Here is a 484,477-nt window from a genome sequence, read left to right as displayed (position 1 = left end):
TTGTGATTAATGTGTGTGTACACACACACCGTGTATGAATATATGCACATATATATCTCATACTCCTTTGATATACATTATGCTCTAGTAAGGAATGTTAAATTGCTTAATCTAATATATTGGAAAATAAATTTTACATTTTTATATCTGTCAATGCACGTGATTCTGAAAATAAACCCTGAAAAGAGGAGAATAAATCAGTTCTCAGTAAAAGTTATATCATCAGTCTTCTTGCTACTGTTCATAGGGGGTGGTGGAACTCGAGAAAGTTTTGCTGGAAATCTATGAAAGGAAATATCCAGGTCCCTGAATGTTCATGCATTACTATTCTTGGGGTATAGTCTACTTGCCATCCTTGTTTTAACACACATTTCACAAGCCCCTTTTATCGGGAGTACAAAACATTTTACCACGGCATCAATATATTTTTTTTTCCTGTTTGAAAAGCCAGGGCATAAGCACATCTCCTTTTGGGGTCTTTAAGTGGTTACATAATTATTCATTTTAGACCAATGGTGAATGCTGATTCTCCTACGAATTCCAGGAACACATCTCTTCCAGACTCTTTATCGTAAGGAAAAAAATTTCCTTAGAATTTGCATTTTTTAAGCAGAGCTATTCTTTTCCAAAGAGATCACTCTTTATTCATGACATTATGTACCTATATCTATCTGACCCTAGATCCTGGGGTGGCAGGGTAGTAATCCCTCAGAAGCCTCAGGGAGCTTTCTTAAATGAAAAAAGTATTTCTCAGAAGTCTATAGAAAATATCATGCTTAATATCAACAGCATACAAAGGGTGGGGCAGTGGGAGTGATCTGCCCAAGGTGCAAGCATTTAGGAGGTGTACACTATAGAAAATTTAAAAACAATAGTAAAATGCACCAAAAACCCATCTGCTTTTTATTTTCAGTTATAAACCAAAACTATCCATGACAAGGCACTCCTCTGTGGGGGGGGGGGGGGGACAAAAAACTAAACATTTGTGGAGTTTTACTCTTTGGAAACATTTATTCTTCATATGCAACATATTTGGAAACTTTGGAGGGGAAATTGCCCATTCTTTTCACTCTCACTTCATCAGTGGAAAGTGCTGCAAAAATGTAGGCACAAATGTAGGTATTGGCTGTGAAAAATGTTCCCAGACAAGATGGAGTGCTCATTATGAAGCTGTGTGGGCATTAAAGAAATTTTGAAAAGCTAACTTCATTCTTTGAAGTTCTGTGTGATCAAAGAGAAAATATGAGTATAGGAGGATCAGCTCAGATTGTATTGTCTCCTACGTGTAATTTTTCTTTTCTGAGTTATCTGGTTTTCTGGCGTGAAACCTTAGAGGTTGATTATGCACAGAAATATTTGCAAGCAACCAGAATCAGCTTCAAACAATTTAAAGTGGAGTTCCAAGCCTTAAGGTTGTTCCCTTAAGATTACCACATAGAGATGTGTAGAAAAGGCCATTAACCATAAACCAAAAAATAAAGAGGGTAGGGTGGGGGGCAGGGTATATAAAGAAAATAAACATTTGAATTTAAAAAAAATCATTTTTAAAGAAGAACAGAAACAAGAATGACAAAAGATGTTGGTCTTACATTGCCCAAATAAATCAAAAGGGTAATTTCGAGTGTCAATAATTTTCTTCAAGAACTAGACACAATTTCTAAAGCAAAGGATCAAATAATGTCAAGGTTTGCTATCATTCAGCCATTTCTTCACAATATACCATGGTATAGGCAACCCACAGAGTGAGTGAAGATATTTGCAATACTTATAACTGAGAAGAGCTTATATCTAAATTATATATGTAAGAACTTGTATAGATTAATTGGAAAATAAATGACAAAAAAAAGGCTAATCCATAGAAAAATAGACCAAAGATTTAGTGAATTCACTAAAGAAAACCCAGTTAAAATAAACATTGAAAGATGCTTGACAAGGAATGATAATTGAGGAGATGCAAAGCAAATTGCGAGGAGAGATTACTACACCTCCACCAATGCAGCTAAATTTAAAAGTCTGATGAGAGGGATGCCCGGGTGGCTCAGTGGTTGAGCGTCTGCCTTTGGTTCAGGGCGTGATCCTGGGGTCCTAGGATTCAGTCTCGCATCAGGCTCCCCGCAGGGAACCTACTTCTCCTGCTGCCTCTCTGTATGTCTCTCATGGATAAATAAAATCTTTTTAAAAATGTAAAAAAAAACACAACCAAAAATCCATCAACAGAATGGATAAATAATTGTGTTATAGTCATAAAATGGGATATCATACAATAATGAAAATGAACAGTTTATAGGCAATGACATAGCTGATTCTCACAAAAATAGTATTAAGCAAAAGAGTTCATAAACTAACACATACTGCGTGATTGTGTTTACATGAAGTTCAAAAACAGAGGAAACTAAATTATAATGTCCAGACTGAATACCGAGATGGTGGTAAAATTATAAAGAAAACCAAAGCAAAGATTACCAAGGTCAGGAGAGTAGGAAACTTGTGCTTGCCAAGGGGTATGGACTGGGCTAGAAGAGTCCTAGGAATGTTCTTTTTCTTGATCTGGATGGTGGGTTAGATAGGCATTCATTTTATAATCATTCATTAACTACACATTTACATTTTATATATTTTTCTGTTATTTGTATCATAACTAAAAACATTTTTTTAAAGATTTATTTATTCATGAGAGACACAGAGAGAGGGAGAGACACAGGCAGAGGGAGAAGTAGGCTCCTCACAGGGAGCCTGGTGCGGGACTCCATCCTGGATCCTGGGATCAGGCCCTGAGCTGAAGGCAGATGCTCAAGGGCTGAGCCACCCAGGCATCCCATCACAAAAACAAAACATTTTTTAAGTCTCCTTTTATCCTCAGCAATGAGAACTCAGGCTATTGCTACATACCAAATTGCCAAATAATAAGACATAAAAATTTGTATGCTTTACACATTAACCTCTTTGCAGAGGATGTTACAATTTATTTTCAAGCCCAATTTCAGAAATGCAAACATTTACCAATGAGCCAACCAATTAACAAGTATCAAACTCCAGAAGTAATTTTAAAATAATTAAAATCTGTAGTAACCTATCTAGTAGCCAATTGTGTCCAGTCTCTTCTAAATCTAAATTTTAACGGGTGGTAAAAACCTTAGCCACTCCTGGGAATAAGTATGTTTTCTTTCATGTGCGGTATAGTCACAGAGCATTATAGAAATCTATCTTCTAAAGTTTCCATATTTTTCCAAACATACACTAAAACCAGGTGGACGAGATCGAGATCCGTATCTCAAAATGGGCATGAGGAAAAGCAGCTAGGTACATAAAATAACATTAAAGATATTTTTGAAACAAATTGTTGGTCTTATTTCTAGAAATTTATTCTGCAGGTATGAATTCCTGCATACATAATATGTGAATAAAATAGTCAGTGTAGATTGCATTGATGCCCCCAGCAGAGCCAGCTGAGGAAGAAGCTCCTTCTTCAATCCTGGGGTCATGCTCCAGCCACTGCGCACCGGTGCCTCCCAACCCTAAATGTGGAAGATGGCTTGGACTGCAGGTGGTTTTGTTACAGTTTCTTTGAAAATACATTGGGAGTTTAATAATAGTAGAGCAGTAGTAGTACAGCATAAGGAAAGAAGTTCAAGTCTCAGAGTGCTTCCTGAAAGCAAAAGGAAGAAACCAGGGAAAGGATGAGACCCAACTATGAAGCCAGAAGTGTTTTTCAAAGTGATTCTGAGGCATCAGACAGGAGACCCAGGAATTTGCATTTTAATAAGACAGCTGGGGATTCTGATACATTGAAGAATTGCACCTAAAAGAAATGTATACAAAATAGGAATCATCTTGAGCCTTCTACTTTAGGAATTAAAGAGAATGGGCTGGTAACATTTAGTGGATTCCTTAACTCTAAAACTCATAAATGGTGAGGAGCATTCAGTCAGATATGACACTCATTTCTTTACCACAGAATTCACAAGACGCTACAGTTAATAGTGCTAACAGCCCTGTGAAGGAAGTCTAGAGTTTAAGTGACTTTCTAAAGATTCCACAGTTAGGCGGCCACAGATGAGATTTAAACTAGGACTGCTGATTGCCAGGCGAGTGCTCTTTTCCACTATGTTATTGACAATGATGGGTGTTACGGTTGAAATGGAATTTTGAGGAAAAGAGGAAAAAGAATAAAGAACGTACAATCTTTAAAAACACTGAGATACTCTTTCTTACCCAACATTGGTAAAAATTCAAAAGTCTGAGTCTCTCCGTTGTCACTAAAGGTATGGAACTCTGAGAATCCTTGTAAGCTTGTTGGAGGATGTATAAATTACAATCTTCAGCTGGCAGAACATTTTGTCAGTACCCAGCAAAGCTGAAGATGTGTAGCTTCTGTACCTGAGGCATATGATGCAGAGAGACTTTGATGTGTCCAGTCTACTTTTTGCAGTAGTCTTATAATGAAGGGCTGATCCAGTTCTGTGGGTCTTGAAGCTTATTATAATAATATAGGAGGTTTTTTTTAAAGAAAATAATACAGAATTACAAATATTAAGGTAAATATTTACTTAGAATGAGAGAAGTTACAAGAAATTTCTAGAACTTTGGAAATTCATGCCTCTCTCTTCTGAGTTCCTTAAGAAATGCTTCCTGATTGCCTCCCTTCTTATTTTACAACTCCCAGCAGCACCTCGCATTGGGGGGAGGTAGGGGCCAGGGACAGGGAGACACATAAATGCAAATAAGGGGCTCTGAGTTTACCTTTCATTAGCTTCATGGTAAATCCACCACTGTTTATAATAGAAAAACGTTGAAAGCAGCCCTAATAACCATTAGAATGAGAATGAATTAATTGTGGTATAGTCATACAACAGAATATTACAAAGAATGAACTGCAGCTACATGGATATATGTCAAAAAGTAAATCTGAGTTGCAGAATAATTTATAGAGTAAGATACCATTAACTTAAAATTTAAAATATGCAAAACAATACAAGAGACTATAGATATATGCATATTATATATACATATATGTACGTGTACATATGTGTGTATTATATATAATTGTGTGTGTGTATAACTAAAGTATAAAAACATGGAAAGAAATGAAAAACATTGAATTCTGGATAGAGTTACTTCCATCCAAGACGAAAAGAGGGGAATGGGATTGTAGAGAAGTACAAAGGAGATCCATTTCCTGGAAAGAGAAAGATCTCTAAGAGGACAAATATTAAGCTTTGATACAACAAACCTAGATGTTAGCTACCAGGTTTTATTGCATTATTTTCTAAACGCTTCTATATGTAGGAAATAGTTCACATGTTTTATGAACAAAAAAAGTCTCTGTACTAACCAGGGAAATATAATGCTTTAATTCTAGCAGCAGACTTGATGCCTCTATTTTAATATTTAATTCATATTTTTATTGAGGTATATGTAAGTGAAATGCACAAATCTTAAGTTTACAGCTCAAGGAATGTTTACATATCTGGTACAGGTAAGGCCACCAAGATCACGATAGAGAACATTGCCAGCTCTCTTTAGGACATGCAATTCCCCTTTCCCTGGCTAATATTCATCCTCTGGCTTCAGCTTAGATGTCACTTCCTCCAGGAAAACTGCCTTACTCCCCCAGCGTTTGGTTACTACTGCTCTTCTGTGCTTTTTCCTTTACCTGATCATTTACTTGTCTGCTTTTCTTTCTAGATTATGAGCTGCTTTTCTGAAGGTTCCAAAGTACACGTGCAATTTCTTGTTCTGTTTTGTGCCTTCGCCTTTCCATTTTTCAAGTTAAATTGTACTCACCAACTTTAGCTTCTTCAGAGAAACTCAGGATCCTTTACAATATTCACCCATTCCCTGTCTACACCAAATATCTCCATAATTTCTGCATCAGGTACTATGTTCCTCTATGTTTTGAGGTCATAACCTTGGTATCAAGTTTTGGGTGTTGAGAGTTTCATGAGTGGACTCAAGCGTAATGAAAACCCTGGACACAGAGTTGTATTCTATGACCACATGGAGTATCAGAGTAATGCCTGCCTTTCAGAAGCCAGGAAGCTTTGCAAGTGAAGCTGAAACCTGTCGTGCTGAGCCTGATTAAAACCTTCTCTAAAGCTGACAACTAATGCTAACGGTGTTCATCGCCTAGACCTGTATTATCAAAAGGTAACAATAAGGACGTTTCACTTCTGTTCCTCACTCCAGGGTGCCTCAGGGGACTCCCAGAAACATAGACTGGTAGGCATGCTGAAGAAGGCAAGTCCTCTCTATGTTGTAGGGGAAGCAAGTGAAGAGTACTTTAATCGCTGGAGTAATAAGTAGAGAAGAAAATGGACTCTGGTGCCAGACTGCCAGTGTAACTTGGAACCAGCTCAAAACCTCTCCAAGCTTCAGTTTCTCCTTTGGAAATGGGGGGTGGTGATGCTAACCCTACTTCAGAGGGCTATTGTGAAGATTGAGTTAATATGTGAAAACTTCCTGGCATGGAGTAAGCATTCTACAGCACTAGCAACCATTAGTACCAACACAGTAATGTATTAATTGTGAAAAGATTACTCTGGCTACTGTCTAATGAATCTAAAAAGTGTCATTCCAACATTGAAAACAAAAACAAGAAAACGTAATTTGATATAGCACAAGATACATGGAGTGTTTTGGAACTTAGCACCAGAGGCACAAATGCTATAGTCAACTTGCATTTTTAATTAACTACTGCTAGTTTTCAGTTTCACCCACTGGTTTCCCTTGTCTTCATCAAACTAGTGGACACTGGTTAAAAATTAATTAACACTTTGGCTTAAACCAGCTGTAGAAGAGAGAGTAAAGGAAGTCAGGATCACTGTGGTAAGGACCACAGTTCTTAAAATACACATTGAGGGGAAAGGAGTGGTGAAAGAAGGCAAGACAGAAAAACAGCCTGGGTAGGAAGTGAGCCAATTGGTCACCATTTTTCATCCCTTGGACAAGGTAGGCATAGTCAATACATTAATGCTGTGATCATCTTCTTCCCAGATTTTGTAGCCAATACAGCAAAGTCATACTTATTTTTTTGCTGTTGTTAAAGTCCCAAAGCTACATAACTCTGAAGGTATTTGGACATTCCCATATTTTTAAAAATTTTATTTAAGTAATCTCTATACCCTATGTGGAGCGTGAACTCATGACCCCAAGATCAAGAGTTGCATGCTCCTTTTGAGCCAGCCAGGTGCCCCTCCATATTTCTCTTTGAGAGTTTCAAGAAGTGCCCAAGAACTATGGTATTTTTGTGGGAGATATTTTTTAGTCTATCTTGAGAACAATTTTACAATGCTTCCAGGCTGTTTGCCCTCCTAGTAACCTTTCCTGCTCACCTTCTCATAGGAAATACTTTTTTTACATCCCAGCACTGCAAAATTCTGAGCTTCCTCAAAAACTCCGTTTATTTCCTTCCCTAGACAACTACTTCACTTGGCTCATATATTTGTGTGTACTTATTGGTTTATTTTTTTTTAAGATTTTATTTATTTATTCATGAGAGACACACAGAGAGGGGGGGAGAAGGCAGAGGCAGAAGCAAGCTCCATGCAGGGAGCCCAACGCGGGACCCCATCCCAGAACCCCAGGATCAGGCCCTGAGCTGAAGGCGGCGCTAAACCTCTGAGCCACCCAGGCTGCCCAATTTATTTACTGGTTTATGTTGCATTAATCTGTTTTGTTGTCATTCCCCATGTCTAGACAACGAGCTTCTTGGTGGAAGGGATCATGATTTTACTTCCCACCTTGAGATACTCTATAACATTACAGTTTAGTGGAAGGAGCCAGAATTTCTGAGGTTAAATCTCACATTTATAGGTTGTATTGTATCTTCTTGAGCAAGTCATTTCACTTTCCTGTGCCCAACTTCCTGTATCTGTAAAATGGGCATAATAGTAGCAGCAACTTAGAGTTGCTAGATGGAAAAACCTTTTCCTGATTGTCAGTGAATTACAGGATTTTTTTTTTTTCGATTTGGGAGTGGTGGATACATTTAAAAGGGTCATTGTTTCCAGGTCAAACCAATGCAGGTAAGTGTTGGAAAAAAAGAAAGACTTGAAGATTCCAACAGGCAATGCCCAACATTCCCTTCAGTGTCTCTCCAACATCTTCTCAGTGCAGTGCCTTCCCCGATTTGCAAATACAAAGACTCTCCAGGGGTCAGAGGGCTCCCTTCTCCAGCAAGCCAGCTCTGGCATCCCACGTTGAGGCTCCGCCAGAGAACTGATCACCCTTTTATGCACTTGTCTGTTTAGATACCGTATAACTATGACGAGCAAGGATCTCTGTCTTGTCTTTCCTTGCGCTCAGAACTCAGGAATGACTAACATCCTCAGGCTCATGTTCTCAACAACTAAGTCTCCTGGAGGCTTTCCTTCGGCATCAGTCACTCCTTACCTCTCAGCGTCTCTCGGCATCACCTGGCAGCGTTAGACATTAAGACCTCTTAGGGGATCCCTGGGTGGCTCGGTGGCTTAGCGCCTGCCTTTGGCCCAGGGCGCGATCCTGGAGTCTTGGGATCGAGTCCCACGCCGGGCTCCCTGCGTGGAGCCTGCTTCTCTCTCTGCCTCTCTCTCTCCGTCTATCATGAATAAATAAATAAAATCTTCAAAAACAAAAACAAACAAAAAAAAAAACTAAGACCTCTTAGACCGGGTCCGGGTCCCTCGCGTGCTCCCAGAGCCGGAATGCCTTAGCTCCGCCCCTTCTGGGCCTCAGGCCCCGCCCCCTCCGCGCTCGGCCCGCCCCCGCCTCTGGCCCGCCTTCTCCAGAAACCGGAGTCCCTAGTGCGCACGCTCCTTCTCAACCCGCTCGTAGCGTGATGACGTGGACGTTGGCGTGTGGCGTAGCGGGGCGGCCGCGCGTGTTTCGGCTCGGGGAGGCGGTCGCGGCTGTGGGTTCCGAGCCCAGGCGCGACCGTGAGGTGTCCCGGCGCGCGTGGGGCTGTCGGGCACGCGCCGCTGTGCTCTCGCTCGGCCCCGTCCGGGGAGGGGGGCGGAAGGGGAGCTGGAGCCGCGGAAGGGGAAGGGAGCCGCGGGGGGCGTGGGGCGCCCTGAGCGCCGGGCTGCCGCGGGGAACCCGGGAGGTTCGCGGTAGGCGAGGTCCGCGCCCGCCGGGAGAGGCCCGGGGGCGGCCGCGCGATGTTCGGGGCGCGGCTCCTGGCCCGAGCCCTGCGCTCCTGTTCCTCAGCTCCCTGCCCGGGACACAGACCTCCGGCCCGGCTGAGCGTGCGGGACGCTCTCGGGGCCCAGAGCACGAGTGGGGAGCGCGTTAAGGTCCAGGTTGGTGTTCGGGAAGGGGGTGGGGCTTCCTTCTTTAGTGACTTAAAGGGCACCTGCAGGGTCAGACAGAATGACAGGCAGGGGAAGGAGAAAACGTAGGAAAAAAAAAATTCTGTAATTCACTGACCATCATGGAAAGGTTTGCCATGTAGCAGCAGCTTAAAGTTGCTGCTGCCGCTATGCCCATTTTACAGATGCGGGAAGTTGGGCACAGGGAAGTGAAATGACTTGCTCAGGGATGTACGGACGGTCGCGTACGTTCACGTTGGTCTCCCTTGCCCACCGTTACTTTTTTTCTTTTCTTTTTTTCTTTTTTTTTTTTTTTTTGCAAAACTGTCGGGATGCCTGTGAAGTGCTGGAACTTTGCCTTCACGGTTCCGGGACCTCACCTGTGAGCTCGTTGGTCCTCTGTGCCTGTATCCCTCCCTCATAATGAAGGTCCACAGTCCGCAGTGGCTGCTTTGACACTGTGTTTCGTCCGGCTCCGTATTCCCACGCGTCTGTCTGACAGTAAATGTTTGTTCGACTGAACAACGGATTTTATTCCATTTTGACCGTCCCAAGGCCTAAAAAATGGGGGTTTGCATATAATGTACGTTTAATGAGTTAGGAGACAAAAGTAGAGTGTAGTAGTTTGAAACTCTGGAGTCAGGCTGCCTGGATTCAAATCTGGCCCTTAGTGCCTCCTCATTAATAAAAGGCGTGTCTCCTGTGTGTGCTGAACCTGTTTGCTTCTTGTCGCATAAAGCTTTAGCCTTAAACGCAGAGAGTCCTGAAGATTAAATGAGAGGACAGGTATGAAGACATTCAGGACATGGCCCGCAGTCAGTAAGTGTGGGCTGCTATTACTTCTCTTGTTATTATCATTTGGAACAGCTCCACGTAGAAGCTCTACTCCTCAACGGGAGTAGACTAGCCACGGTGATTTGATCATTTCTTACAGGTTGCTGAGACACTGATGAAGTCATTTTTGTTTTCCTTGGATATCCTTGATTTTTAGCAGTAGGACACCTCTGTGTTTCTTTTGAGTTTGATATATTTTTTTTCCGTGATCCAAATCAAAGCCTTTTCTTGCATTCACCTATTCATTTGACATATGTACATTAATAATCCCTGCTGAGTGGTAATCTAGAAAGGATTCAGAGATAAAAACCTGCTGCTCAGGTTAGAGGCTTTCATTTTAATACTGTGCAATCGAAGACGGTAGCTGCCTGCCGTTTGTGGTGCTGAGCCCTTGAAATGCAGCTAGTCTAGATTGAAGGGTACCTGTAAATGTGAAATACACCAATTTTGGGAAACAAAAGAATATAAAATACCTCAATATATATTTATGCTGATTACCTGTAGATTATATTTGGGGCATAATGGGTTAAATAAAATATTGAAATTAATTTTACCTGTTTACTTTTAGTGTGACCAGACCACTAAAACTTGGAAAATTACATATGTGGCTCACATTCTACTTGTGGGTCAGCCCTGGTCTAATGGCTAAGACAAGTAATTGGGGCAATGTGATATGTATTGGTGGTATAAAAAATTCTGAGAAAATAGAGATGTCCTTTACTATGTCAGGTCAAGGAAGACTGCTTGTATTAAGTGACGTTTCGCTTGAGGACTGGGGATGGGGTGAAGATAGCGTTCCCTAGAAGTTTGATAATAATATGACCTTTGAGCTAAGAACTGTATTGGGTGGCTCAGCGGTTTGGCACCTGCCTTTGGCCCAGGGCGCGATCCTGGAGTCCCAGGATCGAGTCCCGCGTCGGGCTCCCGGCATGGAGCCTGCTTCTCCCTCCTCCTGTGTCTCTGCCTCTCTCTCTCTCTCTATGTCTATCATAAATAAATAAATCTTTAAAAAAAATATTTGAATTCTAGCTCTACTACTTGGGAACTGTGATTTTAATTATTTAAAGAGGTTATCTTAACTTCTCTAAATATATTCTTCATCTCTAAAATGGTAATCACTTCATTAAGTTCTTGTGAGAAATAACTAGTAAAATATTTATAAAGGGCTTAAAACAAAAGCACATTTTTAAACGGTGCTTCTCAAATGTTACTTTTTTACCAACAAGTGAAAAGACAGTGATGCCTTAGGAATCACTGTCGGTTGAACAGCTGCCTTCAAGGAAGTGTGGGGAGATGAAACCAGAAAGATGGGCGCACTGAGTTGTGAAAGGCCCTGTATAGGAGACTGAGGCAATTACACTTTATTCAGTGTAGCCCTAGAAAAAGTTCAAGGGTTTTCTGGTAGACTTGGTTTCAAATGGGACTTTATGGTAACCAGCAGTGTGACCTTCAACAAATTACTTAACTTCTCTGAGTCCAGGTTCTTGTAAGACAGGTTATAATGATAATCCACTGAGCTGTTGTGAGGAAGAGATGAGAGATTATATGAAAAAGGTAGTAAAACACTTGTCCCATAGTAGATTTCTAGTGCATGGTAGATACTCTTTTCACTGAAAAACATTAATGCACTATTTGCTGTGTGCTTGACAATGGCCTTCAAAGCAACTAAAGCATAGTTCCTAAACTTTGAAATTATTATGGACATGCAAGTAAGTAATAGTTTCACTAGCATTGTCTGTAGGGTATGGTGGGAACACACAGGGTCAATATAGTTTTTCCAAGTAAAATCCTCTCCCTTTTCCCAAGTGTGTCTGATAGTTAATCAGACACCATCAGTTGTTTCACAGTTGTTCACTGTTTGCTAGAAGTATATTCTCTCTTCTGTGCTAGTTAAGTTTAAGTTGGATCTGATCTGTGAGAACTGGTTTTAGGTCTACCAGAAGACCTCTCATTTGTACTCACACATACCTGTCATTTAAACTCAGTGTCTTCAAAAGCTTATTTACTATATTTAATACATGTTCACAATGAAAAGCTTCTTGAGAACTGTGTGATGCATTGTAAAAGGGGGAAAAAATCCCATAAAGATGTTTCTAGTCTATAACTACATAATTTCCATTCTGGGAATTTTATATAAAAGGAGATGGGGGCCAAAATATGTGCCCTGTTATTTGTTATGGTGAGGAAAATGAGCAAGAGGAAGGAAGAAATACCTGAAATAGCCAATATTGGGGGAAATAGATGATGTGAATTAGTCTCATCACCTAGTGGAAAGTTAGGCATCTATTCAGAATGATGAGTTTTGTGGCACCTGGGTGGCTCAGTCAGTTAAGCATCTGCCTTTGGCGTGGGTCATGATCCCAGAGTTCTGGGATGGAGGCCCTCCTCAGACTCTGCTCATCAGGGAGCCTACTTTTCCCTCTCCTTCTGCCTGCCGCCCTGCCTATTTGTGCTGTCCCCTCTCTGTGTCAAATAAGTACAATCTTAAAAAGAAAAAAAAATGATGAGTTTTATTAACAAAACAAAAAGATGTGATGCCAGAAGTGTATCTCATTGCAATAAGAATCCTTGAATTTTATAAATATATGGTGAACTAAAAGCAATTGATTTGTTAAGGCAGAACTGAGGACATCTTTTTTAAAGATTTTATTTATTCATGAGAGACACAGAGAGAGAGGCAGAGAGATAAGCAGGCTCCATGCAAGGAGCCTAATGTGGGACTCGATCCTGGGACTCCAGGATGATGCCCTGGGCCAAAGGCAGACACTTAACCACTGAGCCACCCAGGTATCCCAAGGACACTTTTTTTCCCCTTAGGCTTGTGTGTGAGTGTATAATGAAAATGTAAAATGTTAATGTGTTTTAAACTCACATTTAGAAATTTCTCTTCATTAGGGATGGATTCGTTCAGTCCGATCCCAGAAGGAAGTCTTGTTCCTGCATATAAATGATGGATCCTCTTTGGAAAGCCTTCAGGTTGTAGCAGATTCAAGCTTTGACAATAGGTGAGTTCTTTTTTAACAAAAGAATCCTTTTTTTCCCCTTTCATCTCCTCTGCTCCCCGTTTCCCTAATCCAATGTTCATATTGCCCCCTGAGTGATCTTTTTCTTTTTCTTTCTTTTTTTTTTTTTTTTTTAAAGATTTTTGTTTATTTTTTCATGAGAGACAGAGAGAGAGAGAGAGAGAGAGACATAGGCAGAGGGAGAAGCAGGCTCCATGCAGGGAGCCTGAGTGATCTTTCTAAACAAACCTACTTTTCAAAGCTTTGAGGCTCAAGTCCAAATATTTGGAATCAAAATCCTTCAAGTTTAGGCCTTTCTTTTTCTTTTCTTTTTTTTTTTCTCTTTCTCTTTTATTTTTAATTTTTTTTTTTTTACTATTTTTAAAATTTAGATTCAATTAACATACAGCGTATTCTTGGTTTTAGAGGCAGATGTCTGTGATTCATTAGTCTTATGTAACACACAGTGCTCATGATATCAGGTACCCTCGTTAAGGCCCATCACCCATTTATTCCATTCCCTCAACCCCCTCCCATCCAGCAACCCTGAGTTCGTTTCTTATGATTAAGAGTCTCTTGTGGTTTGTCTCCTCTCCAGTTTTATTTCTCCCACCTTTCCCCTATGCTTTCCTTTCCTTCCCCTGTGCCCCTATGTTTTACTTCTTAAATTCCACATATGAATGAAATCATATAATTGTCTTTCTCTGACTGACTTATTCGCATAGCATAATACCCTCAAGTTCCATCCACATCGTTGCAAATGGCAAGATTTCTTTTTCTTTTCTTTTCTTTTTTTTTTTTTTTTTTTTGGTGGAGGCTTTTCTTTTTCTACCATTTTCACATAGTCTCTCTTAATTATTTGCTGCCCAAAGAAGGGTAAAACTTCTATCATTAAATATTGGAATGTTCTGATAGCAAGGTTTGTATTAAAATGGGGGTTCCATATAATGATATCTTGTTTATGCTTAATTTTTGTTATTGTAGAGAACTGGCTTTTGGGAGTTCTGTGGAAGTTCAAGGGCAGCTGGTAAAAAGTCCATCCAAAAAGCAAAATATGGAACTGAAGGCAGAAAAAATTGAAGTTGTTGGAAATTGTGATGCCACGGTACGCTTTTTCATACTTTAATGGAGACTATTTAGGCTTAATTTAAAACATTAGCAGTCGGTTTTAAGTGTGATTATTGGGAAGATGGCACTTAGAACTTGTTTCAGTTGTGACTTTGCAAATTATTAAAACAGGCTATAGAGCTTGAGTAATGTAGAGAGTATAGCAAGAAGTATATGGCTGGCTGAGTTTTAAGAGTGAAAGTAAAGTATTAATTTATGCATCTCTTTGGACACCTGTCACAATTGAAACTTGCTGCTTTTACAAGGATGCTTCTGTTAGCCCCAGAGACATACAGGGGCAGACCATGTTCTTAGAAAATCCCTGCCTAATAATGACTTTTGCAGGATCTAGAACTGTGTTGTCCCATACAGTAGCCACTAACCACCTGTACATATTTAATATCAATGAATTTAATATTAAATCAATCAAAATTACTTCCTCAGTGGCATTAGCCACATTTCAAGGGTTCAGTCATAATCTGCAGCTGCTGGCTATCATAGTGGGTAGCACGGATACAGAACATTTCCATTTATCACAGAAAATTCTGTGGGACAGCACTGGAGTGCTATAATTACTGGGCTGAGCAAAGACAAGAAATCCTACGTTGAGACGTGTATGGAGTGCCTGGGTGGTGCAGTTGGTTAAGCATCTGATTCTTGGTTTCAGCTCAGGTCGTGATCTCAGGATCTTGAGATCAAGGACCCCATTGGGCCCTGTGTTCACTAGGGAGTCTGCTTGGTTTTCTCTTTCCCCCTCCTGCTCATGTGCACATGCTTTTTCTCAAATAAATCTTAAAATTTTTTTTTCTTTTCTTTATGCCTATTTTTGCAAGACTCTTTGCTAGTAGCTTTTATTTATCACCTGATAAAGAAGTTAGAGGATATAAAATCATAGGTTATCAACCCAGTTTCTGAATTGGAGAAAATGAGACCCAATCAGGTGACATGATTTGCCTAACGTTATATTGCTGACTAGTGCCACAGCTGAAATTGATGTACTAGCCATTTGACTATCCTGTAGTTTTGCTATACTTGTTTTCAAGTATTTAATGAATAAAGAATGAGGAAGTATAGGGAAATTGCATCATTTTCATTTTTATTTCTTGGATAATTGAAGGAAAATAAATACACAGAAATAGAAAGAAAGTGGGCAACTTGTAAAAAAAAAGTCATTCAGAATAATTTTTAAAGAAATACAAATACTAATTGACATGTAAAATCAGGAATCTGGTTTTAAGATTTCTGAAAAGTAGACGGTGAAAATAATTTGAAACTCAGAGAGGCATTGTAGATGGTAACTACTTTTGGTTTTGCATTTTTAGAGGAGTATAATGATTATTAAAATTTGCCATGTGTTTTACTCTTCTTAAATTTTTCTCACTTGGCTTCTATCGTTGTCATTAATCTTCCCCTTGATTTCAGGTTCATTTTTAAGTATTCAGACATTAGAGAATTCTGATCCCCAGGCAGTCCCCAAACTCCTATTAATGTAGTCATATTTTGACTTTAGTAGATGTAGTACTTCTTTCTATTATGAAATAAATTAACGTGTACACTAAAAGAAATAGATAAGACTAAATGAAATAAGCTACCAATTTGGCTTTTTTACTTAGCTTTTCTATTACCTTTTTATTGAAACTTTGGTTTTGGTCTGAAGGTTTGTTTCTTAATCTTAAAAAGTGAGGGTGGGCAGAGTGTAATATTTCTATGTAGACTCATAATTTGAAATTTTTGTAAATATACACTACTCCTCTGCCAGATGACAGAAAGCTGTTGACCCTCCCTTATGTTCTTAGACATGTTGATAAACAGTGAAAAACAGTGCTGATTGATTATAAATGATTGTGGGCTTTCAAGACATTTGGGTGATTTTAAAATTGAACACCAGCTGTGTGTACACAGCTGTAGAAAACATAATCTTTAATATCTACAATATTCTGAATTCTTATGTGCCAAACAGTAGACTGTTTTACATAATTATATCCTAATCTCTCTATTTGTAAGTAGTGACTGATACAAACTAATGGATAGAAATTTGATAAATAACACATTAGCCTCAGTAATATTAACTTTGCCTGAGGTTCTACAGCTAATAAGTAGTAGAGCTGAATTCAAACCCACATCTCTGATTCCACCTACCATTCTACTAATTTGGAACTAATGTGGACTATATTCACTTATATTAAGAAAAATAAAAGGAAAACATTTTAATTTTGTTCTGAAGCATTACTATTTAACAAGTGTCATAGAAACTGATTTTATAGAACATTATATTTTTTAGCTTTTAATTTGTTTTTTCCATTTATTGGCAGGCGTTCCCTTTTAAGTATAAAGAGAGGCATCCTCTGGAGTATCTGAGACAATATCCTCACCTTCGGTGCAGAACTAATGCTCTGGGCTCTATACTGAGGGTTCGCAGTGAGGCCACAGCTGCTATTCATTCTTTCTTTAAGGTAAAGTGCTTTGTGTGCTTTTAGTTCTTTTTTGTTGTTGTTTTTTTCCACCCCCCCCTTGGCTATTCTTTCTTGTGAAGAAGTTGAATAATTACAATCTTGGAGTAGTATCCTGAAAATTCTGTTAGTTACCATATTTATTCCAAGCATTCTTTACTTGTGTGATACCTTTTTCTTTGGTTGCTTTAAAATTGTCTATCACTGGTCTTGAGCAATTAGATTGTGATGTGTCTTAGTGCAGTTTTCTTTGTTTCTTTCGTTTAGACCTTGTAAAGTTTCTTGGATCTATGTGTTTTAATTTTCAGCAAGCTTTTCAGCCATTATTTCTTCAAATATTTTTTATGTTACCTCCCCACTTTGGAGACTTCAATTGCCCATATATATGAAGTCACTTAATGATAGCTGCATAGCACACTGATGTTCTTTTCTTTTGTTAAATTCCTTTTTCCCTTTGTGTTTTTTTAGGGGGTAGTTTCTATTGCTATGCCTCCAAGCTTATTGATCTTTTCTTTTTCAATGACTAATTTGTAGTTATTTCAATCTAATGCATTTTCCATCTCACATTGTGGGTTTCATATCTAGATGTTTGATTCAGGCCTTTGTTTTTTTCCTTCTGTGTGGAAAGATATGGAACGTTTCATGAATTTGTATGTCATCCTTGCACAGGGGACACCCTCATCCAACTTTAGCATACTTGCTGCTGAAGCAAGCGCAATTTGGGCCTTTTAAAAAAAATATCTTCCATATCTCTGCTTAACTTTGTTAACATATACAATACAGTTGTTTTTTTAAAAGATGTATTTATTTATTCCTGAGAGACACACAGAGAGAGAGGCAGAGACATAGGCAGAAGGAGAAGCAGGCTCCCCGCAGGGAGCCTGATGTGGGACTCCATCCCAGATCCCAGGATCTCACACCCTGAGCCGAAGATCCTCAACCACTGAGCCACCCAGGTGTCCCTATATCATACAGTTTTAATTAAAATTATTTATAGTTTTAATAGCTGTTTAATAACTATGTCTTCCTCATTATTCTAACATGTCTGTCAGTTATTTAAGTCCTTTTTGATTGATTTTTTTAGTCTCCTCATTACAGGTTATGTTTTCTTACCTCTTCACCTATGTGCTAATCTTTGGTTAGATGCCGGACCTCGAGAATTTTACTATGTTGGATATTAATAAGCTTTGTTTTGGTGTGAGGTTAAGCTTCTTGGAAACTGGTCCTTTCGGGCCTTGCTTTTATGGTTTGGTAAGTAGGTCTGGAGCAGTGCTCAGTCTAGGACTAGTTAATTTCTGCTACTGAGCACTTTACCTAGTACCTTGTGAATTTTGAGTTTTTCCAATCTGGTTTGTGGGAACAGGTACTGTTTGCAGCCACATGCGAGTACCAAGCATTGTTTCCTCTAGTCTGTTTTGGATGTTTGTTTCCTTGGCCTTTGGTAGTTTCCCCACATGTATGTGCTTATGATTCTTCTACTTAATACTCCAAAGTGACCCTCTGTACATCTCTGGAGTTCTCTCTGCAACTCTGTCCTCTCTGATGCACTCTCCTATGAATTCTAGCCACTTTTGCCCTCAGACTCTCTACTCAGGAATGTCTGCTGGGCTGCACTTTATTTCCCCCCTCTTCCTCCAAAGGCCTGGACAATTTCAAGGTAGTAAGCTGGGCTGTTGAGAGGGTTCAACAAAGTTTATTTCCCACCTCAAGGATCACTGTCTGATATCCATTGTCTTGAAAATCATCCTTTAATGTGCTTTTGAGGGGTAAGGAATAGTTGGTTTCTATTGTTTTTGGTTGTTTCAAGGGGGATTTTTTCCATCTTGATCATAGACATATTTTATATGTAATAGGCACTACTCTTAAAGAGCTATTGGTGTTAATCAAGTAGATTGGTACACAACTAAAGGCATTTTGTCTTATTTAGTATTGCTTGTCAGCTACTTGCCTCTATCTGTGAAAGCCATAGGGGAATATAGTTGTTGATGAGGTGAATGAAAGAATGTGGATGAGAGAGCCCCAAAGCCCAGGATTGGCGCAGCAGATGAAGTTCAGTATTGTTCTGGAGCTCTTCCTATCCCATTTCTACAGATCCAGCTGATTGGCAGAGTTTGTCAAACATGCTACCTTTCCCTTGGAGGCATCCAAATTCTTGCAGGCCCAGCCCTATTGTAGTTTACCAGGATAGTTCTTGCTGTTTGAAAAGCTTCTCCAGAGTTAATTGCTGATGAAACAGCTAAAGAACATCAAGGCTTTGAAAAATATAGTTTTGGATAAAAAAAAAAAATCATCACATTATACTATGTCATCCTATTATAGTTCGAAAGGGTGCATTTCTATATGCTCTCATAAACTTTTTTTGTTTTTTAAAGATTTATTTATTCATGAGAGACAGAGAGAGACAGAGACACAGGCAGAGGGAGAAGTGGGCTCCCTGTGGTGAGCCTGATGGGGGACTCAATTCCAGGACCCTGGGATCACAACCTGAGCCAAAGGCAGACGGTCAACCACTGAGCCACCCAGGTGCCCTTCTTATAAACTTTCTTATACAGCTTCTTAGTAGTGCTTGAACCACACAAACAGAAAATTTGTTCAGATCTAAAAATGTTTTTTGCCCCGTATGGTTTTAAATAGTGGCTAAAGTAGACCTGCTTCGATACAGAAACTTTTATAGATTTCTGGCCACTAGATGGTGATATTGGCAGTCCATTGACAAGTGAGCTTTACCTACTTGCTGCATTTATTATGGGAAGCTTTTACAAAAATGTAAACAATTTAGAAAATAAACTAGGAAAATATTAAATAAAAAATAAGCAAAATAACATTTTAAGTGGTTGAAAATAATGAATTTTAGCACTATTGGTTATAATTATAAAGGCAGGTAATTTTGAGTGTTATAAATTCACTTTTTAATTGTGAAGCCCTAGAAAATATAATCCTGATAATTCTATAATGTTACCCATTTGTATGTATAACAGTTAGCATTGAATTGAAATCACAGGGTATTATAGTGCATATTATATAATAGTTATATGTTATTTGTATTTGGTATTGTTTCTGTGACTTAATACTTTTGGCTCCCTGAAAGATGTTAAGACTTAAAATCTAAGTAAGAGTTTCATACGTTAAAATATCCGAATTTAAATATCCTAGCAACTTTTTTGTTGCTATTTTTTTCTAATATTTCTATATTAGAAAGGCATTTTTTTGTTTTGAGTATCAAAAATGTTTTGTGTTTAAGTTGGTTTATGCATAAAATTGACAAATTTGCTGTGTTCTAAAACTTGGATATCTAGAATCCTCAAGGAATGAATTATTTAGAAGAGCTGAGTTTCTCCCATAACAATTATTCTGTTAGGCACTATTTTTTCCAATTTCCAGTGGAAGTTATCCTAAAATATATTACATATTTCCCTGGCCTCCTAATTGAGCCCATTGAAGAGTTTGCCCTTTCTGGATGAGTCCAGGTTCTTCCCTTGAGTATCAGATATTTCCCTCTTCTGTATGAGAAAGTCTTAAAAAGCCTGTCAGGGTGTATTCTTTGCCCCTCTGTTGAATAACCCCAGACTATTGTGTCTTTGCATTCCTGTGACTGCTTTTTATGGATTTCTTTCTTTCTTTTTTTTTTTCTTTTTTTGTCTTTTTGCTGTCATTTTCTGTTGTCATTGGCTAGCAATTATTGTCATGTTTCTTTGCTATTGATTCTGATTAAATAATGATGCTTGCTTTGTGTAAGTGTAAAAGAAAAATACAGTCCAGGAGTCTTTGGTATACATGGGCCTTAGTATGTGAATTTTATAATTTTCAGATACTCAGTGCCATATAAAATATCTAGTACTAAAGTGTGTATCAAAAAAAAAAGTGTGTATCAAAAATACTTAGAGATTCAGAGGTGGTGGGTAGAAGCAGAAAAATTGAGTGAGTAGGGGTGCCTGGGTGGCTCAGTCGGTTAAGTGTCTGCCTTTGGCTCAGGTCGTGATCCAGGGTTTTGGGATCGAGCTTCACATCACTGGCAGGTCCCTCCTCAGCTACAGTTTCCTTCTCCTTCTCCTTCTGCCCCTTGCCCTGCTTGTGCTCCCCCCTCCTCAAATAAATAAATAAATCTTTTTCTTTTTTTAATAAAAAAATCTTAAGAGGGAAAAAAAAAAAAAAAACCCTGGGTAAATGTGTACTTTTATTTTTGGCCCCTTCTCTGGTCTTCCTATCTCTAATTAGGAACCCCTTTGCTGAATGTAGGATGGGATAAATACCTGACACTGTTACCCTGGTGGAGGCAAACAATACTCCTCTACTCCTTGCTGTTTATTTTCCTTTTTATTCTGCTATGTCCCTATCTACTTGCTCTCTTGAATTTTGTTCTCTGTGCTTTCTTATTCTTTCTTTGAACTCTTCTTTATAGCTTTTGGCGGGAATGTTATAGACTTTGATATAAGCCTTCTAGCAGTATTAAGACTTAAAAAGCTAGTGACACGTTTTGAAAGGTTTAGCACTAATTGAGTATTAAGAATAATTCCCACTACTTGAGTGATTTTTTTTTTTAACCCACATAATTTCCATAAGATTTGCAGTTTTGTTTCTTGTGGCAATTGACCAGTTCGTTCTAACTTTGGCAATTACATTTAGCCGTTAAATTTTCTCCTCCCTTTCCCCCTCCCTCTCACCACCCTCGTTTCCTTTGGATTTTTCACTTCCTTTCTTTGTTTACTGCACTCCTGCTCATAGTTGCCTGCATTCATGTGGAATAAATGATTCATGTCCATAATTCTGGTTCCTAGAAGATAAAAATTTTATGCAGTAATGTTATTGATTATATTTCATTCATTCTTATAATGTGCTTTGTGTGGCACTTCTAGGCATGTAGCTCCCAGGTTAAGTATATATTTGAATATTTTCTAAGACTCCTAATTTATGGCTTGAATATTTAATCAGTCTACATCATTAGACAAGTTGTTAATTGGGCATTTTTGTATCATAGCCAGAATACTTAAATTCACCCTTTTTAGAAAGGGAGGGGCAAATTTGGAAGGTCCCTGGTGTAATGCACTGAGACACATTCTACCAGTGATAGACACAATTTGGCAGAGATTAAATATGCATGTATGAATTCATTATATTGATTTCAAGACCAAAACTTTTGTGTGAAACACATACTATTCTGCCTCTGCAGAGTAAGTTCACTTGAACTGCCTCTACACCCACCTGCAACATTTACACAGAATGTAACCTTTTGCCTACATCCATAGTCAAAATGAAAGAAAGAAGCATAACCTTGAAGTTGCTGGGTTATTTCGATCCTACTAGCAAACAGCTTTTGTGGTTCACTAATGGAAATAGCTCAGACTTTGGAGCGGAAGAATTGCAGTTGGGCGCCTCAGTAATGGATGGATTTGCTGCTCAGAATCTTCCTTGAGGCAAAGGAAATGCACTGCCTCTGCCATGTGTAGTGTACCGTGCCATCAACTGAATGACAGATTTCCTAAAAATCATTTCTGCTTTTGTTGCTATTTATTTATTCAGTCCCTATTTGTCAACTTTAATTTTTCTCCTTTTTTGGTAGTTTGTGATAATTGGGGGTCTCTTCCCCAAATACCAAAATTCACGTTGATCACTTTGTAAACAGCAAAGGCAACATCATTATGTACTAGCCTTGAGTGAGTGAGTGTGTGTGTGTGTGTGTGTGTGTATTGAGTCACTACCAGTGTGTTAGAGAAGTGGGAATTAAAAATACACTAGAGAGATCCCAAAGGCCTAGGTTCTAGTACCGGCTGTCTTTGCAATCGACTAGTTGTGTGAATTTGTCATTAAATCTCTCTGGGGGGGATCCCTGGGTGGCTCAGCGGTTTGGCGCCTGCCTTTGGTCCGGGGCATGGTCTTGGGATCTGGGATCGAGTCCCACGTCCGGCTCCCAGCATGGAGCCTGCTTCTCCCTCTGCCTGTGTCTCTGCCTCTCCCTCTCTCTCTGTGTCTATCATGGATGAATAAATAAAATCTTTAAAAAAAAAATCTCTTTGGGCCTCAATTTCCTTATCTTTGAAATCACATTGGACTAGAAAGTGTCTAAGTCAGTTCTTGATTTAAAAAAATAATAAAATAAAATTCTTTGTGGGGATCCCTGGGTGGCTCAGCAGTTTAGCGCCTGCCTTCGGTCCAGGGTGTGATCCTGGAGTCCCGGGATCAAGTCCCACGTCAGGCTCCTTGCATGGAGCCTGCTTCTCCCTCTGCCTGTGTCTCTGCCTCTCTCTCTCTCTCAGTCTGTCTCTCTCATGAATAAATAAATAAAATATTTAAAATAAAATAAAATTAAAATTAAATTCTTTGTGCCTCTCTGCATAGTAAAATACTCACCTTGATACCTCAATAGTTATACTTTGGGGGTTATAGATTTGATGCGGCATTCTTTTAGTGCTCTTTTAGTAGTATCATAAATAGTGTGTTCTTAAATTGTTTTGTATACAAATATGCTAAAGAAAGGTGGGTTTTTTCTTTTCTTCCAGGACAATGGCTTTGTGCATATTCATACTCCAATAATCACATCCAATGACTGTGAGGGAGCTGGACAACTGTTTCAAGTTGAAGTAAGTTGTGCTTCCCATCTTGAGGGATAGGTTGCTCTTCGATATTTTTCTTCTGTGGGTTTGCTTTAAATTTAGTAACAGTTGTGTGGATAGACCATTACTAGAACAGTTTTGTTCTAGTAATGAAGTTTTGTCAATAGTAATCCTTAAAAATATATATATAGAAAATTCACACTTCTCTGATTTCCTGACCTACTGGCTGTATTACTGACATTGTGATTGAAAGGAATGAATTTTTAATTTAGTACTCCATTTGTTCTCCTTGTATAACTGTGAATTGATGAACTAGAGAAACTTGAAGAGATTATAATGAAGATTTTTAAGATCTCTTTCATGGACATTCAACCCCCAATTAATATTTTGGGATTTAAGTCATATTTTAAAAGATAAAATAAGAAAATACAAATGCAGATATTTTCTTTTCCAAAATCGTTAACACTTTTATAAGAAATTATTTATGCTCTATGTACCTCATGAAAGCTCTGATTTTAGTTCTTTGTTCAGCAATAATTTTTTGAACTCCTAGTATATGCCAGGCATTGTCAGCTTGCCCTTGTTATACATTATTTAAAAGTTACTAGTTTTTCTTACTTGAAGGCAGTTGAAAGCCTTTCATTTACCAATTTCACAAGCTATTTAACATCATTGGCCAGTAGTATAATAATGGACAGAGAGAAATGGATGTTGATAAATGGTGCTTTCTGTATTTCTTTCATTTATTCAGTGATTTCTTTAAGAAGTCAAGATTCTTATTTATACATCTGGGTGATTCCATCAAATCACAAGACCTGTATATAACTGCTCTACTCTGGTTCAGTACTTTGGACTCCTGATAATGATGCTTTCCTTCTTGTTATAACAAAGTATTCATTGGGAGAAGTTGTCCTGTTATGTTGAAGTCATTATTCAAAATGATAATCAAATGCTGTCTATATTCATACATAGTTCAAAGAAATCTAGATAGCCTCTGCAAAAAGCAGAATAAAAATGCTTCATTGAACATTTAAACTGGGAGTGTTAGCATCTATAAATGTGAGTTCAAAGAAGGCAGGCAAATGATAAAATAACAATACATAAATTGTGAAAAACATTCTCCTCTAGGCGTTTATATTGTTTATTTTCTCTTTGCACCTTACTAGTCTGCTGACTGTTGAAGTGAAGAATTACCCACCTTAAATACATTTCATAATCCCTTTATGTAAACCACTGAATATTAAAAACAAAATGATAGGGAAGGAAAGTTATAATTTAAAGAGTTTTGCAAATAAGCAAGTAATTATTAAAGAGACCCAAATTAAGCAAGTAAAAAAAAAATGTAGCAAACTGAAATAGTGATACATTTGAAGATAACTCCTTTGCTACCAGAGAAATCCCATAAGCGAGTTTGAATGATTACAGTATGTGTATTTTGGCCTAATTTAAAAACACAAGGCAAGTTACCAGATAAGTATAAATACAGAGGAAGGGAAAAACACATTTTTCTGATATTAAACAATGAGAAGTGTTTTATGTTTGTAGCATTTCAGGGCCAGGTGGAGGAATTTCACATAGTAGAATTAGACTTTCCTGTTCAGGGTACCAGAAAGAAATGCTTTTGAATTTGTTGGTCCTAGGCTCCTGCAGTAAGGCTCTAGATCTAGGTTTCAGCAATTTGTGGCTTTTTGCTACGACCTACTGTCTTTGTTGCTTTCAGAAGTTTGGTTTTTAAGACTTGTCTTCTGCCCCTTTTTATTCCCACCTCACACACCTTTGTCTAGTACTTCTGATCTTCATTGTGTTAATATTGTCCTGACTGTATGTAAAGGTGTTGGGTTTGAATCTTGGCACCCTACTGTTAGGAGAAAGTTGAGTTTCATATTTAAATTCTTCCTTCTCTTGTGGTGTGTGAGTGGCTCAGTTGGTTAAGCAGGTTAAGCCATAGACTCTTGATTTCTACTCAGGTTATGATCTCAGGGTCATGAGACCAAGCCCTATATCAGGCTCCACACTGGGTGTGGAGCCTACTTTAAAAAAAAAAAAAAAAGGTAAGTATGCCTAGTGCACACCCAGATTTGAGGACAGCAGTAAAAAGCCACCTTGTAATACAGTGAAAACATACACTTCTCTAATACACTGTTGAGAAATGATAAATGTCCCATCATTTTAGTTTCCTTTTTCTTCCTTTCTGTTTCCTGTTTCAAGACTTTGGATATTTGTTAAGGCTTGGGTACTACTGAACACATATGTAGGAAGTTGCATTAAGACATGCATATGTTATTCAGTAGACATTTGTACCATCTGTGTAAGATGCTAGCTTGTCTCTGAGAAGATAAAAGAGATTAAAGGCAAGAATTAGAGATTATGGCAAAAATTAGCTATTAATGGGACATAAGATAAAACTGCTTTATGTATATATTTGGGATTACAGTCTTAACAATTGCAAGTGGTATGGACTTTAGAAGAAAATTAGCTCAATGAGGAATTGACTTGGTCAGGAAAATATTCAAAATAAATTTGTGACTGGAGTGAAATCTAGGGAGAATATTCCCAGTAGGGGAACAATGTGAGCAGAGTCAAGCAATGGATTCAGAATGAACAAAGTTGAAGATTCATATTGGTAATATAGGAAATAAAGTTGGGTGGCTATAGGAACAAAATGATGGAGGTTTTTAAAGACACAACTTTATTGAGATATATTTTATATACCATAAAATTTACTCAAAAATACAGTTCCATGGTTTTTAGTATATTCATAAGATTGTGCAGCCATCAATCACTACAATCTAATTTCAGAGCCTTTTCATTACCCCTAAGTGAAACCTAGTACCCAATAGTTGTCCCTTACCATTCCTACCCTCAGTTCTAGGTAACCACTAACTACCTTCTATAGATTTGCCTTTTGGAGAGCATTTCAAATAAATGGAATCATACAACATATGGTCTTTTGTGTTTGGCTGTTATTTCTTAGCACATTCTTGGTTTTTTGTTTTGTTTTGTTTTTATTTATGATAGTCACAGAGAGAGAGAGAGAGAGGCAGAGACATAGGCAGAGGGAGAAGCAGGCTCCATGCACCGGGAGCCCAACGTGGGATTCGATCCCGGGTCTCCAGGATCATGCCCTGGGCCAAAGGCAGGCGCTAAACTGCTGCGCCACCCAGGGATCCCCTTAGCACATTTTTGAGGTGCGTTCGTGTTATAGCATTTATCAGTACTTCATTCCCTTTTATATTCATAAATATTGTATAGATGTACAATATCTTGTTTATCCATTTGCTAGTTGATGGATATTTGGATTGTTTCTATCTTCTGGTTATTATTAATAATGCTACTATGAACATTTATGAAAACATTTCAATAAGCAAATGATTTCATGTCTCTTGGGTTATATTGCTGAGTCATATAGCAACTCTGTGTCTAATATTTTGAGAAGCTGCCAAACCATTTTCCAAGGTGGATGTACCATTTTATAATCCTATCAGCAATGCATGAGTGTTCCTGTTTCCCCACATCATTGCCAACCTTTGTTATTGCCCTTCTTTTTTTTTTTTTTTTAATTATAGCCATACCTAGAGGATATGAAATTTTATCTTACTGGGTTTGCTTTTTGCTTTTGGACATTCCACAATTTATATGTAAATGTGTAATTCATATCTGAGCTTTTAAAATTACAATTCTGTTATGCCAAAGTGTGATAGATAAATGGTCACACATCATAAAATTAAATTAGGCTGAGAAAACCTAAGAATAGTACTTTATATAATAGGAACATGGTTCAAGCCTAGAATTTATACATTTAAATACCTTTTAAAGCTAAGAATGAACTGAAAGTATAAGCCTGTTAAATGAAACCCAGAAGACATGTAATTATATATCTGAATCTCATACTGTGAAGAGTGTCATACTAAGATTTTCATGCTGCATCTCATACTGCATGTTGAAGTTTGGCATTAGGTGTGTTTGTGTGTGTGTGTGTGTGTGTGTGTGTAGTTATATATGTTACATAAAATAACCATTTTAACCATTTTTAAGTGTACAGTTCATTACCATTAATTGTTATTATTTTTTAATATGGACATTTATTTATTTTAATGAATATTTTTTTATTGGAGTTCGATTTGTCAACACCCAGTGCTCAATCCATCAAGTGCTCCCCTCAGTGCCCATCACCCACTCACCCCATCTCCCACCCACCTCCCCTTCCACTACCCCTTGTTCGTTTCCCAGAGTTAGGAATCTCTCATATTGTCACCCTCTCTGATATTTCCCACTCATTTTCTCTCCTTTCCCCTATAATCCCTTTCACTATTTTTTATAATCCCCAAATGAATGAGACAATATAATGATTGTCCTTCTCCGACTGACTTATTTCACTCAGCATAATACCCTCCAGTTCTATCCATGTCGAAGCAAATGGTGGGTATTCGTCGTTTCTAATGGCTGAGTAATATTCCATTGTATACATAGACCACATCTTCTTTATCCATTCATCTTTCGATGGACAACGAGGCTCCTTCCACAGTTTGGCTATTGCCATTAATTATATTTACCATTACCACTGTCTATTTTTTAAAACTTTTTCATCACTCCAACAGAAACTCTATAGCAAAAGCTCTCCATTCCCCTTACCTAGCTCCTTATAACCTTTGATCTACTTTTTGGCTCTGTGGATTTCTCGTTACGGATATTTCATATCAATGGAATCATACAATATGTGGCCTTTTGCGTCTGGCTTCTGTTGTAGCATTTTTCAGAATTTCATTTCTTTTTATTACTAAATAATATTATATTGTGTGAATATACCATATTTTGTTTAACCATTCATTGATGGGGATTCAGTTTCCACCTTTTAGCTATTATGGATAATGCTGCTATAAACATTTGTGTCCAAGTTTTTGTTTGAATACTTGTTTTCAGTTTCTTTTGAGTGTATACCTGGGAGTGGAATTGCTGGGTTATATGGTTATTCTTGTTTAAGTTATTGAGAAAGTGCCATATTCTCCACAGTAGCTGCACCGTATTATATCCCCACTAGCAATGTTTAAGGGTTCCACTTCCATTTTATTTTTTTAAGATATTATTTATTTATTAGAGAGAGAGCGCATGTACAAGTTGGGGAAGGGAGAAGGAGAGAGAGAGTATCTCCCGCAGACACTGCTGAGCACAGAGCCTGATAGGGGCCTCAATCCCACCAACCTGAGATCTTGAGCTGATCTGAAATCAGGAGTCTGATGCTAATTGAGCCACGCTAGTGCCCTGAGGGTTCCATTCTTACTTCATCCTTGCCAGTGCTTGTTATTTTCAGTTTCTGATTATAGCCATTGAAATGGTGCAGTATCTTATTGTGGGTTTGATTTGCACTTCCTTAATGACAAAGGATGTTGAATATCTTTTTGTATGCTTTTTGGCCATTTGTATATCCTTAAAGAAATATCTATTTAAATCCTTTGTCAATTTTTAAATTGGCATATTTGTCTTTTTTGTTGTTGAGTTATAGGAGTTCTTTTTCTATCTTAGAAACAAGTCTGTCCCCTCATCCCCCTAGAGTGTGAAGCCTCTGAATATGCCCTGGTTAACACAGCTTTGGGTATGTCTACAATCATCTAGAGATGGCATTGATTCTGGCCAGACTCTCTTTAGCTGTCTCTTTCCCAGACCACACCCAGCTCTGAAACTCCATAAAATTCCAGGCTGATTGCTCTATTTTTTCAGCAGTATTCACAGACTGATCCAGTCAAATTCAGGCTCCTTTAAAGGTATGCTTCCCAAAGTCAATGTTTGAAATTTATCCTGGGCCCAAAAAGTCTCCTCCCTGCTCTCAATTTCTCTCCAGCAAATTAGCAGGTCTACAATTTAACCTTTATCTCCAGTGTCCATAACCTCCCATTTGCCTTTCAGCATGACCTTTTTTATTTTTATTTTTTTGAAAAGAACCCTTAGGTTTGAACTTCTCTACACTCTGTTGCAAATGAAGTCAGCTCCTTTTAAAAAAGAGATTTGGGGAAGTATTTTATGCTCTGCTTCTATCCCCAGGGGGAATCTCTGAACAAGGCTATAATGCTCGAGGCTGGGACAATGGACACATCTAAGTGACATTCTGATATAGGAACCAAGCTCAGTGGAGTGGGTGGCTGCAGCTCCAGGTCCCCCAGACTTGCCTGGCCTACCTTGTGAGCCTGGGCAAGAGAATCAGGGCTTTGGAGTCTTAGTGCCTTGCTCAAGATAAAGCCTCCTGACCAGCAGCCCCTGGGCAGAAGGGAGCCTCCACTTCTTGGCCATGCTCACGTAGGACTTAGCTTCAGCAGCAGGTAGCCATGGGCAAGGTGAGAAATGCTGACATGCTGCCCCTCCTGCTAAGGTTAGTCTTCTGACTGGGAGCTGGGGTTCAAAAGAGCCCTTGTCTTTGTCTTCTCAGTCTAGAGTGGAATTTCTGCCCTGCTGAGCTGTGATAGGGAAGGGAGGATGAGTGGGTTGTCATTCAAACACCACTTGTCCTTACCAAGCTTTAGTGGATTTTCTTGAGTAGATGTTTCTTCATCTGCTGTATGTCCTTAGGACCATTTCCAGGGACTTCAAATGGCTAGGGTAGGGGTATGGTTTGTTTTTTTTTATTTTATAATTTTCATCAGTTTCACTGAGGAGTGGGTTTGCAGAACCCCTCCCTCTGTCATGCCAAAAGTGAGAATTTTAAAAAAGGAGGAAAAAAAGCTGGTTACTTTGGACTACTTTTTACTACCACATTCTTTGATCTCCTCATTTGTAAACTGTGATTAACACAATGATTACAGGTTGTAAGGATTAAGTGAGATGACACATATGAAAACTGAAAATTGCTATTCAAAAATAAAGAAAACTTAATATGCAGGAGCAGATTGATGTAAGCACCAAACTTTCTCTTTTCCAAATTGTTATAAATTCTAGAAATGGTAATAAGTTACTGGACCTCAGGAATTTGGGTTCTTGTAAGTTTTAATGGCTAAACTATTTATGGCACACGTCATTTTGATTCTGCTTGATGTTTGCACTTTTTAATATTCTTACCTGTTTCTTTTAAACTTTTTAGATGGTATGAGGACTAACCCAGGTCAAACTTCTTATCAAAATAGCTTTTTTAGCTGCCATTAAGCTTTTCCTTCTTCTAAGTCCTTGTGTTCAGTTGATATAGCTTCTTTGGACATTCACTTGTTCTTGACATCTATTTTATTTCCTCATCTAGATTGCAAGTTTCTTATAGGGAACTACCTGACAGTGGTGGGACACTTGGATACTTGTTGATTAATATTTTCTGTGGGCTCTTTTAGCTTTGCAGAACTTTCAGCCTTAAGATTAGTCTTTTTCTGTTGATGATGTTTATTTCCATTAAGAAGGCCTAGTTTCTGCATGTGAAAAATGCCTAGGACATATCTAGGAAAATAGATAAGAACTCAACACTAGTGTTTGCCTGGGGCATGGGGCCTACTGGTCTGTATGCTTTGAATTTTTAATCATCTGCTTGTATTGCTTAAAAACAAAAATTATACGGAAAAGTTACACTGTTCAAAAGTTACAAAGAGTGTAAAGTGTAAAGTAAAAAGTTTGTTTCCCTCCCACCCCTGCCAGCTACCCCAGTTCTCCTTGCCATAGACAGCCACTGTTAACTTTTTCTCTAGAGAGTTTGCACCAACTTTTATTTTCTGTCAGTAATATGTGTGGGTGCTGCTTTTTCATGAATCATCTGTCAGAGTGTGTTACCAAATCTTTTAATTTTTCTTCTCCAATTTTAACCAGATATATTACTTTTTCGATGAAAAAACTAAAGAGGAAAAAGAAAGCAAATGCCACACTAGATTAAGAGAAGCAAATCTGTTTTCAAGGGCACTGAGAAGAGAACTGACTCAATACCGTGTTTTTTGCTGCTTCTAGTGTGAAGTGATGATTTTGTGAATCAACACCTTGGTTTGAAAAAAAAAATCCCTCAGACTGTGAACCAATACAGCCTACTACTAAATCTTATTCAGAAAACTGAGCTATTTCTTCCATCCTACATACAGCATCCACCAAGTGGTGTGCATTCTTAAAATGATCTAATCCCATCAGCCACACAACTGAACTAAAATTGCACTATTTGCTTCATCCTGTAAATATTTGTTAATCCTCCTTTCTTGTGAAAAGTACTGTGCTAGTGCTATTTGACTTACAGAGTTATTTCCGTTTTGCCTCTCAGCAACTTGAATTTGCAAGATATTTTTAAATGGGAAAAACAAAATCCTACAATAATAAATGCCACCAAAGTAATGTGACTTTGAAAGCTAGCCATATTAAAAGAAAATTGCAGATATTACAAGGATACATTTTAAGTCAAATCATTAAAAATATAAAAACACTGTGAATCTGAATCCAATAATGCTTGGGTTCATAATTTTAAAATAGTTTTGCTTTGATTCAGGTGCCAGCATTTTAATTTGATGATAGATAAGACTGATAACATCTAATGTTTGTACAATATGTTAAGTCAGCTAATATTTATATAGTACTTTACTATCATAGATGTTATTTCACTCATGTTTTTTGTAATGTTAGACCACTAGGGCTTCTAAAAGGAGTAATCCCATTTTCGTAGCTTGAAGTAATCCAAGGAAAAAAAGAAAGAGAAAAAAACATTTATTGAATATCAAGTAGATTTCAGGCACCATTTCAAATTCCTTTATATTATATAATATTTTCAGCAACCCTTTGAAATAGGAATTAATTTGCTTTTGGAAGAGCAGAAACCATGTATTTGTTTCTTGTACATTGTTGTAGAATACCTGGCACATTCTCTGGCACAAGGTAGGTGTTCCATAAATGCTTGTTGAATAAATTATCTTTTATTTTTACATGAGGAAACCAGGCTCAAATTAAAAACAAACTTACCAGAGCCACACAGTAAGGGACAGAGTTGTAGTTGAAACAAGATCTGTTTGGCTGTAATGTAAATGCTGTTTGTACATACCACATTGACTCCTAAAGTTGGCTTTTGAGAAAAGATACCAAAACTTTAGTTTTGAGGTTAAAGGTTCTTTATGAGATAGTAGACTACTGTTAAAGATGAATACCACACTAAAGTAAAGCATCCTTGCCTTTTCTTTTTGGCTGCTCTTCAAAGACAACCTTTTATTTTCCTGGGGGAAGGACAAATAATAGCATATACTGATAACTTACTGTTGATAAGAACTTGAAGTACTGCTCTTTTTTGTATAAGTAACCTGTTAGTAATGCTTAATTAATATAATTTTATTTTTTAAAGATCTTATTTCTTTATTCATGAGACGCACACACAGAGAGAAGCAGAGACACAGGCAGAGGGAGAAGCAGGCTCCAAGCAGGGAGTCTGATGTGGACTCGATCCTGGGACTCAGTCAGAGGACTCGAGGCTCACACTGTAAGCCAAAGCCAAATGCTCAGCCAGTGAGCCACCCAGGTGTTCTACTTAGTTCATTTTATTAAATATCACATAGATACCAAATAATAAAAGCTATATAGACAGTATAGAAGGTACACCTGTATTCACTACTAAACTTAAGAAATAGAACATTATTAGTACCTTTGATCTCCCACTTTGTACTTTCCCCATTCCATCTCCCTCTTGGCCCACTGTGCCAATTATTTTTGTATGTGCTTTTAAAAAAAATTAGTTTTATCACACATGTGTGCCTGTAAGCAAAATGTTGTTTCCTTTTGCATGGTTTTTAGCTAATACAATGGAATCATACTATTCTATGGTGAGTTGGGGTTTGGGTTTGGGTTTTTCTGGTGGGTTCTTTTTCCCCCCCTCAGTGTCATGTTCCAATTCAGTCCAAATCTCTGGGAAATAAGGTTCAAGCATTAGTATTTTTTAAGGCTCTCTGGGTGGTTCCAATATGCCTTTGAGAGTATATACAAAATAGTGCAAGTGCATGTTTATAACTTCAATTGTGCTACATAAATCCAGATTTTTACTGTAAAGAATGAATTTAAACTCCCACCAGTAGGGTGTGCTGTTCCACATCCTTGCCAACACTTGATATTTTTGGTCTTCTAAATTTTTAAGGATCTCATGGATATAGAATGGGATAAAATGAGATCTTGAGGTGATTTCAATTCGCTTTTCTCTAACAAATATTGAGATTGGAAATCTTTTCTTATAGTTATTGGCCACTCATTTCCTCTTCTATAATTTCTATTGTGTTGTCTTTTCATATCAGTGTTTTTACATTCTGGATAATATTTACCCTTTGTTGAGTGTATTATTATAGATGTTTTCTCTTAGTTTGTGGCTTGCCTTTTTATTTACACTGTTTTTTAATAAACAGTTCTTAATTTTAATGTTGACAAGTTTCAGTCCTTTCCTTTATGGTTTGTGTTTTTGAATCTTGTTTAAGAAATCCTTTATTATCTCCTAAAAATTTTATAATTTGTACATTACATATATATGTCTTTAACTAGACTTGAGTTCTGATTATAATGTAAGAGTCCAATTTTTTTAATGGATAACTATTTCAATAGTTCGTTGAATAGTTAATTCCTCTTCAAGTGATCACAGTTGCCAGCTTTGTCATAAATCAAGTTTCCATATATATGTGTGTTTTTGTATATTTTATTCCAGTGATTTATCTATATGCCAGTGCTTCATTCTCTTTATTGCTGTAGCTCTTGGAGAAACTTTACTTTTTTTTTTTTTTAAGATTTTATTTATCTATTCATGAGAGACAGAGAAAGAGAGAGGCAGAGACACAGGTAGAGGGAGAAGCAGGCTCCATGCAGGGAGCCCGATGTGGGACTCGATCTCGAGTCTCCAGGATCAGGCCCTGGGCTGAAGGTGGCACTAAACTGCTGAGCTGAGAAGTCTTACTTTGTGGAAGACACATTCTACCCTTTTTAAGGAGTCTCTTGGCTATTCATGATCCTTTTCTCCTCCATCTAAACTAATCAATCATCTTGACAAGCTCCAAAAAAAAAAAAAAAATCCCTATTTGGTCTTTATTGGGGATAACACTGATTCTGTAGATCAGTTAAAAACTGGTGTCTTCATAGTATTGAGTTCCTATCCCTGGACATAGTATATATCACTCTGTATATTTAGGAGTTTTTCAGATCTTTTCAATAGAGTTTAATCATTTTCTTTGTAAAGATTATGAGTACCTTTTTATGTTTATTCCTGGGCACTTTATATTTCTTGTAGTATTATAAATGTTCTGTTTATCATTGGAAAGCATTCAGTGTTGAAAATATAGATGTTAGAACAAAATTATTAAATTGTGCAGATATATAATATGCTTATTGATATTTAAGATACTTTATCTGCCATTTACTGATATTTCTAAACCCTCTGTTCCATTTTTTCTTATAATTTTTTTATATGTTTTTCAGGCCATGTTATTGGGTATACACAAATTTAGAACTACTTGTTGACGAAATCAATCTTCTTTCTAGCTTTGTTTCTTGCCTTATTGTCTATTTTGTTTGATAGTGATTTAACCATACCAACTTGGTTATGATCAGTATTTGTCTGGCATGCTTTTTACTGTTATTCATCCTTTTACTGCTAACCTTTTTTTTTTTTTTGGTCTGATGTTTAAAATATGTATCTTGGAGATAGCATACAGCATAGGTTTTTAAAAACATTTAATTGCTTAGTCTTTGCCCTTTTCCTGTTTACTTTTGTCCACTAATGTTTATTGTGATTGCTCTGCATTTGGATTTTTGTAAACATTTTGTGCCTTTGTCATTTTTTTCTTTAAAAAATCCCTCCCTGGGGATCCCTGGGTGGCGCAGTGGTTTAGCGCCTGCCTTTGGCCCAGGGCACGATCCTGGAGACCCGGGATCAAATCCCACGTCGGGCTCCCAGTGCATGGAGCCTGCTTCTCCCTCTGCCTATGTCTCTGCCTCTCTCTCTCTCTCTGACTATCATAAATAAATAAAAATTAAATAAAAAAATCCCTCCCTTTTTTTACCTTCTTTTGAAAAAAAATTAAATGTTTCTTTCCATATTTTTTATGCTGTTTATTTAGAAGAGACTAATGAGGTACAAGAGAAGGGAGAATTTAAGGTAGTGATTCTCAATCTTGACTGCATATTTAATTCACCTAGAAACATTAAAAAATATGAATGCCTTGGCTCTTCCCCCCAGAAATTCAAATTAATTGGTCTGAGATATAACCTGGCATGGAGAATTTTTAAAGCTTACCAGGTGCTGTCAATATTGAAAGCTCCTGCCTCTGGAGAAACTCTTAAATATATGACACTAAATGTAGACAGAAGCTTAAAAAGCTAGGTGATTATGACCAACGTCCTTTTCTCCCTATAACTCTTTTGCCTCTACCAACTAGGAGAATTCACTAGCTAGTTCATTTTTTTTTTCTGTTATGTTCTAGTATGCACAGATTTACATTGTGTCATATGTTGAGAATTACTTTTTAAAATTTGTTTTTTAAATTAAAATGAGCTGAGAAGCACCAGGCTGGCTCAGTGGAGCATGTGACTCTTGCCCAATCTTGGGATCAAGCCCTACATTGGGTGTAGAAATTACTTAAAAATAAAATCTTAAGAAGTAAAATAAAATTAGCTGGTCCTGAAATCATTCTTTATCCAGAAGATAAAACTGGCACATGAAACTGTAGGCAGAATAACTAAATGTTGAATTGGATTTTCTAGGAGAATTACATAGAATAATTTGTACAGAATTATTAAATGTCAGATTTGCTTCTCATTTTATTTTTATAAGTTACAAGGGGAGTTCTCTGTCAAGGAGAAATTAGGTGCTAGAGTGATCAGAGATGTCTTCAGGATAAAGTAGGCAATTTGTGATCCTTTTTGATATTTCTGTCTTTGATTTTTGCTCCCAACTTTGTCTTTCACTTTCTGCTCACCAAAGAACCCAGATTCATCTCAGGTCCCCTTCCAGAAAGTTAAATTGGTAGGAGTTTGGAGAAGGGAGAGAAGCCTATAGTGAGAAACAAGCCTGTTATTGAGTGAATATAAGGTGATGCGTATCACTTAACGCAATAATTAATTCTTTTCCTCAACTAATACTGAGTACATAACATGTGCTAGGAATATTAGTGGTGAAAAAGTACACAGAAGTTTTTTTCCTCAAGAATGTATGTATACTTGTATAAAGGGAACCACAGTAAGCAAAATAATGTAGTGTATTAGGTATTGTAATAACCGTCTAAAGATAGCTCCCTAGTGTACTCTGCTTCCCGATGTTAAAACCCTTCTGTTGTCCCTTCCCACACTTCATTTGGGCTATTTCTGTGTAACCAGTGGAGCAAGATAGAAATGAAGCTTCCTTGGCTAGGTCAAAACCTCACAGTTTTTGCCTTTGGTCTTTTGAAATGTTTGCCCTGGGGGATGCCAGCATCTGTATAAAAAGACTGAGACTACCACGAGACCATCATGCTTTGAGCTAGCGCACACTAGTCATGTGAGAAAGCTAAGTGGTAAGTAAGATAAAGATTTCTTGGCCAGCCCCCAGCTGTTTGAACCATCCCAGCTAAGGTACCAGCCTTGCAGTTGAAGAAGTCATCTTGGATATCTAGCCCAGTTGAGCCTTCAGATGACTTCAGTCCCAGAAGCCATTTGGGAATAACCACATTAGACACCCTAAGCAAGAACCACCCAGATAGACCTAGGTAACCCATAGAATCATGAAAGATAGCAATAGATATTTATTTTAAATTACTAAGGTTTAGAGTGCTATGTTACTCAGCAGTAATCAGAACAGATGGTGATTTATACTGTGGAATAAATTAAAGTCGGAGGAAAAGAGTCTAGGAAGTTGTGGGGGAATTCAAGTTTAAATTGAGTGATCAGAAAAAAACTCAGAAGATACTCAAACAAAAACACCATGCATGTGAGGGAGTGAGTAATGTTCTTCCCTGGGGGAAGAACATCCTCCAGTCAGAAGGAACAGCAAGTACAAAGGTCCTGTGCCTGAAGCTGCCTAAAGTTTTCAAGAAAAAAAACATGAAGGCCAATGTAGATGTAGTGAATGAGGGGGCAAAGAGCAGGAGATGAGAGCAGACTGATGTAGTAGGTTGGGAGTCATCACAGATTATATAGCGCTGTGATGATGTACTTTATGAGGTATAGCACTCTTCTTCATAACAAATATATTGTAATAATCCCTTTTCTCTCCTGAAGTGAAATATAGATAGTAGAGCTTTTTATGCACTTAATTTTTAAAAGAAAACAATTCAGTGTTCCTGACTTCCTTATAAAGAGGACATAAGATGAAAGTAATATAGTTTGCATATTTTGTTATATGAATGCTGTGGTATGACAAATCTAGAATACAAGTAGCCATTATGTAGAGTTGCTGACCTTGAGAGCTGTAAATTAGGACTTAAAGAGGTATGTTACATTAGTGACTCAAATGCCATGAAAAGTATTGGTAATGGTGGCAGGATTTTGTGATGTAGTAAATAATTTTTTCAATTTTTAGCGAGAGAAAGAAAGTGGGCAGGTACTTGGGGTGGGAGGGGCAGAAGGAGAGGGAGAGGGAATCTTAAGGAGGCTCTATACTCAGCACAGAGCATGACTTGGGGCTCAATCCTATGACCCTGAGATAATGACCTGAGCTGAAATCAAGAGTCAGACACTTGACTGAGCAACTCAGGTGCCCCTATAGTGAATAATTCTTGATAGAATCCTATATCAGATGAAGCGCAGATTTCCCTTGGAGGAACACATTAATTAACATGGGGGGTGCATTCTAGAAAATTCAGAGTATATTTAAAGAACAAAATTCACATAATGCACATGAGTGTGCCATGGGATATTTGAAACTCTGGTAGTACCCTCTAAACTCCAATACCTCTCCCTAATCATTGTGATAATCAGTAGCATTCCCACTAGAAACCTCAGATATAAGGCTTTACAGGCCATTGTAAGAACTTTAACTATGAGCGAGAAAAGTCATTTCAGAGTTCTAAGCAAAGAAGTAACATAAATCACTTAAGTATTAATGAAATCATTCTGGCTGCTGTATGGAGAATAAACAGTAGGTGGATAAGTACAGAAGAAGAAAAACCAGTTAAGAATCTAATGCAATAATCCAGATGGACAGATGATAGGGGTTTAGACCAGAGCTGAAATGGTGGATCCTAAAATGTGGTTGGATTCTGGATATATTTAGAAAGTAGTTTATGCATGTCAGTACCAGGCACATTTTCTTTTGTTTTTTATCATCTCTATTCCTGGCCTGTAATTTCCCAGTTAGTTGGGTTGGCTAGTTCACATCTCCTAGAGACCTTTAAACTTTTAATATGGAGATTGGGTTTTTTTTTTCTACAAATGGTTGTTTCCATTGCTAATTTTGTTTTTATTTTAATCTTTTTCATCATGTTAAGTATAGTCTTTAATCCCTATCCCTTATTGCCCCCACCATCCCACCCACCTCCCTTCTAGTAACCATCAGTTCTCAGTGCACAGTCTGCTTGAAATTCTCTCTCCCTCTCCCTTTGTCCCTCCCCCCTGCTCTCTCTCTCTCTCAAGTAAATAAATAAAACCTTTTTAAAAATTAAATAATTAAAGTATAATTCTCCTTTTCTGGATTTTCCTTTTTTCTTTCCTTTTTTAACATTGAACTTTAATGTTGCTAGTCCAGACATTAGAATTTAGTTAGTTCTTAACTAAAAGGAAAAGGAAAAGGAGAGCTTCCAGTCATAAATGGAAGGAAAAGGTCAGCTTCGTAAATACTAGAAACCCTTTTAGTTTTATTCTCTTTAGGGCCATGGCCATTCAATTGTTTTGAGGAATGGATTTTTGTTGAAAATCAGACACTTATTTTATGGATGCCATCCTTGAAGGAAGCATTCTTTGACATTGTTGACTTAAGGAGATACTTTGATCCCCAAAAGTGATATAAATCTTTCTCTGATAATGTTTGAATAGCACCAAAATGATGAAATTTATATTAATATACCTTTTAATAGTTTATTCTTAAGCACCACAGCCAGCGTTAAAGGACGGCCAAGCCCTTCTGTCCCAAGTATCGTTATCTTGCTTTGTTCTACACAGGAACTGAAGGAAAATATGTTGTCTTGGGATACCTAGATGGCTCAGTGGTTGAGCATCTGCCTTCAGCTCAGGGCATGGTCCCAGAGTCCTGGGATAGAGTCCCACATCAGGCTCTTTGTGGGGAGCCTGCTTCTCCCTCTGCCTGTGTTTCTGCCCCCCTCTCTCTGTCTCATGAGTAAATAAATAAAATCCTTTAAAAAAATGTTGTCTTTTAATTGTTGATTGGATTCAGTTTTTGTACTGGGAGGAGGTATGGGACATAAGGGACTAGCTTTCATAGATATTTGATAAGGATTCAGGATGCTTGGTGCAATTTTATTTTATGAAGATTTGAGTGCCTATTATGGTTAGTGGTAGCCAAGTACTTTAGGAGGGACAAAAGAAATAGAATATAGTCCCTACCAAGAAGGAGCTAGGGAGGAGATGGGTATGTCATTGACCTAAAACCTAGGTACAAAGTCATATGCACAAGATCTTGATAGCAGTGGTAAACATGGAAAGGAGAGAGCAAAGAAAAGTTGGTTGTTTTTGTTTTGTTTTGTTTTGTTTTTTAAGAGAATGAGAGAGAACGAAGTTGGGAGTCTTGCGGGGGGGGGGGGGGAGGGAGAAGCAGAAGCAGACTCGCTGCTGAGTAGGGAGCCCGATGGAGGCTCATTCTCAGGCCTTGAGATCATTACCGAGCTGAAGACAGCTGCTTAACCTACTGAGCCACCCAGGCCCTTGAAAGAAAAGTTTTTAAGTGTTAAAGATGAAGAAAAGGTTTAGAACCAATGCTTTTATGATCAGAAAGAACTAAAAGGCAATGTTTCTGATAAGCAATATTCCAGATTTGCATTTACTGCTTGAATATTTTCCTCTCACCTCTTCCTCCTCAGATTCTCACTTTTCCCCTTATCTCAGTAAGTTGAGGGGGTGGGGAATGCTCATTTACTTGGTATGTACAAGTGGCTCAGGGACTTAACTCTGGACAGATTTCTCTTCTCTTGCTGAGGCTAGAAGATGGGATGAGAGTATAGTTAAGGAGCTATGTGCATGTCATATCCATCTTTACAGCCCCAGCCTGACAACTAATATGCCAAAATTAATATTTTTTCAGTGATAATGGACAAAATGGTTGGTACATTTTCCCTGACCCTTTCATATTTGGGAGCAAATTTGACTTTTGGCAATTAGCATTGTTTCTATTGGGAAAGAAAAAAAAGTAAGGCAGAATTCACCTTTTGTTTTGCCCCAGCCTCACCCTCTGATCTTACAGACATCAGGCCTCTTTCTAGATTCTGTGTTCTTTTTCTCAGACTGCTCAGCAGGAAAGCAGACTGTTTACAAACAGTCTGAGCTAACAATTTCCTTTTCTGCTGATCAAATAGTTGCCAAAGTAAAACCTTTCTCAGGGCTGAGGGTGGGTGTTCTAGTTAGTGGGTGTTCTGGAATGTAAATGGATCTTTATTTTAAGAAAGATTATTTTTATACCAGAAGTTCAGTGTACACCAAGATACAGATTCGTAGCAATTGGAAAGTATGGAAACATGAACTAGACTTACTGAAGATTATTAGATAATTGAAATGACTATTTACATGGCTTGTTAATAGCAGGAGCCTCTCAAAACTACCATGACCAGCAAAGTAGAATGCTACTTATTGAGCCTGTTTCTCTTGGCTTTAGTTTTTATAAATGAGATGCAGTCTATGGCATGTCAGGGCAATTCCTATAGCATGATAGCAGCCCCCTTTGAGATACAGCTTGACAGGAACATAAACTACTAAACCACCAATCTTTGGGGACTATGTGACAGATTTAGTCTCTGTGTTTTGTTTTATGTAATCAGAATTCCATACTTAGGAGAGGTTGACATACTTTTTTTTTTAAACATCTTGAATCCTATTGTGTTTCTTTTCTTTCTTTTTTTTTTTAAAAAAAAAGATATTTATTTATTAGAGACACAGAGAATGAGAGAGAGAGAGAGAGAGAGAGAGAGAGAGATACAGGCAGAGGGAGAAGTAGGCTCCATGCAGGGAGCCCGACGTGGGACTTGATTCCAGGTCTCCCAGGATCACACCCTGGGCTAAAGGTGGCGCTAAACCGCTAAGCCACCGGGGCTGCCCTATTGTGTTGTTTCTACTGCCCAGGAGAAAAAATAGGGAAGCATCCTAGTATATTAGGAAGATAATCATACTAGAAGCTAAGAAATCCGGATTTTACCACAAGTCTTGCCAAAAACTGGTTTGGTATGACATTCGACTTAACATTTAACACAACATTTTTAAGCATTAAGGTCTTTTTTTTTTTTTTAATTAAAGGGAAGTTATATTAAGTTCTCACTTAACTCAAAGATTCTTTGATTATTTATTATCTGTACCACTAAAGGCATAGTCTCTCAATAAACCCTTAGGGTAAAGAAAGAAAATAGAATATTCACTGGTTTCATGGAGTGTATAGATGATTAAGTACTCTCTTCCCTTCATGCTCTTTAAAGGAAATTGCAGATTAGGGTAAACAGGGCAGGGGCATACTGTTTTGATTTTAGACCATGCTTCAGGTTTCTGTGCCATGCTTCATCTTTATACATTCTGTTCTTGATGTTTCCTCCCTGAGATTATGGGTAAACGAAATGGGGGGAAATGTGGGGGTGGAAGAGGGGAGAACAAACTAGAAGACAAAAAGGGTAAAAGGAAGTAAAATAGGATGTGGGTGCTTCAGTAACTTGGAGACTAAATAAATTTTCCATTGTTGATTACATTATTTTCCACTATTCAGTTTACTGCTCCTTACTCTCTCCTTGCTACGTATTTTACATGGAGGCAGAGTCAGATTTGTGTGGGTTTTTCTCTTTCATTCCCTTGAGATTTTGAAACTCCTCAGCTATATTTGTTCTGCTATGAGAACAGATAGCTAGAGGGCAATTTGAAATACTTATTTAATATTTTCTTGGAAATCTTCAAAGAAACAAATTTAGACCCCCATAATATGAAACTCCCTGGAATACTTGCATTTAAAAACTTTGGTAGTTCTTGGTTTCTCTTTTCTAGCACAAGAAAATTTTCTGTTGTGCGGGATAGAGAAAGGTGGGTTACATTGTGTTGCACTAATAAACGTTATGTGACCAGGCAAAATTAGTTGAATCACAGCCTATTTGAGTGGGAATAACTTTAAAAATCATCTATTGTGATTCCCACATGTTTTTGCTCAGAAGTTGTTTCCAAATAAAATGTTATACCATGACCCAATATGTAAACTTAGATAAAAGTATTAACTGTTTATCAGGCAGCTCAAATCTTTATTGTTTGGTCATTTACACCGACCACCTATATGAATATCTAGCAGAAAGTTGAGAGATTGCCAGAAAGGTCTATTATGTAGGACTCTGTACATACTCCAGGACAACCTTGACTTTTGTCTACTAAATCCCCCTAGAAGTTTCCAAAATATTTGCTAGGAAACATCATCACCATTGAGAGGCACAAATCCATGATCTCTCCTCCAGTAATCTTACCCAGTTTCAAGGCTTTTTGTACTGTCTGAATGCTGATGATCACTGTTATTTCCAGTCCTACCCTCTCTTTCTGTGCTCCAGATTTATAGAAGCAACTGCCTACTTAATGTTTTTCCTATGATGTCTAGTGTACACTCAAACAAAATGTGTCTTAAATATGACTCTTGATTTCTTCTCTCCAAAGCCTCTTCCTCTTCTAGTCTTTTCCATTTCAGTAAAAGTTACTGCTATCCTCCGAGTTGCTTATTAAGTAAACAACCTAGAAATGAAACTTAATTTGTGCTTCTCCTGCCTGCCTGCCTGTCTTCCTCAACCCCCCATCTAATGTATCAGGAGATTCTGTTGATTTACCTCAGTGTCAATTCTCATTCTCTCCATTTCTATTTCCAATGTTACCTGTCTAATTCAAGGTACTGTCCTTTCTTGCCTGTGATTAGTCTCTCCATTTACACTTATTCTTTTGTTATCTGTACTCCTCTCAGACACTAGTATAATCTTAATACACATCATGCCAAAACCCTGCTTAAAATATTTCAGTAGTTACTCTGTGTTCTTAAAATAAAATCGTAATTCTTATCATGATTTATGAAGGCACTACAGTGATCTCACTCCTGCCTGCCTCTCCAACTGAATCTTTTAACACTCTCTAATCCTTAATCTTCTCAAGCTACAGTAACCTGCCTTCTATTCCTCAAATATAGGAAGCCCTTTCCTAATTCCTGAACTCTCTCCACTGGCTGTTCTTTATGCCTAGAATATTCCTGTAGAGTACACACATTCTCATCCATGGATATCAGTTCCCTGCTGGTATGTTGCTGCTTCATGGCACTGCCCTCCCCACCCCCGATCCCTGACTCATTTATCCGAACTTGTAGTTATCTTGAATCTTTATTAGTTTACATGCTCATTTTCTTTCTTCCTCATAAACAATGTAAGCTCTCAGAGAGGGCTTTTTTATTCATTGCCTTGTCTTTTTGTCTAGCACAGTGCCTCGATAATGACTAGTTTTTAAAAGTTATTGTGGAAAGTACATAGGAGGGTCCTCTTCCTAGCCTAGGCTTCAGAGTGGGCATTAGGGGTGGCTGTTAGTAGTAAGAAGTTTTCATGGGCAAATGATTTATGAGCTGAATCTTGAAGGGCAAGTAAATTAATCCAGTTAGAACATCTGGGTAGGGGGAGCAATGTACTGTGTACAAAGACCTAGAGATTAGTGAGGACATTTGCAATTAAACTTGACTAGAGTGTACAGAGTAAGTACAAATTAGAACAAGAAAACTTTAGAAGGTCAATGGCAGAGAAGTTTCTTTTCTTTTCATTTTTTTTTTTATAAGGAAGTTTCTTTTATGCTACTTCAAGAGAGGCTTTGGGGAGCCATCAAAGGATTTTTGTATTGTTTTCAGAGTAATCAAAATTTCAGTTTTATGAAGATTATTCTGGCAGGAAGTTTGAGGTTTGATTGGAAGTTTTCAATATTGGAGACTGTGAGACTTCTGCCTGTAATTCCTTTTGGACATCTATTTATTAGAGCTTTCTTTTAGACCTTGATTGTGTTGATTGTGTTTAAAAAACTCACTTTGTTTCCTGTTAATGGCAACAAATTGTCTTTGTATAGCATTCCCTAGACCCCCTTTATGGTAAAAAGTTACAGAGGATCCTGACAAGCTTTTATTTATATGAGTTATATTCTATTGATATTTGTCACATTAGAAATCAAAGCTGAGAATAATTTTATTTGTTAATTATTTATTTATTTATTAAAGATTTATTTATTCATGATAGAGAGAGAGAGAGAGAGAGAGAGAGAGAGAGAGAGAGAGACAAGAGGAGGGAGAAGCAAGCTCCTTGCCGGGAGCCCGATGTGGGACTCGATCCCGGGACTCCAGGATCACACCCTGGGCCAAAGGTGCCAAACTGCTGAGCCTCCCAGGGATCCCCGAGAAATCAAAGCTGAGAATAATTTTAAATCTTTATTACTTCATTTAAAGTTAATAGACTCCTATTTTAGCGTAAATATTGTCTATGAAAGTACACATATTTTCTAAAACAAAAAGAATTTGTAAAAATATTTAGATATTTGCACATCTCATTAATGTCTGACTAATAGAAGATGTCTGGATTCTCTTATTTGTGTCTGCTTTCATTCTGTTGTAATGTGTTGTTTTAGTTGAAATATATTGAGAAAATCTAGCCTCATGTAGATACGTAATTGGATTATTAGGGTTATTCTTCTTTGATACCACAGTTCAACAAATGGTAATTTTTTGAAGATTAGTTATATCATAGAATCTGTACTGATATTATAATGTACTGATGTCTTTCCTGGCTTTCACTTGTGCCTGGAATACTCTTCCCAGTTCATACTACACGCATACCTCAGAGACACTGCAGGTTCAGTTCCAGACCACTGCAATAACATGAGTATCACAATAAAGCAAGTCAAGTGAACTTTTTCGTTTCCCGTGCATGTAAAAATTATGTTATTACTATATTTTAGTTTATTAAGTGTGCATTAGTATTATATCTAAGAAAACCATATATACACCTTAATTTAAAAATAGTTTATTGCTGGGACACCTGGGTGGCATAGTCCTTTAAGCATTAGACTCATGATCTCAGCTTAGGTCTTGATCTCAGGGTTGTGAGTTAAAGCGGAGCATTGGCTCCACATTCGCTGTGGAGCCTACTTAAAAAACAAAACAAAACCCACTTTATTGTTAAAAAAAATGCTAACCATTATCTATCTGAGCTTTCAGTAAATCGTAATCTTTTTTTGCTAGTGAAGGGTCTTGCCTTGATGTTGGCAACTGCTTACTAATCGTGGTGGCTGCTGAAGGTTGGGGTAGCTGTAATAATTTCTTAAACTGCTGCATCAGTTGACTCTTCCTTTCGTGAACAAGTTCTATATAGCGTGCAATACTGTTACTAACTTTTTTCCCCTCTGTAGAACTTCTTCAAAATTGGAGTCAATCTTCCAAAACTGCTGCTGCTTTATCAAATAAGTTTATGTTATATTCTATATCCTTTGTGGTCATTTCAACAATCCTCATAGCATCTTCACCAGGAGTAGATTCTATCTCAAAAAATCACTTTCTTTTCTCATCCATGAGAAACCACTTCTCATCTGCTCAAGTTTTATAAGATTGCAGCAATTTAGTCACATCTTCAGGCTCTGCTTATAATTCTAGTCCCCTTGCTATTTCTACCACCTCTGCAGTTACTGCCTCCACTGAGGTCTTGAACCCTCCTAATCAGCCATGAGGATTGGAATCCACTTCTTCCAAATTCCTGTTCATGATGATATTTTGAATTGTTCCCATGAATCACAAATGTTCTTCATGGCATCTGGAACAGTGAATCCTTTCCAGAAGGTTTTCTGTTTACTCTGCTCAGATTTATCCAAGGAATCACTATCTATGGTTAAGTATAGCCTTATGAAATGTCTTTCTTACATAATAAGACTTGAAAATCAAAGTGACTCCTTGCCTACAGAACAGATGTTGTGTTAGCATGCAGGAAAACAACATTCATTTTGTTATGCATCTGTATCAGAGCTCTTGGGTGACCAGGTGCATTGTCAATGAGCAGTAATATTTTGAAAGGACTCTGTTTTTCTGAGCAGTAGATCTCAACAGTGGGTTTAAAATACTCAGGAAACCATGTTGTAAACAGATGTGCTGTCATACAGGCTTTGTTGTTCCATTTATAGAGCACAGACACAGTAGATTTAGCATAATTCTTAAGGGCCCTAGGATTTTAGGAATGGTAAGTGAGCCCTGGCTTCAACTTCAAGTCACCAGCTGCATTAGACCCTAACAGGAGAGTCAGTCTGTCCTTTGAAGCTTTGAAGCCAGGCACTGACTTCTCTCTAGCTGTAGAAGTCCTAGATAGCATCTTCTTCCAATAGAAGGGTTATTTTATCTGCATTGAAAATTTATAGTGTAGTGACCATCATGATTCATCTTAGCTAGATCTTCTGGATAAGTTGCTGCAGCTTCTCCATAAGCACTTGCTGCTTCACCTTGCATTTTTATGTTGTAGAGACAGCTTTTTTTCCTTAAACCTCATGAACCAACCTCTTCACACTTTTCTTGTGCAACTTCCTCACCTCTTAGCCATCATAGAATTAAAGAGAGTTAGAGCTTCCTCTGGATTAGGTTTTGGCTTCAGGGAATTTTGTGGCTGGTTTGATCTTCTATCCAGACCACTCAAACTTTCTCCATACCAGTAATAAGGCTGTTTGGCTTTCCTATCATTTATGTGTTCACTGAAGTAGCACTTTTAATTTCTTTCAAGTACTTTTCCTTTGCACACAAAGGCTAACCTGATTAGTTAGGAGGCCTGATTTGAATGGACACCAGTTGTATTATCCATTATTACTGCACTGTCAGAATATCAACAGAATGGCAAATAACTCATTACTATTATTATGACAGTAGTTTTGACCTCATGAGTCTCCTGAAAGGATCTTGGGAAACCCCATGTGAGCACAGACTAGCCACTGAGAATATCGATATAATGCAGTATGAAATCTTATACACTGCTGGTGGCAAAGGACATTGGTGTAGCTAACTCCTTTGGAAAACAGTTTGGCCTAATCTGCTAGTATTAAAGATAGGCATACCCAATAACTCAACAGTTCTCCATACAAATGCGTATCACTAGACATATAGAAATGTACATAACAGTATTATTCATATTAGCTTCAGAAAGTGAAAGCAGTTCAAATGTTTATGAACAGCAGAATAAATTGTCATAAAATTAAACAATGGAATACCCTACAAAAATAAAAATTAATGAATTTCAGCAAAACACATAGCAACATGGGTAAGTCTTACAAGTATAATTCGTAGTGAAGAAGTCAAACATACTTTATGACTGCTGTTATATTAAGTCAGGAACAGAAAAGTAATAGAAAGGTTTTTCTTAACCTTACTGACATATAATTGATCTGATATACTTACACACTATGAAAGGATTCCCCCCATCAGGTTAATCTACCTAACCTTGTCTATTTACCTTTTTTGGTGGGGAGAACATTTAAGTTCTCTTCTCTTAGTAAATTTCAATGATATGAAATGATGTTCTCAATTACAGTAATCATATTATGCATTAGATCCTCAGAACTTACTTATCTTGTAGCTGAAAGTTGTACCCTTTTACCAACCTATCCCTATTTTCCCCACTTGCTAGCCATCACTTTTCTACTCTTTGTTTCTATAAGTTTGGGTTTTTATTTTTGTTTTTGTCTTTAAGATTACACATTTAAGTGATACCATGAGATATTTGTCTTTGGCTTTTTCCCTTAGCATATTGCCTTCCAGATTCATCCATGTTGTTGCACATGACAGAATTTCCTTCTTTTTTTTTTTTAACAATAATATTCCTCTGTGTGTGCATGTGTGTGTGTACATGTATAAATGTACACATCTCACATTTTATTTACCTGCTATCTGTTGACAGACACATAGATTATTTTCAGACTTGTCTATTGTGAATAATACTGTTGTGAACATGAGGATATAGATATCTCTTTGAGGTGATGATTTCATATCCTTTGGCTATAGACTCAGAAGTGGGATTATTGTAACATAGGGTAGTTATATTTTTAATTTCTTGAGGTATTTCCATACTGTTTTCTAGAGAGGCCTTGCCAGTTTACATTCCCACCATCAAATGTACAAGGGTTTCCTTTACTCCACATCTTCCCTGGCATTTGTTCTTTGTTACCTTTTTGATAATAGAATCCTAACAGATATGAGGTGATATTTCACTGTGGTTTTGGTTTGTATTTCTTTGATGATTAATGATGTTGAACACCTTTTCCTGTACATGTTGGCCATTTGTATATCTTCTTTAGAACAATGTCTCCCTAGGTCCTTTGCCCATTTTTTTAATCAAGTTATTTATTTTATTTATTTTGCTATTGAATTATATTGAATTCCTTGTATATTTTGGATGTTAATCCATTATCCGATATGTGATTTGCAAGTATTTTCTCCCATCTCATAGGTTTCCTTTTCATCTTGTTGATGGTTTCCTTTGCTGTGCAGAAGCCTTTTAGTTTGATGTCAAATCAAAAAATCCTTGTAATGACCAGTGTCAAGGAGTTTACCCCCATGTTGAAGTTCTAGGAGTTTTATGATTTCAGGTCTGATGTTCAAGTCGTCAGTCCATTTTTAGTTGATTTTTGTGTGTGGTGTAAGATAGTGGTCCAGTTTCATTCTTTTGCATGTGACTGTCCAGTTTTCCTAACACAATTTATTGAAGAGACCATCCTTTTTCCACTGTATATTCTTGACTCCTTTGTTATAAATTATTGACCATTTATAGATGAGTTTACTTCTGGACTCTATTCTGTTCCATTTACCTATGTGTTTTTATGCCTATAGCATACTGTTTTGATAGTTTTGTAATAGTTTGAAATCAAGAAGTTTGATGCCTCCAACTTTGCTTTTCTTTCTCAAGATTGCTTTGGCTATTCAGTCTTTTATAGTTCTATATAAATGTTGTTATTGCTTTCTCTATTTCTGTGAAAATGCCATCGGAATTTTGATAGGGATTGCACTGAATCTGTAGACCACTTTAGGTAGTATAGACATTTAAAAAATTTAATCTGGGCAGCCCCAGTGGCTCAGCGGTTTGTTTAGCGCCTCCTGCAGCCCAGGGTGTGATCCTGGAGACCCTGGATTGAGTCCCACGTCGGGCTCCCTGTGTGAAGCCTGCTTCTCCCTCTGCCTGTGTCTCTGCCTCTCTCTCCTCTGTGTGCATTCTCATGAATAAATAAATAAAATCTTTTAAAAATATATTAATCCTTCTGATCCTTGAGCATGGAATACTTCTTATTTGTGTCTTCTTCAGTTTCTTTCATCAGTGTCTTTTCATTGTGCAGAACTTTTACCTCCATGGTTAAATTTTACTTCCTTCTTTCCAGTTTGAATGCCATTTCTTTCTTTTTTTCTTTTCTTTTCTTTTCTTTTCTTTTCTTTTCTTTTCTTTTCTTTCTCTTCTTTCTTCTCTTCTCTTTTCTTTTTTTCTTTTCTTTCTTTCTTTTTTTTTCTTTTCTCTTTTCTTTTCTTTTCTTTTCTTTCCTGCTCTGGCTAGAACTTCCAGTACTATGTTGTTTAAAAGTGGTGGGAGTGAGCTTTCTTGTCTTTTTCTTCAGTTAGAGGAAAGACTTTCCACATTTCATCGAGTATGATGTTAGCTGTGGGCTTGCAATAGATGGCCTTGTATTGAAGTACATTCCTTCCAAGTTATTGAGAGTTTTTATCATGAAAGACTGGTGAATTTTGTCAAGTGGTTTTTCTGCATCAGTTGAGATGATCATATAATTTTTGTTCTTTGTTTTGATCATGTGGTGTATCACATTGATGTATTTGTGGTTATTAAACCATCTTTGCATTCCTGGAATAAATCCCACTTGATCATAGTGTATGACCTTTTAAAGCAATGTTGAATTTGGTTTGCTAACATTTTGTTAAGTATTTTTATATCCATGTTCATCAAGGATATTGGCCTATTGTTTTCTTCTAGTGTCCATGCCTGGCTTTGGCATTATTAGGGTAATGCTGCCCTTGTAAAATGAGTTTGGATATATTCCTTCTCCTCATTTTTTTGGGTGAGTTTGAGAAGGATTGGTATTCTTTAATTGTGTGGTACAATTCATCAGTGAAACCCTCTGGTCCTGGACTTTTCTTTTTTTGGAAGGTTTTTGATTACTTTTCTTCAGGGTAGGTGTATGTTATTAGGAATTTATCTATTTCTTCTAGGTTGTTCAATTAATTGTTCATGGTCATCTTATAATCCTTTGTATTTATGTGTTACCAGTTGTAATATCTCCTTTCATTTACAGTTTTATTTGTGGAGCCCTCTTTTATTCTTGGTTAAGTTGAGCTAATGGTTTGTTGATTTTGTTAATATTTTCAAAAAACTAGCTCTTAGTTTTATTGATATTTTCTTTTTAGTTTCTATTTCATTTATTTCCACACTGATCCTTTGTTATTTCCTTCCTTCCACTAACTTTGGGCTTCATTTGTTTTTCTTAGAAAAGTAATATAATGTTTTGATGATCAGGTTAACATTTTGGGGAGGAAAGATGAGTTATTGGAAACAGGGTTACTAGAGTTTTATCATATGTTGTTACTGTTTTGTGTTCTGGACAGTAATCACCAAGGCATATATTTTGTGATAAATCATCGAGCTGTACTTTTCAAACATGTGTTTTGTGTGTTGCAATAGAATATTTAAAGAAAAAAGATTAGTAGGCTTTTAGTGTTCTTTCAGCAAATACTTTTAGTAGAAACATGCTATTTTTGTTTCATAATTAAATTATTACCAATTTTTGAATGCATTAAACCATGCTATCCCAAGCACCTTCTCTAAAGCTTTAACATGCTTACAAATTTTTTTTTGTTTTTTTCAAGTGAGATTATATTCCTTATTGACAATATAGGAAGCTTAAAAATTCCTAAAAAGGAACGTTTTAAGTAATGAGGTGATAATTCAGTTCTGTTCCTCTGTATTTATTTAATTAATGGTTTTATCACCTAATTCTGAAACTTCTGGGCACATTTACAAAGTGTAAAAAAATAAACACATTCCTATTTCTGAATCTTATCTTTGTGATAAAGAAACCAGAGTAAAGATCAAGATGTGCCCTATATGAATACAGACAACCTCCTCAGCTCCCTGGTGCTGCATGTATTCTGTGTGAGTACTTTATCTCTTTCTTGTTTACATTTGCTGAGACTGATAGAAATGAGACCATTTCTCTTGGCAAATGAAGTATATATATATAGCTTGTTGATCATAGAGATCCATGCATTGATGGAGTTTTTTTAAATGGTCTCTCCTTTTTAGAAACCTTTAAGATTGAAAGCAAAATTGAGCAAAGACACAAATACTTCCTATAAACTCCCTGCCCTACACATACATAGCCTCCCCCTTATCAGTGTCCCCCACCAGAGTGGTACATTTGTTAAATTGTTGACTCTGTATTGACACATCATTATTCCCAAAGTCCTTAGTTTACTTTAGGATTCATTCTTTGTGTTGTACCTTGTGTTTGGACGAATGTATAATGATGTATAGCTACCATTATAGTATCATTCAGAGTAGTTTCAATGCTTTAAAAAATCTTCTGTGTTGTACCTATTCATCCCTCTCCCCATCCTTCCCCCTGGCAACCACTGATCTTTTTTATTGCCTCCATGGTTTTGCCTTTCCAGAATACCATACAGTTGGAATCATACAGTATGCAGCCTTTTCATATTGACTTTTTTCACTTAGTAATATGCATTTGTAATACGACTTTGCATGGCTTGATAGCTCATTTCTTACCTGAATAATATTCTGTTATCAGGATGTACTACAGTTTATCCATTCAGCTAGGGTGTCTTGGTTGCTTCCAAGTTTTGACGATTGTGAATAAAGCTGCTGTAAACATAATGTGTGCAGGTTTTGATGCAAGTTTTCAACTCCTTTGGGCAGGTATCAAGCAGTGCAATTGCTCACGTTTACTTAGTTTTGTAAGAAACCACCAAACTATCCTCCAAAGTGACTATGCCATATTGTATTCCCAACAGCAATGAGTGAGAATTTCTGTTAATCTATATCTTCGCCAGCATTTGGTGTTGTTAGTGTTAGGATTTTGGTCATTCTAATAGATACGTTGTGGTATTGACTGGCTTTTCAGCATGCTTGGCCAAGACGCTGCTTGTGAGTCATTTTCTGTGGATCATGTGATTTGAATACCCCCCACCCTCGGCCATTAAAATGAGCAGCAGTTTGTTTTTCAGCAATCTATGAGCCAGGTTTTGTTTTGTTTTTTAATTTTGGACACCTTAAAGAATAAGAAACTTGGGGAAAGTTCTGTAAGTTCCTTTGGGATTTTAGGCCAGTTGATAAATGAGTGAATAAAGTAGGACTTTAAAATTTTTTTTTTATTTTTATTTATTTATGAGAGTCACACACAGAGAGAGAGAGAGAGAGGCAGAGACACAGGCAGAGGGAGAAGCAGGCTCCATGCACCGGGAGCCCGATGTGGGATTCGATCCCGGGTCTCCAGGATCGCGCCCTGGGCCAAAGGCAGGCACCAAACCTGCGCCACCCAGGGATCCCAAAGTAGGACTTTAGATGTAACCTCCAGACATATTCACAAGTTACCAAAGATCAAGGTTAGTGCTTCACATTAAATAACTTCTGTTTCACAGTGTTAACCTGCAAAATTGAAAAATATTGGAGTTTCTCAGGGATCTTTTCTCTAATTCACTATTGTATCCCTGCATTTAGTCTAATACCTGGCACATAGTAGTCATTCTGTAAGTATTTGTTCAATTGAAAAATGACCTGAAGTAGGGCCTGAAAATACGGGCAATATCTATATTTGAGCTGAGACACACATTTATTTTTCAGTGGAGACACCTTGGAAAAGGCTTCATTCATGTTAATGCTAAGGAATACAGTGATCAAAAATGGTAGGCTATAGCAACTTCTTTCTAGATAGGTATCCTGAGGCAAGGTGATAGGGATTAAGGAGTACAACTTGTTGTGATGAGCACTGGTTGACATATGGAAGTGTTGAGTTACTACATACTACTACACCTGAAACTAATATTACACTGTTAACTAATTGGAATTTAAACAAAAACTTAAAAAATAAAAAGTTTTTAAAATTGTGGAATAACCAGAAATTTAAATATGCTATAAAGCCTCTAGATTAAAATAGTGTGTTAGGCAAGCCTGGGTGGCTTAATCGGTTGAGCAGCCAGCTCTTGATTTCAGCTCAGGTCATGATCTCAGGGTCCTGGAATTGCCCTGCACCTGTTGGGGAGTCTGCTTAAGGACTCTCTCTCCCACTGACTACCCCCCCGCCCCACCCCCACTCCCGCTTTCTCTCATGCTCACTCACATGCTCTCACTCTCTCTGTAAAAACATAAGTCTTAATTTCATTTTTAAAAAAATAGTGTTATTGGTACATAAATAAGCCAGAGGATAGAACTTAAAGCTCAGAAATAGACCCAAGTTATATTACAAAGATAGTATCTCAAATCACTGAAGAAGAGGCACTAGGTCAACTTTGTAACCATATAATTGTATCAACCAGAAATGAGTTGCAGAATTTTACTTACATTGTGGCTGATGGTGTGATGTAGATATATGTTCTCCTCCCCCCCCACCCCCCGGAGAATTTTGGGATAATAATGCTGTGGTAATTTCTAGTTTTCCAGCACATCAGTAGTAATTTCCGTGATCCTTAGAATTATGGTACATAATTCATCTATTCTTAACCCACCTCAAACATATTTCTTTCAACCTCTTGAGTATTTTATTTGGGAGAAATAATAAAATATAAGAGAATATAAAGAATAATATTTTTAAAAATATTTATATATTTTTAAAATTTTTTCAGGTAGGCTCCACACCTATGTGCACCCCAGTGTGGAGCTCAAATTCACAACTCTGAGATCTAGACCTGAGCAGAGATCAAATCAGACAAAAGAATATAAAGATGCTTTTTAAAGTACTTGTACATGAAATACATTTTTAGAATCAGAACATTCATTCATTGTGAAAAATATTTCTGAACATAAACTAGGAAGAATGCTTGGTATCTTGTCACTTGCCTCATACTTACTGATTTTTGCTATTGTGCTTTTTTAAAAATTTTATTTATTTTTTTTAAATTTTTTAATTGGAGTTCAATTTGCCAACATATAGCATAACACCCAGTGCTCATCCCGCCAAGTGCCCCCCTCAGTGCCCATCACCCAGTCACCCCAATCCCCCGCCCAACTGCCTTTCCATTACCCCTGTGCTATTGTGTTTTGATAGTGCATAAAGTAGTTTCTAATTTATTTCTTTAATTACATTTTAGTTATTTTGTTTTCTGTTTTTAGAATACAGCAGAAACATAATATTCAGAGATTTAGAAAGTTTATTTTTAAGATAGCTATTTGGATCTTAGAGCTTATTTTCCCTCACAGAAATATGTAATAATTATATTCACAGGGCAGCCATAAGACTATTTAGTGCATCATGTGGGTAAAATACTGTAACTTTTAGTGACAACTTATAAAACACTGGTAATTAAGCAAAATAAAAATGGTAAAATTGAATAAGAAACTATTTTATGCTTGAGGAAAATTGGAGAATGCCAAGTATTGACATAGAGATCATACAGTCATATGCTGGACATTTTTAAGAGTTGTAAATATTGATCTTTGTTTTTTTATAATTCTAAACATACAGGAGAAGCACAGAAAATAACAACCAAATGTCACCCAGCTCAGTATTTTGCTTCAGAAACTTAAAAATAAATAAAACCTGCAGCTTTTAGTATTAGGTTTAATTTTTATTTTAAACCTTAGCACTCTCATAGTGCTTGACATAAATTTGGGCAATTTTAAGACTTGCAAGCATAAAGAAAGGAGAAAATAAGGAAGCTGTCCCAGAGGTAACTGGGATGATTTGTTTAGAGAGAGTAAAGGAGTAAAGGTTATATAAGAGAGTATATAGATATATACCTTCTTTGGAACTGAGTGAGCCACATCCATCAGAATGCAGAAACAGATGAAGTTGAGTTTTTTTTTTTTTCAGTTATCAGAAGATTATATTGATGGTAGTATCTTGTCCTTTCCAAATTTGTCTGTTTGATGTCAGATGTTCAAAAGATGGTGAGAGAGTACATGTCTTTTCATATTTAGCCAAAAATGATATTTAATTATATAGGATGTCTGTAAAGTATGTGTTTGTGAGTGGGAGTGGATAGGAGGAAGAGTCATAGTAGGCACACAGTTTATTTCTGTGCAGAAAATGAAAATTTTTCTCTAAGCTACTTTAAACTTACAACCATATACTCAAAATACCTTCTCTACCTTTTGTATTTTTAAACATTCTTGTAGATGTTAAGACGATGGTGACATTAAAGAAACAATAAACACCTATTTTACAGGTCTACTAGGAAAGTAACAGTATTAATTATAAGCAGTATAGTTATAAGAATTAATATAAGAAACTTCCTGCAAAACTATATGCTTATCAGTACCTATATTGGAAAACAAACATACCACCAAAAGTACACTAAAGCTATCTTTTAGACCAGCAAAGCTATGACACTGCTGCTAGAAGCTTTTATGGCTAAATGTGTTACATACGCTTTTTGTGCTTTCCTTGCTTCTTTATCAGACTTTGTCTCTTCTGACTTCTGATGGCTAACTCCCTCTATTCACACTTGACTCACTCTTGGTCAAAAAGCATTTATGTAACAATTACTTATCCCTGGCACTGTGATAGGTACTTAGCATACCAAGGTATATAAACTCATTCCCTCCTCAAAGAACTCAGTGATCATTTGGCCTTCTCTTCTCTTGGCCCTCCCCCAACTGTGTTTTTATTACAGGTAGTACAATAGAACCACCTATATTCTCCTTGTATTTGATTTTGTTCCATGCTTTGTTCTTGGTTTTAAATTTTTTATTGGTGCTGATCAAAGGAATCTGCGCCACCATAGGACAAAAGATAAAATCATTAGTGTTGATGTGATAAAGAATGCACAGGGAATGGAGCACCTGCCTAGCACAGTCAGTAGAGCATGTAACTCTTGATTTCAGGGTCATTGAGTGCAAGCCCCATGTTGGGCATAAAGCTTACTTAAAAAAAAAAAAAAAGACAATAATTATAATAATAAATGAAATCTGCTTGTATCAAAAAAATAAAAAAAAGAATACATGGGATAAACCCATATACCATTTGAGTACCTAATAGTACCTAAGATTACCTAAGATTATACTTTTAAAAAAATATTATAAGTATCTTTTTTGAATGGATAATATAGTTCATGGTTCACAGGTGCTAATTTAAAAGTACAAAAGGATTCTATCCCACCTTTGTTCCCCAATGATCTACTTTCCTTCCCCTGAATCAACCATTGTTATTTCTTGTGAATCCTGAAAATATTTTGTGGCACTATCACATTGTAGTTAAAGATAGAGATTCTGGCCAGACCACTTTGATTCATATTGTGTCTCACATTAGGCAAGTTAAATTAATAACTTCTTTGTCTCATTTTCTCCTCTGTAAATGGGAATACTAGTACTTTTTTTAGGTTGCTTGTAAACTCTTTAGCACAGTACATGGCACATGGTATTTAGAGCATATTGGCTATAGTTGTTTCTGTAAATATGTATATATCTGAATGTGTATTCTTTTAATCTCAGGAAGACAAAGTTGAAATAAAAACAATTTCATTCGTGGTATACTATTGTTATTGGTCTTGGAAAGGCACTTCTATTATATTAACTGTGTAACAAAACCATTTATTCTTTCCCATTAAGTCTACAGGTCATTTGGGTGATTCTGATCCCTGTTACAATTGGTTAGCTGTTGGTTTGGTGGGGAGCAGGCCAATTGAGGATGGCCTCACATGTCTCATAAATTTCTCTATCATGTTAATCAGGGCATGATCTCTTTGGTGGTCTAGGTCCAAGAAAGAATATGGAAATGCACAGGCATCTTTCTCAAACCACTATTTTTGTCAATTTTTGTTACCATGTCATTGATCAAAATAAGTCACATCGCCAAACTCAGATTTAGTGTGCATCAATTTGCCAAGGGGTGCTGATACAGAGAGGTGTGATAAATTGAAGTCATTAATGCATTTAATCTAATCTAATTACTCTGTAGTAATTGCAGTCCAGCATTTGGTAGTTATCTTAGAGCAAGATAGTAATACAGAAGACAAGCTAGAAACTAGAGATCACTGAGCACCTCAGCATATGTGTGTCACTGTGTCAGACTGCCACAATCTTCTGAGAGTCATGACTTCAGCTTTAGTTTCTCCTCTCAGATCTTTTGTGGGTTTTTTGTTTGTTTTTTAAATATTTTATTTATTTATTCATGAGAGACACACAGAGAGAGGCAGACACACAGGCAGAGGGATTAGCAGGCTCCCGGCAGGGAGTTCTTGCAGGACTCCATCCCAGGACCCCAGGATCATGACCTGAGCCAAAGGCAGATGCTCAACCATTGAGCGACCCAGGTGCCCCACCTCTCAGATCTTTTGCACATTCCTAACAACAGATGGCCAACCATAACCTGGAACCAAGCAGGAAACTTAGTCCTCCATTCCAATGGGAGCAATAATGCCAAGCCAACAAAGCACAAATTCAGCATAGACCCTTTCTTGTTTTATTTATTCCTCTTTATCCTAGTCTCTGCTCCCATTCTTTTTTGTCTGTCTCAGAGGTACGCACTTTAATGTAGTTGCTATATCATCTTTTATTACGTATATAGCCTCATAAAATAGGAGTGATCTTTTGTATGTGATTTTAGTTCACATTAATGATAATGTATTATGTATCTTTTCTGTTTCCTATTTTACCCATTTAACTCTGTTGAAATTCTATGTAGGTATATTTATTTGTTGCTTCTCATTGCTACAAAATATCCAGTGGTATTTGCTGTATTTTACTTATTCTTCTAGGATTCTTAGGGTGTGCAGCTCTAAATTACCCCCAGGAAAAAAGTAATTAAATAGTCTTCAACATATTCCCTAATGGACTTGTGTAAAAACTTCTCTCGAATATATATCCAGGAATTCCCAGGTCATAGAGCATATATATTCTTAACTTCATGAACTTCTCTGGAATAGTAGTACCAGTTTACACCATATGGACCTTATGAGAAGGTTCCAGTTTTCCTATGAATTAGTTTTTTATGACCTTGTAACAAATTGACTCAAACCCAGTGACATAAAACAACACCCTTGATTACTCAGTTCTGTGTACCATTAGTCCGTGATGTTGTAGCTGGGTTTTCCACTCAGGATCTTACAAGGCTGAAACCAGTGTGTGTACCAGTTGCATTGTCTGTTGGAATTTGACATTTTCTTTGAAAATCATTTATTCTATCAGCCAAATTCAGTTCCTTGCATTCTAGGACTGAAATTCCCATCTTGTTGGTGACTATTGGCTAGTTTGCTCTCAGCTCCTAGGGACTGTGCTAAGTATCTTTGCCTGTGGCCTTCTCCATCTTCAAGCCAGTGATAATCTTTTGAATTCTCCTGCTTCAAATCTCTGACTTCCTTTTCTGCAACCAGCTGTAGAAAACATTTCTGCTTTTAAAGGGTTCATGTGGTTTGGTCAGGAATATCCAGAAATATCTCCAAATCTTGAGGCCATCTGATTTGGAATTTTATTTTTTCATTTTTGGATCTTTTAGTAAATGAACTGTAAGGCAGAACAAATAAATATCTTTTTTTCAAAAATTTTTTTGCTCATTTCTTTATTCTTTTCATCATGGTAAGTGCACTCTTTAATCCCCAACCCCTATTTCACCCATCTCCCCACCTGTCTCCCCTCTAGTAACCATCAGTTTATTCTCTAGAGTTAGGAATCTGTTTCTTGATTTGCCTCTCTTCCTTTTTTTCTTTTCCTTTGTTTGTTTTGTTTCTTAAATTCTGCATATGAGTGAGATCATATGGTATATGTCTTTCTCTGACTTATATTTCATTATACTCTGTAGCTCTGTCCATGTTGTTGCAAATAGCAAGATTTCATTCTTTTTTACGGCTGTATAATTTTCTATTACATATATGTGTATATATATGATGTATATGTGTGTGTGTGTATACACACATATCTCCCACATTTTCTTTATTCATTTCATCTATAGATGGACATGTGGGCTGCTTCCATAGTTTGGCTATTGTAAATAATGCTGCAATAAACATAGGGTTGCATGTATCCCTTTGAATTAGTATTTTTTGTGTGTGTTTTGGGAGTAAATGCCTGGTAGCCCAATTGCTGCACTGTAGGGTAGCTCTGTTTTTCATTTTTTGAAGAACTTCCATACTATTTTCCATACTAAACTAGTGGCTGCACTAGTTTACATTCCCACCAACACTGAAAGAAAAGGTTTCCTTTTTTTTTTTTCCACATCCTCACCAACACCTGTTGTTGCTTGTGGTTTTTATTTTATCCGTTTTGACAGGTGTGAGGTGATATCTCATTGTGATTTTTTTTAAAGATTTTATTTATTTATTCATGAGAGACAGAGAGAAGCAGAGAGGCAGAGAGACACAGGCAGAGGGAGAAGCAGGCTCCATGCTGGGAGCCTGATGCAGGACTCAATCCCGGGACTCCAGGATCACACCCTGGGCGGAAGGCCAGAGCTAAAATGCTGAGCCACCCAGGGATCCCCTCATTGTGATTTTGATTTGCATTTCCTTGATGATGAGTAATGCTGAGCATCTTTTCATGTGTTTGTTGGCTACCTAAAAGTTTTCTTTGAAGAAGTGTCTGTTCATTTCTTTTGCCCGTTTTTGAATTGCGTTATTCATTTTTTGGGTGTTGAGTTGTATAAGTCCTTAATATGTTTTGGATACTAAGCCTTTATTGGATATGTCGTTTGCAATTATCTTCTCCCATTTAGTAGATTGCCTTTTAATTTTGTGTGTCCTTCAGTGTTCAGAAGCTTTTTATTTTGATGTAGTCCCAATTTATTTCTGCTTCTTTCCTTTGCCTCAAGAGACATACGTAGAAAAATGTTATACAGCTGATGTCAGAGAGATTACTGCCTGTGGTCACTGATTTGGACTTTTATTTTATTTTTTTTAAAGATTTTTATTTATTCATTCATTCATTCATAGAGACACAGAGAGAGGCAGAGACACAGGCAGAGGGAGAAGCAGGCACCATGCAGAGAGCCCGACGCGGGACTCGATCCAAGGTCTCCAGGATCATGCCCTGGGCCACAGGCGATGCTAAACCACTGCGCCACTGGGGCTGCCCTGATTTGGAGTTTTAATTACAAAATCCCTTCATGACAGTACCTGGTTGATCGAATAAACCAGGGACTGAGAATCTTGGGCACGTCTAAGATATCTGCCTACCATACTCTTGAGTCTACAACTACACTTAACATTAAACAACTTTCTAATCTTTGTCATTCTGGTATATATAGTGAATTCTTTTTAAAATATTTTTTTTTAATTTTTATTTATTTATGATAGGCACACAGTGAGAGAGAGAGAGGCAGAGACACAGGCAGAGGGAGAAGCAGGCTCCATGCACCGGGAGCCCGACGTGGGATTCGATCCCGGGTCTCCAGGATCGCGCCCTGGGCCAAAGGCAGGCGCCAAACCGCTGCGCCACCCAGGGATCCCGTGAATTCTTTTTAAAATGCCTTATTTTCATTTGTATTTCTTTAATTTGTAGGAAATTTGAGTGTTTCCTCCTACATCTTCGCCATTTGAATTTTTCTTTTTGTAAATTTCTTTTCATGTCCCTTGCCCATTTGGGGAACAGCTTATTTTCTTTCTTGTTTTCTTGTCAGTAGGTCCTTGTTTGTCCTGTCCATTAATCACTTGTCAATCTTAGATGCTGAAAATATTTTTTTTAAGGTTTTGTTTTTAATAATCTCTACACTCAACATGGGGCTCAAACTCTCCATCCTGAGATCAGGAGTCACATTATCTACTGACTGAGCCAGCCAGGCACCCTGAAAATATTTTCTTCTTAATAAGTCATTCTTTTGACTTTGCCTATACCTTCCTTTATTATACAGAAATCTTTAATTTTAATGTTAAATTTGTCCATTTTTCAGTTTATCATTTACACTTTGGGGATCTTGTTAAAGAGAAATCCTACCCACAAAATTAGATGCATAATTTTATTCTTTCTTCATTGCTACAAAGTATTTAAGATTACAAATCTTAAATTTGCAATCCTATGTAGGTTTTGACCCTGTCAAATCCAATAGCTACTTATATATGCTCTTTTAAAAATTGAGGCGAAATTTATATAGCATAAAATTAACCATTTTAAAGAGTACAGTTTGTGGCATTTAGTGCCTTTATCATGTTATACAACTAACTACCTATATCAAGTTCTAAAACATTTTCATTGTCCCAAAACAAACCCCATGCCCCATTCCCATTTCTCCTTCCCCCTCCAGACCCATGGCTCTCACCATCAGTGTCTGTGGATTTACTTCATTTAGACATTTCATATAAATGGGATCATATAATATGTGGCCTTTTATGTCTTACTTTCACTTAGCATAATGTGTTCAAGGTTTAGCCATATTTTAATGTATATAGAAGTACATCTTATGGCTGAATATCATTCCATTGTTTATATTATATTACATTTTTTTTATCTGTTAATGGACATTTGAATTGTTTCTGCCTTTGGCTACTGTGAACAGTGCTTTTATGAACATGAAGGTACATATATGTATTTGAGTGCCTGGTTTTAATTCTTTCAGATATATACCTAGGAGCAGAATTGGTAGGTTGCATAGTAATTCTTTGTTTATCTTTGTAAAAGACCATCAAACTGTTTTCCTAAGCAACTGCACCATTTAATGTTTCTAGTTTCATTCTATTACAGGTAAAGAAAAGAACTTTTATGATTTCAGTCTTTTTTAACGTTGAATTTGTCTTATGTCGTAACATATGGTCTATCCTGATTAATATTTCATGTGTGCTTGAGACAGTGTGCCGTCTGTTGTTGGTGGTGGAGTCTATCATTTTTAAGTTTCCTCTCTCGATTCAGCATTTGTTTGGTTGCTATAAACCTTTGACTGTTTACCAGAGTTCCCACAGTTGATTTTGATGGTTTTTACAAATTCTTTTCAGTTTTTCTGTGGAGAAACAGTGCTTCAGAGCTACCTATCCCTCCATGTTTGCTGACACTACCCTCAACAATTACCTTTTTTTTTTTTTAAGATTTTATTTATTTATACATGAGAGACACACAGAGAGAGAGGCAGAGACGCAGGCAGAGGGAGAAGCAGGCTCCATGCCGGGAGCCTGAAGCGGACTCGATCCTGGGTCTCCAGGATCACACCCCAGGCTGCAGGTGGCGCTAAACTGTTGCGCCACCGGAGCTGCCCCAACAATTACTTTTTTTTTTTAATTTTTATTTATTTATGATAGTCACACACAGACAGAGAGAGAGAGAGAGACATAGGCAGAGGGAGAAGCAGGCTCCATGCACCGGGAGCCCGACGTGGGATTCGATCCCGGGTCTCCAGGATTGCGCCCTGGGCCAAAGGCAGGCGCTAAACCTCTGCGCCACCCAGGGATCCCAACAATTACTTTTTTAAATATTTCATAATGTTCCTTTAATAATTCTGAAATAAAATGTATAGATAATATAACTTAATTCATACAGAAGTTTTAAAAAATCAATGTGATGCATAAGTTGTAATAAAAAGGAGAAATAAAAGGAAGTAATTTTTTAAAATGTAATACGAATTTCAGTATGTAAATATGTATAACACTGGAAGGCATGATTGAGTAGTGATATGTTTATACGTATTTAAGTAAGTTGGATTTAAGAGATGTAAGAGGATTAGATTCCATTTTGTCCAAATGCTAATAAATGAAAGAGTAAAGTATAGTCTTAAAAACTAGACTTTTTGGGTAGCCCGGGTGGCTCAGCGGTCTAGCGCCACCTTCAGCCCAGGGCATGATCCTGGGGACCGAGGATCAGGTCCCATGTCTCCCTGCATGGAGCCTGCTTCTCCCTCTGCCTGTGTCTCTGCCTCTCTCTCTCTCTCTCTCTCTCTGTGTGTGTGTGTGTGTCTCATGAACAAATAAATAAAATCTTAAAAAAAAAACTAGACTTTTTATATGCACATGAAATGAGAGAAATCACTGTATAGAAGTCAAGATGTAACACCAATACAAATTATAGATTAAAGAGGTAAAGGAAAGGAGAAAATATAATATTCTAATAAATGTGTTGGGCCTTACTTGAACCCTAATTATTTAGTAAATAGGAATTGTAGAGAACATATTTTTTTATTTTGGAAATCGTAACATATATCAGGGCAAATATTTTTAGTCTTGAGTACTTAAGTCCTTGGAAACAGAATCCTTTCAGTGAATATGGGATTCAAAGATGGCTTTTAAAAAGCAGTGATAGAACGTGTAAGACCAGTATCAAAGTAAGTTTGAAAAATAACAGGCAGTTACAAAATAAATGAGTGATTTCAACTGGTAAGTTTTACACTAGATTTCTTACTCATATATGTCTGTATATGATATGCAATATTTTTAGAACCAGTGGAATTAAATAAAATGCCTTCATTTCATGTGTTTCTATAATTCAGTATTTGATACTAAGTCTTTTAAAAGGAGACCCACATTCTCTATTGCATATTTAAAATTGACTTTGTTGCTTTTTTTTTAATTTTTTTTTAATTTTTATTTATTTATGATAGTCACAGAGAGAGAGAGAGAGAGAGGCAGAGACACAGGCAGATCCCGGGTCTCCAGGATCGCGCCCTGGGCCAAAGGCAGGCGCCAAACCACTGCGCCACCCAGGGATCCCCGACTTTGTTGCTTTTATAGTGACTACACTATTATACTAAAAAACTTTCAAATAAATGCACAATTTGAAATAACAAGAGTAGGGAAGTTAACTTTCATCCCAAAAAGTAAGTATAATAGTTATACTTCGATCCAGAAACTTTCTTAATTATACTATTTAAATTGCATTTAGGAAAAAAACATAATAAATAAATAAATTGCATTTAGGGGGCACCTAGGTGGCTCAGTTGGTTAAGCCTCTGCCTTCAACTTGGGTCATGATGATCCAGGGGTCTTGGGATCTGCTGGCTTCTGGCTCCCTGCTCAGTGGGGAGTCTGCTTCTCCCTCTCCCTCTGCTGCTCCTGCTTGTGCTCTCTCTTTCTGTCAAATAAATAAATAATCTTTTTTTTAGAACGTAAAGTAAGTAATATTTGACCCCCAAATAATTTTTTAGCTTGCGATAAATGCTGACTGGCTTGTTTCCTACCTGTTTCAAATGAAATAATCACCTTATCTATATTGTAAATTTATAAAAATCTTAAATAACTCTCAGTACCTTTTAAAGATAGGATTCTGCTCTTCTGAGTTATGGTGAGAGTTAATGTATGTAAAAGCTTATAATGTGTTTATAAGAATCTGCATTTAAAAGCATTAATAAAAATTTAATAATATGACAACACATGTTCTAGAGGCTATTCCCTTGAAAAAATCAAATCTCAATCATAGGTCAGAATTTTAAGAGATTATGTAATTTTTCACATTAAAAATTTTTAATCTATAATCTCTTTCCTTGATTTGTCTCTCAATCAGAATCACTTTTTAGGGAGAAGTGTATCTTGTGACAAAAGTACTATGTCCTTTAGTTGTATGTTTTGAAAATATGGAGCAAATGTCCTTGACCTTAGCTCTTTCTAAGCAGGCATTTTCTCTTTTAGGAGTGTACGGAGAACTGCATTTATTTTCATGAAAATGACCTGTCCTCACATATATTTAATTGCATTGTGATTTTTAGTTGTGGCATGTATGTGAATGTGAAAGCAGAGCAGAATACCTCATAGCTTTTTGTGGCTCATGTTTTTCATTTGCAGCCTTCAAGCAAAATTAAGATGCCTGAGGAGAATTTCTTCAATGTTCCTGCATTCTTAACTGTTTCAGGACAACTTCACCTAGAAGTGATGTCAGGGTACAGAATTTTCTTTTTTCTTTTGCTTTAATGGACTACTGATTATGGGTTGGGTGAGAGTGAAGTAATGCATTTTTTCTCCAATGCTAAAACCTAAAAATTGAAATTAGTGTTTACTGTTAGTCCATTTGAATTCACTGAAGTATATTTAGATTTGACAATAACCAAGTTTCTTCCTTAAATCACATTTGTTTAGACTTTTGGTTTTAGTGAAAAATGTGACACTGGAAAGAGGTTGTGATTTTTTTTTCTTTTTGCTAATTTTTTTTTTCAATAAATCTCCTAGTATGTAATCAGAATGTAAGTGTAATTAATCATCTTTTTGAAAATAAAGGCAATTATAGTTCACATCCAAACCAGGTATCAGCCCCTTTCATTAAAAAAAAAGGGGGGGGGGGATCCCTGGGTGGCTCAGCGGTTTAGCACCTGCCTTTGGCCCGGGGCATGATGCTGGAGTCTCAGGATCGAGTCCCAGGATTGAGTCCCAGGATCTAGTCCCACATAAGGCTCCCTGCATGGAGCCTGCTTCTCCCTCTGCCTGTGTCTCTGCCTCTCTCTCTCTCTCTCTCTCTCTCTCTCTCTCTCTCTCTCTCTGTGTGTGTGTGTGTGTGTGTGTCTATCATGAATAAATAAATAAAATCTTAAATAAATAAATAAATAATAAAATAAAATAATTTTAAAAAAGGTACCCAGAACAAATGGAAGAAAAATGTTTTAAATCATCGGTTTATAAAGAAAACTAACCTACAAAAGTACCATCAGGAATGACGTGTAACTTTAGAAAGTCTTAGAAGTCAGATTACATGGTCTTGAAAATAACATAAACTTTACTTAGCTTCTTTTCTGATTTATCTTTGAGACAAAGTGTTATTTGATCATTCCAATAACAAGATAATTGACAATGTTATCAGAATACTGTACAGAAAACTTATCATCATAATAGCCCTGTGAGACTGTAGGATTTGCAGAGCAGTGTGTGGAAAAGGTCATGTCAGGCATGTCATGGAAAGTTCCTTACTGCCTTTGAAGGCATAATTTTAAAAAATTAAAATCATGACTCATACAAATATGAAGAAACATGTATCAAATATTTTATTCAATTCATTAATTACTAATGAAACAAGTAAAGTAGTAAGGCTAGTTAAGAGAGTGAAGAGCTGTGTATTCACAGGCAATCTAATAAAGGAATTTTAGAATAAGATGCTAGGTTAGTTACAAACTGGTTAATGTCCTACAGACCAATAAGCCTTAACATTTGGCATTTTCTTTTCTACCTGACAGAAATGATTTGCAACTCTACAAGACAGAAATCTACAAGTTAACATGTAACTTTACTTAATCTGGGATATTTAATTCAATTGTAAATAGAATCATGCAACAAAGTACATCCTTTTTTTTTTTTCAGGTTTTATTTATTTGAGATGGAGAAATCATGAGTAGGGGGAGGGGCCCAGGGAGAAGCAGACTCCCCACGAGCAGAGAGCCCATAGCCTCCATCCCAGGACCCTGAGATCAGGACTAGAACAAAGGCAGACACTTAACTGACTGAGCCACCCAGATGCCCCTAGAGCAATGTACATTCTGATAAGTAATTAAATAACCTTTGAATGAGTCTGTGTCCTCAGATTCCATTGAAAGGGCATACTGATCTTTTGGCCTTATAAGGATATATCCAAGTTTTAGATAACCTTTCTTAAATTTTTGGTATTCATTTTTTTAGTCTATGAAGTTAGAGGCAAAGTACCTTCCCCTCAGAAGTGTCATAAATATGTGAAAGGTGTAAATTTACGAGGTTTGCCATTATACTACTAGTAGTGGATTAAATATATTCCTTCTTTACCAGTAAAGTTCAGTGAACCACGGAACACAGTGTACAGTAAAACTTGACAGATTAAATTGGCAGAATTTCAGGTTCTGTATTTTTTAATGTGTTTTGAAGTATTTCTATTAATGTCAGTCAAATGTATCTAATTGAATATGCATAGTTCTAGGACTATTAATATGCAGTACCTCATGTTTCAGGTTAATGCCTAATTTAATCTCCAGTAAGAAATTGTTAGTCTTTCCTCAGCCTTTTCTTTAATTTTATTTAACATACTTTCAAAATGGAGTAAATGATAGTTAAATTAGAAGTTTAACATTTTCCAAAAGGATATCTATGTTGGTTTAGTGGTTTCATAGCTCCATTTTTAAGTTCAATTTTGTAGTTATTGTTGTTTTTAATAAACTTTCTATTTTTGAGTAATTTTTAAATATATAAAAGTTGCAAAGACAGTCCAGACTTTTTGTATACACCTTTTGCCCAGTTTCCCCCATTATAAATATCATATATTGCTATGGTACATTTTGTCAAAACTAAGAACCTGTTGTTAGTACATTACTATTAACTACATTCCAGACTTTATTTGGATTTCACTTTTCCATTATACCTTCTTTCTTCTCCCAGGATCCAGTTCAGGGTACCACATTACATTTAGGTGTCATATTTCCCCAATCTCTTCTAATCTGTAACAATTTCTCAGTCTTTCCTTGTTTTTCATGACTTATAGAATGTATCCCAATCTGGATTTGGCCGATGTTTTTTCTCATGTTTCAACTGGAATCATATGGGGTTTTGGAAGGAATACCATAGAGGTGAAGTGCTCTTACCATCATCAGGGAGTTTGTGATATCCATATGGTGACATTAACCTTTATGACTTGAATTAGACAGTGTTTGCTGGTTTTCTCCACTGAAAATGTACTATTTTTCCCCTTTCTTTGTCCTTTGGAAGTCAGTTATTAGATCTAGCCCACCCTCATTGGAGGTGGGAGTGAGAGGTTGGGAAGTAGGAGATAGAATTAAGCATCACCTCCTGAATGTAATGTAGTTAGAATCATATTAGTATGTAACCTTTTCAGATTGGTTTCTTTAGTTTAGCATAATATACATTTAAGGTTCCTCCACAACTTTTCATGGCTTGGTAGCTCGTTTCTGAATATTCCATTATCTGGATGTGCCACAGTTTATCCATTCACCTACTGAGGAACACCTTGGTTTGCTTCCAAGTTTTGGCAGTTTATCCTAGGCTTTTCATTTTCCCTACTGTGGCCCTTCAAGCAACCATTTCTCCAGACAGATGTGGTTCCTTTTATTGGAAAATGTTATTTAGAAACCAAGATTTAGTCATTGAGTATCTTGCTGCTCTTGGGGGATTATTGCTTCTAAAACCTCTGGGCAGACAGAGCTATAAATAATTTTTTTAAGATTTTTTATTTATTAGAGACATACAGAGAGAGAGAGAGAGGGGGAGAGAGGGGGGGGGGCAGAGGGAGAAGCAGGCTCCCTGCTGGGAGCCTGATGTGGGACTCAATCCTGGGTCTCCAGGACCACACCCTGGGCTGAAGGCGGTGCTAAACCGCTAAGCCACTGGGGCTGCCCAATACATTTTTTAAACAAGAGAAAGCAAAGTGTTTTCATTATATTTTGCCTATAAATACAATTTGTAAGTGATGTATTCTGAGAGAATTGAAGTATACTAAGTTACAAAACCTATATTCAAAAAAGTCACATAATAAAATTCTCCATTTCTTGTCAGAACCAGAATTGGAGGAAGGTTCAGCCTAATGTATTTGAAAGAGTGTTTAATTATTATTGTTTCTGTTGTTGTTGTTGTTGGTTTTGCTTTGCTTTGCTTTTGGTGTTTTTTGTTAACAGGTGTTTTTTCCTTATTATTATTTTTTTAAATAAGCTATGAAAGCAAGCATATTTCACAATAAAACATGCTTTCATCTTGAACATTGCTGTTGGAAATATAAATTGGTACAGCTTTTCTAGAGAAATACCTTTTACCAAGAATTTCATTTCTAGGAATTTTTATTGAGGGAATGATCTTACAACTCTGTAAAAGTGTATAAACAATAATGTTGCAAGCAACTTTGCTTATACTAGGGAATAAATACTAACGATCTAAATGTCCATTTAGGAAGATAGATTAACCATCAATGTACCAAGAAAACAGTCATCATCATTTACCATCTAGGTATAATGGACCTTATTTTTAATAAATATTTTTAAGCAATCTTAAGAATAATTTGCAGAGGTAAAAATAAGGGGTTAGTGAAAATCAACATTTTTAGAATTTTAATAAGAACATAAACATGCAAACCCACATTTTTGAAAGCTGCTTTATTGGGAGAGAATTTATTTACCATAAAATTCACCAATTTAAAGAATACAATTCAGTGGATTCCAGTATATTTCACAGTTCAAATATCACCATAATCTAATTTTTTTTTTTACCATAATCTAATTTAAGCATATTTCTATCAGGGGTACCTGGGTGGCTCAGTTGGTTAAGCATCTGCCTTCTGCTCAGGGTCTTGGGATCAAGTCCCATGTTGGGCTCCCTGCTCAGCGAGGAGTCTGCTTCTCCCTCTGCTCTTTCCCCCAATGATTCCCAACCAATGATTAAATTACTTATTTTTGTCATTTTTACATTTTCTTCCAGACACTTTTGTATACATACTTGCCTTCAGCCTTTGTTCACTTTTAACCTATCAAATAACTTCTGGTGCAAAATGTAGATGATAAAAGAATATTGTCACATATCCTTTCAGCAGACTGGTATGATCCAAGTTCTTATTGCATGTTATTGCATGATAAAGTCCTAACTGTAGAATAACTAATTGAATAAAAAATATATTTCCTTTTTGCCCTTAGAAATATATTATTCACTTATTAGTTCTTGGGTTTGAGAAAATTCACTTAGGGTATCATTATCTGTACGTTCACAGTCTGAGATTTCACATATATAACCAATTTCACCATTATTGGAGGCTAGATTGTTACTATCTGTCTCTTTGCATTCATTTCCTGACTTGGCTAATATTTATGAAGCATCTTTATCATTTTTCTTCTCTTTGTCATTGTGAGTGAAAAATAAAAGATCTCAATTCTCAACTGTGTTCTTTGATAACTACAAAAAGATAACATTTGTATCTCCAGGCTTTTCTTAGACCTTTTTGAAAGATGACACAATACTTTGTATACTGTAGTAAGAAAACTGAAGATGAAATAATGGTGATTTCTCTCACTCTACACCTTCCTCTTATCCACTATGCATTCTAGACATCCATCATTTCTATTTTCAATGTTTCACTCTTTTTTAACTTAATTAGGAGTAACTGGTGAGTAATGATGAAATAATTTCTAGGATGATGAAATAGCAAAATGTTTAAATATACAAGAAAAATAAGATCAGTAAACCCCATATATATCTTAGATTCATGAAAGGATTCAATGAGTTTTATTCTATTTGAATAAAATACTATAAATTTCTCTGTCTTTTGGATGACCTCTGTAGTGGCTTGATTATGTCCCCACAAAGGACAGTCCCTGTGAATACAATCTTATTTGGAAAGAAGGTATTTGCAGATGTTAAAATAGTGGATTAGGGTGGGCCTAAATTCAATGACTGTTATCTTTATAAAAGAATGAAGGAGATTTGGATTCAGAGACATGGAGGAGATAGGCACAGAAGGAAGGAAGACATGAAAAAGGCAGCAGAGACAGGAGTGATTCTGAGGAATGAATGCTAAGGATGCTGAGAGCTGCTGGAAAGTAGTTCTTCCCTAGAACCTTAGAAGGAGCACGGCACTGCCAATACCTTGATTTCAGATTTTTGGCATTTATAGCTGTGAGATAATAAATTCCTGTGCTTTAAGCCACCCAGCTTGTGGTAATTTATTTTGGTCACCTTAGAAAATTAATATAACCTTTAAGAAAGTATAAATCATGAGATACTGATTTTAAGAAATAGTTAAAACTGCTCAACAAAAGACTCCTAACTATAGACAACAAACTGATGGTTACAGAGGGGACGTGGGTAGGGGATGGGTTAAATAGGGGGTGGGGGTTAAGAAATGCATTTGTTATGATAAGCGCCTGGTAATGTATGGAAGTGTTGAATAACTGTTCTATACACCTGAAACTAATATATCACTATATGTTAACTATACTGGAATTAAATTTAAAAAAATTCTTTCCCTTTCAAAAAACAACATTGCTCAACAAAGAAATTTAAAAATTATACTGGGTATAATGGAGTGGCAATAAACTGAGGGTGAAATGAATTATGAATCGTCCAAACAATGGATTACTGTACAGCCATTAAAATTGGTGATAAATCTTTACATGTTATAAGAAAAACAGTGGTTATGAAATAGAAAGTAAAATGTGCCTCCAGGTTTTACAGTGTGTGTGTGGTGGGGGTAGTCTGGAAAAATATGCACCAGTATTCAACTAGTAAACAGTGGCTGTCTCTACTTATATTCATTTACTTCTTTAAACTTGTCTTTTATTCAGATTCAAAAAACTAGTATTTATTACTTTTTTAATGAGAAAAGAATTAGCTGTTTCCATGGTAGGTGGGGAGAGGGATAATTGACTTGGGCTTCAAGCTGATTTTATTCCAGTTTGATGAATTGTTTGCTTTGTGTTTGGTATGAGCAATCTTAAACTCATTCCCCTGGGTCATCTCACGAGTGCAGATGCTGAGCTCAGAAGCCATGAAACATTCATACTCAGGATGTACTTATCCTGTTAAGTGGCTTTGGTAAGAATATCAACATGTGAATCTGAGTTAGACTGAGGTATCCTTTATAACTAAGTGTGAGACTGTCTTCCAGCCTATATAACTTTCTCATTTTTCATCCACTTGTTGCTTATCTGAACTTTGTTGATTTATACTCATTTGATTTTCAAGAGTTTTACGATTATGGCTATTTTATTTGTACTGTGCATTTTCATGCACCTCTGTGTTTCTAATGCCCCTCGCTATACCATGAGAGTCCTTTTTCCATATCTCCTTCCTCCAAGGCTCAAGTGAAAGAGGGCTTTCTCCTTGACTCCTTCCATTTTTCTCAATAGAAATTATGTTTCTCTTCTTCTCCTCTCTTAAAGTACTCCTCTAATCTCATGTTCTAAAGAAAAAAAGCTCCTCTTATTTTTAATGTTTAGCCAGGTCATACTTCTTTTCATGTCTATCTTACAAATTATAAACATCCTATATATCTATGTCTTCCAGAAATAGTAGATATTTGGTACACATTGTTAAATTTGTAAAGCACAGATTCTCATTCTTCTAAACTTATCTGTATAGTTTCTACTATAAATTTAAGCCCACAACAGAATTAAATATGTTCATCACTTTTTTAACTATGTTTCATGGAAAAAATATCACCATGAAACTTTGAGATCTTTATTTCCTGAATGTGTGTGATTAATGATGGTTCTTTATGCTGTTTTCTTTACAATGGGACCTTAAGACAAAGAGATTTCTTCTTTTAGTGTATTATATATGTTAAAAATTAACTATTTTGATGGAAATAAGAATTAGCAGACAATTGGTATAAAAGACTCAGGAACTTCGTTATCACTTTATCAATTTATTCATTTGTGCAGTATAGCTAGGGAATGAGCATTTCAGGCAAATTAAGCAGCAAGTGGAGAGGGTTTTTATAGTTAGTAGGAATATTTAATTTGTTTGGGTACAATACAGGGAATATGAATATTTGGATTAACCAGGGGTTAGGTATTGCCAGGTAAGATTGATGGAAGTAGATGGGTACAGAAGGTCATGATAGATCCAGGAGGAGTGAGGAAATAGGGTTAGTGGGTGATGAGGGAAAAAATGATGGACTTAAAGAATTGGAGGTCTTAATGGAGAACTGTTGGTGTGAAAGTGCTAGGGTTAAAACCTGCACAAATTTGAGGTAATAATGATCAAAGAATGGTGTTGTGAAATTTCTATCTCTAACATGAGACCTCTGTTCAGCTCCCATCTGTAAAGTGCCAGTTGTCTTCTCCAGTGGCTGTTGTATAACCATCTCAACATGCTCAAACTAAATTCATCATCATTCCCTCAGTCTGTTTTTTTCCTTCTGAATTCCCTGTATCAGGAAATGTCACAACCATCTTTCCAGTTTGTCAAAGCAGCTGTGTGAATACCATCCCCAAATTTTCTTTTTCCACACTCATTTCATCTTTTCACCCATTTGTGCCTACTTCTCTTTGCTTCAACTATCCTGAACTGCTAATAAATTTCTAATAACATATAAGTGTTTCTTTGCAGAAGTTATTTTTCTACATGGAATGCCCTTTCCCCATGCATTTGTCCAGCTAACCCCTGCCCATCCATCTAAACTCAGCTTAGAAATGATCTCACTCAGAATCCGCACTTCCACCCCCACATCTTGCTTATTTAAATACCCTTCTGTACACACATGTTGCTTTTATTCTTTCTGTTTTATAACACTGGCATCACTTTTTTCTCTATAGCTTAGACTTAGTTTTTGGATTTAGGGACTGTTTAATTTTATAACTTTATTAATACAGAATAAAGACTTGAATACCTGTTGGGAAGGATTTCCACCAATTCTATTTATTAAAAAAAATAAAATTGTCTGCTTACACTGCTTATCTTCCTATTAGCCCCCAAATTCATCAGACTGTATCTTGTTCCTCTTTGTCTTCATAGTTTCTATTACTACCATTTGCCTGATTCAGAGCTCAAAGATCATTCTCAATTTGATTGAACATTTGTTGAGAGTGAGCTGTGTGCCAAACACTAGGTTAGGTGCTTGGTTACAAAGATGAACAAGACAGATATGATCTCAACCTTCATGACCCCATACAATCTAATGAACAAGATAGGCATTAAATAAGAAATTCACAGTGTGGTAGCTGTTACACAAAAGCCTGTCCTGAGGCAAGAACAGCATATGGCAAGGGAATTTCAACCTTGTCTAGGTTGAATTGAATTTAGAAGTAACCTTATCAGTAGAATTATTACACGAGAGTGCATTTTAAAAATGTCATTTATATTTAATAACAAATGGCTGTTATATTTACTTTGGATTCTGTTACTTTTCTGTTCTTGGGATAACAGAAACCTGGTTAATACAACTTTCCCTCCCTATTATAGAACATTTTATGATGTACAATCTTTTAGTTACCCAAGTACATGTTATCTGTATTTGGTTATGGAATGTCTTTTGGTCTTTAATGTCATATTTGATACTTTATCCTTGAATGAATTATATTTAGCCAAATCATGAAAAGCTAGCAGACTATCTAGCTTCTCTGTCCTGTTCCTTTACCTACTACCAAATACTTGGACTTTTTAAATTAAACTTTATATGAAAGGTTGTGATTTTGTATTCTGACTTTAGGGCAACAGCCAAAATAAGAGAGATATAGACATCATGGTCTAGAGAAATGCTCGAAAAAAACTGAATAGGTTTAACATAGGAAAGACAAAGGGGAGCCATACTTTTAAATTTTCTCACATCTATTTGCTGGGCTTTGGTGAGAGCCCTGGGTGCAGATGAATAAATGGTTTTTTAAAGAACAGCTTTATTAAAAAAAAAAAAAAAGAAGAAGAACAGCTTTATTGAGATAAACTCACTTACCATAAAGTTCACCCTTTAAAATGTACAGTTCAGTAGTTTTTACTATATTCACAAAATAGTGCAATTGCATTTAGGACCCAGGGGTGCACGAGTACCTGGCTCTGAGTGTCCCAAACAGACCAGCTTTGGCCACTTGCTGCTGGCAAAACCCAAAGGCAGAAAGACAGGTTATGGTGAAACAAGAAAGGAATTTATTTCAGTGAGCCGTTCAATCCCTGGAAGAAAGTGGACTACTACTGTACCAAAGACAATCTCCAGTGCTGAAAATACTTCCAAGTATTTATAAGGAAAATGTGGAACAGAGGTCCATGAGTGTGTGCAGGTGGGCAGTAAAGGTCAGATCAGTCATTGTCATAGGGGTCAGTCATGTGAGGGCTTGCTGATGTCAGGGCAGTTGGTGCTCAAGGGGGTAGTTTTGGTTCTTATCACGGGATGCTTTATACACTTGGCCTTTTGCCCAAGTGAAAAAATAAGCTGGAAAGAACATCAGTTAGAAAGTACAGTCTGAAGTAAAAATGGTGGCAGTTTAAGACACAGCTGGGTCTCGTTTCACAAACCATCACCACTATCTAATTTTATATTTTCATCGCTTTAGAAAGAAATCCCTTACACATTAGTAGTCCCCTCCCACCTTCCCTGCAGCCCTGGCAACCACTACTACTGAATCATCAGAAACAGTAGGAGTGCAGCCGAGCAGTCTGTGTCATGACAGACCTATCAGATGATAATGATGCTGAGGACTACTGCCCTAGAGAAAGACTTGCTATTCCCTGTTTGGTGGGGGCATCTGGCCACCACTGATTCTGGTGGGATGTGGAAGAAGGGTGACAGTTCCATATGCAAAATCTATCAATGAATCTCCATTTCCTCCATCTCCAGCCTCACCGTGGTTCTGTTTGCAGGTCACCTTTCTGCTGCAGTATACTTACTCTGTATTCTAGATAACAGTTTCCATACTTTGACACATTGGTCATCACTCAACCACTGTTTTCTGTCCTCCAAATATTGGTTGAGATCTCTTGTCCACTGAGGGCCCTCTTCCTCTTTCTTCCTTTTAACTTACTGTTAGTTTAAGATTGTCTCAGGAAGGAGTGAATTAAATATCTGTTTTTTTTTTTAAGATCTAATTGTATATTTTAAATGATTCATGAATTGACATTCCCCATCTAACAAGCTTCTGTAAATAACTGTGCTTAATTCACTATTTTTTTAAAAATGTATTTATTTATTCATGAGAGAAACAGAGAGATAGAGAGGCAGAGACACAGGCAGAGGGAGAAGCAAGGCCCCATGCAGGAAGCGGGGAAAAGCTAGCAGACTATCTAGCTACGTGGGACCCGATCCCAGGTCTCCAGGATCACACCCTGAGCTGAAGGCAGCGCTAAACCGCTGAGCCACTGGGCTGCCCTTAATTCAATATTTGAACTTCATTTTTACTGGCTTGAGTGGTAATAGTTTGCTCTTTAAATACTAGTTAGGCTAATGTGTTATTTGCGTAATGAGTTAGTGTCTTTGATGCATTAACATACCACCTTGCAAGTCAAAACATGGGGTTCTCTGCCTGTTTCTAGTCTTGCATTCCTTTGTGAGGGCAGTTACTAATTTCCCTTTTCTTAACTAAAAGTGTATGAGAGAATAGCCCTATTATCTCACTCAGTCTGGCTGAGCAAAATATCTGAAGGATTGAATGCTTTTGAAATAAGCAGGTTTGGTGTGAGTTAAAAAAAATTACCAGTCAATCTTTTGAGGAATGATACAAATAGAACTCATTTTGTATAAAATGCAATGCCTGTTGGCATTGTCTAAAAACAAATGCAGGTTACTCTAGTGAGACACCAATTAATCCTTAGTAATTTGACCATTATGGATAGTAATTGGAGCTATAAAAAGCAAAACTGATATTGTTACTTCTTACAATTAATGTGTAATCTTGTCCAAATTCTATTTTTGCTCTGGTGGGTTTAATTACTTTTTTTAGGAAAGGGGGGAAAAAATCTGTGTTTGTTACATGTTTGCAGAATTTAGGTTGGGTTGAGAACAGAGAAAATTTATGTCATTTTCACTTTTTTTCCCCTAGCCTGTTTTCTTCTACCTAAAAATAACTATGGGTACTCATTTATTCAGCAGTAATTTTAGTGTTCACCCAAATGGTATGTAACTGTGTTGGGCACCAAAGAGGATGTTAAAAATATGGGACAGACTTGTTGATTGACATATAGAGGGTTGCCAGTGATGTTACAGAATGAAGTAGCTACTGAGATAATGTTATCCCTACCAGAAGGTGCTGAATTTGTCCAAGTAAACAGTCATATAGTTAGACTTGAATTAGAATTCACCTTCTATGCATACTAAATTTATGTTTAATAGCTGAGCCTCCAATTCCTAACTATAAAGATGAATAAAAATGGCCACCTTGCCAAGCCAATGTGATAATTAGATGCTATGTAAAGCCCAGCGTTTATCACAGTTTGATGCTGAAATGGTAAGTGCTGTGATGATGGTCGTCATGACAGCTGAGACCCGGAGAGCACAGGGTGATTATAATGAAAGAAGCCAAGGTGTTGTAACCAAGAAGAATAGCTGGCAGCCAGTAATCCAGTTGTTTTACAAGAGTAGCAGCCCTGGAGTTGACACAAAGCAGAGGATTGCAACAAATAGTGAGTCTGCCAGAATTCAGATCTCATAAGACAGAGAAGGTTAAACTTAATCAGTGCCTTGGGATGAGGGATGGAATTAGGACACAGAAATACAATACCTGTCAGAATTTGAAGACTAAATCAAAAGTAAACTCTGAGAGCAGATTAGATCATAATCTACCTTAAAGAGCTGTGATCAGTTGACAGTGATCTATCACTGTGTTCTAGATGCTTTTGTTCTTTGAAGTAGATCATTGCTGTGTCCCTTCTGTGTTTCCAGGAGCCTGATGTTTCATCCTTAATAATACTATAGTAAGGGTGTGATTATAATTTAAGTAATTAGGTAATAGGACAATTGAATAATTAAGCCAATGCACGAATAAGCTCTTTTTGTTATTGTTGCTTCTCAACTTTATTAAATATACTGTATATACAAAAAAACCCACGCATTTTAAATATACAGTTCAACAAATTTTGTCAAATTTACAAGGACTTATAACCTCTATTGTCATAAAAATAAAAAATGTATTCCCTTATTTCCCTTCACAGTCAGTCTCCCTTCCTGGTCTCAGCCATAAACAACCATCGATCTACTTTCTGTTGTCACAGATTAGAATTTTCCTTTTCCAGAATTTCATATTAGTGTTTTTTATATAATATTTTATTTAGGCTTATGTAAATGTTATCATACAGTATTTACTCTTTTGTATCTGACTTCTTCCACTCAACATAATGCTTTTGAGATTCATCCAGTAGGCTTGTTCCTCTTTATTGCTGAATACTATTCCATTGCATCAATATACAATTTTTTTAAATTTTTTTTTAATTTTTTATTTATTTATGATAGTCACAGAGAGAGAAAGAGAGAGAGGCAGAGGCATAGGCAGATGGAGAAGCAGGCTCCATGCACCGGGAGCACGATGTGGGATTCGATCCCAGGTCTCCAGGATCGCGCCCTGGGCCAAAGGCAGGCACCAAACCGCTGCGCCACCCAGGGATCCCCGATATACAATTTTTTAATTCATTTCTCTTTTGAGGACATTTAGGTTGTTTCCAATTTGAGGCTGTTATAAATGAACTCTATGAAAATTTATGCACAAGTCTTTGTGTGCACATGTTTTCATTTCCTTTGGGTAAGTACCTAGGAATTGCTGGGTTGTATAGTAAATGTATGATTAACTTTATAAGAAACTGGCAAACAAAAAAAAAAAGAAAGAAATAAAGAAAAGAAACTGGCAAACAGTTTTTTAGAGTACTTGTACTATTTTGTATGCCCACCAGCAAAGGATGAGAGTTCTGTTTGCTCCATGTGTTTGAGAAAAATTGGTGTTGTCAGTATTTTTTAGTTATTCTGGTAAGTATATATCTCATTACAGTCTTAATTTGCTTTTCTGTGATGACTCATATTGTTGGACTTTATTTTCTCATGTGCTTATTGGCCATTTATATATCTTCTTTTGTGAACTATCTTTTTAGTTCTTTTGCCCATTCTTGTTGTCTTTTTATTATTTAGTTATCAGAATTCTTTATATGTTGTGGACACTAGACCTTTATTGTCTGTATTTTAGATACTTTCTTCCAGTGTGCCTTGCCTTTGCATCTTTTTTGTAGTAACTTTTGAAGACGAATTTATTTTGTTTATATGGAATTTATCACTATTTAAATGTGATTCATGATTTTTTTTTATTTTTTATTTTTTTTATTTATTTATGATAGGCACACAGTGAGAGAGAGAGAGAGGCAGAGACACAGGCAGAGGGAGAAGCAGGCTCCATGCACTGGGAACCCGACGTGGGATTCGATCCCGGGTCTCCAGGATCGCGCCCTGGGCCAAATGCAGGCGCCAAACCGCTGCGCCACCCAGGGATCCCTGATTCATGATTTTTATATCTTATTCAAAAGATTACAAAGATTTTCTATTTTTTTCTCTCAGGAGTTTTGTCATCGTAGCTTGTACATTTAGATCTGTGATCTCTTCTGTTAGTCTGTATAGGCTCCTAGAAGGCAAAAGGCCATGCCTGATTTATGTCTCTATTTTCCATAGTGGTTAGTAGTCTAATAAAAGTTTGTTTAAAAAAAAAAAAAGTTGGGCAGCCCCGGTGGCGCAGCGGTTTGGTGCCGCCTGCAGCCCAGGGTGTGATCCTGGGGACCCGAGATCAAGTCCCACGTCGGGCTCCCTGCATGGAGCCTGCTTCTCCCTCTGCCTGTGTCTCTGCCTCTCTCTCTCTCTGGGTCTCTATGAATAAATAAATAAAATATTTTTTTAAAAAAAGTTTATTTAATGAAGAAATATAAGAATATGACTCATGATAGATAATGCCAATTGTAGGATAACAAATAGTTGGCTCTAGGCTACTGTATCTATTTCAGAAAATGAATTAACAAGGGGTGCCTGGGTGGCTCAGTCAGTTTAGCATCTGCCTTCGGCTCAGGTTATAATCTCATGGTCTTGGGATCAGGCTCCCTGCTCAGCAGCAAGTCTGCTTCTCCTTCTGCTTCTCCTGCCTCTCCCTCTGTGATCTCCCTCACTCTTGCTCTCTCTCAAATAAATAAATAAAATCTTAAAAAAAAAAAAGGAAGGAAAATGCATTAACAAACTTGGAATAACAGATAGGGCCTAGTTAGATATTTTAAAGTAACTTTATTATATGAAAGTAAAATTTCATTTTACCTTCCCATGTTGTTGGTATGAATCTCTCTTTGTATGAATTTAGGAAATTTAGTATTATTAGAAATTTTTTAAAAATTGCCTATAAAGGATCCCTGGGTGGCGCAGTGGTTTGGCGCCTGCCTTTGGCCCAGGGCGCGATCCTGGAGACCCGGGATCGAATCCCACGTTGGGCTCCCGGTGCATGGAGCCTGCTTCTCCCTCGGCCTGTGTCTCTGCCTCTCTCTCTCTCTCTGTGACTATCATAAATAAATAAAAAAAAATAAAAAAAAATTGCCTATAAATTGCACATGAATTCTAGAAATCCCTGAAACACTTCTATGTATTTTGCTTTAGTGAGACAGATTTGCTTCCTTTTTTACAAAGTAAAAAGAAACTTCATTTTTGCTCCTGTAGAAGAAATTGATGATAAAGAAACTCAAGCAGCCATGTTCTTTGCTTTTCTCTCACCGGTAGAAATTAGATAAGCTCAGTCACATGTTTGTTGATAATCATATTATTTTTATTTCTCTTGATATCAACCCCCACTTTATCTTCTGTGATATACCCATACACTGAAAAAATAAAACCTGTGCTTTGCCACTTGAAACAGGGGGATAGGACAGAAACATACATATGTCACATAATCTCTGCAATTTAGAGAATATGCAAAATCTGAACCAGCTGTATTTCACATTTAAGAGGCAGATTTAATGCGTGAGTTATGATGGAGGTTGGGAAATAAAGATAAAAACCTGAATGTTTTTGTTTGTGAAACATCTTTTAGTGACTTTTACATAGTTTCTTCAACTGTGCAGTTACTCAACTTTCCTCATGATTCTACTTCAGGGTAGTATGGTGTAAGGTTCAATGGCAACATTTTAACTCTAGGCAGACATTTGAACTCTGGGGATTACTGTACAGAGAATTATCTCAGAATTTATAAGCATACCCCTCTTAGCCAAAATATATATTTTATTTGATAATACTGGTATTTCATATATAGCAGAGAGTTAAGTGTGACTCAGGAATTTGAAGGCAACAGCTCAAAGTAGTTCAATCCAAAGTCTCTCTACCTTTTATGTAGATCATACCATAATCCATATCATTAAAAGTATTTGTTTTTAGTATTTTTACAGCACTCACTATTTTCCTTCTGGCATTTAGCGACATAATTAAATGTGAAATAAAAAAGGGAAGAACTATCTGTTTTATCATGTATGTTTTTAATGTTCCTTCTTAGGGAGCCATTATCACTGGAGAATAATTGGTTCATCCTTATCTTTAGCAGGTGATAAATAAATTGGCTTATAAGTTGCCCACCGGATGATTTAATAGCTTATCAAAGCCTGGTTCTCAGAGTTAGGCATGCACATAGATGGAAAGTTAACAGAAGCTGGAAATGTGAATTACTGAATAAGTCTTAGATTGTGTGTCAGTGCCTTTTCAGAAAGACAGCCATTTTATCAGAAGAGGGGAGCTACCCCTCAAACACAAAGAGGCCATTAGTTTTCAAAAGCAACTGATAAGAGATGAGAGGAGAACCACAGAGACTTCACATGGCAGATCAGTAGCTGTGGGAAAAATAAAATATGTATGATTAGGCACTGGAACAAATTCAGAAGCGGTACCCAGAGTTCTGTCCTCCATTGATCTCTTCCCTCATGTTGCATTGTCTGAGCACATATTTTTTACAGTTGATTATCTTCTATATGTATTGGGATTTCAACAGTCTACGTTGGTGCTGGACAGAACTTACTGCAGTTATGGAAATGTTTTGTATCTGCACTGTCCAGTATGGTAGCCACTAGCTATATGTGGCTATTTAACACTTGAAATGTGGCTAGTTTAACTGAGGAACTGAATTTGTATTTTATTTAACATAGTGTGGATTTAAGTAGCCATATTTGGCTATTAGCCATCATATTGAACAGTGCAAATATAATTGGTCTCTTATTCAGATTGTAAAGCATTGGAGTCACCATGTCATACACTGTTAGAAGGTTTCTGTTGCCCTTAGCATAGTAATAATGCTGGGCAAATGTAGGTACACAGGGTATATTAATATTTGTTGAGTACAACTGAATGGATAGAAGGGAAAGGTAGGAAGCATGAAGAACTGAGTGGTGTCCTGGTAAGGTGTTTTGGGCTCTGAAGCCAATGCCTAACCTTTAATTTTAGTCTAATTTTGTCATTTTATTTTTTATTGTATTCCATTGGCTTGTCCATCCTGTGTCTTTTTTGGTGTCTAAATATCACATGGACACAAAATTACTTTTCAAGCAGCTATATATATAAAGTATAAAGCATAATGATACATTTACCACCCCTGTCTTCCCAAAATATTTCTTTAGTCTCCTGTACTACTTTCCCCTTGCCTTCCTGTGAGAACTAGCCTCAATTTTGTATTTATCATTTTTTTCTTTATAGTTTCTTTTTTCTTTTTAAGATTTTATTTATTCACAAGAGACACAGAGAGAGAGGCAGAAACATTGGCAGAGGGAGAAGCAGGCTCCCTGCAAGGAGTCCGATGCAAGACTAAATCCTGGACCCTGGGATCACTCCCTTAGCCGAAGACAGACACTCAACCACTGAACCACCCAGGCATCCCTTCTTTGTAGTTTCATCACATATATTCATAAACAATCCATTTTTTTAGTTTTATAATTTCTTGAATTTTATATGAATAGACTCATCTATATGTATTCTCTGACTTCTTTATTCATTTAATATTACATTCCTAATAGCATCGACGTTGTTACATTATGTTCATGTTGTGTAGTCTATTCATTTTCACTATCACGGGATATTCCTTTGTATGAATATGCCACAGATCATCTATTTTATTACTGATGGGTATTTTTTTCCTAGTGGTTTGCTAGTGCATTACCGTGTAGCTGTGAAATCCCTGTATATGTCACTTGGTACACGTGGGAAGGACTTACTGCAGGTCCAAATGGGTATTTCTCTATTCTTTGTCTTCTCTTCTCCTCTCCCCCATCCTCTTCCCTGTTCCCTCCCTCTTTCTTCTTCCTCTTCTAGAATTCAGGAAAAATGAATGCTGAGAAATAGAGGGGGTGTTTTTGCATTATTTCTAATAAACTAAGTACTCCTTTAAAAGGATCTTGCCTCAGTTTCTTGTCTGCCATGGTCCTTTTATACTTTTGAGTTCATGAAACAAGTTCTGATTGGGAGTCAGTCAAAAATACCAGAAATGTCTTACTTCATTCATAGTCTGTAGCTCTTATGTAGATGGTACCTTTTGTGAAATGATACCTTTGTATCAATTATTTGTCCCTTTTACTTTGCATTATAATTGGTAATTAGAAGATCTAGATCAGTGGTTCTCAACTCTTAGCTATCCATTAGAATGTCTTGGAGCACCATTTTAAAAAATACGGATTTATCACATTTCAGCTCACACCCCAGAAAAACAGATTTATTTGGTCTGGGGGTGGGACTGGGCCTCATAGTTGTACTTGAAGTATGTAAGTTATTTTATAAGCCAAGATTGAAAACCACTATAGATCAGTTGTCCTCAAAGTGTTGTCCTTGGACCAGCAACATCAGCATCACCTAGGAACTTATAGAAATATAAACTCTTAGGCCTACCCTAAGACCTACTGAAGTAGAAACTCTGAGTGTGGGGTCCAGCAGCTGTATTTTAACAAGTCCCAGGTGAGTCTAATGCATGCTAAAGTTGTAGAACCCCTGCTGTAAGTCATTTAAGCATTTACAACAAGGCTTCCTTTTCCTCAAGTCCAGCCTTTTAGAATCCAGTATTCCACAACAGTTCTGGACCTGAGAGTAGCTAAGGGAAGTGCGGGGAAAGAAGCATGCCACAAAAGTCATTTTTGGTAAATGCCTGAGCCTGAGCAAAAGGGGTCATAAAGAGAGCTATAAAGTATATTGGATGTGTTATCATTTTTTTGTAATCTAAAATGAAATGAAAAGATGTCCTGATTGACCATGAATGCTTATAAATGAACATTCCCTTTCAGTAAGAAGGGACGGTAGGTATAGGAAAGCATAAGATAGAAAAGAGCAGCCATAAGTAGTAGGAAGGGGCAGTTTCAGAGATTGCAAGTGGATGAAAGGTGAGTCAGAAACAGCCACCAAGAATAAGATGACCTTATTATATAGTGTTTTGTGGGGGTAGCAAGGATGAAATTAAACATATGAAGTGCCTCAATTCATTTCCAATAAACTTTAGAGATTTTTTTTATTGTGATAAAATGCACATAACAAGAAGTTTACTATCAGTGACATGGTGCAACCAACACCACTATCTAGTTCCAGAACATTTTTATCACCACAAAATGAAATCCCATACCTACACAGCAGTCACTATTCCTCCTCCCTAGCCCTTCACTCTTTTGCTTTCTGTCTCTATATTTTTGCCTGTTCTGGATATTTCAGAGATACGAAATCATACAATATATGGCTTTTTGTGTCTGCCTCCTTTAATTTCAGCATAATATTTTCAAGATTTATCCATATTGTGGAGGTATAATTAGTACTTCGTTCTTCTTTCTGGCTGAATAGTATTCCATTATATGGATATATCTCTTTTTTTTTTTTCCATTAGTCTGTTAACATATATTTGAGGTTTTTTTCTACTTTTTGGCTACTCTGAACATTCGTGTACAAGGTTTTGCTTGAACACCATTTTCATTTCTTTGGAGTATATACTCAGAGGTAGAATTGCTGGTCATATTATAGTTCTATATTTAACTTTTTGAAGGATCACCAAACTTTTCCACAGCAGCTGCACAATTTTACATTCCCACCAGCAGTGTGTGAGGAGTTTCTCCATGTCCTCACCAACACACGTTACTGTTCATTTAAAACTTTTGGTTAGGGATCCCTGGGTGGCGCAGCGGTTTAGCGCCTGCCTTTGGCCCAGGGCACGATCCTGGAGACCCAGGATCGAATCCCATGTCAGGCTCCCAGTGCATGGAGCCTGCTTCTCCCTCTGCCTATGTCTCTGCCTCTCTCTCTCATTCTGTGTGACTATCATAAATAAATAAAAAAAAATTAAAAAAAAATAAATAAAACTTTTGGTTATCAAGGGACTTTCTGAAAGAGATATTGATTAGGGAATCTAAACATTTTTTTTAGAGTAGTGATTCCTAATAGGGGGTTCACATAATAATTACTTACAGAACTTTTAAATATACTTATGGTCCGTACCTTCCCTAGATTTTCTGAATGGGGGTTTCCAGAGGTAACGCCCAGAATTAATACTTCTCGTTAAGAACCATTGTCTGAGATAGTGGTTCTCAAAGCTTGGTCTGGGGATCCCTGAGGCCTCCTGAATCCTTTCAGGGGAGTTCTTTGGGATTAAAACTGTTTTCATAACAATATTAAGATAGTATTTGCCTTTTTCATTCTCATTTTCTCATGAGTGCACATAGAAGTTTTCCAGAGTCTTCATGACATGTGATAGCATAGCCGATTGAATGCATAAGCAGGTATGAGAATCCAGCTGCCTTCTATTAGGCCAGATATGAAAGAGATTTACAAAAATGTGAAACAGTACCACTCTTACGAATTCTTAAAAATTCTTCTTTATGACTTATAATGGGTTTATCATTGTTTTTAAATCAGCTAATACAGTTTTTAAAATTTCTCAGTTTTAATGGTACACACTGGTAGACATAACCTACGTAAATGAAATCTCTTTGAAATCTTCAGTAATTGAAAGTATAGGGACGCCTGGGTGGCTTAGCAGTTGGGCTTCTGCCTTCAGCTTGGGGGCATGATCCAGGGGCCCTGGGATCTAGTTCTGCATTGGACTCCCTATGGGGAGCCTGCTTCTCCCTCTGCCTGTGTCTGTGCCTCTGCCTCTGTGTCTTTCATGAATAATTAAATAAAATCTTAAAAAAAAAAAGTATAAAAAGGTCTGGAGACCAGCCAAATGAGAACTATAGACCTTTGAGGGGAAAAAAGAAACAAAAACACTATTATCTATTTGTTGGGCACTTACCGTTTAGTTAATATTAGTAAGCTTTTCATATATTTTGTTTCATTTTATCATTTTATCTTTTTGTTTTAATTCATGAGAGAAAGAGAGGCAGAGACATAGGCAGAAGGAAAAGCAGGCTCCCTGCAGGGAGCCCAATAGTGGACTCAATCCCAGGACCCTGGGATCATGACCCAAGCCAAAGGCAGACGCTCAACCACTGAGCCACCCAGGTACCCCTATCATTTTATCTTTATAACAACTCCATGACATATGTGTATTTAACCTCATTTTCAGATGGAGAAATTTAGTCTCAGAGAAGTTAACTTGACTAGTTTATAAGTGAAAGAGCCAGGATTTCAATTTAAATCTTTAAAGTACATGTTCTTAATCATTACCATAACTTTAAAAAAGTAAGGGTCATCTGTACAGGAAATGGTTGATAGTTCAATGCCATGATGACTCATCCACCTCTAGCATCAGGCCTCAAAAAGATAACCTTTGAAATCTTTGTAGATTTAAATAATATATAAATACCATGTGGTGCACGTACTGACATATTGTTCTCTTTAGTGATCCTCATTATAAGGACTGTTAAATATGAGAAGTATAAGAGAAATGATCTAGACATGAATAGATGCAGTTGACAAAATGGTAATCTCTTTTGGAAAAGTGATTTAACGTCTTATTAAAACATAAGGATAGATATTCAGTTAGAACAGTCCACAAATTGTGACCCTTTACAAAAAACTTATTTTTCTAAGACGTCATATCCAGTCAGTCCTCTGAAGAGCCCATCATTGCAGGAATGATGAAGTGGAATAACTGCTTTAATTTGTTAGTATCCTCTCTCACAAAAGCCAAAAACTTAGGTGCTGCTTGTTTATATAGAATAAGACTTAGGGTAATTTTTTTCATGTGATAATATTTCAATTCATCAAGAAATAAAATCTTTGCTAATTAGAGAAGTTCACAGGTCTAGTCCTTTTCAAAACTTTGCTGCCTACAGAGTAAAAATTCCTATGTGGGCAGTCGCTTTTCAAAAAACTGATTCTCTATCTCATAGTGTCTTCTGTGAAAAATTATTTCAGAGAATAGCAGATTTTTTTGCTTAGTAATTTGTATTCTGTTACTGTCTTCCTCTTCTTACTCCTCTATCCTCGCCCTCCATTCCAGTGCTGTTTCAGAAATCAGTTTGTGGATCAGCATATTTTATAAAAAATAAGTTATTTGCTTATTTGACAAATAGTACTTGTCTAGTGTGTGTTGGGCACTGGGATAAGGCTAAGGATACTAAAATATAGATAAAGTCATGAAATCTACAGTTTAGTGAAGGGGATGGACAGACATTAAACAAATGATCACATCTATACATTTCTTCTTTATTTTAATTTTTTTATTTTATTTATTTATTTTTTAATTTTAAAAGGTGCTATGAACAGTAGTATGTAGTGTTATTGAAAAGAGCCTAAAAGGCTCAGGTCATGATCCCAGAGTCCTGGGATGGAGCCCAGTGGAAGGCTTCCTGCTCAGTGGGGAGTCTGCTTCTCCCTCTCCCTATGCCCCTCCTCCTGCTCCCCCCTCTCTCTCTTTCTCTCGCTCTCTCTCAAATAAATAAATAAAATCTTTAGGGGGAAAAAAAGAGCCTCATGGGAGTATTGACCTCAGAAATTTGGAAGAAGACTGAAGCCAAAGTGGGGATAGGGGAAGGCATGAGTTCCATTTGTGACAAGTGAAAGGATCAATGGAATAGATGATACATGCTTTTGGAGCTTAGAGAAGACATCTAGGCAGGAGATATAAATGTGTGAATTGTGTACCAGTAAGTAGTTAATTGAAATTGTTGGCTGAGGTGAGATCATTTAGAGAGAATGTATACAGTGAGAAAAGAAGAGGGCCTAGGCAGTAAGTTTTGAGGAATTCTAGTGTTTACCTAACAGAGTAGAATGTAGAAGAAGCCAGAGATGGATATCAAATAAATAGGAGGAAAACTAGGATTTTAACAACAGTGTTAAATATTTCAAGAGGAGAGAATCTTCCAAGGAGAATCAAAGGAAATCAAAGATTCATGGTAATAATAGGGTTATTACCATGGCTTACAAGGAGTACCCTAATAATCCCTTCCCACCTCATTGACCTCTGACCATTCACCTTAATGCTGACCTACTTTTGTTCTTTAAACATGTCAGGTTCATTCCTACCCTAGAGCCTGTGTGCTTCTTATTCCCTGTTCTGAAATGTCTTTCCCCCGGTTCACATTTTATCTTCTCAGAGAAGAGTAGCCAAGCCTCCACTCCTTTAGCAGGATTGTTGTCAGACTCTATTAATCTTCAAATCTCATTATACAGTTAAGATTAAATTTTGTTTGGGCCTCAAACTCCATGTTCCAGATCAAATATTTAGACCATGTTAAAAAAAATTAGTTTTTCAGAAATGCTGAGCAATGATGGTAGAGAATAAGTTTTAGATTGTAGATGTATCCTCCTTAAGGCATCTTGACATGAATTGTTGAAATGGTGAGAGCTATGTCTTATCCCCTTCCACCAAACATTTGTAGGATGGTTAGAGGAATAGGGAAGAGCCAAAAAGGAGATGCCTGGAGTTTGCTTTATAGAAATAATGACAAGTATGTGACAGTATTGATAATCCAGTGGATTCAAAGCAGTGGGAAAAAAATGATTATTTTCCAAAAGAGGGGAATGCCACTGGACAAAGACTGTTTCAAAAGGTAATTTAGAGCTGTGAGTTCAATTCAGTTCAATGAATGTTTACTGAACTGACAGCAGAGGAGTGATAGGAAGTTGGGAGTGAGGGAAAGTTGCTGATCCACCTTATGCTGAGTAAGTTCTTCTCCAGCTAAAGAACAGTAATTCCTCTACTCTTTCAAAATAGAAAGATTAGCTCTTGAATTTAAGGGCCAGAAAGAATAAATGGCCAATAAGTGACCGTTTTATAGTAATCCATTTGCCAGTTTAGAGCTTCATAAAACTCCACTGAAGGAATAAAATGACCTTTGTAGAACTTTTGGGTGGGAGTAACTTTATTTATTTTAAAAAGCCATTTTTGTAATTAACTTGGTTGATGTGTGTTGAATGTACTTTTGTTATCTTAAACATCAACTCCAAGCTCATGGACTTTCCTTATATAGTTTGCCTCTCTCCATAATCTGGCACAAGAATGCTTTTTAGTGCTGAGTGTTTTCTTTTTCTGCTGGTTGCTTCTCACAGCAGTACTGGCCTTTCACCTGGTTTTCTATCTTATTTTAGAAGTGGCCTTGTTCTCAGATCTTATTTTAAATATTGGTTAGTCCAAGCCTTGCTGCAAATGGCTTTCATGTCTGTGGAAGACAGAAAAGAAGAAGTCGGCATAAATTAAAATAAGAACGAATTCACACGGGCCTACGAACAAAATTGTTGTAAAAGACACTAGAGATTAATGCCAAGCTGCCCTCGTCTCCCACTCATGTAAGAATTTGAAAACCAGAAAGGCTAAGTGACTCGCTCAAGGTTATAAAATATTGGTGAAAATTTATCATTCTCATTATTTACATGAAGGCAGTATCCCCTTAGTGAGCTATAATTTTAACACATAAAACAAATAAGCTATTCATAAAGAAGGTAATTATGCCCTGTCTTTGAGAACAGTGGAAGGTACATTACAAAGTTTTCTAATTCCCCAGTTTTGTCAGTGTTCAGTTATGAACATCAGTATTTTCATATCATGATATAAAGACTGTGACCACTAGAGTAAGATCTGGATTTGAATATGGCCTCTACACTTACTGGGCTGTGACTCTGTACCTTGGGGGAAGAAAACTTCTTAGCCTCTCTGAATTTCCATGTCTTAGCCTGAGAAATAGAAGTAACAATACATACTTAATTGAGTTAACTTTAAAGGAGTTAACTTTGAGGTTCTCACAACTCATGCCTGGCGCATGAGGAGCACTTCTGATGGAGTGACCATCTCTGCTACTACAAATGCTATCTCTGCTTTATCATAGAATACTGGGCACTGGCATACGATGTTCATTATCAGATGCTTTAAATATTCATCTGTTTAAAGACCAGATGCTGAATTAGGAATGTTTTTAACATACTTTTCAGTTCATTTTATCTTTTTATTAATTCAGAGGAAGCACCATGGCCTTCAGTTTTTACTTATCCTATTACAATAATACTTAACTCTTGGATACCTCAGTCAGAGCCCAATTCTTAAAATGAAAATCTCTGACCCTCATTATTTTATACTAGAGAGCTTACCTTGCATTGCTTAGAAAAAATTACTACCCATTGTGAAACTAAACATCCCTATTGCTACTCATCTTTGAGCACCCTACATAGAATGGCCATGTGAGAAGCAGATGGTTTTGTGACTTGAATTTATAGTTCTTTTTAGAAACCACTGTTTTCTCTGTAACTGGTTTCTTAATATAAATATCTCTTTTAAACAGCAGGCTCATTGGCTTTTCTTGTATTTCAGGAAGATCACTGTCCATTTCTTGAAAGCCTCCCTCAGAGCCCCCTAAGTAAATTTCACCTATGCCCCGCTAGTTTCTGATTTTGCCCAGGAAAATCTCAATAAAAAATATCTTGTTGTTAGTGAACATCTGTATATACAATTTTTTGTAATGCAGTCCCAGAAATGTCAATTCATTTATGTAGATATACTATTGCCAACCTACCTAAAGATAGCATAGTCACAGATTGGAATCTCAGGGCCTTATAATTTTTTAATTTATTGTTTGGGACAGGCGTAGGTTGTTTGACCTATTTTAGGTTCTAAGTAACAGCCACCGTAAAACATATCTGAGTATTTTTTCTGTACGTTATTTGTAATGTTACTGTTTGTGAGGATGCTGTACTTTTCCAGTTTACAACTGAGGAAGCCTGTCATCATCATTAGTACTCATTCATTCAGCATGAGCACCTGTTTTATCTTAGGCACTGGAGATCTAAGTATGAATAAAACATGATTCCTGCTCTGGAAAATTTCATAGTTTATGGGGGGGGAGAAAGATACAGACGTATATAATTGCATTTCAAAGTGATACAGAATATATAATGAATATACGAACAAAATGTCATAGTCATATAAAGGAGAGAACAGTAAATTTGGGGGTGTATGGTAAGGTTACAAAAAGAAGATGGCATTTGAGCCAAGTCTTGAAGGATAGATGAGAATTTGCCATTTGGAAAGAGAGAAGCTAGGAATGGTAATTAGAGGCAAGGAGCAGCCTAGCAAAGGCCTAAAGGCTTATCCTGGCAAGCTGTGTGAGGGGAGTATCTTCAGTGTAACTAGAGAAATATGAAGGAAAGTGAGTCAAAGTTAGGAGTTTGAAGTTTATCATTTGAGCAGTAGGAAGTCATTGAAGACTTTTGAATTATGGCTGATAAAATCAGACTTGAGTTTAAAAACTATTAATAGTTTAGGGCTACAGGAAGAAAGACAAGTGGCAGGCACCAGGTAAAAAGTTGCTGTAGTTCTCTAAGCAAAACACAAGAGTTTACAGTAAGACCATACTTGTGTAGATTAAAAAAAAAATCTCTAGATTTGAGAGAGTTTTCCTATGTGTAAACAATATGATTTTGTGATCAACATGATATGGAAAGTGTGAGCAGTGGAAGACCTGGTTTGGGTGATGGCATAGCGTAACTGAATATAATAGAACTGGGAAAAAATGAAAAAGGAAAAGACGGATTGTTTCTTGTTTTGTTTTTTGTTTGTTTTGGGAGCAGACTAGGGTTTTCATTCTGCATAACGTAGGTCAGTGTTTTCAGGAACATTCTAGCAGACACGTCTGGATCTGAATCTCAGCAGAGAAGTTACCATAGTAATATTTTTGAGTTCATATTGTTTATTTTTCCATTAAAAACTAAAGTTCTCAGAGGTTAACTGATTATGGTCTCAGGAAGGTGGCTGTAGAACCAAAACATAAATTCCTAAGCTTCTTACCAACTAGGCCTTAACTAAAATAGCCTTTTGAAAGAAAAAACAAATCTCTTGATTTCCACTATCATTGTTTTACTGTTTCATTTCCCAAAGTATCTTTACTTAACAACAATATAAAGCCCAACTGGTATATATATCCACAATCTGTTTTCTGCACTGTTTTCTGATCTTAATGTAATTTGACTGATGCCAGTCAAATGAAGAGTGCTCAGGATAATAGCTCAGGAGCCCCAAACCTCTTGTTTTGTTCTAACAAAACCTTAAAATTCAAAGTTTAGATAGTCCTCAGGAAATACTCATTATTTCATTTATGTTTGATCTAATCCCAGTTGGTGCCCTGATTCCAAAGGAGGGAGATGATAAGTGTTCAAGAACAAAGATGTGGTATCTGCTTTTCTGCAGAAATTGAAAAGGAAGATTTTCCTTCACTATTTGGATTGTAGAGCTATGAACTATTCTCTTGAACACGACAGAATAAAGTAGACAGTTCTTCAAAATCCATCCTCACCTTCAAGTTTCAGCATTCATTAAAACACTTGGCTGGTTGTGAAGGACTCAAGTAGGCTTCAAACAAGGCAAATCATCATACACATCTGACACTCCTTTCCCACATATTTTAAAAAAATAATTAGCATACTCTATCCATGTGAAATTCTAGTTTTAACTGTTACTGTATAGATTCTCTGTGAAGCTTGTCGGGCTGTGGTATTTTTCCTTTACTTTGTTCTTGATTGCTGTGAAATGTAGTTGCCTGCTGTTTAAGGCAGCTGCAGTAGAGTGCACCCAGAAGTGGTTATAATTCTATATTTAGTAAGCCATAGGGTTGTAAAGCATTTGCAAATTCCTTTGGGATAAAATGGTTTCTATAAATGTAACATTTTTAATGAAACTATTATTATCACCCATTAGAGAAATATAGCAGCTAATATGTGCAGATTTGTGGACAAGACAAAGGCACAAAACTTTTTTTTTTCCTTAGGAGTGTACTGAGTTTTAAATACTTAAGGTTAATCATGTGAATCCTATTTTTATATTTTTAATCTTGAATTGCAGAGCTTTTACTCAAGTGTTTACCTTTGGTCCAACATTTCGAGCAGAGAATTCTCAGAGCCGGAGACACCTGGCAGAGTTTTATATGGTAGAAGCAGAGATTTCTTTTGTTGAGAGTCTTCAAGATCTCATGCAGGTAGGTACATAATACTGTCATAACAGATATCTATGACATTAAAATGCTTCTGTATACATTTTTACCTTGGACATCTGTGCGTTACAGGTGTTAGTGGAGTGAAGAAGATGGAGAACTACTTAATGTGATAAACATCTACTGAATCCCTTTAAAGTATAAGAGTCAGATTTAAATTCATATCCCAACTCTGCCATTACTTTTGTTTGGGTGTTACTGAATATTGGTGATCTTTAGCTTTCTCAACTATAAAATTAAAATAATAGTAACTATTTTATAAGATTATTGGGAGGAGTAAATGAAATAATGTATGTATAATGTAAAGCATCTACTATTGGGCCTGGCATATAGCAAGCTCAGTAAATAGTAGCTCTTATAATTTGTTATGCAAATAAATGAAACATCTTTATAGTTAGAGAAACATCTACATAGCTATAGAATCTACAGGAACCATCAGAGCTCTGTTTTGGGGGCAAGAAGTAAGGCCAGAAAGATAGTCAAGAGTCAGATCTTGAAAGAAAGACTTTGTAAATGTCATGCTAAGTAGTTTAGAAAGTAAAAGAGTTCTCAATTGGGAAAGGCTATGCTTGATTATAGTTTAAAAACATCTCTCTAGTAACAATATAAAAAATGATTCAGAGGGGGATAAAAATAGGGTGAGAATCCTTTAGGAAGCTGGGGCCATAATCCAGATAGAGCACAGAAACTCTGAAGTTGGATGGACCAGGAATTTTTTAGCTTCACCAGTTATTTGCTATGTGACCTCAGACAAGGAAAATAAGAATAATAGTTCCTACTTTATAGAGTAGTTTGGAGGATTATACAGAATATATATATATATATATATAATATATACATATATATTATATATACATATATATTCTATAAGATTATTGGGAGATGATTGCCATATATATATATATATATATATATATATATATATATATCACAAAGAACAGTTTATGGCACTTTGTACCCAGAAATTATTGGCTGTTATTAGGAATTCTCCATCCAGTACCATTAATATCTTAGTTTGTGTTTGAATCACAGGATGTTTATTTTAACAATTTTCATCACCTCTCACTTCTATTCCTTTTGTATCTTTCTACTCTTACCTGGTAAATGACCCAATTCCACTTAAAACATAAATACCACATATATCATCAACTAGAATGGACTTAATATTTTATTATCCTGTCTTGGTTGGATTTCCTAGTAAACTCTAAAGCAGAGATTTGGGGGTTGGGGGGATATTGGGGAATTCTCTAGAGAATAACATCTGTAAGGAAAGGAAGAAAGCAGCATGATAGAAAAGTTGAACTATGATGAATGTACAGAGGCCTTAGCTCATTCTTTGAGGAATTTTGGATCTGGAATGGTCCTTCATCGTTGTCCCATAGAAAGACAAGGGGGAAGGGAGAAGGTCTTTGTTCTTCCCCCAGCAAGCAGTTACCTGACATGGGCCAGCCTTGGGAAGAGGCATATTCTTGGGTAAGATAGCACTCTTGGCCTGGCCACTTCCTGAAGAGGAACTCAATCAGGAGCCATCAGCAATTAATATTCCCAGTGGATAAAGCTCTTGGTCCTGAAAGGGTGTTCTGAACCCACACTACAGTTTGCATTTATATACCCTTTAACATCTCCCCCTGATTATTCTAGATCAGTGTCCCCCAGGGGACATTTTTGGTTGTCCCAACTAGGAAGTGGATGGAGGAGAGGGGAGAGTGGTTGCTACTAGCATCTAGTGGGTAAAGACTAGGGATGCTTTCAATATGCTAAAATGCACAGGTCCCTCCCCCCTCAACAAAGAGTTACTCAGCCAAAAATGACAATAGTAACACTGTCAAGCAATTCTTTTCTAAAATGTGGGGATTCAGGATCTGAGCCTCACAAGGAGTTAGTAAAATTCTTTAAGCAGCTTTTGGTACCAGCCCACCATCCAGTTCAATATTACTCATTCACTTAGGCAATGAACCTTTACCTTCCTGTTTCTGCCTTGACCCTGTCTCTCCTGCCCCAAGGTAAATACCAGAGAAAATTTCCAAAGACACAAATTATGTTAGAATTTATTAAACATTATAATTACATATTCTATAACTAAAAAATTTGTATTTAGTATTCCATCGAGTGGTACTCAGCATATACTGTTCAATGATTTTTAATTAATTGAAATACAAACTTTTTCTTAAAAGCAGAAAAAAGGTATGCTCCTCCCAAAAGTAATCTGCTTCTCTTAATTTTCTCCCTTCTATAAATTACATTCTGTGGAAATTATCTTGATGAAAATATTAAATCAGAATCTTATGACAAAGTATTTTTCCCCTCATAACGTATAAACAATTAAATATTACTATTTTAGTGCCATTGAGTAATATATTTTTTAAAACATCTGAAGGTTATGCTAACCCTTCAGTTAAGTTTCTGTTTTCTTCAAATATATTTATAGAGCATAGTCTAAAAGTCAAGGTTAGAGAAGCCAATGATTTTCTTCTTCAAATGGAAATTTACTGTTCATATGAAAGATACCAGTTTAACAACCCCAGTGGTCAAAGTCTTCATCTTACAGATACGTGTGTTGTGCCCCTAACAGTGCCGGCTTAGTATCCAAATCTTCTTGTTTTTGTTTGCTCCCCAAATGTGTCAGCTTTTTTTAGTGATTGAGGATATGACCCTTCATAAATCATTCAGTTATTTAGTGATTTGTCTCATGACTCTCAGATCAAAGGTAATATAGCCTCGAGGTAAAAGATTTTTTGGCCTCCCTTTGCTCTTCTTTCATCAGGTTATTCCTTACTCCTACACAAAATATATATGTGAATATGAAAATACAAAATATATAAAAATAAATATAAATACTATGTGTATGTGTGTGTGTGTGTGTGTATATATATATATATATATATATATATATCCAGGCCACAAATGTGCCTGGATGTTCCTTGATAATTAAGTACATTGCTGTATCTGGTTATACTAAGTTAGTGCAGTAGATGCTTGCGCTCCACCCTGTGTCTCCAGACTTGATAGGGTACACCAGGGATGCAGGAGAGGAAGGGAAAACCCCTGCCTCTGGGGCAACTTGTACTTACCGAGTGTGTCTATCTTTCTGAGTACAATATTTAGGAGGGCCTAAGAGGATCTCACTGACTTCAAACCAAAAATTTTAGTTTTGATTAGAAATATTTTCCATTCCAATCACTTACTTTCTTCTAACAAGTTTTTTTTTATTTTTTTTTGTGGGTTGTGTATGGATAATCCCTGGTAGAATGCATTCTGGCATACTGATTTGTGTTGGATCATGATTTGTGTAATATTTTACTGTATGCTTTAGCAAAGCAAAAATATACATATTTAGATGTAGATCTATCTCATTGCTCCTTTAATTTTAAAGTCAACTTTCATTTACCAGTGACTGAATGAAGCACTTTTCAAAGTGTCTCATTCTTTGCAACAGGTAATGTTTGTTGTGTCCTGGTCTGAGCCAGGTACTAAAGCTAAGTCTTATACATGGATTATTTCATTTAATTATCACAACAATCCTGGGAAGCTAGGTACTGTTATTGTCCTGATTCTACAAGTGACTATATTGCAGTTTTGAGAGGCATTAGTCAGTTTTGGCTGTTTATTTAACATCCCACTTCAGTACTACTATTGAAACTATTAACAACAGATTCGTACATTTTTCTTTCTTTCTTTTTTTTTTTTTACCCACTCTGGGAAGAAGATGCACCGCCTCCCCTAATCAATCTGGAAAACTGAACTAACTTGCAGCAGTATATCTGGAGATTAAGAGGCCTAATGGGTTTATAGCTGCTAAAACCTGGAGAGCAGTCCTTACAAGACTCTAAATAGGTTTTTCATATAAAATAGCTTACTAGTCAGACAATTCTCTCATTTCTCTTAGGTTATGGAGGGGCTCTTTAAGACTGCAACAATGATGGTTCTCTCAAACTGTCCTGAAGATGTTGAACTCTGTCACAAGTTCATAGCTCCTGGCCAAAAGGTAATTAGTTTGGTGGGTAAAGTCTAATACATATACTCTTTAAATATGTTAGTTACATATAATAAATATAATTACATTTAATAATTTTTTTCTCTTTTCTTACCAAGGAAAGATTAGAACATATGCTAAAAAACAACTTTTTAATGTAAGTAGATATTATACTTTCTCTGAACTTTATTCATACTTTATCATAGTATTTATCACACTGTATTAAATTTTGTTTATGTATCTACTTATCACAAAGAAGGCCCATGTTTTAATATTTTTTAGCTCTTATATCTATACACAGTGGATAATAAATGTTTTGTGAATAAATAAATGAATAAATCATAGCAAGATAAATGAATACAGTAATTATTAACTGAAGCAATACAATTCAAACTAATATTAACTTTAGTTATAAAAATTTGGCTCAATTAAAATACTTAGTTTTAGGTGTCTGGGTGGCTCAGTCAGTTAAGCATCTGACTGTTGGTTTCGGCTCAGGTCATGTCAGGATTCTGAGATCAAGCCCTGCCTCGAGTTCCAAGTTCAGTGCAGAGTCCGCTTGTCCCTCTCCCTCCCCGTCTGCCTGCCCCTTGTCTGCTCACACTGGCTCACACACTCACACTCTCTCTCTCTCTTAAATAAATCAAATCTTTTTTTAAAAACTTTTAAATCCAGTATAATTAACATAGGGTGTTATATTAGTTTTAGGTGTACAATATAGTGATTCAACAGTGCTATATGTTAGTGTTTATCATGGTAAGTGGACTCTTAATCCCCTTCACTTATTTAAACCTCCCCCTTACCTCTCTTCTGGTTGTTCTCTGTAGTTGAGAGCCTTGTTATTTTTTTATTCATCTGTTTTTTTTCTTTTCTTTTTTTCTTTTCTTTTCTGTTCTTTTTTCTTTTCTTTTCTTTTCTTATTCTACATATAAGTGAAATCATAGGTTGTCTTTCTCTGACATTTCACTTAAGATTATACTCTATATTCCATCCATGTTGTTGCAAATGGCAAGATTTCATTCTTTCTTATGGCTGAATAATATTCCATTGTGTATGTGTACTACATTTCCTTTCCATTCATCTATCAGTGGACACTTGGGCTGCTTCCATAGTTTGGCTATGGTAAATAATGCTGTAATAAACATATAGAGGTACATGTATTCTTTTCAGATGAGTTTTTTGTATTTTTTGGGTAAATACCCAGTAATAGAATTACTGGCTCTTATGGTAGTTCTATGTTTAATTTTTTGAGGAACCTTCATGCTGTTTTCCACAGTGGCTGCACCAGTTTGCATTCCCACCAGTAGTGCATGAGGGTTCCTTTTTCACCACATCCTTACAACACTTGTTGTTTCTTGTGTTTTTTATTTTAGCCATTCTGGCAGGTGTAAGGTGATAGCTCATTGTAGTTTTGATTTGCATTTCCCTGATTAGTGATTTGAGCATCTTTTCATGTGTCTGTTGGCCATCTGAATGTCTTCTTTGGAGAATTGTCTGTTCATGCCCGTTTTTAAATTTTTTGGGGTATTGAGTTGTATCAGTTCTTTATATATTATAGATACTAACCCTTTATCAGATATGTCATGTGCAAATATCTTCTCCCATTCAGTAGGTTATCTTTTAGTTTTGTTGATTGCTTCTTTTGCTGTGCAGAAGCTTTTTATTTTGGTTTTATCCCAATAGTTTATTTTTGTTGTTTCCCTTGCCTCAGGAGACATATCTAAAAAAGTGTTACTGTGGCTGAGGTGAAAGAAATTACCGCTGTGTTCTCTTCTAGGATTTTCATGATTTTAGGCCTTACGTTTAGGTTCTTAATCCATTTTGAGTTGTTTTATGTATAGTGTAAGAATATGATCCTCTTTCATTCTTTTGCATGTAGCTGTCTAATTTTCTCAACACCATTTGTTGAAGAGACTGTCTTTTTTCTAGGAGATAGTCTTTCCTGCTTTTTCAGAGATTGATTGACCATACTATTGTGTGTTTATTTCTGGGCTCTCTATTCTGTTCCATTGATCCATGTGTCTATTTTTGTGCCAGTACTATACATTTTGACTACTACAGCTTTGTAGTCTATCTTGAAATCTAGGATTGTGATACCTCCAATTTTGTTCGTCTTTTCAAGATTGCTTTGGCTCTTTGGGGTTTTTTGTAGTTCCATACAAATTTTAGGATTGTTTGCTCTAGTTCTGCTATTGGTATTTTAATAAGGATTACATTAAATCTGTAGCTTTCTTTGGGTAGTGTGGACATTTTAACAGTATTTGTTTTTCCAATCCATGAGCATGGAATATCTTTCCATTCGTTGTGTCATCTAAAAAACAAACATCTAAAATACATATGTGTAATGTCTGCCTGTCCGTTTCTCTGTTTCAGTCTTCTTTTTATTAACCTTCAGTTGTTCAAGTCTCATAAGATATTCTAAACTGTTTTTTAGCCACTTTTTAAAATCTAAAGACCTGTATTTTAAATATAACACATATGTTGTCCCTTCATTTCCACTATAATCCTATACAAGTAGTACTTGATATTGGACTGGTTATTTATTCTACTAACCATACTAATCAGATAAGGCATTCCATTTTATTGTTTATTGTTTATTATAAAACAAACACATGATATGGAAAAAGAACAATAAGCAGTCTTTTCATAAATAGTACAATTTATATAAGGCTTGATGTATTTACAGCGAGTAAAGGAGGTAAGTTTGATACTAAGAAGAATAGAAAAATTATTTCTGAACATAATTTGGTATCATTCTTCACTTACTGTCATTAAGTTTAGGAAGTTTTTGTTCTAGGACAATCAAGAATTCAACCTGTCCTTGAGGAGGGTAATAAGACAAACTTGGCAGACTTGACCAAGCTGAGTTTCAGAAATCAGTGTAGACCTTCAGGCTACAAGTTAAAAGTGATGAGTCATTGAGCCTGAATGCATAGCAAGGCAACAGATGTGAGATCAGAAAAAAAAGAAATGGGAGCCTTATGTTAGAGAATCAAAAAGCAGTGAAGTACAACTAAAGGCTTTTGAGGGGTTTTTTTCCTTTCACTTACATGTGTATTGAGTATGTTAACTAACTGAAATTTAAATAAAAACTTGAAAAAAAAGGAAAAAAAGTGTATATTGAATACACACAATGTGCCAAGCTTGTTCTAGAATCTAAAAAAAAAAAAAACCTGTCTTAAAGCAAAAACAAAGCAAATAAAGTTCCCTGCCTTCATTGAGCTTACATGGGGGTGGGGGGGATGAGTAATAATAAGAAACAAGAATAAGAAATAAAACCTCCTATAGTCTGTGAGAATGAGTTGTATTAAGGGGGGAAGAAACCCATGAAAGAGAAAGAAGATGAGACAAAAGAGTAAGGAAGTATAAGTTTTATTTTATTTTTTTATTTTTAAGATTTTATTTATTTATTCATGAGAGACACAGAGAGAGAGAGAGAGAGAGAGAGAGAGAGAGAGAGAGAGAGGCAGAGACACAGGCGGAGGGAGAAGCAGGCTCCACGCAGGGAGCCCAATGCGGGACTCTATCCCGGGTCCCCAGGACCATGCCCTGGGCCGAGGGCAGGCACCAAACTGCCAAGCCATCCAGGGATCCCCTAAGTAGAAGTTTTAGATAGTGTGACAGAGAAGATCTCCCTAAGATGATTTTTGAGTAAAGATTTAAAGACAGTTAAGAGAACTAGCTGTATGGTTATGTGAGAAAAGAAAATTTTAGGGAGAGGTAATAACAAGGGCCTCAAATTTGGAGCTGCCTGGTATGTTCAGGTAATAGTGAGGAGTGAAAAAGGGAAAAGGAAAATAGAAGTTAAAGAAAGGAGGTGGAAGGTGGCAAAATCATGTAGGGCCTTGCAGGTGACTGTGAAGAATTTGGGGTTTTGCTTGAGTGACGTAGGGAAGCCACTGAGGGCCTCTGTAGAGGACTGATAAGATCTCAATTAGATTTAAGAGGATCACTCTGGCTGGTAGTTGAGAACAGGCTTTAGAATGAGAGCAGGCACAAGAGTGAAAGCAGAAAATCAACCCAGGAGATCATTTCAATCATCTGGGTGAGAGTTAACAATGGTTTGGACCATGTATTAGATTTATACAGAGAAACAGAACCTACATGATGTATATAGAGAAAGATCTATTTTTAAGGAACCATCTCACAATGTGGAGACTTCTTTTTTTTTTTTAATTTTTATTTATTTATGATAGTCACAGAGAGAGAGAGAGAGAGAGAGAGGCAGAGACACAGGCAGAGGGAGAAGCACCGGGAGCCCGACGTGGGATTCCATCCCGGGTCTCCAGGATCGCGCCCTGGGCCAAAGGCAGGCGCTAAACCGCTGCACCACCCAGGGATCCCACAATGTGGAGACTTCTTGAGTTCAAAATTTGATGGTGTAGTCAGCCGGCTAGAGACTCAGGGAAGAGTTGGCAGCTGGAATGAAGGCATTCTGCTCGCAGAGTTCCCTCTTTCTTAGGAGAGGCCAGTCTTTGTCCTATTAAGGCCTCCAACTGATTAGATGTGGCCCACTCACATTATGGAGGGTAACATACTCTACTCAGAGTCCCTGATTTAAATGTCAGTCTCATCCAGAAACACCTTCACAGAAACTTCTTGAATGTTTGAACAGACATCTGAGTACCATAGCCCAGCCAAGCTGACACATAAAATTAACTGTTGTAGGCCAGGATGGTGGCAGTAGAGGTAGAAAGAAGTTGTTCTATTCTAGATATATTTTAAATATAGAGCAAACAGGATTTGCTGAGAATGGGAAAGAGAGAGAAGTCAAGTGTGACTTTAAGCTTTTGTCTTAATACAGCTATAAAAATGGAGTTGGCCATTAATTGAACTTGGGAAAGCCATTAGAATAGCAAGAGGTCTGGGGGCAAATGAGATGGCATCAGGATCATCAACCTCACGTATTATGTTAAGATTCAGACATCCAGTTGTAGATGTTGAGTAGGCAGCTTCCGTGTACAGATAGATCTAGAGTTTATGGAAAAGTTCTGGACATTGCACATTGATAAAAGTAGTAACAGGGAAGGAAAGAATTAATTTGGGGGTCCTAAGGAATCTGTGCTAGTGACAGAAAACCAAGGAAAACATCTTAAGAGAAGTTATCCATATCCTATCTAGTGAATAAGATGGAAGATGGGAAAAAATATCTATCATTTATTAAATATTTGCTTATGTGCTAGATAGTGATAAACTTTACATCATAAATAGTTCATTGTATCTTTACAACTCTGTGGGTAGTTACTATTGCTCTTCTGTGGAATAAGAATCAAAGAGATTAAGCAAGTAAAAGATGAAATGGGAATTCAAACTCACTTATCTGATTTCAAAGCTCATGCTTTTAAACACTGTGCTTCAAAAGGGCACTGCAATTAATGCTAGAGCAGTTGTAGCTCTTCGTTGTCCTTATGACCCTCACATATCACTTGTGCTTTGAATTCCAGGTCTGTGAAATACTGAGGTTGGGAAATGAATTCATGGGCTGTGCCACACTGGTCATTGCTGGCATCATCGTCCATTCTACAATGTAAATCATAGTTGTGGGTGGTGTTTTTTTTTTTTTTAAGATTTTATTTATTCATGAGAGACACACAGAGAGAGGCAGAGACATAGGCAGAGGGAAACAGCCCCCTACATGGAGCCTGATGCAGGACTCGATCCCAGGACTCTGGGATCACGACCTGAGCCAAAGGGAGATGGTCAACCAGTGAGCCACCCAGGTGCCCCCATAGTTGTCATTTAAATGTATACCTGTAATGATTTGTTTAGTGTTTGTCACCTCTGTGTGATCGGGGACTTGTTTATTTTGTTTATTGTTCACACTCCCAGTGCTTAGTACTGGGAGCTCAGTAAATATTTATTGAATAACTGAATGAATGAGTAAATGACATTTAAGTAGCCACGGGGGTGGGAGTATTCTCCTTTAGGTTAGGTCCTCTCCCTGAGGTTTCCTATTAATTCCTATCACTGTTTACTTTGGGCACTGAGTATAGTGAGCCCGGATTCTAGTTCTAGCTATACTCCTTATCAGCCATTAATGAATGTCTTAGTTTTTTTTCACCAAACTATCTACTATGAGTTAGGCACTGTGCTAGTCACAGTCACTGATGATCCATGATATAGGCATGGATTAGTTCTTTTATGGAATTTAAAATCTAGAGAAAAAGATGAATAGTTAACTTTTTACATGAATGATTATTTGATTACAACTATAAACTTGATTAATAGTAAATTTTTAACCTTTCTAAACTTGCATTTCCTCATCTATAAATTTGTAACTTGTCTGTCATTTTGTTGAAAAGTTCAAATGACCAAACTGCTTAAGCAGTGTGCCAGACTAGATAACTAAAATAACATTCCTGCTGCAAAACATCTAAAAATGGTTGTTAAAAATTATAAAAATTCGTTTAAATACATTGTTGAGTCACTAGAAAGTAAGAGAAGTTCCAGGAGCTACAAATAAAGAGGGAACTGAGTACCAGAGGGATAAACATAAATGGTATGATGCAGAGGTTTCTCGAGATGGTGAGGGCAGCCTGGGTGGCTCAGCGGTTTAGCGCCGCCTTCTGCCCAGGGCGTGATCCTGGACACCCGGGATCAAGTCCCACGTCAGGTTCCCTGCATGGAGCCTGCTTCTCCCTCTGCCTGTGTCTCTGCCTCTCTCTCTGTGTCTCTCATGAATAAATAAATAAAATCTTAAAAAAAAAAAAAAGATGAGGGGAAGGGTTAGTTGCCGATCTTTGAAACCAGAGATTTTAACAACCATAAGACATGAAAGTAAACCTAAGTGTGATGAATTAGAAGGGAGATACTCCCCGAAGTACACATATGCATACACACACGCACACACACACACACGCACACACACGCACATGCGCGTGTATGTACATGAGATGCCACGTGACTTGTATTCCTTTGCATAAATAGATTTCATTGTATTCTTGACTACTTATAATTGTTTTATATGAAAGTAAATTATTTAAAGGACTTGTGTAGTAATTGAATTTAGTCTTTACTAAGCAGAAATAGAATTCAATTATTTTATGTCTCCTTTATAGCATTAAGGTTTTTAAAATGTAGAGTACTTACCTTCTTTTGCTCTTCATGTATCTGTGAATTTGAGTCAAACAATGCTAATAATTTTAGCTAAGCAGTTTTAATCCAACAGCTTCAGAATAATTTCCTTAAATCATAAAAAAATTTAAATCTGAAGGTAGTTTGGTACTGCATCAAGCAATATCACTATGTCTCTTCCTTCTTTCCTCAAAGTACTTTAGAAATAGCTTCTGGGAAGAAGAGATATTATTCTCTGTACATATCAAAAGAAATTAGGAGAGAGAGTTGATAAAGGCCATTAAGGATATCCAGTGTCAGAACTGTAATTTGAGCTGAAAAGCTCTGCTTCAACTTAAGATGTGGGAGTAAGGCAGGAGATCCAGAATAACAAGAGATACTTAGAAAGTCATTTTTTAGAATAATGTAGCAAACATATCCATGGACAAAATCCCTGTGCTTCCCACTTTGACTGCTCTTATATTTCTCAGTATAATGAGTAGATAGTATCAAGTAATTGATGGAATAGAACAATAGAATGTCAAAGCAGAAAAGAACTTGAGATAGCATAGTCCAATCTCCTTATTTTACAAGTACGAATACTTATTTTTTAAATGTTTATATAAAACATTACACAAATTTATAAAATGCTTTCATTAAGTTGAAGTGATTTACATAGTAGCCAGTAAGGGGTAGCATCAGAGGGAGAACTCAGAGCGCCCATCTGTCTTTGTTTTGATTGAGTATATTAAACTCCAAGTGTTTTAGGCACTATCTTAGTAGTTAAAAGCTGAGGCTGTGGAGTCAACACATCAGGCTTACTACTTTACATGAGTGATTTTGGGCAAGTTACAGTCCCCTGTAACCTTCCTTTTCCCTTCTGTAAAATGCTTGTTTAAATATGATTACTGTCCCCAACACCACTTTCATTCTTGCCTTAGAAATTATGATGTAATACTAGATTCTAATTTGAATAAAATTTTCATCTTGGAAAAATATCACTCAAAACCTAGCTTTGGAGGCTTTTTTTGTACTATATACACAACTCCTTCCAATTAATTATTATAGGTTTGAATTTAATTTTTCCTTCATAGAATAAATTTCTGTTGAGTAACTTATTTTTTGAGTGTTTTTTTTTTTAAGATTTTGTTTATTTATTCATGAAAGACACAGAGAAAGAGGCAGAGCCATAGGCAGGCTCCTCACAGGGAACCCGATGCAGGACTTGATCCCCAGACTCCGGGATCATGCCCTGAGCCGAAGGTAGATGCTCAACCACTGAGCCACCCAGGCGTCCCTATTTTTTTAGTTAGTTTTTTTTTTTTTTAAGATTTATTTATTTATTTATTTGTGATAGACCTAGAGAGAGAGGCAGAGACACAGGAGGAGGGAGAGGCAGGCTCCATGCCGGGAGCCCAACGCGGGACTTGATCCCGGGACTCCAGGATCGCACCGTGGGCAAAAGGCAGGCTCCAAACCACTGAGCCACCCAGGGACCCCCTATTTTTTGAGTGTAAAGACTTCAGGAAGTTTATAGACTTTTGGATCTTGTTTGTTTTGTTTTGGGGTTTTGGTGGGGAATTGAGGGGAGATTTCTGGACGTTATTTATTGTAGACTTTTGTTTTTAATCATCCAAAGTACTGTTACAAGGGCTCCTGGGTGACTCAGTTAGCTAATAAGCATCTGCCTTGGCTCAGGTCATGAGCCCTACATCAGGCTCCCTGTTTAGCAGGAAGTGTGCTTCCCCTTCTTTCTCCCTGCCTCCCCTCCCCCCATGCTCTTTGTCTCACTCTAATGAATAAAATCTTTTAAAAAATGTTCAAAGCAATGTTGCAAAGGGCATATGGAAACTGACATTTTCATATACTACCAGTGGACATAAATTAGTATAACACTATCAAAGGGAAGCAGTATCTTTAGCAGTATCAAAATATCTAAAAACTGTAAACATAAATACACTATAATCCAACAATTCTATTTTTCCCATATGCAAAATTCATGTGAATCATTTGTGACAGATGTATGTAGTCATGATTTATAATAGCAAAAGATTAGAAACAGCTGAAATATCCATCAATAGATGAATGAGTAAACTATGTTATAGTCACAAAATAGAATATGATAGTTCAAAAAATGGAGAAGCTTATATGAAAAGATCTGCAAGGTATATTATTAAGAAAAGATGTGAAAGAATGTATATGGCATTTATACTATGGCTGCCATCTATGAAACAAAGGAGATTATATGTTAATACTTGCTTATAGATATATAAAACCTTCTGGAAGGATACACAAAAAACCAGTAACAGTGATTGTATGTGAAGAGAGGAGCTATGGGCAGGCGGCTAAGTGGGCGGCTATGGGACAGGATGGAAGGGAAATAGATGCTTTTATACTTTTTTTTTTTTTTACTATGTTCATATATTACCTATTCAGTTAAATTCAAACAAATGTGTGCGTGGCTTGCTTTAGACATGAGAGTTTCTTACTGAGGTATAATAACCAATGATTTTTTTCCTAAACAGTCTTACAATGCTTAGCATATATTACAGAGCCCTGACTGTGGCCTGAAAGAATCCATAAGATCTGACCTCTGACTATCTCTCTTATTTGATTTCCTGGCATTCTTCCCCTTGTACAGTATGCTACAGGCAGATTGACCTTTTTGTTCCTTGAATGAGCCAAACTGTTCCTTCACTTCAAGCCTTTGTACTTACTGTTCCTTTTGCCTGGAATACTTACCCTCAGATATTTATATGGTTTATTTCCTTATTTCACATAGCCCCAAGTCATTGAGTCCTTTCTTGACCGTCGTATCTAAAATTACACCACCAAACACCCTATGTCTTCTTCCCTTGCTTTATTTTTCTTACAGCACGGAAGATTTCTGGCTTTATATTCTGTTTGTTTATTCTCGAACCCCAAATCCCAGCACTCATACACAGATGCACACACACAAATATCAGTTCCATAAAGGCTTTGTTTTGTCTCTCCAGTGTCTGGAATAATGCCTAGCACATAGTAGGTGTTCAATAAATGTGTTATGAATTAATGAATAAATGATGACTTTGTAAAAAGATTTTTACTCTTTCAGCCTCACTATTTCACACCTTTTATTAGGGCATTGGCATAACATGAATTCAGAGAAAATCTTTACTTGCTTAAGTGACAAGGTTCTCTGTATATACTGCAAGTAGGTCAAGAATGCGATTACTGAATGACCACTTTTCATCATACTGATCAGTTCTCATACAATTAGGTCAGCCTTAATTCCTGATTACTTAGTGATGATTTATTTAGAATTATTCCTGATTACTCAATAATCATTTAGTACTCCTTTGTGATCTCAAAAATTATATGAGAATAGACCCTTTGTAGTTTTTCAGATGAAGTAATTAGCAACATGCCATTATATTGACCTTTCTCTGCTTTTACTCTCTTTCCAGCATTTCTTATACTGAAGCAGTAGAGATCTTAAAGCAGTCATCTCAGAACTTCACCTTCACTCCAGAGGTAGTATTTATATTTGTATTTTCCCCTCTTGTCCATATCATATTTCATTGAGAATCCTGGGGCACCGAGCTGGCTCATTCAGTAGACCAAGCAACTTCTGATTTAATTGTTGTGAGTTCCAGTCCCACGCTGGGCATAGAACTTACCTTAAAAAAAAAGAAGAAGAAGAAGAAAGAAAGAAACTTTTAAAATAATCTTATTTTTCTGGGGTGCCTGGGTGTCTTAGTCAGTTAAATCTGATTCTTGGTTTCGGCTCAGGTCATGATCTCAAGATCCTGAGATCGAGCCCAGCATCAAGCTCTGCACTCAGCACAGTCTGCTTCTCCCTCTCTCTCTACCTCTCCCCCTGCCTCCCCCTGCAGAATAAATAAAATCTTTAAAAGTAAATAATCTTAATTTTCTTATTAGCATTGTTTAATATTTGCCCATCTTTAGATTGTCTTTTTTGATGTTTGCTCAACCTTGTTAAAATATTTAGAGTAAATAATTTTGAAGTAGTCATATCATTTTTAATAGCAGTGACTAAAGATATAAAGAAGTTTATAATCTTTAAACTATCTTCCTAAACCTTCTGGAAGGATAGGAAGATGAAAATCCTTTAAAAGAATGGTAATATGTCCAGAGAAGCCTCATGATTTCTCATTGGTCATGCACATAATATTAGAAACAAGTCTCCTGGGATCCCTGGGTGGCGCAGTGGTTTAGCGCCTGCCTTTGGACCAGGGCGTGATCCTGGAGACCCAGGATTGAATCCCACGTCGGGCTCCCGGTGCATGGAGCCAGCTTCTCCCTCTGCCTATGTCTCTGCTTCTCTCCCTCTCTCTCTCTCTGTGACTATCATAAATAAATAAAAATTAAAAAAAAATTTAAAAAAAAAAAAAAGAAACAAGTCTCCTCCTTCCTATGCTAGGGCGTTTAACCTATAATTAACATATTGGCAGACAAGTAGGGATAATATAACGTTAGGAATGTACTGTGATTACTTTGTCTTCAAACTATTCTATTCACCAGTCCTATCCCCAATTAAGTCAGATCTTCTTATGAGGTATAGTAGTTGTGCTTGTTACATTTATAATCAGTTAATTTGTTTGTATAATTTTTTATTTAATATTTGTCTCCTACCCTGAAAGCTTCATGAAGTCAGGAGTTCTATTTTTCTTACCACTATGTTCAGTACCTAGCATGGTACTGGGATTTAATAGGCATGTTAGTATTTGTTGAATAAATAAGTGTTATTAAATATTCATCAGAGCATCTGATATATGAATTGACTTTCTTATTAAAAAAAAATCACTGAAAGAAGCCATCTAGCCAAAGAGAGACTCAATATTAGGAATATTATCTTTCATCATTTAATTTCCTGCGATTTAGGAACAGTAACCATAGAAGAAGCTCTAGGCAATATTAATAAAAACTATGATTTTGAAGCCAGCTTTTATACACTGTGGGAAGGGTACTTTGTTTTCCTGCAGATGCGATTCATCTGCTAAATGCTGCTCCGCAAGATATGGGGGACAGAAAGCTTAATGTTTATCTACTCGTTTCAGCTTTCATCTTTCCAGGCCTTCAGATGTTCTTGTAACACACCTCTCTGGCTTAGTTATCTGAGTAACCTTAGCAGACAGCTCCACACATCACTGATCTCAGAGGAAGCCCTTGGAACTGATAGAGGTTATTTTTGGATACTGCATTGTATATTTCTGCTCTTTCTTCTCCTTTGATAATTTCTTTTTTCTCATTACAGTGGGGTGTTGATCTACACACTGAACATGAAAAGTACTTAGTGAAGCACTGTGGCAACATACCAGTCTTTGTCATTAATTATCCATTAGCACTCAAGCCTTTCTACATGAGGGATAATGAAGATGGCCCTCAGCACACAGTAAGAAAAATCACTAAGTAAATCAGAGTTGGTGGTCTCAGAATCTTGAGTTTTTCCCTTGACTTAATTTCATTTATCCTTTGGCATATTTTTAAAAATTATATCCATCACAGTTTACATTTCTTAAAATGATAAACTTTTTTTTAATGATAAACTTTCTAAAAGGTATCTCTTTTTAAAATAGTGTTCCTAAATAAGATCCTGATGTTCTCTAAACACACTCTAAACACACCTGTCACATGGTGTCCTGCTTAGTTTAGCAGATGCAAATATAAACGTGTTTTTTTTTTTCTTTTGTTTTTTAAATAATTGAGAGAAAGTGGCCCAGAACACTGTTTAGCAGTGCCTGGTCTACTATCAGCTGAAATACTGGTAAGGAGACTGAGGGACTGGTGTATGCTGGGCAAGAAAGGAAAGCAGTGGCAGGATCAGACAAAGCAGGAGGCTCAGAGTACTTTGGTTTTGTTGTCATATATTGTGAGGGGAGGGGATAGAGGGATCTGAGAGGTCTGGGCAGATTCTCCTGTCCCTTCTCTTTTATTTCTTCTTGTCTATCTTGTCTCTGTCTTTCGGTCTCTCTCTCTCTCTGTGTTCTCTTTTGCCTCCCTTATGCTCTGTCCTTTTTTCACACTTTGGTTGCTTTTTAATTCTTCTAGTTTACTTTTTTCCTTTTTTATTCTTTTGTCTCTTCTTTCACTTTAACAAAATTAGCAGTAATATAAAATAATATATTTGACTCTTTAAATATTAATTGAATAGTTATATCCTTAATATCATTAATGTAAAAATCTGTGAGACAAATATGTTTATCTCACAAAGGGTCCAAAAACAAAACTTTGTTTTCTGATGTTTTTCAGTTGTCTCTAGATAAACATCAGTGGAAAAATGTAGATCAGGGCCTACCAGTAAATAAAATATCTCCATCTTAGGTATACAAGGTTACCTCTTTGAATATATTTCCTGTTTTCTCTGTATATTATAGTATTACTAAAATGGTATTAGCCATCGTTAGTAGATTCCTATAAAGCAAGCACTATCATTTCATCTCTAAGTCCTGGAACAATCTTGCCAAGAAACTTACTGTTTCTCCCATTTTACAGATGAGAAGCTAGGGTTTAAGGACACTGGTTGCACTTCGCAAGCTCACATAGGTAGTGAACGACAGTTAGTGAGCAGACCTTACTCCCTCTGGTTCTGAAATCTGTATTCTTCTGCTTCAAAGCCATAAATACAAAGCTACATTGATTTAACACATCCCAACTTTTCACACAGCGTTATCCAGAACCAATGAGCAGCACGGTTGATTTATGATTCTTATTTCCTTTTTTTCCTACCAACCCTCTGGTATAATTGATTATAAGAAAGGAATTGACCCATAGGTTGGCAGCAAAAAAAAACAGGAGAAACTAGGGCATAGATTATCCAGTCCTTAATAATTCAGTGTTGAACCTACGTCACAAAACAGGACTGCATACATATCTCTTGGCTTTTTTGTGATCACTCCACCTTATACCACTTCCACCTCCCCCTCACCACACACACACACACACACACACCATATAGTCTTTGCATGTAATTTCCCAGCATTCAGCACTTTTCAGTCATTCAGTTTTGTACTTCTTAAATACACCCCTTAAAGCTCTCCGTCTTTCTCTTATAATATTGTATGGTGACTACACTTACTGTGGTGAGCCTCAAGTGGTGTATAGAATTGTTGAGTCACTGTGTTGTACACCTGAAATTAATAAAAACATTGTATGTCAACTACAAGAGTTTGAAAATTAATTTTTAGTTTAATTAATTTTAAATTTTTTTAATTAAAAACTTTGCCTCTCTGTAGACTTTCCTGGGTTACCTAGTCACCTTGATTCTTCCTTTCTGGATTTCTATAGCATTTAAAGAATTAGTAAAACTGGTAGCATTGGGTCTATTTTTTGTGCTATATAGGTGTTGCTTTCTCAAATAAAAGAAACTCTTAACTTCTTCAGGATGGGAATGACTTTTTTATAGCCACAATGGCTTCTACTGCACACTCCCCATTCCCTCTAATATGACTTCCACCCCTGTCATACCACTGAAGCACCTCTTTGTAGGATCAGTAATAATTGTCATGTTATTAAATCCAGCAGACTTTTTTTTTTTTAACTTCTCAACATTACTCAGCACAATTAATGACTTTCTTGTTCTGAAAACTGTCTCCTTTCCTGGCTCCTGTGACATGGTATTCTTCTCTGTTCTCAGAGATTATTCCTTCTTAGTCTTCTAGACAAGTTCATCCTCTTCTACTAATCCAGGAGATGTTGGGATTCCTCAGGATTCCATCACAGATCTTTTCTCTCCTCAAAGTGATGTCATCTGGACTCACAGCTTACTATTTATTTTCAGAGAACTCGACAGTCACATCTCTAATCCTTACTTTTGCTCAGAGCTCTTACTGCCATTTATATATCTCAAAGGCTTCTTAGAATAATCCAAAACTGAACCCATCCGTGATTTCTGCTCTTCTCCCCTCTTCTTACCAAATTTAATCTTCTTTCAACGTTCCCTGTCCATCTAATTGTGCAAACCATATCCTAGACTCATCTTTGAAATCTTCCTTACTCCTTATATCCAGGCTGTGACTAAGTTGGCATTTTTATATGTTTATATAAATCTCAAATCTATCTACTTATCTTCATTTCCACTTTTACCTTTTTAGATTAAGATACCATCATCTCTTGCCTGGATTACTTCAGTAGCTTCCTGACTAGTCCTGCTGTATCTGCTCTTTCCTCCTCTGAGTCACTTCTCCCCACTTCAGCATAAGCTTTTAGAAAATGTAAATCTGTTCATGTTATCTCTCCTTTTAAAACCATTCCATGGCGGAGTGCCTGGGTGGTTCAGTTGGTTAAGCATTTGCCTTTGACTCAGGTCATGATCCTAGGGCCTTGGGATCGAGCCCTGCATCAGGCTTTGTGCTCAGTCGAGAGCCTGCTTCTTCTGCCTCTGCTGCCCACCCCCGCCCCCCCCTTGTGTGTGCTTGCATGCTTACTTTCTCCCTCTCTCTCTCAAATAAACAAAAGTTTTTTTAATTAAAATGAAAAATTAAATTAAAAAAAGCATTCAGTGGCCTCCCATTGCTTTAGTATCCAAGTCAGAATCCTTCATCTGGCCTCTAGGCAGACAGTGATATCTGTCTGCCTGTGTCTCTCTTACCTGATACACTGTGCTGCTTCTCTTTGCTGTCTCTGCTCCATGCATATCATGTCACCCTTACCTGTCTTCAGACATTCACTGCTTTCTCTCACCATAGTATCTTTAGACATTGTGTTCCTTCAATCTAGGACAATCTTCTTTACCTAAGTAATTTTACTATTTCTCCAAATCTCTATTCAGCCATCATTTTCCTGGAGAAACCTTCCATGACCCTCTAGATTGAGTCAGAGACCCCTGTTAGACACTAAAATATTACCATGTTAAATTTCAGACCCAGAACTACTAACTCGTAATTCATTATACTCCTTAACACAGTTGTAGTTTTACATTTATTTTTATGACTATTTAATTAATGACTCTCCTCTTTGCCACAGGACTTGAGGACTTTCCTTTTCACTCGTTGTATACATAACGTCTAGCATAGTGCCTGGAATATAGGAGGCACCTAATACCTATTTGGCAATAGGTAGGGGATTGGACAGATGGATGAATCCAACTCTACATAGTTGTAGACACACAATGGACAAGTAGTGAGTGAGTGACTTGGTTTGCTAAGGAAATTTCTGGGATGTTAAAGAACAGCTTTTACTCCAATTTTTTTGAGTGATAGTAACATAGTATAAAGGAAAGTCCAGTAGCTTTAGAATCAGACACTCTTGGGTTCAAGTCCCAGATCTGTGTGTTAGAGACCATGTGATCTTAGCCACCTAATATATTTGTCTTACTTTCCCAGTCTGTAAAAATAAGTTTATAATCTTATCTCAGAGTTGTGAAGATTAAATTAGATAGTATATAAAAAATATATATAGCACAGTGTTTGGGGTGATAGGTAGTCGATAAGTATAAAGCCCTCTTTCTTTCTAAATTGTGATGAAATCTTTATTATGATAAAGCACAGTAATGTTAAAATATGTTTGTGTTTTACAGCATCAAACATACTGTTACACAAGATTCTTTAAAAGGCAATTCCTTCATAGACTGCAGTCACAAACATTTTTTATCTTTAGAAGTACAAGGAGGCCTTTATGACAAGTCTCTAGTAATGTGGTCTCACAGCTTGAAAACTGAAAGCATTATAATGGTACTTTAATGTACTCATATATTTTATACAGTACTATAATACATAGCTTCTCAGAGATAAATTATTAAAATATCATTTATTTAAACTGCATATATTAGACGTAGGTTATAACATTGATTCATTAACACCTAGATTTCTTTTCAACCCACTTGTATAGAGTGCCTGCTTCTACTTATTTTTTTCAATGGGGAATGAACAGGCTTTGGGCCAAATAACTGTTTCTTTCAGAAGGACTATAATAACAGGTTGTGAGTAGGGTTGCAAGAGTTTCTGCAATGGGTGCAATGCAATCTAAAGAATTAAGACAAATACATTTCATAAATGCCTTCCCTAGGGATCAAGAGAAGGGCAGAGAAATTTTTAACCTACACTTGTACCATTGGGCTGGAGGTCATAAGTTCTAAAATGGCACATTTTTAGAGCTACTGTACCTTTTTCTTTCTTTCTGCCCTCCCCCACCCCCTCCAAAAAAAATTGAAGGTATGCAGTATATTATAATGAAAAGCATACTGGACTAAGGAGTTAATAGTGCCAGGTTTGAAATCCATCTTTCTTACTAGTTAGCTATATGACCTTAATCAAGTCCAATCACTAAGCCTCAGTTTCTCTTTCTGTAAAATCAGAGAGTTGGATTGGATGACTTCCATAGTACTAAAAAGCTTTAAGATTCTCTGATTTCAAGTAGCCTAAGTTTTTCCCCACTTGGATATATAAGAATAACTTATAAATTAGCAAACATATTTGATAATTTGAAGATGACAGATCATGGGCCTAAATAAAGTGAATCTAAGCAAACATTCAAAATACTATATGCTTCTGAGTCTAGATCCCTTAGTAACTCCCTCAAAAGCAGGTGCCAAGTATTCAGCTAGGGAAATGGCTTTGCAAAGAAGAATATTCATTCATCCCATCCATTGTGATTAGGAAAAAGTGACTGCCAACATCACCAGATAATATCGTAATTTTTAAAAAAATTATATCAGTATTACTTAGCAAATCATAAGAATTTAAGCATTAGTGGGCATTCAGTAAAGTATCACTATGAAGTCAACTTGGAAGGAATAATACTCAACCAAGGGATATCTAATGAATTTCCCTGTCTGGTACTAAGTAACCAGCCTGCATCAAACTAACAGAAAATAGTAATGAAGGGAATGGTAATTTTTCCTACAACTAGGACTAATGACTATCCTAGGAATTTATGTTATAGTTGAAAGTATGCATGTCAGTTCATCTACAGTGTTCTCAGACTAACCATTTACTAGCCAAAGTCCATTTTTAGCCATTGCTATCTGCAGCCCATTTGAATCTTTACACTCTCATGTCCGGAAGGCTGTCTTTCCTACCTGTGCGCCTCATTGTTTTTAGGGGCAAAATATTGTCTGTCAGCAGTAAGAGCAAAAGCTCAGAGAGATTGAAACCACAAACATGCTTCCTGTGGTTTGTGGAACATTCTTCTTCTCTTGATAATAATACGTAATATTGCTCCATTGTTGGTAGCAGCCTGTCAGAAACTGAATAGGGAGGTGTTCAGTTTGTGTTTTTCATTAATACTTAAACATACTGAGGTAGGAAGAGAAGGTGGAAGAAGAGACATTCAACTTCTTCCTCTCGGAAGTTAGCATAGAAAAGGTAATTTTTTTTAAAAAGGTAATGTATTAAAGGCCTTGTTCCTATCCAGTCTGTTTGTTTTTCAATTCAAGGTTTGCATTTTATTTTCAGTACATTGAGTGGAATCAAAGAGTAAGAGTCAAAAAGGAGTGTCATAAGTAAAGAAAGACCAGGGCTTTTTGAGCTTGAATACCAACACAGACTATTTCTAGACAGCATGCCACCGCAGCTGTGTGATTTAAACAAAATAAAAACACACACAGTAGAGGAAGATGTGCATTCTGGCCTAGAAGATATGCCCAAAGTGGAATGAATTTTACTTAAGACTAAGGGAGTTAGCAATGACTGTAGTACAATTACTTGTACCCTTCATTGTTATCTGTGTAGAAGAGTGAAAGGACAGCAGAACTAAAATCTTTCCACTTCTTTCAAGTCTTCCAAAGATGCGTAGGAACATAGAGGAGATTGTAGCTACAGAAGTGCTTAAATTTGATCAAACTTGGGAGTTACGGGGACATTTTATAATCCAGCCTGTGAATTTTAACTTTCCCGAATGAAGGGCAGGATTGCTCAGCCTTAGCTCTTTAAGCGAGCCTCAGACTCCCATAAACCACAGATCTGCCAACCCATAAGGGCAAATTGTAATGATGAGCTCATGTTCTATCTAGGCCACTTGCCTGTTTCCAGCCTCTTTGCACTCTTAACTTCTCACCACCTGTCACTGGGCAAACACACAGCCATGTTTGTCTCATTAGTTCTTAGATTTGTGTGATTCTGTCCATGTTTCACATTTTGTGCACCTTTGTGTCATGGTTTGTACTCTCTTATGTCTGTTTGTACTCTCTACCTCTACTTGAGCCCCGGAAAGAGTAATAGTTTCTGTAGTAATTAGCTCAGCAGTTATCAGGGGGAGACACAACATAGAAGAATCCTGTTGGAAATTTCAACTCTCACTAAAAGGTATGGAAATTTGAAGGAGCTGTGTCAGTAATCTTCAGGGAGTGCGGTGTTTTCTGTGTCATATCAGAGGAAGTGCAGTCTCTGTTTATCAAATGTAAATGTCTTCATTTATAGTTGAGGAATAGTTTGCTATATTATAGCTGCTCAGAAAGTGTGCAGAATCCGTAGAGAGATTAGAGGATATCGTAGTAAAAGGAAAGCAGGAAGTATAACTGATAGAGTGGAAAAGAGATGCAACCTAAAGAACAAGAGAAGAGAAGATGACATGGAGAAAGAAGGGAAAACAAAGCCTTCATGGGCCTTTCTTCAAAAGAGATAAATCTGTCCTTGATAAAAAAGAAACAATATGCTTTGGTCATAGAACATTTATGAGGCACTGTGAAGGAATGTCTTACTCAAAGGATCAATCTCTCTCAAAAGGAGAAGCAACTTTACTTTTTGTCAAGAAAATATACATGAATCCGTGCACCTGAAAGTGTGAGTTTTCAGGCCACCCAAAGAAAGGACATAGATGATCTGTGTATTCCTTCTGCTTGTCACAAAATTAAGAGTGATATATGGGACTTTATCTGGATGTCTTCTAAAATTTTTATTCAACTAAAATAGCTATTTTGTTTGGTTCTTTTCTATTTTGGTAAGTTCTTTACTTCTTTTCCTTTTCTAACCCCCTCTCCCAGAGTACAGAGGAAGAAATAGGAGAACTATTCTGACCTTAATTCTCTAATTAACAATGAGGATTTGGTTGGGAGAGTGGAAGTGAAAGATTCCATGTCAGTTCGGGAGAGGGGAGGCTACATAGTAAACTGTTGTACTCTACATAAATAGTGGCCACTACTCTCTCAGAGGAGATTATATTTTCCTGCCGCATCAACATCCGTTTAGTGACTCACATGTGACTTGTATCGGCCAAAGAATAGTTAGCAAGTGTGACCTATATCCATTACTCCTGGACAAATGTGTTTAGTACATACTTGTCTGTGTTCTTTTTTTTCTGTCTGCCAAATCAGCAGTACCTCACAAAGCGGCTTTTTTTATCAGCCTCAAGCCAGAATAGACATGTAGCATAAGTTTTAAAAAGCCAATTCATTGTTGTAAAGCAGAAGTTGCCAGTCATGTACTACTTTGTGTCCTCTGCCTCCCCGTCCTGCCTCCTAACCTCCACTCCTATGCTGGAGACATTTAGCAGTATCTGATGACATTTTTGGTTGTCACAACTAGGGCATTGAAACTGGCATCTGGTGGTAGAGACCAGGTATACTGCTAAATATCCCACAATGCACAGGACAGACCCTCACAACAAAATTATCTGGCCAAAAATGTCACTAATGTTGAGATTGAGAAGCCTGTTATAAGCTTCTGGGATTGTTTATAACTGGGTTATTAGGATAATGTAACCTATCCTGACTAATACAGCAACTACCACAATTAATTTTATGATAACTAATGTAGAAATAACTGGGCTTAACCATCTTAATGTCTTGGTTATTAGGAAAACAGGTTTGAAAGAAATCCAGAAGAAAAAATGTAGATATCATACTATAGCATAAGGTTTTAAAGGTGACTCAGATGGCTCAGTCGGTTGACCATCCGATTCTTGATTTCAGTGCAGGTCATGATCTCAGAGTTTTAAGATGGAGCCCCAAATCGGACTCCATGCTGGGCATAGAGCCAGCTGAAGATTATCTCTCCCTCTCCTGCTCTCTCTCTCTCTCTCAAATTAAAAAAAAAAAAAAAGATTTTGAAGGTTACTCAAAAGATTCAGAAGCTATCAGTTCCACAACTGTTACTGTGCAGTTGCAAATATTCCAGATAAATAAAAACTAAATAGGTCTAAAACTAGTATGGTTGTACATTGAATTCCCCAGGGAGCTCACATATTAAAATAAAGAAGGTTTGTAATCAAAGATAAATATGCATCTTTCATGGTCCTCTAAAAATAGCATTTAAAAAAACCTAAGTTCAAAATTAACATAATTGAGACCTACAGAAAATGCTAAGATTTCCAAAGGGCTTTGTGCTTGTTTTAGTTGTATTAGCAGCAAACCAAGCAAGAAATGTGTCTCTTATTGGATTCTTATGAACTTATACAGAAAGCAAAACAACACATTCCCTCGTGGCCCCAGCTGGATTACCTGTTTCCTGTTCTTCCATGATAGCTGATTCTCCAACATCTGTTTTTGAGGCAGTGAACTTTTATAAACTTTGCCTATACTTACAGTAGCAGAGGCAATTACTGCTCACCTTTGTGGCTTGGAATTGCCTCAACTTCCAAAGCTTAGAAATGATAGATTTTGGATATACCTGTCCCTTCTTAATAGAACTACACAAAGATGGAATGCTATACTTCAGGGATAGTGATTATCAGTAGTTAAATGTTTTCAAGCAAAGCTCAGAGAGCCACTTAGTGTCTATTCTTTTCTAATCCAGATGGCCTGTAATTCTAAATTTAAAACTCTGGATTAAGGTTAAGAACAGATTTTTGATCAGGTGTCTCTCAACGTCTAATAAATGTTAGCCATATCTAAAGCAAGATACTAAGAAATAAAGATGCCAGTCATTCAGGGGCTCAGTCAATTAAGGATCTGCCTTTGGCTCAGGTCATGATCTCTGGGTCCTGGGATCAAAGCCCTTGTTGGACTCCTTGCTCAACGAGGAGTCTATTTATTTATTTCTCCCTCTCCCATTGCCCCTCCCTTCTGCTCATGTTCTCTCTCTCTCTTTCAAATAAGTGAATACAATATTAAAAAAAAAAAACTCTCCCTTGAAACTTCTTTCTTTGAGAATAGGAAGGGTAACTGCAGGGTCCTGGTCAGAGTCCAGCTCTACTAATTGTGTAGCCTGTGAGAATTTCCTCTCAAGGCTGTCTTGTCCACCTGTCCAAAGCTGTGTGTTTCATTCCCTGTCATCATATCTGAGTCACCAAATCCACATTCCGAATTATCTGCTTGGTCATTATAGTTTCCCCAAGTTCACAGAAGAATTACTAAGATGTGGTCAACAAGCAGTGTTAGTGTGACAAAATCTGTTTGTACATTTACTTCTCACCAGCTGAGTAAGTGGTAGGAAATTTAGTAAAAGTAGAAGCTATTAGTGAATTTCTGTTTTCTCTTGCTGTAATTCACACCAAATCATATCTGATGTTTTCTCTTTTAATGATATAATGAAGATGAGGCATACAGTATTTGGGGTGCGCTCTTGAATTATTACAGTTTTATTAATTTTTTAGAGAGTGAGAGCATGCCCATACTTGCATGCCCTCGACTGGGGAGAGGGACAGAGGGAGAGACTCTCCAGCAGACCCTGGCCAATGGGAGAGCTGGAGGTGGGGCTTGGTCTCACAATCCATGAGGTCATGACCTGAGCCGAAATCTGGAGTCAGTTGCTCCAGATTTATCCACTCAGACACCCTAGAACGTGCAACTCTTGATCTTGGGGTCAGGAGTTTGAGTCCCACATTGAGTGTAGAGCTTACTTTAAAATTTTTTTAATTGAAGATTAAAATATATGTTATGAATTTCTGATTTTTCATTTGTTGTAATATATATTTCTTAATTTTATCTTTTTTAAATTTTTTTAAAAGATTTTATTTTTAGAGCACAAGCAGGGAGAACGGAAGAAAGAGAGGAAGGGGGAAAGAATCCCAAACAGATTCCCCACACAGATCCTGGGCAGAGGGCTTCCATCTCATGACCCCCAGATCATGACCTGGGTAGAACCAAATTGGACCCTCAACCAGCCGATCCACCCAAGCACCTCAGTTTTGTGCCTTCTTAATAATGCTTGCTACCTGCCCCACAAAAAAGAATCACCAAGTCACAGAATAATACAGATAGCAAATAAACATAAAAGTTAAATATTACTAGTAACTGAAAAAATAGAAATTAAAATATAAAGCTACTATTTTCCTTTATTGAAAGTTTTTTGTTGTTTTCTTATTATAAAAGTGTAACACATCTTCATTGTAGAAAATAAGAAAATACCAGACAGAGAACAGAAGAAATCATAGTGGCAGCATAATTAACATCTCATGTAGATGCCAATCTTTTTTAATTCATGTCTAAGATTTTTTATCCATGTTTAACAGTTGTCTCCTATTGACATGACTTGAATTTTTGTTATTTTAGGTAATGCTGCAATAAACACCCTCTGTGGTAATCTTTTTTGGTTTGGGGGTTGTTGGGGTTTTTTTTGTTTTTTGCATCTCTGGCAGTTCGTGGTTGGTAGAATTGCCAAGGCTGGGTCAAAGCATGTGGCATTTTTAAGGGTTTTAATGATCTTTCCCCAAGTTACTGACCAGAAAGGTTCTATCAGACATAAGAGAATACTGGCTTATGCAACTTCTAATCCATGTTGTTTGTGTTGTTTTCTTACTTTTATATTTTAATAACTCCAAAATGCTATCTCATTGTTTCAGTTTTTACTTTTTTGATTAATGATCAGAACATTTTCTTTTTTTTTTTTTTTTAAGTAGGCTCCATGCCCAGTGTGGAGCCCATTGTGGAGCTTGGACCCATTACCCTGAGATCAAGACCTGAGCTGAGATCAAGAATGGGACAGTCAACTGAGTCACCTAGATGCCCCAATAATCAGGACATATTTTACATGTCCTACCAAAATACTATAAGTTAAAGAAAAATCTTCATTGCCAAATTATTTACAAGAAAACAAACAAAAGACACACACTAAAATGCTCAACAAGAGAAAAGCAGTTAGATAAAAACTGTTACTTTTAAACAATAAACTATGCAGGTATTAAAACATTCAGTATTGGGCCACCTGGCTGGCTCAGTCAGTGGCATATGTGACTCTTGAACTCAGGGTTTTAAGTTCAAGTCCCATGTTGGGTAGAGAGATTTTTATTTTTTTTAATTAAGTATGCAAAGTATACTAACATCGGAAAAAAATTTATAATATTAAGTAAAACATTACAATGGTAAATTTTTATGTGTAATTTGATCTACTGTACTCCATAAACATGGAAGAAAAAAATCAGAAAGAAAATATGCCAAAATGCAATTGCTTCTGCATGGTGATAGATTACTTTTAATATCTCATAATTTTTAATACTTGCCACATTTTTTATAATTAACATACCACATTTGTGAAGAAAACACATTTCTGGGGGAACCTGGGTGTCTCAGTGGTTGAATGTTTGCCCTGGGCTCAGGTTGTGATCCCGGGGTCCTGGGATCGAGTCCTGCATCAGGCTCCACACAGGGAGCCTGCTTCTCCCTCTGCCTATGTCTCTGCCTCTCTCTCTCTGTGTCTCTCATGAATAAAAAAATAAAATCTTTAAAACATATTTCTGTTAAATATACTGCATATATGGTGCAAGAGAGGAAACTGTCCATCTGTAATTTGTGTATCATGTATTATTTTTTTTTAATATTTTATTTATTTATTCATGAGAGACACAGACCTAGAGAGAGAGAGAGAGAGGCAGAGACACAGGCAGAGGGAGAAGCAGGCTCCATGCATGGAGCCCGACGTGGGACTTGATCACGGGACTCCAGGATCACACCCTGGACCAAAGGCAGGCACTGAACCGCTGAGCCACCCAGGGATCCCCTGTATCATGTATTCTAAAAATAATACAAAATATTTGATTTTGAAACAGATAACATAAACAAGATTCTGGTAAGCAGTTAAATAGCCACTTGTTAAAATGTTAAAAGTTCCACTTCCTCGAGATGCTGACAATTGTTGGAATCCCCTGAAAATGTAAAATGTGAAATTGTTCATGACTTTTTTCCTTTTTAGGTTGCTGCTGTTGATCTTCTGGTTCCTGGAGTTGGAGAGCTCTTTGGAGGAAGCCTCAGAGAGGAACGGTACCATTTCTTAGAGCAGCAACTGGCCAGGTATTGATCAGACATAAACAAAATTCAAAAATTGAAGATGGGGCACTCGAAGGCAGTCTTGGCAGAGTCACAAAGAACAGCAAATGGGCCTCAGTGCCTGACTGACCTGAATCTCAGACTCTCTGTGGCCTTGAGCAAGTTGTCATGTGACTTCCCTGAGCTCCCCTTTCTTAAAAGATTGGAACTGCTATGTGAAATAAGGCCACAGTGGCATGTGCCCACTATTTGGTGCTTATTTCTCCCTATGGAAATTGCTTTTTAAAAAGTTAATGGTAGAAGACAACCTTAAAGGTTTTCCTTCATTTTCCCCCTTCTTTCTGTTCTTTTTTATTTACTCTAAATTATGATTGGGAACATAAACTAAGACTCCTTTAGAGCCATAAAGAAAAGACAGACTCTGAACCAGAGAAAGGATAAAGATGGAGAAAGAAAGATACTAAAAATATCCACTAAACTAACATTTAGAATAAGCAGTTTTTCCTTCCTCAGGTTTTCTGCTATGTAAGGGTCTTGATTAAGCTATTTGAATAACTCATTTTAACTTGCTGCTTGAGACCTAGGAAACGAATCCATAAACACACAGAAAATGTTTTGGAGATGAGAAGTAGGGAATCGTGTTTCTAATTGAACTACCACTCCTATGTATGCACGGTCTGCCAACAAACCACAATGACTTCCTAAACTAACCAAAGTTATAAACCTCTGTTTTCCATGGTTTCCACTTTTGCTATGCCAGACTTTAAAAAAAGAAAAAGGTTTTTCCCATGTTGAAGGCTTAATCCCACTCTCCTACTCTCCAGATAATACTGGATTTCATAGAAACCTGGAAAAGCCTTAATAGTTTGAAAATATCCTGTTAAAATAGCCATTTATAAGGGCTTCTTTTCCTAATGGAGAAATGCTAAAAGTTTATGCTTTTCCACAATCCCAACCTATAAATTTATTGGGTAACTTGGTTTTGTAATCCAATCATTTGAACTGCTCTATTTGATTAGGGTCCAGAAGAAGAAAGGAAATAAATACGTTCTGAGAGGCCTCTATTTAGTTAGATTACTAACTCCTTACTATTACTATACTGTTAAGAAAGTCCTGGGAAAATCATGAAAATGAAGTAAAGGTCAAACTCCTTAGATGGAAAGAATTTGAAGATTCTCTGGGTTTTTTTGAAGCACAATAAAAATCACACATGGCAAGAAACCTCATCTGTTGAAAGATTAATTGGTCTGTTTTCTTTGCTTGCTTCCTTCCTTCAGGAAACCTTTCCTCATAACATTACATGTTTACCTAATATCTGATAATATCCAAATTTATCTTTCCTAATGAAATAGTTCTATGTGTTTCCCTGTCTCAGGGATCTGTGACTTTGGTTCATGTTTTCTGTATATCTGATTTTTTCATAGTCCTTATCACTTCAGGTGCACTGTGATCCTAAATACTTTTAAAGGGCTGAAATTAATTTTTTATAACATTTTATTTTTATTTTTAAGTAATCTGTACACCCAATGTGGGGCTGAAACTTACAACCCTGAGATCAAGAGTTGCACAGTGTACCAACTGAGCCAGCTAGGTGTTAAAGGGCTGAAATTAATTTTAATGAGTATTAAGAGCTTAAAATTTTATTAACATTTTTCACATTGGCAAAACAAAAACCAATTTACAACCATATTTTGAAGGCAGAATCTATATTATTAACGCTATAGAATGAAATGTGTCTTTATGTCCCTTGTGTGTACCTCCCAGCAACCTTAAGTAACAGTGCTTTTCTTATGTCATAGAACAAGAAGCTCATCTGAAATGAACCTCTTCTTTTGGGCTCTGGACTATACTTTCTTTCTATCACATTTATTGTCTGTACCACTTACTTGATTATACCTAGGGCTATTGGTTAACTTACCTTTCTTAACCATACTGAATGGTCAGCCTCTCAATCATATTGTATGTTCTTTGAGAGCACAGGTTTTTGTGTGTACTTCTTTATTTTTTTTTTAATTTTTGGGGGGGACGCCTGGGTGGATCAGTGGTTGGGTGTCTGCCATTGACTCAGGGTGTGATCCTGAAGTCCCAGGATTGAGTCCCACATCAGACTCCCTACATGGAGCCTGCTTCTCCCTCTGCCTGTGTCTCTGCCCCTCTCTCTCTCTCTCTCTCTCTCTCATGAATAAATAAATAAAAAATCTTAAAAAAAAATTTTGGGGGGAAAGATTTATGTATTAGAGACAGCGAGTGCACACCTGAGCAGAGGAAAGGACAGAGAGAGAGGAAGAAGCAAACTCCCCACTGAGTGGGAAGCCCAACGTGGGGCTCCATCCCAGGACTCCAGGACCATGACCTGAGCTGAAGGCAGACGTTTAACTGACTCAGCCACCCAGGCATTCCTGTGTCTACTTCTTTATAAAGAACACTGCACACAACCCAGGATAAATGTTTGGTGGTTGGTATCTTCGTTTTATTGCCATTGTTTGAAAGAATTTTGTTTCTTTCATCTTACAGATCAGGACTAACAGAAACCTACCAATGGTAAGAATGTGGCCCTTAATCATTCTTATTCTAGCTATTGGTCTGATTGTTATGTAGGTTTTATATGTATTCCCTAAGCACTGTGGAAGAGTATTAAGAATGAATAGGTAGGTTCTCAGAAGATTACTTATTCCCTTTTAGTGCTGGAAAAATAGTAATAATATAGGCTGCCTTTTATTTATTACTTATTGTGTGCCACATAACTGTGTTAAAATTTTAATGTATTTTTTTAAAAGATTTACTGATTTATTTGAGAGAAAGAGAGAACGCAAACCAGGAGAGAGGCAGAGGGAGAGAGAGAATCCCAAGCAGCCTCCCCACTGAGCATGGAGCCGGATGAGAGGCTCAATCCCAGGACCCTGAGATCATGACCTGAGCCAAAATCAAGAGCCAGGCCCTCAACCAAGTGAGCCATCCAGGCACCCCTGAATGTATATTTTCTAATGTAATTATTATAGCACCTTGTGAGTTAGGTACTATTTTCATCTCTTTTTTATTACCCCTCCAGACCTAAGGCTGAGAGATACTAACTAACTTAAAACCACACAGAAGCATAGAGCTGAGGCTTTGTTCCTATCTTTTTAGCTTCAGTTTCTCTCTGTGTGAAACTGGGGTTTGAGCTAAATGATCCCTAAAATCTATAGAAATCTAAGCTGCATAGAGGGAAGATCACTTGTCTGTATTCATACATTTACATCTCCAAAAGTGTTCTGATTTTCTTTCTGCAGACCCTTTCTTCAAGTACTTTTCGATATATACAAATTATGTAATTATATTTTTATAGTAGCATTCCTTCATATTAATTATTAGTATTCTTAATTCGTTTGCTATCCTCAGAAGAAGGAAGAGTCAAATTACACACCCTACTTTTGATAATGGAAGAGCTAGATTATAGAAATGCCAAAGCCTAAAATTACGTTCAGGTCATGACCTTTGAATGCCTTATTATATACCAGTAGTGACCTTAGGCATACTTAAATCTCTCCAAGTCTTGGTTTTCTTGGCTGTGAAATGGAATAATAGTATCTACTTAACAGGATTATTGTGAGGATAAAATGAAACAATGTAGGTTAAGTATCTACCTAGAATGGAACCTCAGTTTCTTTTCAGTTGCTTTTCCTTTTCTTTCTTTTGTTCTCAGCCTTATTAGGTAGATGAACCTAACCAAGCAAGCTTATGCATTTGCCTGTTTTTGTCTGCCTACAAGATAATCTTCATAGTGGGGAAAAACTAGCTAGATCACAAATTCTAATTGTTGGTTAAATAAGTTTAGGCCTTTTTAGTCTTTATTAACCATTCCAGTACTATTCTTGTCCCAGCTAAAGTTTTCAAACTTTTAAAATTTCTAAATAAAAATATCTAGTATTTGAATCTGCTTCCCTTTATCTGGTAATCATATAATATTTTAAAGGTGGAAGGGATTTAGAAATCTTCAAGTTTGTAGTCTCTACTAGTGTTCCATTCCACTGTGAGTAGCCACCCCAAGTGTCAGAAAATTTACTCACTTCCTATTTCTACATGCCAAATGTAAGTCACATTTATAACTAGTTCCACAAATTTCATACCATCTCTTCTACAGTCTGGCTACCTTAGAATCAATTTAACAACAATCAAAAATAAAAAATCCAACAAATGCATATATGTTCAAAAACTTGTTTTTTATAAGTGGATTTTGTCTATATATCAAAGCAAAGGCAAGAAAAATGCTATAGACTGAATCCATCTGCTGAATTCATTTTCCAGACATGTATGCCCGTGTATACATTGACGTATGAGAAATTTAGAGATAGCTAAAGCTATTGCTGGACTTCTAGCAGCCAGCCCAGATCCTGCAGATATTTATGGCAGGTGGTTTGATAGGCCTTTCATCTCATTTTCTCAGTAAATGAAAGTATATCCTGTCCTCATGCCTTATAAACTTAAAAGTTAATTCAGCTACAAAATATTTCATTTACTCAAGATTGTGCTTCTTCCATTATTCCTGATAGTTCTTAATAATCTGAAGTTTTATACTAGATATCCTATTTATTGATCCCTCACTTAATTGTAATTCACCTTGTTGCAATTCATCTTTTAGAAAGATAAGTATTCAATCTTACTTGTCTAAAATACTGATACATGTGGTCATTATTATTAATAGTGGGGAAATAAGTGATAGTCTTTTTTTTATTTTATTTATTTATTTATTTATTTGAGAGAGTGAGAGCGAGCGAGCATGAGGGGGAACAGAGAAAGAGAAGCAGACTCCTTATTGAGCATAAAGACCCCAGCGCAGGGCTTAATCCCAGAACCCCCATATCATGACCCTAGACAAAGACAGACGCTTAGCCCACTGAGCCACCAAGGCAACCTGTGATAGTTTTTATTCTTGAAAAGCCATATGAGTACTAGCTATGGCACTTAAGTTTTATTCTAGAACTGATTTTACAAATTATTCAAGAAGCTATAACTGGGACGCCTGGGTGGCTCGGAGAATCTGCCTTCGGCTCAAGGCGTGATCCTGGAATCAGGATTGAGTCCCCCATTGGGTTCCTTGCAGGGAACCTGCTTCTCCCTCTGCCTATCTCTCTGCCTCTGTCTCTCTGTGTCTCTCATGAATAAATAAATAAATCTTTAAAAAAAGAAAAAAGAAGAAGCCATAACTTGCTTTTAATCAATATTGTATAACTAAAGAATTCCCCCACCAAATGACATAGTAAAAATACTTACAAAGTCTTCCTCCTCTTCCTTTAGTGAAATACATTTATTACAGTCTGGTGTGTTGAATTCTGAATTCAAATCATGACTGTACCATTTTCTAGCCATGGGATCTCAAATGGGAATTGAATGAGTATAAACAAAGCTTCAGAGCCTATCTAGCCTTCCAGAAAAATGACTCTGGACTTATTCCACTAGGTTTGAAGCACAGAACTGGAAATTTCACTCTAGCATTCAAGAGTATATTTTTGTGCCTTCAAACAATAAATTGTCATAGAGTTAGTAAAGCATCTACTCTAGAGCAGACCCTGGAGATAAAAGGTTGAATAGGACACAGTTCCTGCCCTTTATAGAGCTCATAGTCTAATCAAGTAGGGGCATCCTTTTATGATTTATCAAGCAAAACCCTTCACTCTCCTATGTGTATTAAACAACATGATTTTAGTAAGAAAAAAGCATTAACATATTAAGACATAGAAGTAGAATGCATTTTCAAGAAAATTAACATTTTTTGTAACTTTGTGAGGCAGGTTTTCTGTATGTAAGTCCATAAATGACTTAAAAAGGATCAAGTGACCAAAGCCCATTAATGCATGACAGAATTTGCTGCTGTTTGAGTAAACCTTCAACAGATCATTTTAACTTTTCTGTGTCCTTCACCTGTCCTTGGAAGGAAAAGATTTGTTTACCATGATGATGTGAATAATAACAAATCGTTGCAGAATACTTTTGAAACAAAATCCTGTCACGACGTCTGATTCAGCGCAGCATCTATAGATGAGGATTCTCTGTTTTTCAAAATCAGGTACCTGGACCTCCGTCGATTTGGATCTGTTCCCCATGGAGGTTTTGGGATGGGATTTGAACGCTATCTCCAGTGCATCTTGGGAATTGACAATATCAAAGATGTTATCCCTTTTCCAAGATTTACTCATTCATGTATTTTATAGCCGGAAGACTGGTTAAGGAAAATTAACCTGTGCCAGACGTACTGCATGTGAATATGCATACAGGAGAATGCATGTTTGAATTTTAGAAATGCAGAAGGTTTCAGTATGTAATTGTCATGCCATAAGATAGAGCATATGAAAAATAGAACTGATCATAATTTTCCTAGAAAGTTGAGAGCATTTCATGGGAAGATGAACTCCCTCAAGAAGAGGTACTTGTAGCAGGTAGCATCTCAAATCTATTATGTGAAGTAAGAAGAAATGAAGAGACTGAACCATAGTCTGAAAGGTCTTTTCAAACTCTCAAGACATGATGAGATGGTATTTTAATTTGTCTTTAATCATTAGATCACTGCCTTCTGTGACCTTTGAGAAACACTTGTAGCTAAAAAGAATGTTTTTTGGATCATTTCTCACGTGCCATTTAACCTATGATAAATGCCCATCTTATTTTCATCAACTTACTAGACATCACAGAAAAAAATATTCCTATAGGGGTCCTTAAGTTACTATTCTGAATTGAAATCTTTCATCAGACTGGGTGAAAACAGTCACATTTAATAACTGTTGATCTTTAATTATAAAAATGAATGAGATGTATTAATTATCTAAACTAACGACTGTTGTTATAATTTGTTTATAATAGATGTTTATAACTTCCCTGATAATAAAATAGATTTTTTTACCTATGAAAGAAAAATACAGCTAAATTTTTAAATTCCACTTGGCCTTTTCCCAATGAAATTTGGAAGAAAAGTATTTTCATTGCAAGATGATGATACAAATATAGCTAAACCTAAAGGATGGGTAATTTGGGATTCAATAAGTAACATTGTCGGACGTCTGGGTGACTCAGCAGTTTAGCGCCTGCCTTCAGCCCAGGGTGTGATCCTGGAGTCTGGGATCGAGTCCCATGTTGGGCTCCCTGCGTGGAGCCTGCTTCTCCCTCTGCCTATGTCTTTGTCTCTTTCTGTCTATCACATGAATAAATAAATAAAATCTTTAAAAAAAAAAGTAACATTGTTACTTTTATTATTAGTTATTGAGAGGATTGCTGATTTGGGAGTTGAGACCTGACAATTGTAGCACTTTATGTGTATGTTTTTGGACAAGCCACTTACTCTGTATGAGCTCATACATCATTTTCCTCAGAGTTGATATAACAATTATATGAAAGTGTGTGTATATGTGTGTTTAAAACTGTGAAATGCTACACAAATTGTTTTTAACTCTTTTAGTCCTTATTGAGTTACATACCTATGGACTTAGAGCAAAGTTGTATACTCAGTAGAGTTTGTATGTATCAAATGATGGTAAACGGCAGGCATACCTGAATAATCAATTTTCTCTGTCTCATTAGATAATTTATCTTAGGTTATTTCCTAATGACTTTGTATATGTACTTTATTTTATTCTAACTCAAAGCAAACAACTGAAAAGAACTGCAGAACCTTAGAGCTGGAAATCACAGAAGTTACTGAGATGTTCTCATGACCAAACTTCTGCCTGATGCAGAGAGATCCTGTACACCTGGGCAGCCTCTCTTCTTGGCAAAGTGCTCAGTATCCCACAAACTAGCTCATTCCATTTCTGCATCTAATTGGTAGCTTTTGCTGAGCTAAAATCTACTTTCCTAAAACTTTAATCCCCTGGGCTTAGATACCAAGTTTATGATAGTACAAAGAGGTAATTAGGGCTTTCATAAGGCTTGCCTCAATCATGAATTAAAGATAAATTCATTTGTTTGTTTGACAAATACTATTTGAGCTTATTCTATATGCCAACAATGGCTGGATGCTAAATAAATGATAATGAACAAAACAGAAATGACCCTTGCCTTCATGGAGTTTACATTCTATTCGAGAAGATACACAATCAGTAAGCAAACAAATCTTTTATTTCAAAATATGATGTAAGCTATAAAATTTTATAAAGAGCAGGGCAGGCACAGATAAGGTTGCTAGAGAAGGCATCTCTGAACAGGTGATCTTTAACCTTAGACCTGGGAGATAAATGCAAAAACCATTCTAAAACATTTGCAGGATCAATCAGTATTGATTTGACACTCAGGTCTTGATGCTGTATTAATCTTGTGGCATGAGAATCACACTCACAGGCCCCCAACCTGGAGGCACTAATATTTTCTGAGGCTATCAGGAATCATGTCTCCAGTGATTCTTGAAGAACCAGATAGAATTCTAATGTTAACATTACATCCTAAGTAACAGTGATATAAAGAATCATGAATCAGAGAAACCCCAGGTTCCCATCTCAGTGCCACCATTGATGTCACTGTGTAGCACTAATCAGGCAGGGTCATCTTTGTGCCCTCCATTTATGTCACCTGCAGAATTGTTGTTTCCAAGTGCATCAACTCTAAGGATTCTTCTTCTGTCTCTTGATCTTTCAGGAATTTGTGCTACAGATAGTCACTAATAATAATTGATTTAGAGTCTAACCTTTACATTTTTAGTACCCACTACATCTCCCAAAAATGGACAGTGAAGTTAAATCACTGAAAGTTTTATGATAGACTTCAGTATGTTCATTGTATATGTATGGGGTGGGATGAGAGAAGGTCCTTCTCAAATAAACATTGTTCCTCGCCTTTTCCATAATCTTCAGCAGTATATTTCCCAACTTTCATACTTACTTATTCTTTTCCTCTGCAATTGATCACAGAACAGATATCTGGTTGAAGCCAAACACTTGCCACTCATAACAAGCCTCAAAATTTGCATCTTTGGCTCAATACTTTTATTTTACCAGTAATTGAACAACAAATACTAGTATTAGACAAAGATGAAAATGCCAGAACTAAGCAGCAACAGCAGGAAAGAAACTTTAAAATGTCCATCTGTCAACTGGTGTATATAAATATCCAAATTCTACAGATAAACAGCATCATATAATTCTGTATAATGAATAGAAGTATAGATTTAATAGTTGAGGACTGCCTCTACTATAATAATATTCTTAAAGGACTTTGTGAGAGAAAAGGTGATTTGAGGGTGTCTTTATTTGAATAACCAGTTTCCAATGAGGGAAAAATGAGATTCTGTTTTCCCAAGATTTCCAAACATCACCTCAAAATAGTAACCCCAGCCACCCAAGAAAGAGAGTATTTTGAAACTTTGAAATGGTTTTTCCATCATTAATTTCCATTCTCATTTCAAATTTTGAAGTAGGTGGAGAAAAATAGTTACTTTCCATCTGGCTGTCCTCTTGCCTGGGGAAGTTGTGCTGTCTTTTTTTTTTTTTTTTTTTTTTTTCTTTTTTGGTCTGACAAGAACTTAATTGTGTGAGTGATCCATTCCAGATCTAGACATAACTCTCCCACCCTCTGACCCAGCCCAGAGACTAACTGTCACACAACAGCAAAGGAACTGTTTGACCTTTTGTCCCTCTCAGACAGGATCTGGCAGAAGCACCCCTCTACAATGTTATACATTCATAGTCTCTATAAATTGAATCTAGACATTCAAGCATGACTGGACAGGCATTGAAGATGCAATTGGTGAGATAGATTAACTCTACTCTTCTTTAAACCTCTTGTTTCAGATAATTATAGATGAAAGATGCTTATTTGGATTGGATTGCTATTTATTCATATATTTATTTTAGTAAGTGGTGAGGCAAGAACATAAAAATGCAGAGTTGAAAGACAGATTGGCCTGGATTGAATTGATAAGAAATGTGTGGGGCTTTTTGGCTTCTGATCAATATTTGTATTCAGTCTGCAATCTAAAGTATGTATAATAAAAAGAAAACAGGTGGGAGTAATATCTGATGGTAGTTTCTTCCCAGTGTAGAGTCCAAATTAAAAGAAAAAGCACTAAGGACAAAAAATAATCTTAACCTACACCAAAATGATTAATAGGACTTCCATAAGACGCATCTTGTTAGATCATAGTCAACACACCTCCAGAAACCCTAGACTTTTTGCCATTACCAGGAGCCCTGGATTACCCCTCTGAGTAGCTAAGGCCCCAGTTAGCTCTTAGGCAGTCTGATTGGGAGTCCAGTGAATTTACAGCCATTATTAGCACACTGTGTGGGAGTTTCTAGAGGAACTTTGTGAAGAAGGCAGGAGTTTTTGTGTTTCTTAAACTGTCATTCAGGCAGCTGTTGAATTAACATAGCTCCTGACTGTTCAGTAACTTTATGCTGCCTCCTTTATTGTTCATAATTGCTACCATTTGAACATCGCTTTACAGTTTACAAAATGTTTTAATGTATTCACAGTGTATTCTGGATTTTGTTCTTTTGTAGCTTACCATGCTCCAAATTCATTTGATTTAATAAAAGATTAGTTTATTTGTTATGAGGATTGGTTATTAGGGATTCCTGGTATCTGAGGAGAGTAAGACTGCAAATAAAGCTCACCACTCTTAGCCTGCAGAGAAACTGAAAGCCCAGAGGTCTGTAGTAACCAAAGAATTTTGTATCTTCAGCCCCAGAGTTTAGTGGACATGTTGCAAAACACACACTTTGGCCTCTGATTTCCTTGTTTTACACAAGGAGAAGAGATTTAAGAGTGTGCTGGGAAATGACAATTGAGTTCAAATGCATTCTAGTAAAGAGAAACACTGACAATGGAATAAAAGGTCCTGGACCCAGCAGTGTGCTAAAGCTTGCTATGTCTCATTTTTTAAAATGAATTTATTTATTTCTGCAAAATACAGCTAGAACTGTATTTTTCAGAATGTGGGCCATTTGCAGCTGTGACTCTTTGACTTACAGTCTCTGCACGCTGGCTGAATAGTAACTGCTTTGCTGTTTTTGTAGGATCCTGGATTTGAAAAATCTCTTAGAGATCTTTCTTCCCCTTGTCTATGATGTGTAACCTATCCTCCCCTGTATTTTCCCAGGTCCTGGTAGTTTACCCACTCACTATCCCTTCAATGAGTAGGAGCTTTCTCCCTAAGATAGAACTTTTTCTATGCTTGGAGAACTCTGACCTAATAGTACAGAAACCTGCCTCTCTATAGCAAGTGTAGTAAGCCAGAAACACAGCAACACCGTTTCTTTTCCCCAGCCTTCTGTTCTCCAGGATAGAATCTCTGTAACTGCTCAGATGGACAATCTGCCCTTCTCTGAAGGACTGTACCCCACTAGATTATTCATCAGGCATTGTTATCCTTAAAATGGGCCTTTTTCTTGGCAGAGGAATGCTTCCCTCCACTGTCCACCCAGCTGCTATGCAAGTACGGTCTGATACCAGTTTTGGTATTAGAAGAGCTTCAAAGTCTCCAATGCCTCCTTGCCAGCTGTCTTGCAGCCTGTAGTAACGTTCTTCAGCCTGTATGTGTAATAATTGCTGACGAATCCTAATTGCAGCCTCACAGTGTTCAGGGCAGTCCCAGCCCCTTCCATTTGAGGATCGCAGTAATGGATTTGGGTTATACGCACATTTGTTGTTGAAGAACAGTAAGTTTTTTCACTGAAGACTTCCATTAATATGCATTTTCTTTGCAGTGCCCCAAAAGGCAGGAGCTCATTCCTGTTCAGTTAAGATATAGCTGACCGATGATCCCTTTAAGTGTAATTTCCGTCTTTCACATTCTGCACTACAGGTTTTACATCAGGAAACTGTTGGGTCAAGTTCCTGCCAGAAAATGTGGTGCATGTTCAGTGTCTTGGAAAGCACATTAGAGAGGGAGAGAGGACTCTGATTTAAGTGTTGACGTTCTACTTTTGAACAGTGGGACCTTGAGCAAGTTATTTTACCTGTGGGTTTGGATAGGCATCTGCGGGATGAGGGTAGTCCTTATCTTACAAAATGCTGTGAGAAACAATGAAGGCATGTAGAAGGGTTTCATAAACTGCACAAATGGGCAGCCCTGGTGGCTCAGCTGTTTAGCGCCGCCTTCAGCCCAGGGCGTGATCCTGGAGACCCGGGATCGAGTCCCACGTCAGGCTCCCTGCATGGAGCCTGCTTCTCCCTCTGCCTGTGTCTCTGCCTCTCTCTCTCTCTCTCTCTCTCTCTCTCTCTCTCTCTCTGATGAATAAATAAATAAAATCTTTAAAAAATAATAAAAATAAACTGCACAAACTTCATAAGATCTCCTAAGGGGGAAACCTTTTCAAAACTCAAAAAAATCTGTATGAACTAAGATGTTTATTGCATGCTGAATGAAATATTTATAGCCATTAAAAATTATAGGAGAAAATATGTTGAAAAAAATGTCAAATTGTAGTTTGTAACTACAATAGTGTAAAATCTGTATACATGGACAAAAAGCGTATGGGGGAAAAATGAGATCAACTGTTTCAGAGCATTGGAACTGAGCAACTTTTTTTTTTTCAAAACCTCGTTGGTATATTCAGTTCAATAAACTTACTGAGCACTCACTGTGCCCAGGTCCAGTGCAAGATTGCATATACAGAGATAAATAGGACATGCTTCTTGCCTTAGGGACTCCAGTCTTTGCCAGAGTTTACTGTGAATAGGAATCACAGGGGGAGCTTATTAAAAAATTCAGATTATCTGTCCTACCCTAGGAAGTCTGATTCAGTAGATGGAATGGCCCACAGTTTGTACTTCCCAAATAGTGACCCTGCGTGATCCTAATGTAGGCGGCTTATTTCCATACTGTGAGAAAGCTTCAGTGACGCTTTAAAATTTTTACAGTAAAAGATAATAATTGCACAAATATGCTCACTAAGGAACATACTATGTTTCTGCCCGCATCTTTGAGCTGGTTTTTATCCCTCTGTACCAAGGAGGGAAAGCCAGCTCATAGAGTGATATTACTCTTAAACCCATGTAGCATGAAGCCTACCACACCTCTTGACCTAGATCTCTTCCTCCCTTTTTTGTCCACTACCTCACCCATGTTTGGTTTTTTTCTCCATGCATGTGTTTTTCTGCCACTCTGATTCTTCCTATACCCAGTAATATATCAACATCCAGATTCTTCCTCTTCCTTTCTCCAGCTGACCCCCCAACCAGGTATGTCCATTTTATTGAAACAAGCATATCTGCCTCACTAATTTGTTCTGGAAGGCTCTTATGTATGGTTAATGTTTCTCAGAAAACTCAGAAGTGGTCTATTCATTGATCAAGAACTACAAAATTATCATATGTGGAAACTTTGGTGTTTTGGTGCTTGATTGACTGTCATTTAGCTCTTGATTAACTTTCTTCCAGTGAGTTAGCAGCACTCAACAGATTCCTGTCCTGCCAGTGGAATTAGAGTACACCCTGCATTCTGACACAGCACTACTTGTCTCGACATGCCTGTGAATGGGTTTGGGTAGCTTTCTCAGTCTACACACCTGTCACCTCTTAGTCACCCAGAATCAAAGTATTACAACCTTGATCACACTGTCTGAGATTATGAGGCTTTATTTCAAGAAGAGTGACACTCTAAAATGCAGCTAGGATTTCTACATTTTCACATGTTTATATTACTTGTACTTCAAGATACCAGTGGTTGGACAATGGCTGCCAGGCTCTCTTCATTATGCTCCCTCAGCACGATATGCAAATACTGGCCATCTTAAACTGTCATTTGTCTTCTCTGCCAGAACAAGAGCTCTGTAACACAGAGGAGACTGCATCCATCTTTGTATCTGCAATACCTTGGAGAGTATCAGGCATATAGTGGGTACTCACCAAATAACTCTTGAATGAATTAACTGTCATTGAGGTGTCCCCCCAAAAAAGAGGAAATATGTTCATCAGACCAAAGGAAAATATTCCTTAAAAAGTAATTCCTCAGCTGTCTTTTCCCTCTTTATGTGTCTGAAATATTTCATAAATTTTTAAACCTGCCCTTTCAGCATAAAAATCCCAACTCTGGAGCCACTGCCTGAATAGAAACAAAGAGTCAGGAGTCAAAAGTATGTGAGTTCAGCTAGTAATTTGTCCTTAGGAGCTATTACTGAAGCTGAACTTCTGGGGCACCTCTCCTGGCATTGCTTCTGGAGTATGGTAACTTAATAGACTTCTCAAGAACCTTGCTCTACAGGTGCTCAGTAAATGATGAATGATGTATTTGATTGATAGAAGAAATTCAGAAACAAGTCCCAGATGAACTTAGAGTTGCTCAGATTTTCAGTTCATATTCTCTGCCTTGCTCTCCAAATCTAGACAAGCTTCTTGCCTCCAAATTGAAGTAGCTTACATCATTAGTTCAGCAAATGCGAATTAATGGTAACTCTCTGCATCCCTCTGGGGCACCCCAAAACAAGCAAAACCTAAGATTTTACAGTATCGGTTCCAGCTGGCTGAAATTTCAAATGATAGGTACTGGCTATGTCCTGAAAGGACCAAGATTGGTTTTCATGCCTCTTAAATACTTCTCGAGGTGTCAACTTAGTTATCAAACCAATTCCTCCTCTGAGAGTTCCCCCCATCCCATCTTAGCCAGTGGATCCCCAGCAGACAGACGGGGAACAGGAGCTCCCTTCCTGAGTGGATAAGGGGTGGACACCTGGACCAAAATGGGCCAGTTTCATTTTCTCTTGGAAAAATGGGGTTGAGAACACCAGAGAATCTGGACTGGTTGCTTGAGCCAGGAATATGTAAATTTACAAGATGTAGGGCAACCATGTGCCTCAAGAGACAGAGAAGGCGGGATCCCTGGGTGGCGCAGCGGTTTGGCGCCTGCCTTTGGCCCAGGGCGCGATCTTGGAGACCCGGGATCGAATCCCACATCGGGCTCCCGGTGCATGGAGCCTGCTTCTCCCTCTGCCTATGTCTCTGCCTCTCTCTCTCACTGTGACTATCATAAAATAAAAATAAAATTAAAAAAAAAAAAGAGACAGAGAAGGCAGTCTACAGAGAGAAAGAAATGAAGGCACATGTTCAGAGATGAAAAACCATATGGCCTGTGAAAGAGACAGACACACACATACAAACTGGCGGCCTAGTTTTTGCTATATATAGTTTTCGATTGCCAGCCTTCCTGAGGCCAGATTATTCAACTTTTTCTTGGGTTCCATGGGATATAATTCATTTTTCTTACCAATAAATTTCCTATTTGGGCTTAAGCAAATTTAAAACTGCCTTTACCACTGAAAAGAAAACGTACACTATCTGACTTATAGAAAGAATTCTCATTACTCTTTTTGTTTTGTAGTCTGAGCATCTTTTAGTCATATCCATATATTCCTGAGAAATTTCTAAGAAATAAGATGCCATAGGAGGGTGAATGACTGCTTTTCAAGTTTCTTGATACCCAAAGTCACAAAAACAGAAAAATGAATGGAGGCTTATTTACAGAGGGGATTGGACAAATATCAGACCTTTTTTGAACTACCAAATTGGATTAGAGTGGTTTTGAAGAACCAATACATTTGGCAGCTTTGCAAGACATCTATTTTTGAAGATTCTTTCCAGAACTGTGTTAAGAATGGCTTTTGTCATGAGCCTTTGCTGTGCTTCAGACTAGCCAAAACTGAAAACTGTAAGAGACTAAATTAAAAAAAAAAAAGCGTGTGTGCCTAGAGCAACCTAGACCCTGCTACTGGCTGGCCATAAACAATGAAAGTAAGATTCCGTATTTTGCCCTTCAGAGACAGTTCCAAATGTGTGTAGACCTTTGTATGTACCACATTCATTCAGCTCTGGCACGCCGCACCCTGAATTGAGTCCTCGCTCACAATCATCATTTTGAAAACATGCATGGAAAACAGGGAACTGTGGACTGCTAAAATCATCATTTGGTTCAGGAAAATGTTTTTGAAGAAAATCTTAGGGCTTTTTCCTAGAATGTAACGACAATGTTAAGTTACAATGATTACTGCTAACATATTTCTAATCACTCTAGGAAAAGAAAACGCCAACAAATAAGTTTCCAGCTCTTTTCCAGTCAACACCCTGGACCTTGAAGAAGCTTGCATGTAATTTGACTGCAACTGACTTTCCTTTTTTAGTTAATTGTGTTAAATGCGCCTCATAACTCCTAATCCCAGTGGGGCTGTCATTTAGAAGGGGCTGGGGGGGGGGAAGCCGTTTTAATTCTGGCTTTTGTTTCAGCCACTAAGTGTAATACCACATGATTGTTGACCCAACAGTAATCCAGTTAAAAAACAGTCTTCAGAGTCACTGCATCATCAAAATTAACCCTGATTACATCAAATTATGTTGAAACAGACCACAGCTGTTTGCCCTGTTGAAGCAACTGCTTGAGAGCTCATCCAGAAGATCTATCTGGGTGTCAGGAAGATACATTTTGTTTTTTATTTTTGTTTCTCAACACAAATGTAGGAGGAAAACACTCTGTTCTTCCCAGAGTGCCTGGTGGGAGTTGAAAACTTTGTGATACTCCAGATACTCAAAACTCTTATTAATTCCAAAATAGAAGAAAACCTCAGACCTTTTAAGGTTTTGGTTTTCTATAGGAAGGATGTAAGAAGAAGGAAACGTAAATCTATTGAGTATTGCTCTTGTCAGCAAAAAAGAAGTGGAACTTACTACTACAGAGAAGGATGGTGGGACTTTCTGTGGTAGGCTGTACACGACGCTAAGACTGGCTCATACTAGCCCATGAGACCAGATTGTGGTGAAAAATTCTGCAAGCTTGTTAAATAAAAGGGGGCATTATTAAAATAATTTAAAATGGAAATTAACAAGTATTGGAGAAGATGAAGACAAATTGGAACTTTCATACATTGCTGGTTATGTAAAATGGTGTAACCCACCGTGGGAAACAGTTCAGCAGTTCCTTAAAAAGTTAAACACAGGAGCCCTGGCTGTCAGTTAGTAGAACATGTGACTCTTGATCTCAGGGTCACGGGTGTGAGTCCCACATTGGGTGCAGAGATTACTTTAAAAATAAAAGTTAAACACAGACCCAACCCATGTTCCAGCAGTTTGACTCCTAGGTATATATATATTTATGAAAACACAGGTCCACACAGAAACTCATACAAGTATGAATGTTCACAGCAACATTATTCATGGTAGCCAAAAAGTGGAAACAATGGAAATGTCCAACTGAAGAATGAATAAAATGTATATTCAGTCATTGGGGTATTATTCAGCTTAAAAAAAAGGAAGAACTGATGTATGCTACAACACAGATGGACATTGAAAACATTATAGGAAGTGAAAGAAGTCAGACGCAGGAGTCCATATATAATTGGAATCCTATGGAATGTCCAGCAGAATTGCAAATCCATAGAGACAAGGTAGATGAGTGGCTGCCAGAGGTTGGGATTCGGGGAATGAGGAGTGACTGCTAATGAATATGGAGTTACTTTTGGGGGTAATGAAAGTGGTCTGAAATTAGATAGCAATGATGGTTGCACAATTCCGTAAATATACTGGAAACCACTGAGATGCACACTTTAAAAGGTGACTGTTATGGCATATGAATGATAGGTTACTAAGAAATTAACTCATAAACTTACAATAAGTAAGTTACATTAAAAACAAAGGGAATAAATAACCAAAATTCACCAGTTATTAATTATTTTACTACACTGCTATCTCTGCTCTTGGCGTTTTTGTCTATTGTATATGTTGGAAGTACTAAACAATGATGGATTACTTAGCATCTCTTAATTGTGTTTATACACATAAAGTTCATAGCTTGAAATTGGTCAGGGAGGTGAGGAGGGTAGCGTTCGCACCCTCAAAATTGTCACATACTACAAATCGAGGCCACTGCCGCCGCCGCCGCCACCGCCGCCACCACCACCACCATGTCACTGGCTGTATGGGTCAGACAGACATTTGGGATAGCTCTGGTAGTTAAATGAGATGGTCTCCTGTGGCCTTTGGATCCCCAACAAACAAAAACTAGCAAATCTGCAAAGCCACTCTGCATGCATTTGGTGCAGAAGAATATGGCATTTCTGGTGACCTGTTGGAAGAAACCCACTTTGACTCAGGGAACACAATTTCTCCTGCTTTGCTACTTTGTGTGTGGGTACAAAGAGCTAAGTGATACGCCCCTATCGGACTTGTCAGAATGAGGCCAGATATCAGACCACAAATGATTTAATTCTTAGTCCCCGAAAGGAGAGCATCTGGGGAGCCTGCCCAGCAGCGTCAGGGTTAACAGTTAACCTCTCTGGAACCTAGAGATAGAAGTCAAAAGGTCTAAGGAGCCGTTGTTTTAGAAACAACCCAACAATTTCAACCACCTCTAGAAGTGAAACCATGTAGGATTACCTCCACTTGCTCAGCCCTTCCCATGGGCCAATCCCTGTGGATTTAAACACTCCAGCTGGCTTGTAACTATCTTCACAGGTATCGTTTTCTGGTGTGGATGGATCAGAGACTTCTGGATGCTCCAGGAGTCCACAGCTTCCAAGTGCCGTCCTTTAAAGGTTGGGTTTTTGTCATCTCACAACATTCAGTGAGCATTGTGTGCCTGTCACCATACAGGGAGGCTTCAGGGATACAAAAGTGAGAATGATACAACCCTGCCCAAGTATTTGCAGTATAGCGTGATAACAATTTATACAGGTGCAATGTGAATTCAGAAAAACACGAACAACTCTGCTGAGGAGTGGGGATGGTGAGTTTTAAGGAAAGCAATCTTGACATATGTTCGAGATCTAATTCAAGGTAGGACTTTTCTCTGAAGGGAGTAAGGGGCCATCACGGAAAGTATGGTCTGGAGTACCAGGGCCCTTTGTCAGGGACGTGACAAATCTTTGTTCTTGGGAGAATACGGTAACTGTGCGGCATGATCTGTGAACGCAATGAAGGTCCATCCTCACCAGTGTTAGCAAAAATGTCCCAGAAGTCTAGCTGGCCCAAAGCAGTTAGCACAGGTTCTAGTTTCTTACAAAGGAGAAATTGGGAAATTGGACTTGCTCAAACTTTTCCCTATAAGAAAGTTTATTTCCAAAATATCTTCCACTGGGTATAATGTCAAATAACTCTCAGATTTTTAGCAGCTGCAGACAGGGAAGAAACCCAGTAAGGTCTTCAGCCACCCCGCAAGGCCACTTTCAGATCTCAGTCCCATTCAGATGCCTGAAATTGATTTGAGTAGGTCACAGTAATTTGATGGAACCAAATGGGCTCAAAGCATCCAGGGGTTAAAGAGGCACACACCTCAACATTCATGAAAGTCCAGTGTCCTGAAAGTCACCAGCTGAGGTGGCTCAGCTGGCCACACTGACCTTGGCAAGCAGCACTCAGCTCTGAAATTAACCTGTCAACTAAATTGAAGGGGAGAAAAGGCAGCATGACTAGGACACAAACATCCATCCCCCACCCCCGGTCCAATCACTGACGTCAAGCCTGGCGTGGGTGGTATTAATCATGCCAGCCTGGTGTGCAGTTGAGGACAGCTCTCCTTCCAGCCCTTCCAACCCGTTCCTGGGACTGTTCCATCAGCCATGCACCTGCCGCTGGCCACAAACCCTCAACTCCCAGACAAGCACGGATGCAGGGTGTTGCCGATGACACTCAAAGCCAGAGTGCACCCTTTAGAACCCAGGCTTGGGGGGAGTGGGGGAGCCTTGTTGCTCATGTTTTCTTCCCAGGTATACAGTTCTCTAATCTCTGCAATGCTTCCTCCAGAGAAGCTCTCGCCATAAGATGGCCATTTCCTGAGGATTTAATGAGAATATAGAATTAATGGCCCAAAACTCTCTTTTCAGCCGGTCATTAATTCCCCTCAGGAAATACCCGTGATCTTTCATCAAAATTGCCTAAATTATAGACTAGTGATGCATGTCCTCACAGGTTTGGGGGGCTGGGGTTGGGGGGCTGTCATCCCTACTGGTTCCGATAGATGGCGCCTATCTTCATGTAAATAAATCACTCCTAAATCATTTTCCATTTCCCACCAGCGAAAACCAGAGGGTATTAAACAAACAAACAAACAAACAAACAAAACAAAACAAAAAAACCAGCAGGGAGTGGAGAGGACTCAGTAAAGGCCCAAACAGGGACATTCTGTCCAAGGGCTGTTCCCAGGCCTGGCACACACCTCAGGCTCAGACTGAGCCACAACACCAGGATGCAGCCAGGGACCTCAGCAGCACTCCTGCCTCCTATGTGCAGCCTGATCTGGGTGCTGGCAGCTAAGTCACGAGAAAGGTGGGGTGGGGGGCAAGAGAGCCCCAAGAAGAGAGCCTTTTTTTCTAACTTTTGGGAAAGGAATGGTATGTTCAGAGAAGACTTCCTGAAGCTGATACAAGTTTCCCCCACTATCCAAAAGTTCGCCTTATGCCCTTTCACTTTTACAAAAGACCTACGTGACTACTTGTTTTTGCCCACCAAAAGAAATTTAAGGAGGACTTTCACTTCTAGGAGATGTTAATTGCTTCTTCACTGTACCCCATTTCAGCTTACTGAGAAGTTTCATGGGCACGCACCACTTTTGGACTGCCAGGAAGACCTGTACTCTCTGTCGTCTTTCAGGCCCCTCCTGTCATTGGCCCAAAACATGGATTTATAAATAACAGGGAGAAGAGAGTCTTTTGAAAAACAACATAAGACCCTCAAGAGCTTCTTCTGGCAGGATGCAGCCCAACCACCAACTAACCACTTCTGAACTGGCTCCCGGTTTGTCTTAAATCATACAATTATCAAAGGGTCTGTATTAGAAGACTACTCTTCTAAGGAAAGATAAGGCATATGTATGCCTGACTTGCATCATACACCTCAGCTGCAAAGCAACCATGCAGATCTCTCCGACTGCAATCACTGAGACTTGGCACCATGACTCAGATGTGAATGAAGTCAGAAAGGTTGCTTTATTTTGGTTGGGAGTCACTGCCTCTTGATTGATTTGGCAGACTTGAATATTTTGATATTTGTCTCACAGGGTCTCAAAATACTTAAAGCCAGAGGTTAAAATGGCCATAATTCTAGGAGTGCCCCCCCCCTTTAAATTGGAAGGCTAAGGGAGCTCTGGTCCCAGCTATATCCTGACAGTTCTGGCTTTACATTCATTCGAGCAGCACACTGGATACTGAAGAAAGTCAATGAAACGATGGGTGCAGGGGAGCTGATCTCGACCTCTCAGGACGCTTAGAAGAGCTAAGCACATAGTAAAGGATTAGCTTTTACAAACTGAAGAGACTGAACTTTCTCCAACCCAGGCAAGATCTGTAAAACCAGAACAGTGTCCAACAGCTTGGAAACAACTAGCTTTGCTGCACAGAGGCAGGAAAAATGAACAAAACAGCCTCCGCCTCAAGTTGTATGGGAAGTGTGAGACGCTGTTTCTCCCACTCATCTGCCCCACAGCACAGTTCCCTATGCTGAAATGGGAGACTATCCAATTCTCAGAGAAACTGGGGTAGGACCTACCTGTGAACGCCGCTCCTGAAGGTACTTAGCGAACTAAAGAGAGCCCCGGCCAAAGGTGGGGTGCTTTTTCCCCTCTACCCTCCCCCTGAAGTACTGAGGTTCTCAAGTGTGTGCGTACACATACTGTATTTCAGTTAAACCGCGTCACAACGCGGCCAGAGAAGTATCACTGGATTCCAGTTTTCGTCGGAGCCCCAGAGAAGTTCTACAACCTGTGTCAGCGGGTTGGAACTCGGGGGAGTTTTGGCCGTAGTTTCTCGTTCTGCACCACCTTGCCTTCCCAATCACTATGAATACACTGACTCATTTTTGCTTCGATTCTTTACATCACACGAATTTTCTTCTCCTGAATTCTTTTTCCCAGAGGCAATGCGGGGAGCCAGCTGGACTTTATTTCCTGGTAATAAGAGGCCCCCACGTCGATGTGCAGACACTAAAGCAATCATCCCACTTTAAATAGCAGATGAGCAAGCCCGCGCCCCGGCCCCGGCCCCGGCCCCGGCCCCGGCCTAGAAACTCGCCTCTCCGTCGCACAGGCTTAGGGACTGACTGCGGGCTACGGGCAGGACCGGAGTCCCGCGGCGGGCCCGATCCGTAGACTCGTGGGGGCAACCGTGTAAACAAGGCGGGTAAAAGCGCCCGGCACGTGACTGTGTGTTTTCTTCTCTGCTTCTCCCGCCCAAGGGGGTGCGAGAGTTCATGAAACTCCTGCTGGGAAGCGGATCCCTCGTTTCTGCCAGAACCGGACCCGCTGAAACCTGAGACTCGGGATGGAGAGGAGACGCGAGCGGCCCCGGGGCCCCCGCCCGCCGACCCTCAGGGAACCCCGCCGGGCGGCGGAGGGCGCGCAGCCCCGCCCCCTCCCCGCCCTCCCCTCCCCCCCCTTCCCGCCCCCTTCCCGCCCCCGCCCCCGCCCCCCGGGGCGCGGCCGCCTCGCCGGCTGGCGGGGCTCGGGGCCGAGGGGAAGCCGGACCCCGGGGCGCAGCGGGCGGCGGGCTGCGGCGGAGCACACCCGGGCCTCGCGGGCCCCAGCGGCCGGCGGCGGCGGCATCCCCGGGGCGGCCCGCAGGGGGGCGCGGCGGCCGGGGGCGTGGCGAGCGCGCGCCGCCCTCTTCCCTGCTGCGGCGGGGGCGCGCGGGGGCCGGGAGCGCGCGGGGCGGGGGCGCGCGGGGGCCGGGAGCGCGCGGGGCGGGGGCGCGCGGGGCGGGCGGGCAGGAGCGCGCGGGGCAGCTGGGCCCGCGCCGCCTCGTCCTCGTCCTCGTCCCCGTCCCCGTCCCCGTCCTCGTCCTCACCCCGCGGCCGCCGGCGCCCCTCCCCTCCCGTCCCCTCCCCTCCCGTCCCCTCCCGTCCCCTCCCCTCCCGGAGCTGCGCACCGCCTGCCGGCTGACCCAGCGGCCCGCGCCCGCGCCCTCGTCCGGCCGACCCCGCGGCGGGCTCCCGGCGGCCGGCAGCATGAGCGGCGGCGGCGACGTGGTGTGCACCGGCTGGCTGAGGAAGTCGCCCCCCGAGAAGAAGTTGAGGCGCTACGTGAGTGCGAGCGGCGAGCGGGCGCGGCCGCGGGGGGCGCGGGGCGGGGGCGGGGGCGGCCTGGCGGGGGCGGCCTGGCGGGGGCGGGGGCCGGGGGCTCCGGGAGGGGGGGCGGGGCGGGGCGGGGGGTCGGGGGCCGGGGGCCGGGGGCCCGGGCTGTCGGGGGCGGGGGCGGCGGGCGGCGGGCGGCGGGCGCGCCCGGCGGCTGGGGCTGCGTGAGGCACCTGCACACCTGTCACAGGTGCGCCGCCGAGGGGCGGAGCGGGCGGCCGGGCAGGTGGAGGCTGCGGCTCGCTCGTTCTCCGCCGGGCGGGCGGGCGCGGCGGCACCTCCCCAGCCGGCCTCCCCGTAAACTAAACGCGGTATTGAAGTTTGCATCGATTGTTTTCCGAGACCGGGAGAGTTGGTTCCCGGGGCTCGGGGACCGGAGCAAGCCCGGGCGGCTTCGGCCCGCGGGGCAGGGGGCGCGGGCGGGGCGTGGCGGGGCGGGGCGGGGCGGGCGGCCCCACCAAGGGCGAGGCGCCTCACGCCCTTTCCCCCTTCCCTGCCTCTGCCCGCCTCTCCCGGGGGCGCCTGCTTCCTCCCAGTGCACAGCCTCTGCATCACGGGCAGCGTCAGCGGCATGTGCAGCTCCTGTATTAAGTGACTCATTTGTTTGTCCCCCGTCTTTCCCTTTATTCCGTATGTCTGTCACATACACCCCCACCCCACCCCACCCCACGGGGGTGACACTGCACTTTGGTCTGGTGCAAGCGGCCCGGGGTTTGTGCGGTCTCCGGTGCCCGGGGTCGGGAGAAATCAAGGCGCTCAGCTGCCAGGTGGTGGTAACCGCCGGTGTTTACCGGAATGGCTGGGACAGCCTCTCCCTTGTGGGGGAGAAACTGGCGACGTCCGAGGGAAGGTGGGGTACGGTCGGGAGCGGGCCGGTGGGAAGCCGGGCCAACCACCACCCCTCCCCAGGCGGTGCCTCCTGGGGTCAAAGTACTAGCTGGTGCCAATTACAAATCAGCCCTGGGCTACTTGCAGGCGTTTGGAAAGGGAAGGTCGGTAAAAGGTGTCAAGGCCTCTCCTGGGCGCCCTCTCCACTTCCTATGAAATGCCCTTGTTTCCAGCGACTCTGGGTGCTGGACTCCCAGGGATCATTCCCACAGCATGAAAGGGAGCTGTGGCCTTCCAGCTGCAGTGCATCAAGGGAGCTCGGAGGAGACCCTGCCCTGCCCTGCCCTGCCCTCCCCTCCCCTCCCCTCGGGCAGCTGCACCAGGGGCTGTCCGTGGGGGGAGAGGCAGAAGCTTACCAGAGTTTCCTGTCTTGGCTCCCCAGATCAGAACGGAGGGACTTCTGGCCTCTGGATTGAGGAAGTGACATTCTGTTTTTCAAAGGAAGTGTTGTTGGGGAGTGCAAATGTGTGTGTATGTAAATGAAAGCAGGCTCTTATTTAAATCACTTGCTGACAAGACTCTGAAGAATTTGACAATGACTTTTGAAAGTGGACCGAGATTCAAAACGCAGCACGGAGGAGGCAGTCAACTGTTCACCCCAGTGCTAAAGCCCACTTTTCAGGGATGCCTGGGAAGCCAAACTCCATATGATTACTGAGAAAGAGATTTTTCCCCTTTTCACAATCATCTCAGCTCATTAGGAAACGTGAATTTTTATATGATGTTAAGGATGAGTAATTTGCTATTAATGTTTTTATAAATATATATATATATATTATGACCCATTTGTTTGGTATTTTTCTTGAGCAACTTACCTCAGGAAAAAAAAAACACAAACAAACAAACAAAAAACAAGCTTGGAGGCTTTGGAGTCAAGCATCTTTTTCACCCATCTGCAGTACTTGACACCCTACAGTCATAGGATGACCTCAGCCTCTTTCCCATCCTCCTTGTGGCTCCAGCCCATAGACATCTGATCAAGCTAGTAACAGCTTTTCTTAGGCTTCGGGGTGATGTGTTCTATTGGTATGCCTGGAAGTCTCCCCTACTGTGGTAGTTCAATTCTCTTAGTTGAAACTGAGCTGATCTATCTAACCCCAGACTCCCGGGGTTAGAGTCTACCCTTACATCTTATTTTCTTTTTGCGAGTGGAGAATTTTTGCACCTTGTTTTAAGTTAGAACTTTGCCAGTTCCCTGTGTTCATTTAAAGACCCAGATTCATTAGAATCAATCTAGGAGGCAAGTAATTTCCAGCTCTGTTGCTAAACACACACCCCAAAATAGCTGCTTATTCTCATGTATACCATAGGCATGTGGTATTATGCATCAATAAGTCTTCATTATAAGAATATGTCAACCATCAGAGGTAAAGACAAAAGAAGCTGATGAAATGGATTGCAGCTACTTATAGTTAATTTTAAAAACTTCTCTCGAATGTGAGGAGAAGGTAGGTTTAAGGGGGGAAACCATTTAAAAGAAGCTATGGCAAATATTACCTGGGATCAGGTTTAGAGATTTTTTTTCATCTTTTTTTTCCAATTAATCATAAGAAAATGTAGGGATCTATTCAGTATTGCTCTGAACATTGGGGTAATTACAAAAAGTGACCTCTGGGAAGTGGTGAGTATTGCCTCTGGGCCATGGTGATACCTTTGCAGTGCAAGGCCAGCAGAAGGAACAGCCCTCCCATCGTGCTGTAGTATGCCTATATATGAGTGTGTGTGCATACACACACACACACACACAAGGCCTATATATGAGTGTGTGTGCATACACACACACACACACACACACACAAGGCTGAAGCCAGATTTTCTCAGAGAAAAACATTTTATGACCTACACTGCTCTGTAATTTTCTATTAGTTTCAATAGATTTAGGGGAAAAGATTGGTAGTAACACTGCCCTCTAGTGACTATTTGGAGAAAATTGTGTATTGGTTCTAATGAACAACTGCACCGAGGAGACTTTATTTCTATTAAATAAATTTATTTATTAAATGTCTCTCAGACACTGGATTAGATGCTGGGGATAAAAATTAAGCCATCCTGTCAGTCTTAGCACATGACCTTGCCTTCTCCACAAAGATCATTGAAGCTATCAGAGAGTGGCTATATGCACATACCACAACCATATTTCCAAATATACCTGTATCTGCATGGTTCCTTTACTTTTTCCCTCTTCTTAGAGTAGGTGAAGTGTCTTTATTTTTTTTTAAGATTTTATTTATTTATTAGAGTGCAGGAGTAGAGGGAAGGGCAGTCGCTCCCTAAGCGACTCCTCAGGGAGCCTGAATGAGGGTGAGGGTTATTGTTGCTGAGATAATGACTGAACTGAAGTCAGACACTTAACTTATCTGACTGAGCCACTCAAGTGCCCTGATGAGGTGTCCCTTCTAACTGAGCAATGCTGCTACCTGTGCTTTGGATCATATCCCATCCCATCTATTCGGATCATTATTACGTTTTCTATCGTGAATCTTCTGTCTTCTATCATTTACCTATTCTTTTCTATTAACGTGTCAGCATGCTTCCCTTTAACAAAATCCTCCCTCTCTTCCTTCTCACGATGCTTTTTCCTTTTCTTCAGGGCTAAACTTATTCATGGTGGTTTACACTGTTTCCATTTCTCCGGCCTTCTTGTCATTTGGCTCCAATCTGAAACCTACTTTGTCCTTTCACTACAGCTGTTCTCTGAAAGACACCAGCGACACCCAGGTCATTAAACTCAGAGGTCTGTTTTTTCATTTTAATTTCTTCACTCATTATTCATAGCAGATCACTCACTCTTTCTTGAAGCACCTTTCTCTGAAGTGATACAATAAATGCCCCACTTTTCCCCCTTTTTTGGCCACTCTAAGTCTCTTTTGCTAAAATGACCCTCTTTACCCAATCCTTCAAGTTGGAAGCTCAATTATCATTGCATACTTGTCATTATCAAGTTAAATTTCCATCCCGGAGTTGTGTTCTGAACTCCAGACGTGCAAATATGGTTGTTAACTGGACATCTCTACTTGAAGGCCTCTCAATCATCACAAACTCAGGACACTCAAACCTCTATTCTTCATCCCCCATCTTCTCAGTAAATGGTGCCACTGACTATCCACTTGGGACTCAATCTTCACTCCCTGTCATCCACTACCACACATCTAATCTTTTATAAAACCCATAGTAGTGCTATCATCTTAATATCCTTTTTTCTATACTTCTCCATCCCCACTGCCATGACTCCTAAGATTGTCATTTTAATAGTCATCTGTTGAGGACTTAGTCTGTACCAGGCACTGTGCCTAGACCATTGATATCTTCATCTTTTTAGCCCTAGGAGAAAAGATGTGACTTGTCTGATGTCTCCTGGTTTTGTCCCAAAGCCTAAGCTTTTTAAAAAAAATTATTAAACTTCCTACTCTGACATAATCTGAGATGCACATGTATTTGTAAAAATAGGAAAGAGAGAGATGTTTACTCTTTACCCAGTTTCTCTTGATGGTAGCACTTTGCAAAACTAGAGTGATATCACCATCAGGATATTGATAACGACAGAGTCCAGATACAGAACATTGCCATCACCACATGACCCTTCAAGTTGTCCCTTTATAGTCACACCCACTGTCATCCTATTCCCACCATATCCTTAACCCGTGACAACTACTAATCTGTTCTACATTTTTATATTTTGTTTTTTCAAGAGTGTTATGTAAATGGGCTCGTATAGTTTGTAATGTTTTGGGATTGGCTTTTTTCATTCATCATGATTCTCTGGAGATTCATCCAAGTTGTTGTATGTATCATTAGTTCATTCTTTTTTTTAACTACCAAGTACTAGTCCATGGTATACGTGTACTGTAATTCATTTGTTAAACTGTTCACTTATTGGTTTTATTTTTTTTTTAAGATTTACTTATTTATTTTTCTGAGACAGGGAGTGGGCAGAGGGAGAGGAGCACAAGCAGACTCCCCACTGAGCAGGGAGCCTGATGTGAGGCTCAATCCTAGGACCCCAAGATCATGACCTGAGCTGAAATCAAGAGTCTAACACTGAACCAGCTGAGCCACCTTAGAACCCCTCACTTATGGTTTTAATTTATATTTCCCTATGGCTAATGATGTTGAACATCTTTTCAGATGATTATTTGCCATCTGTATGTCATCTTTGGTCCTATGTCTCTTTAAGTCTTTTGTCCATTTTCTTTACAAATTGTTTTTTTAATTTTTTGAGTTTTGTGCTTTTTAAAGTTTTTTTTTTGAAGATTTAATTAATTTATTCATGAGACACAGAGAAAGAGTGAGAGAGAGAGGAACAGACACAGGCAGAGGGAGAAGCAGGCTCCATTCCATGCAGGGAGCCTGCCGTGGGACTCAATCTCGGGTCTCCAGAACCATACCCTGAGCTGAAGGCGGCGCTAAACCACTAAGTCACCTGGGCTGCCCTTTTTTAAAAGTTTTTATTTAAGTAATCTCTACACCTCAGGTAGGGCTCGAACTCATGACCTTGAGTTCAAGAGTTGCATGCTCCTCTGACTGAGCCAGCCAGGTGCTCCTGGACTGTTTTTGTTGTTTGGTTTTTTTTTTAACTGCTGAATTATGAGCATTGTTTATATGCTCAAGATACTAGGCCTTGTCAAAAAATATGGCTTGCAAATATTTTCTTCCAGTCTCTTTTCATCCATTAGGGTCTTTAACAGAACAAAAGTTTAAAAAACCAAACAACAGGGGGATCCCTGGGTGGCGCAGCGGTTTGGCGCCTGCCTTTGGCCCAGGGCGTGATCCTGGAGACCCCGGATCGAACCCCACGTCGGGCTCCCGGTGCATGGAGCCTGCTTCTCCCTCTGCCTATGTCTCTGCCTCTCTCTCTCTCTCTCTCTCTCTGTGTGTGTGTGACTATCATAAATAAAAAAAAAAAAAAAAAAAACAACAACAACAAAAAACAGAGCAAAAGTTTTTGATTTGGATGAGATCCAGCTATCAGTTTTTTCTTTTATGGGCCATACTTTCTTTTGGTCAAGTCTAAGAACTCTTTGCTAAGCTGTAGGTTGCAGAGCTTTTCTCCCTCTTTTCCCTAAACATTTTTTAGTTTTAAGTCCAGTGATCCGTTTTGACTTCGTTTTTGCATTAGGTGTGAAACTTACATTGTTGTTGTTGTTTATTTTTGGCATTGGATGCCCAATTGCTTCAGCACCATTTGTTGGCAAGGCCACGCTTCCTTTATTGAATTGCTTTTGCACCTTTGTCATAAATCAGTCGGGAGTTATCTGTGTGGGTCGATTTTCTATTCTCCATCATTCTGTATTTCTACCCTAATGCCAATACCCTGTAATCTTGATAACTTGAGCTATATGGTAAGTCTTAAAATCTGGTAGACTGATTTCTCTACTTTATTCCTGATCAGATTAATCTTAATTTTTTTTAAAGGTAAACTTGAAAAGTCAGCTCGTCATTAGAAAATGTGAACAGTGAGACGCCTAGGTGGCTCAGCAGTTGAGCGTCTGTCTTTGGCTTAGGGCATGATCCCAGTTCAGGGATCAAGCCCCACATCAGGCTCCCTTTGAGGAACCTGCTTCTCCCTCTGCCTATGTCTCTGCCTCTCTCTGTGTCTCTCATGAATAAATAAATAAAATCTTAAAAAAATGTGAACAGTAGTAAAGTATAAATAAAAATTAACTATAATCCCATTGGTCTTGAATTTTTCTTTAAACTCATCTTTTCAACACAGAATGTGAGTGGAGCAAGTATGTTTAATAATTTACCAAGCAGCTATTACATGCCATGTATCCAAGTTCTGGGACTACAAAGAAGAAGGAGGAAACCTTCCTGGAGAGGTAGCCAGAACTAGAAGCCAAGAGAAGAAAGTCTTCCAGCCAGCCAGGCTGCTGACAGTGAAGCCCGTGGCAAGGAGCTGCAGAGTATGTGTAGGGGTGCTAAACAGAGTGTGGTGTTGCTGGACCACCTGCAGGATGATGAAGATAGTGGGCTGTGAGACTTAAGAGGTAGACAAGAAAGAACATGTGGCTTCGTAAGAACAAGGGAGAGGGATAAATGGCCAACAGGTACATGAAAGGGTGCTCAACATCGTTAATCATCAGGGAAATGCAAATCAAAACCACAATGAGCTATCACCTCACACCTGTCAGAATGGCTGTAATTAAAAAGAAAACAGTAGGGAACTTCCTCAAAAAAATAAAAATAGAACTATCATATGATCCAGCAGTGCCATTCTGAATATATATCCAAAGGAAATGAAAACAGGATGTTGAAGAGACATCTGCACTCCATGTTCATTGCAGCATTATTCATAATAGCCAAGATATGGAAACAACCTAAGCATCTTTCAGTGTATAAATGGATAAAGGTGTGTGTGTGTGTGTGTGTGTGTGTGTGTGTGTGTGTGTGTGTGTGCGCGCGCGCTGCGCGCCTGTGCCGGGCTTGATATTTTCTGAATATTCTTCACCTGTGAGAAGGAAGGAACTCCTGCCATTTGCAGCAACATGGATGGACATGATGCCTGAGGACATTATGCTAAGTGAAATAAGTCCGAGAAAGAAAAATACTGTGTGATCTCACTTATATGTGGAATCTAAAAAAGCTGAACTCATAGGAGTGCCTGGCTGGCTTAGTTGGAGGAACATGTGACTCTTGATCTTGGGATTCTGGGTCAAGCCCCACACTGGGTGTAGAGATTACTTAAGTAAATAAAACTTTAAATAATAATAAATAAGCAAGATGAACTCATAGAAATAGTAGAATGGTGGTTACTGGAAGTTGGAGGAGCATGGGGGAAATGAGATGTTAGTCAAAGGGTACAAACTTCCAGTTAAAACATGAATTAAGTTCTGAAGATCTAACGCACAGCTCTGTGATTGTAATTAAAGTGTACCATATTGTATACTCAAAAATTACTAAGAGAGTAGATCTTAAATGTTCCCATTAGAAAAAAAAAAAAATGCTAGGGATGCATGGGTGGCTCAGCGGTTAAGTGCCTTCGGCCCAGGGCGTGATCCTGGAGTCCTGAGATCAAGTCCCACATCAGGCTCCCTGCATGGAGCCTGCTTCTCCCTCTGCCTGTGTCTCTGCTTCTCTCTCTCTCTCTTTCATATGAGTAAATAAGTAAAAAAAGAAAAATGCTAATTATGTGATGTAATAGAAGTGTTCACTAATGCTGTGGTGGTAATCATGTTGCAATATATAAGTGCATCAAGACTTTGTTATACACCTTAAACTTATACAATGTTATGTATCAATTAGATCTCAATAAACCAAAGGGGGGGTGGGGGGGGACAAGGAAGAAGAAGGTCTTCAGAAACAAGCAAATTTAAGATTTGTTTCTAAGCCATCCTAAGAAGGCAAGACTCTTACAACAAACTATTAGAATATTTAAATAAAATTTATGTCTGGCCCAAATTCCTGGGACAGATAATCAGGTGGACATTCCTTTAGTAGTTTTCTGTTCTGTGGTCCTAATCACTGGATTGATTTTTTGATAGTGTTTGTAACATCAAAGAGACTGCTCTAACCCAGGGCCAGTTGCTGAGCTTCTTATCACTAGCACTGGATCAAAATTCCTCATTTGGAATCAACCACATGTCTATCAACAGATAAATGAATAAATATATTTTACAGAAATATATACAATGGAATATTATTCAGCACTAAAAAGGAAGTTCTGACATGCTACAGCATGGATGAATCTTAGTGACATTTTGTTAAGTAAAATCATTCACAAGAGGATAAAAGCTCTGTGACTCCACTAATGTGTGACACCTGGAGGGGTCAGATTCATAGAGATGGAAAGTAGAATGGTGGTTGCAGGAGAGGAGAATGGGGAGCTATTGTTTAACGACTACAGAGTTTCAGCTTGGCAAAATAAAAAGTTCTGGGGATGGCTGGTAGTGATGATAACACAATAATATGAATACTGAATGCCAGTGAACTGTACACTTACAAACGGTTAAGATAAATGCTATGATTTGTGCACTTTACCACAGTTTACAAAGAACACAACTCCTCATTTGCTAAGATTTGGTACGAGGCCCAGCTAATACTTCTAATCCAAGGGAAAAGACAGGCTAGAATCTCCATAGCCTTGAATGAGTATGGAATGTTCTCTCAGGGATATCTGAGGACCAGAGGCAGTAAAATTGTACAAAGCAGGAATGCACGCCTGCAGCTTTGCTTAATGAAATGACTTTGAAGTTGCTTTCCATTTCTCATTGGCCTTTCTCTAGCTAGAAGGGAATAGTGGAATATGGTAACCTCAAGCTTACAGGAAATGCTGAGAAACAAAGGGTCCTAAGGAGGCTATTGCCTGTATCCAAGTAATATTGAGCAGGACTTAGAGAATATGTTTTGTGTCCTTTGTCTTCCTAAAGGAATAAATCAACATTCAACCCTGGCTTCAAGGAACCAGGTGCCCAGGGAGACCAGAAGTACACATGCAAAACAGAGAAATACCATTATATAGAGATATATGGTCCAGGTATCATGTTCATGAAGGCAGGAGCTATGGAGATGGAAAAAACTGGAAGGGCTTCCTGGAGTAGGATGGTGGGGATATGAGTTGGACTCAGAAGATTGGGGCCCAGGAAGGAAGATAGCGATTGAAGTGGAAAATCCCCACACTGTGCATGGGATGGGGGCAGTGAATTTCCATCCACGGTGGAGTCTATAGTAGAAATCAAAAAGGTTTGAAAAGTAAGTGGAGAGCTGTAGGGGAGAGTCTATAAGGCCTTAGATGATAGAACATTTATTAATAAACAGCATCACTCTAACCAGGGGCCTTTCAGCCCCTCCTTCACTGAAATGTCAGTGGCATGTTGACATTGGCTTCAGAAGATCTCTTAGTACTTCAAAGGCCTTTGGGTCCCTGAGCAAATGACTTGATTCTCTGAGCCTATTTCCTTGTCTATAAAACTGGTGTAATATTGCTTCACAGGGATTAAGAATTTACTAGATTAACAAATGAAAAAAAAAATCTTAATGCAGTGTCTAGCCCAGAGGAGGTATTTAATCTTAGAGGATGTGGCAGTCGGGGCCAGTGTTGATGTATAATTGTTAACCCTCTCATAAGAACTCTGAACATGAGCATGAGTGTCTTCACATCCTTTTCAAATTTGGGCCAGACCTGAGTTTCGTACATCAAAATGCAAGTGAAATTCCCAAGCTAGATACTACATCAAGTTCTAGGAAGTCAAGTTTTTCCTGAAAGGAACATCTCAAGGGTCTCCTGATCTCACAGAAGGGAGATAAAACCAAATGGGGGTTTGTCTGAAGCTATAACTTTGGCCAGTGTCTGGGAAACTTGTGTGTACTAGGGGATACAAAGATCAATGTGTGAGATTGTGAAGCCCATGTTCAAAAATGTTGAAAAAACTTCCCAGTAAGTAGTAACCCCTTAAGCCTACATTTGCCCCTTATCCTCTAGGCTCCTCCAAAGTGAACCTACTTCCTGGCTTGTTTCCATGGCATTTTGCCACCTGTAGTTCGGCATTCTCTCTTCTTTTTTTTTAATTTTTATTTATTTATGATAGTCACAATGAGAGAGAGAGAGGCAGAGACACAGGCAGAGGGAGAAGCAGGCTCCATGCACCGGGAGCCCGACGTGGGATTCGATCCCGGGTCTCCAGGATCGCGCCCTGGGCCAAAGGCAGGCGCCAAACTGCCGCGCCACCCGGTGATCCCTAGTTCGGCATTCTCATATCAGGCTTGTATCTGTCTCCCTTTGCTAGATTATGAGCACTTTATGTGATGGTGTAAGTATCTCACTTAGAGCCTGGTGCAGGCATGAAGCCACTTGAGCAGTACCAGCTGCAAGGAAGGCAAAGTTGTTGTCATTTATCATTAACAACCTCTTCCCCTGTAGCACCCCCACCCCCCGCTTTATATTTGCTTCCTATTGTTTGTCTGCCAATTGTGAAAATAGTGAGCAGGTTCCTTAGGATTCTTCAAAGTAATTAATTAGAGCATTTTTTAGAGCATTTTTTTTTCTTTTTTAGAGCATTTTTTAATATCGTTATGAGCTCCCAAATTTAAATACACCTGATGTGTTTGAATCTTTTCCAGTTCTTTTTTTTTAATTTTTTAAAGATTTGATTTTTAAGTAATCTCTATACTGAACATGGGACTCACATAATCCCAAGATCAGGAGTCACATGCTTTACCGACTGAGCCAGCCAGGCACCCCTAGTTGTTATTCTAATGGATGCTCATGTTGTAATATCTTTAGCCAGTGGCTAAAATATCTTGGGTCTTCTGAGTCCTCTGACATGCCCTTACTAGTATTTGATAGTTTCTTTGTTATCTGGTATGACAAGATGTTTCAGGTTTGTCTTGTACATTTTTTGATCCAGGCCTAGGATTAGCCATTTGCTTGAAGTATCCTTTTCTTTGAGTAAAAGTGTTATCTAGAAACCCACATGGGCATTAAGGGGTTCTTACTGCTCTTGGGTTGGTCATATATATGATTTTCCATGGTTATAAGCAACATGAACTATCGGTTTTACGCTGCCTTTTTTTTTTTTTTGCTTTTTTTTTTCACAATCCCCCACTGTGAATATTTTCACTTCTGCATAATATTTTTCCAGTTGTTAGTTATGAAAAACTTCAATCATACACAGAAGGAGAGAACATGGTCTAATGAACACCAATTCACACGGTTTCAAATCTATCAAGATTTTATCACATTTGCTTTATCCTTTTTACTCTTCCTTTGTGAGAATATTTGAAAGCAGATCCTGAACGTGTTCATAAGTTTTAAAAATAGCATACAAGTGAACATACCATGCTTTACGTACACATGTCCTTTGGTTAGACATATATGTTACTTCCAGTTATTCACTGTTACATACTGTACACACCTCCTCTGCTATATAGGTAGGACTTATGAGAATTTCACCCCTGCTAATAAGACATAGCATTTAGGTATCCTACAATATCACTGCCACTAGCTAGGAAAATTTTCTTGGACAGGCTATCACTGTGTCTTTCCTTAGCTTGCCTTGGAAGAGTGTTCTGGTTAGAGCTCTGCTGGCTTGCAAAACTCAGGGAAAGTGCTAAGTTTTATATATATAGTAGACTGATTTCCTTGTAAGGATTATAGGAATGAGTCTGTTGCTCTGATCTTTTGGTACATCTTTCTAGAGGAAAAAAATTGATATAGGCTGGGTGTATGTCTATATTTTTTGAGTATCAGCATAGGCTACAGTTTGTTGAGTTTAATGCCCTTTAGAAATCTTCCTGAAGACACTCTCATTAACAAATAATAAGAGTCTGCAAAGTACATAGTATTCCCCTCCAAGTTTATAATCTTGCTGGGGAACATGCTTGAATTATAATGGCAGGCGGCAGTACACCTGGCAAAGACCAGTGCTGTAGGAACCCAGGAGACATCGGACTAGTGTGGTCAGCCAGTTCAGTTTCACATGACCCATGTTTGTATTTTACTTGCTGGGTAATCTTCAGTTTCACATTTCTACACTTATTTCCTGATACATTCTTAGGACTCACTTCACATTTTTTGTTTTTAAGATTTTTATTTATTCATAAGAGAGAGAGAAAGGCAGAGACATAGGCAGAAGGAGAGGCAGGCTCCCCGAAGGGAGCCCAACACAGGACCCAGTCCAGGAACTCTAGGATCACAACCTGAGTGAAAGGCAGATGTTCAACCACTGAGCCACCCAGGTGTTCCTCACTTCACGTTTCGTTTTGTGGTCACCTTTGATCTTGCCCTCTGCATCAGAAAGGATTTTAGAACCCCTTCTCCTGGCTCTTGTGTTATGATGCCTTAGTACCATGGACTAACTTTTGGTTTAGCTTCTAGAGTGCACCACATTTTTGTTCACCCTTGTAGCTCTGGTATCTAAAGCACAGTAAATTATTGCTTGGCTAGTACTTTATATGCTTTTAAGTTTTGATAAATTTTACTTTGGGATTGGTTACTTTTTTTTTTTAAGCAACAAGTTTAGGGAATTTCTGTGGGATAGGCTATTAAAAAGTTAATTTTTTTGTAATACTTAAATTTCACTCTTATGATAAGGTTATTGGAAACAGAAGATTATAAAAAAACAACATGAATAAGGAGCACCTGTAATACATCTCCCATGGCAGAAACAATGTTAACATTTTAGTGTGTTCCTTGGTCTTTTTTTTCTATATTTCAATGTGCTTTGTATGTTTATAAAGAATAAGACTGTATCACCTTTTGTATGCTTTAATATATTGAAAATATTTCTTGTGTTATAAAATAGTCTTCTAAGACATAGCTTTTAATGTCTGCTGAAGCAGAATAACATAACACAGAGCTTCTCAAGTATGTGTAATATAGACACTTTAAACATTTTTACACGTTTTTGATGTTGAATTAAATTCTCTTTATTATTATGTTACCAAATTGTATAAACAAAAACTGTGAGATATAAATATATACTTTGAGCTCTTCTACAATTGTAAAACCAAAACAGATTAACGAATTTAATGTAAACCTTCAGAACCAATATAATTCACGTGAACAAGAATAGATACTTTGCTGAAACTAAATTGCTCCTTGAAATGTGAATATGACCCTTACTCCTGTGAAGCCTGTCTTCTCTCCCACTGCATTTCTATGTTTGAACTATAGTGAAACTGTGGTTTGTTTGGCAAGCCAAATACTTTTAATTGATATGACCACATTTATATACTGTCACCTCTGGCTTTTCTCATTAGTCATTAGTGTATAAAAGTGAAAGAACTTAGTACATGATATTAATAAGATTATAAATGCAAGTGCTGATAATCAAGAAGCAGCATTCCCTCATAAGATGATCATTCAGATGATCTAGAATATATGTTTTAAAATCACCTTTAAGGCAGCCTGGGTGGCTCAGCGGTTTGTCACAACCTTTGGCCTGAAGTGTGATCCTGTAGACCTGGGATCAAGTCCCATGTCAGGCTCCCTGCACAGAGCCTGCTTCTCCCTCTGGCTGTGTCTCTGCCTCTCTTTGTGTGTGTGTGTGTGTCTCTGTCTCTCATGAATTAATAAATAAAATCTTTTTAAAAAATAAATAAAATCACCTTAAAGTGAAAACTCAGTATTGAAAAAATGTTTGAAATGCATCTGCAGATCCCTGGGAATATGCTTTTGGGCCCTATATTGAGAAAATCCTGGTGTACTGTAAAAGGTGTGGGCTCTGAGGTCAGCCCTGGGTTAGTTAGAAGCCAAACCGAGCCTCCCACATGCTTTGTGATCTTGAGCAAATTTCCTTATTTCAGGACTTTGATTCCCTAATTTGTGAAGTGGAGATAATGGTAAGTTTAACTAGTTAATTGAATAATTCTAACTCAGAGAAGAGTAAACATGAATGCTTTTATCTTTGTTCAGTCAGAACTCCCACTTGTGCTTTGTCAAAATCTTCTCTACAGATCTCTTGATACCTTTGGCAGAGATCATCGCCTTTTGGTCACTCTGGGTTATTGAAAGTCCTCGGTCTTTTAAAATTGTAGTATGCTATTTTAAAATTGTAGTATACCCAATCAAAAGTTTTTCCTACTCCTATTAATGACCAGACTTGTGGTTCTGGTGATATGAAGTGGAAGAAGGTAGATTTGGCTTATTTGTATACTCCTATTCTCCGTTCCTCATTTCAGAGAGTATAGGGATGGGGAACAGATAGTCTGTCTGGCATACTTCTCCTGTGCCTGTTCTAGCCCCAGTTGTTCTGTTGTGTAGGGACAGGCTAGAGGGAGAGGGAAAGGGATAAGTGTCTCATAAATGGCTACTGTTGGGTCCTCCTTGATGGCATTTACTGTTGCCTAACTGGCACTGCCTGTGTGTATGCTCCCTACACTTGGGAGGGTAGATTTTCCCGCTGAGTGGTCTCTAGACTTGCAGAGGAAACTGGTGGTGTTAAGTCCTTTTAACTCCTTTCAGGCCATCCCCCCCTTCATGTATCTCACAGCTGGGCTCCACTTGCTCATTTGATAGCCCTCTTGGGGAGAGAGGGGTATCTGATAAGAGAGCTCAAGACCAGCAATTTCCATGGGACTGCTTGACCCAGGGGACTCACTCCATGCCAAACAACGAGGGCATTGATGCCCTTTCTCCACTTGCCCTTTCTTTGTCCAGAATGGTGCAGGATAGATCTGTAAGTTTATTGCCTGAGCAGATATTCATTAGGCATTATAATTTAAAAAAATTCTTGTCCCAAATAATTTTTTTTTGGCACCTCTAATCTCTGTAACAGATTCTCTTAGAAGAACCCTCCATAGGGTACAGCACTACCCACCAGGGTGGGATCCATGGTTACCCCTCCTCATCTCTGCTCTTCCTTTGCGTAGTGGGGAGGGAGAGAGGCAGTGTGGAGGCCAGGTGATGATTACCTTTGAAGGTCTAATATTATAGCTTCTTCATAAATTCTTAAATTGGCCCAGCCTAGTTATTGACTGCTCTGTTTACCTTGTGGGAAAACTTACCTCCTCTTTAATCTTAGCTGTGGGTTCTCTTTACCACTTTTGGGGTGACTGGAAAAGTCTCACTCAACATTCACTTCTGTAACTGCCTTATAGATTACTGTGGTATTAACTGTTCTAATGCCAGGCACATGGTAAACATTCTATAAATGGTAACTGTTACACTCATTGCAAAGCCAAATTTATTTGACTATTCTATGTTTGACATTTAGGTAGTTTACTATTTTCTGCTATTTTAAATAATGCTGTGGTGATCTTTATAGCAAAGACTTATACTCTTAGAATGATCCCTGTAAATGGAATTTCTAATTCAAAGAGTACAGTTACATGGCATCTGGCTGGCTCAGTCTGTTAAGCATCCGCCTTCGGCTCGGGTTGTGATCCTGGAGCCCCTCAGATCTCCCTGCTCAGCAGGGAGCCTGCTTTTCCCTTTCCCCCTATTCATGCTCTCGTTCTCATTCTCTCTCTCTCCCAAATAAAATCTTGTAAATAATTGTACTCTTTATTTTTTTTAAGTTTCTGATATACCAAATTGCTACTCAGAAGGGATGAAGTTTTGGTTTCCCTGATCCTTTCTGATGCAGACAGTATAATTTTTGAAAATACTTGACAATTTGACAGGTTAAAAAGTAGTTCCATGTTTTAATTTTTATTTCTTTGCTACTTATTTGAATACATTTTTACCTGTTATTGACACTTTTTTTTAAATGAGTTGCTTCTTCAAATGATAGGTACTTTCTGTTATAAATAGTTGATGTAACTGGAAAGGAAGACTGAGTGGCTTTGGGTATGGTAAAAAGGGAACTTGGAATAACCTGAGCAGGGAATCTCCAGCAGTGGGGAGGGAGAGATTGACCAGACTTAACCAGACGTTCCTCTAATTTAGTGGTTCCCTTCTTAGACCCTGTTAGCTCTGATTCCATAGATTCCCCACCCACCCCACCCTGCCCGCCATGCAGCCTTCTGATCTTAATTTGTTTCAAGGCCTACCTCAGATGTCACCTACTTCGTGCCACTTCCTAATTCCTTCTGATGGAGATTGTCTTCCCACATCATCTCATTATATCTCTGTACAGCTCTTATGACATTGCTATATGACTGTTTTTAGATCTCTTTCTCCTTAATTAGGTGCGTTCCTCAAAGGCAGTGATTTTTCTTTTTTGACCTAGTGTTTGGCACATAGGCACTCAAACAGGAGATAAGATGATGAATAGGAATCATCCTTACTGTCTGGTAACTCACAGTTTAGCACGGAGAATAGACATCTAAACTTATTAAATATAGTGAAGAGTATTCTCCTATGCCAGAGGCTGAGGAAAGTATTGCAGAAGAGTGGAGTACAGTGATTGATTCCACTTGGAATCAATAACAGGGAACAATAACAGGGAAGGCTCAGAGAAAATGACACTTGAGGTAGGGTTTTGAAGAATGAGTAGTTCATCCAGCAGATGGGAAAAGAACATTTAAAGTAATGAGAAAAACTTAACGAAAGATATGAGAGCGTGAATGTTGAGGGAAAGTGTTTGGGGGAAAGAATGAGGTTCAGGTGGCCTACTTAATTCTCTCCAGAACTCCAACTTTATCCTTTACTCATCATGAGCTCTTTGCTTTGTCTAGAATTTCTTCTTTCTTCCCTGACTTGTCAGACCCTATCAGTCATTCTGGAATATTGCCAAATACCTATCATGTATCATCTGCCAAGGGAAAGAGGCAAAACTGAGTTCATAGACAGCTCTGAATGGCATTATGGCAATGTTAGCCCCATATCAAAAAGATAGACAAGAGAATGGTGTCTTACCAAATTCTTGGATGGCCCAGATTACAGCTGCTGTAGATAAAATAGGTATCTTTTTTTTTAATTTTATGATTTATTTTGAGAGAGAGAGAGAGCACATGTACGAGTGGGGAGAGGGGCAGAAGAAGAGGGAGAATTACAAGCAAACTGTACACTGAATATGAGCCTGATGTACGGCTCCATCTCACGACTCTGAGATCACGACCTGAGCTGAAATCAAAGGTCGCACGCTTAACAGACTGAGCCACACAGGTGCCCCAATAAAATAGATATTCTTAACAATAGAAAGAGCGTTACAATTTATTTAGTTTCCTATGATGAGATAAAAGTTTATCTCAAACCAGGCTTAGAGAAAATAGAGCTGCTGCCTTTTTTTTTTTTTAACTGATCTGTATCAGTTCCCATCTGCTGTTCCAGTTACTTTTGCTTCATGGTAAATTTTTGGATGTGATAAAGCATGCCCAAAACTTAGTGGCATAAAATAACCATTTTGTTTTGCTCATAGATTCAGTGGGTTTCGAATTCAGACAGGCACGGCAGGAACTTGTTTCTGTTCCCCAGTGTCTGGGGCTTCATCTGGGAAGATTTGGATGGCACAGGTGCCTCGGCTATCAGGAACTAGAGTCATCTGAACGTGTCTTCACTCACATAATTGCCACTAGGGCTGGGATGACTCAGAGACTGTACCCAGCTGGAGCTGCTGTCTGGAGCACCTATGAGTAGCCTCTCCATGCAGCCTCCAGGTAATCAGACTTTTTACCTAGTTTCTCAGGGGCTCCAAAATTGAATGTCTTAGAGGCACAGATGGAGACTTCATAGCTTTTTTTTAATGACTCAGCCTTAGAAGTTATGCAGTGTTCCTTTTGTCATAGGCCAGTGGTCAAAGGAGTCACAAGCCCACTCCCATTCAAAGAAAGGTGAATAGACTCACAGCCTCTTGCTAGACAGAATGTCAAAGAATCTGTGGCCATTTTTAAGTCTGTCATGATAATATCTTAATTTTTCAGGATGAAGTCTCCCTTGAATCTTTTCAAAATTCAACTTCCTAAGAAGTGCTCTTTGAGTAAAGACTTCATCTCTCAGAGTTCCGCCCACTTTCCTTTCCCCACCCTAAAATCTAGTTTGGTCAGGGCAGGGACTTCACATCATGTATCTCCAAAATCCTTATCAGCCTGGAACAGTGTCTGACAAACAATCGATGCCTAACATCTGTTAGTGACTGTTTAAGAAGAAAGCTCACCATGTCTTCTTTGTGTGAGTTAGACAAGAATCCATGTGGATAGCTGCATTGATATCTGTGTGGGGTTTCTCTGCTTCACTGTCTGGTTTGGAATATATCCTGGAGTTGTTTGCTGAGTGGTATCTAATTCTGTTTGTCCTTTGGATGTGATGTGTAGAAATGCACGATAGAGGTGGTGGTGTGCCATCTCAAAGTTTCTGTACATGGAGAACGCTTTGCTTTAACAACAGACCTCCACTGGTCCAGCACTCTCTTAGTAACTCCTGAATGCCCAGCATGCCATTCTTGGGCTTTAGGGAGTGAGCAGTGCTGCCCCAAGCTCATCTTTGTCCTCCTCCTCCTGCTACATCCAAGCCTTTGCTCTCATACCATACATATATTAGCGGTATATATGAACAATGACCTTGAGCAACCTGAAGCCCACCCCATGTGATGTCTGGGATTCCGGAGTCTTGATATTCCTGAAACTCCACTGCTCCCTGAGTTGAACCTGCTTTGATGGGAAGGAGTGTGTATGTGGGGAGCAGGCCTATGAATGGAGATTATGTACTTATCTCTCCTACCCCTTTCCTTCCCCATAGAGCCAGAAGGGACAGGCAGGCTTCTCTTTTACTTCCCCTTCCATGGCCAGAGCTTCTCCTGTATCACATCCTCCTTTCTAGCTCAAGCTTAGCTGCTAATTTAGGAGGCACGTTATAGATGGCGTACATGAAGAGAAACTGCTCTGTCAACAAGAGGACACAAGTTAGGAAACATTGCAAAGATATTGAAGTGCAAGTAAAATGATATTATATTGAAGTGCAAGTAAAATTACTTAAAAATTTGGTTATAGACTTGTTTCCTTTCCCTAAACCACATTTTCACAACTTCAGTACCATGAGGGAGTTTGGAAACTTTATACCAGGAAGATGTAGAGCATCGTCAGGACTCTGAAGTGTTGCCCTATCCTTGCTGCTGACTTTAAAGGGTGAATTCTTAAGCCTCCGTTTCCTCTTCAGTAAAATTAGGATATGCTGCCAGTCTTCTGATTGACAGCTATAACAAGTTTAATATGATTGTTCAATGAATACTTGGACGATTTGCATGGAAACCAGTTTCCATCCCATTCTTCCTACAAGTTACTAACCCTGAGTGTTTCCAATTGATCTGGAGAGCTTTAAAAAATTCAGATGCCAGCCTGTTGTGGTCTTAAGTAAATCAGAACCTCTGAGGGTTGGGGCCCAGGGGTGTGTTAAAAAGTTAATTCGTGTGACTCTTAGATGAATTCTCTTGTGTGTACCCACAATTAAAAACCTCTGCCAAAAATAAAAAGATTAAAAATAACAACATGCTGACATTCTGAGAGTCTTTTTATGAGATTGTCTAAGTCCTATGTTTAAGTTGGACTTGACCAAGTTAGAAATCATTTATTTATAGCTTGCTCTTGTAGCCTCCAAAGTAGTAATAGCCTTGCCAAACCCAATTTCATTTATTCCAAACTCTTTGTAAACCAAGAGGGCAGATGCAAAGTGCCTTCCTTATTTACATGAACTTTCATATCAGAGTTTTCTGTTAACTGGATTTGTGATCGATAAGCTTTCTCAGCTGTATGCCTGTAAGTGCTGTATGCTTTTGGTATTATACTTGGTGTGTGTGGTGTTAATGAAAACAGTGCCACTAAAGTTGCTTGATCCTGAACTAATGAATTTGTGTGGTGGTGGATACGACAGGATCTATATTATCCTGAAGGGAACAGAACAGTAATCTCTTATCCTTTTACAAAGGTAATGTGCAACAAGTGCCTAAAGTACCTCCTATGTGCAAGGACCTCCGCTGGGCATTGTGAAGAACCAGGGTGTTCTAACAAGGAGTCCTACTAAGCTGATAACGTTGGTAACCACTGGGGATTTGGGTAGGAGGGACAGTCAGAGGGGCTACAACTTTATAGTGTCTAGGGTTTTTTTTTTTCCACTAACAGATTTATTGAGATAAAATTCAGATACCATAAAATTTACTATTTTGAAGTGTATGATTCAGTGTTTTCAGTATATCCAAAAAGTTGTAAAACCCATCACCACTCTTTAATTCTAGAACATTCTCATCCCAAAAGGAAACTTCATACTGAATAAGCCGTCACTCTCCATTCCCTCCTCCCCAAAGCCCACAACAACCACTCTTCTGTTCTCCGTCTATACAGATTTACCTATTCTGGATATTCCTTATAAATGGAATCATATAATACATGGTCTTTTGTGACTGGCTTCTTTTACTTAGCATAATGGTTTCCAGGTTCATCAACGATGTCATGTATATATATTTCATTCCTTTTTACATCTGAATGATGTTCCACTGTGTTAATATATTGCACTTTATTTAATAAGTTTATTATGATTGTTAAATGAATGCTTGGATAATTTGCATGGAAACCAGTTTCCCATCCCATTCTTCCTAAAGGACCCAGTGGAATTGCTAGGTCATATGGTAAGTCTATGTTTAACTTTCCAAGAAGCTGCCAAACTATTTGTCTCAGTTTTTTAAAATAATAATATATTCATGTGCTATTTTTGGACTTACAAATCCATTTTAAATTACTTTTAAAATAGAACAGTAAGTATTATAGGGAATGCTAAGAGTATATACCCAGTTCTGATTGTATTCTCTGGAACTTGCCAAGTTCTGTTGCCTTTATAAAAAATTAAAGTCCAAGAATCAAAACAGTAGAAGATCTACTCCCCTGCTATTAGAGTCTCTAAAAGAAAAGAGAGGGAAGAACATGGGCTTGATGTCAATCTTAGATGTTTTCCCCACAGTAAAATGTTATCTTCTCTGTTCTGATCTCAGAGCATGTTGATTGAAACTCTGTCCTGGCACGTAGGACATTCTGCCCAGGAGCTAGTAGCTTTAATCCTGCTAGATTATGAGGAATTTGAGAGCAAAGACTGTCATGGGCTCATTCATACATATAGTACCTGTAAAGCATATGCTTAATATATACCCATTAAAATTAACCTGAACTTTATTAACATCCTTAGACTTTTCAGGTTGATTTTAAGAGGAAAATTCTTTTCTGATGAAGATATCCATAGTTCACTTCTCTGTTAAGTGGAGTTTCTCATTCTTCTGTTTCTACCCAGAGGTATGGTTTAAAGCAAACTAAGACTTAACTATTGTTTTCTTTTTTTTAAGAGAAGAAATGTAAACAAGACTGGTGGTAAGAATAAGATCGTTACATATAAAACTATGTTCTCTCAGGATATCCATAGCTCTGAGGGCAAAAAGTTGGTAAAGAACATTTGAGTGAAGATAAGAGAAATTCCTTTTTAAGAATATATTGTAAGACAAACACAGACACACTTGTGTATATGGACTTGCCTATTTGTATAGGTAGATTTGTGTATTCATACACAACACATAGACACACACAAACTCATGTATTATCTCACTTAATCTTCACAGCAACTGTAAGAGATAGGCACTTTTATTTACCCTGTTTCATGGATAAGGAACTGAAGAATAGGGAATTTAGGAGACTTAGTAAGATTTCTCCATTAGGAAAGAAAAAGATAGATTTTGACTCCAAACTATTTTCCCCTAGTGCCTGGCTGGCTTCTCTATGTAAAATAAGCACATGTTCTTGTCAGACAAATCTGAGTCTGAATCTTAGCTCTACTATTTAATAAGAATATGACCTTGGACAAGTGATCTAATCTCTTTCCACCTCCTTTCCGCATGGGGTAGTTGGCACGTTGTGCGTCAAGTTCCTCCTTCTGTTTTAATTCCCTCTGCCAGGTCTTTGTGGTCTGTCTTTGCTGTCATCACTGCTCAACATGTCCTTTTCTGGCTACGTTGACAGACCATCATCTCACCTCACTGATAGACCATCATTATTGTGGACTTAATTCTGACCCAGTGAGAAATACCTTGGTAATATGAACTTGATGAGAGCTTGGGAATGTGATAGCCAATTTAGTTTGCTATCAGTGAAGAGAGAATATTGTACCCCAGACTTTAGGAATGCATATTTCAGAAAGTGGGTAGCTTAAGGTCTTGACCAATGCTAGTACATCTGGAAAAAGACAGTCAAGGGCTCATGTGGGAACCAGGTCAAAAAAGGAGTAGTTGGAGACTCAGAGCCCTTTTGGTGTGAGGGAAAGGAAAAGAAGTAGATTTATTTTCTTCTAGCTATAATATTTCTTGTGCTTCAGTATTTGGGTTTACGAATTCTGTATCTTATTCTTACTTCCCATGGAAATAGTAGTATGACCTTCTGCCTTTGCTGGAAGCCTATTTATAAAGTCAGACCAAAGTTCCATTAAACGTGAGAAACATTAGAGAGTCTGAGAGAAAACTTTCACTATGAGTAGAAGAACCACAGCTCATAACCACTAGTTTTGATCTCATACCATTGATCCTATTGGAATTCCTGATTATTAGTAGACACACAAATAAAATGAATGTTTTCTACTCTTAAATCTGTATTAGAACTGCATGAACAGTATTTTCCAGTGTTTTGAACTGTTAGAAGAATAGATTTTATCATGGCTAAATCTAGGAGGCGTTCATGATTACAACTGGCTGTGAAAAGATAGGAGTTGATCTCCATGTATGGTGACTTGGCTTTGTGTAGGGAACTGTGCATTACACAGATACATCAATGCTCTTCTTAAAAAATCCTTTAGGCATAAAATATAAGTACTCCTCTTGTTAATTGTGCTAGGGAGAAAAAAGGCATGACTCAAGTCTTCCTTTTTGTGCATTCAGGGATATGGAAGCCCTGGCAGAAGAGGACTAAGGAAATGTAGCTTTTACTGAATACCTTCAGGATGCCTTTCACTGAGGATGTAAATGATACAGTCTTTGGTTTTCAGGAGCCTAGATTAGAAGGAAATCGATCAGTCAATCAATAGCTAACTGAGACCCACTGAGAAAAAGGGCTGCAGCACAGACATAAAGTGCTGTGAGAACACATGGGAGGGTACAACTAATTGAGTGGGAAAGATTGGAGAAGGCTTCAGTGAGGTCTCGTATGAACCACATCCAGAAGGACCTGGGGTATTCCAGCCAGAGAGAACACCTTGTGAAACTGGCCCCTGCCATGATCAGAATGGAGCTGATGGGAGCGGGAGGGAGGATTGAAGGTAAATGGCCCCAAGTTATAAAGATTGTTGTATGTTATGTGAAGGAGTTAGAGTTTTTATTCTTTAAGAACAGGGAATGATGAAGATTTGTGCATAGATTTTGACCTGAGACATCTGGTGCAGCAACCTTTGGTTTTATGGTCAAATAATTTGGGAAACATTCCATACTATATTTCTCTTTCTTGGAGATTTTATGTACATAAGCAGATTGAACGCTCTGAAATTTCATTTGTTTAAAACTCAATCAAATGTGTTCAAAAGTGGAATTCTTTTAGTTTTCAGTTATCATGGTTAAGACATCTGATACAGGAAAAAAGACACCTGATATAGGGAAAGGAGGAGGAGGAACAACAGGTTTCTAGAAAAAGAGGAAACTTGCTCACTAATCTATCAGTATTTGGGGACAGGGTGGCCATTAGGGAAGGGGAATCATTTCTCTTTTTTTTTTTCAGTTAAAAATTTTTTTTTGAATTTTATTTATTTATTTGAGAGAGCAAGAATACAAGTGGGGGGAGGTGGTTAGAGAGAAGGAGAAAGCAGACTCCCTGCTGAGCCTGATGCAGGGCTTTGATCCCAGGACCAAGGGATCATGACCTGAGCCAAAGGCAGATGCTTAACCAGTTGAGCCCCCCTGATATCCCTAGTTTTTTAAAGTTTAACTTAAAATCAAGTTAGTTGGGATGCCTGGGTGGCTCAGCAGTTGAGCGTCTGCCTTCAGCTCAGGGTGTGATCCCGGGATCCAGGATCGAGTCTAATATCAGGCTCCCTTCAAGGAGCCTGCTTCTCCCTCTGCCTGTGTCTCTGCCTCTCTCTCTGCGTGTGTCTCTCATGAATAAATAAATAATTTTTTTAAAAAAAATCAAGTTAGTTAACATATAATGTAGTGTAGTATTGGTTTCAGGAGCACACTTTAGTAATTCATATAACACCCAGTGCTCATCCCAGCAAGTGCCCTCCTTAATGCCCATCACCCATATAGCACATCCCCCCCTACCTACCCCCTCCAGTAGCCTTAAGTTTGTTTTCTATAGTTAAGAGTCTCTTCTGGTTTACCTTCCTCTCTGTTTTTATCTTAATTTTCGTTCCTTTCCCTATGTTCATCTGTTTTATTTCTTAAATTCTGCATAGGAGTATAATCATGATATTTGTCTTTGACTGGTTTCACTTAGAATAATTCACTCTAGTTCCATCCACGTTGATGCAAATGACAAGATTTAATTCTTTTTGATGGCTGGGTAATACTGCATTGTATATTTACCACGTCTTCTTTATCTATTCATCAGCCAATGGACATTTGGACTCTTTCCATGATTTGGCTATTATTGATAGTGCTGCTATAAACATTGGGGTGCTCCTTCAAATGAACATTCTTGAATGTATGTATCCTTTGAATAAGTACCTAGTAGTCCAATTGCTGGGTAGCTGTATTTTTTACTTTTTGTGGAACCTCCATACCGTTTTCCAGAGTGGCTGCACTAGTTTGCATTCCCAGCAACAGTGTAAGAGGGCTCCCCTTTCTCCATATCCTCACCAGCATCTGTTGTTTCCTGAGTTGTTAATTTTAGCCGTTCTGACAGGTGTGAGGTGGTATCTCATTGTGGTTTCGATTTTTAATTCCCTAATGATGAGTGATGCTGAGCATATTTTCATGTGTCTGTTGGGCATCTGGATGTCGTCTTTGGATAAATGTCTGTTCATGTCTTTTGCCCATTTCTTTACTGGATTATTTATTTTTTGGTTGTTGATTTTGATGTGTTCTTTATAGATTCTGGGTACTAGCCCTTTATCTGATGTCATTTGCAAATATCTTCTGCCATTCCATCAGTTGCCTTTTAGTTTTGTTGTTTCCTTCACTGTGCAGAAGTTTTTTTTTATCTTGATGAGGTCCCAGTAGCTCATTTGTGCTTTTGTTTCCCTTGCTTCTTGAGACAAGTCTAATAAGTTGCTGCAGCCGAGGTCAAAGAGGTTGCTGCCTGTGTTCTCCTCTAAGATTTTGATGGCTTTCTGACTCACATTTAGGTCTTTCATCCATTTTGAATTTATTTTTGTGTATGGTATAAGAAAGTGGTCCAGTTTCATTCTTCCCCATGTAGCTGTTCAATTTTCCCAATACCATTTGTTGAAGAGACTGTCTTTTCTCCATTGGATATTCTTTCCTGCTCTGTTGAAGATTCGTTGACTATAGAGTCGTGGGTCCATTTCTGTGTTCTCTCTTCTGATCCACTGATATATGTGTCTGTTTTTGTGTCAGTACCATACTGTCTCAATGATTACAGCTTTATATATAGCTTGAAGTCTGGGATTGTGATGCCTTATCCTTTGCTTTTCTTTTTCAACATTACTTTGGTTACTTGGGGTCTTTTCTGATTCTGTACAAATTTTAGGATTGTTTGTTCAAAGTCTGTGAAAAATACTGGTGTTATTTTTATCAGGATTGCATGGAATGTGTAGATTGCTTTGGACAGTATATTTTAACAATATTTGTTATTTTAATCCATGAGCATGGCATGTTTTTTCCATTTCTTTGTGTCTTATTCAGTTTCTTTCATAAGTGTTTTATAGTTTTCAGAGTACAGATCTTTTTACCCGTTTGTTAGATTTATTCCTAGGTGGGTTTTGGTACAATTATAAACGGGATTGATTCCTTGATTTCTCTTTCTGCTGCTTCATTATTGCTGTATAGAAATGCAATAGAGGGGATCCCTGGGTGGCGCAGCGGTTTGGCACCTGCCTTTGGCCCAGGGCGCGATCCTGGAGACCAGGGATCAAATCCCACGTCGGGCTCCCGGTGCATGAAGCCTGCTTCTCCCTCTGCCTGTGTCTCTGCCTCTCTCTCTCTATCTGTGTGACTGTCATAAATAAATAGAAATTTTGAAAAAAAAAAAAGAAATGCAATAGATTTCTGTATCTTGGTTTTATATGCTTTGGCTTTGCTGAATTCCTGTATCAGTTCTAGCAATTTTTTTGGTGGAGTCTTTCGAGTTTTCCATGTAGAATATCATGTCATCTGTTTAGAGAGAGTTTGATTTCTTCTTTGCCAATTTGGATGCCTTTTATTTCTTTTTGTTGTCAGATTGCTGAGACTAGGACTTCCAGTACTATGTTGAACAACAGTGGTGAGAGTGGATATCCCTGTCATATTCCTGACATTAGGGGGAAAGTTCTCAGTTTTTCCCCATTGAAGATGATATTAGCTGTAGGTCTTCACATATGGCCTTTATATGGCCTTTATAATGTTGAGATATGTTCCTTCTATTCCTACTTTCTTGAGGATTTTTAATCAAGAAAGATGCTGTATTTTGTCAGATGCTTTTTCTGCATCTGTTGAAGGCATCATATGGTTCTTATCCTTTATCCTTTATTAATGTTGTGTATCACGTTGATTGATTTGTGGATATTGAACCACCTCTGCAGCGCAGAGATAAATCCCACTTGATCATGGCTAATAATCCTTTAATGTACTGTTGGATTCGATCAGCGAGTATCTTGGTGAGAATCTTTGCATCCATGTTCATTCAGAATATTGGTCTATAATTCTCTTTTTTAGTGGGGTCTTTGTCTGGTTTGGGCATCAGGGTAATGCTGGACTCATAGAATGAGTTTGGAAGTTTTCCTTTCATTTCTGTTTTTTGGAACAATTACAGAAGAATAGGTATAGGGTCTTCTTTAAATGTTTAATAGAGGGGCAGCCCGGGTGGCTCAGTGGTTTAGTGCCGCCTTCAGCCCAGGACCTGATCCTGGAGACCCGGGATCTTTTTTTCTCCATTGGATATTCTTTCCTGCTCTGTTGAAGATTCGTTGACTATAGAGTCGTGGGTCCATTTCTGTGTTCTCTCTTCTGATCCACTGATATATGTGTCTGTTTTTGTGTCAGTACCATACTGTCTCAATGATTACAGCTTTATATATAGCTTGAAGTCTGGGATTGTGATGCCTTATCCTTTGCTTTTCTTTTTCCTGGAGACCCGGGATCGAGTCCTGCATTGGGCTCCCTGCATGGAGCCTGCTTCTCCCTCTGTCTGTGTCTCTGCCTCTCTCTCTCTCTCTCTCTGTGTGTGTGTCTCTCATGAATAAATAAATAAAATCTTTAAAAAAAATGTTTGGTAGAATTCTCCTAGGAAAGGGGAGCCATTTCTTAAACATAAAGAGAGCCCTGCACTGAGTATGAGGTACTCTTGGTTCTTATCCTGGCTTTGCTGTGAAATAAGCTGAGTGTCCTTGGCCAGTTCATTGTTTTGATTCTGAAGTCACAGACAATGCTGCCTGACCACAATTAATTGGAAAGTGTATTAAGCACTTCGCATGCATTAGCTCATTAAATCCTCAAAGCAAACCTAAACGTAGATTCCCATTTCTGAGATGAGGAATTAAGGGATTGAAAGGGTGATTCAAGGTCACCTTTCTAGTAAATGAAGGTTCTGGAGTCAGTGGGGGACAGGGCATTTTCAGTGGAATAAACCATGTAAAGGCACAGAGGGAAAAAGGGGCAGGCAGTCTTCAAGGAACCACATATGTTATAATCTAGTGTATAGCCTATTTGGAAAAATGGTAGGAAACAAGAAGGGAAAGGTAAGTTTAGGTCAGGTCATAGAGGGCCTTTGAATGCTATGGAGTTTTTTGTTTTGTTTTGGTTTTTGGTTTTTAAGCAAACTCTACACCTAAAATGGGGCTTAAACTCATGACCCCAAGATCAAGAGTCAAATGCCCTACCAACTGAGCCAGCCAGGCACCCCATGAATGTAAAAACATTTTTTGGCTATTACAGCGTCTTTCTCATCCCAGTTTCCAAATGAGGCCTTACAAAGGCTTTACTTTTCATTCCGTGTTCATTGACTCTAAGATGGTATATATGTAAACATACACAGTTATTTTATATACCACTAAGACAGAAAAAAGTGCCTTATTGAAAGAGTGCTCTTAGAGTTACTTGGACATGAATCTATGGTTGTTGCCTATGTCTCTGCCTCTTTCTCTCTTTCTGTGTCTCTCACAAATAAAGAAATCTTAAAAAAAAAATTCTTGACACTTGATTCCAACCTTGAATCACTTTCTGACTCATTTTCCACATTTTTCTGCTTTTTTTCCTCTATGCCATCAAGAGCACTGATAGTGCAACATTTCTTTAAAAAGTTCCATTTTCCTCCTCCTTTTCTTCTAAGTCACTGACACATACTCTTTAGGTTTCAGTGCTGGCACTTTCTTGATATTACCAGAAGATCTTAACAAAAAGTCTTCTCACAGCAACTGGGATTTGTATTTCTCTCTGAAAGGGACCTTGAATTATTTATTCTGGTTTACTTGAGCAGTCACACCACCAGAAATGACAACCAGGTACATCCTTGTTGACATCTATGTCCTGACTGCGGCTTGAATGTAGGAAACATTCTGATTTTGATGTTGAAATAGCCAAGAAAAAAAGAAAAGGGTTTTAGAATTAATGAAATATTGTAGCTTATTCACAGTCACACATTGGTAGAAGTAGCTGGGCCAGTATTCAGAAGTAAGGAATATGGATCCAGGAGACCCTCCACTTAGAAGCTCCGTGACATTGGGCAGGTTTTTCCACCTCTCTGAGTCTATTTCCTCTCCTGTAAAATTAGGATAGTAACACTTGCCTTCTAGAGTTGTTGAGAGGAAAAACTACAAAGTGCTTGGAATAGTGTCTTGGTACTTATTAAGCACTCTCTCTGTATACCTCTTATATTCTGCTGTTAATAACATTTATATTTGACAGAACAAATCAATATCCATGGAGCATTTAAGTTTATCTTCAGTGCTTAATCTTTGGGCCTATTTAGTAGATGGAGAAACTTGAGACTCAGATCAGCTCCTTCACATCCTCACAGCTAGTCAGTGGCAGACCTGGACTTCTGGTTTTATGCGGTGCTCTTTCCATTGTTCTATTCTGTCTCCCTTCCTACTGGTTATATCAGAAGCATAGATAATGGATTAGATCCTTTGTATGGCTTTGTAGTGAGTGCTAGCCAGTGGTCAGCGTGAATAGTGCTCTTAGAAAAGACATTCACGAGCGCCCCTTTGCAGTCATGGAGGAATTAATACCTTTGGCTGCCAGATAGGTATGTTTGCAGTTTAGGTTTATCTAGATATCTTAGGGCATCAGAATAATTCTCTCTCCAGCTCTGTCTATAAGATTGGATCTGTTCTGTGTTCTTGAGGATCACTAGATTTCTGAAGTGAGGGTAAGTACGGGCATTATCCACCTAGTGTGGATGTCTTCTGATGTTAAAAATGTAGCAGGAAAGCCTAATCTGGCATGCCAGACCAAGACTTGGATGCTGTGACCTGAAGGATGGGACATGTCAGAGCCTATCTCCTCCCTGAAGAGGCCACTATAGCTTGCTCTCAGTGTCAAGTATGTCTAAGGTCTCCATGTCTGCAGTGATGTCTCAGAGACTATTTATCAGTATTTCTGCCATGTCTTGTCTTTGGGAAGAGGTAAAGACAAAGTCAGTCCCTAGAAAAGCAAGATACAAAGAAGAGCTCTTCTCTCTTTCTTTCTTTCCCCCAGGCTCGGATCTTCCACAAATCTGATCCTCTTGCCATCTCTTTTTTCCACTGCATCCCTGGGGCTGTAGGATATAATAAGTTATCTGGGGGCCATGTCTTTCTTCATTTGGCTCTTTAGTGTCCCTTTTTTCACCAGCACCCTGGGTCACTAGTTGCCTGACAATGAGATAGAGGACACAAGTCAGTACAGGATACCAGGGCTCAACTGAGGCCCTGAGAGCAACCTCCCTTAGCAAGAAAATGATGGCAAATATATGAGTCTAAAATACAGATTCTGTTTCAGAACCAAAGGGCCAGATAAAGACAGGAAACAAACAAGAGACCTTGGCTTCCTGGTCAGAGCCAGGTTCAAAGACAAGGTATTCCTGATCTGAGGTCCCACAGCACATATAGCATTTCTCTCTAAATTGCTTTTCTCAGCAGAACCTCAGAAACCTAGATGCATCTTCTCTTTATAGCCAGATGTTTTTCTAGAAAGGTAGAAGCTTATTTTGGACAGGTGATTATATTTAGCTTAACTGGATGTCATGCGTTGTTGTGCCTGAAACACTGAGCCTCAGTCAGACCCAACTGTGTTTAATCCTGGCTGTTCTACCTAATAGCTATGTACCTTAGGAAAATGTACTCAATCTGTTAAGCCTTGCTTTCCACAGCTACAAAATGGGAAGGAAAATAATACCTATCACAGGACTGTTGTATTAAGAAATGGTATAATCTAAGGTCAATATAAGGCATTTAGCTCAGCCTCTGACTTACAGTAAGCAATCAAAGAAACTACTTGATATGGCTTTTACTGCCTCCCCAATTCCATCTCACATCACACTGCCGTCTTGTTCCCTGTCAATCAGCTACAGTGACTCCTTTCCTTCTCTTTGAAAGAGGAGGAAAGTTCTTCCCCCACTTCAGGGCCTTTGCACTTGCTTCTCCTTCTGCCTGGAATGTCTCACTGTCCCTTGTGCCCATCCACATGTCTGGCTCCTTCTCACCTTCCTGGTGTCAGCTAGTATCTTCAAGGTACATAGCAAGGTGGGTAAGAGCATAGACTCGGGATTGAAATCCTGGTTGTCCGATATTCTGACTGTATTCTTGAGTGAATGACTTCTTTGCATTCCAATTTTTTCAACTATAAAATGCAGTAATAATATATATTTCATTAGGTTGTTGTGAGGATTAAGTGAATTATTATATGTGTAACACTTAGAAAACTACATGGCATGTAGTAAATAAATCTCTGTAGAAGTGACTGCTATTACTATAACGTGTCACTATCTCAGAGAGATCTTCCTTGACCAGTTTATCTAGAGCTTACCCCAAACCACTGTTATTTGTTGTGATCACTGACATATTTGGGTATATTTTTGCTATGGTACTTTATGCTATTTATCATGCTTTTTGTCCCCCCTCCCTTCCATTGGATTCATCTGGTTTCTTTCCCCCATGGTTTGGAATTCACACATTTCTATTATTTCTATTTCTATTTCTATTATTTTAATAAATGGGCTTGCATTTTTTTATACAATTTCCTTACTTGAAGCCTAAAGTAAAACATCTTTCTCCTCCCTAAAATTCAAGATCCTTAGAAATTTTTGCTTTAATTCTGCTTGCTCCTTTTATGCTCATATTTATTATTGTCTAGTCATTTGTTTCCAATGTATTTTTCCACTCCACAAATTAGTTGTCATTCTTATTTTACACTGTCAGTGTCTTAGATACCTAGATTTATCAATTTCTTTTGCTATATTAGACATGTTGGTTGGAAGGATAAATGACCATAGTCATGGAAGGTACGAATATAAATCAGAAATGCAGTATCTTCTTAGCAAAACCTCTATATTCAATGCCACTGGTGAAGACAGGAATCATAAAACATATCTGGTTGTCACATGATATTAAGTGATGTCTTGTAGCTGATCATGTTATATTAATTCAGCAAATAGTTATGCCCCCACTGTGTTTATAGCATCAATAGGATGTACTAGTGATGCAGTAGAGGATGTCTCTTCCTTTGAAGAAGCTTGTACTTTATATGTGAATAATATACACTAGTACCTATTCATGGTAGGTAGTTTACTCATAGTAAACACTCTGTGAGGCTGTATCCTGAATAAGAGAGACAAGGTGCCTGGTGGTGGTGCTTACATTCGGGGTGGGGGTTGTGCAGTGAAGGCAAAATTATAGCACAGAAGGGGATTAGGAAGTGTGTATGTACAGAGTACAGGTTCAAGAAATACAGGCAAGGTCTCTGAGAAACTGACTTTTGAGTAAAAACTGAAAGGAGGTGAGAGAGGAGCCATGTCATTGTCTGAACAGGAATTTCAGAAAGAAGGAACTGCAGAGCAAAAGCTCTGAGTCCAAAGATCATTTGGACAGACCCAGTAAGAGGAAGTATGGTAGGAGATGTAGCCAAAGAGGTGATGGGGAAATAGAAAACTTGGGCCATTGTGAGGAATTTCATATTAGCTAAGTGAGGCAAGGGTGAAATAAGTGAAATAAGGCAAGACTGAAGTAAGCATTGTGACAGAGTTAAGTGGCTAGCTAATTGAATAAAATCTCAATATTCAATAAGTATATTGATTATATATTCAATATATAATATACATTCAATAATACATTATATATATTCACTAAATATGTAAACAAAATACTCAATATTCAATCACATGTCTATAACACTTTTTCTTCATACTGTTTTTTGTATGTCTGGATTGAAGATGGTTTATCTCTATGATTTTGGAGTTTTTCATCCTTAAATTTTGAGGTGGGAGAAGTTCAAGTTTCAGTGATGGTGAAGTCACTTTTATCAGATTAAATCTGCAGAAATAAAATTATAAGCTCTTGGCAAAATAAATGATTATCTGAAGCCACTGAAGAGCAAGCAGGGCAGGCAAAAAGTAGACAGGGTTTGACTTGTAAAATAAGGGATAGACATTGGATAACATCTACAGTTATGTGGCTTTTATTCCTCAGTCTGCCCAAGGCAGATGGCTGGAATTCAAATAGAAAGCTATACTCTTGACCTGAAAAGTTTGGGGTTGATAAAAAAAAAAAAGAAGAAGAAGAAAAGAAAACAACTGGAGATGGAGAGGGAAAGTCCTGGGAGAGGGGAGCAACAGAGCCTGTGTATAAACACCCCTCAAATATTTGGTTGACCTCTGAATTGTATGTGGTTGGGTGAGACCTTCAGGGCCCCAGGAGGAAACAACAGATGGAAGGCAGAATCTGCTGATCTGAGATTTCAGCTGCTGCCCAGCAGGGAGATCGATTTTATAGTCAGAGACCTGCTGGGTTGGAAGGGTGTAGGTAAACACCTCAAGTTTTCATTGAGACTTTGGAAGGCCCACAACTTGAAGTTACAGATGCTATCCCCAGACATGAGAGGGAAACACCCTACAACTAAGGGCAAAACCAAAACACACCTGTCCCGACAAAGCACAAAATAAAACCCCCACAAGTTGAGGTTCTCCTTTAGTAAATCAACTGCCTGCCAAACAAAACTACTCTTCAGAGAAAGATAATGGACTCCAGGATCTCTTCAGTGTATCATCCACATTAAAGAAAGAAGAAAGGAAAGGAAAGGAAAGGAAAGGAAAGGAAAGGAAAGGAAAGGAAAGGAAAGGAAAGGAAAGGAAAGGAAAGGAAAGGAAAGGAAAGGAAAGGAAAGGAAAGGAAAGGAAAGGAAAGGAAAGGAAAGGAAAAAGAAAAGAAAGAAGAAAGAAAGAGGAAGGAAGGAAGGAAGGAAGGAAGGAAGGAAGGAAGGAAGGAAAAGAAAAGAAACAATAGATGACTCAACATGTGAGAGAACTGGAAAATATGTCCATACTTGAGGGAAAAATCAGTTTTTAGAAACCTACAAACAGCCTAGGTGTTGGAATTAGGGGACAGAAGCTTTAAAGAAACTATGGTGGGGCGCCTGGCTGGTTCAGTTGGTAGAGCATATGATTCTTTTTTCTTTTTTCTTTCTTTTCTTTTTTTTTTTTAGAGCATGTGATTATTTTTTTTAAGATTTTATTTATTTATTCATGAGAGACACACACACAGAGAGAGAGAGGCAGAGACACAGGCAGAGGGAGAAGCAGGCTCCATGCAGGGAGCCTGATGTGGGACTCGATCCCGGGTCTTCAGGATCACACCCTAGGCTGAAGGCAGGTGCTCAACCGCTGAGCCACCCAGGGATCCCCTAGAGAATGTGATTCTTGATTGAAAGAAGAAAGAGAAGAAACAAAGTCTACTTAAACCTAACTATATCAATAAATATATTGAATATAAATGAGCTAAGCTAATATAAATGAACTAAACTAATGATGGAGATTAAGAGACCCACGTTGGTTGGAGAGTTTACTTTAAAAAATAAATAGGGGATCCCTGGGTGGCTCAGCAGTTTAGCGCCTGCCTTCGACCCAGGGCATGATCCTGGAGTCCCGGGATCGAGTTCTACATCAGGCTCCCTGCATGGAGGCTGCTTCTCTCTCTGCCTATGTCTCTGCCTCTCTCTCTGTGTGTGTGTGTCTCTCTCTCCCTCTCCCTCTCTCTCTGTCTCTCATGAATAAATAAATAAAATCTTAAAGTAAAAAATAAGATGGTGAAAAAAGAAATGATGATAAACATATTCATGTGGATGGCAAAAAATGGACATAGGTGAATAGGTTGGGAATTTCAGTAAAGATTTGGAGATTGAGGGTGGGAGTCCAAATGGAAATTCTGGAACTAAAACAGATAATGTGAAATAAATTAGTGGGATTAACTGAACATTGGGGGGAAAAAAACAGGAGAAATGACATCAGTTCAAGATAAATTATTCAAACTGAAGTACAGGAAAAAAAGATTTAATAGAGAATGGATAGAAGCTCAGTGACTTCTGGGATAGTATCAAGAAATCTAACTTATGTATAATTGGAGTTCCAGATGAGGAGGTGGAGGGGGAGACTAGAGCAGAAAAAAATATTTGAGGGAATATTAGCTGAAATTATGCCAAATTTGACCAAAAATAGCAATCCACAAATCCTGGAAGCTCAGCTAATTCCAAGCAGAAAAAAACACAAAGACATATGTAGGCATGTCATGGTCAAACTGTTATAAAAATAATAATAATATTTTTAAGAATATTAAAAATAACCCAAGGTGGGAAACACACACACACACACACACACACACACACACATTACCAGAATGACAGCCAACTTTTATCAGAAATAGTGGAGGCTGGATGGCAATGCAGTAACACCTCCACAGTCCTGGAACAAGAACACTATCATCTTTGACTCTATACCTAAGGAAACATTATTTTTTACATATAAGGGCAAAATAAAAACATTGTCAGATTAAAACAAAAACACAAATAAAATATTTGTTACCAGATGGCTCACACTATAAAAAAAATGCTAGAAGAAATAATCCAGGATGAAGGAAATTGGAAATTAGTACTGAATGGAAAATTAATTCTCTAGGAAAGGAAGAAGAGTGGGCCAAAGAAATGATAAATATGTGACTAAACTAAAAAAATTATTTTTGTCAATTTTTAAAAGTCAATTAGCTTTTAAACCAAGACTAACAACAGTGTATTTTGGGATTTGTAACATAGATAGAAGTAAAATGTATGACAGAAAAATATATATATATATGATAGCACAAAGGATAGAATGGGTTTTATGTTTTTTTTTGTTTTTTTTTTTTTTAATTTTTTTTTTTTTTTTTTTTATTTATGATAGTCAGAGAGAGGCAGAGACACAGGCAGAGGGAGAAGCAGGCTCCATGCACCGGAAGCCCGATGTGGGATTCGATCCCGGGTCTCCAGGATCGCGCCCTGGGCCAAAGGCAGGCGCCAAACCACTGCGCCACCCAGGGATCCCTTATGTTTTTTTTTTTTTGAAGATTTTATTTATTCATGAGACACACACAGAGAGAGAGGCAGAGACACAGGCAGAGGGAGAAACAGGCTCCATGAAGGGAGCCCAACATGGGACTCGATCCGGGTCTCCAGGAATACGCCCTGGGCTGAAGGCGGCCCTAAATTGCTGAGCCACCCGGCCTGCCCTTGAATGGGTTTTAAACAGAATTTGAAGTTTCTTGCATTACAATCTAAAGTGATATAATATTTTAGCTCTACTGTTATTAATTCAGGATGCATATTATAATCTTCAGAATTGGCACTAAAGAGAGGAGAAGAGGGGGATACAGAGCTTTAAAACTCGATTGAAACAAGGAAAAACAAAGTCTACTAAAACCCAACAATATCAATAAATATATTGAATATAAATTAGCAACTAATTAAATGACCATGATTGTTACATTGGATAAAAATCCAAGACTCAACTATAGTTGTATATCTCAATTTGAAAAGAAAAAAAGGCTTATGTAAGAATGTTTATAGTAATCTTATTCATAGTTGTCAAAAACTGGAAACTCCCGATATTCCAATGGCACTGTATTCCACAACTGCAGAATTCATTTTCAATTATTCAATAATACATTGTTCAGGTAATACATGTATCTAATGAATCAAATGAGATAGACTGTGTAAGACTTTGTGTAAGTCAGGAAACAAGGCTCAGAGGAAGACTGATCTTGTCCAAAATGGCAATCATGATGAGAAGTGGACATGTCTCACCATTAAGATAAACAGTGAACATCTGTTCAACTTGAAAATTGTTCTTTCTACTCGAGTTTTAAGAGTGGGTTAGAATGTTGGATCTAGAAGCCAAGTCTCCTGAATCTTAGTCTAGAACTAGAAATTTATGTTACCTTCTTAACACTCTCTACCAGAAATTTTTGTAAAAAACCATCTGCTCACTATTGTCATTCCAACCAGTAAGAATCAGTTTTATTGGTCAGCTGGGTGATAAAACCATTTCCTAACAGAAAGTCTTCCCTCTTTTATTTTCCATTTTTTTGAGTTTATGCTTACTAAGGAGGAAGCCAAAGCGAGGAGATAGCCAAGAACATTTTAATTGAGTCAAGTGGGGCATGCTTTAATCAAGTCTTCAGTGTTATAACTTCTGGAAAGTGCAATCTCTTATTAATCTTGCCAAATCAGCATTTCAATTTGGTACTCAACAAGTGTTTAGAGAATCATTGATGAACTAACTAGCTTTCCTGTGGAGAATAGTTGAAACCTCTGGAGGACAGCAGTCTTAAATTAGACTGAAGAAGTGTAGGGTCACATTAGAAAATAATATGAACATAGGGAGTTATTAATTGATGGTTCAGAAATCTAGATATTCTTAAAAACTTGTTTATTCCAGATTTCCTTTTGGGTATACAGTGAACAGTTGTTGATTGTTTCCCCTATCTTCACTGTCTCCTTTCTCCTTTTTGGAGTGCCTTTATTTCTGTTAAGACATCTGTGTGGTTCTCGGGGAAGGTGGCTCCATCTACCCTTAAGATTTGGCCAGTCAGCCCATTCTGAATTAGGTGTATGGCCAAAGCAGGTACAACCTGGGTAAACTCTCATTGAGGTAGTATGTGGTTATGATTTGGTTGATATAAGAAGCAACTATGAGGGGCAGCCGGGGTGGCTCAGTGGTTTAGCGCCACCTTCAGTCCAGGGTGTGATCCTGGAGACCCGGGATCGAGTCCCACATCAAGCTTCCTACATGGAGCCTGCTTCTCCCTCTGCCCGTGTCTCTGCTTCTCTCTGTGTGTGTCTCTCATGAATAAATAAATAAATAAATCTTAAAAAAAAAAAAGCAACTATGAGTGGTGACTCTGGTCTTTTTTTTTTTAAGATTTATTTATTTATTTATTCATGAGAGACACACAGAGAGAGAGGCAGAGACACAGGCAGAGGGAGAAGCAGGCTCCATGCAAGGAGCCTGACATGGGGCTCGATCCCGGGTCTCCAGGATCACACCCTGGGCTGCAGGTGGTGCTAAACCACTGCACCACCGGAGCTGCGCTGACTCTGGGCTTGTAAGAGGATTCACACTATGTGGATGTGCAGTTGGAGGGAAGGGGGTAAGAGAACCAGGGCCTTGCCATCAGGTCTGCTTTGATGGTTGAATGGGATCTTGTCCATAAAGCACCTTGCAGAAAGTCTGGCATGAAATATAAATTCATGTTTTAAGGACTTCTGAGTTACTAATGACAGAAACTACCTCAGACGAATTTAAGCAAGAAATAGAAATGTAGGATGCCTGGGTGGCTCAGATGTTGAGCACCTGCCTTTGGCTCAGGTCATGATCCTGGAGTCCTGGTATTGAGTCCTGCATTGGGCTCCCTGTATGGAGCCTACTTCTTCCCTCTGCCTATGTCCCTCATGAATAAATAAATAAAATCTTTAATAAATAAAAAAAAGAAATAGAAATGTTTTGGGACAGTATTTTTTTAATAAATTTTTTATTGGTGTTCAATTTACCAACATACAGAATAACACCCAGTGCTCATCCCAAGTGTCCCCCTCAGTGCCCGTCACCCACTCATCCCCACCCCCTGCCCTCCTCCCCTTCCACCACCCCTAGTTCGTTTCCCAGAGTTAGGAGTCTTTATGTTCTGTCTCCCTTTCTGCTATTTCCCACACATTTCTTCTCCCTTCCCTTATATTCCCTTTCACTATTATTTATATTCCTGTTTTGGGGCAGTATTAAGGAAGGTCTGAAAATTGAAGAAAATGTTCTAGGCAAGGACCTTACTCCTAGAACTCCAAAGTGAAAAATCTTGGGAAAGGATGCTGACGCCTTGGGTGATACTTACACACCTGGACCAATGAGTATGGCCAGGGATTGGACAACTAGATAGGTTAGAGCAGGGTCACATGTGCTCCACCTGACACTCCCTAGGTAGGTGCAGGGAGGCTGCGAGTGTTAGCCTCACCCAGAATCGTGTTTGCATTGCATAAAAAACTATTTCTCCTAAAATGGTGCTGAATAGTAAAACAAGTATCCATAGTTATTCAGTATTGCTTTTCTTTCTAAACAGATGCCTTCTCCTTATCTCTCTAGTGGGGGCCAGGTGGGAAAAATGGGAAGAGGTGGCTAAGTGTGGATTTTATTGTTCACTCACTATGTAGTAAGAAACTTTTGCATGTATTATTAGCCCATTACATCTCATTTAATCTGCAATACTGTATGGTAGATAATACTGCCATTTTGGCCAGAAACAAGCTCAGGCTAAGGAAATATCCCAGGACCACAAAAATATACATGTAATAGAGCCAGAAGCTGAAGCAGGGCACACTTGCCTCCCGAGTGTACCATGCTCCTCAGAATGAAGTAAGCCATACTTACCTGATCAACCCTAGTCACTCTCGCCCACCCTCCCCATCACGAGCCTGCATTAGAACTTGAAACTTGGGTTTCTCCACACTTATAAGGGCATTGTTGTCTCATACCATCACAGACAAAGGATGTGTTCCTCATTTTATAAACTGAAGTGCTTGTGTGTTGACCTAAAACTGGAGAACACATTTCTGAAAATAACTTTTTACTTATAGTGAAAAATTTGTTGCAAGATCTATGTGGCCTGTATTTGAATCCCACTACTTACTGTCTAGGCAGTGTATTCTGTGCCTCCATTTGCTCATCCATAATGTGAGACTAGTGAATATTAAATGAATTGATACATAAAGTGCTTAGAACAAAGTCTAGTATACAGCAAGTGATATATCAGTGTTAACTCTAAATTAGAAGTATTACTGTTGGGGCACTTGGCTGGCTCAGTTGGAAGAGTGTGCAGCTCTTGATCTTGGGCTCATGAATTTGAGCCCCACATTGGGTATAAAGATTACTTAAATAAAAATTTTTTTAAAGTATTACTGAATATTACTTATCATTAATGCAACTCTTCTGATTAATGACAGAACAGGCAACCTTTTTACTTAAGCAGTCTTCGTTTTGCTACTTGGGATCACATATATGATGTATGCACTTGGCTCTCAAAGGAGTTAAAACCCATCTTACTATAAGCCAAGGTAGAAATTATTTATGATACAGGAAATACAGTTCTAAGAGGGGAAGCAGTCTCCTGACTGGTCCTGTTCATATACCTATTATTAATGTTTCCCCCATATATCCCCTAATCATAGCTACATGCTGATCTCTGAACATACAAGTTTAAATAAACTTACCTCTGTCAGATCATTCAAACTATGGGAAACACGTGAGTCTGGAGTGCATAAAGTTACTGCCTCTAAGGGATTTGGGAGAAGTGTGGTATAGAGTGGGAAGGTCTGAGCTTATGTGGTAGGGGCTTGAATACCAGAGGAAGTCTGTATGTAGCTTCTGAATGAAGTGGAATACGATTTCCTCAATGAAGAGCTAGGACCACACGGCGGAATTTCAGGGTTACAAGACCCCCAGAGAGAATTTGAAGAGCACTGTGTGTGACACATCAATCATGGAGTCAAAGAAGGAAACAGAGGACTTATTACTCTCTCTAAGTAAACTTGACAGGTTTAGGGATGGCCCAGTGTTAGGGCCCTTTCTCTGTCTCTCTCTAGCTCAATTCAGATTAGCACCTCATTCAGGGATTGGCTCTGAGTCATCTGTAATTGATAAATCTCAACATTCTGCCTCTACTTTCTCAGCAAAACTGAGAATTACGCCTCCATATGTTGTTAAGCTGTTCAGTGATTGCTCTGGTCTGTTTATAAAGCTTTGTAATTTTGCCATGTATTTGCTATAAAGTTAAATGATTTTTCCATGTTAAATATTGACAACAAAAATCCACCCCCACCCCAATGTCTCTGCAATTGAAAAGACATTTTATACAGAGGCAGAGCTTTGGATTTTTCAAACTGTATCTGGATCAAAAGTGAGCCTACTTCAACATCAAAGTGAATACTTGTAGCCTTTATTTAAAAAAGCTCATAGGATGGACAAGGATATTTTGTAATATTAGTTTAATTCAAATACCTTAATATTGCAAAGTGTGCAGTATGTGGTCTTGCCTTGGTTGCAAATATCCCTATGTATGAAATAGAATTTTCTTTATAGCAGTTAAAACAATATTTGAATACATTTGGTGCTGTTCTTGCACCATGAGATCCAGCTTAGCAACTGCATTCTGGCATTTGTTCCCCGTCTCACCCCTCTGCTTGTTGTATGCACAGAATTCATAAACCCCTAGCATGTTCTTTCTTGGTTCTTAGTTCCCAGATGTGTCTATCCACCCATTTAAAGAGAATAATGGGTGTCCTCTTTATACTTCTGTAGAACTATGTATATCCTCATGTTACAGTACTTACCACATTGCATAACATTTATATATGATCTTCTCCCGCTCTAGTAGAATATCACAGTCTTAAAGATAGTAACATTCTCATTCATCCTTGCATTTTTTGGTATTAGCACAATGTCTAGCACATAATAGGCATTCAGCAAATATTTGGATGAATCATCATTTTATACATAAAGAAATGGATGATTAGTGAGGTTCAATGACTTTGGCAAGTCAATGCAGGACTAGAAATAGAACCACTGCCTTGTCCTGGGTCTTGCCATTATAGTAGGTGGTTTTTAGACATGGGAAGTATACACTAAGTCCTATAAAGATGTAATTTTATAATGAGTTCAGAAATGGCACAACAAAAGCCAAACCTGTGACAAATACAAGTTTGTTTGTATTGTGAAGCCTGGTCTTGAATTTTTTACTTTTCTTTGAGAGTTGAGATGAGGTCATGAGATCAGAGAGACACAGTAGTCAAGTGTATGGAAAATCTTTATTGAGGAAGTGGTATTTTTGAATTACAAAACTAAATTGGGATCAACTTGACTTTTTAAGTCACTTGTGTTGGAATGTGTGACTACACTTGGTCTGTTGATCATGTGTTCTTGTACAGTATTAGCTCAGTTAGACCTTCTGATTTGTCAGATCTTTGCCAAGTAGTCTCACAGAAGTCTCACTGAGACCCTAGGACTGGACTGTTTCACTTAACAAAGGCATGTCCCTCAACAAGCATGTGTTGATACCAGCTGTGTGGCAGGCACTGTGCGAGGGTGGAGCAACAAAGAAGCTCCTTACATCAGAGGAGCTATTTAGTCTGTTTTCTCCCTAAATTGAACTAGGGCACAAAGTTGTAAATTCTGTTACAGAGTTATATATGTAGATAATCTAACAACAAAGGAGCTGAGGGTGGAGAGGAGCTGGTCAATAATAATACCAATAATGGCTACATTGATTATCATGTCAGCACTGATTGAAGCAATTTTGTACACATTACTTAAGTATTTGCTTATGTTTTTGGACACTTTCCTTGTCTTGGGCCCCTTTGATATATTAAAAGATTTTTATCTCTGCATTCAGAACCTTTGACCTTCTTTGTTTATGACTAGGACTGTCTTATGGATGAGAGAGAGTCATTTCAACCACCTGGCAGCTTTAGAGTTGGCTGTTTACAAACTATATATCACAGGGAAACATTATGTCACTATTAACTGTTTTCCCCCCTACTTTCTCCCTAGCTTCCAAGGTGCACAGACTCGTGCTTTCTGTGTCTTCTCCCAGGAGTCTACTTTAATAGGTTAAATAGAGTGAAAATGTCAAAATTAGGAAGATGCGCAATCTCCATAATAGAGAACTGGTAGACAAAGAAGAAAGAGTGCAGATGGACAACTGGGTTTTGAAGGTTGGGGGGCAGGGTAGGTTAGTGAGTGAGAGATCCTTGAATAACTGTAGTAATCGGTGAGAAGATAAAATGTGTGGGTTATAAGTTTGATTGCTTTTGATACCCATTGAGAGATTGCAAGTAAAAACTAAGAATTTCTTTTCTGGTTTTTTTTTGGGGGGGGGGCGGGGTGTTGTTTTTTTTTACCGTGGATTGCAGGAATGATGGCTTCAAATGCCATTCTGCTCAGGACTAAAGCGCTTAGATTGCTGGGGTTTATTCAGGTTACTTATATACTGTCTCTCCACTTTAGCTGGCTTTTTGTCCCTTTCTGTACTTAATAGTTTCTCTCTTTAGGCAAGTAACTGATAAATGAGGAATTCCTACATTCTTTTCAAGAGTTTTTCCTGAAAGGAAAAGTTTTAGAGTGACCCTAGGGAATAACACAAGCCTTAAGTATCTGCTATTGCATCTTAAGGGGCTGGTGGCTTTTATTTGAAATACTGTTATTTTTTTACCGTAGGACCAACTAAGACTTGGATATCTTTCTTATTGATTGCATTTGTGGATGCAACAGTCCACTTCTGTTCCAGAGGCCGCAGAAGCTTTTAATATCTCAGCAGCTCTAATGGGTATCTCTGGCAGGTCTGAAGGAAAGGCAGGAGAATAAGAACTGAAAGAAAGAAGCTGGTATGAAAGCACTTTGTAAACTTTCAAAGTACGGTATTTTGTATGAAGCTTGGCATATAGCTGGCATTCAGCAATAGTATTGTTGAATGAAGAGGGGAAGAAAACCAGATACTGCTTTTCTGATCCTTCCACCACTACCCTCACCACCATCACCACCAAAAAAAAAAGTCCTTCTATTAACTTGGGACATCTGCCAAAGAGTTGCCAAATCACCGTAACTGGTGATTTTCCTGTGTATGTATGTATGTATTACCCACGTTGTGGGCCACCATTCAGTAAATTAGAATTGTGTTTCATTGCTACTAAGAAAAACTTAGCTATAGTGCCTTAAACATGCAGGGGTTATTCTGTCACATAAAAGAAGTTCAGAGATTAGAATCCAGGTTGGTATGATGGATCTAAGGAGTCTTCAGAAACCTAGGCCACTTCTGTCTTTGCTGCTGAGGACTTTCATCCTTAGTCAGCTGGGAAAGCTCTTTTCCCTTCCTGTTGCTACCTGGCATGTAGAAATAATGGTGGTGCTCCAAAAGTCAACTTGTACCAAAAGGTCCCAAACACAGAATGAACTGTTGCTGAACCTGTTCTATCTCTGCTGTCCATGTAATGTTTAACAACAACACTAATGCTGAGGGAAATCCATGTTCTGGAAGATCCCTGTACTATTTCAAAGCAGTTTCTTTTTCCTAGAGAGAGAAATAGGCCATTTATTCTCTCTGGCTGTAAGTAATCAGAAAAGAAAGAAGCAACAACTTAAAAGGTGCTGTTCTCAGGGCTCAAGCGTCCTCCTCTTGGAGCCTCCTGGGTACTGTATTATGTCCCCCAAATGAATAAGAGAACCTTCTATCCCAGTGGAAGGAAACTGTCATTTCTATATGTCCCTTATGTGGTTTGAATGGTCTCCTTCCAGCCTAAAAGTACCCTTAGGAATTTGGAAAATGATGAGACCTCTCAAACCACAGGAGCTGTGGAACTGAGCAACCTTTGTCAGAGTTAAGCATGTAAGGGGGTTAAGAGTGCCCTATGGCATAGATTAACACCATACCAGTCATCATCTATATTACTTCAGTCCTTACAATATTCTTTAAGAGGTAGTAGAATCCCTATTTTATATTTAAGGGAACTAAAGTTTTAGAGGGTTTGTATCAGTTGCCCAAATGTACTGTGTAGTAAGGGATGGAACTGATATTGAAATGCAAATCTGCCTTTGCTTTTTCTTCCCCCTCCACCTTTCTGGCCAGAACAATTGTTAAACTAAATTAAGGAAGACTCATGGCTCTCTCAAGTGACTTTACTAATAGTCATATGAAAAGGGATCTCCCCTAAGAATTGGTGTTCGGAGTTTGGTACATTCATCACATGTGTGCTCAGGCTCACCTATGAACATGAGCTATGCTGTAATAAGCACCAGAGGGGGGCATGAAAGAATCAATAGCCCTCTCCTCAAGAGGCTCCCAGTGAGATATCATAGTATAAATAATCCTGTGCAGAATTAAGTTAGTGTAGTCTGAGGTCTCTTGGTGGAGCATGGAGGGCATTGAATGAGGGAAAAGAATCAGCCTCTCTGGTCTAACAGGCAGAGCTATGTTTGTCAGAGGATGCCTAGCATCCCTCTTAGCCACCTGGGCTCGTTTAATCTCCACAGTAGCCATGAAGTATCCCATAGCCCAATTACATGGATGAGCAACCTGCCCAAAGTTTCCTAGCAAGTACTAGGTGGATAGGAGTCTCAAACTCAGAACTGTCTTGCTCCAAGTCTCTGCCCTTTGCATTAGGCCACTAAGAATAGACTATATTTTTTCTAATATTTCAAAAAAAATAATACATACATGCTGGTGAGAGTTTCCTATACACAAGCATATGTATTGTATGGGACTTAGTACATGTACCCAGATTCCCTTGTTCTCCCTGACCCTCAGGCCTTAGTTGGCTTGCAAAATGGCAAGTCTCAGCTGCTGCTGCTTTGGCCTTACTCCCTAACACCACTGGCTTTCTCAGCCTTCCTCTGAGTGAGGGCTGGGCTTTGGTATGGCCTCTGCTATGCCCACTCTGGAAAGAGCCACAGCAGCTCAGAGACCTAGGCTCCATCCCACCAGGCCCAAAAGGCCTCTGTCTGCTCCTACCACTTCCAGATTCTAAGGTAGAGCCTGTGCTTCCCCCAGTGAACGTCCAGAGGGGCTAGGGAACACAGCCTGGAGGTAGAGGTAGCTAGTACCTTTGACCAAAGAGTTGGAAGCTAGGGAAGGGAAGGAGCCAGCAGGCAAATTGCTCACCTTCTGCTTTTCTCCACCTTCCCTCCCCGTTTCCTACATACGCTATTCTCAGGTACAGAAGCTCTGTACAGTCTTTTTTTTTTTTTTCTTTTTCTCTTTTTCTTTTCTTTTCTTTCTTTTTTTTTTAATTGAGAGAGCATGGCACGGGGTGGGGTAGGGGGAGAGAATCTTAAGCAGGCTCTGAGCCAAAATCAAGAGTAGGATGCTTAATTGCCACCCAGGCAATTTTTCTCTGAAAAATTCTTTTTTTAAAACTTTATTTATTCATGAGAGACACAGAGCACAGAGAGAGAGAGAGGCAGAGACATAGACAGAGGGAGAAGCAGGCTCCATGCAGGAAGCCCGATGTGGGACTCGATTCCAGGACTCCAGGATCATGCCCTGAGCCAAAGGTGGACACTCAACCACTGAGCCACCCAGGCGTCTCTTCTCTGAAAAATTCTTAAATGATCTTGCAATTGATTATGTTTTCATATTAAGCTGTAGTCAGGTTATCAATGTAGAACCTTGTGTTTCCTTTCCTTCCTACTCTGCCTTGCTAGTGTTTATTCCCTCTCTGCTCTGAGATTTCAACAGCTGAATAAAGCAGGTAAGTTTTGCCTTAGGCTCTGTTTTCTAGGGAACCTGAAAAGAGTGAAGGGTTCAATGAAAAATAAATATCTTTCCCATGTCAGACCCTCGTCCAGTTTACCCTATTTTGTACCTTGTTATTCTTCAGTATATTTAACAGTATAATAGTAGATAATATTTGAATGCTTATGTACCAGACTTTAAGCACCATAACTCTATAAGATAAAATAAACCATGGAGATAGTTCCATATGAGAATGTACAGATTTGCATTTGTTTAATTTTTGAAGGAATGATTATCACTGTTAAAATAATTTATGTTCATTATAAATTGAAAAATGGTGAAGAATTCAAAGAAGCAAAAATTCACCCACACTTGACCACAAGTTCTCATGAACCTCAAGGTTTCATGGCAACTATATAGTATACCATAAGTGTAAATGCCTTTGTTATTTCCATAATTTGCTGACAAATAAAGCGTGTTATCCCCTCTAACCCCAAAATCATACCCGGGATATTACCTTGTGTTAAATACACCTGTAACACCAGTGAAAGTCTCTGAGCCAAAACAAAAGGTAATCAAAGCAAGATGAACTGTGATTTCTCTGAGGAGAATGAGAATACAAAATATCACAGAGATACAAGTTTCACATCCTAGAGTTGTAGTAACCAAAACAAGCCATAGGCCACACATAGCTGACCAGAAGTATATGTGGAGTTATTCCATTGCATTTCAGATTTAAATTTTGCTACAGTAAGTCATGGCTCAAAAGTAATACAGGCACTGATTTATCATTAAGATCGTGGACACTGCAAAACCACCCCAGTTAAAGGGCAACAGAACCCTGTTTTGAAGGCAGGGGTGACTCAGTTTCTAATGTAGTGAGTGCCAGTGATTAAGAGAATCATCTGGAGATCAGCAGGGATGATGAGTTTTCCTGGCCCTGAGGATGAACTACCTGACTTTGAAGATGATTTTCTAGGGTCTGAGGTTGAAGAATAAAATTTATACAATTTTTTCTTATGTTTTATTCATTATCATGCTGTATAGTTCTACCTATAGGTATATATTCATATCCATTTAAATACCAGCTTCTATTAGAGTACATTGTTTCTTCCCTCACTTGCTATGTATGAATAGTGACATTCTTTATATAATATGCTTTGTTACAATTATTATGGAAGTATTTGCTTATATTGTGGCTACCTGTATAGTAATTTGTGTACATTTATTTTAGACTGTAGCTTGCTTTTTAATCACTGGTATCCTATCTCAGTGACTTCTAGGCAAATGTAATTTAGCTGTAGGATCAGTTTCTAGTAGAATTTGAGTTGAAGAGAAAATGAGTGAAAATATCAGTGAGGGTGACAAAACATGAGAAACACTTAACTCTGGGAAACGAACAAGGAGTAGTAGAAAGGGAGGTGGGCAGGGGGTTGGAGTGACTGGGTGATGGGCACTGAGGGGGGGCACTTGGTGGGATGAGCACTGGGTGTTATGCTATATGTTGGCAAATTGAATTCCAATAAAAAAAAGTTTAAAAAATTTAATTTTAATGAAAACAGAAAAAAAGCATGTACATTTAAATTTTGATAGACATTTTCAACTTACATTTGAAAGAAGTAATGAGAAATAAGGAGGATGGACTGGGTTCACTTTTCCCATATATTTTTAAGTTTTTTGTTGTTTTGTTTTTTTGCCTACAATAATAGACATAAAGTCTCTGCTTTGAGGATTTGAGATGACAGAACTTTTCTGAATATCTTTCCAGATAGCAAGCCTTTTGTAGAGCAGATGGGTGCTAATCTGTTGATCAGAGAAACCAGCAAGGCAGCTGCTTAGATAGTATTGCTGTTTGTAGACTTTCTGGTTGAAAAAAAGAGGTCTTGCCATTTTTAGCAAGGGAAGTACTTAGGCAGGTGTTCACAGGTCAGTGTAGCCAGTAAGTACTGTGAGAAATAATGAGAGAATTAAGAATAAGAATATTCTAGAGTATTTTCTGAAGGAGGCCTTCACCTCCTTGATGCTCGCTCAGACCTACTTAGCTAAAACTGGTTCCTCCTCAAGTGTCCTGTAGCATTTAGTTTATGACACTTATATATAGTGACTATGTCTCTAAACCAGAAGTCATAGGATACACGTTCCAAGACAGAGGTCTTAGCTGGTATCTTTGGCCTGAAATCTGTTTACAGAATGTTTTTCTTTGCCTATAGAGTTTTAAACAGTTTTAATCAGTGATACATTATTAGAAGCACAGAGATTTTACATAAAATCTCCAGTGTCCAGATCTGAGAACACTGGGCCTGAATTTTTGCTTTGCAGTGATTAGTTAGAAGTGGGTGGCCACTGCTCACTTTAGCCAAAGGATAGGATTTTCTAATACACTGTATACTCTCCCCTCTCCCGCCATTGGATCACACATGTATATACCAGCTTGGCTCTTGGTTCTACACCTGTTGAACGTATGTCCTGTGAAGGCAGGATTCTTGTGTTCACTCCTTTTTCCTGATGACCAGAATGTTTTCTGGCATATAGGTTAAAGAATATTGTTTAATGGAAAGAATGAATTTTGACTCTTGGTCTAATTTATGGGGGGGAGGGGAATGAGGCAAAATTTTTTACTTTAAACTCTTCCAGAGAGGGTTAATGTTCCCCTTTACCCTTGAGGCATTGTAGATGACTTAGCATTATAATTTTAATCTATGACTTATTTCCTCTGTTGGATAGTAGACTCATTGGAGTCAGAGACCTGCCTTGTAATATTTTGTATACTAAGTAATACCTTGCACATAATAGATGCTTAAATATCCTTTGAATGATTGGCAGAATTTTTAAATTTCTCATGAAAAAGAACTTTGTGAATAAAGGCAGGGAGATGTTAATGAATATGTTCTAGTGAGGAATCATGGAATGGCCCATGTGAATTTCTTCTGCAGCTATATTTTTTCCAGACCCTCAGCCCCAATTATATTCTGTTCACCATCAGGAAGGTTTTGGACAGTCCTACCCCTATTCTGTAGTGGCAGGACAAATTTATGTATACTCTTTATATATATTCTTAGTACTTATACTCTACTGGAGATCTTGTCTCCTAATACCAGTCTGTGATTTGCACACAGGTAAGAATTCTCTTTGGTTTATTTTTGTATATCCAAACAGCTAATTTTTGTGCACCAACTCTGGATAAGCACTGTTCTTGGAATTCAGTAAATGTTTGAATTTAGCTGTATTGATATTAGTTGAATTAAAGCTTTTACACAACTTCATGGAACATTTCTATATCGTCTCACTTGATCTTGAAATCAACTCTGAGAACTACAAATGACAAAATCAAAGCCAGAGAAAACTGTGACTAGTATAGAGTCACATGGCAGGAATACTGAACATTCAGGCTACATTTTTGCCAGTCAGTGGCTGAACATTTGCTAAATTATGGTGCCTAAATAGGAAGGGATAGAATTGTGGAAGACTTGTCATTCTTGGCTGAGCAGTTTGGACCTGTGTCTTGAAACAAGAGAAAGGGAAATGTTTCTTGATAACTTATTTTTGGATGAGGGCTCCTTGCCATCCAAGGCTTTATCCCCTCAATCTGGACGACAATAGCATTCCTTAGGGGGGTGAGAACGATGATGAGTATTCATTAGTTTGCTTGCCTCACCCAGATTCCATTCCTACCTCCCAGAATTTTCCCTGTTTCCACCCAGCTCTTCAGTAACAATCAATTCCAATCAGTGGCTGTACTCCCCTTTTTGGATCAAGGAATACCCCTCCCTTCTCCGTCTTCCTCCTTAGGGCTTTGGATAGGAGCCCTTTAATTGCTGTTGACTAAAGAACTGGAGGCCAGCCCCTGCATACCGGGAATGCCAGTGGCTTTGTTAGCTGCTGGGGTACTGCATTAGCACTGCCTGCTAAATCCCAGAGCAGGTGGAGGAAATCTAATTAGCACTTAGTAAGCTAAGGCCCCTTGGAGAATTTCTGATAAAGAAAAGGTCAGTGCAAATGAGAAGGAACACTGATAGAGAGACTTCGTTTTCCTAGTGGGAACTTTCTGAAATGCACTGGGAATCAAATGAGTTAGATTCTAATCTTTGCCTTACCCGTGGCTTTTTGGCGCCTGGCAAGTCCCTTTATTTATCTGAGGTTTCATTTTTCTTGTCTGTGTCTACTCCTTTGCTAAACCTTCTTTCCTAAACCAATACTTGTTTTGTAAGAGTGGAAGAACCTCAGATCATCAATTCACTACCACCTGAGAAGTTTTCCCCAGCATTCACATATTCACATCTCACCCTGTGTTCTCATAAATTCAGTAGGCACATAGTATGTATGAATGGTTTGACAAATTTACCAGGAAAATTTGATAATATCCTTGGTTTATCTTTTTGCAGAATTTAGCCATGAACAGCAAGCTTGAGCCTAGCACAGTGTTTCCTCTGCACACAGTAGTTGCTCAGCAATATTTGGATGGGGCTTTTCCTGGGCTGTCAAGTGGGGAGCTAGAAGTGGCATTCCAATTAGGAGAAACAACAGAGAGAATCACATTATAAATCATCCCAAGCATTAAACATTTTATAAAATGGGGTTGAGAGTTATTATGGGGTATGAAGTCAGCAGTAGTGATTTGTGACTAGCATTCTTCTAAACTGAAACAGAATAGAGAATATGGTTAAATCTCTGTTCTAATTATAGAGAATAACACTCATTCTATCCAGTAAAGACATCTAATGAAACTTTTTTTTTTTTTTTGGCGTCCCTGGGTGAGCAAGAAGACATCTAATGAAACTTAAAAAAAAAAAATTATTATTTTTTTTTTTTGAGAGAGAGAGAGCTAGCAAACAGGTGAGCAGGTAGGGAGAGATAAAGGGAGAGGAGAGAGAATCTGAAGTAGGCTCCACACTCAGCTCAGTGCAGAACCTGACACAAGCCTTGATCCCATGACTGTGAGATCATGGTCTGAGCCAAAAACCAAGAGTCGGATGCTTAGCTGACTGAGCCCCAGATGCCCTCATCTAATGAAATTTTTAAATTTATGAGTACGGTGCTATGATTTCAAAAGAATTCCTTGTCGGATTGTGGTCAAAAGCCATCGATCTAGACAGGTATCTACTCCTGGGGAAAGGAGTGTTGAGAAGCCATGTGAAAAAACACTAGGAATGTAAGTTCTGATCTTTACCCAACTGTTTGACTTTGAGCAAATCATATTTTCTCCTGAATTTCTTTCTCATTGCCCTGAATATCCTCTGCCTGACTTCACCCTCACATCTACTTGACAAGACTTAATTTAAATGTCCCTTCTCTAGCACCTGCCTGATTCTGAAATACAGTGGGCACTTAGAAATAAATGTTAAATATCTGAGAACTTTCCCCTCAAATCTCCAGGCACTTTGTTAGGAAGGATGTGTCCACTCAAACCTCCATTTATAGCTTTTTAAAAGATATATTTCTGTTTCTCTTCTACTGGAGAATAGACACTGTTTTATTCATGTGTATATTGGTAGCACTTAACATGTTGCCTGGTATATAACAGGTGCTTCATAAATGTTGGAATGAATAGTATCTTTAAAAGGGGTGTGTGATAGATGTTTCAATCAAACATTGAGCACTTATTATATACTGGGCATATGGTAGGTGCTAGGGATAGATGCAAAAATGTATAAAAGATCATTTTCCCTTGGGGATAGATGCAAAAATGTATAAAAGATCATTTTCCCTTAGAGATTAAGAAATTGAAAGCATAAGCACATAGAGCTGCTGACAAAGCCATTAGTATTAATATCTGGCTGTAATGGTCACTGTGCAGATAATGTATAACTTCCCATTTCTGCATTTGTATACTGACCACCAAAACCAGACAGGAAGCATGTTTCTCCATTCTGACTTATTTTCTCAGGAAGTAACTGAGAGAACTTGTTTCCAATATGGTGATCTATCAGTTCCAAAGTCTGTTAATATGAGGAGGCAAAAGGAGCCTCATCCTTTTTATATCGATTACTGAGAGGCTGTTTAAAATCTCCCATTGTGATAATGGATTTGTCAGTGGTAGTAATTCTTGCAGTGATAGCGATTCTTATTTTATATATTTTGAGGCCATATTTCAGACTTCTATATCTTCTGGACCTTTGAACCCCTTGTTTTTGTAAAGTGACCCCTTTGCCTTAATATAAGTCATATAGCTATAACACCATTCATCTGAGTAGTATTTATACCCCATGTAATTTTTTCTATCCTTTGACATCCAACCTACCTGTGCATTTGTATTTTAGGTATCTCTTTTAAGAATGGTGTGTAGCTAGATTTTGTTTTTGTTTAACCTGAAAGTTTTTGTCTTTTAACTGAAAAGTTTAGGTAATTGATGATTATTATGGTTAATACAGTGAGACTATCTTTGTCTTTTAACTGAATTTAATTGATTTACATTTATTGTAATTATGGAACTATTTAGATTTATTAAACATTTTTCCTCCTGTGTCTTCTTGCCTTTTGGATTGAGTATTTTCCTTTTTTTCATTTTGTTTTATTCCTCTACTAATTTGGAAGTTATACTCTGTTTACTTTCTTAACAGATATTCTATTATGCATACTTACTAAATTTTTTTTAAAGATTTTATTTATTTTAGAGAGGGGTGCCAGGTGGCTCACTCACTTAAGCATCTGCCTTTGGCTCAGGTCATGATTCCCAGGGTCCTGGGATCCAGCCCCACATCGGGCTCCCAGCTCAGTGGAGAGCCTGCTTCTCCCTCTCCCTCTGCCCCTTCCCTCGCCTTCCCAGCCTTTCGTGTGCTCACTTGTACACTCTCTCTTTATCTCTCTCTCTCTCTTGCTCTCACTCTTGCTCTGTCTCAAATAAATAAAATCTTTGAAAAGAGAGATCTTTTTGATCTTTCTGATTGAGCACCATCTGTTCAATTCCAATCCGTGTGTGTGTATGTTGGCCTATATATTTCAACATAGATTATAAATATTGATGCAAATATGTGTTCTCTTTATTTCAAGGAAATGGCAACATAAGGTACAACTTTTTCCATGTTTAACATTTTTCAGTTAATAGTTTATCTTGATACTCTTTACATATTGGTACATGAAGACTTACCTCCCTTTTTAATAGCCAACTGGTATTACATCAATTAATGGAAACATAACAAAATGTCTTTGTGGATGGACATTTACATTTGTTTTCCATCTTATTCTTATAAGCAGATCTGCAAAAAATATTAATTTGTCTGTAGGTAAATTTTTAGAAAGAAATTTCTTGGTTAAAGGATAAGTACTATTAAAATTTTAATATATTACATGTAATTTTGCCACAATACCCTCCAGAGGGTTTGTAATTATTTCTACCCCCACCAGCACTGTATAAAAGTGTCTGTTTTCCCACTGTCTTGCCCACATAGCTATCAAACTTCTGGATTTTTGCCCATCTAATGGAAGTAGTATTTTTGTTTAGTTTTAATTTGTATTTCTCTTTTGGTAAGCAATCTCATATGCTTTGTTTATTTTTTCCACTGAGTTGCTAGTCTTACTGATTTGTTGGGACTCTTTAAGAAATTAGCCCTTTATAATAGAAATTGCAGTTTTTAGCACAATATTTATGACTTCCAACCCAGTTTATCATTTTTTTTTTGCTTTCCTTGTTTTGTATGTATGTGTATGTGCACTTGTGTGTTTATGTGTGCACATGCACTTGTGTGCTTATTTATGCTGCCATGCAGGATTTGTAGATTTTTGTGTAGCTACTCTAATAATTTTTCTTTTTTATGGCTTCTAGAGATCATGTATGAGTTTCCCATTCAGAAGTATAAAACAAACTGTACTATGCTTTATTCTTTTACTTTTATAGTTTCATTTTATATTATGGTTAAATCTCTGTTCTATTTGAAATTTATTCTAATCTATGCTTAGAGGGACAGATTCAACTTTGTCACAGTGTCATTTAAATCTCAAATACCATCTCAAATCTTTTTCACATACTTTGAGATGTAACTTCTATCATAACCTAGGTATTTTATGCACCTAGAACCCATTTGTGGACTTCAAATAAATTCCAATAGTTGGTCTGTCTATATATATGGCAAAAACATATAATAAGGGTCTGTCTATATATATGGCAAAAACATATAATAAGGGTTTTTTTTAAAGATTTTATTTATTTATTCATGAGACACACAGAGAGAGAGAGAGAGAGAGAGAGAGGCAGAGACACAGGCAGAGAAAGAAGCAGGCTCCATGCAGGGAGCCCGACATGGGACTCGATCCTGGGTCTCCAGGATCACACCCTGGGCCAAAGGCGACGCTAAACCCCTGAACCACCCAGGCTGCCCCATAATAAGGTTTTATGGTATTTTTTTAAATATTTTATTTATTCATGAGAGACACAGAGAGAGGGAGAGGCAGAGACACAGGCAGAGGGAGAAGTAGGCTCCATGCTGGGAGCCCGACATGGGACTCGATCCCTGGTCTCCAGGATCACATATGGTATGTTTTTATCCTGTAATTGCCTAGGTCTTCCTTCACTGCTGTTCTCTTTTATTTTTCCATATGAACCTTACAGCTACCTTTCCTATTAAAAAAAAAGGGTCATTTTTACTGAGTTCATGCTAAATTTATAAATCCTCTTAGGGAGGCTTGAACTCTTTTATTAGCACATACATTTTCATTTGGCCTAAACTAATAGTCTTTCTGTATTGGTTTCCTATGGTTACTGTATAAAATTACTACACATCTGTTGGCTTAAGACAACACAAATTTAATTTCTCACAGTTGTGGAGGCCAGTCCAAAACAAGGTATCAAAGGGCTGTGCTCCCTCTGCAGACTCTAGAGACATTCATTTCTGTGCCTCTCTTAGTTTCTAGTGGCTCCGGATGCTTGGCTTTTAGTTGTATCATTCCATTCAGTGTGTCTATAATCACATTGTCTATTCCTCTTCTTCTTTTTTTTTAAGATTTTATTTATTCATGAGAGAGAGAGAAAAAGAGAGAGAGAGAGGCAGAGACATAGGCGAGGGAGAAGAGGGTCTATGCAGGGAGCCTGATGCGCAACTCCATCCTGGTCCCCAGGATCACACCCTGGGCAAAAGGCGGCACTAAACTGCTGAGCCACCCAGGCTGCCCTGTCTACTCCTCTTCTGTATCTTCTCCTTTATATGTCTATTCTCCCTCTATCTCTCCTTCAAAAGAATACATATGATTGCATTTAGAGCCCACCTGGATTTTTCAGGGTACATGCCTCCTCTCACGATCTTTAACACAGTCACATCTTTTGCCATGTAATATTCACAGATTCCAGGGATTAGAATGTGGACATAGATTTTAGGAGAGCCATGATTCAACACTCTCCTTCTGAATTATATAATAATTCAAATAATATTTAAACTCCCACCACTTCTCTTGTGTTATTGTTATCTACTATTTTAGTTCTATCTTGTTTCTTTATAACCACATAAATTAAGTAGTATTCTTGTTTCACACTGGCAGTGTGCAGATTTCCCACAAACTTATCAATATCTTTGCTCATCTTTGTTTCCTTTTAGTTCAGACATTCCATATGGAATCAGTTTCCTTCTTCCTCTGGTACATCCTTTAGGATTGCTTTTAGTGACAGTCTGTATGTGGCAGTCTCTTTGTTTCCTCTGAAAATGGTTTAATCTTCCTTTCATTGTTGAAAGAGTTTCACTAGCTATAGACTTCTGCACAGACAGTAAATATTTTTAAGATTTTATTTTTTAGAGAAATTTTGGGTACACAGCAAAATTGAGGGGGAGGTATAGAGATTTCCCATATAACCTCTACCCCACACATGCATACACTCCCCCATTATCATCATCCCCCACCAGAATGGTACATTTTTTAAAATTGCTGATCCTAAAAAAAAAAAATTGCTGATCCTGCATTGATATATCATGATCACACAAAGTACATAGCGTATTATGTACTCACTCTTGGTGTTGTACATTCTGTGAATTTGAACAGATGTATAATGACATGTATCCATCATTATGCTATCAAACAGAATATTTTCACTGCCCTGAAAATTCTCTGTGCTTCACCTATTCGTCTCTTCCTCCTCCCTACTCCCCAACCTCTGACAACCATTGATCTCTTTACTGTCTCCATAGTTTTGTTTTTTCCAGGATGTCATAGTTGAAATCACACAGTACATAGCCTTTTCAGATTGGCTTCCTGCACTTACTAATATGCATTTAAGATTCCTCAGTCTTTTCATGGCTTGAGAGTTCATTTTATTTTTTTATTGAGTTATATTTGACATAACAACATTGTATAAGTTTAAGGTGTACAACATTGTAATTTGATAGGTTTATTTGCAATTTCATTGCCATAGTAGCATTAGCTGACACATCTATCATGTCACATAATTATCATTTCTCCTAGTGTTGGGAATGGTTCATGTCTTTTAAATGCTGAGTAGTATTTCACTGTCTGAATGTACCATAATTTATCCATTCACCTACTGAAGAACATCTTGAATAAAGCTGCTATATATATCAGTGTGCAAGTTTTTCTATGGACATAAGTTTCCAGCTCTTTTGGGTAAATTACAAGAAGCATGATAACTGAATCATATACTAAAAGTATGTTTAACTTCATAAGAAACCACCAAACTCTTTTCCAAAATAGCTTACCATTTTTGCATTCTCAGAATCATTGGTACCATTGGTACCATTTTGCATCCTGTGGTCAGTGGTACCATTTTGCATTCCCACCAACAGTGAATGAAAATTCCGGCATTCGGTGTTGTCAGTGTTCTGGATTTCGGCATTTGTAGTAGATGTGTAGTGTTATCTTATTTTAATTTTGCACTTCTCTGATGACATATGTTGTGGAACATCTTGTCATATGCTTATTTGTTAATTGTATATCTTCTTTAGTAAGGTATATGTTAAGGTCTTTGGCCCATTTTTTTTAAAGATTTTATTTATTTATTCATGAGAGACACACACAGAGGGGGGGGGGGCAGAGACACAGGCAGAGGGAGAAGCAGGCTCCATGCAGGGAGCCTGATGTGGGACTTGATCCTGGGTTTCCAGGATCACGCCCTGGACTGAAGGTGGCGCTTAAACCGCTGAGCCACTGGGGCTGCCCTTTGGCCCATTTTTAAAATCGGCGTATTTATTTTCTTACTGTTGAGTTGTCTTATTTTTATTTTCTTAAGTTTTTAAATTTTAATCCCAGTATAGTTAACATACAGTGTTATATTAGTTTCAAGTGTGCATTATAGTGATTCAGCAGTTCCATCCCTTACTCACTGCTCATCATGATAAATGTATTCTTTAATCTCCATCACCTATTTCACCCATCTTCCCCACCACCACCACCAACCTCCTTTTGGGTAACCATCAGTTTGTTCTCTATAGATAAGTGTCTGCTTCTTGGTTCACTTCTCTCTCCTTTTTTATCCTCTGTGCTCATTTGTTTTGTTTCTTAAATTCCACATATGAGTGAAATCATTGGCCATTTGTCTTTCTATGATTTATTTCTCTTAACATTATATTTCCTATCTATGTTGTTGCAAATGACAGGATTTCATTCTTTTTTATGGCTGAATAACATTCCGTTGTGTGTGTGAGATATATATATATATATATATATATATATATATATGCCACATCTTTATTTCTTCGTCAATCGATGGATATGTGGCCTGCTTCCATAATTTGGTTATTGTAAATAATGCTGCAGTAAACATAGGGGTACATGTATCCTTTTGAATTAGTGCCTTTTTACTCTTGGGTAAATACCCAATGGTGGGATTACTGGATTGTAGGGTAGTTCTATTTTTAAATTTTGAGGAACCTCCATATTATTTTCCATGGTGGCAGCACCATTTGCATTTCCACCAACAGTGGAAGAGGATTTCTTTTTCTGCCTATCATCCCCCAACATTTGTTTCTTATGTTTTTCATTTTAGCCATTCTGATAGGTGTGAGGTGATATCTCATTGTAGTTTTGATTTGCATTTCCCTGATGATGAGGGTTGTTGAGCATCTTTTCATGTGTCTTTTGGCCACCTGTCTGCTTTGGAGAAATGTCTGTTTATGTTTTCTGCCCATTTTTAATTTGGATTGTTTGTTCTTTTGGTGTTGAGCTGTATGAGTTCTTTATATATTTGGATACTAATCCTTATTGAATATGTCATTTGCAAATGTCTTCTCTCATTCCATAGGTTGTCTTTTAGTTTTGTTGGTTGTTGCCAGATATTGAATCCTTGTCTTACATGTTTTTTTTTCCTTTTATTATTTTAAATATATCTTCTCACTGCCTCTGGCCTCTGTGATTTCTGGTGATAAATCAGCTATTAATCATATTGAAGATCCTTTGTTTACAAGGAGTCTCTCCACAGTTTGATTTTAATGTGTCTCAATTGGATCTTTTTTTTCTTTTGCAGTGCTAAGTTTTTTTTTACATAGTCCCAATATTTTACAGTTTATTTTCACTCCTTGCCTCAGGAAATGTATCTAGAAAGGTACTGCTATGACTAGTGTCAGAGAAATTACTGCCTATGCTCTCTTCTAGGATTTCTATGGTTTCAGGTCTCACATTTAGGTCCTTAATCCATTTTGAATTTATTTTTGTGTATGGTGTAAGAAAGTGGTTCAGTTTCATTCTGTGCATGTGGCTGTCCAGCTTTCCCAACAACATTTATTGAAAAGACGGGTTTTTCCCATTGCATATTCTCTCCTCCTTTGTTGAAAATTAATTGACCATATGATTGCGCATTATTGTTGAGTTTCAAGAGTTCTGTTGTATATTTATCAGACGTGTGCATTACAAATATTTTCATCCCAGTCTGTGACTTGTCTTTTCATTCTCTTGACAGTCTTTTCATTTTTTTTTCTTAGTACATTGAAAATATTATTCTATGGTCTTCTAGATCTTGCTGTTGAAAAGTCAGCTGATAGTCTAATTGCTGCTATTCTTTTGTAGGTGATCTCTCTGCTTTTTTAATATCTTCTTTTTTGTCTTTAATGTTCTTAAGTTTCATCACAATATGTTGTTTTGTTTCTATTTATCCTGCTTGACGTTTGCTGAACTTCCTTCATATGAAGTTTGGTGTCCTATCAATGACTCTGGAAAAATTCTCAGCCATTAGCTATTTGAATAATGCTTTCGTCCTTCCTCTCTAATCTCATTCTTGAACTTCATTTAAAAGATTATATATATTTTAGACCCTCTTACTATATCATACATGTCTTTTAAACTCTCATATTTTTCATCTTTATTTCTTGGTCACCTTCTATGGAATTTTTTTGTATCACTCTTCCAGTTTACTAATTACTTTTTTGGCTGTGTCTGATTTGTTTAACCTAGCCATTGACTTTTTCATTTTAATTATAATTTCATTTCTGGAAGTTCTGTTTGGTTTATTTTCAAATGCACTTGGTTCTTTTTTTATACTCTCTTATTCCTTACTACTTTTTTCAAGCCTTTCTTTTAAATCTTAAAATATAATAACCAGAGACATTTTATATTCCATCTCTAATTCCAATATCCAAAGCCTTTGAGGATCTGATTTTGCTGTGTTTTCCCTGGTTACCATTCATGTGCTTATTTCTGTGTGTGGGGGGGTAGGGGGTGTGTTTAAGATCTAATGTTTAAGACTATACCTGTAGAAATTGTATAAGGTCTGAGTTAAGTTCTTATTCCACCAGAAAGGATGAGGAGTTGCTTCTGCCAACAGCCTGAAGACATTACTAACTGAACTACTTTTAGATCTTCACTTGAGTTGTATGGATTTGGTCACAAATTAGTATTTAGTTAGCAGTTCCAAGGAAATACATTTTCCTTCTCTATTGGTTAAAGAGGGCAGTTTCTTTGTGGTCCCTTTCAGTGCTACAGGTTTATTTGTGGTTCATCTCTGCACTGAAGGTATAGTCCATTGGTATCCCAAGTGTATAAGGGGCTTCATATAAGATTGTAGGTCCCAGGCTTTACCTTCTGTTATCCATACTTAAGCAGCCATTGCAATGATCACCAATGTTTGTTACATAGCCAAAGGGAAAAGACTGTTCTCTTTCCATGATTTCTGCTTTCATGTAATTCCATTTTATTGTGGTAAAATATATAAAACATAAAATGTACCATCTAAAGTTGAAATGTGCAATTCAGTGACATTAGGTACATTCACATCATTGTGTAACTGTCACCACCATCCATCTTCAGAACTTTTTTAACTCAACCTAAAATTGTATACCCATTTAACAATAGTGGGTATTGTCCCTTATCCCAGCCCCCAGAAACTACCATTCTACTTTTGGTCTCTATGATTTTGATTACTCTAGGTACTCCATATAAGTGGAATCATAGATAATTTGTTTTTATGTCTGGCTTATGTCAGTCAGTATAATGTTTTCAAAGTTCATCCATGTTGTAGCATATGTCAGAACTGCCTATCTTAATGTGGCTGAATAATCTGTGTATTAATCATATTTTCTTTATACTTTAATTGTTGATGGACACCTGGCTTGTTCCCACCTGCTTTCATTTCATTTAATTTTCGTTTTGCAAAGATTCTTTACTTTCTTGACAGCTCAGCATAATGCATTTTAAAAATAATTTTTAGGAGTATTTTATTCAGCTTTTAAAATTTTCTTTGGGAGGGTTCATCTAGATTATCTAGACCACCTTGCTCCTAAAAACTAAAGTCTCATACCTTATGTGTGAAGACCAGAAGACAACTGCAGAGAACACATTTTTTACATTTTGTCTTTTGGGGGACTAGAGAAGACAAATTCTGAGATATGAAACAAATTAATACATAGTTTTATATGTTTAATTTCCTCCCTTGAGGTCTGTTAGGTAATTTTTTTCCTTTTCTGTGAAAAAAACCTTTAGAATATCATACGAAAACTCATCTCTTTCTTGTAGGATTTGGCATTCTTAACATGCTGTTTGTGCCAACATCCACCCACTCCTGCATGCTACAATATCCAGTAGTAGTATTTGAAATTTGTACAAAGATACCAAAACCATAGACTGAACTAAGAGGATCTAATTCTAATCCCTCTCTTCACCATAGTGTCTTGAAGATGAGTTCACCAAGGTTAAGTGACTGACTCAGGGTCACAGGAGGAGTCTATGATAGCTAGAATTTTGATTGCCTTGCTTCTGTCTCAGCATACTGTGTGCTTCTGTGGCCTTTCTCTCTTTGGGGAGACTTTCTATGATCTATTAATGAATTCTGAGCTTGATCTTTTGAAAAGTTGCTGTGGATGTTGACGAAGATGATCTGGCACTAAAACATGGGTCAGAGTGGAGGCAAAAATCCTCAGCTAATTAACTGAAGACCAAATAGAGGTGACTTTACAAATTTACTCCAGTCTTGTCTCCCCTATTAGGGAGTCTTTTTAGATAATAGAATGTTAGAGCAAAGAACTCATGTGATCAGTTCAATCCCAAATTGCCTAAAGTGGCATTTGAGGATCCTCTTGAAACCTAAAACATGCAAATGATTTCCCCAAGGAACCCCAAGGTGTTCATAGCAAAGCTAGAGCTATTCCCAGGTATCCTAATTTCTATTCTAGTGGAGGATTTTTTTTAAAGATTTTATTTATTTATTCATGAGAAACACATAGAGAGAGGCAGAGACACGGGCAGAGGGAGAAGCAGGCTCCATGCAGGGAGCCCAATGTGGGACTCGATCCCGGGACTCCAGGACCATGCCCTGGGCGGAAGGCAGACACTCAATCACTGAGCCACCCACTTGTCCCTCTAGTGGAGGATTTCCATCACATTAAGGAGTTTAACTTCACTCCTGATCTTCAACTGTGCTCCACTTTCATGGTCTGTGTTTTAAGATTGTGAAATGTCCTGAGGTGGTTTGCCTCTGAGAATAAGCCAGAACCTGAAGGGTTAATAGAAATTGAACCATGAAGTGGGAGTCCTTTCCTCCTCTCCCCAACTAGGGAGCTGCTGGGCTGTTTCACTTGCACCACATGTGTTCCATTATGGTATAATGATGTAATTACCAGTAATGCTTCTGGAGTAGTGGTGGAGAGGCGCATTCAAGAAAAGACTAGCCCAGCTCTCTCCTAAGAGCCATTTCAGCCTACTTCAGTCTATTAGATTGAAGATGCTAGAAGGCGAATGGCTTCAGCAGAGGGAAAGGTCAGATTTAAAAGCTTTTCTGGGCATGGTATTTATTGTTGCTTTTTTGACCTTTCAGGAAAGTCCCCTGTGTAGTTTGTCCTTGATTCTTGCCTTTCCCATTCATGCTTGAAAGCTGCATTGCTGGCCCAGCCAGGTCTTTGGCGTAGATGGTTTCCTATGCGGATTATTTGAGAAGGTATAGTCCCCGTCCAGATTATCAGGACTGTTGTCTTTCATACCACAGTTATGATGTCAAGTCTTTTTCACTCTTGAATATTTTAGTTTTCAACATTTCTGTACTAGTATATATATGTATATGTAAAATGTTATTATATGTAAGTTACATATTATCTATGTAATTATGTAAAATATAAAATACATATGTGCATATATATGCACACTCTTCTACAGATATGCTTAGATCTAAACAATTTATGAGATAATATTTTTAAATACAGAAGAATAAGAAATAGGCCCTAGTGCCTTGGACAAATACTTAACCTTTCTGTGCACCTCTTCTGAAACATGCAGGGTGCCACCTGATGATTCTGAGGAGGTAATCATGGTCTTGGAAACATAATAGACTCTTTTCCAAAGTTTTTCTCTTTGAGGAGTAGCCATTATTCTTTCAGTAATATCATGTACCTGCTGGACCCAAGGCACTGAGCTGGTGTATACTATGGGACATACATAATCAGAAGATTTTAGCTCCTGTCAAGAACTTTACTTTTTTTGTTTATTTGATGAGGATAAAGGAAAACACTAATTAGAATTGTAGAAAAGTGACTTTGCTATAGGTTATAGGAATGCACAAAAAAGTTTTGCTTACTTCATTGTTTCTCAAAGTGTATCCCTGGATCAGTAGCATCAGCATCATATAGGTACCTACTAGAAGTGCAAATTCTCATGCCCCAAGGTAGGCCTACTGAACCATACATTCCAAGGATTGGTGCCTACAATCTAGTGATTCTGATGCATACTGAAGTTTGAGAACCACTGCTTATTTTATGGCTTAATACTAGGAGCCATTTGATAATGTGAAACCCTTATGTTTATGTTTACCCTGTGTCCAATACAGTAGCCACTAGCCACAGGTGATTATATAAATTTAAATAAATTGAGTAAAGTTATAAATCCAGTTTCTTGGCTTCACTAGCCACACTACAAGTACTCAGTAGACACATGTGTGTGTGTCTACCACACTGGACAGTGCAGATACAAATATTTCTATCATTACAGTAATAATGCTGAGCTCAGGGCAATGGACATCAAATGATAGCATGAATCAAATCACTCGGAGAACTTAGTAAAACACAAATTGCTCAGGGCACCGGGTGGCTCAGTCCATGGAGCATGCAACTCTTGTTCTCAGGTTTGTGAGTTTCATGTCGGGTGTATAGATTACTTAAAAAAATAATTGTAAAAACTTAAAAAAAAAAACCTAAAAACACTAATTGCTGGAGTCCATTGAAAGAATTTCTGATCTGGTAGGTCTGGGTTTAGGCCAGAGAAACTATCCTTTTAACAAGTTTCCAAGTCATGCTGATGCTCCTGGTCCAGAGAGCACACTTTGAGAACTGATGGTCTACAGTAAGGATTACAGGTTTACCTGAAACCTGTAAACCTCCAAAAATTGAAGGCAAAATGTTGCATATATCCACATAATAAAAGTTATAAGATATAGGGCTAGTAATTTTAATCTGCTTTCAAATGAGTCAGCAGATCAGTCAGGAAAAAATTCTAGCTGATTTAACAAAAATCTGAGTAGTAGTGACTTAAATGACAAGGACATTGATGTTCATTTAGCAAAATAAGAGGGAGAGGAAGTTTCAGGGTTCCTTCATTGATTTAAGCATGTCACCAAGAAAACCAGGCCTTTTCCCTCCTCTTTAGGGAATTCCTTTTTATTTATTTTTTTTTAATCAGAACTAGATTAGCTGTCCACCCCAGCAAAAGGAAATTGATTTGCATAATTGCTTTAGACCAATTGTGATTCAACCCCTGGGACTGAGGATCAGAGGGTTTACCTTCTCTTCGTCCTCCTACCCCGCTGACCATGGAGCCTCTACCAATTCTCTGAATAAAATATCAGTTCTGTAACAAGATATGAAGAGAAATGGCTCTTGAGTTGATAGGGATTTGTGTCTATCTCTGCAAGTGACTTGGAAAACATTAGGAACATCTGTTCTGCATCTTTTCAGCTCATCATAGGTTTTCAGCTTTGCTAGACACAAGTAGTGTCTGGACATGCTCAACTGTGAAGATTTACTTGGCTCTGTCCTCTCATACCTCAGAATAGGTCTGCAGTTTTGCTCCTAATGGGGGTGAGGTGGGGTAGGATTTAAAAACCCAATCCAGACCTCTGGGAATCAGCATGAAGTCAGCCTGAAGGCTAATACCCCTTTGACTTTGGCCCCCAATTCTAAGAAGAGTTCTCGCCTTGTTCCATTTAGTTAAGTCCCTACCTTGTGCTTAGATTCTTGAGAGATTCCCATTATTCTTTCTTTCACTACTCCTTTGAGGACTAGAGTGCTATCCTAAATTTTGGGACCAAACACTTGGATTCTGCTGCCAGGCTGTCTGCATGTCTGGATCCCTGCTTGTCTCCTTTCATCACTATGTTTCAAATGCTCTGCTATGGAAAGAGATCATGTCTTAAAATGTACAATTTGAGTCTTCCATATAGAAATGATAAGCAAAGCCCTGGGAATTAATGAGATTATTGAAGGAGATATAAGAGAGGAGAAAAAAAAGACTGAGAACACCTACTGCAGCTTACTGAATGAAATTACGAGCATGGTCATCTGTGTTTTTATCTATGAACTCTACAAATCAATAGACCTATCAGTCCACACAAACCAACACACATTCATAGACCTAATAGTGTTCATTGCGGGCTTGGGAGTCCAAACAAAGGTTCCTTTTTTTTTCTCTTTTAAGATTTTATTTGTTTATTCATAAAACACACACAGAGAGGCAGAGACAAGGCAGAGGGAGAAGCAGGCTCCCTGCAGGGAGCCTGATATAGGGCTAGATCCCAGGACCCCAGGATCATGACTTGAGCCAAAGGCAGACATTCAACCACTGAGTCACTCAGGTGCCCCAAACAGGTTCCTGATGAAAGAGATGATGGCAACTGAGCTGGCTAAGCTCTCCCTCAATGTCCCTCACCCTCAGAGCAGTTCTGCTTTAATTTATTTTTTGTATTATGGGGTTCTGCATGTTTTGTATGTAAAAAGAAAGGGTTCCACCTCTTTAAAAGAGGGGGAGGGGTGACTAATCACAGACAAGTTGCCTTCCAACATAGACATTGAGCTCCAAAGCTGGAAGCTAGAAACAGGTACTAAGCTGTAAACATGTGAAGCAGAAGTATTGTACTTCACTGTTTTAGGAGCAGGAACTCTGACCCCTTTATTCTCCCATGGTTTTGAGCTGACAGTTGCCTCAGTCAACAGCTGGATACAGTACTCAATTGTTTGCAACAAAAGTCCTGCAAGTCTGTTTCCTCTAAAAGCTTCTTCCGTAACTTCCCTGCCCCCATCCTCCCAGGACAGAAGTGGGCACAAGGGGAGAATGTTTCAGTTCCCCTGCTGGGTTGTGGGTCTTCCTTTCACACTCTGTCCAGAACGTCTAGGGAATTTTTACTTTCCAGAGTTGCTTACCAGAAACAACTTGGCAGAGTGTAGTTTGGGGGAGGATGCTCCAGTTAAAAGAGCACAAAAGCACATGTCCCTGTGACTTCTTAACGTGTGTGAAGGGGGAGCCAAGGAGCTTTAGTAAAATTGCAGTTCAAGCCAAATCAGGAAAGGAAATGAAGAAAACCCAAAACACTACAGTTTGCATTTAGGGCATTTAATCCCTGACTCTCAATAACACACCCTTTAGGATTATGACAGAATTTCAGTATATGTTTGTATATCCTTTCTTAAAGTTCTTACTTGGTATTATACTATACTCATATACCGAAGTCAACTGTTTTTATAATAAAGTATGAACTTCAGAAAGTGAACTTTGGCTGCTGGAGATTATACAGGCAGCAGAGCAATTCTCAAAGAGGAAATGCATGAGAATCTGAGGGTTTAGGGGGAAGATTATTTTTGGTCATAAATGGAGGGCCTTTGTTTAAAGTTGAAAAACATGATCAGTCCAATCTTATGAGGCTCAGAGAGGGGCACTTACCTGACAGAAACTCAAAGTTGATTATACAAAGTTAATCCCAGAACCTGAGTCTCTTTCCTCTCTGTCCATACTGTCGGTCCCCATCTTGTCGGTCCTGTCCAGACCCTGGTTTCCCAGGGCCCATTTTCTGCAGCTCAAGTCACCTTCTCGATCTGTTGGCCTGGCTTCAGGGGAGATGGGCTACAGCTGGTCTGAGATAGGAAGACTGTGAATTTATTTAAACTTTCAGCATGACCCATTTGCTTCACTTTTTCCACTGTGATGAATGAAAATAGAGACAAGAAAATGTTTCACAAGATGGGCAACTCAAAGAGAATAAGGAAAATGCAGAATAAGGAAGTGTGCGATTTGTTTTTGCTTTTAAAAAGAAGCATATTTACAGAACTTCTTGATTTTTTTTTTTTTTTTTTACCTCTGTCATCTGTGACCCATTCGCCTGTTCAGCCAAGATATTTTGGCTTTTTTTCCCTGGGAAACCAGTGGGTGGGTGAATATGGAGGAGCCAAGAGTTAACAAAATACCAGCAGATGCTGGAGCCGAGTGAGAGGATTCTCTCCGGCCTCCCAAGCAGAGGCATACCCCATTTCTCATCCTCCCAGCATCCCTTGAAAAAGATGGCTAAAACTCCCCTTCTTGAGAGGATTTCCTACTCTTCACAAGGAAATCTTCATAACACTTCTTTCTCTGGGTAATCTTGGCTTTGCCTTTTGAAGGATGCCCTAAGCACTGTAGGAAATAATAGCATTGTCTTTGAAGTCAAGCTTACTGTTTGGAGTCCAGATCCATCATTGAATCCAAATCTACCATTTGCATCTGGGTGGCTTTTTTTTTGATAAATTTATTACTTTCTGAACCTGTTTTCTCATCTGTAAAAGAGATATAGTGCCTATCTCATCAGATTTGTTAGATATAAATTAGATAATCTGTATAAAGTGTCTCACACATTGCCAAACACCTGATTAATCTCACTAAATTACAAAGCTTTTGCAATACCACACCTTTATGTACAGCTTCCTGTTTTCCCTGTAACTAAGAAGTGGACAATAGTAGCCCCCCTTTTTTTAAAGAGAGAGAAAGGGGGGCACCTGGGTGGCTCAGTGGTTGAGCATTGGCTCTGGGCATGATCCTGAGATCCTGGGATCAAGTCCCAGTTCAGGCCCCCCGCTTCTCCCTCTGCCTATGTCTCTGCTTCTCTCTGTGTGTCTCTCATAAATAAACACAAAAAAATCTAAAAAAGAGAGACAGAGAGTATGCATGAACATGGAGGGATGTAGGGGAGAGGCAGAAGGAGAGAGAGAATCCTAAGCAGGCTGCATGCTCAACATGGAGATCGATTCAGGGCTCAGTTACTTAGGACCCTGAGATCATGACCTAAGCTGAAACAAGAGTTGGACACTTAACCAACTGAGCCACCCAGGCGCCCCAATAGTAGCTTTTAACTTGATTCTAGTGGCAGTAGGAGAAGCAAAGTGAATTAAATGTTTTTCCTTATCAACGTTGAGGAATAATGTACACACAATAAATCTGTTTAAATTCAATGAGTTTGTCAGTTGCTTATGCCCATGAAATAGTCAAGATACGGAACATTTCTCTTAGTCCCAAAAGCTTCCTCTTGTTCCTTTCCTGTCTGTCCCTTCTTTTGCCTTCAGCCTCAGGCAAACATTCATCTGTTGTCAGAGGAGTTTGCATTTTATATAAATAGAATTATACAACATGCACACTTTTGGTCTGGCTTCTTTGAGCATCACAATTTTTAGATGTGTGCATATTGGTTCATAGATCTTTTTAATCACCGAGTAGGATTCCATTGTATGGATATACTACCAATTGGTGGACCTGGTATTTTTTTCCCCAATTTCTGGCTATTTTATTTCTTTAATTTATTTATTTGGGTGGGGGGCAAAAGGAAAAGGGGAGAGAGAATCTTGAGCAGACTCCTTACTGAGCATGGAACCTGACATGGGGCTCAATCTCATGACCGTGAGCAAGATCATGGCCTGAGCCAAAATCAAAAGTTGGCACTTAACCAACTGAGCCACCCAGGTGCCCCAAGTTTCTGGCTGTTTTAAATAAAGCTCATATGAACATTTTATTTGCAAATCGTTGTGTGGATGTATGTTTTCATTTCTTTTGTGTAAATACCAAGAACTCAAATGGCTGGGTCATATGGTACTTGTTTGTTAAACTTTTTAAGAAATGCCAACTTCTTTTCAAAACATGCTGCCCCATTTCACATTCCCAGCATCACTGTGTGCAATTTTCACTTGCTCTGCTTTCTCATCAATACTTAGTATGGTCACTCTTTTTTTTTTTTCCTGTTTTTACTTTTATTTGCATTTACTTTATGCAGAATTTACTCCTAGGCCATAAGTTTTTGTTTCTTTGGTTTCTTCTGGGACATCATTTCCTTCTGTGCAACCTCCTCTTCTGCTCTTTTCAGTAAGGAGCATCTCCATGTGGGAGGAAGAACTCATGAGTGGGTGAATTCGACCATGAGCCCTGTAAGTTCTACTCCACTCTTGATGGCTCTGTTCAACTGGATGTGTTCAATGATCCGAGAATCTACAACTAAACTCTTAAGCTTAGCGTTACTCTCTACATTTTTAAGCATGTGCAGTAAAAATTCAGCACTCTTTTTGGGCCACCAATCCTGTGTGCAGCCCCACTGTTTGGCCTGGGCACACCTACCAACTCCACCATTGTAGTGACAGAATGGCACATATTGCTTCTGTAAAGTGACATTTCTCACATACTTGGTGGCTTTTCAGAGATGCATACCCTTGATGGTCTGGGCAGTTTCATGTGCATTCTTAAAGTCAACACGAAGACTTGAACTTCTCGATTTGCGTGATTCTGTAGGGTTTTCTGGGTCAAGTAAATAGTGACCCATTTTCAGAGATCACCTTAGGCTGTTTACAGAAAGAGTGGAGTTGTAAGAATTTTTTAAATAGTCTGGATGCCAGCTTTTTATAAGGTAGAAATATCTGTAATTTTTCTGCGAGTCTGTGAAAACATGTATTTTCTTCTAGTCAGGCTTGCCTTTTCATATTCTTTAATGGTGCCATTTGAGGAGCAAGAGCTTTGAATTTTGATGATCTGTTTATCGTATTTTTCTTTTATGCTAATTTTTGGGGGGTTTTTTGCTTCAAGGTCACAAAGACTTTTCTCATATTTTTTTCTAGGAGCTGTTTAGCTTTTACACTTAGATCTATGATCTATTTCAGATTAATTTTTTTGTATGATGTAAGTGTTAATATGGAAATGATCTTTTCAGAATCTCTATTTAATTCTCAGTACATAAGTATTCTCAGGCAGTTAATTATCCCTCATTTTAATAATTAGGAAAATATATCTCAGAAAGATTAACTTGTTCAAATCATACAACCAGGATTCACACCCATGATGGCCCAACATCCCATACTCTTTCTACCCTATAACACTGGCATTTTGTTTTCAACATTGAATAAGAATCTATATTTTAAAAGCCCAGTTGTAACCTGTGAAAGGATGAAAGGATGTAAAAATATGGGATGGCATTGCCATTGTCAGGACACTCTTAATGCCAGAGCACAAGCTTATGACATTAACTGTAGCAAGGATGTTGGATCTAGGGCCTGGGCTCCTTGTCAGGTCATTTGCTTAGGTCTGTATTTCAGAAGCTATAAATATGTCTTGGTGCTGTCTTGACAAGAAGCCTTCTTCCTAGTTCTTCTTCCATTTTACAGCTGGTTCATCAGAAATATGAAGTTAAATGCCTGGCCACACACACAGTTAATCCTTAAGAGCACTCAGCTGGATAGCTGAATCTCACTGTGTTTTGCTTGAGTTTTTATATTCGGAAAACAAACAGTGAGTCGGTGTCCCTTCTCTCTCTCTCTCTGTCTCTTCTTTACCACCCCTTCTGGATTCTCTTAGATGCTGTGGTCACAATAGGTAAATATCTTTGCCCTAAAACATCCTTTGAGCCATGACAGAATCATGTGAAAGAAGTCCCCTGCATCAGAGAAGATGCCCCCTCTTCCCCTTTGAAAGAAAGGTCTATTTAAGACTATTCACTTTTGTGCTTAGAAGAGTCTGAGTTTATTCAGAAGGATCATATTGTTTCTTTAAAAAAAAAATGGGAGAGATCGTAAAGATAACAGCTATATCTCTGTGTCCTTGCTTTTCAACAATGTAGCTTTGGTAAATTCACTCCTTTTTCTTCCTTTCTTTCTGTGAGGCTGTATGTTGTAGGGGGGAGAGCAAGAAGTTTGTAGGTGAATCCCAGCTCCAGTATTTACATAGTCAGTAAATCACTCAGTCTCTAAGAAGTTAAACTTCCTTTTTCTTGTCTATAAAATGGGCATAAACAAGTACCCTATGGATTTGTTGCAGAATGTCTATACAGTGCCTGGCAAATGTGTATGCTGTATTATCTCCTCCCATTCTCTTCTGTTAGATCACTTTCCAAAGAATAAAGACCATCTTTATTGGCTATTTATAAAAAATCCAACATAGGGGTGTTTGAGACTTATAAAGAATGTTTTTGGAGTACAGAGCCTTATTTAAAGATATGTTAACAAATATACTGCTCTCTTTGGCTGAGCTGGGCAGTCTTATTTCAAAGTCCAGTCATGGAAGATGAGGCATTGTAGTCAATTCTACTTGGTTTGTTTTCTCCCTTGAGGCTGCTAAGTAGATTGTCCTGGATCTCTAGAAGCAAACTCTGCTGTCTGTGATGTTATTGTTTGCTAGTAAAAAGCTTATTTTCTGGGCAGAAGCATAAGCTCAGAGAAGAATGGAGAAGAAAAGGTAGTCTATCTGGATAAAACAGGATGAAGTACAGGCTGATAGGAGAAAGAAGGGAACTCAGTTTACACATTTGGAAGCTATACCTCCATCTTCTGAAATATAGCCCTAAAAAACATCAATCTCTGGGTCAATATGGGATGAGGACAAGTCAGTGTCTCTCAGTAACTTCTATCTACCACACCTTGAAAGTGGCTTCATTTTTCCTCTCTTACTTGAGAGCCTCCTTTGCATTTTCAGTCTGGGGCTGGCCCTTTGCCCATTAAGGAGTCTGTGGTCTTCCTAATCACCATTTCAAACCTGTACATCCTTTGAGATACAGTTCAGGGCTTTGCTCTTCCAAAAAGAATCCTTTAGCTACGATGTCAAGTTGGATGGTTCCTTGGCCATCCTACATCATTCAAGTAGATTTGAGAATTTAAATCTGTGAATATTTAATAAGTACAAACTGCATATTGGAGAAGGGAGATTGATTACAGAGATAGATCAGACGTAGTACCAGTGGCACTTACACTTGACTATTTGTTGTACCACTTGTGTCTCCTCAGCTGGATTCCCAAGCCTCTCAGAAGTCTGGTGATTATTTATCTTTAACCTAAGTCTCTCCTAATACATTTCATTTGCCCAGACTTCTTACTGTCTGCAGTTTTGGATATAGTTTATTTCACTTAACATTATAAGTCTAAAAATGCTTATTATAAATTTTGAAGATAATTTAATGACTTCAGTGTGACTCACTCATTAGACCACTTTGTAACACCAGAGTATTAGAGCCTTAATATTCCTGGATAAAGAAATGGGCATCATTGAATCATTAGAGCCCTTTAGTCATTTGTCTTTTGCAACTTAACCACTTACACCAAAAATTCTGTTTTTTCCCTCCCTAGCCATATATAGAATATTTTCATTCTCTAACAAGTAAGATGAGAAGGTTAGTTCCTTCCTATCTCAAGGTATGTATTATATGGCTAAGTAACATTTACATTCAGATCTATAAATTAAGTCTTTAATTTCACCTGTGGGTTGATTCTAAGAATTAAAACTAATAAATATCTTTAGTGATATTGCAATTATGTAAATATATACAGCAAAGCAGAGTTGCATAATTTGACTCATAAGAAGAAAATAAATTTCTATGATACTAAATCTGTGATACTTAAAGGAGACTATTCCAAACGTCAAGATCAAATAGATTCTCTTTCTATATTCCATCACTTGCCACATTTTCTTTGCTTCATATTTATACCTTGTCCTCGTTTTTTGTTTTCTTTGGAGTTTTGCATTGCCTTTTTTTCCTGACTAAAGAAAGAATCCCCTGACTTTACCTTATGACTAACATCACTTGGCTTCCTAATCACGCTGTTTGTTTTAGGGAAATAATTTTCATCTTGACATATTCTTCTCTCAGTCCACAGAGTTCCTATTTTAATTTCAAAGCCTACTATCATTTCACTGAAGTTCTGGGTTAAATCTGCTTTCTCACATGCCATGCCACCTCTTTCTTAGAATTCTTTTTAACTTTGTTGTAAAACATCCTTGGTAATTTTTCAGAAAGAATGTATAGAAGTTAAACTTTCTAAGTTCTTGCATATCTAAAATGTTTCTGCCCACTGGTTCTTGAGACATTTATTCAATTAATCACTTTGATTTCTGCTCCTTTTCACCTCACTTTCCTTATTTTCTCATTCTGTGATACCAATTATAATAGCTACTAGTCACAAGTGAGCCTTTGAGCCCTTGAAATCTGTTTCATCTGAATTAAGTGTCAAATACACACCAGATTTCAAAGAACAAAAAAACAAGATAGGAAAAGGTCTCATTTTTACACTGATTGTATGTTGAAATGATAATACTTTGGATATACTATTAAAATCTATTTTATGTTTCTTTTTACTTTTTAAATGTAAAAAGAAATTTCAAAATTACATATGTGGCTCATAGTACATTTCTATTGGACAGTAACATTGGCTACTACATGCAGCTGTTTTCAATGTTCCTTTACCTGGCTTTCTTCACTTGGAAGGAAAATATATCTACATTGTAGTATGTCTACCAATGCAATTCCATCTACTTGCCATCTTTTGAAACGTGTTAAAAATTTCTGGTCTGGGGATGCCTGGCTGACTCAGTACATGCAACTCTTGATCTCGGGGTTGTGAATTCGAATGCCACATTGGGTGTAGAGATTACTTAAAAAAATTATAATAAAATGCATTTCAAATAAATATTCTGGTCTGCTCCTTTTCTTCCTTGATTCTTCTTTCCCACCCTAGGCACAGGTATTAATTTATTCATCCTTGTACTACTTTGTCATGTCTTTGGGATTTGGGAGGGAAGAGAAGTAAACATATTTTCAGTCTTTCAATTGGGAAAAGGAAGATCTTACTGATCCTGTCATTATTTGGAGCAACAGTACAATGGTCATCTTTATGCATAAGTCTATCTGCATCTCTGGATATTAAGAAATTCTGGAAGTAGACATATACAAGCTTAGATTGTATGATTTTTTTATGACTCTTGATAGACATAACAAATTTACCAAAAGTACAACTTATGTTCTCATTTGATTATTAGGTAAAAGAAAGCTGTTATCCAATAAGTACCCAGATTTAATCTTAGTCCTCTTTTTTATTTTTAAAGATTTTATTTATTTATTCATGAGAGACACACAGAGAGAGAGAGGCAGAGACACAGGCAGAGGGAGAAGCAGGCTCCATGTAGGGAGCCTGACATGGGACTCGATCCCGGGTCTCCAGGATCATGCCCAGGCTGAAGGCAGCGCTAAACCGCTGAGCCACCCTGGCTGCCCAGTCTCAGTTCTCTTATATGAGTCTTTTAGCTCAGCTTTTGTGGAAAGCATGGTCTGTTTTTCGAATCACTTAACTTTTATAGCCTTCATTTTCTTATTCGTAAAGTAGAGATAATCATGCCCTGGAGTAATGTATATAAATGCTCATTGCAAGTAATATGTTCATTGATTTATTTCAGCAAGTGTTTGAGAGCTTCCTACTTGGGCTAAATACATATGCTACACTAGGAACCATGGGAAATGTCCAAATGATATAGACCCTGGCTTCAAAACTAATCTTTTATGGAGAGAATAGAGTGGAAATCAAGACCTATTCATAAGAAACTATCTCACAAGTCTTTTTGTGATTTGTAAGAAAAAGTACAGACAAGGTGTTAAAGGGGTTTAGATGAGAAGGTTTCACATTCCACTTAAAAATCAAAGGAAACAGGGGGGCTGAGGGGCTCAGTCAGTTAAGGGTCTGCTCAGGTCATGATCCTGGAGTCCTGGGATTGGGTCAAGCTGGGCAGGGATCCTGCTTCTCCCTCTTCCTCTGCTCCTCCCCCTCTGCTTGTGCCTTCTGTCTCTCAAATAAATAAAATCTTTTAAAAAATATCATAGGAAACAACCTAGAGGAGGTGGCACTGGAGGTAGTCCTTGAAGGAGGAGTATAATTTCAACATGGTTGGGGAGACATGAGATATGAAAATGAACTGGAGCAAAGGCACAAAGGTGAGTTCTAGGCAGATCAGTTGATAGTATTCACTCCAGTGTAGGCAGAAGGCAAGGAAAAATTGTGGGTAGAAGTGTTTTTCTGAGTATACTTATTTGCATATGTCACAGAATGAGGTACTCCCTATATTTATTTCTGCTGTGCCTTGATAGAGAAGGCAGAGAAATCATTTTACTCTGCTTTGGCTCTGACCAGAATTGAGTAGGCAAAGTCCATCTTGTCCATAGGGACAAGAACACAGTATATTTACACTGGCCTTTCACACAGAAATTGGAAATTCTGAGACATTTAAAAACAGTTCTAAGGCTATGACACATTACACTTATCCAATCAAATGATAATTTGCATCAGAAATTTTGAGGTCAGAGGAAAAAGATCCTTGAGAATAATTGAGACAAGGAAAAGATGGCAATATATATAAAGAGAGTAGTGAAGGAATTAGACCTTTGGTATTATCATGAAATGGTTAAGAGTTTCATGAAACAAAGGCAAAGATTCTGCTTTCTCTCCATCTTTCTGGCCCTCTGCCTTCTGGGAGTTCACTGTCCTTCAACTGCTGTTTGGTAACTTCAGGCTGTTCTCTGACAATGTAGAACCATTTTGATATTACCCATCTGCCCCCTACCATCATGCTCATGATGTTTTCATCCTCAGCAACATTCAGGATTCTCTTTCTTGTTACCCTGTAAAATGAAGTCAAGTTCCTATGCCTAGTATTCGGAGCTCCCTCAGCCCATCTGGCAGCTCCAGCTTGTATTTACCATCTTACTTTACATTGTACTCCAGTACTCTAATCTTGAGTCTCTGACTTAACATCTTTTATCCACCTCTTCCAATAGAAGTGTCTAATTCATTTATTTACTCACCAAACATTTATTGAATGCCAATTATGTATTATTTCTTCAGTTAACTTTTGTTAAGCAACTGCTGTGTCTAGACCTTATTTTGGAGCCTGTGAATAGAGAAATAGGAAAGGGGATAATGGTGATAAATGGAAAAAGACCCTGAGATATAATTGGAGAATCTGTATAGCATATAAAATTTAGATGTGACAGGAGATACCCATGTAGTCTCCTCGAATAATCATTGCCTTTAGCCATACTGAGCTATATCACTGTTACACACTGAGATCAAGGCTCTTGTAATATTTAGATTCAATTCAAATATATTGCCAAATGGAAATGATCAAAGAAGTAGCCATCCTGATCCTGAACTAGAGTCATCAACATCAGAACTACTAATGGTTTCTTAAAAGACATCATTTATTCTTGATACATCTTGTCAGAATGATCAACAATTCCACTGTGTTTACACCTAGTTGGGATCTGTGTCATGGGGCCCTTTTCTTTCACTGGTGACTCCCAAAGAGCAGATACTCAGAAGCTGCTACACACTCACCCACCATATTGACTCCATTCTCATTCCCTAAATGAGCCTTGTTCTTTCCTGCCTCCATGCCACTACTCATCAGTTTGGTGAGGAAAGAGAGGATTTAGAGCTACATCTGGGTTTGAGACCTACATTCACCTCTTGTTTGTTCTGTAGCCTGGGGCAAATTTTTTAAATTGGTTAAAAGCTTTGAGAGAATAATAATATGTGCCTTTCCCAGTGTCATCTGTTATAAGGTTTTGGGTTTTTTTTAATGTAAACATGTCTTTATTTTGACTTTAATTTGAGGACTAATTTGCTGAATATAGAATTATTGGCTGATTTTTATTGTCAGCACATTCGATATGTCATTCCATGTCTTTTGACATCAATATTCTTGGGATTTTTTGTTTGTTTTTTGTTTTTAAAAATATTTTATTTAAATTCAATTTGCAAACATATGGTATAACACCCAGTGCTTATCCCGTCAAGTGCCCCCCTCCAGTGCCCATCTTCCAGTCACCCTATCCCCTCTGACCTCCCCTTCTACAACTCTTTGTTTTTTTCCCCAAGTATTATAAGATATTGATGAAGATTTATGTGAAAGTACTTACCATAGTTTCTGTCACATGGCAAGTACTTTTTCTTTTATTCTCTTCCTAGGGAGCTTTTCCTTCTTCCCCTGTCTGTATTTATTAAAATTCTGTCACATCCCTTATTGAGCTCTTATATCTCCAGTAAAGCTTTTCCAATATTCTCAGATGCAAGAGATATGGGCTTTCTGTTTTGTCTGTGCTTTGTTTGTAGGATTTTAGACTTTGGAAGAAGGAGTTCTTTTTTTGTTTTTTATTTTTTTAAGATTTTATTTATTTATTCATGAGTGACACATGGAGGGGAGGGGAGCCTGATGCAGGACTCGATCCCGGGTCTCCAGGATCACGCCCTGGGCTGAAGGCAGATGCTCAACCGCTGAGCCACCCAGCATTCCCTGGAAGAAGTAGTTTAGACAGAATGGCACAGGAGAGGGTATATGTCTGAACAAAATAGCACTGTATTTGGAAGCAGGAAAAATAAAGGTCAGTGAAAGATGATATGCAAATGGTATAAATAAGGGTGTCTTGTCATTCAATGCAAAGTGACTGATTCTCAGCCCATCTCATTCCAGTGGGCCAGAGGCGAAGATTATCTCCAGTTCCTAGTATTAACCACAGAAAAGGGGCCACTCACTCCTCTTTATTCAGTGAGAGCCAGCTACCAATCACCCAGATAACCCTGAGCTTTTAAAATTTGGTGCAATGTCTTGATTAGAACTGGACAGTCTGTAGATCTTTCTAGGAGAACCTAGCTTGGTCAGCAGAATAGGAAGCATCCAGAATGACATCAGTCTCGCAAGCTTTGAAGGGATCAACCAAAGGTGGCCAACACAACTGCCTGTTCTTTTATTTATCATTTTACACCTGGTGTAGTCAGGAAGCTACATTTAAAAAACAATTTTCTTTAAAACAAAACAAAACAAGAAACCCTGTAGTCAAAAAAGCACTCATTTGCTGTAAATCTGGAAGGATTCATTCATTGGAGCTGATTGTTCACATTTGTAGAATTTAGAATTTTGTAGATGGAAGGGGCCTTAGAGTTGAATAGGGTCTTCAGAAGGAAACAAAAGGCTCTTGCTTTCTGCATGAACAGAGTTCATTCACTAGACAGTTTTTCTTGATCTATGAGGAGTGATTTCAGACAATTAGCTAATTGGTTGAAGGAGGTGACCTGTCAGCTTTGCAGAGAGGATGTCTGCTTTTAGGGATCCACACAGAGAACACATCTTAAGCTTTCCATGACAGCCAAAAGCCAGCCCATTAATCCTCCTATGTAATGGCCAGTTATAACCACAGATAAGTGCATTTCACTGGAGAGTGAAGCCATGAAAACCCAACCAGCTGCCAACAGCTGATCACTGTGCCATTTCAGCTCAATGTTGTTTTAGGCTTTGAAATATTTCTGAACAATCTTCCAATTTGCTCTATTGTAGGGAGATAAGTGACCCTCCAGAAACAGTGTACTGTTTATTTTTAAGTGTTATCAGAGGCTTAGTTTGCTGAAATGACACTTGCCTATTATATAGAAAACAAGGACAGAACTCATCTGTGGCCATCTTGAAAGTCCAAATGGGTACAAAAAAAAGGGGGCGGGGAATGGAAAGCTTCTGTAGGGAAATGTTAAATTTTTCTGGATTTCAATGTGAAAGAAATTCAGAACAGAAGAAGAGGATCATGGACTCCCAAGAAGAGAATCTTAGAAGATAACTTATATAAGTCAATAAACTGAATCTCTTTGCCCCTAGTCTGAGAGCCAGTGAAATTGGTGTCATTGTTTTTTTGGAACATATTATTTTTTTTTAATTTTTATTTATTTATGATAGTCACACAGAGAGAGAGACATAGGCAGAGGGAGAAGCAGGCTCCATGCACCGGGAGCCCGACGCGGGACCCGATCCCGGGTCTCCAGGATCGCGCCCTGGGCCAAAGGCAGGCGCCAAACCGCTGCGCCACCCAGGGATCCCTGGAACATATTATTAAGATGTATCCAGGACACACAGTTTTATGATTAGAATGACTATGACCATCGTAGGATGAGTAGTACCTCCAAACAAAACAACCACAGGACTAGTCATTAAGACACTAGAGTTTTAATAGCACATATGCACCCTTGTTGTTAGCATAGTGGTTAAGAATCAGGGTTTTGAATCTGTCAGACATAAGCTTGAATTGTTTCTGTCACCTACCTACTTTATAACCTTGGTTAAACACATGGTAAGTATTTATATCAGGAATATTTATAATTTATTAAGCTGAGAATGATTTAAATAGCATACCACATTACAAGAAGTCTATAAAAGCAGTTGCTGTTTATTCTTTGTATCTTACCATTCAACTTTCCATAGTGTTGGCATTTTACTTCATGGTAAGAGGAAGAACTTTCCCACGAGTCCCCCGCAGATTTCTGCTTATATTTTTATTGTTTAGAACTGTGGCACATGGATGCCTCCAGTTAGAAGGAAGGCTAGAAGAAAAGGAAATATTCTGCTTCTCTAGACTCTGTAATGAAGGCAAATGAGGAAGACAGAGATTGTGAATGGATATGACATTATCCAGCCAATACTGCTATGTCTGGCATAACATTTGGTTCATGTTAAATGTTGTGATGATGATGATAGTAACAGATAACCCACCTCATGCTCTTTGCAGATTCCAGTGATAGGATATTAAATATTTTATACTTTATGAAGTACTTTTACTTACTGAGGAGTTTCTTGATGGTATTTTTATTGCATGTTTGGAAGTTCCTTGATGACTGATTCAGAGAAGATGTCGATTGACCTAGCCCAGCTCTAGGTGAGTTGCTTACAGAGCCTTTCTAGACCACCCAGAACCACAACAGTTGCTTACCACTCTAAACTCCTAACATCACTTATGACATAATGTTTATTTGCTGCTTTGTAGTTTTTAAATACAGATAGCTTCTTAGCTAGATTTGGAGCTCCTTAATTTCAGGGTCTGCACAGAATGTGCCCTCTGGAATGTAGGGCAGAACTTGATTGCTATTCATTTATTTACAAAACATTTTCTATTTCTCACCATTACCTGAATTTGGGGTAGTGTGGAATTGGGGAGTGATTAGAATGATGATTTTCTGTTGAGGAGGAATTTATTTTCTCTTGCTCACATCTCCACCATTTTCCCCTTTAACATCCCCCCTTCTTGCTCTTGTCCTCCTAAGAGAGTAATATGGATTCTCAGGGGATGAAATAAATCATTCCATCTTGTATACTCTGTAGTCTCTTCTTAAGTAAGTCTCAACTTTGCCTTGGCTATAAGGGATTTTGCCCTACTAGAAAGTAGGGCAAATATTCCTGCCTCCTTACTGCCATCTGTAAGACTGTAGCTATGCAGCTTCTTTCGTGATGTTTGTACACTTTAGCACTGCTGCTATATATCTTTGGAGAGTTGACTTAAGAGGCAAGGAGTATTGGGCAAGGAAATCAAACCCATTGAAATCTACAATAAGGTGTAAATGATTATCTGATCTTTTGCTGAGACCAAATGCTAAGAATGTCTAGGTATCTTGGAGCTTGAGGATATTAGATGAACATCTAGCAAAGAGTATTTAGTAGCAAAGCCACTGCCCAGTCCAGGGTTCTCGTAACATTTCTCTGCTAGTGCTTTAGTCTTTAGAAGTCCATAGTGGAATATAGATGCCAGAGTAAAACATAGCCAGATTTCTGAGCACTTGAATCCAGAGGAGTTCTTCTGTTTACCATGACACTGCTGCAATTTTAGAAATAGAGATAAGAGTAGTTGTTAACATATTTTAGTTTAATTTATATCACTTCCTAAGTCACTAATACAATTTGTTTATTTTGTTTCTAACTGCACAAAATCCAAGAATTCCAAATATCATGTTTGTCATAGTCTTTGGCTAATTTTCCCATACTTTTTATTCCTGACTGATGATGGTGGTGGTTTAAGCATAGCAAATGAAATGACAGATGTGGTACCTATATGTCCCATGTTCTAAAATAAACAATGTGCAGACATCCATAGACAAAACACAAAATCCTTATTATTATCTATTTATATTATGAAGCATTTCATCAGAGCTTGGAGATTTGGGGGTGCCAGCTACTTATCCTTCCCATTCTTCTGATGTAGAAGGAGCCAAATGGAGAAGGTGTATCAACTCTACTTGTGGATGCTTAATAGCTCCTAAGGCATAGTCTGCAGATGTAGATTTAGGACTACTCTGTGCCGTGAGAGAAATCTAAATCACTAAGAAGTCTATTCAGTAAGAAAAGAGGAAGCTGAGGATCATAGACCTTAAAAGGATCCCCATGATGACTGAAAAGGAGCACAGAAATGTAGGAAGTTATGGTGTCAGATAATCCAAAGGATTTAGGAGCAGCTTTCAGGAAAGGAGTACTTGGCTGCCTCCAATGCTGCCAGAAATCAGTGAAGGTAGGAGCAGCAATAATAAATGTATCCATAGAATTTTACAACAAAGGAAGTCTCAGATCATCCTTGTTTATTAAAAATAAAAAAGAAAGAACAAAAAAAAAAAGCTGTTTTCCCAGCCCTGCCTCCCTAGACTGTAATCACATAGGACCACCTACGTTTTGTTTTCCAATGTACCTGCACATCTGGCTCCCATTGGGTATAAAAATATGATATTGAAGGATCTTTGGCCTCATATCATTTATGATAAACCTGGAAGAAGCACTTAGTGTATGTGTCTGTGTTTAAAGGATGATTGCGGGGCATCTGGGTGGCTCAGTGGCTGAGCGTCTGCCTTTGGCTCAGGGTGTGATCCTAGAGTGCCAGGATCGAGTCCCACATCAAGCTCCCTGCATGGAGCCTGCTTCTCCCTTTGCTTATCTCTCTCTCTGTCTCTCATGAATAAATAAATATTTTTTAAAAAATAAAGGATAAAAAAAGGATAATTACTGATAAGACTTTCCTTTGTAATCAAGGTTCCAAATTTCTGTGTATGAGGACTTGTAAATCACTCGATTAGGAGGAGTGTCCTCATGAAGTAGCAGGGTGATAAGCTCTTCAAAAGAATGGCACATCCTAGGCAGCCCAGCCTTGACGTCCTCCCTTCTGTTCTTTGTAGGACCCGTCTTTCCTACCAGACTCTGAGGTTCTTGATCCATTGTTGTTCAGTGCTGTGGGCTAGGGTGGGGGTTACACCATTGTTGGGGCTTAATGTTTGGCAGAATTCGATTTCTGGAAGTATAAGAGAAGGGGAAGAAGCAGCCTCTGAAAGCAAACTCCATCTTCACATTTCTGCCCTGGCCCTGGGGTATAGAGGGAACTCTATGGACCTGCTTCTGCTTCTAAGCACCTACCTGCCTCCAGCATCTTTCTCAAAATCAAAGGACACTCCCTTAAAGCTACCTGTTGGTCTGCTAGTGTTGCATGTTAGTTTCCCTGCTCTTCAAGCCACGCTTTGATCTGTCATTACAGATGACTTCAAGGGCAAATCAGTTTCCTGCATTCCAGTGCCAACCTCTGTGCAGGTTTTCCAGCCTTTTAGATCTTACTAACTCCTAAATTTTGGGGGTTTATGACTTGCTAATCAAAATTCACTTAAACATAGAATAGCATTTGTACAATCGCGCTACTGGCCTCATCATTTGTGTCAAGCCATGTGTCTAAGGCAGCGGGGCTCTTATTTTCCATGCTATAAGGATTTACATGACTAGAGAGCCTAGAACTCAGTGCATACTTGATGAATGTTAAATTGAAATTTTAATCACACCAGGTGCCTGATGTGCTTTTTTGGGAAATAAAGCCAATGCTAAGGTGATCTCACTAGGTTTGAGGGCAAGCATGGTGGCCTCCTCAGTCACTTCTTGAAGAACGGGGAGCTTTCCCACTAGCATCCAATAGCCTGGGTATTTTTAGTCCTCGCTTTTCATGTAAGTTTCCCGTTAACTGCTTGCAGGAAATCTTTTCTTGGACATAATCTGCCCATTTCCTGAAGTCTTCCTCTCCACATTGTGTCAGTTTGGGGATGAATCAAGTCAGCAGTTTTGGAGAGTGTGTATTCTCTTCCCTGCCACAACCTCCCCCTTTTGTGGGATACCAGAAAGCTGCCTTTCTTGTCTGTTTCTGGGGGTGAAGAGAGGAGGGGCGAGCCCTTGGTGTGTGTCAGCCTCTTAGGCTGCCTGACACAAATGTCCTTTTGTATGTGGAGGGGGCATGTGTGTGTTTTTCCCCTTCCCAATGGACACTTTCATTTATTAGGTCCGGATGGTGTCCTCTGAGCTGTAAACAATGGTGTAGGAGATAAAGAGCTGCCTTAGTGAGGAGGCTGTGGAGGCAGCAACTGGTTTTTCTTCTCTGTCCCCCACTCCCTTTGTCCATTGTGAGTCTGGTCTGATTTGAGCCAGGCTAGGATCTCTGTGATCCCTTTCTAGGGCTGGAGCAGCATGGTCACTGTTGCTTTTACCTCAAAGACTTCAAATTTGGAGAAAGAAGTTTTCTGTGATAAGGATAACAAACCCTCATGTTTTTACAACGTTAGTTTTTAAGCATGTTACGGCTTTTGAGGAAATGAGATTCTGGCTTTGGTATCCCTTAAGAATGTAGGATTGGGATCAAAAGATAGGAGTTTGAGAGTTGACCATGAAGCTATTTAATAACTATGAGACCTCAGGCAAGTTATGGCGCTAATAACAGTCTCCACCTCAGAGAGTGTTCCAAAGTTTAAATCAAAAAACATATGTGAAAGCCTGCCACGTAGGAAGCACCCAAAAGTTAATCTGAAAAAAGAGCTGGTAGGTAGAGATGTCAGATGAGATCATGGAGATGAATACGCTATGTGTGAAATGCTAAACATTTTAATTACTCTTTGCTTTGAGGTCTGAGAGTAAGCATTTTCTCTCTCCTCTAAAGCTCCCCCTTCACCTGGATTCTCATTCCTTCCTGCTGTCAGTCATTAATCGCTATGGGTTCCTCTTTCATATATTGGCATGGATCTTCTGTCTGAAAACAAATCGCTGACTCTCGAGGCCAGCCCAGTGTTTGGCACAAAGCAGGTTTCAACAGTTGCTTCAATAGATCCTCATTGTTAGACACTCCAAAATCCAGTCCTTTTCCCAATCACAGGGGCCTGCCCTTAATCACTCAAACTTGTTTGGTTTTGTTTGTTTGTTTGTTTCTTTCTTTTTTTTTCTTTTGTACTCAGGGATTAGTGCAAGAGATGAAAACCATTCCAGATACTTTGAACAGGAAAGAATTTAATAACAGGAATTAGATGCTTCCCAAATGGTATGAAGAGCTAAAGCTGTGTGTTCTGGTCTAGAACTCCTCGAATGCTACTCCTCCTTACCCCCACTACCACTACAGTGATCAATCTAACACCCCACTCCCCCGCAGTGGCAGTGAACTAGCGATTGGGAGGTCAGACTTGAGATGCCCCTGCTACAATGGCCCCAGGGTACTCAGGATGCTGGAACATGCCCCCACTGTGTAAAACCCTTTCCTATCCATACCCTTGCAGCCAAGAGCACAGAAAAATGGTCTTCCTTTCTCTTTCATTTTACCAGGTTTATGTAAATGGCAAATAACTGACAGATTTATTGCAAGCAAATCCGGAAAAGGTTATCTTTTAGTTTTCCAGAATTTCCAACTGGAAGGAGGGTGGATTGGAGGTTGAGGGAGTCAGCCTACCATATATACCACACCAGCTTCATCTCAAGAGTATTTCAGGTAGTGATATGACAGGATAAAAGCTAGATAAGAAAATACAAACAACAACTTCTGAATCGACATGTTACCTTCCGAGTACAGAGCCGCTTTCCACAGAATGTGTTTTGGATCATGTGTCTCTATGGGAATTCTTCTTCACCTTTCCTTGGCCTTGAAAAGAGCTGGCCCCAGCTACCTCTTCTTGGTAACCGACGGGTTGTGCTCAACCAATGTTTGAATGAAAGCCTTCTGTATTTGTCAGACACTGTGCTATGCAAGGGGGACACAAAGTCAAAAAAGTAAAACCAGGCTCTGCCTTCAAGGAGTTCTAGGAGGAGGATCAGAGATGAATTGTAAGTACTAACATGAGGGTATTCTCCAGAATAGAGATGAGAGGTCCACAAATCAGGAGATAAATGAGGATAAATACTGAAAAGCTATCTGAATTCATGTAAAGAGTTTAAATGTAATTTTTATCAATAAGAGCCTACAAGCCTGGCTTTATAAGCTTAAATATAATTTCTTTTTCTCCTAATTACTGAACCCAGACCTAAGACCTCAAAATGTTCCTATTTTTCTCAATATTTATTAATGAAAAAATTTCAAACATATAGCAAAGTTGAAAGAATTTTACAGTGTATGCCCATAAATTCACCATCTTAATTCTGCCATTAGTATTTTACTATATTTGCAGTATCACATCTTATCCATCTATCCATCCCTTTGTCCATTCATTATTGATCTTATTTTTAAAAACATTTGGAGTAAATTACAGACAGTATAGTTCTCCCTAAATATTTCAGCATGCATATCATGCTAGAGTCTAGTATTTGTTTAATATTTTTCTGTAAGATAAAACTTACATAGAATGACAGCCGAAGTCATAAGTGAGCATACTCTAAGATTTGACACATGCATGGACCTACTTAACTTAGGTGCCTATCAAACTATAAAACATTACCAGCATCCCAGAAAGTTTCCTCATGACCCTTCCCAGACAGTTTCCACAGGCAACCACCATTCTAATTTTGTCTACACCACAGATTATTTTTGCCTGTTTTAGAATTTCATATAAATGGAACCTTATATGTGCTTTTTTTTTAAGTTTTATTTATTTATTTGAAAGAACATGAGTTGAGGGAAGGGGCAGAGGGAGAAGGAAAAGCAGGCTCCCTAAGTGGGGAACCCAACATGGGCTTGATCCCAGGACCCCAGAATCATGACCTGAGTCAAAGGCAGATGCCCAACCAACTGAGGCAACCAGATACCCCTAGTATGTGCTGTTTTGTGTAAGACTTGTTTCTTATTTCTGAGCATAATACTTTGAGACCCATCCATGTTATAAGTTGTATTTATAGCTCATTTTTTTATTGTTGAGTAATATTCCATTGCATGAATATACCACAGTTTGTTTGTCCTATGGGTGGATACTTGGATTGTTTCCAGTTTGGGGCTGTAATGAATAAATCCATTCTGAACCTATCATGTCTTTTTCTTTTAAAGACTTTTATTTCTTCAAACTGTTTTAGGTTTACAGAAAAATTAAGAATATAATATAGAGTGTACCCATTTACCCCACAACTAGTTTCCCCTCTTATTAACATCTAAAGCTTAAGATGTTTTTTAAGTATTTTAAGTAAGGTCTTTTTTTTAAAGACCCCCTTTGGCTTAGTGTTTTTGGCTGACTACTTAATGGATTGCTATTTGAGAAAAATGCAAGTGCAGTGCTGCCAGTAAATAACCTGTAGCAGGAAATCACTTTTATCATCCTATTATTGACACAGGACCTGTGTCAATAATCAACTAAATTGGATCTGTGTCAATTTACCAACTAAATGGGAATCATGAACACCTAGGGGTTGATATGTATATCCATACCTGAGAGTCTTACTCATGGAATAGTTCAGGGTCAGGTCTTTGGGTTCTTGGGTTTGTAGGTAAGGTTCATAGGTCTGTGTCTTCCTCTGTACTAGCAAATGAGCATTCCACCACCACACTTTCTGTCTTCCACTTCTAGACTTTCTTCTTACTTCCTAACAAATCCTCAACAAGGTTGTAAGATTTTTTTTTTCTGAAAGCACAGTTTATATTTGCATTTGCCAGTTTATAAAGATCTTTAACATCCATTTCTTCTTCATTCTATCTAGTAAAGTATCTATTATACTCCCAGAGGAAGTATTAAAAGTCAAAGAGATTATATTACTTCTCTAGAGTCACACTGCTAGTGATTAAGAGTTTAAGAAATAAGTCTACCTTGCTCTTAAATCCTGATTTTTTTTCTTAATATCACATTATTTCTATTCAGAATTTTGGGGCTTTGACATTCTTTTTCAAGGCAAACCATTAGTAGATCATGTAAGACCCTCCGTGATTGAGACTTGACCTACTTTTTATCATTCTCATCTTTTCCTGGGCTCCCGATACAGTCACTTGTATGTTGTTTCCTAAACACTTTATGAATATTGTTACCTCCATGCATTTTGATGATGAGATCTTCCCCCTTACATTCAGAATGTTTTTTCTTCCTTCCATTTTTTTGTCCTTTATTACCAGAATTTGTTTTGGGGAGTAGATTTCATCCTTTAAGACTCATCTCGGATATTATTACTTTTCCACAAAGCATCCCTGACCAGTCAGTTCCCTCCATCATTCTCTCCCTACCACTGCCAGTTCCCAGCATGAGGTACATGGTCCCCTATTTGCTCATATAATAGACTTTGAGGGCCCAGTAGCTCTATTCCATATTCAGATACAAAGATGATTAAAACATGATCCCTTGAAGTTATTTACAGTCTGTTAGGGCAATTAGACGGGCACAGAAGTGATGATAAATTATCATAGGGATTAGAAGCTGACCCAGATATAGATTTATTGAATTCCCGCTGTTTATCCAGCACAGATGCTCAGTATATATTTGTAGAATTGTATTGAATAATAGACACATGTATTTGGGCTAAGTAGGAATGACCTTGAACATAGGCAGAGGTGGTGGCTTATTTGCTAGACTAAAGAACAGAGAAGGGGTCTGTGCCCAAATTTCTGTTCAACTTCTCCTTAGTCTCCATCCCACAACGTCAGAATGATGTCTTCTTTGGACATATTTGAGGATAGTAAACTGATGACTTAAACATTTTCTATAATATCATTTCATCTATTCAACAAAAGTCAGTGAGTTCTAGTCTATGTTGTATCTTTGTCTATGTCTGAGAATACAGGGATGAACAAACTGTTTCCCTCAAGAAGCTTAAGTAGCTCATAGCAAAATATAGATAACTTTACAGACAAAGGATAATAAATCATATGAATCTTTTTGGAATAAGAACTAATTATTTTTAAGTTTTTATTTAAATTCCAGCTAAATATAGTATAATATTACTTTCAGGTGTACAGTATAGTGACTCAACACTTTCATACAACATCCGGTGCTCATCACCACAAGTGTGCTTCTTAATCCCCATCATCCATCCTCCCACCCACCTCCCTGCCGGTAACCATCAGTTTGTGCTCTGTAGTTAAGAGTCTGTCCCTTGGTTTGCCTCTCTCTGTCTCTTCTGTTTTTGTTTTTTCCTTTTGCTCATTTGTTTTGTTGAAATAAGAAGTAATTTAAAGTAACAGTTTCTTTCCTTATAGGAAAGCCTTTCAAAGTTCTTTCACAACCATAATTTTAGTTATTTGCTCTTCATTTAGCCTTTTTTTTTGAGAACCTACAGAAAAAGATTAGTACACATATGATTCAATAGAATTCACTATTCTTACTGACCTATGATCACAATATATCATTTGGTTTTATGAGGAAAAGCAAAGAAATACAAAAACAAAATTTTATCAAAATGAACTTAAGTAATTTTCACATTTGAATGGTGTTTGTGTCTGCTAGTCCTCCTCTGGCATCAAGTTGTGATGATTTTAAATAAGACATTTATCTGAAAATATCACCTTTTCTATCTCACAAAGTTGGAAGCATCTTCCATAAAAAGTAATGGACTTCTTTAGATACTGATATGGAATAAGCTCCTAGATAGAATTTGAGTGGAAAAAGTGAGCCTCATTTATGCTATACTGTATAATAATTTGTATACAATATTTACTATTGCATACATAAAATTTCTCTGAAATGAAACACAAGAAACTTACAACAACTTATTTCCACAAAGCAGAACAGAATGGCTGGGTTAGGGTGGAAGGAGACTTTTTACTGTTTGCCATTTTATACTTCTTGATTCCTGAGCTGTATTACTTCTTCAAAAATATAGTAAACAGAAATGGTTTGGGGATACTTTATTATGAAAGTTCATAGGAATAGACTATTGTGAATATTCTTCTTTATTCATGGTATTACTCATTTCGTTTCTTCTGGTAAAAGCCTCCTTTGGGTATAATCTCTAGATCTTTTAACTACTGATACAGTAGTGGTTGTCAGGATGTTCCTAAGTCATGTAAGATTCTTAGAAATCACACACTTTAAGTTGATAGTAGTTTCTGTGGTCAGGAAGAAGGCACGTAAAAGCATAGATAGGGTTCTTAGAAACCTAGCCTTATAGACTTTCAGGGCTAAAAGAACCAGTTCATTCAAGTCCACCCCTTTTTCTGTGTCTGTATGCCCTCTGCAACATTCCTGCTCAGTGGTCATTGTCACTATGTTGTTGCCCAATATTATTAATAGAAATGCTAGCTAATCCAGAGAGTCTCAAGTGTATGATCTCTGTACTATCCTGGAAAGATCACTGGATTAGAAGTTAGCTTATTGAACTTCTAGCCTCAGCTTTGTCCCTGATTCACTATGTGGCTTCAGTCAAATAACATTCTCTCTCTGGGTTTCTGTTTCTCCATTTCTAAAACTAGAGCATTAGACCATGTCAGGCAGGTACATGGCATGGCTGCTTCCAGTTCTCCCTCCTTACCTATGACAGACATCACTTCACAGTTCTGGTAGGTTCTTAATGAAGTATCAAACTCCTCAGTATGCACAGACTTCCAGACAACCAGATCAATAAGTGGAACTTGAATGGGACTTGGCAAGTGAGCTGAAAGTCATTCCCTTCCATCTCTAGGGTTCTCAGTAGCATGCTAGTAAGTGTTTAACAACAGCTTCTCTGGGGAAAAAAAGAAGATGCTCTGCTCTGCAGCATCTACAGTTTCCATGATGTAAATACCCTCACCACGGCTGATTTCAAATTACTAAGGTGAGGTCAGTTGGGTTGCAAAATTCCTGAAAATGTAACAATCCACTTTCATGAGCTGATAGAAGCTGACTTTCACACATCAGTTAAAATCAACGATTTAGGATTAACTGGGCATAGTCATAAGTTGGGGGTGGAAATGACTATTTTCCCTAGAGGCATAATCCTTACCTTATCGCCTTTTGGCTCTGGAAATACTTCAGTGTTGTGAGACCATGGTGAAATTATTTTACTCCCATAAAGCTCAGTTACACCGTCTGTAAACTGGGACTAAAGATTCCTATCTCATTGGATCAGTCAGTAATGAGAGACGGCATATAGGGCACCCCGAGTGGCTCAGCGGTTTAGCGCCCTTCAACCCAGGGCATGATCCTGGAGACCCGGGATTGAGTCCCACGTCGAGCTCCCTGCATGGATCCTGCTTCTCCCTCTGCCTGTGGCTCTACCTCTCTCTCTCTCTCTCTGTGTGTCTCATGAATAAATAAATAAAATCTTTTTAAAAAAAGAGAGAGACTGCATATAAAGTACCTCGCACAGTGCCTGACGTCTCAAATATTCACCTCCCCTTACCAGTGTGGGGGGCTGTTATATTAGATTGTGTTTATCTTCTCCTAACTCACAAAAGGCAAGCCATTGCTTTCCCTCCAGCCCTTCTCTTTTTCTAACTGTTGTACTCCCTTGACAATCCCTTTTCCTCTGTCCCACCTGCTCCAGTGTATTTAATTTTCTTTCTGAACAGAATACAAATATTTAACCTTACGTATTCTTAACATTTTATCTGTATTTATCTTCTCTCCAGTACTCTCTTACTAATCCGTGCTGCCAAAGATTATAGATGCACTTGTGGGTAGAGACCAGCCTTGTGTAAGTCTCTTGGATTATCCTGCATCACTACACCATAAGTAAATAAGTGCTAATAAGTCACTACCCTTCGGATCAAACTTATAACAAGGCTGTTGCCAAAAGGAGCTTTTCTTGCATGAGTACCAGAGGAGGCTGCTGAAGATCAGTCCAGAGTTTAGTTGGCAGACACCAGGTTATGTGCTCATGACCAAAGAGCTGAAAGCAGGTGGAAGTAATTTCACAATTTAAGGACATATCATTTTTTTCTGCAAGTGGAATACTTCTGAAAAGTTGTCCAAAAACAAAAGTCTAACTAAAACATACATTGAGCTGTCTCCCTCCTCCAGTATAATGTCCACAAGACAAGAGGTGTTAGAGGAAATGTGGTATCATCTGTGTTGGCAACTGCCAATTAGAGCATCAATTCTCCTAATACTAAACACACATACTATACCCCAGATTCTGCTGTGGGCTGGGAGGAAGATGTGAGACATAGTTGTGCCTGCAAGGAACTTACGATCTATAAGCAAGAGATAAGCCAGCCAACAAGTCTGGCATAGGGTGGGGAGTGCAAGCAGTCACAGAGGCAGTACATGTAGTGATTGCCATTAACCTAGGATTGTGTAAAGGCATCCTGGGAGAAATATTCTGAGAAAACTCTTTTCCCTTTCTGTGCTCTCTCATAATGCTTAGTACTGTGCTAGACTCAATAAATCCTCAATACAAGTGTGGTCATATCTGCACCCATTGCCTACATTACCATCCATATATAATGATGGTTTCCAAATCTTTATCTCCAGTCTGTCTATGCGCTGAGAGGGCCAAATCCTTGGCTTACAGTTCAGCCCGACAAGAATGTCTTGAAGACTCTCCATTTCTAGATCTTCGAAATTGAATTCAATGTGATCTGCCCTGTACCACATTTCCTCATGCTCCAGGAAACCTTCATTAGTAGATGTCACAGCTTTTCTCAAGCCTGAAGCCTTGAAGCCATTCTTCTGTTTGTCACTCCCCACATTCCAGCAACCGTTAAGTTGGTTCTAGCTATTAAATATCTCTTTCTCATTACCATCCCTCTCTCTCCACTGCTCCCTCATTGCCTAAGCCATCAGCATTTCTCACTGGGACTATAATAGCCTCCCAGTGGCTATGCCTGACCCCAGTCTTGCTCTTCTCCAACTTTTCACATGACAATCTGTGATTTTTCCAGAACACAGATTCCAACATAGCACTCCCTATTTAAAAACTCCAGTGTTGGGATCCCTGGGTGGCGCAGCGGTTTGGCGCCTGCCTTTGGCCCAGGGCGTGATCCTGGAGACCCCGGATCGAATCCCACGTCGGGCTCCGGTGCATGGAGCCTGCTTCTCCCTCTGCCTGTGTCTCTGCCTCTCTCTTTGTGTGACTATCATAAATAAATAAACATTAAAAAAAAAAAAAACTCCAGTGTTTTCTGTGGTCCTTAGGATGAAGTCCAAATTCCTTAAGTTCTCCCCACTGGCTTTTTCTGACCCCTTTAATAAGGATAAGACCCTCTTGCTGTTCATTCCACTAGCACACCAGATCTCCCTTTATCATAATATTGATCAGCTTCATTATAATTACTTCTTATTGATACCTCTGATTAGATACTAGTCTTTGAGGTCAAGGGCCATGTATGTATTGTCTACTGCTATAACCCTCAGCCCCTAGCACAGTGCCTGGAACATGATACAAAACTGTGTAAACAAGTTCATTATTTTACATGAATTTTTAACTAATTACTTGTTACCCTGTAAAATGAATAGAAAGCGTCTGATAGAACTCATTGGTAAGTTTGGTTAGTCATGTAGTGAATTTACTTACAGCAAGCCTTTTTAAGTTGTGTACTCAGGTGAGAGATTGTACTTTCTGTCATCATATCTGGTTCTTTTTTTTTAACTTTACGGAGATTTTATGATGTGTCAAGTACTATTTTCATTACTTTATGGGTTTTTTTTTCAAAGACTCCATTCATTCATTCATGAGAGACACAGAGGCAGAGACATAGGCAGAGGGAGAAGCAGGCTCCCCATGGGGGGCTCAATGTGGCATTGATCCCAGGACCCTGAGATAACTACTTGAGCCAAAGGCAGACGCCTAACCACTGAACCACCCAGGTGCACATACCTGATTCTTTCGAGAGCCATAGAGACAAGCATCACAAAGCCTAAGGGAGAGTTAAAGGGGGAAACATGGGAGGAAAAAAGTCTGAAGAACAGAAACTTTACCACTTTTTTTTCCTTGTAGTACTGTAGATATATGCTTCATGCATATATCATTTTTTTCTTTCCTTTGAATTATTCTCTTAGTGACTTGCCAGAAATTATTGGGTAAAAGGGGCTGAACATTTTTAAGGCTCTTGAAATACTGCCAAATTGTTTCCCAAACACATCATATCAACAAATAGCTTTGAGCAATGGATGAGGGTGTCTGCTTAATCACATTCTTACCACCACTGGGAAATGTCATTAAAATCTCTTTTGCTAGTTTAATAGCAGGGGGACATGGTCTTCCCCATTCCTTTTATTTAGTGTTTGGTCTTTTCAATCTGATTCTTCACGCAGTTCCTCCTGAAGGAGCATCCTGCCCCTCAAAGACTTGTTCAGAGGCTGTGGGGCTCACCACCTCAGCAGCCTCTGGGGCACAGCATCTCCATTGTGCCATGGGCCAGGGGAGAGGGTGGGAGGGAGAGGAGCTGTGAGGGAGGGAAAACATAACACAAACCACACCATTGTGAGGGGATGAGGTCGCTGGGATAATGCTGTTAGAAGAGATGAAAAGGACGATTCTCCATTCTTGATTGTTGTGATTTCCAAGGATGAGCCAACAGCTCCAGCACGGGAAGGGATGGGTCTTTACTGCAGCCAGATGCTCCTTTTTCCAGTGCTGCCTTCCATTATTTCTGGTGAGAAGGGGTGGGGGGTAGCCTAGCAGCTGAAACAGATTAACTTTTATGCCAGTTTCCTCCCTTTGAGTGATTGCCCTGGACCTGGGGATGTTCAGAATTAGTCAGAAACTGTTTAGAAATAAGAACATGGCTCAAGGTTCATGGTGTGTAAGAGCCAACCTTCTGGAGTTTGTGTATCATTCCTGCCTTTATCCATGGGAGCTGTGTGAAGCAAATAGAGCTTTCTTTCCTCTCCTTCCCCACTGCCACAGCCTGCGTTCAAGCCCTCATCCTGTTTTGTCTGAGCCATGGCAAGAGCTTCCTGTTTCCCTTAATCTAGCCTCTACACTATTACCAAAGTGAGATTTCTACCATGCACGTGAGATCTTGTCACTCTCCAGTTTCTACGGTCACTGCTTCGCCCACTGCCTTCAGGGTAAAAGCCAAGCTCCTTCCCCCAGCTTTCTGGGCATTTAGCAACCAGATTGCAAACTGCTTTTCCAGACTGGCTTCCACCTCTCCTCAGGACTGTGCTCTGCCTTGTGTCTTCAGTCCTTATAAGATGCTCCCTTGTGTTGGTCTCCTACCCTGCTTGCCCTTCCATCTTTGTCCTACCTGATTGACTCCTCTCATTCCCTCACATCTCTCCTCAAAAAACAAGCCCCATCAGGTATCACCACTTTGGTGGATTTTTCCCGGGGTTCCCGTGGCAGCTAATCATTCTCTTCCTATAACCGTGGAGTAGCACTTAAATGTAGATCATGATCTCTGTGTTTGCTCCTCCTGAATCAGGAATTATCACCTTCTTTTTCTTTATTGGTGTTTGTGAATCCTCAGCCCCTACCACAATATTTTGCACATAATAAGTGCTCAAAAATGTTTCCTTCCTGTCCTTTCTACTAGCCTATTCTTAATCTATCTTTAATTCTCAATGTGTGTTTTAGAGCTGAAAGGGAATATAATATAGTTTAATCTGCCCCCCTCCTTTTTTTAAGTGGTTAAAACAAGCAAAGCCCGGTGAGGGAGGGAATTCACTCTGGGATGCACAGCCAGATTTAATGGCAGAAACGGGGAGCTCTAATGGTTGAGGCTGAGCTCCTTGGATGAATTGAAAAGAACCTTGAAATAAAGGGTTATGTCAGAGGAAAGGAAGGAGCTAAGGTACATTGCTAAGTTTTTTTGCTGAGGGCTTGATATATGTTACCTTATTTTTTTAATTTTGGAAACTTCTTTTTTCAAGTTGTGGTGAAATACACATAACATAAAATTTGCCATCTTGATCATTTTTAAGTGTATACTTCAGTGGCATTAAGTGCATTCAAATTGTCATATAGCCACAACCACCATCCACCTCCAAAACACTTTTCTTAAAAACAAACAAACACTTTTCTTCTTGCAAAATTAAAATTCCACTCGTTTAACCGTAAGTCCCTATTTTCTATCCTCCAGCTGCTGGCCACCACCATTCTACTTTTCCAGGTCTACACATTTGACTACACTAGGTACTTCATAGAGGTAGAATCAGAACTTGTCTTTTGTGATTGGCTTATTTTACTAAGTATATAGTCCTCAAGGTTCAGCCACATTTTTGCATGTCAGAATCTCCCTCCTTTTTGAGGCTGAATACATTCCACTGTATGTATAAACTGCACTTTATTCCTCCATTCATCTGTTGGTGGACAGAGTTGCTTCCACATTTTGGCTCTTGTAAATAATGCTGCTAATACCTGTTCAAGACCATGCTTTCAGTTCTTTTTAATATATACCCAGAAGTGGAATTGCAAGGTCATATAGTAATTCAATTTTTAATCTTTGAGGGAACTGCCACACTGTTTTCTGTAGCAACTGCACCATTTTATGCTCTCAACAGTGCACAAGGATTCTGGTTTTTTTCTATATCCTCAGAAACATTTAGTATTTTCTGCTTTTTGTGATAGTGAGCCACCTTATGAGGTGGTATCTCATTGTGATTTTTATTGTCATTTCACTAATGACTAGTAATGTTTGACATTTTTGTGTGTAACATTTGTATGTCATCCTCAAAGAAATGTCTGTTCAAGCCCTTGGCTCATTTTAAATCAGGTTGTTTTGTTACTGTTGTAGGAGTTCTTCATGTATTCTGGCTGTTAATCCCTTATCAGATAAATGATTTGCGGATATTTTCTCCCATTCCATGGGTTGTCTTTTCACTTTGTTGTGTCCTATGATTCACAAAAGTGTTAAATTTTGATGCAGTCCAATTTCTTTTTTTTCTTTTGTTGCCTGTACTTTTGGTGTCTTATCCAAGAATTTATTGCCAAATTCAGTATCATGAAGATTTTTCTCTGTGTTTTCTTCTAAGAGTTCTATAGTTTTATGTCTAAGTCTTTTTTTATGTTTTATGTCTAAGTCTTTGATCCATTTTAATTTTTGTGCATGATATAAGGGTCCAGGTTCATTTCTTTACATGTAGCATGCAGTTTTCTCAGCACCTTTGTTGAAAAGATATATGTTGCCTCATTTTATGCATGATAATCCTGGGATGTATTAAAACTATTTTATGGATGAGAAGAGAGAAGTTAAAATATCCCCGAGGACACCCTAAAAGCTGCCTCCTTTGTAACCTTGGTGTGCCAATGACATAAAAGAAGAAGGGGGGAAAAACCAATTATGGTAGAAGGTGAGAAGAGGATAATGGAGAGAAAAGGGGGAAAATTTGCAGCTAGCCCTGAGCAGAGCCATGAGACGTGTTTAGGGTTCACTTAAGAGTCCTTCTCCTTCTGGCCTTCTCTCCTCCATCCTCCTCTGTCTGTGCTTCTCTGACCCTTTCAAGTGACTCTGTGCTGTCTCTCTCTCTCTCTCTTTTTTTTTTAAGATTTTATTTATTTATTCATGGTAGACAGAGAGAGAGGCAGAGACACAGGCAGAGGGGGAAGCAGGCTCCACGCCGGGAGCCTGACATGGGACTCGATCCCGGGACTCAGGATCAAGCCCTGGACCAAAGGCAGGCACCGATCCGCTGAGCTACCCAGGGATCCCGTGTGCTGTTTCTTTTGATGTTCTTTTAAGAGGGTTGTTTAAAAGTTTTTCCACAGTCTATCCCCAACCTGTTTTCTCAGGCTTACCTAGTGTCACTCCCTTCTTGTCACTGTGAACATGTATTTGAGCTGCTCCAGGAGCGTGCCTCGCCTTGACACACCATCGGCATTTTATTCATGCTATCGCTAGTGCATTTCATTATAATGATATGCATATTTGTACTGATACCATATACTCATTCATAATGATTTTGAATGTGTAATATTCAGCATATGCAATATAGTCTTACTTGTAGGGATTTTAAAAGACTAGTGACTTTATATACACTTACTTGACTGCTCTTTATAACATGTAGTCCTTGCAGCATTCATGAGTGGCCAGAAGGATTGGTTTTACCTCCGTTTTACTTGTAGGCCACTAAAGGACAGCCACGTTGAGGGGTTTGGCTGACGTCACCTAGGTAGAAGATTGAGGTAGGACTTGAAGTTGGGTGACTGACTTCAGGCAAGAGGCTCAGCCACTTTAAGCAACTCCATTTTGTCACCTATAATATGAAGATAGTAGCGTCCACTTCCTAAGTGGTTGTGTGAGTATCGAAAATCAGCACACACGAATAAAGAATTTAGCACAAAACTGGCACAATGTGTAGGAGCTCAAATGCTGGCAGTTATTTGTCTCTCTATCTGGGGGTATTGTCCCTGTTGTAACATACTGTGTTACTTTGGAAAAAAGGCTTGACAAAGTACCATCTCAATGATTTTGCCTTCAGTTGTTGGGAATATTATTAGCCACCCCTGATTGATGTGTGAGTCCTGTGCAAAGCACCTCACGTGATTCCTGTCTGACTCAGGTGCTCAGTGAATGGTTCCTTTACTTTTCCTTCCTGGCTCTGTGCTTTTATGGCTGAATTACATGGTACTTGATACTTCCAAGTACAGAGGCTAAGGAATTAACCTGGTTAGGAAGAGAACATAGAACCCTCTCATATTTTTCAGACAGTGAGCTCCTCTCAGTTACTCTTTCTGCAGTCTTACCTGTATTCCCTGCACCTTTCTTGTGGTAGGTAGATTGAAGTTGGTAGGATCCCCAAAGTATACTAGAAGCTAATCTGTCCCAGTGTCCTATTTTCTGTTTGTAGAGGCCCCAGGGCACTTGTATGATAAACAGTGCTTTGTAAATTAAGATGCAACTAAGGGTCTCTTCAGTGTTTCTTGAATTAAGTTTGTTATGTGGGGTAATTTGCTCCTAGAGACTTTTGTTGTTATTTGTTGTAGTGACTGTGGCAGTAATGAGCCTGCTCCCAGCCTAGCTTGGCACGTGCGGCATAGACAGTTTATTTGCATTTGGCAGGACTCCATGGTGTACCCTGAACAAATGAATCAGCCTTTTGGGGGGATGGGGAAACTGAATCATAGGGAGATTTGGGTCTTGCTCAGGATCCCCAATGATCCTGAGATGAGGGAATACCAGAGAGTTCTGTGTTCTCTTCCTAACGGGATTAATTCCTTAGCCTGTGGAATATCAAGTCCCTTATAACTCAGCCAAGCACAGTGCCAGGAAGAAGTAAAGGAACAATTCACTGAGTGCCTGAGTCAGACAGGAATCACATGAGGTGCTTTACACAGGACTCACATGTAAAGCAGGAGTGGCTAATAATAGTTCAACAATCCAGGATTGTGATTCAGTCTCAGGACTATCTGCTTTATTGTAATAAACACTTTATCTGGCAGCATTGACCCAAACCATTTGAACAACTTTAAAAAAGGGGGGGGGGACCTGTCAGAGTGTCCCCAAAGCTAATACACTAAAGCTTATACACATCTGATTCTCATAAACAACATCATAAGATAAACAGAGCAGGTGATACTCCATGAGTCAGAAAGGTCATGGATCTTTCTGGGGTCATGTAATAAATAGCAGATTGAGGATTGAACCCAGGTTTTCTGATAGATCACCACTCAAGTTTCTCTAAGATTTCATGTGAAATGGTATGTCACATTGAAATCTCATATTTTCAGCTCCGGTGCCCACATTCCTTGTTGAGCCTTCATATGTCAGACCTGGAAAGTTGCAGAAATTCCTGACTGGGAAATGTAATGCAAGTCTGAGTTAAAGAGGGAAGCCAGGGCACCTGCGTGGCTCAGTCAGTTAAATGTCTGCCTCTGGCTCAGGTCATGATCTCAGGGTCCTGGGATTGAGCTCCACATGGGACTCTCTGCTCAGTGGTGAGTTTGCTTCTCCTTTTCCCTCTGTGATCTCTCTGGCTCTCATTCTCTTTCAAATAAATAAATGAAATCTTAAAAAATAATAATAATAAAGAGAGGAAGCCTCAGTTAGCCAAAAGAGCCTAGAAGACGGAGCATGAAGTCCTTCCTTTGTCACTTCATAGTTTTATATCTACAATTAAGTAACTTAGCTGCTTTATGCCCAATTTCTTCATCTTTAAGATAGGATAATCATAGTAACTATTCAAAGGATAGTTGTAAGGATGAAATGAGTCAATATATGTAAAGTGCTTTGTTCAGTGCCTTGCACACAGTAAATGTATTTAGTTTTTATTGTTATGGTAAATACCACACAGCTTGTAGAAACCACAAAAAGTAATCTCCTTCTTGCTTTCTCCATACTTTCTTATTGAAGAATTACAGGGAAATAATCTATCTGTTCTTCAACTTCCTCCTCCTCCTCCCCTGCTCTTCCTCCTTCCCTGCTCTTCTTCCTGTCTTGCTCCTCCTCCTCCTCCCCCTGTTCCTGCTCCTTATCCCCTACCCCTCTCATCCCCCTGCTTTTCCTCCTTCCCTCCCCCTCCCCCCTCCTCCTGCCCCTCCTCCTCCAGCCCCTCCTCCTCCTCTTCCCCTTCTTCCACAGGTCAGCCTGGCTCAGAGCTTACAGTAAATACCAGGGGCATTCATTTGGTTCAGGGCATCTTATATAATGTTCTGCCTTGTGACATAGGCATGAAAACAGAATTGTTTTTCCAGGCCTAGAATTGGGAGCGAGGTGGTTTTCCCTTGTGTCTCCCACCCCAGGTCAGGACCCTCATTTGTCTGGCCTCCCCATGACCCTGGCCTGAGTACCTCTTTCAGAGCCCACTATCCTCATCTGATTGCCACCTGAGTCCAGCTGCCTTAATGTTTCTGGGTGTCTGGTTACTCTGACAAACTAATTGCATCTTAGGTATTTGTGGAAATCATTAATGAATAAACAAATATATTGAGGCAACATAAAAGCAATGTAATAAGCAGTATCAAGTTATTGACATCCTCCAACTGACCCAGGGCCTGGCACAAGGCAGAGGCTCAACAAAAATTTGTTGAATAAATTATGACTTTTGGTGTGAAATACATTTACTATCCTAACCATGTGTTTGAAGCCTAGTTCAAATACTTCCTTTTTGTAAAGCTATTCTCAGATATAAATTCTCCCATTTCTGTACTCTAATAGAACTTTGTGAGAAAGTTTGTTTAAAGTTTATATTATTATGTTTATATTATTTATATTTTATATACAAATATAAACTTTACATAAACATATTTTTAATATTTTTATATAAACATATATGTTTAAGTTTATATTATATTCTTTAGGGAAAGAAAAAACCGACCTTTCACTTCTCATTCTCATATGAACTGTGTCAAGATTATCATCTTCATTTTATAGTTGAAGAAACAGAGGCTTAAGTGGTAAGAAAGATCCTGAGTTTATACCATTCATAAGTAGCAAAGCTGACCCCAACACTTACTTTCAGCTATTAAATGATTTCTTTTTTTTTAAGATTTTATTTATTTATTCATGAGACACAGAGAGTGAGAGGCAGAGACACAGGCAGAGGGAGAAGCAGGCTCCATTTAGGGAGCCCGACATGGGACTCCATCCTGGGTCCCCAGGATCACGCCCTGAGCCAAAGGCAAATGCTCAACCACTGAGCCACCCAGTCATTCCTCTATTAAGTGATTTCTGTTGGAATATATTATACAGGTGAATGTGTACTTTATTTAGTTGTGTGCATGTTTTAATTTCACCACAAGAAGAGAAGCTCCTTATAATCTAAGCACTGTCTCTATCTCTTATGTTTGACTATGTTCCCCAGGGCTGTACACATAAGTGTTTGAAAGTGCCGGGGGTTTTTTTGTTTTGTTTTGTTTTGTTTTGTTTTTGTTTTTAAAGATTTTATTTATTTATTCACGAGAGACACACAGAGAGAGGCAGAGACACAGACAGAAGGAGAAGCAGACTCCATGCAGGGAACCCAACGTGGTACTCAATCCTGGGACTCCAGGATCATGCCTGGGGCCGAAGGCGGCACTAAACCGCTGAGCCACCCAGGCTGCCCAAATTGCCGGTTTTAACAAGGTTCTTCAACATTACAATCAAAGGGGTGACCCATGGCAGAATTTCAGACAGAATAAGTGCAGAGAGAAAAAAAGTTCTAGGGAGAAGACAGACCTCTTTCTCTGTGTAGAGCTCCCTGATGGCACTTCTTAACTTTTTTAATTGGGCTGTAGAGTGTACCTCTGTGGGTCCTCTTTCTGACGGTTTATACTCTGCCTATGGATTGTGCCACTAAGCAGAGCCCTTTTTGCTCTCTCGTACCTGAAATCACAGCTCTGACACATGGCATAGCCTCGAGAGCAGTGATGGTCCGGCACTACCAGTCCTGGCCAAGGTCCTCCAGGGCTGAGACTCAGCACTATTAATATCGAAGTTTCTATTAATACCCTCTTTTCACTGTGAGCTAATTTAAATCTTCTGTTATCTAAGCTATTCTTAGCTAAATGTTCTTGGGCCTAGGCCTCGTTCCCAATTACATATCATAACTCTCCATTTTGGTTTCTTCATGTTTGCAGAAATAAAAGGGATGCTGCCCCTGTTGATTCTCAGAGGGGAGATGGGGCTCTGTTGGAATTTTGGGTAGGAGAGTTCTTTCTTATGCAGAACTGTACCAGTCCTGTCATGCCTGTAGTGGTCCCCAGGCCCTGGAACAACTTCCCCCTCGCCTAGCGCACACACACATTTCCAAACCCTTGGAGAGTGGGCAGTCCTGTCACTGGTTGAAATCCACTATAACCTGATGCCTACTTCTTTCACCTTGATTCATGTTGACTGGAGTCCCTATCCAGAGTAGAACTAGGAATGGGGGTGTTCCTCTCTACATTTTGAGAAGAGGTTTTCAGCTTCTCCAGAGCTTCTGGCTTTGTGGGGGGCAAATTAAGGCTCTAGGATAGGATCTCCTCAAGGTTTGGGGTGCTGAGATTGTTACTCTGTCAAGACAAGTTTTTTAAAAAAACTATATTTTAAAGATTTTATTTATTTATGAGAGAGAGAGACAGGCAGAGGGAGAAGCAGGCTCCATGCAGGGAGCCCGATGTGGGACTCGATCCCGGGTCTCCAAGATTACGCCCGGAGCTGAAGGCGGCGTTAAACCACTGAGCCACTGGGGCTGCCCTCAAGACAGGTTTTAGCCATACATTGGGACAAGGTGATGACAATAGGTAGGGAATGAGAGGTGACTGCTAATGAGTAAATGAGTGTGGGATTTCTTTTGGGTGGAGGAGAATTAGGGTAGAATTAGGTGCTGGTGATGGTTGCACAACCTTGTAAATATATAAAAGCCTCTGAATTGTATGCTTTAAAGACTGAGCTTTATGGGATGTGAATCACATCTTAATTTTTAAGAATGCATGAGCCTGCTCTTAGTATTTTCCCCACCTATCACCCAGTTTCTCAAGCTTGAAACTTAACAAATCTTATAGTCACTTTTGACACTTGCCTTTCCCTTAGTTTCCATTTCCAGTAGGTCATAAGACCTAACTTCTAAGTCATTCTCAATCCCCTTTTCCTCTCTCTGACTCTGTCACCAGTGACTACTCTCAGTCTCTCTTCCCTTGCCTGTACTGTTGTGACCAACTCAGTTTATAATCTTGTCTCTAGACTCTGCCCACCCTCATCACCTTTCTAGGATCCTTCTAACATTTTATTGTGAAATATAATACACATAGAAAAATGTGTGAAACATACAGTACAGGAAAAGAAATACTTGTATACTACTACTCATGTCAAAGAAATTGACAGCACCTCCTGATTAGGACACATTCTCCTTACTTCACTCCTGCCCTCTCCCCCTGCCCAAGTATGGTGGCTTTTGTGCTTTTGCTTATAACTTTACCATAAGTATATGTATCCCTAAGCAGTAGTGTTAGTTTTGTCCATTTTTGAACTTTATATAAATGAAGTCACATTTTCAGTCTTGCTTCCTTCTTTTAAGATTCTTCCATGTTGTGTGTAGCTCAGTTGTGTATTTTTTAAAGTATGTATATATGTATTTATTTTAAAGAGAGAGCATACACAAACAGTGAGGGGCAGAGGGAGAAAGAGAGAATCTCAAGCAGACTTTCTGCTGAGCATGGAGCCAACACAGGGCTCAATCTTGTGACCCCGAGATCATGACCTGAGCCGAAACTAAGAGTCAGAGACTCAACAGATTGAGCCACCTAGGCGCCTCTCAGTTATAGATCTGATCCTGTTTCTTCCAATCACCTAGATGGTAAGTCCATGCTGCTTGCTGTGGCAACATTCAAGGCTTTCCATGATCCGATCTTAACCTGCCTCCCAAGCCTCATGTGACCTCTCCCTCTACGTCATTTCTTCTAATCACACAAAGAACTTGCCATTCCCAGAAGATGCCATGTATTTCTGTGACTCCCATCTCAAGGTACAATAAAGCAGTCTCTTTCCTGTGTTCCATAATTCTTTATTGCCTCCTCTCATTTTAACAACAATATGTCTGAATTAGGATAACAAATAATGGTTATTGTGCACATAGAGTTGGCCAGGAGCTGAGATTGGATTGGAACTAAGTAGATGCTCAATAAATGTTATTTTCTTCCCCACTTTGCATGGAGATGCTCAATCCTATAGTTGAATTCTTTGAGGGTGACATCATTCCATCTTTACATCAGCAGCATAGGATATTGTAAACTACTTTCTCTACTCAGGGGCATCTTTTTGAAACCTTCCCTAATGGTCAGATTTCTGGCTGATGTGAACAATCTCTCAGATATCTGGAGCTTCCAAGATACTTACTTAAAACCTTGAAAATGAATTTTATTGCACTTTTAAACATTAGTTACTTACAGACTTGTTTAAATTCTCTTAATATAACTGCAGTTATAAGTTTAATATTGCTGTTTCTCTTGAATACTTCAAAAACCTTAAAATAGTAGAAAAGACATATACAAATATAGTGATTACAAATCCTGTATGTATATTTATGCTTAATCTTACCCTAAAACATTAATTTCATTACTATCATCCTTGTTTGCATGTTCTCCTCTGGCATCACTATATTTATTTTGATATCATCCCAAGATTTAAGTTACAATTTTGACTTTCCCAGAGAAATAAAAGAAAATAATCTAACTGGAATGAAAAGTAAAAAGAACACCTTTTAAAATTGGCAAAGTCCTGGTGTCTGGTGACAGACTAATTGAATTTGATTGAGGCAAGTGGCTTGGTTACTTTCTCAGTGTTGTAGATCTGCCACTGGTTATGAAGCTGAGCTTTCTTTTTCTAGATGAACTTCAGCTACATTAATGTGACATGAGCTAATGACTTTCATATATGTTTTACTTTCTTATATTTTAATTTCTTACCTTGAAATGAGGAATTTTTTAGTCTCTTGCTTGGCCAGAGTTACAAAATGCTGTCTTACAATTATGACCTGAATGTTAGCCTTATTCAGAACTTAATTATGCCTCAATATTATGTCATTGTAGTTAATGATGTATCTAAGGGAGTGGTTTTCAAAGTGTGATTCTAGGACCAGCAGCATCAGCATCTTCTGGAGAGTTTTTAGAAATGCAAATTTTCAGACTCCCCCCCCCCCCCCCCCCCGCCACTCTAGACCTTCTCAATCAGAAACTCTGGGAGTGGGGCCCAGAAATCTGTATTTTAATCTGCACGTCCTCTAGGTAATACTAATGCATTTTTTTCTTTTCCTGGTGCATGTTAAAGTTTGAGAAGCCCTGCTAGGAGATGAGAGAATATGAGTTCATGGAGTCAGCTATCTTTTGCAGGCTGAAGTATTATCTCAAAATGTACCATTGCATACTCATTCTACATGGTCAGGATGCGTGATCACTAGGACTTTTTAACAATTAGTCCCCTCTGCCTATTGTTAGCTATCTGTGTGACCACCAATGCTGATCTATTGTCCCTGTTATTTGTATAATTTCTACTTTTTCTTGTACTTCTTAGTACCTTGTAGTTTCCTAATTGATTCTTTCTCTTATGCAGATAGAAATAGATATGTCTCTATACTTTACATCATATATACTGCGTAATAGAAGAAAGGAAATGTCTGAGGTATGGACTCCCTTCTTATGAAACTCAACAAAAATACCAAACAAATGCTATAATAGTTGCCTATCTTTTATATCTTAAAAAAAAAACCCTTTGTACACTTTATTCCTTTGAATATCGTAAACTCATATTTTCACAGGCTCAGCTGTTAAAAGGTTATGACTTGGACACTAGGAATCACTTTAAATCTAATCCTTCTGATTTTCTACAGTCCTAATGTTTTTTCTCTGTACATTTTTTTTTTTTAGAGATTTATTTTAGAGAGAGACAGAGTGTGCGAGTGAGGAGAGGGGCAGAGAAAGAATCCCAAACAGACTCTGTGCTGAGCACAGCAGATCCCACAACCCCAAGATCATGACCTGAACTGAAATCAAGAGTTAGAACTCAACCAGCTGAGCCATCAGGCGTCCTTCTCTGTATATTTTAAGGCAGCCCTTGCTTTTATTATTAAATAAACAGCACCTACAGACCTATCTTTTTTTTTTTAAGATTTATTTATTTATTTATTTATGAGAGAAAGAGAGAGAGGCAGAGACACAGGCAGAGGGAGAAACAGGCTCCAGGCAGGGAGCCTGACATGGGACTCGATCCAAGGTGCCCAGGATCACGCCCTAGGCCGAAGGCAGCGCTAAACTGCTGAGCCACCCGGGCTGCTCTATACATACCTACCTTAATTCTTTTTTTATTCCATGGAATCAACTCACTCAGTGAGGAGTCTGCTTCTCTCTCTCCCTCTGCTGCTTCCCCCATTTGTGTGCGTGGTCTCACTTTCATAAATAAATAAATAAATAAAATAAATAAATAAATAAATAAAATCTAAAAAAAACCAAACCAAAGCAAAACCATATATATCTTGCCTTATTCTTTCCTCTCTATAACCATGTGAAGTAGGTGGAATTTGTTCTGTTTTACAGATAAGGAAACTAAGGCTCATAGAGGTTAAGTGACTCATTAGGGTCATACAGCTAGTAAGTGATATCTGGATTTGAACCACAGTTTCAAATTCTAAATCCTGCTTATTTTCCATTGTCCCACGCATTACCATGCATCTTTTCCGTCTTTTGTTTTTAAGAATTTTACAAAAACACTTGTGCATCTGAAATAACATAAATAACACTTAAAATGAAACTTGGGGCTATAAACAAGAACTGCTTACACATGAAATCTCTACTTATCCTTTTAGAGAAGTTTTCTGTTCTAATTTTGCACTACATTGATTGCTTTAGAAAGTGGATAGGTTTGGATTTGGTTAGGTTTGATTAATGCAGATTAATAAATCATGTTATATTCTGGTTTCGGGAAACCTCATTTCATTTTAGAGTACAGTGAAGTGGAAGGTTCTTACAAAAATAAAGTACCAAATTTCTAAGTATGAGTCAAGCATGATGAAGAGATATATAGTAAATATAGGGGTATGCATTCTAGAGATTAAACTGCTGGAATCAATTCTGTATTTTTTACTGCTGCAGTGTAACATTTTTTAATCAAATAAGGGCTAAGGTCAGAAAATGATTTGTTTCAGTCAAAGAATTTTAGTTAGAAAGTCACCGAGATTGAGCCTGGGAGATACTTGACTTTTCCTTGAGGAAGCCATAAGACCCCAATTGGAATCTGCAACCTTTTGCTCTCTGAAGTCGTGGAAGAAATTGGGACCTTGGGAAAGTTTCTAGAGCCCCAAAGGATACCATGTCACAGAGTCAGGGTGCCTCAAGATGGAAAAATTGTCTAAAAACTGAGTCCGTAGTCTAGTATTTATTCAGCTTTATTGTTCACTCAGACAAAGGTGGAATGGGTGCCTAGAAATGAAAGGATTAGGTGGTTTTTATTTAAGATGGGAGGTTCTCTTACTTCTGCTTACTGAAGTGGTCAGTACTAACTCCACAGAGACAACTCTGAATCAGCTAAGTGACTGCCATTAGACTATGCTAAGTAGGCTTTTAAAAAAATTTTTTTTAAGATTTTATTTATTTATTCATGAGAGACACAGAGAGAGAGAGAGAGAGAGAGAGAGAGAGAGGCAGAGAGGCAGAGACACAGGCAGAGGGAGAAGCAGGCTCCATGCAGGGCTCGATCCCAGGACTCTGGGATCACGACCTGAGCCAAAGGCAGGCGCTCAACCGTTGAGTCACCCAGGCATCCCCTATAAGCAGGCTTTAAGGCACCCAGAGCTCTAGTGTGCCACTTCTCTGTCAGATCTTCTGTTCCACATTCAGGATTCATTCCTATCCTCAACCCCAATATCCAACCTGTGATTGTTCTAAAGTACACATAAGTCATTGTTGACCACTGCTAGGAAACTTGGGGAACTTAAAAGATAGGTTGTATATGTATATCAAATCACCATGATATATACTTTGAATATCTTGCAATTTTTATGTCATTTATACTTCAGTAAAGCTGAAAAAAGTAAATTCCCCCAAATTAAGAAAATATATATGGCACCCATTTTATACTGAAAGATTTTGGGTCCTATCTTATTTTTTTTTTATTAACGCACACTTTCTTTTTTATTATATTAAAATCAGGCAATGGTCTGACAATAAAAAGGCTGCTTATGGAATACTGTTATGTTCAACTTTACTTACAGGATGTTAAATCCTTAGAACTAAGGTATCCCCCAGAAAAAGATTAATGGAAACATCGATTGCTTTTCAGACTTGATAGTTGCTGCTTCAAAAGGTGGTTTTATACAAACACTAAATTAAAAAAAAAAATCTTTAGAACACAATGAATCGCTTTTATTTCGGTATGCATCCACATCTCAGCATTTAGTGGTCCTGAACAGAAAAGTGGAAAAACGCAGCAATTTGCCAGGAAGTCAAGCCCGCCAATTTCGGGGATCTGCTGTGCACACTGAGTTCTTTCTTGATCCCTGCTGAGGACCATGAGACGCAGCAGCACCAAAACCAAAGTATGCACCGAATCCAAGGTTCTTTTCGTTCCAGTTGTCAGATTCCAAACTAGACCCAAATGGATTGTAAGATGACCACATGAGAACCCTGTTTAAAACTTCTTCAATTGTTAAAAGCAAAAGCAATTACAGGAAAAGAAAACAATTCATTCAGAGGGATCGTGTGTGCTTACAAGTGTCTTCTGTGGCCTTTCTCCAAGTTTTACCACCAAGCACTTTGAGAGCTGGCAGGTCTGAATACCCCTGGTGACTGTTCTTTTCACTTTATCAAAACCTGAGCTAAAAAAACGGCATCAGCTGATGATGACAGCAGAGGGTGGCAGGGCTGAGGACCCAATATTCATTCCCAGGCTGGTGGAGAGTGAGTAAATGTGGTTCCAAACTAAATGAGGGAAGTCAGAGACTCTTTCCAACCTTACCTGATGGCTTCTGGCCAAAGCAAGGAAGTATTGGGTTGTGATGGTGCAAAAAAGGACTTGAGGAGGAAGGAAAAAGCAGCACCCCTCGATTAAGGTGGGGGAGAAGATATGGGGAAAGCCCTGAACTCCTCACCAAAGGCCAATTTCAGAGGGGAGCAGAGGGGGTTGCAATCTATGCTTCGGCCGAGGGTGGTCATGGGAAGTGGAGAAAGGATGATGGCTTGGAGGGGGGAGGGCATCATTTAAGACTTAAAAAGAAACCAGGGGTGCAGCTGGAGCACCCCTGCACACCCAGCAGTAGTCCCACAGGCTGTGACCTGAAACCTTCACGCCTATTCTAGCAAGCCACCCCAAGCTGGAGGGCTGTTGCAGGGACAGAGGGGTGGGGGGAGGGAGGGAGGGAGGGAGCCAGCAGAAGGAGACCAGCGGGAGGAGAAGGGGAGAAGGCAGAGACCCCAGGCCATGTAATCAGCAGCAAGGTGATTGTGTGATGTGTCTTTTCACAGTTGAGTTAGATGTGCCCCACCGGTTATGATGGGAATCAATTTAAATATACTTTCTTGATCCCAGAAGTTCAACTATGTGGACAGTGGTTACACTTGACAGGATGATTTGTTATAGCACAACTTATATATTTCAAATGGACAAAAAATTAGTATCGTTTACAGTATCTCAAGATAAATTGCCTTTGAATGGGAGCTTCCTTTCCAGTACTTTTGAGGTCTACAAGACGTATCTAGAAAATGTACTACTGTGGAAAATGACTGCTTAAATCGAATGGGGGGGAGGGGGGCCTGTGGTTTCTCTTTTTGATTAATTGCTGTAACACTGTCCTTCGGGTGGCTGAGGGAGTTTCATGTTTTCTTTAGACATCATTAGGCGCCGGAGCTCTTGCAGGACAACTTTGATGCTATATGAATTCTGCCATTTTGCTAGCACGGATATGGCTCTTGGGTCCACCACTCCATTAGAACTATTAACTCCATTCATATTAATTTTTGTTACAAATCTTACAAAGGGGGGTGCTTCTGGGTATTTAGGTCCACATTCTATTTTAAGGCTGTATATTCGGTTTTCATAAATTGTTCTTGGAGGCCCAATTATCATCCCTGTCCATCTTGTAAGTGTCATGTCTTCGTCATCTTCTAGACCCCAGCTAACTGTGCCATCTCCTACTCCTTTCTGGCCTTCTTCCAGTTCTTCCAACAGTCGAAAATTGCGAGGGACTTTTACTCCCGAGCCCGTGGTGGCTGCCATCTTGCATCGCTGTCGCTCGAAGGCCGGCCTGGGTCCTATCTTAAAAAAAAATACTGGTATATTGATAAATGGCATGGCAATAAGGAGAGTTGGATTCTTGTTCCAGCTCTCTGTGGAACTTCCATGTGTGAGGTTATTAGTAGGTCATTCCTATTTTCTGGATGAATGTTCCTTGATTTACAAAATGATGATAATCCCTTTCTTGCTTTTTCATAAAACACTTTCTCTTTTTTTTAAGATTTTTAATTTATTTATTCATGAGACACACACACACACAGAGAGAGAGAGAGAGAGAGAGGCAGAGACACAGGCAAAGGGAGAAGCAGGCTCCATGCACAATGTGGAACTCGATCCCGGATCTCCAGAATCACGCCCTGGGCTGAAGGCAGTGCTAAACTGCTGAGCCACTTGGGCTGCCCTCATAAGACACTTTCAAAAATATAATTAAAGATTTATACTCTGATGGCCTGTCAGTACTGAGTCTTCAGCCAGCATTCTGTTTAGCTGTTGCTTTGTAAGGGGGAAGATGAGCTTAATCCCTACCCTGCCAGAGAGTCCCCCTTCCACACCCCAAATGCGTTTGAATAGAATCTTGAAAAATTGGTAGTATTTGACAAAGAACACCTCAAAGGCACCAGCTACAGGGCTTCTGGACTGAAGCACGTAATTCTCCCTGGAGTCTAAGATATTTGTGTAAGAATAAGAATAGAGGGAATGGTGTAGAAGGCAATTACAGGAAGCAACTTGGGGCCAAATGAAAGAGAGTCCAGAGATGAGTTTGAACTTCATACTATAGGCCAGTGCCTCCCAAACTTTTTCATATCATATTTTATATGTTTATATGTAGATATATTTATATGTAGATATAGAAATATTCACACACACACACACATATTTCATTGTCAGGCTACAGGTAGCTTGTGGCCAGAGGTGACTGGCCCCTAGGTGACTTAAGCTTTCCTTAGGGCTGAAATAATCAAAACCATTCAGTAATTTGGCACACTCTTCACTGGTTGAAAATGCTGCTAGGCAGTGAGGAGTCTAGTTAACAGACCGGGAAAATTCTCTCTTCTTCCACTTCTCTAGAGTCCCAGATTGTGAAGGGACTTGCTCTCTTTAGATTTCATGCATTAGGACTGGATCTCTGTGAAAATAGAGTACCTCAAAAATGGATCAGCCCATCACTACCAATATCACATACTTTAAAAGATAATATATTGGTAGTTTCCAGGGTCTGAGAAGGACAGAGAATGGATAGTAACTGCTTAAGGGATACAGGATTTCCTTTTGGGGTGATAAAAATGTTCCAGAATTAGATAGTATGATGGTTGTACAACCTTGTGAATATACTAAAAAAAAAAAAAAAAGTTGAACTGTGGATTTTAAATGGGTGGATTTTATGGCATGTGTATTATTATCCCAGTTTTTTTAAAAGGGTAATATAAGAATATTGTGAACAACCTTATCTGAGTAAATTTATTTTTTTTTAAGATTTTATTTATTCATTCACCACAGACACTGAGAGAGGCAGAGACACAGGCAGAGGGAGAAGCAGGCTCCACACAGGGAGCCCGATGTGGGACCTGATCCCAGGTCTCCAGGATCACACCCCGGGCTGAAGGCAGTGCTAAACCACTGAGCCACCAGGGTTGCCCCATCTGAGTAAATTTAATAATTTATACGCAATTGACAAATTCCGTGAAAGACAAAGCTGATACAGAAGAAAGTAAAACTCGAAATAGCTCTTTAATCTATCAAATAACTTAAATTCTAATTAAAAACCTCCCCCCCAAAAAAAAATTAAAAAAAATTAAAAAAAAAACCTCCCCCCAAAAAACTCCAAGTCTGACAGCTTCTCTGGTAAATTTTATCAAACACTTAAGGAAGAAATGATACCATGCCATTTTTCTCCAAATTGATCTCTAGATTTAATGCAATTCCAGTCAACACCCCAGCACTATGGAGTGTTTTGGTTTGGGGGTTTTTTTTTTGGTAGAAACTTAGATTCTAAAATCTAGATTCTAGAACTAGAATCTAGAACTAGAATTTAGAATCTAGATTCTAAAACTAGATTCCAAAATCTAGAAATTATATGGAAATACAAAGAAACTAGAATAGCCAAAACGATTTTGAAGAAGAGCAAAGTTGGAGGACTCACATTACTTAATTTCAAAACTTACTGCAAAACTACAGTAACGAAGACAATATGATATTGGCATATTGATAGAGAGAGAGAGAGAAGTTGAATATAGTAGAGAATCCTGAAATAGACCTACATATATTTGGTCATTGATTTGCAACAAAAAGGCCAAGCCAATCTCTTATGGTAAGGATATTTCTTTTTTTTCTTTTTTTTTTTTTTTTTTGGAACACTGCTGGAACAGCTGGATATCCATTTGAAAAACACAGACTGGGCAGCCCTGGTGGCGCAGCGGTTTAGCACCGCCTGCAGCCCAGGGTGTGATCCTGGAGGCCCCGGGATCTAGTCCCACGTCAGGCTCCCTGCATGGAACCTGCTTCTCCCTCTGCCTGTGTCTCTGCCTCTCTCTCTGTGTGTCTCTATGAATAAATAAAATAAAATAAAAAGTCTTAAAAGAAAAGAAAAACACAGACCATGATTTTTACCTCACAGCCTGCACCAAGATGGAACATAAAAACTGAAACTATAAAACTTCTAAGAAAAAGCAAAACAGAAAAGCTTTTTGACCTTGGGGTAGAAAGGAATTTTTTACGTAAGAAATAGAAGAATGAAAAAAAAAAAAGCCTGAGCTATTAAAAAATGATAAATTTGATCTCTTCAAAATTAAAGATACTTGCTCTTAAAAGATACTATTTTAAAAAATGAAAAAGCAAGCCACAGACTGGGAGAAATATTCTCAGTACATATATCTGACAAAAGACAGTACCCAGAAATATGTAAAGAACTCTTAATTTCGGGGGCACCTGTGTAGCTCATTAGTTGAGCATCTGCCTTTGGCTTGGGTCATGATCCTGGTGTCCTGGGATTGAGTCCTACATCAGACTTCCCACAGGAATTCTGCTTCTCCCTCTGCCTATGTCTATGTGTCTCTCATGAATAAATAAATAAAATCTTTAAAAAAAAAAAAGAACTCTTACTATTCAATAATAAGGCAAAACAAACAGATGAACAAAAAAACCCTCAACTTAAAAAATGGCAAAAGATTCAAACAGACACATCATAAAAGAAGATCAATGACCAATAAGAACCTGGAAAGTTGCTCAACATCATTAGTCAGCAGGAAAACGTAAATTAAAAACTTAGTGAGATACCACTACATACCCACTAGACTAGCTATAATGGCAAAGTGTTTTTGGAGAAACTGGAATTCTCATAAGTTTCTGGGGGAAACTCAAAAATTGATAACCACTTTGGAAAAAAGTGTGGCAGTTTTCTTACAATAGCAGATATATACTTACCATGTGACTCAGCCGTTTCATTTCTAGATATTTACCTAACAGAAATTAAAACATGTTCAGAAAAAGACATGTACGTGAATATTCCATGGCTACTTTATTCATAATAGCCCAAAACTGGAAACAGCTCAATTGTCCATCAATAAGTGGATAAAGAAATTATGGTACCTTCATAAAATTATATACGATTAGTAATTTAAAAACTACTGATGTATGCAGCAATATGGATGAATCATAAAACTTTATGTTGTATGTCCAGCCACAAAAGAATATATGATGTGTGATTCCATTTCTGTGATACTCTTGAAAAGACCAATCTAATTTATAATGATAGAAAGTAGATCAGTGATTGCCTAGGGTAGAGACTGACCTGGAAATGGGACAATGGGAACCCTTTAGGGTGTTGGAACTATTCTGTCTTGATTGTGGTGGTGGTTATATAATATACACATTTGTCAAAGTTCATACACCTGAACTCTTTAAATGGGTGAATTTTGTTGTATATAAACTATACCTCTGTAATGTTGATTTAAAAAAAATACAAGGGGAAAAGAAAGGTATTAGCCCAGAGATTATTCTTCTAATGCTGTATAAAGACTTACAAATTAAATGAATCCCTTGGGGTACTGGGGTGGCTCAGTCCGTTAAGCATCCAACTCTTGGTTTCAGCTCAGGCTGTGATTTCATGGATCTTGAGGTTGAGCCCCAGGTAGGGCTCCACGCTCAGCAGGTGTCTGCTTGAAGTGTCTTTCCGTCTACCCCCAACCTTCTACACACACCCTTGCTTATGTCCTCTCTCTCTCTCATATATAAAATAAATAAATCTTAAAAAAAAAAAAACCCTTTAAAATAGATCATAATAGAGGCCATAGAATAGTCTCTGTATGGGAATGTGTTTCAGATATACATACTTTAGGCAGCCAGACTGATGTAAATTAGGGCTTCCAGGAGGCAAGCAGGGCATTTATTTGATCACCTGAGTTAATCTTCACAATTAGTCATAGTTTCTCCTTTCATCTTTTGTTTTTGGTGTCTTTTTAAAAAGATTTTCTTTTCTTTTCTTTCTTTCTTCCTTTCTTTCTTTCTTTCTTTCTTTCTTTCTTTCTTTCTTTCAGAAGGAAAGAGAGCACAAGCAGGGGGAGTGGTGGGCAAAGGTAGAGGGAGAAGCAAGCTCCCCATGGAGCAAGGACCCCAGTGTGGGTCCCAGGATCCCAAGATCCTGACCTGAACTGAAGGCAGACACCTCACCAGCTGAGCCACCCAGGCACCTTCCTTCCATCCTTTGAATTACTTCCCTGCAAATATATTGGTAGTTTGATTAGGGAAGAGAAAGCCAGCTTCCAGAAGAGCCTCGTGTTCATCCTGTACCTTAGAAATAGGTTTTCACAAAATTCACTCATGACTGGCAAATTCCAGAAAGCACTGGATTCTGTGTTCTTTTTCATGTATATCTACAATCTGAGTACTTTGGGAGATTATGTCTAGTATGGTGGGGAAGGAAGCTCTAGTGACATTGCCAACCCTTTGTCTTTTCCTGTCGCTTAAAATGTGAAAACTATGGACCATAGCAGTAATGTTCTCCCCCACACCTGGGTTCACATGGCAAGTTAACTGACCAGAAACAGAACTGGAAGTACAACCCAGATCTCCATGATCTACTTGTTCTCCCAGGACAGTTCACTAAATTGTAACCATATTTTATCAACCATTATTAATAATGCAGTTCATTGTTTCTCCAAATGGGATTCTTGGACATTTTGTAGTATCCCTGGACCCCAAGTAAGTCTCAATCTCTATTGGTCCTGGGACCTGGGAATATCTGCATTTGAACATAAGTTTCAGAAATTCTGTTACATACTCGGGTTTTGAGTACTGCTGTTGAAGCAAGAGAGTCACACAGTCAGGTATGTGTTTAAGGAAGTATGAAACCAGATCTTTAGGGAAGCCAGAAACCCAGGCATCTTCTATTCTCCCAGTACTTGAAGTGGGATAGTCTGATGACAGAAACCTTTGTCCTAAAGGAAAGGAACAGTTTAACTGTATTTATTGATGGACATTATTTGTCATCCTTCCTCCAACTTTGCCCTGTTTTTTTCTGGTAACCTTTACTTAATTCAGAGCTTTAAATACAACTTAGATCGGAGCATTCAAGGACATGAAAGGGAGGTTCCTCAATGGAATGACCTTTGTTTCTCCGAAACACAAAGGGTTGGCAACAACTCATTTGTTGTATTGTCAGTGGGAGAGGTAATTCCACTAATGGATTCCCTGAGTCCTCTACAGAAAAATTGACCTGGTCTTTGGGGAATCAATCTCATAGAATTTAGTCAGTGTAATCACTCATACAATGCTCTTTGGTTCCCAGATGTGACCCTCGTTCTCTCACACATGTCAAATTCATTTTACTCCTTCGTTTTTGATGCATTCAAGGCAAAGAATGGGCAGAGCACATTGTGATAGGTTTGTCAGAGAGATGTGGCTGTAGTTCTCACTGTAAGTCATGACACAGCCCAACTATTTGCTCAGGCAGGAAATCTTGGGAGTCTGTCTTTATTCTTCCTCCCATATCTCCTATATCCTCTCATATCCCCCATATTGCCAAGGTTAGTCATTTCAGTCTCTGGGATATACTAGGATATGTCCTTTGCCACTGGTCCAAATAGCCATTATTTCTTAAACAGCTCTCTGGCCTCTCTGCCCTCCTCATTCCATTTCCACAAGTTCTTGAAAACATGTACACACACAATACAATTCACTTATGCACCAAATTTACAAGTATTTATACTTTTTTAAAAATGGAGACATGGTAATCAATAAAATAAATGAGTTAATGAATTCATAGGAGTTTTTATTTATTAGCTAATAAATACTGTAAGTCACTTTGTGGGGAAATTCTCAAATTTTAAATTTTACATTAATACTTAATACCAAGAATGATTGACCTGTACATCCAAAACTAATATAGCATCGAGTGTCAACTACAACGTTAAAAAAAAGTGATTGACCTACAGAAAAAAAGCGTGAAACTCAACATGTGAAGCTTTTAAAATAATCCCATACCACTTTTCCAGCCTTCCTTTCAGTGATTTCCTTTCCACACAGTTTTTTGTCATCCTTTCTTCAGCTTTACCAAATTTAGCTTTATTATTTGAACACACCAAGCTTTTCCATATATAGTTGTTCCTCCTAATCACAGGTGTCAGATTCTGCATTAGAAAATTCACCTACTTGCTAAAATTGATTTGTGACCCCCAAAGCAAAACCCACAGTGCTTTCTTTCATGATTTCTTTACACACACATGTAGTGCAGTGAAAAATTTCAGTACCTCAGTTGGGAAACTCTGCTCATCCACCAAGACCCAATCCAAATGTTGCTTGTTCTCTGCAGCCTTCCCTGACTCATCCCAGGCAGAGTGCTTCTCTGTTCAACCACTAGTAGAGCAGTGACCTCAGAGTACTGAGTTACCTGTGTCCTTACCGTAGATTGTGAGGTCCTAAAAGACCTGACACTGATAGGTTTGATAAATGCTGATTGAATGATTGGAAGGAGGTGAGGGAATGAAAAAGGAGTGGAAAAGGAACTGGAAGTGAAGGATACTTCAAAGTGCATTGGATAACCAATATGATACGAGCCTCTGGGAAGGACCCCTGAGTTACTCTTGTGATAGCAAACAGTTCTGGGTCTCAGTATGGGATTCATGCTTAAAACCTGTGCTGACTAGAGAGTGACCTCAAGTGCCTTAAATGAGGAAAGAGTTTAAGTCACCTAAGCCAAAAAGGAGGAAACCTGGCTGCAGGATCAGCTTGATTTAGCACTTATATTTCATCAGGATCCATCTTTCTAACTCAGCATTCTCTGGATTAGCTGTCGTCAGACTCCAAATGGTAGTCACAACAACGTCAGGCTCATATTGTTACAACTTTCTGTCCAGTGAAAGAGAGAGCCCACGTTGAGACACACTGAAGTCCTGATGTGGAATCTTAACAACTGTTCAAGCTGGCTTTGATCCTTTGCCCATAGCTGAACCAAGCATTAACTAGCCTAACCTAGGATCCCATAATTTTTACCCCCAAAGCTTAGAGCTAGAGTCAGTTTCACATAAAAGATCACACAGAAGTGATCTTTTGTGTTCATGGTGTCTGTGTACCATCTCTCCCAGGATAGAAATGGTTAGAATCCTGGAAGTGTTACATTAGCAGGTCATCTGACTAAAAGGTTTTGTTTCTTTTTTACCTCTTCTTTTCCTGTGCTTTTATTGAAGAGTCCTAAAGCACATAACATGTACCAAGTACTTTCCTAATGCTAGAGGTACAAAAGCTCTCTGACTTCACAATGTAATAGTCTTGTAGTGAGAGATAAGGTTTATTCTCTTCCCCAGGAACAAATAAGGTTAACTGGAATCAGAGGAAAACTTTATTACTGAGATGAATGAGTCAAGAGCATGTAATTATGCTTCCCTCTCCTAGGGGATTTGGATTTGAGGAGTGGAAATAATTCTGGACTAGGAGCTGAGACCTGCACTCTAATCCTTCTATTGCTATTGCCAACTATGAACTTGATCTTTCATAGATAGATACTCTGGCCAGTGTGTCTCAAAGTGTAGTCAGCAGTCTATCTGTATTAGCTTCTCAAGTTCTTTCTGGACCCTAGCTCCAACCTGCCAGAAGCTCTGGGGTTGTGATCTCTGCCAGTTGTATAACCTCGATGAAACTCATTTTTCTGGTCTGTAAAAAAGGGGGATCATATATGCCTTGCAGCATTGGTTTGGATTAAAATGTGATAATGGATACAAAGCATGTGATATGTAGCAGGAGCTCAGCAAGTGCCCTTTTTTCCCCCTCCCTCGGAGTGTAAAGTCACTGTGGTCTACAGTAGTTGAAGGATTCCTAGAGTAAGAATAGCAAGAAGTTCTTTCTCACTTAGGAAGAGTTCCTCCCGAAATATGTGACCGTTACGTGATCCATTGGACTCTCTTATTGTTTGTTCTTAACTGTTATGGCACATAAGATTGGCCTTGCATACTTCATGTGTATTGGGGTATGGCTGTGCCTCACGTACTAAGCCAAGCATATTCTTCTACATCTTTGAAAGTGAATGAGAGTACGCGTGTGTGTGTGTGTGTGCATTTGTGATATTGATGAATTTTTTTTACGTATAAAACAAAGAACTTTTGGATGATGCAAATATTATGTTTCTAATATCCCCGACTAACAAGGTCAGTCTGTTGATAACATCTAGTAACCTTAGATTCTGAGGTTATAACTAACTATTATCTTCACTTGACAGGATTCTCCTGGTTTATTGGCAGTTTTTGGCTTTACCCTCATCAGAAAGAGGGAAGTTCAAAAGACACACCCATTTCTAGGAGTTACACAAAACCCTCTTCCAAGAAATGCCTTGACCTTTCTACAATTTTAACCACAAGGCATGTGAGATTTGGTATCTAGAAAGATGATATGAGGCTCTAAGTCCTTAGTCATCAAAGAAAAGTTCTGTTATCTTTGGTATAATACCTAAGGCAGGGCAGGAGATTCTGGAGTTTTAGAAATATTTTCAGCTGTTAAAGTTGCAAGTACAAGGGGATTCTAATTAATAGTGGGTTATTTAGAAGCACACATCCCTCTGTTTTAAGACTGAATAATCTAATTGAATGAGATGTTACCATATTAGATTTTCTTGGCTAAAAATACAGAAGACTCTCAAAATTGAAAGAGACCTTCATCCCTAGTCTATCTACTGATCCACTGCTTGAGCCCCCTTTCAGTCTCCTGCCCCACCCCTAGCCTAAGCCAAGGGTTGGCAAACAGATCTTGCCCAATATCTCTTTTTCTACATAGTTTTTCTTGTGTTTTTTTTTTTTTAAGATTTTTTATTTATTGGGCAGCCTGGGTGGCTCAGTGGTTTAGCGCTGCCTTCGGCCTGGGGTGTGATCCTGGAGACCCGGGATCGAGTCCCACGTTGGGCTCCCTGCATGGAGCCTGCTTTATCTTTCATAAATAAAATCTTAAAAAAAAAGATTTTGTATTTATTTATGAGAGACACATAGAGAGAGAGAGGCAGAGATACAGGTAGAGGGAGAAGCAGGTTCCATGCAAGGAGCCCAACGTGGGACTCGATCCTGGGAATCTAGGATCACGCCCTGGGCAGAAGACAGGCGCTAAACCTCTGAGCCACCCAGAGATCCCTTCTTTTTCTACATAGTTTTAAACACAGCCATTCTCATTTGCTTACAAATTATCCATGGCTTCTTCCCTGCCACTATGGATTTGAGTAATTGTGACAGACTATACTATGTGCAAAGCCTAAAATATTTACTCTCTGCACTTTATAGAACAAGTTTGCTGACCCCTGGCCTGGGCCATCTCCTCTTCAGTGTCTCCAATGCTGAGTAGTTCTCCAGTTTCCAAGGGCCCTGCTTTGGACCACTCTTTCAAAAAATTCTTACCAACTCTCAGCAAAAATCTGCTTTTCAGTACTGTGTGCCTGCTGGCACTAGTTCAACTTTGGTATATGGGATCACCCAAAATAAATCAAATTGCTCTTCCACATGTTAGCCCCTTATGTCTTAGAACACTATAATCGTGACTCCAGGCAGAACCTAACTGAATCCTAGTAACATAGGATTTAAAGTCTCGTTATCACCACCAGAAATGAACACAACATCCTGTGTGTTATGGCCAGTGTAAAGCTAAATTGAGGCCCGCCTGAGTTTTCATAGGTGCCAAAAGCAATAGGAAGACGTCATGGCCTCATGCTACATGCTACCTTGGAACCTAACCTAAAGAACAGACAAATTCCTGTGGAACATGCACTCTCTGCTCAGAAGCAAGGCATGATGCAATTTCCAGGTCATACATACCCATGGTACGTGTCTGTGGTCTGAATGGTTGTGAAATGGTTTGTTTTTTTTTACTGGATTTGGGTACAAAAAGAAGACAGTCACTTCTGTTTCATCAGAGAAGATGGTGGCGTTCTCTTAATCACAGACACAAATGGAAAGTTCTTTTCTGAGAGTAGGCCCCCCCACCATATACTTCTTTAAGCCCCATTGTTGAATAAAGTGACTTACATTGTCTTTTCCTTTCTGTCTTCTTGCTGTCTTCTTTCAAGATTGCAGACTACTATAACAACTTTCTAAATAGTTTTATTAGCCTCTTATTTTTCCTTTCTCTGATTCATTACCATCATTCTGCCAGATAATAGCCCAGCAACAACAGTCATGTCTCTACTGAGCTATACTCTTTGGTGGCTCCCCATTACCAATAAGAGAAAGGCAAAATTTCTTAGCATGATGTTCAAGTCTTTCCAGAACCACCAAGCTCTTCCTTTTCTCCATTTCCACATTTAAAAGAGACTTTTCCATATTTGTTGAACTTGTCACATCCCCAGGCCTTGGTCATATTGTGTACTCTATAAGAAATGTACATTTCTCCTTCCTTCCCTAAACCATATATTATACCCTATCTTCGTCATTGTTCATATTCATTCATATTTCTCTTTCTCTCTCTCTGCTTCCCCCACTCAATTTGATTTCCCTGCTTCAGTGCCCTAACTGGTCTAACAGCATATTAGTCTCTTTTTATGGTAGTTCTAAAAATTTGCTTTTTTTTTTTTTAATTAAGTAGGCTCCACATACAACATAGGGTTTGAACTGAAGGACCCTGAGATCAAGTGTCACATACTCTACCAACCGAGCCAGCCAGGTGCCCCCAAATTTGCTTTTTATTTTAGGGACATATGTTCATGTCTTTTGTTCCTGCAACATTGTTAAACACATAAATTACTTGAAAGGAGTGGTTAGATTTTTCCTCTTCTGTATCCCTCAAAACACCTAGCAGAATTGGCTTGTTTTCCTGAATACTGTAAAAGGACCTTGTTGATTTGGCATGAGCAGTGAAGTAGCAGGAAGAACTGAGTGGAAGTAGATGATTCTTGTACCTGAGAGACTGGAAGGATAGTCACACGTTTGACCCAAAAAGGCAAAACTCAGAGGAGTTGCTGATGTATGATACAGGGCAAGAAGGAAGGGAAAAAAATACTGGCTTCTTAATGATGAAGTAGAAAGAACAATGAGTGGGGAATGTGAGGATCTGTTATAATGATAACTCTTTTGCCAATTTCGTGATTTCAGAATCTCCCTGAACTGCTTTAGATTCAGGAACTATGTTCTTGGCACTACCATGCCAAGTTTAGTTCTTTTTTTTTTTTAAGATTTTATTTATTCATGAGAGAGACAGAGACAGAGGCAGAGACAGAGGCAGAGGGAGAAGCAGGCTCCATGCAAGGAGCCTGACATGGGACTCAGTCCTGGGTCTCCAGGATCAGGCCCTGGGCTGAAGGCGGCGTTAAACCGCTGAGCCGCCAGGGCTCCCAGCCAAGTTTAGTTCTATCTAGATGCTTTGACGGTTTTGAGTTTTACTTATTACCCTGTGTAATCATATTAGCTTTGTATTTTCCCTTTTTATATGTGTGGTTATTGAGGCTTAGGAAAATTAAAAATTTGTCCAAGTTTATAAGCAGAACCGGGACTGTAATTCAGGTCTTTTCACTCTGGTCTGAAGGTTTTCTCCTACTCTGCAGCATCTCCCTCATTCTGCTCTCCATATTTCTCTGCCTTTGTGCCTTGTTGCTTTGAGTTTTTGTTGATCTGAATAAATGGTGTTTCTTCTGCCTGGCTGGGTTACACCAGGAATTAGGTAGAAAGTGATATCCTGTAACTCTTCATATTGTCTACTTGGCATTTTTAAGTGACTTAATATAGTTTATTATTGAAAACAGGAAAAAGGGGCAACCCCTGTGGCTCAGCGGTTTAAGCGCCTGCCTTCAGCCCAGGGCGTGATCCTGGAGACCTGGGATCAAGTCCCACGTCGGGCTCCCTGCGTGGAGCCTGCTTCTGTCTCTGCCTATGTCTCTGCCTCTCTCTCTCTCTCTCTCTCTCTCTCTCTGTGTGTGTGTGTGTGTCTATCATGAATAAATAAATAAAATCTTTAAAAAAAAAGAAAACAGGAAAAAGTTTCATGAGATATTTAAGCATAAATGTGTAGACTTGTGTTTTAATAAATGTGTAGACTTGTGTTTTAATGAGATTTAGCTACTTTGAGTAGTTCTATAAATAAGAGTACTTATGTACTGAAAGAAGGCCCTGTGTGAGGATCTGGGGAAGACGAAGACCAGAACCTCTATTCTGAAAAGAGCTCTACATGTTGGAACCTTGGGCGAAGGATGATCAAAAATGATGACATTATAGAGTAGCATTGAAATATAAGCAAAACTTTAGAGAATTTAGAAAAGAAGGAAGATTGGGAGTCTTTTCAGACATAACGAAATTGAGAGTGTGGAGGTGAAAATGTATGTCCAGGAAGCAGTGAAAATTCAACTTGGTTTGAATAGTTACAGTGTATGTGTATATATATATATATGTGTGTGTATGTGTGTGTATATAACAAAGTGTAAATAAAGGAGTAGAAATGAGTTGGAAAAGTAGGTTTGAGCTAAGTTATAAAGACCCTAAAACTGAGCCACAGAACTCAAGAGTCCATCAACAGATGGAATGGATAAACACAATGTGACATATACGCACAACGGAATATTATTCAGCCTTAAAAGGGAATGAAATTCTGACACATGCTACAACATGGATTAACATTGAGGACCTCATGCTAAGTGAAATAAGCCAGTCACAAAAGGACAAATATTGTATAATTCCACATATTTGAGTAGTCAAATCCCTAGAGACAGAAAGTTTAATGGTGGTTTTTAGGGACTGAGTAGAGTTACTGGGAATACTGAGTTTAGTAGTTAGTGGACTCAAAGTGTCAGTTGGGGAAGATGAAAAAGTTCTGAGGTAGGATGGTGTTGATGGCTCTGCAACAGTGTGAATTTACTTAATGCCACAGAACTGTACACTTAAAATAGTTAAAATGGTAAATTTTCTGTTCAGTATATTTTAACACATTAAAAATAAGCTTTAAAATTTTTAATTGAAAAAAAAAAAAACCCTAAGCTACAGAAACTGAACTTTGCTGTGAAGATGATGGAGAGTCATGAAAATTTTGGAGATTTTCAAAACTTCAAGATTAAACTGGACACATTTATAAGTATTTAATTAGGATAACTAGTTAGGAAAGTATGGCAATAGTCCCGACTATCCACAATAAGTGTTTGAAATGGAGCAGAAAGGCAAGCATGATATAGTACATGTATTTTGGTGGATATATGTACATAATTACTAGGAGTAGAATTGTGGGGTCCTGGGATTCATGTTCAGCTTTAGAAGATACTGCCATAGTTTCCCAAAGTGTTTATACCAATTTACACTCTTACTAATAGGGTAGAAGAGTTTCAGTTTCTCCATATTCTTCCCAGTGCTTATGATTATCAGTCTTTGTTGTTATAACCATTCAGGTGGTTGTGTAGTGGTGTTAATTTGCATTTCCCCAGTGACTAATGAAATCAAGATCTTTTTATATGCTTATTGCCTTTTGAATTTCTTCTTTTGTATAGCGGCTATTCAGATCTTTTGCCCATTTTTCTATCAAGGGGTCTTTCTCTTGCTAATATGTAGGAGGGTTTTTTAAATATATATTTTGAATTTGAGTCCTTCATTGGATATTTGTATGGCAAGTATCTCCTCTTATGCACTTGGCTTTTCATCCTCTTGATGGGGCCAGACACTAAGTTTAATGTAGTACCATTGATTCCTTTTTCTCTTGTGTTAGTAACTTTTGAATATTCAAGAAAGCTTTGCCTACCCCAAAATCATGAAGACATTTTCCTCTAAATGCTTTATTGTTGTATCTTTCACATTTGGATTTATAATGATCTGACATTAATTTTCACATATGGCATGAAATAAGGATTAAGAATCTTTCCCCATAATTATCAAATGACTGCTCACTGTTTATTAAAGACCATTCTTTTCTCTAAAGCAGTATCACCTTTTTCTTTTCTTTTTTTTTTTTCTTTAAAGATTTTATTTATTTATTCATGAGAGACACAGAGAGAGAGAGAGAGTCAGCGACACAGGCAGAGGGAGAAGCAGGCTTCATGCAGGGAGCCTGACGTGGGTCTTGATCCTGGGTCTCCAGGATCAGGCCCTGGGCTGAAGGCGACACTAAACCACTGAGCCACCCAGAATGCCCCACCTTTTTCTTTCTTTTTTTTAATAAACTTATTTTTTATTGGTGTTCATGCCCCACCTTTTTCATAAAAATAGTGACAAAGTATGTATGGATCTGTTTCTGGATTCTTCTGTTCCATCGGCCTATTAGTCTACCTTTTAGGCTCTGCTTTTAGTTTTCTAAATACACAAGGCTTTCTTCTCATTGGTTTCCTTTGGTTATACCCACCTAGCCCTGGAAATGGAAAGTAGAATGTATTCGTTATCTATTGCAGCATAACAAATTAAAGCTTACCAGCTTAAAACAACAATACTTAATATTTCTTTTTTTTAATACTTAATATTTCATATGGTTTCTGTGAGTCAGGAATTCAGGAGCACTTTAGCTTGATGGATTTGGTTCAAGGTCTCTCATGAAATTGCTGTCAGAGAGTTGCCTACAGCTGCAGGCATCTGAAGGCTTGACTGGGGCTGAAGTACATGCTTCTAAGAAGGGCTCATCTATACGGCTAGCAGGAGGCGGTAGGTCTTTACCATGTGCATTCCTCCTCAGTACTGTTTGAGTATCCTTACAAAATGGCAGCCGATCCAAAGGAGAACAGGAAAGAAGCTGTCATGTCTTTAATTACTTAGCCTTCAAAGTCACACACTGTCATTTATGCAATATCCTGTTGGTCATCCTTATTCAACATGAGAAGGGACCACATAAGGCTGTACTAGGAAGTGGATATCTCGGAGAGTGGCTACTACACAGAAAAACAAGAGAATCTAGCTGGCATCTTATGTATATTTTTATTGTATATCTGGGAACTTTTATTCTCTAAAGCCAAAAATCATGCCCTGTCTTTATAATACAAGAATTCCTAGTGTTGGTATGTAGTTGGGAAAGTTGAGAAATACCAGTGACTCTTAGTCTACTACAGTTTGTGTCCCCCTGTTCAGAAGCCCAGACTCTGAAGTTTATTCATATTTTCACATTGTGATATCCTGAGATCCTATCCCCATCCCTGAGTGGGAAAGATTGAGGACAGCTGGATCTGGTCATGGTCATTAGCCAGCTATTAACAACCTTTCTCTCCATGATGTTTACTTTTCTTCTCTGAGAAATAGTCATTTCCTCCTTATGGTTTTCTTCAAATACATTTCCTATCTATGAACATTCTTTTCTCTTTTTTTTTAAGATTTTATTTATTTTAGAGAGAGAAAGCACAAATGGGAGGAGCAGAGGGAGAGGGAGAATCTCTAGTAGACTCTATACCGAGTGCAGAGCCGGTCATGGGCACATGATCCTGAGATCACAACCTGAGCTGAAACCAAGACTCGGACACTTAACCAACTGCACCACCCAGGCACCCCCCACCCCATCTATGAACATTCTAATTCTCTTATAGAACAGTTTCTTTTTAATTAAGCTTTATTTTGAGATAATTTTAGTTTAGGTACTTGTAAAAATAATACAGAGACCCCACTCGCCTTCTGCTGGTGACTTCCCAGTGGTAATATCTTCTGAAACTATACTACAGTATTACAACAAGAATGTTGGTATGAATACAGTCTATATCCAGAACATTTCCATCACCATAAGAATCTCTCATACTTCTCTTATATTACCATTCTCACATCTGTCCTACTCTTAAGCCCCTCCTTAACCACTGACCTCCGCTAATCTTTTGTCCATTCCTAAATTCTGCCATTTCAAAAATGATAGGTAAGTGCAGTTATGCAGTATGTAGCCTTTATGTAGCCTCCTGGGATTGGCTTTGTTGACTCAGCATAACTCTCTGGAGATGAATTCAAATTGTGTGTCAATACTTTGTTCTTTTTATTATTATTATTATTATTGCTGAATAGTATTCTATGGTATGGATGTACCACAATTTATTTAACCATTCACCCACTGTGAAAGACATTTAGATTGTTTCAATTTGGAGCGATTATAAATGAAACTTAAATAAACATTCATGTACAAGTTTTGTCTGAAATCCACTGTATGGATTATTTCTCTGGGATGAATACCCAGGAGAGCAATTGCTGAGGTATATAGTAGTTGCATGTTTAGTTTTTTAGAAACGGCCAAACTAGGGGTGCCAGGGTGGCTCAACTGGTTAAGTGTCAACTCTTGATTTCAGGTGAGGTTATGATTTCAGAGTCATGAGATCAAGCCCTGTGTCAGAAAGCCCCCTCTCTCTTGAAAAACAAAACAAAGGGCAGCCCGGGTGGCTCAGTGGTTTAGCGCCACCTTCAGGCCAGGGTGTGATCCTGGAGACCCCAGATCGAGTCCCACATCAGGCTTCCTGTGTGGAGCCTGTTTCTCCCTCTGCCTCTGTCTCTGCCCCCCTCTCTCTGTGTGTGTCTCTCATGAATAAATAAATAAAATCTTAAAAAAAAGAAACAACAGAAAAACAAAAAAATGACCAAACTATTTTCCGGAGAGGCTATATCATTTTAGATTATTACCAACGATGTTTGAGTGACCCATTTTCTCTGCCTGGTTGCCAGCATTTTGTGTTGTTAACAGTTTTTTATTTTAACCATTCTGTTAGGTCTGCAATAATATCTCATTGTGTTTTAATTTGTGTTTTCAGAATGACGAAAGCTGTTGAGCATCTTTCTGTGTGCTTATTTACCATCTGTATATTCTTTTCAGTGAAATATCTTTTCATGTCTTTTGCCCTTGTCCTAATTGGATTGCTTGCCTCTTTTAAATGTTAAGTGTTGACAGTTCTTTATATGTTCTAGATATTATTCTTGAATATGTGGTTTGCAAATATCTTCTCCCACTCTTCAACTTGTCTTTTTATCTTCTTTTTAAAAATTTTTATTGTTTAAGTATACTTGATATACAATATTATTAGTTTGAGGTGTATAACATAGTGATTTGACAGTTCTATACATTATGCAACATTCATTATGATAGTATAGTTACCATTTGTCATCATACAACATTATTACAGTATTGCTGACTATATTCCCTAGCCTGTACTTTTCATCTCTGTGATTTATTATTTTATGACTGGGAGTTTATATATCTTCAACCCCTTCAACTACTTCTCACATTATCCCCAACTCCCACCCCTCTGGTGACTACCACTTTGTTTTCTACATTTATGAATCTGTTTCTGGTTTTTTATTGTTGTTTGCTTGTTTTGATTTTTAGATTCTACTAGTAAAAGAAATCATGTGGTATTTATCTTTCTCTGACTTATTTCATTTAGCAGAATACCTTATAGCACCATACATGTTGTCACAAATAGCAAGATTTCACTCTTTTAATGGGTGAGTGACATTCGTGTGTATGTGGGTGTGCACACCACATCTTCTTTATTCATTTAAGTGTTGGCTATTGTAAATAACTGAAATGAATATAGAGGTACATATATCTTTTCAAATTAGTGTTTTCGGGGGCTTTTTTTTTTTTTTTTTGCAGGGGTGGATACTCAGGAGTAGAATTTCTAGTTCATGTGGTATTTGTATTTTTAATTTTTTGAAGAACTGCCATACTGTTTTCCACAGTGATTACACCAATTTACATTTTCACCAACAGTGCACATCCCTTTTCTCCACATCCTCACCAGCGCTTGTTATTTCTTTTAATTAATAATCATTCTGACTAGTATGAGGTGATAATTCATTATGGTTTTGATTTGGATTTCCCTGATGATTAGTGATGTTGAGCATGTTTTCATTTGTCTGTTAGCTATCTGTATGTCTTCTTTGGGAAAATGTCTACTCAGGTCCCTGTTTTTTGGCCATTGAGTTGCATAACTTCTTTATATACTTTTTATATTAACCCTTTATTAGATAAATAATTTGGAAATATCTTCTCCCACCCAGTAGGTTGCTTTTTTGTTTTGTTGATGGTTTCCTTAACTGTGCAAAAGCTTTTTATTTTGATTTAGTCCTACTTGTTTATTTTTGCTTTTGTTTCCTTTGCCTAAGGAAAAATATCCATAAATAATATGGCTAAGGCTGATATTCAGGACACTACTGCCTATGTTTTTGTTTAGGAGTTTTATGATTTCAGATCTCATATTTATGTCTTTAATCCATTTGAGTTCGTTTTTGTGTATGGTGTAAGAAATTTCATTCTTTTGCATGTAGCTGTCCAGTTCTCCCAATACCATTGAAGAGAATGTCTTTTCCCCATTGTATATGCTTGCCTCCTTTTTCATAGATTAATTGACCATATAAGCCTGAGTTTTTTTTTCTGGGCTCTCTATCCTGCTCTATTATCTATGTGCTTATTTTTGTGCCAGTACCATACTGTTTTGAATACTATAGCTTTGTAGTATATCTTGAAATCTGCAACTGTGATGCTTCCAGCTTTGTTCTTCCTCAGATTGCTTTGGCTATTCAAGGTCTTTTTTTTTAATTTTTTTATTAATTTTTATTTATTTATGATAGTCACACAGAGAGAGAGATAGAGGCAGAGACACGGGCAGAGAAAGAAGCAGGCTCCATGCAGGGAACCCGAGGTGGGACTCGATCCTGGGACTCCAGGATCATGCCCTGGGCCAAAGGCAGGCCCTCAACCACTGAGCCACCCAGGCTCCCTATTCAGGGTCTTTTGTAGTAACATCCAAATTTTAGTATTATTATTCTAATTTGTGAAAAATCTTTTTGGAATTTTGATAGGGATTGCATTGAATCTGTCATTTGCTTTGAGTAGTATGGACATTTTAACAAAAATAATGTTTCTAGTTTGTGAACATGATGTATCTTTCCATTTGTTTTTATCATCTTCAGTTTCTTCCATTAATTTCTGATGGTTTTCCAAGTATAGGTCTTTTGCCTCCTAAGTTAAGTTTATTCTTAGGTATTTTATTTTTCTTGGGTAATTGTAAATGGAGTTGTTTCTCAGTTTCTCTTCCTGCTACTTCATTATTACTGCATAGAAATACAGCAGATTTCTGTATATTAAATTTTTTATCCTGTAACTTTACTGAATTCATTTATCAATTTTAATAGTATTTTGGTAAATTCTTTAGGGTCTTCTACACATCGTATCATATCATCTGCAAATAGTGAAAGTTTTACTTCTTCCTTATCAATTTGGATACCTTTTATTTTTCTTATCTGCTTCTAGTACTGAATTGAGTAAAAGTGACAAGAGTGGACATCTTTGTCTTTTTTCTGTTCTTAAAGGAAAGGTATTCAGTTTTTCACCATTGATATGATGTTAGCTGTGGGTTTTTTATCTGTGGCTTTTATTATGTGGAGGTATGTTCCCTCTAAACCAACTTTGTTAAGAGTTTTTACCATGAAAATGGATGTTGAATTTTACTGGGTGCCTTTTTTTGCATCTTTTGAGATGACTATATGATTTTTATCCTTCATTTTGTTAACATGATATATCACGTTGGTTGATTTCTGTATATTGAACCATCCTTGCATCCCTGGAATAAATGCCACTTGATTGTGATGAATAATCCTTCTTTTCCCTCACTCCATTGATCATATCTTTATTCAAAATTAGCTGTCCAAAATGATTTGACTTTTATCAAGTAAGTTTTTATGTTTTTATTTATTGTTTTTTAAATTTTAATTTTTTTTTTTCGTTTTTATGTTTTTAAAAACAAAGTCAAGTTTTTATGCAGTAGGCTTCTTTTCTTCTGTGGTAGGTTTCTTTTCTGCAGGCTTCTTCTTGGTTACTGGTTTCTTGGTAGCTGCACCAAAGGTTTCTTCTGCTTCTTAACACCAACAACTTTCTTTCTTTTCTACCACAGGCTTCTTGCCTGGAACCCCCTTCTCATGTGATTTGACTTTTAGAGCTTTCTGCTCCCTTATCTACCTGGAGTTTGTGATTCTTAGCCTAGCAAAGAATGGTGCTCCAGCACCATGGTCTTTGCATATGGATTTAACTTCAACATGATTGTCAGGTTTTTCAGTGGATTCTTCTTCAGGACTCTGTGATGAATCTTCTTGCATGGTTCTTGGAGGGCTCTTTGGATCGCTGGGCTTTTCAAGATTCTGCTAAGGTCTGTATGAAGCATCTTATGCATTGGAAGGTTGTAGTTACTCTTCAGGGACACAGGCTTACACCAAGTGCCTTACACTAACTTGCAGAATGCACTTTCAGTCCAAATGCAGAAATGTGCCACATGCTCACCAGGAGCAAGTTTCAAAAATGTTCAGTTTGCTTACATTAAGTAAAGTAATTCTAGAGATGTTTCTTAAGGTCTTGATGAGACCGTTCTCATTATAAATGATGCAGGGTCCCCTGGGCTGAATATGATGACAGTTTCTCATTTTGCCCTTGCTAGCTCTCATTCACTTGAGAGGCAAAACCTTTTTTTTTTTTTTTTTTAAGATTTTATTTGTTCATGACAGACACAGAGAGAGAGGCAGAGATATAGGCAGAGGGAGAAGCAGGCTCCCTGCAGAAAGCCTGATGCAGGACTCAATCTCAAGACCACGGAATCATGACCTGAGCTAAAGGCAGATGCTCAACCACTGAGCCACCCACATGCCCCGAGGCATAGACCTTTTTGAAATAATTCCAGGTTTTAAGTTTTGTAAGAAGCAAAAAACACCAGCTTCCTTGGTCTTCCTGTAGCCTTCGATGCTATCTTCAGCCACCAAAGTAAGTTCAGGAACTTCCTCAATACAGTGACCTTTAGACATGAGCAGTCTGGTAAGGCTGAGGCAGCCAGTGCAGAGCAGATGGCATATCGCTTCTGTGTTGTGTTCACTCTGTGGTGCCAAGAGCACCACGTTTTGGTTGGTGCAGGCATGGTTGGTGCAGGCATACGGCCCCCACAACACGCATTTCCAAGAGCACTCTCGCCAGAATGGTAGGTCTCACTGCCTTGAATTCTGGGAATTTGAACCATGGTTTCACCAGTACAAGACTCAGCACTGGATTGATGACCTACTAATTCAGTTACAATATATGGCTGTCTGTTGTTTTTGTGCAATAACAGGCCAAATGGGAGATTTGAACATAGCAGGCAAGTAATATTTTTGCCATATGATTCCCCTTTTTGGAGTACACTTATATCAGGATGAGTATATACCATCTCAGGGAGAGGACAGGATCATGCCCCTCTCCACCCTGTGGCTCTTATGGGAAAAGTATGAATGATCCTTTTTTATTTTTTATTTTTTTGAATGATCCTTTTAATGCATTGTTGAATTTGGTGTATTGATGTTTTGTTGAAGATTTTTGCATTTATGTTCATGAGAGATATTAGCCTGTAGTTTTGTTTTGTTTTATCTTTTTCTGGTTTTGGTATCAGGGTAATGCTCATCTTCTAGAATGAATCGGAAGCTTTCCTTTCTTTTCTATTTTTGGAATAGTTTGAGGCAAATAGGTATTTACTTTCCTTTAATATTTGGTAAAGTTCACATGTGAAGCTGTTTTGGCCTGGACTTTTGTTTGTGAGAGTTTATTATTATTATTATTTTGTTACTAGTAATTGAGATATTCTGACTTTATATTTCTTCTTGATTCAGTTTTGGAAGATTGTGTGTTTCTAGAAATTTATCCATTGCTTCTAGGCAATTGCTTGTCCAGTTTGTTGGCATATAATTTTCTGTAGTAGTCTTTTACAATCTTTTGTATTTGTGTGGCACTGATTATTATTTCTCCTCCTTCATTTCTAGTTTTGAGTCCTCTCTCTCTCTCTCTCTCTCTCTCTTTTTTGGTGAGTCTGACTAAAAGTTTATCAGTTTCGTTTATCTTTTCAAAGAACCAACTCATAGTTTCATTCATATTTCCTACTATTTTTTCATCTCCACTTCACTTAATCTCTGCTATGGTATTTATTATTTTCTTCCATTTACTAATCTTGAGCTTTATTTGTTCTTCTTTTTCTAGGTCCTTTAAATGTAAAGTGAGATCATTTATTTGAGATTTTTCTTATTTCTTGAAGTAGATCTGTAATGCTATAAACTTTCCTCTTAGAACTGCTTTCACTGTGTCCCAAAGATCTTGGGCCATTGTATTTTCATTTTTATTTGTCTCCATGTGTTTTTTTTTTACTTCGTTTTTTATTTCTTTGTAAACCCATTGGTTATTTAGTAGTATGTTGTTTAGTTTCCATGTGTTTGTGGTTTCTCTAGTGTTTTGCTTTTTATAAATAGGTTCCATGCCCAGCATGGAGCCCAGTGTGGGACTGGAACTCAACACCCTGAGATTAAGACCTGAGGTGAGATCAAGAGTTGGACACTTAATCAACTGAGCCATACAGGCACCTCTATTTTGTTTTTTATAGTAGTTAGTGTCTAGTTTCCTACTGTTGTGGTCAGAAAAGATACTTGATATGATTTCAGTCTTTTTAAATTTATTGAGACTTTTTTTGTGGCCTATCATACAATTTTTCTTTAAGAAAGTTCAATGTGCACTTGAAAAGAATGTGTCTTCTTCTGTTTTTTGATAGTATATTGTGTACATATCTGTTGAGTCCATCAGGTCTCTTGTGCATTCAAAGGCACTGTTTCCATATTGATTTTCTCTCTGCATAATCTATTTATTGATGTAAGTGGGATGTTAAAGTCCCTTACCATTATTTTATTATTATCAATTTCTCCCTTTATGTCTGTTAGTGGTTGCTTTCTGTGTTTAGGTGCTCCTATGTTGGGTGCATAAATATTTACAATTGTTTTATCTTCTTTTTGGATTAATTACTTTATGTAATACTCTTCTTTGTTGTCCCTTGTTACTGTCTATTTTAAAATCTATTTTGTCTGATACAATTACTGCCATCCTGGCTCTTTTTTTTTTTTTCACTTCCATTTGCATGGATTATCTTTCTTCATCCCTTCATTTTCATTCTGTGTCTTTTTGTTATCTTAACAAATACTTTTGCAGAGCAAAATTTTTGCATTTCATTGAAATCTAATTTATAAGTATGTCCTTTGATGGATTATGCTTTTGGTGTCAAGTCTAAGAACTCTTGCTTAGCCCTATATCTGATAGATTTCCTCCATTTTTTTTTCCTAAATGTTTTATAGTTTTACATTTAATTCATGATTCATTTTGAGTTAGTTCTTGTGTAAGAGATGAGATTTAAATTGAGGTTCATTTATTTCTTTATGGATGTCCAATTGCTTCAACATTATTTATTGAAAAGACCATCCTTCCTCCACTGAGGAAATTGCTTTTTCACCTTCATCAGAAATCAGTTGGGCATATTTGTGTGGATCTGTTTCTGGGTTCTCTGTTCTATTCTTTTGTTCTATGTGTGTGTGTCCTTCTGCCAACACCACATTCATTTTGAGAACTATAGGTATATGATAATTATTGGAATCTAATGAATTAACTTCTCTTTTATCTTCCTTTTCAAAATTGTTTTAGCTATTGCATTTTCTTTGCCTTCCCATATACATTTTAGAGTAATTTTGTCTACATCTATAAAAAAAACTCTTGCTGAGACTTTGATAGAAATTGTGTCAAATCTGAGTATCAGTTTGGGAATATGTACTATGTTGAGTCTTCTAATCCATAAACATGGTATACTTCTCCATTTGTTTTTTTTCTTCTTTCATCAGCATTGTGTAGCCACCAGCATATATGTCATATACATATTTTGTTAGATTTATACCGATTTCATTTTAAAAAATAGACTATGAATGGCATTTTATTTTTATTCTCTCTTCTCACATGTTCACTGCTAGTCTGCAAAAGCAACCTGATTTTTATATGTTCATCTTGTATCCTGTGACTCTAATGGGCTCACTCAGTACCAGGAGTTTTTTGAATATATTTTTTCTAAATTCCTTGAGATTTTCTATGTGGAAAATTATGTTATCTGCAAATAGGGACAATGTTTTTCTTACTTTTTAGTCTGTATGCCTTTTATGTCTATTTCATTATTGCCCTGACTAGGACTTTCAGCTCTGTGTTGAGTAAGAGTGGTGCTTTTTTCTGCATCAACCGATAAGACCATGTGTTTTTTCTTTCTTTTTTAAAAATTTTATTTATTTATTCATGAGAGACAGAGAGGCAGAGACATAGGCAGAAGAAGAAGCAGGCTCTGTGCAGGGAGCCTGATGTGGGACTCAATCCCAGGACCCCAGGATCACAACATGAGCCAAAGGCAGATGCTCAGCCATTGAGCCTCCCAGGTCCCAACTATGTGTTTTTTCCTTAGCCTATTAATGTGGTAGGTTTCACAGATTAATTTTTGAATATTGAATTAGTTTTACATCGTTGGGATAAACCCTACTTACTTATGTTATATACTTTTTTTTTTTTTTAAGAAAGGATAGGGTCACCTCTCACTACCATGAATTCTATTTTATTTTTCAAGATTTTATTTATTCATTTGAGAGAGAGAGAGCACAAGCAAGGGGTAAGGGCAGAGAAAAAGGGAGAAACAGACTCCCTGATGAGCAGGGAGCCCAATGCAGGACTCGATCCCAGAACCCTGAGATCATGACCTGAGCCAAAGGCAGAAGCTTAACTGACTGAACCACCCAGGTACCCATTGTTCTATAATTCTTTTTATATCTTGCTGAATTCTCTCTATATTTTCTATTTAAGTCCATGATCCATTTGGCTTAATTTTTATGAGATTTTATATAGATAAAAGAGCAGTCCTGAAAGAGCTTTCTTCTTAACATTAACATATTCAAGACTGATGTTCTCATGTTCTTCTTGCATTATGTGTCAGTAATCCAACAGTAATTTTTCATTTCTGTATCATGGGACACTTTAAAGCTGAAAGTCCCAGATTTCATTATAAATATTTATTACATGGCCACTATTCTTATGATAATGAAGGGAATAAGATGCTAAAGAACTCACATCATAAAGAATCCACAGTATAGCTTTATGTTTCTTAATCTCTTTGCTGTAATTCTCTTGCTGTCCTCCTTTCCTGCTTCCTACCATGAAAGTTTATATATTAAAATTGCATTTATTAGTTTGAATAAATTAATATATTTATAGAATGAAGAAAGTCAACAGATCTTTACTGAATTCTCATATAGGGTAAGTATTTTGCCAAGTAAGTTTTGATAACATGGGACCCTAGCCTCAAGATGTTCAGAGCTTAAAGGGGAAGAAGATACATAAACAATTGAAATGCCAAAGTTGAGGGAAGAAATGCCAAAGAAAGCACAAGTTATTAACGGAATATAAGATAGGAGCACCAGCTCTATCTAGCTGGGGAAGTTAGTGAAGACCTTCCAGGAAAAGTGACACGTAAGCTGCCACTGAGGGGACATAGGAATTTTCTAAATAGACAAAGTGAGGTAAAAGTCATTCTAGGAAGATGCAGTAGTTTGTGCAAAAGCATGAAGTCATGCAATTATTTGGCATATTTGGAGAATAGTATATAATTTGTTACACACCCATAGTAAGTTCTGTGAGACCAGGAATTTTTTTTTAATTTTTTTATTTATTTATGATAGTCACAGAGAGAGAGAGAGAGAGAGGCAGAGACACAGGCAGAGGGAGAAGCAAGCTCCATGCACCGGGAGCCCGACGTGGGATTCGATCCCGGGTCTCCAGGATCGCGCCCTGGGCCAAAGGCAGGCGCCAAACCGCTGCGCCACCCAGGGATCCCGAGACCAGGAATTTAAGCTGTATCCTCAGCATCTAGAATAATGCCTGTAAGCACTAAAATATTTTTTGGTTGGATAAATGGAAAGGAGGGAAGGAAGCATAAATGAGGCCAGAGAGATAAGAATGTTTCAGCAATAAAGACCCTTGCTTAGTAACGTTTCGCAAATGCCTACCATAAAGATTCATAGAAGAATAGATGTTCATAATCTACTTGGAAAGAAACAACAAATACCAAAATATCTGTAATATGTTGTAAAAAAATGACAGGTTGTAAAAGGTGTATGAAGGTTCAGAGGAAGTAGAGGTCCATTTTGGCTTAGAGGATCAGGGAAGTCATTGGAGCTAGACTTTTTGGAGTTGATTATATGTGGTTCTCAATTGTTTGATTTTTTTTTTAATTTGCATAGACTTGGAGAGAAAATGGTGTGGCAGAGGAGGGATGTGAATTTCAGACTAGATTAGACAGTCTTGCCTGCTCTGTCATAAATTTATCACTATTTTATAAGCAGTCATTTATCAGCCTGCACCACTTCCTTGGAAGCAAAACCTAACAGGCTCCGATGTTATCTGTAGCAAACACCTTTGACTTGTTTATGAGGGTGTGTCTGTGTATGTTTATGCTTGCACCTGCACACGAGTGATTTGGAGACAGCTCTTTCTACAGAGACAGGCACTGAAAGGGAACACGTGAACTGAAACACAAGTTAAACTATTAGCAATACATTTTTTTTAAATGCCCTTGCTACCCACACACTTGTATATGCATGCTTCTGCTGCATTCACATGCACACAAGCACACATAGAGTTCTATAAGCAGTGGCCTGGGCAAGATTTTAGGTGACTATAAATAAATACTGCTTATTTTTTTAATTTTCCTCAGCTCTATACTACCTGTCTATATCTTTGTTTAATTCTGAGGCTTATTAGGCACTATTTATATCCCTGTAACCTACTAGATGCTGTAAGGAGTTCATGTAAGAAAATGAGTAGTCAATTAATTAATCCAGCACATATTTTTTAATAACCAGCTACATGTCAGGCACTATTCTAAACATTGAAGATGCAGCATGGAATAAAAAGAACCAATCCCTGCCCTGGTGCTTACATTTCGGGAGGTATATACAGAAAATCAACAAAAATGTGATATTTTAGATAAGTAGTAGTAAGACCAGTATTGCAGAGTAAGGAGGAAAGAGAGTCTTAGAGTTGGGTTCCCCCTCCCCTCCCAATGATGGGACATTTGAATAGAGACTTAAAGGGAAGATGTCTGGGGGAGGAGTATTCCACACAGAGGGAACACCTAGAGCAAACACCTAGAGGCAGAAGTATGCACCAGTATGGCAGGAGATGGCATTGAGATGTAGGATGGGAGAGAGATGACTGTCCTGGCAGACCCACTGGCCATTTTGCAGACTTTGGTTTTTACTCTAAGATGGAAAGCCTTTGAGGATTTTGTACAGAGAAGTAACATGATCTGAGTCTTGATTGCAGGATAAGGTGGAAGCAGGAAGACTACAAAATGGTGGTTTAGACCAAGTGAATAACCGTGGAGATGCAAAGGGACCAGAGTGTAGATATATTTTGAACGGTTTGAACAGACAGGATTTGCTGCTGCTGGATTAGATGTAGAATGTGAAAAGGAGTCAATGATGGCATCAAGATTTTTGGTCTGAGCACCTGGAAGGCTGGAGTTGCTGTGAACTAAGACAGGAAAAACTGCAGGAAGAACAGGCTTGAAGGGTATCAAGAGTTTTGAGCACATTGGGTTTAAGATGCCTATTAGTGAAGAGTTGGATTGTAAGACTTTCTGAATTCAATAGATGGATCTGGGCGGGAGGAATAAATTTGGGAATTACAGGAAGTAGATGGTTTTTAAAGCTGTGAAACTGAATCAAATAACCTAGGGAATGGGTGTAGAGAGAAAAGAGAGTCTGAGAATTGAGCATGGGAGCATTCCAATATTTAGAGGTCAGGGAGATGAGAAGGAAGCAGCACTGGAGTCTGAAAAAGAGAAGCCAGGGGAGTAGGGGAATTGAGGGTGAGTTCTGAAGCCAAGGGAAGAAGGTGCTTCAAAGAGAACAGAATAAACCGTTATCAGGTGTTGCTGAGAGATCAAGTTAAACTCAAGATTTGCTTTAGCAGCCTTGAAGTCTTTGAGACCTTTGTTGAGTTATGTCAGTGGTAGCAGTGGGCAGCCTGACTAGATTGCTTTCCAAAAAAGAATGGGAAGAGAGGAAATAAAGATTCAGTAGTATAGAGAACTCTTCGAAGTTTTACTGTAAGGTGGCTCAGAAAATAGAGCCAGAGCTGGAGGGGAATGTGGCTTCAAGTCAAGCTTTAAATTTGTTTTCCCAGCATAGGGGATGTTTCCTAGCAAGTCCTGATGGGAATGATTTAGGAGAAAGGAGAGACGCGGTGATTTCAGGGAATGGGAGGATGATACAGTGGAGTCTTCTTATAGGTGAGAGGGGGTTCACAAATGGAAGGATGTTGGCTTTAGATCAGATGGACTGTGCATGCTCCCAAGTAACAGGCTACTACCTTGCTTTAGACGCAGGCAGGTCAGTAAATTTGGTGCTGGAGCATGTGTAAATTCTCATAATTGCTTCTATTTTCTCACGAAACAAAAGAGTAGACATGTTGGGGGTTTATTAAAGAGAGAGAGAGAGAGAAGTTCAGAGATTGTTGCCAAAAAAGCAAGAGAAAATCATAGGATAGGTGATGGTAGTAGGATTTTTGTATCTGGGGGCCCATTTGCAATCCAGTAATCCAGTCCTTGGCATTTGTATTGGCATTTGTATTTGATGAAAAACCCTGGCAGGCAGGTAGGGCAGATAGTGGTGATGTTGATTCTCATTCTACACATGAAGCAAGCCCCAAAGTAAATGACTTAATCTGCAGATCGTACACTAAGTCAGTGGTTAAACATAGACTCACCCCAAAGCTCCCTTTTCCACGTAACATCTTTTTGCTACTTTGTAATGGCGTCTGCTCACAGATTAGGCAGTCTTGTTGCAGAGATGGAATGCAGAAGACAACATTAGAGAATATGTAATTAAGTGTTAAATTCCCTCATGTGGAGTGATACAAGGAGTTTATCTACTCAGTGATACATATTGAGTGCTTAATATGTGGAAGGCCCTATTATAAGTACTTGGGCTATCGCAGAGAGAGAGATAGTGAAAAAAGTCCTAAATTTAGGTGCTTCAGAGAAGTTATAGAAGGCTTTCTACGTGATTCTTCCAAGGCATCATATCTGGTAAACACAATATATTAAAAATTGGAGGACTTGTTTTTCTGCTATTTGCTGTGGTGTGACATTGCTTCAACTCACTGTGCCTCGGTGGGATCCCTGTCCATATACTGAAATGCTGTGGTTTTGCAAGTTCCACTTAACTAAAGTACTGGGAGTTTGGGTCTGTATTCTAGCCTAAGGAATAACTGCTCTGAAATGTTTTAGTCTCTATCTAACTTCTTGATCTGAAAAATGGGAATGCCACATCTCATTTCACAGTGATAAGGCCTTGTTTCCAATGTGATGATCCCCAAGATCACAACGTGAGCCAAAACCAAGAGTTGGATACTCAACCAACTGAGCCACCCACACACTCTGAGTAGCCAACTTTTTTTTTCTTTTTTTTTATTTATGATAGTCACAGAGAGAGAGAGAGAGAGAGAGAGAGAGAGAGGCAGAGAGAGGCAGAGACACAGGCAGAGGGAGAAGCAGGCTCCATGCACCGGAAGCCCAACGTGGGATTCGATCCCGGGTCTCCAGGATCGCACCCTGGGCCAAAGGCAGGTGCCAAACCGCTGCGCCACCCAGGGATCCCAGTAGCCAACTTTTTTAACTAACCTTTAATTTGCAGAAATGCTCTCTGATATTTGTTTGGGCTCATCCCCAACTAGGGCATGATTGAGAAACAGGTTTCTTCTGAGGCAGGTGGAGAGCCTAAATCAGTAGTTCTTAAACCTGGTTGCATGACAGAACTAAAGAGAAGGAAATGTGAAATATTGCACTAACATGCATTCTAAAATCATCCTCCATTTTTTAAACTCCGGAGAAGTATTAAAGAGAGGGGCCATGTTAGGCCTGCAGGTACAGCAGTCTCCATCCTTAACCTGGTGATTTCTGAGCACCTGTGAGAAGCTTTGAAAAACTAATGACCTTTTCCCTCTTTTCTTCCTCCTCCTCATCCAGGCCTGGAAGAAACGCTGGTTTATCCTGCGGAGTGGCCGGATGAGTGGTGACCCAGATGTTCTGGAATACTACAAGAATGATCACTCCAAGAAGCCCTTGAGAATCATCAACCTGAACTTCTGTGAGCAGGTGGATGCAGGCCTAACCTTCAACAAGAAGGAGCTGCAGGATAGTTTTGTATTTGACATCAAGACCAGTGAGCGCACCTTTTATCTGGTGGCTGAGACAGAGGAGGACATGAATAAGTGGGTCCAGAGCATCTGCCAGATCTGTGGCTTCAATCAGGCTGAGGAGAGCACAGGTAGGAGAACAAACATGAACCTTTCTCCCAAGAGGCAGGGTGCTTCCTGGAGGGGGCTAAGCACTTGGGGCTAAGATGAAGGCCTTCAGATCCTTGAGCAAGGATAGCAGACTGTAGCTAAAGGCTCTCCTCTTTGGCCACTCTAGGTCCAGAGGGATCCCTGGCCCTAATTACATTTATTTATTTTTTCCCTAATTACATTTAAATGGGAGTCTGAGATGCGTTGAAGTTATAATGAAGGTAAAGGTACTTGGTGGTAGTTCTTCAGGTACCTTGACACCCCCCACTTTGTCAGCCCTGCACCTTCCACCCCTCTCCTCAGCTTTCTAGCACTCTGTGCTCTCACCTATCGCTCAACCCATAGGCGGCTCACACCTCGATTCCTTCCTGGTCCACCTCTGTCTGGTGGATTTCAGACCATCCTGCCCAGTTACTTGCCACTTTTTTTTTCTTTGGTTTGAGGTCCTCTGTGATTGTTCTTGATATCTAATCCAGTGTTCTTCTGTATTCACTTGGAAGGAGACAGGCGGAAGGGGGAAATACGGATTTATGTTTCGGTTTTGTTAACTTTCACAACACAGTAGTCCAACTTTTATTTATTTATTTATTTATTTGAGAGAGAGAGAGCGCACGTGTGTGAGCATAAGCAGGGGTGGGGGCAGAGGAAGAAGTAGAGAGAGCCCCAAGCAGATCCCCTGCCACATGCAGGACTGGACATGGGGTTCCACTCAGGGCTCATCGTGGGGCTCAATCCCATGACCCCAAGCTCACATCGTGAGCCAAAACCAAGAGTTGGATACTCAACCGAGCCACCCACGCACTCTGAGTAGCCAACTTTTTTAAACTAACCTTTAAGTTGCAGAAATGCTCTCTGATATTTGTTTGGGCTCATCTCCAACTAGGGCATGATTGAGAAACAGGTTTCTTCTGAGGCAGGTGGAGAGCCTAAATCAGTAGTTCTTTTTTTTTAATTTTTTTATTTATTTATGATAGTCACACAGAGAGAGAGAGAGAGGCAGAGACACAGGCAGAGGGAGAAGCAGGCTCCATGCACCGGGAGCCCGACGTGGGATTCGATCCCAGGTCTCCAGGATCGCGCCCTGGGCCAAAGGCAGGCGCCAAACAGCTGCGCCACCCAGGGATCCCCTAAATCAGTAGTTCTTAAACCTGGTTGCATGACAGAACTAAAGAGAAGCATTTTTTAAATGTTGATGCCAAAGATCCATGCCAAGTCAGCTCTCTAGGAATCTCATGGGTGGACCTAGGCGTGAGTGTCTTTTCACAACTTCATTCTGAGTAGCGAAGGTCCAAGGCACCCTTGCTTATTTTTTTATTACTGAATAATATTACATGTATAAAATTTTCTTTATCCATTCATCCGTTAGTGGACACAGGTTGTTTGCATGTCTTGGCTATTGTAAGTAATGTTTTAATGAACATGAGGGTGTGGATATCTCTTCAAGATAATGATTTCAGTTCCTGCAGATTATATACCCAGAAGTAGACTTGCTGGATCATATGGTAGTTCTATTTTTAATTTTTTGAGGAACCACTATACTGTTTTCCATACTACCTATACCAGTGTATATTCCCACCAGTAGCGTACAAGGGTTTTCCTTTCTCTGCATCCCTGCTAGCACTCCATATCTTTTTGATAATAGACAGTTAACAGGTGCGAGGTGATCGCTCATTGCAGTTTTGATTTGATTTACACTTCCCTGGTGATTAATGATGATGTGCACCTTTTCAGGTAACTTGTCCATATGAATGTCTTCCCTGAAAAGATGTCTATTCAGATCCTATGGACATTTTTTAACTGGGTTATTTGTTCTTGTTTTCGTTTTCGTTCTTGGGTTGTGGAAATTCCTTATGTATTTTGGATATTAACCCCTTATCAGATATGTGGCTTGAAAATACATATTTCCTTCCATTTCTTTGGTTGCTTTTCATCTTGTTGTTACTTTTGCTGCGCAGAAGCTTTTTGAGGTTAATGTAGTTCCATTTATTTGTTTTTGTCTTGTTTGTGCTTTTGATGTCATATCCAAAAAAACTCATTGCCAAGACCATTGTCAAGGAATATTTTTTGTTTTCTTTTAGGAGTTTTATGGTTTCAGGTCTTACGTTTAAATCTTTAACCCAGGGATGCCTGAGTGGCTCAGTGGTTGAGCAGCTGCCTTTGGCTCAGGGTGTGATCCTGGGGTCCCAGTATGGAGTCCCACATCAGGCTCCCTGCAGAGAGCCTGCTTCTCCCTCGGCCTATGTCTCAGGCTCTCTCTGTGTCTCTCATGAATAAATAAATGCAATCTTTAAAAATAAAATAAATCTTTAACCCATTTTGAGTTAGTTTTTCTGATTGGTATAAGATAGGAGTCCAGTTTCTTTTCTTTTTTTGCATATGAATACCCAGTTTTCCTAGCACCATATTTTGAAGACACTATCTATTATCTTTTCTCCATTGAATATGCTTAGCAACCTTGTCAAATATTAGTTGTCATACACGTGAGGCTCTCTATTGTGTTCCATTGAGCTGTGTGTCAGTTTTTCTGTCATACCATATTGTTTTGATTACAATAGCTTTGTGATATAGTTTGAAATCAGGAAGTGTAATGCCTCCAACTTTGGTATTCTTTCTCAGGATTGCTTTGGCTACTTGGAATCTTGTGGTTCTATAAGAATTTTAGGATTATTTTTTCTACTATTGTAAAAAATGCCATTGAAATCTTTATTGAGATTTCACTGAATCTGTAAATGGTTTTGGGTAGTGTGGACATTTTAACAATGCTAATTTTTCCAATCCACAAACATGAGATATCTTTTAATATTATTTATGTCAAAGTTCTTAATTTTTTAATAAGGGGATACATTTTCAGTTTGCACTAGGCCCTTGAAATTATGTAGTCTATTGTGCCTGGATTGGTGTCCTCTCCAGGAATTCTCTGATTTTCATCTTCCTTGCAGAAGGATTATTAGTCCCCATTTTACCCTTAAAATCTTTGGTATAATCTTTGTTTCCTGTATAGAATTTCCTGTTTTCCCCAAATCTTTGTCATTTATAGGCTTCATGGACTTTGGTTTTCCCTTCATTTTATTCCTGATGAAGGAATAAAAGCTCATTGCATGCAAAAAGAAACAGACAAGGAGGGGGAGAATAAAAAAGGAGTCAAAGGAAAATAAATGTGAGAAAGAGGTCCAAAGAATATCTCAGCTTTGGGATCCCTGGGTGGCGCAGTGGTTTAGCGCCTGCCTTTGGCCCAGGGCACGATCCTGGAGACCCGGGATCGGATCCCACGTCGGGCTCCCGGTGCATGGAGCCTGCTTCTCCCTCTGCCTATGTCTCTGCCTCTCTCTCTCACTGTGTGCCTATCATAAATAAATAAAAATTTTAAAAAAAAAAGAATATCTCAGCTTTTTAGAAAATAGGTATAATTGGGAGGAAAGTAATCAGAAAGCAAACTATTTTTAAGTCTTTTAATTCCAGTATGGTTAACATACAGTGTTTTTTTTTTTAAGATTTATTTATTTATTCATGAGAGACACACAGAGAGAGGCAGAGACATAGGCAGAGGGAGAAGCAGGCTCCATGTAGGAAGCCCGACACGGGACTCAATCCTAGGTCTCCAGGACCACGCCCTGAGCCAAAGGCAGACGCTCAACTGGTAAGCCACTGAGGCGTCCCAACATACATCGTTATATTAGTTTTAGGAATACAATATAGTGATCCAGCAATTCTATATATTATTCAGTGCTCATAATTATAAGTGTACTCCTTAATCCCCATCATCTGTTTCACCCATCCCTCACTCATCTCCCCTCTGGTAACCATCAGTTTGTTCTCTGTAGTTAAGAGTATTTCTTGATTTGTCTCTTTTTTCCTTTGCTTATTTGTTTCTTAATTCTACATATGAGTAAAAACATAAGGTATTTGTCTTTCTCTGACTGACTTGTTTCGTTTAGCATTATACCCTCTAGATCCATCCGTGTTGTTGATGTTATTGCAAATGGCAAGATCTCATTCCCTTATAATATATATATACATATATATGTATATATGTATATTCCTACACACACACACATACCACATCTTCCTTATCCATTCATCTTTAGATGGACACTTGGGCTGCTTCTATAATTTGGCTACTGTAAATAATGCTGCAATAAATATAGGAGTGCATGTAGCCCTTTGTATTAGTGTTTTTGTATTTTGGTGGTAAATACCCAGTAGTGTGATTACTGTGTGGTAGGGTAGTTCTATTTTTAACTTTTTGAGGAACCCTTATCCTGTTTTCCGCAGTGGCTGCATCGGTTTGCCTTCCCACCAACAGTGCACAAGGGTTCCTTTTTCTCCACATCCGCACCAACACCTGTTGTTTCTTGTGTTTTTGATTTTAGCCATTGTGACAGGTGTGAAGTGATATCTCCTTGTGGTTTTGATTTGCATTTGCCTGATGATCTGTGGTGTTGAGCATCTTTTCATGTGTCTGTTGCCCATCTGTATGTCTTATTTGGAGAAATGTCTGTTCATGTCTTCTATTTTTTAACTGGATTGTTTGGTTTTGGGGTGTTGCATTGTATCAGTTCTTTATATATTTTGAATACTAACCCTTTATCAGCTATGTCATTTGCAAATATCTTCTCCCATTCAGTAAGTTGCCTTTAGTTTAGTTTTTGTGACATGTATCCTTTGCTCTGCAGAAGCGTTTTATTTTGAAAATGTCCCAATAGTTTATTTTTGCTTGTTTCCCTTGCCTCAGGAGACCTATCTAGAAAAAAGTTGCTACAGTCAATGTCAGAGAAATTACTGCCTGTGTACTCTTCTAGGATTTTTATGACTTCAAGTCTCCCATTTACATCTTTATTGTGAGTTTATTTTTGTGTATGGTGTGAGAAAGTGGGCTAGTTTCACTCTTTTTGCATGTAACTATGTACTTTTCCCCAGTACCATTTGTTGAAGAGATTGTGTTTTTCCCATTGCATATTATTTTCTCCTTTACCAAAGATTAATTGACCCTATAATTGTGGGTATATTTCTGGGTTTTCTATTCTGTCCCATTGATCTATATGAGCAAATTGCTTTTTTTTAAGATTTTATTTATTTATTCATGAGAGACACAGAGAGAGGCAGAGGGAGAAGAAGGCTCCTTGGGGAACCTGAAGCAGGACTTAACCCTGGGACTCTAGGATCACGCCCTGAGCCAAAGGCAAATGCTCAACCACTGAGCCACCCAGGGGCTTTTAATTTTTTTTTCCAGGGACTTTTAATTTTACTATTTCCTTTTGGGATTAGAGGTATTCCTACCAAGAGAAACATCCTTGAGATGTTACAAAAATTACTCTCAGTGCAAATATATTTTTAATCATGTATTTAAAAAATAATTATTGTCTGAATCCTTACTTTTACTGTATAGGATGTAAGTACAATTCAAATACAAATGTGTGGAACCACAGTATCTGGACTTGCTTTCTTTGGTAGAAAGATTCATTCACCCATTCACACATTTTTTATTCAATTATTCATCCAGCAAACCTTTATGGAACATCTGTCTTGTGACAGTTCTTACCACAACCACTGAGGCTACAAAGATGACCAGTAGGGTTCCAGTGCTTGGATATCATAGTCTAGTGGAAGGGATAGACTGCTGACCAGGCAATCACAGGGAAGTGCTATAACAGGCATCACCACAGGTGGAGACCCTAGCCCATGCACCACCAGCTCAATGAGGGGGGAAAGTATTAAGGAAGTAACAAATGATCAAGTCCGTATTTTTTCACCAGCTTTGTCTAGTAAAAAAATGTATTCCCTTAAACCTTTGGCATATTTATTTAAGGGGACTATTTTGTTAGTTGCCAGGTGGTTTCTTTACCAGAGCAAGGATGTTTGTCTGCGACAGAAGTTTAGGATTCTTTGTGAGATCTTTCTGAGGGAGATAGTAGGCTTTTTTTCCCTCTCATAGGAGAATCTGGTGTGTCAAAAGATTCAGCCACATAATGGGTTATGTTTTAATTTAGGACTTTCTTAAAAATGGATTCTATCTAGAAAGATATACAGAATTAAAAGCTTAATCGCCCAAATCAGTGGGAATTATTTAGCTGAGAGTCAGGATCAAAGACAAAGCAGGAAGGAAATTAACATTTGACTACCTGCTTTCACTTATTTAATCACTTTTATCATCTGTGCTTCCATTTTTTTTTTTTTTCAAATAAGGAGACTGAGTGCTTCTTCTTCACTGCTTAGCACTCCAGGACTCCAGCTTTTCTGTCCTTACACCCACTTTGGCCAGATTCACATGGCCTATGCAACTGTCATCTGTCCCTGAGGCTTCCTTAACACAACACTGCTCTCATTTTGCTGGGCTTTACTGAGAACAATCCAGTCTCTGAGGTGCCTACATCAGCAGCCACCTTGTGTGGAAAGAACCCTGTACTGACACCTAAACCCCAGTGGCCAGAAAACAGTAGGAGCTATATATATTCAGCATCTATTCTACTGCATAAATTTTCACTAAAAATTCATAGGAATCCTTTGCAGTAGGAGCAGTTTTGATTCAAAATAGATAGCTAGAAAATGACAGAGCCAGGAGTGTAGTCTAACCCAGATCTGACCTTGCATTATCATATGTTCTTTGCCTCTGACCTCTTGGTTCTGACATCTGCCAGAACCAAGCCCAAGCATTTTTGCTCCCATGGAGCAAACTATGTGTTGGACTGGAAGCACATTCTGACTCCTTCCAGCCAGTTCAGGTTTCCCTTCTCACCAACCCGTATTGTTCAAATCCTTCGGCTGGAATATTCCAAGAATTTAGTAACTTCTGGGACTTTAATCCACCCATCACACTCTATCAGTAAATCTGTAAGCTGGAGGTGAGGACACCTGAGTTCAGATCACAGCTCTGGAATTAGATGAACAGGTCACATGATTAAAGTCTCAGTTTCCCTTTGTTGAATAGAGATAAAATTATCTTCTTGCCCAATGACTCTGCTTCTCCAATCCATAGATTCACCAAGACAGAGCCCAGACCCCCAGAAGCCTCTGGAGTTCCATATTTCCCAGAGGAGTATTTGCATCGTATTCTCTGTAGAGCTATCTCCTGAAGGTGTGCAATACAGTATCCCTGCTCGCAGCTTGGACCTGGAGAAATTTCTTCCTCCGGAAAGCCTCCTTCAAGCACACACTATTTTTCTTTCTTTATGTAAGAGTTGTGATGGGACCCAGAAAAAGAAAAAAGGGGGGAAAAAAACTTCTGTTTTTCACTTTCATCTGGAAGAGGTTCTGTGGCAGATGGAGTCTTTTCTTTTAAAGCCTTCTTGCCACCCCCAGCTTCTGGATACTGCCACCCTCCAATTCCTCTCATAGTCTAGCCAGAAGCGTCTAGGATCAAGAACAGACCAGGAGTGAAACTGAATCTGAATATTGACATAAGGGTGGAAAAAACAACCTCTTGATAGAGAACTCTAAACAAAAGGAAATCAGGGATGAGCTCAGGAAGAAAAAACAATTCCAAGAATAAGAAGGTTTCATATCACATGTGTGGAGTTTAGTGTTTGTTTGTGGGGCTTGGGGGAAGGGAGGTGTGCACACCAAGCACAGGAGCAAAAATAAGAACCCTATCTTCCTCTGGGAATCAAAATAGCCTTCAGTCCCCAGAGTAAGGGAGCAGAAAGCTCTAAGCTGTGTTTATGAGCAGGCGGGTCCAAGTCCTCACATTTGTGGCCCAGTGGTGGGCAGCTGTCCCTGACCAGATGCACTGCACACAAAAAGAACCAGCTCTCAGCACAGAGCTTTGATGAATTATTCATTGACTCAGGAGCCATGCACTGTTAGGAAGCCCTCATGCCTTTGAGTCCTCTGAGCTGAGGACTCCTCCTTCCCTTTGTCCCCTCCCTCCCTTATGTATTCAGAAACTACTCTGTCCACTTCCACATGGACTCTGAAAGGCACACTAGCTGTGCTTGAGCCCCAGCCCTGCAATTTTTTTGCTCTTTGGTACTAGTCACTTTATCTCTTTGAGGTTTTGTCATCTATAAAGTGGAGGTGGTGCTTCCTATCAGTTTTTGGGAGGAAGGTAAGAAATGGCTAGGAGCACAATGTGAATGCTAGCTGCATGGTTCACTGTTTTCCCTGTAGTGGTTGTGGCGGTGATAATTTTTCTATTTCTAGGTCAGGATGAGCAGGACATGATTTAACTATCTGGTGTTCTTAGAGGAATTTACAGACAACAAAACACTACTGCAGTCTCCTTTGAGTGTAAAGAAGTAAACAAAATAAGAGAGGGCAGCAACATTATTCCTCTTGCACAGGTACGGATGCTAAGGGTTAAACAGTACAGAAAGAGTGTTGCCGGGGCTCCAGTCCAAGGCTTTAACTCCATCTGTGGGCTGTGCACTCTAACTCCTCATTAGTCCTAGCTCTGCTTCACAGACCTGTTTATCACAGCTGTTGTAAGTCACAAAATAGCCAGCAGGAGGGAAAAGCAGAAAGTTTCTAAGTCACCAACAACAGACCATTTAGAAAGTAAAGTACCATCTATACATTAATATTAACCTTTTGAGGGCTAAATTAGCAAGGTAGCATGATCCATTTTAGTTTTTAAGATTTATTTTAATTCAGATATGGTTAACATACAGTGTTATTTTAGTTTTGGGTGTACAATATAGTGATTCAATACTTTTATATAACACCCAGTGCTCATCAGAACAAGTGCACTCCTTAATCCCCAATACCTGTTTCACCCATCTCCCCTCAGTTTGTTCTCTATGGTTAAGAGTCTGTTTCTTGGGGCACCTGGGTGGCTCTATGGTGACCATCAGTTTGTTCTCTATGGTTAAGAGTCTGTTTCTTGGGGCACCTGGGTGGCTCAGTTAGTTAGATCTGCCTTCAGCTCAGATCATGATCTCCGAGTCCTGGGATTGAGCCCCACATCAGGCTCCCCACTCAGCAGGGAATCTGCTTCTCCCTCTGCCAGTCTCCCTACTCATCCTCTCTCTCTCCCTCTGCCTCAAGTAAATAATTTTTTTAAAAAAGAGTCTATTTCTTGGTTTCTCTTTTCTTTGCTCATTTTTTGTGTTTCTTAAATTCCACATATGTGTGAAATCATACGGTATTTGTCTTTCTCTAACTTATTTCACTTAGCATTACACTCTGTAGCTCCATCCATGTCATTGCAAATGGCAAGATTTCATTCTTTTTTATGACTGAACAATATTTCATTACACACAAACACCAGATCATCTTTATCCATTGTCAGTCGATGGACACTTGGACTGCTTCCATAATTTGGCTATTATAAATAGTGCTGCTGTAACATAGGGGTCATGTATCTCTTTGAATTAGTGTTTTTGTATTTTGAGGGTAAATATCCTGTAATGCAATTACTGAATCACAGGGTGGTTCTGTTTTTAACTTTTTGAGAAGCCTCCATACTGTTTTCCACAGTGGCTACACAAGTTTTCATCCCCACCAACAGTGTAAGAGGGTTCCTTTTTCTCCACATCCTTGCCAACACTTGTTGTTTAGCATGATCCATCTTAGAGTAGCCAACTACTGTGAATTAAAGCTCAGGGTGTATAGTTAGTAATTCTTGAAGATCTTGAAGTGAGGCCAGAGCCTCCTCCGTACCCTGGGTATTATTTTAGCATCTTCCTTTCTCCTGAGCTCCTTGGCAGGAGTCTCACAGTAGTCGCATATCTAACTCTGTAAAATGAGGACTTCCCAGAGTTCCAACCAACTGTTATCTCTTCCCCACTTTCTCTCTACCACAATTTTGGGTATGGCTGCCCCACCGGTAAGTATTTTGTAAATACTGAACTTCTAATAATCCATGAGTTTCCTCAGTAACCCAAGAGTAGAATTGTTTTAAGTCCTGAATCCCTTTGGGGACCCAGAGGAATGCTTTTGGGGAATCTTCAACCTCCAGTGGTAGAATATTATCAGGGTTGAGGGGTGGGGATAGTCTTCAAACAGCTCTTTCCTCTCTAGAAAGAAGAATTGGTGCCTTAAATGTCAGTACCGGGCCCCTTTTTCCAGCTGGAAATCTGACAGTAGGCTGGGCTGTGGTGGAGCCACGCAGTCCATCCAAATGCCTTCTGGTTGACCTTGGTCCTTTCCCCCAGACACAGTGAGTGGGAGAGCCAGGGGAGAAGCTGGGAGGGGAGGTGGTGGGGAGGAAAGAGGCCTTTCTCAGAGACCTCACCCTTTCTCTCTTGGGAGGACCATCTCCTCCCTTGTTCCCTCCCCTACCTTTTGCTTTTTGGTTTCTTTGACTGAGCTCAGATCTCTCAACTCCTCTGGGAGATCCTTATTGGAAGCTTAGAGCAAATGTGGGAGGTAAAATGCAGCTTCTCCCCATGCTGACACAAGTCCCTTGAGGAGCAAAGAACAGAGTGGAGACTGACCCGGGCCCCAGCCCAGAGGCGGAGGCTGCTGTCTGAATCACTCACCCTTTTTTTTTCCACTGAGACAATGAGAAAAATAAACATCCAGACCAGTTTCCAGCCAGATCTGAAATCCTCGTGCCTTTTTAAAAAGAGAAATGTTATTCTAAATAACCCTGAAATATCAGGCCATCCTCTTCAATCTTTTGTTTGTTTGTTGTCTTTTGTCTTCAGCTAGATCTGGTCACCCCAAGGATAGGCTTTGAGTTGGGACATGAACTCCATAAAACCCCCAACAGACACCCCTGCATCATCCCAGAGCAGGCTCCAGCCTTGGCCTGCAGGGAAGCCCAGACCCCTCTGGAGGAGAAGGTGACAGGGAGAAACCCGACCCTCCTCTCTTCGTTCTAAGCTTTGATCTCTCTTCCTGCTTTCCCTGTTATACCAGACATCCCCCCACCACCAAGCCCAGGCAGCCAGCATGGATCAGGTCTAGTGTTACCTGCCAAAACCCACAGACTGCTAGAGAGGAGAGCACCTCATCCTGATTCTTCAACCCCAGGAGCCATCGACAGCTCGAAAACATCTCTTGAGATGTCCCTCCCCCACTTTCTTGTTCTTTGAGTGCTTCTGATTATCTCTGGAGAAGGAAGGTAATAAAGTATTGTTGAATTAGTCCCAGACCAGATTCCAAAGCCTACTCTAATTCTAATTTTTCAATAGAGGTAGAATTAGGACTTTGACTTTAGGGGTAAGGTCACCTTGGACCTCAAGAGATCTTGATTATGATTAAACATCCACTTACATATGGCTCTGGGTAGGATTCTGAGCTTAACAAAATCAAGAGATATGGTCATCTCGGTCTAGGATCTGAATTGGGAATCAAAGTCCCGGTTTTAAATTTCAGCTTTGTTACTGATCCAGTGTGTTGATCTCAGTTTTTTCAATTGTCAACTAAAATTTGAGGACCAAAATGGTAATTTTCAAACTCTTTTCTTTACATTGTTAACTATATCGCACATGGAACATAATACATGAAATAGGTGAGAGGAAGCCAGCTTGAAGAGTGCAGGGGAGAGAAAGTCAAGTGCTGCCAGCCGGAGCCGCACCCTGGCTTCGCCCTCTCCCGTGGTGGCCTGGGAAGGCTGAAACCTGAGGTGAAAATACAGATCTGCCGCCAATATTTCAGAAGAGGGAATGCAGATCAGGGCTGAGCTATGGAAATTTTCCTTTGTCCACAATAAACATGAAAAACATGAGGAAGATGTAGTCAGTTTCATAAAACTAAATGTAATCAGATTTTAAAATTTCCCTTCATTCTGAGATTCTCTTTGCATGGGTGCACACTTCTGTTCAAGTATTTGTGTGTGTGTGTGTGTGTGTGTGTGTGTGTGTGTGTGTGTGAAAGAGAGAGAGGGAGGGAGAGAGAAAGAGAGAAATGACCACCATAGTAAATAATAATTTTTCCATATTTGACATAATTAAAAATGGTTAGCCCTGTGTGTTCATTTTTTAAAAATAAACAAAACAAAGAGGCAGTGCTTTAACTCATTCATAAAACAGAAAAGTCTAGGAAAGGGTGCTCTAGAGGGGACACTGGTGTCAAACCTCCAACCGCCTAGCCTCTGTCTGCGCTCATGGCCAGGGGCCTTTGAACTCTGCCTTTTTCAAGTGCAGGCCCTCAGCGCACCTCAGCATAAAGTGGGCGCTCTAGGATCCTGTGTCGCTTTTGCTCAGTTTTCACCCTGATATTGTGTGTAAGCTGAGGTTGACCCAGGGATCTTGCCTGCTTTGCCAGCTCTTGAGTCACTTGCCTGTTACCCTGCTTGTGGTTTCTAATTCCACCCAGGATTGGATCCTATCCTTTTTTTTTTACTTAGCCCCTCTTAGAGACCACAGGGTCACCCAAACCCTTAAACCAGAGGCTGGAGCCCCACTGCCCAGTGGCAGACTGCTGGCTTACTGGTGGTCTGTCTGCCTGAATTTCTGAAGAAAATCTGCTTCTGCTTTCCCGCACATGCTTCCTCCTCCTTGTGGGCTCTGCTGTCCACGTTTCTAGGTGATGCCCAGTTTCTATTTCTGTTCTCTCATTCCACCTGGTCCTGTTGTAGGGACAGGTACCCGGGAGGAGCCTGAGATGCGGAGCAGGAGTTCTCCGGGAACTCTTGAGCCTTGCCATTTTCTCTCATGATGTTCTTTCCTCCACACTACCCTGGGAACTCTTCCCAGGGATGGCCTGCCTCCTCTATAAGCAGTTCCTGGTCCCAGGCCCCCCCAGTGTGCACCAAGACTTACCTGCTTTCAACTGAACCGTGCCTGGCTATGTGCCGAGATATGTTTAGCAGAAAAAAAAATTTGAGGTTAACCTCAAGTGTGGGGAAAAAAAAAACTTTTTTAATTTCTGAATTTAACTTCATTATCAAGCCCCCCCATCTAGCCAGTGATAAAGATTGAAGTTGTAATCAAACTTGGATAAAACATCAATACAGGATTTTCTCATTTCAGATTTCTCTCTCTCACACTCTCTCTCTCTCTTCTCTTCTCTCTCTCTCTCTCTCACTCTCTCTCTCTCTCTCTTTACATAAATAGAATTATACATACTGGGGCAGCCCCAGTGGCTCAGCAATTTAGTGCCACCTTCAGCCCAGGGCCTGATCCTGGAGACCCAGGATCGAGTCCCACGTCAGGCTCCTTTCATAGAGCCTGCTTCTCCCTCTGCCTGAGTCTCTGCCTCTCTCTCTCTCTCTCTCTCTCTCTCTCTCTCTCTCTCACTCTCTGTATGTCTCTCATGAATAAATAAATAAAATCTTTTAAAAAAAAGAATTATACATACCAGGTTTTTTTCCCCCAGATTTCAAGGTATAATTGGCAAACTGTGTCTATTTAAAGCATACATAGTGATGACTTGATACCAGCATACATTGTAAAGTGATTACCACAATCAGGTTGATTAACACAACCATCACCTCAGAAGTCAGGTTTCTCTTGCTTTCTCCAGGGGCTGCTGTTCAAGTTCCCAGAGGCTTGAGGAGCTAGAAATGGTTCTTTGAGGCCAGAACACAGACTTTGGGAATGAGGGAGGGGATGTGTGAAAGGCTTGAGGGTGAAAATGGCTCTTTCATCTTTCTGACTACACATTCTAGAGACACATGGTAGCTGCCCAGGGAATATTCAAATGATCTAGTTGCTGTTTGGTTATGACTTTGTAAATAGTTACACACAATTACTTTGAAAAACTCCAACTTATTTGTAAATATTGTTGTTTTGAGAAATTCACTGTTGGGGGGGGGAAGGAAGCTTCAAAAACATTCTAACCTTATTTACAGAACATAGAGAATAAAATTCCCTTTATGGAAACAATGCTATAAAGTACAACCATAAACAAAAATAAAGAAACAAAAAAGAAAAACTCAAGATGAATTATGTACTAACTAGGCTGAAGAGACAGGGTGTGCCAATGACCTAAACTTCATTTTATGTATCTATCATTTGTTTATTGTTTGCTTTTATTCCCCACCTCCTTACCCCTTTTGTGGATGAAGTCAGTGAACAAAATTTCTCATGGCTGGTGAATCATATTAGCCAAAACACTCAGCCAAGACAGAGAAGGAAATACATTTTGTAGAAAGAGAAAATTCTAGAATTTGAGGTCTTGAAATGCTCTGAGAGAAAATTTATTTTCCAAACTCCTCAAATAACAGAGTATCCGGAGGTCAAAGGAGGGGAGCTAATTTGCTCAAGATCATACAGCTAACTGGCAAGGCTAGAATTGGCACCTGGGTTTCTTGGCTTCCAGATAGTGTTCCAGACGATGTTGATGGTGATACCGTCTTGAATTTACACGAGGCCATATGATTTATAAAATGCTTTTATATATACACTGGTTTAGAAGGCCAGTTTAGTACAAAGAGCATAGGTCTTAGCATCATGTAAATACATGAACCCACAACATTGATGAGTTCAATCTAAACATGGGTGAGTCAACTTACTTTTCTAAGCCTCAATTTCTGCCTCAGTAAAATAGAAACAAGATCTTCACAAGATCATTATGAAGATTAGATAAGGGCCCACTTCAGTTACATGGAACAGTGTTTGGTACATGTTAAGTGCACACTGAATATCACCTAAATGTATGGCCCAGAAATTGTCTCTGCCTTCCCAGTTATCTTCACGGCAGCCCTTTGAGTAGATGGACCAGGCTCTTCTGTCCTCCAAACTGAAACATCCGAAGTAACCCTGTCTCTGTTTTACCCAAACTCAAGAACATTTTTTACCATGTGTGATTAGTATGTTTATCAAATAAACCTTGCTGACTTGCTTGGTTTGAGATACATTACACTTAATTTATTGAGGTGCTCAAAAACAAAGGTGTCTCTTTAAATGTACCACTGCTAATAATAAAAGCTAATATTTACATAGAGCTTACTGTGTACAAGGCAGCATTCTCAGCATTTCACAGATCCTCACTCCTGTGATCCTACAAGGTAGATGACTAGTATTTTCATTTTACAGAGGAGGAAACTGGGGCACAAAGAGGTTCGGTAACTTTCCAAGTTCATACAACTAGAAAGTAGAGGAGTTGGGAATCAGACCCAGACAGTCTGGTCCCAGCATCCATGCTCTTCACTATTTAATCATATTCTGAAATTCTAGATGTAGTTCCTGCCTGAAGTCCTCGCATTGCCTATACAAGATCTTCGGCACATGCACAAAGACATGGGCGAGACTTGCTGCCACTTTCGCCCTCTCGTGATGACCATCTCTGGCCCTGCCAGGGTAGGTCCTCTCCTCAGAGTCCTTTCAGAGGGCATCACACAGAGTTCTTGCTGCTTCTAACTTAAACATAAGCCAGATTTTCTTCACTGACCTAACCCATAGCTTCAGTTTTCTCTGAATCTAAGGCAGATGTTCTTACACCCACTAAAGTCCACATAATTATAAACAGAGCTGAGAAGCCAGCTGTGGGGCTTGGCCATTAGTGAATACATTTTCCCTTCAAAGTCATCAGACCAGCAGCCTCCTAGACACAGGCATCAAGGACATATTTTTCAGGTGATAGGTGATCAGAATGTAAAGGGCCTTGGACGGAGGGACCAGAGACCTGAGTTCTAGTTCTGGGTCTGTGGTCTGCTTCCAGTGTGAACCTGGGCCCACCATTTGGTCATTAAGCACTGTTTCAGACCATGAGTATGTGAGCTCAGGTTCCCTGAGAAGCATCCATAGGATGAGTTAAGACCTGCAAGAGATTTATTGGGTGAGACCCCTGTGAGGGATGATGAGAAGGAGCCAGAGAAGTGGCAAACCCTTCAGTGGAGTGCAGGGCTGACACCTGTGATGGAAAGAAGGCAGGAAGGAGGATTAGACTGCAGTGCAGTTCTAGGACAGTTTCTGCCACATTGGTGAAGGTTCTTGAGTCCCATTAAAGGGGTCCCATGTCTCACAAGAACAGGCCTGTTATTAGTAGTCCTACCTTTTCTTTGACATTGGATGAGAACAGCCAGGGTAGTTGAGGGAATCAGAAGGCCAGCAGCTGGGGCTGTCTTCTGTTACACTACCTACAGCAGGAGACTGAGAAGCAGATTTTTACAGCCAGGCCACTAAAGCGTCAGTGGTGAACACAACATGTGAGGTTCAAACTCTTAAAGGCTTGACCGTCAAGTGGGAAGAGACAGGTGAAAAAGTGTTTAAGTGGTAGCAATAAGTAAGCACTGTGATGAAGAGAAGAGAAAGCAACATGATAGGAAGTGACCAGAAACCCGGTTAGGTCATGTGATCAGGAAAGGCCTCTCTGGGCCTTGGTCTCCTTATTAGTCCTATCAAAATAGCTTTCTTTTTTTCATTCCATTGGATATTTGTATAGTACTTATAATTTATAAATAACAAGTATATGCACCTCATCTACCCTCAGTTAGAGGTGCACAATATAATGATCCTTCAACGTGGTGTGAAAAAGACTTGAGTTTGAGTCCTGGTTGGGGCATTTCCTAAGAGCTCTATAACACTGAAGTCCTTTTATTTCTCTAAGTCTTAATCTCTTCTTATGTGAGATGAATCTGGAAAGATCACTGCCCTGCCAACTTTTCAGGGCTGTTTTAAATGTCAAAGTTGTTGAGAACAGCCTACAATTGGAAATCAAAATAAAAACTTCTTTTACAAAAATAAAAACACTTAGGAAACGATTTAACAAAAAACATACAAGATCTCTATACAGACAATGGCAAAACGTTGCCAGGAGAAATTCAAGAAGACCCCGTAAAGGGAGAGAGAGATCGTGTTGTAAAGTGGAACATTCAATTTTGTTACTATGTTATTTCTCCCTAGATTTATCTATAGATTTGGTCCAGTCTTTGTCATGATCCCAGCATGGTTTTTTTTAAATTAATTATACTAAAGCCAATTAAAAGGTACTGTATACACATATGAAAACAGTACTGTTTTATCAAAGAATATGTCAATAGTAATTCTCTTTCCAGCCATAATGTTGGACTTTATTGAGAACTTCAGGGAATGGTGTCAGGTTATTAAATGAAAGCTCTTTTCACTTTCCTTAGACGTTGAAAAGTACACTCGAGCTTATACTGTTTATTGTTCTTCCAATTTGATGTATTACTAGAAGAAACATTGAAGTGAAAAACAAGAGACTGACATTCTTGCTCAGGTCTACAAATCAGTCGCTGGTAAGAAAATCACTTGGTCTCTCTAGACCTTAGATTTCTTATCAGTAAAATAAAATATTGAACTAAATGATCCCTTGGTCATTTCCAGAACTGTGCATCTGTGATACGGAAGAAGAATGAATCATTATGGATCAGCAAGGACAATCAGGCGATTTCTTCCAAGCCTGGTTCAATACAAGTTTATCATGTTACTCTCTGAATCTTTTCATTCCATAAGTTAAATAGCAGTCAGCATGTTGTTTGTGACAAGACATCCTAAAACGAAAACGAATATGATTTCTTATAATAATACTAATGCACTCTCCAAACTGGATTTTCTTATGATTCCTCCTCTTGATTTTTTTTTTTTTGTGTGTGGGTGATGGGTTATGGAGGGAGAGAAAGAAATTTTTTTAAAGATTTATTTATTTATTTTACAGAGAGAGAGCATACACAAGTGGGGAGAAGGGCAAAAGGAGAGGGAGAGAATCCCAAGCAGACTCACTGAGAAGCATGGAGCCCTACACAGGGCTTGATCCCACAACCCATGAGATCGAGTTGGACATTTAACCAACTGAGCCACGGGGCACTTTGGGAGACAGAGAATCTTAAACAGGCTCCATGCCCAGTGTGGAGACCTACTCAGGACTCAGTCTCACAGCCCTGAGATCATGACCCAAGCTGAAATCAAGAATCAGACACTTAACCAACTGAGCCACCCAGGGGTGCCCCTCTTCTTGATTTTTTTAACACATAAGTTTGGGATTCATTGGTCTTGTTTTCAGTCTCTGTCTCCTTAATGATGAACTTAAATTAGATTGTAATATTTTGAAAGAGGACATGATTATGCAAACCAAAATGAAAACTTCTAGTCCAGGAATTGGCAAACTTCCTCTGTAAAAGGCCAGACAGTAAATATTTTAGGTTTTACCACCCTTCTCTTCTCTCATAAGTACTCAACTTCACTGTTGTACCATATAAGCAACCATAAACAGTACGTAATTGAATAGGCATAGCTGTGTCCCAATAAAACTTTATTTATAAAAACAGCCAGTGGACCCAATTTGACTTATGGTCCACAGTGTGCCACCCACTGTTCTAGTGTAAGAGTATATCTCAGTGGGCATTCCAAGACAATGTTCATGTGGCCCATCTAGAAAGGCCAGTTTAAAAGACAGCACTTCTTTTTGGATGCTAGCAGAAAAAAACTAGAGTTGCTGAGGCATCAAGATACAAAGCTAGAAGATGAGTAGGAAAGTACACTTACGAAGCCAGGAGACTGATGTGATGCCAGGACAGGAGAAGCAGCTAAAAAAGAGCTGCCCATTAGAAGTTGGTCCTGCCCGGCTCTTTGCCTTTAGGATCTTCTGCTCATGATGCAAAGGCCAACTGAGTCCGTTTGCACTCTCTGGTACCAGTCCTGGCTCTGAGCAAACCCTGAAGGTCTGTGAACACAAAGCTTAAGCTCTCCTCCCACATCAGGTCACCTCCCACAGTGGAGTGCTGAGGGAGAACTTCCCTCTGTGGAGCACTCTGTGCAGGGCCCAGGACATCTCTTGACTCCCCAGGACAAACCCTATAGGTTGCTGTTCCACAAACCATACAAATTAGGACTCTTAGATTCACATATCATCCTTAGGTTCCATAGCTGGTAAGCTGAGATTCAGATTTTAAAATCCGTGTTCCTCCACGGATCCATTTGGATCCTCTACCACTCTACCTCTCCTAAAGACAAAGTTCTGCTTCACAGAGTGCTCAGATCTCATAATTCCCTCAGCAAGCTGGGGCTCAAACAGTCCCAGCCTCCCCACCCAGAATAGAACAGTTTCAGGTGATATTCTGGTGATTTTTGCAGCTGCTAATTATTCTTTTTTATTATTATTATTCTTAAGGAATCTCTACACCCAGTGTGGGGCTCAAACTCACAACCCCAAGATTAAGAGTCGACTTGATCTTGAGCCAGCCAGGCATCCCACTGATGATTCTTGATAAACTCCTTCCATTTTAGCATCTGACACTTGTGTTTCCAATTGTTTGGCAGTTATCTCTTAAATGAAAGTCGATGCTAAAGAAGGCAGGGGAAGTTCACCTCTTATAAAGTTGGTTAGCTTAGAAATACAGTGATATATTTTTTATATTTTCGTGGGAGGGTCACAGGAGTCAAATGCATTATTGCCACATGAGCTTAGAGTACCTACTGGATTGATTGATTCCTATGGGAATACTGTTAGGTTCCCAAAGTTCCTTGGGGGAAGGGAGAAGTGCTGCTCTGAGGAAAAACATGGTCTTTCTAACTGCAGTATGAACTCCCAGAGCAAGGACACGATCCATTCTTTCTGATGGGCCTGCAGCTCCTGGCATAGTACCTACTGTCAGTCCTCATGACTGTATGTAAATGACAAGAGTACTTCCCTCCAAATATGAATTCACTTTAAGAGGGACCACCAGCCAACCCAGCCTCACCCAAAGGAGCAGTAGTTCCATCACAACTAAGGTGCACTGCAGTGCAGTAGGTAAGGGGAGAACGAAACGTGTAAATTAATCTTTCTAAAATGGACAGGATGAGGCGTGGCTAAATATAGACTGGCTGTCCTAAAACAGATACACACAGCCCAGAAAACCTCACAAAAGGATAACAGTGTCTCCCACCCTTCAAGAACCGTTTACATTTGGATCCTGGAGCTATTCATTCACTGTTCTGACTCACGGAGGAATAACCTACCCCTGTGGTATATGTACTGAACACCTTGTTCGCAACCAGACCTTTACTGGGCACAGAACATCGCACTAAACACTGTCAGAGAAACAGAAGGGCCAGATCCTGGCTTCTATCAGCTCATAGTCCACTTCTGTGGGACAGATTTGTGGACTCCCGGCATAGAAGCAGCAGCAGAATGAGGTACTGTGAATGGTTAAGAGGAAGGCGTTGAGGGCAGCCCAGGTGGCTCAGCGGTTTAGCGCCGCCTTCAGTCCAGGCTGTGATCCTGGAGACCTGGGATCGAGTCCCACGTCGGACTCCCTGCATGGAGCCTGCTTCTCCCTCTGCCTGTGTCTCTGCCTCTCTCTCTCTCTCTCTCTCTCTCTCTCTCTCTCTCTCTCTCATGAATAAGTAAAAAAAAAAAGAGGAAGGCATTATTAATTCTAACTGGAGGGGCACCTGCATGGCTCAGTGGTTGAGCATCTGCCTTTGCCTCAGGTTGTGATCCCGGGTTCTGGGATCGAGTCCTGCATCATGCTCCCCACAGGGAGCCTGCTTCTCCCTCTGCCTATGTCTCTGCCTCTCTCATGAATAAATAAATAAGATCTATAAAAAATAATTATAATTCTAACTGGAGACTTATGGTAAAGCCTGGCATTTGCTCTAAAGTGAGGTGCCGGGCAGCCCCGGTGGCCCAGCGGTTTAGCGCCGCCTTCAGCCCAGGGTCCTGGAGACCTGGGATCGAGTCCCATGTCGGACTCCCTGCATGGAGCCTGCTTCTCCCTCTGCCTGTGTCTCTGCCTCTCTCTCTCTCTCTCTGTCTCTCATGAATAAATAGATAAAATCTTTTAAAAAAATAAAGTGAGGTGCCCCAGGGCAGAGAGAAGGTTATGTAAGGGTGTGTGACCAGAGACTGTGACATGCCTCTCAGCTATAGTCACTCTCTTTCCCCTGCACCCTTCACAAAATCGATTTCTGCTAAAGTATACCAAAAGATCCTCTGTGTCAAGGTCAGGATGTTCTGACTTAGCTCTCAGAGCCCCCCACCCCCACCCTGGGAGAGGTGCAGGGAGGGGGTTCTTTCTCAGATCCTTCCCTGGAAGGGGGATGCTTGGGCAGCCTAGTGCCTAAAGGTCTCTCAGGGTCTCATGTTACTGCCTGTCTCTGCCTCCCCTTGTTTCGTCCTCTGCTTTATAGATTTTTTAAACACAAGCACTATATTTTTTAGCTTGGAGAATTATTTATACTAGTCTTTAGTAGTTTGATCCAGGGAGTGTTTACTTACCATGCAAATGTAACATAATAAACTCGAAACAAAATAACGGCCCTGCTGGGTAGTGTCCTGGTGATCAGATGCCCTGACTTGATTGCCACTCCCCACCCCACCTCCACATTACACAGACTATGTCTTTGTTCACACTGATATGTACTGATACATCTTTCTCGCGGTGCGGTGGAAGGACCCCCACACAAAGAGATCTGAAATCTTATTCTAGGATTCAGGTCTGACCTGCTGTGTGACCTTGGACAGTAGCCTCACCTTCCTGGGCCAGTTTCTCCAACCAGAAACAAGAGCTTTGGGAGCATGGGAAGGACAGTGGTGATAAATGAACCATTAGTCTCCAAAGCTCCTTCCAGTTGCCATATTATATGAGTTCTTATGTAGAGTGAAGTGATTTTGTGTTTTGCTTTAAATTTGTGAATAATTCCTCTAATTATGATGTGTCAGATGATTTTAAGGATTATTCATTCTTAATTTTTTTATTTTTAAAGATTTTATTTATTTATTCCTGAGAGACACAGAGAAAGGCAGAGACACAGGCAGAGGAAGAAGCAGACTCCCTGCAGGGAGCCCGATGCAGGACTTGATCCCGGGATTCCAGGATCACGCCCTGGGCTGAAGGCAGACGCTCAACTGCTGAGCCACCAGGGCGTCCCCATTTTTAAAAAAATTTCTTGTGATTGCAAGTTAAAATCATCTGGAGCTCTCCATCCAGTCTTGCCCGCAGCCCTTGTCAACATGCTTTTGTTTTTCGAACTCTTCACCCTCTAGTTGTTTCTTGGACGGGTTTTTGCAGGGACCACTCACCCCATAGAGTCATACACTGTTCAGTATTTTTTCACTGATAATCTTCTCTCCATTGGAACCCTTAGAATTTTACTGCCATTCTACTTTTGGGTGTCAAGCCAAAGAGCATTTATTGAATATTTAATAATTATTGTTTACCCATATTCCATCTCATCAGATCTTCAAAAGAACCTTGTAAGGTGGATGTTCTCTTTGGCGTTTGACAGCTTGATAAAGGAGGTATGGAGAGATTAAATCTTTGGCATAAGGCCTTGTAGTAGAATAGTGTCAGAACCCATGTTTCTGAACCCATGTCAGGGCTCTGTCTGTTACACATTGTACCTTTTGGAGTTGGCCGTAGACAGATGGTATGAAAAGCCAGTGAGAACAAGGGTGGTTTCCAATTTGTAATTTTGATGATCCAAAAAACGATTTGGGGAAGAATTTGTTTGTTCATTTAGCTTTTCAAGCTTGCTTTACCCCTGATTTTTCACCTGACCCCATCTGTTCTACCTCTGCCCTGGGATTAAGAACCAGAGATTGTTAAAAGCCAAACCAGTGGATCTTATCTAAATCCCTGTGTAAATGACTCATTAGGGCTTATACAGAACAGCTCTCTTATGTTTCCCAAAGATGGCTTTGATATGTATCCCCAATTTCATCCAAGTTCCTTTTTTGAATAGAGAAAATGGGGTCCAGGAAGGTGAAATGGCATTCCTAAGGTCACTCAGCCAGTTGACAGCAGAGCTTGGCCTAGACCCTCATTCTGTCATTTGACTCTGCCTCTCATAAAGCTAATACCTTTCACCACATAGGGATCTTGTGGGAACTCTTTACGTGGATGAAAAGAATTGGTTTTGAAAAAAGTAAGATCTGTTTCAGATAGACTCTGCCACTTTCTAGCTGTGTGACCGCAGAGCTCATTATTAACTTCTCTGAGCTTCAGTTTCTTCATCCAAAAAAGAAGAGGAAAGAGTGGAAATAACACCTGCCTCACAGAGTAGACTAGAGGCCTGTAATAGGTGCTTTTTTAAGATTTTATTTATTTATTCATGAGAGACAGAAATAGAGAGAGGCAGAGACATAGGCAGAGGGAGAAGCAGGTTCCATGCAGGGAGCCTGAGGTGGGACTCGATTCCGGGTCTCCAGGATCAGGCCCTGGGCTGAAGGCGGCGCTAAACCACTGAGCCACCAGGGCTGCCCTGGAATTTCTTTTTTAAAGATTTTATTTACTGGGATCCCTGGGTGGCGCAGCAGTTTAGCACCTGCCTTTGGCCCAGGGCGCGATCCTAGAGACCCGGGGTCGAATCCCACGTCGGGCTCCCGGTGCATGGAGCCTGCTTCTCCCTCTGCCTGTGTCTCTGCCTCTCTCTCTCTGTGTGTGTGACTATCATAAATAAATAAAAAATTTTTTAAAAAGATTTTATTTACTTATGAGAGAGAGAGAGAGGCAGAGACACAGGTAGAGGGAGAAGCAGGCTCCATGCAGGGAGCCCAACATGGAACTCGATTCCAGGACTCCAGGATCACACCCTGAGCTGAAGGCAACGCTAAACCACTGAGCCATCCAGGCATACCAGCAGCTGGGATTATTATAGTTAATGTTGTCCTTTTTGTTCTCCTTCTACATATACCATCATAGAGGGTGTATAGTTGGGACTAAAACAGAGACAACAGTTACCTTCCAAGCATTTACTGTTGCTTCGAAAGCAACTCTGTACCCCTTGGCCAATTTCAAGGTATCAGTAGTTCTATGTATACTAAGGAATGGGAACAGTAAGAACAGCAGGCACTATGCTAAATGTTTTATATGTATGATCTCAAACCTCACAGCAGCCCTAGAAAATTATGTATTTTCCCTGTTGAACAGGTGAGGATCAAAGAGGTTTATGTAACCTCTCCAAGGCCATCAAGCGAGGAGTTAGCAGAACCAGGTTTTGAGTCCAGCCTGGGCTCCAGCATATGCTTGGGTCTCCCACTTCATGGGTTCTGACACCCACTGAGGCTTGGAGTGGGGATTGGGGGGGGGGAGGATAAAGATAAAAAGGGCATTGAGATAAGGGAACCAGTCATTATTTGGCCAGTCATCTTTTCCAGAAACTCCCGCCAACCGCCCCTTTCCTGCTCCTGTTATCACTAGCCAGTTGATGGCTGGGCTGGGTTGGGCCCCTCTACTAAAATCCTTCAGAGCTTTCCTGTTCTAGAATTTTGCAAGAAGGTGGGCGGAGTGTTTGTGTGCTGGGCAGGCTTCCCAGGGGTGATTGTGGAAAGGAAGGGGAGTGATTTTTAGGGCCCTAAAAAGAAGCCAGGGAGAAGAGGAAAAAATAAAACCCTGTTTAAAAGAAAACAAATTTAACTCAAGCATTTTCTGGCATTATCTTTAGTCTAGACTTGGAGATGGAAGTCCAGGCCAGAAGTCTGGAAACGTCCATTTTCTTCTAGCTGTATAACCGCCCTTCCTAATGACCCAAGACACATCATTACAACAGCCTTATGGCCACATACCAAAAACAGCCCAGCCACACATCGCATAATGTCCCTTATCATTCTTGTCTTTCCTCAAGGGGTACCCAGGCAAAAAAAAAAAAAAAAAAACAAATCCTATGCACGTTTTATGCAAGTGTGCAGATTTGTTTTCACACCAGTATCTCATTCAACCCAAAAGACGTTGGGTCTTTTGACCCCAAAGAGTTCTTGCTGTTTTGTTTTGCTGAAATTCCCACTGCCTTGCTATGATTGTGCAGTAAAGGCCTGAGCCAGTGGAGTTGGAGGAGGTGCAGGGAACTGAAGGTAGGAAAAGGAGAATGTCTCTTACTCGGTCTACTTTAGCAAGGGCTTGGTATTTACTGAGTGTTCGGTATTCTCTTCAGAGAGAGAATAAGCTAAAGGTCAGGTATATTTAATTAGACCATTAATCTCTTGCACATAATACTTCAAATGCTGCAGAAGTGTTTGTGCATGTGTATATGTATTTTTTTTAATTCAGTTACCATATATCACCTATTTAAAGTGTACAAGTCATTGGTTTTTAGTATATTCACAGGGTTTGCAACCATCACCACCATTGAATGTTGGAATGTTTTCATTACCTCAGAAAGAAACCCTATACTCATCTGCAGTCACTGCCCGTTCCTACTCCATCCCACCCCCATCCCTGAGCAACCACTGGTCTACTTGCTATCTTTTTGGATATGCCAATTCTAGACATTTCACATAAATAAAATCATTACAACCAATAGTCTTTTATCACTGCCTTCTTTCACTTAGCATAGTGTTTTGAAGATCCATCCATGCTGTACCATGTATCTGTACTTCATTCATTATATGGCTGAATCATATTCCATTATATAGCTGCATCACATTTTCCTTATCCAGTCTCTATGTCTGTTATCACATGATGTTCTCCCTAAATGTCTGTTTGCTGTTCTTATAAGTATCACCACCAGTGAATTAGGACCTACTCTAATCCAGTAGGACTTCATTTTAACTAATTAGATCTGCAAAGACCGTTTTCAAACAAGGACACATTCTGAGGTTCCATGTAGACAGGAGTTTTGCAGGAACACTTCAATCCAGTGTAGACCCTAAGGAATAATCACCTACATTCAGGTAGAAATCTTTTAAAGTAGCAAGCAGAAGTGAGATTTTGGCAAGATTGAGCACCAAAACAGCTTCGAAAGAATTTTTCTGAGGCTGCAGCTCATTATGGAGCTGACTGATTTCATAGACATGGCTTCAGATTTATAGAATGGAATTCCAAGTGGACCCAACTCATCATAACCCCTACTTCATCTTCTTAGCAGACCTTGAAAGCCTCTCTTATTTCGACCACAAGAAACAAGGATATTTGGTTTTCTGCTAGTGAAAACTCTTTTATTCATTCTGCTAGTATATATTCAATACACACAGTGAGCCTAGACTGCTTTAGGCTCCAAGACTACAGAAGTGACTAGAACACATTTTGAGAACTTATCAGTGTGCCAGATTGTCTCAACCCTTTATGCATGTCATCCTCCTGACCGCCCTATGTCAGCTTATAAATAAGGAAACAGACTCAGAGAGTTGAAGGGATTTCTCTGACTCTGCAAGGAACAGCCTGGGTCACAGATGTGTCTCCATAGCCTGAGCGGAGGGCCCCAGCCATGAGAACAGGTCACTCCTCTCTTAGACCCACAGCCCAAATCATGCAGCCTAGGGGGGGCATGTGGGATCTATGAAGTGATAAGCTGGGTAAGGAGATTGTGACAGAATGGCCTTTCTTGTCAGACTGGAGAACCTAGACTTTGTTCTGAAGGCAGTGAGGAATCAGTGAGCAGTATTGAGGAAGTACACTTCATGCTGGGTACTTCATTTGTTTAATCAACACATATTTTGGAGTTATGTAACACAATGTGTCTGATGCTAGAGAGAAGACTTAGAGAAGAAGCAGTATCTCTGCCCTCACTGAGTTTACAGCCAGAAGTATGGAGTGATGAGAGAAAAAGGTTACTGTCTTCCTAAAATTCTGTTTGAAACACAAGGAAAGCCTGGTCAGAAACAAGGTTGAAGAAATAAACAGGAAAACAGTTTTAAAAAGAGAGAGCTTTGTAGGCCATCCTGAGGATAACAGGGAGCCACTGAAGAATCTGAGGCAGAGCAATGACATAACGACATGACATGGTTGTTGAGAAAGAGAAGAGTCATAGATAATGCCTAGGTTTCTGGCTCAGGACCAGTCAGATGGTGGTGTTGATGTACTTCATGGAGTGGGAGAGCATAGGAGGAGGATCCCTGAGCTTGACCTACATGTGGGACGTCTGAATGGTGATGCCCAGCAGGCAGAGGGCTATAGGACAAGAGCCCAGGATAGAGAACTGGGCTAAAGATTGATTTTTGAGAGTTGTTATCACCTGGCTGGAGAAGATTACCCCGGGGGAGTCTCATGAGTAAGTGAAGCTATAGGAGGGTCTGGAGTGGAACCCTGAAAAACGCCCCCACTGAAGGGGTGGCAGAGAGGGAGGAGTCCAAAAAGACCATGGGGAAGGTGGAATTGCTCCAGAGGCTTTTTCTTTGCACCTTCCCTGTGTCTTCTCTGGCAGCAGCTGTGTTCATCCCTGGCGCCATGGCTACTCCATCCACTAGCATAAACCTTCCCCCTCTGCCATTAGAGAGTTCATCTTGCAAATCTAATGGAGTAATGAAGCCATTGATTCTTGTTAACAAACATCCAGTTCACTACAAGACCTGTAATGGGAATTCATTTTGGAGGTCAATACAGCTGTCGATGGAACAGTTTTTCCCCAGAGGCCTGGGGCTTTTTCTGTTGTACACTGGCAGAAGTTGTTCTGCTAGCATCAGAGAAGACCAGAGAGTAATTAATGCAATGGAGCACTAATGAGCGGGTGACCCTGTCTAGGGCCATGAGAAGGGCCCTAAAATAGGTCAGATAACAGGAAGTAGGAACAGGAGTGTGTCCCCTCTGAAAAGATTCGAATAGCCCCAGCAAGCCACCATGCCACCACTACAACATCATACTCCACTAGCTGTCACATCGCCAGAAGTTAGATCTTTAGCCCTTTATTTCTTTTGAACATGAAATTTCACTGTGGAATTATTATACACTAAATGAACATTTTTACTTGTTCTATAAACAAGACTAAAACTAAAACTAAAACTTTGGGGACTAAAAACTTTGTGCCCCTGGCCTTTATTGGGTAAATCCTGGGACTGTAGGTGTTAGGGCATCAGTCACTATCTCAGAAACTCATGGGCTGGGCAAGGAGGCACAGAGACAGTGGATCTAACAAAGCATGGGCCAAGTGCTATTTGGCAGCCAGAAGAAGGGCTGTGTCCAGGAAGGTTTCAGAGAGAATATGGTATCTGTGTAGGGTCTTAAAGTCTGCATATGAGTGCCAGTAGAGTAGAAGTGAAATCCAGGCAGAAGGAACAGCAGAGGCCGTAAGACAGAGCTGTAAAAGGGGCTGGTGTGCCTGGGGATTGATGAAGCTTCTGAATACCTCGGGTCTGGGAGGAGAGAGGCAGGAAGTAGGTCAGACTGTAAAAGGCCTTGTATGTTAGGCTCAGGAACTTGGACTAAGCTTAGAGAACCAGCCAAAAGAGTAATCCTTGGCTTGGGGTGGGGTGGGGGTGGCACTGTCAGCTGTGATCTGTCTTTTAATACCTTGCTGCTTTTCTAGCACAACAGAGGGGAATTTAAGATGAGAGTTAAGAGAAAGAAAAAAAAAAAAAAGACCAATCAACACAGAGTGAGGGCACAAGAGTTGAAGAATGGGGAACATCATTGTCCTGAAGAAGACTTGGAAGGGCAGCCAGGAGGAGCTGGGACCAGTGTTACAAGACAGTCTGCTCCCAATACATTTGTGCTTTTATCATTAATACAGCAAGGCACAGTCTAGGGTCTGGCTTAATGGTCTTCAGGAAGCAAAGCTCATTTAGCAAAGCCAGCCTTAGTTTTGATGGAGCTGATGACAGCTGGAGCCTCCAAAGAAGAGGAAGGCAGTAGCACTTACTGCTCCAAGGGCTGGCCTCGCCTGAGTGCTAGAGGCACACTCCGGAGCTGTAGGCAGCCACACCCCCTGGGAGCTGGGCAAACACCATCAAGGTTGTGACAGGGAGTGGCCTCCAGGCGACTCCAGGAGCAGCACAGAGGGTCAGGGCATCTCCTTTTCCAGCAGGAGGCCACAGCCCTCCTCTCTGGGAGGCAGAGGAGGAGCAGGTGTGTGCGGGGGAGAGAAGGCTGCTGCTGGACCGTTGCCTCGGCTCTTAGTATCTTTTCTTCCTCTGACAGCCTACTTTGGGGTGATGACACCTCTCTTTCCATTTCCAGTCACAGAGCTCCTTCTTTTGTTTCACAGACTCCCTGAGAAACCTCTCCTCGGCCAGTCACGGCCCCCGCTCCTCTCCAGCAGAGCTCAGCAGCTCCAGTCAGCACCTTCTCCGGGAACGGAAGTCCTCAGCCCCATCACACTCCAGCCACCCAACCTTGTTCACCTTTGAACCCCCAGTGTCGAACCACATGCAGCCCGCCTTGTCCACCAGTGCGCCTCAGGAGTATCTCTACTTGCACCAATGCATAAGCCGGAGAGCGGAGAACGCAAGGTAGGAGACTGCCCTGAGCAGTGATGGGTCCGACGCCCACTCACAGGACCTAGGAGTAACTTTCAGCCCAAATGTTTTTAATTGTAAAGACAAAGAAGTAAAATATTTTATCTTCTCAGGCAAACAGATATATTTAGTAACAAAGCATCATTCTTTCACCCGGGTAACCTTCGCATTTTATTGGTATCAGCTATGTTACTCTACAGTGATAATTAGATTCCGGAGGAACCTCCTGTTATCAAAAATCATACTATAAAAATGTTTTGTTTAATCTGGGTGAAAAAAAGGCATTAGGGGCTAAGGTTTCAGATTTGGAAAAAACACATCAATTTTTGGCAATAAGAATATAGCTATAAAGTCTTAAATGATTGAACCAATTCTTATCTCATTTTGCTCTAGAGCTGCACTGTTCTGTATGGGAATTAACTATCCACATGTGGCTATTTAAATTCGAAAGGATTCAAATAAGATAAATCTTAAAATTAAGATCCTCAGTTGCACTGGCCACCTTTCAAGTGCTTAGTAGTCACATGTGACTAGTGGCTCCCATAGCAGACAGCACAAATAAGGAAACCTGTCATCACCACCGAAAGTTCTAGAGCAAGGACTCCCTGCTCTAGAATAACAGTCTTTGTATTTCTAACACCACTAGCTCTCTCACAGGTGTGGAGCTTGCACATATTTTTATTACCTTTTATTCCCATCGTTTGGGGAAACAAAAGCACAGAGGTGATAGGCTTTGCCAGAGCTAGTTCCTAGTTGCTACCATGGCCAGCAGACTACAAATCATGTTTCTTAATTAATTTAGAAATACCTAATTTGTGTTAGAAAAACTAAGGCAATTAGATCACTGACTGTATTGCTGTATCACATCATAGAACGTTTTCAAGCATAATCTTATCTAACCAGTTAAATGTACTGAGAGATAGCCAATATAGATAATTTCTCTCCATCTCATAGATCAAGAAAATGAAGCTCACAGCGAAAGTGACAGAGGCAGGACTAGAACCCAGGTCTGCTCAGTTCTGGTCCTGTATTCCACACTATGCTACCCTGCTTCTGAGTGTCCGAGTCATTTACCATCACACAACAGGGATTCCAGCACTCTGTCTTAATTTTCCCGGAAGCAGCAGAGTTCATTTGTGAACTTTTACTAGTCCAAATTCCATCAACTTAGACATGAACTGCTGAGCTCTAAAACAAAGGTAGGATGAGTGAGGCGACATCACTAAACTAGTTAGTGGCAGCGCTGTAAATAGTACCAATGCTCCTGAATCACGCACAGAGACAGGCAGTGTTCTGTACTGAAAACATATTACAGGCTTTGGGGTTGGTCGTATATGGGTCCAAATTTAGCTTCCGCCACTTTCTTTGTGATCTTGTGCCACTTATCGAACATACTTGAGTTTCCGTTCCTTATCTGCAGAATGGAAAGAACTAATTCTGAGGCTTACTGATGAGCGTAAAGCGACAGAACAAATAGAACCAGTGGCACATCCTCAGTACATATGACCATTTGTTCTTGTGCCCCATCCCCCTCTACTACTACACATGTTGTTGTCTGAGAGTAGAGAAGGTGAAGTCTTAAAATCATTGTTTTCTTGAAAGCATACTTTCTGTTAATGCCTCTCAACTTTAAGTGCATATGAAATACCTGGGGATCTGGTTAAAAGGCTGATTCTGATCCAGTAGGCCTGCCGTGGGTCCTGAGATCCTGCCTTTCTGCTAAATGCCAGAGGATGCCAGTGCAGCTTGTCTGTAGATCACACCTTAAGAAGAAGGCTTAACGTAATACTAACAACTACCACCACTTCCACTGCCATGATGCTGCAAGAGCAACAGAGAGCAGATATGTAAATACCTCTGCTTGAATTAGCACTTTGGGCCCACTCTCTCCACCCCTCTCCCCCGCCACCGTAAAACCTTGGTTAATTTTCCTAGCTGAAATCTGCCACTTCTCTGAATGCCTACAGCAAATTTTTATTCTCTCTCCCACAGCATTTGGAGCTTCTGCTTCATAGTATGGATATTTATATCAATATATTACTGCACTTTGAAGATAGTACCAAAGGCATATAGTAGGTACATAAAAAAATATCCAAACAAATCTGTATTATAGAGAGAAAACCTAAAAGGGGAGACAAAGCTTATTTGCAGTTGGGGAAGCAGCTTTATTGTGTGGTCCTGAGAAAGCTGTGCTTTTCTCTATGTCTTTGCGTTTACTTGCATGGGTGTGGGAGCAAGACAGTGATGAACAGGATCTTGGAGATTTTTTGGAAAAAAATAAGTTCAAACAACATTAACAGAATTCCCAAGTAATGGAGGGTGGGAAGGAAGCTTTCTTTGGTCCAGAAACACCATATAATTTCTGGAAGTAATGGAATAGTTTGCATGATACTAAACATACTGTAACAATTAAACACTCTGGACATAATATGAAAAAACAACTGTTTGAAGGCACTGAAGAGCAGCCAAAAAGCAGGCAGAAGTTGAAAGAGATGTAACTCTTAAAAGGAGCTAGCAGTGGGGGCACCTGGATGGCTCAGTTGGTTAAGCATTCAACTCTTGATTTCAGCTCAAGTAATGATCTCAGTATCATCAGATTGAGCCCCGAGTCAGGCTCTACTCTGGGTGTGGGGTCTGCTTAGGATTCCCTCTCCCTCTGCCTCTGCCCCTCCCCTGCTTGTGTTGCATTCTCTCTCTCTCTCTCTCAAAAAAAAAAAAAAAAGGAGTTAGCAGCGTACAAAGACTTTAGGTGTCTAATTGCTAATTGCTTTAATTTGTGGTGTTAAGAGGTGGGGCTGGACATACTGAAGAGATGGTGAAATTTAGGAGAGAGATAGAAACTAAAGAATAACTGGGGAGTGCCAGTCACGGTATGGTGGCAGAAGCACTACAGGCTACCTCTCTCACTGACCACAAGTAAAAATTGTGGACAAAATACAATTACCTTGTAATCAGTCTGATTCTATAAAAATAAAATGAGGCAAATTATAAAGGGAAACAGGGCAGCCCGGGTGGCTCAGCGGTTTAGCGCCACCTTCAGCCCAGGTTGTGATCCTGGAGACCTGGGATCAAGTCCCACATCGGGCTCCCTGCATGGAGCCTGCTTCTCCCTCTGCATGTGTTTCTGCCTCTCTTGCGTGCACTCTGTGTCTCTCATGAATGAATAAATAAAATATTTTAAGAAATAAAAAAATAGAGGGGAGCAAAACTTGGAGATAGCAGCTACATAGAGGTGAATCTGTATCTCATGGAATTACCCCAAGGGTGGACCCACTCACACAGCTGCACATTGGGGCAGACAGCTGGAACTGTGGTAGAAACCCCATCTTTCTTAGTAGAGGAACCTTGAAAAAGGAGCCCTTTGGAGACTGGAAAGGAATGGAATACCCAGAGAGAAGATTGCTGGAGAAGAGATTCCCTAATTCTGGGTATGAAACCACATAAGTCTTAGGTTTACTGTGAGCTGCACATGGGTAGGATGGACCGAACCAGAATACATGCTTTGTGAACTACACGAAGATCCACACCACCACAGACCAAAGGAGAGACGGAACTTGCAGCTTGAATCTAATAACCACAGTGATTGCCTGCAAAACAAAAACCTCAGTGCTCTCCAGAAGATTATAACAGAACCCAGCATCTACACAACAAAATATCATAATACTAAAGATATAATCCAAAATTTCTCAGCATACAGAGAACCAGCAAAATGTAACCAGTTCTGAAGGGAAAGCACAGATGCCAACCCCAACATAACCTAGATTGTTGGAATTATCAGAGAAATTTAAAAGCCTGTATTATAACAATATTCCATAAAAATTAATGGAGAGAAAAGAAAAACTATGAACCCACAAATTAATATCCTGAAAAAATTAATATCCTGAAAAATTATCCTTTAGGAATGAAAACAAAATCAAGAGATTGTCAGATGAAAGAAAAATAAGAGAATTTCCAAGAGATCTGATTTAAAGAAATGATAAGGAAGGTCTTCTGGCTGAAGCAAAATAATACCAGAAAAAAACTAAAATCTTCAGGAATGAAGGAAGAGCAGCAGAAATAGTAAATATCTGCATAATTTTCCCTCCCACATTCGTTAAAAGTATGTGAGTGTTGAAAGCAAATATTAAATGTTGTCTAGTGTGGTTTTCACTTCAACCTGAAGAGCTTAGTTTATCATTTCTTACCATAAGAGTCCCCTTGTGACAGGTTTTCCCAGTTTTCATTTATCTGGAAATATCTGTATTTCACCTTCTTTGTTAAAAAAAAAAAGATTTATTTGAGAGAGAGTGTGCACATGTGTGGAGCGGAGAGGCAGAGGGAGAGGGAGAGAGAATCTCAGGTAGACTCCCCACTGAGTGCAGAACCCAGTGCAGAGCTCAGTCTCACAACCCCGAGATCCTGACCTGAGCCCAAACCAGTCAGCCACTTAACCACCTGTGCCATCCAGGAGCCCCTCACCTTCACTTCTGAGAGATATTTTGCTGAATATAAAATTCTGGAATGATGGTTTTATTTTCTTTTGGCATTTTAAAGAATGTAATTCTATACTCTTTTGCCCTTCATTGGAAGGTCAGCTGTTATTTTTATTGTTAGAATCCTATATGTAATGTATCTTTCTCCTAATAGGTTTTTTTTCCTCCTTTATATAAAAATTGTGGTGAAATATGCATAACATAAAATTCATCATCTTAGTTTATTTTTAAGTGTCCAGATCAGTAAGTGGTAAGTACTTCCACATTGTTATGCAACCAATCTCCAGAACTCTTCTCATCTTACAAAACTGAAACTCTCCCCAAGTTAAAAATTCTACATTTCACCTTTCCCCTGCTTCCCAGCACCCCCCTTTCTACTGTCTGTATGAATTTGACTTCTCCAGGTAACTCACATAAATGCAATCATATAGTACTTGTCTTTTTGCGAGTGGGTTTTTGCACTTAGGATAATGTCTTTAAGGTTCATCCATGTTAAAACACATGTCAGAATTTCCTTCCTTTTTTATGGCTGAATAATATTTCATTGGCTATTTATGCCACATATGTTTATTTCATCCATCAGTAGACACCTTGGTTGCTTCCACCTTTTGGCTGTTGTGGTTAATGCTGCCGTGAACCTGGATGTACAAGTACTCTTCCAGGACTCAGCTTTCAATTCTTTAGGGTATATATATCTAGAAGTAGAATTGCTGGATACTCTGGTGATTCTGTTTTCAATCTTTTGAGAAACTCCCATACTGTTTTTTCATTATGGCTGCACCATTTTACAACCGTGCACAAGGGTTACAGTTTCTCCATATCTTTGCCAATATTTGTAATTTTTTAGTAGTACCATCCTAATGGCTGTGAAGTAGTATCTCACTGTGGTTTAGAGTGAGGTGAGTGAGCTTCGAGTTTGTTTGGTTTGGGTTTGTTTGTTTGTTTGTTTGTTTGTTTGTTTTAGAGGGGGAGGGGCAGAAGGAGAGAGAAAATCCAAAGCAGGTTCCATGCCCAGTGCAGAGCCCAATGCAGGGCTTGATCTCGCAACCCTGAGATCATGACCTGAGCTGAAATCAAGAGTTCAATGCTTAACCAACTGAGCTACCCAGGCACTCCTCACTATGGTTTTATTTATATTTCTATAATGATTAGTGATGTTCAGCATCTTTTCATGTGTTTGTTGGCTATTTGTATATCTTTAGAGAAATGTCTATGTAGGTCTCTGCCCATTTTTTTTTTTTAATCTGGCTGGTTTGTTGTTGTTGTGTTGCTGTTAGGTTGTAGAAGTTCTTTTTATATTCTGGATATTAACACCTTGCCAAATATGATTTACAGATCTTTCCCCCATTCTGTAGATTGCCTTTCACTCTGCTGATTGTGTCCTTTGGTGCAGTTCAATTTATCTATTTTTAATTTTGTTCCCTGTGCTTTTGGTGTCATGTATTTTAAAAAAATCATTGCCAAATCCAATGTCCAGAAGCTTTTTCTCCAGTGTTTTCTTCTCAGAGTTTATAGTTTTAGCTCTGAGGTCTTTTTGTTAATTTTTTATATATGGTGTCAGGTAAAGCTCTAACTTCCATTTTTGTGCATATGGATATCTAATTCTCCCAGCACCATTTGTTGAAAATATTGTCCTTTTTCCCATTGAATGGTCTGAGCACCTGTGCTGAAAATCACTAGATCATATATGTGAAGGTTATTTCTGGGCTCCGTATTCTATTCTATTGGTGTAGATGTCTATCTTTGCGCCAGTACCACATTTTTAATTACCATAGCTTTGTAATAATATGTTTTGAAATCAGGAAGTACGAGGCCTCTCACTTTGATCTTTGTTTGCAAGATTATTTTGGCTATTTGGGCTTCTGTCTGTTTGATGACTTTTTTTTTCTTTGTTTTTTAGCAATTTGACTATGATATCTCTTGAGATGTTTTTCTTTGCTTTCTGATTCTATTTGTTGTTCTTTTTGATCTAGTACAGCAAAATTTCTACCAATATTTTTTCAAGTTTTTTTTTCTGCCCCATTCCATCTCTGCTTTCCTTCTATTCCTCACATTAGACCACTTGATACTGACCAATACATCACTGATACTGTAGTATCAATTATACTATTCATTTTTTAAAAATCTGATTTCCTCTCTGTGCTCATTTTGGATAATTTTTTAAAATTGATTTTTCAGTTCTAGAATCCTCCCCCTTTTCACCTACCCCACAATTTTATTTACCTTTTTTTAAAAATAATTTTTGAGGGGATCCCTGGGTGGCTCAGTGGTTTGGCGCCTGCCTTTGGCCCAGGGCGTAATCCTGGGGTCCCGGGATCAAGTCCCACATCAGGCTTCTGCATGGAGCCTGCTTCTCCCTGTGCCTGTGTCTCTGCCTCCCTCTCTCTCTCTCTCTCTCTCTTTCTCTGTCTCTTGAATAAATAAATAAAATCTTTTAAAAATAATAATTTTTGAGAGGTATTTGAAGTACAATGTGAATATACATCAAGTTTCCTCATGCCCCTTTGTAATCCATACTTTCTTCTACCTCATTCCTCAGGGACCACTGACAATATATCTATCACTACATTAGTTATCATTTTCTAGAATTTTGCTTGAGTGGAATCATATAGTATTTACTATTTTCCTTATTTCTTTCACTCAACATAATGCTTTTGGGATTCATCCATGTTGTTACATGTATCATTAGTTGTTCCTTTTTATTGCTGAGTAGTAATTCATTGTACCTTTATATCACAATTTACTGATCCATTCTTATGTTGATCTATTCTTGGATTTAGTTTTAGCTATTACAAATTAGGTACATTTGTACATAAATAGTCACTAACAAGTGTAGACATTTGCTTCATTTCTCTTGGGTAAATATCTACAAAACCAGGCCTACGTGGTTTTATTGGTAAATTCTATCAAACAGGGTAACACAAATATTACCCAGATTCTTTCAGAAAACATAAGAGGGGATCCTTTTGCAACTTATTTTTTTTAAGGTGCAACTCATTTTTTGACACCAAAATAACCCTACTACCAAAACCTGACAAAGATTACAGGAAAGAAAATCAGAAGGTAATATTCCCTGTGGATATAGATGCAGAAATCTTTTCTTTTAAAAAAATTAGTAATCAAATCCAACTTAAAAATATATATTTAATATGTATGTGTGTTCCCTAATATGTATTTAAATATAGTAGGGAATGTATGTGTGTATATACATCATTAGGGATAATAGTTCATGATAAGTAGTGTTCATCCTAGGAATGCAAGATTGGTTTTTCATTAAGAAACCAACCAGTGTAATTAATCACATCAAGATCATAAGGAGAGGGGTGCCTGGGTGGCTCAATCAGCTAAGTGTCAAGTGTCTTACTCTTGATTTCCACTCAGGTCATGATCTCAGGATTGTGAGATCAAGCCCCGAGTTAGGCTCTGCATTGGGCATAGAGCCTGGTTTACATTCTCTCTCTCCCTCTCTCTCTCCCTCTCCTTCTGCCCCTCCTCCCTCCCTTTCTCCTTCTCTCCCCTTCTCTCTCTATCCCTCTCTCTTCTCTCCCCCACCTCTCTTTTTTAAAAAGGAGAGAAAATAAGGAGAAAAACAATGTAATCATCACATTAGTAGGTGCAGAAAAAGCATTTATCAAAACTCAATGCCTCTTCATAAAAATTTTCTTAGCAAACTGTAAATAGAGGAGAACTCCTTCAAATTAATAGCAGACTGCTAAGGATAACCTACAGCTAATATTATACCTAACAGAGAAATATTAAACATATTCTCATAATACTAAGGACAAGGACAGAATACCTGCTCTCACTTCTGCTCAACATTGTACAGAGGGGATGCCTGGGTGGCTCAGTGGTTGAGTATCTGTCTTTGGCTCAGGGTGTGATTCCGGGTCCGGGGATAAGTCCCACATTGCGCTTCCCTGCATGGGGCCTGCTTCTCCCTCTGCCTCTCTCTCTCGAATAAATAAATAAAATCTTAAAAAAATAATTGTACAGGGGTTATAGCCTGTCCAATAAGGAAACAAAAAATGTAAGACGCACAAAGATGAGAAGGGAAGACATAACACTGTCTCTACTTGCAGGTAACTTGATTGTTTATATAAAAATTTTAAAGAATCTAGAAAACAACTATTATAATGAAGAAGTGAATTTAGCAAGGTCATAGGATAAAGGATTATTATATACAAATTAATTTTTACATACTAGCAGCAAACATTTGGAAAATGGACTTTAAAAAAAATCTCCATATAATGATGCAAAAAAAAAAACATGGAGTGCTTAGGAATAAAAAAAGATACACAAGACCTCATCACCAAAATCACTATCAAACACTTCTGAGGGAAACTAAAGACTTAAATATGGAGAGTGATATGCTATAGTTATGAATTGGAAGACCCAATATTATTAAAATGGCAAATCTTCCCAAATTGATCTATAGCTCCAGTGCAGTCCAAATAAAAATCCCAGCTAAGCTTTTTCATAGAAATTGAGAAGCTAACTCTAAAGTTGATATGCCACTCCAAACAACTTAGAATAACCAAAATGATTTTTTTAAAGAACTTGATGAAGTTGCAGGATTTATACTACCTGATTTCAAGACTTGCAGACAACCAAACTTTGTCTTTCTTTGTCTTTCTTCTTCAAGACCATGTTGTATTGATGAAAAGGTAAACATACAGAGCTCACTAGAACAGAATAATGAGGTATGTGTGTGTGCACACACACATGCATGTGTTGACAAAGGTGCCAATAGGGACTGAAAGGCTTTTCAACAAATGGTGCTGGAACAGCTGGATATCCATATAGGAATTAAGAAAAAAAAAGAAACTTTATTGTTACCACACTACTCAAAATTAAATGTGTTTAGAGACCTAAATCTGATTCTATGAAATGTCTAGAAGAAAACATCTTTGTGATCTTCGGATAAGCAAAGATTTTTATCATAGGATACAAAGGAATCATAAAGGAAAATAAAGTGATAAAGTGCAGAACAAAATTAAAACTTTTGTTCTTAAAAAAAAAAACTTTTGTTCTTCAAAAAGCCCCATTAAGAAAACAAAATGCCAAATCACAAAATATGAGAAAATACTCAAAACAAATATATCTGACAAAGGATTTATTTCTAGAAAATATAAAGCACTATTATAACTTAAGACAAACAACCCAATTTTTTTTAAACGGGCAGAAGATTTGAATAGACATTTCACCAAGAAAAGATACAGAAATGGCAAATGCAAAGATGTCAAATCACCAGGGAAATGTAAATTAAAACCTCGGAGTTTTGCTTCATCTCCACCAGAATGGGTAAAATAAAAAAAAAACTGACAATGCCAAATGTTGACAAATGGTGTGACCATACTGCTTCTGACATTCATGTTACATAGGTGCTCTGGAAAAAAGGAATAATGCTTTACAGTTTACAAAACACTATCACATTAGTTACCTCATGAGATCTTTGAAATAATCTCATAGAGCTACATCTTTTAAAAAAAAAAAGATTTTTTTTTTATTTATTTATTTATTTATTTATTTATTTATTTATTTATTTATTTATTTATTTATTTATTTTAGAGAAAGCACAAGCAAGGGGAAAGGGAGAGGGAGAAGCAGACTCCCTACTGAGCAGGGAGCTGTATGCAGGCTGGATCCCAGGACCCTGAGATCACAACCTGAGCCAAAGGCTGATGCTTAACTGACTGAGACATCCAAGAATCTTTTTTCTTTCTTTCTTTCTTTCTTTCTTTCTTTCTTTCTTTCTTTCTTTCTTTCTTTCTTTCTTTCTTTCTTTCTTTTTTTTTTAATTTTTAAGTAATCACACCCAACATGGGGCTCAAACGCACAATCCCAAGATCAAGAGCCACATGCTCCACTGACTGAGCCAGCCAGGTGCCCCTCATAGAATTACTTCTGAGTGAGGACTTGGGAGAGAGAACCATCATCTCTGCCTAGCATAGACATAAAGATGTCTGCTTGGATTACTATTATGAAAGAGTATTTACTGAGGCTAATAATAACCAATCTTTTATCTATTCCTTTTTTCATTTATGGGGAACCTCTCATATTGTACAATAAATTAAGCACTTCAGAGATTAAACTAGAAATTATTTATTTTTTACTGTAGTTGCAGCCACTGTTCCTTCAAGTACTGGATATGCATTCTGGCTGAAATGACTACGGTTCTCAAAATCTGGCTTTTCCACTGAGCAAAAATAAGTAACTCCTCAAAGTAGTAACTATTGCCAAGGAAGGAGTTTTGAACTGACACCGTCAAGATGAGCAAAGTCCTTTTTGTCTTTGGGGACCAGTTAGCTTCCCCGGATTTATTTTTGCCCTCCAGCTTTTAGGGCCTCATTTCAGATTCCAGACCTTCTCTGTCTTCCTATTTCAAGGAGGCTGTTAAACCTGCAACAGGTGATACATTGTGGTGAGTCACATGCCTCCAAAAGCCGTAATTCTGGGGAAGGGGGGGGGCAGGGGAAGTGAAGTGTCAAGTGATGAGATTCCAGACTCAGTGCATCACTGACCCTGCAGCGATACTCTGCAGAAAGATGGTGGGTAGAAAGTAAAATCAGAAATGGCAAAAGAGAACTTACCTTTGATTAAACATTTGTAAGAGGTCTTAGCGACTCATTCACCCAGTAGCTTTGATTGACCAGAGACAGAGAATATTACAACTTCTAGTTTCACTCATTTCATATATATAACTTTGCTCCAAAACCACAACGAGAAGGCAAGCTCAAACTTGCAGCCAGAAGGCCTTGAGATGCAAAGATCACCTCACCTCTTAGAGATTAAGAGACAGCATTTTCTGCATTTTCTTCCCTCACTGGAAGGATCCCTGTGGAATGGGTTAAATGCAGAAGGATGGTCCACATGACCTCTTAAGATTGCCAGTGACAGTTACAGAGCTAAATGGTGGTTAATTTACTTACAACCATTTGTGTATTCGCTTTCTTTAAATAGGAACAGATCCATTAAAATCAAACTGGGCTCTTCATCATGAAGGTACTAGGAGTAGGGTGGAAAAGAGTGATATGTGGTGTCATGTGGTACATAAAACTATATGGAGAAATGCCAAAGAGCTATTGCCAAATAAAGTGATGAGGAAAACTACGAAAGCATTCCTTTAATTTAATTTTATTTACATTTGTTTTTATTTAAGTTCAGTTTGCCAACATGTAGTATAACACCCAGAGTTCATCCCATCAAGTGCCCTCCTCAGCGCCTGTCACCCAGTTACCCCAACCCTCCTGCCCACCTCCACTTGTGCTACCCTTTGTTTGTTTCCCAGAGTTAGGTATCTCTCATTGTTTGTCTTCCTAATTTTTCCCACTCAGTTCCCCTCCTTTTCCTTATACCTTTCACTATTCTTTATATTCCACATATGGTTTGAAACCATATGTTTGTCCTTCTCCGGCTGACTTACTTCACTCAGCATAACACCCTCCAGTTCCATCCACGTTGAAGCAAATGCCTATTCATCCTTTCTGATGGCTGAGTGATATCCCATTCTATACATAGACCACATCTTCTTATCCATTCATCTGTCAATGGGCACCGAGGCTCCTTCCACAGTTTGGCTACTGTGGACATTGCTGCTAGAAGATAAGGGAGAGGTTTCTGGTCCGTGTGAAGATGGGAGTACCAGCAAGAGGTGATGTGCTGGCGCCCCCACCAGCTGGCGTTCCCTGGCGTGGGAACGAGAGGCAGGGGCTGCTGGCTGGAGGGAGCGCCTTCTCTCACTCGCCGCCTCCGCGTCCTCCAGGGAGCTCCCCTGCTCACTGTGCAGCATCTCCCCACACAGCTCAGCTCATCCATTTGCTGTTTTTCTCGTGTGATGTGTGAGGGTCATACCTGTCGCTCAGAACCACAAAGGGGATTCAAAATGACCTTGTGTGTGGTGTGCCCAGCACAGTCCCGTGCTGCTTTTATGAGGCCTCTGGCCAACCCCAGCCTGCAAGAGAAGCCTCTCTCTCTCAGGATCCACCCCTTTCAGGTATTCGTCTCAGGAAAGCGGCTCAGGACACCATGGTGACATAGACCTCGGTAAAGGTGGACACGGAAATGGTAAAGGCCACAGAACTCACGAGTGTCAGAATTCCACTCGGGATGACTGCTAAAGAGGGGGCACACCGTAGCAACGGCTTTGAGCAGAGCCAGTTCTACTGCCATCTGTCTGTCTGAGTGCATGGCTTTTGGCAATCGTTTCCCTTGTGTAACTCCTTTCAGCTCATTCTTGAAGCAGCAGCCCATGCCCCTCCACACAGGGCACGGCACCGTGCTAGGGCACGGGAAGGGTTCCCTGCCCCCTAGGGGCGCAGGGCCGGTGGAAGTGCTGGACCCAGGCCCCGACAGCTCTAACGCGAGGCAGAGCAAGTGTTTTGGTGGAAGCACAGCCTGCGGTGGGAGCAAAGGGAAAGGAGGAGGCCTGTAACAACTTTGTGGAGCTAAAAGGCTTTTTTTGATATTTTGTGTAAAATTCTAATGCCTCAATGAAGCATTCCAGAGGAAGGTAAATAAGACAGGTCCAGCCAAAGACCAGGTGGGACACATTTAGGGATGAGTGAGTAGCTCCGGGAGCTCAAGAGGAGGATGCCAGGGCAGCATGACGTCGGAATGTGAGCTGGTGGGTCCCAAAGGGGAAGGGTTTCAATCTACTGACCAGAGCATAGGCCAAGCTCAGGAAACAGGATGGCAGCACCGACACTTTATTTATTCATTTATTTATACATTAATTTGCTTGTCCACTCAACAAACCTTTATTCATCATTCTCCATGTGACAGCACTAGTCCAGGTGCCAGGGAGAGAACAGTGATAAGACAGCTTCTTTTCCTGGAGGAAATCTTGGTCTGGGCGGGAAGACAAGTGCTGGTGGTATATAACACAGATAACACTTGCTCCCTGCTCCAAGTTGAGCAAGTGATTGATTACGCTTGGAGGTAGAGGAGGGTGAGAAACAGCTTTAGAAGATGTGCTGGGGTGCCTGGGTGGCTCAGTTGGTTAAGCATCTGCCTTTGGCTCAGGTCACAATCTCAGGGTACTGGGATCAAGCCCCATGTTGGGCTCCCTGCTCAGTGCGGAGCCTGCTTCTCCCTCTGCTGCTCCCGCTGCTCACATTCTCTCTCTCTCTCAAAATCTTTTTTTTTAGATTTTATTTATTCATGAGAGAGAGAGAGAGAGAGGCAGAGACACAGGCAGAGGGAGAAGCAGGCTCCATGCAGGGACTCTGGATCTCCAGGATCACACCCTGGGCTGAAGGCGGCACTAAACCACTGAGCCACCTGGGCTGCCCTCAAATAAAATCTTTAAGGAGGAAAAAGATACGCCTTTTGTGCTGAGTTTGAAGGACAAATAGGAGCAGGAGCTTGCCAGATTGAAGTAGGAAGCCTTTCAGACAGCATGAACAATGTGACAGAGAGCCTGGAGGCTTAACTGCAAGGGGCTCACTGGGAACAAGGGAAGTTTGGCTGAGTGGATCCAGGAATGGGGAGGGGAACAGGGACAAGAGATTGGGGAGGTGAGTTAGAGCCGGAATACAGCTCAGGCCTAAAGGCAGTGGGAACAGTGTTGACAAAGTGTGAGCTGGCCAATCAGGAAAGTAAATGTCTGTAGGACGTAGAGGGGATCAGAGAGGTCCTGGTGGGTGGTAGGCAGACTAGGGACCAGCCCTTTGATTTATGCAGAAGAAAAACCAGGAGGACCTCAACTGGGATGGATTCAATAGGCCCTGAAAGGATTATCGAGTGAAAGATTATAATGTGGGTAACTCCCAGGTTCCCAGCTTGAGTGACTGGTGCATTACCAAGACAGGGAGAGTCAAGAAGAGGATGAGTTCATCCCTGAATCAGGTTAAGGTTTGAATAAAATTACGTGAACCGTGAAACCTTGAGCAGGGTTTAAGGTTACTATTCTCCCCATCCCACCTTAAGACCTCCAGGCGCTCCCCAGCTCCCAGCAGCCCCAGCCTGGCCCCTCCACCGCCCCCCTCTTCAGTCTTGTGTCCTAATGGACCCAGCCTGAGCAGCTTGCAGTCCCTTTCCCTCACTGTGTTGTGCCCCTTCTTTGTTCCTCTAACTAAAACATGTTTTCCCTCCTCTTGCCTTGTGCCTGGCCAATTTTGAGACTCACTCAAAGGTAAGATCTTTGAAGAAGCCTTCCGTGACATTCTGTACCACCGCCGCCAGGGAGGGTTCATATAAATCTGTCAAGAGCTGAGTACTTACCCACTTGATTGTCATGATTTGTATGTGTGTCACCTCCTCCACCACTATGTCCCCCAGGGCAGGAGGCATCTGTGTTATCCATTGTGCCTGGCCCAGATGGAAAATAGGACATCAGTAAACATTTGTTAAATGAACAGGTCTCCATGGAGATGTCCAACCTTAAATGTGCCATTGACTCTCCCATCCTTTTTCCCAAGCACTCCATTATCTAAAGGATCTAGGTCCGTGGTGCTTGGCTTGGTTGTGAGTGTGAAATAGAAAAGAAAAGGAGAAAGAACACGGAAGCCTACAGAGGAGGGCCACTGAAGGTTTGGGAACTGAAATGGAACTCCCCAATGGTCAAGAATGCCAGTTTACCAGAGAGCCTGGTCTAGACACCTGTTTCCCTTCCTCTTTCTAAACTACTGGGCCCTATTTTCTATCACCATCTGGTGGCCGCATCCATAAATAACAAGCTCCCCAGGAGCTAAAAGAACTTGTTTAAGGCAGAAGTTCCAACAGATTGGCCTCAGGGGGCTACAAGCTCCTCACCTGTCCCAGCTGCAGCATGAAAATTTGTATGTATACAAGATTTGCCTCATACTAGTAAGAAGTGCCAAGAACTTTTCATCAGATTCTTGAAGAAGCTTATAGTTTCCAGAAGGCTGAGAATCACTACTATAATGGACTGTTCTAGAACAGTGATTCTTTTTTTCCTCAGGTGAAATCCTGTGAAGACTCATAAAGTGAGAGAGAGAAAAGCTTATCTGCATCCTTAGTTGCTCAGAACGTCACCCTCCACAGCACCTACCTACACACAACACTGAATCCAGTTTGAAAACCACGTTCATAAGGCCAGTGACTTCTGGAGCTTCAAAGCCAGATGAACCCCAGAGAGCCAATGAGTCCCATCAGGCCATGCCTTCTGGTGGGGGCTGAGTGAAGGTCATAGAGATGTTCATAGTGGTAATGGAGCTCACACAAATCCTTCCAGTCCCGGGTCTTTTTTTACTCTTGAGTCTTGCCTTATTTCCCAAAAATCTACATTTTAAAACAGTAATAATCAAAACTTTTTCTGTCTATAATATAGTTCCCAAACAGGAAACCATTTTTTTAAAGATTTTATTTATTCATGAGAGGCACAGAGAGAGGCAGAGACACAGGCAGAGGGAGAAGCAGGCTCCCTGCAGGGAGCCCGATGTGGGACTTGATCCCGGGACCCTGGGATCATGCCTTGAGCCAAAGGTAGACGGTCAACCACTGAGCCACCCACGTGCCCCCAAACAGGAAAATATTTTTCCTATAAAATTTTAGTCTTCTGGAAAGATATATTTCCCCCTGCTACCTGTGTCTCAACAAACCGTAATACCAGACAGAAAATAAGTGTATAGTTTACATTTGAACAGCTCTTTACAACTTACAACATCCACAGCTGGTAGCTAATTTATTTTACAGTGGGGAAACTGATGCTCGGGTAAAATGAGCCAGTTGCTAGCTTGGGACACCAGTTCAGAGGTTCTTTCCACTGTCTCACAGCCTTCATATGCAAACGTGTACATTCTGTGGTACCTAGAGCAACGAACAGGCAGGTGCTATGGCTGCTGTGCTTGTTTATTTGGAGGGGTGAGGGGTGAGGGCAACGTCTGCTAATCACAGCTCTCTGGGGGTGAGGGAAGATAAAGGCTAACACTGATTGAACATCTATATATTGGATATACTGGAGTCTCATTTCTAAACAACATTCAAAGTATGTTTTTTATCACCGTTTTTGCAAATGCATTAACTAAAACTCAGAAACAGAAAGTGGCTCGTGCAAAGTCACACAGCTAGTAAACCAAGATAAAGCTCAGGCCTGCCGGCCTCCTTGGCCTGGTTTTCTACACCAACCAGCCACATGGGACTTTGAACATGCCAGCTTGCCTCCCTGGGTGGGCAGTCCTGGCCCCCTCTAACCTGTTCCGTCCTTCTTCCCCTTCTTCTCTCTCTCAGGAGTGCCAGCTTCTCTCAGGGCACCAGGGCCTCCTTTCTCATGAGGAGTGACACGGCTGTACAGAAACTTGCCCAGGGCAACGGACACTGCGTCAACGGGGTCAGTGGTCAAGTCCATGGCTTCTATAGCCTCCCCAAGCCAAGCCGGCACAATACGGAATTCAGAGACAGTACCTACGACCTGCCCCGGAGCCTGGCCTCCCACGGCCACACCAAGGGCAGCCTCACCGGCTCTGAGACAGATAACGAGGATGTATACACCTTCAAGACACCCAGCAACACCCTGTGTCGGGAGTTCGGGGACCTCCTGGTGGACAATATGGAAGTGCCAGCCACCCCGCTCTCAGCCTACCAGATCCCTAGGACATTCACGCTGGACAAGAACCACAATGCCATGGCGGTGGCCACTCCTGGGGAATCGGCCATAGCTCCCCCGCCCCGGCCTCCCAAGCCAAGTCAGGCAGAAACTCCTCGGTGGGGCAGCCCTCAACAGAGACCTCCAATCAGCGAAAGCAGCAGATCTGTCTCTGCCGCGGCCACCATCCCCAGGCGCAACACCCTCCCAGCCATGGACAACAGCCGACTGCACCGAGGTTGGTATAAGCCCCAGCTGTGACCCTGAGGGGCAGCTTGGGAGCGCTCAGTAATTTGCCAGTCCTGGGTCCTCCGTGCCAAGGAGACATGAGGCCCACCCGGGTCACTGAAACTCGGAGGCACCTGGTACCCAAACCTGGTACTAGCTGGTCCTTCAGCACTGGAGGCTGTCAGCACATGCCCACGGTGCAAGAGTGTAGCAGACCCAGCCTGAGAGGGATTGCTGTTCTACTCAGGGAGAAAGAATATTCTCGGTTAACCACAACACAGCTTCTTATGGGTTTGGAAGTCCAAATCCTAGCATTTGATTCATTTTTATATAAATCAAACCAAAGACTGAAAAAATAAACTGAGAGGACCAGTTCGAACTGGAGCCAAACCTATGTGAACTAGCAGACTATTAAAACAAATTTTAAGCTACTAAATATTTTCTAAGCCACAAATGAATCTCTTTGGCTTAAATCTGGACTTCTCTCTGAAGTGTATAAATTTATTGTCACTAATTTCCCCTGAGCATGTTCCAACCTTGAATAAGCCTCCTCTGTTTGATGAAAAAGTACAGTAATATTGATTCCTTTCATTTTGCTTCATGCTGTATAGCTCGCAAAGTCTGTTCGTACCCGTTCTGTTGTCTAAGCCACGTAGTGACCCTGAGAGTGTAGTGGGACAGAGAGATCCTCGTTGTGTCCATTTCACACGAGGCCCATGGTTAAGAGACATATTCAGGGTTGCAGAGTCAGTCAGGGGCAGAGATGGGACTGGGACCTGGGACCTGAGTCTTGGCTCAGTACTCTTTCAGTCCATCAACTATTGGATCAGTGACCTTGTGCTTTGGAATTGAAATGATACCGACATACATGAAACATGTCCTTACCCTTCAGAGAGCTCACATCTAGTTGGAAAAATAAAACCAACATATGTAAATTAGCCAAGTGTCAGTATTCCTGTCGTGTTTGTATAAGCTCTGGCAGGGATGAGTGGGACAGGCGTTGAGTGCCATTGGAGTTAGAGGAGAGAGGGGTACGAGGGAAGAGTAGTTACAGAGGGATCCTCCGTAGATGCCAACACTGGAGGCAGAACTAGGAGCCTGGGAGGAAGTTTCTTTTTTTTTTTTTTTTTTTTTTGGGAGGAAGTTTCAAACTGAGGAATGAAGTGATAAAAGTAATACTTTATCAGTTGGGGTTGAGAGTAGCATCTTCTGGAGTATCTATCAGACCCTGAGCAACACTGCTGAGGGTTTGGGGAAGTATTAGCACATGGATCTTCTCTCCTCTCTCCTAGCTTCTTCCTGTGAGTCCTATGAGTACCCCCAGCGTGGTGGAGACAGTGCCGGCCGGTCTGCCGAGTCCATGAGTGATGCGGTCAGTGCTTTCCTGGTGAGTGGGGGTGAGCCAGGGGTCCTCAGGCCAGCCCAGGTGGTTAAAGGTCACACCCCAGAGAGTGAAAAGTACAGAGTGATGGCATCTCCCTCTTAGGCCCCTACCTAGTTTCTGGTCTCCGTCCAGATGCCTGGGTTGGGTTTTCAGAAAGTAAGATACCACTGGGGTCTGGGGTGAAGAAGAGAGTGTGCTTGGGGGAGCTAGACCACAAGGCTCTCCACGTTGGTAGGTTAGTTGAACGGGTCTAGAATGCAGAGGACCCAGGCTCTGGGATGGGGAACTGAGGCAGCATGCTTTCTCCCTGAGGCTCCCCCCGGAGGAGGGCCGCAGTGTGGGACTCCCAGTAGGGGTGGTGCTCAGAGGCAGTCTTGGTGGCAGAAATCCGGTTGCGTTCAGAATCCCAGGCTGCCCTCTGCAGGGGCTGACCATGCTCTCCAAGCCAATTAGGGCCTGGCATCACGCCTACTGGAATGACAAAAATTGGGTAACCAAAGCAGAGGCAGCTTCCTTGGATGTGTGGACAGACAGGGCAGGAGCTGGAGCAAGGCTGTGGCCACGGTGACTGTATTCTACAACTTGGTGGCAGGTCCACCTGCAGCTGGTGATCACCCTGAAAGCTAGACTAGGGGAGCATGCTGGCCCACCCCACTAGCCAGGGCTGAGGCTTCTCCAGGGCTCCCTGCCCTGCTCAGGCTTCAGATGCCAACCCGCTAATGCTAACCCCTGAGGTGAGGCGCGGGTCCTAAATCAAACCCATGCCATCTGTGGCCTGTGCCACCCCCAGCCTGGTCAGGCCCCCAGAAATCCTTGTGGGCCCAGCCACCAGGGGTATTTTATACTAGAGGATTATTGTAAACTTCAGGTGGGCCCCAAGGGATCGCCAAAACTAGAAGGGACCCACAGACCTTGTTTCTTTCTGCCTCCCCCTGTGCTTCCTTGCTTGGGTTTCTCAGGGCCTGCCTTAGTAGCTTCCCAGGGCAGCTGACCCCGATATAACTCTCCTCGCCCTGCATACAGATTCCCCCCGCCTTCGTGCTGCTTGTTAGTTACTGCTGTGTTTCCTCCTCTCCCTCCCAGCCAGGGAAAACAGTTGTGGGCCGCTCAGAGAGCTCCAATTCTGAGGACAACTACGTGCCCATGAATCCGGGATCCTCCACCCTGCTGGCCACGGAGCGAGCAGGTGACAATTCCCAGAGTGTCTACATCCCCATGAGTCCAGGACCCCATCACTTTGAGGGACTTAGCTACCCCTCCACAGCCCTTTCTATGCACCGGGCCTCCAGCCGAGGGAGCGAGATCCAGCCACCCCCTGTCAACCGCAACCTCAAGCCTGACCGGAAAGGTAAGTCTCCTCTTTCCCCTGTCCCATGTCTGGATGGGGTACAGGAACTGTTTGCATTCATGTAGGGAACTTTCCTTGCAGGGAAGTGTTAGCCTCTGGAGCCTAAGTACCCCAAACTCTCACACACATGCACGCACACTCAGATTCACTCCAGTGGCCAAGCAGCCTAGGGACGGCAGCTGGAGTGGCCTGGACGGGCAGGAGTGCAGGTAGACATCAGAAGGACAGGACGTAGTCAGGTTCTGGCTCTGCCACCCGGGATTAGAAGCAAACCATTCTGTGTTTGAGCCTTGGTTCTCATTTGAGAAACATGAATACTTGCCTCACAGAGCACTGAAGAACACAGATGATGTGTCTAAATGTGACTTGTGAGGTCTAACATGCTTCTGGAGGACACGGGGTGAGTTTAGAGTGGGGCCGGGCCGGAACGGACAGAGTGGTCTACTAGAAGGTATGCTACGCCCTGATAGAAAGGCGTGAGCTCTCAAACCAGGTACCTGTGTGTTAGAATCCTTATTCAGCACCTCCTAGGGTGGGACCTTGGATAAATCATTTCAGTTTCTCAGGTTTTTTAACCTGTGAAATGGGCATAGGTTTATTTAGGGTTTATTGAGGAAGAAAGCGTCTAGTAGGACACTGCCTCCGCCACACAGCGGGTGTTCAGGAAAGTTAGACCCATGCCCCCTGCACTTAGACCAGGAAGCAGTGCTGCAGTTCGAACTCCAGGTCCGCTGGGCCTCCCTAGGGACTGGCTGCGGGCCGGGGCCCGGGGCAGGAATTCGAAGGGAGAAGTAGAGTGATCAGGCAGGATGAGCACCCCCGACCCCTAGGTCTGATCAACAGAGAATTCAGATCGTAGCATTTGAAATGAAGCCTTTAGGGCCTTGACCTTCCTCCACTGCAGGCTTGACAGCCCTGGTCCAGGAGTGGCAGGGATAGGCATCGTGACCTTCTCCACTTCAATTATCGTCTCTTGTGTTTATATACAGTCACACATCTGGGAGAACAATCTGTTGTCAGACTCTGTGTCCCCATTTTGGATTCTGAAAATACGATTATTACAGAAAATGCTTGGAAAGAACATACCATTCAGAATCTGAAGCCGTGACACCAAAGCCTGTCAACAGAGGCAGAGATCACAGAACCTGCTAGACCTCAGTTTCCCTGTGTAAAAGTGGGAATACAAATGCCTTTATGAATATACTTGTGTGTTACGTGTGTGTGTGTGTGTGTGTGTGTGTGTGTGTGTGGCATTATCATCTGTGGCTGAGCATTTGACTTTCTCTTCCTGCTCCAGTAAAGCCAACACCACTTGACCTGAGAAACAACACTGTCATCGATGAGCTCCCCTTCAAGTCACCTGTTACCAAGTCTTGGTCTAGGGCCATGTGAGTGTCCATGCGGGGAAGTGGGAGCTTGGAACGGGGTTGTCAGGGCTGAGGCGGGAGAGCTGCATCCTGACACGAATGCTGTCAGTAGCTGAGCGGTCTCTTGGTGCTTGGTGTCCTTGTCTGTGAGGGGGCATTGACTGCACCTGGCCCGTATCAGATCTGACAGCAGAGAGTGGTGCTCCGAGGGCGGGGTCTGGGTGTGAGGAGCCTGAGTTCACTGTCTTCTCTCCCCACAGCCACACCTTCAACTGCAGCCCCTCCCAGTACTGCCGCCCCATCTCCACCCAGAGCATCACCAGCACGGACTCCGGAGACAGCGAAGAGAACTACGTCCCTATGGTGAGTCCACGGGTGTGACTCCCACCGGAGCACCCAGGGGCCACCTCAGGTCCCCACTGGTTGTAATTCCTTTGCTTCTGCAATCCTTCTCACACACACATGGGTCAAGCACTGTGGAGCTGTCATCAGAGGCAAGGGAGACATGGTCCCTGCCCCCAAGCAGGCCACAGGTGGAAAGGGCCATGGAGGCCTGCCTCTCACGACTGTGACATGGTGGAGAGGCAGTGCTGTGGGGGCACACTGGCAGGATGGGCAGTCAGACCAGGCTGGGGCAGATGGAGGCGGGCATGTATAGGAGGAGGAGGCTTATTTAGCTAGGGCTGCAGGTGGAAGGGCTGGATCCAGATCACAAATGACCCCAAATACTGCCTTGGGGAGTTTGGACTTTCCCTGGGGACCACAGGGGGCCACTTAGATGGGTGCCTTAGAATCATCACTGGGAGCCTATAGCGAATGATTAGAGCACCCTTCAAAGTTATAAAAGACCTCTTCATTTCTTACTGTGCTATTCCCATGACCACAAGCAAGAATGTGAGTGTAAGCATTTATTGAGTTATGTCCTCAGTGGCGGGGGCACATGTAACACAGTACACGGTGGCAGAGGCCATGAGAGAGGTATAAATACAATCAGCACTTGAGGAGTTTCTTCCTTGAGATTTCCATTGAAAAGGGAGTAGCTGGGCAGCCCGGTGGCTCAGCAATTTAGCGCTGCCTGCAGCCCAGGGCGTGATCCTGGAGACCCGGGATCGAATCCCACGTCAGGCTCCCTGCATGTGTCTCTGCCTCTCTCTCTCTTTCTCTCTGTGTCTCTCATGAATAAATAAATAAAATCTTTAAAAAAAGAAAGAAAAAGAAGAGGGAGTAGCCGCCCAGCACCTGGTAGTTGCTGCATCAATAATGAAAGAAGGAACCAACCCAACAATAAGCAGCCGAAAAACAGAACATAGGACTGTTGCCATTCACATCAGAATAGGAGTGCTGGAAAATTCTAGACAAGTTGGTCTTGATGCCTGGATGGAGACAGGACCTAGAGTGTATCCCTTGAAGAGGTGCTTCCATGTGACTGCCCCACTGGAGGCCAGGGAAGGGAGGTGCAGAGAAGCAGGTTTGGTGCAACCGAGACTTTCCAACATCTCGGGCGTAACGGAAATGTACAGCAGGACACCACAGGTTTGGGAGTCTGAAAACAGATCTGGTTCCCATCCCTGCTCACTGGCTCTACACCCCAAGGCATGTCAGCTCACTTCTCTGAACCACAGTTTTTGCTTTAAAAAATAAGAATAAAAAACAAGAATAGTAATCCTACCTCCATCCCAGGATTGTTACAAGGGTTTCATGAGAACCTGGAAGTCCGTGGCCCAGTGCACTCCCAGAAGTGTCTGTTTTTCCAAGGGTTAGTCTGTTTCCTAAACGTACTAATGGTTTTTCCCTCCTCTGTTATAGCAAAATCCAGTGTCTGCGTCTCCCATTCCCAGTGGCACCAACAGTCCAGCCCCGAAGAAGAGCACGGGCAGTGTTGATTACCTGGCCCTGGATTTCCAGCCGAGCTCCCCCAGCCCCCACCGCAAGGTACGGGGTGGGGTGGGGGTGTCTGAGCACTCGGCCTCGTACCGCTTGACCACTTTTCAGTTAGTATGGTTCTTACAGGGCTCACATGCCTCCTCTCAACGCACAGGCCTCGAGGTCTGTCGGACCTTCTCAGCCAGTCCCTCCTCCTTGTGCAAATGAAAAAATGGAGCTACCCCAGGAGCCATGGCCCACTCAGAGTGAATCAGTGACAGATCTGAGACTCAGGAATCCCTTGTCCCTTGTCCCTTGGCCTGAGCTTCTCTTCGAGATCACTGTCTAGGGGCCTCAACTGCCTTTGGGCCGGTCTAGACAGCGGGGCACTGCGAGTGCTCCCCTCTGACTGGCACTTGTTGGCACCCAGCAAATCGTTCACAGGGAGGTGGGTGGAGGCAGAGATGAAGGCCTGGGTCCCCTTGGAGCTGGGAACTCAGGAGTTGACCAAGGCTGTTGCAGAACCAGGAAGATGATGCAGTTTGGGCTTTAATAGCCACTTACAGAAACAGGACACAGGCTCCTGAGGCAGCTCAGAAAGAGCCCCCACACCTGCCCCCCACCTTACTGATAACTCACAGCCACCTCCTCATTCTGTCCTCAGCCATCCACGTCATCTGTCACTTCCGATGAGAAGGTGGACTACGTTCAAGTGGACAAGGAGAAAACACAGGCCCTGCAGAACACCATGCAGGAGTGGACAGATGTGCGGCAGTCCTCGGAACCTTCCAAGGGCGCTAAGCTGTGACGCAGTGGCCCCTGAGCCTGGGGAGGGGCCCGGAGGCAGCATCTCCAAAGCTGGCTCCTCCCATCTACCCGCCCCCTTCTCCCCTCCCGTTGTGCCCTCTACTCTGCCACTCTGGCCTTCAAAGCACTTGATGTCAGGGACCCTGAACCCTTCTCCTGAGAGGCGAGGGCCTGATTGAGGCACTCCCTTTGCCCACTCGGGCCCACCTTCGATTTTTATCAGTAATGGCCATGCCTCTACCCACCTTAGTTAGAGCTATTGCCAAAAAGCATCCTTCAGCCTCTTCCTGTCCTTTAGACCAGAATACCTACTAGGCGTGGAGAGGGGCTGGGGTTCTGAGCCAGATTCCACACCTCACATCCCGTCACGGCCCCCGAGCCCTCTTCCCTCCAGCTACTGGGCTACCTCTCCTTCAATCCCAGAAGATGCCACGTCATCTCACTGACCCAGGGAGCCCAGGACCAGCAGACCAAAGTGGACATGGACTTATTCCTCCTTGGCATTCTTGGTAGGGGAGAGGCAAGGCCTGGAAGATGGGAGTTGAGAAGGTTAGCGATGGTCTTGAGGAACACAGGAAAGAGGTCCCAGGTGCACAAGGCGGGCAATCTGGGCAGTGCTCCCCCCTCCCATCACAGTGTAGCTGTTGGAGGTTGAAAGAAGCAGGAGGGGGATGGGTACCCACAAACCAGGAGCGGGGGGTGACCAGGGCCCCCAGAACTATGGAGCATACAGGCCCTCCTCCAGGGCGCACCCCGCCAGAGGCGGCTGGGCTAGGTGATGTAGGTGCAGCCGGGAGGCGGGTGCCGAGGGCAGGCAGTGCAGGTGGACTGGAGGGTTGTAGGGCTGTGGTGCGGAGGGTGCAGGAAGTGCGTGTCTGGCAGTTGGGGGGCAGGCAGATAATCGATGGGCGGGAGGCAGGATAGAGACCATGGAGGCAGCCTGGTGGCGCCTGGGGCTGCAAGCTGGAGGCTGGATCGGAAAGTGAAGGAGCAGTGAGCATGAGGGATGGCGGGAAAAGCAGTGCGGCCAAGTGGAATTGGGGGAGGGCCAGGGCTTCTGCCAGGAAGAGTGTGCTCCCAGGAGCCCGCCGTGTTTTCCCAGCTCATCTTACGATCTGCTGCTCCCTGGTTGGACTCAGATCTGGGGCAGGGTCATCACCTCAGCTGCGCCCTCCCCCACCAGGCACTTTGTACTGGGGGGGAGGATCTCTTATGTTGATGGTTCTTGCCCAAATCCTCCAGGGTTGCAGGGGTTTCATCCAACCCTGGGGTGAACAGACCGCCTTCCTTCAACCAAAAAAACCCTTCCCAGCACGTCTGAGGGAGGGGACTACAGCTCGCCTTTGGGCTCCTCAGAGCACACACCTGGCCATGTCATCTCCAAAGCCGCACTCTGGCAGAGATGTTTCTCGACAGTAGCCCTCTCTCAATCAGTTGAGCTCAACTCAGCAAGCATTTATTAATGGCTGCCGGGGCCCCGTTCTGGGAACACGGAAATTAATTAGTAATTAATCCGTGTGCCCGTGCACTTGAGAAGGTAGGGGCATGGGATGTTGGTGATGGCTGAGAGAGACGGGAAGTGAGGCTGCTTAGGAAGTTGGTGCAGATCAGGGGAAGGTGGGTTCTGGGGAAAGGAGATGCTGAGATGGGCCTTAGAGGCAGGAAGATGTGGTTTTCCAGGGAAGGAGAGCGGGCTGGGGTCCAGTGGAGGAAGGACTGGGGCTGAGGGCAGTGGTCGACACCATGTCCCTTTAAGGCCCTCTCGGAAGGGTCTCTGGGGCCAAGCTTTGGTGCCACCCCCAGCCCCAGTACACCCCAAGAGTGTCCGCACTTCCTGAACGTTCCACAAGGTGAATGAAACTGGTTAGAGTCTTTAGAAAGTGTGTTCAAATCTAATGTCCAAGGAGGCCTCGTTCCAGCTTTTGATTCCTGCAGCTCCCAAGCACTTAGGGTGGAGGTGGAAGGAAGTGCAAGGAAACTGGCCTATTAGAGGTAGAGACAGGCTCACAGGCTTCAAACTACTCGGTGGTCAGGTCAGTTTTAAAAACTGATCAAGGTCCCTCATCCCCCCGGTGGCCTGGCAGGGGCAGAAACCCCAGACCAGGGCTGCCTTCCCAGCCAACGTGGCTCCTGTGAGGACTCACGGTGCCTGGGCCCGCAGGAGCCAACACCTGTGAAAGGGGGGTTAGGCGGGCTCTGCGGCCTCCGTGCGGAGGCTGAGCTGGTGGGCAGAAGTCCCTCTCTCCTGAGGGTCTGGCTCACCAGGGATGGGCAGCACCCAGAGCATTAGTTAACCCAGTCCCCTCCCCAAGCCTGACTTTTTGAAACCCTTCAAGAAGCACAACCCTTCCCATTCTGGAGTGAGTGGAAAAGGGCTGGCCCCAAGCCCTGGCTGGTCCCCCCACCCCCCCCCACCCCCTTGACAAGAGCTCTGGATGCAGACAGGACAGAGGCAAGTTAGCACTTCGTCTGCAACCTGTGGGGGGGGGGGCGGGCACCTGAGCGCTGAAGCTCCCTCCTCCCCACATTGTGAGGGGGCCCGACATTGTGGGACCTTCCAAGGTCTCTGCCTGCCCGCTGGGGGGCCCCCTTGAGAGTCAGGCTGTCATGTGATAGTTGGTGGTGTGTATTCTTGTGTGTTGGTTATACGTGTCTTGAAATCTAGCATCTTTTCGCACAGAATTGTCTATGTGTCGGGGAGAAAATGGGCCAGCAGCCCAGTCTTAGGTTCTCGCCCTGTGATACCATTTAAAATTGACATTTAATTTTTCAAATCACTGTTGGTGCCTAATCACTTAAGTTATTAATTTATTCTGTTTTCTTTAAAAAAAAATTTGTAACATGTATTTATCCTGTGAGTAGGTCTGGGGTGGGGGTGGGAACGTGTTGCAGTGGGTCCTGTTTTTGCTGTGGTGACACATGGTACAGGCCTGGAGCTTGCAGGTCCCTTTTTACTGTGGTGTCGGAGCGGGACAACAATAAAGTCCATTAGAAGTGACCAGAGAAGGCTGCTGGAGCCTGTGTCGTCTAAGGGGCTGGGGTGGGCGGGGAACCCACCTGCACATTCACGTGGGCTTAAACACGCACTTCCGGCAGGGCCCCAGGCTGTGCCCTTTCATTTTAATAGGAAGTAACCGAGCCCTTCTCCCCACTGGGAGCAAGGGTGGATCCCCATTTACCTCGGGATTTGTGTTCCTGATATAGGACATGGAAATTGTACCTTCTGCCCATTCATCTTAGAAGGCACGCGGGGTGTAGAGAGCTGAGCTGGACAGGGTCTGTGACAGTTGGGCCGAAACCCAACTCCTCCCCCTACAGCCCGGGCCGGCAGCCCTTGCAGCCCCCGGCCCAACACCACTGCCTTGCTGCCTGCCCCCCACCTGCTTTGCTTCCCCAGATGTACAGGCTTGGTGGAAAGGGCTCCTGCGTGCCTCACAAGCTCCAGCCATGGGATGGCGCCCAGGGGGGTTGCTTCCTGCCCAAGTCTGTCCCAGGAGGGGCCACACCCCAGCCAGGTTCTCCCAGGGCAGGAAGAAGGAATGTGGGAGCGCCGATATCCAGTTCTGGGGAGTCCCCCTGACACTCTCCCATCGGGCAGCCCTGAGCCTGGGCGCCTGCCTCTCAGGATGAGAGCACTCTGCCCTCTGGGTCCTCCCAGTCCTCACCTTTAACACGGGGTGTACCCGCCTCACTGTCCAGACACGGCAAGAAACAGAGGGCATGGCTGACCTCACAGCCTCTGAGTCAGGAAGAATGACCTCTTTAAAGGCTTCGGAGAACCTATTTTTATTCCCGGTTGAGACCCTGAGTCTCTTCTCTCCATGTAGAAGGGTACAGCAGTGTCAGGGCACAATGAGGTCAGTATCTGCTCCTCACCAAACCACCCCCACCGGCCGCTGGGCCACCGCTCTAATGCCAACTGATGAGCTGAGCCAGCCAGCTTTCCTCAGGACGGACAATGGCTTCATGAGAAACACAAACATATTCGCAGTAAAATAAGGAGTCTCTATCTTAACCAGAAAGGGGGTGCAAATGGTGGCATCTCAGGCACTGAGGCAGGCGAGGGGAGACGGGGTTTGAGGATTAAGGGTCTCCCGCGGTGTGTGGGGGGGCTGTCCTCCCCTCTCTGCATTGACAGTATCTGATCCCGGCCAGGCTGCTTCCCACCTACTCTCCTCTCGAAGTACCGAGGGTGCAGGTACCTCTGAAACCCCCTCAGAGAGCCCAGAATGTGGCCACACATCTGACACACAGGCCCCAGATCCTGCTCTGCTTTTTCTACTAGAGAGCAACAGGATTGTCTGAAAGGAGCTAGGAGGGAAATGCTACTTGATGGCAAAACACTAGAGCTGTGGAGTTCCGCCCAGTCAGGTAGCCAGTGGGGGAACGCGGGGGACAAGGCCCAGAGAGTGTCCGTGGAAGCTGCTTCAAGTTGACCAGGACACTTGGGTATAAAATCTTAATGGGGCTGATCCCAGTGTCAGCAGCTTGGCTCGGCTCTCACCTCTGAATCTGAGTCTCTGCACACCCTTCAGGCTGAGGGCTGGCGTCCCAGAAGCTTCCTCTCCACCTATCCTGCCCTTGGAAAGGCCTGTCTTCAGGGCTGGACCTGCCTCCACAGCCCCCCTCAGACCCCACCGGGCAAAGTGCCTCTGCCTCAGTCCCCACCCAGGCCCCAGAAGGAAAGGGTTAGGGCCTCCCCTGCAGCTGGCGGGGGCACCCCCACAGGTGGGAGCAGGCTGGGGCAGGCTCCATGTTAGAAGACCAGTCTGTGGAAGTCACCGCCGTTGCCACCTGCGGGATTGCAGCCGCCCGGAGAGCCTTCGTCCTCATCCTTGTCTTCATCGAAGCCCCTGCCCCAGTGCGGGGATGCGGGGAGTGCAGAGATGTAGGCCGCCCTGCTTCGTGCCTCCTTCTCCTGCTCCTAGAACACACATGTGGGTGGGGAAGGAAGCTTAAAATTCAGGCTCTGAAACCAGAGTCTTCCCTTCGCTGGCCCCCACCTCCATCCCAGTGCCACCCAGCACAGCATTTCTGAGCATCTCCCATGGCACAGAGGAGCCACAGCTTCCGCCCTCTGGGTGTGCCAGCCCATGGGAGGATGGCTGGGGTGCATCCATCCTTCTACCTCGTATCTACTCTTCAAGCCCATTCTTCCCATAGAAACTCCCAGCCCCTCGCAAGACTGAATAACTGATAAGGGCCTGACGTGGCACCAGGGAGCAGGAGGGGCAGGGACTACAAGGATCACACCACACCACACCACACCGGGGCCACTCTGGTGTCCTGACACGGCTGTGCAGCTCACTGCCCCTCAGGCCAGCCTCACAGAGGCTCCTTATCCGCAGCCCCGCCTCTGCCTGGACAGCCCAGCAGAAATGAAAAAGCAGGCCTGGTGTCCCCACACACACGCCAACTCCAGGCACTGCTGTCCACGGTCCTCGTGTGACTACGCTGCAGGTCAGAGAGGAGGTTCTGGGCAGGGGGGCCCCTGGGTCCCGCTGGAAGCCCGGACTTCACCACCCAACCCCATGGTGCCCCTTCACACACTCAGGACAAGTATTAATGAACAACTGGTAATTACGGAACGTCTGTCCTCTGAAGTAAGGGTCACGTCTGTCTAGTCCACCAACAGTCCCAGCATGAAGTGGCCAGTGAAAGGGTAGCAGGACGAGGAGGACACAGACACAGAGTTGCTAGCTCAGCGCTAAGCCGGCGGCTGCGCAGGCCTGGACAGCCCCCCCGGGAGATCACTCAGAGGCCCGGTGGGTCCGCTCACCTGCAGGTACAGGATGTTGTCTTTGGAAATGGCCTCCATCAAGTCTTTGTGGAGGGTGGGCTCCGTCCGGCCTCTGGGGGAGCTGGGCTCAACCTCGGGCACCTCCCCAGGCCGCTGCCGGTAAAAGAGCACATAGGCCGTGTCCTTGGGGAAGAAGGAGGTGACGTTGCTGACAGACTCGAAGGAGGAGAAGGACACCCGAGTGTCGTTGAACAGATACCACTGGTTCTCGGGCTCGGGCCTGTCGGCAGCGCCCAGAGAAGGGGCCGGGCGGGCGGCGCCCTCGCGGGCATAGCAGTAGTAGTGGCCGCTCTCGGAGGACACTCCCGAGTGCACGACCACGCTGCAGAGGTCGTAGGCCTGGCCGCGGCCCCCCGCCAGCGGCAGGCGCAGCAGCAAGGGGATGGAGACGTCGTCCAGGATCTTGCGGCGCCGCATGGTGCGCAGGTCGAAGGAGAAGCGCAGCAGGGTCAGGATGAGGTAGCGTGGCCCCTGGCTCAGCTCCACCGCCTTCTCAGCGTCCTGCAGCGAGGCACAGGGCTCGCAGTAGTAGCGGTTCTCCGCCGTCAGCCTCTCGGGGGAGAGGAAATAGTTGACCAGGTCCAGGACAGAGCGGGAGCCCTCTGCGGCGGGGGTGGCACCCCGGTGGGACCCCGGCACCGAGCTGTCCTCTTCTTTCTCCTTCGTGGTCTCGACCTCTTTCTCCTTCTCTGCCTTTTCTTCCTCCTCCTCCTCCTTCTCCTTTTCTTTTTCCTTCTTCTCCTCTTCCTCCTCCTCCACCTCCCGGGTCCTTTCCTCCTCCTGTGCTTCCTCCTCCCTCTCCACCTTCTCCTCCCCACTGCTCTGCGTCCCAGGTCCCTGGGGGCCCAGGCTTTCAATGTCCAGGACAGTAGCAGGGGCATCCCCTGTGACACAATGTTTCCTTTGCCTTCGAGGACCCACCCTGCTTGGAACCTGGGCTTGGGATGGTGGCGGGGGGTCCTGGACCCCAACATCCTCTGCAGGGAGCATCACTGAGCCCAGGCGGCGGCGGCGACAACGCTCAGTAGGGGGGAATGCAAGGGACAGGTCTGTGAAGGCCTCCTCTCTGGAGGAGACATTGAGGCAGCGGAGACAGCGTATCCGAGTCACGATCTTGCCTCCGAACATCTTCTCCACAGAGGTGGGACTGGGGCTGGGGGGCTCCTCGGGAGGGGAGGGTGAGCTGGACTGCTTGAGCTTTTGGCAGATCCTTGTCCCAGTTTTCTCCTCTTCGTGTAGCCTGGAGCAGAGAGCACAGGGCCTTCACACATATGCACGGATCCCTTCCCAGTGCTCGGGCCTGATGGTGCCATCTATCTTATCTGGGGGCCACACATTCACCCATGTGTGTGGGGGGGGTATGCATACAGTCTACCCATACATGTGCAAAATGATGTCCATGCACATACACTCACAAGCCAAACACACGTGCCACATACCACCTTCGTGCAGGCATACAACCCTGCCACGTGAAGATGCACCATATCTACATGCACGTGCCCCCAGAGCTGTGCTGAACGTGCACACATGCACACTCAGGTAAGCACAGCACATGGGTACACATGCACTAACCCCTCCGCAGTCACGGCGCAGATCAGGATCTCCGGGACTTCCCTCACGTGCAGCCCCTGCCTACCCCTCATGACACACATCTCCGTGCCTTTCCCAAATGCTTTCCAGGGAGAGGCAATACAGCCAGAGAGATGAGCTTTCCCACCAGTGCCCCTGTCCAGCTCTGAAGCCCCCCCACAGAGCTGGGTCTGACCTCCCTTACCGATCCAGCAGGTACTTCAGGTACTCTGAGCAGTCCTGCTGGGTGCCGGGGCTGAACCAGGGTGTCCAGGATGCAGAAAGGAAGTTTTCTGGAGAGATGGCAGGTCGCTAGAACCAAGGCAGGTGAGAGGCAGGGTCAGGAGCAGAGGGCCACTCACTAACCAGCTCTGCTGCATGCTATGCCAGAGGGTACCTGGGGACTGTCTGTCCCACGCTTCCTAGTGTCTTCCCTAACATCCTCACCCTCCTAGTTGTCCCTGACCCATCTTATCCCACCAAGTCCATGTAGCCCATGAGCCTGGCATTAGGTTCATGAAGATGAATCCATCCTCTAGAATCTGCTCTTCCCCAACACACCTCCCATTTCTTTCCAGACTCTTATTCATTGCCATATCCTCTGCCTAGAATACCTTTCCTCCTCAAAAGCTTAAAGAACTCAAGACCCAGATGCATGGATACCTGTTCCATGAGGTGTTCCCACCCCCATCATAATCAGCTTTCCCCTCCCCTGCACACACACAACACTGCATTTCCCTCTGTTCAAGCATTACAATTGTTATCTGCAGATCCACCTTCCCACCAGACTATGAGCTCCATGAAGGCAAGAACTACTGCTTACTCATCTCCGTGGCCCCACGGGGCCTTGCATAATACTCGGTGGCCAAGGGTTTTAGGTTCCATGAGGGCAGAGACAGTGAACAAAACAAACACAGCCCTCAGGGTGCCGAGCAATGCAAGTGCTCAAAAATGACAGCAGATGAGCAAAGCAACACCTAATGCAAGGGTGTAAATCACTGATGGGAGAGATCTGGGCATCGGGACACAGAGGGGAATCAAGGAGGCATACCCTCTCCCAGCCCATAAGGCACTAAATCAGCCATGAACCCATGCAAGCCCCAACTTGGAGCTTCCTTACACCAGGAAGGAGGGCCCTATAGCCAGATGCAGACAGGTCCCTGGGAATGGAAGGGTGCCAGACCAGAGCCTCCTGTCCTCAGACCCCAACTTCCCTTGCACTCACCTGGCTATGCTCCAGGAAGGCAAAGAGCCACTGCAGCTTGGTCATAAGGGGCTGTGAGTTGTTCTCTGTCAATCGGAGTACACAGTGTCTGAAGCTTCAAAATAAAGCAAAAGCATCCAGGGTAAGCCAAGGGCATCCAAGGAGCCTCTTTACTTACCCACATCACAGGCAACGAGAGCATCCAGCCTAAAGGCAGAACAGCCACTTAAAGCTCAAGCCTGGGCCAGAGGCCAGGGAAGAAGAACAGGGGAACCCAGCCTGGACAATGAAGTGACCCCTGCAGTTCGTTCCAGTTCAGACAGCCCATGACTCTAAGATTCAAAGATTCAAACATGCTGAGGTCCCACAATCTCCAAGTTTTAAGGCTGGAACTCTCTGGCATGTACCCGTCTATCAGCATCACCAGCCACTGCAGCCGTTCATACCCATCTCTTCTTTCCCTGGGAAATGGTGTTCAGACCCACTTGGAGCAGCAGGCCTTGCTCCAACCTTGACCCTCCAAGTCTATTCTCAGGGCCCCTGCACCATGGCCCTACAGCCAACCCAGAGTGGTTCCCTTGCCTTTGAATGAGGGAGGCAGGAGTCAATGTGAAGAATGTGCTGAACAAAGAGGACATGGCAGGGACAGACTGGCTCCCAGCAATGGGGTCTGATCCTGTGAGAGACAGGAAGGAGCCCCTGCTGACACCCGTGTTGCTTGGAACAAGCTAATTCTTCCCAGGCCTCACCTTAGCTCCTGTTCTCACAAGCAGCTCTGCAGGGCCAAGTCAGGTATCTTTCCAACCTGAGGCCACGGCGAAGAACAGCATTACCAAAATGTGGTCTACCTAGCCATCTGTCACAAAGTTTAGGTTCAGGAACGAGTGAGGAGTCAAGAACATGTACAGCAATCTGACCTCACTATGACCATATAAACACTTGGTCATTCTTCTGATAAGTCGTTTGACTGTATTTCACAAAATTTAACAGTCTGCAGCAGACTATCAACTGGAATAACTAGTCCTTCACCAGGTCTGAGAAGCACACACATTAGGAAGTGCTAGAGATTAGCTCCAACCTCCCCTTCCTGGACCTGAAGCTCAGAGACGAGAAACCTACTTGAGGTCACACCATAAGCCAGGGCAAAGAGTACCTGCACTGTTACTTTCTAAAAAAGCTAAGTATGGTGTTGATGAAAGAAGAGTCAAGTGGATCAATAGAATATAACAGAGAGCCCAGAAATAGTCAACCCCAAAAATATAGTCAACTGACCTTTGACAAAGGAGCAAAGGCAAAACAATGAAGCAAAAGACAGTATCATCAACAAATGGTGCTGAAACATTTGGACATCCACATTAAAAACACATACACCTAGACACACCTCACACTCATCACAAAAAAATTAACTCAAAATGGATCAGAGAGCTAAATATAAAATGTAGAATTATAAAATTTTCAGAAGGCAACACAGGAGAAAACCTCAATGACCTCTGGTATGGTGATACCTTTTTAGATATAACACCAAAGAGAAAATCTGTGAAAATAATTGAAAAGCTGGGTTTCCTTAACAATAAAATCTTCTGTTCTGGGAGATAAAATATCCAGAGAATTAAAAGACAAGCCAGAGACTAGGAGAAAATATTTGCAAAAGACCCCATCCATAAAGGAAGGTTACCCAAAATATACAAAGAATCCTTAAAACTCAACAATAAGAAAACCAACAATCAATTTAAAAATGAGCCAAATATAGGGGGAGTGAGGATCCAGGTTGGTGGCACAGTAAGATCCAGAACTCCCGACACACCCAATCTACAGCTACCTATGGATCAGTTCCCTCTGAAAAAGACCTGAAAAATAAAGGAACTGCTTTTCCACAACAAAGGATAGAAGGACCACCCAGAGATGGCTAGGAGGGGCAGAGAGAGGGTCTGGCAAAAAAAACCCACCCCAAGGGCAAAGACACTCAGCAGGGAGGGTGTTCACTAGACAGGTGCTTCTGCCAGGGGATGGAAGAATTGATGCCTCACATCTGGCACCTCAGACCCTGGGATCTGCACTGGACAGAGATGAGCCTCAAACATGTGACTGGGAAAACCAGGGGTCCCCAGGGGCTCTAATAAACTGAGCTTCCCCCCCCTTGGAGGGCTTGGCTCGGGATCCAGTGAAAAAACAGCAGTTTGCAAAGTGCCTAAACTGTAGGTCAGATAAATGTATTTGCTGATCTGGAGACACCAGGAGCAGGGCAGAGCTGAGAAGCTCCCTGGTGATGGAGGTCCTCATACCTCCGCCACCTAGCTAGGACAGAGAGGAACAAGCAGGATCATGGCATTTGCTGCGGAGACCACAGGTGGTGGCAACATTCTGACCCTGGCGGAGACATAGAGAAGCACGTATCTTCACGGAGTTCTCTGGCTCCCTAGCTAAAAATCTCCTAGTGCGGGTGGCTGCAACAGTCCCCTACCTCCCAAAGCTGGTACGTGTAGACAGATGAGACACTCTCCCACTGCACTGCTGAAGCCCAAGGGCATATGCAGTCATGACATTTTTCTGGTTTCTTTCTGAAGTCGGCACACAAGCGCACCCCCTACACTCCCTGGCTGCCTTGCTAAATTAAAGCAAGTTGGTTCCTGCAGCAGATACTCCTCGATGTGATTGGCTCTGGCAGCCTGAGAGGGCTGGTGTTAGTGAGCTCCACAGAGAGGTAACAGACAGAAAGACAGCTCGTCAGGCTACCACTCCCAGTGCACTGCACAGACAACAGACTGAAACACAACCCAATTCTTCCTGTGAAAAAGATCAAATACTCAGCCCAAAGCACCAGCCTGAGGGAGAGGCTTCCGGTTTCCCACCTGTCTAGAGGCTAAAGAAAGCACTCTCAGGAAACAGAAGCAAGGAGACAGGATCCTGGCACACATCCTTTGCCTCACTCCAGCTGGATGAAGCTTCCCAGAAAGGAGCATATACACTTGTCTGGCACCCTGATTTTTAAAACTGTTGTCCAGGGGACACCTCCAGATCTAGTCTAGAGGCCAGCAAGGATTACTATTGTAGCAACACAGGACCAAATATATTCACATACTTGAAAAGCTATTGCCTGAGAGTCTGGTTTCCCATCCCCTGAAACTTCTTCCAGAAAACCTTCCTTTACTATGCTTCATGACTGGATGGGGTCCCTGACATCTTTCCTAGTAGCTCTTTTTTATCTTTTATAGAAGCTTAAAAAGTCTTTAACCAGGAAAAAAAAATCAAAATACACATAGTTATAAATGTTATTTAAAGTTATTTAAATTAAAATGTTATTTTAAATGAGATTTTTATTTTAAATGGATCACTGATAGATTTGGCACACGATCCTATAGGGCCATAGCAATAGGGGCATACAAAAAATAAAGCAGGTCATTTAGAAAAATCACAGAAGTTCAAGAGACACCAAGAACTAGGACAAGGGTGAACAAGAATCACTACCTACAAAAGGCCACACTTTAAAGACAGAGAGGTGGCTGTTCTGCCTAATGCATAGAAACACAGAGAGAGTCCAGCAAAATGAGGATACAGAACAGTGCTCCAAACAAAAGAACAAGACAAAACCTCAGAAAAAGACCTTAAAGATATGGATATAAGTAATCTACCTGATAAAGAATTCAAATGAACGAGTATAAAGATGTTCACCAAACTTGGGGGAGGACAGGTGGAGGCCGACTGGATGAACACAGTGAGAAATTCAGTAACAACAAAAAAACAGGGTGGTAAGAAGGTACCAAGCAGAAGTCACAGAGCTGAAGATTCTCACCCTCTTCCTCTCCCTTCCCACCCCACCTTTGTTTGCACACACGTGCCCTCTAGCTTGCTCAGTCTCAAAAAGCAAAAACATGAAACTAGGGAGGGAGTAAAAATGTACTCTTTAAATGTTTTCAACCATTAGTTGCTACCAACTTAAAAACAATGTTATGGGCAGCCCCAGTGGCCCAGCGATTTAGCGCCGCCTTCAGCCTGGGGTGTGATATTGGAGAGCCAGGATCCAGTCCCACGTCGGCCCCCTGCATGGAGCCTGCTTCTCCCTCTGCCTGTGTCTCTGCCTCCCTCTCTTTCTGTGTCTGTCATGAATAAATAAATAAAATCTTTAAAAACATGTTATTATATAAATAGGATGATGTCTGTAAATATCACAGTAACCACAAACCAAAACTTAGAGTAAATACCCAAAGAAAATGAGACAGGAATCTAACATACTATTTTAAAAAGTCATAAAACCAAAAGGAAGAGAGAAAAAGAAGAACTACACACACAGGCAGAAAACAATTAACAGGGCAGCCCAGGTGGCTCTGTGGTTTAGTGCCACCTTCAGCCCAGGGCGTGATCCTGGAGACCCGGGATCGAGTCCCACATCGGGCTCCCTGCATGGAGCCTGCTTCTCCTTCTACCTGTGTCTCTGCCCCTCTCTCTGTGTCTCTCATAAATAATATTTTAAAAATTAAAAAAAAGAAAACAATTAACAAAATGGCAATACATACCTCTTAATAATTACTTCAAATGTAAGTGGACTAAATTCTTCAATCAAAAGTGTGGCTGAACAGTTAAAAAAACAATTCGCATCCATATACTGCCTACAAGAGACTCACTTTAGAAGTAAAGACATACAGATTAAAAGTGAAGGCATAAAGAAAAAAAAGATATTCCATTCAAATGTAAATAAAAAGAAAGCTGGTGAAAGTGTACTCACATCAAACAAAATGGAATTTATAACAAGAACTATAATAAAAGACATGGATGCCTGGGTGGGTGGCTCAGTGGTTGAGCATCTGCCTTTGGCTGAGGGTGTGATCCCACAGTCCCAGGATCAAGTCCCACCACATCAGGCTTCCCGCATCGAGCCTGCTTCTCCTTCTGCCTCTGCCTCTCTGTCTCTCATGAATAAATACATAAAATCTTTTAAAAAAAAGAAAAAAAAAAAAAGAAGGGCACTACATAGTGATAGAACGGTTGATCCAGTAAGAAGATGTAATATTTATAGATATCTATGCACCTAAAATAGGAGCGCCAGAATATGTAGAGCAAATATTAACACACTTAATGGGAGAAAATGAGAACAATACAATAGTAAGGGATTTTAGCACTTTACTTACATCAATGGATCAATCATCCAGACAGAAAATCAATAAGGAAACATCAGCCTTCAACAATGCATTAGACCAGATGAATTTAACAGATAAATACAGAATATTCCATTCAAAAAACAGAAGAATATACATTCTTCTCAAATGCACATGGTAATATCTGCAGGATCTATCACACTTTAGGCCACAAAAGAAGTCTCAATAAATTCAGGAAGACTGAAAGCATATCAAGCATCATCTCCGAACCACAATGGTATAAAGCCAGAAATCATTTACAAGAAGGAAAATGGGAAAACCACAAATATGTGGAGATTAAACAATGTATTAAAACCAAACAACTACTACATCATAGAAGAAATCAAAGAAGAAATTTAAAAAATACCTAGAGATAGGGACGCCTGGGTGGCTCAGCGGTTGAGAATCTGCCTTCGGCTCAGGGCATGATCCTGGAGACCCAGGATCAAGTCCCATATCAGGCTCCCTGCATGAAGCCTTCTCCCTCTGCCTATATCTCTGCCTCTCTCTTTCTGTGTCTCTCGTGAATAAATAAAATCTTTAAAAAAAAAAAAAAACCTAGAGATAAATTAAAACAAATACAACACACCAAAATCAAGGAGATGTAGCAAAATAAGTTCTAAGGGGGAAGCTCAGAGCAATACAGGCCTACTACCTCAAGAAATAAATAGAAATAAATCTCAAACCATTTAACTTAACACCTTAAGGACCTAGAAAAAGAAAAAAGCCCACAGCTTTTTAAAAAAGGAAATAATATAAATCAGTACATAAATAAATGAAATAGAAACTTAAAGTGCAACAGAAATGATCAATGAAACAGAGCTGGTTCTTTAAAAACAAAACTGACAAACCTTTAGCTACACTAAAAAAAAAAAGAGGGCTCAAATAAAATAAAAAATGAAAAAGTTACAATTGATAGAAATACAAATGATCATAGGATACTACTATGAACTATTAAAACAAATTGGGCAACCCAAAAGAAATGGATAAATTCCTAGAAATTTATATTATTCCTAGATGGAATCATGAAGAAATAGAAAATCTAAATATACTGATGACTAGAGTAAGGAGACGGAATCAGTAATCAAAAAAGTCCCAAAAAACTGAAGTCCAGGACCAGACACTTCATTGGTGAATTTCACCAAAAACTCAAAAGAATATGAAAATTCAATGTCTAACCTTTTCAAGTTCTTCCAAAAAACTGAAGAGGAGGGAAAGCTTCCAAATTCATTTTATGAAGCCAGCATTACGCTGATACCAAAACCAGAAAAGACCACCACCACACACAAAAAAGAAAGTTACAGGCCAATATTCCTGATGAATATAGATGCAAAATTTCTCAACAAAACATTAGCAAACTGAGTTCAACAATGCAATGAAAGGATCATATACCATGGCCAAGTGGGGTTTATTCCAGAGATTCCAGGATACATGATCCATTAAAATGATACATCACTCTGACTAAATGTAAATTTCAGATGATAATCTCAACACTGAAAAAGATTTTGACAAAATTCAATATCCATTTATGAAAAAAATCTCAACATAATAAAAGCCACATATGACAAACCCATAGCTAACATCATACTCAGTGGTGAAATGCTTAAAGTTTTTCCTCTAAGAAACAAGACAAGGATACTCAAAATCCCCACTTTTATTCAACACAATACTAGAAGTCCTGGCACAGCAACTAGACAGGAAAACAAAAAGCATACAAATTGGAAAGAAGTAAAGCTGTCATTTGCAGAGGATGTGATACTACATATAGAAAACTCTTAGCAACTCCACCAAAAACTGTTAGAATACATGAATTCAGTAAAGCTACGCAAAAAATTAAAATACAGAAATCTACCACGTTTCTAAACACAAATGTCAAAAGAAGCATCAAGAAAATAATCCCATTTATAAGTGTATCAAAAAGGGGGTGCCTGGGTGGCTTAGCTGGATAAGTGACCAACTCTTGGTTTCGGCTCAGGTCCTGACCTCATGGGTTGTGAGATCAAGTCCTGCTCCAGGCTCTGCACTAAGCAGGAATCTACTTGGATATTCTCTACCTCAGTGCCTTCTTTCACTCATGCACACACATGCACTCTGTCTCTCAAATAAATAAAATCTTTTTTAAAATGTGTATCAAAAAATATATAATACCTAGGAATAAATTCAACCAAGGAGGTAAAAGACCTGTATCCTAAAAGCTATAGGACACTGATGAAAAACAGAAGACACAAATAAATGGAAAGATATTCAGTGCTCATGGATTGGAAGAATACTGTTAAAATTTCCTAGATACTACCCAAAGCAATCTATAGAGTCAATGAAATCTCTATAAAAATTCCAGAATTAGAATAAATAGTATTATCTGCATGAAACTACAAAAGACTCTGAATAGCCAAAACAATCTTGAGAAAAAAAAAGCCAAAGGTAGCATGCTTGGAATTTCAAACTATACTATAAAGCTATAGTAATCAAAGCAGTAGGGTATTGGCATTAAAACAGACACATAGATCAATGTAACTTAATTAAGAGCCCAGAAATAAACCCACATTTATACAGTCAAGTAATGTATGACAAAGGAGCCAGAATATACAATGAGGAAAGAACAGTCTCTTCAATAAATGGCCCTGGGAAAAATGGGCAGCTTACAAGCAAAAGAATGAAACTAGACCTTATACAAAAACCAACTCAAAGTGGATTAAACACTTGCATATAATATTGGAAGCCATAAAACTCCAATGGAGTTGGAAGAAGAAAACACAGATGATAAAACTCCTTGATACCTGTCTTGGTGATAATTTTTTGGAGCTGACTCAAGAGGCAAGGGAAACAGAAGCAAAAATATTACATCAAGCTAACCATCTGTACAGTAAAGGAAATCATCAAAATATGAAAAGGCAACCTTCTAGACAGAAGAAATTTATAAATGATAGATCTGATATAAAGAACTCATGACTCAATATTTAAAAAATCCAACTAAAACATGAACAGAGGATGTGAACAGACATTGTTTCACAGAAGACATACAAATGGCCAACAGGTACCTAAAAAGGTGCTCAACATCACTCATCATCAGGGAAATGCAAATGAAGAAGAGCACAATGAGAACTTTATACCTGTCAGAATGGCCAAAATAAAAAAGACAAAAGTACTGGCAAGGATGCAGGAGAAAAGGGAACCTTTATGCATTGTTGGGGATGTAAACTAGTGCTGCCACTGTGGAAAACAATATGGAGGGATCCCTGGGTGGCACAGCGGTTTGGCGCTTGCCTTTGGCCTAGGGCGCGATCCTGGAGACCCGGGATCGAATCCCACGTCAGGCTCCCGGTGCATGGAACCTGCTTCTCCCTCTGCCTATGTCTCTGCCTCTCTATCTCTCTGTGACTATCATAAATAAATAAAAATTTAAAAAAAATTAAAAAAAAACAATATGGAGGTTCCTCAAAAAGTTAAAAATAGAATTATTAAATGATCCAGCAATTCCACTATTTGGTATCTATCTGAAGAAAACAAAAACAAAAACACTAATTTGAAAAGTCAAATGCACCCCATGTTAGTTGCAACATTTTTTTTTTAAAGATTTTATTTATCTATTCATGAGAGACACACAGAGAGAGGCAGAGACACAGGCAGAGGGAGAAGCAGGCTCCATGCAGGGAGGCCGATGTGGGACTTGATCCTGGGTCTCCAGGATCATGCCCTGGGCCGAAGGCAGGCACTAAACCCCTGAGCCACCCAGGGATCCCCAGTTGCAGCAGCATTTTTTCCACAATAGTCAAGACATAGAAATGACCCAAGGTCCAAAAACAGATGAATGGATAAAAAAAGATGTGTGTGTGTGTTTGTGTAGCCAGAGGTAGCATGCACACATGGAACACTACTCAATCATTAAAACAAAATAATAAAATAAGTTTAAAAAATAGAGGCACCTGGGTGGCTCCATCAGTTAAGCATTGACTTGATTTCAGCTCAGCTTATGATCTCAGAGTCATGAGATCAAGCCCCACACTGGCTCCATGCTCTGCAAGGAGTTTGTTGAGAAGCTTTCCTTCTCCCTCAGCCACCCCACTCAAATAAGTAAATAAATCTTTTTTTAAAAAAAAATAAAGTAGAAAAACAAAATCACGCCTTTCTGACATGGCTCGACCTTAAGAGTATTAAAGCTAAGTGAAATAGGACAGAAAGAACAAATACAGCACGATTTCACTTCTATGTGGAATCCAAAAAGCAAAACAAAACAAGACCCACAGGATACAGAGACAGACTGGTGGTTGCCACTCAGAGTGTTGGTAGGGGCGAAATGGTGAAGGGAATTAAGAAGTACAAACCTCCAGTTAAACATAAGTCATGAGCCTGGGGAGTCTAGTCAGTAATATCGTATTAAACTGTGAAGTGACAGATGGTACCTAGATTTCTTGTAGTGATCATTTCCCAATGTACACGAATGTTGGGTCACTGTGTTGTACACCTGAGACATAATATTGTATGTTAATTTTAATTCCATTTTTAAAAGGGCCAAACAGGAGCCCCTATGTGGTTCTGTCAGTTAGGCGTCTGCCTTCGCTCAGGTCATGATCCCTGGTTCCTGGGATTGAGCCCCGCGTTGGGCTCCCTGCTCAGCGGGGAGCCTGTTTCTCCCTCTCCCTCAGCCCCTCTCCCTACTCATGCTCATGTTCTCTCTCTCTCTCTCTCTCAAATAAATAAAATCTTTGAAAAATAAAAAGATCCAAACATCTTAACAGACACCTCACCAAAGATATACAGATGCCAAATAAGCACATCAAAAGATATTCCACATCACAGGACATCAAAAAATGCAAATGAAAACAAGATAGGTACTGGTCCAAGGCCACGATGCAGGAAGACCAAGCGCTCACATTCTCCGGACACACCCAAACTACGCCTATTTATAGAGCAATTCCTCCTGGAGAACTACAGGCTGGCTGAATAGCTTCTGCACAACAGACCACATAGAGAACACCATGGATGTTAGAGACACAGAAACCAGGGTTTGAAACCCCCACCACCAACACTGCTAACTGCAGTGGGGAGGAGACTTGTCTGCCCTGAGATACGGGGGGGGGGGGGGGGGGGAAGCAACTAGAATATAAAGGAACCAGCCTCAGAACCCTGCCAAATAAAGGTGGGAGCTGCTGGAACTCTTTCCAGATGGAGGGGCTAAAGAGCACCCCAGTTTATAGTTCCCCTCCACCTTGGTGGCACCAATGAGAGAAGGATGCAGGCACCATAGCGGGCTTCCCACTTCAGTGAGCCCCAGGCCCCTGGCCCACACCAGGCTGAATCCCTCACCAAGGCAGCCCCAGCACAGCACACACCCCGACACCCCTGGTCAGCCTGTTACAGCTCAGCCATCTCGCCAAGGAGACACAGTCACAAAGGACCCTGGAACACACCACGCCCACACCACTTTGGCCCCAGACAGCTTGCTAGGGCACCCCCAGCTCAGAGCACTCCAGGACTTCCCAGCTCACACCTGGGCAGCCGCTACATGGAGTGTCCCAGGACACTATAGCCTGCACCCTGCCTCAGCTCCAGCTGCCCCAGAAGGGCACCCCACTTGCAGAGCATCCCAGACACCAGAGCTTGCAACCACTTCAGCTTCACTGTCCTGCCAGGGCACCCTCTGTGCAGAGCACTCTGGAATGCCCTGGCCCACCCCCTGCCTCTACTCTAGCCACCCCAAGGTATCCCTTGTAGGAAGCACCTTAGGATAGCCTGGCCCACAGAGGCTAAAGCTCCAACCACCCCATCAGGATGCCCTCTGCACTGAGCACCCTGGGGCCACCCTGAGCACCCACTTCAGTTACAGCTACCCTGCTAGGGTCTGAAGTGAGTCTCCTATAGGCAGCATCTAGGTGGTCTTTTTGCTTTTGTTTTAGGGAGAAGGAGAGAGAGAATCTTAAAGAGGCTCCACGCCCAGTGCAGAACCCAATGCAGGACTTGATCCCATGACCCTGAGATCATGACCTGAGCTGAAATTGAGTCCAAGGTTCCTGGGTTTTGTTTTGTTTTATCCATTTCACCACCTTATGTCTTCTGACTGCAGCATTTAGAACAGGTACATTTAAAGTAATTACGGAGGGCACCTGAGAGGCTCAGTCAGTTAAGCATCTGCCTTCACCTCAGGTCATGATCCCGGGGTCCTGGGATAAAGCCCTACATTGGGCTCCGTGCTCAGCAAGAGTCTGCTCCTCCTCTCCTTCTGCCTGTCACTACCCATGCTTGTGTGCGGGTCCTCTCTCTCACTCTGTCAAATAAATAAATAAAATCTTTAAAAAAAAATTTTTAAAGTATTGAGCGGTACATACCTTCTGCCATTTTTTGTATTGTTTCTGGTTATTTTTTTTTTTTAAAGATTTTATTTATTTATTCATGAGAGATACAGAGAGAGAGATAGGCAGAGACACAGGCAGAGGGAGAAGCAGGCTCCATGCAGGGAGCCTGATGTGGGACTCGATCCCGGGTCTCCAGGATCGCGCCCTGGGCCAAAGGCAGGCGCTAAACCGCTGCGCCACCCAGGGATCCCCTGTTTCTGGTTATTTTTATCCTTCTTCTCCATTCCTTTCTTCTCCTGTATTCCTTTACTGTGACTGATGATTTTCCTAAATGTTAAGCTTTGCTTTCTATTTTTTGTCTATTACAGGTTTGGGGTTTGTGGTAACCATCAGGTTCATATATAACATCCTAAGTATACAGATAGCAGTCTATATTAAGTTGATGGTCACTTAAGTTCAAACATATTCTGAAAGAACTTTTTATTCCCATTATGTTTTATGTATATGTTGACATATACTACATTTTTTTTCACAATTTTCTCACTTCTAATTATAGCCTTTTTCTTCCCACTTTAAAGAACTCTTTTTAATATTTCTTGAAGGCACCTTTGTGGTAATGAACTCCTACAGCTTTGCCTGTGAAACTCTCTCCTTCAATTCTAAATGATAATCTTGCCAGGTAGAGTATTCTTTATTGTAGGTTTTTTCCATTCACCACTTTAAAAGGAAGTCATGCCACTCCCTCGAGGCCTGCAAAGAAGGTATCCTGGCAGGACAGATGAAGCTCAAATACATGTAAGCCGAGGTCTGGGGTGCTCAGTGCAGGGGAAGCCCTGGTGGTGCTGTCTGTAGCTGAGGCCAGTGAGGCTGGAGTGTCCCAGGGTGATCCATGCAAACAAGCGAGCGAGCAAACAAAAAGTGGGATTAACAATACTCAGAAAGGGACGCCTGGGTGCCTCAGTGATTGAACGTCTGCCTTTGGCTCAGGTCATGATCCTGAGATGGGATCAAATCGAATCTCACATCAGGCTCCCTGCAGGGAGCCTGCTTCTCCCTCTGCCTGTGTCTCTCATGAATAAATAAATAAAATCTTAAAAAAAAAACCTCAAATTTTAAGACATAAACTGTGACAAGAAAAAGAAAGGCATTACATAATGATACAAATATCAACAAGAGGATATAACAACTTAAACACATCTATGCAGCCAACACTGGAGCAGCTAAACAACAAGCTACTAAAACAGCAACAGGTCAATAAAGAAATTAAACAGGAAATTTAAAAAATACATAGAGACAGATGAAAGCATAACAGTATGAAATCTTTGGGATGCAGTAAACATCAATTCTAAAAGAGAAGTTTATACTGATACAGGCCAACCTCAGAAAACAAAAACTTAAACCTTACACCTTAAGGAACTAGGAAAAGAACAAAGCTCAAGGTTAGTAAATGGAAAGAAATAATAAATATCACAGCAGAAATAAATGAGAAAAAGACTAAAAATTATATATCCATGAAATCAAGAGCTGGTTCTTTAAAAAGATTTTTAAAATTGGTAATTCTTTATCCAGACTCGTCAAGAAAAAAAAAGATGTCTCAACTAAAATAATCAGAAACAAGAGAACAAGTGACACCACAGAAATACAAAGGATTATGTGCGATTACAAAAAATTATATGCCAACAAACTGGACAACCTAGAAGAAATGGATAAATTCGAAGAAACATATCTTTCAAAACTGAATCAAAAAGAAACAGAACATCTAAACAAACCAACTCAAAATAAAACTGAATCAGTAATCAAAAAACTACCAACAAAAATCCAAGACCAGACAGATTCACAGGTGAATTCTACCAAATATTTAAAGAGATAATACCGATTTCTCTTCAAACTATTCCCAAAAATATAAGAGGAAGGAAAGCTTCCAAATATATATAACTTTCCAAATATATATATTATATATAAAAATATATGTGATAAAACAATGAAAAAACAAATGTATTCTGTAACGCCAGCATTACCGATACCAAACCCAGTCAAAGACCCTACAAAAAAACCCCATGACGATATTCTTGATGAACACAGATGCAAAAATCTTCAACCAAGTATTAGGAAACCAAATTTAACAGAATGTATTACAAAGATCATTCGCCACAATAAAGTGGGATTTATTCCAGGATGCACAAATGGCACAATACTCACAAATCAACCAAAGTGATACATATTAACAAAACAAAGGATAAAAACCTTATGACCATCTCAATAGATGCAGAAAAAGCATTTGAGAAAGTTCAACATCTGTTCATGGTAAAAAAAAAAAATGTTAGAACATACCTCAACTTAATAAAGATCATATATTAAAACCCAGAGCTAACATCATAATCAATGGTGAAAAACAGAGCTCTACCCATAAGATCAGGAACGAGACAAGGATGTCCACTCTCAACACTTATTATTCAACATGAAACTGAAAGTCTAGCCACAATAATCAGATAAGAAATAAAAGGCATCCAAGTTGGTAAAAAGTTAAACTGTCACTATTTGTAAGTAACACACTACACATAGAAGAGAGATAAAGATTACACCTTTTCAAAACAACTATCAGAATAAACTAATTCAGTAAAGTTGCAGAATACAAAATTAGTACGCAGAAATCCATTGCATTTCTATATGCTAATAACAAAGTAGCAGAAAAACAAATTAAGCAAATAATTCCATTTATAATTGCACCAAAAGAGTAAAATACCTAGGAATAAACTTAATCAAGAAGGTAAAAGACCTCTACTCTGAAACAATAAAACAACTCATGAAGAGGACACAAATTGAAAGATATTCTATGTTCATGGATTCAAAGAATCAACATACCACCCAAAACAATTTACAGATCCAATGAAATCCCTATCAAAATACCAAAATACTATTTGTCACAGAACTAGCACAAAGAATCCTAAAATTTATATGGTACCACAAAAGACCCTGAATAGCCAAAGTAATCTTGAGAAAAAAACAAAGCTGGAGGCATCACAAGTCCAGATTTCAAGATATCTATAGTAACCTAAACAGAATGACAGCAGCACAATAATAGACATCTAGAGCAATGAAGCAGAATAGAGATCCCAGAAATAACCCCATAATTATATGGTCAATTCACCTACAACAAAGGAAGCAAGAACATACAATGGGGAAAAAGTCTTTTCACCACCTAGTGCTAGAAAAACTGGACAGCTACATACAAAAGAATGAAACCGGATCAATTTCTTATACTATACACAAAAATAAATTCAAAATGGATTAAAGACCTAAATGTGAAACATGAAACCATAAAACTAGAAGAAAGCACAGACAAGTAATTTTTTTGACATCAGCCTTAGTAACATAATTTTAGATAGGTCTCCTCAGGCAAGGGAACAAAAAGTATAAACTATTGGGAGCACACCAAAGTGAAAAGCTTTTGCACAGCAAAGAAAGCCATCAACAAAACAAAAAGACAACGTACTGAATAGAAGATATTTTCAAACTCTATAGTCAATAAAGGATTAATACAGGAGAAAGGATTATTATATAAATATATAAAGAACCTTGTACAACACCAAAAAATAACCCAATTTAAAAATGAGATGGCTTAGGGATGCCTGGGTGGCTCAGTGGTTGAGCATCCGTCTGCCTTTGGCTCAGGGCGTGATCCTGGAGTCCCAGGATGGAGTCCCACACCAGGCTCCCCATGGGGTAACCCTCTAAGTCTCTGGCTCTCTCTTATGAATAAATACAATCTTTAAATATATATATATATAAATAGATAAATGAAAATGAAATGGCCTAAATAGACATTCTTCCAAAGAAGACACGGATGGTCAAAAGGCACATTAAAAGATGCTCAATATCGGGATCCCTGGGTGGCGCAGCGGTTTGGCGCCTGCCTTTGGCCCAGGGCACGATCCTGGAGATCCGGGATCGAATCCCACGTCGGGCTCCCGGTACATGGAGCCTGCTTCTCCCTCTACCTGTGTCTCTGCCCCCCCCCCTCTCTCTCTCTGTGACTATCATAAATAAATTAAAAAAAAAAAATTTAAAAAAAAAAAAAAAAGATGCTCAATATCACTCATCATCGGAGAAATGCAAATCAAAACCATAATGAGATATCACCTCACACCTGTCAGAATGGTAGAATCAAAAAGACAAGAAATAATCAACAGCGAGGATGTGGAGAAAACAGAAACCTGGTGCACTGCTGGTGGGAATGCAAGCTGGTGCCGCCTATATGGAAAACAGCATGGAGATTCCTCAAAAAATTAAAAATTAAAAAACAACTTCCATACAATCCAGTAATTCCACTATTGGGTATTTACCCAAAGAAAACAAAAATACTAACTTGAAAACATATATGCACCCCTATGTTTATTGCAACATTATTTACAATAGCCAAGATATGGAAGCAACTCAAGTGTCCATCCAGATTAATGAAGAAGATATGGTATATATACATACGATGGAATACTACTCAGCCATAAAGAACGAGACCTTGCCATTTACAACATGGATGGACCTAGAGGGTATTATGCTAAGTGAAATAAGCAAGACAAATACAAATGATTTCACTTATATGTGGAATCTAGAAAACAAATGAACAAACAAAAGCAGAAAGAGACTCATAAATACTAAGAACAAACTAATGGTTCCCAGGAGGGGTGTGAAGGGATGGGAAAAATGGGTAAAGGGACATGATAGATACAGGCCTCCAGTTACGGAATAAAAAAGTTACAGGGATAAAAGGGAATATAATCAATGTATTGTAACAGTGTTATACGATGACAGATGGTAGCTACATTGGTTGTAGACTTGTCAAATCAGTACCTTCTACAACATGGTGTGTCAATTCTATTTCAATAATAAATAGGGCAGCCCCGGTGGCTCAGCGGTTTAGCACTGCCTCCGGTCCAGGGCGTGATCCTGGAGACCTGGGATCAAGTCCTACGACAGGCTCCCTGCATGGAGCCTGCTCCTCCCTCTGCCTGTGTCTCTGCCTCTCTCTCTCTCTGTGTCCCTCATGAATAAATAAATAAAATCTTTAAAAAAATAATATACAGAACAGTGAAATTCATAAAGACAGATAACAAGAACAGTAGTTGACACAGGCACAGAGTTTTAGTTATGCTAGAAAAAGTCTAGAGATCGGTTTATAAAAACAATGAGACACTACTACATACCTATTATTAGAATAGTCAAAATTCAGAACACAGAAAACACCAAATAGTGGCAAGGATGTAAAAAAACAGGAATTCTCATTCATTGCTGGTGGGAATGCAAAATGGTACAGCCACTTCGGGAAAACACTTTGGCAGGTATTTTTTTCCCTTTTCTTTTTTTTTTTTTTAAAGCAATTTCTTACAAAACTAAACATACTATTACCATCTGATCTAGCTATCATGCATTTTGTTATTTACCCAACAAGTTGAACCGTCATGTCCACACAAAAATCTCTACATGGATGTTTACAGCTACTTTATTCTTAATTGCCAAAACCTGGAAGCAACCAATATGACCCTCGGTATGTGAATGGACACTCTGTGGTACATCCAGACAATGGAATGCTAGTTGGCACTAAAAAGAAATGAACTCCCAAGCCATGAAAAGAAATGGCAGAAACTTAGATGCATATTGCTAAGAGAAAGAAACCAATCTGAAAAGGACTAACCAATATGAAGCTGTAGGAGTCCAACCTGATATTTTGGAAAAGGTAAGACTATGGAAAACATGAAAAGATCAGCAATTGCCAGGAATTGGAGAAGATAAATAGGTACAGAGCACAGTGGATTTTTAAGGCAGTGAAAATATTCTCTATGATACCATAGTGATGGTTACATGTCCTAATACATTTGTCCAAACCAACACAATGTACAAGAGTGAACATAAACTATGGACTTTGGGGGATCATGATGCATCAACCTAGGTTCATCCTTGATTAAAAAAAAAAAAAAAGGTGTACTATTCTGGTGAGTGATGCTGATAAAGGGAGAGGTAATGCAAGTATGAGGATCGAAAGTGTATATATGGTAAATCTTATTATCTTCTGCTCAGTTTTTTTTTTTGTAAATCTAAAATTGCTCTTAAAAAAATTAATAAAAAGTCTTAAAATAAGGAGGAGGAGAGATTCTGGGAAGATGGCAGAGTAGTAAATACCAGGAAGCAGCATCCCCACCTAGACAACAATTGCACTGGCACAATCTAATGCTGACTATTTGAAAACTCTGGAGTACCTCTGAAAGCTTGCAACTTGGCAGGGAAGGCTTTCACTGTAAGCTGTCATCAATTTCACCTCTTAGCACAGTAGCAGTTATCCATCCCCCACTCCTAGCCAAATGGCAGGCAGCTATACATGTTTCTAAAATAGTTTACACATAGCCTACAGGAGGTAGGGTGGGTAAAACGTACTCTATCTCCCAAATATTGGGGAATCTATGCTCTGAGTGCTTTTTTTTTTTTTTAACATTTTATTTATTTACTCATGAGAGACACACAGAGAGAAGCAGAGACATAGGCAGAGGGAGAAGCAAGCCCCCCGCAGGGAGCCCAAAAGCAAGACTCAATCCCAGGACTCTGGGATCAGGACCCGAGCCAAAGGCAGCTGCTGAGCCTCTGAGCCACCCAGGTGCCCCCTCTGAGTGCTGCTTCTGATCATGAAGGTGCAAAGAGGCAGGCAGCCACTGCTGCTGCACACACACACATACATCCCCACCACTGTCATAAGCCCCTCAACCTTAAGCTAAAGTGACCACCAGGAGATTTAAAGGGCCAGGGCTCTTCTGCCTTTCTTTCCTTTTTCAACGTTTCACACTTCAGAAGCCAGACATTAAAGACTATTCAGAAACTTGCATATACCAGGAAAATTTTTAAATGATTGCACATGCCCAAGGAAAGGTTAAGAAAGAAGACATTTAAAAAAAAAAAAAAAAGAAAGAAGACATTTTGTTAACACCTCAGGCTGATCTTCAACAGAGAGAGCCTACAACAATCAAAAAACAAAAAAACTAAGCCACAGCAAATAGTGGGAGAGGAAGAAAATCTGATTTCCAGAATTACCACATTATTAAAATCAAATGTCCAAAGTTCAACAAAGATGACACATACAAAGAAACAGGAAAGTGTGGCCCATTCCAAGGAAAAAAACATAATCCAACAAAACCTGTCCCCAAAAATGACTTAAGGGCCAATGAATCAAAAACCTTTAAGTTATCAGTCCTAAACATGATTAAAGATCTAAATGAAGGAAGGGGCGCGTGGGTGGCTCAGTCAGTTAAATGTCTAACTTTTGATTTAGGCTCAGGTCACGATGATCTCAGGGTCATGACTGGGCCTCAGTTAGGCTCTGAGCTGGGCATGGAGCCTACCTGGGATTCTCTCATTCCCTCTCCCACTGTCCCTCTCCCTTCACTTCCTTAGAAAAAAAGATGATTAAAGAACTAAAGGAAGGTGTGAAGAAAGTCAAGGAGACAATGTAAACGAAATGTCAATGAAGAGACAGAAAACCCAAATAGAAACAAACAAAATCTGAGTCTGAAAAGAATAGTAACTGAAATGAAAAATTCACTAGAAGGATTCAAAGGCAGATCTGACCAGGCAAAAAAGCAACTGAATTTGAAGACAGAACATGGAAATAATCACAGCTATGGAACAGAAAAAAAAAGACTGACAAAACGTTAAGAGAACCTAGAAGACCTGTAAGGCACCATCAAAAGTACCAACATATACATTGTGGGAGTCCTAGAAAAAGAAAAGAGGAAAAAAAGCAGGCAGAGAGAATATTAACAAATAATGACTGAAAATTATCCAAATTTGATTAAAACCATAAATGAGCCAAGAAGCTCAACAAATTCAAAGTAAGATGAATTCAGGGAGACACATTATAATCAAATAGACAATAGGAAAAAGAAAACAAGACAACAGACTAATCAACAGACAGAATTAATCTTCAAAGCAGTGAGACAAATGAATCAACACATACAAGGGATCATTAATAATTATGCAAATAGCTATTTGCAGATTTTTTTTTATTTTTATGATAGTCATATATATAGAGAAAGAGAGGCAGAGACATAGGCAGAGGGAGAAGCAGGCTCCATGCACCGGGAGCCCGACGTGGGATTCGATCCCGGGTCTCCAGGATCGCGCCCTGGGCCAAAGGCAGGAGCCAAACTGCTGCCCCACCCAGGGATCCCCATATTTGCAGATTTCTTATCAGAAACTTTGGAGGCCAAAAGACAGTGGACAAATACATTCAAAGTGCTCAAAGAAAAAAAACTGTTAACCAAGAATCCTAAATGTGGCAAAACTGTCCTTCAAAAGTGAGGAAGAAATCAAGACATTTCCAGATAAACAGCTGACAGACTCTGAACACTAGCTCTCTGCTGCAGGAATATTCAAGGGAGTCCTGTAGGGTAAAAGGAAAAGACACTAGACAATACCCTGAAGCCATATGCAGAAATAGAGATCTCAACAAAGGCAAATCCATGAGCAATTATAAAAGCTACTGTTGTTATAACAATGGTTTGTAACTATTTCTTAACTGTACTTTTTATTTGACATTATTTAGAAGTGATAAAGAAAAAATTTATGCTGACTGTGAGTGAAATAAGTCAATCGGAGGACATTTTATGGTCTCATTCATTTGGGGAATATAAAAAATAGTGAAAGGGAGTAAAGGGGAAAGGAGAAAAAATGAGTGGGAAATATCAGAAAGGGAGACAGAACATGAGAGACTCCTAACTCTGGGAAATGAACTAGGGGTGGTGGAAGAAGGAGTGGGCGAGGGTGGGGGGGACTGGGTGACGGACACTGAGGGGGGGCACTTGATGGGATGAGCACTGGGTGTTATTCTATATGTTGGCAAATTGAACACCAATAAAAAATAAATTTAAAAAAATTATTAACATAATAGCTAAGAATTACTCTAACTCTGGTTTGTCTCTTCACCTTCTTTTCTACCTTATTTAGGTGACTAATACATTTTTTTAAATTACTGATTTAGGGGCTCCTAAGTGGCTCAATCAGTTAAGCACCTGCCTTCAGCTCAGGTCATGATCCCAGAGTTCTGGGATCCCCTCCCTCCTCAGCGAGGCGCCTGTTTCTCACTCTTCCCCTGCCCCTCCCCCCCAGCTCATGCTCTCTTCTACTTGCTCTCACTCACTTGCTCACTCTCTAACAAAATCTTTTAGAAAAAAAGGAATTACTGATTCATGTTTTTTGGGCATACAGGGTATGAAGAAGTAATTTTGCAACATCAACTGCCAAAACAGGTGTGATGGAGCTGTAAAGGAGCAGAGTTTTTAATGTTATTGAAATTAAAGTGCTATAAATTAAAATTAGAATGTTCTAAATTTAGAATGTTAAATGTAATCTGCATAGTAACAACAAAGAAAACAACTACACAATATACACACAAAGAAATTAATAATTTCAACATTTCACTATGAAAAATCAACCGGACACAGAAGATAAAGGAATGCAGGATATTAGAGGCAAACAGTTATAGGGTATGTAAAAGCCAAACAGCACAGTGACAGAAGTCCCTCCTAATCAATAATTACTGTAAAAGCAAACAGATTAAACTCTCCAATCAAAAAACAAAGATTGGCAAGATGGATAAAAATACGCAATCTGACTCTATGCTGTCTGCGAGGGGCTTACTTGCAATCCAAAAACAAAAACAAATGGAAAGTGAAAGGATGAAAAAGGATATTCCATGCAGATAAAAACCAGAACGGGGTAGAGGTGGCTGTACTAGTATCAGACAAAACAGACTTTAAATCAAGAAAGCTTACAAGAGACAGAAAAGGCATTATATTTGCTCAATACAGCAAAAAGTAACAATTATAATAATTTACAAATGACAGACCATCAAAATATATGATACAAAAACAGAATTTAAAGGGAGAAATCGACATTTCTAACAATTGGAAACCTCAAGACCTCACCTGCAAACACACACCAGAAATAGAGGACTTAACACAACCACCTAGATACCTAGATCTAACAGAAACATACAGAACACTCCACCCAAAAGCAGAATACACATTTTTCTCAAGTGCATGTGAGACATTTCCCAAAAAGACTAAGTTAGGCCACCAATTAACCCTCAGATTTAAAAGATAAATATCAAAGTATCCTCTCTGACCACACCTGGATAAACAGAATTCAGTAACATAAAGAAAACTAGAAAATTCACAAAATTGTGAAAATTAAACATCTTTTTTTTATTTTTTTTAAACAGGTGGAGAGAAAGAGAGAGAGACAGAGAGGCAAAAGGGGGAAAATCTGAAGCAGGCTCCACGCCCAGCAGGAGCCCGACGTGGGGCATGATCTCACAACCCTGAAATCATGATCTGAGCTGAATTCAAGAGTTGGACACTTAACCAACTATGCCACCCAGGTGCCCCTAAACAACACACTTTTTAACAACCAAAGATCAAAGAAAAAAAATCACAAGAAAAATTAGAAACTACTTAGATACAAATAAAAACAACATAACACACCAAAGTTTATGGGATACAGCAAAAACAAGGATAAGCCACACATGCTCATATTAAAAAAACAAGAAAGGGATCCCTGGGTGGCGCAGCGGTTTGGCGCCTGCCTTTGGCCCAGGGCGCGATCCTGGAGACCCGGGATCGAATCTCACATCGGGCTCCCGGTGCATGGAGCCTGCTTCTCCCTCTGCCTGTGTCTCTGCCTCTCTCTCTCTCTCTCTCTATCATAAATAAATAAAAATTAAAAAAAAAATAAAAATAAAAATAAAAAAAAAAGCTCTCTAATCAACAACCTATATTCACAACTTAAAGAACTAGAAAAAGAACAAACTAAACCTAAAGCTAGAAGGAGGAAATAAAGGATTAGAGCAAATTAAAACAGAAAACAGAAAAATAGGGATAAAAAATAATAAAAGTTGGTTCTTCAAAAAAAGCAATAAAATTAACAAAAATTTGGATAGATAAACTAAGGAAAAAAGACTCAAATTACTAAAATCAGAAATTAATATGGGGCCATCAGTATCAACTCAACAGAAATAAAAAGGATAATAAGAGAACAGTATGAAGAGTAGTCTGAAAAGACCTAAAACTAGTAAGGAGATAGAATCGGTAACCAAAATACGCCAACAAAGAAAAGTCCTGGGCCTCAGGGCTCTTGAGTGAATTCTACCTATCTTTAAAGATGAACTAATACCAATCTTTTCCAAAAAACCGAAAGGCAAAGAACACTTCCTACTTATTCTACGAGGTCAGCATAACTGATAACCAAAGCCAAAAAGACGCTACAAGAAAACTATAGACTGATATCCTTTATGAATACTGATGCAAAAATCCTCAACAAAATATTAAGCAAACAGAATTCAGCAGCACAATAAAAACAGTATACACTGGGACTCCTGGCTGGCTCAGTTGGAAGAACGTGCTAATCTTGATCTTGGGGTTGTGAGTTCAAAGCCCACATTGGGTGCACAGATTACTTAAAAGAAATAAACTTAAAACAAATATTTTTAAGGTGAAATGTACTATCAAAAAACCAAATAGGGATCCCTGGGTGGCACAGCAGTTTGGCGCCTGCCTTTGGCCCAGGGCGCGATCCTGGAGACCCGGGATCGAATCCCACGTCGGGCTCCCGGTGCGTGGAGCCTGCTTCTCCCTCTGCCTATGTCTCTGCCTCTCTCTCTCTATCATAAAAAAAAAATTTTAAAAAACCAAATAAAAATAATAATAAAAGCAGTATATACCATGACCAAGTAGTATTTAATCGTGGGAAACAAGGATGGTTCAACATACAAAACAATTAATGTAATATATATATATATATATATATATATATATATATATATATATATATACACACACACACACACATCACCAAAATAAACCACATGCTCACTTTAACTGATACAGGAAAGCATTTGACAAAATTCAACACACTTTTATGATAAAAACGTTCTACACGATAGAAATTATGGAAATTCCCTCTACATAATAAAAACCATATATTAGAAATTTACCCATAGCAAACATAACATTCAGTAGTGAGTGTCTAAAAGCTTTTCCTGGGACTCCTGGGTGGCTCAGGTCATGATCCCAGGATCCTGGGATGGAGTGCTACATCAGGCCTCCCCACAGGGAGCTTGCTTCTCCCTCTGCCTATGCCTAATTTCATCCCTTCTGATCAAAACAGGACTAGAAGGTCTAGCCAGAGCAATCAGGCAAAAAATAAACAGAAGTAAAATTATCTGTTCATAGAGAATATAATGTAGAAAATCCTAAAGACTACAGAAAAAGCTGTTGGAACTAATAATTCAGCAAAGTAGCAAGATACAAAGTCAACACACAAGAACCATTTGCATTTTTATACCCCAACAATGAATGATCCAAAAAGAAAATTACAAAAACAAATCCAACTACATAGCACCAAAAAGAGGAAAATAATTAGGAATTAGCCAAGGAGGTAAAAACTGCACGATGAAAACTATAAAACACTGAGAGAATTAGAGACACACAAGTAAATGGAAACACATTCCACGTTCATGGATTAGAAGAGTTAATATTGCCAAAATGTTATTATTTCCCAAAGTGATCTACAGATTTAATGTAATTCCTAGGAAAATCCAAAGACATTTTTTGCAGAAAAACATACTAAAATTCATATGGAATCCCAAAGGCTCACAAACAATGAAAAACAATCTAGAAAAAAGATGAACAAAACTGGAGGACCCCCAATTCTTGATGGTAAAACCTACTACACAAAGCTACAGTAATTGAAACAATGAAACAATAAAGACAGACATGGAGACCAATGCAATAGAATACAAAGCCTGGAAATAAACCCTCATGTACACAAGCTAACAATTTTTGATAAGGTGCCAAGATCATTCAATAGGTGAAAGGACAGGCTTTTCAAGAAATGGTGCCAGGCAAAGGAAATATCCATAAGCAGAAGAATGAAGTCAGACCCTCACCTAACACCATGTACAAAAACTAACTTAGAATGGATTAAGGACCTCAATTTACAATCCAAAACAACAAAACTCTTGGAAGAAAACATGGCACAAAAGCTTTACCTTGGATTTGGCAATGATCTAACATAAGACACCAAAGCACAAACAACAAAATTACACAAACTAGACCTCATGAAAATTTAAAAATTTGTACATAAAATTTGACCATTCAGGGTTTCACTTCAAAAGGATGCTGAACTCGGGATCCCTGGGTGGCGCAGCGGTTTGGCGCCTGCCTTTGGCCCAGGGCGTGATCCTGGAGACCCGGGATCGAATCCCACGTCGGGCTCCCGGTGCATGGAGCCTGCTTCTCCCTCTGCCTGTGTCTCTGCCTCTCTCTCTCTCTCTCTGTGACTATCATAAATAAATAAAAATTAATTAAAAAATTAAAAAAAAAATTAAAAAAAAAAAGGATGCTGAACTCGACTCCCTTTTTTTTTTCTGAACTCGACTCCTCTCACAGACATACTAAACATACAGCTACAAAAAAAAAAAAAAAATACAGCTACATATGGAACAATTCCCTTTGAAAGAAATCTAAAAACTAGTTGAACTCCTACACATCAGGCAAATGAGAACAAACACACTGAAATGGGTAGAAGTGAAGAGACAATTTCAACAGAAACCCCAGCCCCAGTATGGTGACCCACAATCAAGAGGGAAATCACAACTACCAGCTTCTCCCTAAGTAAGGAAGGGTCTGATTCCCACATCTGTTACCCTAATTTTTAAGACCCACACCTGAAGGATGGGCCCCAAAGCATCTACCTTTGAAAGTCAAGAGGTTTAACGTCCCCAAGACCAAAAATGCTATAGCAAACTGAGAAACAGTACTTAAACAGCTTGCATGGACCCACTATGGCTAATACCCTAGGAGCCAGCACAGAGGCAGCTGAGTGAATCACCAAGTCTGTGAAAAAGGTCCATTTGTCTATCTTAAAAGCTCAGCTTGAGGCATGGGCTTCTAATTTAACATACAACTAGGACTAACTGAAATACTTTCCAAAGACTGCACAAGCTAACAGGTGTCATCTTTGCATTCTCCCTCTACCTCACTCCAGGCTGCCAGTGTCTCCCAGAAAGGAGGTTATGCACCTATTTGCAATCCTGGTTTTTGCAGTTGACACCCAGGAAACAACCCTTGAATGTCCAGCTCTGGTGCAGTGAAGTTTACACTTGCAGATGACATAGGACCGTAACAAATAGAAAACAGTTGGGCTACCGTACCAGGGAACTGCAGAGTGGCAGTAGACAGAAATGCAGAGTCTTTCTAAGAGGATTATTAGGTTATCTTCACAGATGCAAATGCCCATCTCCTAGTCTTCCCCTGAAAGAGGTATATTTGCATACTTTAAAAACTGCTCTGACATTCTGGCTTTCAAAAAGTCCAGCATCTAGCTGCTGCCTGAAATCCTCCCCTTGAGGACACTGACAGGTCCTGGGTGCAGTCTGAACTACTGAGAGCCACTAAGAGGAAAGTATGCTGCTTGGGCAATCACAATGGTTTGAGAGACAGCCAAAAGCAAGGGCAATGATGAACAAAAGGTTCATCTACACACGACCGCTTCTTCAAGACTGGGAGAAGTCATTTTATCTAATACATGCAAATCAACACAGAGTCAAGGACAAAGAAGAAACAGAAAAGTATATTCCAAATGAAAGAACAAGATAGGGGATCCCTGGGTGGCGCAGCGGTTTAGCGCCTGCCTTTGGCCCAGGGCGCGATCCTGGAGACCCGGGATCGAATCCCACGTCGGGCTCCCGGTGCATGGAGCCTGCTTCTCCCTCTGCCTATGTCTCTGCCTCTTTCTCTCTCTCTCCCTGTGACTATCATAAATAAAATTTAAAAAAAAAAAAAAGAAAGAACAAGATAAAACATAAGAAAAAGATTTTAACAAAATGGAGACAAGTGATTTACCAGATAGAAAGTTCAAAACAACAGTTATAAAGATGCTCACCAAAACAAGGAGAATAGTGCACGAGCCAAGCTGAACCAAGAGAAAGAAAATATAAGAAAGTACCAAGCAGAAATCACAAAATTGAAGAACACAATAAATGTACTGAAAAATACAACAGAAGGATTCAAAATCAGATTAGACCAAGCAGAAATCACTAGCAAACTTGAAGACAAGGCAGTACAATTCATCCAATCAGAGTAGTTAAAAAAGAATGAAGAGGAGTGAAGATAGCCTAAAGGACTTCTGGGACAAAACTAAGCAGACCAATATTTATAATATAAGTGACCCAGGGACACCTAGGTGGTTCAGCAGTTGAGCATCTGTCTATGGCTTTAGCACATGATCCCAGGGTTCCAGGACTGGGTCCCACATCAGGCTCCCTGTTAGGAGTCTGCTTCTCCCTCTGCCTATGTCTCTGCCTCTCTGTCTCTCATGAATAAATAAATAAAATTGTTTAAAAAAATAATAAGTGACACAGAAGGAAAAGAGAGAGAAAGATATAAAATTGGTTGATGAAATAATAGCTGAAAACTTCCTTAATCTGGGGAAGGCAACAGACATCCAGATCGGGGAATGAAGAATGTTCCAAATAAGATGAGAGACTTAACACTCTGTAACTGTCAAAAGTTAAGGACAAAAAGAGAACCTTAAGAGCATCTGGAAGAAAACAACTTGTTACATATGAGGGAACCTTCAGAAGAGTATCAGTATATTTTCTGCAAAAACTTTGCAGACTAGAAAGGACTGGCATGGCTGAAACAAAAAAACTTCCGACCAAGAATACTCTACCCAACAACATATTAGAACAGATTAATATAATAGAACAGTCATTTACAGAATATTCTAGCCAAAAGCAACAGAATACACATTCTGCTCAAGCTTGCATGGTACATTCTCTAGAACAGATCACGTAATAGGCCACAAGTTTTAATAAACTCAAAAAGACGGAAATCATATCAAACATCTTTTCTGACCACAATAGTATGAAACTAGCAATGACTTACAAAAAAAAAACAAAAAAAAAAAAAACAAAACAGAAAATTCACAAATATGTGGTGACTAAATAACATACTACTAAACACCAAAGGGTCAAAGAAGAAAATCAAAAGAAAAATGAAAAAATACCCCAGGACAAAGGAAAATGTAAATACAGCATACTAAATATTATAGGATGCAGGAAAAGCTATTCTAAAAGGGAAAATCATAGTGAAAAATGCTTAAATTAAGACACAAGGGGGACGCCTGGGTGGCTCAGCGGTTAAACGCCTGCCTTTGCCTCAGGGCATGATTCTGGGGTCCCGGGATCAAGTCCTGCATTGGGCTCCCGGCATGGAGCCTGCTTCTCCCTCTGCCTTGGTCTCTCTTTCTCTCATGAATAAATAAAATCTTTAAAAAAAAAAAAGACACAAAGATCTTAAATGAACGATTTTTACATTACAAGGTACTAGAAAAGAACTAAGCCCAAAAAACAGAAGACCAGAACAAAAATAAATGAAACGGAGACTAAAAATACAATAGCAAAGATCAATAAAGCTAACTTTTCGAAAGATAAACAAAATAGACAAACCCTTAACTACACTCATCAAGAAAACATGAGACACACAAAATCAGAAGTGAAAGAGACATTACAACTAATATCACACAAACATAAAGGATCATAAGATATTACTATGAACAATTATACTCCCAACAAATTGGACAACCTGGAAGAAATGGAGAAATTCTTAGAAAGATAAAAACTGTCAAGACTGAATCATAAAGAAGTAGAAAATCTGAACACACTGATTACTAGTAAAGAGACTGAATCAGTAATTAAAAATCTCCCAATAAACAAAAGACCAGGACCAGATGACTTCACTAGTGAATTCCCCCCAACATTCAAAGAAGAATACCAAGTCTTTTCAAATTCTTCCAAAAAGCAGAAGAAAGAATACTTTAAAACTCATTTTGTAAGGCCAGCATTACCCTAATATCACAATCAGACAATGACATAAGAAAATTGCAGGCTAATATTCCTAATGAACACAGATACAAAAACCCTCAACAAAATACTAGCAAGCCAAATTCAACAATAACGAAAGGGGGCAGCCCGGGAGGCTCGGCCATTTAGCGCTGCCTTCAGCCCAGGGCCTGATCCTGGAGACCTGGGATCGAGTCCCACGTCAGGCTACCTGCATGGAGCCTGCTTCTCCCTCTGCCTGTGTCTCTGCCTCTGTGTGTGTGTGTGTGTGTGTGTGTCATGAGTAAATGAATAGAATCTTTAAAAAAAAATACATGAAAGGTTCATACAACAGATCAAGTGGGATTTGCAGGAGGGATGCAAAGATGATTCAATATCCACAAAACAATAAATGTAGTACATACTCCATAGCAAAATGAAGGATAAAAATTGTATGATCAAGGACTCCTAGGTGGTTTAGTGGTTGAGCATCTGCCTCTGGCTCAGGGAGTGATCCCTGAGTACTGGAATTGAGTCCCGCATCAGGCTCCCTGTGTGGGGGTCTGCTTCTCCCTCTGCCTAGGTCTCTGCCCCTCTCTCTGTGTCTCTCATGAATGAATAAATAAAATCTTTTTTAAAAAAATCATATGATCGTCTCAATAGATGCATAAAACTCAATAACCACTTATCACTTATGTTTAATAAAAACTCCCAAAAATAAAAAAATAAAAATAAACTCAAAAATAGTAGGTATAGAAGAAACATACCTCAACATAACAAAGGCCATCTATGACAAGCCCACAGCTAATGACCTACTCAGCAATGAAAACCTGAAAGCGTTTCCTCTAAGATAGACAAGATAAGGGTGTCTACTCTCATCACTTTTTTTCCAACATAGTACTAGAAATCTTAGCTAGTAATTAGGCAAGAAAAACAAAAAGGACAGCTAGGTGGTTCAGTGGTTGAGCATCTACTTTCAGCTCAGGGTGGGATTCCGGGGTCCCAGGATCAAGGCCTGCATCAGGGTCCCCGCAGGAGCCTGCTTCTCCCTCTCCCTAGGTTTCTGCCTCTCTCATGTGTTTCTGTGTCTCTCATGAATAAATAAAATCTTAAAAAAAAAAAATAACCAAGAAGGTTAAAAGACCAGCAGTCCCCACTTACCTGCAAGAGATACGTTCCAAGACTCCCAATGGATGTCCGAAACCAGATAGTACCAAATCCTATGTATATTGTTTTTTCCTATATATACCTATGATTTAAGTTTGTTTTATAAATAAAGCACTGTAAGATTTTAACAATAATAAACTATAACATACTGTAATAAAAGTAACATCAACATGATCTCTCTCAAAATATCTTGTACTATACTATATTTACCCTTCTTCCTATACTGAAGTGAGATGATATAAATACCTATGTGATGGGATGAGGCAAACTGAATGAGTTAGGCATTGTGATGTAATGTTAGGCTACTATCCTGGTTTTCCAACATGTCAGAATGAGGATCATTGATGAAATTAAAGACACAAATAAATGGAAAGGTATTCTGTGTTCATGAACCAGAATACTGTTAAAATATCCATAGTACCCAAAGCAATCTAAAATTCAATTCAATCCTTATCTAAATTCCAATGATATTTTTCACTGAAATAGAAGAAACTACCCTAAAATTTGTATGGAACTACAAAAGACCTCAAATAGCCAAACCAATTTTCAAAAATAAAAACAAAGCGGGAGGCATCATGATTCCCAATTTCAAACATTACAAAACTATAGTAATCAAAACCAATATGGTACTAGCATAAAAAGATAAATAGATCGATACAACAGAGGAGAGTGCCCCAAAATGAACCCATGCTTATACAATCAATTAATATACAAAAAAGGAGCCAAGAATATATAATGGGAAAAGGACAGTCTCTTCAATAAATGGTGTTGGGAAAACTGGATAGCCAAATGCAAGAGAATGAAAGTGAACCACTTCCTTACACTACATACAAAAATCAACCCAAAGTGGATTAAGACTTGAACATAATACCTGAAACCATATAACTCCTATAAGAAAACAGTCTGTAAGCTCTTTGACATCATCTTGGCAATGAGTTTTTGGATCTGACACTAAAAATAAAGATGACAAAAGCAAAATAAACAGTTGGGAGTACATCAAACTGAAAAGCTCTTGCAAATCAAAGGAAACCATCAGCAAAATGAAAAGGCACCTTCAAAATGAGAGAAAATATTTGCACATCACACTTCTGATAAGGGGTTAACAATATCCAAAATATATAAAGAACTTCTACAACTATTAGGAAAAAAGCAATCCTACTAAAAAATAGGCAGAGGATCTCAACAGACCATTTTTCAAAGATGATGATGGCCAACAGGTACATGAAAAGCTGCTCAACATCACCATCATTAGGGAAATCAGAATTAGAATGTCTATATCAAAGACCAGAAATAACAAGTGTTGGCAAAGACTGGGAACAAAAGGAATCTTTACACACACTGCTGATAGGATTATAAACTGGTATACTCTAGAAAACAGTACGGAGATTCTTCAAAAAATTAAAAATCGAGAACTACCTTATGATCCAGCATTTCCACTTCATAGTATTTATCCAAAGAAAATGGAAACACTGGGACGCCTGGGTGGTTCAGTGGTTCAGCGTCTGCCTTTGGCTCAGGGCGTGATCCCAGGATTCCAGGATCAAGTCCCATATGAGGCTCCCGCATGGAACCTACTTCTCCCTCTGCCTATGTCTCTGCCTCTCTCTGTCTCCCATGAATAAATAAATAAAACCTTAAAAAAAAAATGGAAACACTAACTTGAAAAGATATATGCACCCCCACATTCATTGCAGCATTTACAACAGCCAAGATATGGAACCTAAGTATCCACTGACAAGTGAATGGCTAAATAAAATATATATTTTATGTTATGTGCGTTTTAACATACACACAAAAAAAAAAAATTAGGGGAAAAAAGATGTCTACTTCCGTGACTGAAATCTTGTTTGATTTTTAAGCAAGCCTTAAGGTGGATAGGTAGCCACTGACAATAAATATTTTATTTTAGTAAAGGGGACAGGGAATGTCTAATACCAGGGTGAGTGGAAAACACAATTCATCCCTATGAACCCCAGGGGAAAAAATCAATGATGTTGAGCAACCCAGAGCAGACCTCCTTCCCACTACAGCCCAGCCCCTGAAGTCCCATCTCAAATTCCCATCCAGCCTTGACCTACTACCTTATCAATGGCCTGGAGCCCTCACAGACCTCTCACCTTCATGTACCCACAGACCTCAGGGAATTATGCCATCAATGCAAAGCATGACCTGCCGTCTCCAACACCCCATCTACCCTCTCCAATCCCTCATCCCCTCCCCATACACCAGGGAGCCCAAAGGAGACGAGGGGCAGGAAATTCAAAAGCAGCACCTACTCAGAAGCCATGAATAAGGCCTGAAGGACGCTGTTCACGTAGCATGTGTTGCCCAGATTGATTAAACCAATCTTGCCCGTGTCTGACTTGGCCATGAGCCGAGGGTAGAAACCAGCCAGCTCACTCTTCTGCGAGGTCCAGGCATCCTGCCCCAGCAGCTGCTTGATGCGGTCCTCATTGGGAACATGGAGGTCCTGAGGAGGAAACAAGCCAGCAGGACAGTGGGGATTATGGTCAGCTCTCAAAAGATCACTTCCTCTGGGAAGCCTTCTTGGACCACAGTCCACCCCACCCCCACCCAAGCACACTGTCCCACAAATATTCTAGATATACATGTTAATAGCCTTCTGCTTCCAAACTTATTCTAGGTTTTCATTTTGACATGCGGGCTTTCTATATCACCTTTCATGTGAAACTGCCTCAGGAAGGTGTAAAATTCCCACTTCATAAATGGAAAAACTATGACTCCAAGAAAAGAATTTTCCAGGGACATCCAGACAACAAATGAAGAATCTGTATATTCTTAGAGGAGTCCAAGGTATGACAGACTCTAAGCAATGGCAACACAGGCCCAGATTCAACAATGTTAAGATCTCAGCCCTAGTCCTGACTCCTGTCCTAACTAACTGCCTGGCAATGATCAAGTGAGCCTCTCTGACTCAATTTCCTCATCTGTCACATGAGGCTACTTCTACCTGATATATCAGTTTGGCACTCCATACATACTCTCACAGCACTTGCACACAATGATGTTCCCACTGCCCTTCTACTTTTAGGTTTGCCATCAGCTTTAATTAGTCACCACCCCCTAGCATGATCCCATAGACAGGACAATGTGGAGAGGGAGGCGGTCCTGGGGTGCTACTATGGGTCCTTGGTCAAGAGCTCAGGGATTAGCATGCTTTCTTACTTATTCTCCTTTTTAACAGTAAAAAAAAAAGATGGACCTAAAATAACGTTACCCAGCATGGGTTCTAATCTATTTTAAAGAAAAACATTTAAGAATACAGAGTTACAGAATAGATTTAAGTGACATTCCTCTAGGCCCTATAAAATCCTGAGCACAGACCCCAGATTTGTCCAAGCCTCCAGAGTTTCAAACCAGCTTAGCACTGAAAGCCCTGGTCTCCCCAGCATGCATCGTCTGGCCACTAGAGAAGGTCAAGCTCAAGCAGTGGTTTAACACTTCTACTCACTCATTTCCCAGGAACATTTATCAGATCAGTCACCTCTCACAGATGATAAAAAATATAGGAGCTACCAAAGGCAACATAAAAAGATACAGACTTGGGGCACCTGGAGGGCATGGTTGGTTAAGTATCAGACTCTTGATTTCAAGAGGTCATGATCTCAGGGTCATGAGACTGAGCCCCACTTAAGATTCTCTCACCCTCTCCCTCTCCCCATCTCTAAATTTAAACACACACACACACACACACACACACACCTTAGTCTCCCTTTTTCTCTTCCTATCATCCCCTATCCAATCCTCACCCCATACACAACATGCACAAACAGGTACAAAAAAGCTGAAAGACAGAATCTCATGCACACACACGATTCAAAATTATCCACACTAGAAAAAAACGCCATCTTTCTCAAAGAAGGTAACTTGGTACTCTCACAAAAATGAAACAAAATTATGAAGTTCCAAGCTCCTAATGTTACAAACAATGGGTCCCTTACCAAGTACCACAGCTCCCAGAGAAACTGCCTGAGAGAACTTTTCAGAATTTATTTATAAAGGAGCCTCAAAGAAGGATGTGCTCATAGAAAACATGTGAAAGAGTTTGATAAACAAAAAAAAATCCTATAGATACTTTGCTGCTTTGCCTCTCAAACTGGCTCATACCTAGAGGTATTCAAAGCCACAGAACAAATGTAGCACATCTTCCTGGGGTTATAGGCTCTAATATTCAGGGAAGAAAAATGTTTACATTAAAAACAATGTTTATAATTATGAAATACATACTTGAATCTCTGAGATGAGATTTTAGAAACACTGAGCTTTTTGTGTCAGGCTGCTTCGGCAAGCAGCCCTTGCCTGGGCTCAAGGACATTGGAGAAAAGGTTTGAGAAGCCCAGATCTGCTAGATTAAGCAGTCAGTCCGGTGTAAGGCCCTCCCGTCTAGATCTTTGCAATGTCCCTTTCATGCAGCTGACAAACTCCCACTCCCAACACCTTTCCCTCTGATGCATCTGGAGGTGCCTTATCCTGCTAGTCCCTATCCCTCAAGACCTAACTTCTTTTTTTTTTTTTTAATTTTATTTATTTATGATAGGCACACAGTGAGAGAGAGAGAGAGAGGCAGAGACACAGGAAGAGGGAAAAGCAGGCTCCATGCACCAGGAGCCCGACGTGGGATTTGATCCCGGGTCTCCAGGATCACGCCCTGGGCCAAAGGCAGGCGCCAAACCACTGCGCCACCCAGGGATCCCCCAAGACCTAACTTCTATATCCCATCCCCTCTCTTGGAGACTTTCCAGGATCTTCTCAAGTGGGGTACATGTGTGATTTATATCTATCTTATAAAGCTTAGCTGGCTGCACTTAGTGGTACTGGTATTTATAGCTTCACTGTCCTCTGGATCAGACCGGAGCCCCTAGTGGGAAAAGCCTGAGTTTCACTCAGTATGGGTCTCCCTCAGTGCCCAGTGCAGGCTTCCTCTTTGTTCATGGCTCCATGAGAGTATTCTTCACAGTACAGTCACAGATATTTGCTGGGCACAGAAATCCTCACATGGTCCTTGCCCACCGGAAGCTCACAAGCTAGCAGGAAATAATAATAATCACTTCTAACAAATCAAAGCCCTGCCTCCTCTGCTCATCTACCTCCAGTGACAGGCAGCTCATGATCTAGCAAGGTAGCTGCTTCTTTTGTAGGTTGGCTCCACTAAAAAAAAAAAAAAAAAAAAAAAAAAAAATTCATTCTGAGCTTGGGTGGCTCAGTGGTTCAGCATTTGCCTTTGACTCAGGGCATGATCCCAGGGTCCAAGATCGAGTCCCACACATCAGGCTACTGTGGAGAGCCTGCTTCTCCCTCTGCCGGTGTCTCTGTCTCTTTCTCCCTCTGTCTCTCATGATAAACAAAATCTTTAAAAAAAAATTCATTATCATATTAAGCTGAAAAAACTGAGAAGACTCAAATAAATGCTGGAGGTTATTTAAAGTATCGACTAAGTCTCACTCAAGATGGGATTGTTCCCTTGTGTGTTTTGTAATTTTTGGATTATAAACTTACCTTTAGCAGAATTTTATCTTTGTGACTTGAAAGCACTTTTTTCTGTTTCTATAGGGTAACTCTTGGGTTTGTGTTACAAGTTCATACTACTTTTCATGTGAGTACCCAAGCTTAGGGGTCTCACAACCCCAAAGACAATGAGAACTTGAACCCCTAAACCCACATAAGAGCAGGCCAATGATTAACAATTTCATTTTTCCCAATACAGAGTACAGATCAAGCCAGAAAAGTTTCCTTGATATTTGAGACCATGTATATATATTTTTTTCTAGATCACTCTTTTACTACAGTAAAGCCTTTTTGGGTCCTGGCTTACATAGGCCTCTTAGTGCTAATGCCCTAGTGAGAGCAAGCCCTAAGCATCACCTCCTGTCCCTATAAGCTCAAGTGGCTTAGTGACTATGGTTACACCTTCCCTCCTTCCCTGCCCACGACAGGCAAAAAAGGGCATCATCTTTCACCATTCTGAATTCCACTTCTTGCTTTCTTTTTGGCCCCTGGGAATTCCCCATTAATTTCTTGAAAGCTCAGCTAAGTACTTAAAAAAAGTCTGTTATATTTTAACAAGCATATCTAGGTGTTCTGTGGTGGATTGCTTTTCAGGCTATCTATCTGCTGCACTACAGAAGTGGAAGGCAGAGCAGAGGTTCTTTAAGAGCCATCACCTACCCAGACATCTTTCACCCATGCTCAGACCTGCCCTCTCTATCAGGCAATAGGAATGGGCTCAGCAAGCAAGCACCGTGCCTGCCTGTGTCTCTCACTACCTCCATGACTAAGCAAGTCATCAAGCCTCTCCAGTCTCACTTCCTTCATCTATGAAATTCAGGTAACAACACTACCTCTCATTTCTTTTGTCTTGTGAGCATTAAGAAACAAAATATATGGAACACACTGTCAAATGTGGCATCACCTGTAAATGCTATTGTCCTAGCAAACTAGCAAGCCCAGGTCAGAAGCCCCTTCATCCTTGTAGCCTCCTCCTCTGACTGGAGATAATCCTTCCCTTCTCCTCACAGGAATTTCCTAAGCCACTTACATCAGAGTTACTTCTGTGCAAGCCTGTCACCCGCTAGGCTGCAAACTCCTCAGCGGAAGAGACTTGGTCTGCTGGTGCCTGTATCCCCAGTTCCCAGCCTGGGTCTGGCACAAAGCAAGGAGAGGATCAGTAAAGCTATGTGAACACTTACAGATAATCCCTGCTCTGGAGTCCTCTGGCTGGTGGGAGACACAGTGACAACACATGACAAAGGGATGTGGGAATTGTGGGAGCCCAGACAAGCCCTGACCCAGCCTGGGGCAGGGAGGAGGTATCGAGAGTTATCAGGGGAGGCTTTCTGAGAGAGCTAACACTTGAGTGGAGGCTTAACGGAGAAGATTCAATGGGAATAGGAGCTATCCAGGCAGAACAAGAGAAGGGTTTAGTCAGAATGTCACAGGCAAAGACTCGGAACAATCATGAGTGGTGACCCATCTGGGGCAATGGCTGGTAGCTCAGTGTGCCTGAAGCACAGGATGGGCCAGGGGAGGTGATGGGAGACAGGCAGAGACCAAATGATGGGGGACTGCCAGTAATCCATATTACAGCCTTGAGCAAGGCCCAAATGGGCACCCTTTTTGGAGCAAGGCAAGGAATCAATGGGAGATTGTCACTCACCTTAATGGCCTCCATGACAGGCTCATACAGATCCGGGAAGCCTGGGAACCGGAAGACCATGCAGTGGACCAGTTCTGCCAGTTGCTCCAGGCAGCTGGTCCCAGAGTTGGAGTCCTCCTTGACCAGAGAGGCCACCATTGGTGGGATGTGAGGGAGGAGCTGTGAGAGCAGAGCAGGATTAGACTTGGTACCATTTACCACCAGAGGCAGGGGTTGGTGGTCAGGGCTGAAAACACTCAGAGCTCCTTAAGGCAAGGAGGTCTGGCCACTGTCCCCCTTTCCTACACAGAGCTCTGTGCTATGTAGGCAATAATTTTTTACAAGATAGATGACCTCGGATATTCTGCCTCAGTCTCTTCATCTGTTAAACCGAATAAACAATTCTCTCCTCACAGTTGAGGGGTGGCCAGGGCCCAAGCCCCAGCTGTTAGGCCTTAGCTAACTGGCTTGCCAGGAGAGCCTGAGGCCTTAGTGACCAGGGCTACTCTTCCTTCTACCATCATTCTTTCACCAAACATTTATGTGTCAAACACTTCACCCTCACAATGATTGTATTTAGCAATTACTATTCCCATCTTATAGATGAAGAAATTGAAGTTGGAGATATTATGTAATTCACCAAGAACTTCCCCCACATATTACAGAAAAAGCTGATATCTCAACCAAAGGCCATTTTTTTCCTCTGTGCTATGCAGTACTAACTTTCAAACCCATGGGGGTAGTCTATTATACTATCCCAGGGATGGACAGAGTCAGCCCACAGGAATTGGAGGGAGGGCGCCCAGGAAAAGGATGGGAAGAAACAAGTTATCTATCCAGTCCCTAGTATGCAGCAGGCTTGACAAATATCACCTCATCTAACCCTCTTCCCACCATCCTCAGGGCTTACCCTGTTCCAAGCCCTGAGACGTAAGCACCTGTCCAAGGTCACCACATCTAGCAAATGATGGAGACAAGACTCAACCCCAAGTCCCCCAATCCCTGGTTCTGTGCCTTTCCCACTGTAGCAAATTGGAAAGCATGAAATTTCTGCCCTGACCAGGAGCCATCAGAATCTAGGGCCCCATCTCCAGGTGTGGGGAAAGGAAGACAGGAGAGTAGCCCTGCCTCCCCCACACCAACCAAGGACTACAGGCGTCCTTCCCAATGGATGGCCCCAAGGATAACAGAAAGGGCCATGAGCGGGAGGCCAGGCCAGCTGGGTGCTGGTTGACCACAGGGTATATTGGAAGGACTCTGGGGCAGAAGTCAGATCAACTTAGTTAGAATCTTCCCTATACTGCTCACTAGCTGTGTATCTGGGACAAGTGACTTAACCTCCCTATAGTTTCCTCAGCTGAAAAGTGGAAAAAATGATAGAATGCTTCCTCTGAGGGCTCTCCTGAGAGTTAATACATGTACTGTCTTTAGTACTGTGCCTGGCATACATCAAGCACCTAAGCAACATTAGCTGTCATCATTCTAGGGCTGTCACTCTACTGTGGGCCTATGGGGAAGTCAAATTCTCTGGCCTTAGTCCCCTATCCATAAAATGGAGTTTTAAGTCTCCTCCAGTCCTAATGTCCAGAACTTCAAGGTCTTAAGCTTCAAATCCCCAGCCCCAATAGAGACAGCATGTCTGGACTCCAGCCAAACCAGTGGAGGATGGAGAACTGCCCATCCTCAGGGTGCACATAGGGTTCTTACCAGGTGGAAGGCCTCATGGGAGTGCTGGAAGGTCAGGAGCATGTACTTGAGGACAGACAAGGCAGCTCCCCGGACAATGGGGTATAGAATCTTGGAGAAAACCTGGAAGAGAGTCCTTGATCAAGAGTCCCCCACGCCTAGGCCCCAGAGGACAAGTACAGTCACAGACCTGAGAGGTGGTCAGAGATACCAGAGTTGGAGCAGCAGACATGCAGGACCAAGAACATAGACATGCTCACAGATCTAGGTTGATGGACAGATAGATAGTAAGACCAATACCCAATGGGAGAGAAGGATGGATAGACCAAAAGTGACATTCTTGAATGAATAGAGAAATAAATGGGGCAAATCTGAAGCCCAGAGAGGTACAATGAATTGTTCCAGGTCACAGTGAGCTTGGGTTGGAGCCCCAGTGCTCTGCCTCCCAGACCCACACGGTCTCTTGCAAGAGGTAAGTGGTAAAAGCCATAACCCAAAACTTGGACAGGGGCCCACCAACCTTTTCAATTTTGGCAAGTGAAACCTCAATCAAGATGCTGAACTTCTTAACAGCTGCCAGGCCCTTCAACAATGCAATGATCCACTTGTCAATGTTCTTCCCCAAGGGCCATGACACCCAGTCGATCATCCTGTAGAGGGGAGTGACAATGACACAAGAACCAGGGAGGCCCAAATGCCTGGGTGGGGCAGCCCAGAGACAAGCTATAATGTCCTGCGACCCTACACTGACCCACATGTGCACAGAGCAGCCCTGGGGTCCATGGGATGGACAAGTCACCTCTGAGAACTGCAAATGAGCCCAGTACAGGCATCTGGTAGAACCTAGGGCTCCCAACCCAGCAGGAGGGGAACGACCCTCTCAACACTCCAAACCTCACCCCACACACTAGGCTGCAGTCGCAGAATGGGGCTTTCGATGGTCTCTGCCTGGACCATGAGGCTCAGCGGCAGGAGGAGCACTTCCTACCCCCCATTCTGACCCCCTGCCACACTGGAAGCTTTGGCTCCTGCAAACCCTTGTGACCTAGAACAAGTCACTTTCTCTAGCCTCAGTTCTCTCCTCTGTAAAATGGGGATGATAGCTACCTTACAGAGTTGCATGAATTAAAAAATGTGACAATAGCTAACTCTCATAGTATTCACTCTGCATCCATCTGTCTTACATTTATGAACACACCTGACCCCCAAGATAATGCTTCTGTGCACCGGGCATGAGGCTGCCATACAGTAGGTGCTCAGGAAAGTGTCACTGTATCATTACCTTTAGACTCATAAGACTATGCTATAAACAGAATGAGAAAAAAAATAAAAATAATAAACAGAATGAGAAAGCAAAGTAATAGTAATTACAATGACAATAGCTACCATCAGTGTTCTAAACACTTTATGTGTATCATCTTGTTTTATCTGATCCTTGCAACAACCCGGTAAGATGGATTCAATTACACTATTTTATAAATGAGAAAGCAGAGACCTACAGACATGGAGTAACTTGCCCAAAGTCAAAGTCACACAGGCAAGAGGTAGAAGAGCCAGGATTTGCACCCAAGCAGCTTACCTCTAGAGCCCATACTCTTACCCACTAAAGACAAGAAATCTAAGAAGCCTAATGGAGATGGGAGATCTGCACACGGGTATGGAAAGCGTGGTGAGGGAGGCCTGCCAGATGAATGGGATCTACAGAGCCAAAGGCCTATACGCAGGAAGGTAGGCAGCATATTCTGGGATCACTGGATAGGCAGGTGTGGCTACATCACAGGTGTGATGACACCTCAAACGAAGTGGAGAATGTGCAAAAGCTGTGAACTAAAGCACCCAAATTCCATGTATCAAACCTGTCAAACTCAAAATGTACTTTGTAATGGATCTTCGGCTTCTAGTATAACCCCGTAGAAATGAGACAACTTCTTATACCATCTTTACTATTACTGAGGGAGGAACAAAGGCTCAGAGAGTTCATTGACTTGTCCAGGATCACGTAGTTGGCACCCAACCCAAGAGCATCACCAGGGAAAGGTTCTCTGCATCTCCCACATCCAGCCCTGGGACAGGCACAAAGCAAGGCTCAAGAAAGGATGGATGAATGAAAAAAGCAGAGTTCCTGGACCTTCCCACACTAAATCTAGCCCAGCAACCCTACCCAGTGGAAGGAGGGAAAGAGATCTAATCACCACCCAGCCCTCAGCCCACCTGCTAATAGCAGTCAGCATCTGAGAGTCTGTCACACTGTCATCATTGCTGAGGTTCCGGACGACACCATCCATAAGCTCCAATGGTAGGTGTTGGACCACACTGGCCAGGGCACTGGACGGTGGCTCTTCCTCTGGAATGGTGAGGGGGCTGGGATGAGCTAAGCAAGGCAGGTAGGCCCCTCACCTCCCCCAATACCTCATGGGCTCATGCTGCCAAAGTAGACTAGGCTTCTTAAAGAACACATCAGGGCCACTTCCTACAACAGCACAGCCTCCGATCCCACCTTAGTTTATTCACTCAACAAACCTTCACTGGCATGGTTTGGGGCACAGCCCTGTACTGGGCACAGACAAAAACCCATGACACCCCCCGCCCAGACTGTGCCTATCCTATAGGCAAGGTCTATAAGAAAGGATAACACTGTACTGGCAAGAACAGAGAGAAAGGCTGTGTGACTTGAGGGGAGAGAAGACATTCCAGGTGGAACCATACAAAGGCCTAAAGGTGAAAAAGACCACTTAGTTATCAAAATCTGTTCTCCAATTGGATAAGTGCTTATACTTCTGGGCTTGGTTCTTTCTCCTGCCAGGTGAATTCTCTTCCTTTCAACTGAATAGCCCTATAATCAGGAGAGGCACAGATCTTATTTCACCCATTTAAAGTGTAGTTGAAGTGCCACAGCTGACAATGGAGGACCAAGAGTTTACATTTCAGAGTTGAAATATACAGGCTCTACCACACGTCCTCAACTCGGCCTCGGTCTGCCCTGAACACCTTGCCCCTGCTGCTGACCAGCTACCTCTCAAAACTTGAATCAAAAGTCATAATTTCGGGGGGATCCCTGGGTGGCGCAGCGGTTTGGCGCCTGCCTTTGGCCCAGGGCGCGATCCTGGAGACGCGGGATTGAATCCCACGTCGGGCTCCCGGTGCATGGAGCCTGCTTCTCCCTCTGCCTATCTCTCTCTCTCTCTCTCTCTCTCTCTCTCTCTCTCTCTCTCTCTGTGTGTGTGTGTGTGACTATCATAAATAAATAAAAATTTTAAAAAATATATTTTAAAAAAAAGTCATAATTTCGGGCAGCCCGGGTGGCTCAGCGGTTTAGCGCCGCCTATGGCCCAGGGTGTGATCCTGGGGACCCGGGATCGCGTCCCACGTCGGGCTCCCTGCGTGGAGCCTGCTTCTCCCTCTGCCTGTGTCTCTGCCTCATTCCCTCTGGTGAATAAATAAAATCTTTAAAAAAAAAGTCATCACTTCTACGAAACCCACCTGACCCAAAGGGCATGATGACGTCCCCGTGCCCCCTTCTGTCGTCTCACTCACCGGTCCTCCTCCTGCCCAGCTTAATCTGGGTCCGCCCCTCCCTCTGGGCCCAGCACCCACCCCAGGAGAGGCCCAGAGCAGGAGCTCAGGGCAGCCCTGCTACTTAAGGCAGGCACGCTGTGTCTCCCCACCTGGGAAGTAGCCCCTGACGCACACCTGCCACACCTCGACACCGCACACCACGCCCCAGACCCCGCGCACCTGTGCAGGAGATGACGGCGAACAGCTCCTTCAGGCAGGGTAGGATGGCGGCGGGCTGGGCGCGCCACAACTGCGCCAGGAGCCCGCTCACCTGCTGGGCCTGCTCCAGGAACTCCACGGCGCCCTCCTCGCCCTCCGCCGGGCAGCGGAAGCGGCCGAGGCAGCGCACCAGCTGCTGGCAGAAGAGCAGGCGGTGAGGCCCGTCGGGGACGCAGCGCGGGTGCCGCGCCAGCAGCCGCGCCACCTGCGCGCAGGCCGCCGGCCCCGGGCGCTCGCACACGGTGCGCAGCACCTCCCGCCGCAGCAGCGCGAACACCTCGTCGGCCGCCGGCCCCTCGGGCAACAGCTGCAGGCCCAGCTGCACGCAGGCGAGCGCGCGGGCGCCCGGGGGGCCGGCGCCGCCCTGCAGCAGGCGAAGCACGCGGCGCGCGCTGAAGAACTCGGCGAAGACGTCGGGGTGGTGGCGGCCGGCCACGTGCAGCAGCTGGCAGCCCACGCGGCGGGGCAGCTCGTCGGCGCCGCCCACGTAGAGACGCGCGCCCAGCGCCAGCAGCGCCAGGCACTGCTCGCGCTCCAGCGGCTGCCGCGCCGCCTCCAGCACGCGCCGCACCAGCCCCTGCTTCACGCTCGCCGGGTACGAGGACGTCACCACCGCCTCCAGGATCTTGTCCATGGCGCCACGCTGCAGGGGACAGGGAGCAGGGTCACACTCTGCCCCGCAGGTCCCGTTCCCCAAGGGATCCCCCTGCGCTACGACTTGGGGCGAGCAACCAGCCACCTTTCCGGGCCTCCGTTTCATCACCTGTGGAATGGGGCGAGGATACCTCACTGGGAGGTATTGCATGAAGCTAAGCGCAATGCCTGGCATGTAACGAGCCCCAGGGAGTTGTAGTTATTGCTGATGAGCGCCTTGCGATGGCAATATCTGAACCTTCCACCCGACTCTTTTGCCCTTCTCTCCCCAGGCCTCGCTGGTGACCTCATCCACTCTTGAGGCCAGTAGGAGCTGGATATAAAAGCTGTTGTCCCGTATCTTGGCCAAGCCCTGTCCTGTTGGGGAAGATGAGCAGGGACACACACAAAAATCACACCTCCAGGGAGGGAGAGCAGTCCTAGGGTCCCGAGGAAGAACCAACGGGGAGATCCCTGCATACTTTATTCTGCCCCAAATCAACTTCTTGTTGTATCTCAAGTGACCTACACCTTTCCAAGGCTCCACTTCTTTGTGTATGCTGTGCCTTTTGCCTGAAACATCCTATCTCTCAAGACCTCCACCTCCACCTCCACCACCACCACCACCACACACACTCACACAGCCAAACTCCTGTTTTCCTTCAAAGCTTACCTCAGACACCCTGTCTTCAATTAAGAATATCCCTGGACCTCCATTCCTACACCCACCTGTCGCTTATTCCTCCATTATAGCTGGGATCACATAATTCCCTCCAATGAAGCACAGCATATCATGTCTGTGGCCTGGCCCCGCCTCCAGGCCTTGCCCCATAGCCTTGCACACTCAAGGCTGCCTGCCCCTCCCTAGCCTCAGCCCACACCAGTCCCTCACTCTTACCTCACTGTGTTCTCCCTGTTGCTGGGCCCTTCGCCTAACTCCTCCTTCCCCTCCTTACTTGACTCACCCTGCAGACTTTAGCCCAAACTCACTTCTTCAAGGTAGCCTTGCCTAACCTCTTTGGGTCAAACACGACTGTTAACAATTTCAGAGCACCTTGTCCTCCTTTACAGCAATTATCATAACTCGTTAGTTGGAGTCAGCCTCCTCCACCATACTATACAGGTTCCTGAGGGCAGGAACCATGTCTGTTTTGTTCCCTCACCTAGGCCAGTGCCTGGCACAGAGTCGGCATTTGTCAAAGAAGCAAAGATGTAAAATACAGAAGAAGATGTAAAATACAGTGTTACTACTGCTACTTATGCCTCTGAGCAGAAGTAGCCTTCCCTTTTCCTTTCCTCTTCCTTTGGGCAGTTTCCTGGAAGCCTGTCTCCCAAACTGACCCACTTTTACTTCCGATTCTCATGCTGGTTCACAAAGATAAAGCTTTTTCTCCTAATATCCAACTTTCAACTCCTAGAAGACAGGGCCATTTCTTTGCTTCTTTATATAATCCCACTCTAGGCAGGACATGAGATAAGGTTCAGCATACAGTAAGCGTTTAAACTTACTGGCTCGTAAAAACTTCTTGAGACCTGGCGTTAGTGTGAAGATAAGCCAGACATTTACTAAATGAGGCACCAGAAACCTTTATTCAGAACCACAGATACTGTGGACCCGGACACTGTCCTAGGCCCTATGGAGACGCTCCTTTCGCTGTCCTAGCTCTTGGCTGAAGCCAAGCTTCCATTATTGCATGTGTTAAATGCAATGGGCCCATTTGTCCCTCTCTCTCTCTCACCAGGCTGTGAGGTCCTCAATGGCTGGCATCTCTGAGATTACTGTGGGTAAAGCCAGAGTACAGATCAGTGGTTCCCAAACACTGGCTTGGCTGCCTCCGAACCACCTGGTAACTTAACACAGATTCATACACCCAGAGCCCACTCCAAGCCTCCTCGAATAGTGTGTTAAACTCTTTTTACTCTGAATGAGATTCATCTGGAAATGAAGTCCGCTTCCCATCCCTGTTACTTACACTCTCTCAGTCTGTTTCCACCCTTCAGGATTGTTGTTAAATATAAAGTCCTCAGCATGATGCTGAGCACAGGGAAGTGCTCAATAAATCAGCCCCCTTCCCTTTAGAAGCAAAGTCCTCGCCCTTAGGAACCTCCAGTCTGGTGGCAGAGGCCGATATGTTGGTAAAGAGTGCCAACACAAGGCATAATCTCAAAGGCCTTTACCGGGTCTTTAAAAACTGGTCTCCCTTCATCCCGGTCTTCTCTTTCCTAGGCAGTGCTTGTGACCAACCTCCCTGGTAAAGTATCCCTGCAAAACCCTACTCCTGCCCTCCAGGCCAGTGGACTTAATATGCTTTCAACCCAGGATGCCAAGAAATCCTATTATTCAGGCAGCCAAAAAGAAACCCTAATCGATGAGATATTGACCTCATATGTGGAGGAAGAGGACCTGGGAGCAGGCAGAAATGGAGTTCTGGCGCTACAGAAGGTTCTGGAAGTGGAAAGAGACTAGGAATGATGAGTCCTACATTCTAATGTGACCTTGGGCAAATTTTATTCTGCTCTTGCAACTCATTATGTGACCCTGAGCAAATTGCATCATGAGCCTCTTTTAGTCTTCTGTAAAATGGGGATAAGTGATATCAGGCTGAACCACATGAAAGCAAAGGAGCAGATGTTGGCAATTTCATACCATTCTACCAGATACCTTTGCACCTGGCAGCTGGAAACCCGTTTGTGGTGCCATTCTGTGAGGGCTGTGATCTCTGGGGCCAGCCGTGCAGCCTCTGTGCAGTCTGTGGCCTGGCCACTCCAAACAAACCCTGCCTACCTGCCCCCACTGCCACACAGGCAGTCTGAGATCAGCTGTCACCATAGTCACCAACTAAACCCACTCAATGTCTTGAGTGCATTCATGCAAAAGGGTTTTAGAGGCTTGGAGCTCACCTGACCTCACCACAGGCCACAGAAGGGAGGCAGGACAAGGCCTGATTTCCCTAGGGCACGCATGGGAAAGTGGAGGATCACCATGTGAGAGGGACACAACCTTGGCGGGGTGGGATAAGAACCTGCACTTGGTCTCCCTAGGGGAGGAAGCAGCAGACTGCCAGCATTACTCAGGAGAGGTTGGATTACTCCTCTAGGCTCTGGACAAGGAGATGGCCTGTCCACACTGGCTCTGACCCAAGAGACAGCTGCCCCGCACCAAACTCAGTGGCACGCAGCAGCACGCAGCAGCCATATCCTCCCTCAGAAGAGCCAGCATAAAAAGCATGCGACCCAGGTTCACTGCTTCTGAATTACCAGGTGACCTTGGGTGAATCCCTGCCAGGCTCCTCAGTCTTTCACCTGGAGAGTGGAGACCATTTAAGCCCTAACAGGGAAAGGGACAAGGTATAAAAAAGAAGAGGGCCAGAGCAGTCATAAGTCTATTCTTGGGCCATCTGACACCCAGTGGGGAAACAGACACGAACTCCTGATCTTGCTGATTCTACCAGGAAATTCCCTCACTGCCAACTAAGCATTTCCACTATCTCCTTCGGAGCTCCTGCAGCACCCAAGATCAGCTTCTCTTTACTTCTTGCTTGGACTAGTGCAGTAGTCTTCTAACCCCATCTCCTCATTCCGTCCTTCGATCCATCCTCCAATAGCGGTATGTGTTGTGCAGAAGAGTCCAAGCCTTCGAATCTAGCCCTGGCACTATGCCCCATGGTGCCCATGGCCTTGAGGGAGGTGCTCTTTCACCATTCTGAGCCTCTGAACCCCAAAATGGGAGATGACTGCCTGACCACCTCTTCCCCCAGGCCCTTGGCTTATACCTCTCATTGCTGGTGTGACAGCCTGAGAGTCCCAGCAAAACCCAGTTGGCTCCAGTGCAGATAGTAAGCATACAGGAACCTCACAATCCCTCCCCTAGAAGGCCCAGATCCCTTTATCTGTCCCTTTTGGATGACCCTCCACATTTCCATTGTGTATTGACAGGTGTCCATTCCTGCATGGCGAAGCCTGACTCATCTCTACCAACCTCAAAGCACGGTACCGTGTCTGTGTGTGTGTACACACAATGCCCTGCCCTTCCCCCATACCCTGGGCCCCAATTCAGCCTTCCTCATCCCTCCCAGGTCTCTGTGACCCACCCTGCAAATATCATCAGATTAATCTCATTAGATGATAAGCTCCATCTTGCCATACCCTGCTCAGAACTCTCAAGGCTCCCCAGCCCCTTCAGCATAAGATCCAAACTCCTGAGCTTGACATTCAAGCCCTTTCTGTGACAACTGGCTGATGGAGGGCAGGGCTGGACATGAACTTGACAAACACTGCTTGGTGACAAATCTGAAGGACTATGGTCAGTGGGCATTTCCTGATGGCCACCTTTTGGTGATGTCCTCTCTGCTGGGAAAGGCTTCTCCCTCTTCTGGCAAATTCTGACTCATCCTCCAAGGCCCAGGTCACATGCGCCCCCTCACCCCGGCCCCGGGAAGCCTTTCCTAACCCCCCTATAGTCCGAGTCTCTGAGCTTCTCAAGGCCATCTTTGCTTTTCTCATCCCTCAGCAGTGTCACTGGATTCAATGTCTATCTCCCTCAGCAGGCTGGGATCTCCTCTGGAAGGCGGTCCCATCCCTCATCTGTGCCCCGTGCCCAGCGCAGGACCAGGCACAGAGGGGAAGGAGTGCTAAATAACAGGTATGGTCCTGCATTTCCATAACCCTGAGACTCAAACATCAGCCAAGAAAGTCCCTACAAGGGTCCCTGGACAAGACTGAGCCATGTAGAAATGACTCAAACAACCAAAACTGAAGATAAAGAAGAAAAAAAAAAAACTGTTCCTGGTTTGCCCTCAGGTCAAAAGCTCACAAAATCTCATAGGCCAGGGAGCGGGTTTCACAAAGGTCTCATTCAGCGTCTCCCTTCCCCCAGACCACTGCTGACCCTCCAAGCCCCAACTCAGCACCTAAAAGCTGAGACGCCCATTTCTTCTCTTCTCTGACCCTCATATTCACTCTTCCTCCTCTGATTCCTCCGGGGTGCTAGAGCTGGTGAGGAGCACCCCACTCACCCACCCACCCAGGTCTCTGGACAACAGTATCACCTCTGAATTTTGCTTCTACCCAAGGCAGCCCTGGGAAGGATCCCCTTGCCCTCCTACTGGGAGGCCCTTGTCTGGGCCACCAAACTGTCTCCTAGAAAGAAAGAAAGGGTTTTACTGGTAAAAAGCAACTACTCTTTAACTGATGGCTAATGGGAGGAGAGGGAACATATATTCCCTTCTCAGGAACCCACCACAAGCACCCATCCCTGCTGGGGCCACTCCTCACATACTTAAGATAGCCACGTCCCCACCCCCACACCAGGCTTTCTGGAAGGGCGGGCACCAGGCTAACACAAGGAGTCTCAAGTCTTGTAGGGAGAAGTACGCCCGGGAGAGGATGCTGAGAAGAGCAGAAGCCCACGCCAGGCGGTTGCAACCTCTGAGCTCCCCAGTTTGCGCCCTGTGTTAGCCCCACCCCTCCTTCCAGTTATACCGGCGCACCGGCGTCCAGCCCAGGCTGGGGCTGCGGACCCCACGAAAGGCCAGTGAGCTTCACTGTATTAGGGGAGAGGACCGGATCACCTCCAGACACAACTGATGAGGGAGGCTGAAGCCCAGAGAGGGGCAGCTACTCGCCCAAGGTCACACAGCGAGGCCCAATATGCACCTAGACCTCCCTACTCCCAGCCCCAAACTCTCGGAGCCCTTCGCGCGTGCCCACCAGGGCTCTCGAGCCGCCGGGGTGCAGACACTCCCTCCCCACAACCTGCACACACGCCCCCGGCCCCCTTACCTCTGGGACCCCGGTGGCCCCCGCCTCAGAGCAGGCTCCTGGGCGGGGCGCTCAGGCCTGGCAGGACTAGGCTAGGCCTGCCTAGGTCAGGGCGAGCCCTCTGCTCCCCCTGGAGTGGGGACGCCCTCCGCCAAGTCCCAGCCGGCAGGGATGCTGCTTTCACTGCAAAGTCCAAACTCCCCACCCAGCTCTGTACAAGCTTGTACCCAGGGAGCCCGAGTCAGCCGCGCCGCTGCGGGGCTGCGGGGCTGCGGGAAGAAGCGTAGGGAGGGGCGAGGTGCGGGAAACAGGGAGGAGCCGGAGCGGGGGCCACCCCGCGAACCGCCACTCAGGCCGCGTCCCCTTTAAGGCCAGCCGGTCTGAGCTCTGGCGGGGGCGAGGAGGGGAGATGGAGGGCTCACTGCAATGCCTCCTGGGAGATGGAGTTTGCGCTAGGCGTGCCGTGCCGCACAGAGCCCTTGGAGAACTACAAGTCCCGGAGTACTGCGCGCGGCTCCAGCGCCGCCACGCCCCTGGGCTGGGGCTGGGCTCCGGCCCTCCTCCCCCGCCCCCCCCCCTTGCAAAGCTGCGCTGGCCGCCCGTGGAGGGGAGGCTGCAGAGCGAGGGCAGGAGGTGGGTGCGGCGCGGCCGGGGACGCGGGCGCAGAGACAGCCGGTGAGGGGACGTGGGCCCACCTGGCACCTGCCCTACTATGAGAGGTCATCTTTCCTACCTTAGCCTCGCCATTCTCATCTGTGCAATGGGGATGGCATCGCCAGAGGCTGCGGGGGAGGGGGCGATAATTGGGGAGAGGGGGCGGAGCTGGTGGAAGGAGTCTGGATGATGGGGAAGGTTGGAAAAGCCCGGATAAAGAGGGTCGAGGCTGGGGGAGGAGTCTGGTGGGGGCGGGGGGGCAAGGCTGGGCGGAGTCTCTAGGTGTGGAGGAGAACTCGGGTGAGGTCGGAGAAGCGGTTGCCCAGGGCTCGGAGTCAGTGCTGAGAAAGCCGATAAGCCAAGGCTAGGTTAGACTGGTTGGAATGGGCCAAAAAGCACTGGAGGAGGGGCGGAGACACAAAGATGGGAAGATCCTTCCCGGCCGTGGAAAGCCCAGGGTCGGCCGCGCGCTGACTTGGTTTGGGTACGGGAGACCCCGAGTGGGCAAACACCCGTGAGTGCACAGAACACCTTCCTTCCCTTGTGATAGAAATAAAGAGCCCATTTCTTGAACCCAGTGCGTCACACACATGATCGCATTCAACTCGCATACCCTGGAGAGGCATCACCATTATCTGTTTACAGGAGTAAAGAGAAATGAAGTTGGCCAAAGCCACCTAGGACTCCTCACTCCAAAGAACCCTGCTTTATTTCCTGCAGTCCAAGGAGGCAGAGGTTTAATCTGGAGTGGATGGCAGGGAAGAAACAAGTTCAGATGACCCGCCCTATGCAGGTTGAGTGTCAGGACCAGCTTCCACCCTTCTGAATGCCAACCTGTAAGGCAACCCTCCTACGGATATTGTGAAGATGAAATGAGAAGCTGCATTTGAATTGTATAAATTATAATGGTTGTGAGGTGCAGGAAGACCCTAAGGAAGAGGGTGATTGAAATGGAGTGCTTGTGCCTGAGGAAAACCACAAGATGAAGCTTAAGAGTAAGCAGAGAGGATGAAGGAAAATTCTGGAAGAGGATGGGGGGATGGTGGTGGTTGTTGGGCATCTCTGCCACTAAAGAGAATGCAAATGGGGAAGTTGGGTTGCCAGGTCAGGTGGCCTCCCGCCTCCAGCTCACCTTTCCCTATGCTGTGCCCTGCTAGGCAACTCACTGCAGGTTCTGTGTGTGTTACCTGAGTGTAGACAGCACTGTTTCCCACTACAGTGTGGGTTGTGGGGTAATGGAGCAGCCTGTGGGCTTCTTAGAGATATGAACTGGACAGAACAGGGCTGAAGATACAGCTGTTGAGCGTGGGGAGGCCAGGAAGGGGAGGTGAAGGGCAGTGCTCCCATATGGACCTTAGGGCTGTGAGCCAGTCTTTTATTGTGGTGGACTGAGTAAGGGGGTGGGTGGGTGGAGGGAGTCTGATCTGGTTTACTGAGAGACACTTTACTCACTCTGAGTATTGTCACCCTTGAAATTTACCCAGCCACGGTCAATCTCTCTCCTACACAGTAGGAATTCCTACATTTACTTCCAGGTGGTCACCTGGGCCTTCCTTAGATTCCAAGCGGAAACTTCAAGGAAGTGTTTTAAAATAAAAAATGTTTTAAAATTCAGGAAATGGTAACAAACCTCCCTATTGGTAGATCTCAGTCTGGGGTGAGGAAAATGGCTCTGACTAAACAGGGGAAGAAATTTCCCCTTCTGATAGTCTGCCTGCTTCAGGGAATTGAGAGGGGCGAGATCCCAGCCTCAGCAGGCTAGCCAGGCACCCAGCTACTCAGGTAAAGCTGCTTCTGTAAGGGGTGAAGATAAAATGCTCTGGCGGTGTAGAGAAGGAAGGAAGGAATCCCTGCTGAAGGGCCTGGCAGATGAATGGGGTTTTCCTTCAAATCGCAAGCAGAAGGGATGCCAGATACCAAATTGCAGAGAAAGTAGAGAGCCTGGCATGGTTGGTCTCTATGGAAGGAATAATAATAGTATCTACTTCATCTATGAAATCAGCAGACATAAAGTGCCTAGCATAGGAAAAATTGCCTAATAAATCTCAGGCATTGTCATTACTGCTATAGTTACAGTCACCATCTATCCGGCAATCGACCCAGGCCCCCCCAGCTAGCCTGATTCACACACAGAGGCCCAGGTGATGTCAAAGCGCCTCCAGTTCTTTTTGCCTATCCACAACATTTCTGAGGCCCAGGATGGGCCCCTCTTTGTGAACATTTCTCAGTGAGCTATAACAGGAGTTTCTTTCTTGTGGTAACAGAACCTCTGGGTTCTGAAGGAGGCAGGGGAAGCAAGTCAACAACCATCTGTTCCCAGCCTGGATCCTAACACAGAGACAGGCAGTCCTCGCGTTATGGTTTCTCTGAGTGGTGGTTCTATGGAAAGAGACCGGTCAGGTTTAAATTCTGTTTCCTCCACCAACTGTGGGCTCTTTTAGCTTCACCCTGGTTGGCTACCTCATCCTCCAAGAAACAGCAGCAATGGGACACCTGGGTGGCTCGGTTGAGCGTCTGCCTTTAGCTCAGGGCATGATCCTGGGATCCAGGATTGAGTCCCACATCGGGCTCCTTGCAGAGAGCCTCCTTCTCCCTCTGCCTCTCTGTGTCTTTCATGAATAAATAAGTAAAATTAAAAATAAATAAAATTTTTAAAAACCAGCAGCAAATGGAGAGGAAAAGACTAGATTGTAATGCTTCCTGGGAGTAGTAATAACAAGCCTGTGTACTGAACCTGGCTGTTTATTGTGGTCGGGCACTCTGACTGGAATTTTACATCTGGAGTCCCTAAGAGGGAAGCATTCTTTTCTTCCCCCTTTCAAAATAAAAATATTTTTAGAACTTTCAAGGCTACAGAAAAGTTCAAAGAATGGCCTTTCACCTAGCTGCACCAATGTCACCCTTTGCTGATTTTCCTTTCACCACACAGACACGCCTTTTTGCTGAACTATGTAGAAGTTACAGATGTCTTGACACCTGTCCCCTAAATTCTTCAGCATGTATCTCCTAATTACAAAATTCTCCAACATGACCATAATACCATTCTCATACCTAAGAAAATTTGAAAGAAGTCTAATAAACAGTGGATGCTCAAATTTCTCCAACTGCCAAAAAATATCTTCTGTAGGTTATTTTTTTTTTTATTATTGGAGTTCAGTTTGCCAACATATAGCATAACACCCAGTGCTCATCCCATCAAGTGCCCCCCTCAGTGCCCATCACCCAGTTACCCTGTAGGTTATTTTTTTATCGGGTGTCCTCAAGATTCATGCATGATAGTCCTATCTCTTTAATCATCTCATTTCATCTAGATAAGCCTCCTCGACCTGTGTGAATTTGTGTTTGATTCTTTTATCAGTGATTAGTCAGGGTTCTTTTTTCTTTCTGACGATGCTGTGTCCTTACTGCATCACATCGGGAAGTGTGTGATACCAGGGTCCTACCATCCCTGAGTGCTAAATTCGATTGTTGGTTAAGGCCGTGATTGCCTGATCTCTCCATTTTTGTAATTTTTCCCTTTGTAATTAGTCTTTGCAGTGGTTCTTTGAGACTGTCCAAATTGTGTGCTCCCTGTTCTTCTCACTACATCCGTTGGTGATCCTTGCCCAAATTGCAACATTGAGGGTTTCAAAATGGTGATTTTTCTAAGTATGCCATTCTTTCTGTATTTACTGGCTGGTATTATTTGTTATAGAATCATTTTTTCCTCTGTGTGTCTTTCTCTCTTCTTCCCATCTCTTTTTTTTTCTTCTTGAAGTAACAGACTCATAGTTTTGGGATGTTTTTTTTGTTTTAAAGATTTTATTCACTCAAGAGAGACACACAGAGAGAGAGAGAGAGAGGCAGAGACATAGGCAGAGGGCAGGGAGCCCAAATGTGGGACTCAATCCCAGGAATCCGGGATCACGCCCTGAGCCGAAGGCACATGCTAAACCGCTGAGCCACCACCTGGACGTCCCTCATGATTTTTTTTTAATTCAATGTGTGATATATATAGCCAATTATCATCATTAATCTTTTTTGGTACTCAAATTATTCCAAATTTGGCCAAGGAGAGTCCTTCAGGCCAGCTCCTCTGTTGTGTTTTGGTATCATTGAGATATAAATCACATGTAACAATTTGATATATGTATATATTGTGAAATGATTACCATGATAAGTTTAGTTACCATCCATCACAATGCAGAGTTATAAAAATATTTTCTTTGATAAGAACTTTTAAGATCTCCTCTTTTTTTAAAAAAAAAATTTTTATTTATTTATGGTAGTCAGAGAGAGAGAGAGAGAGAGAGGCAGAGACATAGGCAGAGGGAGAAGCAGGCTCCATGCACCAGGAGCCTGACGTGGGATTCAATCCCAGGTCTCCAGGATCGCTCCCTGGGCCAAAGGCAGGCGCTAAACCACTGCGCCACCCAGGGATCCCCAAGATCTCCTCTTTCTTTGGACAGGATCTCATTAATCTTTGATTGTTTCTTTGCTATCTGGCAAGAGATGTTCCAGGCTCACCTTGCATTTTTTTCTGTCAAAGTCCTGTAATTATCAATTTCCCCAGGAAACCCTGGCTTCTTTTTGTAGGAGATAACATTTAGAAACCAAGGACTGGGGCCAGGTGTGCTCATTGTTACTGGAATATCATTTCTAGGCTGTTTGAGCAGAGCTAAGAAATGAATAAATGGATGAATGGGCAGGCAGATGAATAATTATCAGTAGATTTACTGTTGTTGCAACTGGTCCTTACTGTGTAGAAAGAATAGGTTGCATAGCAAGTAGTTTCATTATGGAAGCTCAGCGGACAGTAATGAAGGAAATTGCATAGAAAGCCCATGCCTATTGCAGGACTTCATGAGTAGACAGACTATTATCTAAAACCTATGTGGCTGGCTTCAGTCTTTTGCTCAAAACCTAGACTAGAGAAGACACCAGGCTGCCTCCAAAGGACTGGTTCTCTGAGGAATGCCCAAGCCCAGAACCTCCTCCAGGTCATGACTCAGAAATCAAGAATGCAGATAAAGCCCTGGACCAGGGATTTATTCGCTCTGCATTGGTGAAATAATAATGTAATCTGTCCTACCAGGATCCCAGAGTTGTTGTAAGAATATATATATATATTTTTTAATTACCAACCAGTCTTTTCAACAGACATATTACAAAATTCCTTCTTTTTTTTATTGTTTTAATAGTATAGTTTGAAATGTCATTGCATTATAGTGCTATTTAATACATTACTAGTAGTTACTAGTTATCTTAACTAGCATCTAAGGTAATTATATTTCTTCAGATATTTTCAGGTTATCACTCATCAATTTCTCCAAAGTAAAATTTTAATCTTTTTTTTAATCCTTTGAAAAAATACTATTGGGATTTGGACAAGGATAGCATAACAACTGTAGTTGATTTTAGAAGAAATTTAAGATATTTCATCTCTCTCAGAAGTATTATAAGTCTCTATTCAAATCCTATTTATGCTCCTTAATAAAATATAATGGCTTGTATTACTGGAGGGGGCACAAGCTTTGGAGAAAGACCTCATTTGGAATTCTAGTCTGCTGCCTCTAACTGTGTGATCTTAAGCAGCTGTCCTCGCTACTCTGTGCTTCAATTTTATAACCCTAAAAATTGGGATGATACTTATACCTACCTCACAGCATCAGTGTGGTATTTTAATGAAACAATCTATAAGAAAATGCCTCACATAGCTCAGGGCATGTCCTCAGTTCTCAGGAAATTTTGATTCTCTATGCCCTGGTCTTTATGTAGGTCAGAATCAAATTGAGATGGCAAGTATAAGAGCACCTGGTAAGAGGTAGGAGGGTCACGAGTGCCAGATCTCTTCAACAGCCATTGCTCACAGCAGAGACTTTGCAGTTAGACGGGCCTAGACTTGAATTCTGGGACTACCACTGTTTGGGGCAGGTTCCTACCTCTTAGAGCCTGAGGTTCTCATTTGTAAAGTGGAGATAACACTTTTCCTTGAAGGAGCATTGAATGAGCTAATACGTGTAACACAACTAGTGCAGGTATGGTACACAGCTGGTACTTAACAAGTATTAACTGTATCCTTCATGAGCATTGCAGGAACAGGTGGGTTCCAGGACAGAGTTTTAAAGTAGGACTCTTGAGCAATGCCTTGGCTGCCCTTCCTTACAGGACATCTGCTCTCAAAGAATTCTATTTTCTATGGCACAGAAAGTAGAGGTTGCAACCGGGTGATTTTCAGGCACCAGACTAGAATTGCCCTTCACATGGCACCCAGAGGGGCCTTAAGATTCCCTCTCATTTGGGTCACAGACACATTTCAGGGAGGACAGAATTCCAGCAGCAACTCCCAAGTCCCCAGGTCCCCTGGCCTTCCTAACCCAGTCAGATGGCCTGAGGATCCGCAGGGCATAATTTCCTGGTTTGACACCAGTCATTTTCTCCAAGAAGGAAATAGGGCTGAGCTTTTTTCTTGGTTCTTTTCAAGTTGTGAGGCAGACTTAGAAAGTCTCCTGCTTCAGAAAAAAATTACTCATTCAGAAGCAGTGGTGGGATTTCTTTTATCTATTTCCTGATTCAGTTTGCATTCTCATCCATCTTTTTTTTTTTCCAGATTTTATTTATTTATTTGAGAGAGAGAGCACCAGGCAGGGGGTAGGGGCAGAGGTAGAGGGAGAAGCAGAGTCCCTGCTGAACGAGCTCACTGCAGGGCTCAATCCCAGGACCCTGAGACCATGACCTGAGCTGAAGGTTGACATTTAACCGACTAAGCCACCCAGGCTCCCTTTTCATCCATCTTTTCTACTCTGGCTTTGAAAAACCTGGCTTTTCCACTGCTTTGTCATTAGACATCATCAGCTGCTGTTGAAATAGAAGGGCTTGGGCCTCTCAGTGGACTTGCCCTGTGTCAGCCATAGAGGCATTCTGGGCCATCTCCAGGTCCTGTCCCCACGTGCTTTGATGGGAGGGGCAGAGCCCAGGCTGCCAGTGGACTAGCCACCCAAGGACCCTACCCATCTGGTCTAGACAGAGAATAAGGGAGTGTGCATCTCTCACTCACGTTGAGACCCTGTGGCAGGAAGGATGAATGATCAAAGGTTTTGGACCCACACAGAACTAGATTCAGATCCCAGCTCCTCCACTGACTCTTCAACTTTCTGAACCTCTGCTTCCTCATATCTCACAGGGTGCTTATAAAGACATTGAATGAGAAAATGCATGTACAGCATTTAACACAATGCTATCATATTTTTCCTCTATGTTTTTGTTACAAATAAAATGCCACTAAGTGTTACATGAAGCTCCTCAGGTAGTGAGAACAGGTGAGCACTCAGTAAATGGTAGCTATCTTGCCAAGCAGGACAGTATTTTTAAAGGATCCTTTGGAGATTCTTAAATTTGTTTGAAGCTATTACAGCTTTTTGTCACTATTACAACTCTTCGCAGCCTGAGAGGACTGAGGATGGGCTCTCTGCTAGCTGGCTGTGTGTCCTGAGCAAATCATTAGTCTCTCTGAGTCCCATTTTCCTATCTGCCAAATGGAGAATAATGCTTACTTTTAGGGTTGCTTTAAGAATTTAAAAAGCTGGTGACTGTGAAGGCCTTGGAAGTAGTAAAATGCTCAGTAAACGTTCATTCCTTCTCTGTCTCAGTCTCTCCATGCTGCCCTCCTCCCATCCCCATGTCACCAGCATCGGCTATGTGCTAGGCAGTGCCCATGCAGGGACATGAGATGTGTCATTGCTCTCAAGGAGATCACAACTTAGGCAGTGGTTTCAAAAATACGTTTTATCACAACCCCCCAGTATGAAGATATATTTTTAAAAAAATTTTTTTTATTTATTTACGATAGTCATACAGAGAGAGAGAGAGGCAGAGACACAGGCAGAGGGAGAAGCAGGCTCCATGCACCGGGAGCCTGACGTGGGATTCGATCCCAGGTCTCCAGGATCGCGCCCTGGGCCAAAGGCAGGCGCCAAACCGCTGTGCCACCCAGGGATCCCTGAAGATATATTTTATATCACAATCCAGTTCATATACAAACTGAAACAAAAGTTTCCCAATAATATATGTAGCCAGTTACAACCCATTGTATTGCTTTCATGACATGATCACAATCTTGATTCATTTTCCAGTTTATGAAGTCATTTACACATAATAAAATTTACCCTTTTGAGGTATACAATTACATAAATTTTGTAACCTTTATAACAGTCATTTGACTACCGCCACATTGAGAGATAGACTATATCTATCACTCCAAAATATTCCCTCTTGCCTCTTTGTACTCAGTCTCTTCCCCAGTCCAGGCCTGAGCAATCACATATCTGATTTCTGTCTCTACAATTTTGCCTTTTTCAAAATGTTCTATAAATAGGATCACTTGCCGGGATGCCTGGGTGGCTCAGCAGTTGACCATCTGCCTTTGGCTCAGGGCATGATCCCATGGTCCCGGGATTGAGTCCTACATCGGGATCCTCATGGGGAGCCTGCTTCTCCCTTTCTCCCTCTGCCTATGTCTCTGCCTCTCTCTCTCTCTCTCTCTCTCTCTCTTTCATCTTAAAAAAAGATTTTATTTATTTATTCTTATTTATTTATTCATGAGATACAGACAGAGAGAGGTAGAGACATAGCAGGGGAGAAGCAGGCTCCCTGTGAGGAGCCTGATGTGGGACTTGATCCTGGAACCCTGGGATCACACCCTGAGCCGAAGGCAGACGCTCAACCACTGGGCCACCAAGGCGTCCCAAAAATAAAATCTTAAAAAAAAAAAAAAAGGATCACCTGCCATGTAACCTTTTGAGGCCAGCTTTCTTTTACTTCACATAATGCTTTTGAAATTCTTCTGTTGTGGTATAAGTCAGTAGCTCGTCCCTTAGTATTCCTGAGTCATTCCCTTGTATGGTTGTACCACAGTTTGTTTACCATTTACATTTCAGTTGTTTCCAGGTTTGGGCAATCATGAATAAGGCTGCTATAAATACTCAGGTACACATTTTTGCATGGATGTATGTCTTCATTTCTATGGGTTCATAACTAGGAGTAGGATTGCTGGGTCATGTGGAAACCAAATGCCAAACTGCTTTCTACAGTGATTGTACCACTTTGCATTCTCACCAGCAATGCATGAGAGTTTCCATTGCTCTGTGTAGTCAGCAGCATTTGGTGCTATCGGATTTTTTTATTGGAGCCATTTTAATAGGCATCTAATGGTCTCTAATTGTAGTTTTTTTTTTTAAATTTTTATTTATTTTATGATAGTCACACACACACAGAGAGAGAGAGAGAGAGAGAGAGAGAGAGAGAAGCAGAGACAGAGGCAGAGGGAGAAGCAGGCTCCGGGAGCCCGACGTGGGATTCGATCCCGGGTCTCCAGAATCGCGCCCTGGGCTAAAGGCAGGCGCCAAACCGCTGCGCCACCCAGGGATCCCTCTAATTGTAGTTTTAATTTTCATGTCCCTCATGACTACTGCTCTTGAGCATTTTCTCATGTGTTTATTTGTCTATATGCCTTCTTTGGTGAAGTATTTGTTTAGATTGCCTGGTTTTTCATTAGGTTGTCTGTTTTCTTCTGAGTTTTAAGAGTTCTTTATATATTCTGGTTAACAATCCTTTATCAGATCTATGTTTTGCAAATATTTTCTCCCAGTTTGTCTTATTTTCATTTTCTTAACAGTATCTTTTGAAGAGAATTTTTTCCTTTGGATAAAGTTTGTCGATTTTGTTTTGTTTTGTTTTTATGATTTGTGCTTTTTGGGTCCCAGCCAAGAAATCTTGGCCTAACCCAAAGTCATAAAGGTTTTCTCCTGGAAGTTTTATAGTTTTCAAAAGATTTTACGTTTAGGTCTATGATCTGTTTGGAGTTAATTTTTCCTACATGGTCCAAGATATGGGTTGAGGTTCTTTTTTTGCATGTGGATTTCCAGTGAGCTGCATCTTGATAAAGCCAGGGAGAAAGACCATGATCATAACATGATGGATTGGTGGGCACTGCCAGGGGGACTGTGCAAAGGGCCAGGAAGCCCAGGTACTAGGCTCAGGCAGTTGCGTGGCTGGGAAGAATTCACTGTACTTTCAGGGGAAGAGAAATTCTGTATTAGGCCTTCTGGTAGCCATGGAACATCCAGTTGGAGATGTTCAGCAGATAGCTGAGTGCACCCCAGGGGCTGTAGCTCAGTGAGGATGGTTCATCCCCACCTGACCACAAGCCCCCCCAACACCCCGGAGATGCCAGTTCCTGTCTTCATGTGTAATGGTGCCTTTTACACCGCGCGGGGCCTGTGCATCCGTGATGGTGGACACAGTGGTACTGCCCCTAGAAAATAGGGTGTTAAAGGACTGAGCTTTATGACTTGTGGACATGGGGAGAATACCACAGAGCGGGGGCAAGGTGGTCAGAAAACATGGCACCTAACTAGTCTCTTCCCCATCTGCCTGCCCCGCCCTCTCCTCAGATGATGACAGAAGCCACATGGCTGGGAGGCAGAGGCAGGAAAGCAGCTCTCCTGCCTTTGCAAGCAGAGAAATAGGAGTTTGGGTATCCACCCAAGAGCCCCCAGATATGCCCTGGGGCTCCTGACTGCCTCCCCCACCCACAGTGCTCTGTGCTCTTCAGCACTAAATTCAGTGGAGATATGGGGTCTGGCCCACAGAACCACGGGGAAAGACAGCCCAGCCTCTCGGATGGCTGAGTCTGCTCTTTCCATTGGAGCTAAGCCACTTTGCAGAGCCTGGCCCTTAAGTCAAGGAGAGAGACTGACAACTAAAATAGCAAATTACTATCTAGAAAGAAAGGGAGATCCTGGAATAAGGAAGGGGGCAGCCCTGGCTCCTGGGTCCATCGCCTCCTGGGCCCTCTGGAGACCAAACTGACCAGACCCAGCCCCGAGCCAGAGCACCTCCCCCCAGCTGCAGGGTTCTGCACAGCCCCTCGCCCAACCCCTTTTGTTGGACTTCCCCACTGTCTAGCAGCCCATCTGCTCCAGGCTTCTGCTGCTGATTTTGCAACTTCATCACGGCTTGTTTCTCTTCAGGCACTCCAGATGGTTAATGCCTTTCTGCAATATCAAAATGCCCCATGAGATGGGGAAGGAATCATGAGGGGACTGCCTCCCCGCCCCTGACAATTGGGTGGGGCCGCTCCATCTACCAGCATGGCCTCCACCTTCTGGCAGGGGTCTCCATCCTCTGGAGTAAGGGGGCCTTGGTATAACTAGCCTCAGAAGGCAAGTGTGGTGAGGGTGAGAAGTGCTCTGGCCTGCTCGCCACACTTGCTGGATGACTTTGGGGGAAGTCCTGCCTGAGACTTCTGTTTTCCCATCTGAACAGTAAGCATGACAGGACTCATTCCTGACCCACTCCCATAGCTCTTGGCCCATCCCCCTCACCACTGCACCCTTACTACCTCATGTCTTGGTGTCCTCGCCAGCTGGGCTCTTCTCGTGAGCAGAACTGGAGCTAATTCTACCCTATGCCCCTCAGGCCCAGCATCAGGGAAGCATTGCCTAATCTGTTCCACAGGTGGGATCTTGGGAAAGTATCATGTGAGAAGCTGCAAGGGTACATCCCCTGCTTTCTAGAACCTTAAAGAGAAGTTAGACTCCAAGACTTCAGGTTGAAGGAGACTCGCCAGCCTTAGACACTAGAGGCTGCAAGGTGGCAGGGAAGAGGGGATTTGTTAAGAATCGGGTAAAGTTTCAGTTTGCACTGAAACTTAAGGTTTCAGAGGAGGCTGGGGTGTCTTCATGATGGGAAAGGGCAGGCCACCAGGAGCCAAGAGCATCTTCATAGCAGGGCAAGTTGTTAAAGGAGGATGAGATTCCAAGAAACGCTATCAGAGCCCAGAGGTCTGAGTGGCCCATTGTAAGCCTGGGAAATAGATGGAAATGGCACTACTCATATCCAGTCATTATGAATGCTTTGAGATAGAAAAATAATAAGACGTCATGGATACAGCAGCAGGGGTGCCAGGCTTGGAGACATAAGTCTCAGAACATTTCCTAGGTACTTAGAATGTACCAGTGTTTGGCTGGTAAGCATGTACATATTTTTGTTTCTCATATAAAGGGACCTGGGTTTGAATCATGGCACAGCCAGCCCTTCATCTCTCTGAGCATGGGGAATGAATCCTGGCAGTGTTCTTCATCTACATGATAGGAATGGATGGTAGTATTATCTATGTCAAAAGATGTATGTAAGCAGATTGTGTAAGAGCATCCATCCAGTCCAAGCACATTTTCTTTTGTTCCTTAGAACAGTGGTTCTCTGTCTTAACATTTTGAATCACCAAGGGTGCTTTTAAAAAATACCAGTTCTGGGGTATTAAAGACCACTTATAATGATCTCTGGAGGGTAAGACCCATACTTTGTTTTTTCTTTTTTCTTTTTTTTTTTTTTAATTTCCTAGTGAGCCTAATGTGCTTTAGGTGGTGTGGTTATTATCAACCATCCATTTGTTCATCAAGCATTCATTCATTTCAAGCTCTAGGACTGTAGGCTTGATCTATAATAAGCAGTTGAGAACTATGCGTACATAGATGTTATGGATGAATGCTTGTGTCTCCCTAAATTCTGTGTTGAAATCCTAATCTCCAGTGTGAAGGTATAAGGAGTTAGGACCTTTGGGAGGTGATTAGGCCATAGGAGTTGAACCCTCATGAACAGGATTAGTGCCTTTATAAAAGAGACTCCAGAGAGTTCTATTGCCCCTTCTGTTACAAGAGGACACAGAGAGAAGATGGTCATTACCAGACACCAAATCTGCCTACACCTTAATCTTGAGCTTTCCAGCCTCCAAAACTGTGAGAGATAAATACTTAAGCCAACTAGTCTATGGTATTCTTTTATACCAACCCCAACAGACTTAAGACAGCAGATATGGTTGGGTAATTTCTCACTTTTCTCCCTGTCTAGAACCACTTTCCAACACCCCAGCCTCCTGCCATGTCTGACCCCATCACACTGAATGTCGGGGGGAAGCTCTACACAACCTCACTGGCAACCTTGACCAGCTTCCCTGACTCCATGCTGGGTGCCATGTTCAGTGGGAAGATGCCCACCAAGAGGGACAGCCAGGGCAACTGCTTCATTGACCGCGATGGCAAAGTGTTCCGCTACATCCTCAACTTCCTGCGGACCTCCCACTTGGACCTGCCTGAGGACTTCCAAGAGATGGGCCTGCTCCGAAGAGAGGCTGACTTCTACCAGGTGCAGCCCTTGATTGAGGCACTGCAAGAGAAGGAGGTGGAGCTCTCCAAGGCCGAGAAGAATGCCATGCTCAACATCACCCTGAACCAGCGTGTGCAGACAGTCCACTTCACTGTGCGGGAGGCACCTCAGATCTATAGCCTCTCCTCCTCCAGCATGGAGGTCTTCAACGCCAACATCTTCAGTACCTCTTGCCTCTTCCTTAAGCTCCTTGGCTCCAAGCTCTTCTACTGCTCCAATGGCAATCTCTCCTCCATCACCAGCCACCTGCAGGACCCCAACCACCTGACTCTGGACTGGGTGGCCAATGTGGAGGGCCTGCCAGAGGAGGAGTACACCAAGCAGAACCTCAAGAGGCTCTGGGTGGTGCCAGCCAACAAGCAAATCAACAGCTTTCAGGTCTTCGTGGAAGAGGTGCTGAAAATTGCTCTGAGTGATGGCTTCTGCATTGATTCTTCTCACCCACATGCTGTGGATTTTATGAACAATAAGATTATTCGATTAATACGGTACAGGTAAAAGGACCCCAGCAACCCTGGTGGGGGGCTCCCAAGAAGCTCCACATCAGCCAAGATCTTGGAGAGTGTCTCACCAGTGGTGTGAGGCAGGGCGCTATACTAATCTGTATTAATCGCATAGCAGGACTTGATTAACCCCACAGTGCAGTCTACCTATAGGAATCCATGTGTCCTCTCAACAGAGCCACCTTTTTTCCTTGCCACTTTGAGCTAGAGATGGGCAGTTTGTCATGACAAATGAAGTATCTGCCAATGTGTCCTAAAGGCCACAGGAGGGCTTTCTGGCTACAGAGGAATGGCTGGTTCTTCATGGGTATCAGCTCTCTCTGTATCACTAGGCAGTGCCTCTCTCAGCCCTCTGTGAAAGGAGCCGCTCGTGGAAAGGAGGGGGTGAAAACAGGGAGCTCCCTTCAGTTCCCCAGGATAAAGTCACCAGATAGTCCCACTCCTCCTGCTCCTCTGTCCCTAGGATGCAGCCGGGACCTTGGACTTGTTCACCCAGCAGCAGCCATGTTTGGCTGGCTCAGAAATGCAGAAGGATTTCAGAGCTGCGTTCTTGACCAACCCACACTGTGGCAGGGACAGATTTGAACTGTGGCATGGCCCAGACGAGGGAACGTCCAGCCAGGGTTCAGAAAATGGGGATATCCCTCTTGACTGAGTCAAATGTAGTAGACATTTGGGGATTTCTCACTTCAGAGATGAGTTGTTGTCCCTACAAAGATTTTAAAGTATCTGGAGCCAGTGCAATGAAAGGCATTTCATGATGTGGACTGTTACATGATTTTTGTAATCCTTTTCCCAAGAATTTGAAGTATCATTGAAACAGGTCATTTTAAACAAATAATATTATGGACTCTCAGGGTTGGAAAAGAATCCAGTGGTCACTTAGTCCTCCCCAGCTCCCAGCACACCCCAACCCATGTGGGGCTGAGTGCCTCTCCCCAGGACCTTCAAAGTGATCATATATCCCTGCTTGCATACCTCCGGCAAAGGGAAGCTCATCATGCCCAAGGCAGTCCCTGCCATGACTGGCCAGGGCTGGCTGTTAAAAAGCTCTTCCTTCCATCGAACCAAAATCTGTCTTTCCACTCCCATTTTCTAGTCTTGGTTCTAGACCTGCCTTCTCACCCACACGTATACTTTCTCTTTCAAAATAGTCACCTTAAGAAGCCAGACACTTAATCCTGAACATATTACTACTTTGGAATTAGGTTCCCCACTAGCATTTGTCTTCGGAACCAAGGTCAGCCCATCCTCCACCCACACACCCCCTACACCCACCATCCATTGTAAGTCCCATTTTGTGATGGCTTTGCTTTTTGACCACAATTTCACCCATCTTCTCACCAGCCATGGCTCCGCATAGCTTTTGACCACTTCATGTTGGAGAATGAAGATTTGTCCTCCCAAGAAAGTGTTGCCAGAGGAAGGAGCCCAGGGGCTCCTAGGACAGGGTGCAGCAAGGAGTGGGCTGGACACTCTTAGAGTATCCTGTCCTACGACACTGCTCTGAAAGACACAGCCTTCCACTGTGGCACTGTTTCCTCCTTGAGGGAAGGTCTAGGGCAAGACATCCCAAGCCACCACTTCCCAGGAGGTGATGAACTGTGCAGGCCTCAGATCTGCACATTATGATTCATCCCTGGAGCATGGCCTTGGAAGTCCCACAATTTTCCCCATTGGGCAGAGACCCTCAGACAAAACCAGGGAAGCCTAGTGACATAGTCACCCACAGGAGATGGGATGAAGAAGGGGTGTCTTGTAGTTACAGCCTGGGGATAGGGAGCCGGTATGCTAGGCCGTGGGCAAAGGCTGCATCTGTTAGGTAATAAAGGCCTCTTCCTCCTACAAGGGGACCCAGGAGTCTCTGACAGCTGTCCCAGGCCACCAGGCCAATGGTACTCAAGAAAGTCACTCAGGGGAATCCAGATTAGAACAGGTTAGAACAGGTCGCAGAAGCTGTGACCACAACAGTTGATGGAAGAAGTCTTGTAAATCACTGCTACCTGTTTCTCCTCCATAAAAAGTCTTTTTCTCATCTTTTCGGTGCTTCTTAATTCACACAGCTTGATGTCAGAGAAAGTAAAGGACCTGTGAAATCACTAATGTGCTATGTGACTTTGTGCAAGTCACTCACCTCACTGAGCCACCTCCATTTCTGCATCTGTGAAATGGGCATAACAATAATACATAACCCTACCTACCTCACAGGGCTGTTGTGAGGATCAAATGAAATAACGTATATGAGAATCCAATATACATGATAAATGGTGTTGCTATTTTGTGTCTGCTTATAAGGGTAAAAAAAAAAAAAAAAAAACCCTGGCCTTGGAGTCAAGCTGACCTGAATCTGAATTCTGGCTCCTTTCCTCACTGTGTGACCTGGGATAGGTCACCAGGCCACTCTGAAATGTTTCCTCCTGGGGTAACAACCCCACCTCCCAGTGTTATGTGACTTAAATGAGCTGTGAAAAATTCCTAGCTAGGCCTGGCACATAGGAACCCCATAAATGCTTGTTCCTTCAGAAAGTAATCGTGATGCACTGCTGTGAGTACAGTCCAACAAGCCTATGTGGAGCACTTGGGGTGTGAGCCCCAAGGATGCAAACAGCCACAGTAAGTTCAATCTTGAAAGGCTCAGAGGACCACAAAATGTGCTGTGGGAACTTGGAGAAGACAAACTCAGTTTTTAGCAAGGGCTTGATGGACGGCCAAGTTGGGCCTTTAAGGGTAGATTGGGTTGTGACAGCTAAACAGGGTACCACTAGTACAGGACACAGCAGGAGCAGAGACCGGGGAGGTGGGCAGGAAGGGGGGGGGAGCCCTCACAGCTCCAGCGCCAGGGGAGCAACAGGTGGTGCACTGAGCACACTCACTCTGCGTCCTTCTCCAGTGAGTGCAGCCATCTGCCTGGCAAAACAGAGAGAGCATGGAGCGGTTCGGGAGCAGCATCCCAGAGGATGAGTGAGTTGGAGTGAGCAGGCACTGGGAGGTGGAGGTGTGCATCTTGTGAGCCCTTCCCTGCCCTGAAGAAGACCTAATGCTGATCAGTGAGCTCAACCAGACTCAGTTTAGCCTTTCGCACAGCTAAGAGCTTTGTCCCAACTGAAGGGCAATACCAGGCACATGTGAGTTTGTTGACTCTCTCTTCCTGCCCCAGGTGTGGTGCCACACATGCAGAGGGATGGTCAAGAAGGGTGCTGGACAGAAGCCTAAGGCACCTTGGTGTTACCACTTCCTGAGGCCAGTCACCACATAGGGCCCCTGCATGTTTGAAGGCCACCTCAGGCACTCCTTCCTGTGACCTTCCTGTGACCTCATAGCCTCAGAGTCATCTAAAGCCCTTTGCCCTCTTATGAAGGACAAGCCTTGAACCTTTCTGTTCTGCCTTCAGGCCAGAGCTCCCTGTGCAGAGGGAGCCATGGTATACTCCTGCCCTCCTCCCACCCCTGCCTGCATATATCCCAGCGCCCAACACAGCTTCACTGGCCAGGATGCAGTCACTCTGCTTCTTAAACAGATGTATGGTCTCAAACCTAGCACTTTTGTAACTGCCCCTTGGTTCACCCAAAACGTCGAGATTTCTTTTACAAATTACTCCTGAAACAGGCTACTATGACTGTGGCTGGGCCAAGGTCAGCCTGAGACCAGTTTCTCAGCTCACGTATCTAGATAACCAGCCCATCTGTCTACGGCCATACCACCCTGAACACGCCAGATCTCATCTGATAACCAGCGCATCCCTTTTCTGTGGTTTCTGCACTGACCCCTAAGTCTGCCTGGGCAGGGATGGGGGGTGGAGGGTGCAGGGCTGATGGGGGAGTGTTGGCAGAGAAAGGAGACCCTGTGATCTTCTTGCAGAGCAAAATAACCTTGATAACCAGCCCATCAAAGGGAAGAGCTGGGCTTTTTTTCCAGGTCCTGTGGGCTCCTGGATGACAGCTCCATCTGCCTAGACAGCCTAGTGACCTTAGTCTCCTTTAGAATCTTCAGGATAGCATGGCACCAAGCAAGGAACCATGGAGTCAGTCTGATGCCACGTGGGTTCACCCCTGTCTGGGGCATGGGACCAAGAGGGCCCTGAGGAGAGAAGTCAGCCTATGGAAGCCAGAGGTTCACTGAGCAAGCCACAGCACCCAGAACCCCATCCAATACAAAAGACAACAAAACAAGCCCTGTGGTGCCACTTTTGGCTTTGATTTCTGAGCAGGAAGTGCTTGTCTGACCCTCACTTACCCTGGTCCTATTTCCTACCAACTTCCTTGGCCCTCCCACCCCAATATACAAGGCATTTCAAAGCCTCTGTCAACATTTCCCAGTTAGCTGGCAGCCCTAGAGTGTTCTAGTCCATTCTCATGCCAGGTCCCTCCCCAGAGCCTAGGTTCCTTTTTACTGAGGTTTTGGGTAAAGGCCCAGTTGAGTCACATTGGAAATCCTCTAGAGATCCTGCCAGCTAAAGACAAAGGTTAATGTGTTGTGACATGGGTACTCCCTCCCCAGCCCCAATTAGTTCACTTTATAAGCCCAATATTGGTAATAAACACCTTTTGTTGGGTACCTCATAGGTTCCCAAGCTCCTTCACATCTATAATGTCCTTTCACAGAACTCAAAATATGCCATGCTGTTCCACACCTCTGCCTGAGCTGGCCTTTCCTGCTATCTTCATAGCAAACATCTGCTCATCCTTCGGTGCTCTGCATGAGCCTTGCCTCCTTGGCTCACTGCGCAGTTAGTCCCAACCCCCTTTGCCACCCTACAGCTGGTGAGGACTTTTGCCATCATACTGCAGCTGCTCAGAGTGCTGAGCTGCTCAGTGTGTGTCAACCAGCCCTCAGAGTAAAGCCCTGATTTATAGCGTTGGCCAATTTCCATGGTGCAAACACTCTCACTGTAGTCAATTTCAAGTTACCAAAGTGATGTCACTGGTCATTGGGAAAAAGATGCATGCAATGGGCTCTGGAGAGCCGGGGGAGCCTGCTGGAAAACAAGAATTGCATGCTTGTGAGGGCAGGAGCTCTGTCTTGCTACTTGTATCACCAGTGCCCAGCACACATAAGGTGCTCAATATATGTTTGAAGGACCTCCGCCACCTGCAAAAGAAGACATTCTCACCCCCATGATGTCCTCTTCTGGCTCAAAATCCCTCTTGCTCCAAAGTCCAGCTCAAACATTTTCCTATAGCATAAGTAAAAGTCCAAAGTTCCTAGCTCTTTACAGAGCAGCTTCAACCTACTTTAAGAGCATAGATTCTGCAGTCAGACTGCCTGGAGTCAAATCCTGACTTTGCCACTTCATGGCTATGTAACCTTGGGCAAGTTCCTTAACCTCTCCATTTTCTTGTCTCTAAAGTGGAGGTAATAATGCCCACATCATAGGGTTGTTACAAGGATTTAATGAGAAATATATCTATAGCTTTTTGAATAGTGCCTGGAGTTAGAGTAAATGCTATACATACTACATTACTTATTACTATTACCATTATCATCATCATCACTTTCTGTCCTCATTTTACTTCTGTCTTACCTGCCCACTCTCTCAGTGTCTCCTGCATAATCCACATGGATTTCCATCTCCTGACCTTTGCCCAAGCCACTCCCACTGCTTAGAGTGTCCCGCCCTCTCCTCTGCAGTGAACCCAAACGCTGCCCATCCCAGTGGACACCATTCTCACCCTCCGCCACCCTCCCACTGAGCCCTTCCTCTTCTGGTCTTCCGGTGCCCTTCTGGTTGGCATCTCCATGCGTCATCACGTGTTCTGTTTATTCATATACTCTGTTAAGCACCTACCACATTCCAAACCCAGGGCTAGGCTCTGGGAAATCAAAGATGAACCCAAAAATTCCTCTCTCAGGGAGTGCAGTGGGAGAGAGGTAAACAAATTCCAATATTGTGGGCAGTGCTAAGGCAGAGTGGACCACAAATGGGATGCCCAGCTTTAGCTACAACTCCCCAATGTATACACCACTTTACAGGGTACAAAGCACTTTGCTTCCTTTTCCTCAATCCTCACAGCACATTCTGAGAGGCAGCATAGGAGGGGTTTTTTTCAAAGATAAAACGTAAGTACAGAGAGAGGAAATGACTGTCCTGTGACCACACTGTGTGTAAGTACATGCCTGGCACATAGTAAGCCCTTGGCTATTGAATTAACTGTCATTAAATTCAAGTTAAGTGGCCAAGTGGAGGTGAGAACCCAGTCTGAATCCTCCTTCAGGATTATTTCTACTCAACTGTGAGGTCAAGAACAAAATTGGGTTTCCAAGTGGCAGGACTCTGATCCAGGCTTTTCCATCAATGTTCTAGGTGTCATTGGGCAAATCCTGTCACTGTCTTGGCCTGAAAGCTTTCTTGGCAAAATGCAGGAAGGTGAAGTTCAGCTCTACCAGCTAGCAATCTCTTCTAGCCAAAGCTGGATAGAAAAACGATCCTCCTAGCTCTCGAACTATATGAGCAGAGACCAGAAGTCCCTTGATGGGGCTGCCAAGGGGGCTTCAGGCACAGGACTGGCCCTACCTATCTTCTCCTAGCCTTTCATCCTGTGAACATGATACTTGGGTGATGGAGCAGTCCTGGGATTTTCATACTTCCCAATGTGAAACAATGGACTCTACTAAGTGCTGCTAGGGCTAAAACCACCAGGCAAATTGAAGTCACTCAAATGACATGTCACACTTACTGGCACTCCCATGAGTGAAGTCCGAAAGCTTTTGTGAGGGTGTGGCTCATTCCCCTGAAACCCCCACCTCCTTAGAAGAAGTTGGTTAGACAGGCTGAATGCCCATCATCACTCCTGAGTGGAGAGAAGGCCTCCCTTCCTGAGAGGACTATCAGAACATGATACCCATTGTTTATTTTTTGGCATAGAACCTGTGTTGTTCTAGAAGGAAACATAACTGGCCATGAAAGGCAAAGAGGAAAGAATGAGCCTTCAGTCAAGCAGACCAGTCCAAATCCTGGCTGTGACATGTGACCCTGGCCAGCACCATCCTCTCTCTGTCTGAGTGACTTCATCTACCAAGTGGTGATAAAAATATCTATAATACCTACCTGACGGAGTGATTATAAGGCTTAGTGGAAAAAAATGCATGGAATGTACCTGGCTCCCTCCTCTTTCCTTCCTCTCTGTACTCCTTGCTCTCCACAAACTCTCCTAAAGCAGGGACTACCTCTCACACCCCTATATTCTTAGCTTTCAGCAGACTACCCCCAAGGGGAGCACGTCAGTTTGTGTTTGTTGAATGAATGAGTGAACTCCACTGCTTTCCCTGTGAGGAAACAGGTCCCAGAGTGGTGGAGGAATTTGTCCCAGTTACATTGCCAGGGAGGGCCCCAGAAAATCTGGTTCCCAGCCCTCTCTCCATACAATACCTTGTGTATGCCATGTTTAGCAAAACTCTCTCTGCACACCAGACTCTTCCTTTTTTTTTTTAATTTTATTCATTTATTCATAAGAGACACACAGAGAGAGGCAGAAACATAGGCACAGGGAGAACCAGGCTTCCCAGGGTGGAGCCTGATGCAGAACTTGACCCCAGGATCCCAGGTTCACAACCTTAGCCAAAGGCAGATGCTCAACCACTGAGCCACCCAGGTGCCCCCAGACTCTTCTTTCAACCTCTTGGTTGGTGAGTAACAGCCTTGGAACCAGAATCCAGATCTGTTGGGCTCCAAAGCCATGAGCTTGTTCCACAAGGCCCACCAAAAGCTCAAGTGGGGCATAAGCAGGATTTTAGACCTGTTTCCTAGGCATGGGTTTAGCTAGTACGGCAAGTGATGAGCCTCAGTTGGGATGATGCCTCACCACCTACTTCCCTGCATAAATCTGACATTGGACAACAGCCAAAATATGAGGCTGAAGGCCAAGTGGCCTTACCTGCTCCCCTTTGCCAGATCCTCATTGCCAAAAGCAAAGAAAAAGGACATACTCTCTTTCATCATTTCTAAGACATGTTTTTTTCAAATTCCAGAGTCCCTGAAACCCAGATGAGACTTGACCATAGAAAGTATTTTACAATTATAATTGGCAGCATTTACTCTAATGTGGTGGGACGTAAAATAAATTTGTGTCTTGAAATTATCTTAGATAAAGAAAGATCCAGGCTGAGCTGCCCAGGCCAGTGTCACTGCAGATCTGTGTGCAGTTCCTTTCCCCTGGGCTATCTGGAGCCTGGAGGCTCACTTTTCTCTGGCTCTGCCCCTTGGCACCCTCCAATAGCGAAAGTGGCCCGGGCCACAAAACTGGTCAGTGGCAGGGCTAGGTCAGCTTCCTGTGGGCTGGACCTGCTCCTCCTCCCTTCTCTCCCCCGTGCCCAGCATAGGGCTTCCTCATTCAATGCCAAGAAATATGATTGACAACAATAAGGGCTGACACTATTGAGCCAGCAACATTCCAAGTATTTTATCATCATGAATATTCTTTTTTTTAAATATTTTATTTATTTATTCATGAGAAACACAGAGAGAGAGGCAGAGACACAGGCAGAGAGAGAAGCAAGCTCCGTGCAGGGAGCCTGACGTGGAACTCAATCCCAGGTCTCCAGGATCAGGCCCTGGACTGAAGGCAGCGCTAAACTGCTGAGCCACCCGGGCTGCCCTCATCATGAATATTCTTAATCCTCACCAGAGCCCTGTGAGGTCGGAACAGTTATTGCTATATCCGTTTTATAGGTGAGTGGTATGGTATGTTGATATTGTAACGCCCAGTACCTAAGAATGTAACTGTATTTGGAGAGTCTTTAAAGAGGTAATTAAGTTAAATGATGTCATTAGGGTGGACTCTAATCCAATATGACTTGTGTCTTTATAAAAAGAGGAAATTTGGACACAGACACAGAAGGAAGAACCCTGTGAAGACACAAGGAGATGTCTGCCATTTGCAAGCCACAGAGGGAGGCCTCAGAAGAAAATGACCCTTGCCAGCACCTTGAACCCATGCTCTGAACCACCACCTCCACCCCAGGGGAGGAAGGCCTCATGGCTCCAGCCTAGAGCAGTGCCACTACCTAGGCTTTGGCTGCTTCTCAGCCCTGCCAGCCTGGATAGGCTCCTGGTAACCCCTCTGTCTGGGGTTCCTTCAGCTGAATGGGGTTAACACTGGCATGGGCCTGGGGCAGAGATGAGAAGATGGGCCACAATGGTGGGGCTGAGAACAGAAAACACACATACACACACACACACACACACACACACACACACACACCACCTTGTCTCCAGGGTTCTTGTCTCCTAGAGTCCTGTTCTTCTGTCTCTTCACACTGCCTTGGAATTACATCATAACAAATAGTCTGATGCTCAACTCTGGTATGTATCCTGTCATTAAAAATCCAGCGCCAAGCACCAACTACCACTGGCCAGGCACCAACAGGAGTGTTACCTGTATGATCTCATTTAATCTTAACAACAATCTGAGAGGTCATTATCACAGCACTCACTTACAAGTGAAGACACTGAGGTTCCAATAGATTAAGTGGCCTGAAGGAACGGTAGGCAGAAAGGGGCAGAGCTAAGATTTGAGACCAAGTCTATCTGACACAGAGACTCAGAGCCACCACGTCACACAACTCCAGGGGGTTCAATGTGACCACTGCTCCTGGGAGTTGTGCAGTGCCCAGCCTCATAAGCCTCCCCTGTTCCCAGCCTCCTCATGTTTCTAAGGATGTAGAGACCTAAGGATGTAGAGACCATTTCCTAGGGTCTGGGGGCATAGATATGAGCCTATTTTCCTGGCTGACAGTACCCATCAGGGAATACAGGCAGGGAAACAAATTATTTCTACCCACTGAGATTCCTGTTTTCTTAAGAAGGCAGAGATGAGAGGGGTGAGAGAGCTAAGAGAACCTGGGACCACACTGGAGAGGAAACAAGATGAAATGCTTCACCAAGGAGAACATCCTTGTGATGAGTATTGAAGAACGAGTAAAAGTTTCATAAGCAGACAAGCCAAGGAAGGGCCATTTAGCCATAAAGGACATCATGTGCAAATAATAATAATAATAGCTAATATCGATTAAGCATTCCTTAGGTATCAGGCACAATGTTGGGCACCCTAATTGCATTATCTCATTCATTCCTCACAACCTATACAATAGGTACTACAATTAGTTTTACAGATAACAAAACTGAGGCTCAGAGAGGGTGACTAACTTGTTCAAAGTCACACAGCTTGGAAGTGGTAGGACAAGGATTCCTATCCTGATCTGCTGTCTCAAAGCCTGTGCGCTCATCACTGCCATGATACTGTGTTTGTACAGAAGACTGGAGTTGAGAGTTAGTAAAAGAACTTTAATGTTTCCTTAATAATTTCTCTGATTCTTCCAACCATGATTAATGGTGACCAGCTCTTCCTCTGGCATTTTCTGACCAGAGAGTGGGGGCGGTTTCACATCCAGGGACACAGTGGACTAAAATTTGGCAGGGAGATGGGGCAGGATGGGGCAGGGTAGAGCTTGTTTGTTTGGAAGCCTCTAGGACCTTGTGAAATGTTCAATATTTTTTGCTTTGCCTTAAAGAAAATCCAAACAAAGTAGAAAACATTTCCTCTCTAAACACCCCATCATTTTAAGAAAAGGGAGGAAGATCCATTTAGTGAATTCCATCCAAGTTGATTTGGTGCCCTGCTGGCCAGAGGCCCCAGCTCAAGTTTTGAGGGTTTTGTTCTGCTGTTTTTGAGGACTGGGTCAGCAAAATACAACCCAGGATTGTTTGTCTATTTTTCCCTGTTGTCCCATGACTCCCAGACAAGACTTGCCAAAACTCACTCTCCCACCAGCACTCTCAAAGAGGGCATTTTTGGGGTGAAATGTAAGAGAGAATTAAGAAAGGCTCAAAGCTGCAGAAAGGCTTGTCCAAACTTTCCAAGCACAGATGAGGTAGTCGTGTATTAGAACAGGGCTGGGAGTCAGGAGTCCTGGGGTCTGGCCTTGGCTCTTTCTCTCACTTGTTTTGTGATGTGGAGTCCCTTGGCCTCCCTGGATTTGTTTCCTTGTGTGTGAAATAGTGGGGTCAGTTACTCATTCAACTAACACAAAGGATCTTCACTTACAGGCGCTATGCTGAGGATTTGGTGGATAAACAGACTATAGTAGAGGCTGTGAGTTGCCTCCTCAGTATCCATTTCTCCTTACTTCTTTCTGCAATAAGAACTCATGAATTTTAGCCAGGACTTGTCCACCCAAAAGGAAGATGATATTTCCCTGCCTCCCTTGCAGTTAGAAATGGTCACACGACTAAAATCTTACCAATAGAATGTGGATGTGGGCTACTTCTGAAGTGTGTCTCTAAGTTGAGGTAGTGTGCCCCTCTCTGTCTCTTTCTCTCCCTTCTGTATGCTGGTTGGAATAGCAGGCATGTGGCAGGAGTAGCCATCATGGACCATGACAGGAAGGCCATATGCTGAGGGTGGTAGAGCCACAATAGAGAAGGAACCTGGGCCACTGACATCACAGAGTACTGTATCCACCCAGGACTGATGACTTCCACAATTCTATGAAAGAATGTCAGCCTTAGCAGCCCATTGTTTCTTTTCACGTGTAACCAAACCTAATGAAAACAAATACTCCCACCTTATTCATACAAAAGAAACTGATAAATGAGATGGTAAGGGATCATTTCAGTACACTAAGCCAAGCTGAAATTGGTCTCACTGTCCCAAGGCTAGTCCAGTGAGCCTACAAGGAGCTCTGATGTCCAGGATCCCCCTATCCCTGGGTTGGTTCAGTTCTGCCAGGAGCCAAAGCTTTGTCTGAACCCCAGCTTCCTTGCCTGGGTCCAGAAAACCATTTAGCTCTGTCAGTCGTTTGGTCTGGCCCCTGGACCCATCTCTCCAGGTTATAGATTGATACTCTGCTTCATAAGAACAATTTCCCTGGAACAAAGATGTTTCTTGCCACCTGCTATGATATGGGCATCACAATTGAGAGGTTTTCAGTACAAATTGGGGAAGCTTTTTGACATGGCCTGCTAATGTGTTGCCTAAGGAGTCCAAGTTCTCCTGGCAAATCTGGCATTAGGTAGTTAAAGCCTCCATTACCTGCATTTTCCCACATATTAAATAGGCAGACTACTGGGGACCTCAGATTGATCTTCAACTATCCCACACCTTACATTCAGGATTTATGTAATCATGGTGTTCATCTGATAGAAGAAGACTCCCAACTCTTCCCACAATGTGTGAAGAAGCAGCCTGGTTCCAGCTAGGAATTTTCAGTGTTCATAAACTTCATAGGAAGGGGCATAAGATGCCAAAGGCTCATGGAACAAGATGCACTAACAATCAGGGCACCTGGGTGGCTCAGTGGTTGACTGTCTGCCTTTGGCTCAGGTCATGATCCTGCGGTCCTGGGATCGAGTCCTGCATCAGGCTCCTAACAGGGAGTCTGCTTCACCCATTACGTATGTCTCTGCTTCTCTCTATGTGTCTCATGAATAAATAAATAAAGTCTTTAAAAAAAAAGATGCAATAACAATCATCTCCAAAGGGGCTGGAGCAAACATTAGCAAGCTCTGGTCTCCATTTTCTTTACAATATGCCTATCATAGGATGTGGGTTGTCATGACAATGAAGGATTGGCAGTTGGACACTGGAAGAAGACTGTTTCATGTTGCAATGGAAAATGAAATATTTGAGACATAGACAATTTGATTGAAATATACCTCACTGAGCTCAAAGCTTGTTCCTATGATGTCATTAGGTATCATGAGCCCACTATAATACATGGTGTTTCCTCATGCTATCCTCAAGACCCCAAGGGGTCAAGTCCTCTCAAAAGGGGCTCTTCGTGAGGGAAAACATTCCCACTGCAGACTTCTACAACTGCGCCCAGCCCCATACTCTAATTTGGTCCCACTGTAGGTGGGACAATAGTCACTATAGGTCCCATTCAAGTGAGGACTAGTATGTTCTACAGCAGAATTTTCCTGTGTGAACCCTGCCCTCCTCTCCACCCTGGCTTACTAATGAAGCCTCGGCATGTCTTCTGGTCAGGTCTAGGAAGCTATAAGAGAGCCTTACATATCTGTTCTCCTTATTCATTCTGGTGTGCCAAATCTTCCCAATTCTTTAAACTCTAGTTCAAATGGCCCCTCCCCCAGGAAGCTTTCTTTAGCTCACCCCCTACGCTCCTATTGCTGTTACTAACAATGATAATAATTCATTAAGTCCTTACAAAGAGCCAGGCACCATGCTGTTATTTACAAACATAATCATTCGATTAAGTCCTCACAATGACCTCTGAGATAAGTGTTATTACTATAACACTATAGATGGGAAACTGAGGCTGAGAGAAATGAAGTGTTGTGCCCAAGATAAGTGATTGAGTCTGGGTTTGAGCCCTGGTGTATCTACTAATAACCACTGCAGTATATTGTCTCTCACACTTCTTGGAACTGCCCCGCTGTTTCCTACATGTGTACCCTCTCTTAGAATATGATAATTTCCGATCCACTCCAGTTTGGCAGCTTCGGATTCTGGGATCATTAGAGGGAGCAGTGAAGGAGACACGGGGTCTTTTTGGTGGCTCTCTAGGAAGCACCACCAGTGCCTCTGTTGCTGGTTTCATTTCTAAAAGAGTCTCGTCGTCCCTCCCCCCACCCCAACCTCAGCCCTTTATGCTGGGTGCAACGTTAGAATTCCTGGACTCAGCTTCTGAATATTGATTGTTTGCAGGAGCTAGTCAGCAATTTGTGGTTTCCCGACAATGGCTCTGTGTTTTATAATAGAACTGGGCTTGTTTGCATTTCTATCATCAGGCAGGGCACAGGCCTGGGGTCTGGCCTGCCCTTTTGCCTGGTGACCTGGAGTTATTCTGTCATCTGCTCCAACCCCTCAGAGTGGTGGACGCAGCACAGGGCAGAAGGCTGAGCTCTGCTATCTGAAAGCTAAAACCCAAACAAAACTGCAGCTCTTGCCCAGAGAAGGGATTGTTATAATGCCTGTTCTTTTAAATAGGTACTTTATTTTTTTTTTGTTTTTTTTTTTATAAATTAATTTTTATTGGTGTTCAATTTACCAACATACAGAATAACACCCAGTGCTCATCCCGTCAAGTGTCCCCCTCCGTGCCCGTCACCCATTCACCCCCACCCCCCGCCCTCCTCCCCTTCCACCACCCCTAGTTCATTTCTAAATAGGTACTTTAAAAGAAAAAAAAGTGGGTTCAGATTCAGGATGGCTATGTTGATAAGGGGGTAGGGAAGCAAGCACCTTCATATGCTGTTGGTGGGATATAAATTAGTGGGATTTCTTTGAAGGACTAGTTAGTACCATTTATTGACATTTCAAATGTGCAAACTCTTAAATGCAGCACTTCTAGTTCTATAAATTTATCTTACAGATGTTCTTGTACATTACAAAAAGATAGATATATATATCTTTTGTATATATATTTATATATAGATGTTTATTCTTGTCTTATTTATAACAGCGAAAAACATTAGGAATCTAAATGACCAGCATTTAGATGGAGGACTTATAATAAATAAATAATTGTTTAACCACACAATGGAACATTTTACAGCCATTTTTTTAAAAAAGTACATTTGGGGGTACCTGGGTGGCTCAGTTGCTTAAATGTCTAACTCTTGATATTACCTCAGGTAATGTGAATTACCTCCAGGGTTGTGAATTCAAGCCCCACGTTGGGCTCCGTGCTGGGAAGGCAGCCTACTTAAAGAAATAAATAAAAAACAAAATAAGTACATTTGTATGTAAAGAAATGGAACATTCTCTAAGATATACTGCTAAATTAAAACAGCAAGATTCTTGGCAGGGGCAGGAGGGTGTGGGGAAACTGGGTGTGAAAAAACGTGTGTGTGTGAAAAAGGTGTGTGTGTGTGTGTGTGTGTGCGCGCGCGCGCACATGCATGTGTATGTCTATACATACAGAACAAAATCAAGGAGACATTAGGAAACAATCAACATTGATTACTTCTGAGTCAAAGGTCTGACCTTCTGGGGTAGGAGGGAAACTAACTTTTCAGTGACTACTAATTTGCATTGGTTTGATTTTTTCCTCATGTACTTACATTACTTCTACTTAAAAAGCATCCAGGTTGGAAAAATATATTCTTATTCAAACCAAATCCTGCCCTTTTAAACTGTTGCCAAGTCCTTTTCACTTATACCCATAAACTGAGCTGCTCCTGCATCAAGCACTGTGCTCTGCTTTACATAAAATTCTGCTTTATGTATATTTTCATGTACAAGGTAGGTAGGGGTCAGTATCTCAATTTATAGCTGAGAAAACACAGAAATTAAGTAAATTCCTGTGATGGTTAGTTCTAGTGCCGATTTGGCTATATTATAGTGCCCAGTTTAATAAAACATGGAATCAAATCTAAGTGTTGCTGTCAAATTTTAGATGTGGTTAATATCTACAGTCAGTTGACTTTTAGATAATGGAGACTATCCTCAGAATCTGGATAGACTTCATTCAATCAGTTAAAAAGGCCTTACAAGCAAAACTGAGGTTTCCTTGAAGAGGAAGAAATTCACCTCTGGCCTGCTCCTTTGGTACCTACCTGAGAATTTCCAGCCTGCTAGTCTGCCCTTCAATTCCAGACTTGCCATCACCCATAATCCAAAAAGGCAATTCCTTGTAATAAGTCAATCTCTCCCTCTCCCTCCCCACCCCCCTCTCTCTATATATATACATATATTCTCCTTCAGGTTCTACTTCTCTGGTAGAATCCTGACTGATATACTTCCTGACATCACAGAGCTAATAAGCAGATGGGGTTTGAATCTATATCCATCTGTCTTCGGAGTATTTGTCTCCCCACCAGTTGCCAGAGCAAGCTTGACAAAACACAGATGGGTTCTTGTCACCAGCCCATGGGAATCCTTTCACTGATTCCATCACTTACAAGATAAAATAAAAATGCCTAGCATGACTGTGTCCAAGCTATTTTGGTTGCATGTGGCAGAAGATGCAACTTGAACTGGCTTGAGAAAGCTTAAGGCAGAGGAGGGGGAGTGTGGACTTACTACCTTCCATACTGGAGAAGTTAAGAGGGGCTGATTTTTACCAGAACTAGTTTCTCTCTCTCCATCACTCAGCTTTGCTTTCTTTCCTTTTTTAATTTGTAATCTCTTTCTTGGTAATGCTATCCGTTAATACTGGCAAGATGGTTGCTGCCGCTATAGCCTGCACACTCCTAGGTCCAGTAGAAAAAGGGAACTCACTTCTCTCATATCAAAAGTAGAAGGTGGGGCATCTGGGTGGTTCAGCAGTTAAGCGTCTGCCTTTGGCTCAGGGTGTGATCCTGGGAGTCCCAGGATAGAGTCCCACATCGGGCTCCCTGCAGGAGCCTGCTTCTCCCTCTGCCTGTGTCTCTGCCTCTCTCGCTCTTTGTGTCTCATGAATAAATTAATAAAATCTTAAAAAAAAAGAAAAGAAAAGAAAGTAGAAGGTGTAGCTCAAAAAAATTGAGCTGTCGGGGCTCTAATTGGTCTGCTGTGGACATGTGTCACTGTTAGCAGTGATGTGTTAATCATCAGTTGGTCTGGGTCTGCACTGTATGTATGGATGAGGACTGCCCTACCCAAACAACATGGGCTGAGAATAAGGTAGAGTAGATCTCCAAAGGAAATCAGGAGTTGTTACTGGAAGTAACTGGATAAATGCTGCACATTCCACAATGTCCACTGCAGTGCCATCCAAGGCTGAAAATCACCTCACCCTTACCCAACTCCTTCTCCTTCCCCATACAACTTACACTCAGGCTTTCTTTGGTCACTTGCCATTCCCTGAACCTACCTCAAACCCTCCTTCCTCTATGTCTTTTTCCTGCTATTCTTTCTGCCTAGAATGGCATTCCTTCCCATCTTCCTCCTAAAAAAGATTACCTTTCTTTCAAGACCATCTCAAATAATAATCTCTTCAGGAAACCTTAGTGGATGTCTTAAAACAAATTACCCCTTCCCTCCCTCTTCTTTGTTCTTTTTTTTTAATTATTTTACTTATTTATTCATGAGAGACACACAGAGAGAGGCAGAGACACAGGCACAGGGAGAAGCAGGCTCCCCGCAAGGAGCCTGATGTGGGACTCGATCCCAAATCGCAGGATTAGGACCTGAGCCTAAGGCAGATGCTCAACCGCTGAGCCACCCAGGCTTCCCTCTTCTTTGTTCTTACAGATAGGTTGGTTGGTTTGTTTTAGAGAGAGAGACAGACAGACAGACAGACAGAGAGAGAGAGACCATGTACACAAAGGGAGGGGAGTTGCAGAGGGAGAGGGAGAGAGAGAGAATTTCAAGCAGGGTCCATGCCCAGCATAGAGCCCAGCACAGGGCTCGATCTCATGACCCTGAGATCATGACCTGTGCCAAAATGAAGAGTCAATGCTTAACTGACAGAGCCACCCAGGTGCCCCCAGATGGTTTTGTTTTTACATAGAAACATTAGCACATTCTTCCTGATACTATGATGACTTAAGTACCTGACTGGTGTCTCCTAGTCTGTAAGCTCCATGAGGGCAAGGACAACACATCAATCCCATTTGTAACCCACACAGTGCCTATCATAGTATATTGAATATATTTGTTTGTTTGAGCAAATGTTTATAAGGCATCTATTCTTTGGCAGGTTCTGGGTCAGGTTTTGGAGAAAACACTACATAAAAACACAACTGGGGTGCCAAGGTGGCTCAATCGGCTAAGTGTCTGCCTTCAGCTCAGGTCACGATCTCAGGGTCCTGGGATTGAGCTGCATGTCGGGCTCCCTGCTCAGCCTGCATCTCCATTGTCCTCTTCCCCTCTCCTGATTGTGTACTCTCTCTCTTACTTGCTCTCTCTCTCAAATAAATAAAATTTTAAACACACACACACACACACACAACTGGACCACATTTGCTTCTATTTCAAACGGAATGGCAATTCCTTTCAGGAGCCACTTAGGTAGGCACGGCAGTAGTAAACAATAGCAATGAATCCAGAATTTGAACACAGACAGTCTGACACTAGAGTGTACAATCTTAACCATCCCTCTGCATTTACTATATTCCAATGGTTAAAGCATAGGATATGGAATCCCACAAATCTGGGTTCAATTCCTGACTCTACCAGTTCCTAGGGTATGACCTCAGGTAAGCTGTTAACTTTCTTCCAAAACTGCAATGTCCTCCATCTATAAAGTGGGCATCACATTTATATTTACCTCATGAGACTGTTGTGAGAATTAAATGAGTTAATAATCCACATAAGTCATTTAGCACAGTGTCTGGTACAGAGTCAGAGCTATGTAAATGTTTCTATTATTACATTCCTCAGGAACTTGAAGCCCTTCATGTATATACTAAACAGAGATAATATGAAGTAAGCATTAGATTTGGGGTCAGGGAGAAGAGAGAAAAAGAAGAAGGGTGTTAAGGAACTGAGCAACAGAGAGGGGACTCCAAGGAAAAAGTCAGCCAGAGAGAAATTCTGAGTGACGGTGTTGGCCAATTAATGAGCATTATGATGATAATCGCCGTTACAAAGTGCTTATCATATACCAGGAGGTTCTGCTTTGCACAGAGTAACTCAGTTCTCAAGACAATACTATGAGATACATGCCATCCTTTCCTCATTTATAAAGAAACTGAGCTGCAGAGAAGTTCAACCACTTGCCCAAAGTTCAAAAGCTAGTGGACTGGTAAAGAAAGATGTCCCATCTCAGTATCATTTACTGAACACCAGCTATATGCCAAGAGCTGCTCTTGGTGTTTATGCATATCACTTAATCCTCACAAAAAACTTAGGAGATAGGAACTGTCATCCCCATTTTTTGATGATGAATTTGAAATTAAGTAATTTACCCAGGGCTACAGAGTAAGCAGAACCAAGACTGGAACTCAAGTACATCTGCCTCTAAAACCCTCACTCCTGCCCTTACAGCAAAATTTGGAAACAACTTAAATACCCAATAACAGAAGAACAGTTAAGAAGATTTGGCTCTATCTACTTGTACAAATTAAGCTACTAAAACTTAGAATTTTAATATCTTGGGTAACTGGGGCGCCTGGGTGGCTCAGTCAGTTAAGCATCTGCCTTTGGCTCAGCTCATGATCCCAGAAACGAGTCCCAATAGAGCCCAGCTTCAGGGTCCCTGCTCAGTGGAAAGTCTGCTTCTCCCCCTCCCCCTCCCCCTGCCCCTTCTCTCTCTCTCTCTCTCTCTCTCTCTCTCTCTTTCTCTCTCTCTTTCCCTCTCAAGTAAATAAATAAAATCTTCAAAAAAAATAGCATGGGAAAATTTTCACATACTAAGTGAATTTTTTTTGAAGATTTTATTTGACAGAAAGATCCAGAGAATACAAGTAGTGGGGAATGGCAGAGGGAGCAGGAGAAGCAGGCCCCACACCAAGCAGGGAGCCTGACACGAGGCTAGATCCCAGGACCTTGAGACCATGATCTGAGCTCAGTAAGTGAATGTTTTAAGTGAACAGATAAAATTGAATTTATAGTGTCACCTCAGCTAGGTTAAAATACAAATTTTTAAAAAGATTGAAAGAAAATATGCCAGTTGCCTCTGGGTAGTATAATATGGGTGATTAATTTCTTCCATGTCTTTATAAATTTTGTACAATGAACATGTATTTTCATAATCAGAAACTAATAAAGGAATATTTTTTAAAACTAGGCTCCTGGGCAGCCCTGGTGGCTCAGCAGGTTTAGCGCCACCTCCAGCCCAGGACGTGATCCCGGAAACCCAGGATCGAGTCCCACATCGGGCTCCCTGCATGGAGCCTGCTTCTCCCCCTGCCTGTGTCTCTGCCTCTGTGTATGTGTGTGTCTCTATGAATAAATAAATAAAAATGATTTTTTTAAAAATAATCTATAAAAAAAACACTAGGCTCCATGTTTTATTTTTCACAGCCTTTCTCAGTATGACACTGGTGGCAGAGCTGCAAAGGAGATTACATGCACAACCTCTATAGTCTCCACTATAACACTCAAGAGTGTGCCAATGCCAGAGTCCCACTAGAAAAGGAATAGAATCCTAATGCCTGAGAGGGATGTCTTAGCCAAGAAACTTCAGACCCTGAAATCCCAGATTCTCCTTAATTCTCTGTTGCAGCAGGAGCAGCCCATTTCCTCTTGTGAGAAGAAAGCAGTCTGCTCTTACCTGGAGATGCTACGAAAGCCTGAACTAAGGCAGGTACTTGATAAGATGACACTTGCCCTACTCAATATCTAACCCATCGGCCCATTGGCTGCCAGGCTAATTGTCAGAATCAGGACTGGCTTGGGCTAGAAAAGAAGCATCTCTGTCCTGGAAGGAGATGACTTCTACACCAAATGTATTGTAGACCCTGGCTGATGTGTGCTGAAAGGAAGCAGGGGAGCCTATGTGGAGATTGATCCTGAAAGTATTAGACATAAGGGAATGGATGGAATACAAGGTTGGATAGGGGAAAAAAACCCTCTCAGGATTGTTGGATATGGAGTGTGAGCAGACACTGATTATACCAGGGGCCCCAAAACATCATTACAGGCCTCTGGTTACAATGAGGAATTTATTTATTTTTATTTTTTTATTTTTAAAAAAGATTTTATTTATTTATTCATGACAGACACACACAGAAGGAGAGAGAGAGAGAGGCAGAGACATAGGCAGAGGAATAAGCAGGCTCCATGCAGGGAGCTGATGTGGGACTCGATCCTGGGTCTCCAGGATTACACCCTGGGCTGAAGCCAGCACTAAATTGCTGGGCCACCGGGGCTGCCCTACAATGAGGAATTTAGAAGCCAAATGATAAAAGGACTTCTAGCCCAAACCCATTTCACAATGGTGAAATACATTCATAGACCTATCCTGTGGTTAATCCCCCAATTTTTGAGAGCACAGACTGATATATATTTAGCAGATATCAGATTCTTTATCTTAGTTTCCTGATCTTTATAGTAGAAAGTGCCAACTGGAAACTCCTTGATATTACCTGGCCAGCCCACTGCTGCAGCCAGCCCAGAGGATACATGAGAAGCAACACTGCACCCACAAGGAATTACAGAGATTAGTACCATCATGAAAAGACTTAAAGAAAGCAAGAGTGTTCATCCCATTATATCCCTATTCAAGTCACCTCTGTGGCCTCTGCAAAAAGCAAATAGGACCTGACAGATGATGGTGAACTATCATAAACCTAACCAACTTGTAACCTTAATTGTAGCTGCCATGCTGAATGTGGTATCCTAACTATAATGCAACCTCTGGCACTTGAAAGGTAACTACTGATCTGACAAACAAGTTCTTCACCATTGCTAAAGAGGATCAAAATCAGCTTACCTAGGGTGTCTTGCTGGCTCAGTTGGAAGAGCATGTGACTCTTGATCTCAGGGTTGTAAGTTTGAGACCCACACTGTGTGTAGAGCTTACATACACACATACATAAATAAATTATCAAATAAATAAATAAGTAAATAAATAATCTTTTTAAAATAATTGTTTATCTGAGGCCGAGAGAGAGGGCACAAGCAAGGAGGAAAGGCAAAGGGAGAGGCATTAGAAGACTCCTTACTGAGCAGGGAGCCTAACATGGGGCTCGATCTCAGGACCCTGAGATGGTGACCTGAACCGAAGGCAGTCACTTAACCAACTAAGCCACCCAGGAGCCCTTATAAACAAATAAACTTTTTTTTAAAGTCTACCTTTATCTGAAAAGGCTACAAAACCTTCATTTACTTTCTTGTCCCAGGTCCATGTCAACTCTCTTGCTCTGTCACAGAGTGGTCTATAAACCCCTTGATCATCTTCTCATTCCAGAAAACATCAACAGTGGTCCACTAGAATGATGACATCATGCTAGATGTCCTGGTAGGCAGGAAAGTACCTTAGATGCCCCCAAAGACCTGAGTGTTCCAGAGGCTGGGAGATAAATTCCCATGAAGATTCAAGGGCTTGCCATGTTAGAGAAGTTTTCAGTGATTCAATGGCTGGGGTATGTAGAACATCCCATCTAAGGTAAAGGACAAGTTATTGCACAAGCATTCCTATCACTGAGAAAGAGCCACAATGCTTGGTAGATTTTGGAGGCAGCATATCTTAGACTACAAATGCTGCTCTATTTATCTGAATGCTTGAAAGGCTGCCAGTTCCGTTTGGAGCTCAGAGCAAGAGGGTTCTACAGAAGATTCAGTCTGTAGTGTAAGTTACCCTGATACTAAGGCATGTGACCCAGATCTGTGGGGCATAAGGATGCTATGTAGCATCTTTGAAAAACTCTATAAGGAGAGTTGCAGGCTTAGAGTTCTGGGGCAAGACCATGCCTTCTGTGGCGGAGAGCCACTCATCATTTAAAAACAGATTGTGGCATGCTACAGGGCCATAGTAGAGAGTAATTGCTTGACCATGGGATACCATATTTGGTAGGCTGAATAGTGGACTCCCAAAAGATATCTATGTCTTATTCCCTGGAACCTGTGAATTCCACCTTACATGGCAAAACAGAGTTTTCAAATGTGATTAAGTTATGCATCTCGGGGTACCTGGTGGCTCAGTGGTTGAACATCTGCCTTTGGCTCAGGTTGTGATCCCAGGGTCCTGGAATTGAGTCCCACATCAGGCTCCCTAAAGGGAGCCTGCTTCTCCCTCTGCCTATGCCTCTGCCTCTCTCTGTGTGTCTCTCATGAAAAAAATAAAATCTTTTTAAAAAAGCATGTTGATATGGGGGAGATTATTCTAGGCTATTCAAGTGGACCCTAAATGCAATCACATGTATCCTTATGAGAGAGAAGCAGAAAGAGATCTGACATGCAGAGAAGGAAAGAAGGCATGTGACCATGGAGGCAGAGACTGAAATAATGCATCCACAAGTCAAGAAATGCTAGCAGGCACCAGAGGCTGACGAGGCAGGGAACAGATTTCTCCCCTTGAGCCTCCAGAGGGAGCATAGCCTGTTGAGACCTTGATTTCAGCCCAATGAAACTGATTTTGAACTTCTGGTCTCCAGAATCATGAGACAATGCATTTCCATGGTTTTAAGCCACTGAGTTTGTGGTAATTTGTTACAGCAGTCACAGAAAACTAATACATCAAGTTACTATATAATTGGAGCTGCCCATTATGAGTATTATCAGATCCACCAAGCCATAAGGACTGCAACGGCAATGCACTGTAGGTTGGAAGTGGTACACTTGGTATTGGGCCCAAACAGGTCCAGAAAGCATAGTTACAATAGGCTCAGATTCGCATTGTCACTTACCTCTAATGCACTAACATCTCTTCCTGAATTCATACCTATATAGCCTTTGTGGAGAGAGGGGTCAGCCCATATAACATATTGACAGAGAAGGAAAAAATTCAAACCTATTTGAGAGATGGGTTGGTGCAACTTGTTGGTACTAGTCAAAATGGACAGCTGCCTCATGATTCAGGGATGACTGTAAAGGTTAGTGGTTAAGGGAAAATCTTACCAAGGGACATAGGCAGAAGGAGAATCTGGCTTCCTACAGGAAGCCTGATGCAGGACTCCATCCCAGGACCCTGGAATCATGACCTGAGCCAAAGGCAGATGCTCAACCACTGAGACACCCAGGAACCCCTACAATCAATAATATTCTTGATTAATCACTTTAGGAGGACAGAAAAGTAGCCTGAGGTACAGTTCTACATTTCTCCTGAGCAATAGTAAATGACTTGAAGTGGGTGGCTAGAGACTTGGAAGAAACAATATTGGAAGATTGGATTAAAGAAATCTGGGGAAGAGATATGTGGATAATAGACCTGTGGGAGTCAGTATATATGTCTCTGTATCTGAAGTTACAGCTTTGGGACCAACTGCAGCCACAGGAATTGAGACTTGTTTCACTAATTCTCTTAGGTTATCAAGTGATTGCAGCCAGCAGCCACCCAAAAGGACTCTATGATCCACTTGACCTAGAGGAAGGCATAAAGTGTGCCTGAATGGTGCTAGGTTGGGGGCGGGGGGTGCTGTGTCTCATTTCTTAATCTGGCCATTGTGCACAATGTCTACCTTCACACAGATGCAACCTTACAGTGCCTGGCCCAGGCCCACCACACACCTCTCATTTCCAGCCTCCCAGCCCCTTTGAGCTGCCACAAGGGATAAATATGGGAGTTCACTTAACAGTCATTTACAAGGCACCTAAATGTTCTATAGGGCCACTCTTGACCAATGGGAGATAAATGGATAAATATTTCTCTTTCTTCCCTGAGCAAGATGGTCTTTTTTTTTTAAAGATGGTCTTTAAATGCATTTCACAGAGCTTCTCAGAAGGTCTCCCATATTTGAGAAACCAGTTGCCCTTAATGGTAGTAAATCAACAACTCATCCTTGTATTTGCTCTGTTTCATTCTATTTCCTTTGCTCAAGTTTCCAGGAGCATAACCATATCAAATTAAACTCCTCACATATAGATCTGTCTCAAGCTCTGCTTTCAGGAGAATCTAGGCTAAGACAAATGTTTTAAGGCTTTAATCAGAATTGGGAGGCTAAATAAATAGGATGGTCAAAAAAGACCTCTTTGAAAAAAAAAATAATTAGGAGGCTATTCTGGACTTCTGTCTTCAGTGGCTGGGGATTGAAGTCACATGTCCTCCATTGTGTGCCAACATTAAACAATGTTATTGTTCATAAAACATCATAAATGTTTTCTTGCAATGAAATCAGGTCACCTGGTGACAATCAGCAATCCTATGTTCTTATAATAGTCTGCTTTCATCTTTCTGCCACTTGACATCCAGGGTAAATATTAATATAATATTAATATTGGTCTCATCTTCTGATGTTGATAAGGGAAAGGATCCAAACATCAAGATGCTCAATGACATCTGGATTCTTCTTGGCTTATGGACAGAGTGCCACAAAGCATGGAACACTCATGAAGACAATGTTGGAAGAGACCCCATAGCAAACACTTCCAAGTCAAGGTCAAAACACTAGGGGCTAGTACAGAACAGATTTTTTTCTCTTCCCTATATAATTCTTCAAAATATAAAATTGGCAGCTAGGAGAGAAAAGTAGCATAGTGCTTAAGAATGCAGGTACCAACACCAGATGGACTGGTGTGAATTCCAGCTCCATCACCCACCAGCCATGGATACCCAAGTAAATTTTGCTTCTTGTTTTTTAAGATTTTATTTTTAATTAATATCTATACCCAATGTGGAGCTCAAACTTACAACACTGAGATCAAGAGTTTCATGCTCTACAGATTGAGCCAGCCAGGTGCCCCACCTGAGCAAGTTTCTCAAACTGTCCAAAGTTGTCTGCCCATAATGTTTACATAAATGAGACTTCTTTTGTGTCACATTTAGCTCATTGTTTGGCATAGGTAAATGTACACTAATAGTTGAATAATTGTTATTAATCACGTCCTAGTTCACATGGAGCTGGGCTCCAATCAAATATTCTAAAATTCTGTGCGTTATACCTGTTTTTGCCTTTAAGTTATCCCAGAACCCCTAAAAGCAAAGATGACTGAAATGGGGATCCTGGCAGCAGCAACAAAATCCATTATAGGAAACAACCCACTGGATACCCTTCAGATCTCAAAAATATAGGTTGTTGGCACAGTGGCTCAGTGATATCAATGAACTAAGAATAAATGAAAACTAATCATCTAGATCTCACAAACTCTTGCCTCTGAGGACTCATGATAGGTAGCTCAAGTTGTTCTCTCCCAAACAGGGAGAAGCAGCTGTGACTGAAACTTTACCAAGAATACAACATGGGGTCCTCAGTTCCCTCAGAAATCCTACAGATGAGGCACCTGGGTGTCGCAGTCAGTTAAGCGTCCAACTCTTGATTCCAGCTCAGGTCATGATCTCAGGGTTGTGAGATTGGTGTGGAGCCTGCTTAAGATTCTCTCTATATATAAAACAAAAAGAAAAAAATGAAACCCTACAGAACTTTTCAGGAAATTTCACAGACAATAAACCTGGTTAAGGAAGTAGATATGTGCACTTGCATGTAGGATGTATGTGTGCACATGCACACACACACACACAGCTGCTTGAGAGCTGAGTATAGGAAAAGACTGATGGGATTTAATACATAAAGCTGGTGAGGGATAAAAGGCAGCTCACTCAACATCCAGCTTGCTGAGGCATTAGGGGAGGGTAAGGAACAAGCAGGTGGAGATACCTGGCATTGCTGAATAATAGGCTAGAAAATTTCAGGTTGGCCCTCTGCTTTGAAATCACTTCTTGTGCAGTGGCAGTATGTTGCCAATGAAGTTCATCTGAGGAGCAGTAATGGCTAACTGAAAACTTCCCCCAGTACCCCCAATATCCTCCCCCACCCCGGTGTAATGATTTGAAAGCACTTCTTAGCCATCAAATCAATTCAACTGTCTCTTTAAACAGAAAAACCGGGAACCCTGGGTGGCGCAGCGGTTTGGCGCCTGCCTTTGGCCTAGGGCACGATCCTGGAGACCTGGGATCGAGTCCCACGTCGGGCTCCCCCGTGCATGGAGCCTGCTTCTCCCTCTGCCTGTGTCTCTGCCTCTCTGTGTGTGTCTGTGTGTGTGTGACTATCATAAATAAATAAAAATTAAAAAAAAAACAGAAAAACCTTTCCCAAACCATCCCTCACCCCCAGCAGATTCCTGCTGGTCTTCCCAGACAGAACTGTGTCATCAGGCCTAGCTTCCAGAGAAGCTGAAAGATCAACTATTTAACTTTTCCATTCTCTATAGAAAAAGTGGAAAGGGGAGAAGGGGATTGGGCATGGAGGTTGAGATAGTCAATTCACAGTGAGTTTGCAGGTACAGGGTTAGAGAGGTGAACAATTGGATAGTGGATTTCATTGCAACATCATGAGTTCAGTGTGAGATTTATTGAGCTTGAGGCAGATGGTAAACTGAATCCCTGGAACCTGTGAATATTACTGTATATGGAAAAAAGGGACTTTGCAGAAATGATTACATATTGGGATGGGGAGATTATCTTGGATTATCCAGGTGAGCCCTAGATTGAATCACATATGTCCTTATAAGAGGGACACACAGGGAGACATGACTCCAGAAAAGCAACAGATGTGACAACAGAACGAAGAGGTTACAGTTATGTAAGGAAGGGGCCAGGGAATGCAGACAACTTCTAGAAGCTGAAAAAGAAAACAGATTCTCCCCTCAGAGTCTCCAGAAGGAACGAAACCTAATGACATCATGACTTTAGCCTACTGAGACTGATTTAAGACTTCTGAACTCCAGAACTGTAAGAGTATAAATTTTTACTGTTTTAAGCTTACACTTTGTCTGTGGGAATGTGTTACAACAGGAATAGGAAAATGCAAGTTGCCTTTAAAACATCTAAGAGATGGCACCCGGGGGGGGGGGGGGGGCTCAGCAGTTGAGCATCTACCTTCAGCTCAGGGCATGATCCTGAAGTCCTGGGATTGAGTGAGTCCTGCATCAGGCTCCCCCTGTCTGTGTCTCTGCCTCTCTCTGTGTGTCTCTCATGAATAAATAAATAAATAATCTAAAAAAAAAAAACATCTAAGAGAGATCAGCTAGATGCATTTAAGGGTCTGGAGGTGCAAGAAGAGGGCTGGGCTTGAGATATACATTTTAGTGTCATATTTAGATGGGTAGTATTTGAAGATGTAAGAGGGCATAAGCTCCTGTGAAGAGAGTTGAGTGTCCCCTACATGCTATGCTGTCCATCTTTCAGCCCGAAAAGGATGACTTAACTTCTCCGAAATATTATTTATTGAATCTCTCTTCTGTCCCGGCATCCTATCAAGCTATTTATGTGCACTCTCATTTAATCCTCACAACCACCTTATGAGGTAGATACCATTTTTTATCTCCTATTTACAGAAAAGGAAACCGAGGCTTGGAGAGATTAGCCGTGTCCAAGATCAGACGGTGCATCATGCAGACTAAGTCCATCCCTCTGCATTGGCCCTTAGGGCCCATGCCAGCAGCACTGGCACGATCTAAGAGTTTGTTAGGCCTCCTGAATCAGAACCTGAATCTTTACAAGATCCCCAAGTTATGTATATACTGTGTGACAGGCCCGAGACTCAAGCCTGCCTCCAGAATGGATGGGTCCCCGTCGGGCAGGTGCTGCACCAAGAGCCTAGCACTGAGTCCTAGAAGCACCAGACGTTTTCACCTCTGTATCTTAGCTCCCATCATTGTCTCCGTCCTGGTGCCGGATTAGGCACCTCCAGAACTCTCAGGTGCCTCCGGAGAGGCACTCCTCCTGAGGAGTCTCCTGTAACTCTTGGGTCCCAGCGCCGTCTCCTCCACTTCTTCCTCGCCTGGGTACCCCAACGCCTGGGTACCCCATTCTGCAAGGCACATGCAGGAAACGCCAGAGCAGGCGTGTGCAGCAACTATTTCAGAGGAAGTATGAAGTAGCTGACGAAACTTAGCCTGCCACCGTAAGAGACCCGCGCAGACGCAGCCCTTCCAAGCCGAGCCCCAGCGAGACGCTGGACAGTGCCGGGGGGTGGGGGGTGGGGGGGGGAACCGGCCAGCGGGAGATTTAAACGCCAGAGCGCTGCCGTCCCGCGGGCGGGCGGGCGGGCTGGGCGCATGCGCGGAGCGGCCGGGCGCCGGCTCAAGGCCCTCCCCGCATGCGCGGGAGCCCGGATGCGGATCCAATTGGTTCGAAGCGCGCGACGCTGCGGCAATGGCTGCCCCCGGAGTTGCGGCGGGTGGTGGAAATTGGTTCTCGGCTCTGGCGCTCGGGGTGACTCTCCTCAAATGCCTTCTCATCCCCACCTAGTAAGGGACCCGCACCGCGGTTGGTCAGAGCGGGAACGAGGAGCGTGGACGCCCGTGGGTGGGAGGAGGAAAGGGGACTTGGAAGTCGGGCGCTGTGCTTCCCATGCCGCGGATTGATCGTCACCTTTTTTTTTTTTTTTTAAGATTTTATTTATTTATTCATGAGAGACACTGAGAGAGAGAGAGAGAGGCAGAGACACAGGCAGAGGGAGAAGCAGGCTCCACGCAGGGAGCCCGACGCGGGACCCGATCCCGGGTCTCCGGGGTCACGCCCTGGGCCGAAGGCGGCGCCTAACCGCTGAGCCGCCGGGATTGATCGTCACTTGACCTGAGAACTAGATCACAGCCCTGGTCGCTGGCTCCGGTGTTTCTAAGCCTTGGGTCCTCATCTTAGTGTGCCGGTTAAGGACACCCACCTCCGTCGTTCACCCGGCGGTAGTTCGCAGTGGCCCGGTGGCGAGGCACCAAGTCCTGGAGGTGCTGTGAGGAGAAAGCCGTTTCCGGGTTCTGCCCTCGATAGAATTCGTGGGGGCAGATGGACAGAAACGATAGTGTTAGGATCTGTGAAGGAAATAGAGTCACTGCGGGTCTTTTCTCCTTGAGGAGGTGATGTTTAAGTTAAAATTCGAAGGTTGAAGGAAGCAATGTAAAAAAGCTCAGTCACAGGAGAGAATAAATGTGAAGGAGGCCTTTGTGGTAGGAAAGAACTCAGCGTTCTGGGAACAGCAAGTGCCCATTGTTGCTGAAGAGCAATATGGCAGGAGGAGAGTGGCACAGGATGAGGTGGGCAGTGGCCAGATCACACAAGGTTAGGCCATTTGAAAAATGGAGGGGGGGGATCCCTGGGTGGCGCAGCGGTTTAGCGCCTGCCTTTGGCCCAGGGCGCGATCCTGGAGACCCGGGATCGAGTCCCACATCGGGCTCCCTGCATGGAGCCTGCTTCTCCCTCTGCCTGTGTCTCTGCCTCTCTCTCTGTGTGTGACTATCATAAATAAATAAAAAAATTAAAAAAAAAAAAGAAAAATGGAGGGGCAAATCTGAAAGCATGGAAACCAGTGAGGAAGCAACCACCAAGTAATGCATATTCTGCAGGAACTCAATATTTGTTAATATTAGCTTCCACCATCTGTTCTTCCTTCCTAAATCTTATGCAGTGATTTCTCCCTTCCTCTAGGTCTCCCTACCCTTTCCCAGTTTAGGTTTTGGTTTACTGATAATGTTTGCTTCAGTTCTTGGTGATAACCTGTTGGGTATGGAAGGAAGGGTTGTATGTATAGAGTGTGCATTCACACTGATGTGTACACGTACTTATACAAGCAATGAAGTGTGTGTAGGTTTAGACTTACACTTAGGAAAAGGAGGAGTTGGCCAAACTTTCTGCATCACTGAAAGGAAATAAACTTCTTTCCATTTTAAAGGCAAATTGGAAAAACCCTTCTAAAATGTGAGAAATTCCTTTCAAATCAGAGTGAAAGGGAATTTTTGCATATAAAGTGATGTTTTTTTGCTTTAGTTACTTAAGCCTAGAGATGGGTCTTCAGGGTTATTTCTTTGGTCCAGGATTAAGAATGTATGTAGTTGTAGTTAATGCTCTGCTTCTCAAACTGTAAAACCCGGGGATGTGAGAGGGAAGCTACAGGATAAATGTAAATATAGTCAGCAAAGTGTTAACTGCTTTTTACATACCAGGTATTGTGGGGTAGGCACTACAGGGGAGGACAGAATGGATATGATCACTAACCCTGTAAAGAGTGTAGTTTTGTGGGATAACAGTTCCAGACACAAATCAACACAAATATGTAATTACATAACTATACTTGTGTTAAAAGCATTACGAAGGAAAAGAATGGGATTCTATAAGGGGACTAACCCAGGGGACTTACTTTAGATCAGGTGCCAGGGAAAGTCTCTGAGGAATTGACATGTAGTTGAAGGCCTGAAGATAGGCCCAGTACATATCTTTTGATAAACATGGGTAAATGCATTTCTATTGAGTACTGTATATACTTAGAAATGGAATTGCTAAGTCATGGCTATCAATTTTGAATTGTGATTTTGAGGCATCTGTAGAAAATTTCAGTGTCAGCAGAAATTTGGGGATGTCTGTCTCTAGAACTCAAAAAAGAGATCAAACTTGTGTTGTGGTATGGGAGTCATTGTACAGTTGATAATGGACGCAATAAGTATGAATAAGATCTTCCAGAGCAGAGTAAGTTCCATAAAAAGAGGACCAAGAACTGAACTTATGGGAACACCAGCATTTACCTGGTGAATACTGAAATGGAAAGCCATGGAACAGACATAGAAGGGGTTGGCTAGGAAACTCAGGAGAGTTGTCACTGGAAAGATTGTATAAAACATTGAGAAGTGTTCATCGGGTTTTGCTGCGGAATTCATAGTTGACTTTGGTGAGTAGTTAACTTAGCAAGAATGTATTGAGCCCATCCATGTATCAGGGGCTCTTCAAGATGTGAAGGGGAAGTACAGCAGTGGACAAACAGAAAAAAATTATTCTAAAGAGGGAAAAGGTATAGAATATTCTACCCCAAAATAAGGCTCTTTGGCATAAGGATTATTGGGGGCTGATTATTTGGAGAAACTGCAGACACGGGAAAAGCTCTGAAAGCAGAGTAGAAGTTGCCCTTTTATAAAGAAAATTTAGGGGATCCCTGGGTGGCGCAGCGGTTTGACGCCTGCCTTTGGCCCAGGGCGTGATCCTGGAGACCCGGATCGAATCCCATATCGGGCTCCCGGTGCATGGAGCCTGCTTCTCCTTCTGCCTGTGTCTCTGCCTCTCTCTCTCTCTCTCTCTCTCTCTCTCTCTCTCTCTGTGTGTGTGTGTGTGTGTGACTATCATAAATAAATAAAAAAAAAAAAAAAGAAAAAAGAAAAGAAAATTTACAGTAGCCAGGGGGCCTGTATTGGGAAAGGAGCTGTTACCAGAGATCCCTTTTTCACCTGAGAGACTTGTCTGCTGGCAGGGGAACCTTTGTGCACCAAGCATCCTCTTCTGGCTTCTAGTAAATTGCCGCATCCCCATTGGAAAGCCCAGGCCCCTATCCCTTTCCTCAGCCTAGGGTGGTATATAAGCCTCAATCATTTGCCTGCCTTCTAAATCTCCTATCTTTCTCTGTTCTTTTGGGACTTTCATATATACATGTATTATTAAAATTGGCTTTTTTTTTCTCCTATTAATCTGTTTTATGGCAGTTTAATTCTTTGGCTAGTTACAGAATTTACAAGGGTAGAAGAGAACTGTTCCTTTCCCTGCAGTGGAGATGCTTGACTATATTTATGTATAGTGAGGAATTTGGAGACGTGGGAAAGGCATGGCAGGAGCCTTTTCCACCTTTGCTTTCTGATGAACTCCTACTTATCCCTGAAGATCTAGTTGGTGTGTGCAGCATTTTCCAGATAATGAATTTTGTTAGAATTCTTTATGAGGGATCCCTGGGTGGCGCAGTGGTTTGGTGCCTGCCTTTGGCCCGGGGCGCGATCCTGGAGACCCGGGATCAAATCCCACATCGGGCTCCCGGTGCATGGAGCCTGCTTCTCCCTATGCCTATGTCTTTGCCTCTCTCTCTCTCTGTGTGTGTGTGTGACTATCATAAATAAATAAAAATTTAAAAAAAAAGAATTCTTTATGAGCAAGAATAAGTTACTTCTGAGCAAGAATAGCCAGAGGACTTCGGTTATTTAAGTAGGACTTTTGGTCCTTTTGGTCAGCCCTTCAGATAACTCTTAAGAACCTTTTCACTTTTATATAGATCCCCAACTTTTCCAGAAGGCCAGATAAGTGCAGTGTTTCAGGATTATGTAATGCCTGTTTGTGTTTTTATAGGATCATGAATATCACTATACAGGAGTGTTTGTCCATTTAAAAGTATAATTTTAGAAATGTGAAATGGAAGGGCCCCTGGGTGGCTCAGCTGGTTAAGTATCCAAATTTTAATCTCAGCTGGGGCCTTGATCTCACGGTCATGAGTTTAAGCCTCCAGCTGGGCACTACACCAGGTGTGGTATCCACTGTTAAAAAAAAAAAAAAAAGAAAGAAATGTAAAATTAATAAATGTGACAAAATCTCATTTCACTCATCCGATTGTTTTGAATAGCCATTCCACAGATTTTGAAGTACACCGAAACTGGCTTGCTATCACTCACAGTTTGCCAATATCACAGTGGTATTATGAGGTAAGTTTTAATTTTCACTTTTTCGGTGGCTTATCTATTATGGTGATAATGTGATATCATATAAATACTACTGATGTTAAAACAGTTTTCCAGGAGAAAAAGTTTTCCATGTAATTGTAAGTCTAAGTAATCTTCATAAAAATTGTTTTTTTTACTCCATTCTGTCCTCTGGCACTATTAGGGAATCCTATTACTTCAAAGTGAGTGTCCCAAACTATTATAATATTCACCACACTCTTTTTGAAAGAATTTGGGATTAAGAGGAAAAATTGGATTCTAGGCCTGGCTCTGCCATAGCATAGAAAATATATTTCATTTCTCTGAGCCTTAGTTTCTCATCTGGCACATAAGGATTTGGAATGAATTATTTCTAAGATCCTATTCCCTATATTTAGTGATTTATGAGAAAAGGAATAGTCAAATGTGATATGCAGGCTTCTGGTAATATACAGAGCATTCTCTTCTATTATTTATAAAACCTATGTATTTTTGTTTCTGGTATGAATTACTAAGCTGCAAATGGTATTTCATGAAAAACAGACATCACTTCAGAAGTGTCTTCATCAAAAACAGCACTCTGCTGCAGGGAGATTTTTTTTTTAAGACAATCTAAAGTTTTCTGTGAATTTGTTCTTGCTTTGGAGGGGTTTTTTTGGCCAGATCAGAACAATCCTTAATAGCTTAAGAACAATGACCTGAAGGACCAAGTTCCTTCTTACATATAAATTTGTGATAGGAATATTAAGAATCGGTAAGCAATTACTTTAAAATAAAATGTTTACTTTAAAGTATTTCAGTTTGCACGTATGCAGACCAATTAAAAGACATTATATGTGGCATAGTGGTCAAGAGTTTGGGCTTTGTGGTTTCAGACTGTGTCTGTGTGACTTGCAGCGCTGCCACTTAATGCCCAAGCTTGAGTTCTCAAAGCCTCAACACCCCTAACTATTAATGATAATAAGTATTAGAGTGAAGTGAATATAATGCTTATAGTACTTAGCACAGTGCTTAGAACAGAAGTGCTCAGTAAACATTATTAAGGGTTAATAATTGTCATTATTCACATAATGACTCTTAGACTGTAAATGAAAAGGCAGCTCCTGTCTCCCCTCTCTTTCTGACCATTTCCTCTTTGTTTCCTTTGCCAGCTCTCCCTTACCTGCACACCCTTCCAACAGCTGATACTCTTCTAGGGTTCTCTTTGTGGTCCTTGTGTTTTTAATTCTGTAGTTCTTTCTGGATGTTCTTTCTCATTTACTCCTATAACTTTCACTACTTTCTGTTATTTTAGGACTCCTAAAACTCTGTGTAGGCCAGAGCTGTTTTCTTTATCAGTTTATTTTGGATAAAAGAGGCTTATGTAAAAGATATCCTTGGAGCCCTGGCTGGCTCAGTCACTAGAGCATGTGAGTCTTGATCTTGGGGTTGTGAGTTCAAGCCCCACATTGGGTATAGAGCTCACTTTAATTTAAAAAGAAAAAAAAAAAGAAAAGATGTTCTAGTAATGGTATACTTCTTTGTTCTTTCTGCTCTCCTCGAAAATAACAACAAAAGCCAACAAGGAGTAAAACTCAGTTCTGGGCAAGGCTTGACTACATGTGAGAAGAGGCTCACAGTAGGAGATAAGGCTGAAGAGGTACATTCAGTCAGGTCTGGAAGGGTCTCTCTGCCATACTAAAGGGAGTAAACATGTGAACAGTGAACTGCTTAACTGTGACTTCTAACCTGCCTTTCTGCTCTGGCTTTGCTTAAATTGATTGGTTAACTGATTGGGAAAGACACCCAAAATACCCATAGTAAATATTTACAGAATGAACACAGTTGTTTTGAATCTTCGTATGAAGAGGTTGGATGTTTCTGTATTTGAAGATACAGCTCTTGGAGAGAGCAAGATAAGAGTCCCTCATGTACAGCAGTGTGGTAGCAGCCAAGGGCGTTACAGCTCAGACCAGATATCATGAAACCAGCACAGACTGACGACAGCCAGAACTGATAGCCAGCAGAACCAGAAGAAGCCTGCAAAGACCCAAGACTGATTAGACTCCTTTAAAAGGGGAAGACTTTTGCTGCAAATTGTCACTCTCCAGAGGCTGAATGCAGTGAAAAGGTCAGCGTCTGAAGAGCCTAACAGTTTGCTGAAAAAGTCATCCCCTTTTAAAGGAGTCTAATCAGTCTTGGGTCTTTGCAGGCTTCTTCTGGTTCTGCTGGCTATCAGTTCTGGCTGTCGTCAGTCTGTGCTGGTTTCATGATATCTGGTCTGAGCTGTAACGCCCTTGGCTGCTACCACACTGCTGTACATGAGTCCTTGCTTGACGTGAGTGACTCCATCTTGATTTCAACAGCTCTGTTGTAGTGGCTTACTGAGCTAATGGATTTGGAGTCAGGAGACCCCAGATCTGAGTTCCAGCTCTACCAGGTATTAGTTAAATGACGGAACTGTTCACTTGGGAGAAAATGATAGCTAGTAGCTTCACAGGCTTCCAAGCTCTTTAAGTAAAAAAGAATGGACCCAGATGGAAATCTTGAGATCAAGAGAACTTTCTGGGTTAGATTTGGAGTCTTAGGCAGCCTGGGTGGCTCAGCAGTTTAGCGCCGCCTTCAGGCTGGGGCGTGATCCTGGAGACCCAGGATCGAGTCCCACATCAGGCTCCCTGCATGGAGCCTGCTTCTCCCTCTGCCTGTGTCTCTGCCTCTCTCTGTGTGTGTCTCTCATGAATAAATAAATAAAATCTTTAAAACAAGAAAGATTTGGAAAGTCTTTAGGGAATAGGGACAGCATATAGAGAGCCTCTGAGTGATGTGGGATTGAGAATAGCAAAGAAAGGACAAGGACACTTTGTTTTGGAAAAAAGACAACCTCCCAGGCACCACTTGTCCCTCCCAAATTTTTCTGTGCTTCCTGGTCCTTATTTTAAAGTAATAAACGTGTGAATAAGATAAAGTAAGAGAAAACCTCATAGATGTTCTATAGAGTAAATAGCTTTTTAAGCATAGAGTGAACTCTAACATGGAAAACTATAGCTGGGAACTGCAGATGTTATTGAAGTCAAAGTTAATGATGACTTCCTTGGAATTACATGGAGTTTTAATTTCTAAACTTGTTTCTTAAGTATCTATACCCTAGTAAGAAAACATTGTTGATCATTTGCTATTCAATGTGAGTTTATTTATAAATTATGCAAATACTGCTTTATTAATATACTGTTAAAAATAGACACTAAAAAGGATGAGATTAAAAAATAGAATTTCTGATTTTTCTATCTACAGTTTAATAGCTCATCTTGTTCACAGTCCACATTGGAAACTTGGAATTAGGGAAGGAAACTTCTTATGAGGGAAAGCTTAATGAGTATGTTCTTAGCTTGAGTGCCCTAGGAGAGCCTCTGGGTTTGCCTCTTCTAAGGCTTCTACATTTTTATATCTGCAGGGGGAGTAGCTAGGCTACATCTGATCTGGACCTAAAGTTGTCATTTATCCTTACCATGAACAAAGAGCTGACAAATAGTTTGTCTGAGCCCCTATTACCTCATTTTATACCACAGAATAACGCTAAATAGTAGTCCTGTGGGCACCCAGTTAGTACCCAGTGAACCCTCAGTGCAATTCCAGAAGGAGAGGGCTTTTCCATTGAAAGGAGCAACAAACACAGAATAGGGAGATTATTAGGTCTGAGCTCTTAGAGGTGCAAGGTCCAAGTTTAGTTTCAGGGACAGTCTATGGTGAGAATAATGATTTTTTAAGTGGTAGTAAATAATGTTTATTGATACTGGTTCAATGCTATATAAACAGCATTTTGTATATGTATATAAAATTTAATACAATAACCCATAAAGTATGTACTACTATCTCTGTTGTTTGGATGAGGAAACAGACTTAGAGAAATCTAAAAAAATAATATCCTGAAATTACATACTTCATTTTCATATACTCTACATTTCATATGATCTGCATTTACATTTACTTGTTAGTAACTGTCATTCACTTAACTAATGATTAATAATATATCAGGTACTTATTAAATGTTCAGAATACAGAAATGGCAAAGAGTGGCTTTTGCTCTCTTAACTTCAGTATCTCATAACCTATTGGAACAAAAGGTAAATAGCATTTGTCTTTCTTTTTTTTTTTTTAAGATTTTATTTATTTATTCATGAGAGAGAGACACAGGCAGAGGGAGAAGCAGGCTCCATGTCGGGAACCCGATGCGGAACTCGATCCCGGGTCTCCAGGATCATGCCCTGGGCCGAAGGCGGCGCTAAACCGTTGAGCCACCCAGGCTGCCCCTAGCATTTGTCTTTCATTTTGCCATTTATAACTGTATTTCATATGTATTATATCAACTGACCCTTACAATATGTATTTTACAAATAGGAAAATTGAGTCTGAGTTAGAACTTGAACCCAAGCTAGTGAATCATTTGTTATGCTATAGCTCCCCTTTTATATTTAGATAAGCAGCATTGTATCATAACCAAGTTTATTACTGCAAGTTTCATTAATTTCCTTTTGAAATATTGTTGATTCTAGTTAAGAAAATTGAAGACCATATTAGGGGATCCCTGGGTGGCTCAGCGGTTTAGCGCCACCTTTGGCCCAGGGCGCGATTCTGGAGTCCTGGGATCGAGTTCCATGTCCGGCTCCCAGCATGGAGCTGCTTCTCCCTCCTCCTGTGTCTCTGCCTCTCTCTCTCTCTCTCTCTCTCTCTCTCTCTCTCTCTCTCATAAATAAATAAATCTTTAAAAAAAAATGAAGACCATATTAAATAACTTAGGAACCAGGTGTTGGTGTTCTGCTCAGTCTTCCATAGGAATTACTCTATTAATTTAGGTCATTTTTGTTTGTTTATTTATTTGGGGTAATCTCCAACCCAAACATGGGGCTCAAACTCACAACCCCCAAATCAAGAGTCACATGTTCTTCCAACTGAGCCAGTCATGCACCATAGGTCATATCTTAAACAGGATTTCATTTCATGTGTTTTCTTAAAGACTAGAGAATGAAGATTTTTAATCTTTATATCCACTTTGTTTATTGAGTTATTTAGGACATGTTCTATCTTTGATTTTTACCACAGGCAACTTCAGAGTGGACCTTGGATTACCCTCCATTTTTTGCATGGTTTGAATATGCCTTATCACATGTTGCCAAATATTTTGATCAAGAGATGCTGAATATCCATAATCTGAATTACTCCAGCTCAAGGACCTTGCTTTTCCAGAGATTTTCTGTCATCTTTACAGATGCACTCTTTGTGTATGCTGTCCACGAGTAAGTCTGAGAATTTCATTTTGTATGGAAGGTGTTGAGGACATAATATAGTATTAAGTAGCATTAACTGGTTCCTCATTTGGGGAAAACTAAGTTCATATAATGGCAACTGCTAGAACAGTCTCGAACTCTGTATTTATGTTTTAAATGATACAGTGAGTAATTACAGTAAATAGTCTCACTGAATCTTGTGGAAGAAAATGTGGGTTAAAGTAGAATTACAAGACTGAGGTGAAACAAGAAATTGTGAACATTGTGAAAGTGGTCCCAAATAGAGTTCTGTCCCCATTTCTCCTGCGTAGAATGGCTCTGTATGCTTTTCCTTCCGTTCTTGTGGCCGGCCCCCAGAGTCTTCTGTGACATACCCTACTCTTTAGAATACACATCCATACATACTGCACACACACATGCATTGTGCTGACCGCCAGTGGAATTTCCATTCTAGTAAACTCAGGAAATCTTACTGAGTATTTTTATTTGTTGTTTCTGGATTCTTTCCTTCATGAAGACCCTTTGCTAATTTTAAGTTATGTTTATATTTTATATTTTTCTGTTTTGAATCTTCTGTTATAAGTTAATTTTTAGTTGAATACACGTATATACAACATCTTGTACAGTGACTTGCAGGTAGTAAGTTCTCAGTTAATGTTAGTTTCTATTCTGTCCTTGCTCCTGCAGGTACAGTTGTGACAGAGCACTATGTCCCTTCAGTGAGCCTTATCACAAATGGATCATTTATCTTTTGAGGCCCTGAACCCTTACCCCATTCAGGAAAGAATTCCCGTGGGAATGCTTTAACCTCTGCTCTTTATCATGGAGTATTTCCTGTTTGACCCCTCACTTTCAATCTGTTTGTGACCCAGGAAGAGTTGGAAGGGAAGGCTATTTGTAATATATGCCTTTAAACTCAAAACATTTGAATTCAAGCTCCCAGGGAGAGCATATATATAGGCAGAAAGAGGAGGGAGTAGAATTTATTTTCATTTGCAATGTTGAGGGAGCAGTTAAGATATAAATTGTTGAGACCTTATGTGCCAGCTCCCAGAATCAGACACCAACTATAGATAGTAACTTACTTAATTTTCTCAATTATCCTGTAAGGTTACTGTCTCTCTTGATGAGGGAACAGGCTCCATGGAGGAAAAGCAGGTTACCTTTTGGTAACCCCCTTTTCACTGAATCTTTATTGTCTATTTCTTTTGGCTTAGATTCCTGTTTTTAGGATTTGCCAATATTCAAGTGAAACGCATTTTTAAGAATCTTTTTATAGGATTATACAGCTGTGTCAAAATTTTGGAAAACAGAAAATGACATATACACATAAAGTAAAAAATTACCCATACTTTTCCACTCAAAGCTATCACTATCAATATTTTGATACATATTATTTCACCCTCTCTTCTGTATCTGAATATAATTTTTGTAAAATAAAGATAGGACAATAATTTTGGTCACCTTTTTGTTTTTTAAGATTTTATTTATTTGCTCATGAGAGACACACACACAGAGAGAGAGAGAGAGGCAGAGGGAGAGGCAGCCTCCATGCAGGGAGCCTGATGTGAGACTTGATCCCAGGACTCCAGGATCACACCCTGAGCCAAAAGCAGACGCTCAACTGCTGAGCCACCCAGGCATCCCTCATAGCTCTATTTTTAATTTGGCTTGTATGATATATAATTTAGAGTGCTGTATCATCTCAGTATGCTTTTTTTTTTAAATATAGTTGACATACAGTGTTATGTTATATTAGTCTCAGATATGGTCTGCATTTTTTACTCAAGGCTGATACAGTGTGTGCCCTCTCAATTTTCAAAATCCTTTTGAGTTTATGGTGGTTGTTTTTTAATTTTTCATTTTATTAAATGAAGACTTTGCTTCAAATCATCATAGCTGAGAAAGAGACATGGAACTGTCCCTGAGTTCCTTGTTTCTGCTGTCACCTTTGTAAACAGTCAAGAACAGCCTGGATAGTTTATCAGGAACAGCTAATAAAATGTATCTGAGTGTATCAGAGTATACTCTGTACTAGTCTTGTGATATTCTGATGAAGATGAAAGTTATTTCTGCTTCCTTCCTGCTGTATAGGTGCTGTAAATGCATTGATGGGAAAAAAGCAGGTAAAGAACTTACAGAGAAGCCAAAGTTTATCCTATCAGTGTTACTGCTGTGGAACTTCGGGTTGTTAATTGTGGACCGTATCCTTAACATTTTCTGTACTATTCTTTTACTTATTCTGTTATATATATTAAGTATAAGATTATTTCTACAATGATGATTCTGAAATGTGAGCTGCTATTGAAAATGGGTCAGTGGGTTCCCCAAACTGTGGTTTCTTTGGGTTCTCCAACTATACCAGACTGATTGTTAGCGCATTTTGTCTCTGAAAAGTTAATGATGTTCAAGAACCAGTTAAAGCACTAGTAAGTTAAGCAGTATGCTGGGGTTTGTTAACTGTCTTTAATCATATATCTTAAATAGTTTTATAATATGTTATTGTAAATACCTTTCCTAGGAAAGGGCCTACCTTAGTGTTGTTTGTGGGAACAGATAGGCCTTCATGCTTTTCCACCATCTTGTCTTACCACAAATTAACAGGCAAAGTTCTTTTAAAAAAAAAAAATTTTATATATATATATATATTTATATTTATATTTATATTTATATTTATATTTATATTTATATTTATATTTATATTATTTATTCAGGAGAGACGCAGAGAGAGAGAAGCAGAGACACAGGCGGAGGGAGAAGCAGGCTCCATGCAGGGAGCCTGACGTAGGACTCGATCCTGGGTCTCCAGATTACGCCCTGGGCCAAAGGTGGCACTAAACCACTGAGCTACCCAAGCTGCCCAACAGGCAAAGTTCTTAAATCCAGAAGATTTGAGTGAAAATCTCAATGGTAAAAGCCTAATATTCACAATTTTCATAAAGGTAACCACGTATGAGGAAAACACCCAGACTTTGGTTGAAGTCTGACCTGGCCTCATCTCTTAGCTATGGCATTGCAGTAGCTTTAGGCCACATGTGGATTAATGGCTCTGAGCTCTAACTTCCTCACAGGTTCATTGTGAGGCTTACTAAGTAAGATTGTGTATTGATACTCTATACAAGGTGCTACATGCTAGTGGCCTTAAGTAGCTGTTAGGTCCCTTACCTTCTCATCCCTTTTTTTTTTTTTTTTAAGATTTTATTTATTTATTCATAGACACACAGAGAGAGAGGCAGAGACACAAGCAGGCTCCACGCAGGGAGCCCGACATGGGACTCGATCCCAGGTCCCCAGGATCACACCCCAGGCTGCAGGCGGCGCCAAACCGCTGCGCTACCGGGGCTGCCCACCTTCTCATCCCTTAATCTAAAAAACAAAACCAAAAAATTTGCCCCATAGCTGCTGGGTCTTTAAGGTAGAAAAAACATGGGAAAATTTCCTGGTTTTCTTCTTAAACACAATTTTTTATGCCCTATATAATCCTTGACAATATATACACTTTAATAGAGTTTGTCTGATTTGATTCTGTTTACAGAAAACACATTTATGAGATGTCCAAACTGGGAGGAATATTTTTGTCTTTAGTTTGCTCATTAGGAAAGCGTTTACATTTTTATACCCAGTCTGCTAACACAGTTCAATTTAAATTTGATATCCTCTGTTGTCTTTCCTTAACCTAAGCCCAGATATTCATTTCCAGTACAATGGTTTTTTATTTGGATTAATGTTACTCTCCATTGCACGATTGTTTCAGGTAAATACAAAATAGGCTGATGAGATTTTTTTCCCCTTAGGTCTGAGTTGGTGCTTATAAAGGCAGCAGTATAATGAGTGATAGGCATACTTATTTGACCAACTGTTTTGAATTGCCAAGCACTGTAGACACTTGCATTGAGTGTTTCTCTCAAATCCTGTCTTCTCTTTTGATAATAACTTTCTTCTTTTTATGTGTAGACTCTAAAAACTTGTTAGAGGGTGGCCGGCCTGAAATATACTTGAGGTGCTGTATGTGGTTCAAATCATTTATCTACAATGAAATCTTTAGTTTTTACAATATAATAACTGATGGTAGGGTTTCACCATCAGAAGCAGGTAGCATGGTGACAGAAAGTATGGGATTTGAAATCAGAAGACTTGAGTTGAAATCCTGACTGACCCTAATAAACTGTAGGACTCAGTGCTCACACAAATGCACTGGCTACTTTGGGTTAGGTACATTATATTATATATAATATTGAGTAAACCTCACAACTATTCTGTGAAGTTGTAATTATTACCCTCCTCTTTGCAGAGGAAGAAATCAGAGGTTCGGATTTCTGGGGCACCCCTCTGTATGCTGGCTCAGAATCCTTAGCATCAGGGTTTCAGGCTCTACAGAGAATTTTGATTCACAGTCATGTTTGGGAACCATTAACCCAAGCAAATCATTTAACCCCTCAGCCTCAGTTTTTGCATCTATAAAATGAAGTATATCATTTGTTACATTCTTATTTGTAAAGTAGTTACATTCCCTACTTGGGCGCCTGGGTGGCTCAGTTGGTTGAGCATCCAACTCTTGATCTCAGCTCAGGTCTTGATCTAAGGGTTGTGAGTTCAAGCCTTGGCGTTGGGCTCTATAATGGGTGCAGAGCCTACTTAAAATGGGGCTTCCTACCTCACAAGGACTTTGGAAAGATCAAATTTGATAATTTGTTTTAAAGTTCTTTGTCAACTATAAATGTCTAGTTTTTTTCTTCTAACCATAAAAAGCCACATAGTACTTAGAACGTAGTTGGCATTCAATGATTGTTGAATAAAAGTTAGCTATAGAACCAGCTAGACTTTCTCTGAATCTCAAATAAGTTATAAAATGGGTGACAAGAGATCTGAAACCCCCCATTCTCTTTCCTCATCATTCCTCATTCATCTATTCTAGACCACACCCAATGAGACAGTGAGAGAAGGAACTTGGCATTTCGTGGTCCCTTTGGCAGTTTCCTTGCTGGACCACAGGAACATTATCTCATTTGATCCCCAGATTCCTGTGAGGTAGGTAGAATTCAGATTTATTTAGTTAAGTCAACTTGGGATTTTTTTTGTTTGCTTTAAATCAGATTACCTTTAGTAGGGTCAAGTACTGTACTTGGTGCCTTCAGCCTGATAGTACTATATGTTACCTTACCTGTAACAGCAGATTTAAATGGTTCTCTGGTAGCATAACATCATATATATTCTTTCGTTCCCTCATTCCCAGCTCCTCCATGGAAATCAGCTCCAGCTGTTGTAAAACTGTAAAGGGGGGAAGGGTGATTGAATTCTCTGGGCTGTAGATCTTTAAAGAGAATTTGTAATGTGTTGTTATGATGTGTCCTGTACCTCAGCATCAAGCTTAGTATTGAGTAAATACTTTTTGTAGAAATGAACTAGGCTCAGTATAAAAACTAATGAATCACTTGCCTGTTTTCATCTTAGCTTGCATGTAGAATATTTGCCTGAATTTTAAAAATGTTTTATTACAGCAAATTTAAATCATATACAAAAGTAGAGAAAATACTACAGTGATCTACATACATGCACATACACACATCCCAGACATAGTATTTCATTAACTAGTTCAGAATATATGTTTTAAAATATGTATTTTTAATTATAGTAAAATACACATAAAATTAACTATCTTAACCATTTTTGAGTGTATAGTCTAGTATTGTTAAGTATATTCACATTGTCATGTAACCGATCTCCAGTGGGTTTTTTTTAAGGAATTTAATTTTTTTTTTTTTTAAGATTTTATTTATTTATTCATGAGAGACACAGAGGCAGAGACACAGGCAGAGGGAGAAGCAGGCTCCATGCAGGGAGCCTGACGTGGGACTCCAGGATCATGTCCTGGGCTGAAGGCAGGCGCTAAACCACCAAGCCACTGGTGCTGCCAGGAATTTAATTTTTATAAATAGTTTTAGATTTATGGAAAAGTTGCAAAGATAGTGCAGAGTTCCTGTACCCCTCACCCATTTTCCCCTAATGTTACCGTCTTCTATAAAACTATGATACTGGGCAGCTCTGGTGGCTCAGCGGTTTAGCGCTGCCTTCGGCCTAGAGCGTGATCCTGGAGACCTGGGATCAAGTCCCTCATCGGGCTCCCTGCAGGAAGCCTGCTTCTCCCTCTGCCTGTGTCTCTGCCTCTCTCTCCTTTCTGTGTATGCTCATGAATAAATAAATGAAATCTTTAAAAAAAAAAACAAAAAAAACTATGATACTTTCATCAAGACTAAGAAACCATGCTACACACCTGAAACTAATACAACACTGTATGTTAACTGGCATTAAAATTAAAACTTTTTAAAAAAACAAAGATTGAAAAACTGACATTGGTGCATTCAGATTTCACCAGTTTTTCCACTAATGTTCTTTTTTCTATTCCAAGATCCAACCAGGATACTGTATTACTACATTTAGTTTACCCTGAATTTTAAAGTGATGTTTCCCTTTTAAATCTCCTAGAAAAGGCATATGGAAGGAGCATTGCTCTTTGCTGTTCTTCTACATTTCAAGCACATCTACCTCTATGTAGCACCAGCTTATGGTATATACCTTCTGCGGTCTTACTGTTTCACTGCAAATAAACCAGGTAAGTTTCAGTGATAATACCAAAACCTTTATTTTTGCTTGACTTGGTAGCTTGCTTCATGAGAGGATTTTATACATACCTCTCAGCTATTGATCCTACAAACCCTTTGCCCATTCTGACTTTTCTGTGCCCTTGCCACATAGTAGATATTAGCGTACTATCAGGGGACACTTCTGGTTTTAGCACATTGTACAAGTTACGGTTTTCCATACTCCTAGAGTAATGGTAATGTTCCTTTTCTGTAGATGGGTCCGTCCGATGGAACAGTTTCAGCTTTATCCGTCTTATTTCCCTGGGACTAATTGTTTTCCTAGTTTCTGCTCTTTCGTTGGGTCCTTTTCTAGCCTTGGTAAGTCTTATTTTCTTAATAAAGTAATACATGTTTTTTGTTGTTGCTGATGTTGTTTAGAAAAAATAATAAAACTAAGAATGTATAAAATAAACAAAACTACCTTTTTCTTAGTCTTCCCCAGTGTGACTCCCCAAAGATAGGATGGTATTCTTTCTGACATTCTTGTTAATATTCAAACATGTATGTGTATATTTATATGTTTTACTCATGTCTTGCACACACAGGCACACACACAGAATCGATGATCACTGTTGACAGATTTCCATATTTGCTAATTTGCCTACCTACTATAATTTATTTGTAACCCCCAAATCAGTACTCAGGGTGCTTTCACGGTCATTCACTGACAGCAAACATTCAAAGTACCTAAAATATTACACATGTTCGATAGATATTTTTCCCTTCTTCCCACACCCTGAATTCAAGTAATTAATTTTAATTCCGGCTAAAACTGAAAAGCATCACATCTTTTGTAAAGTCTTCCTTGGGGCCACCTTCTCTTCAATAGACTTGAATAAGCTGCACTCTTTGTCCTCCTTTGCACCTCATAAATTCTTCTCTTATTATACTTCTCCCATAACAGTACTGGACTGGTATTCAGTGTATCTTAAGATGTCCCCTAACAGGGATCCCTGGGTGGCGCAGCGGTTTGGCGCCTGTCTTTGGCCCAGGGCGCGATCCTGGAGACCCGGGATCGAATCCCACATCGGGCTCCTGGTGCATGGAGCCTGCTTCTCCCTCTGCCTATGTCTCTGCCTCTCTCTCTCTCTCTCTCTGTGTGACTATCATAAATAAATAAAAAAATTAAAAAAAAAAAAAAAAGATGTCCCCTAACAGATAAGAAGGTTAGACAAGAGGAGTTTGTGACAGATGCTCAGGATCACACAACTACTCAAAGGAACAAAGACTGCAACTTATAACTTTCCACACACCACATCACAGATAGTTCCTTAGTTCTCTTATTGTTTTTTTGTTGTTGTTTTTTAGTTTTCTTTTCGAATCTGGAAAAGATTGATCATCACTGTTGAATCTCTTTTCTACAGAACCAACTGCCTCAAGTCTTGTCCCGACTCTTCCCTTTCAAGAGGGGCCTCTGCCATGCATATTGGGCCCCAAACTTCTGGGCTTTGTACAATGCTTTGGACAAAGTGCTCTCCGTCATCGGTATAGTAGCAAGCCTTCTTACTTAGATGATGAATTTGGAAAGGATGAGTCACATTGAGAAATGGAAAACAGTGCTTTGTGCTTTGAATGGGCCTGAACTATTTGTCTAGACATACATTCCAGCTTTCAGCTCTAGGAACTCAGGCTTCAGTGCAGTAGACAAACTGTCTGTGCTCCTTACGAAAGCTTCTGTGGCCATGAGCTTGTTGATCGTTTCCTGGGGGAAAATATAAAATATTTAGACATTCTCAAAGTAATTTTTGCCTTAAGACAGTATTCAGCAGGGAAACATAGTCTAGCCTGGGTGGCTCAGTGGTTCAGGGCATGATCCCAGTTCGGGGATCGAGTCCCACATCGGGCTCCCTGCATGGAGCCTGCTTCTCCCTCTGCCTATGTTTCTGCCTCTCTCTGTGTCTCTCATGAATAAATAAATAAAATCTTTAAAAAAAAAAAAAGTTTGGGTAGTGATAAAATATATATATCTTGAGATCGTCCTACTGAAAATAATTCATTCTGGAATAATTCTCAGTAGTTTGTGAATATAGCCTAACTTAATGGGAAATGGTGGGATCAAGAGAAAGAGAGATTGGCAAATTCTGTCTCTAATGGGCCAGATAGTAAATAGCCTAGGCTTTGCAGACCACATAGTGTTTTTGTTTGTTTGCTTTATAACTTTGGAAAATATAAAAAACTCTTTGTAGCTTTAGGGCTATACCAAAATGAGGGGATTGCTCACAGGCTGGGGATTTGGCCCTCAGGCTAGACTTTGCCAACCCCTGATCTAGAGTCTGATGACTTGGTTGGAGGTCCACCTGCATAAATTAATGGCTCTGTGGCATTGAAAGTCACTTGATCTTCTAGCAGTTATAATAAAGGGCTAATATAAGTGACTGTACCCGTGCAGCATGTTGTAAGAAACACACAATAATAAAGAAATACCGGGTTGTTGGTAGCAGGGGCTTTGGAGCCAGACGGACCTGGGTTTAATTCTACCACTTATCCCTTGTGACTTTGGACAACTTATACATCTCTCTGTGCCTTAGGGGCCTGAAAGTAATGGATAGAAAACTCTTGGCACATAATAGCTGCTCTTACTATTTTTGGTGCATACTTGTAGGAAATCATAATGTGATATTCTCCCTCACCCACTATGAATCCAGCCTTGATGTTCATGGTTCCTTACAAGGAATTTCTTAACATTTATATTTCAGAAACCTTAAACAACCAGCATGGTTATGAGATTCAAGGGCCACTTTCCTTGTCTAACTCAGGAAGCTACCCTGTATATTATCTTATTTATCCATCTCCTCAGAGATGTCTTACCTGGAAAGTCAGTGGCAGGGAAATCATTACTAGCTTTAAGAGTGAATCATCAGACTGAAGAGAAAAGGAAAGAGGTTTAATGAATACAAAATATTTTGGTAGTCTGCACCTTGCTGCATTTCACTGATTTTTTTTTTTAATGGATCAGTTGTTTAATTAGGATCTTTGTAAGAAATTTAGAACACCAATTTGTGAGGGTAAACTCCATTTGTGAGAGAAAACACAGAGCGGAGGTAGCCCTGAAGCTGAGGAACAGCTTTGATTTTTGGCAGAATTTGCGAGTCCACAGCTTTCTGATCAACCTTGCGCTGCTCTGTAATCTTGTATTTTCCTTCTCTGTGTCAAAAATCTCCCCTTCCTGGTGTCTGGGTTTACACAGCTTCTTCTTGAAATAAGCATCAGTGAGATGTTTGAGGATTTTCACACTGCTTATATCAATTTTGGTGGAAGTGGCAATGACAAATTTCTGGTGTGTTCTACGCAGAGGAACTCGGTTGAGGGCCAGAGGTCCAGTCACAAGTAGCAAGCCACTGCTCAGTTGCTTCAGGAAAACCACCCTCTTGCCTCTGTGGCGCCCAGTAAGGATGATCAAAATGGTCCCAGGAGTGATGCTAGCTCGCAACTGTCTCACATGCTGATTGAAAGGTTTTTTGCCATGGCTCAACAGCTTGCGAGGCACATCTTCAGTAGATAATACCTAGGCATTTTGCGAAGTTTAACCACTCGGGTACCACCATTCTTGTCACCACCAACTGGTTTTGTAACGGTAGCAAGAACCGTCTCCTTTTTCTTTTCAACCCTGTATTTAGCTGCCAAATACTTCCTCTTGTACATGGCTTTTCTTGAATACATAGCCGATCGGGAATATCTGCCAATTCCTCTGACTAGGACAGGGTTTTGGCTGCAGTGGGGCTTCCCCTTCTTTGGCGTTTTAGCCTTGAGGTTACCCTTCTTTGCCTTGCCACCAGCATTAACCTTCTTGGCTTCAGGTTTCTTCTCCTTAGTATCCGGCTTCTCGGCTTTTTCGCCCGCCATCTTGCAAGATGGAAAAGAACCATTTCACTGATTTTTAATGGCATTAGGCCCATGCAGGTGCTCAGATTGTCTGTTCTGTTAGCTTGTTTGGGATAGGGTTTGCTTCATCATCCTCAGACTTGGTTCATTTAATAAGTATTCCTTGAACCCCTAAGTACTGGGGCTGGAAATGAACTAATCATCATTTCTGCCTTTAAGAAACCCAATTGTAGTGGAGAAGTAAGTCCATAAACAGATAACAGAGACATGTACAAGGTCCATAGATACATATGTGTATCTAGCCCACAAGAAAATCAGTTCTACTTTTTTATTTAAAACCTTTCTCAGATAAGGGAGTGAATTAGGAGTTAACTTTGCAAAGTGAGTAGGCCATTCTAAGCAAAGGGGACAAGTGTGGAGAGTGCTATGTCAATCGGTAGTGGCCACGCCACATTTAATAAAGTGTAGGAGATGAAGCTGGAGTGGTAGGAAGGAGCTAGATCATGGAAGATACTCTATGCCATGCTTGAGAATATGGACTTTACTCTGTAGGCAATGAAGGATTCCAAGTTGGGGTGTGATGTGATCAGACCTACATTTTAAAAGCCTGCTTTATTTTCGAGGTGACACCAGATTGCTCTTCATGCCACCTGCAAGCAAAGATCATTTTAAGCTGCATGAATTCCCTATTCCAATGCAAACACTTCTTTGCATTGTATAATCTCAAGACCGGGGCATTTTAAGTAGAGTAGTACAGAATTGAGTTAATATATCCTGACCTTGAAGCAGCAATAAGATTTAGGAGCTTTTTCTTCCTCAAGGAGTTGGTAAAATATGGTGTGCTATTGATGAAAATTAAACAATCTCTACGTATTCTGTAGGTTTGGAATTGAAACTGCTTGATCCCAACAAAATTCCCAAGGCTTCAATGACAAGTGGTTTGGTTCAGCAGTTCCAACACACAGTCCTTCCTTCAGTGACCCCCTTGGCCACCCTCATCTGTACTCTGATGGCCATATTGGTAAGAATTCACCCACAGTACTCATTTCTTGAGTTTTCTCTGCTTCTCTTTTGTGTGGCTGGTTAATTTCAGCTTTCCAGTTTTTCCAGCTGTAGGACAAATACCATGATCCTGCTGCAAATAGAGGTATTTCATAGCAATTCTTAGAGTAACTTTGAACACCTGAAGGAAAGATTACTAGTAAAACCCCTTTGAGAAAGATCCTCATTGCAGCTGTCAGATCGTCTGTTCACCCTCCAATGAGGAAAAAGGAAAAGCCCAGGGAGGAGGGGGCAAGGATTGCACTGTGGAGAAAGAAGGAAATGTGTGTAGTGGGGACATCCAGGTTTCTGTTGTTTATTTTCATCCATGCTAACTAGTCAAAAATCCACAGTTGTCTTGACTGCATGGATATTTTTGTTTTGATGATGACTGCAGGTTAGAATCAGCAATGGCTATTTGAGCATCAAACATTGAATCTAACATGAGTCAGATGCTGATAGTGGCTTCATTCATAGCTTTTTTTGTTAGCAATCACAGTGCTCTCAATTTCATGATATAATTTTAGCAACATTCAATATAAACTCAACCTTACCAACAATTATACTCAGCTTTAATTTTAGTTTCTAAAAGACCAAGCCTCACAAGACACCTGACCCCCACTTAATTAAGTGGCAGTACTAGTAGGTAATTAAGCTCTACTGGCCTATTTGTTCCCATGTTCTAAGGTAAAAAACTTTTATTTATCTTTATGTATTTTTTAAACTTTTTTTAAATATCAGCCTCATAAGCTGCATATGTCAGGCCATAGTTTTATTATAAAATACAGTCTAGGGGCAGCTAGGTGGCTCAGTGATTGAGTGTCTGTCTTTGGGTCAGGTCGTGATCCCCGGGTCCCGGGATTGAGTCTTGCATCAGGCTCCCCATGGGGAGCCTGCTTCTCCCTCTACCTATGTCTCTGCCTCTTTCTGTGTGTCTCTCATGAATAAATAAATAAAATCATAAATAAATAAAAACGCTCCAGGCCACAAAGCTGGGTATGTGTTAACATAGCAAAATCTAATTTATTAAAAAAAAAAAAACTAATTTATTATTAGCCCCAGAATGTGGATGAACTTTTGTAGTTTAGCTTAGTAGGTTCAGTGACTACTAATTAACTAATTCTGAAGGTATAAGGGGTTTTATCGGATATCTTAGAACTTAATTTTGTCATTTATCTTAATTAATTTTATCATTTATTATTATTATTAATGAGTTAAATATTTTCAAAAGCCTTTTTTCTCTGAGTGGTTTTTTTATAACTTCTGGTGGAGTGTTAAAGTGATGAATTATCCCAGTTTAATGGAGAATAGTCTAAGATCTATGGTTTTTGAGAGATGATATAAATTGTATTTGCCTGAACAATGTTTCTGTAAAGCCTGTTTTAAATGATATTGAAGTTTTATCTTTGCCTGTTGTTTCTAGCCCTCTGTTTTCTGTCTTTGGTTTAAACCTCAAGGGCCTAGAGGCTTTCTCCGATGTCTAATTCTTTGTGCCTTGAGCTCCTTCCTGTTTGGGTGGCACGTCCATGAAAAAGCCATACTCCTCGCAGTTCTCCCAATGAGGTAAGCATGTAACTCAGCTGGCATTTCTGGCATATTTCACAATTGACCCTCTTGTTTTCTATTTGATCTGTTCCTTCTAGACATGTTCAGTGGGATGGGCAAAGGCAAAGATGTACAGGAACAGATTTATACTAGGACAGGACAGGGACGCTTAACTTGGGATCCCTGGACCTGTGAAATTGCATGTATAGTTTCTGCACTTTTTTTGTTAAGGGATACTGTAGTGATTAAGAACCATGGTGCCAGGCTATTAGATCTGGATATTGAATGGCGGCATAGTATAGAAAAGTGTGGGCTTTGGTGTCATCACATCTGAGGAAATAAGGTTCCATAGTTTCTTCTTCTTCTTTTTTTTTTTTTTTTTAAGATTGTATTTATTTATTCATGAGAGACACAGAGAGGGAGAGAGAGAGGCAGAGACACAGGCAGAGGGAGAAGCAGGCTCCATGCAGGGAGCCTGACATGGGACTCTATCCCAGGTCTCCAGGATCAGGCCCTGGGCCAAAGGTGGCGCTAAACCGCTGAGCCACCCGGGCTGCCCTCCACAGTTTCTTCTTAAGTATTGTTAGTCAAAGTAAGGATTGAGTCCATTGTGGAATAAAATCTAACTTTTGTATAGCATTTCGCATTTTGCAGAACTCTTCTTGGGGTATTGGTAGGGGTTGTTTTGTTTTTCACATGTTTTTTTCTTTTTGAGCCTCACAACAACCTTTAACGTAATTAGGATAAATGGATATCATCCCGTCTTAACATCTACAGAAACTGGGGCTCAGAGAGTTTCAGTGACTTAATCCAAAGCCATACAACTACCAAGTAGCACAGTTAGGACTTAAATCGGATGTTATGATGCTGATTCCTATAATCTTTTCACTGTACCATGCTTGAAAAAAATTAAGTGCAATAGTATCCATTTTATATAAAATTAAAATTAAAACCTGATAGATAGTAATAGAATTAGCCTTTTTTTCTTGAGGTTTTTCTTAAATCCTGAGAGAAATCATTTAAGGTTTGAAGGAACCTTAAGCAAATTTGTCACATCAGTATATGGCTTATTTAGATTCATTCAGCAATTTGGAGTTTCCAAAATAAGAAATAGAGCAAAAGTTCTAGTGTCTTTAGTTAGAATTCATACCAAGCATCATCAGGCACATTAAACATTAAACTACCAAGTTCTGTTTCCCTGGCTACCACCACTAGGCAGCTCCCAATCCCACAACATCCCTTTCTCTGGAGAAGGCAGTTCTTCAGGGAAGCAGGACTCTTTTTGACTACTCCCGGTCTGTGTGGTACATTCTTTTATGAGCTGCTAAATTTCCCCACTAAATTAATGTTCTCAATTGAATTGTACTTGTAGCAAAGATCAGTATGCTATCTTATGCTTTTTTTTTTTTTTTTTTTTTTGCTATCTTATGCTTAAGCCAGTTCTAGAAATAATAATAATTGCAGTTTATTCAAGCTCTCTCAGTGTAAGTTTCAGTTGTTACTTTAAGGAATTATTATAAGAATTTTTATTTTTAGCCTTCTGTCTGTGGGAAAAGCAGGAGATGCTTCAATTTTTCTGATTCTGACCACAACAGGACATTATTCCCTCTTCCCTCTGCTCTTCACTGCACCAGGTAAACAGCTTTTTTTTTTTCTTTTTAAGAGAAAGAGATTTGATTGCCATGCCCTAAGCCCTTTTCATCAGGGCCTGGAGATCAATACTGAGTTAAACAACCTTAAAATCTCTTGGAAGGAAAGAGTTCATCCACTGTCTTAAATAAAACTCCTAATTTGTCCCTAATCCTCATTATCTTTGGGTGTTTCAAAAAAATGCACAGTTAAGCTGAAAAAGCATTGCTAACACTATATAGCTGCATCAGTGTGTTTATATCGCCTTAAGTATCACAAATCTTTTTCTTATCAATTGGATTATCATCTGTATTTTTTTTTATTCTTTTAACAGAACTTCCTATTAAAATTTTACTCATGTTACTGTTTACCATCTATAGTATTTCCTCACTGAAGACTCTATTCAGGTAATCCAAAAGAGTACATTTAAAATTATGTTTGCTCTTATGAAATGTTTATTGCTAAATGGTCAGCTAAGCCTTTTAAGAATATTTTTTACGTTACGACAGTAATAGAACATTTACGAATTGGCAAATTTTTTTAAGGGAGAAATTACCCATAATCCTGTCATTCTGACATAACAACATAGTTCATGTCTTTATTTTGAGGGAGTATTTGAGAAGGGACTACCTAGCTTAAATTAAAACCTTATATGAAAAAATTGGAATGTAAAATATGAATTCTGAGTAAAACCACATAAATATAGATGCATAAAGCTAAAATATATATAAAAATTCTTACCATAGAATTATGGGTGGAATTTCTTTCTCTTTTAAACTTAATATAACATCATCTGTATAATTTTTTTTTTAAATTTTTATTTATTTATGATAGTCATCACAGAGAGAGAGAGAGAGAGAGGTAGAGACACAGGCAGAGGGAGAAACAGGCTCCATGCACCGGGAGCCCGACGTGGGATTCGATCCCGGGTCTCCAGGATCACGCCCTGGGCCAAAGGCAGGCACTAAACCACTGTGCCACCCAGGGATCCCTGTATACTTTTTTTTAAGATTTTATTTATTATCTGAGGGATGCCTGGGTGGCTCAGCAGTTGAACATCTGCTTTTGGCTCAGAGGGTTATCCTGGGATCAGGATCCAGTCCCGCATTGGGCTCCTCGTGGAGAGCCTGGTTCTTCCTCTGCCTGTGTCTCTGCCTCTCTCTCGAATAAATAAATAAAATCTTTAAATTTTTTTTAATTAAAAAAATTTTTATTTATTATTTTAGAGAGAAACTGTGTACATGAGCAAGGAATGGGGTAGAAGGGCAGGGAGAGAATCCCAGACTGACTCCCCCCGATGCAGGGCTCGATCCCATGACCCTGAGATCATGACTGGAGTGGAAACCAAGAGTCATAGCTTAACCGACTGAGCCTCCCAGGCACCTCTGTATAATTTTTTATTAAAGTTTCCCTGTGATTCATATCTAATTGTGTCCATGAGCCTTTTTTACTTAATTATATTAAAACTCAGATATAACCATGGGACCTAGCAATTTGACTCTGAGGTATATACCCAAAAAGAACTGAAGACAGGGACTCGAACAGATCCGTGTACACCAGTGCTCATTGCAGCATTTATCCACAGTAGCCGAAAGGTGGAAACAACACAAGTGTCTATCAGCCAGAGAAGAGATAAAGAGAATGTGGTGTGTACATGCAGTGGAATACTGGCCACCTGGAGAGGGGAATGAAGCACTGACACGTTAGAACATGGATGAACCCTGAAAAACTTAGGCTAAGTGAGCTAAGCCAGACTCAAAAGGACAAAGATTGTATAAAATATCCAAAATAGGCAAATTCATAGAGACAAAGTAAATTAGAAGGTACAGAGTAGGGATGGGGGAAGAGGAATGTGGAGTGGATTATTGCTTAATATTTCCAGAGGTTCTTTTGGGGTGATAAAAATGTTTTAAAAATGGGTAGTGGTGATTGTAGCATCACTGTCAGTATACTCAATGGTACTGAAATTCACACTTAAAAATGGTTAAATAGCAAATTATGTTATTTTACCAAAACAAACATTTTAAAAACCATCAATTGGGATCCCTGGGTGGCGCAGCGGTTTGGCGCCTGCCTTTGGCTCAGGGCGCGATCCTGGAGACCCGGGATCGAATCCCACGTCGGGCTCCCGGTGCATGGAGCCTACTTCTCCCTCTGCCTATGTCTCTGCCTCTCTCTCTCTGTGTGTGTGTGACTATCATAAATAAATAAAAATTTTTAAAAAAACAAATTTATTTAAAAATAAATAAAAACCATCAATTATGTATCATTTACCATATCTTACTCCATTATCACAGCATCTAGCTGCCTTTTCGCTTCCAGACACATAGCTGATTCTCCTGGCGGTTTTAGCCAGGGGACAGTGTAGGTAGATAACAATTGGGTAAATATGTATTGTTTGAGATAATGCAATGGCGTATCATTATCAATTTTTTCTAAATGTGGAATTTAATGCACTCTTTTGACTATGGCTTTGACTGTTCCTCAGGTCAGGACAGTGCAGATGGGAAGCTTTAGCTGAGAAATGTTTGCTAAACCAGAATAACTCGTTTAAAATAGACTTTTCTCTCCTTTTTTCTTCAGAAAAGAAAAGACTCTTTTTAATTGGATGGAAACTTTCTACCTTCTCGGCCTGGCACCTCTAGAAATCTTCTGTGAATTTGTATTCCCTTTCACCTCCTGGAAGCTGAAGTACCCCTTTATCCCTTTGTTATTGACCTCAGTGTATTGTGCAGTGGGCATCACATATGCTTGGTTCAGACTGTATGTTTCAGTATTGACTGACCCTCCTGTCGGCAAGACAAAGAAACAATGAATAAAGGAACTGCTGGGATGTATTCCAAGCAATTATTTCATGGGAAATTAAGCAGAACTTGAAGAAAGTTGCTGGTGGCATGAGCCATTCATTTCATTTGTTCTGTTTGGAGGACCATTCTTCTAAACTTGGCCTTGCCCAGCCTAGCAACCTGATTGTCACCATGGTGAGAAGCCACTTGTCCTCCAAAAGCAATAAAACACATTTGAAACAAATCTCGCCTTGCCCTGTTAAAATTGTCTGAGATTGCGAGGCTCCCGTGCTTGCTTAAGGCAAGCAGGAAGTCTACCAACAGTATGATTATTTGTAGCCTGTGATGGCCATTGTCATTATAAAGCATAATTAAAATCATGTGCTAAGGGAAATATAAATAAAATGCCTTTTTGTATTTCTGAACAAAAATGTTTTGGATCATTACCAACTCCTACTCTTTTCCTATTGGCGTGCACACAAGCAGATGGTATACTGTCCCCACTCTATACACCTTGTTCCAGGAGATTTTTTTTTTCATTGAAATTACACAATGACAATATTCACAAAGCCAAGGAGGGGGAATATTTAATGAACTGGTTTGGCCTGTCAGCAGAAGCTGTAAACCACATCTACGCTTGCATTGAGTTAGGGACATCTTGTACAGTTCATTTATTCTAACAGCAAGTTCTACAGTTTTGGTAAGGTTGCCACTTCTTAAACTTTACTCATGTGAACTAATTTAAGTGGTTTTTGCAGCCTGGCCTTCCATAAGCGAACTTTACGGAAGTACTCTTTCTATCCAGGACCACAGTTTGCCGAATATCTGCTGCACATTCAAATTCAGCCAACATTTTTCTGGCCAACACCAGGACCTTTCACACATTGTATTTACTCATCTCCTAAAAAGATCAGAGCCCAAAGTCAGTGGCATCCTGGGGTGCTAATCTAGCTATTGCATCCCTTAAATTCACTTCCTGAGACTTCTTTTCAATTTCATTGCAGAAATAAAAATGGGAATTTTGCCAACGAGAGAGAAGCATAGCCCCTCTGGCCTATTTCTTACCACAGTCCCCTTTGTACTTTGGGTTCCAGCTGTCCTAACAACTGAAAATTGCCAGAGTGCCATACTATTTTGTACCTCTGCTTTCTTTTATTCGTTCTGCTGCTTCTCTGTTGGCCAGCTTTTCCAACCTGTCATCTGATTGTAAGGATTTCTTCAAGATCAAACTTACCCGCTACCATATCTGTGAATATACAGGTAGTAAAGTGTAGTGATTAAGAGTAGGGGTCCTAGAGTCACACAGCCTGATTTGTTTTGTTTTGTTTTAAGATTTTATTTATTCATTCATGAGAGGCACAGAGAGAAAGAGAGAGAGAGGCAGGCTCCATGCAAGGAGCCCGATGTGGGACTCGATGCCAGGACTCCAGGATCACACGCTGAGCCGAAGGCAGACACTTAACCATTGCACCACCCACGTGTCCCACACAGCCTGATTTAAAATCCTGCCTCCCTTTTCTATCTGTAGCCAAGCTTTTAGTTGTTTTTTAAGATTTTATTTACTGAGAGACAGAGAGAGGCAGAGACACAGGCAAGAGGGAGAAGCAGGCTCCATGCAGGGAGTCTGATGGTGGGACTCAATCCCCGGTCTCCTGGATCAGGCCCTGGGCCGAAGGCAGGTGCTAAACCACTGAGCCACCCAGGGATCCCCGAGCCTCTCTGTTCTTGTCTCTAAATTGATCACAAAAAAAACTTAAAGCCCTGCCTGACACATGAACATTCAATAAATATCACTTGATATTTTTATGAATCCTTTCCTCTCCCTCTCCCTCCTGTCCTCCTCTCCCAGAATTGAGTACCCTCACCATGTGTGCTCCCATGCTGTGGAGTCACCTTCTACCATTAACTTGTTTATCCGTTCCCCAGGAGACACTAGCAGTTTGAGAGCAGAAACCATACATGTCCTAATAGCCTCAGTTTTTGGCACAGTTGAATGAATGAAACAGCAGATAGGCTATGATTAAAATCTAAGTGTTTACTAATACCAATACTCAATGTAGTTCACATCTTGGCCAGCTGGTGTGCAAACCAAAAAAATTAGAAGTTGAATTTGAACCCTTTTGAGGACCATTTGAATGGTAAATTGTTCTCCAACATTTCATTTTCAGGCTGTAGGTGTCCTTAGGTCTAAAATGAGTCTCCTGTAGACAGCAAATAGATGGTCTTGCTTATTTATCCAGTCCGAAACCCTGTGTCTTTTGATGGGATCATTTAGCCCATTCACGTTCAGAGTAACTATTGAAAGATATGAATTTAGTGTCATTGTAATACCTATTCAGTCCCTGTTTTTGTGGATTATTTCTTTGGGCTTCCTCTTTCTTTTACAGAGTCCCCCTTAATATTTCCTGCAGAGCTGGTTTGGTGGTCACATATTCTTTCATCTCCACAAGGCTAAATTTAATTGTACTTTGTACATTATTCTGTGAGGTCAGAACTGGAAGAGCTTATCTGGTGCAGAAACTTCCAGAATGTTCTGCAGAGCCTGGAATGTTCTTGAAAGTTGTCTTAGAGCCTCTGGGCCCTGTCCCATCAAAGTAAATATGCTTTGATCTATGTCATATATTGGGCTTCACATAAATTTTTGTTTAACCAAAGAGTTCAAAGTCCAAATATATTCTCTTTACAGCAATTTAACCTCTTATGTTATCAAGAGGGAAATGGCTCCAGAGTCAGAAATAGCTTGTTGGTGCCAACCAGACTAGAACCCAGACCTCTGCATACGTCCTATGACTTTCCCAAATCCTATAGATTGTATTCACATATTTAGACTTTGTGAGATGTGGAGGGTTTTCAACAGCAAATTCCTAGGTTCCAGCAGTTGCTAAATAACGTAAGGGAGTTTTTAAAAAAATATTTTTTTATTCATTCATGAGAGAATTTTTTTTGTAGTTTAAAAAAAATATTTTGGGAGTTTTTTAAAAAATGGGGGGAGTTTTAAAAAATTATTTTATTTATTCATTCATGAGAGACACAGAGAGAGGCAGAGGGAGAAGCAGGCTCCCCAGATGGGGAGCCTGATGTGGACTCAATCCCAGGACCCCGAGATCACAACCTGAGCCGAGGGCAGATGCCCAACCACTGAGCCACCCAGGTGCCCCAAGGTACTGTTTCAAAATGTTCTGAAATCTAGAATTAAGCAATGTCAGGAACAAGCTAAGGTTAACTATCAACATTTAAATAAAATGTATAAATAACTCATTTTCCCCTGCTGTTTATATGCAGTGTGCCAAGATTTAACAACATAAAGGAAAAGTAAGGTGGGAGAGACTGGGTATTCTTGGTATGCTTGCTCACCTCCAGTGAGAGGGGTGGAGCCAGAACTGGAAGGGAGTGACCAGGAAGATGCACTGCCTTTCCAGCCTGAAACTGGTATGCCTTTCCTTGTTAATGACTTCCACCTGAAAGCTGCTCTGTGTCAGAGAACTGGCCCCCTACATATAGTCCATGTGGCTTTTTGCAGTTAATGGGACAGAAAATCATTCCAATAAAATACGGCCTTTGGAAAAGATGTTTTACTCAAGTAGTTTGAGAAAATTACATTTCCAGCATGATTGTGGCAAAAAAGCAAATCTTTTGACCCCTTTATCCCCTTTCTTGTGTTCCAAAAAAACAGGCTACTATGCTAATGGCAGCTGAAATTAGAACGAACTTAAAAACCTCAAAAATTTGTATCAATACAGTCATTAGTATCTCACCATCAAGTTCCATATTCAGCGTTCTCTGAGAGGATATAGAAAGGTCAATAAATGTACCAATTTTTTGTTTTTGTCTCAGGAGTCAGAAACAAAAACAATATGCTAGTACATATAAACAACTATGAAAGGGACAGGACTCAAAGTATACCTGTATAGAGAGAATCACAGAACTTTAGAAGCCTAGAAAGGCTCTCAGAAGATCACTCCAAGGTGCATTCATTTTTTACAGTTTTCCTGACAGAATAAATAAGTAGTGTGGTGGTGTTCACCACTTCATAAAACAGCCCCTCCCATGTTTCTTAAGGCATTTAATGCTGAGGTCTCTCACAGGCTGCAGTCAAGGTGTCACCTGGAGCTGTGCTGGTTTGCCTGGGGACAAAATGTGGGACAGATGTGCTTTCCTGCTCACACAGTTGGCAGAATGCAGTTCACTGTGAGTTGTAGAACTCAGGTTCTTGCTATTGGGTGGAGGCTATCCTCAGTCTCCTGCCATGTATGCCTTTCCATGGGGTAACTCACAACACAGCAGCAGGCTTGCATCAAAGTATGCAAGAGAGAAAAAAAAAGTATGCAAGAAAGAGAGTCTGCTAGCAAGACAAATGTACATTATCTTACATGATGTAATCATGGAAGTGACATCCAGTCACCTTTGCCCCATTCTGTATATTGGAAGGAAATCCCGTCCCACCCACACCGAAGGGGAGGGGATTACAGTTGGCATGAGTACCAGGAGGCAGAGATAATTGGGGGCCATTTTAGAATCTGTCCATTAAAGTATCCATTGTATAACTGGACCATAATTTATTTAACAAGTTTCCTCTTAATGGACCTTTTAGTTGTTTCCAGTATATTTGCTAGTATAAATACTGCAATAAATATTGATATTCATTCTGCACATGTGCTAGGGCTGCACATGTGATAGGATTAAATTTCTAGAAGTAGTTTCTAGGTTGAAAGCTATGTGCATTTAAAATTTGATTGAATATTTGTTTCTGCCAAATTAGTCATAAAAAGCATGCCGGAAAAAAAAAGAAAGAAAAGAAAGCATGCCAGTCTGGCTCAATTGGTAGAGCATGTGACTCTTGATCTCAGGATCATGAGTTCAAACCCCATGTTGGACAGAGTTAAAAAAAAAAAAAAAAAAGAAAGAAAGAAAGGAATTAAGAAAGAAAGATGAGAAAAGAAGGAAAGAAAATGAATTGTACCAGTTCATGTTCCACAGGCAATGCATGAGGATGGCAGTTTCCCCCACAAACCTGCTAACTTTGTGTATCACCAATCTTTTACATCTTTGCCAATAATGTCTGAGTCATTTTCATTTGCAGTTCTCTTACTGGAGTGATTAGAATATTTTGTATTTTCTCTTCTGAAAACTATATTCTTTGCCACTTTTTCTATTAGTTTTTTTAATGTTTTCTTATTAACTACTAGGTTGATATATATATATATTTTTTTTTTTTAACTCCTTGCACTTTGTGAAGAAATATCTGGGAACAAGACTATGGAGTATGATAGAAGAGTGGTGGCAGTGTGAGGAGAAGCAGATGGGCTTGGAGTTGGAATTGACAGAGGTTGGAAATGGAAATGGATTCAATGTAGGGCTTGAGGGTAAAGACAGGCCCCTATGACCTCTGTATTTTGGGTGTTGCATCTGGATAATTGGTGGCACCAATTGCTGAGATGGGGAAAATGCAAGAAGCAGGAAGATGGGAAGGTGGTACATGGGCTTTGTTTTGGAAACTGTAAAAAGAAAAACTAGAAACTTGGTTTGGAAAGATTTTTATTTTTTTTAAGATTTTATTTATTTATTTTAGAGACTGAGTCAGAGCAAGAGAGAGAGAGAGAGAGAGAGAGAGCATGAGCAGGGGGAGGGGCAGAGAGAGAGGGAAGGGGAGACCAGATTCTCCTCTGAGAAGGGAGCCCACTGTGGACTCCATCCCCATCCCAGAGCCCTGGGATTATGACCTGAGCTAAAGGCAGATGCTTAATCAACTGAGCCACCAGGCACCCAGGAAAGGTTTTTTTTTTTTTTTTTTTAAATTTATTTATTTATGATAGTCACACAGAAAGAGAGAGGCAGAGACATAGGCAGAGGGAGAAGCAGGCTCCATGCACCAGGAGCCTGACGTGGGATTCGATCCTGGGTCTCCAGGATCGCGCCCTGGGCCAAAGGCAGGCACTAAACCGCTGCACCACCCAGGGATCCCAGGAAAGGTTTTTTTTTAACAACACAAAACAATACATAAAGAAAGTTAGATTGATAAATTTTACTACATCAGAATTTTAACTGTGACTTCTGTGTAATAGACAGCCTTATAAACAAAGTTAAAACACAAACAACAGGGATGCCTGGGTGGCTTAGCATTTGAGCTTCTGCCTTCGGCTCAGGGCATGATCCCGGGATCCAGGATCCGGGATCAAGTCCCACATTGGACTCCTTGCAGGGAGCCTGTTTCTCCCTTTGCCTGTACCTCTGCCTCTCTGTCTCTCATGAATAAATAAATAAAATCTTGGGGAAAAAAAAGATGAACAACAGATTAGGGGAGAGTATTTTATAATATATAAAACAAAGGATTCATATTACCTCAAACAAGAGGTTTCTACAAATCAGTTTTAAAAAGATAGCTCTAGGGATCCCTTGGTGGCTCAGCGGTTTAGCGCCTGCCTTTGGCCCATGGCGCGATCCTGTAGTCCCAGGATCAAGTCCCGCGTCGGGCTCCCTGTGTGGAGCCTGCTTCTCCCTCCTCCTGTGTCTCTGCCTCTCTCTCTCTCTCTATGTCTGTCATGGATAAATAAATAAATCTTTAAAAAAATAAAAAAAAATTAAAAGATAGCTCTAAAGAAAATAAGCAAAGTATATGACTAGGCAACCAAACAGCAGGAAACCGAATTGGAACCCAAATGGAAAATAACTATTTTCACTTGATAATAGGGAAATGCAAATTATTTTTTTTAAGATTTTATTTATTCATGAGAGACACAGTGAGAGGCAGAGACAGGCAGAGGGAGAAGCAGGCTCCATGCAGGGAGCCCAATGCAGGACTTGATCCCAGGACTCCAGGATCATGCCCTGAGCTGAAGGCAGACACTTAACCACTGAGTCACCCAGGCATCCCTTGTTCCTTTTTTTTTTTTTTAAAGATTGTATTTATTTATTCATGATAGACACACACAGAGAGAGGCAGAGGGAGAAGCAGGCTCCATGCAGGGAGCCCGATGTGGGACTCGATCCCGGGACTCCAGGATCATGCCTGGACCGAAGGCAGGTGCCAAATCACTGAGCCACCCAGGGATCCACTCCCTTGTTCCTTATACTTGAAAATTTGTTTTAAATTTTTTCAGTGTGAATAAGACTTATTTTTGGACATACTTAATTTGAGATGTTTGTAAGATATCTTGACAGAGATTCAAAGCAAGAGAAGAGATGTATCGTTTGAGCTCAGAAAAGAGTTTGGGCTAGAGTAATAAATCTTGGAGTCATCAGTATATACATGATAATGAAGGCCAATGGAGTAGATATGTCCTAGGGAAAGAGAATAGTAGTAAAGAGAAGAGGACCCAGGACAAGTCTTAAGGAAATCTAACATTTGCAAGCTGAGAAGAAAAAGAGAAGGCATTAAAGTAAACTGATAAACTGAAGCCAGTGAAGCAAGAGAAAAATTAGGAGTGCATGGTGTCCTGGAAGCTAAAGAGAGTGTTCATTGAAAGGATGGAAAAGAGATTGTGTCTAATGCTGCTAAGACATTGAGTAAAGTTACCAATGGGTGTGGTAACATGGAGGTCACTGGTATTCTGGTTAGGGTAACGTATTTGAAAGTGAGAACAGAAAGACTTGTCATGGGTGAACAATGTTTCTCAGACAAGACACACAAAACACAATCACAATGGGGGAAAATGAATAAACCTGACTACACAAAAGCAGTAAATTTCATTCGTGTTGAGAGTATCTTTGGAATTACTAGAGATCAGGGCAGCTTGGGTGGCTCAGCGCTTTGACGCCACCTTCAGCCCAGGGCGTGATCCTGGAGACCCAGGATGGAGTCCCACATCAGGCTTCCTGCATGGGGCCTGCTTCTCCCTCTGCCTGTGTCTGTGCCTCTCTCTCTGTGTCTGTGTCTCTCATGAATAAATAAACAAAATCTTTAAAAAAAGAAAAAAAAGAAAAAAAGAAAGGAATTATTAGAGATCACCCAGTTAAAAAAAAAAAAGGTGATACAAAAGAAAAATAAGTAAAAGATAACAGTCAACTAATTCACAGAAGAGGAAACTGGAACATTCAATAAATATGAAAAAATATTCAACTTTACTGATAATCAAGGTACAGCAAAAGAGTAATGATACTGCATTTCTACCAGTAGTTTGGCAAAATCAAAGTTTGGCAATGGCAGCAGGCGAGGGTTGCCAAGGATGTGGGGAAACAACAGAATCAAGTAAGAAACTATTGAAACTAATAGGAGTTTAACAAGATGCTGGACATAAGAGCAATATCCTAATTAACAATTTTAAAAGGTAATAAAATATATGCGATCATTCCCAACAGCAACAGAAACTATACATACCTAAAGACAAACTAAAAAAAATGTGTAATAATTTTATGGAGAAAATTATAATGTTTTAATGAGGGATGTATCCCTCATTAAGGAAAACTTGAGGAGTGCCTAGATGGCTCAGTTGGTTAAGCGTCTGCCTTTGGCTCAGGTCATGATCTTGGGGGTCTTGGGATCTAGCTCTGCATCAGGCACCCTGCTCAGTGGGGAGTCTGCTTCTCTGACCCTAACCTCTGCTCATGCTCATGCTTACTCTCTCCCAAATGAATAAATTGCAAATCTTAAAAAAAAAAAAAGAAAGAAAGGAAAACTTGGATAAATGGAGAAATATTTACAGTGTCCATGCATGAGAAGGCTCAGCAATTTTTTTAAGATTTTATTTATTCATTTGAGAGAGAGAGTCCACACAAGATGAGGGGTGAGCAGTGGGAGAGGGAAGGGGACAAGCAGTCTCCACGTGGAGCATGGAGCCCATCAGGGGGCTCGATCTGACCACCCTAACATCATAACTTGAGCCGAAATCAAGAGTCCAATGCTTTTTTAAAAAAATATTTTTATTTATTTATTCATGAGAGACACACACAGAGAGAGGCAGAGACACAGGCTGAGGGAGAAGCAGGCTCCATGCAGGGAGCCTGACGCGGGACGTGATCCTGGGACTCCAGGATCAGGCTCTGGGCTAAAGGCGGCGCTAAACCGCTGGGCCACCCAGGCTGCCCAAGAGTCCAATGCTTAACCAACTGAGCCACCCAGGTGCCCCTCAGCATTTAAAATACATTGATTCTGGGACACCTGGGTGGCTCATTCGGTTAAGTGTCTGCCTTCAGCTCAGGTAATGATCTCAAGGTCCTGAGATCTGGCCCTGTGGGGTTCCCTGCTCCCCAGGAAGCCTGCTTCTCCGTCTCCCTTTGCCTGCTGCTCTGCCTGTTTGTGTGCATGCTCTCTCTCTGTCAGATGAATAAATAAAATAAATAAAAATCTTTATATATATATATATATATATATATATATTGGGGCACCTGGGTGGCTCAGTGGTTGAGCGTCTACCTTTGGCTCAGGTCATGATCCCTCGGTCCAAGGATTGAGTCCTGCATCGGGCTCCCTGCAGGAGCCTGCTTCTTCCTCTGCCTGTGTCTCTGCCTCTCTCTCTCTGTCACTCGTGAATAAATAAATAAAATCTTTAAAAAAATAAAAAATAAAATACATTGATTCTCCTCACATTAGTTGATAAATTCATTACAGTTCCAACCAGTATCCCCAATGAGATTTTTCCAGGGAATCTGACAAGGTGATTTTAAAATCATGAGGAATAATAGAGTTGTGCAAATAATAACAATAACTGCTAACATTTATTGTGAGCTAGCTTTTGAAAAAAATTGGGTGCACACCCATCCAAATATAAACGAATATTACAAAGCTATAGTTATTAGTGTGATATAGCTACAGTAATTGACAAAGACAGTAATAGGCAAAATACTTGGCAACAAAATAGAGTTCAGAAATAGACCATGGGGGATCCCTGGGTGGCGCAGTGGTTTGGCGCCTGCCTTTGGCCCAGGGCGCGATCCTGGAGATCCAGGATCGAATCCCACGTCGGGCTCCCGGTGCATGGAGCCTGCTTCTCCCTCTCCCTATGTCTCTGCCTCTCTGTGTGTGTGTGTGTGACTATCATAAATAAATAAAAATTAAAAAAAAAAGAAATAGACCATGGTTGTTAACTAACCCTTCTGTAGTAATCATTTCACAATATACATGTGTATCAAATCATCACATTTTACACCTTCAATTTGTATATGTTATATTGCAATAATATCACAACAATGCTGGAGTTTTTTTTTTTTAAAGAAAATAAATAGACCATAGTGTTTCTGAGGGCATGATGTATATTAGAGTTGGAATTGATTATTGGTGGGGGAATGATGAACTATTTGATACATGGTGTTAGGTCAGTTCTCATATGTAACATCCCACACACTCAACACAAAAATAAAATCCAAATGGATTAAAGACTTAAACATGAAAACCTAAAACTTGGGAAGAAAATATAGGATCATGTCTGTCTAATCACAGAATAAAGGTTTCTTTTTTTTTTTTAAGATTTTAAGATTTTATTTGTTTTTTCATGAGAGACACAGAGAGACAGAGGGAGGAGCAGGCTCCCTGCAGGGAACCTGATGAGGGACTCCATCCCAGGATGCCAGGATCACAACCTGAGCCAAAGACAGATGCTCAACCACTGAACCACCCTGGTGCCCCAGAATAAAGGCTTCTTAAACAATATGAAAAACACAGACAATAAGAAAAAGATTGATAAATTTGAGTAACTCAGTACTTTAAACCGCTGTATTGGGATCCCTGGGTGGCTCAGCAGTTAAGTGCCTGCTTTTGGCTCAGGGCATGATCCTGGAGTCCCAGGATCAAGTCCCACAACAGTCTCCCTGCATGGAGCCTGCTTCTCCCTCTGCCTGTGTCTCTGCCTCAGTCTTTCTCTCTCTCTCTCCCTCATGAATAAATAAATAAAATCTTAAAAAAAAACCAAATGCTGTATTACAAAAAAAAAAATCATCCATAAATAATGTTCAAAAGCAAGCAACAGATTTGGAAAAGATATGTCACATATATAACAAGGGCTTAGCATCAGAATATATAAAGAATTTCTACACATCAATAAATAAGAGACAATTCCAAAGAAAAAACGTGGGCAGCCCGGGTGGCTCAGCGGTTTAGCATCGCCTTCAGCCCAGGGCATCATCCTGGAGACCCGGGATCGAGTCCCACATCAGGCTCCCTGCATGGAGCCTGTTTCTCCCTCAGCCTGTGTCTGTGCCTCTGTGTGTGTGTGTGTGTGTGTGTGTGTGTGTGTCTCATGAATAAATAAGATCTTAAAAAAAAAAGAAAAGAAAAGAAAAAAATGAGCCAAGGATAAAACCCTGCAATTTGCTGAAGAAAAGACCCAGATGATCAATAAACATATGAAAGACTTCTCATAACCTCTCTAATCATCATATTTACATTAAAATGAGAATTTTTCTTCTTGGGACACCACATATTTGGTATAGAGATTACTTAAATAAATTAAAATTTTTATAAAAATGTATTTAGGGGGGATCCCTGGGTGGTGCAGCGGTTTGGCGCCTGCCTTTGGCCCAGGGCGCGATCCTGGAGACCCAGGATCGAATCCCACGTCGGGCTCCCGGTGCATGGAGCCTGCTTCTCCCTCTGCCTGTGTCTCTGCCTCTCTCTTTCTCTCTGTGACTATCATAAATAAATAAAAAAAAATTAAAAAAATGTATTTAGGGGGAAAAGAATGGGTGCCTGGTTGGCTCAGTTGGTTAAGTATCTCTCTCTTTTTTTTTTTTTAAGATTTTTATTTATTTATCCAGAGAGTCACAGAAAGAGAGAGGCAGAGGGAGAAGCAGGCTCCATGCAGGGAGCCTGACATGGGACTCAATCCAGGGTCTCCAGGATCTTGCCCTGGGCTGCAGGCTGTGCTAAACCACTGCACCACCGGGGCTGCCCTAAGTATCTGACTCTTGATCTTAGCTCAGGTCTTGACTCCGGGTCATGAGCTCAAGCCTCACATTGGGCTCCGTGCTGGGCAGTCTACATTTTAAAAAGAAGGAACAAAAAAGAAAACAAAGGGAAAAAAATGTTTTATTGACCCCACATTGCCAAAATAATCTTTAAAAAGAAAGCTGGAAACCTCACACTTTCTGATTTCAAACCACATTACAAAATAATAGTAATCAAGATGGTGTGGTACTGGCATACAGACAGATATACACAAATGGAACAAAACAGAGAGCCCAAAATAAACCCTTGAGTATATGGCCAAATGATCTTTGACAAGGGTGACAAGACTTGGGAAAAGGACAGTCTCTTCAACAAATGGTTTTGGAGGGAAAACTGGATATCCATATGCAAAAGAATGCAATTGGTCCCTAACCTGACAACCATATACAAAAAAATAACTCAAAATGGATGAAACACCAAAATGTAAGTCCTAAAACTATAAAACTAGAAGAAAACAGGTAAAAAGCTTCAGGACATTAGATGTGTCAGTGATTTTCCGCTATGACATCAAAAACACAGGCAACAAAAGCAAAAATAGACAAATGAGACTACAGCAGACTTAAAAACTTCTGCATATTGGGCACCTGGCTGGCTCAGTCAGTGAAGTGTGTGACTCTCAATCTCAGGGTTATGAGTTCCAGCCCCATATTGGGTGTAGAGATTACTTAAAAATAAAATACTGGAGGTGCCTGGGTGGCACAGTTGTTTGAGCATCTGATCTTGGTTTTGGCTCAGGTCATGATCTCAAGATCATGAGATCAAGCCCCACATTGGGCGCTGAGCTCAGTGTGGAGTCTGTCTTGGACTGTCTGTCCTCTCCTTCTATCACCCCACCCCCACCCCCACCCCCCACAGAGTGCTCGCTTTCTCTCTCTCTCTCTCTCAATGAATAAATATTTTAAAAAGCAACTTCTGCATATCAAAGGAAACAATCCACCTAGTGGAAAGGCAACCTATGGAATGGAGAAAATATTTGAAAATCTGTATCTGGTAAGGGATTGATGTCTAGAATGTATAAGGAACTTCCACAATTCAACAACAAAAAGAACCAAATAGGGATGCCTGAGTGGCTCAGCAGTTGAGTATCTACCTTCTGTTGGGGTCATGATCCCGCAGTCCCGGGATGGAGTCCCACATTGGGCTCCCTGCATGGAGGCTGCTTCTCCCTCTGCTTCTGTCTCTGCCTCTCTCTGTGGGTCTCTCTCATGAATAAATAATTAAAAAAAAAAAGAACCAATAACCTGATTTTTAAATGGCCAAAGGACTTGAATAGACCATTCTCCAAAGAAGATATACATCTGGCCAACATGCTGGTATATGAAAATATGCTCAACATCACTAATCGTAAGAGAAATGCAAATCAAAACCACTATGATATAACATCTCACACTTAATAGAATGGCCATTATCAAAAGAACAGAAAACAGCAAGCATTGGCAAGGATGTGGAGAACTTGGAACCCTTAGGCACTGTGAGAATATAAAATGGTGCAGCCATTATGGAAAACGGTATAGAGTTTCCTCAGAAAAATTAAAAATAGAATTACCATATGATTCAAATCCCACAGTCCCACTTCTGGGTATATATCTAAAAGAATTCAAGGCAGGATCTTGGGATATTTACATACCTGTTTTCATTGTGGCGCTATTCATAGTAGTTAAGAGGTGGAAGCAACCTAAATGTCCATTGACAGGGCAGCCCCGCTGGCGGTGGCGCAGCGGTTTGGCACCTCCTGCAGCCTGGGGTGTGATCCTGGAGACCTGGGATGGAGTCCCACATCGGGCTTCCTGCATGGAGCCTGCTTCTCCCTCTGCCTGTGTCTCTGCCTTTCTCTCTCTCTCTCTCTGAATAAATAAATAAATCTTTAAAAAATTATTAAAAAAATGTCCATTGACAGATGAATGGATTAAGAAAATGTAGGGCACACCTGAGTTAAGCCTTAGACTCTAGATTTCAGCTCAGGTCATGATGTCAAAGTCTTGAGATCAAGCCTCGTGTGGGGTTCCACACTCAGCGGGGAATCTGCTTCTCTCCTTTCTCTGCCCCTCTCCCCACTCATGCACGCACTCACTTGTGCGCTCTCTTTCTCAAATAAATAAATCTTTAAAAAAATAAAATAAAATAAAATGTAGGGACACCTGGGTAGCTCAGATGGTTAAGTGTCTGCCTTTGGCTCAGGTCATGATCTCTAAGTCCTGGGTTCAAGCCCGGAGTTGTGTTCCAAGATCAGCAAGGAGTCTGCTTCTCCTTCTCTCTCTGCTTCTCCCCCTGTTCATGCGTTCCTTTTTTTTTTTCTCTCTCTATCAAATGAACAAATAAAATCTTTTTTTTTTAAAAAAAAGACTTTTATTTATTTATTCATGAGAGACACAGCGACAGAGAGAGGCAAAGATATAGGCTGAGGGAGCCTGATGTGGGACTCAATCCCTGATCCCAGGATCATGCCCTGGGCCAAAGGCAGATGCTCAACCGCTGAGCCACCCAGGCATCCCTAAAATTGTTTTTTTAAAAGGAATACGTAGTATATGTATTTTGTGATGGAATATTATGCAACCTCAAAAAGGAAGAAAATTCCATCACATGCAACAACATGTATTAACCTCAAGGACATTATAGTAAGTGAAATAAGCCAGTCACAAAAGGACAAATATTGTAAAATTCCATAAATATGAAGTATCTACAGAAGTCAGAATCATAAAAACAGAGAGTAGAAGGGTGGTTGGCAAAGCTTGGGGGAGGAAGGGAAAGAAATTAGTGTTTAAAGGGTATAGAATTTCAGTTTTGCAGAATGAAGAAGGTATGTTGCACTACAATGTGAATATACTTAACACTATTGACTATGCCCTTTTTTTAAAATTTATTTATTTATGATAGTCACAGAGAGAGAGAGAGAGAGAGAGAGAGAGAGAGGCAGAGACACAGGCAGAGGGAGAAGCAGGCTCCATGCACCGGGAGCCCGATGTGGGATTCGATCCCGGGTCTCCAGGATGGCGCCCTGGGCCAAAGGCAGGCGCCAAACTGCTGCGCCACCCAGGGATCCGACTATGCCCTTAAGAATGGTTAGGTTGGTATATTTGTTATGTATTTTTTACTATAATAAAAAATTAAAATTTTAATTTAGCAATATAAATTTACATTACATTAAAGTTATCATAAAATCCAAAAGTATGGCTTTTTCGCAACGGGTTTGCCGCCAGAACACAGGTGTCGTAAAAACCACCGCTAAACCTAAACCAAAATGGGAAAGGAGAAGACTCACATCAACATCGTCGTCATTGGACACGTAGATTCGGGCAAGTCTACCACTACTGGCCATCTGATCTACAAATGTGGTGGGATCGACAAAAGAACTATCGAAAAATTTGAGAAGGAGGCTGCTGGAGATGGGAAAAGGCTCCTTCAAGTATGCCTGGGTCTTGGATAAACTGAAAGCTGAACGTGAACGTGGTATCACCATTGATATCTCCCTGTGGAAATTCGAGACCAGCAAGTATTATGTGACCATCATTGATGCCCCAGGACACAGAGACTTTATCAAAAACATGATTACAGGCACATCTCAGGCTGACTGTGCTGTCCTGATTGTTGCTGCTGGTGTTGGTGAATTTGAAGCAGGTATCTCCAAGAATGGGCAGACCCGTGAGCATGCCCTTCTGGCTTACACACTGGGTGTAAAACAACTAATTGTTGGTGTTAACAAAATGGATTCCACTGAACCACCCTACAGCCAGAAGAGATACGAGGAAATCGTTAAGGAAGTCAGCACCTACATTAAGAAAATTGGCTACAACCCCGACACAGTAGCATTTGTGCCAATTTCTGGTTGGAATGGTGACAACATGCTGGAGCCAAGTGCTAACATGCCTTGGTTCAAGGGATGGAAAGTCACCCGTAAAGATGGGAATGCCAGCGGAACCACACTGCTTGAAGCCCTGGATTGCATTCTGCCACCAACTCGTCCAACTGATAAGCCCTTGCGTCTGCCTCTCCAAGACGTCTACAAAATTGGTGGTATTGGTACTGTCCCAGTGGGTCGAGTGGAGACTGGTGTTCTTAAGCCTGGTATGGTGGTCACCTTTGCTCCAGTCAATGTTACAACTGAAGTAAAGTCTGTTGAAATGCACCATGAAGCTTTGAGTGAGGCTCTTCCTGGGGACAATGTGGGCTTCAATGTCAAGAACGTATCTGTCAAAGATGTTCGTCGTGGCAACGTGGCTGGTGACAGCAAAAATGACCCACCAATGGAAGCAGCTGGCTTCACAGCTCAGGTGATTATCCTGAACCATCCAGGCCAAATCAGTGCTGGATATGCACCTGTGCTGGATTGTCACACAGCTCACATTGCTTGCAAGTTTGCTGAGCTGAAGGAAAAGATAGATCGTCGTTCTGGAAAGAAGCTGGAAGATGGTCCCAAGTTCTTGAAATCTGGGGATGCAGCCATTGTTGATATGGTTCCTGGCAAACCTATGTGTGTTGAGAGCTTCTCTGACTATCCTCCTCTGGGCCGTTTTGCTGTTCGTGACATGAGACAGACGGTTGCTGTGGGTGTCATCAAAGCAGTGGACAAGAAGGCAGCTGGAGCTGGCAAAGTCACCAAGTCTGCCCAGAAAGCTCAGAAGGCTAAATGAATATTATCCCCAATACCTGCCACCCCAGTCTTAATCAGTGGTGGAAGAACGGTCTCAGAACTGTTTGTGTCAATTGGCCATTTAAGTTTAATAGTAAAAGACTGGTTAATGATAACAATGCATCGTAAAACCTTCAGAAGGAAAGGAGAATGTTTTGTGGACCATTTTGTTTTTTTTTCTTTGTGCGTGTGTGGCAGTTTTAAGTTATTAGTTTTTAAAATCAGTACTTTTTAATGGAAACAACTTGACCAAAAATCTGTCACAGAATTTTGAGACCATTAAAACAAAAGTTTAATGAGAAAAAAAAAAAATCCAAAAGTATGTAAAATGCATATTAAAGTTAAAAATAGTAAAATATACACCAATAAACCCACCACACAGCTTAGAATAGTATTAATACCTTAAAGGCCTTCTGTGTGCTTTTCTTCTCCCAGAGGTAACTATTCTGAACATTGATGTTAATCCTTGTCTTGCTTTTCTTTCCAGTTTTACCACTAATATGTGTATCTCTAAGCAATATATTTTTATATACTTTTGAACTTTATATAAATGGAATTATATATTCCCCTGTAACTTATCTCTTTTTTTAAAAAAAAGATTTTATTTATTTGTTCATGAGAGAGAGACATACACAGACAGAGGCAGAGATATAGGCAGAGGGAGAAGCAGGCTCCCTGCTGGGAGCCTGATTGGGGCACTTGATCCCGGGACCCCAGGATCACAACCTGAGCCAAAGGCAGATGCTCAACCACTGAGCCACCCAGGTGCCCCTGTAACTTATCTCTTATTCCCTTAATCTTTATTCTCTTTTTAAACATCACTCTCTTTTTTAAGATTCATCATACTAATGCATAGATACACCTTTCTAAGAAAACACCACAGTTTATTTTCTGTTCTGTTTTAGTGGACATTTAGGATATTTCCAGTTTGGGAGTATTATAAATGGCTATTACTCCTGTGAATATTCTTGTACATATCCTAGTCCTGGTATGCATATGCAAAAATTTCTCTGGACACTAGATAATAGGCTTAGAGTATAGACTTTCAAGGAATTGTAAACAATCTAAATATCAACAAAAGGAAAAAAATAAATATCAACAAAAGGGTAATGAATAAATAAAATATGACATATTTATATGATAGAATATTATATAGTAGTCAAAAGGAATGAATCATTACATGGAATGTTAAAGTGAGAGAAAAGAAGAACAATGAATTTTTAAAAAATATTTTATTTATTTCTTCATGAGAGACACAAAGAGAGAGAGAGAGGCAGAGACACAGGCAGAGGGAGAAGCAGGCTCCATGCAGGAAGCCTGATGTGGGACTCGATCCCGGAACTCCAGGATCACACCCTGGGCTGAAGGCAGGCGCTAAAACACTGAGTCACCCAGGGATCCCCAAAAGTGAGAGAAAAGAATAACAATGAATTTATACTATTCAGGTAGAAAAATTTAAAAACACATAACACAATATTAAATATATCTAAAAATATAAAAAGTGAATTGGAAGTATATACACTAAACTCAAAGTGGTTCTCTGGGAAAGAAAGGAGAGGGGACTTTGGCTTTATGTATAGTGTTTTATTTCCTTTAAAAGAAAAGGTTAGGACTTGCTTGGGTGGCTCAGTGGTTGAGCGTCTGCCTTTGGCCCAGGGCGTGATCCTGGAGAGCTGGGATCAAGTCCCACATCAGGGTTCCTGCATGGAGCCTGCTTCTCCCTCTGCCTATGTCTCTGCTTCTCTCTGTGCGTCTCTCATGAATAAATAAATAAAATCTAGAAAGAAAGAAAGAAAGAAAGAAAGAAAGAAAGAAAGAAAGAAAGAAAGAAAGAAAGAAAGAAAGAGAGAGAGAGAGAGAGAGAGAGAGAGAGAGAGAGAGAGAGAGAAAGAAAGAAAGAAAGAAAGAAAGAAAGAAAGAAAGAAAGAAAGAAAGAAAGAAAGAAAGAGTGAGTGAGTGAGTTAGGGGCATCAGAAGATATTGCTTCCTCCACCTCCCTCCCCGCCCTCAAAACCCCTGCGTCCCCAATTACCTCTCCCTCCTCTGACCCTGAATGGTCCTTCGGCCAGAATTCATCTTTGTATCTTATCAAACTCCCACAGGTAGGCTTGATCATAGTTCTAATTCATCAAAATCTCATAAAAGCTAGTTTGCTGGGTCTCCTGTCGTTTACAGGCACACCTTCCAGAACCCAAAATTAAGGTCCAGGCAGCAACAAAGAATCCAGAGAACACCAGGACCGGATCATTTAACCAAACTCTTGAAATTTAGCCTGGGTGGCAGCATCCTAAAATTTTTCACCTCTGGGTCTCCAGGTCCTTGCACATGACTGAAGGAAAAACTGTTCTCTAAAGGTTTGAGGAATGAAAGGAAGAAGGAATTTATAATATTCGGCCAAGTAATGGTCCAGTCTCTGCTTACCTGCCTCCAGTAATGGGGAGCTTCTACCTTTGAGCAGCTCTCTTTAAAAAACTCTCCCTAATGTGAATGAAAATGTCTTCTTTTCGTATTCATTCATTCGTTAGCGAGATCAACATTTTACCTAGAAGAATGCTGATTAAACCAGAGGTTAACGCAAAGGTCTATGTATTGAAGGTATTAAGCTCCAAAGTAGTAGAATCAAATATCAGTTAAGAGTGATTAAAGGATGGACATTTTGTGCCTATAAAAAGCACTCCCAGATCTTTAATATTTCAAGTTAGGATTTCCTGAAGTTATACACACACACACACACACACACATATATATATATTGGGAGTTTCTTGGAGCACAGCAAATGCTTCAAAGTTTCACACTCTTTGCTCCAGTAACAACAGGGCTGGGAATCTGTCCTATGAAAATAGCATGACATATTAAAAAAAAAAAAAAAAGCTGTTTTGCAATTAAGAAAAAAAAAAAAAACCTCAGAATTTTTATTTTAAAACCACATCAAAAGAAGGAAAGCCACTAAAAATTTTTCCCAGCTAGACTATGTAAATTTTCAAAACTAGATGAACTCTTAGGCAAACACTTAAAAATGTTTAAATAATGTTGACACATTCTTCTCCCACACATTCTTCTGAATCCAACTTGGGACTTTTTTTTTTGAACAAGACTTAAAAGGCGAAAAAT

General features: G+C 40.6%; 6 protein-coding genes, 1 long non-coding RNA gene and 3 pseudogenes across 15 annotated transcripts; 4 read left to right on the top strand and 6 right to left on the bottom strand.

The window, feature by feature from the left end:
- The first annotated feature begins 8,861 nt into the window (after positions 1-8,861).
- NARS2 (asparaginyl-tRNA synthetase 2, mitochondrial) lies at positions 8,862-139,145 on the top strand. 6 transcript variants are annotated; one of them, XM_055320405.1, is made up of 14 exons: positions 8,862-9,275; positions 13,014-13,123; positions 14,105-14,225; positions 16,540-16,680; positions 23,172-23,252; positions 65,149-65,243; positions 92,946-93,078; positions 96,980-97,078; positions 97,186-97,223; positions 107,566-107,632; positions 109,377-109,514; positions 122,122-122,219; positions 124,710-124,736; positions 138,163-139,145. In XM_055320405.1, the coding sequence occupies exons 1-14, from the start codon at positions 9,135-9,137 to the stop codon at positions 138,221-138,223; spliced, it is 1,350 nt and encodes a 449-aa protein (XP_055176380.1). In that variant the 5' UTR covers positions 8,862-9,134; the 3' UTR covers positions 138,224-139,145. The 6 variants fall into 6 exon arrangements, with proteins under 6 accessions (XP_055176380.1, XP_055176378.1, XP_055176382.1 ...); XM_055320403.1 differs by lacking the exon at positions 138,163-139,145 and adding an exon at positions 128,239-129,595; XM_055320407.1 differs by lacking the exon at positions 138,163-139,145 and adding an exon at positions 128,156-128,228.
- On the bottom strand, positions 17,302-17,389 carry LOC129506849 (U6 spliceosomal RNA; annotated as a pseudogene).
- On the bottom strand, positions 107,680-148,002 carry LOC129506635 (uncharacterized). The gene is made up of 3 exons (XR_008663843.1): positions 146,441-148,002; positions 111,198-111,249; positions 107,680-107,778 (listed from the first exon to the last, which is right to left on the bottom strand). It is a non-coding gene; the product is annotated as an uncharacterized LOC129506635 (long non-coding RNA).
- On the top strand, positions 144,836-340,833 carry GAB2 (GRB2 associated binding protein 2). The gene is made up of 10 exons (XM_055320402.1): positions 144,836-145,145; positions 284,628-284,928; positions 313,573-313,816; positions 330,484-331,076; positions 332,359-332,453; positions 333,534-333,798; positions 335,096-335,186; positions 335,426-335,528; positions 336,972-337,097; positions 337,693-340,833. Exons 1-10 carry the CDS (start codon positions 145,071-145,073, stop codon positions 337,834-337,836), a joined length of 2,037 nt encoding a protein of 678 aa, XP_055176377.1. The 5' UTR covers positions 144,836-145,070; the 3' UTR covers positions 337,837-340,833.
- LOC129506633 (ubiquitin-conjugating enzyme E2 variant 1) lies at positions 252,492-254,385 on the bottom strand. Its single transcript, XM_055320409.1, has one exon. It carries the CDS (start codon positions 254,360-254,362, stop codon positions 253,919-253,921), a length of 444 nt encoding a protein of 147 aa, XP_055176384.1. The 5' UTR covers positions 254,363-254,385; the 3' UTR covers positions 252,492-253,918.
- LOC129506565 (60S ribosomal protein L4-like) lies at positions 274,507-275,936 on the bottom strand (annotated as a pseudogene).
- A 798-nt stretch (positions 340,834-341,631) lies between the features above and the next one.
- Positions 341,632-395,261, bottom strand: USP35 (ubiquitin specific peptidase 35). Of its 2 annotated transcripts, none has more exons than XM_055320582.1 (11): positions 394,943-395,261; positions 388,490-389,171; positions 386,966-387,098; positions 385,275-385,404; positions 384,776-384,877; positions 383,090-383,248; positions 378,192-378,385; positions 346,430-346,523; positions 345,410-345,516; positions 343,615-344,875; positions 341,632-342,759 (listed from the first exon to the last, which is right to left on the bottom strand). In XM_055320582.1, exons 2-11 carry the CDS (start codon positions 389,160-389,162, stop codon positions 342,592-342,594), a joined length of 3,021 nt encoding a protein of 1,006 aa, XP_055176557.1. In that variant the 5' UTR covers positions 389,163-389,171; positions 394,943-395,261; the 3' UTR covers positions 341,632-342,591. The 2 variants fall into 2 exon arrangements, with proteins under 2 accessions (XP_055176557.1, XP_055176558.1); XM_055320583.1 differs by lacking the exon at positions 394,943-395,261 and adding an exon at positions 389,835-389,912.
- Positions 395,262-395,508: 247 nt separating this feature from the next.
- On the top strand, positions 395,509-411,535 carry KCTD21 (potassium channel tetramerization domain containing 21). 2 transcript variants are annotated; one of them, XM_055320300.1, is made up of 2 exons: positions 395,509-395,554; positions 408,464-411,535. In XM_055320300.1, the coding sequence occupies exon 2, from the start codon at positions 408,494-408,496 to the stop codon at positions 409,274-409,276; it is 783 nt and encodes a 260-aa protein (XP_055176275.1). In that variant the 5' UTR covers positions 395,509-395,554; positions 408,464-408,493; the 3' UTR covers positions 409,277-411,535. The 2 variants fall into 2 exon arrangements, with proteins under 2 accessions (XP_055176275.1, XP_055176274.1); XM_055320299.1 differs by having other exon boundaries at positions 395,524-395,596.
- A 26,309-nt stretch (positions 411,536-437,844) lies between these two features.
- Positions 437,845-465,108, top strand: ALG8 (ALG8 alpha-1,3-glucosyltransferase). Of its 2 annotated transcripts, none has more exons than XM_055320790.1 (13): positions 437,845-437,951; positions 442,064-442,142; positions 447,216-447,409; positions 449,495-449,604; positions 451,087-451,154; positions 453,884-454,010; positions 454,256-454,359; positions 455,406-455,526; positions 458,745-458,884; positions 460,328-460,467; positions 461,986-462,083; positions 462,413-462,485; positions 464,662-465,108. In XM_055320790.1, the coding sequence occupies exons 1-13, from the start codon at positions 437,857-437,859 to the stop codon at positions 464,891-464,893; spliced, it is 1,581 nt and encodes a 526-aa protein (XP_055176765.1). In that variant the 5' UTR covers positions 437,845-437,856; the 3' UTR covers positions 464,894-465,108. The 2 variants fall into 2 exon arrangements, with proteins under 2 accessions (XP_055176765.1, XP_055176764.1); XM_055320789.1 differs by lacking the exon at positions 464,662-465,108 and adding an exon at positions 463,305-464,235 and having other exon boundaries at positions 437,853-437,951.
- LOC129506792 (60S ribosomal protein L6-like) lies at positions 455,535-458,738 on the bottom strand (annotated as a pseudogene).
- Positions 465,109-484,477: the final 19,369 nt, after the last annotated feature.

The sequence above is a fragment of the Nyctereutes procyonoides genome, unplaced genomic scaffold, assembly GCF_905146905.1.
Source record: "Nyctereutes procyonoides isolate TBG_1078 unplaced genomic scaffold, NYPRO_anot_genome, whole genome shotgun sequence".
Classification (NCBI taxonomy): domain Eukaryota; kingdom Metazoa; phylum Chordata; class Mammalia; order Carnivora; family Canidae; genus Nyctereutes; species Nyctereutes procyonoides.
Note: the sequence above shows the minus strand (reverse complement) of the source record. Positions and strands in the feature narration are given on the sequence as shown.

Coding starts and splice junctions, on each gene's coding strand:
- NARS2 (XM_055320403.1), top strand. CDS start 9,135: ATGTTCGGGGCGCGGCTCCTGGCCCGAGCCCTGCGCTCCTGTTCCTCA. Junction 16,681..23,171: donor CTATTCATTCTTTCTTTAAG/GTAAAGTGCTTT, acceptor CTTTTCTTCCAG/GACAATGGCTTTGTGCATAT. Junction 124,737..128,238: donor CTAACAGAAACCTACCAATG/GTAAGAATGTGG, acceptor TTTCAAAATCAG/GTACCTGGACCTCCGTCGAT.
- GAB2 (XM_055320402.1), top strand. CDS start 145,071: ATGAGCGGCGGCGGCGACGTGGTGTGCACCGGCTGGCTGAGGAAGTCG. Junction 333,799..335,095: donor CCTCAAGCCTGACCGGAAAG/GTAAGTCTCCTC, acceptor TTCCTGCTCCAG/TAAAGCCAACACCACTTGAC. Junction 335,187..335,425: donor AAGTCTTGGTCTAGGGCCAT/GTGAGTGTCCAT, acceptor CTCTCCCCACAG/CCACACCTTCAACTGCAGCC.
- LOC129506633 (XM_055320409.1), bottom strand. CDS start 254,362: ATGGCAGCCACCACGGGCTCGGGAGTAAAAGTCCCTCGCAATTTTCGA.
- USP35 (XM_055320582.1), bottom strand. CDS start 389,162: ATGGACAAGATCCTGGAGGCGGTGGTGACGTCCTCGTACCCGGCGAGC. Junction 378,386..383,089: donor CTGTCATGGAGGCCATTAAG/GTGAGTGACAAT, acceptor TTTCCTCCTCAG/GACCTCCATGTTCCCAATGA. Junction 346,524..378,191: donor GCCTTATTCATGGCTTCTGA/GTAGGTGCTGCT, acceptor TTTATTTTGAAG/CTTCAGACACTGTGTACTCC.
- KCTD21 (XM_055320300.1), top strand. CDS start 408,494: ATGTCTGACCCCATCACACTGAATGTCGGGGGGAAGCTCTACACAACC.
- ALG8 (XM_055320790.1), top strand. CDS start 437,857: ATGGCTGCCCCCGGAGTTGCGGCGGGTGGTGGAAATTGGTTCTCGGCT. Junction 449,605..451,086: donor CGGGTTGTTAATTGTGGACC/GTATCCTTAACA, acceptor ACCTAAGCCCAG/ATATTCATTTCCAGTACAAT. Junction 462,084..462,412: donor TCTGCTCTTCACTGCACCAG/GTAAACAGCTTT, acceptor TTCTTTTAACAG/AACTTCCTATTAAAATTTTA.